Source organism: Gopherus evgoodei, chromosome 24 (genome assembly GCF_007399415.2).
Source record: "Gopherus evgoodei ecotype Sinaloan lineage chromosome 24, rGopEvg1_v1.p, whole genome shotgun sequence".
Taxonomy (NCBI): domain Eukaryota; kingdom Metazoa; phylum Chordata; order Testudines; family Testudinidae; genus Gopherus; species Gopherus evgoodei.
In genome coordinates, this window is record NC_044345.1 from 1,618,334 (window position 1) to 2,138,078 (window position 519,745).

General features: G+C 56.8%; 22 protein-coding genes and 1 non-coding gene across 62 annotated transcripts in view; 11 read left to right on the forward strand and 12 right to left on the reverse strand.

The window, feature by feature from the left end:
* Positions 1-19,703: 19,703 nt before the first annotated feature.
* On the forward strand, positions 19,704-51,554 carry TPM3 (tropomyosin 3). Of its 14 annotated transcripts, none has more exons than XM_030541850.1 (10): positions 19,705-19,922; positions 21,373-21,498; positions 38,146-38,279; positions 38,998-39,115; positions 39,371-39,441; positions 40,908-40,983; positions 41,627-41,689; positions 41,939-42,008; positions 43,864-43,942; positions 50,347-50,436. In XM_030541850.1, the coding sequence occupies exons 1-10, from the start codon at positions 19,809-19,811 to the stop codon at positions 50,348-50,350; spliced, it is 855 nt and encodes a 284-aa protein (XP_030397710.1). In that variant the 5' UTR covers positions 19,705-19,808; the 3' UTR covers positions 50,351-50,436. The 14 variants fall into 14 exon arrangements, with proteins under 14 accessions (XP_030397715.1, XP_030397716.1, XP_030397714.1 ...); XM_030541852.1 differs by lacking the exons at positions 40,908-40,983; positions 50,347-50,436 and adding exons at positions 40,280-40,355; positions 44,583-45,114; XM_030541849.1 differs by lacking the exon at positions 50,347-50,436 and adding an exon at positions 44,583-45,114.
* Positions 51,555-55,727: 4,173 nt separating this feature from the next.
* Positions 55,728-101,553, forward strand: NUP210L (nucleoporin 210 like). 7 transcript variants are annotated; one of them, XM_030541842.1, is made up of 41 exons: positions 55,728-56,148; positions 58,137-58,273; positions 59,484-59,615; positions 60,530-60,623; positions 61,236-61,386; positions 62,426-62,558; positions 63,111-63,269; positions 63,824-63,892; positions 65,245-65,351; positions 66,370-66,510; positions 68,431-68,568; positions 69,472-69,627; positions 70,336-70,534; positions 70,890-71,035; positions 71,993-72,214; positions 72,754-72,927; positions 73,373-73,565; positions 74,971-75,059; positions 75,406-75,510; positions 78,299-78,400; positions 79,305-79,433; positions 80,660-80,787; positions 81,752-81,884; positions 83,132-83,194; positions 83,719-83,898; positions 84,583-84,663; positions 86,737-86,868; positions 87,495-87,653; positions 88,937-89,028; positions 90,328-90,502; positions 91,156-91,331; positions 91,589-91,809; positions 93,757-93,893; positions 94,666-94,792; positions 95,531-95,680; positions 96,390-96,640; positions 98,085-98,289; positions 99,091-99,195; positions 100,823-100,897; positions 100,995-101,084; positions 101,356-101,438. In XM_030541842.1, the coding sequence occupies exons 1-40, from the start codon at positions 55,892-55,894 to the stop codon at positions 101,039-101,041; spliced, it is 5,670 nt and encodes a 1,889-aa protein (XP_030397702.1). In that variant the 5' UTR covers positions 55,728-55,891; the 3' UTR covers positions 101,042-101,084; positions 101,356-101,438. The 7 variants fall into 7 exon arrangements, with proteins under 7 accessions (XP_030397702.1, XP_030397703.1, XP_030397704.1 ...); XM_030541843.1 differs by lacking the exons at positions 99,091-99,195; positions 100,995-101,084 and having other exon boundaries at positions 101,356-101,553; XM_030541844.1 differs by lacking the exons at positions 99,091-99,195; positions 100,995-101,084; positions 101,356-101,438 and having other exon boundaries at positions 98,085-98,162; positions 98,239-98,289.
* An 871-nt stretch (positions 101,554-102,424) lies between these two features.
* Positions 102,425-104,838, reverse strand: RPS27 (ribosomal protein S27). The gene is made up of 4 exons (XM_030541868.1): positions 104,746-104,838; positions 104,382-104,490; positions 103,401-103,511; positions 102,425-102,670 (listed from the first exon to the last, which is right to left on the reverse strand). Exons 1-4 carry the CDS (start codon positions 104,749-104,751, stop codon positions 102,642-102,644), a joined length of 255 nt encoding a protein of 84 aa, XP_030397728.1. The 5' UTR covers positions 104,752-104,838; the 3' UTR covers positions 102,425-102,641.
* Positions 104,839-110,568: 5,730 nt separating this feature from the next.
* Positions 110,569-120,637, forward strand: RAB13 (RAB13, member RAS oncogene family). 2 transcript variants are annotated; one of them, XM_030541865.1, is made up of 8 exons: positions 110,569-110,761; positions 115,174-115,234; positions 115,673-115,733; positions 116,130-116,207; positions 118,521-118,610; positions 118,908-118,973; positions 119,438-119,488; positions 119,917-120,637. In XM_030541865.1, exons 1-8 carry the CDS (start codon positions 110,638-110,640, stop codon positions 119,989-119,991), a joined length of 606 nt encoding a protein of 201 aa, XP_030397725.1. In that variant the 5' UTR covers positions 110,569-110,637; the 3' UTR covers positions 119,992-120,637. The 2 variants fall into 2 exon arrangements, with proteins under 2 accessions (XP_030397725.1, XP_030397726.1); XM_030541866.1 differs by lacking the exon at positions 118,521-118,610.
* A 1,941-nt stretch (positions 120,638-122,578) lies between these two features.
* JTB (jumping translocation breakpoint) lies at positions 122,579-127,420 on the forward strand. The gene is given in 8 exon segments (XM_030541870.1): positions 122,579-122,591; positions 122,594-122,620; positions 122,623-122,641; positions 123,163-123,203; positions 123,707-123,711; positions 123,899-123,979; positions 124,257-124,334; positions 124,556-127,420. Coding segments are annotated over 8 exon segments (423 nt in total). The 3' UTR covers positions 124,715-127,420.
* A 99-nt stretch (positions 127,421-127,519) lies between these two features.
* On the reverse strand, positions 127,520-130,670 carry LOC115639300 (cocaine- and amphetamine-regulated transcript protein-like). The gene is made up of 3 exons (XM_030541867.1): positions 130,114-130,670; positions 129,392-129,475; positions 127,520-127,888 (listed from the first exon to the last, which is right to left on the reverse strand). Exons 1-3 carry the CDS (start codon positions 130,237-130,239, stop codon positions 127,781-127,783), a joined length of 318 nt encoding a protein of 105 aa, XP_030397727.1. The 5' UTR covers positions 130,240-130,670; the 3' UTR covers positions 127,520-127,780.
* Positions 130,671-135,240: 4,570 nt separating this feature from the next.
* Positions 135,241-145,951, reverse strand: CREB3L4 (cAMP responsive element binding protein 3 like 4). The gene is given in 12 exon segments (XM_030541869.1): positions 135,241-136,679; positions 136,681-136,927; positions 137,495-137,526; positions 137,528-137,581; positions 139,662-139,754; positions 140,977-141,045; positions 141,284-141,390; positions 141,896-141,991; positions 142,376-142,515; positions 143,177-143,381; positions 143,940-144,092; positions 145,578-145,951. Coding segments are annotated over 11 exon segments (1,233 nt in total). The 5' UTR covers positions 145,578-145,951; the 3' UTR covers positions 135,241-136,642.
* Positions 145,952-148,541: 2,590 nt separating this feature from the next.
* Positions 148,542-155,719, forward strand: SLC39A1 (solute carrier family 39 member 1). Of its 2 annotated transcripts, none has more exons than XM_030542171.1 (4): positions 148,542-148,614; positions 150,977-151,335; positions 152,053-152,183; positions 153,351-155,719. In XM_030542171.1, the coding sequence occupies exons 2-4, from the start codon at positions 151,137-151,139 to the stop codon at positions 154,038-154,040; spliced, it is 1,020 nt and encodes a 339-aa protein (XP_030398031.1). In that variant the 5' UTR covers positions 148,542-148,614; positions 150,977-151,136; the 3' UTR covers positions 154,041-155,719. The 2 variants fall into 2 exon arrangements, with proteins under 2 accessions (XP_030398031.1, XP_030398032.1); XM_030542172.1 differs by lacking the exon at positions 148,542-148,614 and adding an exon at positions 149,198-149,745.
* Positions 155,720-158,968: 3,249 nt separating this feature from the next.
* Positions 158,969-185,477, forward strand: CRTC2 (CREB regulated transcription coactivator 2). Of its 2 annotated transcripts, XM_030541968.1 has the most exons (14): positions 158,969-159,130; positions 169,445-169,546; positions 170,056-170,163; positions 170,380-170,441; positions 173,948-174,016; positions 177,471-177,574; positions 178,144-178,173; positions 178,617-178,699; positions 179,077-179,126; positions 179,443-179,687; positions 180,467-180,876; positions 182,347-182,607; positions 184,064-184,277; positions 184,688-185,477. In XM_030541968.1, the coding sequence occupies exons 1-14, from the start codon at positions 159,107-159,109 to the stop codon at positions 184,891-184,893; spliced, it is 1,968 nt and encodes a 655-aa protein (XP_030397828.1). In that variant the 5' UTR covers positions 158,969-159,106; the 3' UTR covers positions 184,894-185,477. The 2 variants fall into 2 exon arrangements, with proteins under 2 accessions (XP_030397828.1, XP_030397827.1); XM_030541967.1 differs by lacking the exon at positions 173,948-174,016 and having other exon boundaries at positions 159,023-159,130.
* Positions 185,478-188,160: 2,683 nt separating this feature from the next.
* On the forward strand, positions 188,161-209,990 carry DENND4B (DENN domain containing 4B). 6 transcript variants are annotated; one of them, XM_030541958.1, is made up of 28 exons: positions 188,161-188,210; positions 193,140-193,458; positions 193,683-193,935; positions 194,079-194,148; positions 195,028-195,197; positions 195,862-196,103; positions 196,257-196,323; positions 197,035-197,093; positions 197,296-197,440; positions 197,527-197,702; positions 197,992-198,092; positions 198,173-198,388; positions 198,462-198,607; positions 201,082-201,221; positions 201,295-201,418; positions 202,376-202,582; positions 202,776-202,904; positions 203,020-203,170; positions 203,411-203,578; positions 203,724-204,184; positions 204,724-204,846; positions 205,412-205,587; positions 206,110-206,260; positions 207,225-207,470; positions 207,566-207,671; positions 207,760-207,925; positions 208,224-208,288; positions 208,726-209,990. In XM_030541958.1, the coding sequence occupies exons 2-28, from the start codon at positions 193,160-193,162 to the stop codon at positions 208,869-208,871; spliced, it is 4,503 nt and encodes a 1,500-aa protein (XP_030397818.1). In that variant the 5' UTR covers positions 188,161-188,210; positions 193,140-193,159; the 3' UTR covers positions 208,872-209,990. The 6 variants fall into 6 exon arrangements, with proteins under 6 accessions (XP_030397818.1, XP_030397819.1, XP_030397816.1 ...); XM_030541959.1 differs by lacking the exon at positions 188,161-188,210 and adding an exon at positions 188,267-188,323; XM_030541956.1 differs by lacking the exon at positions 188,161-188,210 and adding an exon at positions 188,747-189,524.
* LOC115639330 lies at positions 189,531-193,162 on the forward strand. The gene is made up of 2 exons (XM_030541962.1): positions 189,531-190,574; positions 190,611-193,162. Exons 1-2 carry the CDS (start codon positions 190,498-190,500, stop codon positions 191,470-191,472), a joined length of 939 nt encoding a protein of 312 aa, XP_030397822.1. The 5' UTR covers positions 189,531-190,497; the 3' UTR covers positions 191,473-193,162.
* Positions 209,991-214,193: 4,203 nt separating the features above from the next.
* GATAD2B (GATA zinc finger domain containing 2B) lies at positions 214,194-296,085 on the forward strand. Its single transcript, XM_030541802.1, is given in 13 exon segments — positions 214,194-214,281; positions 266,433-266,511; positions 266,514-266,576; positions 266,578-266,765; positions 276,647-276,776; positions 277,069-277,200; positions 277,560-277,691; positions 280,581-280,751; positions 285,983-286,298; positions 287,729-287,931; positions 289,714-289,824; positions 290,779-290,896; positions 291,587-296,085. Coding segments are annotated over 12 exon segments (1,776 nt in total). The 5' UTR covers positions 214,194-214,281; position 266,433; the 3' UTR covers positions 291,721-296,085.
* A 9,447-nt stretch (positions 296,086-305,532) lies between these two features.
* Positions 305,533-321,783, reverse strand: LOC115639608 (immunoglobulin superfamily DCC subclass member 3-like). Its single transcript, XM_030542591.1, is given in 16 exon segments — positions 305,533-305,607; positions 305,888-306,026; positions 306,359-306,488; positions 310,908-311,012; positions 311,364-311,552; positions 312,776-312,840; positions 312,842-312,932; positions 313,212-313,326; positions 313,328-313,466; positions 313,708-313,870; positions 315,191-315,349; positions 315,643-315,779; positions 315,930-316,112; positions 316,371-316,515; positions 317,586-317,900; positions 321,735-321,783. Coding segments are annotated over 16 exon segments (2,199 nt in total).
* A 3,031-nt stretch (positions 321,784-324,814) lies between these two features.
* On the reverse strand, positions 324,815-335,497 carry SLC27A3 (solute carrier family 27 member 3). Its single transcript, XM_030542332.1, has 10 exons — positions 335,017-335,497; positions 331,690-331,899; positions 330,959-331,117; positions 329,566-329,690; positions 328,720-328,914; positions 328,433-328,523; positions 328,162-328,360; positions 326,618-326,715; positions 326,276-326,406; positions 324,815-325,775 (listed from the first exon to the last, which is right to left on the reverse strand). Exons 1-10 carry the CDS (start codon positions 335,495-335,497, stop codon positions 325,599-325,601), a joined length of 1,866 nt encoding a protein of 621 aa, XP_030398192.1. The 3' UTR covers positions 324,815-325,598.
* A 2,966-nt stretch (positions 335,498-338,463) lies between these two features.
* Positions 338,464-403,350, reverse strand: INTS3 (integrator complex subunit 3). The gene is made up of 30 exons (XM_030541883.1): positions 403,019-403,350; positions 394,084-394,167; positions 392,352-392,435; positions 383,949-384,062; positions 383,520-383,604; positions 379,646-379,712; positions 374,901-375,045; positions 373,805-373,934; positions 370,571-370,668; positions 368,679-368,870; positions 368,288-368,375; positions 367,199-367,278; positions 365,119-365,210; positions 363,463-363,569; positions 362,746-362,865; positions 361,239-361,368; positions 360,074-360,128; positions 358,978-359,081; positions 358,212-358,256; positions 357,236-357,355; positions 356,663-356,816; positions 354,321-354,389; positions 351,554-351,629; positions 349,030-349,143; positions 348,559-348,607; positions 344,281-344,448; positions 341,355-341,455; positions 340,687-340,759; positions 340,171-340,324; positions 338,464-339,562 (listed from the first exon to the last, which is right to left on the reverse strand). Exons 1-30 carry the CDS (start codon positions 403,103-403,105, stop codon positions 339,485-339,487), a joined length of 3,063 nt encoding a protein of 1,020 aa, XP_030397743.1. The 5' UTR covers positions 403,106-403,350; the 3' UTR covers positions 338,464-339,484.
* Positions 403,351-408,476: 5,126 nt separating this feature from the next.
* NPR1 (natriuretic peptide receptor 1) lies at positions 408,477-445,380 on the reverse strand. Of its 2 annotated transcripts, XM_030541757.1 has the most exons (23): positions 445,094-445,380; positions 438,722-439,157; positions 430,030-430,229; positions 428,471-428,584; positions 428,120-428,255; positions 427,118-427,209; positions 426,781-426,916; positions 425,061-425,145; positions 424,564-424,684; positions 423,990-424,064; positions 423,013-423,090; positions 418,267-418,371; positions 416,691-416,762; positions 416,165-416,324; positions 415,266-415,421; positions 414,500-414,668; positions 413,906-414,052; positions 413,527-413,650; positions 412,328-412,396; positions 411,388-411,562; positions 409,870-409,968; positions 409,509-409,600; positions 408,477-409,164 (listed from the first exon to the last, which is right to left on the reverse strand). In XM_030541757.1, exons 2-23 carry the CDS (start codon positions 439,125-439,127, stop codon positions 409,102-409,104), a joined length of 2,874 nt encoding a protein of 957 aa, XP_030397617.1. In that variant the 5' UTR covers positions 439,128-439,157; positions 445,094-445,380; the 3' UTR covers positions 408,477-409,101. The 2 variants fall into 2 exon arrangements, with proteins under 2 accessions (XP_030397617.1, XP_030397616.1); XM_030541756.1 differs by lacking the exon at positions 445,094-445,380 and having other exon boundaries at positions 438,722-439,454.
* TRNAM-CAU lies at positions 445,268-445,339 on the reverse strand. The gene has a single exon. It is a non-coding gene; the product is annotated as a tRNA-Met (tRNA).
* Positions 445,381-445,661: 281 nt separating the features above from the next.
* Positions 445,662-454,806, forward strand: ILF2 (interleukin enhancer binding factor 2). The gene is made up of 15 exons (XM_030541758.1): positions 445,662-445,766; positions 447,132-447,191; positions 447,927-447,969; positions 449,400-449,504; positions 449,900-449,977; positions 450,236-450,338; positions 450,421-450,486; positions 450,769-450,885; positions 451,142-451,220; positions 451,689-451,776; positions 452,028-452,089; positions 452,535-452,649; positions 453,320-453,410; positions 453,991-454,160; positions 454,661-454,806. Exons 1-14 carry the CDS (start codon positions 445,762-445,764, stop codon positions 454,149-454,151), a joined length of 1,173 nt encoding a protein of 390 aa, XP_030397618.1. The 5' UTR covers positions 445,662-445,761; the 3' UTR covers positions 454,152-454,160; positions 454,661-454,806.
* Positions 454,074-457,918, reverse strand: SNAPIN (SNAP associated protein). Of its 2 annotated transcripts, XR_003997640.1 has the most exons (5): positions 457,787-457,918; positions 456,947-456,993; positions 456,472-456,590; positions 455,495-455,827; positions 454,074-454,152 (listed from the first exon to the last, which is right to left on the reverse strand). XR_003997640.1 is itself a non-coding variant. In XM_030541759.1 (4 exons), exons 1-4 carry the CDS (start codon positions 457,912-457,914, stop codon positions 455,723-455,725), a joined length of 399 nt encoding a protein of 132 aa, XP_030397619.1. In that variant the 5' UTR covers positions 457,915-457,918; the 3' UTR covers positions 455,390-455,722. The 2 variants fall into 2 exon arrangements, 1 of the variants encoding a protein (XP_030397619.1); XM_030541759.1 differs by lacking the exon at positions 454,074-454,152 and having other exon boundaries at positions 455,390-455,827.
* A 2,165-nt stretch (positions 457,919-460,083) lies between these two features.
* On the reverse strand, positions 460,084-479,668 carry LOC115639448 (mothers against decapentaplegic homolog 4-like). 8 transcript variants are annotated; one of them, XM_030542181.1, is made up of 14 exons: positions 479,635-479,668; positions 476,135-476,211; positions 474,772-474,894; positions 469,910-470,159; positions 465,865-466,039; positions 465,430-465,450; positions 464,071-464,298; positions 463,600-463,752; positions 463,226-463,381; positions 462,837-462,890; positions 462,574-462,757; positions 462,314-462,482; positions 462,027-462,165; positions 460,084-461,447 (listed from the first exon to the last, which is right to left on the reverse strand). In XM_030542181.1, the coding sequence occupies exons 2-14, from the start codon at positions 476,206-476,208 to the stop codon at positions 461,236-461,238; spliced, it is 1,938 nt and encodes a 645-aa protein (XP_030398041.1). In that variant the 5' UTR covers positions 476,209-476,211; positions 479,635-479,668; the 3' UTR covers positions 460,084-461,235. The 8 variants fall into 8 exon arrangements, with proteins under 8 accessions (XP_030398041.1, XP_030398040.1, XP_030398045.1 ...); XM_030542180.1 differs by having other exon boundaries at positions 463,600-463,755; XM_030542185.1 differs by lacking the exon at positions 479,635-479,668 and adding an exon at positions 475,633-475,818 and having other exon boundaries at positions 463,600-463,755; positions 476,135-476,212.
* Positions 479,669-486,044: 6,376 nt separating this feature from the next.
* Positions 486,045-496,517, reverse strand: CHTOP (chromatin target of PRMT1). Of its 4 annotated transcripts, XM_030541895.1 has the most exons (7): positions 496,448-496,517; positions 494,916-494,997; positions 493,235-493,388; positions 489,979-490,165; positions 489,711-489,848; positions 488,877-488,910; positions 486,045-487,358 (listed from the first exon to the last, which is right to left on the reverse strand). In XM_030541895.1, exons 2-7 carry the CDS (start codon positions 494,978-494,980, stop codon positions 487,226-487,228), a joined length of 711 nt encoding a protein of 236 aa, XP_030397755.1. In that variant the 5' UTR covers positions 494,981-494,997; positions 496,448-496,517; the 3' UTR covers positions 486,045-487,225. The 4 variants fall into 4 exon arrangements, with proteins under 4 accessions (XP_030397755.1, XP_030397754.1, XP_030397753.1 ...); XM_030541894.1 differs by lacking the exon at positions 488,877-488,910 and having other exon boundaries at positions 489,979-490,162; positions 496,448-496,508; XM_030541893.1 differs by lacking the exon at positions 488,877-488,910 and having other exon boundaries at positions 496,448-496,468.
* Positions 496,518-500,306: 3,789 nt separating this feature from the next.
* S100A1 (S100 calcium binding protein A1) lies at positions 500,307-507,855 on the reverse strand. Its single transcript, XM_030542498.1, has 3 exons — positions 507,748-507,855; positions 501,111-501,261; positions 500,307-500,574 (listed from the first exon to the last, which is right to left on the reverse strand). Exons 2-3 carry the CDS (start codon positions 501,249-501,251, stop codon positions 500,431-500,433), a joined length of 285 nt encoding a protein of 94 aa, XP_030398358.1. The 5' UTR covers positions 501,252-501,261; positions 507,748-507,855; the 3' UTR covers positions 500,307-500,430.
* A 10,625-nt stretch (positions 507,856-518,480) lies between these two features.
* Positions 518,481-519,745, forward strand: part of S100A13 (S100 calcium binding protein A13) — a 7,726-nt gene continuing 6,461 nt past the window's right edge. Inside the window, exons 1-2 of the mRNA XM_030542063.1 lie at positions 518,481-518,669; positions 519,698-519,745. The exon at positions 519,698-519,745 is cut by the window's right edge and continues 210 nt beyond it. The gene's annotated coding sequence lies outside the window, so the exon portion shown is untranslated. The remainder of the gene's footprint in view (positions 518,670-519,697) is intronic.

Below are 519,745 nucleotides of genomic sequence, written 5' to 3' on the forward strand. Positions count from 1 at the left end.
GTGTGTTAGGTAATAAAGCAAGTCCTTACTCACCTCTCCAGCACCCGAGTTCGTGCGGAGTGGGTATGGGCACACAATTCTGTCAGAGACCAGACACCAATGCGTTGATCAACGGGCTCACACTAACCCAAAAGCTTTAGAATAAGTGTGGCCCCTTTATTAGGGGTGAGCATCAATATTTATACACAGAAGTAAACAAAGTGATTAATAAAAGATAATGGTCATGCATAATCAATCAAGATTTTACAGGAAAAGCAAGTTTAACAAGTAAATGCATAGAGATAAAGGCTAATGGCTACTTGATAAAGGGGGTGTCATGAGTAGTTTGCAGGTCAGTGCTTTGTTCGATAAAGGGTTCAGAAAGGATTATGCAGAGACGGCCAGTCTGGGTGTGTTTTGGCTCCAAAGTTCACCAAAAGTTTAGACCCAACATTCCTCCATTTGTAGCTTTGAGATAACTATTAATCAAAAAGCTACACCCTATTTCAAGATCTCAAGGGCCGCTTGGCAATTTCAGCCTGGGCCAATTCGAAGAGAGTAAGGCTTTTAGCTGAAGTGGGAAAAGAATAAACTGACTTACATGAGTTTATGAGGGAGGGGACACACTGAATACAGCAACACAGTATTATAAGGACTACTATGGCCCCAGCAACACCCACCAAGAGGTTTTTAACCCACCCAAGTCCGGGCAGCCAATACCATAAGGCTCCCCACCAATCATAAGGTGGCTGGCCAGAGGAGTAGTTTTTAGCCATTTCCCTTAGGTGTTTGGTACGTTGAAAAGTGTCAGAGTAGGTGTCATTTACAAAAACACAGCATTCTTCATTTATGAGGGCGCAAGTTCTTCCCTGGGCTGCTAACATCATATCTAAAGCCATTCTGTTTTGCAAAGCTAACTGGCGCAGCTGGGACATTTCCCCGGCCTGATTCTCAAATAGGGTTGCAGTTTCATTGGTCAAAGATTCTAATAGTCCCTGTAGACGGATGATAGCACCCTTCAAGCTAGTGTGACCAGCCCACCGCTGCCAGGACAAACCATCACGGAGATTAATATCTCTGTCAGTTTCACGAATGTTACGAACGTGGGGAAAATGAGGGGGAGTGAGGGAGATGCGAGAAGGCGGTGCTAGCCATGCCAAATAACATGACCCTGCCCAATCAGGGGAGAGAAAATAATAAGCCTTGGGCCCGCACACCCAGTATGTTCCATATAATGCGTTTTGGGTATTCCATTTCTCAAAGTAGGAGGTAACCCACCACCCGTTGTACCACTGTTCCCCTGGTAACGCAGAGGGTCGTTGTGTGAACTGCAGAGGCACAATTTGGTAGTGTTGTCTTCAAAGGGCAGTGTAGTACTGCTTGAGCAGTTGTAGAAGGCAATTGTGTATCCTTTAACAATTAGTTGGACACCCTCGAGATCTGAGCAGGGCTTTTTAAAAACTGACTCTGAAAACCTGCCCCTCCATGAAAAAGTTGAAAAGGTTGGATCGGGGTGAGGGATCCACATATGGGATAAGTGGGATGCGCAAGGCTTGAAGCCAAGATTTTTACTAAAGGCGGTGCCATTAAAATATATGTTGCATTTACTTGTTCCCACAAAAGTTGACCCTTTTTCTTTAACAAAACACAGTGATCCTGTTTGATTGGTTACCCTGAGATATTTGTTAATTGGCACTTCTGTTTTGTCCCATGTAAGATTGGGTTGGACTGGATCTTTTATTCTAGTCGGTGGCATCCAAGTCATATTAGCAGTGGTTAGGGGAATGGGTGTGAAGGGGAGTCCCTGTGCTGCATTTACTGGAAATTGAGTACATACCCAGCAATCACTTCTATTTCCTAAAATACGAGTTTTAACCTCGTGGGAATATCTAATAAAAGCATTATCTTCATAAGCAGAAAATAAACTAAAAAAGCATAAAAAACATACAGTTGTCAGAATAAAGGGTCCTCTCATTTTTTCCGAGTCAATTTAAGTCTAATGTCTGAGAGAGGTAAGCTGGTCCACTGGTCGAAGGCAGTGTCCTCAGTGGTGACAAGAGCTGCTGGTCCGTCACTGTGGTCCACTACGGCTGGCTTGACGTGGGAGTGGTGGATCCAAGATTTGCGTCCTTCCAGGAACACTGCAGTCTGGGTTGTCAAAAGAACCTGGTGGGGTCCAGTAAACCTTGGCTGGAGGGTGTCGTCACGAACGAACTTTTTGGCCCAGACGAAGTCCCCTGGTTGGAACGGGTGGATTTGTTCCTCCAGCGGCACGGTCTGGGAAAACTGCGAGGCTTTCCAAAGGGTACGGAGGCGAGCCTGTAGGGAGAGAAACTGACACGCGGTCATATGATCCCCTCCCAATAGTGAAACATCAGCACGTGGTAGCGCCCCGCCTTTGAAAGGGGGGTGTCCATAGAGCAGTTCAAAGGGGGATAATCCCAATGCGCGGGTTGGGCGAGTACGAAGGTGAAACAGGACCAAGGGAAGTACCTGAGGCCACTTTAATCCTGTTTCCTGACAGTATTTAGCCAATGTAAACTTAAGTTCCCTATTCATACGCTCAACTTTCCCGCTAGACTGGGGGTGGTAGGGTGTATGGAAGGAGTGTGAAATGCCCAGTCCTTGTTCTAAACGGCCAAGGACATGACCAGTAAAGTGAGGTCCGCGATCTGAGTCGAGCACAAGAGGGATGCCAAAACGGGGTACAATATCTCTAAGGAGAATCTTCGCCACTGTGGCAGCAGTACAATTAGCAGTAGGAAAAGCTTCGACCCAGGAAGTCAGAGGGCAAACCAAAACAAGGAGGTGCTTTTTCCCAAAAGCCTTTGGCATATCTGCAAAGTCAATTTGGAGATGTTGAAATGGAGCAGCGGGCGGAGGTCTTCCACCCTTAATTTTGTTAAGAGGCGGAGCAGGTCCATTACGCTGACATGTGCTGCATGCTTTCACTATTGATAGGCAATAGGGTTGAATGCCTGGAGCATACCAAAAGCGAGCGATAGTGTCCACGAGGGCATGCGTGCCGTAGTGACCCCCTTTATCATGGTGCCAGCGAACTGCCACGGGGTATGTGGAGCGAGGGAGGCAGGCTCGGCCATCTGGCATAAGCCAGGTCCCTTTGACCAGAGTGGCCCCGAGGCTCTCCCACGATTGTAGTTCAGCAGCGGGTACTGGTACGGGGTGTGGTGGAGTAAAGGAGGAGGTTGCAATAGCCAATGTGGGCATGGCTAAAGGTAAGGTGGCAGCCTTCTTGGCGGAGGCGTCAGCCAGTGCATTTCCACGGGTAACGGGGCTACTATCTTTAGTATGGGCCCGGCAGTGAACTACAGCCAGGACAGAGGGTTTTTGGAGGGCATCCAAAAGCTTGTGGATGAGGGGGAGGTGCTGAATGGGTTTACCGGCAGCTGTCTGGAAACCTCGAAACTTCCAGAGGTGGATATGACAATGCACAACTCCAAAAGCATATTTGCTATCAGTAAAAATGGTAACGGTCTTACCAGCGGCCAACTGGCAAGCTCGGGCCAGGGCATAGAGTTCAGCGGCTTGGGCTCCCCAGTTGCCTGGCAGTGAGGCGGCCTCTTGAATGTCCCATTCAGAGGTGACAGCATAACCAGTGAAACGCTTGCCATCAACATAGAAGGAGCTTCCGTCCGAGAAGAGGATGCAATCGGGATTGTCCAGTGGCACGTCAAACAGGTTGTCCCTTATCTGTAAGATGCTGGAAACTACTTCCACACAGTCGTGCTGATCCTGGAGGACTGGCAGGTCAGGAAGCAAGGTAGCTGGATTAAGGGGTCCACACCTTTTAAAAATTAGGTTAGTGTTTTCTAAGAGTTCGGCCTTTAGCTGTTGCTGACGATGGGCCGAAAAGACTTGGGTTGTGCCCCTACGCAGAAGGGCTGACAAGGCATGAGAGGTCCAAACCGTGGTAAAATGACCCAGGGTTAGGCTCTTTGCCTTTGTGATCAGCAGGGCAGCTGCTGCCAGAGTCCGGGTGCAGGATGGGGTTCCCTGAGCGACAGGGTCGATTTGCTGAGAGTAAAAAGCAAGCGGGAAATGGTGGGGCCCGCTCAGCTGGGTAAGGACACCACTAGCAATTCCGCCCCTCTCGTGGACAAAAAGGTGAAAGGGTTTGCTGTAATTGGGGGGGCGGAGAGACATGGAGGAGGCCACACTGTCCTTGAGTAACTGAAAGGCTTTAATAGTGTCCGGGGACCACTGCAAAGGGTCAGGAGCAAGGTTAGCAGTGAGTCGGTGGAGCGGTTTGCTTAACTCCCCGCAGGATGGCAAACAGGGGCAACAGAAGCCAATTAATCCTAAGAAACCTCGAAGTTGTTTCTTGGTGTTCGGTAGAGGGCAGTTTTGAATAGTCTTTATGCGGGCTGGGTCCATCTGTCTTCCCTCTGGGGTTAACAGGAAGCCCAGATATCGGACCTTCTGTGAGACCCACTGAATCTTTTTAGGGTCTACCTTGTGGCCTCTGGTGTGTAGGTATAATAAAAGTGCCTTACCATCGATGCGGAGGGCAGCTTCTTCGCGATTACCTAATAGGATGTCATCTACGTATAGGACCAATGTGGATCCCTGCGGACTGGTGAAACCTTCCAAGTCGTGGCGGAGGCACTGGCTGAAAATCGTGGGGCTGTCTCTGTAGCCTTGAGGAAGTCGTTGCCAGACATAACTTTGTCCCTCCCAGGTGAAACCAAAGAGATACTGAGAGTCTGGGTGCACAGGAATGCTGAAAAAAGCTGATTTTAAGTCAATAACAGTGAACCACTCAGCATCCCAGGGGATTTGGCTGATGATAGTAGCTGGGTCAGGAACTACTGCATGAAGAGGGACCACATACTGATTAACAACTCGTAGATCCTGTACAAAGTGCCAACGAACAGGGTCTCCGTTCTTTTTAGGAGGCTTTTTGACAGGCAGTATAGGGGTGTTACAGGGAGTGCGCTGAGGGCGGACTAGCTTTTGTGCAATGAATCCCTCGATAATGGGGCGGATGCCCTCCCGGGCTTCCAGCGACAGGGGGTATTGAGGGACTGACGGGGGAGTTAAGGAAGGCTTCACCTGAATCCTTACAGGTTCTGCCGAAAGGAGCAGGCCAACATCAGTGTCAGAAATTCCCCAGAGGGTTGAAGGCAAGTCAGTGAGGTCAGGGGAGAGAGAGGGGAGTGTTTCCCAATTACCCTGAGTAGGGGCCGAATCTCCTAACACTGTCATCAATAATCCTACCCCTTCAGGAGTGCAGGTTAAAGTAGCCTCAAGCTTACAGAGTAAATCCCGGCCCATCAAAGGGATCGGACAAGCTGGGGAAAAAAGAAAACGGTGAGGAAAACATTTATCAGCATAAACAACATTCAAAGGCAAAGTGAGTTCCAGAGACTGTGGGTTGCCCTCCACCCCAGTCGCAGTTTTAACCTCAGAGGATAGCCAGGGAGAGGGGGCATGATTTAAAAGAGAGAAAGTAGCCCCAGTATCAATGAGGAAAGAGACAGGCAGTCCCTGGACTGAAAGGGTTAAACGAGGCTCTTTGCTGGGAGGGGAGAAAGTGAGAAAGGAGCCGGCTAAAGACATTAAGGAAATAAGACCATCACATTGTTTGCCTTCGCCCCCGGGGTACCGTCATTGAGGAGGCTGAGTTTGCTGCGGCTGCTGCTGTTTCCCGTAGTTGATCCAGGCCTGGGGAATGGGCTGAGCTGGTGGTGCAGGGGTGTATTCCTTACTTGTGTAAGCATCTGCGGATGCAACCAGACCCTCTGGGCGTCCCCAGGGGCATTCACGTTTAAAGTGACCAGGCTGTCCGCACTGAAAACAATTTCCTGATGGCTGGGGTCGCCAGGACCCCTTTCCCCGAGCACCCTGGAATCCCCTGCCACAGCCACGGCCTTTGCCTCGAACACCGCCATGAAAAGCTAAAGCCATCAGCTTATATTCTTCCTTTTTCTCTTTCTTTTTACTACTTTCCCTTTCTTTCTCCCAGGCAAAATCAGCTACGTCCAACACTGAAGTGACTGACTCACCTCCCCAACCAGGGCGAAACTTTAAGAAGTAATCCCTTACAGGGGGCACCGACTGATTCACAAAAAATGAAATAAGAGTAGGGTGGTCTGCTTCTCTCTCAGGATCCATCTGAGTGAACATTCGGGCCCCCTCCAATAGCCTCGACCAGAACTTTCTGGGCGGCTCATCAGATTCCTGCCGAATCTGCATGAACTTAGCCTGATTAGGCGAGCGGCGAGCCATTTCCTTGAGTCTCTCTAACAATCGCTCTCTATCTGCTCGCAGCTGAGTCAGCCTTGGCTGAGTCCAGTCTAGAGGATTCCAGCCAGCGGCCAGATCCTGCCTATCCATCCAAGTAAGATTAACTGCATTGCTATCTCCCCATGTCCTTTCTGCCATCCACAATCTACTACGTTCCTCTCCGGTCAAAACTCTACTTAACAACTGATCCACATCTGTATAAGTAGGATTATAACTTAAAAACAATCTTTCTAGAAGTTCTATGATCTTTCGGGGATTTTCCCCAAAAGACCCTGACAACTGTCCCCACTTTTCAAGTCCCATTCTAGCCATCCTTTATATTCCACAATACTAGCATGTTGCAACCGTCCATCATTGCCCATATAAGGTTGATCGTGCACCTGTAAAGGCATCTCTCTAACTATACTTTCCTCAGGGGGGGGGCATGCACCCTGCCGTACCTGCTTGGACATAAGCCTAGTAACTACTCCTCCCGAGGTTTGCCCCTCCATTTCCTCCTCATCCTTCTGCAGAAATTCCAATCTGGTATCCTGCAGATTCCCCTCTGCTACAAGGAGAGAGTCCCCCTGCGGAGGAATAGGGGCAGGTGCAGAGGGGACCAGCTGACGAGTCAAAACACGCCGTGGTCTACACCCTTCATCGAAATAACCTGGAGGGGGTTCACTCTCGGGAGAGTACCTGACTGCCATAATTTTTAAAGATTTCCACAGCTCTGCTGCTGTGTCCCAACAAAACCAGTAACATAACTGTCCCGGATGGTCTTTTTCGATCTGGCTCTTTACTCCTCTTAAGGCAGCCTGTTCGAAAGAGCCATACGAAGGCCACCTTATCTCCGGGTCGGCCAATACCGCGGTATACCCAGTCCAATTCCTTACACATAGTGTGTACAATTTCTTCCTAGACATTCCTGTCTGTACTGGGAGTTTCCCTTCGTTCCATAACTTATTTACAATCCCCAACGGACTCTCAAGAGGCACGCTAGTCCCTTGACCCATGGTGTCTGACAGGAGCCCTCCAACTGGCGTTTACCCTGCTGTCCAATACACGACCCCTCAATATTGAATTGGTTGGGAGAAATCTCCTGTGGCGCCTTGCCAATTCATATATGAGTGGTCTGACCACAGGACAGAGGTACCGCACCAGAAGGTATCCCGGACGAGCCCCCAAATTGTTAGGTAATAAAGCAAGTCCTTACTCACCTCTCCAGCACCCGAGTTCGTGCGGAGTGGGTATGGGCACACAATTCTGTCAGAGACCAGACACCAATGCGTTGATCAACGGGCTCACACTAACCCAAAAGCTTTAGAATAAGTGTGGCCCCTTTATTAGGGGTGAGCATCAATATTTATACACAGAAGTAAACAAAGTGATTAATAAAAGATAATGGTCATGCATAATCAATCAAGATTTTACAGGAAAAGCAAGTTTAACAAGTAAATGCATAGAGATAAAGGCTAATGGCTACTTGATAAAGGGGGTGTCATGAGTAGTTTGCAGGTCAGTGCTTTGTTCGATAAAGGGTTCAGAAAGGATTATGCAGAGACGGCCAGTCTGGGTGTGTTTTGGCTCCAAAGTTCACCAAAAGTTTAGACCCAACATGTGCACTCACACATGCACACTCCCCCTGGTGAGAGCACAGCGAACCCAGGTGCCAACCCGCTCTCTGCACGGCCAGCACTGCACTACCTGGCTCTGTGCCCAGCCTGGCTTCACTGCAACCCCTGGAGCTCGAATCCCCGACCTGGGGTCACTGGCCGAAGCAGGAGACACCACCTAGCGTTGTCAGTGCAGAGTGGGGGGTCTCAGCAGGGGATCCCCAGGGTACAGACTCACCTCCCCATGCATCCCCCAAGACACATACATGTTCCCTCACTGCACCCACTAAACACTCCGCCCGGGCACCATTGACCCCCCCCCCCACACACACCGACACGTCACAGACTCACAAACCTCGCACACGCTCCCAGCACAGCTCGCACACACCCTCAGCGGCTGCATGTCTGTTCCAGGAGCCACACTGAGCCAGGCCAGCTGCTCCGGCTCGAAAGGGCAGATAACAAAAGGTGCATGTCATGGGCCTTTGTATTTATAGCCTGGGATCACTCACCCTGCGCTCTGGCTGCTGGGCCTGCCCCATCCTGCCAGCCTGGCTTCTCCCCCAGCTCCAGGAGAGGGGTCAGGGGCTTTCAGGGGCAGGGAGGTTTGCAGAACAACCTCCCCCCTTCTCCTTTTCCCCCCCGGCTTGTCTCCCCCAGCCGCGGCTGATTCCTGCAGTCCAAGGTGAGAAGGGACCACTGTGACTATCTCATCCAATGGCCCCACCCTGCCCCCAGTGATTCCTGATGGGACTAGAACCCAGCCTTCAGGAAACCGGCCCCGCTGGGTTGTAGCATGGACGGTGATGGAGAATCCCCCCAGCTCTGGATAAATTGTTCCAGGGGTTAATTACAAATCTGCCCCTTATGTCCAGTCTGAGTTTGCCTAGCTCCGTCTTCCAGCCCTCGGATTGTGTCAGGCCTTTGCCTGCTGGACTGGAGAGCCCAGAGCAAGCAGCTGTTCCCAGGCAGGTACGATCACCTAGGCTCGTCAGCCCTGAGCCGTCGCTTTGTTCAGCGAAACACATGGAGCTGCTGGAGTCTCGCCCCGGGTGGCAGGTTTTCTAGCCCTCCTCGCTGAGCTCTCTCTGACGTGTCCACGTCCTCCTGGGACTGCGGGCACGAGCCCTGGACACAGGCGTCCAGCCGCGGTCGCTCCAGTGCCAAGTACAGAGAGAAAAATCCTCGCTGCTTCCACACGCATTGCCCCTTCCGTGTCCCGGGACGGTGGCAGTCCTGCCACTCACAGCTGGCACTGGGAGCTCCCGTTCAGCTGATGATTCCCCCCTCTCCCCAGGTCCTGGCTTCCCAGGCCAGAGAAGCCAGGGGGGAGCAGGCTTGTTTGGCAGGGATGAGCCCAGGCCAGGCCAGCTCAGCCTGTGGAGCCTGGATCCTCCCTGCCAATGGGGGAACAAGGCCCAGTCTCTCCCCCAGGGACACCCCCATCCCCTGGGGAAGGGGGTCACACATGAAGGGAGAGCTTTCTCCCTGGCCCTCTCCCCCCCCCCCCCGCCTGCAAGTAGCCCACAGGTCCCTCCTTGGCACCTGGGACAGGTCCTGACTGCAGCCTGGCCCTGGGGTCCTGGCACAGCCTGAGTCAGGCGCCCCTCAGACCCTGGGGTTCAGGCTGGGAGTGAGCAGTTCAGGGAGGAGGCACCGGGGTGGGGGGCGAAGCATGGCCCCACGTGAAGGGACAGTGCATGGAGCAGAGCCACCAGGCCACAAATGACACCCCCTCTCCCTAGCCGCTGTCTGTCTGGCCACACGCTTGGGGGATGGAGCTGGGGGGGGCCACAGCCAGACACACAAGGGGTCCCACAGACCTGGCTCTGCCTGGCCACTCATGTTCTGTTCTGATTGAGCAGCACGGTCCCCCCTTGGCACGGGAGGGAAGGGGGCAGGTGGCACCGGCCCAGTGCAGAGGGAAGTGGGGGGAGTTGCTGGCTGCAGTGAAATGCTGGTCTCGCTTGGGGGTCGTCGTCCCCAAACGCACACTCCTGAGTGGTCTGAAAATGTGGGCAGCCCCCCCCCCCGCCCCCCAGCTCTCCCTTGGAGCCCATGGGCCTGCAGCCCAGCTGGACACCCCCTGGACACCCCTCGCCCCTTGGCCCATGGATCTGCACTGGGTTTGTTGCCCTCCAACCCTGGACTTTGTGCTGAGTCTCTCCCCTCGGCCTGACCTTGGTGGCTCCCCGCCCGAGGGGCCGTCAGCGCCCGGCCTGGCTCAGCGTATTGACAGGGCTGGAGCAAGCCTGCGGCACCCTCCCAAGAGGGGCCTTTCATTAGTGTGTCTGTCGGCTCACATCAGATCAGCCACCAGGGACACAAGCCAGGGCCCATGGCACCCCCCACCCCTGTCCCGGAGACCCACCCTGCCTGGGCGTGCCCCATCCACCCCACCTTTCTCCCCAGCAGCTCGGCTCAGATGTGGGGCGCTCTTGCCCTGCAGTGCCCAGCTTTGTCCCTGGAGATGGGGCCGGCTGAGCCCGGGGTGCAGCGCAAGGGGCGGTGAGCAGCTCATGCCCTGGATCCATGCAGGGGGCCTGTGCCTTTCCCGTCCCTTCCTCATCTCTCCCAGCTGGGGACGGGGATGCTGAAGGTCCCCCAAGCCCCGTTCTTCCTTTCACATCTCCCCCACTGCGGCTGGGACCAAGCCTAGCAGGAGGCGGTCACAGCAGCACGGGGACCTCTCCCCCTCCCCACAGCCCTCGCTGGCCCAGGGGAGAGGGCCCCAAGGCAGGGCTGGGGAAGGAGCCCAGCAGACAGGACCTGCCAGTGGAGCACTGGGCTGGGTCTGGGGCCCCTGTGGCTGAGGGGGTGCTGGGCCCCCGAGTCGCTGTGGTTGGGGATGGGCAGAGTGGGGGGGGTGCTCTCTGGCTCCCATCTCCCCCCCCGGGCCATCTGTCACTTTCCCAAGGTCAGTGTGTCCTGCGGGTGGGGTGGGGGGGCGGAACTCAGGACAAACGGATCAATGTGTCAGTGGGGGAGGCGGCAGCGGGAACTAATGGGCTGCACCAGAGCTGGGTCCTGAGGAGGGAGAGCTTCTGACACCGACAGAGCCCCCCGCCCGTCGCCAGCGAGGGGAGACCACCAGGAAGGGCCTGGCCCTGCCCTGCTGATGCCAGCGAGGCTCCAGGGCAAGGCCAGGGGAGCTGCATGGGGGTGAGAGCAGAAGTAGGCACCCCACCCTCTGTAATTACCCTCTGCCCTCTGCCATCACCCCCCTTTGCAGCTGGGCAAACAGAGGCACAAAGAGGAGGAGGGACTTGTCCGTGACTGAGCTGAGAAGAGAACCCAGGAGTCTTGGCTCCCCGCTCCCCCAAAATCCAGCAGACCCCACTCCCCTCCCAGAGACAGGCAAGAACCCAGGAGTCTTGGTGCCGAGCCCACCCTTCACCCTCGGAGAACCAGGCACAGCTCTCTGCTCCCCAATGAGAACAGCTCACCCCAGGGGCTCCAGCTCCCTCCCCACCCATCCCTTCAGTGCTGCAGGCCCCACTGCCCCCCGCAGGGTTGCCCAGCCCATCAGAGCTCCCCCCCCCGCCGGTGCGTGGGGAGCAGCCCAGTGACCTGGCCAGGTCCCCTCTGCATGCACAGACATCGGGCCCTGAGCTGCATGGGAGCGGGCGAGACAGTGGGAAGCGAAGCGACAAGGGGCTGCCCCAGAGTGCCCCTGCCCCCTACCCCCCACAGCTGCCAGGCCTTAACCCATGAGCCAGGTACCAACCCCTCCAAGCTTCTCCCCTCCAACACACCGGCCCCATTGCATCAGGCCGATAACACACCCCAGTTTCCTCTCCCGGCCTGAAGCACCTTCCAGCCATAACAGCACACGAGAACCAGACTCTGCCCTTCCAGCCCGGGCTGGGGGAGGTGAGTCTGTACTGGGGACCCACATTCAGGAGACCCCCACAACATCTGTAATGTGTGAATAAAGTGAAATGGGAGGGGCCCCAAATGACTCTTGCTGCCTGCTTCCGCCACGGAGGTGCCACATCTGGAGTGGGTCATGGGCAGCTAGTTATATGAGGATTGTGCACCCAGTGCTGAGATGCGGCTGCCTCTGGGGTGGGATGTGACAGCTGTTTATACAGGAACATGCACCCAGTGCTGAGATGCAGCTGCCTCTGGGGTGGGATGTGACAGCTGTTTATACAGGGACACACACCCAGTACTGAGATGCGGCTGCATCTGGGGTGGGATGTGACAGCTGTTTATATAGGGACGCTCACCCGGTGTTGCGATGCGGCTGCCTCTGGGGTTGGATGTGACAGCTGTTTATACAGGGACTCTCAGCTGGTGCTGAGATGCGGCTGCTTCTGGACTGGGGCACAACGGCAGCTGAACAGCCTCCCAAGAGTTTGGGCAAGGAAGTGGAAATTAATGCGGTGGAGTGTAATTTCCGAGCTGGACTCTGGGCAGGATGCCGAGGGTCACCTCCATCCCGCACGCTGGTGAGTTGGGACGCAAGGTCTCTAGTGACCATGGGGGGCAGGCACTTGGTGTTTCAATTAATTCATTCTATTGGTGATGGTCCTTAGCTGAAAGGTGCCGCCTCCAGCAGGGCCGTGTCCCCTAGCATCACCCCACTGACACAGCACTGACCCAGTCACCTTAGGCAGAGCCACCCTGCAATGCAGGTGCCCATGGGGTGAGCTTTGCACAGGGGTCAATGGTGGGGAGGGGGTCACATCCTGGGGGGGGCTAGACCTGCTATCTTGTTTGGCTGCTGTGTACGTGAGTGGCCCCTGCTGGAGCGTGCTGCCCTTTGCACTAGCTCGCTGCCTGCTGGGCAGCGCCAGGGGAAGGAGCCTGGGGCCCGACCGGGGCAAAGGGAGACGGTCCCGGGCAGGATGAGTTTGGTGCTGCCATCGCAGGCCAGCCGGGTGCCTTAGCCACCGATTGCTGGAGCAGGGCAGAGTTCACCCTGCTGGGGCTGGAGACGCAGGGCAGGGAGCTTTCTCTGCACCGGGACAGCAGGATTCAGCCCTGTGACTGGGAGGGTCGAGCCCCACCTGGCTTCACCCCTGTGGACTTCACACCTCTGCCCCCACATGCTCAGGCGTCTCCACGGCGCCAGCCCAGGGCCGGGGAGGGGGCTGGGGTGGTGGGGGATGGGGGGGAGTTCTTTGGAAACAGCTCCTGATATCGACGGGGTGCAGGCTAGCGACTGCGGCTCGTGGCTTGGGGGCAGCTGGCAGCAGTGCGAGTGGATCGAACCGCATTGATTGAGGGATAATTTAACTTGGAAGGCGGGGGGATGAGGATTGCTGGGTGGTAATTACTGGGAACGAGGACATGTGTGCATGGTCCAGCCACTCGAGTGTGCAATTCCCCCCACGGGACGCAGTCGAGTGCCTTTATAAACCGGAGCCGCGCGTGCAGACCGACCCAGAGCCACACGGGGATCACCCAGCCAGCACGCCCGGCTCAGGTAAGGCCGCGGCTCCAGCACTCACCCTCGTCTCTCGGGACGGACTGCCAGCACCTGCAGGGCAGTGAGGGGGCACGGAGGGAACACCAGGGGTGGTTGTGGCCCGTCACAGGCGTGGGGCAACCTGCCTTTCCCCCTGGCGCTGGAGGACGGGCCCCTGGCCCAGCTTGTGCTGCTTCGGCTGCTCTCCAGGGCCCTGCACTCCTGCCTTGGCCCCAACCCCTGGCAGCTGGTGGCTCCTCTCTGTGACGGGGAAGCCCAGTGTGGCAAAGCAGAGGTGTCTGAAGGCACCCACCATCCCACCTGCCCTGGCTGAATAGCAGGGGCAAAGCCGCACCTCTAGCTGCTGAGGGTCACAGAGATCTAGCCCTGGACACCCTCGCTCCATCCACAGGACACGGCCACTCCCACAAGTCCCCAGGCAGGCTCTCAGACCTGCCTGTCCATGGGTCCCAGCCTGTGCCCATCACCATAGCCTCTGGGCTTCTCCAGGCTGAGCCCACCAGACTCCTCCAGATACATGACCCTCCTGATCTGCTCTGTGTCACAGCGCCGAGAGGAATTTCCCAGACCCCTTCCTAGCCAGGACCCAGGGGGTGGGTGCTATCCCTGGTCTGGGGGGTGTGCGTGGGGAGACCCTGCTGTCAGCAGCACCACCTGGGAGAGGCTTTTATGAAGGGGGGGCCTTACGCTTCCATCCAGCAGCCCCCCACCCCGCACCCTTGCACAGAGCTGGGTTTTCCGAGAATGGACCCCTGCAGGCAGAGCAGGTGAATCAGGAGCGAGGGGGCTCCCTCGCCTGGGTAGTGGGTCTGAGCTGCGTCCTCGCCCCTATGGCACAAGTGGGCAGCTGGAGATGGACCAGTCAGTGCCACAGAACAGGGGGTGGGGGGATTAGTCTTCAGTAGCCCCGACACCCCTGGGAAGCAGGGCCAGCTGCTGGGAGGATGGGCAGGGAGCAGGGCTGGAGTGAGGACGCTGAGTTCTCTGACCACTGACCTCCTGTCTCTTCCCCAGTCTGTGCTTCAGTTTCCCCATCAGGACAACGGGGCTTGTGCTCCTGCCTGGCGCTAGGGGTGACATGTGCTCCTGTCTGTAATGCCAGACCCTGGCGGGTGGCAGGGACGCTGATCGGTGCCTGTGTCTCGCAGGCTTGGTGGCCCTGAGTCCGTCCCCCAGGGACAGTTGCTTACACTGCGTCTCCCTCCCAACCAAGACATCTTGAGCCCAACTCAGCCGAGGGTGGGTGGCTGCAGCCACGCTGGCCAAGGGAGCAGCTATGGGCAGTGCAAGGGTGTGGGGGCATGGCTGGGGCATGTGTGTGCAGAGGGGAGCTGGGATGGACACCAGAGAAGGACCCCGCCAGCTGGCTGGAGATTCAGTCCCCCCACTGGCCAGGCCTCAGGAACCCCTCTTCTCTCCTGGAGCTTTGGGAACCAGTGGCTGAGTGGTGTGACGGAGCAGGGACTCGGGAAGATTGACCTGGGGATGTTGCAAGAGAGGTTTATAGGGACTGTCTGCATGGGGGATGGGAGAGCAGGGGGTGACTTCACTTTTGGGATGATACCTGAGCCTGTAACCTGGGCCAGGAGAGGGATTGGGGCCAGGTGACACCTTTGCCCGGGGAAACTGGACGAAGGCTGGAGGAGCCAGGGGAGGCTGGGTGAGACTGCTGGAGGGGGTTTCATTTGTAACAGTCTGGGAAAACGAAAGGAACTCCAAGGCTGGGGTCTACGTTGCTAACCCTAACCTAACCCTAACCCTGAGAGGTCATCGAGTCCAGCCCCCTATCTTCACTAGCGGGGCCAAGTACTGATTTTGACCCAGATCCCTAAGTGGCTTCCTCAAGGAATGACCACACCCATGGCCAGGTTCCCTGACCAGTGACTCGGTGGCTGCCAGCTGCACCGGGGATGGCTTTGGCCTGCAGGGGACAGGACACAGGCTCTGACTAGGAATAATTTCCCAGGAGCCCAGTGCACTAGGGCAGGGGGCTGAGTGGGGGGTGCTGATGGGGCTCACGGCTCCCCAGAGGCATCCCAGGGACCCCTTGCCCTTCTGTAGTCCCCTCCCCATGGGGCTCTCAAGGTTCTGTACAAACAGCAACGAACAAGGCCACACAGCCCCTCGGTGAGGGGTTCAGGACCCTTAGCCCCATGGTACAGAAGGGGAAACTGAGGCATGGGGTGGGGAAGGGACTTGCCCATGAATGGAACAAGATCCAGGAGTCCTGACTCCCCCTCGCCCCACTGAACTCCGCTCCCCTCCCCCTAGGGAAGGAGCCAGCCCACGCGAGGGACTGCACAGGATGGAGCCAGTGGGGGAGGGGGCACGAGGAGGGGGGATGCTCCCCCCTGGTTCTACGCTGAGCCGGGACAGAGCCAGGGGAGCAGGCCCCAGACGCAGCTGGGCGGGACGGGGGTTGTTAACCCTCATGCTCTCCCTCTTCTCTTCCGCAGTGCGCCAGGGCCGGACCCTGCCCCTGCTGCTGGCTGATATGTTTGATATTAGGTTGTTTTATTGGAAAACCAACTAAATATCAAACATATTCTTCCGGCGCCAGGGCCGCTCAGCACCGCCCCGGAGCAGATGCCATCAGCTCTCTCCGCCTGCCTGGCTCGGCCTCCCAGCAAGCCCCACGCCTGGGGCCATCTGTGACACCGGCCTGGGGTGGGGGGCAGCTCCCCTCAGATCGGATCCGCCCTTCCCCCTCCTGTTGTTCCCTTCCCCCCCTTACAGCTGCCTCCCCTGTTGCTGCAATAAAGCTGTTTAAGATCCTCTCCCCATCAATGGCCATTGTTTCGCTTGGTGGAGAGGCCTCTCGCCTGCCCAGGGCCAAAGCAAACAGGAGGGCTGAGATCCCAGCATGGGGTAGGGCTGAGGGGGCCATGCACAGCCAGGACTTTGCCCAAGGAAACATGACACCTGTTAGTTGCAGCCCTCAGTCCTTTCTGAGCCAGACATGGGCCCTCTCCATGGGCACCAGTTCCGTGCTGCCCGGCTATGGGGCAGGGAGCAGCGCAGCCCCTGGGGCTCATCCCCACCGAGGGGCAATAGAACTGATGCCCCCATCCCTTGAGTCCAGTGTGCTGAGCTGAGCCCCCATCCCCGCGCACAGACAAAGCACCATCTCTCCTGGCCCTGCTGCCAAGAGGGGGTTGGGTTACCTGCCCCCCTCAGGCACCTGTCATCCATGGCACCCAAGGCCTAGGCTGGGGCATCGGGCTGGGCCCAGGCCCCTTCCCACCTCCTGGCTGGGCGGCTGGAATCTCCTGGCGGATGGTTGGGATGGCAGCGGTGTCATGCACGCGCCAGCTGTCAGCTTTCGGTTTCAGGAATGGAATGAACATGGCCCTGCGCCTGCCTCCCTCGCTGGGGGGTTGTTCTCCGAGGCGCCTGGAGTTTATTTCAAGCTCCGAAGTAGCGCGCTGCAGAAACAAAGGGTTGGGGGCCGGAGGTGCTCCATGCGGGCCGCTCACCTCGCCTGCCCCGTCCCCGGGCCAGGCCGTGTCCCCCACACACGCTGGTGATGCTGCCTGTGGCTCTGTGCTTCAGAGGCTACGTTGGCCTGATGGAGGCCCCATTTCTGGTCCTCTGTGGACAGGGCCTGGCCTGGCTCTGCTCAGGCATCAGGGATCCAGCTGCGCAAGAGGCAGCTTTTCGGATGCTCACCTCCTGGCTCACGCCCGTCACTGGGGAATCCACCCTCAGGCATGGGGGTTAGGGCCCCCTGAAGAGCCCAGAGCAGTAATGGGGGGGAAGCAGCGGAGATTTTGTCTGGGCAGAGCCCTCGCCCCCGGCTCCTGGCACCACCTCCCTAAAGCCACTGGACCTGCCTGTCCAGCACAGGCCCCCATGGAGAGCAGAGTGGCTCCCCCCGCCACACTGCCCCATCAGACACCTCTGTGCCACGTGTTGTGTGGGGCTGGGCCAGGCTCCGGGGCTCCCACTAAGTGCCCGGCTGCGCTGCAGCCCAAGACGTTCACAGTTTCTCTTTCCTGAGCTGGGCAGAGACAGCCCCGGATTTACTCCTGTCTCCCGCAGCATCTGCCTGTGTCAGCCTCCAGATCCGCTTGAGAGAGGCGTCCCCGCAGCAGCACTGGGCCAAGCACCCAGGAGAGGCGTGCACCCTGTCTGACCCCAGCCCGAAGCAGACCTTGCCCATCCGTCCCCAGCAGAGACCCCTGCTCTCAGGCCTGCCTGAGAGAGCCCTCTCCTATGTAATCCTAATACAGACCTTGTTACCTACCCCATCGAGCCTCCTCCCTCCCAGCTCCCCATCTGACTCCGCCATGCCCCCCATTCTTTCCTCTCTGAGGTTCCCCAGCTGTTCATGAACAGAGGAAGGTGCTTTGGGCCGAAACCTGGCAGTGGGGTACAGCCAGGGGCTTGGCCTACGGTTGGGACACTGCAAATCCTCCAGGAATGCAGATAAAACACAGGGGCCGAGGTTCCTCACGACCCCGGGCTTCAGACATCCCTGCCCCATCCGTCCCCCATGCGCATGGGGTGGTGGTGCAGAACGGGCGGGTGGGCAGGCATCACAGTACAGCAGAAGCAGCAAGACCGAGAGAGGGTGTTTTCCTGCTCAGGGCACAGGCTGCCCTCCAAGGCCAGCGCCAGGAGCTAAGGAGCGCACTGTCCGATGGGAGGTGGGGCCTGGCAGACTGTGGGCAGCAGAGACATGCTTCCCTGGACACCCGTTCCTGCCCATCAGCCTGCAGGGCTTGGAGCCCCCAGTGGCTCAGCCAGTCAGCCTGGGGGTACCATTCCTGTGCCCCCGTAGAGCATCTCCAGGCCCTTGCAGTGCAGGCTCCCCCTGCACACTTGTCTCACCTGCTGCCCTCCCCTGGGCCCTGGCAGTAGCTGCAGGCCACACCTGTGCCCCAGGGGCAGGTGCCATGAGTGGGTCCAGCCCCCTCTCTCCCCATCATGCGGGGGCCATGGGAGCTGCTTCCCAGTCGTGTCTCTCTCACACACACACACACACACAGAGCCCAGCATTGCAGCTAAGCCCAACCCTCTCAGTGGGGCTGCCTTCATGCTGTTGTCTTCCCCCTGCTTTGATCTTGGGGAGGTCAACACCTCGGTCATGGCGGGGCCAGTGCTAATGTCAGGCCTGAGCAGGCAGGGTTGTGCGGAGGGGCACCTGCTCCCAGGACTCAGCCGAAACCCGCTCAGGTCAGCCGGAGTGGTTCCCGCAGGCTTTGGCTCAGGCCCCACGGGGGCTTTGCGTGGGAGCTGCGCTGCCTGCAGAACTGGGAAGAGCCCGTGGGCAGTGAGTCTTCCCAGCTGCAGATTTCGCTATGAGGCTCCCTGCCCTTTTCCCCTGCAGGCCTCCCGGGAACTTCTCCCAAAAGGACCAGGACCAGGCCCCTTTGCCCCATCTCTATGAAGCTTGTGGAGTGGCTAGCTCCCCCCAGTGGGACAGGAATAGTGGGGTGAGCGTGGTGCAGCCCCACTGAGGGTGCACGAGAAGGCCCCATGGTGCCTTCCATCTGCAAAGGTCTTTATCTGGTAATGGGAGAATCCCCTGGAAAGCTGGCCAGGGTCAGACTCAGAGAGGGGAAGGGACTCACCTAGGGTCACAGAATTAGACACTTGTTCAGGAACAGAAACCAGGAGTCCTAGCTCCCTCCCTCCTCTAACCATTAGACTCCAATCCAGAGCTGGGAATAGAACCCAGGTGTCCTGGCTTCCAGCTCCCCCGCCCCCCTAACCACTAGCCTTCCCTCCCAGGCCTGGCTCCCAGTCTTCTGTTCAGACCCATAGGCTCTGCTGCCTGTAGAGAAGGCAGAAGGGTCCGTATTCACCCAGCAGCTCTCTCTGGGAGGGGAGCATGATCCCGCCTGGAATCAAGTACCAGTGCGGGGAACAGATCAGGGATAACGAGCCCTTCAGTCTCGCTGCCAAAGGTCTGACACAATCCCAGGGCTGGCAGTTGACCCTGGACACATGAAGGCTGGACCCAAGGTGTCAATGTCAGATAGCGTCAGCGAACGGCGTTACCCCCTGGAACAATGTCCCAAGGCCGGTGGGGGGGATTCTCCATCACGGCTGCGTTTGGACGCCGGATTGGCTGTTTTCCAAAGATTTGCCCTAGGAGTTGTGGGGGCAGGTCTCTGGCCTGGGCTAGCGTCTGGCCTTGGGATCTGTGACCCTTGGAAAAGCAGGGGATCCCCCCCATCACCCCCAGCCCACAGAGCTGCCTGTGCTTTTTATAACCATCTCCCAGCTGTCCCACAGGGGCCCAAATATGGCCCTGTCAATGAAGTCACTGAGCAGGCATCCCGCCAACCCCCACGCTCCCCAGGCGGGCGCTGAGACAATGGGGCCCTGTGGACAGACGTTTCGGGAGTGAGAGGAGGCAGCTCAGTCCAAGAAAGGCAAAGGCCCCGAGCCAGCTGTCAGGGGCGTATTGATAAAACCCTCGGCCAGGGCGGGGGCCAGGCACTCGGCAGCCCCAGCCCGACTCATCCCCACCTTGCTGCTAGTCCCCGCCAGCCAGAGGCGCCCCAGCCCCGCAAGTGAAGATGGAGGCCATCAAGAAGAAGATGCAGATGCTGAAGCTAGACAAGGAGAATGCCTTGGACCGGGCTGAGCAGGCAGAGGCTGAGCAGAAGCAAGCGGAGGAGAGGAGCAAACAGGTGGGAAAGAGGCAGACGCTGTCCCTAACCCACTCCTCTCCCCAGGGTTGGGGCAGGCTCCTGCCCCGGACAGAGACCTAGTAGCCTCTCGCCCCGCTCATGGCGGAGAGCGGCACTTACCCCCAGGAAAGGCAGCTTTCCCCAGGAGCCCAGTGGCTCCCCTTTGGAGAGACTCACTCCAACTCCTGGGGAGGCTCCTATTTCTCCGCCTGGGATGGGGCTCGTCCCGTATCTCCGGAGCAGGAGGACTGCTGCGTGTCGGCGTCCCTCAGGGGTGCAGAGCGGGACCTGCCCTCGGCTCCCCCAATCCTGGGCACAGACATGCAGGAGTTGAGTCTGTGGGTACAAGTGCCACTAGTCCTGGGGGGTGCAGCAGACCCGGGAGGGGACAGGTCCACAAACTGGGAATGCCCGTCATCTCCCGGACGCCTGGGCACACGCAGACACTGCTCTAGACACACTCATCCATACCCACGACACAGCCAGTCAGCCAGGCAAACACACACATGCCGGCTCGCAGCCAGATGCACTAGACACACAGGTACATGCACTGTCACGCACGGCGCTGGAGTCTGGGGGTCACAGGGAACTTAGAGCCGCGTACCAGATGCACTAGACACACAGGTACATGCACTGCCACGCACGGCGCTGGAGTCCTGGGGGTCACAGGGAACTTAGAGCCACGTACCAGATGCACTAGACACACAGGTACATGCACTGCCACGCACGGCGCTGGAGTCCTGGGGGGTCACTGGGAACTTAGAGCCGCGTACCAGATGCAATAGACACACAGGTACATGCACTGCCACGCACGGCGCTGGAGTCCTGGGGGGTCACTGGGAACTTAGAGCCGCGTACCAGATGCACTAGACACACAGGTACATGCACTGCCACGCACGGCGCTGGAGTCCTGGGGGGTCACTGGGAACTTAGAGCTGTGTACCTGAGGGAAGAATGTGGTACGTGGCGTGTGTGCCACGCCCAGACACACGGCTTGGGTTTTGTGCCCAATATACAGCGTATGCACACACAGATTGTATGTCCTGAACACACCCACTCCATGGATTGTGTGCCCCATAAATACCACACTCACAAACTCACCCCCATAGATGGTGGGTCACACAAACACACATTGTGTGCCCAGTGCTGAAGCCTGCTCCACTTCCACAAGGGCAGCTTTCCTCTAGGCCTTTCACACACCGCCCAGCTGAGCCCTGCCTTTCCCCAGGAAGCAATGCAGCAGCAGCTCAGCTGTGGAGTCCAGAGTCGCAGCTAGAGGGATGGGAGATGGGTTTGCGATTTAGCAGAACCTGGGCTCTGACATCCTGCTGCAGCGCACCAGGGAGACGACTCAGGAGGGCAGCTCTGCAGGAGCCATTCAACTGGGGTGGCTGGGTAGGCAGCAGCTCCCAGGTGCCAGCTGTAACATGACGTCTCATGCTGTTGGCAGCTGGAGGATGAGCTGGCGGCCATGCAAAAGAAGCTGAAGGGGACGGAGGACGAGCTGGACAAATACTCAGAGGCCCTGAAAGATGCCCAGGAGAAGCTGGAGCTGGCTGAGAAGAAGGCAGCAGACGTACGTATGGCAGCGTCAGGCCCCACCACCTGCCGGGAGCACACACACAGTGACACACACGCGCACAGTGACACAGCCATGCATGGTGACACACGTCTGCATAACACATAGTCACACCCAGGAACAGGCCACACACACACACACACAGTCCCTCTCTGTCTCCTGCAGCCTGTAAAAGCAGCTGCTCTAACTTGAACTCCTCAGGCAGCAGAGCTGCTGCCATTAAGAGCAAACCACACCTCCCACAGCCCGGGCTTGGGCTCTGTCCGGCCATCCTGTGTTATGTTCTCTTCCTGTTTCTTTAGAGAAGAAACTAACCAGCATCAACGGAAGCAGTGCCTGGAGCCCCTGCCTCAGCAAGCAGCTCTCTGGGGTGAGAGGGAGCCCCAGGGCTGGGCACCGGAGGTCAGATCCGTCTCTCTGATACCACTGGGCTGGAGCCTCCCTGCTGGCTGAGCCGTGCTCTTCACAGGGCTGAAGTGAAGGGGGCAAAGGTGGCATTACTCTGTATGCTCCCCCAGTCCTGGGGCTGGCTGGGACCTCGTTTGTCCCTAGCATAACTTAGAGCAGCCTCAGGGCTTCTTTATCTAACACTCAGCTGCTGAGGGGCCATTCTGGTAGCCAGAGCTCAGTGGGGTACCCTGGCTGCATCTCCCTTCCCCATAACACGTGGGGGCACATAAGAACTACTACAGTCGCTTGATGCCATCCAAGGATTTCCTCAGGCCGGAGTCGGGTGCTGCCCCCACAATGGGACCTGGGCACGCGGCCTGACAGAAACCTGTCACTGGGTCTGTGTGTCAGCAGCATGCCAGTGCCGGGCTTACGCAGGCAGTATTAATAGTCTGCCCACGCACCTGTCTATTCAAGCAGAGCTTGGGTTTCAGGCTGACACATGAGATGAGCTAGCCCAGCGCTGCCCCTCCAGGCCTGGCATGCTCATGGGGAGCAGGATGCTGCTTTGGTCTGCTCCGTTCATGCAGATGGGATTTTACCCATAGCCTCTGTGCTGCCCCCACCCCCCACCGCCCTGGGATGGAGCGAGAGGAATTAGTCACCCTCCCCTGTTAAAGGCCTTCCCTGCACTGGGAGCTTCAGCCGTGATCCAGCTGCTGGGACTGGGGCCAACAAGCATGGCTGCTGTTTCCACCAGTGGAGCTGTCCCGTCCGGGAAACCGTCCTAACCTGTGCCCCGGTGCAGATCTTGCTCTAAAGGGGTTTTATCCTGTCTACACTAGGGATCTGTGCCCACACAGCTGTACCAGGGCTGGAACAGGAGCAAACCCCAGGGCAGGCCAGACCTCAGACACCTGAGACAGACCCCATGCAGCTGCCCGAGGGTTCATTCCCAGCTAGAGAGTGAGGAAGGCTCTAGAGGAGAGAGTAAGGGCCAGACAAATGACTGGAGGTAGCACCACCACAGGGGAGAGGGAGAGCGAAGAAAAGGGGCAGGAGCAGCAGTGAATGTGTATGTGTGTGTGTGTGTGTGTGTGTGTGCACGCGCGCACGCACTTATGGGCCCATGCATGTCTGGGTGTGTGTGCAGGGTGCTTTATGTCTCTCTCCGCTGATCTCTGCTCAATTAAAGCACTTGAAGGTGATAATCAGAGAGGCGACAGATGGCAGGGAAGGCGGACGGCACACAGACCTATGCGGGATTTTCTCCTTAGCCCTGGTGGTCACTCCTGCCCAGAGGCTGAGCTGTCTGGCTCCAGGAATAAGGGTGCTTAAACACAGCCCTCGAGCACAGATCATCACCAGAGAACTGAGAAAGCGTGGCCAGAGCTGATCAGCATCCCACCCAAGCCTCCATCCCGCTGTGCACGAGGCAAACCGCATGGCTCGAGAGAGAAAGTGGACTCCAGTCTGAGTTCAGATTAGGGTTAGAGTCACCTCCAGGTCACCAGTCCAAATCCAGCCCAGTATGTTGGGGGCTGCTGGTCATTCAGGGGCCCCTCATCTCAGTCCAGGTCCTAGCAGATGGGTGCACACTTGTGGGTCTCAGCAGAGGCCAAGGATTGGATGGAGCTCGGAGCCTGAACTCCCCTCTCACCACTAGAGGTGGCAGGGCTGAGGCATGCAGGTGGGAGCCTGGGTGTGGGGAAGCTCGCAGTGTGCCCAGGGTGCCCTTCTCCTGTGGATAAAAGGCCTCTGATAGGGCACCTCTCACCAGCAGGAAATCCCTTTTGAAGAGACAATGGGTGTGTGGCACACATGGTGTGCACACAGAGTGAGTGAGTGTGCACAGGGTGTGAGAGGATGTGCAGCGTGTGAGGTGTACACAGGGCTGTGCAGTGTGCACAGGTGTGAGAGGATGGGCAGTGTGCACACAGAGTCAGTGGGTGTACCTGTATGTATGAGTGCATGGTGGTGCAGTGCACAGTCAAAATCAGCCACAGGAAGGGACGTCCCCTGCTCCCTGGGCTGGTCAGTGGTGCCCAGGGCAGCCCTGCGGCATGGTAGGGAAAGCAGCTGCAGAACTGTGACAATGTGGAGTCACAGACCGCACAGCCTGACCACAATGAGCAATGGGAGAGATAAGATATTTTCAGCTGCTGGGTTCTTCCGGCCCCTGCCGCTACACAGCCTCTTAGCCAGGGATCGGAGCTGTGCAGCCTGCCGTGGTGTGTGCACATCTCACCACTTTCACAGAGCAGCCAGGAAAGCAGGGCGGAAACCTGCTCTTGTGCTCCACGCCCTGGGCATGGATGCAAAGGGGCAGAAAGACCCTCCCAGGAAACAGTGCAGGAAGCACTGCCCAGTCTGCGTCCCCTGGGCAGAGGCCCAGGTGCAAGGGATTCTGGGGCAGGCCAGGGGAAGATGGAGGGCATGTCTGGGGTGCGAAAGGCAGTGGTTTGGATGATCCTGTGCCCCAGCGAGACTCTGCCTCTGCAATGGCCTATAGCGGCTGTTGGAACCAGGCTCCTGCAACTCCTGAACAGAGACGGTACAACCCCCTCCCCGAACTCCTGCTCCGAGGGCTGGATCAGGAGTGAATCTGGGCCTACCATCACAGCAACATCTAGTGCAGGGATCCAGATCATCATCCTTCCTGCTCCTTTGCAAGCCTAATACAGCTCCCTTTGGGGGAGCAGCTTCCCCGCAACCCATGCTGGGGAGTTCTGCGCAGGCAGAATTAGAGAGGAAACAGTGCCAGGCTGAGGGCTGTCAGGGTGGGGTGTGGCGTGTTTCCAGGGGGAGAGTTGATGGGCTGGGGGGATGCAGGGAGGTAGCTCTCAGGCAGCTCCCAGGTGAGCTGAGCTGCAGAGGAGAAGGCTCAGCCATGGTGTGAGGACGTGGCACTGAGGATGCTATTGCCATTGATGGGCGTAGAGAGAGAGCCTGTAGTTTGTAACTCAAGACAACGGGGGACAGATGTGGGCTGTGCGGCTCTGAGACCTGTGCCGGGATCCAAGCCAGCTACAACCTGCCTGTGACTTTAGGAATCCTTGTGTCCCCTGTGCTGTGGAAGGAGCCAGGCCCTGTGGAAACAAACACAGCATCGTCAGTCTGGGCTGGGGCAGGGTGGAAGCTCTGCAGCCCTCTCGCCAACAATAGCACTGCTATTGTTGGCCACAGTTTCCAGGAAAGCAATGGCACGAGTGGCATAGGGTTTCGCTCAGCGCCATCGTCCTCCCATCAATCATGGGGCTAAGGGCCTTCAGAGTCCCGCGCAGCTGCTGCATGGAATTAGAAGGGGATAAGCTGTTCAGATTCATCATCCACAAGGATTTGAGAGATGAAGGCGCTTTCACCACCTTTCTCTCTTCCCGCTGCCCGTGGTGGGAATGCGATGACCCATGGGAGAATGCCTGAGTTGAAACCAGGAGGAGAAAGTGTCCCCTGCCAATGGGAACCAGAAACGAATCCCCTGATAGTTGCTCAGCCCTGAGTGCAGCCTGGAGGTGCAGCTGGGTTCCCTAGGATAGTGTGAGTTAGGAATCAGTGCAAAGCCCTGCTGGTCAATCCGGCGCTGCTGGGAGATACAGGACAAAGAAGGCAGGGTGAGCTCAGAGCCCGCGGCTCTGAAGGCCAGTCTGGAGAGCCAGTTATTAAAGAGCAGCCTAGAGGGTTGGTAAAGCCCTTGGGGAGGGGCAGTCTGCAGAGCCAGAGCGCTGGTGCAATGGGCATGCAAACAGGAACACTTTGGCTCCACACCAGCCACAGCCTGGCCAGGGAAGTTTCTTCAACCCCTGTGGCTTTGCTCAGTGCTTCCTCCTTTAGGCCCCGAGTCTGCCAGGTATTTAAGGATGTGAGTAATCCCAGTGTATTACGTCCGTGCTTAAAGTTTGGCTCATGCTTAAAGACCTTTCTGAATCGAGGCATCTCTGGTCAGTGGGTTTTCTCTCCTCTCCATCTCACCCTCTTTCGTTCCCCTTTCCCCAAGCCCCCCTTTCCAGTTCCCTCTTGCTATAGTTTTCGAGGCTCTCCAGGTTCTCAGGGGCTTGGCCTCACCACGCACAGTCAATTCAAGTCTGGGCCTCCTTACACAGGCAAATCTCTCCATTGGGTCAGTAGGGATTTTCTCCAAGTATGGATGGGGTAAAGCGCTCAGGACTCGGACCACGCGAAGTACGGCTAAGGACAAAATGCCTGTTTTACCCAGCAGAAAAAGGCACTTTCCCTCAAGTCCATCTACACACTGAAGTTGCACTGGATTAATTTCAGTCAGATTGAAAACCAGTATAGTTAAACCTCTGTGTAGACACACTCATATCGGTTTAAAGCTGGTTGTAATGGCTTTGCTTGCACCTGTACATTTCCCAGTGCGAGCTGAACCAATATCTGCTGGGTTGTAATCGATTTAAGCTGGTCCATGCACAGATACCTAAATCGTTGTGAAATCAGACCAGTGCAGCTTTGTGTGGAGAGCAGGCCTTGGCTGGGGAGTCAGGTATATTTCAAGCTTCCCTGCCTGACACTGTGTGTGGCAAGCATGTCTGACCTGTGGCTGCTCTGGCCACAGCAGGGGCGGAGCATGGCTTCTTGAACCTGTGCCAAAGCTTCCACACACATGAGGGAAGGCTGCAACCTGTGACTTCATTAGACGGTCATAGCACACTGACTGAGGAACAGAAATAGTGCCACGGAAGAGATGTGCAGCCCTTTGCTAGCGCCAATCATGCAGCAGTTGCAGTGGCAGACTGGCTGGAGCTGAAGTGCAAATTGTGTTTCTGTTGTAAAGCTCTACAGGAACAGTGCAATAGTGCAAATTGTGCGTAACTGGGGTTATCATCATGAGTAAAAACAAAGGTGAACTTCAGTTAGGCTGCAAATAAGCAGCAACTCAGCAACCTCTCCAGGGACTCTGCCAAGTTCACAGCACTGGAAAGCTGTTTAAAGCGTTCTGCATCATCTAGCGAACAGGGCTAGAGGTGTGGGGGGAATATTCAGTGCTAGCTAAAACTAGTGGGCTTCCAGGTATGTCTATGGGGAAAACCCTGCAGCACGTTAAAGCCCAGGACCCACTGGTAAGAGTGAGTTACTGTGAAAAAATGTAACCCTGGAAAGGGAAGAAGCTGTCTCAAGGGAGTGGTTGTGTGCTATGGAGCCTCCCATGCAGCCCAGGTCCTAAGTGACCATGGTCTGATTCTTAGCTAGTGTAAGTTGTCATAACTTCACTGGGCTGCTGAGAATTTTGCCAACTCCAAGTATTAAAAAATAATTAATCAAGCCTCAAAAATCAGAAGGTTGGCGTAAAAGCCATGGGATAGTGAAAGTGATATTCTGAGCTCTTTTTATTGGGATTCATACTTGTAAACTTTTATCCAAATCCAAGGGCTAGAAGCAATGAAAGCTGAGGGTCCCATCTAATCACATGACACTGGGAGTCGGGGCTTTATGGAAAACACTGAACATCATGAGACTTGCAGTACAATTGTGGGAGCTGGCCTCATAACTCAGTCCCAATGTAATGGCTGCTCAGGAGCCTGGGTGAAATGAGGTGGCCACCTCAGCCCATTTCATAGTGGACATGTCTCCTCCGGTGTCACAGACAGTGCTAACTGCCACACAGGTTGGCAGCCTCCGAAAGAGGCCAAGGACTGAATGAGTGAAGGAATCTGAACTCTTCTCACTCCGTGAAGAAGGGGGACAGATTCTTGACCTTGCTAAGCACCTATTTTGCTTCCTGCCTGCTTGTAATCTCCTATTCTTCCTTCCCCACTGCACCTAGCACAGGGGGCAGAGAAGGGCAGACGGGGGAGTGTTCAATGCACATCAGTAATCCCCAGCTGACATATGGTCCTTTGGGGACTACAGTCGTCTGGCACAGTTTAGTACAGCCCCAGAGGTGCTGTAACCTACATCTAGTGGTGTGGATGGGCAGTGTCAGGGAGCTATAACTCACTCTCTGATAGCTCTGCTCTCTAAAGTGCCCAGCAGAAAATCTGGGCTGGGGCCGGGAGTCCTTCTAGGTCAGGGGCAGAGTCCCAGAATAAAGGCAGTAGGTTTCCAGGAGGCTGATCAGGCACTTCTCCCTAAAGCTAAAGATATTTCGAAATGAAAAATGTGCCACTGGGTATTAACTCAGTTATTTTAATTAACCCGGACAAAATGCTGGCCGGAGCCTGAGCAATGCTATTATGCTGGGGGAGGAAAATGGGAGAGGAGGGAGCCATGCGTGGGGTGATCTCAGCTGAGTGGAATGTCTAGCTGCACCCTGAAGGCTTGTGCTGTTGTTCTGGGAGGTGAAGATCATGAATTATAGTCTCCATGCCCGTGTATGTACATGGTCTCCTGGGCCTGGGGTCTGTGGGGATGGACGGGTGACTCCTGGGTGCAGGTAGGTCCGGGATGATCCCAAGCCCGGGACATTGGCCAGCTGGCCCAGGGGCTGAGCCCCCTGCTCCTGCGGGGGTGACGGTCAGTGTGCAGTTTGCGGGTCCCAGGCCTGTAGCAGCTGCAAGGAGTCGCGGGGGGCGGGGAGGGGTCACCGGGGGCTGGGACCCTGGGACTCGGGGGCCCCAGCAGGGCTCTGGGCTCCTCTGGGGGTGGGGGTGAACCTCAGACTTTGGGGGCCACGGGGCGGTGATTTCGGGGGGCCCTTGTGACTTTGGGGTGTCACTGGGACCGGGGCCGGCGCGGGGGGGACCCTTCTGACTTTGGGGGTGGGGCCTGCGCAGAGTGAGGGAGGGAGGCGCTCCCGCGCAGGCGCTGCTTGTAACCATGGCAACCCTTGAGCGGGCGGGCGCGGCAGACTCCATCCGGGTCCTCCCGCGCCAGGCCGGAAGTGACGTCACTTCCCGGGGCGCGGGAGGGGCGAGTTCCGGTATTTCAGGGCGGGGCGGGCGCGCGGGCGGCTGCAGTCGGAGCCATGGCCGGGGTAACCACCATCGAGGCGGTGAAGCGCAAGATCCAGGTGCTGCAGCAGCAGGCGGACGACGCGGAGGAGCGGGCGGACCGTCTGCAGCGCGAGGTGGAGGCCGAGCGCCGCAACCGCGAGCAGGTAGCGCCGCGCTGGGGGGCCCGGGCGGGGCTGGGCCGCAGCTCCCGGGCGAGGGGCCTTCCTGGGGTGGGGGGTCACTCGGCCCGGAGAGGCGGGGGCCGGGCCGGCGAGCCGTGGGGGTGGGGACTGGGCGCGGGGGTCACGGCCCGTGAGGGGGGCGGTCACCCGGCCGGCGGGGGGGGACCTGGGCTCGCTAGGGCTGAGCCCGCGGGTGGGGGGGTGTCACTGAGCCCGGAGGAGCGGGGGCCGGGCCGGCGAGCCGTGGGGATGGGTTACCGGCCCGGCCGGCGGGGTGGGGACTGGGCTCGCTAGGGCTGAGCGCAGGGGGCGGAGAGGGGGTGTCACTGAGCCCGGGGGGCCGGGCTGGCGAGCCGTGGGGATGGGTTACCGGCCCGGCCGGCGGGGGGGGGACTGGGCTCGCTAGGGCTGAGCGCAGGGGGCGGAGAGGGGGTGTCACTGAGCCCGGAGGGCTGGGCCGGCCGTGGGGATGGGTTACCGGCCCGGCCGGCGGGGTGGGGCCGCGTCTCTTCCGCTCCCTGCTCAGGAAATGAGGCAGCAAGTTTGGCTCCGCGGAAACGCTCCCTCCCCGTGTGTGCGGGGCGGTGGGGGGCTGGCCCGTGCTCCAGGGTGTGCAGCCTGGTCTGGGCCCAGGCTCATCGTGGGCCTGGGAGCCTGGGAAGGGGTGGCGCTGCGGGCTGGGTTCCCCGTGGGTGAGGAGTGGGGTCATGCTGGGGTGTTCTCCTCTGCATTGTGCTGCCCATGTGCTGTCCCAGCTCCAGAGGACTCAGTTTAGGGGATGGGAACGTTGGCGATGTGTCCTTGCATCATGCAGTGCTGGGCATCGCTATTCCTCCTTGCGAGCTGGAGTTACGGTAGTTGGTTGTGAGCGCTGCTTCCTCTCCTGGGTGTGGTGGCATCTGGTGCGCTCCTTGCATAGAGGTTAGGCAGCCAGCCTGTAACTGCTGTGCATGTGCTGCTGTAGGATGGAGGTTCAGGGAGGCTCCTGATTACTCAAGAGGACCCTCCCTACTAAGCCGTTCATTATTTATTTGAGCTAAAGCACTTCTAGTGCAGCAGTTACTGTGTTGTGAATGCCAAGCACCTACATACTATGCTGATGGGTGTTAAAACAATCTGGGTGTTTTCTTTAGCTGTGGCTGAAGTCTAAAGCTGTTGGGGTGGCCCTGTCAGGCACCTTTGCCAGTTCTGTGACACTAGTGTGAGGCAGGCAGACTTGGCATTTCAGGCCCACTTCTGTAAAAGATTACAAGCTGTGCGCGCCCTGAGTGTACAGTTGGCTTATGGAGAAGTTTTGTGCTTTCAGTCTGAAGCAACCACTCAGCAACTTGAGCTCAAGAAATAACTCTGCTGCTCTGCTCAGCAGTGGGTTTGTGGTCAGAAAAAGATCTGACTTTGGAAAATGGGAAGCCACTTACTGTGCTGCAGCCAAAGCTCTGTGTTTCAGGCTTGTTGGAAGCTTGTTCTAGGGCTGAACACATCATGGCTTGATATTTCAAGGAAGTGAGCACATACGGAAGCACTATGTCCTATGGTACTCAGTCTTCAGACTGGTTTTGTTACTGTGCCCTCTGGCTTTGTGAGCGTGCCCTGAAAGCAGATGAAGAGGCTAGTCTCTGCTCAAGATGTAATTTTCTAGTGGTGCTGCTCCAGTAACCTTTGACAGGCTGAAATTGTGGCTTTGCTAGGGATTGGTTTGTCACTGGTCAACCCAGGTCAACCTTATTCTCACTGGATCTGTAGATGGTGGCTGGTTCTAACAAATCAGAACAGTGCCTTGAATACTAGTTGTGCCAACCTGGCTCCTGGAGGCTTTTAACTTCTTATCTTTGCATATAGCTAAAATAAAAGCCTTGCTGTTTAGTAACTTTCTTGCCTTGGTAATAACAAGGGGATATATTAGATCCAGAAGTAGCCTTTATAAGCCAGCTCATTGCGGTGAACTCTCTGACCATTGGCATACATGCTAAACATGGCAGAAGCTAATACTAATTTAGCAAATTTGATCACTGCCTAAATCCTAGAATGGTGTATGGGAAGGGATCTTGAACCACCAAAAAATCTAGTTTACTTGTGGGATTCTAGCCAAGTAGGCTAAGCTCTATGCCACCCATCCTCAAATGTACATGGGGAACCCTTCCTACCTGCAGAAAGGTAGGATCTGTTCACCTCCACTGAAGGACTAGTTTGACAAAGCTTGGAGGAAGGGCTGTGGCAGTCTGAACAATGCCATACCCTGAATACTTTCATTCTGCCAGGCATATGCATGCTGGGAAGTGGCACTAAAGTTTAGTGTTGGCTGCTAAAACTTTCTGGAGGACACTCCAGGTAGAGTAAAGATGCCAAGGAACACCCCCAATTCTCCTCTGGTAGAACAAGCAGCTGTGTAAATCTCCATGCCTGGCTAGTGGGGCTAGGCAGTTTCTTATAAAGTCTTTACTGTTATTGGAACACTCCTGGCTCACTAACTGGTATGAGGGGCAGAGGGCTTCACACCTAAACAGAGGGAGTGGCTGTGCCTGCCACTGAGTCTGTATCACTTAAATCACTTCTGTGTTCATCTTCTCCGGCTGCACTGGAACTAGCTGTTGGAGGGGTGTGGTCCTGCAGATGCACTCTCCTCAGATGGGTATCAGATTATCTTGCTTCTGGTCAGACATGTAGTGTCAGGTCTGCACAAGCTCCTTGTGGCCCCTGGCTGACCTATGGGTGCAACTTGCATGTTGCAATAGTGTAACAAGCAGCAGTTGTATTCTCTCCAGTACTGTGTGCTGTAGACTTCCCCCATCCAAAGATAGCAATAGGAATGTGCAGATTGTAGGTCAGTGTTTTTTGCTCAATTACTAGGTCTTTAGAAAGACAGGCTTGATAGATTCCTGTGCAGGCAGGTAAAGATTTTTACAGAGCAGCATTTTAAGACTTCCTTTAGATTTTGAGCCTACTTAGTCCCAGAGATCTGGTCCCATCTTCCCTTTCTGAGACTGCCTCTTTTGCCTTCCTCCTTTGTTTCCCAGTCTCTGTTTGAAGAGGCGTGTAGTTTATTTGAAGAGGTGTGTAGTTAGCACTGCCTGTTCACATTCCAGGTTGTTCCTTGCTGAAAGGCTGCCGGTATCTACAGCAGTGCTGCACTGGACACTCCCACTAATCTGAGGTGATACTTAGAATACAGATTATTTTTTTGCTCACTGTACATTTGACTTGTTATCATGGGGCATTAGTGACTCAGATTGGGTATTCTGGCAACTTAGGGTAGGTTACTTTCTCTCAGGAAGCTGTAGTGATTGGCTAAGAAATCCACCAATTTATCTGGCATGACTCAGATCTATACAGTAACACTCAAGTTAAGTCTGGGCCTGTTTGAACATCTGTGTAAACTTAGTCTGGGTTTTTTATAAATTCCAGCATTACCTCAGCACACAACTATTTGGAAACTGCTGCTCCAAAATGGTGTCTGTCAACTCCTTGCCTTAGCTTTCTTCTCTCTGAACTGGAGCTGGCATGGATCACTCAGCCAGGTGGCTTTCTGGACACAGCTTACCTGGCCAGGGAAACTCTTCTGGCTCCATCTAAGGAGATTGAGCTTGGGGATATCCTGGATCATAGGGGTATTTATGACAGAAGGAATAGCTTCTGAGGAAGGGTGGGTTCTAATCCAGTGTGTCATACTGGAGTTTGATTTGTGTTTGTTGTGTTTCAGTCACTGCTTCCCTGATTTATTGGTGTGCAGTGGTGAGTAGGCTTCTCTGGGTTACCTCTGTTGCCCTTTCACTGAAACTTTCTTTGGGCAGGGTCCTGAGACTCTACACTGGAGAACAAAGTAATGCCTCGTGCTTGCCCCAAGATAACCATAGCCTTCTCCCAGCTCCTCAGATACAATTCCCTTGGAATCTAAACATGCTGACAGTGTAAATAACTAACTGGAGCTGTGGAAAGGATTATCCAACAGGCAGTTGATAGATTTTTCCTTTACTCACCTCCTGAGAGTCTGGCAGCACTAGCTTATTATTCAGAGACATTGACTTGAAATGGTTTGGTGCTTGAGCTGTGATCGGTTCTCATCAGTCTTGCATCTCATGTCTCTGGTCTCTGACTCCATCCTGACCATAAAAGGGAAGGGGGGGGAGAGCTCCTCCTTGTTGGCTCGCTCAGTGCTCTAAGACAAAAGGGGCAAGTGGTTCTTGGCATGAACTGACTGAAGTGATATCACATGTGATGCTGCCAGTGTGGGGACTCTGTGGAAAGCTCCCAGACTTTCCATCCTGCTCAAATACTGACTTAATCAGAAAAACTGCATTGTTCAGTGCGTGGTGCTCTTGAATACTGGAGTCCTTGTTATGAAGGTACTCAAGGCAGGGTTGGGTATGGACACTGGTCTGGAATTGCTAGAACAGGGGCAGGAAGAAGCAGCCACATCACGGTCTTAGGGCAAGTTTACATTACAAAATTAAGCTGATATAACCTAGGGCTGGTCCACACTACCGGGGGGAAATCGATCTTAGATACGCAACTTCAGCTACGTGAAAAACATAGCTGAAGTCGAATATCTAAGATCGGATTACTCACCCGTCCACACCGTGCGGGATCGATGTTCGCGGCTCTCCCTGTCGATTCCGCAACTCTGTTGGGGTTGATGGAGTTCCGGAATCGACAGGAAGCGCGCTCGGGGATCGATATATTGCATCTAGATTAGACGTGATATACTGATCCCCGAGCAATCGATTTTAACCCGCCATACGGCAGGTAGTCTGGACATGGCCTTAGGTTGACATAACCACCACAGTAATTACATCACTTTTCCACGTCCACATGACATTCCTTGTGTCATGGGTGCATGTCCTCAACAGGAGTGCATACACCAATGTAACTGTTAATGTAGGGCATGGGGGGCAACTTGGGAAAGTGATGTAAGCAATGTGGTGTCTACACTGACACTGTCTCGACCTCAGTGCTATGTCTCTTGCAGAGGTGGCGTTAAGTTGGTGGGAGCTACATTATAGTCTAGACCAGGCCTTGAGCTAGCAAATACTCTGCCCTTGCAGCATATTCCATCGAGATGTTGAGGCCACTTTATCATGCAATCACACTGCAAGGCAGTGGAGTGTTAAGCACAGAGGGACATAGGACACCTATGGCAGTCAAACGCTTCTTACTAGACCACAGGTACTTTCTGGAAGAAGCACCCACAGTGCCATTTTATTTATGGGGAAACTGAGGCACAGGGAGGCTTGATGTGCTGGTGTAAGCAAGCCTAGAACCTTCATCTCCTGATGGCAAGCCTGGTGCCTGACCCACTGAACCACAGTGCCTTCTAGCTTACTGCCAAGGCGTCCTTTATTCCCCCAGAGCTAGTAAGGGATCATGTGACCCAGAAGAGGCAGTAGGGAGTTGTGCTACTGCTTGACCTGACGCCAGTGTAGGCATGTAATGGACTCTAAAGGTGGAGGGATTTCCCTGCCCTTCTACTCACTGGCCTCCCACTCACCTAAGCCACACTCAGAGTAAACAGTCTTCAGCTTGGCAAGGGGCTGCTTTCTTTGAACTACCAGACTATGCAGGATGGCTCCCCAAATGAGCTGAAATCAGTGGGAGCTGGGAGGGCCCTGCACTCCTCAGAATTGGGCTCCAAGTTCTTCATGCCTTATTCTGCGCATCCGTGGCTCTGAGCAGGTCAGCTCAAGTGTCAGGACTGTCAGACCTCTGTCCAAGCTGATTAGAAACCAGGCAGCTTGCTCGATGACTTTCCTGGGAGTGTAGGGATACTCTGATCCAGATAGCGTGGTTTGCCCATGAATGGAGAGGGGAGGGGAGGGGCTGGATCTGATGCACTGATTGTCTTGCTGGCTGTCACTGTGGCCTACTCCAGCAGGATCAATGCAGTGGCTTTGCTAGGTTTAAACTCAACAGCAGGATGACTAAAATGAGGAAGTTGGCCTTCAGGCCCAGAAGACAAACACCTAACTTGTGTGTGAATTTAAGGAGGTGCCCTGTTGACTGCAGTGCTGACTGCTTACCCGGGAGTCCAGGGGCTCCAATGTATATCTAGCAAGATGTACATCTGGAAAGATGCTGCAGTGGAATAAAATGAGGCCACTCCCAGGTCTTGGTTCTGCACTTTTTTGCAGCCTCATAAGGAATTCTTTTGTAATTGCAGTATGGTCATATTATAGCTAAGCCAGCAGTTGTCATAGAAACATGTATACTGCCACCCTGGCTTGTTGCAGCCCTGTGATAGTGTTTGTTCACATCTCTGGGTAGAGGCATAGATCTCTGGAGCTGCGGGTTGGACATAGGTGGTGTCTTCTGATCTTAAGCTGCTGCTAGCAGGGCTAAAGAATTCCCATACTAGTGCAAGGAGCCCTCTTGGCCGCTGGAGGGAAGGCCTACAGAGAGTGGCGGCTTGGTACAAGGTTCTAAATGCAAGTTCCTATACCCTGAGGATGGCAAAGTTGTCCATGTTCCCAGCTGGCTTGCGGTTGCCTTCCTCAGACTGCTGGCTGTCTGCCTGAGCTGCTGCTCATTCCGCAGGTGTGGAGTGACCTTAGGGGGTGCCCTTCTGCACAAGGTAACAGAACTGAGCAGGGTTTTGTTGCATTTACAAAGCTGTTGGGAATTTCATTCCCCTGTTGCTTGGGGTAAGCTGCAGGGAGCCCAAACGAGCACTGAAGGGTAGAAAGTGGAGCCCCCTTGCAGCAGCTGGGTGGCTGTGGGAGAGGGTAGAGAAGCAGTTCCACAGGGGCGAAGGAGCCACCTTCATACCACAGCTGGGCTGAGTCAAGTTTAAAACACCACATAACCAGAACCTGACAGCTAGGCTCTATTCCTGTCCCTCCCCCCTGTTTAGGGATGGCATCCTACCCCCTCCAGCTGCTCGGCATGTGAGGGCATGGGCCTTACCATTCTGGTGTTCCTCCGGCCTTGCTGGAGAGGAGAGTGCTCTCCTGTTGGTCTGATTGTCTCACTTTCCTCAGGCTGTGCGCTGATGGCAACTAGACCAGTTCTTGGCCAGCTCCTTTGCTTGAACTTTCCAGTTTTAATCCCCTTCCTCTCCTGAAACATAGGTGCTTGCTAGCTCCTCCAGGGCAGCCCTCTTCAGGCATCAGTTGTGCAAGATTCCACAGAAGAGGCTTGGGGGTCAACTTGCCTGGAAGTGCTCACCTAGGGAGGTCCCTTTCCCATGATGCACTCCTTGAACCCTGCCACTGGATGGTACTGGCCTCTCCCCTGCTCATCAGGGCACCATGCAGCTCTGTAATGGTCCAGCCAAGGAGGAGAGCTGAATGGCCTGTCTGAGCTTTTACTCCAAATATATCGAGCCCTGTTCTAATGCTGGCTGCTTTCCACTGCTCAGCTGGTACAGCACTGCTCCTCCCCCAGGCTCAAGCTGGCTCCCTTCAAAGCCTCATCAGCTTGCAGGCTGCTTTGTTACATGTGGTGCTTAGGGTCTTTCAAATGTAAAGGTCCTGCCAGGCTCCTTAGTGCTGCACTGAAGTGAGCTGCAGCTCCTTGGTGGCTCTTCCTCTCAGCACGACTTCTAAGGCCATGGCTACACTGGCGCTTTACAGCGCTGCAACTGGGGTGTGAAACCCCCCCCGAGCGCTGCAAGATACAGTGCTATAAAGCGCCAGTGTAATCAGTGCCGCAGCGCTGGGAGCGTGGCTCCCAGTGCTGCAAGCTACCCCGTAGAGGATGTGGAGTATGGGCAGTGCTGGGAGAGCTCTCTCCCACCTCGCACTTCAAAGCTCTGCCACAGCAGTGCTTTGACGTGCAAGTGTGGCCATACCCTAAGCTACTGGGAAGAAATCAGATTGCCCAAGGCAGATGGGGAGGGTTCTTATTACTGCCTTATGTGGCAAGCAGACATCCATAAGCTGTAGAGACCCTCCATGATTGGAGAGGGGAGGAATGGGCGTTGGCCCAGGGTACTAGTTCATCTGCAGCCTCAGGCTGGGTGTAATGTTCATAGGATACCTACCTGCGGTGTCACAGCAGCCCAGAAGGCATGTCTAGCACTAGAGGAATCAAAGCAACGTGCCTAGATTTGAGTGGAGATCCAATTCTCCCTGCTGACAGAGCAAAAGCTTAAGTGACCCCCTTTCCCAGGCTCCCAGTTGGCTTTTCACACCACAGACCTGGGTGACCATCTAATCTTGGATCATGAGCTATGGCCCAGCTGCAGTGCAGTGGCTGTTGATTCTCTAGCAATGGAAGGGTTTCCTGTCGTTGTAGTAAACCCACTTCCGAGGCAGCAAGGTGTTCAGTGGAGGAATTCTTCTGCCAGCCTAGCAGGATCTACAGTGGGGGTTAGGCTAGTCCAGCCAGCGTAGGGGGCATGAAACTGTTCACACTCTGAGTGCTGGAGCTAGCCTGACCCACGGCCTACAGGAAGACCAGGCCTAAAGCTTTTTATAGCTGCAGTGGCTCCTCACTAGCCCATATTGAGAGGCTGACTCTGAAACTAAAGGCTGCGTTGTTGCTATAGATGTAGAATTCCCTTCCCAAAGAACTGTTCTGGAGACAGGATATCCCCCAACTTACCCTCTAGCTCCAAATTCCTGCTAAACTACTGAGCAAAATCAAGTTGCTGTTGAGTTTCCAAGATGTCCTTGGAAACCTGTCTCGAGGCTGGCAGTGACACACTGGCTGGCCTAAGCACAGCAATCAGCCCGGGAAGTCTGGTGCTGCCCCTCATGGTCAGGGGATCCCAGAGCGCTGCTGTCTCCTCCAAACATGGTTCAGATAAACTTGCAGTTGCTGACTTGCTTGGAACTTTCCTCCAGCCACACTGAGTCACAGCTATGGCACTAGTTTCCTGTGTAAAACGGCTGGCTGCAGCCTTCATGGAATGATAGGCTGCTGTTGAGGATAAAGGGAGTAGTGTTGGCCTCTCAAAAGTTCTGGTTAACTGGAAACGCTCTGGCAGATCTACTATTTGTGCAGGCAGAGGTTAGTTGGGCAGGTACGTGTCAGAAGTCTGCTTGAGCTGAAATCCTAGTTCTCTGTGATATGCTGGGAACTTGTGTGGGGCAGCATCACTGCATGAAACTCCGCCTGTCAAAGATGTGGCACTGCTTTCCTTTTTCATCTCTGTCAATGGCAGAATGGAAAATTGATCCCAGGAGCCCTCCCTTATTGTAAGTGCTAGACCCACTGTAGACTAGCTCATGGTGTGATCAACTCTCTAGGCTGAGGCAGAAGTTGCATCCTTGAATCGCCGTATCCAGCTGGTAGAGGAGGAGTTGGACCGAGCCCAGGAGCGTCTTGCCACAGCTCTGCAGAAGTTGGAGGAGGCGGAGAAAGCTGCAGATGAGAGTGAAAGGTGAGCTGCATTACAGAAACAAGAGACTTCCTGCAGATACCACTCCTCTCTGATTCTACATAGATATTGCAGATGCATAGTGGAGACATGGGGGTGGGGAACAGCAATGGACATGGCTTAACCCACAGAATAGTCCTTCCTGCAGACTAAGGGAGATCAGCCTCTTGCCTCAGCACTTGCCATTTCTTTCTCTGTGTAGAAAAGAGGTTAACATTTTGGGTGGGGCTTTAGGCCATGTGTACATGAGTGAGCTTACAGCTGCACTGCTGTAAGGTTGCCTGTGTAGCTCTCTTTCCTGACAGGAGAGCTCTCTCCTCAACACATTATAGCTACTGCCACTTGGCGAGCTGTTTTTGTCAGCAGGAGAAGCTCTTCTGCCAACAGTGCTATGCATGCTGCCATTTATGCCAGCAAAACTGTTGCTTAAGGGATTGTATTTTTTACACCTGTGAGACACCAGTTTCGCTGACATAAGTGGTAGTGTAGACATGGCCTGACGCTCTCCAGAGATGTCCTAGTCTGAGTCAATGCTAGACTGAACTGGAACATTGCTGGATGAGGCTAAACTTCCTTGTGACCCCTAATACAAAGGTTAGGTATAAACCCCTGGCTGCTGTCAGCCCTGCATCAAGAACAGACTTTCATAACACTGTAGTGGGTAACATGGCAGTTCAAGGTCAGTTGTGTACATCACCTCACTTCCTCTTGTCTTGCGCAGAGGCATGAAAGTGATTGAAAACAGAGCCCTGAAGGATGAAGAGAAGATGGAACTGCAGGAGATCCAGCTCAAGGAGGCCAAACACATTGCAGAAGAGGCTGACAGGAAGTATGAGGAGGTGAGGCTCTCAAAGCTATCTCACCCCACTTGGCTTCACCCAGGTGCAAGTTAGCTCTCCTAATGGATCCTGATGTGGGAAGTGCTTTCCTGAGTGAGCACTAAGAGTTGGTGTTTCACCCAGCTGAGGTCATGCTGTCCTTTTTTTGTAAAAAACTGGTCAGCTGGGCTTCAGGCCAGCAGAGTCCATTGTGAGCTCCTTCCCAAAGAACGAAACTCTTGCCTCATCAACTATCTGTGGCTCTCTCTCCTCTAGGTTGCCCGGAAACTGGTGATCATTGAAGGAGACTTGGAGCGCACTGAGGAGAGGGCTGAGCTTGCAGAGTCGTGAGTGTTTTTGCTTTGGACCTCATCTGCATGATTCCCTCTGCATGGGAACTAATGTGACTGAAACTTCCCAAACCTTGTTAAACAAGGCCTGAAGTGTGGACTGAGGTTTAGCTCTTCTGCCAAAGGAGCTGTTACTCCCCTGATCTGTCTCACTTGTACCAGGAGAAAATGAACACTTGGTCTCTGATGTGGGAGCATGGAGTGTGATATACCTATCACAGAGTGTTTGCCTTGTAATGGAGATGCCCAACCTCTTTGCATGGAGTGACTTTGTACCAGCAGGATCAGAGGGTCCCTCTCAGTCTAGTTCATTTCACCAGCACTGCTCTGTTGGTCACTAGAGCAGCTGGGGTCTATTAGCTTATCTGGAAATTGCTGTGGCGCACTGAGGCAAATGCACAATGCACCCTACTGTAATTGCTAAGTCCCTCGGGACAGGGAATTAAAGCAGCACTGGTAGCCATGGAACATCAGTGCCTGAGTCTGATCTCGAACAAAGCATTGAGTTGCTGGATAACTTCTATCCAGAACATGCACAGAGATGCAATGTAAGGGCCTTTATTTCCTCAAGTGTGGCTGCTTTAATTGGTCTTTAAGGGGGAAGTCAGGGCCTTTCTGTTGCATCGTTTAGGCCTTGTATAACAGTCACTTGTATGCATGTACAGCAAGTACAGTTGTGCTTCCCACCCAGACGTGCATGTCGTGACCATGACTTCTTTGTGTTTTTCCCCTTCCCTCTTTTTTTGGCTTGGCTTTGTTTGTTTGTGATGTTGGTGCTCCTTTTGACCTTTGCCCCCTTGCCTGGCTTGTGCCATCATGTGATCATCCCTAACAGTCGTTGCCGGGAACTGGATGAGCAGATTCGATTGATGGACCAGAATGTGAAGTGTCTGGCTGTTGCTGAAGAAAAGGTACTAACCCTTCCCTTAAAGTGTCAAACAGGCCTTGTGGCCTCCTCCTCACACTCCTGCCCTCTGCTCCTTAATAGCATCTCTCCTTCATTTCTCACTTCTGGAATGCTCCATTCTCTCCTGCTGACTGGCAAACCTCCCTTTCTCTGAGCAGGTGGCAGCTGCAGCTGCCCCATAGCAGAACAGCTTCCCTCCCCACAGATTACTTACTAATGCTCTGTTTTTTACATGCAAGACTTTGGGTCCAGCATGAATCTGCATCCAGCTCTAGCTGCTCCATTTTAAGGCCTTGCTTTTGCTATAGTGTGTACAAGGCACTGAGGATAGGTGTCTAGTAATGCCTGTGTGGGTGTTCACTTCCTACAAAGCTGCCTGTAAACTCTCCTGACAGCCTGGAAGTGAAATCTCACCTGGTGTGGTCACATGAGATCTGTCTCCTAAAGAGCTCTCCAGTCTTCTCTGCACAAGGATTCACTTTTTTCATCTCTCTCCTGTGTTGTCTCCCTCCCACTTTTCTTTCCTTCTCTCCTGCCTTTTTTAAAACATCCACAGTAAATGTTCCGAGCTGGAGGAGGAGCTGAAGAATGTCACCAACAATCTCAAGTCTCTTGAGGCTCAGGCTGAGAAGGTAGGGCTGCCTTGCAAAGGGCCAGAAGCCTGCAGGCACTCCTGCATGGGCCTCCTGGCTAAACAGCACCCAGAGAGATGGGAACGCTCCCTGGTCTGTAGTACTTGTAATGGCCTTTGCATGAGGCCGAGTCCCTGGGAGCTGCAGACATGGGCATGCCAGTGGTTTGAAGTGCAGAGCTAGTAGTCATGCGTGTCAGTCTGACTCATTTGTCTCTAGACAAGGTGGGTGAGGTAATCTCCCATTGGACCAATGTCTGTTGGTGGATCTGTGCAGTGGTGGTCCTTGTCTTAAGCTGCTCCAAGGTTGGAGGGGAAGCATCACTTCCAACATGAGTGGAAGGCATTGGCTGCCTGGCTGTGAAGCAGACTTATTCATCCATGTGCCTAATGCTGCATGTCAGACACATGGTCTGGGGTTGGTTTCCTAACCACCTGCGTGTGAATTACTGTGCTGGGCCAGCCTCCCTGTGGCTGGCCCACTTAGTGCAGCATCTGCAGGCAGGAATGTTGTGTTGTGGTGCAAGAGTGAGCCCCCGACCTCCCCTCTGCAGCTGAGGTCTGGATTAGTGACTCTTGGACTTCAGGACCTATTTGTGGGAGGCAGTTAGTGGTGCTGGGATTTGACTCTGTCTCTTCCACAGTACTCTCAAAAAGAAGATAAATATGAAGAGGAAATCAAGATCCTGACAGACAAACTCAAAGAGGTGAGTGGCCACTTCTCCAGGGTCGGAAAGCATGTTCCCAGGGGTGTGGGATTTGGATAAACATCTTGAAAGGGACTGTCAGCCATCAGTCCAGATGCCAGGATGGGGCACCTCATTCTGAGGCTGGCCGTCTTAGCTTGACTTCACTGTGGTAGACTCTGAGATCAGTCTCATGGCCCCATGCGGCTACGGATTCAAAGTGAAGAACTGCAGATTAGCCCTCTATTAATTGGCTCTGTTTTCTGTCAGGCGGAGACCCGTGCAGAATTTGCTGAACGATCAGTAGCCAAACTGGAGAAGACCATTGATGACTTGGAAGGTGTGTTTTGGGGACTGGGATGCCAGATAGAGAGTGGCAAAGAGCACTCAAGATGGGCCAACTGAGTCTATTGCCCCAGATGCCATGGGGCAGGGTGGTGCTGGAGCTTATGGGAGGGAGCAGACAGGCTACCCTGATCAGAATCCTCTTCTCTTCTCAATTACTCACTTTATGGGCATGGTCTGCTCTGGTTCAGCCTGCTGGCTGATGTCAAGTGATATGAGCTGAAGTTGGAGCTGCTGAGTTACTCTGGACCTGGTATCTACTGTTAAACAGCCCAGCTCAGTTTCTGCACTGAGGCTGAATAAGTGTTGGTGTGACATGTTCCTAGATTGCTGCTTGGCCCTCAGGTGTCACCTGACCACTCCAGACAAAGCAGCTGGGATTTTCCTGCATTTTGTTGCTTAAAATGCATTTGTGTGGTCAGACTCAAACGAGTTATCCTGAAATTTCTGGAGTGGGGTTGGGGAAAGGCTATTGTACAGCATTCTGAGAACCTCAGTAGGTAGGGACAGGACAGGATGTTGGTCAGATTTGTGCAGCTGAAATCTATGGCATATGTTAGGACCAGGTGCAAGCAAGTAGTCATACTAGACCCATTAAGCCTTTGCTTATAGAGTACAGCAGCTCCTAACACATGGAATGGCTCTCTGGTCTTCAGCACTATCCTAAAACTAAATTCCTCTTTGTGGAAAGCCATAGTTCAGACTTCATCTGTCCTGAAGGGTAGAGGAAGGCCACAACTCAGCCTGCCCTCACCCAGTGATTTAAGCAGTCTGAGTCTCCTGTTGATTTCCTAGCTTTTGGGAGCTCAAAATGGTGAAGACTTGGGTCTAACTAGCTTCTTGGCTACATCAGAGCTCGACTCTTGCAAAGCTAGCTTTAGTTTAGAAATCATGCTGTCAGTACAGTGACTACTGCCACCTTAGCTATCCTTTCTAGATCTGTTTCCGTGGCTGATGTTTTATGGTAAGCCAGTTATCCAGTGGAACGCTTAACTTCATTACAACAAGTGCAAAAATCTCTCACATGCAGTACTCAAAACATATTGATCATGAGACAGTTGGCTCTGATCTACAAGCCTGCTGCTGAAGTGACCTAGTTTAAGACTGAAAAAGACATGGTCCTCTGGGCACTCTGTAGAACTCTAGCAGCTGTACTGTAGCCAGAACTCCTATTCCCTTGGAATTAAGTGGAGCTGGCAAGATCAATACTAAAACTCTAAGACTGAATTCCAGGCCTCCAAGTAGGCAGGTAGTCTTCTAGCTTTCTCCAGCTGATTATTAGATAACACAGGTGTGGTTTGCATGCTAGGATTTCTCCTGCTAATTGTACATGCTGTCTGTAATGGCAAGTCCCTACATCTGTAGACTAGATGACTAAAGCCACTAAGCATGGTAACCTAGAGGTTTCATATTGAAACTAAGATGAAAATACTCACTTAGCTGATCTCTGCCTTCTAGCTGGGAAAACCAGTTCAGCGCCCCCACAAAATGGGGTGGGGAGTGGTTCTTGCTTCATTGCTTACACTTCTCATCATTGGTTACTGCAGATCCTGTCAGTCAGGTGACCCTTGAGTCACCTCAAGCTGCATTGCTTTGAAGTTATTGGCCCTGCTCCTCAAGGAACTGGTATTTGTAATCTGCAAGGCACTTGATTAAACTATACCAAACCTAGTCCTGTCTCTAAACAAACTGGAGAGATGGGTTCCCAACTTCATTGAGTAGCAGCTTTTTCACTTCCAATTTCACTTCCCCTGTTCCTGGATTCCATGCTGCATTTCCTGCCTCTGGGTATTTGGACTATTCCTCTGCCTGCCTTACTGTTTCCTTTCTTCTCCTCCAAACCTCTTCAGATGAGCTCTATGCCCAGAAACTGAAGTACAAAGCAATTAGTGAGGAATTGGACCACGCCCTCAATGATATGACTTCCATGTAAATATCAGCTGGCTGTGGTGGTGGTTGCGGATGCTCTGCCTCTGCTAAACAGCGAGAACTTGCTTGGTTTGCTGTGATGGCTAACTTACACAGAAGACTGGTAGTATTTCCTGCAGGTCTCTGCCTCTAGATTAATGCAGCAGTGTCTGTCAGCATGCTGTGACTAACTCTTGAGTTAAATTATTGTGATGTGCATGTACAACACTAGTATGACGCAGGGCTAGCTTGGAATGAACCGGGATGGGTGTGAATTCATTTAATCTGTGCCAAGTAATGCTGTTCCCAGTTACTCCAGAGAAGGCTTCCTGCAGGAGTGACAATGTGCCATTGTTTTGCAAGATCTAGTGTGGCAGAGGCTGCAGTTAGTGCAAATCAAATATCAGATACATGATCCTGGGATTGAGAAGATCCATAAACTGCTCTGGAAGTAGCCAAAACTAGTTTACTATAACTCACTTTGTGGCTTGTTGTGGACTCTGCATGCTCCCTTGCCCACTAACCAAGGAAGGGGCTGATACTCACTCAGAAGTAAGCATCCTTGTTTCTAACATCTGAAAGGGCCATAAACCCAAACTTGCTGTGTACAGACCCTTAAGGGGCCTCTTAAAACAAATGTCTCCTTCTCTATTTCATACAGATAAATCTGATTCCAAACTCCACTTGGGATTTGCCTCTCTGCTTGGTGGCTTGTTCTGCATCTGCACCCTTCACTTGTGCTCTTTCTGCTACTCTCTGAATTCCAGTGCCCTTGTTCAGCTAGACTGTGTGCAGGGCACCCTGGGAATAAACTCTGAATGCACTGAAACTCGGGAGCAGTTGTGCTGCACTTGCTCTCAAACAAAGCTTCCTCTGTGAGACCTCTTGTGCCAGACACTGCTGTGCTCAGAGGGGCTGCCTTTTCAGTATGGCTGGGGACGGGGGCTGAGGGAAGGCAGAGGGGTTTTGTTCTCATCTGCATATTTCATGTAGAGTCATAAAGTGCCTTTTGTACTTGCTATTCCTTGAGCATGATGTCACTCTAAGGAACAACTTGATGTATCCATTGATGGTGAGTGAAATGGCTGGTGCGACTGAGCAATGGATTTCTACACTTGCTGCCTGACAGGCCCGTGTAACTCCCCCATGTCAGTGGAATATAGACATTAGATGCACTAAATTCTTTCTTCCTGCTGTTGTCTGTTCTTGGCTCACATGTCTGAATTGCGTATCTGCAAACAATACCAAGTGCTGAGTGCTCCATAAGGACTGAATGGTTCCTTGGGGTTGCAGCAGGAAATCTGAAGCTGCATTTGTATCCTGGTCTTGGTAGCTAATGGCTTTCACATCTCATTCCCCTGCAGGATGCAGTCAAATGCTGGCTTACTGTAAAGTCACTACATACACCTTGTCTGCTTTACCCTGGTCAGTGAGCCACTTGGCTGGATGCAAAAGCTAACAAACACAGGAAAACACGTGAATTGCAGCTGGACAGGATTGGTCAGGTGCTAAAGCTGTACCAGTGGCTGCTCTGAATTCAGTCTGTGTGGAGACCAAGATCCCAGCTTCTGTAGTGCAAAATGTCCACCTGTCAAGCTGAGGGGTCTAGAAGCTAATGGAGGAAATCCATGCGTGCCTCTTGCTTGAAGTGTTCTAACAGCAGATTTGGGGTATTGTGGGATCTTCCCCTGGAGTGTAGTGCTGGGTTCACAGCTGGTAGTAGGAACCAGTCATGCTGCATACTGGCATGTGTCACTTGATTTACACAAGTTACTAGAATGTTTGAGATTGTGAACGCTACCCAGGCTGACCTCATCATGTCTGCTGCCCACTGTGGCTCACCAGATCTCTCTCCTTTCCTGTTCCTCAGATTGTTTCACTTTGTCTTGGTGTAATGTCCAAACATAACCCTTCATGAGCCAGATCTTGGTAACTGAGGCCAGGTGCTCTGTAGTTCAGAAGACTTGCCCCAGCTGCTCTCACTTCTCCCCACTCTTCAGCTGTGTAGCCCCTTCCAGTTCACTCAGCTTGATTACAGCAGCTCCCAGTCAGGATGGTACCATTGCAAGGAGCTGTGCAAGCAGAGTCCCTGCTGACAAGGCTACATGCTGACTTGTTGGGATGCCGCTGTAGTAGCTTGAAGCTCTAAGATGCTGAAGTTTTCATGTTGTGTCGTATGAAGACACTTGCACAATGCCTTGTAAGCTTCATGGAAACCTCCTTTAGCTTCTCAAACACCTCTCCAACTGCCCCGTGTCAAAGCACAAGTGACTAGTCATCACACTGAAATCTTTGCCCTTGGAAACATTCCCTGCTTGTCTGATGTTGCCACTCCTGAAGGGATGAGGTTAAGTGTCCCTGCTTCCTGCCCTTGAACTAAACATTCTCACTTTGGGCTGGGAGGCCAAGGAACAGCCACTTGTATCAGAATCTACAGCTCCAAGTGGTTCCCCTGGGGTCTGCCTCTTCAATGTAAATTGAAACAACCAGGGACTGGGGTGTCAGCAGGCCCCCTCCCTGCCAGTCATGCTAGATAATACCTGCAAGTAGTGTTAGAAATGGATATTTGGGTGCTGCAATTCCTGACCTGGGGTTGTGAAAGCTTTGTGGTCCAACCAGCTTTGTTGGCACCTGCATAGGCAGGCTAATATGAGGGCTGGGCTCAGCAGTTCTCTGCAGAGAGCTGTCAGTGACTAGAGAGCCTCCTGCAGTGCTGGTGAGAACCTCAGGGCCCCCCTTGCAAGGCTGGGGGTGTCTCAGGCCAAACAGTCTGGCTGAAATCATGGGCTCAAGACCAAGTACTGTCCAGCTGCTGGATTCTCCTCTGTTGGATCTGGGCCGTAAATGAACTTGGGTGGAAATCTCTCTGGTTCCTTCCTCATCTCCCTCTGCTCTCCAGTATGGAGATGGCTCGGACAGTCACATGAAAGCCCTTCTCTGGCTCCACTGCTCAAGGCTGTTACACTCACACTGGCATTACATATTCATGCTTTGCTCACCAGGGTGCACCCAGACCTCACCAGGGTGACCAGCCTGCCCAACGAAGGGCTGCAGTGGCAGCTGCCAGGATCCCAGACTGCCTTGAAACAGAACAGAGTGGGTCTCAGGAAGCAGCAATAATGGTCAGGTTCCAGCTCCCCATCCTGCTCCAAGAAAGGGGGGGGGGTCAGTGGGCTGGGACCTGCAGTCTAGGCTCAGCTATTAGAGGCCCACTGTAGAACAGTCTTTAGAAAACCCAGAGCACACAACAAACACGCCCCCACCCCAGACATCCTGTCCCTGGGGAACTGGCTGTTGGTTCCAGGTGCGGAGTCTACAGAGGCTCCAATTAACTAAAACTGGCGGGTTCTTGTGCTGCTGCCATCTGCTGAGGTTACCACAGTGGCTGTCCAGGCCAGAGCCATCATCAAGATCATGGAGATGGTTTCATGTCCTAACATTAGGCTGAAGATTAATTAGAACAAAGAGCAGGTTTAAGGGCAGAGAACACCTGTAAACACCGAGAAAGGTTCCCCCTGAAGCATGTTGCTTGATTCAGGAGGTGAGCAGAGGATAGCTTGTGACTTCCCACTGACACCGGGACACTGCCAGGAACTTGGAATTCCATTCTTGGAGGGGTTTCAGTGGGACTAGGAGGAACAGGCAGTTGTCAGGCCTGCTGACTTGTCTCTTGCAAGGGCCACATCTTAAGGGCTTACACTTGGACTAGGCTAGCAGCATCTACTGACCAGTATGTACCTGTGTGATCTTAATGATATGGTGCAGCTGAACAAACCCATGGCCCCTCCATTCTTCCTTCCCCCAGCAAGAGGTAGTACCAAGAGCCCAGGATTCCCTTGAGGCAGTCTGTCAAAAGATGACTGTCCTGTGTGTGGCTGGGAGGGTGTTTAATCAGAGGGACTTAGGAAAGCAGTGAGTGAGGGCAGTTAGGTTACTGGGAAGGGCCTATGCCTGAGCTGGGTTCTCTTGCTACCCACAGGGCTGGTCTGACAGTTAGCTTGGCTAGTTTTGCTCTGAAAGCACATGGCTCTGGAGCCCACTTGTCTGGTGTTGGAAAGTTGGCAGGCTACTACTTGAGAAGATCGGACCCTTGTGCTGAGACTTCCACCATCTGTCTGGTGCAGCTGGGTGCAGGGCTGGCAGGTCTCCCTTGGCACTCCTGTGGCTGATCATCCTGCTGTTGGTTCGGTGGTGTCAGCAGCAGGGGCCTGGGATCCATCTCTGAGCTTGTTAGCTTTGAAAGCAGGTGAGGCTTTTGGTCCTGTGTCCGTGTTATAAACTGATCATGAGCTGCTAAGCGTGACTTACTGACAGTCCTGGACTGTGGCTGCTGTCCCACCTCCTTTCTGAGGGTTGCTGGGGAAGCTCCCAGTGCCCATCAGTTGCTAGTCACATAGCTGCACTGCAAGCAGCAGGATTGCCTGAATGCTAGTCTTGATCTAGCCATGTGCTTTCTGAATTGTTCAGAGTCGAGCGTGTATCCAAAGGCTTTCCTGTTCCTGGGCATAAAGAACACACATTACCCTTCAGGCTTCATTTTCCAGGGACAATCCATCTTCCTTCCTATGCCTCCATAGTCCCTCAGGAGGACTTCTAATCTGGCCACACTTGGCTTCTACCACAGGCTTTCTGATCTGAGAAGCGAGTAGGCAGTGCTGGTCTCATTCTGTCTCCATGCCTCCGGCTGTAAAAGCAAGCTGGGACTTATCCTCAGAATGCCCCATGTTAGGGACAGGTTGTATGACTTGCTCATCTTGGTACTCTACTAACTTTCCCTTTCTCTTTTTCTCTTCCTCTTGTTTCCCCTAATCCTCCTGTTGCTGATGCAGAGCGCCTGTACAGCCAGCTTGAGAGAAATCGCCTGCTCTCTAATGAGCTGAAGTTAACGCTGCATGATCTGTGTGACTGAGAAGGTGGCCCACTAATGACACTAAACAAGCTTATTGTGAGCACCAGTGCTGTGGACCACAGTGAAATCTGATCATTCTTAACAGACTGGCAGATTAGCAGATTTTGTGCAATTACTGCTATTTAATGAGGCAGCTAAAGTCTATCCTCTAATGTTCTTATTTTTTTCAAAAGGTAACCTCTGTTCTCCATGCATAAACCTCCCAAGGACTGTAATTCCTCCTGAGTCTGATCATTCTGGGCAGTCTCACTGATAGTGCAGTGGGGAGTCCCTGGGGGCTGCTGTTCTGGCTCTAACAGTCAGGTGTTATGTGGGGGCTTGGCTACGTTGGAGACCTGTGTCTGTTAGATGAGTTGCTGTAGATGCTGCTTTTGACAATATCTGACATCTGTAAGTGCTGTGACTGACCAACTTACTATATGCTGAATGTCTGTAGGATGTCCTGCTGCATGGGTTGATGGCTGTTTCTAATGATAATAAACCATTGACCTTGTGGTCTGTAAGACAAAATGAAAACTTGTGCTGCTTTCATAAAGCCAAGCTCCATCCAGAAGGCCTGTGGAGAAGCCTGGTCACTGTTAAGACCATGTGGCCTGGGGTGTGGAGAAGCCTCTTGGGAGTGAGCTGCTGTTGTCCAAGGACTTGCTGAGTTGGAGGCTGTGGCTGCTGTCGCTGTAGTGGCAAAGTCTGCGTAAGCTTGGAACTATCCCCCTTGAGAGCCTGCTCAGGAGACAGCCTGTGGTCCATGTGTGTCTTGGGCAGAGCTGCCTCTCAACAGCATGTGAAGTGGTCCTGCATGCTATGTCAGGGCCACTCTTGGAATAAGACTGATCCAGACCACTGGTCAGCTCTGGAATATAGATTTTTTTTCTGGCTTCTGAAACACATTTTTAGCCTCCAGGGCAGACTTACCAACATCCCAAGCTCTCGCTAGCCCACTGCCTGCTGTTAATCTAGAATAGTCTCCCCTTTCTCAAGCTCTTTGCCACCCTGAAGAGGCAGTGTGTTTAGAATTGAGGCTTGCTGTCCAGTCTGGCTATTAGCAGGTGGTCCCATGACCTTTCTGACCAGGCTCTTAACATCTGCCATGTGATCACCTGGAGGGGGGCCAGTTAGGCTGTGGCTGAAAGGAATTGCCCATTATGTTTTGGCTTGGGTTTGCAGCAGTATCCCCAAGCTACCATTGGGCAAACAAAGCCACTATCTGTGTTTTCAGATCTGGAAATCTAAGAGGCATCATGCTGAAGCAATGGGAGATCTGGGGGAGGCTAGCTTCAGTCTGCCACATCTGCATGCCAAGTACTGGCTGGAGATCTTGCTGCTCAGGAAGCACCAGCATTTCAAGAGGCAGAGGCCAGGAACAACACTAGTAACTCCACAGCTTGTGGCTGCAATTGGCCCTGCATCCAAAGTCTAATGAGCTAACCAAAGCAGTGTGCTGGGAAAGAATTAATGCAGGTCTCAGCAAGGGCTATACCTATGTGACTGGTAACTGTCTAACTCTTCCTCCCACTAGATAAACTGAAATCTACCAAAGAGGAACATCTCTGCACACAAAGAATGCTGGACCAGACCCTGCTGGACCTGAACGACATGTAAATGATCCCTGCCATCGCGTCTGCCCCACCCAGCACCTCGCTGGGGGCCAGCCCAGCCAGAGCTGCCCTCTAACCCCAAGGGTTACTTTCTCTTGCCAATTCAACCAAACCAACTTCTGCCAAGTCACCTCAGGGTTAAAGGTCACCAGGTTGGGCAGAGCCTTAAACAGCATCATTAAGGGAAATACAAAAAATGCAATAATGTCTGGAGAACGTGAGAGATGTACACATTTTGTAACTACCTTTTTGTAGCAAGCATTGTAAACATTCCAAATAACTCTCGGGCTCACCAGGGGCGCCTAAAAAGCGGTTGGCTTTAAAATTTGATATTAACCTCTTGCTCATCAGCTCTGGTCCCATTTGCCCCACTGCTGGGGGGGAAGCAGGGGTGGGACAGTTCTGGTGCTGGGTGTTAAGTTTGAGTAGCCGGGCTAGGAGTGCCAGGGTCCTTTCTGTTGGGCACTAATGCATCCTGTCAGAACTGGAACTCTTGCAGGAGCAGATGGCCCAAAAAGGGCCTTCAGTTTCTCAGCCTTAAAGCTTCTCTCCTTGCATGGCAGAGCTGTGAGAGCAAAGAGGAGGTTCTTTTCTTTTTTTAAAAGACCAAACCTGTTCTCTTTGAACACTCATGAATGGAAGAATTAGTCACATGGGCCTCTTGGCCCTGTGTGTGCCAGTCACTCCCCTGTGGCCATTGACTAGAGAAGCAGGCAGCCCCTCTAACCCATTGCTGCCACTGGGTTTGAATCTGCCTTCACGAAGTGCTATTGCACTGAGCTTTATCACTCATTGCTGATCAATTGTAACAGCTCATGTATAAAACTGCCTCTTGTGAAGAGCTTTGCTTACACTGAGGGGATCCCTTCAGCCCCCCCGTTACCCAGGAGTGCTCTTATTGTCTTGAATCAGGTCCAAGCCACATTGCAGTGCATTGTTGAAGTTCTGTTCGTGAGGCACAGTAGTGAGATCTGTGTGAGGTTTGCATTGTGTAGCTTAGGCTTGAGAGAGGCTCATTGGTTGCGTTGGTTTATGGGGCCAGTTAGAGGACAACCTATATCACGTGTTTTGATACTAAAATTGACAACTGTCTTATATTGTCTTTTGAAATAAAAACCATTCCCGCCATGCTGGTTTTAGACGTATGGGCTTTGATTAAAATAAAGCTGCTATACACCCACAGGTGCCTCCATGTTTCTAAGGATGGGGATGTGCATGAACCAGTCACTGGTTCTCCTCCCATCAACTGCAGCTGACCACAGCCCCAGACAAGAACTTCCAGTGGGGCTCTGCCAGTTGCTAAGACTAGCCTGCTTGGTGCTACTAGATCAGCTGATGCTCTGTAAGTTACTTCCAGGTTCCATTTGACCTGGGGGGGAAGGGGGCATCTGGACACAGGTAAGCAGTTAGATGGACAGTTAACTTACTTGATGGACAGTTAACTTACTTGCACCAGCTTTTCCAGGTAAGCTGGTACCTGTAATGACTCTCAAGCTCCTCTGCACCCAGAGTCAGTAATCAAAGCAAGGTGCCAGACTAGACCTTTCCACCAGTGAGCTCTCTGGGGAGAGCAAGCTTTGTAGCTACAGCGATCTATAATCCATCTCTCTTCCCAAGGGCTGTATCTTCCACAAGGTCAAGCTTAGCCCCCTGCCCCAAAGCCTACCTTTTCTAGGTACCAAATCTGAGCTCAGGTAGCTATCAAACCTTTTACTCTTTTCAGCAGTTTGTGTTTTAAGGCATAAGACAAACCCACCACTCCTGCAAACCCTGTTCAAATATCAAACTCCATAAGGGACAGAGTCCAGCTCCCCTTGGAATATTTCCAACACTCCCTGCAAAAAGAGAGCCCAACTACCTTTGGAAAGGGAGTGGAACTACCTGATCCCTACTGCCAGAAGAAATGTTAACTAAAATGGCTACTGTATGCAACTTTCTACATGCATGGCAAAGGACAGCTCTAGGCTTTTAAGAAAATGCCTGAGTGAAGGACTGCTGTTTCAATCTAAACCCATTTTCCCCTGCCCCGTGTTTGTTTTTCATCCTGTAGGAAAAAACAGCTTCCCACTTCACTTTGCATTTTTCTACCTACATCTCACTTTCTTCCTTTTAATGTGTAGCCTAAACCTATTCAATAATGTCTGGTGTGAGGATTTAAACAGATGGGGCTGCTTGTGCCAAATATTTTAAGCTAGAACAACTTTTCTTTCCTAAAACATGTAAATATTTCCAGTGAGACCCTTTATTTTAGAAGTTCTTCAAACTCTTAGAAGAGCTCTGATCTGCTGTAGTTATAGGGCTAACTTAGCTCTGTGGGTTTTCTCTCCTGTTAGCCTGGGCCTGTACCATGTGTTTCATCCTCTCTCAAATTTAAGGGAGACATCTACTGCTTGAGCAGCAGCACTGACACAATTCATAGGGAGTAGCTTTCCTCTTGAGCCCTTAGCTCTGACTAAACAGTAGCTGCACTATGCAGGAGTCTAATAAAATATAAGGAGCAACTATTTATGGCAGTTTTACAACTGGCTTTAAATTCCAGCTGGGAACTAAAATAGCTGTGGAAAAGGAAGGTCTAAATAGGACCATCTGTTCTCCTAGAACAAGAAAGCAGAATCTTCCTGTGTGTAGAAATCCAGTTAGGGAAAGTAAATGAGAACAAGATTTTAATGCTGGCTTCCACCATAGCTAAACACTTCCAGCTTGGGCTTGTCTACCCTCATTGCAGGCATAGCAGGGGAATGGGGAGCAAATAGCAGTCACCTGCATATAAAACTAAAGTGCTGATGCTTATAGGGCACCAGGTTAGGAAGGGCAGTTGTGGAGATATTGCACTGACTTGCCTACTGCAGATCTCCACACCCTCTCATTACAGCCCTGCTTACCGTAAAAATAAAAGCCACAAAGCCTTGTTTGATCAGCTGGAGAAGTGCCTTTTAAAAGAAGGGGGGAGGGGAGCAAAGCAATCCCTTAGCCAAATGGGGGAGGTGTAGCTAGCCCCTGCCCTGACTGTGCTGCAAGGAATTTTGGTGGTGTAGATGCAGGGCCAAGCCTCCGGCTGCAGGGCCCTGGCTAAAGCTGCACTCTTCTCTCTCTCCTCCCCCCCCCCCCAGCTGAGAAGTCAGTAGGTGTCCAAGCCAGCCTGGCTGGGGCAAGCACAGGAAGCAGATGATGATCCAGAACAGAGGGCTTTCTAGGCTGTACTGGTTTCTGCTTGTCTTCTGGCTCCAGCTCCTTGGTGTGACTGCTAGGCCTCTGCATAGACCTGCTCTGCAGCACTAGCCTTCGCCCTGCTGCTCCACCCATTTCATTTCTGCCACTGCCTCATCCCTGACCACCTGAGGACTCCTGTGTTTGCTGTCACATTCCCTGTTGTCTGCTCCAGTGCGGCAAGCTCCACCTAGCTTCCTTTACTGCTGGGGGAATTCTGCACCCCTGTGCATGCATGGGGGGGGGGGAGAGAGCATCTCCCATCTGCCCAAGCCCTGTGCATCCAGACTGCCTCATACCCAGTCCCTCCCACTGAGCTTCACCCCACTCCCTTTGCACCTGTTCCACCCCCAACAGATTCCCCATCCTAAGCCCCAACTAGCTGCACCTGGATCCCAGCACTACCATGCCCCACTCCCCCAGCAACTGAGGCGCCCCCCCCCCCCCCCAGCCAGATTCCCCTGCTGAGCCTCAATCACCACCTGGATCCCCCTTCAGCATCCTATTACTGTTGCACCCAGAACCAGGGCCAGGTGTGTGTGTGTGGGGGAAGTGGGGCAGTTTGCCCCAGTCCCCGCAGGGGTCCAGGATTTCGGTGGCAGGGGGGCTTCAGTGCTGCTGAAAACATAGAGGTGAGTACAAGTGCTGCAGCTCCCCTGCTTTACCCCAGACCCCCTGAATCCTCTGGGTGGCCCTGTCCAGAACCTCCCAACAAGCCCCTGTGCATCCAGATTTCCCCTGTATGGATCCCCTCACTAAGCTGCTCAAACCCAGATTGACCCACCCAGAAGGGCAGGGCTTGGGTGTTTCTGGGGCTGGCCCAGTCCTTGTTCTGTGCCAGGATTGGGTGCAGCCTCAACACTGAGTTTGTGTCCCAGGGAGGTGGGGAGCTGCAGAGTGATCTCCCACCCCGTGCAGCCAGGGGCCTGTGCTCCCCAAGGCTTTCCTGGAGCCTCCATGTTGATTGACAAAATTTGCAGAATTTTAAAATAGTGTGCAGAAGTTTCATTTTTTTGGCACTGAATTCCCTAACGAGTACTCCTTCTATCAGGCACCTCTCCTGTATGCAGGGGTGCTGAGAGCCTTTGAACCAAACCAAACCCTGGATATCATGGAAACCTCTTCAAGACAGCCAGTGCAGCAGCAACCCCTGGTTCCAGCACTTTTGCCTGCATGCTAACAAACCATGCCAGAGGACCCGATTCTGCCTCTCCCACACTCACATGCTTCAGTGGACTCCATTTCCTTCCACTAAACTTTTTTGAGAGGGACTGAGCCTTTGGATAGGGCTCCAGATGCCACCATTGCTCACCAAATAAAGCATCAGAGGGGTAGCCGTGTTAGTCTGGATCTGTAAAAGCAGCAGAGTCCTGTGGCACCTTATAGACTAACAGCCATATTGGAGCATGAGTATTCACCCATGGAAGCTCTTCACTGTACGTTGCCACTCAATGAACTAGGAAAGAGCCAAAACCCAGCTGATTTCTGCAAGCTTGTGCTTTTCTCCTGCTGTATGGGGACACCTAAAGGCTGCTCTGGGGCTCCAAGACATTTGGGGTTGGCTTTTGCTGGGTGGGGTAAAATTGTTGCCAACTCTAAAGAGTTTATCACAACTTCCAGGCAGTGGGGTCTCTCTCAACAGCCCAGTGCCTGGAGGCACGCCAGCGGGGGAGACTCAGCTGTCATTTAAAAAACACATTTCTAGGCCTCACCATTGTAGAGAAACGGAAACGTGCCCTGGATGTGCCCTTACAGCTGGAAAACAAACAAGAGATGATTTTGGGGCCTGGCTCATGGCTGCTAAGGAGTGGCAATCTAGTTCTCTTACCCGCCTTGCTCCAGCTTGTGGCTCGCCTGGCTCGGGATAAGGCAGCTCTGTTCCCAGTGCCTAGCTCAGCCTGACCCCTGCCTGCCATTCTCAAGTGCAGCTGCCTCTGGTGTGGAACTGGCGCCTGCCAGGACCTGCCCCAACAGCCGGGGGTGGGGTGGGGTAGTGCTGGGCTCAGCACCCCGTTCCACGCTGACCCTGCGCCAGACCCACCCGTTCCGCTGCCAGGACCTCAAGCCTAGCACTGGGAGTACCCCAGCGCCAGCCCCGCCCCTCCCGGGCAACCTGCGCATGCCCAGTGGGTGGACTATGCGTGCCCCGAACCTAGCAGAGCATGCGCAGTCGTCGAGCTAAAGAGGCGCTGCCGGAGAGCGGACGCACGCGCTGTGAGCAACGGAGAGGCGGGAGCAGCGCCGCACGCGCAAAGGCGCATGCGCAGAGTGGCGGCTGCGTGCCTGCGAGCGGGACCTGAGCCTCACGGCAGCCGCCATCTTGTCCCCTCTCCTTTCCTCGTCTTCAGCATGAGGCTGCCGAGGCGCGGCCGGCCCTCGCCGCTGCTCCTTCCCTTCCTGCTCCTCCTGGGCCCCGCCCGCCCCTTCAGGCTCAACGTGCCCAAGGTGCTGCTGCCCTTCAGCCGGGACGTGCACGTCCCCTTCGTGCTGGGGGCCGAGGGCGGCTGCTACTCCTGGTGAGGGGGCGAGGTCTGTGGGGCCGGGGGCGGGCTCCAGGGAGGGATGAGGGCGGGGTCTATGGGGCCGGGGGCGGGCTCCAGGGAGGGATAAGGGCGGGGTCTATGGGGATGGGGATGAGGCTCCAGGGTTGATGGGGATGAGATCTATGGGGTTGGGGGTGGGGCTCCAGGGAGTGATGAGGGCGGGGTCTGTGGGGCTGGGGGCTCCAGGGAGTGATGAGGGTGGGGTCTATGGGGCTGGGGGTGGGGGCTCCAGGGAGGGATGGGGATGGGGATGAGGTCTATGGGGCCGGGGGCGGGGCTCAAGGGAGTGATGAGGGTGGAGTCTATGGGGCTGGGGGCTCCAGGGAGTGATGAGGGCGGGGTCTGTGGGGCCGGGGGTGGGGGCTCCAGGGAGGGATGGGGATGAGGTCTATGGGGCCGGGGGCGGGGCTCAAGGGAGTGATGAGGTTGGAGTCTGTGGGGCTGGGGGCAGAGCTCCAGGGAAGGATGAGAGTGAGGTCTATGGGGTTGGGGGTGAGGCTCCAGGGGAGATGGGGATGAGGTCTATGGGGTTGGGGGTGAGGCTCCAGGGGTGATGGGGATGAGGTCTATGGGGCTGGGGTGAGGCTCCAGGGGGGGATGGGGATGGAGGTCTATGGGGCTGGGGGTAGGGCTCAAGGAAGTGATGAGGGTGGGGTCTATGGGGATGGGGATGAGGCTCCAGGGGGGGATGGGGATGAGGCTCCAGGGGGGGATGGGGATGAGGTCTATGGGGCTGGGGTGAGGTTCCAGGGAGGGATGAGGGTGGGGTCTAGGGGGCTGCAGGGGGATTTGGAGACCTGTGGGTAGTCAGTGTACAGATGGATGGGAGGGAGGGACCAGGCTTTTTGGCCTTTGGGTGTAGGGTTGAGGGGAGCCCAGCCTGGTGATCGGGGGAGGAGACCCTACCTGGGGAAAAAGGGGAACATAGGGTTGTCCTAGGGGAGAGGCCTGGGCTGCAGGGAGCTTGGTCTTGGGGGTGAGGCTCAATGAGTGCCAGCCCCGAGAGATGTGGAGAAGCTGGCTCTATGGCAGTGGCAGGGGGAGTAGGAGAGAGGGGCCCAGATCTCTTCTCAGGGGCAGTCTGTGGGGAGGGGAGTAGCTGAGCCTCTGCGGGGACAAGAAGAGTTTTGGCCTGTTGGGGTAAGTTTTATGGGTAGTGGGGCTCCACTCTTCGGGAGGAGCATATGAGCCTTTGGATGGTTAGAGGGGTAACAGCCTGTGGGGAAGGAAGGGACCATGGGGAAGGCAGTTTGTTTGTTTGGTCAGAGCTCTGGAACAGACCTGATGATCTGGTACAGGGTTGATTCAGTGGCGTCCTTACGCTGCTGAGCCCTTATCATTCATGTAGGTCCTTGTGAATTTCAAAACTAGTCATTGACACAATGGGTTTTAGCCCACAGAACTCATTGCCGCGATATATTGGTAAGACCAAACCTTGTGGGAGATTTGAGAAGCGGTTAAACGTTTTTATGGATAACAGTAATATCCAGAATGGCAACAGTGAATAAATGGCAACAGTGAATACTAACTCCCCTCTCCTGACAAAATAAATAAACCTGCACAAATTTTGGAAGTGATGTAACCCTTATTCCTTGGGGCTTAAGCCAACCTCTAACTGTTGCCAGTCAGGAAGAAACATTTCCTGGGAGTGGGCATTCCATAACTGTCCATTGCAACATCCTCTGAACCAACTGGTACTGACCTTTGTGGTGGGACAGGGTACTTTTCTAAATGAATCCCTAGTCTGATCCAATATGGCAGTTCCTATATATCCTCTCCGATAGCATGCAGCTCACTCATACCAAGGGTAGCATTTTCCTAAGACACTTCCTTATTCTAAGTTTCAGATCCATCTGATGTTGAATCCATCTGCAATATATTGAAAAAAAATCTGCACCTCCCTTATTTTGCCCAGATAATAAAAATAAGAATAGAAGAATTCAGATCTCTCTGTTTTCCAGGTATTCCACACGTCATGATACAGTCACCATTGAGCCAATTTACGAGAATGGTACCACTTGTTCGCAAAAAGCTTTGCTGTCTACACAGTCTACACAGGCCACAAAGCTAAGCAGCGTTGTTATAGCTGAGGAGCTTGGTAGGTGGATAAAGAGCAACATGATAGGGAAAGAAGGGGTCATAGTGGACCACAAGCTAAATATGAGTCAACAGTGTGATACTGTTGCAAAAAAAGCAAATATGATTCTGGGATGCATTAACAGGTGAGTTGTAAACAAGACACGAGAAGTCATTCTTCCGCTCTACTCTGCGCTGGTTAGGCCTCAGCTGGAGTATTGTGTCCAGTTCTGGGCACTGCATTTCAAGAAAGATGTAGAGAAATTGGAGAGGGTCCAGAGAAGAGCAACAAGAATGATTAAGGGTCTTGAGAACATGACCTGTGAAGGAAGGCTGAAAGAATTGGGTTTATTTAGTTTTGAAAAGAGAAGACTGAGAAGGGACGTGATAGCAGTTTTCAGGTATCTAAAAGGGTGTCATCAGGAGGAGGGAGAAAACTTGTTCACCTTAGCCTCTAATGATAGAACAAGAAGCAGTGGGCTTAAACTGCAGCAAGGGAGATTTAGGTTGGACATTAGGAAAAAGTTCTTAACTGTCAGGGTAGTTAAATGCTGGAATAAATTGCCTAGGGAGGTTGTGGAATCTCCATCTCTGGAGATATTTAAGAGTAGGTTAGATAAATGTCTATCGGGGACGGTCTAGACAGTATTTGGTCCTGCCATGAGGGCAGGGGACTGGACTCGATGACCTCTCGAGGTGCCTTCCAGTCCTAGAGTCTATGAATCTATGAATTGGGTGTCTAGTAGGGACTTTCAGGGCTGAGATAGAATAGGCTCATGAAATCATCCAGTCCTTCCCAAAGAGAGGCATAGGACTGGGCACTATGGTACTAGTGCTTTGACCCATCTAATTTTAATAGTGCAGGATGTGGAACTGTGGTGTATTTCATTATTCGTTTCAAACCCACAGATCTGAGTGATGTACGTGCACAATGACAGTGACATATAGTGGGCACACCACAGTCTGCATGTGGCTCAAGGAAGGATAAAAGCAAAAAGTATAACAGCGTAACATCCATGCCCATCATAGTCCCAGAATGGGCTTATCAGGGACTTTGTTGAGGAACTTGTGCTTTTCTACAAAGGTGCTTTCTCCTCCCCCCACTAATAAGAATTACCACTTGTTTTGTTTTTTGTTTGTTTTCAGTAGTACTGCCTTCTCAAGATTTGGGAAATCAGCATAGACTTATGGGATGTTGAATTAAGACACATTCATTTATTCTCACATTTTAGTGACAGGCCATTTACTGCGTTGTGACATCATTGTCGATATGATAAACAGTATTGAAATTATCTCCCGAACCCGAGAAATATATGTGGAAGATTCTCCACTTGAATTAACCGTGAGAGCTCTGGATGTTGAAGGTACTGTATACATACAGGACAAACTTCTGGGGCAACTCCAAGGAATAAACTCTACCTCCTGAGAAACAAAGGCATCCCTTAATTTGAGCTTTTTAAAGAATGTATTCTGATATGTAGCAGATTTTGTTCCCATCCCTAATGTAGAAACTTTTGGGCATATCACAAAATCCTATATTTCATATGCTATGTAATTTTGAGATAGAGAAAATATGCCTGTTTCTAACTAGTCCCTAAAATGTTTTAATTTGATAATTTATTGTACTTCTGTTTATCTTTCATTTGAAGTGCATATAATGACTGCAAAATAAAAGTAGTATCCCTCTTCGTGTGAGCGTAACAACTCTGTGACATTGCAAGGTTCTCAGATGCCACACTAATAAAACTGGTATAAAAACCTAGATAACAGTAGCCAGAATTCTTGTTTTCTTTGCTATTATCCCCAACCACAGCGCTGATTTACTAATAATTGTTTAAAACTGTTATATGCTCATTCCAGCATGCAAATAAAATAATGTTCTTCTTTTCATCCTAGTTTGGTTTTTTGTCTACGTGTACATGGGTTTGTGTGTTTGTATTTAGGGAGAAGTTGGATATGGTCAGAAATATTTTGGAATATAATGGGCATGGGCAAGTATACAAGATTAAGAAGAGAGAGTTGTCATCAGAAATATTCCATACCTGGAACATGGGCCTGTGGCCTATTTGTTCACAGTTCTGTAACTGGATGTGGGGAGTAAGGAAACCTAAGGACAGTTGGTGGTGGCATAGTAATAATGCAGGGTTTTCCCTGTTCTCACAGCAGTAGACAGTAGAAGATAGATTAACACATTTAGATGCGTAGGACTCCGTACCTAAAAACATATGTATTCACCAGCCCATGTTTCTGAATCTGTCTGTTTGGTTTCTGTCTTCAGGAAACACATTCAGTAGTTTGTCAGGAATGACATTTGAGTGGAGCATTGCTAAGGATGATGACATGGAAGGCTTAGAACTGTCTAGCAAAATTAGGTAACTATATTTAGAATAATTATTAAATACTATCTGTTGCATTTCTGTAGCACCTTTCATCCCAGCATCTCACAGTGGGGTAGGAAGTACTATTATATCCTTTTTTACTTGTGGGTAAATGGGAATGCGGAGAAGAGAATTTATTTTCTCAAGGTAACAGTGAGTCAGTGATAGACCTGGATACAGATTTCTAAGTTTATGGGCTGATTCTTCAGTCACACAGAAGTACTGCTGCTGGTAAAGTCAGATGCAGCAGAAGCTGGCTGAAAGAGTACTTGTGGTCTGCATATCTGTAATAAATAGACACTGAGTGCAGGTGAAGGGTTCTGTAGTGGATTAGCTTCAGCTATCTGTGTAGCTATTACCTTACTCGGTTCTATTGCCCTGTACACCGGAGGAGGTCTGTTGTCTCCCTGTGCACGTATCAACATAGAAGTTATAGGATTTTGTCCCTTTATTCTGGCTAACATAGGTCCTCGTTCCACATAATCCTGTAAAGTTTGTCCCTCCATTTCTAAAACATTTGTATACAACCACGCACACTGAAAATATAAACTGAAATGATCATGGAGATCCTTTTCTACCTGTAAAAGCCTAGTTTGGTCTTTTTAGGATTTTAAAATACTCTGAAGCAGAGTATTCCCCACCAGACTACATTGTCGAGATGGAACAAGCAGGAAAACAAGGGGATAGGACTCTGGTATCAGGCATCAAAACTGGTGCAGCTATCATAAAGGTCCGAATTCAAGAACCAACTTATAAGGTGAATTCTTATTGTAGATTTCCCACCTTAAAAACAAAACTTGTGCCTTAGGTAGATTGCAGTTCCAGGCATACGCTTGTTAAAATTGTATTTTCTTTACCATCAGTACCGTTACTTGTCAGAAGTTATAGGCAATGACACCATTTAAACCATTTTCCATTTAAAATGTATACATTTGGACAGTTTTGGTAGTATGGTATTGAGAAATAAATTGATCTATAAATCCCTAAAATATAATATACCATGTATAGTGGGTTAAGAGGACACTCGATTAAAAAATAACATTTCTGTCTGAACTTGTCTGTAACAATAGCAGATAAAAAGCAACAATTAAGATTATTGTAACTAAGAGGTTGGTAAAAAGTACTTTTTTTTTCCTGCCCCCCCATTTGGTTACTGCATTTGTCAGCATTTGGTGGAGAGTTGGTTTCACTGTTATGATCCCAAAATGATTAATTCAGTATTTTTTGTTGGTTGTGGGAGTCTTTCACATAGCAACAGAAGAAAGAAAACATTTAAAAAAAAAAAAGAAAGTGATTGTAAAACCACAAAAATGAGCAAGAGAACTTGGGCAGATGCAGTATCTGAAACTACTTTTAACCTTTGTTTTAATTAACTGGAGTTCACACTAACCATCCTTTAAAAGAAAATTGCCATATTTTACTGTATCTAGCAGGCAGAAGGTTCAAATGGTGAGACACTTTTTCCCATGAGTAACTGAAATTTATTTTAAAATATTTTTAATAATAGAGTTTTAATTTTGAAATCTCTTGCTGCTGGTGGCCCTCTTGCTGAAAAATTACAGTGTGATATTGACAGGGTGGGATGTCTGGCCAATGTCAAACTAGTTTCCCTCTTGCTTTTGACACGGTTTTCACAACCATGGCGAATCTTTTGCCCATTAAAACCAAGTGTTCTTTTTACTTTTGATTGTTTAAACTTGTATTGAAGCCTTGTGGGAGCTCTGCTCTCTCTCAAATTTCTATCCAGTTTTTGCAGAGTGGTAGTAAGCTTCTGGTTTCTATCCCTCCCCCATTAGAAAGTAGCTGCTGCACTGGTGCGTCTGTTGGTTCTGGAGAATATATTCCTAATACCATCCTATGATATTTATCTTCTGGTTGGAGCCTACATTCAGTACCAAGTTGCTAAAATTGTACAGGGAAAGATCACAGGTACATTCTTTTTTTAATACCTTCAAGTTTCCCAAAATCTTCAGAAATTTTTTCTAAGTGAAATTACAAAAGTTAAAGTTTCGTGCACAGATGGTATTTCACTTTCGTGCAGTTGCTGTTCCTGACTCCTGGGGAAGCCAGGGTTAAACTTAACTCTGAAACCCCACAAAACAGATGTTTTCCATGCATGTCTAATGTCCCTTGTGATGGGTCTGTGTCCTACAGAAAAACTCAAATCATAATAGCAATGGATGCTGCTGTATAGAGGCCAATGACTATTGGGTGGAACAGTGCTTCAGTTTGTGGCAGTAGAACATTTGAACTCCAGATACTTGATGCACGCAGTGTTCACGAAGCAAGACTGTTAAAGCTTCCACACAGCTATTTGGTGATATTCAGGGCTAACATATTTCTGCCCTTATGTGTTTGTGGGGGGGGTTACTTCTTTGGTTGTCAGGAACCCACATTTGTGCCTTTTTAGAGAGAGAATCTTGTGTAAGACAGTAGACTGTTGTGAAATAACTGTTTTAAAAAGTAACTCATTTCTTGCAGAAGTAGAGCTGCCTCTTGAACATTATGAGCTTGAACTACGTGACCCTATTGTTGCACCTGGTGGGTCTGATCTTATTCCGGTGGCCAGACTGGATGTGGACACAGCCACAGTGACAGCAGTGCAGTTGGGACAGATTAGTCTGGTCTTTGTTCATAAAAGTATCCTTTAAATAAAGTTGTAACCATGTCATCCTTCTTTATTACTGTGGCCGTTCTCTTTCCTAAGCATGTCAGACCTGAATTAAGTAAAGCCATGCTTCAGAAAGCAGATTTGGTGAGGCCCCACCCTGCAACACCTCGGAGAATTCTATAACTTCTTGGGGTAACTCCCTCCCTCCCTTCAGCCTCATCCATTCTTCAAGCTGGCCATGATGACATATTCCTTCATCCATTTCAAGGTCAATATCATTGCTTCTTTTTGTCCAGTACCCATCACTCACCTCCTCGCTCAACTCCATCACCTGTGATGCTTCTGGAATGAGAATGAGCCTCCTTGCCAGGTTCACAGTCCAGTTCTCATTGAAGTCAATAGAAAGACACCCACTGACTTCAGTTCCCACACAGTTCCCAGGTTCCCACATTTATGGGCTTACGGAATCCAAGGATATGTGAGTTATTTAAAGGCTTCTGTTGCTCCCATATGTCCCTCCTACTTTTTTTTTTTTTTTTTTTTTTACAGTAAGACTGAATTTCTTCTTTATACGCAAACTAAGATATTCACATGCGAGCTGCATCTGGACTTCCAAACTGCACTGTCTATGTTGTAGAAGCTGGATTTCTAGGTAATTAATCAGAAGATAAAAGCTTGATTTTTAAACTCTTACTGCTTCATGTTATTGACCAATAAAATGTTTGACTTTTAAAAAAGTGACTTAATTACATGATCGCATTGCTCATATTAGAATCTGTTTTACATCCGTCACACAGAAACCTGCTGTCCTTGTTTGTAAAGTGCTGTGTAAGTTTACAGCTCTATATATGTGTTTTGTTTTAATAATAAATGTAAAAATAGATTGTTCATATAGTTTACAGAAAACTTATATATCTGTTAAAGAAAATAACCCCATGCTATTTCAAGCTTCCTCTTATTAATTTTTGCATATTTTTGTTTATTGTATACTTCATTTGGGGCTATTTTCAAATAATTAGGTGTTAGAGGGTTAAAAGCTTGTGTTATGGTAAAGTTCCAACACTTGCCATGTTTTGCACCTGACTGCATTAATTAACAGGCAAAGTGATATAATGCACACACTATTTGTATGATTGCTTTGTATAAAGCACTTTGAACCTTACGAGTGAAATGCCTTCTGTAAATGAAAAGATCATTCTTATTATCAGTTAGCCTCACTTCATGAAAGAAATAGGTCATGATAGTAGGATAAGACTATGTCTTATTGAAAAAGCAGACTTTGCTTGTCTCCTTCCAGGTGCATGGGCTTGAAAATTCAATCTTGCATATTCACAACCCAGAAATCTAGCTAGTTGCCTGCTATGTAATTTAGAGGAGTTAGTTAAACTTAAAGATTAACGGCACAGAATGGGCACCGGAGTTGGAAATAACTCGTCTCAGTTGCCATATGAACCTATGCAGTCGTGCTACATTATTAAAAGTAACTATGCTGTTTACAGAGCTGTTTTCCATAGGAGAGTTGTCTGGAGCTCAAGAAGTGTTGAGAAGAGGGACTGGATTGTTTAAGGGATGGGTAATAATGGACCCTTTTGGGTCACAAGTTCTCATGCAGAGTAAATGCATAGTGACCATGAAATTACCACCACCTGATTGGCTGTTGAGTCTCTGTTCATTTTGCAGCGAACAGATGCCTGCATCACAAAACTCACCACTTCTGTTGGCACTGGTGTGCCCCTTTACTGGCCCAGGAAAGAATTTACTGCACGCTTCCTTTTTGCTTCTGTGAGTGGTCCAGAGTAGGAGTAAGAAGCATTGCAGAGAAATTTGCATTTACTGTTACCTTGTTCTACCATTTAGGGGATAAAAAGGGAGCTGCAGTCTTCAAAGCTATTAATGCAGCACCTTTCACCAACATTAAATTAATTAAACTGAAACCTAGCTGGGTTTTTATTAAATGATTTTCTTTCCTTTAACAGACCACCTTTCTTTTACATTTTATTTCAGGTTTCAGTGTTCAGCCAGGAGACAGGTGGGTTCTAGAAGTGAAGCGAGCATATACAATCACTGTTGAGGTGTATGATAAATCCAGCACTAAAGTCTATTTATCTGATGTGAGTATGTGGGAAGGGTATGTTGTGCTTTATTCCTTACAGACCCACAGCTGCAACAATTGAGGGATTCGGATCCTTTCAAAGTCTTCTTGGAAATAGCTTATTCTTCAGATGTTTAGAATTGAGAAGTATTCACGTCTCTGGAATTCAGCTTAATGTGATGTTACTAAAGAGAGGATAACTTGTTTTCAAATTTAAACTACCATCTTCATTTAGAAGCTGTAGTGTTCTAATAAATGTAATTTTTCTTATGCCTTTGCATTTAGGGGAGCTTCAGCACGCAGGGAGAGTCTGCGAGGAGAAAGGCAGCCTGGTTTATTGAAAAGACGGAAGCTTCAGTGGTTGGGCACTAGTCTAGGAGTCGGGACAACTGGGTTCAGTGCCCTGCTGTGCCACAGACTTCCTGTCTGACCTCAAACAAATCACTTAGCTTCTCTGTGCCACACTTCCCCATCTGTCAGACACGGGGTGATAACACTGCCTGACCTCACAGGGGTGTTGTAAGGCTAAATACGTTAAAGATTGTCAAGTACTTTGAGATCTACTGTGAAAAGTGCTATATAAGAGCTAGATCTTATTGGTGATAGTCTGAGCTGTCTGCCATTGGCTTATAGTGACCTTATGCAAGTCACTTAAAGCACCTTGAGACTTCTGTTTCAATGTAATTAAAATAGCAATGACGATGTTTCCTTAACTCTTGGGGATTTGTAGAGGTTGTTCTCCTAACAGGTCATTTCCTTAAGAAAAAATGTTCTTCAGTCCAATATAGAAACCAAAGTAAGATGACTGGGCCCTTCATTTACCCAGCTGTATCCAGAATGCACTCCCGGCTTATAGTTGTTTCATAACCATGTTGGTTTCCGAACTCTGGGAACACCCAGCATGTGTGTGTGTGTGTGCACTTGTGGCCTTGCAGATTTCTCTATCTGTATGTCTTGCAATTCTTCTGATAGAACGTGGATCCAGTTTCTCTGGGAAGTGGTTTCTTCACTGGTTTCTGGTTTTTGTTGTTTTGCAGAACCTCAGAATAACTCGCCAGTTTCCCAAGTTGTATTTTGAAGAGTTCTTGTCTTCTGTTAATGGTTCTTACCATATAGTTCAAGTCCTGAAGGAGGGTATCACAGTAATAAAAGCTACCCTGGTATCTGTTCTTCTACAGGTAAGAAGTGAAGGTTGTACCCTTCCCTTTCCAGAATTTGCTGTTGCCTAAAGAGTTGATCCAGTGCCCATTAAAGTAAGTGGAAAGACTCCCATTGATTTTAATGGGTGTTGACTCAGACCCTGTGATATTACTGTTCACAAACGTATAAGCCGAACTCCTGTATGTTTCAAGTTATGGCTATATTGCTAATGCCTTATTTACTTTGAATCGTAGCAGATCGTCCTATTAAAACCTGTGTGGATAAGCATCTCCTCCTGGGATAGCGAGCTCTCTTTGAAGGACAGTGTGATTTCCTCAAAGACATGAAATCTAAGGACTAGAGAGAAATGCCATGGCTAATTGAACTAGGTAGTGCTGAAGATCAATAGGCTTCACTAAGCTGCTTTAGTGCTGCACCTTTTCCTATGCTAGGGGTGACAAACAGGAGTAAGGGGATAAAATGAAGAAAAGGAAAATGTACGTTGACTATCAGGAAAAGCTGTAGAATTGTCTGCCAACGGAAATGATGGAAGATGCATTGCTCAGGATATTTCAAAACTGAACTGGACACAGCCCTTGAGAACATAGTATAGGGAACTATCTTGCGCTGTTCATAGGATGGACAAGATGCGGACCCTGTTAGACCTTTTTCATTTGTAAGTCCTAGGATACTGTTCAAACTGACTAAAGAAGCGAGTTATACTTCCCCTATAAAGAACCTTACTTAAAATCAGCAGATAGACAATAAGTGAAAGAAAATGACCTATTAAGCATTAGTTAGGGATCATGTATTTTTAATGTATCAAACATGTTCAAGCCTGTTCAATTCCAGGCTTTAGTAAATATGTCATATAGGGAAGATTTTGCAGAAGTCTGCTTAATGTGCACAGATTAAGGCCATGTGCGGCCCTTCATCTGGAGAACATCTCTAACTGAACTGAATGGGCACTGAGGACAATATACATCTCTTGGATTGATAGGGTTGAGTAAAATGAATTCTTGGTTTAGCCCGTTAAGTTGGCTGGTGGTTTCTGTCCGGTGGTAATGTTCTCTTTCAAATGCCTTTGAACAAATGAGAGGTCTTGGTGTAACTAAGTGGCTGAGATTTTTCTGTGCTTGCTCTAAATTTGATGTAAAGTGCAGTTTAGTGTTATTTCTTCTCTTTTAATTCTCTGCTAGCAGCAAGTGTGCTTACTTGTCCTATAGACCATACAAGCAGGTGCATTAAGGGCTGCTTTTCTGTAGTATTCTATTTTTGTTTTTATAACAGTAGCAGCAGTCTTCCTTTTATGAAATCTAGATTTTGCCCCCTCTCCCTCTGTTTGGTGACGTACTGTAAATTTATCAGTCGTGTAGTGTTTGATTATCTCCTGTAGTTTCACACGAGGCAACAGCTGTTGGGAACAGCTGGAGGTATTACTGCTGTTTTGGGGGAATTTTGATTAAGCTTATACAAAAAAGAAAAAAAACAATTTTCTTAAAGCAGAAACAAAGTGTTCCTTATTCCACCTTGTTTTCCAGGCAATCAGTATAAATAGGAACCATTGTTGCTTCACAAAGTGTCAAATCTGTCTGCAGCTTGAAGGGAGGAGCGTGGTATGCATTGTCTGCACATTCTGCCCCATGGTGTTACCTCAGTGGTTCTCAAACTTTTGTACTGGTGACCCCTTTCATATAGCAAGCTTCTGAGTGCGACCCCTCCCCCACAATAAGTTAAAAACACTTTTTTATATATTTAACACCATTATAAATGCTGGAGGCAAAGCAGGGTTTGGGGTGGAGGCTGACGGCTCGTGACCACCTGAGGGGTCCCGACCCCCAGTTTGAGAACCCCTGTGTTACCTCCTTGTACAGGCAGTTAAGCACTAGTTTACCACTTTTGTGAGTGGGGTGGCATCTTTGCTTGAAAGATTATTGTTCCTTGTTTTGTGCCTGTAGGCTGGCTCTGAGGATTACTTACCTGTCCCAATCAGCCATGAACAGGAGGTGAAGATTTACTTTCCAATCAAGCTGACACCCTCCTTCCTTGCATTTCCACACCATCCCATGGAAATCTTGTATCGGTACAAAATTCAGGTGAAGTATATATGGTGTGGAACATTGGGAGGAAGACCTCTTTGATATGAGAGCCCGTTCCAGAAAAAAAGCTTATTTACTTCTACCCAAATAGAGACCCTGTGAGTATCCTCAGTGGCAAGAGAGAGGGTTGTGACAGCCTTTGTTTCTTTGCTAGCCTGATCTTGCACCCACTAAAATAAAGGGCAAAATGCTCATTGTATTTACTGAAGACAGGAGCAGGCCCCCATGCTAGCAACATCACAGGCAGATGACTAGTGCTTTCCTTTAACCCCTCTGCAAGCCCCACCCTTCCTCACCAGGCTTGTTTGCTTTCCCTCCCTCACAGGCGGTCACATTTTACCTTTGTCCTTAACTGCTCCTTCTGATTCTGTTTCTCCAAGGCCTTTTTCCTCCTGTCATCTCTTCTTGTTCCCTTTACTGATCACGCACCCATGTTTCTAGCACCACTTATCTTTAGTTTGGCTACACAGCCTTCAAGCCCACTGGATTCCTGTATCATTCTAAGCTGTATTGTGTAAGTTGCTAGAAAAGGGGGTCGTGAACAACCTTCTTTCACTGTTCTGTTCCCGACTGTGCCACTGACTTGCCTTAGGTAAAAAACCTTCCTGTGTCTCCTTTGTGCCTGTATGGTTTCTACTTTCCTATCCCCCTTTATAGGGGAATCATGAGACTTAATGAATGCAGGTGAAGTGCTTTGAGATCCTCAGATGAAAGGAACTGAAGAAAGGCTGTTATTACTTTATTTTTACCCTATTAGCATGTTATTCCACAGCCAAATCAGCTCAAGCACACAGTTTGCCAAAGAATTAACACTAATCCTGATCCCTGCACACAGTCCTTCTGCTCTAGTACTCTGGTAATCCAAACTATTTACCTTTTCTCTCCTCTGCTGTTTCATAGATAGAAGGAGGCAGTGGCAATTTCACATGGACCTCTTCCAATCAGACTGTAGTCACAGTCACCATAAAAGGAGTAGTGACTGCCGGGGTGGTCAGAGGGCAGAGCACAGTACAGGCCAGAGACATGCAGAACCCCTTCCATTATGGAGAAATAAAGGTAAGTCTTTCCCTCACAAATCTTGCTTCAGTGACAGAGGGGGTTAGGGTGACCAGATGTCCTGATTTTATAGGGACAGTCCCGATTTTTGGGTCTTTTTCTTTTATAGGCTCCTATTACCCCCCACCCCATCCTGATTTTTCACATTTGCTGTCTGGTCACCCTAGAGGGGGTTGCTTATCCAGGTTTAGAAATCTAAAACTTGTATCTGAAGAGCAAAGTTGATGATGGGCACCTGCTTAGTAATGTTGGATTTGATTCTCCTCTGATTTACACTGCAGTTCAGCACTTCAGATAAGTTACTCCTGATAACTCACGGGAGGGAGGGAGGGAATGGAATCATCCCCCAGTGTTTTTGCTGTTTGTTTGTTAAGCACAGACTTCTTATCAACATATTAACAATTGTCTGCTGAGCACAACAATATTAAGATTGATTTGAGTGCCTGGTGTGGTACAGTAACAATAAAATCAGCTGTAACTGAATCTCTTAAACCTGTACAGTGGAATTCTGCCTATACGATTAAGGCTGCAAGTGGAATTCAGCTGCTAAGCCAGAGGTGGCCTCCACTTTTGTGTACTCTGTCTCGCTCTTATGAGCGAGTCTCGGTTTCCTTCTTGAACCCGTGGCACTTTGCAGTGTGACTTGATTCTAACCCTGGAGGATCTAATCCTTCCTACTTTGCTGACTGAGACTCTTGGTCAGTGCAGGTGTATGTCTTGAAATTGACGAAGATGGAGATTTTGCCATTTCATGCAGACATTGAGATTGGCCAAGTTTTGGAAGTTCCGCTCATGATGTACCACACCGATAGGGAGACGAGGGAGACCATTGCTTTTACGGACTGCTCCCTCTTAGCCCTGGACATAAGCATGGATAAGCAAGGAGTCTTCATCCTTGCTGAAGAGGGTAAGATAGATGAGCTCCAAATTTGATCGCTTTTTTAAATATCTGTTCGCAAAGTCCATTTATAATTTATTTCCCAAAGTGTCGTTCTCTGTTTTCCGGTTTGAGTATTGTGTCAGCCAGTCACAAGGTCTAGACAGAGGGATAGTCATCCTGTCATAATGTCTGGAACTGTATAATTTGACTCTTCCAACCGTTAACAGGGACAAGATGAGTGGAGAGAGGGGGACAGTCTGGGAACATTTAGGAAAAAATCGGGAAGTCATGGATTCCATTACAACCGTAACCCTGTGTCTAGACATCAGCCCTGCTCATCGGAGTTGTAGAAAGTGCTGAAAAAATGCTCTCAAATTTACAGGTAATCAGAAACCTGGCCTGACATTCTGCTCCAGTATCCAGTTAGCAGCAAAGTCCTTGGGACACACTTTAGTAATGGTGAGCGTGACAGTGTTCCAGGAGTATTTTGAAACCAGTGCCACATTTGCTGCTTATGAGCCTCTCAAGGTGAGGAGGTGCTCGCCCTCTCTACTTCCGTCCCTACTATTTGAGTCATTCTTCTGTCTTTGCTGTCTTCACATATTTCCTTCTGGAGTGAACCCACTGATGGTAGTGAGGCAGCAATGCTAGTGCACACTTCCCTTCTGTTGTGGGCTACCTGCCATATTCATGTTGTCATGGAATTGTGGTCAGAAAGAGAGGGTACTTTACCCCTTCCCCACTGAGGGATTTGTGAGGCTTTACTAATTAACGTTTGGCAAGTCCCTTGGAGCAGGGAGTTTAAAGTATATCACCCTGAAATGTTGCTATATTTTCTCTGGTAGGAGGAAGTTCCTCCCATACCTCCTTTTTTTCCTTGACATTATACCTGCCCACATTTGAAACCATATTTTGCAACTACCATGCTCCAGACTCAGAGGATTGAATAAATTCCTTTTGTGAAAAAAACATCAAATATATCTGACAGGTCCTCTATTTCAGTAGGGTGTCTTTTTTATTTTTGGTGCAGATTATTATATATAGTATAAGTTTTCTTACAGCTAGTTCAATATAGTCCAACCCAGATTCAATAGCAAATGGCTTCTTCCTATAATAATGTGTAGTTTCTCAACGTTTTGGGCCTTCATAAGAACGTAAGAATGGCCATACTGGGTCAGACCAAAGGTCCGTCTAGCCCAGTATCCTGTCTTCCAACAGTGGCCAATGCCAGGTACCCCAGAGGGAGTGAACAGAACAGGGAATCATCAAGTGATCCATCCCCTGGCGCCTATTCCCAGCTTCTGGCAAACAGAGGTTAGCTGGCTCCACTTAAAAGCCCCTTCCATTGCCAAGTAGTTTAAAGGAGCCCGAATGTAAATGAGAATCAGGCCCATTGGTTGTATTATAGACATTACCTTTTGTATGGCCTTGCTGAGACTGTATATTAAAATAGTAGTGTCTGCTAATTTCTCTTTGTGTTATCAGGCTCTAAACCCAGTGGAGGTTGCATTGGTGACTTGGCAGTCAGTGAAGCAGATGGTATTTGATGGAGGGCCGGGGCCTTGGGTTTTGGAACCATCTCGTTTCTTCCTGGAATTGACTGTGGAGCATGAGGAAAAAATTGAAGTTACACAGGTCCGACTGCCAACTAAAAGGAAACAGAACCAGTACATTTACCGGATTTTGTGCCTGGAGTTGGGGGAGCAGGTAGGAAAAACACCTACGTTTTCTGCAATGTAATAACCAGCTGGCAACAGATTGGCCAATATCTCACACGTAAAGCAATGCAGTGTGAAAAAAACATGTTCCATTGCTCCTAACAGGAAAGGTCATGGCTTGTACTAGCACAGTCTAACTAAGGGACAGTTTGACTCTTGTGTACCGAAAAGTCATTTTAGAAACTCCTACTGTCCACTTGGCTGTGGAAATACAAAAAGGGATAGTGTATTGCTGCATCTGATACTTTAAAGTATTCGGAGCAGAGACGCTTCATTAGTGATGGTGCCTCCCCGGACACTCTGGGCCTCTAGAGATTCTCCCATAGAATGTTTGTTTGTTTTTTGAGTCTCAGTATTTTTGTTTTTTTTATTAACTAGACCTTTATCACAAGCCCTGACCCCCAGTGTGGTCTTGCTTTTGTTTTCTTTAAATAAACCCATTTTGGGATGCTGTTCAACAGGAAATCATGGGTATAGCTGAAATTGAAAAGCCTGCTGGTTAACCATCTCCCTTGCATGTCCTTGAAGGTATTAACACTCAGAGTAGGTAATCAGCCAGGAGTCCTGAACCCTAGTCCTGCCGTGGAAACTGTGCAGGTGACTTTCATTTGTGCTCATCCAGCCAGTATGTCTGTGACTCCAGTGTACAAGTTGGCTGCAGGTGCACAGCCTTGCCCATTGCCTCAGCACAACAAACAGCTGGTAAGACTTTAGAGTGAATACCACTCCTTTCCTATAATCATTTGTAGGGTGATTGGAAACCTATGATGCATGTGATATGTTTGATGTCCAGATGAAGCTTATGTAGCATTAACTGATAATTTTATAGCTTTTATCAGGAAATCTATTATCTGAAGATGGAATCACCTCTGTCAAATGAAACTACTTTGATGGTCCCTGCTCAGTTCCTCTGCCCATCAAACTGGCTGAGTAATTATGTCAAATTACTGTGTAATTTGGCAATAACCATTCTCTGCATAAGAAAACTCCAAAGAGGAATCACAGCATCCTGGCCCTGTAGTCTCCTTAGGCTGCACCTCTCTTGTTCAGATGAAGGTGGCAATGGGCTGCATTGTACAAGGTGGTTTTCCTCTAGAATCAGGCTCCGAGTTACTAATGAGATTGAGTTCTGTTATTTTGGGTATAGATCCCCGTGTCCAGTTTGAGGAATACAGTTTTGGAGTTGGCCGTGTTTGATCAGCACCGGCGGAAGTTTGACAACTTTACCTCCCTGGTGCTGGAGTGGAAATCAGCCAATGAAAGTCTCGCACACTTTACTGACTCAAAGTCCATGCAGATGGTAGCAAAGGATGATGGGAGTGGACAGACCAGATTACACGGTACCTGTTCAGTTTTGTACACTGAACTCCCAATGAAGTTCCACCTGCTTACCCCAGCACTGAATTTAGCTCAAACTCTCTCTCTCTCTGTCTCTCTCTCTCTCTCTCTCTCTCTCTCTCCGCCTAATATAATCTCTATATCTATGCATCACCATGATGTCTGGGCTTCACTTTCTTTAATGATTTTGGCTTTATTAATAAAGAATTTAACATAATTAAGCTCAAACCTCAAGTTTCCTCCCTAAGCTGGGCTCCTCCTAGGTTCTTCCCTAAGGACTGTTCAGCCTACTCGCTAGATCAGAGGTGGGCAAACTATGGCCCAGGGGCTGCATCTGGCCCTCGAACTCCTGCTGGGGAGCAGGGTCCGGCGCTTCAGCCGGGGAGTGGGGTCAGGGCCTTGGCCCACTCCGCGTGGCTCCTGGAAGCAGCAGCATGCCCCTCTCTAGCTCCTATGCATGGGGCTGCCAGGGGGCTCTGCACACTGTCCCTAGTGCTGCCCCTGCAGTTCCCATTGGCCAGGAACCATGGCCAGTGGGAGCTGTGGGGCAGCGCCTGCGGACAGGGTGGCACCTGTGGACAGGGCAGCACACAGAGCTGCCTGACTGTGCCTCCACATAGGAGATGGGAGGGGGGACATGCCGCTGCTTCTGGGAGCTGCTTGAGGTAAGCACTGCCTGGAGCCTGCCCAGCCCTGATTCCCTTCCCACAAGTCAAACCCCTTGGTCCCAGCTCCTCATCCCCAGCCCCACCCCAGAGCCCACACCCCCAGACGGAGCTCTCACCCCCCCTGCCTCCCAACCCCCTGCCTCAGTCCAGAGCTCCATCCCACACCCTGAACTCTTCATTTCTGGCCCCACCCCAGAGCCCGCCCAGCCGGAGCCCTCACCTCATCCTGCACCCCAGCCTCCAATTTGGTGAGCATTCATGGCCAGCCATACAATTTCCATACCCAGATGTGGCCCTCAGGCCAAAATGTTTGCTCACCCCCACGCTAGATCATTTCTTTAGAGAGCCTGTCCCAGTCCCCTTACGTCTGCAAGTGGAGTAGCAAGCCACCTGCCTAAGGGAATCAGCAGCGCCCACTGAACCCTTTCCCAACAGAATTTCCTCCTGCTTCCAGGGTGGGTGGGGTATGTCAGACAAACACTGCTAGATAGCATGGGTAATGGATTATAGATGTGTGTTTTTAAACGTATCACACAAGGGAGCTGTCAAAGAACAATTCAAGCAGATTTCTAACAATTAATTAATTGCTTCCAATTCTTAACACTGAAATTATTGCTCATGAACCTCACTTGCAAATATTGCATCCTGCTCATTCTTATTCCTACCTGAAGGTGGAATTGCTGTTTTTGTTTGTTTTCCATCTCGTTTCAGTGAAATTTCTGCTTTCTATTGCTTATAGGGCATCAGCTCCTGGAGGTGCACCGCATCAAAGGGACTGTTCTGATTGGAGTCAGCTTTGTGAAGTATTCAGAGAGAGGCAGTCCAAGAGTGAGTGGAAGAGGATGTTTGGGGCACATTTTCAAACCTTTCTGAGATACGTGTAGTATGGGTTGCTTAATCTCTGGCTTATCTGTCTAGCAAACTGTTGCAGTCTACTGATAAATTGAGCTGAGTAGGTTAGGATTGTGCAGATAATTTTATTTTCTGGTTTGAATACTAGGTTTTGTCCTCTTTCAAGAGGAAAGTCCTATTTCTGCCATCATCGCCAGTTAGGAGAAGTGCTAGTGCACTGCTACAGCAATCATCAGTTCCTTCTGCAAAAGAGAAGGTTTGAGGTTTTGTGACTAGAGGGAATACAAATGTAACTTCTCTCTGGTTTTGGTTCCATATTTAGGAAGTATCTATCTTGCCTACCTCCACGGCTGTGGAGTTGTTACTGGTAGAGGATGTGACGGTGGTGCCAGACAATGCCACTATCTATAATCATCCTGCTGTGAAGGTAAGAACGTTATTAATATGGCTAAACTATATCACATCAGTCTTCGGTGTATTATGCAGCATTTTACCATCAGCAGATGGTTTTTTTCCCCTCAACTGCCTTCATGAACATTTGGAGGACAGTGAATGTGTGTCCCTGCCTAAAGCTTCTGCCCATCTGTTGTATAACTGATCATCACTTCATGGAATGATAAACTCTTGGATCTCCCCCTTTTTGCTCAATGAAATGTAAGTACAGTGTGTTGTTGGACTGCAAGTGCTGCTTATGTTCAAGGGTAGCAGTGCTTCTGAAAAGAAGGTCACTGTTCCAGATGAGGAGTGTTAAGAGATGATCTGCAAGTATTCTTCACAATACGCTTAATGAGGCCTGTCCTGTTTCAGTGAAACTGAAGAGAGAGTGCAATTAGTGGAGGAATCACTGTTCATTGCCTTAAGACATCCTTCTGTTGAGTGTCTGTGTAGCACCCCCAGTCCCTGCCCACTGGCCAGTGAGTGATGGGAAATCAGTCTTGGGTTTTCCGTTTGAAAATCCAAAGCACTAACCCCCAGGCTGGACCATTCACAATTATTTTAATTGGATATATAGTGTTAGCTGATGCCCTTGAGCTTCCTTTCTTTGTAAGGTCAGCAGGGTCTCCTTGGGGGAATCATGACTTTGTGTATTAGAGCTGGCTATTCTTGATCACCTCATTGCTTAGGGACAAATTTGAGGTCTTTACTCAGTTTTTACTCATAAGAACCTAACAATGGCCAGACTGGGTCAGACCAGTGGTCCATCTAACCCAGTCTCCTGGTGCCTGATGTTTCACAGGGAACGATCAGAACAGGACAATTTATTGAGTGATCCATCCCCTGTCATACAGTCCCAGCTTCTGGCAGTCAGAGGTTTAGGGACACTGGAACATGGGGTTACGTCCCTGGCCATCTTGGCTGATAGTAATTGATGGACCTACCCCTCTGAACTCATATCGTTCTTTTTTGAATCCACTTATACTTTTGGGCTTCGCAACACCCCCTGGCAATGAGTTCCACAAGTTGAGTGTGTGTTATGTGAAGAAGTATTTCCTTATGTTTTTTTAAGCATGCTGCCTGTTAATTTCATTGGGTGGCCCCTGGTTCTTGTGTTATGTGAAGGGATAAATAACACTTCACTCTTCACTTTCCCCACACCGTTCGTGATTTACAGCCATCTGTCATATGCCATCTTAGTTGTCTCTTCTCTAGGCTGAACAGTCCCAGTCTTTCTAATCTCTCCTCAAATGGAAGCTGTTCCATACCCCTAATTGTTTTTGCTGCCCTTCTTTGCACTTTTTCCAATTCAGTATTTATTTTCAATTCCAATTATGTGATTTTTGAGATGGGTGACCAGAACTGTAGGCAATATTCAAAATGTGAGTGTAACATGGGTTTATATAGTGGCATTATGATATTTTCTGTCTTAGTATTTGTCCCTTTCCTGATTGTGCCTAACATTCTGTCCGTTTTTTTGACTGCTGCTGCAGAGTGAGCAGATTTTCAGAGGACTATCCAGAATGATGCCATGATCTCTTTCTTGAGCAGTAATAGCTAGTTTAGACCCCATCATTGTGTATGTATAGTTGGGATTATGTTTGCCAATGTGCATTACTTTGCATTTATCAGCGTGGAATTTCATCTGCCATTTTGTTGCCAAGTCACCTAAATTAATGAGATCCCTTTGTAACTCTTTGCAATCAGCTCTGGATTTAACTGTGTTTGGTAATTTTTGTATCATCTGCAAACTTGGTGACCTCACTGCTTACCCCTTTTTCCAGATCATTTATGAATATGTTGAATAGCACTTGTCCAAATACTGATGCTGGGAGGACCCTGCTATTTACCTCTGACCATTTATTCCTAACCTTTATTTCCTATCTTGTAACCAGTTACTGATCAGACTTTCTGTCTTATCTGATGACTGTGTGTTTTGCTTAAGAGCCTTTGGCGAGGACCTTGTCAAAGGCTTTCTGAAAGTCCAAGTTCATTATATCAACTAGATCACCCTTGTCCATATGTTTGTTGACCCCTCAAAGAATTCTAATAGAGTGGTGAGTTATGATTTCCCTTTACAGAAGCTGTGTTGACTCTTCCCCAACAAATCATGTTCATCTGTGTGTCTGATAATTCTGTTCTTTACTACAGTTTCAACCAATTTCCTTGGTACTGAAGTTAGGCTCACGGGCTTGTAATTGCCAGGATCATTTCTGGAGTCTTTTTTTAAAAAGTCAGTGTTACATTTTTTTAACCTCCAGTCATCTGGTAAAGAGGCTGATTTAAGCGATAAGTTACTGGTTCTGATGTACATAAAAGAAATTTTGCTGTTAGCTTTTGTGTCTTTTTTGCTAATTTCTCTTCAAATTCTTCTTTGGCCTGCCTAAGTATGCCTTTACACTTGATGTGCCAGAGTATATGTTCCTTTCTGTTTTCCTCAGTAGGCTTTGACTTCCAATTTTTAAAAGAAGTCTTTTTGTCTCTAATCCCTTCTTTTATTCTGCTGTTTAGCCATGGTGGCATTTTTTGGTCTTCTTACTGTTTTGTTTTGGTTTTAGTTGGGGTTGACCTATAATTTGAGCCTTTATTACAGTGATTTGAAAATGTTTCATGCAGCTTGCAATTTTCAATTCTTTCTTGGGCTAGAACTCCCTGTGGAGACTGAGTAAAAGCTGAGTAAGGACTGCAGGATTTAAACTCCGAAGTCAGTGAGCCAGCACTCTGAGTTGGCAGAGGAGTGAGTGCCCTGGGATTTTACTCATTTTTCTGTATCGTTCTAGGAAATATTTGCTCTAGTGGAAGGATCTGGGTACTTCTCAGTCAACAGCAGCAAAGAGGAGATGGTAAACACTACATACCTGGAAGCAGAGAGTGCCATCGAGGTGAGCACGTTCAAGATGTTTTCCCCTGGAAAACAGCCTGGGTTAAAAATCTCAGTGAGATTCATCCTCCTAGAAAGAAATAGACATTTTTTTTTACTTTCCATCTCTCATTTCTTTTTACCTTCAGAACTGTTTGTGCAGTTCACTTTAACACACTGGATTACTTTGCCAGCAAGTGTGTAAAGTGAGCCAGATATTTGTTAGACTAGATTTCTTAATAAGAGAAAACATTAGAATAATGGATTAAAGTATGCCTGTCACCAAATGGTACAAAATACACTGTATCAGCTACTGTGTATAGATTTTTTTTTTTACCTTTTGGGTTTTATTTGACATTTAGGGACTTGGCTGACTTCCAGATCCTGTATAGGGTGACACTTTCAACCATTATAGTTGCTCGATCAAAATTAATTCTCTCCTGTAATTTTCCTTACTGCTATTTCCTGTAACAGTAAATATAATACAATATAGTATTTGGTGATAACGGGCCCAAAAGCATGAGTGAGCAGCAGTGTCAGAAATCAAACTTGAGTCAGCTTTGCTTTCCTGTAGAGAGAAATTTAGCCTGAATATCAGGAAGAAACATCCTGACTGTGTGACCTTATGGACTGTTGAATAATTTCCAGGAAAAGTGGTGAAAACATCATAAGTTGAGACATTTAAAACTAGACTGGACAATGCTCTAGGAACTGTGCTATAGGAACAGTCCTGTGATGGCTTCTGGTTGACCCTAACAGAGCTTTTCCTCTTTTGTTTACATGGTTGTTTGAACAATGACTTTTCAGCAGAATGCTAGACTTGGTCACTTTTACAAGTTAGCTTTAGCTTTTTGGAGACAGAGATGCAAATTAAATCGGTATCCCCTGCAGATAGTACGGCTGATACCTCCTCACTTTCCTTGTAGATCATCCCTTTGCATCCTGGATCTCTAACCTTGGAGGTCTACGATCTCTGTCTGGCATTTCTGGGACCAGCTACAGTCTATATACATGTGTCCGATATGCATGAGTTGGAGGTGGATCTCATTGATAAGGTGAGACAATCTTAGGGAAACTCAAATGTCTGTAAAAAACCTAGCCTGGTGGATGTGATCTTTTTTGTGTATTCTTATTTCTGTTCACACTTTGTTTTGTTGTTTTGTTTTTTCATTGTATGGAGCCATCTATGAAATAATTTTCCTTTCAAAAGATATTGGTTTTATTTTCACACTGTTAGAAAAATCTGTGTGAATGTATCTTTTTAAAATACAAGAGACATTGTCAATGTGGCAGCCTTTCACCTAGGCATCCAAGAACAGGATTCTTGGCTGTTCCAATATGCTGTTGGCTCCCAAGGACAAAATATGTGACTGAACAACATGAATTCATACACCCGCCATCATGAAGAAACTAATTTCTCTCTAGGTTGCTTAGTAAAGAAGCTAGACTCTTGACGATAGTGGGTGGTGGTTTTGAGAGTTTGAGGCTTCAAAAATATGTGAGTTACACTTTGGTTCTATAATTCTTACGATTCTTTCTTCAAATTTTGTGGAGCAGAGATATTTCACATGAGCCACATAGCTGGGCTTGGTGCAAGATTTGTACACAGGACTGCAAGAGAAGTTGTGTTTTTCCTTCAATACTTGGATAGACACTACCCACTCCTGCCCTAGTATCTACTCTTCTCTTCTTCCCTGGGGAGTAAGTAACTTCTTCTGGAACTGAGTTGCAAGGGGCTTATGTTGAAGATTGAGTGCAATGTCATAGCTAGGTGATAAACCGTGAAATCTTGCATCCACTTCAGAGGTTTGTTTTTGGCGGTAAATCATACCGCTGTAGAAGGACCAGGCCAGTCTTTTGGGTTTTCTTTTCACATTTTATTAATGTGAAATCTTAATTTACCTGGGTTAAAAAATGTTTAAGGCCATTCAGTGTCCCAACGATAGTGTCACTCGCTACACAATGGGAGACCCAGTGTGAATCCCTGCCTCATACTGTAGGGGCTGCCATACATTCTGGCAGCCCCACAGCACCTCTTAGAAGAGACGAGGCTCTAATTTTAACAGCAGCAACTCTATATTTCTGATGAAGAAGTGATATTGAAAGAAGAGGGAGCCTGCCTGCATCCTCTTGAATGTCCTGCCCATGTGAGTATCTCTCTGCAGGTAGGAAGGAGACCTTAAGAGAGGTAAGGTAGGTGGTGTCCTTTTGCAGCCCGTCCAAGGTTAGGCATAGGTATAGAAACCCCGCCAAAAATTGTAAAAGTGCTCTTTTTACCTAGATCGAGATTGGCAAATCTGTCCTAGTCAGCGTGCGAGTCCTTGGTTTTCATCGACATCCATTCAGAAGTAAATATTTCAAGTACATGAAGCTCAAACTGCAGGCGGCATCTGCTATTGTTACACTTGTGTGAGTAATACAGTAAGCAGCTTGGTGCATTTCCACCTCAAATAGCAGCTGAGAATATCCATCCTCTTCTGCAAAATAGAACTGATTACTACAGAGCAAAATCCAGCACCGTATCCATCCTCTGTCTAATGGAGTGTTGTGGTGACTAGATGTTCAAACTCCTTCATTCTGTCTCCAGTCATGTCACTGTCTCAGTGTGTGTGTTCTTGGGAAAATCACTTCACCTCCCCATGTCTGAGGTTTAATCTTCTGTAAGGTCAGGATCATACATAAGTACCTCATAGGGTAGGTTGCCAGGCTTAATTCATATTTATAAACCTCTCAGTGTAGATCCCCAATGAAAAGCGATGCAGAAGGCAAAGTGTTATCTCCATTCCCATCACTCGGTTTTCTACACTGCCATGGAATCCCCTTGCCACAGAAAAAGATAACTGTGTATTAAATATGTTTACATTGTTTATTTCTGGCATGGTTAGTCCATAAATGTATAGATCTTTTGATTGAAATAATTTTCCTTAGAATCTCTGTATTATCTTAATACTGTACTGCTTGCTTACTGTGGAGTTAGATGAAAATATATGTACTTACTTACAAATATCTTAGTATTCAGCAATGATGTCAGAGAAAATGGATTATGTAACTTTAACCTTGCCACAGCATGACAAAAATTTTGTGTGCATGAGGAAAGAGACATTAATTTCCCTGGAAAATATAGATTCCAGAACATTAACATGATTGAACACAGCCACAGACATTCTCACAACTATCACAGATGGTGAATTCTGCCACTCAGAGCTTTGTGTAACATAAGTCTAGGACTGTGTTGGCTGTCTGGAAACACAAACCTCAGTATAAGAGACTCATTTTAAACTCATCAACTAGTTAAAGGCATTTTCTGTCCCCAGCATCATATGATTTTAATGCAAGCTGGGAAGTGTGAAATAAATGTTAAGTATCTTTGCAGGCTAATGGAGGAAGTGGGTGAATACTCTGAAGTCTATGTACTCCGAGCTGTCGCAATAGGCCAGACAACTTTGGTAGCTACAGCCTGGGACAAAATGGGAAGAAAAATCATGTCTGCTTCTCGGAAGGTTGAAGTAAGAATGCTCACCAGTTGTGCTTACCTACCTTCAGATGTTTCTCACTTGGTGTAGAATCATTTCCTTCAAAGTGCAGTGAAAAAAACACTTGGATAATGTTGGCCTGAAAAGCTTGGAGTTTAGATGGGTTTGACAGTCGTAAAAGAATGGAAAGATCTTATAAGAAATCACAGATTTCCTGTAAGGGCAACTTTCTGCTATTTGTATATTTTACCAAATTATCCCATTTTCCTTGTAAAAATCTGTTGTGACAAAGTTCCTTCTCTACCTTGGTGGGTCCTGCGCTTATTGGCAGATTTGCTCACCTCAGTGATCTTCCCCACAGTCTGGATCAACTCCTCCTGTGTCTGATCAGGAGTTGGGAGGTTTGGAGGGAACCCAGGCCTGCCCTCTACTCCAGGTTCCAGCCCAGGGCCCTGTGGATTGCAGCTGTCTATAGTGCCTCTTGTAACAGCTGCATGACAGTTACAACTGCCTGGGCTACTTCCCCAAGGCCTCCTCCAAACACCTTCTTTATCCTCACCACAGGACCTTCCTCCTGGTGTCTGATAACACTTGTACTCCGTAGTCCTCCAGCAGCACAGCCTCTCACTCTCAGCTCTTTGTGCCTCTTGCTCCCGGCTCCTCTCACACACTTCCTCTCCTCTGGCTCCCCCCTGCCTGACTGGAGTGAGCTCCTTTTTAAACCCAGGTGCCCTGATTAGCCTGCCTTGATTGGCTGCAGGTGTTCTAGTCAGCCTGTCTGCTTCACTTGGTTCTAGCAGGTTCCTGATTACTCCAGTGCAGCCCCATCTCAAGTACTCAGCCAGTGACTAGTATATTTGCCCTCTCCCAGACTCCTGTACCACACTGGCCTGGGTCTGTCACATAGTATAGTCCTGATGTTTATAAAACAGAGGTGTTTGCTGACTGGAAGTCCCAGTCTCTGTTAGAGATCTCAAAATGATGTGGCATAATCAGTTTAGAGAAATGCGCATGTGATTTATTTTTTATGCTGTAGCAAAGAATTCAGATACTGAGCTACCATCAGTCTCATTGGTCTCTAAAATATAGGTAATTTTAGCTCTTGTGAGGTTTGTTGTTGGCAGCAGTGGTAGAATTTCTGTGGCACTTGAAGACTAAGTGCAGACTGGCCTGGTGCCCAGCAGTGCATCACTAAGCAGAGAGTATTTTTAATATTAACAGTTTGTCTTTTTAAAAAGAAATCCTGCAGCAGAAAAGTTTCTCCCTCTTCCTTTTGCCAGGTCTTTCCTCCGTTCAAACTCATCCCTGAGGAAATGACCCTCATTCCGCACAACATGAGGCAGGTGAGCTTTAAAGTATATTAGTTCTTCCAGAGACAAACGAGACTTACCCAATCCCCTTTGCCTCTTCCTTCCTTTCCCTCCCTCCCCCCCCACCCCCGCCATGTTAAAATTGTAAAAAATGTCTGATAGAACAGGTGGTAAAGGCTCTACATCCTATTACTAGTCCTATTTCTGTTTCCTACTTTGCTACCTCTTCCTCATTTAACCTTCTCAACTCTTTCCTAAGCAGTAGAAGTCAAAATTACATCAGGTATGTTTGGCCTTCTCTTCCCCTCCCTCTCAGACTCTCACTTCCAGATCACTTCCAGGCTAGCTTCTCCTGTTTCTTTAAATTTATTTGCACTGTGAGGTATATCTGATGCACTCACTTGAGAAGCCGGGGAAGAGACACTGCGTTGTTTGTTTCCAATATGTGATACGCTTTCTATTTGTGGAGAAGGAAAAGCGCAGATCTGGCATGTGGTTCAGTTGAGTTTACCTCATTTTCTGAGGCTACAGTTTCCTTTTGTTTAAATATATTGCAGGTGATGTCAGAAGGCGGCCCACAGCCACAGTCCATCATTCACTTCTCTATCAGTAACCAGACTGTAGCTGTAGTTAGCAGGCTAGGCCAGGTGATGGCTAAGGCAGTTGGAACAGCCATAATACAGGGTACCATTCAAGTGGTCAGTGAAGACACAGGAAAAGTAATAGTTTTCTCAAAGGTATCTTCCTGTCTTGTTTTGTAATTCCTCATTTGTTTCTCTGATGTATTTCCCTTGCACTGGCCTCTGCTGAGGAAGCACATCTGCAGGTGGGTCTGGGCATCTCAGTGGAACTGATCCTGAAATCCTTGGTTGCCGAAGACTCCCATCATCCCCAAGATCCCATGCTATATGCATGCCGTGCCTAGACAGAAGTAAAGGGTGTCGGTGCATTGTTCTTTGGTTTTATATTTGAAATGAGAGGTAAGGCCTATGCTTGTTGGAGGGAGAAATGACTGACTAAGTGGCATAGGCTCCTACATCTCTGTGTTTCTTGCTTTTTTTTCCACCCTCAGTGGGAAGTGCATTGTTGAAACAAAATAGATGTTTAATTCATGGGAGAAAGCATCAAACAGCTCTATGCCAACCAGAAACATTTCCTGCTTGGCTAGCAAATAAGCTTCTGCAGCCTCTATGTTGATGTCCATAGTGCCATGTTTGCTTAATGTTCTTCAGGGACTGTCACTTGTACAATTCTGCTAACCTCTGGGACTGCATGCAAATCTAGTTCTCCTTTAAAGCTACCAGCTGAGTCCCTAACCAGCCTACGCACTGTTTATTTGGATGGTAGGTCCCCAGTCTCCTTCCTCAGATTGTCCGTTTTACTCATATATCTCAAAGCATGTTATTTGTCTTATATTGCAGGATCAAGTGGAACTGGAAGTAGTTCAGCTGAGAGCAGTAAGAATTCATGCACCTGCCACTAGGCTTATAACAGCTACCAAGGTTAGTTCTGTAGCTAATATCGGAAACCACCTTGACCTGCAAGTAGTGAATGACTTTCTAGCTCTAGCTGGAGTTTGTGATTGCAGGTATAAATCCAAGCAGTGCTGAAAATCCTGAGATTGGGTTTACTAAAGTGATGTAGTAACTGAAAATGCACTTCTTTAGTCATCTAGGCCAGTAACTTCCAAATGGCACCAATTTACCAAATGGAGACTTTAGCTGACTCCTGTTCTACTAGGCACGCTCCAACCTGGATTGCTCCAAACCCCATTCTCACAGTGATAAGCAGCCTAAGTCCTACGGTGGGTTAGAGCTCTGTGCTCCACTGAATGGGACCTGGGAAATGACAGTGCACTAGGGCCCAGCAGAGACTTATCATTAAGGTGAGGAGAGGGAGCCTGGAATCTCAGTTACAAATGCCTCAAGAAACAGTGCTAGGCCTTGGCTACACTCACACTTTACAGCGCTGCAACTGGGGTGTGAAAAAACACCCCCCTGAGCGCTGCAAGATACAGCGCTGTAAAGTGTCAGTGTAATCATGGCAGCAGCGCTGGGAGCGCGGCTCCCAGCGCTGCACGCTACACCCGTAAGGGATGTGGTTTACATGCAGCGCTGGGAGAGCTCTCTCCCAGCGCTGCTGCTCTGACTACACTCACACTTCAAAGTGCTGCCGGGGCAGCGCTCCCGCAGCGCTGCGAAATTCCAAATGTAGCCATACCCCTAGTGGAGAATCATGCATCTAGTCCACTGTTGTAAGATTGGTTTTTTTAAACTTTCTCATACTTGGAATTTTAGAAGGGCTCTCAAATGCTTTGTGTGTATAACTGAGAAGGAAGTTATATGCAGAACAGCATGGAATGTACACTGAAAAGGTGAACTGCTTGGTTGCTGCCAAAGATCTGAGTATCTTCAAGTAGAATATGCTTGCTCTACTTGCCATACACAGCTCCTCCCACCAGTCCAGGGAGTCAGGGACTGAGTTTGGGCCTTCTGCACACAAGTATATGCCACTGTAGGAAGGGATTATGATGTTTTCTCTACAGCCAGCCATTTAGCAAGGTTATTTGTATGTTTTACAGTAATGTTAAGGGACTTCAGAGAATATGCTATTGGTAACAAATTCATGACACATACTACAAACGCTAACTATTTTTGAAGAGTTTACAATTAATTCCTTGTATCACCATGCTGGTAACTCCTCATAGTCTGTGTCCTATTAATTTGTTTTGCTGTTCATAAGAACGGCCATACTGGGTCAGACCAGTGGTCCATGTAGACCAGCAGTGGCTGGTACCAAATGCTTCAGAAGGAATGAACCTAACACGGCAATTATTGAGTGATCCTTCCCAGGTCATCCAGTTCCAGCTTCTGACAGTCAGAGGTTTAGGGACACCAGGGCATGGGATTGCACCCCTGACCATCTTGGCTAACAGCCATTGGTGGACCTATCCCCATGAACTTATCTCATTCTTTTTTGAACTCAGTTATAGTCTTGGGCTTCGCAACATCCCCTGGCAATGAGTTGCACAGGCTGACAATGCGTTGTGTGAAGAAGCACTTAATAATAATAACAATAGGAGATATACCAATCTCTTAGAACTGGAAGGGACCTTGAAAGGTCATTGAGTCCAGCTCCTTGCCTTCACTAGCAGGACCAGTTTTTGCCCCAGATCCTTAAGTGGCCCCCTGAAGGATTGAACTCACAACCCTGAGTTTAGCAGGCAAATGCTCAAACCACTGAGCTATCCCTCCCCCCACATGCTTCCCAGTGTGGTTCTTAAACCCGCTGCTTATTAATTTCACCGGGTGACCGCTGGTTTTTGTGTTATGCGAAGGGGTAAATAACACTTCCCTAGTCACTTTCTCCACACCAGTCATGATTTTATAGTCCTCTATCATATCCCCTCCCCTACCTTAGTCAGCTGTTTTCTAAGCTGAACAGTCTCAGTTTTTTTAATCTCTCCTCATATGGAAGCTGTCCCATACAGAATTACACTTAGGTGCCCAGACTGTAATGTGGGAGACATTAGCAGTACCCTGAGTTCCCATGGTGACAGTATTTTTCCTTTGCAGATGCCTGTTTATGTCATGGGGCTGACCAGCACTCTGACTCCATTTTCCTTTGGTAATGCCAACCCAGGGCTGATATTCCATTGGTCAGCGAGTAAACGAGATGTTCTGGACCTTCTCCCCCGACACTCAGAGGTATGGAGCTGTTCACAAGAACGCGATTAAAGCCCACTGCATGGCAGGGGGTGGCTAAAGGCATCAGGGGATAAGGCAAGCGGCATTAGAATTCCTTGCCAGGCAGATTAGCACTGCTTTGCAAACCATATGACTTGAGTGCCAGGATCCCTGTCACCATGGCTTCATAAATTAAGACACCAAGTGACCTCCCCTTCCTTGAAACAGACAAAGTCTTTTGCAAAGTCTTCTGCACAAGCCTTTGAACAGTGACCTCTGCAGTGACATTGCCTTAAACTTCCTTATACAATGTCTGCTGTGTGCATGTTTCAGATTGTGAACTCCTCGGGGCAGGGACTGTCTTTAGCAGTCTCCTTGTTCAAGCAGAGCCAGCTGGAGCTGCTGATCTTTGTATATCTTAAGAGGAACAGTACTAGGCTCTTGAAGGAGTTGCTCATTAACCATTCTACCTAGAGGCAATTAACTTATAATAGCATCTCTCATCATAAAGAAGAAAATCCAAGGAAAAAATGACCTCTTGAACCCCACAGATGGCATCGTTCTGCATTTTTCCTTTACTATAAATGAACAGTTAATCAGAAAGGCCTGAGCAGCCTGTAATGACAACCCTACCATCTCTCTGTCAGATTTCCCTGCAGGTTGTACCCGAGAATAACTTTGCTATAGTTGTACATACTAAGGCGGCTGGGAGAACCAGTATTAAAGTGACAGTGCAATGTCTGAATGTATCCGCCTGTCAGTTTGAAGGAAACCTGGCTGAACTCTCAGATGAAGTACAAATATTGGTAAGTTCCCTTGGTCACTCCAAATGGGATCTCTTACTTTCATGGGAAGAGGTAGAAGACAGGATTTCATATCTGAAGCAAGCAAGGAGGAAAACAGAAACGAAAACTAGGCAAGATACCAAGTCAGGCTGGCATGTGTGCCATGGATAGGCATATGCTGTTATCTGTGCATGGACAGGTGCATCACAAAAGATGTATTGTGGTTACAGTGTGCACAGAGATATTTAATCCCTTCTCTGCATGTCTCTGTATTTCTTGCTAACTGATACTTCTGGCTAGTGGTGACTTTGTTCATGCTGCCCATGGGTGAATATAGATTGTGTGTAACTCCAACCCCCCGGCTGCAGTGTTGTTTCTGCTGCAAAGCAAGGGAGAGTTCTGTTAATGAGCTGGCGTGCCCATGTTAAATGTCCAGCCCACACTTTTGATATGGATTTTATGGATTTTCATTTAGATTTGCCTCTTGAAGCCTTTTGAAATAGAAATCATCACCCCCTGCACAGCGGCAGTTTCAGTGACTGCTCTCGAGTCTGGAGCCAAACAGTCTTGGCATTTTCAGAATAAAAGCAAATATCAGTCAGTAAGCCGGAGAAAGTTCCTCTTTTCCATGCAACATGAAGAGCTTTAACCGTACAGCTCCCATAGCAGCTGCTGGAAATGCATGTTGAATGCTTAGTTGTTTCTTTCAGTACTTTCTTACTATGTTTTGTATTTGTGTATTCCTTGTGTGAAGAGATTTCCAACAATACAAGTGCCTTTCTCTGCTGATGAGCACTGTGCATTGCTATCCAGGCAGCCGTTGTCATTTCCACCCCCCTATTGAGGGGCTTTCTTCTGGTTTCTTATTGACCAGCCTACATGGAAACACAGGGTTTGTCATACTGGATCATATTACTGGTCAATTGACTTTTGTATTCTTTCTTTGGCAGTGACTAATACCTGATGCTCTAGGAGTAAGAAGGGAGGGAAAAAATCCATATGTTCCAGTTCTATTATTCTCTCCCATACATATGGATGGTGGTGGATTCTGTCGGACAGCAATCAGCTTGCATTCACAAACTTAAAAAATGTGTTAATCCCTACTATGTCACCTATAAAGTTATTGATAGAAAATTATCCAATCTCTACGTTTTAGTCACAACATCTAATCTCTGATCCCCTGTGGGAAGGAGTGAAAAAGCATTTTCTTTCATTGGTTGGTTGGTTCTAAAAGTACCTGCTATTTAATTTAACCCAGATGTATTTTTCTGAATTACCCTTTATAAAATGATTTGTTCCTACAGGTGTTCGATAAGCTTCTACTTTTCTCTCCTGAGTGCCCTGCAGAGCAGATTCTGATGTCCACAAACTCACAGCTCAAGCTGTATACAAACAGGTAAACAAAGAAAAGACATTCCATTCTGAACCCAGGAAATATAGGAGAGAGAAAGGTTGTGCCCCCCTGCTATAAACTATGTCCTGTGGGTCATATGTGATCCACCAGAGCATTTCATAAAGCCCATAGTCTGCTTCAACACAAAATACTAACAGCTGATTCATTAGCATTTTGTCATCATGCTTACATCATTTAGTTTACACAATTGTGTAAATAGACAATACTAGACATAGGTTGTTTCTATCTAAATACGTACGAAACAAGCTGAATTTAAAAGATAAATCAATACAGGTGACATTAAAATCATAGAATATCAGGGTTGGAAGGGACCTCTGGAGGTATCAGGTCCACCTCCTAAAATATGTAGAATCTGTTTGGCCCAGACAAGGCTTATGTAGCCCTCCTGTGTGATAAGATTGTGCACCACTAGTTTACAGCATGTGTTCTTCCTTTCAATCCAGGGAGCTGTCCATCTCTCTGCATTGCAGTCAACTTTTTATCTTCTTTCCAAGAGCTGCATAGACTTGCAGAATTCTATTGCATGGGAGACCACTTTGGGGCATGCTCAGTCTCTGAAATTGCCTGAACGTTAGTCTTTAAAGCCATACCTTGTGCATATTAAATGAAACTCAAGCCTGCCACAGAAGGGCTGAAGTGAAATGTAAGGCCGCGTGCTATCCCCCAGCACAAGGATGAATTTTATCCATTGAGGATTGAGACCAGGCTGAGCTCTACCCTAAGTGCAAGAAATGAACTGTTGGATAACTGCAAATGCTTATCTCTGGGGTGGTGGTTTTTGTGGTTCTTAGTTTATGCACATTCCCAGAAATGTTCTTTTCTGTTGGGAATATAATATGCACTTTTCTGAGGGGTATCCTCTGGTACCCTACCACCCTCAAATGTGTAACATATCTGAATGACCCTGAGCAGAGCTGGGTCTGACCGTTTGGAGAAAATTGTGCCTTCCTCCTGCTCTCAGTCTGTCAGCATAGGGAATGAGATGGAGTTTGGGGCCCAAACTCTGATCTCTTGTGAATGAGCGGGTGGTGCTGTCGCTGAACCACTGGCTCAGCACTTTCATGCCTCATTTAAATAATAATCAAATATGTTAAGCTGTGAACTGGAAGAGCTTGGAGGCACACTATCCTGGGGGAGTTTTGAAATTGCTGGATACGTGGCTTGTCTGAGAAAAGTCCTTCTTGCTGAGGTTTCTCATAGCTTCACTGCCCTCCATTTAGACCCCAATTTTCAGCCTGGTAGAGTGTAACCGAGGGTTTGTTCACTCTGTTTTTGACCTAGGGATGGGGCAGCGCTTGTGAGCTCTCAAATCCTGCAGTGTTTCCCCAACTCTTCTGTCATTGAGGAGCATGGCCAGGGGCTCCTGAGAGCAGGAGCTGTAACAGGCACTGCAGTGCTAGAAGTAACTTCTCTAGAACACTTTGGCGTCAACCAGACAGTCATAACTGGGGTCCGGGTAAGACACTGCCAGTACTGTTGCAAGTAAAGGAAATAGCACCAGCGTCTGATTTTTCAAATCAGTAAAACCTGCTGATGCCAAGAGATCATGTACTATTTGTTGTATCAGGATCAGTGTCTCAGAGGAGCGAGTAAGGTCCCCTGGTTTGTGATCTCCAGGGTTCCGCCTCAGCTCTGCCCCGACTCAGAGTGTGACCTTGGAGGCCAGTCACATCACTTCTTTGAGCCTTAATTTGTAAAATGGGGGATGATAATGTGTTGTGAGGTTTCATGTTTGTAAATCACCCCATTGTGTGAAAGGCCCCACAGAAGTGCAAAGTATCTTTATGTGTTACTTCATTTTTTACAGCTTAAAATAAGGGCTAAGAAACAGTGCCGATCTTCTCACCATAAATATTGTATGCTTTTTAATTGATTCATGTGCTATTGATAATTTAAGGGCAATCTTAAATGTTTTGAGTGATGGGAGACCAAGCAAAGCCTAGGTGCTGCAGGAAGAGATATCGATGGCTCAGTAGGTGTGGCTCTTCCTTCTGAAGTAGTTACGTACCATTGTACATTTGTACATAATAAGTGGATCTGTTACAGTGGGAAAGACATACATTTAATGTATTTCTTGAAGTGCACCAAAGGAAGCATTGTCTCTTACAGGTGGCTCCAGTGTCATACCTGAGGATAAGCACCAGTCCCCAACTCTACACCGTTCGCGGCACATCTCTGATGGCATTTCCTCTGGGGATGGCTCTTACTCTCACAGTCCAGTTCTACGACAATATTGGGGAAAAATTCCATGCCCAGAACACCCAGCTTTACCTGGCTTTGAACAGGTACAGTCCTGAGGAGGACGGCACATAGCTGACTAGGGTAACTAAAACGCACAAGTAAAACTTTAGCATTACAAGTGTTGGGATAGGTGAAAGAGGTGTATTTCAGGGCTAAAACAGATTTAAAGGGAGCTCTTCAGAAGTGAAAAGCTGGTTCACGGACTCACTGGGCTATGTTACCATGGGGCTTTTATACTTATCTCTTCTGGGCATCCGAAGCTCTGCTCGTTTTCTTTTGACTGGGGCTTGTTTGCTTTCAGAGATGACCTGCTGCTAATCAGACCTGGGAGTAAGAATTACACATACATTGCTCAGGCTGTGAACAGAGGAGTGACACTGCTGGGAATCTGGGATGAGAAGCACCCAGGCATGGCTGATTATATCCAGGTGCCCGTGGAGCATGTCATTGAGCCAGACCTCTCAAAGCCCATTGCAGTAGGAGATGTGATCTGTTTCAGCACTCCCCTTGTAAACCATGAAGGTTTGTGTGTTGTTGTTTTTTTGCTCCTGGTGTTGTCTCTCACTATTGTGGTATTAACATGACCTGTTCTGGTCACCACGTTAGATCTCACAAGCTAAGCAGAGCTAGGCAGCCCATACTTGAATGAGAGAGCACTAAGGGACAGTGGAGCGGTGCTGGGGATTTAATGGGGGACCATCTTCCCCAGAGTCAGAACTGAACCGGTGTCCCAGCATGGAGTTAGGGTTCCCTGCGCAGCTGAAGGTATTGACGTGAAGGCAACATAAAACTGTGGCTGTGGGAGGAGTGTTCACTCGAGTGTCCTGGCCAAATTCTAATCCAGACACATTCCACTTTCACAAAGTCGTCCGATTTCAAGTTGGTACGGCTTCTAATTTCTCCATTAACTCTGTGACAGACAGGATAAGGGCCAGTGTAAAATGCGTAACTGCTTAGCGATGGGAGTTTGAATGCTTATTGGCATTAAGGAGTTAATATCGGACATGTTAAAATGCTCTCAGCTTTAGCTTGCCATACCAAGAAGAGCCTGTTTAGCTTATTTTGGCATCCAGTGGTAAGGAGGAGATGAAGCATGTTGCAAGGCTCTGGCTTTGGCTCTACTGCACGTGGGGAAAGCGGTGTTGGCATGACTTCTGCACTAGGTTTGTTTCTGGGATTGAGCACAAAGGGAGCTCTGTTGGGTCTGGTGGAAATCCTGTTCCTACAAGAGCCTAGTTTAATGCAGTGAAGTGCTGCCAGTGGCAATTCCTGTCTAGCCCAGAACCAGAAAGTGTCAGCTTTAGTGGGTCCTCAAGAGAGAGAGTATCTGCTTCTTACTGTCTAATGACAAAGGGCCTAATTCTCCTTACACCTACATTGGCTTTGTTATGAATTTACACCAGTACAAGTAAAAGGAGTATCAGGCCTATCTCCTCCCTTCTCCGGTGCTCTAGGACAGTGATTCTCAACTAGGGGTCTGGGGCCCATTGGGGGACTGAGCAGGTTTCAGGGGGGTTGCCAAGCATTAGACTCGCTGGGGCCCTTGATAGAAAGCTGAAGCCCTGCCGCATGTGGCTGAAGCCCAGGGCCCTGAGCCCCACCACCCAGGGCTGAAGCCAAAGCCTGAGCCACTTAGCTTCATGGGGGGCCCCTGTGGCATGGGCCCTGCTTGCTACTCCCTAATGCCAGCCCTGGATTTTATATGCAGAAAACTAGTAGTTATGCCACAGGTGGGCCACGGAGTTTTTATAGCATGTTGGTGGGGAGAGGAGGAAAAACTCAGAAAGGAAAAGGTTCAGAACCGCTGCTCTAGGATTCAGGTGTGGGCTCAACCTTGCTGTCCCTGACCTTGAGTGTTTTACATCCTTTCATTCCAGGGCTGCTATTTTCCTCTTTTTTCCTCACTCACCAGTGGGGCACTTCACAGCCATCCAAGAGGGCAGGCTGCACAGGGGCTACTGACGGGTGTTCTTTATACAGAGAGTTCTGCAGCTGCATTAGAACACTCAGTACAGAATGTTTGGTGCTCCTGCAGCTCCAGTTTTATTACTGTCTTCTCATCACGGCACAGTAAATTAGGCTTTGACAGTGTCTTAGGAACAAAAGGTAGCCAGGAGTGCCAAACCCCTGCCGTTATCCTATAAAACCTTATCTGAGCATTCTCTTGACTCAGACACCCTAAAAATTAACCTGCAGCCTTATGGTTCTATTTTATTCACGTAAATATGATTGACAGACTGCCTTTGCAATCAAGCAGACAGTCAGCTCGGTGTATTCCACTGGGGGGGGGCATTTGTGTAGCATGACTATTTCAAAGGTTCACTTTGAGCTCTAAAAAGACAAGATCTGAGTGTGGCCTACACTGTATGAACTCTGTGAACGTACTTTAGGGGAAGTGACGTCCAAAACCTATTCCCAGCACATTCAGTGATTCCTTTCATGAAGTGGAGACTGACTTGGCCTTTATAGGTGAACCTGGGCTGTGGCAAGTCTCCCCCACTGGCATTCTTGAGATAGACCCTTTGAGTGGAGCAGCAGTTGTGAAGAATGCTGGAACAGCTACAATCCTCCATGACATCCCAGGGATAGTGAAAACATACAGAGAGGTATTTATTGCTACACTCTTTTGTTGGAGAGACCAGCGTACTACTGCTTCTGCCAAGAAAATTCTTCCCATAAATTACTTGTATGCTGCACCCATGGCAGTTAGCCTGTATTTACCTTGGAATCCTTTTGTTTATAAGAATGCACAGCCCATACTTAGAAACTGAAAGCAGCACTATTAACATAGTGGCTGAAGACTCTGTTATGGTGCTGCAGAAACAGAGTTTTTACTGTAACTTGACATGGGATAATTTGCAAACCTGGATTCAGTTGCTTTATAGGAAAAACAGTCGTGTAAGTAAGTTAATAGGGTCTTTAAAAAGAAGATACTAAGGGCTTGGCTATGCTCGAAATTCCAAAGCGCTGCTGTGGGAGTGCTCCCGCGGCAGCGTTTTGAAGTGCTAGTGTGGTTGCGGCGCACTCTCCCAGCGCTGCACGTACTCTCCCAGCGCTGGGGCCCTGTTTACACTGGCGCTTTGCAGCGCTGTAACTTGCTGCGCTCAGGGGTGTGTGTTTTTCATACCCCTGAGCGAGAAAGTTGGAGTGCTGTAAAGCGCCAGTGTAGCCCAGGCCTAAGAGCTTGAGTCTTTTACACCACTCTGACAGTGTAAAGGGGACTTAGTAAATGACAGTCTGGTCCCAAAGGTAATAAAATCACTTGGATCTGGAGAATGTTCAGTAGCAGAAAAATAGTTATAGCAATAAAACTCCTCACTGTCCACATGAACATACCAGTCTTTTGAACACAAATGTATACCCCATTTTATGTTTTAGGTAGTTGTCAATGGTTCATCAAGATTAAGCCTCCATCTTGGTCCCAAAAGTTACCTAACCAATACTCCTAACTCTTCTGAAGTCTGGGTTTTTGTTGCCACAGGCAGTGCAGGAACAAGCCTCAGAGGTAAGACTTGTTACTGCTGGCTTCTTCTAAATTCCTCCAGCGTGGCCTAAACTACTGAACTGCTGCAGTTAATGGGGTGGTTCTAGTCTTTGTTCTATGGGAGAGCAAGTGTATTTATTCTGTAGGAGCCCTCATATTTGAAACTGAATTGCAGGTAAAAAGCAATTTATAAACTGGTCTTCTTGCACTTTATTCAAAGTCAGTATAAACCATGCAGGCTTTATAACCCTAAAACGAGATGAAACTACAGCTCAACCTTTACAATGGCTAGACTACAGATTACTAGTACATAGTACATCCTATGTGTCCGTTGAAGAATCTCAAAATCAGGGATATTTTCTCATGTAAAATAGGATATCCTTTTAATGTAGGCCTTGTCTGGCTTACTTTCCCTCCAAGTGCAGTTCAGATGTCAGTGAATGGAATTGGCACCATAATGGATTAAAAAAGGACAAGGCCTATTCTTATGCTGTCAATAAAAACTTCCAAGCCCTAGTTTTTAAGTAAGAAAAACATGTTGTCTGTTTCAAATTCAGCTTTGTACTTTGCCGTTGAAATGATGGTAGGTGTCAGTGACCTACTGGGAAAGACTCTTCTGTCTGGGAAGTGTAGGTTGGATGGAATGATAGACTGGTCTCTCAGATGGTCTAGCCACCAGAGAAAGCTCCATCGCCTGGGCTTGAAAAGGACCCATTGTGATCATACTAGCTCATTCATTCTTCCTGTTCTCTCTTCTAGGCCCATGCAGCCCTAGTCAGCTTTATGCAGTCACCAGTCTGCTTCGCCCAGCGTCTCACCTGCTATGCCAAGTTGAGTTCAGCAGCACAGTGCTGGATATTCCAGCAAGTAAAGTCTTTCGTGTCCGGGCACACTTCAGCATTGAAAAAGGTAGGCACGCTGGCCCCTTTCCAGGGACAGGACCAGGGATTTGGGGGATTTTTCATTTTTGATGATTTTTTTTTTTTCCCCACAAAATTCCCATTTCTCCACGGATTGAGAACATGGTGGTTTCACAAACATTCATAGACTCTAGGACTGGAAGGGACCTCGAGAGGTCATCGAGTCCAGTCCCCTGCCCTCATGGCAGGACCAAATATTGTCTAGACCATCCCTGATAGACATTTATCTAACCTACTCTTAAATATCTCCAGAGATGGAGATTCCACAACTTCCCTAGGCAATCTATTCCAGTGTTTAACTACCCTGACAGTTAGAAACTTTTTCCTAATGTCCAATCTAAATCTCCCTTGCTGCAGTTTAAGCCAATTGCTTCTTGTTCGATCATTGGAGGCTAAGGTGAACAAGTTTTCTCCCTCCTCCTGATGACACCCTTTTAGATACCTGAAAACTGCTATCATGTCCCCTCTCAGTCTTCTCTTTTCCAGACTAAACAAACCCAATTCCTTCAGCCTTCCTTCATAGGTCATGTTCTCAAGACCTTTAATCATTTTTAGCATTGGGTAAGAATATGCATAGTGAATTCTCCTTTCCCCTCACTGTCTGTAGTTTTCCGGTGATAGATGGCTGATGTATTAAAAACAATCAAACCTGAGGCCTCTGAATGTTTGTTCTTTGCTTTTCGCCATCTTGAATTCAGGTCTCTATGCCTGCCTAATCACTGCGAAACCCCAGTCTGATGAAGTCCTGCTGGCTTTGAGTTTTGCTGAGGTCTCTGTATATGTGATGGTCTGTCTCTTCAGTGAACAAAGCAAGGATGGAATGCAAAGAATCCTGGTTCCCTTCCTCCCTGCATTTTACCTCAACCAGTCTGAATTGGTTTTTAGCAGCAAACAACTAAATGGCAAGATCAGAGTGGTCGGAGCTGAGAAAGTGTTAGAAAAACTGGAGGTACATAGAAAGCTCTCTGCCCCTCCATTCCTGGGGCATATGCATACCTTTCTTCCTTCTGTTTAGGATGTATCTGTAGGTAAAATCTGATCCCAGTATACTAGGTGCAATCTGAGCAGTCCCTTGTGGGAGATTCTTCAAGAAATGATTGAGTTACTTCTGTGTTAAGAAACAGTGGTGTTTTTTTACAGTACTTGAGCACTCCCGCTCTTTTATATCGGGGGGGGAGAAATGGTGGACAGGTAGACAAGGGAGAACCTAAGTTACAATAACCCCACTGCTAGGCAGGCCGTTGGACAATCCTCTTTTGGGGTGGTTTGTCGCCTGTCTGATACTGAAAGAAAACCGGATGTCATAATGAAGAGCGTGCCACTCCTCCCCCACTGGAGTGACCTCGCACATTGTCACACCTGCCAGGGCAGGGCAGGGCAGTCTTCAAAATGGCACCTCCCATGCCGCATAACCTTGTGCACACTTTGTGTGCAAGGTCATGCCAGCAGGCCCAGGCCATTTCTGGAAGTATCAGCTGCTGCACATCCAGTATTCTGCTACCCACTGCAAATGATGGTATTTACAAGAATACTTGTTATCACTACTGCACTGTTGTAAATAACCTCACTATTCTGTGTTTGGGTGTGTAATATTTAGGGTCCTACCAAATTCATGGCCATGAAAAAAAATGTCACGGACCGTGAAATCTGGTCTTCTGTATAGTATAGGGTAAAAGCACACAAATTTCACAGGGGAGACCATTTCTCAAATTGGGAGTCCTGGCCCAAAAGGGAGTTGCAAGAGGGTCACAAGGTTATTTTAAGGAGGTTGCAGTATTGCCATCCTTACTTCTGTGCTGCCTTCAGAGCTGGGTGGCCGGAGAGCGGTGGTTGTTGGTCGGGCACCCAGCTCTGAAGGCAGCATCCCACCAGCAGCATTGCAGAAGTAAGTGTGGCAATACCATATCATGTCACCCTTACTTCTGCGCTGCTGCCTTCAGCGCTGGGTGGCTGGAGAGTGGCAGCTGCTGACTGAGGGCTCAGCTCTGCAGTCAGCAGTGCGGAAGTAAGGGTAGCAATACCATACTGTGCCATCCTTACTTCTGCGCCACTGCTGGCACGGGCTCTGCCTTCAGAGCTGGGATCCTGGCCAGCAGTCGCCGCTCTCCAGCTGCCCAGCTCTGAAGGCAGCCGCCGCCAATAGCAGTACATCAACCCTCCGCACAATAACCTTTCAACCCCCAACTCCTTTTTGGGTCAAGACCCCTGAAATTACACCACTAAGAAATTTTAGCTTTAAATAGCTGAAATCATGAAAATGATTTTAAAAATCCTATAACCATGAAATTGACCGAAATGGACTGTGAATTTGGTAGAACCCTAGTACTATACAAACCTGGCTTGTACTGTTTTTGTTTACCTTTTCAGTAACTGCTTTTTGTCTGTTTTCAAAGGTCCATCCCAACTCTCCTGTGATAATAGTGAGGCAGCCTGAACATTTGCCCAGCATGCCTGGACTTGTCTCCTACCCAGTTAGTGTGGTCAATCTCACATCTCTCCACCAGATGGCAACCCCCATCTTTATCAATGTCTCTTGTATTCTTACAGGCCAAAGAGTTACCATAGCCGTGAGAGTTCTGGCAGGGCAGCATCTGTTAAGTAAGTATCAGCTGGTCTTATTTGCATGAGAAGTTTCAATACTGCCATCAAAGTGGTTTGCTAGTTCCTGGATCCTAATTCTTTACCATTCCAGACTGCTTTCCTCTTACAAAAAAGGGAAACAAGAGTCTTCCTTACTGTGTCTAGGCCTGAACCTGTGTGGTATCGTAACTCTCATTGACCCTAGTGGGAGTTAAGTACCCAAGGTCAGTCCTTCTGAATGCTAACTCAGTAACAAGGGGGCCCTCTTTTGTTCATTTCACTGCAAAGACTAAGTGGGATCGCAAGGAAGATGCTTACTCCCTCGGTGTGAACAGCTGAATGTGATGTGGGTGGGAAGACGAGTTGTAGGGAGCAGCAGGTTAATAATGACACAAAGCGGTTTCCATCTGATTTTATTTAGTCGTCTACATTACACGAGTTGGTGGTCTAGTTCTATTTCCTAGTGAAAAGGGAGTCTCCGATAGAATCGGGAGACTGAATTGTCCTTAGTCCATGAGGTGGTCCCTCCAACATCTAGTGAGGCACTTTGACAGGGCCTGAGCCAGGAAACTTTCACTGCACCTGGTCGTGCTGCACCTGGTCTAGGGAGAGAACTTCATTCCTCAAGGCTTCAGTGCCACATTCCTATTGAAAGGGTTAATGATTCTGAAACCGCTTATTTAATATTTAAGTTAGTTTTTGCAACAAAGCAGCAGAGGGGTTAGATGCCTGTCTCTACAGTGTCATCATTTATTACAGAAACTAGCAGTTGCCTACATGCAAGACTAAATATTACCTCACTTTTCTGGAAAATGTTAGGTCAGTGCAATGAAGCAGGAATTGTCCAACAGCTTATGGGCTCTTACCAGATCCTTCTCTTCACCCTCTTTGCTGTTCTAGCATCAACAGCTGTAATCTTTCTCAGTAAGTGACAACACAAGAGGTTTGCAGTTAAACAGGCAGCTTTACCTGTGTGTTCACTCAGTCTTTGAATACAATCATTTGTCTGTTATACTTTGTGTATATTTTTAAGAGTGCAACACTGTTTTGAGTGTTTGAAAATTACAAGCACCTTGATTTAAAAACCAAAACCGTACACACCACAGCCAACCACATTTCAGACCATTTTCTGAAATAAAACACAACCTAGCACACAAAGGTTTAACCCCCAGAGATCATCCTGGTGTTTGTCCTATTTCTGTAACACCTTTCAAGAACCTGTATACATACTGCTATACAGGGATGCAGCCACTTTTCATGTAGACAACTAGCATCCACCAGTGAGGAAAGGGCATTTTGGCCAGTAAGAAAGATACGTAGGTAAGTAACCTACTATCTTTAATGACAATATAAAGCAGACAGGCCCTCAGTTTATAAAATCTCAGGAGGAAAAAACCCACCCACCCATAATAAATGTCATGTAACTTAGTGAATCTGCCTCTGAAGGATAACAGGCTGAGTTTCTGCTCCTGCAGTCGCAACCTGTAGTTCAGGCTGCTAGGACATGTTATACACAGAGGCAGTGGCAGGCCCCTATTGGTCAAATTAAACTGTCCTCCTGGTATGAAAAATCACCTTCGGTAAACTTTAAGTGGAAAAAAGCAATGCGAGTTCTTTGCACTGGGATATACATGAAGCCTTTCACTGCCAGAGCTTGATTCTTCTACTCTAAGCCTGAAATAAACCAAAAGCCAGTAGCAGGCTCAGTGGCCTACATGAAATGAGTCAGTTCCTAAAGGATTGGCTTCCCTCCAGGGGAAAGTCAAATTCCTCTCTCTTCTCTAGGCATGGTCACTCTGGAGCAGGGCTGAGGTATGTTGGCAAAGGGCAGTATGGTGGAAACTTGCCCTGTCACTATTTACGCTCTCTCTCTTCTGGGGATAGAGATTGGCTCCAACAGGAGTACCTTTTGAGCACTACTGATTTAATCTTTAATAGATTGTTTATTTACAGTTACTTATGATGGTATCTAAATAGTGCAACATTTCTGCCAGTTTCACATATTGATTTTGGTACCCTGTGCTACACAATTAGTGCCAAAATGCACCTTCTCTTCCTCCTTCACAAACCTGCATAAATGGTAGGGTGCAGACTTCATTATAGGGTTTTGACCTACACAAGCTGTGAAAATGTTTTTTGTGGGAATATCTTATTTGCCAGTTTGGCCTTTAGACAAAGTTGCATTGGTTTAGTTAAACTTGTGGAAAAATTCATGCTTGTTTGCATGGCTTATTGCACTGTCTTAAACCCATAGTACTGGACAAGCTAAACAGCACATCTCTCTGTAGAACACTGAGTTAAAGCAAATCAATGAGTGTGATGTCAACACATAAATTAGAGCATCTTAGCGCCCCCCACTATCATTCAGGAATAGCAGCTTTAGTTCCTTGTATAAATAATCCTTACGACTTCAAAATGGCCATGCAGCTTTGTGTTGGTTTAAAATCACACCTTAAATTAAACTGCTGTAACCTTGTACACAAGCCTTTAGCATAATGAGACTATCTTCACACCTGCTCCACTGATATTACATGATTGGTTATTTTTGCAGCATACAATGCCTTTCTGACCAGAGTGCAGACTGTACCTATTGTCTATGTTCCTACCTCAGCTACACCTCAGACAGGTAAGCTGGAAACCTGTGTAACGAGATGTATGTAATTGATTGGAACAGCTATATAAGATAGGACAGAGTCTCTCACCCTGTTTACTCCCTTTCCCAGCTTCTCATTGCTCACTTCCCAAGCTCACTTCTCCGGAGGCAGAATAGCCAGCCTGGAAAAGTGAATCTGAATTCCCCTAGCAGCGATCAGGTACTTCTGGTGTAGCTGTGTTGGTCCCAGGATAGTGAGAGAAGATGGGTGAGGTAATCATTTGCTGGTGACAAGAACACAAGATATTACCTCCCCCACCTTGTCTCGGCTACAAGAAAGGGCTTGAAGTCTTAAGAACTGTTTTCTATAAATTGCAAGGTTAGATGGCAGCAGCTGTCTTACGTAAAAGCCTGTCCTTTTTGTTCCTGTGTCCTAGGAATATCCAAGCAGTCCAGTATTGATCTGAATAACCTTTTCCCCCTACACTTAGGGTATTCATATCCTCCTGTTGGTACTCAGCAACACAGTGCAAGAAACAGGACACAGCTATGGCTTTGGAGTGTACGAAGAAGGCACATTTGAAAGCAGTACCTACTTGTACAACAATAAACGTCTAGTGAAGCGTGATGTTAGGTGTAGTCCCAACTCCTGTAACTGGAAGTCACAGCACCTTCGTGGTTCTCTGGGACAGTCTGACTCTAAAAGCAGCAAAGAATCCTGTGGCACCTTATAGACTAACAGAGGTTTTGGAGCATGAGCTTTCGTGGGCGAATACCCACTTCGTCAGATGCATGTCCCATGCATCTGACGAAGTGGGTATTCGCCCACGAAAGCTCATGCTCCAAAACGTCTGTTAGTCTATAAGGTGCCACAGGATTCTTTGCTGCTTTTACAGATCCAGACTAACATGGCTACCCTCTGATAGTCTGACTTTAGACTCTTCTGGCCACAGTGATGGGTACTGAACAGGCGCTCACTACCAAGTTGCCAAAGACAATAGTTTGTGCCATTCTACTTTAAATGATCAGGTAGATCCTGCAACAAGAAAACTCCCTCATGATTTGGGCCAGAATAAAGTCCAGAAGCCACCCAGCAGTTTGACTTTTAGACCTTTTTCAGGCCAGTAATGTATGATACAGCAGGCTTGTGCCTGCCTGTAGAGGTAGAGTATCCGATCAGAGCACTGAAAGGGTAACAAGGTACTTTACTGTGGTTGGAGGAATATCTGGGAGTCACTTGCAGAAGCCTGTGCTGTCAGCAGGGCAAAGTCAGGATTCACAGTGGTTGAACCTTCCATTTTAAGAATGGTCAGATTATGCTGACAGCTGAGGAGAGGGAGGGATTAGAGCATAACTAGTTTCACTCCAAGGTGAACAGGGGCTCACTGCATATCCATATTCTTGCCCTGCTAAGAGTCAGACTCATAGACTTAGCACCTGTGGCAATTACAAGCAGGGCAGAGTCAAACTCAGCCCAGAAAGTGTTTTCACTCCTGTTGAACAGTTTTGCTGTCATCACCCAAAAAAGCACTATGCGAGTATCAAGTTAACAGACTAAGCTGTATTTTATCCAAAATTTATTGACAGTCAGGTGGGTGAGGCTACAGGGACAGTATGGAAGTCATGTTCTCCCCTCACATTCTAGAGACATCTTTAAAGCCTTCTGTTCACATCTTGACAATGTTGCTCTGTGGCCGAATCCCATGCTCTTGAGCCATCTATATTTGTCTGTGCAGCCAACTGCGCAGGTAGTCTCCCCCATCTCAGACACTTTCATTTAGTGCTGCTTTCGTCTGAAGGAGCATCCTAGATTAGGAAAGAACAGTAAGAAATCCCAAGCACAGTACCAGCCTGTGGGAGGGATGGTTGGGTCATTTACTCCTTTGACTATCATGAATTGTGCCCAGTCCACAGGATGGTGCCAGCACCACAAAGCCTCTAGGGGTTTTGAGGGAGGCGGACTGTATTCTCATAGCTCAACAAGGACTCGGCCACTGGGAGAGTTTGAAATCCTCAGAATCAACAGCTCCAAAATCGAGGTCAGATCCATCATTGTAGAAGTAAAACGAGCCAACAGAACATGGAACTAGCTCAAATAGTCCAGGCGTGGCTCATAACCATGAAGGCCAACAGATAGTTAAGTATATTCCCAATGACCCTGTGAGGACCACCAGTAAATAGCCATCCACCCTAAGCATTCTTCAAGAATCCCCAAGGTTTCTAGTAGTTCTATCCTGCCAACTGCTCTTGGAGACTAATTGTTGCTGGTCACTTAAAAGGCATTTCATTATACTTAGCAAACCCGCTCTCTGCAAGTACTTCACACATACTGAACAATCTTAGACTCTTCTAAGTGCCCCTCAAAGTAAAATTTTGTATTGGGGTATTATAACACAGAGGTGTACAATGCATTAAGAACCAAGATATACACTTCCTGCCCTGAGGAATCTATAGTTCAAGTAAAACAAGAGCAAGACAAAACAGTAAAACAATATAGTGGCTGGCTGGCTTTTTTAAAGTACAAATTGCTGTTTACCTTCTGTAAGCCTTGCCTTTCCTCCAGTGGGCTGGCACAGCACAGTTGAGCAGCCAACACACAGTACTACAGTCTGAGCATGGCTGAATACAGTGGTGATTTTATAGCAACCTGGAACAAAGCACAAGTTTGAGGTGAGCATATTCTACAAAAGAACTGAGGCAGGGTTATTTCCACTGCTGGAGCAATGACAAAGCTGGCATGTTACTGGAGAGAGGTTTTGACATTTTCAGCAAGCAAGCTAAACTTTAATCTGCTGGAGAAAGAGAAGAGGGCTAAAGGCAACAGTGAAAAATATTCATTGTTCTGGCCATAATGGGGATTTAAAGGGTTCTCAAAAGCAAACGTTTTAAGCTTGCATTTTACAGGTAGTTACAGCAGACTGCAGAACCCCTGTCCCTGGGTCTCAGGGAAAAAAAAACCAGTTGTCCATGAGCTACAATAATGAATTCAGCTAACATCAGACAATTAAACTGAAAGACAAGATAATCCCAGGGCATCCCCATGGCAGGGGACTAGCCAGGGCACATGAAGGGCCTTCTGCACTGGATCTAGTCCAACAGTAGTCTATTTTTGTGTCAAGGTCCAAATTTCTTGGTCAAAGTATAATCAAGGTCCAGACTGTAGAGAAAACATAGAAAAGGTAAGATTCTAGGACCCTTCAAAAGCAGCTAGCAGTCTGGATTTGGCCTGCGTTTCCCGCTCTAGCCCCTGGCCAGCTCTACCGAGATAAGCATTCCTTACAATTCCGCACAGGGGCGAGCTCAGTTGGATGCCAGAGTAGGACAACTTCTACCGCCACCAAGTCTTACGTGCTCACGGTCAGTGTTGACTACAGGGGCTACCAGGTTACCTTCAGCCTCCTGGCTAGGGAGCTAAGCAGGACTGCTCACAGCCGGGGGCGAGCCCGTTCCCGTGCGCCCAAGGGCCCCGCCCCACACCGGCTCCAGGTAAGGACCAGCTGGGGGGCCAGGGCCTCACCTGGACACTTCACATCCATGAAATAGGAGTTCGGACTCTGGACCAGACGCTTCTTCTTGTGTTTCCGCTTCTCCTCCTCGGGGGAGGGATGCAGCAGGTCTTTCGCCAGCTGCAAGCCAAGCAGAGCGCGTTAGGCCGGCCCGGGGAGCCCCTCCCGCACCTCCCCCGTGGGGCGCCCCCCAGCCGCCATCTTGGTCCCTTCTTCTCCCTCCCCCACCGCCATCTTCCCGCTGCGGGCCCGGCTCCGGCTCCGGCCCCCGCTACCTGGGCCGCCCCCTCCCAGAGCCCGGCCCCGGGCGGCGGAGCGGGACCGCTCTGGGCGAGGGGGACGCGCCAGGCCCGGCCCCCCGCGGGCCGCACTCACAGGCATCTTCACGTGGAGGCAGCCGCAGCCGAAAAGGAGCGAGACCGGAAGCCGGGGCCGATATATCCGCTCCGGGGTTCCTCACACGGGCGGAAGTGAGCGCTTGGCAGGGCTCTGATGCCATATTGGAAAGGTCGAAACTGCAGCCCAATGAACAGTCGGGAGGTGTCGCCATTTTGAGAAGGGCGTTCACGCCAACGGCGCGCCGCCATGTTGTAAAGGTCTTTGCCTTCAGCCAGGAGAAAAGATGTAGTCGGAAGTAGCCGCCATGTCAGGAGGGTCAGTCTCTTCTCAAGGGGCTGAGGAAATGACGCCACCTGGGGAAGGTCCGTGGGGACCCAGGCCCATGGGATGAGCCCTGAGCTCCCTCCCCCACAAGCCCGCTGCTGGGGTCTCCCCCGATTGGTCGCGTTCCACAGGTCCGCCCACCCCACAGGCCTGCATGACATCACCGTGGGTGCCATGGTGACGGCAGGAAGTGACACGACCAGGCGCTGATGTGGCTCAGCACCGGGTGACGTCATTTGAGGGCCCAGGGACGATGACATCATAGTGTGCCGGGCTGGTGGGAACATGCCCCACAGAGACTGATGAGCCCCAAATTTGTGAATCGCTGTCACCCCCCAAACTCCTGCCAGGGCCTGGCCTGGAGACCGGCTCCTCCGTCGCGCCCCGCCCCGCCCCACGCGCCTGCTGCCACGTGGCCCCTGTGCAGCCAGGCCGCACGGGGCTTGGGGATCCTCCCGTGCGAACGGGACCGACATCAATGCAAGCGTGGACGTGTGCCCATCGGCAGGGCAAGCCCGAGACCGGGCAGGGCAGGGCACTTCGGCGAGCCTGCGAGGGCTCTCGAAAGGCCTCGAAGGCCCTGCTCTCTAATCTCCAGCAGCGCGGGGCTCCTCTGCAGCTGGAAGCCTACAGGGCCACGGGCATGGGGTGGCCCCGCACAGCTGGATTTCTTGCTCCCCTTGGAACAGCGCCGTAACAAGGGCGAGGCGAGGGAGGCACTTGCCTCAGACACACAAAGCCGGGGGGGGGGGGGGGGGGGCAGAAAGAGGTGGAGAGAGAGAAAAAAGCCACTGGCATGGAGATATTTATAACCCAGGTGATCCCCCCCCCCCGCGCTTCCCCCCAGTGTCTCCTGGCTGTGACTTGCTTTCCCCCCCGGCCCACCCCCTTTCCCCGGTCCAGGAGCAGAGAGTCCTTGTCTTTCCCCTGCAGCAACTGCTGCCGCGGGGTCCTTGTGCCCCATCTCACTGCCAGGGCAGACTGACTCTGAGCCTGCCCTTCCACCTCAGACCCTTTCATTTTCCAATGGGACCCTCCAGCAGCACCACCCCCCCGCCTGCAGACACCACTCCTGCCCCACGCTGGGCAAGGAGGCAGCCCCATCCCCCACCCCCAGTGAAGCTACTGTCAGGGGCTACAGCAGGGGGAGCAGGCGCACGCAGCGCCCCACGGCACCCACCATGGGGAGGGGAGGGAGATTCCTGGAGCTGAGAGGGGCCCTAGGAGCACACGCAGTGACTATGGTGGGGGTGAGCGTGCTGCTGGGGGGGCAGGAATGGGGGGTTCCTCCTCCAGAACGCACTGCTGCCGGCAGGAAAGGGCTGGGGGGAGTCCTGGAGCAGCCTGCCTGCACCCCAAACTCATCCCCAGCCCTGCCCCACCCCAGAGCCCACACCCCCAGTCAGAGCTTTCACCCCCCCACCTCACCTTCAACCCTCTGCCTGAACCTTGAGCCCCTCCAGCACCCTAAACACCTTATCCCCAATCCCAGCCAGAACCCCCACACCCCAACCCTTTGCCCCAGCCCTAAGCCCCTCCAGCACCCCAAACAACTTATCCCCAGCCCCAGCCAGAACCCCCACACCCCAACCCTCTGCCCCAGCCCTAAGCCCCTCCAGCACCCCAAACACCTTATCCCCAGCCCCAGCCAGAGTCCTCATCCCCCACACCCAACCCTCTGCCTGAGCCCTGAACCCCTCCAGCACCCCAAACACCTTATCCCCAATCCCAGCCAGAACCCCCACACCCCAACCCTCTGCCTGAGCCCTGAACCCCTCCAGCACCCCAAACACCTTATCCCCAGCCAGAACCCCCACATCCCAACCCTCTGCCTGAGCCCTGAGGCCCTCCAGCACCCCAAACACCTTATCCCCAGCCCCAGCCAGAGTCCTCATCCCCCACACCCAACCCTCTGCCCCAGCCCTAAGCCCCTCCAGCACCCCAAACACCTTATCCCCAGCCCCAGCCAGAACCCCCACATCCCAACCCTCTGCCTGAGCCCTGAGGCCCTCCAGCACCCCAAACACCTTATCCCCAGCCCCAGCCAGAGTCCTCATCCCCCACACCCAACCCTCTGCCCCAGCCCTAAGCCCCTCCAGCACCCCAAACACCTTATCCCCAGCCCCAGCTAGAACCCCCACACCCCAACCCTTTGCCCCAGCCCTAAGCCCCTCCAGCACCCCAAACACCTTATCCCCAATCCCAGCCAGAACCCCCACACCCCAACCCTCTGCCCCAGCCCTAAGCCCCTCCAGCACCCCAAACACCTTATCCCCAGCCCCAGCCAGAGTCCTCATCCCCCACACCCAACCCTCTGCCTGAGCCCTGAGCCCCTCCAGCACCCCGAACACCTTATTCCCAATCCCAGCCAGAACCCCCACACCCCAACCCTCTGCCCCAGCCCTAAGCCCCTCCAGCACCCCAAACACCTTATCCCCAGCCAGAACCCCCACATCCCAACCCTTTGCCTGAGCCCTGAACCCCTCCAGCACCCCAAACACCTTATCCCCAGCCCCAGCCAGAGTCCTCATCCCCCACACCCAACCCTCTGCCTGAGCCCTGAGCCCCTCCAGCACCCCAAACACCTTATCCCCAGCCAGAACCCCCACATCCCAACCCTCTGCCTGAGCCCTGAACCCCTCCAGCACCCCAAACACCTTATCCCCAGCCCCAGCCAGAACCCCCACATCCCAACCCTCTGCCCCAGCCCTAAGCCCCTCCAGCAGCCCAAACACCTTATCCCCAGCCCAAGCCAGAGCCTTCATCCCCACACACCTACTCTTGCCCTGAGCCCCTCCCACACTCCAAACCCCTCATCTGCAGCCACAACCCACAGCCCTCACTCCTGCACCCCATCTCTCTGCACCCCTCCCATCCCCAAACTCCCTCCCAGAGCCTGCACCCCAATCCCCTGCCCCAGCCTAGGGCCTGCACCCCAGACCTCCTCCCTCACCCAAACTCCCTCCCAGAGCCTTGGGCGGGTGGGGGGCGGAGTTTGGGTGGGGGATGGGTTCTGCACACCACCAAAATGTCTACAAACCTGCCACCCCGATCCTATCCTGCAAGCCTGAACTCCCCGCATTCTCAGGACACATGCTGATCCCTAGTGGCCACGGCTGATATCCAGCACCTCCCTCCTCTCTTTGACTGGAACTGGATGGAACCAAAGACCATCTTGGAAGCAACATTACCAGCCCAAGCAGTCACAAATTGTGAGTTGGCCCCCCAAAAATCACAGGCTCTACCACCGCCCCTTCATTCATTCTTCGGCGGCAGGCCCTTCCCTCCGAGGGCCTGAGGGACCCGCCACCGAAGAGCCAGCCTTGGGGGAGGGTGCAATTTTATATTCTTGCCTCGGGCGCAAAAATACTAGTTATGGCTCTGCCTTGAAACCTGGACTCCGGCCTGAGAGAGGTTTGCAGACACCCAGGGCAGAGAGGGAACAGCAGCAGGCCAAGAGCGAGGTGTCCTGTGGTTTGGTCTCCGGAGGGCAGAGTGCCAGCGAGTGGAATGCACAGAGGCCTTTCTGCCGCTTCCTTCCTGCACATCCCGGGAGAAAAAGTCACCCCTTGGTGCTTCCCGGCTGCAGGAAAGTTTTGCCCAGGATCTTTCTGATGACTCAGAGAAAGGGATGAGCGGCAGGATTAGGAATTATGTGGTGTCAGCAAACCGTGGTGGTGACCCAGGGACACTGGTCACGCCATGAATTAATGCCAGGAAGTTTTTGGAGCATGTCTGCAGCACAGTGGCCCCCCTCAGCTCTGCCAATGCCCCTCAGCCCTGATATGCAGTTCCTACTATCCTTGCCTGGGTGCCCCATCGCCCCCGCCCGCTCAGCCTGTGGTCGTCACTCCTGGCCTGCAGCCCCCTGCTATCCTAGCCGAGTCCCCACTCAGCTCTGCCAATGCCCCTCAGCCCTGATATGCAGTTCCTACTATCCTTGCCTGGGTCCCCCATCCCCACCGCCCGCTCAGCCTGTGGTCGTCACTCCTGGCCTGCAGCCCCCTGCTATCCTAGCCAAGTCCCCACTCAGTTCTGCCAATGCCCCTCAGCCCTGATATGCAGTTCCTACTATCCTTGCCTGGGTGCCCCATCCCCCCCGCCCGCTCAGCCTGTGGTCGTCACTCCTGGCCTGCAGCCCCCTGCTATCCTAGCCGAGTCCCCCCTCAGCTCTGCCAATGCCCCTCAGCCCTGATATGCAGTTCCTACTATCCTTGCCTGGGTCCCCCATCCCCACCGCCCGCTCAGCCTGTGGTCGTCACTCCTGGCCTGCAGCCCCCTGCTATCCTAGCCAAGTCCCCACTCAGTTCTGCCAGTGTCCCTCGGTCCCACAGCCCCTCTGCTCCTTCAGGCTTGGGCTCCCTGTAAGTTAACAGCCCTGAGAGGCCCCTCAGTCCCCACCCACAGCCTGCCCCTGCTGCTCACCCAGTCCCGGGCTCCACACAAACACAGAGACCTGCTGATGCCTCAGCCCAATCCTAGTCCTGGCCTGCAGTGACTTGAGGGCTCCTGCTTGCCCACTGCAGAGCAGTGTGGGGAGAGGAACTGGATTGTTCTGCCTGAGGCGCTCCCAGACCTAGGGCAAGAGACGGTGAAGGAGAAAAGAGTCTGGTGTGTGAAGAGGGAGAGGGGAGGACTGACCCTCCCCTGCTGTGGGACCCACCCTGCTAAGAGTTGCCCGAGTTTAGACAAAACAGCTTCAGTGAACCTGCCCCTCGCCTCACTTTGTTTAGCAGGAATTCCAGAGAAACCCAGCTCAGCTCAAACATATCCCAGCCCTGGGCTCCCCCCGCCCCCAGCTCAGCGGGTGCCCCTCAAGCCTGACACGCAGCCTCCTGCTACCCCAGCCTTGGGGTCTCCCCCCCCCGCTTAGCAGGTGCCCCTCAGTCCTGACCCACAGCCCCTGCTAGCCCAGTCCTAGACCCCCCACCCCCCAGATCAGCGGGTGCCCGTCACTCCTGCCAGGTCGGCCCTGGGGTCTGCACCCCTAGCTCAGCAGGTACCCCTCAATCCTGACACGCAGCCCCTGCTAGCCCAGCACTGGACCCCCCGCCCCCCAGATCAGCGGGTGCCCTTCACTCCTGCCAGGTCGGCCCTGGGGTCTCCCTCCGCAGCTTAGCAGGTGCCCCTCAATCCTGACCCACAGCCCCTGCTAGCCCAGCCCTGGACCCCCCACCTCCCAGATCAGCGGGTGCCCCTCACTCCTGCCAGGTCGGCCCTGGGGTCTCCCTCCGCAGCTTAGCAGGTGCCCCTCAATCCTGACCCACAGCCCCTGCTAGCCCAGCCCTGGACCCCCGACCCCACAGCTCAGCAGGTGCCCCTCACTCCCGACCTGCAGCCCCTGCCAGCCCAGCTGGGGGCTTCTGCAGCCAAATTGGAGCGCACTGAGCCCTGTGCTGGAGCCAGCCCCCGGAGTTAACCCCTCCCTGCCCAGGGCCCTTCCCCAGCCGGTTCTCCCCGGCTCGGCAGGAGGAGGGGTCGGGGCTTCCCCCGCCCGCCGGGCGCAGGCGGGAGGCGGAGGCGGAGGCAGAGCCGGCGCCGCCCCTCGGCGCTTCCCCGCTGCTGGAAAGTTTTGCCCAGGAGCCGAGCGGCCCGGCCCGGGCCATGGCCAAGTCCTACGATCACCTCTTCAAACTGCTGCTGATCGGGGACAGCGGGGTGGGCAAAACCTGCCTGATCATCCGCTTCGCCGAGGACAACTTCTCCAGCACCTACATCTCCACCATCGGTGAGTGCCCCCCCGGGGCCCCCCCGGGAACCCCCAACTTCACCAGCACCTACATCTCCACCATCGGTGAGTGCCCCCCCCGGGGCCTCCCCGGGAACCCCCAACTTCACCAGCACCTACATCTCCACCATCGGTGAGTGCCCCCCCCGGAACCCCCAACTTCACCAGCACCTACATCTCCACCATCGGTGAGTGCCCCCCCGGGGCCCCCCCGGGAACCCCCAACTTCACCAGCACCTACATCTCCACCATCGGTGAGTGCCCCCCCCAGGGTCCCCCCGGGAACCCCCAACTTCACCAGCACCTACATCTCCACCATCGGTGAGTGCCCCCCCCGAACCCCCCCGGGGCCCCCCGGGAACCCCCAACTTCTCCAGCACCTACATCTCCACCATCGGTGAGTGCCCCCCCCGAACCCCCCCGGGGCCCCCCCGGGAACCCCCAACTTCTCCAGCACCTACATCTCCACCATCGGTGAGTGCCCCCCCCGAACCCCCCCGGGGCCCCCCCGGGAACCCCCAACTTCTCCAGCACCTACATCTCCACCATCGGTGAGTGCCCCCCCGGGGCCCCCCCGGGAACCCCCAACTTCACCAGCACCTACATCTCCACCATCGGTGAGTGCCCCCCCCAGAACCCCCCAGAACCCCCCCGGGAACCCCCAACTTCTCCAGCACCTACATCTCCACCATCGGTGAGTGCCCCCCCCGGACCCCCCCGGGAACCCCCAACTTCACCAGCACCTACATCTCCACCATCGGTGAGTGCCGCCCCCGGGGCCCCCCCGGGAACCCCCAACTTCTCCAGCACCTACATCTCCACCATCGGTGAGTGCCCCCCCCGGGGCCCCCCCGGGAACCCCCAACTTCACCAGCACCTACATCTCCACCATCGGTGAGTGCCCCCCCCCGGGGCCCCCCCGGGAACCCCCAACTTCACCAGCACCTACATCTCCACCATCGGTGAGTGCCGCCCCCGGGAACCCCCAACTTCACCAGCACCTACATCTCCACCATCGGTGAGTGCCCCCCCGGGGCCCCCCCGGGAACCCCCAACTTCACCAGCACCTACATCTCCACCATCGGTGAGTGCCCCCCCCGGGGCCCCCCCCGGGAACCCCCAACTTCTCCAGCACCTACATCTCCACCATCGGTGAGTGCCCCCCCCGGACCCCCCCGGGAACCCCCAACTTCACCAGCACCTACATCTCCACCATCGGTGAGTGCCCGCCCCGGGGCCCCCCCGGGAACCCCCAACTTCACCTGCACCTACATTACCATCGGTGAATGCTGCCCCCCTGGAACCCCCCCAGGGAACTGGTCCTTGGGTCGAGTGTCAACCTGGAACCCCTGATCCTGCTGGATAACGCCCCCCCCCGTCTCTGTCCAGCCCCAGCACAGGCAGGGGTGGGCAGGCGAGGGCAGAGGAGTGGGGGGAGGGGCGCCTCCGCCCTCGGTATGAACTTGCCAGGGTGCTTGGTCTGAGCTGAGAGCCCCTGGGATGGCCCAGGCCTGGTTCAGTGCTTTGCCTCCCCCACCCGTACTGCTTGCAGGCATCCTGTTCACTAGTGCCCTGCCCCTTGCACCATTGAGCACTTGTGTATGTGCACACCTAGCGCTGCCCTGCACCTTGTATCCTGTGGGACAGATGTGTGTGTGTGCATGTACATGCGTGTGCCCTGCCCCGTGTAGGGCAGTGCCCCAGATCCTGCACCCCATGGCACAGATGTGTGTGTACATGCGTGTGCCCTGCCCCGCGGAGGACAGTGCCCCAGATCCTGCACCCCATGGCACAGATGGGTGTGTGTACATGCGTGTGCCCTGCCCCGCAGAGGGCAGTGCCCCAGATCCTGCATCCCATGGCACAGATGTGTGTACATGCGTGTGCCCTGCCCCGCGGAGGGCAGTGCCCCAGATCCTGCATCCCATGGCACAGATGTGTGTGTGTACATGCGTGTGCCCTGCCCTGCGGAGGGCAGTGCCCCAGATCCTGCACCCCATGGCACAGATGTGTGTGTGTACATGCGTGTGCCCTGCCCCGCGGAGGGCTGTGGCCCAGATCCTGCACCCCATGGCACAGATGTGTGTGTGTACATGCGTGTGCCCTGCCCCGCGGAGGGCTGTGCCCCAGACCCTGCACCCCATGGCACAGATGTGTGTGTGTACATGTGTGTGCCCGGCCCCGCGGAGGGCAGTGCCCCAGACCCTGCGCCCCATGCCTCTCAGGGAGTCAGTCTGGTTGCTTTGTCACCAGGCCTGGAAGGCTGGGTCAGATGGGGAGGGGGCGGGAGGGCTGGCTGGGGATGCAGGGCGGGGGTCAGGTCACCCAGCGGGGAGGCCCAGGCTCTGGGTGAGCCCCTCGGCCTTGGCCCCTCTGCACTAAAGCCGTGTCCAGGACACCTGGGTTCTTGCTGTGCCTCTGTCATGTGACCCAGTGGGCTGCCTTGGGCAAGACCCTGCGAGTGCTCCCCTGCACCCCAGGGCTGGGTGAGTGTGTGCAGTGCCCGGAGCCCAGGGGGCACCGTACCCAGCATCTCCATCAGACCCCACCACCGTGTAACCCTTTGTGCCCCGGGGCCAGCTCTGACCCCTGAGGGGTGAGAGCCTTCGTGATCCTGGGGCAGAGACTTTGACCCCAGCCAAGGGGCCATGGGGGCTGGGGGCTGCAGCACTGGGGCTGCAGGTCCCCTCCGGAGCTGGCAGCTCCTGTCCCAAGACAGGGAGTTGCCCCTGAGATGGTGAAACAGTTTCCTGGGCCTTGGGCAAGTGAGGGCACCAGCCCTACGGTGTTCATAGAGCTGTAAACAGCCTGACAGCACGCAGGCACCCTCCCGGCGGGGAATTCCACTGGGGAGAGGGTTTGCTCCAGCCCACCCCGAGTCCTTGGGCCGCCCCCTTCCCAGGGGGTCGGTGGGGATGTGCCCCAGCTGCTGACGGGAAGGCCCCTCCCACCCCCAGGGTCTCCGTTCCCAGCTCCACTCCGCAGCCACTTGTCCTGCCTGTTACAAATGTGTGTCCTGCTCCGAGCTGTGCAGGCCGGGCTGGCGGGTGGGGACCCCGAGCTACAGCCGGGCCTCTGGGCCGATCAGATTCTGCCTCCTGGCCGGGAGCGGTGAGGTCTGCAAACCCCCGGGTGGCAAGAGCTTCCCGGGGGAGGGGGCAGCTGGCCTGGGGTGCTGGTGCTTCCCATGGGGGCTGCAGGGACAGAGCCAAACCCTTGGCCCTGACTGGCCTCGTCTCCCGAGGGCTTCAGGAGCCCCCTGGTTGGCCTGTTTCTGGCTCCACAGACCCCTCCCCAGGCCCCCCGTCACTAGGGTCCGAGGGCCAGACACTCCCAGCTGGTGTAGATCAGCATCACTGCATGGAAGCAGCCAGGACTACCCGAATCTCTGCCCACTGTGGTTCTGGGGAGTCTCCCTCTTGCTGCCAGCCCCACAGAGCTCCTCCGGCAGGCTCTGTGCCCTGGGAGACAGCTCCAAATGCACCTCGTCCCCTCGTGTCCCGTGTGCCGGGGGTCAGGGGGTGATGTCTGGGAGCAGGGCTGCAGAGGGGCAGGGCTGGAAGTCATTAGGGCGCACTGGAGTGGGGTGGAGGGGCTGCAATCTTTAATCTCCATTGGAAACTCCGAACCCCACTGACCACAAATCTCATCCCCTGTGGGGGCTGCTTGGAGCTGCCTGTGTCCCGAGCCTGCTCCGTGGTGCTCTGGGGGGTTGCACCGGGGATGCTGCATGTGGGGTCCCTCATGCCAGCCTGAGAGCGAGGCCGGGGCTGCGTCATTCCTCTGCCCGCCCTGGGAAACGGGGCAGGAACCTGCCCCCCGGCCCAGCACGCAGCGTCCCTGGCAGTGCTGGGCTGGGGGGCTGCAGGATGTGCCAGAGGCTCTGTCTGTCTGCCCCCCCTCCCCCCCGCCGCCATATGCAGTGAGCCAGACAATAGCTGGACAGTGTTGGGGGTGATGCCATGGCCCAGGAATCCTTGGCCCGTCTGCCTGAGTGGCTGCTGTGGGAGGCTGAGGGCTCTGCGCTCCCACCCGCCTGCAGCCTGTTTATTCACTATGGGATGGGGGCACCTACCTTGGACTTTGCTCCCTGGGGCGTCAGGCTGTTGCTGGGAGACCGGAGATGTGCGTGGGGGGGGACTGGGGGCTGGATCGTGTTTGGGGGAAGGGTGAATATTGCAGGCCAGGAGAGTGGGGATAGAGCCCCAGACTGGCACTGCCCCCCCGCCCTGGCACAGCCCCCAGCCTGGCCCATCCCCCCCTCCCCACAGGCCAGTCACCCCAGTCCAGCGCCACTGCACCAAGCAGCCCTGCAGTCGGCCTGGCCCCGGGATAGGGGTCGTGCCGGGGCCCCTGGACCCCCTTCACCCTCCCCTTGCGTCTCTGATGGCGTCATCTGTCTTGTGTTCCAGGGATCGACTTCAAAATCCGGACAGTGGAAATTGAGGGGAAAAAGATCAAACTCCAGGTCTGGTAAGTGGGACCCCCTCTCCCTCCTTCCTGCCCCCAGCCCCCCTCCAGCCACACTACAGCTAGAGCCCTGCCTAGCACCTGCAGGGCCAGGGGCAGGGCCTGGGTGGGCTGGGGGGCACTGTCTTGGCCCCGGGGCTGGGAAGGGGGAATCTGGAGCCTGCCTGTGCTGGGCTGCTCCTTCAGGCCCTGGCAGCCCCATGGATGGCAGCTGTGCCCTGCTGCAGCTGTGGAAGCAGCGTGTGGGTCGCCAGGCTGCCCCCACCCCACAGAGCAGCAACCAGCACCTCTCATGCGCCTGGGCAGGGGGGCCGAGGGCTGGGTCAGCCGGGGAGGCAGAACCAGGGACCCTCAGGGCAGGGTGGTTGCCCCAGGAATCCTCCCCCCATGGCCCCTGAGACGCTGCTGACCCCAGTGCCCCTTTCCCCTCCTCTCTCGCAGGGACACGGCAGGACAGGAGAGGTTTAAAACCATCACGACGGCGTATTACCGAGGAGCCATGGTACGGTGCTGGGCCCAGCCGCGCCAAGGCAGTGGGGCGGGAGCACCCCGAGGCCAAGCCCCAGGAGGGGAGTCTGGCCCAGTGCTCCTCGGAGCAGGCGCCTGCCAAGCAGGGAGGGGAACGTAGGGGCTCAGAGAAGCCCGTCCTGCCCCCCCGCCCCCCGACAGCGCAGCTGGGAGCGGGCAGTGCGTCTGTCTCAGTGCAGGTAGCCTGGGGCTCCGGAGGGCCGGCCCGAGGAGCTGGGGCCTGGGCAATAGGGGTGGGAGATGCTGAGTCCAACTGCTCCATTTGCCACTGGGGGGCTTCCGGGCACTGCCGAGGGCCAGGCTAACAGGGGCCTAGAGCCCGGACTCCCCAGCCGCGGGTCCAACCCCGCTGAGCGAGTGTCTCTTCCAGGGAATCATCCTCGTGTACGACATCACAGATGAGAAATCCTTCGAGAACATCCAGAACTGGATGAAGAGCATCAAGGAGGTGAGGGGAAGGGAGGCTCGGGGGGAGCTGTGTCATGGTTGGGGTTGTGGGGGGGCACTCTGTGGTCCTGGTCACCACCCAGATGAGCTGTTATGTGGGGTTACAAGTTGCTCAGGGCTGGGCTAGCAGTGGCTGCGAGTCGGGAGTGAGGGGCACCGTCAGAGCTGGAGGGGGGCGGGGGGCTGCAGGTCGGGAGTGAGGGGCACCCGCAGAGCTGAAGGGGGATGGGAGGCTATGGATCGGGAGTGAGGGGCACCGGCAGAGCTGGAGGGGGGCGGGGGGCTGCAGGTCGGGAGTGAGGGGCACCCGCAGAGCCGGAGGGGGGTGGGAGGCTATGGATCGGGAGTGAGGGGCACCGTCAGAGCTGGAGGGGGGCGGGGGGCTGCAGGTCGGGAGTGAGGGGCACCCGCAGAGCCGGAGGGGGGTGGGAGGCTATAGATCGGGAGTGAGGGGCACCGTCAGAGCTGGAGGGGGGTGGGGGGCTGCAGGTCGGGAGTGAGGGGCACCCGCAGAGCCGGAGGGGGGTGGGAGGCTATAGATCGGGAGTGAGGGGCACCGGCAGAGCTAGAGGGAGGCGGGGGGCTGCAGGTTGGGAGTGAGGGGCACCCGCAGAGCTGAAGGGGGATGGGAGGCTATGGATCGGGAGTGAGGGGCACCGTCAGAGCTGGAGGGGGGCGGGGGGGCTGCAGGTCGGGAGTGAGGGGCACCCGCAGAGCCGGAGGGGGGTGGGAGGCTATGGATCGGGAGTGGGGCACCGTCAGAGCTGGAGGGGGGTGGGGGCTGCAGGTCGGGAGTGAGGGGCACCCGCAGAGCCGGAGGGGGGGTGGGAGGCTATGGATCGGGAGTGAGGGGCACCGGCAGAGCTAGAGGGAGGCGGGGGGCTGCAGGTCGGGAGTGAGGGGCACCCGCAGAGCCGGAGGGGGATGGGAGGCTATAGATCGGGAGTGAGGGGCACTGGCAGAGCTAGAGGGAGGCGGGGGGCTGCAGGTCGGGAGTGAGGGGCACCCGCAGAGCTGAAGGGGATGGGAGGCTATGGATCGGGAGTGAGGGGCACCGTCAGAGCTGGAGGGGGGCGGGGGGCTGCAGGTCGGGAGTGAGGGGCACCCGCAGAGCCGGAGGGGGGTGGGAGGCTATGGATCGGGAGTGAGGGGCACCGTCAGAGCTGGAGGGGGGCGGGGGGCTGCAGGTCGGGAGTGAGGGGCACCCGCAGAGCCGGAGGGGGGTGGGAGGCTATAGATCGGGAGTGAGGGGCACCGTCAGAGCTGGAGGGGGTGGGGGGCTGCAGGTCGGGAGTGAGGGGCACCCGCAGAGCCGGAGGGGGGTGGGAGGCTATAGATCGGGAGTGAGGGGCACCGGCAGAGCTAGAGGGAGGCGGGGGGCTGCAGGTTGGGAGTGAGGGGCACCCGCAGAGCTGAAGGGGGATGGGAGGCTATGGATCGGGAGTGAGGGGCACCGTCAGAGCTGGAGGGGGGCGGGGGGCTGCAGGTCGGGAGTGAGGGGCACCCGCAGAGCCGGAGGGGGGTGGGAGGCTATGGATCGGGAGTGGGGCACCGTCAGAGCTGGAGGGGGGTGGGGGGCTGCAGGTCGGGAGTGAGGGGCACCCGCAGAGCCGGAGGGGGGTGGGAGGCTATGGATCGGGAGTGAGGGGCACCGGCAGAGCTAGAGGGAGGCGGGGGGCTGCAGGTCGGGAGTGAGGGGCACCCGCAGAGCCGGAGGGGGATGGGAGGCTATAGATCGGGAGTGAGGGGCACTGGCAGAGCTAGAGGGAGGCGGGGGGCTGCAGGTCGGGAGTGAGGGGCACCCGCAGAGCTGAAGGGGGATGGGAGGCTATGGATCGGGAGTGAGGGGCACCGTCAGAGCTGGAGGGGGGCGGGGGGCTGCAGGTTGGGAGTGAGGGGCACCCGCAGAGCCGGAGGGGGTGGGAGGCTATGGATCGGGAGTGAGGGGCACCGTCAGAGCTGGAGGGGGGGGGGGGCTGCAGGTCGGGAGTGAGGGGCACCCGCAGAGCCGGAGGGGGGTGGGAGGCTATGGATCGGGAGTGAGGGGCACCGGCAGAGCTGGAGGGGGGCGGGGGGCTGCAGGTCGGGAGTGAGGGGCGCCGGCAGAGCCGGATGGAGGCAGGGGGCTGCGGGTCTGGAGTGAGAGGTGCCGACAGAGCTGTGACCGTGGGGAATGCAGGACTGGGGGCTGGTTGGGGACGTGAGGGACGGGTGGGGATACCTGGAGGATGGCTGAAGGGGGACTCAGAGTGAGGACGGATGGCAGGCTCGGGGCCCAGGGGTTGATCTCCCCCAGATCTGCTCTCTCCTCCAGAACGCTTCTGTGGGGGTGGAGCGCCTCCTCCTGGGGAACAAGTGTGACATGGAGACCAAGCGCAAGGTGCAGAGGGAGCGTGCAGAGAAGGTACCGGAGGGGCTCAGGTCGGTGGCACGAGTGCCGCTGTCATTCACGGCTGGATCTGGGGGTAGGGGCAGCAGGGCACAGGGTCACAGCCCCCAGCGGGCACTGAATGCAGCAGAGTCCCAAGGGCCAGGCCCCCCTCCTCCCATCTCACCCCCTATCTTGGGGTGTCTCTGAGGCCTTGATCGTGTCTCCCTGGGATGGAGAAGCAGCTGTGCCGGGTCTCGGCCATTAGCGAGAGGGAAGGAGGTTTGGGGGTATGGGGGTGCCTGGCTCAAAGGCCCCTTTCTCTCCTGGCAGCTTGCAAAGGAACATGGGATCCGGTTCTTTGAGACCAGTGCCAAGTCCAGTGTCAACGTGGAGGAGGTAAGTGGGGTGGGGCCTGGCTCCCTGCCAGAGAATGACTCTCCGAGGTCCCTGGGCCCTGCCCCGTCGTGCCACCAGCCCCCTGCACTGGGCACTAACTGCCTAGGGGCAGCCTGGGAGAAGGGCCGGCCCACGAGGGGTGCTGCCAGGGGCTGGGTGGTGGGCGGTGCAGTGCCCGTGGGCAGGGAGGAGAGGTCTCTCCCAGGATCTGGGCTGTAGAAGGACCCCAGGCAGATCTCTTGCCCATCCCTGGAATGGATTGGGTGGGGGGCTCCAGTGAGGCTGAGACCCGCCCTTGGGACCTCTGGCCCACAGGCAGTCCTCCCCATGTGTTCCCATGGAAGCGGGGCGGCGGGGAGAGGATTCACCCAGAGGCTCTTGTTTCTCACTGCCCCAGCCAGCTCACAGCCCCCAGCCCAGTGTCCCTGGCTGGCCTCCCCTAACCTGCTCCCCTCTCCCCTCAGGCCTTCAACACCCTGGCCCAGGACATCCTGCTGAAATCCACCAAGAAACTGGTGAGCATGCGGGGTCCAGGCGGGCTAGGGAGCCCCCCGCGTTAGAGGTGACCTGCGCAGCTCGGCCCCCTTCCAGCAGGAGGCGTTGAGATGGAGTGGGGCATGGGAACTGGTTATACAGGGATCACTCCCCTGGGGCTGAGATGCAGCTGCCTCTGGGGTGCGGTGTGGGGACTGGTTATACAGGGATCCCTCCTTGGGGGCAGAGGTGCAGCTGCCTCGGGGGTGGAGTGCAGAAGCTGTTTAACCATCACACTGCCGTGCTACACAGCAGGCTGGGCCAGGACGCTGGTGTGGTTCCGGTATCTACGGCTGATGGGAACTCCCCGCATTGGAACATGGCCAGGACAGTAATTTGGGATCTTTAATGACCACTGGTGGCGAAGCCTGACCCCCGATGCCAGTGACCGGTTCACTCTCTCTTTCAGGGTAAAATTCCAAAAGGAAACCTGGACTTACAAAGTTCTCCGAAGAAAAGCAGCAGTAAATGTGCCGTGGTCTAGCAGCAGCCACGCCGCAGGAGCACCCCAGGGTGCCACCCCTCCTAGGCGCCACGCTGGAGCACGTAGCGCCACTGTGCCACTCCTCTTCTTTCTGCCACTCTCCTGGTCCTCTGTGACAGCGTGGGCTGGGCAGCTCCCTGCGCCTGGAGCCGGGTGGCTTAGCAGAGCTGAACTCCAGAGCAGGGGTCTCCGAGGGGCCATTCCCACAGCCAGTCAACCTTCTAGCTGCTCGTGTGCTCCGAGAGAGGAGGAGCAGGAGGCACCCTGCAGGCTGATTTGGAGGGGGAGGGAGGAGCTGGAGAAGAGGGGGGCTGCAGAGAGGAAGGATGGGGGAGACCTGGCCATGCTGCAGCCAGGGTGCAGGGTTCCTCTGCTTGGTGCTCCCAGCGGCACGTTGAGTCAAAGCCCTGGGAAGCCAGGATCTCTTCTCCCAAAGCAGCCTGCGGGTCCCCTGGGCTCCAGGCAAACACTGTACATAGGGCTGGCTGCTCCATCACACATAGGAATGACTGTCTGAAAACCCAGGGCCCCCACGCCCCACGTGGGGCGCAGTGTCTTCGCTCCCAGGGGCCGGCAGAGCCCCCTGCGTGTCTCGGGCGCCTGGCGCTATTTAATTAACCATATAAAGCCCCAGCTTGTGCCTTTGCTCTCGGCTCCAGGGTGTTTCTTTGACAGCACTGGCTATGGGCAGCGCAGAGGCTGGCTGGCAGGCTGGTGTGGGGCTGCCCTGCTGGGTGTGCAGGGCTGTCAAAGACTCCCCCCGCCCCCCCCAGCGCCAGCCAGCAGCCCCGAGATCAGCAACACGAAGAGCCTTAAAGGGCAAATTGAACATCCTGCGCCACACGGTTCTGCCTCTCACAGCTGAGCCCATGAAAATGGGCGTCTGCGTCCCTTTTGTTTCCTGTCCTGGGTCTCGTGCTCCTGGCCAGCCCGGCCAGCCCCCCCCAAGGCAGCTGGTCCCCAGAGCCAGGCTGGGCCAGCTCAGGCCTTTCATTGAACCAGCCTCTGGTGGGGAAAGAGAAAAAGCCGTCGAGCTGCTCAGCCTTGTGTTTGCCACGTGACCCACCGGGAGGCCGGCTGCCTGTGTGTAACAGCTCCTGGGCTCCGGCTCCACTCCTGGCCCCCTATGACCGGAGCCGCCCCCCAGAACACAGCACCAGGCCCACAGGAGCGGCTCTTGCCCCACAGCGCAGGCTGGCTTGGGCCAAGGTGGGAAGGGCCCTGGCCCAGAGCTGCCAGCTGCCTGCAGGGACCAGGGCCAGGACCAGAACCTGGGTCCTGAGGCGAGTGCTCTGTTGGGGGGCTCCTGCCCGTCTCGCCCCCAGGCCCTCGGAGCAGTGTCCCCCGGGGACATGGGGCAACGCGGAGGCAGATTGTCCCTGCCGTGGCCTGGCAGTGGGGTCCAGCGCGTGGAAGGAATGGGGACCCTGTGGGCAAGCGCCAGGCTGGGGGTCCCGTGTGCCTGGCTGGCTCATGTCTGGGCTGAGCGAGGATCAGGGGGCTGCCCCCCCCAAACTGCTCGCCTGTCCTGGGGGGGCCTGCGGGGGGGACTGCCCCCCAAAACCGATCGCCTGTCCTGGGGGGGCTGCGTGGGGGGGGCTTCCCCTCCGCCAAACCGCTCGCCTGTCCTGGGGGGGCCGCATGGGGGGGGCCTTCCCCCCCGCCAAACCGCTCGCCTGATCCTGGGGGGGCTGCGTGGGGTGTGGCTGCCCCCCAAACCGCTCACCTGTCCTGGGGGGGCCTGCCTGGGGGGGGCTGCCCCCCCCAAACCGCTCGCCTGTCCTGGGGGGGCTGCGTGGGTGGGGCTGCCCCCCCCTGCCAAACCGCTCGCCTGTCCTGGGGGGGCTGCCCCCCCAAACCGCTCACCTTGTCCTGGGGGGGCTGCCCCCCCAAACCGCTCGCCTGTCCTGGGGGGGCTGCGTGGGTGGGGCTGGCCCCCCCTGCCAAACCGCTCGCCTGTCCTGGGGGGTCTGCCGGGGGGGGGGGGGGCTGCACCCAGCCCTGAGGGGCCGAGACCCACAGCCATGGGGGGGCGGATTCCACAGCTCCAGGGGGCTGCTGCATAGACCGCGCCCCCGGCCCCTACCCAGCACGCCCCCAGACAGACAGCACCGGCCCCCTACCCAGCACCCCCCCGGACCAGACCACGCCCCCTACCCAGCACCGCCCCGGACAGACCACGCCTCCTACCAGCACCGCCCCCAGACAGACCCGCCCCCTACCCAACACCGCCCCCAGACCGCCACGCCCCCTACCCAGCACCGCCCCAGACAGGGACCACGCCCCCTACCAGCACCGCCCCCCAGACAGACCACGCCCCCTACCCAGCACCGCCCCCAGACAGACCACGCCCCTACCCAGCACCGCCCCCAGACAGACCACGCCCTCACCAACCCAAAGGCACGCCCCCTACGCATCCCCACACCATGGGCCGCCCCCCGCGAGCCCTTGGAATCTCCTGCGCCTGCGCCCTTCCCGTCATGCCCCGCGCCGCCGCCGCCACTCCCAGAAGGCCCGCGCGCAGGACAAGATGGCGGCGCCGCGAGCGGTTACAGGGGGGTGAGGGAGGTCAGGACCCCCCGTCGCCATGGAGCCGCGCGCGCTGGGCGCTGCGTCCTGCTCGCGCTCGGGGCCTGGCCTGGAGCCTCGGGTGCGCGGGGCCCGGGGACCCCCCGCCCCGACCCCCCCGCTGGGCGCACCCCCGACCCCGCTCTGACCCCCCCGGACCTCCCCACTGGGAGCCCCCCCGCCCCGACCCCCCCGCTGGGCCCCCCCTGCCCTGACCCCCCCTCCCCCCCTCGCTGGGCCCCCCCTCCTGGGCCCCCCCAGACCCCCCCCTGGCCCGCCTGCTGGGCGCCCCCCCCCTGCCGACCCCCCGCTCCCCTCCCGCTGGGCGCCCCCCTCCTGACCCGGCGCCCCCGCCCCCCGCTTGGCCCCCCCAGTCTGTGCCACCCAGTGATGAGCCCCCCTCTGGCCGTGGGGAGCTGGGGCCTGGCGCTGCAGGTGGGGCAGGGGCTGAGGGTTAAGCCGGGCAAACGGGTGAAGCTGCAGGCGAAGCCCCCGTGGCATTGGCAGCTGAGAGCGGCCTGGGCGCCCTGGCTGGGCAGGGCCCTTGGGCGGTCCCAAGAGCCCCCGTTTCACTACATCGGCCCCTTTCCGATGTCCTTGCAGGCTGGCAGAGGCGACGGCGCCGAGTGAGGCCAAGCGCTCAGGTGGGTGCCAGAGCGGCAGAGCTGGTGCTGCTAACGTGCCCGTGGTTGTGGGGCCTGGTACCCGTCTGGCCTGCAGGGCTCTTACTGGCTGCGGGCTCAGGGCAGGAGCACGGCTCTTCCTGGAGATAAAGCCCCCGCACTTGAGTTCCCTGGGGTGAGCTGCGGGCTGCGGTGCCGTAATGCAAGTCCTCAGGTACCCCCGATCGGGTTTATCCCTGGGGCCTCGCTGTGGGACTGAGGATCCCAGCAGAGAGTCCCATTGCAATGAGGACACATGCTCCAGACCATGCTCATTCTCTGTGAGGGACAGTTCTATGGGCAGGGCATGGGGGGTGTCACTGGGGGCAGAGCCTGGAGCTCCAGGCTCTCAACACTGACTTCGGGTTTGACCCAGACTCTCTTGCTGACATCGTAGCACTGGGGGGAGGTGTGGCCAGAAAGTATCAAAGACCCTTTTCTTGGGGGGGGGGCCCCGCCCTGGCATGTGCTCTGCTGGGGCTCAGTCAATGTCGCTCACAAGCTTATTACAGTCAGTGGAAACCTGACAAGTGCTGACAGTAAAATCTTTCTTCTGCCTGGGTGTCTGCTGCCCTTCTATCCAAAGTGGTTCCTCCTCTCCGCAGCGCGGCCGCTCCAACTGCAGGCCCAGTGCGGCTGGACCGGGCTCTGAACCTCTCCCCTCTCTTCTCAGTGAGCCCCTGGTGGCCACACCGTGCTGGCAAGCAGAAGACTTTGTCGTTGTTCAGGATTGTGCCCCGTGCACGATCTTCCAAGCAGTAAGTGGAGACGAACTGCCTGCAGCTGGATAGCAGGGACTGGGGGCGCTCGCTGTCTACTGCTGGTGGTTACATCCTGCTCTGGCCCCTTGCTTGGGGAGTGCTGCGTGGGAGGCATCCTGCCTGGGTCAGCCTGAAGGTCCAAAGCAGAGATCCCTCAGGGTGGGTGAGGGACACCAGCTGTTGTGCCTCTCAGAGCAGAGACCCTCAGGGCTGGCAGGGGGAATGGCACAGCCTCCCTCGCAGTGTTGTGAAAGTGGGTTTGGTTTGATTGCAGAAGACAATGCCCGAGTGCAGCACGACTGGCTTCATCGAGCAAGTTAGCTGTGCCGTGTCCAAGAAGGAGGAGTACAAGGGTAAGCCAAGCCCTGGGACCTGCAGTGCGCAGTGTGGGGCCAGGGCTCACTGGGCCACAACCTGGGTGTGGCTGCTTCATGCCAGACTGCACCTAGCATGGCTATCATGGGCCCCTGCAGCCAGCCTCCCCTGTAATAGCGAGGCAGCTCCCAGCATCCGCAGGCTGCCTGGTCGTGCGGCGCTCAGATCCCAGCCCTGTCGACTTTCTCCTCTCTCTGCAGCTGCCGCTCAGTGGTGACGGAAGCACACAGCTTCTGGAAGTTTGAGGGGGCCATGATCTGCGTTGCTGTGGTCTTTGCCCTGTTGGTCATGTGCCGCCAGAGGGTGCTGGACAGGAAGGCCCTGGAGAAAGTTCTCAAGCAGATCGAGTCCATTTAATATCTGTGGCCTCCCAGCAGCCCTGGAGCTGCCCACCTCCTCTGTCCTGTGTGGGAACTGGGGCGTGGATGTTAATCCCCTTTCCCGCTCCAGGGAGCTGCAGGAGGAGGATACTGGCATCCGAGACCGAGATCTGCTGTGTCCTAGCAGAGCGCCCCTCTGACGCTTGGGAGCGCAGTTCAGCCAACTCAGAGCCACGCCGAACACCGCTCTGCTTGCTCCTTGGAGACTCAGCAGCCGGCTGGGTCTCCAGGCACCGGGATTCCCCTCTGTCCATCTCACCTGCCATGCGGAGAGCCAGGGTCCATCCCTTCCTAGCTCCTTCTCTCTTGCTGTCAGTGCACCTGAGCAATCCTTTTGTGACTGGCAGCTCCTGGTGGGATATGGGGCTGTGCCCAGTGGGGGCTGCCACCTTGCGTCTCTCGGAATTAATGCAGCCCCCAGCCCCTCTCCCTACGCAGGTTCTGAGCCAGTAAACCCCGAGCCTAGATGCAGGAGTAGCCTCTGGGCTGGCCAGTGCCCTGCTGTGCTGGCTGTCCAGCCTGCGCAGTGAGGGAGGGCTGTTGGTTTGCAGGCCCCAGGCTGGGGCGGCCCGCAGGGCATGGGGGACTTGCAGTCCAGTTACCACTGAAGCGGAGCGTGACCCTGCCTGGCTGAGGGGCAGCAAGGGGCAGCGCAGCCCTCAGGCAAAGGAGGGACGCCATTGGCAGTGTCCTCCGTTCCCTCAGGCAGCTGGCTTGTCTGCTGAGGGAGTCCGGGCAGCCCTCTCCCTGCCCTGGGTGCATCCCTCCCATGACTCCAGGCAGCAGGCCAGATCTTGGCACACGCTTCCCTGCTGCTCCATGCTGATGCCATGGCTGATCTTGGAGGCATGAGGATCCAGCCTGTTTTCACTGAGCTTAGCAGACCCCTCATGGCTCTGCTTTAATGAGGGCCAGGAGAGGGGAGATGTTTCCTCTAGCTGGATGACTGGCACTGCCTGCCCCGATGCAGCCGCCTGCAGGGGATGAGGGAACTGCTCCCCCGTGGCTGGCTGTGGGGTGCCGGGATCCCTGTGTTAGGAAACTGCTGGTCTGGCCACTGTCCGGTGTGGCGCTGCCCCTCCTGGGAGCCGTGTTGGGCTGATGCTATTGCACCTGCCAGCACAGTGCCTCCTGCAGGCGTGGAGGAGCTCAGCCAGGCCTCCTGGCACCAATGTGCCCTCCCCCCTAGGAACACCCAGTTAGCAGCTTCTCTCCTGTCCCTCTCACCTCAGTTCTAGGGCAGCAAGTCACGGCCAAGCCAGCATCTCTCCCAGCTGGGGGCCTGGCCGTGTCCTATGGGCATAGGGCTTTGATCCAGGGGTACATCCCAGCGCTGACCTCCCGCCCCGCCAGCCTAGCCTCCTGGGAACCACGGTCTTGTCACACTGCACCCTGCTGCTGTAGCCCAGGGCCCATGATTGGCAGGCTGAGGGATGGAGGAGGTGTCTCTGGTGCTGGTAATGGGCATTGTCTTCTGGCATCAGTCTGAGCTCAGTGGTCCGTGTTCCTGTCCCATCCTCCTGGATGCCCCCTGTGGGCAATGATCTGAGCCTGCCAGGGAGCCCATGTCACAGCTGTCACTAATTACCCCCCTTCAAAGAGCAGGGAACCAGGCCCCGAGCAGGTGGGTTCCCTCCAGCGCAGGCTGGGACCAGCTCCTAAACTCCCTAGACTAGAGTAACAGTGATTAAAGTGCTGAGTGTCGCCTGCTCCCGGCTGCACCTCAGACACAGCAAGGGGGATGAAAGCTCCAGCTGTGTTCTCTGCATTGCCTGGGCTAACAGGAGGGTGGGGGCAGCTCTGCAGGGGGACAGGGGATGTTGAGGAACTTCTCAGGACCCTGCTTGTCCCCGCCCCAACCGGAGTGGACAGGGCTGGGGTCTGGAGCCATTTGAACATCCCCTCCCATGAGTTGGCCTGTCTCCAGGTGTTACCGGCGGTGCATGGAAGGGGCAACGGGCCAAACCCTCCCTTGGGTGCCCCGACCGTCGGCAGCGAGGGGAGCATGTAGGTCGCTGGAGCAGGCAGCTGCACAGCTAATTGGGAGCAGGCTGGTCTCCCGGGGCTGCCCTTGTGCTGAGGGATTTCTGTCTCACTGCTCTGGGTGGACATCTCCTCCCACGCGCCCAGCTGCTCCCCTCTCGCTGCAGAGCAGCCCAGTGCACTGCTGCACAGCACCCTCCTACCTCTCCCAGCAGAGCACCCCGCAACCGCCCCCTGCAGCTGGCGTCACTTGCTGTGTGACTGGCCCAGCCTGCAGAGCTCCTGCTGCTCCCTGTAAGGGAGAGTTAGAGCTCTCGGCTCCCTCCCCCCTGGTACTGCAGTCCTCCCATTCTGGTCCCTTAGTGCTGCCCTGGGGCCAAGCTCTGGGCTCACTTGCTCTGTGGGGCTGAGGTGACCAACCCTTGGTGCCAGGCTCTAGAGCTGGTGCCCTGGGACCCAGTGCTGCCAGGGATCTCTGGGGCAGACCCTCACCCAGGCCTGGCAGTGCCCAAGAACAGGCAGCAGGCTGGCTCGCGTCCTCCCCTCTGCTCTCCCTCAAATCTAGTCATGCTGAGGTCGCAAGAGGCTGCAGGTGGCTGCGCTTGGCTCAGCTCGAACAGTCGGGGTTTATTTTTTTAAAAAGCTTTTACAAAACTGAACAGAACCAGGAATGTCAATAAAAAAAAAACCTTTCAAAGCAGTGGTTTGGTTTGGCTGTAAGGTGGAGGCATCTGGCTAACGGGACAAGCGGCAGGGGAGCCGGGTGGGGTGGCGAGGTGCAGTAGGGGGCTGCAGGCAGCAAGTGAAAGTGAGACAAAGCTTGTGGCCCTGGTTTCACCATCTTGGCTGAGCAGCCCCTCTGGGAAGTGGGTGGTCAGAGGAGCAGGAGACCCTAGCCCTGCGGCAGCCTCCTGGAGCAGCCAGCCTTGCCACCCCCTTCCTCTGGGCTCTGCTGAGCAGCGTGGCCACTGCCAGCCAGCCCTGGCACCCCGCCCGGGAATCACAACACACAGCAGCACGAGAGGATGATCTGCGGCTGGGGGTCCCTTGCACGCAGTGGCTACAGGCACCTGAGGAGGAAGGAGTTGCAGGTGGCTCCACGGGGGCAGTCGCACAGCCTGCCGATGCGGGCGCCCTTCTTCACGGCGCAGGCCTGGCCGATGAAGCACTGCGGGGACAAGGGAGGCAGGGCTGTGCCACATAGGCAGCACTTGGAAACAAGGCTCCCCCCTGTGGTTACAGCGGGACCTCTGTAACCCCTCGACAGCAGGTCCCGGCGGGCAGTAGGATCCCCCTGCAGGGCAGGGTTGGATTCCACCCTGCAGCTCGCTGGGTGGGCACAGGGCCCAATTCCAGCATTGGCACCTCTGGTTAATTGCCAAAAGCAGACTCTAGGTCCCGCTGCAGCATCAGCCAGAGCTGTACCAGTACGGATTGCATCTGCCCCCGGTGCCAGGGTCAGGGCTGCCCTGAGAGCTGGGCCCTCTGTGTTAAGAGGAATCCCATATCCCTGGAGCAGATGGGCAGCGTTCCTGCTGAGCCCAGGGCTGTGCGTGGCTGGGTCAGTGAACCCTGAGCCGGGAGCCGGGGTCAGCGCCCTGCCCTGGCTCCTGTTTGAGGGAAGCATGAGCTCAGAGCCAAGCCCTTCCAGCAGCATCGTGTGGCTGGGAGAGGAAGCAAAGTCAGCGTCTGCAGGAGGCAGCCCCCTTGCGAAAGGGCCCCCTCGGGCTGGCTGGCAGGCAGAGCGGGTGCTGCAGGTTCTGGCCACGGCCATGAAAAGGTGCAAAGAAGCAACAACGAGCAGGGGATGGAACAGCTTCCTACACGGAGACATTGAACAGCCTGGGGCTGTTCAGCTTGGAAAGGACCCGAGTGAGGGGAGAGCACAGAGGGCTGCAGTCACGACTGGTTTGAAGGGACCGTGACACGGGAAGTTTATTTACCCCTTCCCAGGCGTCACCCAGCCAAATCACTGGGCAGCGGGTTTGAAACAAAGCTAAGAAGGCACCAGGGGATGTTGTGAAGCCCCAAAGTATGGCTGGGGTCAAAGAAGAATTCACAGGGCTGGGTCCATCAGTGGCTGTTCACCAAGATGGGCAGGGATGCAGCCCCATGGCCGGGGCATCCCTAAACCTCCAACTGCCAGAACCTGGGACTGGATGATGGGACGGATCACTCCGTAATCACTCTGTTCTCTTCCTTCCCTGTGAAGCACCTGGCACCAGCCCGTCAGAGGCAGGACGCTGGGTCAGCTGGCCCGTTGGGCCCCCGTATGCACATGGAAATCGATGGGGGGTGGCTTTGGAACGAGGGGGAAGGCAAAGACTTAACCTTTCCCCATCACTCGAATGGCTCCAAAATGCTCCTGTCTAGCTCTGCCGGGCCCGGGCTGGCCCCCGACCACACCCACCCTGCACCTAGGCTGCTCAAGCAAACCCTTGTGCTGGCGTACGGCTGGTCACTGACCGATCCCCAGGGAGCACGGCTGGGTCCCCCCAGCCAGGGACTGCCCTGGGCCTGCGCCTGGAACAGGGACTAGCAGTAAACTCCGCTGGGTGGGCGGAGAAATGGAAGCACAGAGCTGCTGGGTGCTGGGCGAGCCCAACTGGGGCATTAGCTACACACATGGATCCTTAGCCACAACAAAGGGGCCGGATCAGCCCTGGACTACCTTGGGGACTTGGTTATATTTCTTCTTCCAGGTGGAAATCCTCTTGCTCTGCAGTTTCTCCAGCACGTCCTGCAGCTCCTCCAGCTGGGTGCGGTGTGAGACAAGGAGAAGGAGGATGGTGAGTGCAAAGCCCTCCCCAGGGGCAGGCTGGGGGAACTGGTCTGCTGGAAATTGCTGCTCTGTTCAAGGAGCGGGTGTGACAGGTAATTACCCTGCACCACCACCACCCACCACCACCCCCAGGTCCAGGGCTCCAGGCGTAACCCTCGTGAAACTGACACAGCCAGTCGGGGGGCAGAAACCTCACTCCCCAGCTCCTCTCCCCACATGCTCCCCTTTGCAGCAGACTGTCCCACCCAGCTCTTCACATGGGACGCAGGGACTGGGCACAAGCACAGCCGCCCGGCTGTGACTCTGGCCAGCACCAGCCGCTTCAGAGGAAACAGCAAGAACCCGGCAGTGATGGGGCGACGCTGCCCCCATGGGGTCTCACCTGGCCTCTCAGAGTCTTTTCCTCCCGGGGTTTGCATTGGGGCTGCCCTGCCTGTCTCCAGACTATCTCAGCCTTTGGGGCCATGAGGGAGCCTGGGGGTCACCAGGAGGCACGTGTCTGCATGCAAAGACACAGGCAGCCAGGCTGGGATGAATGCCTTAGCCTGTGGGAGGCACTGGGGGGTGGCACGGCAGAACGTGCCCGCGCCCGGCTGGAGACAGGAACTCACCAGTTGTTTCTCATGCGGCTGGTACGAGTGTTTCAGGGGAAAGTCCTGGGGTAGCTGGGCATCCCCATCTGCCTCCTGGTGGGCCAGGAGAGCCAGGCAGAGCAGGAGCATGGTGGCTCGCTGCATGGCGGGGAATCGGTGGGGAGCTCTTTTTGGGGTTGGGGCACGACGGGCCTGCTGCCAATGTGCCTCTGCGAGCGCAGCGAGAGACTGGCCTGGCAAGCCGCGCCCAGCCCACGCACTGGGAGGGGGGGGGAGGTGTGATAGGCTGGGGGCAGCACGGCAGGGGCTGGCACAGAGATCTCCTCTCCCATTGAGGGCGGGGGGCTGCTGCCAGAACAGGCTGCGGTGAGTAGGATGAATGGAGGAGTTGGGGTGGGGCTGGAGCCAGGTGCCCGAGGGGGCATTTAATGAGAGGGGTTAATGTGTTTTGGCAAGAAGAAGGAATTAATGTAACAATTCCTTGTCCACCAGCTCCCGAGTGCTCCCGCTGGCAACGGGCAGCGAAATCTCTGTCAGTGTCTGTCTGTCCCCCGCACGCCCATCCATCCAGCTGATCTCAGTGTCTGGGTATCTGTCACCTCAGTGCTCATCCGTCTCTCAGCAGAGCGCTCTGGCTGGGCCCATGTGCATTCATCTAGCTAATCACGGCGTCTGTCTGTCCCCGGGCGCCGGCTCTCCCGCTCGGCCGTGTCCGCCTCTCCATCCTGGTGACAGCTTGAGCTCGGGCCAAATCCCTTCGGCCAGGGCCAGGAGCTCGGCGAGAGTTCAGCACTGGAGCCGAGAGGAGGCGTGTGGCTGCCGGGGCTCTGCTGGGAGCAGTGCTTTCCCCTGTTTGCTGCAGGGTTGGAGCCAGCTTGGCGACAATGGACCCATCCCTGCTTGGTTCAGCCCCAGGACAGATAAAATCCCGCCCCAGCTCTGCTTGACTTTGCCAGGTGGGTGCTGGGCAGCTTTACCCTGACCTGTGTCAGAATTAGGCTGTGGGCCCAGGCCCCAGGGCAGCCCAAGGATTCAGGGGGCCTGGGGTCTTCGGTGGCGGGTCCCTGGGCGGAATGATCCCCCTACCGCCAAATTGCCGCCAAAGACCTGGAGCAGAAGCTCCAGGGGCCCAGGCCCTGCAAGAGCTTTCCGGGGCCCCCGGAGTGAGTGAAGGACCCCACTCCAGGGCCCCCAAAAACTCTTGTGGGTTCCCCTGCGGGGCCTGGGGCCTGGAGCAAATTGCCCCACTTGCCCCCCCAGCAGTCTTGCCAGGCCCCATTTGCAGCTGTCCAATGGAACCAGGTTACAAGTTCCTGCTGCAGACTGGGGGGTCCCCGACTGCACCTCATCGCCAAGGTTACACGCTAACCCTTGTGCCTCTGGCAGCTGCTGCCCTCCCATGCCATGAGCAGGGCTGCTGGCATCTGGGCACCTTGGAGTTCCCAGCCGCCAGCCTGTGCCAGGCCCTGGGCAGAGACGCTGCCTGCGCTGGGCTCCTGCCGGGCGCTCCAGAGCTTCAGGCTTTTCCTGCTAAGCCACTGGAGGAGGCTCTGCCCTGAGCCAGCTCAGCAGGTTCCTGCCCGCTGGGGGTCAGGGCACCTGGGCTCTACCTGTTGCCCTGCTGGGTGACAGCCCAGTCCCTGCCCCTCTGCCATGCCCTAGCTGCCAGTGCTTTGGGGCAGGGCCTGGCCCGGGCCTGGCACAACGGCCCTGATCTCAGTCGTGCCTCTCGAGTAATGAGAGTTTGAGCCCGGCTCAGGGCGGACGGGGCCCTCGGCAGCACCCGAGCTGGGCCCAGGCCGGTACGGGCATCACAGCACCTAGCCAGGATGGGCCTGAATGCCACCGTTACACCAGAGGGGAATTTACCCCATTGATTTTCCACCAGACCGGCCAAAATCCACCCCCTACTTGTTAAAAAGATCCCTCCCTGCTTCCCATCCCCCGGTGCCTTGTGTTCCTGCTCACCCAGCCCCGGCATGGCTGAGGCCTGTGGCTGGAGCCTTCTGGGGAGCAGGCGGATTCCCTCGGGCATCGTTCGCCCCACACCCTAGTCCTGCACCCCTCAGCAGCCCGATCCTTGGCCACAAACCTGGCACCACGAGCATCAAGACTGGGCCTGCTTCAGCCCTGCACCCAGGAGAGCTGAGTCCTCTCCCCAGCTGGGGTCACTGGAGCCCCTGCCGAGCACCCTGTCCCTGCCAGGTCTCAGGCCGGTCTCTGCTCCAGAGCACGTGGGGCTGGACTCCCGCCCCCTCCTGCCCTCATTGGCCTGGCCCCTGCCCCAGCCTGCCTGGCTCCTGGATGCTGGCGCTGGAGACTCAGGTCTTGGGGGGCCCTAGCTCTTCCCATGAGCTCAGCTCCCAACATGGCTCTGAGCAGCCGGTGGGATCCCATGGCAGATGGATTCCCACTGGGGGTGGGGTTTAATGCTCTCTGGAGGTCAGCCTGGCTCCTGCCCTGGCCTGGCCGGGAAGGGGGATGCTGCTGTGCACACACTCTGTGGCTTAGCTGGTGTGACGAACTGGGACTGTTCTTATTCTGGACTGTGAACGCTGAGTGGGAGGCTGCACTGGGGGATGAGAGACTGGCTGGAGGGAGGGGACCTGCGCAGGTAACGTGAGAACCCAGGAAGGGGATAGAGGCCAGGTGACACCTCTGCCCGGGAAGCTGAACAAAGCCTGGGGGAGGAGCAGCGGGGGGGAGAGAGGGGGTTTTTCAGGAGGTGGCTGGGGACTGGAAGGGAGCCCAGATGAGGCTCTGAACCCCCAATGGGGCTGTGGTGCCCCTGGGACCCCAAGATGGACCTAATTGGGGGGGGGTCCTGTTGTCTGTACCTGCAAGGCCTGTCTGGGTCTGTGTTCCTGGAGTCTAATAAACCACCTGTGTTACTGGCTGGCTGAGAGTCCTGGTGAGTTGCAGGAAGCCGGGGGTGCAGGGCCTTGTGTCCCCCCACACTCCGTTACAGCTGGGGATTCTCGAGGGCGGCACTGACCCAGCCTCAGTGCCTGGCCTGAGCCGCTGATAACGCTGCCTGGCAGGGAAACTGATTGCCTGCTGGGACGTGGGCATGGGGGAGGTGCTGGCTGCTGCTGGATGGGACTATCCTCCCCTCCCTGGGGCAGTGTGCCCAGCTAGGCCAGGAGCGATTGGCCCTTGTATGGATGTGGAGATCTGGTTGCCAGCCTGCGCCTGGCTGGGGACCAGAGCTGCTCGGCCCCTCGGTGCCAGCCCCCCAGGGGATGCTGCCCCCCATGGGACATCGCCTGGCTCCTGCCTGGCACCCGCTGCCTTGCCCATCCCCATGAGCTCCTACTGGATTTGTGCCCAGCACAGGGTCTGAGGGTGCTGGGCAGAGCCAGTGCTGTGGGGAGGCAGGGGCCTGCGAGCTCCCCCCACATGCAGCAGGTGGATCTGAGGTGTCATGGGGGTTGGGAGGTCTCTGGGCCCCACCTGGCACAACGGGTGGATCTGTGTGTTGGGGGAGAAACCCGGACCCAGCCCTGCCCCACCAGCCTAGCATCACTGCGCGAATCTCCCCGGGAGCTAACAGGCACCCTCCTGCCCACGAGCTGCTAGAACGAGTCACTGCCCCGAGTATGAGGTGCTGGCCCGAGGGACCCCCCCCAGCGCTAGCCCCCTCCATGAATCCAAATAGCAGAGCCTTGAGGCCCCCCCCCCCCCCGCGCCATGTGGCAGGTTATGTAAGGGATGCACAAGCACCGCTAATCTGGCCCCCCCCCCCCATAATCATGCCAGTCCGCACTGGGATTAACCACATTCTGGGCCCCAGAGCAGCTGGGTACCCTGGGGCCCCTGCGTAAGCAGGGAACCTCCAGCACCGGGGTTCTCAAACTTGCTTGCACCGCAATTCCCCCTTCTGACAACAGAAATTTCTCCCTGAGCCCAGAGGGGGTTGAAGCCGGTGCCCAGGGCTGGCTCCAGCTGCCTGCAGGGAGAAGCCTTTTGGTGGGGGATGGTAATGGGCCCAGCAAGGTGAGTGCGCCGTGTCCTGGGGCGGGGAGGTGCAGGATGTGTGTGTGTGTACACGCATGTGCATTGGGGGGGCTGTGCCACTGGTCTGGGAGTGGGGGTGCCGCTGGTTTGCTGCCCTACGCTGTGATAAATGGCCATTGCAGTAGGGCTCAGGGCCATTCCCAGCTATGGGGCGTGGAGGGGGGGACCACCAGAGTTCAAAGCTCGAGGATGCAGCTATTGTCTGTCAATCAAAGGGGCTGCCCCCCCAGCAGAGAGACTGTCACGGGACAAGGCCCCACCAGCGGAGAACGGCTGAAGCAGCACCCCCACTTCCTGGTGGAGTCGGGCCCTGCCAGGTGCCGGGCACGGGCCCAGTTCCAAGCCCCCCGCCCCCCAGCCCGCGAAGCTGCCTCGTTAGTGTAGGGCTGAGGTTCGGGGGCTCCCTGAGCAGCAGCATCTCGCCCACATGGCCAGAAATCTCCTCCCCTGAGTGACCCAAATGCCTGGGGGCTCAGGGCAGGCGAGGCAGGGGGGCTGTCAGAGGGGAGGACGAGGGGGGGCCGGGCTGCAGCTTCTAACAGCTCAGCTGTGTGGGAATGAGCCTGGAGCTGCGGCCTGGCCTCTCCCCCTGTGTGTGTGCCAACCACTCCAGATCCCAGCACCGCACTGGGGGGCACGAGCACCTGCAGCAGGGCCCAGGGCAGGGACAATGAGCCCCCGACAGCCTGAGCTGTCTCTAGCCATGGCTGAGTGGCACCGGACAGGAACCGGCCTGATGGGCTCCATGCACGCGGCTCCCGCAGCCCCTGACGCCAGTTGCTCCACGCCCAGTAGGCCCCACTGAACACCCAATGCAGGCAGGCCCAGGGCTGGGGCGCTCGGGGGCAGCTGGCTCCCTGGGCACTGGAGGAGGGCGGCAGGAGGCAGCGCTAACGCTCCGTGTAGAGACAAATCCCAGGGCTGGGCCCCCGCCCTGCTCAGCCCATCAGCAGAGCCCTGGGAGGCCGGAGCCCACCTGGTGTCGGTCCCAGGTGGGGCCAGCATCGGCTGAGGCAGCTCCTGGGCCCTGTTCCCTCCAGCGGGAGCAGGACACAGAGCCCTGCCCAGCAGCGCAGAAAGAAGCGAGGTTCTGCACTGCTACACAAGCGGGGGCTCGGAGGGCTTCCCTAGCAGCCATGCTGACCCCAATGCCTTAGGCCCCAATGTCCTGTGCTGCAGGGTGTGGGAGGGTGTGCACCCCTCCGTGCTGCCCTGACATGGTGCGAGGGGGCTGCGATTAGATATGAAATTAGCCCCTGGCAGGTTGTGGTTTCCCTCACCTGGTGTCAGCCCCGGCTCCTGCTCAGGTTTCCCCTTGTCGTTCCAGTTGGATCTGATCCTTTTCTTCACTTCCTGGCCCAATCTGTTGTGTATGTTGCTGTTGCACAGCCGCTGAGGCCCACCCCAGAGGTAGCTGCATTTCAGTGCTAGGTGAAGCAAGCCTGATGTTTCTGCAGAGCCTGTTAGGTGCTTTGAGATCCTCATCGCGATGTGGGCTTATTCTCTGCGCCCGGAGCCGCCTGGCCCAGACTAGCCCAAAGCCGGGTGAAAACTAAACAGGATATTTTATTAACTAGAGATGCCCCCCGCCACTGGCACGGGGTGAGTGGGGGCTCATAACAGAAAACAGCTGTGCCACTAGCACTCCCTGCGATAGGAACCCAGCTCCCTGCCATGCGCCAGGGGCAAGCTCTGCCCAGACCGGCCTTTTCCCATCTGCACCTGGTGCAGCTGGCAGCATTAAAGCTTTTGTCTAAAACTGAACATTTCTAGCCCTTTTGGTTCCCACGAAACTGCCCCTCCTCCCCCCGCCACGTGCTGCACCCCCGGGTCAGCAGAGAGCACACGAGAGGCGCCCGCAGCCTGGGGTACGGTGCTGACTCTGGAACCTAATGGTGGACAATTGCCTGGCTGAGCATTTTAGTAGAAACAGGTGGGCAATGTGGAATTGTGGGTGGAGCTGGGGGGTTGTGGGCGGAGCTTGACTGGGGCTACTTATTTCCTGCCAGTCAAAAGCCTCCTGGGCAGAACTGAATGCGCGGGCAGTGCCTGCTGCCTTCGCAGAGTTCACCTTCCCGAGCGTGGCACATGGAAATGGCTTGGCCTCTCCCACTGGCTCTTCGGGCTTCTGGCCAGGTGCCAGACCGAGTGCGTTTCCCGTTGGAGCCATGAATTTTCAGTCCCGCGTGGCGGCTTGGCGTGTCGAGTTCTCGCAGCATGTTCTGGAGCCTGATGGGGTTTTCGGTGATCAACACACAATCGTCCGTGATGCTGAGATGCTTTAACCACTTTCTGCTCAGGTTGATTCCACCCTCCCCGCCGCGCTACCATTTCCAGGCAGGCTGGGAAGAGTTTTGGGGAACCCGGTTCCCCTCGTTTCACACCTTTCTTACCTGGGCTGCCAGGGGGGGATCAAACACCGTTTTATGCAAAGTGCTGTCAGAATCTGCTTCCTTTGCTCGTCTGCTGTGGTTTGTTGCTGCCCTGCCCTGGGAACGCAGCTCTCCGGCCCGTCTGGTCCCTGCTGCCCTCACATCTCGTCGCCATGGCCTGACTTAGCTGCATCCGCTGGCTCCAGCTCCGTTCCCCTGGGGCTGCCCCATGGGAGCCGCCGGCTGCTCCAGCTGGGCCTGAGTGGTCATGTTTGTGCCCTTCTGGCTCCCGTCTGCCCCTTCCACTGCATCCTCCGCCACAGCCTCGAGCCCCAGCTGCTCCCCCCGGGGTGGTTCAGGCTCTGGGGCCGGCGGCTCCTGGGTGCCGGGGGCTTCAGCCAGTTCTGAGAACTCCCCCTGGTTCAGGATGTTCCTCGAGATCACTGGGGTGTGGGGGGAAGGGCAGCATTAGGGGCTGGCTGGCAGGGCACATCCTGTGCCAGTGGGGCGGAGGCGCAGGGGGCTGCCCTGTGCTTGGGGCTGGTGGGGCAGGGGACCCTGTGCCAGTGGGCCCCTTGTGCCAGGAGACCTGTACCAGAGGGGCAGAGGTGTGGGGGGGGGGCTGTGCTGGAGGCTGGTGGAGCAGGGGCCCTGTGCCAGTGGGGCAGGGGTGCACGGGGCCCCTTGTGCCAGGGGACCCTGTACCAGTGGAGCAGAGGTGGTGTGGGGGCCCTGTGCTGGGGGCTGGTGGGGCAGGGGGCCCTGTGCCAGTGGGGCAGGGATGTGGGGGTGGGAGACAGATGCTGTTTGTAGCCGTGTCTCTGGACAGATCCCTTTGGGCAGAGCCAGGCCAAGCAGCGCCAGGAAGGTCCCGGATCTGCTCTGGAGGGGAACAGCTCCGGGGAGCTCATTGGAGAGGGTCAGCCCTGGGGTGGGGGGGTTTGGTTCTGACCCCTCCCTGGGTCTATGGGGAAGCTCCACCCCACCCCCCCCAGCACCACGGCTGTTACCTCCGGTGGGCTGGTAGCCGCCCTGGCTGCCCAGCGCCCCTGCGCAGGGGGCTGTAGCTGGGGAAGAGGATGAGTCCCAGGGAGAAATCAGGATCTGCAGGAGGAAGAAGGATCAAAGCCCCGTCCCTGTGCAGGAGCGGGGGTGCTCGGGGGGTCAGTGGGTGCACAGCGGGGCCCGGGCTGTGGGTGGCTCTGAGCTCTGCGGGTGTGCACAGGAGCAGGGGGAGGGGGCTGTGTGCTTGGGGGGGTCAGTGGGTGCACAGCGGGGCCCGGGCTGTGGGTGGCTCTGAGCTCTGCGGGTGTGCACAGGAGCAGGGGGAGGGGGCTGTGTGCTCGGGGGGGGGCAGTGGGTGCACAGTGGGGCCTGGGCTATGGGTGGCTCTGAGCTCTGCGGGTGTGCACAGGAGCAGGGGAGGGGGGCTGTGTGCTCGGGGGGGGTCAGTGGGTGCACAGTGGGGCCTGGGCTATGGGTGGCTCTGAGCTCTGCGGGTGTGCACAGGAGCAGGGGGAGGGGGGCTGTGTGCTCAGGGGGTCAGTGGGTGCACAGTGGGGCCCGGGCTGGTGGCTCTGAGCTCTGCGGGTGTGCACAGGAGCTGGGGGAGGGGGGTTTGCTCGGGGGGGTCAGTGGGTGCACAGTGGGGCCTGGGCTATGGGTGGCTCTGAGCTCTGCGGTGTGCACAGGAGCAGGGGGAGGGGGGCTGTGTGCTCAGGGGGTCAGTGGGTGCACAGTGGGGCCCGGCTGTGGGTGGCTCTGAGCTCTGCGGGTGTGCACAGGAGCAGGGGGAGGGGGGCTGTGTTCGGGGGGGGGCAGTGGGTGCACAGTGGGGCCTGGGCTATGGGTGGCTCTGAGCTCTGTGGGCGTGCACAGGAGCGGGGGAGGGGGGCTGTGTGCTCGGAGGGGGTGCTCGGGGGGGGTCAGTGGGTGCACAGCGGGGCCCAGGCTGTGGGTGGCTCTGAGCTCTGCAGGTCTGCACAGGAGCAGGCTGTGTGGCTGTGGAGGGCTGTGTGTAGACGTGGATTGTGGGCACTCTGCGTGGGTGTCGCCGTCCTGGATGCCCAGGCCCCCCCGTGCAGGGGAGCTGGAGCAGAGGCCTCTGCATCGGGGTGGTAATGTGTGTGGCCCTGGGGGGGATGGAAGGTGTCAGTTTGTGTGGCTGGGAGTGTGCACAGGCCAGTGTCTGTGCGGATGTGCCCAGCAGTGTGTCTGGCCTGGTGCTGTGTGCAGGCCGTGCGTGGGGCCACGTGCTCTGTGCCGTGCGTGGGGCCACGTGCTCTGTGCTGTGAGTGGGGCCATGTGCTCTGTGCCTGCCCCGGAGCAGGCCGTGCATGGGGCCACGTGGTCTGTGCCGTGCGTGGGGCCACGTGCTTGCCTTTTGGGGGGGGGCTCTGTGCTGGGGGGGGGGTGCCGTGCGTGGGCACGTGCTCTGTGCTGTGCGTGGGGCCACGTGCTCTGTGCCTGCCCCGGAGCAGCCGTGCGTGGAGCCACGTGCTCTGTGCCGTGCGTGGGCCACGTGCTCTGTGCTGTGCCCATGTGTGGGCCATGCTCTGTGCCTGCCCCGTGATAGGCTGTGCGGGGCCAGTGCTCTGTGCCCCTGGAGCAGGCTGTGTGAGTGGCTGGATGCTTTGTGCCATGCGTGAGGCTGGGAGATTTGTGCCCGCCATGGAGCAGGCCATGTGTGGGGCCATGTGCTCTGTGCCGTGTGTGGGGCCACATGCTCTGTGCCCACTCTGGAGCAGGCCGTGCGTGGGGCCACGTGCTCTGTGCCTGCCCCGGAGCAGGCCGTGCGTGGGGCCACGTGCTCTGTGCTATATGTGGGGCTGGGTGCTCTGTGCCCACCCTGGAGCAGGCTGTGTGGGGGGGCCGGGTGCTTTGTGCCGTGTGTGGTGCCACATGCTCTGTGCCCACCCCAGAGCAGGCCGTGCGTGGGGCCGGGTGCTTTGTGCCGTGTGTGGGGCCACATGCTCTGTGCCCACCCCAGAGCAGGCCGTGCATGGGGCCGGGTGCTTTGTGCCGTGTGTGGGGCCGAGAGATTTGTGCCCACCCCAGAGCAGGCCGTGTGTGGGGCCGGGAGATTTGTGCCCACCCCAGAGCAGGCCGTGTGTGGGGCCGTGTGCTCTGTGCCCACCCCGGAGCAGGCCGTGTGTGGGCCGCGAGCGCGGGAGCTCAGCCCGTACCAGGACGCAGGTGCTGGTCTGCGCTGCCTTGCTGGACGTGGGTTTGATCAGCGCTTGCAGCTTTCGCAGCTGGCCCAGCAGGGACCTGTGGGGGGAGACAGCGTTCGAGGGGGGCTCCTGAGGGGGGGGGGCGCAGAACCCAGCAGCAGAGCCAGGCGGGTGCTCACCCAGTGGCCTTTATGCCACCATCCTGTCAGGGATCCCCTGAATCACCAGCCACCCTCCAACACCTCTGCACCTTCCAGTGGCTTCCCCACAGCTCTGTTAATGCACCCTGATCCTCGGGGGGAGGGGGGTGGCTGGGAGCCAGGACGCCTGGGTTCTCTCCTGGCTCTGGGAGAGGAGTGGGGTCTAGCAGTTACAGGGGGGGGGCTGGGAGCCAGGTCTCCTGGGATCTCTCCTGGCTCTGGCCGGGGAGTGGGGTCTAGCGGTTGGGAGTGGGGATGGGAGCCAGGACTCCTGGGTTCTCTCCTGGCTGTGGCAGGGGAGTGGGGTCTAGCGGTTAGAGTGGGGGAGGGGAGGCAGGACTCCTGGGTTCTCTCCTGGCTCTGGAAGGGAAGTGGGGTCTAGCGGTTGGATGCGGGGATGGGAGGCAGGACTCCTGGGTTCTCTCCTGGCTGTGGCAGGGGAGTTGGGTCTAGCGGTTGGGGGCGGGGATGGGAGCCAGGACTCCTGGGTTCTCTCCTGGCTGTGGCAGGGGAGTGGGGTCTAGCGGTTAGAGTGGGGGAGGGGAGGGGAGGCAGGACTCCTGGGTTCTCTCCTGGCTCTGGAAGGGAAGTGGGGTCTAGCGGTTGGATGCGGGATGGGAGGCAGGACTCCTGGGTTCTCTCCTGGCTGTGGCAGGGGAGTTGGGTCTAGCAGTTGGGGGCGGGGGATGGGAGCCAGGACTCCTGGGTTCTCTCCTGGCTGTGGCAGGGGAGTGGGGTTCTAGCGGTTAGAGTGGGGGCGGGGAGGGGAGGCAGGACTCCTGGGTTCTCTCCTGGCTGTGGCAGGGGAGTAGGGTCTAGCGGTTGGATGCGGGGGATGGGAGCCAGGACTCCTGGGTCTCTCCTGGCTGTGGCAGGGGAGTAGGGTCTAGCGGTTGGAATGCGGGGATGGGAGCCAGGAGTCCTGGGTTCTCTCCTGGCTCTGGAAGGGAAGTGGGGTCTAGCGGTTGGATGCGGGGATGGGAGCCAGGACTCCTGGGTTCTCTCCTGGCTGTGGCAGGGAGTAGGTCTAGCGGTTGGATGCGGGGATGGGAGCAGGACCTCCTGGATCTCTCCTGGCTCTGGAAGGGATGTGGGGGCTCGTGGTCCCATTGCACTCACACATTGTGTTTCTCCAGCTCCTGCACCTTCTTCTGCAGCTGCTGGTTCTGGGCTGAACATGCTGCCACCCTGCCAGAAGAAGAGAGTAAGAGGGGTTCGGGTCCTGGCCAGCTGCCCTCCCAGAGCCCAGGAGAGCACCCCCTGCCCCCGGGACGCACAGACACCTGGCTGTGACAGGGCAGACGGCTGGCACCCTTGGCACAGGATCTGCCGGAGAAGGGTCAGCTCGGCAGTGGAGGACGCTCCCAGTGTCTGGCTCTGAGCAGGGCCGACAGTGCCCTCGCAGGGGGTCTGGGGGGGCTCTCACCGGCTCTCCAGCCCATCGATGTATTCCTTCTTCCGCCGCCGGCTGTCCTGAGCCGACTGCTTGTTCCGGATCTTCCTTCGCACCTTCTTCAGGAGCCGCTCCTCGGCCTGTGGGGCAGACACAGCCTGAAAGCTCAGCGGGGTGTCTCCCCCTGCCCTCCAGCAGCGCCGCTCACATCCCCGCCAGGGTTCAGTGGTCCCAGCTGCAGGGGGCAAGTCCCTGTTCTTGTCTCTGGTCTGACCCCGCCCTGCGGTTAGCAGCCAGGTCTCTGTGGCTGCAGCCCTGCCTGCCTGCAGCCCTGCCTGCCTGCCCTGGGCATGTCGAGGGCTCCCGGGGCGGGTAGGGCCAGGTGGGTGGAGCTGGACTGGCCGGCTGCACTGGCTGGTGAGTCATAAAACCTGCTGGCTGCATGCCGGAGGCAGGACAGGCTCCCCCGTGGACAGGCTCTGCCCTGCAAACTCACACCAGCAGTCACCCTCTCTTGCTTGGGCCTACACACACGGGTACTTGCACATGCCCTCGTGCAGGCTTGCACGCTCCTTGCACACTTGGAGGCACGCTCAGGACAGTACTGGCTCCCACCCGCACACTCACGCCTGCTGGCTTCTGTACCTTGGTGAGGGGCAGGTTACTGGGCAGGGACACCCCCTCTTGCGACAGCAGCCGCTTCTCCTCATCCGTCAGGAACAGATCCGGGAACTGCAGCTGCTGGAGAGAATCACTTTCTGCAGAGCCTAGGGTGGGGTCCTCCCTCCCCTTCCCCCAGCCCTCCACATCCCTCAGGGCCAGGAGGGGCATGACTCTCGCTCTGCTCTGGAGGGGAACCACGGTGAGCCAGGATCCTAGACAGGACTTGGGGAACGGGGGCAGCGCCTCGGGCACTGTGTGCAGCTGCTCATCTACAGGGGATCCTGATGGGGGGCATGAGGGGCTGTGGGCTGGGACCAGGGGCATCGTGCCACCTTCTCACAAAGTGTTTTTCCTGCTGCTGGGGGCAGGGGGGAGCCAAGTCCTGCCTGGCCCTTCCCCCCCTGCTGGAAAGCCACCTTGGACAGTCCAGCGTGAGAGGAGGGGGATCCTGAGCTGACTTACCAGGGCCACAGCTGCCTGCATGTCCCCAGCGCTCACCAGCACGGGCACCGTGCCAGGCCTGGCCATGGCAGACGGGGGTGCAGATGGCAGCTCATTCACAATGCAGGCGTCAGGGATCAGCAAGGGGGGCGACCAATCACCTAGGGCCAGAGACGCAGCACGGGGTCAGGCATGAGGCAGGGAGGCTGCTTCCCTGGGGCAGAGCCCCCTCCTGTGTGCCCAGCCTGGGAAAGGTGGGGCAGGAATGGGGGGAGCTCTAAGGCCAGGATTGAGCAGGGATCCTTCTCCTCTGGCCCATCCCCCGACCCGCCTCCACCTGGGCGAGCGTCCCCAGGAGTGGGGGCCTCGGACACTGCCCTCAGCCCCCCCGCCCCTCTCTCTGCTTCCCAGCTGTGAGGGGGGAGGCGCTGCTGGGCCTCGGGGCCGGCGGGGGCTAAAATGCTGATTATTGTTCCGGGGGTGAGGGGCAAGGGCCCGGGGTGACGTCGGGGCTGAGGGGTTCAAAGTGCAGCAGACAGGGGAATGGATGGACAGAGGGGCACAGATGGGAGCTTGCAGCATGCAACGTGGCAGGTTACACAGAACGCTCATCTCCGCCGGCCGCCCCATAGGCAGGACAAGGGGCAGCGGTGGGGCAGCGTGGAGGATTCAGGGGGACGACTGACTCCCCTCGCCCTGAGGCTGCACTGCACCCCCACTAAACACCAGCCTGGGGAGGGGCAGGGAGCCCAGCGCTGGTGTCTCTGCGGCTGTGATCCGTGCCCAGAGCCAGCTGCCCCCCCCCGCCCCGCCCGCACTCACCCAGCTGGATGGAGACCATGTCGCTGTGGAGGGGGTCGCTCTGGTCGCAGACGACGGCGCAGAAGGCGGCGGGGGCCCCCTCGTCGGGCTGGGGGCTGTCCGAGCCAGGCTCATCCGAGATGCCGCTGTCGCTGCCCGGGCTGTACACCTTGTTAGGGTTGATGATCATGTTGAGGAAGTCCTCGGGCTCACTGTCGTTCAGCCCCTGGAACGGGCACCGGGGACGTTGGCTGGAGCCGGCGGCTGGGAGAGGCCCAGGAGAGGGCACCTCGCAGTTGTGGGCAGTGCCCCAGAATGGGGCTAGGGGCACCTGGCCGTGCTGCCTTGCCCAGACCCTGCCTGCTGGTGCTTTCGGCAATGCCAGGGCCCGTCTGCCGCGAGTGGCTGCCTGACCTCCCTTGCCCGGGCCAAAGCCCATCTCCGCAGCCCCGATGAGACCCTTCTCCGGCCCCTGGCCAGTGCAGCGCAGCTGCATGTGGTGGGACAGCTGCTGGCTCCCTCCCCAGAGGTAGCTGCCTCAGCAGGCTGGCAGAGAGGGATTCCCCCCGCCCAGGCAGTCAGGGTCCCATGGGGCTAAGGACCTGGGGCAGGGCCCTAGGAAGCATGGACCTGGTTCCTGCAGGGCCAAGACCTGGCCTATGTTGCTCCTGCCCCCGTGCTGCAGAGCAGGCGTCCTACAGTGACCTGGGGAGCCCACCTGGGCTAGTGTCTGAGCCCCCAGCTTGCCCTTCCCCTCCCCACTCTGCAGTTGGCCCCTACTCACGCTGCCCCTGCTGACTGCCCATGGCTCAAAGCCCTTCTCCAGGGTGGGAGCCGGCTCTGAGAGGGCGAATGGGAGATCTGGGCTCGGTACGGCGCTGCTGGGGCCCAGCTCGAAGAGAACAGCCTGGAGTGCGGGGCTGCCGGGCTCCCCCATCTGGGACAGACAGAGACAGACAAGAGCACGTCAGGCAGCGTCACTGCCCACCTTCCCCCCGCCCCGCCCCGCCACACCCACCCTGCGCACCCTCCAGCCTGGCTGGGCGTCCGGTTGTGACGGCTGCACCCTGGGGACCCAGCGATTCAGAACAGAAAATCCTGCCAGCGCCACAGACTGAGCCGGGACCGGCAGCCCGGCTATGCATGGGGCAGGGCAGAGCCACCTTGACTTTCACCTGCATGTGCCTCACCTGTCAGCAGGGCCCGGTGCGTGTAGTGCAAAGCCTGGCGCTGCTGCTCCCCGAGCACCCCTCTGAGCACCCGTGGGTGCACGGTCACACGCTCGCCACCCAGACATACACGCAGCGTACATGCAAACTCCCACAGCGCGCGCGCGCGCGCACACACACACACACACACACACACACACACACACACACACAGGAAACACTTCGTGCTGGTTTACAAGGCCCTGGCTGTGAAGCTGAGTGTGTCCCCGCCTCACCCACCCCCAGGAGGTGCCTGTTCCCGCTGAGAGCTGCGTTTCTACAATCCCCTGGTTACTGAGCGCCAGGCGCAGGCTGGGAGTGGCTGGGGGGCACCATGCCCCTGGTGCAGGGCCCCCAGGGCTGGGCTGCAACCTACCTTCGCCTGGTTCCAGGGAGCAGGTTGTTACCCAGCCAGACTGGTTGCACCTAGGACCGCAGCCTTTTGCTTCACACCAGGATCTCGGCATCCTGGACAGCCCCAGCCAACGCCCACCCTGGGCCTTAAAAGGGCAAAGGGCTCCTTGGCACCCACTGCACCCAGCCGAGGCAGGGGCTTTAGCTGCCAGCGTGTGTGGCGGGAGGAGGCTTCGGGCCTGGCTGTTGGCTTTCGGTGAACTGGATTTCCCTGCAAGGGGCCCGGGCCCAGAGACACAGGGCTGGGCTGGGGGGCAGGGGAAGGGAGTGGGGAGGCCTGCAAAGAGGGGGACAAGGGCTGTGGGGAGAGGACCTCAGGTATTGCTCTCCAGAGCCCCTCTGGCAAACGGAGGCACGTTGGTGGGGGGCTGCCCCTTTGTTACACATTGTCACCTCATGCTGCTCAGCCCTCATATTTCCCCCCGTCCCCTCCAGGCTGGAGCGGCAAATCGTGGAGGGAAGAAGCAACAGGCCAGGTTGCAGAGTCCTGTGTGTGTGGCAGCTCCAGCGCTCGGCCAGCTCAAGCCTGGCCCAGTGAACTGGGGGAGTCTCATGCTGTCCCTCCTCCCACCGTTAACCTGGCATGGCCAGCCCATCGGGCAGCAGCACCACCCATCCTGCTGGCAATGGCATGCACCAGTCCATGGCACTCGCCCAATCACACACTGGGTCACACATCCAGTCACGTGATCGCTCGCACACACGGGGACACACATGGAGTCACGTGAGCTCTCTCACACGCAGGGTCTCTCCCTCTCGCACACACACACCCACCTCTGGTGTCACACGCACAGACCCACCTCGCTGAAATTGCTGGTCCCACCAGTGTAGCTTTACGGAGGCAAACCCTGGGTCCTTTGTAGCTTGTGCAAAGTGCTCGCTGGGGCTGACTTCGCCCCGGTACAATCCGGCTGATGTCAGTGGAGTCTATGACGTGGCACCAGTGGGCATGGGGGCAGCCCCAGGGGGAGTTCCATCTCACTAGCGAAGGAAGGGGAAGCACCAAAGGGCTCAGGATTTGAGCCTGGAGTTCTCACCAAGATCTGATTCGCACTCCGACTAAACTCTGGCCACAGCCCCGTCCGGCTCCCCTGGGGTGCTGGGGCTTTGGGTCTCCATTTACAAAGTGCATTGACTCTAGTGGGGGTGAAGAGAGCTGGGGTGATGGTCATTACACAACAACAGTGACTGTGTGTGGGGGGGAGTGTAGCTAGATAGATGGGGAGTATGGGGCTAGCTAGCTTGGATGGATAGCTAGATAGATGGGGTGTGTATGGGGATGGATAATTAGATGGGGCAGAGAGGCTAGATAGGTTAGTTTAGACAGATGCTGGGTGTGTCGGGCTGGAGGCATAGACAGAGGGGAGTTTGGGGGTAGTTAGCTAGCTAGGTGATGGGCTGGAGGGATAGACAGGTGGGGGGATAGATAGCTGCTGGGTGTGTCGAGCTGGAAGGATGGACAGGCGCGTGGGGACGGGGATAAATGAGATCACAGTAGGTGAGGATGAGGGAAGGGCACCCACACCAGTGCTGGTAAGTTGCTGGGTGGTGGCTGACCCGCGGGACAAGCTGGCAGACCCAGGCACACGGCTGGGCCCATTGGCAAACCCTGCGCTGCCAGCCCCAGGCACTGCCCTTTTAAGCAACTCGCAGGCTGGCGGAGGAGGTTGGACGTTGACCCGCCTGAGGTGGGGCTGCAGGCAGCTCTGGGCAGCCAGTGCAAAGAAAAGTGCTTTGTCCCAGGAGCCGGTTTGGCAGCAGGATGCAGCTGGGCTTGGCATGATCCTGCCCAGGGCCTGATCCTCCTCTCACCCCACCGGGCTGGTGTAAATCAGGAGCCAATGTGGGGCAAGCGGAGGGGCTGGATCAGACCTGGGCAGTGGTACTGGGGCAGCCACCTAAAACCAGAGCTTACTTTATATTGAGGCTTCCAGGGCTGAGCCCCGGCACCTCTGGGGCTGGCAATTCGTAGCCCCAGCGCCTCTTTCGTTCCAAATGACGCTCCGCCTATGACCTCCTCATGTCTGGACAAGCCCGGATCTCAGGGGGTTACCAATGGGGAACAAGGCACAGCAAAGAACAGGCTCCCACTACCCCCAATCTCACTCTGCCCCCACTGTTACTGCTTCTTTTCCTTTGGCCAGGAGCTGTCATCCAGGGGCCAGCACGCTGCCCTGTAGCAGGGGGCAAGCAGAGCTGAGATGCAGGGTGTTGCTGGAAGGTGTTATGGGGCCATCAGCTGCTGGCTTTGCTAACCAGCTGTCTGGGGCTCTCAGAGCCGCACAGAGGTTTTTAGTGCTTGGGCAAAATCTGCAGCTGAAGCCCCTCGCCACCCTGCCAAGAAAGTGACCCCTGAGGGAAGGCCCCAGCACTGGGGTGTGGTTAGGGGAGCCCCACATGCCCCCTGAGCAGCAGCTTCTGCTCCAGGCATCATGTCCTGATGTGCAGGGTCGCAGCATGGCTCAGGATTGGCCCAGTCACACGATGGCTGGGTCAAACGTGGGCGGTGCTGCAACCTCCCCCATGCCAGATCGCAAAGCCACTCAGTTTCGGGGACTGAGGCCAACTGTCCTGTTCCCCCCGTGGGTATCCCTGTCCCTGCAGCCTGCGTTTCCCCACTGATTTTCTCCAGAATCACCCAGGTTTGTCCAGTGAAGACTAGAGCCTTCCCTAAAAAACCCCAAACTAGTAGGAGACCACTTCACCCTCTCTGGCCACTCAGTCACAGACCTAAAGGTGGTAATTTTGCAACAGAAAAGCTTCAAAAACAGACTCCAACGGGAAACTGAACTTGAATTAATATGCAAAGTAGACCCTACTTTGAATAGAGACTGGGAATGGCTGAGCCATTGCACACATTGCATCTATTTCCCCCATGTTAAGTATCCTCACGCCTTGTCAACTGTCTGAAATGGGCCATCTTGGAATCACTACAAAAGTTTTTTCTCTTAATTAATTAGCCTCTTAGAGTTGGTTGGGCAACTCCCACCTTTTCATGTTCTCTGCATGTATATATATCGCCTCACTATAGGTTCCATTCTATGCATCTGATGAAGTGGGCTGTAGCCCACGGAAGCTGATGCTCAGATAAATGTGTTAGGCTCTAAGGTGCCACAAGGACTCCTGTTCTTGTAGAGCCTTCCCTGACGTTTTGGAACAGGTTGGCTGCAGCTCTGAGAAGCTATCCTGGGGCAGGGTGACCAGGCCGTGGGAGTGGGCCATGCCTGCAAGGAGTTGGCATTGGCAGCTGTCGCTTGTAACCCGGGTTAGCTGGCAGGGGCTGAGAGCTCCAAATGGGATGTAAACGTGTTAGCAGTGCACCTTCTGCCTGGGCCTCGTCCGCACGGCACTGGCGTAGAGGGTTCAGACTCCGGTGCAAAGCCGGCTGCCCGCCCTGCAGTGGGTGTCTGCACCCGGAGGTGAAAGGCTCTGGCAGGGCAGAGGAGCGGGACCCTATGCCTGGCTTGGGCGCACCAAGAGCTGAGTGGGGCACAGATCCCCCCGCCAGGCCTCCCTCGCCCCCACGCGGCTCTTTGTCGGGGCGTGGGGGGACCGGACCCACATGTGCCACGAGGAGCGTGCGGGGTCACTACCCCCAGTGTAGACACGGCCCTGCAGCCTGGCCCGGCCCTGCCACTGGGCTGGGGGGCACTGAGGGGGGAAAGGAGGGCAGGGGGAGGGCTCTGGATCTCCGTGCTTGTCATTGGCTCCTGTGCGATGCCACTCGCTGGTCCTCCGCGTCCCCATTGGCGGAAAGCGCTTCCCCGGCCACGCCCTTTCCGAACGCTCAGCCATAGCCCGCACCGGGCCCCGAGACAAAGTAGCGAAGGGCCCCAGGTGAGTCCGGCCGGGGGGGGGAGGGGTCCCCCCAGCGAGTAGCCCCGCGCCTGGGGCGGCAGGTCAGGGCCCCCCCTCCAGCCGGGCTCCCCCTCCAACCCCTCTCCCCATCCGCCCCCCCCTTTCACCCCCCCCCCCCCAGCGAGTAGCCCCGCGCCTGGGGCGGCAGGTCAGGCCCCCCCTCCAGCCGGGCTCCCCCTCCAACCCCTCTCCCCATCCGCCCCCCCCTTTCACCCCCCCCCCAGCGAGTAGCCCCGCGCCTGGGGCGGCAGGTCAGGCCCCCCCCTCCAGCCGGGCTCCCCCTCCAACCCCTCTCCCCAGCCGGCCCCCCCCTTCCAGCCTCCCCCTAGCGAGTAGCCCCGTCCCCGCTCCTGGGGTGGCAGGTCAGGCCCATCTCCCCAGCCGGGCCCCCCCTCCAGCTGCTCCCCTCTCTTCAGTTGGGCCCCCGCTCCAGCCTGCCTCCCCCCAGCGAGTAGCCCCGTTCCTGCGTCTCGGGTGGTAGGTCAGGTCCCCTTTTTTAGCTGGCCCCGCCCCCAGCCAGGCACCCCTCCTCCAACCCCCCCCAACTGCCCCCTGTGCCCAGCCAGGCCCCCGCCCTTCCAGCTGCCCCTGTGCCCTGACTGCACCCCAGGGCCAGACCCTGTAGGACCCCCCAGGCCCACATTCCCCCATCCCTACTTGCTCTCTAGCTGGAGCTGGGTTGGTTTTCTACCGGGGGGGGGGAGGACCCCCCCCCGAGTCTGTGTTTGTGCTGCTGGCCCACAGATGCTAAAAACCTGCCCCTGTCCTTGCCTTGGGGGGCTCCTGAGCGGCTCATCACATCAGTCATGATAACTAGGCCATTGTTTGTACTGAAGAGGGCTGGGAGGTGGTGCTGCTGTGGGGTCAGCGCTGGGGTGTACTCTGGGAGCCGGGAAGGCCTGATGCCCTGTGTGTTTGGGCAGCTACCTTTCTGTGCCTCAGTTTCTCCATGAAACGGGTTAACACTGCTTAAGTGTGGTGCCCTCCCAAGGCACATGTGACAGTAGTTAAGGCCAGCCAAGGAGTGGGTCCCGCTTCTGTGGGGATGGGCACAGCAGAGCTCTTGCGAGGAGGTGATGTGGGCGAGGCTACGGAGAGCCCCGAAGTGCTGTACGTGGCGCGATCTGGGTGGTAGCTCTTCCCAGAGCATGCTGTGAGGAAGAGCAAAGGTTTCCCCGAGTGGAGATAGGGCCCTGCCTTTCCCATCCTGTCCGGATGTTTCGGAGTTGCTGCCCCTCTCTCGGGGTGGCCGTACCCCGGTTATTAGGAAGTACCAGCCTCTGCCCTGCAGACCCGCTTATAAATACCCCCAAGGGAACTTTGATCTTAAGACCATTGGTTGTCTGTGGGTGGGAGAGGGTTCAAAACTCCCAGCATTGTTGCCTGACGACTTGGGAGAGCTCAGAGCCAGCGCTGGCTCTGAACCCCGGACAACTTGCCCAAAGCTGCTGTTTGGCAGCTCAGGACACTTGGGGCAAACCCGGGTGGGCATATGGGCTTCCTTTCCTGGGTACGTGAAGTCCTGAAATTCCCAGCTAGCTTGAGGGCAGGCTGGGATCCCAGCCCTCCTGCTGAGCCTGCTGGCTTGGGTCAGGGCACGAGTCCTTAAATCTCCTTTTTCTGGTTCTTTCCCAGATAACTGGCCAGGTTCCCCTGTTGCGACCCCACAGGAGTTAGCAGGGTCAGGCCAGGAGGAATGCAGCCTGTATTCCTCAGCTGGGGCCAGCCCTGCCTTGGGGCCAGGGGGTTAAGGCCCATTGGTCTCCCTCAGGGCAGCCTCACCCAGGAGGAATGTGCTGGGAACATGGCATAAGTCACATGCTGTTAACCGGAGGTCGGAAGTGCCTGGGAGCTGAGATTTGCTGGGAGATTGGGGGGTGGGGGAGAGGAGTGTTTTAAGTTCATCCATTCCTGGCCTGGCAGGGGAGGAACTCAGACTGGCTGGTTAATTGTTCCTGCTCTGGGGGAGGATCCTTCCTAGATGGCCTCTTCTGGGGCAGCACCTGACCAAAGGGGCTGGTGCCCTGTCTTGTGCTGGGGAACCCCCCCCTTCCCCCAGCCAGAAACCCCATCCAGCCGCCCAGCCCTGCTCCCCTGAGCCCTGTGGCCCATGTGGGGTCATCCTGGAGCAGCTGTTCTGGGGCTCGGGTTAAACCCATAACTGAACTGGGGTGTCGGAGTCCGGATGACTCAGCCTGGCTCCCGATGCCAGCGAGATTCAGAACCCCTGGAGCACAGGGTGCATTGGTCCCCCAGCTAACTAGCCCCTGTGGCATCAGGGGGAGGGGGGGTGGCTGGCCAGCCACAGTCGGATCTGCTGATGTCTGTTTTGCGTTCACAGGGCAGACGCCACTCGTGGAGCACATTCTCTCCCGTTGCTTTCGGAGGCAGGCCAAGACTCCTGCTAGCTGAGCTTCTCGGCTCCCGTGCTGCGGACAGGCCGTGCGCCCCCCAAGGGGAACACAGGGAGCAGGAGAGGTCTTTCCAGCTGCTCTGGGGCCATGGCTGAGTGGCCAGGGCCCAGGGCTGACACTGACCAGATGATCTGGAGCCCTGGCTCCAGCATGGCTGCACTCCGGTCCCCCACGGGCTTGGAGGTGAAGCTGGGCTCCCTGGTGACGCTACTGCTGCTGACCATCTTGTGCGGCCTGGCTCCACTCTGCGTCTTCCGGCCACACGGGAGCGGAACCGGTTCACTGGGTAAGGGCTGGCCTGTGGGAGCACCAGGCTCTGGGGCAGCTGCTGCACAGCACGGCAAAGAAGTGGCCCTGACCCCAGGTTCCAAGTGTCTGGTGACTAAGCTGCCAGACCTAGGGTCTGGGGCAGCATGATCACCCCCAGGGAATGGGGTGGGGTGGGGTGGGGGCATGGCTGAGATCAGAGAGCTTCAGCCAGGGTCAGTGGTGGAGGCAGGATCAAAGCCAGCGCCTTACCCACAGGACCAGGCTCCTGCTGGCTGTTCTGCCACCAGGAGGGGGGTTTGGGGGCGACGCCACTGGCAGGTGGAAGCATTGAGAAGCTGCAGCATTTCACTACCGCGGAGCTGGAGCCTGGGCGTCCTCGTGGCTAGTCGCACCTGGGGTCGGAGGGCAGAGAGATGGGGCTGGGGAAATGCTCTGGCATTCCAGGCCAGGGGCTCGGTGTGATGGGCTCCAGGCACCCCACTGTGTCTGTGTCCCCCGCCCCTCCAGACGTCACTGGCAGGGCAATGCTTGGGGCAGACTGTGCGTTCATAACTCGCCCAGTGGCACATGGCTTTGCTACTCGCCCACAGGCATGATCGGACCCTGAAGGGGTCCAATCTTGGAGCGCAGCTTGCTGCCGGGTGGCTGGCGAGACAAACTGGCACCTTGGCAGAGCAGCAGAGCCATGCGTCTCCCCGCCTGGGCGCATCATTCGTGTCTTCCTCCCTGGCAGACACGCGCAGAAAGGTCCTGAGCCTGGTGAGCTGCTTTGCGGGTGGCGTGTTCCTGGCTACCTGCCTCCTCGATCTGGTTCCCGACTACCTGGCGAGCATCAATGAAGCGCTGGCTGCCCTGAGAGTCACCGTAAGTGTGTGTGCTGCAGGAGGCTAGACAAGATGGGCACAATGCTCCCTTCTGGTCTGGAGTCTGTGTGTGTGTAACGGGAGCACTCGGAGGCCCTGGCCCAGAGCCGGGGTCCCCAATGGGCCGGGCGCTGCCCTGATCCCTGGTGGGCTTCGTGGGAGACTTAGCTCCTGGGGTGGGGGCTGCACCCTCTGCTGCTGCACGCTCAGGTCTGGTCGGGGGCTGCCTGTGGGGAAGCCATAGGGCTCTGGACACAGGCCTGGGGCGGGTGGTTTGTTGGGGGCCCTGGCAGGAAGCACTGTGGCTCTGACTGGAGTGGGATTTTCAGGGCTATGGAATGGGGGGTGGCTGGGGGGCAGTGAGGACGCTCTGTGTGCTGAGATGCAGAGCTCCTGGCTGGGGAGGGGGCTCTGGGGCTGGGCAGGGCTGCCCGTGGCCAGGACCTGTTGCTGTTTGCAAACCTGGTGTCCCGGAAATGGCTCGGGGGTGGTGGTGGTGCTGGTGCTGGGCTGGGCAGAGCCTGGCCTATCGGATGGCAGGGGCTTATGGTGACTCACTGGAGCTGCTTGCCTCATTGAAGGTCCTCCCCCGCTCCGTCCGGCCTTCCCCCGCGGCTTCCTGGCAGCCGCGGCCCCAGTTTCTCGGCAGTGATGTGTTCTGCTCCAGCAGCACTGGGGGGGGGGGGGGAGGCAGCTCTGGGGTGCCTGGCTTGGGGGTCTGCTGGGGACATGGACCCCATAGGAATGTGGGGGAAGCTGGGGGCTAGGTTGGGCAGAGGTCTGATTTAAAACCCTAGCAATGCTCCTCTGGCCCCAGGACCCTGCAAAGGGGAAAGCCGACTCCCCGCTCCCTGCTGGAGGCAGGCCCCTGGGCTCCAGCCATGCCCCTCACTGTGGTGGGGGGAGCTGCAGCATGCAGGTGGGGACGGCGCATTGCACCCCCTGCGAGCGGTGGCACTGAACCCTCTGGAGCTGGAAATGGGGGCCCTTCTTCTCTGCCCCCTGCCCCCCTTCTCCCGAGGGGCACGTCGCACGCGCAAGATGGCTGCTGCGGGGGTGGGCAGGAGGTGGGGGACGGGGCACCTGGGGACTTTTGGCACCAGCCCTGTGGGCCTGGGGAGAAGGGGAGGTGCTGAGCTCCTCACTGACCTGTCTCTTCCCTCTGCAGCTCCAGTTCCCCCTGCAGGAGTTCATCCTGGCCATGGGCTTCTTCCTGGTGTTGGTGATGGAGCAGATTGTGCTGGCCTACAAAGACCAGGCTGGCTCCCTGGAGGAGACACGGGCTCTGCTGGGGGCCTCGGCCCAGGACAGCACCGTCCAGGCCCAGCACTGGCAGGAGGGGCCCCTGCGCCCCGCCTGGGGCCCTGCCCAGGAGCGCCCCCACCTGCATGTTGACTTCAATGCGCACTCGGCCATCCGCTCCTTCATCCTGGTCTTCTCGCTCTCGCTGCACTCCGTCTTCGAGGGGCTGGCTGTGGGGCTGCAGGAGGCCAGCGCCAAGGTGCTGGAGATCTGCCTGGCCCTGCTCATCCACAAATGCGTCATCGCCTTCAGCCTCTCGCTCAAGCTGCTGCAGGGCCGGCTGCGCCCCCGGGCCGTGGTTGGCTGCCTGCTGCTCTTCGCCCTCATGTCCCCGCTGGGGATCGGCCTGGGGGTGGCCCTGACGGAGACCTCAGGTGCCCTGCACCAGCTCTCCCGCAGCGTGCTAGAGGGCCTGGCCACCGGCACCTTCATCTACATCACCTTCATGGAGATCCTGCCGCACGAGCTCAGCTCCTCCGAGCAGAGGATCCTCAAGGTCATCCTGCTCCTCGGCGGCTTCGCCCTGGTCACCAGCATCCTCTTCATCAAGATCTGAGCTGCCCATGGCCCCTGCTGCCAGGGACAGACGTCCTGCCCCAGGACTATCGGGGCAGATGCAGCAATGCGGCGGTTCCTGGCTGATCCAGCTGCCTTCTGGCCCGTGTCTGGGGCTTGGGAATCCCCTCCGCCCCAGCCCCATGGAGAAGCGATTCCCCAGCCTCGGCCAAGGAGCAGCATGTCCGCCCTGTCAGCAGTTCTGGCATTTGTGCCCCTGCCGCCGGCAGCGTGGGATGGATCCCAGGACTGGCGGGGCCTGGCCCTGCACTGGAGGAAGTGCTGGGGGTTCCTGCTCTGGTAGGGTGCTGGTAGGTCCCGCTGGGGACCCCCCATGTGGGGCTGGAAACACCCTCTGCCTGCTGCCCAGGACCCATGGATGGATCCCAGCGCCCCGTGAATCCAAACCTGCCTGGGGCGCAGGGCAGCTTCCTCCACCCTAGAATGGCTCCTCCAGGACCCCAGCCTGGCCATGTTGGGGCAGACTCAGAGGATGCTTCAGTATGAGTACTGCCTCGTAACCCTGCTGCAAAGCCCTCGGGCGCAGGCTTGTCTGAGCTGGGGCCTGCAGGGGCACCGGGGGGCTGTGGTAGCTTCGTTGCCCCCAGCTCCTCTGCAGGGGGGCAGTCGCCCAGCTGGCAGCATTTCCCTCCCCATCCCTGGGAAGGCTGGGACGGCTTGTTCCTCTAGTCAGAACCCTCAGCCCAGGAGAGGGCAGGGCGGCATGGGGCTGGCTGCCCAGCAGAGTCATCCATGCTCCTGCTTTGCTTGGGCTTGGCCTGTGCCAGAGGAGCCCTGCAGTGCCAATGCCTCCTTCAACTCCCCTCCCACTGCAGTTTTCAGCCAATTGGAGGGGAGCGTGGCCTAGTGGCTAGAGCACTGGACTGTGACTTGGGAGCCCTGGGGTCTATTCCTGGCTGTGCTGCTGGGCGATCTTGGGCAAGTCACTTCACCCTCTGTCTCTCAGTTTCCCCATCTGTAACTTGGGGCCGTGATCCCAGCCCCGGTAAAGTGCGACGGCTAAGAAGAGGAGCTGGGAAGGATGAATTATTTTTTTAAGGAATACAGAGTCAAGACTGAATCTGTGGCCTATTTTATACACACGGGGCCAGCAGCCCAGCTCAGGCAGCGAGAGCCGTGACGCGCCGGTTCACGCCCGCTGGAGGGTACCAGCTCTTGTACCTGTGGTCGGGGGAGATGTCCCCAGCAGGAGGCCTGCTCGTACCGGTTTAAAAGTGCCTTAGAGCCATGCAGCATGGTCCCCTTCCCGCACGGAGTCTTCCAGTGGAGCCATTTTCGTCGCCCTGGGCCGGGTCCAAGACCCCAAGGTGCCAGGAGGTGTGCAGATATCGAACAAAGCTGGGCCTGCCTCAAAGAGCTTCTAGCATCTCAAGTGCTCCCAGCTGGTGGGCACAGACCTGGCGTCCTGGGCTACACGATCGAATGGCCTTAACCCCTCCGGCTCGGCAAGGCCACAACACTATTTTTTATAAACAGCCTCTTGCCAGCTGCCTGGGAGGTGGCAGAAAACCCAGGCCTGGCCCGTTTACGTACAGAGAGTCTATTTTACTAACTGCCTGTCTCTCCTTCCCCCCTCACTGGTGGAAATGCAGCTGTTAGGTTAAAATACTGACAGAGAAACTTATAGAATTTAAAAATAAAATGACTCTAATCTCTGTAGCTGCTGGGGTGCTGTGTTTTTTTTAACCCATTCTCCCTGGGTCAGATCTCCAGGGAAGTGATGGTTCCTGGTTTTTAATGAGCCATTTCTCTATGGGTGATGTGTCCCCCCCACCCCCAAACCAGCAGCAGGCCTGGGGTGCACAGGAACGTGGGGCAGGTTACGTGGCTCTAGCCAGCTGCCCACGCCATGTCCGTGTGGCTCCTGAAAGGGTCCTGGTGCACTCGGCCCAAAGCAGGAGTTTGGGGCGCATTACGGGACCCTCGGGGTGCAGGGGCAGTGGGCGCGAGTGAGGTCGATCTCCATCCCAGCTTGGTGTGCGCTATTTGCTTGGATGCAGCCAAGGGGGGCTCCACGACAGCCGGCTGCTTTCTGTCAGCTGCTGGAGCGGGACTCCTGCCCCACGGAGCGAGCTGGTGGTGGGGCACGGCAGAGCCCTCTGGTGCAGGAGCATCCACGTCACCTCTAGAGGGAGCAGTTGCCCAGGCGCTGCTCTGCATGTTCGCAGTGCTGTTATCCTGCTGCTGCGGCTGCACAAATCTCTGCAATCCCGTTAATCCCTTAATGCACTCAGCAGTACCTTGGCGTAAACATGTTCATCTTTAACTCCTGCCTGGTCAGTGAGAGCAGAGTCCTCTGGGCTGGGCGTGAGCCCCTCCCCTGCTACCGGGGTTTGAATCCTGCCTCCTGCGTGTACAGCTAGCCACTCAGCCCAGGGCCGGGACTTAAAAGCACCAGCTTTGCCTTGTTGAATCCCATTGGTTTACCAGTTCCATCTGGTGTACCAGGCCTGTAGGGAGCTGGGTCAGTTTCAAGATACAGGACAAAGCCAGATTCTGGAGTATCAAGGGGCATGAATGTCGCTCGTGTGAGTGCCGACGTCACCTACGATCCCTGTGCCTTTGGCCCCGGCCCCTCACAATTAAAGTAAAAAAATGTTTGTATCAGAAATGACCCAGGAAACTCACGGACGCTGGGGGAAGGGATCACTCAGCCTTTTACATTGTCTGCATGAACGCTTTGCGCAGGACCCTGATTTTGGGCCTTTGCCTTTGCCTCTCCCTGCTGCCAGCTTCGGGCAGTGAGGAGGAGAACCCAGGAGCCATGAGGTTGTGCTCCGACATGCTGAGCTAAGCACTGTTCGCACAGATGCTCCCAGCTCAGCTGACTTGCTGTGCAGCTGTAACGGGGGAGAGGGGGCAAATTCCAGACCCTACAGGCCATCTCGCTTTACCCAGCTACCTGGGCGAGAGCGGCAATCTCTGCCCCTTTGCTGTGCAGAAGAAATTCACAGAAGTGCCAAGCAGGCCCGTGACGCATTCTAGCAGAGGGCAGTGACTTACCAACAGCCTCCACTAGCCCCCGTGCCACAGCCTGCCTGTCTGCAGTAGGATGTAGCAAGAAGTGCTTCAGGCTTTTGGCTGGCACTGAATGAGCCCTGCTCCCAGCCCTCCGGGCTAGAACAACTCTCTGGGGGTTATTGCCCTCTTAAGTCATGCTTAGCACTTGTACAGGCTGTTCAGCTCCAAACCTGGCTTGCTTGCCAGCTTGGACCTAGGTTGCCAGGGAGGCAGCATGCTTGCCCCACTGCTTCTGGAGTTTGTTTTCCATTGGGAAGGCTCTGGTCTCTCGTGGGAAAGCAGAGCTTGGTTTGATGGGGAGGTTCATTGGGGGGGCATTTTTAAGTTTAACTGTATCACAATGTGTTGGAAAGGAGCACAGTCACTCATTTCCCTCTGCTTCCCGCAAGGCTGGACTGTAAAATGCTATTTACTGTAATGTGCTCAGCGGCTCCAGGACTGCTGGCCCTGACACTGTCCCACTAAGAGTCCTGGGGCAAGTCACTTCGCTGCTCAGAACAGAGCGGAGGGGTGTCGTTATTCACCGTCTCATGCAGGTTTTCTCAGTGCATGTTTATAGAGGGCTTTGAAATGGGTTTAGGGCCAAGGCCCTGCTTGGTGCTGGATAACACACGCCTGGCCCTACAGAGCAAAGCAGAGCTGGGGAATCATTGCGTGTGTGCGCCCAGGGCCACCCAGAGGATCCAGGGGCCTGGGGTCGGCGGGGGTCCTTCCGCTCCAGGTCTCTGGAGCACTGTGGGGGCAGGTCCTGGAGTAAGTGAAGGACCCACCGCTGAAGACTCGGAGCGGAAGCAGCTTCGCGTCTTTGGCAGTGGATCCTTCACTCAATCCTGCTGTGTGTTTGGTGGCACTGAAGCACCTGCAACTGAAGACCCACCAAAAACTCTCATGGGGGCCTCTGCAGGGCCCGGGGCAAATTGTCCCACTTGCCCCTCTGCTGGGCGGCGCCGTGTGTGCCTTGCCTTTGCCGTTCAGTCTGACTGAGGCTGGTCTGTTGCAGCCTGTGCCTCTGTGCCTGAGGGCTGTGTAAGTCACTTGACTGGTTCTCACCTTCTCTCTTCCTTTTCCTCCCAGGCGGAGAATTGCGCATGGAATTGATTCCTGAAAATTTTTGGCAATTTTTAGAAATAATGGCTGAGGTGTCGTCCGCGCAGCGTGTTTTCACGAGTGGAAGCAGATCAAAGAAATGCACTTTGTGCTTGGCACGGCAGCTGGGGGGAATCTGTAGCAGCTCGTGGATCCTGTGAGAGTTTGTGCCACAGTTTTACCTGGCCTCAGCAATGGTGCAAAGGGTAGTCAGTTCCCTTTCCTTGCACTAGCAGTGGTGCAAAGGGCAGACAGGCCAGGTTCACTAGTGCCCCGTGCGATTCCAGCTGCAAGCTTCGCACAGCTGTAAGGGTGCTCTGGCCCCGCCGCTCTTGTATCTGTGTCAAGCCACCGTCAGCTCAAGCCGTTTATTAGCGACACAAGCAGGTGCCCCCGGCTCCCACCTCCCTCCTAGCCCCACTCCTGACGGGCCGTAGCGAGCCCGGGCTCTGCAGGCCGCCTGGGGTGGATTCTTGGGGCATGAGTTATAGGGCGCGCGGTGCACGGCGGGACCTGTAGTCTTCGAAGCCCTTGGTCGCCGCTGAAAAGGGCGCGCTTCCTCCCTGCGCAGGACTACAACTCCCAGCAGCCCTAGGGGCGTCTCCGTCTGCGGTGCGCTAGGTGCTCTGGGAGCTGTAGTCCGTTTCCGGCGGCTGCCCCCTAGGGGCAGAACGGCGGGCAAGGTGGTAAATAAACTACGCATCCCGTGATGCCCCGCGCCTCCGTGTTGCTCGGCAGAGGCCTGCGGCCTGCGAGGCGGCGGCAGGAGCTGCCTGAGCAGGGAAGATGGCGGCGTCTGGCTCCGGGGCCGGGCCCGGGCCCGGGCCCGGGCCGGGCTCCTCGGCCGGCGCCGGCGCCTCCAACCCCCGCAAGTTCAGCGAGAAGATCGCGCTGCAGAAGCAGCGGCAGGCGGAGGAGACGGCGGCCTTCGAGGAGGTGATGATGGAGATCGGCTCCACGCGGGTGAGCAGGCGGGGCGGGCCGGGCCGGGCCGGGGGAGGGGAGCGGGCCGCGGGGCGGGAGGGGGTTCGGCTCGTGCCGGGCCGGGGGGTGTCCCGTGGGGCCGCGGGAGGAGGCCGGGGCCGGTCCCCGCTGACCGGCTGCCGTGGGTGGCGGCTGGGGCCGGCGGGGGCTCTTCCTGCGCGTGGGGCCTGCAGCCCCCCCGGACACGCCGCTGCCCCTCGGGGGCGCCACGAGCCGGGACGCGCTTTCCAAGCGGGGGCCGTGGGAGCCTCGTGGGGTCTCAGGAAACACGCCGGACGGAGCCATCCTGCGGCGGCTCGACCCACTGCGGCTCCTGGGCTCTGCCCCGGCACCCTGCCCTGGTCGCCCACGAGCAGCCGCATCCCTGGACAGCCTGAAAACTGCGCTGGGTCAGGCACGAGGGGGCCGGCTGGGTGGGATCTGGGTGTCCCCCCCCAGAGAGCCCTCCCCGGGGGCGGCGGGACCGACCCTCCCGATCAGGGCTTTGTCCAGAGCTTTCAGGAGAGGTTGGGAAGGGGCGAAGGGTAAACCCAGGCCCTGGGCGGGCTGCGAGGCAGAGCAGGAGGGGCAGCGCTGTGTCCCCACTGACCTGGCGCCAGGGGCAGGAGAAGCCCCTCCGCCCCCAGCGAGGGAGACAGGTCCCGTTCTTTGCACAGCACCCCGCCCCTCCCCGAAGTGTATGGGGATCCAGATCCCAAACCTGGGATCTAGCCAGCTGCCTGAGCCGCTGATTCTACTGTCCCGGGCTGCATCCTAGGATAACGCCATCCGCTTGAGGGACTCACGATTCTCCAGCCAGATCTCCTTCCCCGGAGCGGCAGGGTGGGGGGCAGGCTCGTGGCGGATGGGTATTTGCAGCTGCAGTTTGAAATACAAGAGCTGAGGCATCCGGCGGGGCCCTTCCAGGTGACAGGAGCCACAGAGGATCTCACTCAAGGCAGCGACGGGACGGGGGGAGGCTGGCATTAGGGAGTGGGGAAGCAGCTCCGGGTGACGGGAGCCACAGAGGATCTCACTCAAGGCAGCGACGGGACGGGGGGAGGCTGCCATTAGGGAGTGGGGAAGCAGGTCTGGGTGGCGGGAGCCACAGAGGATCTCACTCATGGCAGCGACGGGACGGGGGGAGGCTGCCATTAGGGAGCGGGGAAGCAGCTCCGGGTGGCGGGAGCCACAGAGGATCTCACTCAAGGCAGCGACGGGACGGGGGGAGGCTGCCATTAGGGAGTGGGGAAGCAGGTCTGGGTGACGGGAGCCACAGAGGATCTCACTCATGGCAGCGACGGGACGGGGGGAGGCTGCCATTAGGGAGTGGGGAAGCAGCTCCGGGTGGCGGGAGCCGCAGAGGATCTCACTCATGGCAGCGATGGGACGGGGGGAGGCTGCCATTAGGGAGTGGGGAAGCAGCTCTGGGTGGCGGGAGCCACAGAGGATCTCACTCATGGCAGCGACGGGACGGGGGGAGGCTGGCATTAGGGAGTGGGGAAGCAGCTCCGGGTGGCGGGAGCCGCAGAGGATCTCACTCAAGGCAGCGACGGGACGGGGGGAGGCTGGCATTAGGGAGTGGGGAAGCAGGTCTGGGTGACGGGAGCCACAGAGGATCTCACTCATGGCAGCGACGGGACGGGGGGAGGCTGCCATTAGGGAGCGGGGAAGCAGCTCCGGGTGGCGGGAGCCGCAGAGGATCTCACTCATGGCAGCGACGGGACAGGGGGAGGCTGCTATTAGGGAGTGGGGAAGCAGCTCCGGGTGGCGGGAGCCACAGAGGATCTCACTCATGGCAGCGACGGGACGGGGGGAGGCTGCTATTAGGGAGTGGGGAAGCAGCTCCGGGTGGCGGGAGCCACAGAGGATCTCACTCATGGCAGCGACGGGACGGGGGGAGGCTGCCATTAGGGAGTGGGGAAGCAGGTCTGGGTGGCGGGAGCCACAGAGGATCTCACTCATGGCAGCGACGGGACGGGGGGAGGCTGCCATTAGGGAGCGGGGAAGCAGCTCCGGGTGGCGGGAGCCACAGAGGATCTCACTCAAGGCAGCGACGGGACGGGGGGAGGCTGCCATTAGGGAGTGGGGAAGCAGGTCTGGGTGACGGGAGCCACAGAGGATCTCACTCATGGCAGCGACGGGACGGGGGGAGGCTGCCATTAGGGAGTGGGGAAGCAGCTCCGGGTGGCGGGAGCCGCAGAGGATCTCACTCATGGCAGCGATGGGACGGGGGGAGGCTGCCATTAGGGAGTGGGGAAGCAGCTCTGGGTGGCGGGAGCCACAGAGGATCTCACTCAAGGCAGCGACGGGACGGGGGGAGGCTGCCATTAGGGAGTGGGGAAGCAGCTCCGGGTGACGGGAGCCACAGAGGATCTCACTCAAGGCAGCGACGGGACGGGGGGAGGCTGGCATTAGGGAGTGGGGAAGCAGCTCTGGGTGACGGGAGCCACAGAGGATCTCACTCAAGGCAGCGACGGGACGGGGGGAGGCTGCCATTAGGGAGTGGGGAAGCAGCTCCAGGTGGCGGGAGCCACAGAGGATCTCACTCAAGGCAGCGACGGGACGGGGGGAGGCTGGCATTAGGGAGTGGGGAAGCAGCTCTGGGTGGCGGGAGCCACAGAGGATCTCACTCATGGCAGCGACGGGACGGGGGGAGGCTGGCATTAGGGAGTGGGGAAGCAGCTCCAGGTGGCGGGAGCCACAGAGGATCTCACTCAAGGCAGCGACGGGACGGGGGGAGGCTGGCATTAGGGAGCAGGGAAGCAGCTCTGGGTGACGGGAGCCACAGAGGATCTCACTCATGGCAGCGACGGGACGGGGGGAGGCTGCCATTAGGGAGTGGGGAAGCAGCTCCGGGTGACGGGAGCCACAGAGGATCTCACTCAAGGCAGCGACGGGACGGGGGGAGGCTGCTATTAGGGAGTGGGGAAGCCCCTCCAGGAGGTGGTGGAATCTGAAAAGGGGGGGGGTTGAACAGGCTCCTGGTGTTAATGGGGGGCACGTGGGCTTGAGTGAGGCTGCAGTGAGGTGATCGAACTGGGGAGTGGCGTTCGAGTGAGTGGCACTCCGGGCGCTTGACAGCTCTAGTGTAGAGGGTTGCAGCCCTCCGGTGAGCGGAGGTGGGGCTGAGGCAGCCGTGGTGCAGGCCCTATGGTGATAGAAAGGAGATGCCTGGGGGGCGTCTGTCACTGGGGTCGCTCCTCCGAGCACAGGGCATAATGCAGTTCCCAAGCAAGCTCCTTGGGTCCAGGCAGCACTTTGTCCCTCTGTGTGCTGAGCCCAGTGCTCCCTGATGGGCCCAGTGAGCCCTGCCCCAAGCCATTCAGCTAAGAAATGACCACGTGGGATGTCGGCTTGTCTGGGGGTCCAGCCCGGTTTGTCTCGTGCTGGAACAAGCCATCGCATCACAGCTGAGTGTGGTCTTGGCTGAGAGGCCAGAGCCATGTTTGCACAGTAAACAGCTGGTTAATGTACAGCAGAGCTGGGGGCCTGGGCAGAACCGCCCTCCCTGCGCCCCGTTCCCTGTGGTGCTGCCGGACGATCCGCCAAGCCGCCCTCCCTGCGCCCCGTTCCCTGTGGTGCTGCCGGACGATCCACCGAGCCGCCCTCCCTGCGCCCCATGCCCTGTGGTGCTGCCAGGCAATCCCCCGAGCTGCCCTCCCTGTGCCCTGCGGTGCTGCTGGGTGATTCCCCAAGCCACCCTCCCTGCGCCCCATTCCCTGCGGTGCTGCCGGACGATCCACCGAGCCGCCCTCCCTGCGCCCCGTGCCCTGCGGTGCTGCCGGACAATCTCCTGAGCCGCCCTCCCTGCGCCCCGTGCCCTGCGGTGCTGCCAGGCGATTCCCCGAGCCACCCTCCCTGCGGTGCTGCCGGGCGATCCCCAGAAATGCCCTCCCTGCGCCCTGTGCCCTGCGGTGCTACCAGGCAATCCCCTGAGCTGCCCTCCCTGTGCCCTGCGGTGCTGCTGGGCGATTCCCCAAGCCGTCTTCCCTGCGCCCCGTTCCCTGCGGTGCTGCCGGATGATCCGCCGAGCCGTCCTCCCTGCGCCTCGTTCCCTGCAGTGCTGCCGGACGATCCGCCGAGCCGCCCTCCCTGCGCCCCGTGCCTTGCGGTGCTGCCGGGCGATTCCCCGAGCCACCCTCCCTGCGCCCTGCGGTCCTGCCGGGCGATCCCCAGAAATGCCCTCCCTGCTTCCCGTGCCCTGTGTTGCTGCCTGCTGATCCCCAGAACTGGCTGGTCAGGAAACGTGAGAGATCCAGGGCTAGCTAGGCTCAGGCAGTGCATTCACCGTTCCTATGGGCTGCCCTGCGCCCACTGAGGACAAGGGGCCGTGTGGGCAGCAGCAGGACAGAGCAGCTAGAGTAGGACTGGCAAGGAGCATGGCAGGAGCCAGGGCTCTTGGCCGGTCACGTAGTTTGAGATGCTGTCCTGGAGCACGTGCTGTAGGGACCGGTCCTGCCCTGTCTCTGCACGTTAGGAACCTGATCCCTGGGAGCCCCATCCCACCTCCTGCTGGGGAGAGGGGCCAGGTGTGCAGCCCTGCAGGGTTCCCAGATCACGTGTTCTCTGTGGAGTGGCAGCTTCCCATAGCCCAGCCTTGCTCTGAGCCCCCCACCTGCGGGTGCAGAGGGGAGTTCGTCTCCAGGGCCTTGACCAAGTGCTGGAAGCTGGCTCCTGTCACGAGCTGCCAGACCCCTCTAGGGCCGTGTTCAGCGGCTGTCTGTGGCTGCGCTCTTGGTGCCCTCAGCTAGTGCCCTGTGCAGGGCCTTGGTCTTTGCTGCTGGTTTGTTCCAAACTAGCTGGTGCTGTGCTGGTCGGGATCTGCAGCTGGCGATGGGAGGGCAGGGGAGTGTCTGTCTGTGGGACTGACGCCGCCATAGCAGTTTACCAAAGCAAACGTCCCTCCCCAGGAATAACGTTGTGGCCCTGTCCTGAGACGAGGCAGTCGGAGCTCTGGTGTCTGGGTGGGGAGGGGACCAGCTGGAGGGGTCAGGAAGGAATTCTTCACTCCTACTCTGAGCCAGACGGCAGCGTCCCCTGGCCCCGGGCCTGAATCTGCTTTCTCCTGCCAGGGGCCCTGGCCTTGGGAAATGGAGCTGAAATCCTGAACCCAGGCAGGCTTCGGAGCCTTAATCCCGGAGCACTGCAGAGACAGCTGGTGACTAAATCTCTCTTTTTTCTGGGATCAGGATCGTGCTAGTTTTAAGCTCAGGAATTTACGATCGGGGGCTTCCTTGCTGCAGAGGTTTCTGAGCTGCTCTGCGCTGGCAGCTCTTCAGCCAGGGCTCGAGGGGGATCGGACGAGTGAACTGGCATTGGTGTCTCTGCTGCTACTGTGGGTGGCCTTGTTCCCAGCAGACCTTATCGCCACGGCGCTGGCTAGTGGAGTCGCGTGTAGAATTGGCCTTTGCGAGGGTGACGGGAGACAGACGAGGGGCCGGGCGGCTCACAGTGGGTTCTGCGGTGGAACCAAACTGCCCGGACTGTGGCTCTTGGTGGCACTGGGCACTTGGTGGTGCCAGGGTTGAATCTCTGCCTGCCGGTTCTGTGGGCCTGAGATAGAATTTCATCGACGCCCACTTCGCTTTGGATGCCAGCTGGTGGCCGCTTCGCTGGCAGTCTCAGCCTTTCTGCCCTGAGGATGGGGACTGGCTGGCAGGAGAGGCTGTGCCTGCTCTGTGGTCACCGGGCTGCCAGCGCTAACTCGCCTGCCTGTCCTTTACTGCCCTCTCTAGCCTCATGCTCTTGTTCGGGAGCAGGGCCCGACACTGGGAGGCGGGATTGCCAATGGGGCATTGGAGACCTGCTCTGCATCTGCCTCCGTGGGTCCCGGCGTTAAGCCTCTCCCCCTCTGTGGGTCATGGCTTTAAGGACCCCCCCCTCCCCACCCCATGGCTGCAACCTGTGGTCAGAGCCCTGTTGCCCCTGGGTGGTGCTCCCAGTGCTGGTGACTCTGTGCGTCGTTTGGCTAAACCTGCCCCCTGCAAAGGCCTTGGGTGCTGGGTCACCTGGGCACTGTCTGACCCGTAAGGAGCAGCCTGTCTGGCTCCATTCCAGCTCCTGGCTTGGTGCCCTCCCCCGTGAGGGCACAGCGTGGCCGCCCCCTGTGCCAGGGACGTGAAGTGGTTGGGACCTGCGCTGCTGACTGCCCTGGCGAAGTGTGTGCTCGGTGCTGGTTCCCTGCGGGTGCCCGTTTCTCTCCTGCCCCCGGGGCAGAGCACGAGCCGCTTCCTGGGCTCCAGCGAGCCAGATTCACTGACCAGAGTTCGGCAAGCACCCTGGGCACCAGCCTGGTTGGGCTTTTGGGACCCTGCTTGGGGCAGATGAGTCCCTAGCGACCCTTTGTCTCCCCTCGTCCCCGGAGCCTGCGCTCTGCTTCCTTCCCTGGGGCAGCCCCCGAGCTCCCCCCACCATGGAGCTCCCAGGGCAGCCTCCAAGCTCCTCCCCCCCGGCAGAGCTCTCCCGGAGCTCCCCCCCCCATGGAGCTCTCCCAGCCAGCTGCACGATGCTCCGACCTTTAACCGTGGGGACTGTGGGGTGGGGAGTCGCCCAGGGCTTGGCAGCAGGATCCTGACTCACTGGAGCTTGTCCTGGAAGTGGCAGCTGGGCCATTGCCCAGCATGCGGGGTGCAGCGCTGCTCTTCCTGCCCTTCGTGATGTCAGGGGAGGATAAGGAAGTCTGGGTCTCTCCTGGCAAGGGGTGTCCCTGGCCCCCGGCAGGAAGGGCTGAGAGGGCAGTGGGGTGGGCACCGTGGCAGGCCAGGTCCCATGTAGTGGGCTCCCTGCCCTTCCAGCTCTGCCCTGGTCTGGGCCGAGCTCGGGGGTGGTCCCCTCCCCCAGAGTGAGGGTAGTGCCCGGAGCCCCGTGTCTGAGCCACTCGCCAGGGAGGGGGATGCTCGGTGCTGAGCCGGTGACCGGGCTGCCGATGCCAGTGGCTGGCCTGTCGTGGGAACCCATCCTGGCGGGGCCATGGTGGTGGCTGAGCTGTGGTGCTTGCGGCCGGGTGTCTTTAGAGATGATGTTAAAATATCCCCTGGTGTCTCCCAGTCCCCACGGCAGCCCCGCCCAGCTGGAGCCAAGACGCCTCCGTACATTCACAGCTGAAGGGCTGGTGGCAGAGACGCGAGCCAGCCTGGCTGCTTCGTGCGCTGCTGGAACCAGAGGTGTCCGCTCCAGGCTACCCTGATTCCTCTACCGGCGTCTGCCCGCCAGCGCCCGGCTCGCGCCGACGCCTCTGCCCGCCTTGCCCGCCAGTGCCCGGCTCGCGCCAGCGCCTCTGCCCGCCTTTCCTGCCAGCGCCCGGCTCGCGCCAGCGCCTCTGCCCGCCTTTCCCGCCAGCGCCCGGCTCGCGCCAGCGCCTCTGCCTGCCCTTCCCGCCAGCGCCTGGCTCGCGAAGCCCGTGGGCTTTACTGTGCGGCCCCTTGCAGAGCTGCCCGTGCTAGCCAAGGAGCTGGCAGATCTGTGCTGGGCCCTTGTGCCCCCAGGGGTCACTGTGGGGCTGTCCCCAGGGCTGCTCCGATCCTGCTGCCTCGTTGGGCTGGCTCCGGAGCCCGGATCTAGATCATTATTTCTGAGCTGGTTCAGGGGCCAGGCAACGGTTATGGAATCTCATGTTAGCCAAGGATTCGTCCCCCCGTGTGACTGCAGCTTGTGTCCAGTTCCCTGGCAGACAGGAGACTCAGCGCTCTCCAGCCTCGTGCCCTGTGCCAGCCTGAGCATCCCGTGTCCCGGATCATTCGCACCCAGTTCTCAGCCCCCTCCCAGTCTAGGCCTGGCCGCGCCCCCCTCTGCGGCAAGGTTGGTGCTGGAGCAGCTGCTCAGCTTGCAGCAGCATCAGAAACCCGACCAGAATGTTGGGATCATTATGAAAGGAGAGAGAATAGGACAGAAAATATCATGTTGCCTCTATATAAATCCATGGGACACCCATGTCCTGAATATTGCAGGCAGATGTGGTCGCCCCATCTCAAAAAAAATCTGTTGGAATTGGAAAGGGTTCAGAAAATGGCAACAGAAATGAGGGGGATGGAACGGCTTCTGTATGAGGAGAGATTAATCAGCCTGGGGCTTTTCGCTTGGCAGAGAGATGACTAAGAGGGGATATGACAGAGGTCTCTAAAATCATGACTGATGTGGAGAAAGTGAATAAGGAAGTGTTATTTACGCCTTCTCCTAACACAAGAACTAGGGGTCACCAAATGAAATGAACAGGTAGCAGGTTTAAAACAAACAAGTCTTTCTTCCCACAGCGCACAGTCAACCTGTGGAACTCCTTCCCAGGGGATGTTGTGAAGGCCAAGACCATAACAGAGTTCAAAAAAGAACACGATAAGTTCATGGAGGATAGGTTCATCAATGGCTATTAGCCAGGATGGGCAGGGATAGTGTCCCTAGTAGCTGTTCGCCAGAAGCTTGGGATGGGCGCCAGGGGATGGATCACTTGCTGATTCCCTGTTCTGTTCACTCCCTCTGGAGTACCTGCACTAGCCATGGTCGGCAGACAGGACTCTGGGCTAGATGCACCCTTGGTCTGCCCCAGTCTGGCCGTTCCTGTGTCCCAGGGCGCCCCTCACCTGGAGAGGATGGCTCAGAGCAGCCGATGCTGAGTTTATTATTGGGGAGCCCATGTTTCCTTCCCCAGCAGGTCACTGCAGCTCCTGGCTTATCCAGAGGGGTGCTGTGGAGCCAGGCAAGCTGTGGAGCGGGGTGGGGGTGGGAGCCCCAAGGTGCTCCGTGCACCTTCACCCCAGACAGCCTCTGGCTGGGCCCAGCTTCATGCCTGGCCTGGCCCGTCCTGGGCCCCCCTCATCTGTTCCCGATGCTGGGCAGAAGCAGGTCGAGCTGCTCCCTGTTGCTGTGTATCTGACTCCAGGCTGGCCAGCTTGGTCCCACTGGGAGTTGGCTCGTTGGTGAGATCGCCGTGGCGCAGCCTTCCCCAAGATTGGCAGGGAAACGCGCCGCTGGTTCTGTTCTGGAGCCCGCCTAGGAGCTGAGCAGCCCTAGTCCCATGCCCCAGGCTGCTGGCAGATGTTTCCCCTCCTTGCCATGCCAGCCTCGAGAGGTGGGGGAGGGCTGCCCCCAGTGTGCGGCTTGCAGATCTGAATGGCTGGTAGGGTGGCAGCTTCGAGCTGCCACCTGAGGCTTCCCTTCTCGTGGGCTGAGCCTCTCCGAGCGTGCTGTGGCTCCTGGCCCTCCATGCCAGCTTGTGCCATGAACAGCAGCGCAGGCATAGGAACTTCCTCTGTGCTTCCCCCTCCCCGGGGCTGCTCGCACCCTGGTATCTCCAGCCTGTGGTTTTGCAATGACAGCCTCTCGGCCTGACTTCCCCTCCTTCCCCTGCCCTTGATTTTGGGCTTCCCCAAAGCCTGCCTGGGCCTGGAAGCCTCAGACCAGAGAGATGCTGGCTGTGGGCCAGTACCTGGTGTGAACTGTCCAGCCCCCCAGTGCAGGCAGCCGGCTCGCGTCACAGGGGTGCTCTGAATAGCTGGAACATGTTCGCCCGGGCCTGGGATGAGTCCCATATGTGGGGCTGTGACCCAGCTTCGGGCGTGCAGCTGGGATGGGGTGTTGGCGGGTGGCTTAGTGCCTGTCGTTTGTTCCCTGAGGGAGGAGAGGGCCTTCGCCTTCATCCCACGAGTGTGTTTACTTTGCCGAAGAGCCTTCGATAAGGAACCTTGTGAAAGGCTTCCTGAAAGTTCACATTCACTGTAACCTCTGATCCCGCTTGTCCACATGCTTGTTGATCCCGTCCACGTTTTCTTAGTGCTGAGGCACGATTCCCTTTACAGGTGCCGGGTTGACTCTCCCCTGTCTTTGGTAGCTGCTCTTCACAACACTTTCAACCAGTTTCCCTGCTGCGGAATGGGGCTTGCTGGCCTGCCATTGCCAGGATCGTGTCTGGAGCCTGCTGTGTTCGCTACCCTCCAGGCACTGGTGCAGAGGGTCCGGTCCCAGCCTCTGGCACACAGAGCTGCACCACCAGGGCTGCAAAGGAGAGAGGGCTAAGGAGCCGTGAGAGCATTTGCAGCTGTAGCTCCGAATTGGCTGACGGGCATTAGGTGCTCAGGATGGGCTGGAAAAGCCAGCTGGGGGCTGCGTGTGGAGGGCTGGGCTGATCGGGATCCTCGGCGCCCCCCGATAACAGCATGGTCTGGTGGCAAGAACAGGGCCCAGGTTCTGTTCCTCACTCTGAGAGGCCCAGGGATTCGATGTGTGTTCCTAGCTCTGCCGCTGACGTAAAGGGGCTTTGCACCCCTTCTCCTGGGGGCTGCCCAGCCGGCTCTGACGCTGCCTCGTCTCTCTCTGGTCCAGTTGCAGGCTCAGAAGCTGCGGCTGGCTCACAGCCGGGGACCGTACTACAGCGGCTCGCTGCCCAACGTCAATCAGATCGGGAGCAGCGTCTCTGAATTCCAGGTAACAGGCCCGGAAGCTGTGTGACAGCTCCCCCTGCGGGCACCAGCAGACTCCCCTCCCATCCCCATTCCATAAGGTCCTGTCCTATTGCCTGGGGGCGACCCACACAGCCATGGGGCTCATGGGAGAACCAGGGGAGCGTAGACATGGGGCAGCATGCGTGGTGCTCTGCTTGGGATACCAGGCGCTGAGTCGGAGAGGAAGGCTGGGTCATACTGGTTCTCTGTCATGCACAGGCTTCAACCAAGCCCTGTCCAGTGGGCTGGGAAGAAATCCCTCCTCCCTTGGGGCCCCCCATCTGCAATGCTGCACGTGCTGGCTGCAGGGCCCTGCATGCTCCACGGTGCATGGGGGTTGGGGGGAGTGCGCTAGGGTCGGTCGCCAGCAGTGTGTGTGTGTGTGTGGGGAGGGTGGGACGCTGGAGCCAGGCCAGCAGTGCAGGGCTCCTGTGGCTCTCCACGAGACGCCCCTGTGGATGGTGAGAGTGGTGCCCCTTTGTGTCTCCGCAGGGCCCTTTGCATTCGCCTCTGGACTCGGCACGCAGCACCCGGCACCACGGCCTCGTGGAGCGAGTCCCCCGACGGATGGTGTCTCCTCTGCGCCGATACGTGCGCCATATATCCTTCAGCAGCGCTGCTGCCTGCTCCGGGACAGTGCCTCCTGGCGGGCTCCTGCATGGGTCCGGGGGCCCAGGGCGGGCGGCTCCTTGGGGCTAGGGAGCACTAACCCCCCGGTGGGGCTGCTTTGATCATGCCTTGCCAGAGCCCCTCTGGGTGGCTCCAGGTCTGCTGCTTCGTAGGCACTCTCGGCTTGGTCCTTAACTCTTTGCTCACGTGGACAACTCTCCCTACAGCCCGGCCTACCTGTCGCCTCCTCCCGAGCCCAGCTGGAGAAGGTAACTCGCCCCTCGGACGCCCAGCGACGTAGGAGCAGCCCTGTTGGGTCACGGGTCTGCTGGGGCTTTTCCCCTCACCCCCAGCCCACAGGGTCACTGGCCCTGGGATACCAGCTGCAGCTGAAGAGTCACTGACGAAATCCCCTTTTCAGAACCCGAACTGCCGGGGAGCTGGCTGCAGGTTTCCTGCTCCCTGCTGGTGTCTGTCAGGGTCTCTTCAGCCAGGCAGAAGGGGCTAGTGGGAAGGAGCGACTGAGACTGACCCAATGCCCGGGGCTGTTGAATGCACAGAGTAAAACCAGGGAGCTGGGGCTGTTTTTGCTCCAGTTCAGTAATCTCAGGAGTTACCTGCCACGACCCTGGGTACAACATCCTGTCCCCGCAGTGTCCCTGCAAGCTCCCACCGGAGCCAGTTGCCTGGACAGGGCTCTCCTCGCTCCCAGGCAGAGCTCATGGCCTCCTGTGGGTGTGGAGTTTCTAGAGGGCTGCGCAGGCTGGAGCTTCCTGCAGCAGCGGGGGGGAGGAATGGCCGGGCTGAGCCCCATGGGCCCTTTCTGTGGAAGGGACCAGGCCTCCTCATTTGCCGTAGGGTGACAGTCCCAGCATGTGTCCTCTGGAATCCCGGAGGGGCTAGGAGAGCCCTGCCAGGCGTGGGGCTGTGGGGAGGGGCCCGGGCCCTCAGCAAGGCTAGTCAGGGAGCAGCTCCAGCTGAGGGCGAGAGGTGTCCAGCTGGCCAAGCAGTTTGAGGGGCTGCGACTCAGCAGGGACCTTCCAGAGCTCTCCCAGGGGCTTGGAACTTGGTACCTGTGACACACCAAGGGCTGGCCAGAGCAGACCCCTGGCTGGGTGTAAGTCGCTTCGGGACAGAGCCAGTGTTTTGGGCCAGCCCAGGCTGTACCGGCAACTTGCCAGGAGCCCCCAGGGTGCCCGCGATCTGTAGGTAATGGAGCCGTTGGCACCTCCAGGTCCCAGCGGGCAGTGCCCCCATGTGGCCCGGGCTGCGGGATGGAACATTACCTGCTGGGACCTGTCTCCTTGCTGGAGGGGAGCAGTTAACTCTGCTCCTCGCACGTTGGCCACCTCGACTGTTAATCAGTCTAGAGGGCAGGTGCCATGGCATCTTCCCCAGGAAACCCTGGTGGCCCAGTGCCAGTAGGTGGCTGACATCCTGGGCGATGGCTGGGCAGAGCCACCTCCCTCTCCTGTGTCCCCAGAGAGGAAGGGATCTTCAAAATGTACTTGGTCCCCTGCCCCGTTCCATCAGTGGTGCACATCAAGGGCCTTCATGCTGCTTGTTTGCCCTGCAGGAACAGGTGTGTAGGGGAGACCATTTGTCTTGGTGCCCTTTATCCCCAGTGGAGATGGCGCATCCCTTGGGGGCTGGCTGGGAGCTCTGCTCTGAGCCGTTCCCCAGGCCTCCCCCAGCCTGTGTCACTGTGGCAGCGGGTGTCTCTGGTAGCAGCCTGCATGGGACCACGGTCAGCCCTAGAGCCGCTCTGTTCACTTCACACCCAGGCTGGTGGGGGTGGCACAAGGTCCCAGGGGCCGGATGGCTTGTGGGGCTGGTACTGGATACATCTGTCTGTCTCTGGACACGGGTGACGTGCAAACGTGGCTTCAGTTCATTCTGGGGGGCTCACGTGTGCTTGGACTGGTGGAGGACAGGTCTGTGTGTGGTGCTTCCCTCCCAGTGCCTGGCTCAGCCCCCAGCCTCTTGGCCAGGGGCAAGTCCCCCCGCTCCCTGGGTTGCCAGAACCTTTCCAAGGGGAAGGGACCAGCATTTCCAAATGCAGCTGGGGTTTGGCCGAAGCCCCTCTAGCAGGCTAGTTGCAGATGGCCTTGGGGGACAGCTGCCAGGACGCTTCCCGCTGGAGCGTCTCCTGGTTAAACGCTGGCTGCTCCTGAGAGGGGGCGTTCCCTTTGGCCACGGGCTCCCTCCCTGGGGCCAGCCTGGGCAGGAAAGGCAGTGGATCGGGGCAGACAGCTGGACCTTGTAGGGTCAGCCCCAGGGCTTGCAGGAGTCTGTCTTGTCACCTGTTGGCAGCTCCATGCTGGCGCTTGGGCTGCCTCCGTCTGGAGGCCTCGTGAGCCCTGGGGTCCAAAGCGCCTGCGGGGACTGCAGCTCTTTGGGGCTCTTCCCCAGGACCATGCAGCCCCCCTCCGCCCGAGAGCAGCACCGAGGCTGCCGGTGCTGAGAGCCAGGCCCCATGAGGGTGAAACCCCCTGAGCCCAGAGGTGCAGGGAGGGGCTCAGATCACCATCCAACAGCCAGATATCTGGGGGTCCTGCCCTGCTGGGGGGGCATGGGCGTGGGGTTTGCTGTGCATGGATCAGATCCAGCCCCAGTTCCACAGGCTCGTCTGGCGCCAGGGCCCCTGGATGCCGCTTCCACCCGCAGAGCTGACAGGTGTGACTCTGGCCTAGGGAAGTTAGGTGCTCCCTGCCCCGCACTGGTCCAGCTCCCTTTGGCACGTGCGGGCCCCCCCAGTGAATTGTGCAGCCCAGGGACTGCTCGGCAGACGGCCAGTGCCTCGTGGGCGCCCGGGGGGTGTGTGGCAGCAGGAGGTGCTGCACTCACGGTCATTCCCCCCTGCACACACAGCCGCATGGGCTCCTCCCCCACCTTCCTAACACCCCGGCTCACAGTTGCCCCTCACTGCGCATCCTGCTGCTAACTCCCCCCGGCTTGAGCCTTTCCCTCTCTGCTCTGTTGCATTCAGTTGTCACCTGGCACCCCTCTAGAGCGCCTCGCTCAGCACCAGCCCCCCCTTCCTGGGCTGGGGGGGGCAGCTCCTGGCACAGCAGCCTCTGGCTCCCCCCGGGATTGGCAGGACACGGGGAGCCCCTGGCTCCTGGGCCAGGTTCAATGTAGCTGTCTGTGATGCGGCACCACACCTCCCCCCGACCGAGGTCCCTTCTGCAGCTACGCTGAGGGGCCCGGTGGTGGGTTCTGGGCATGGCACAGTCCAGCCCAGGGGAGACCCCTTAGCGCCCCCATGTGGGACAAGGGGACGCTCTGGGGCAGAGCACTGTACATGCTTTGCAGAGAGCTCGGCGCTGCCTGGGGGAAAGCAGCGAGAGTGGCCACCTGCCCAAGGAGGGCGTCCGGCCGCCGCCCCCAGCCCCTCAGGGCTGACGCTTGGGAACCTTTGGCAGCTTTGCATGGAGCTGCTTCAGGCTCCCTCTCTTCTGAACGGGCACTGCCGTGGTCCTTGGACTAGGCCCAAGGCTGCAGCAGCTCTCCTAGGCTGGGTGCCTGGGCCTGAGAGCACAGGGCTGCTTGGCTGGTGCTGCCTTGTTTGGGTGTGGCTGAGAGGGGCACCCATGGGGCACCCTTAGGTCAGCTGTGTCACCTGGACCCAGAGCTCCAGGCTGCCTCCTCCCCCTCTTGCAGCTGGCATCTCGCCCTGCTGAGCGCCTGCGTTACTAACCCCTCCCCGCTGCCAGGTGGGGTCTGGTGCCCGTTCCTGGCCCCTCAAAGTAACCTGCTGTTTTTCGTTACAAAGGACCATGCCCTGGGGTAACTTTCCCATGGAGAAAGGACACCTGTTTAGGCTACCGTCGGCTCTCAACAGGTGAATGGTTTTTGATTCCGTCTCTCTCTCTCCCTCTCTATGCCTGAGCCGTCTGACGCCGCAGCCCCCGGGCCCAATGGCCACGGTCCGGTTGGGTCGGGGGCATCCTGAGGTGACCCCCGGTTGGTGACTGGGATGCTCAGGCTGGGGCGGCTCAGTGGGGCTACGCTGATTTACACCAGCTGAGCATTTGGCCCAGGGTCGCACTGCCCTTCATAGCTTGATTCTTGGGTTCACGTGGCCGCCCCTCCTGGGCTGCCGGGGATCACGGTGGGTCAGTAGCCCGCTGAGGGACCGGGGGTAGGGGCACTTGTGCCAGGTGTCTGTGGCCAAGGGAGTGGGAGGCTTGCGAAAGGCTCTCTGGGCTCAGGACAGCGCCCTCTGTGAGATGCTACTGGGTTTGTGCCCCTTTAAAGACTCTGAGCTGTCTAATAACAGGGCTCGTGTCCCTCGTCTTTTTGCCTCTCAGAGCAAGGGCATGAGCCCGTTGGGAATGGAAGGCTGGGCGGGCTGTGGCTGAAGCAGCACAGTGCCAGGCAGCTCTGCCCCAGGAGTGATGGGTCAGCCCAGGTAGTGCCCTCGCCAGGCCCTGCTGGCCACGCTGCTGAGAGGGGATGGAGCAGCGGGGGGGAGCCTTTCCTAGCTCCTCCAGTCCAGATCCTGCGGGGCTGGTGCCTGTTCATGCGCTTAGAAGAAACGAATTGGGGGGCAAGGCAGGGCCCAGCCTCCCCAGAGCTCTGAAACAGCCCCCAGTGCCCCCTGGTGGCAGTGTCAGCAGGGAGTGAGTGGGCCCTAGAGCCCCGGGTCTGTCCCTTGGGCGCAAGGGGGTTGGGGGCCATGTTCTGAGGTGCAGCCTGCGCGACGGAGCCAGCACCTGTCACAAGCACTGAACTGCCTGGGAAAACTGAGGGTTCTTGCTGGCTGTGGGCGGAAGGGGGCAATCAGCAGCCGCCTAGCGGCCCCCAGCACAGCCTAGGCCCTGCCCCCAGCTGCTCCTGGTACAGCAGGTTCATGGCTTGTGCTGCCACAGGGCCGTTAACCTCCCATGCCGGGTGTCCTGTGTCCTGGGCAGGTGGAAATGCTGGCTCGGGCCTGCAGCCCAGCCTTCCAAGGGCTGCACTTACGAAACCCTCCGCAGGCTGCATTGCCCAGCCCCCATGGAGTAACAGGCTGCCACGCGCTGCCAAGCCCCAGCCCCTGCTTGCAGCTTGCCGGCGGGACTGGCGTGGGAGCCACACTCTGCACTCTCACACCTGGCAGAACCGGGCTGGGCCCCTCCCAGTTTCGCTCCCCTGAGGGCTGGTGATTGGGCCTGGGGGGAACTGGCGGCCGAGGCCCCGCTCCTCCTGCCAGTGCCTGGCTGGCTGGGCACAAGTTCTGCCAGGGGAGCCGGGAGGAGGCTGCAGCTCTAGCTGGCCTGCTGCAGCGGCTAGAATCCTGCAAGTGCTGGGCGGGCTGGCGTTGGGGAGCTGCCTCCCCCGCCTTCCCACAAGGCCCCGGGCGGGAGGAACGGGCCAGTTAGTGGCCTTGGGAGCCCCAGGGGCCGAGGAGAAGGAAACAGCCACTGGCCAGAGGGGGAGTTTGGCACAGGCAGCGAGTGGTGAAGGCAGCCCGCCCTGATCGGCCCCTGTCCTGCCACCCCACTTCAGGTTGGTCTGCCCTGCACCCCTGATCTGTGCCCCCTGCACCCAGCTGGTCTGCCCTGTACCCCCCCCACCCTGTTCCAGACTGATCTGTGCCCTCTGCACACACCCAGAATCATAGATTATTAGGGTTGGAAGGGACCTCAGGACGTCATCTAGTCCAACCCCCTGCTCAGAGCAGGACCAATCTCCAAATTGTCTCCTCAAGGCTTGAACTCACAACCCTGGGTTTAGCACCTGGTCTGCCCTGTGGGCCCCCACCCCGCTCCAGGCTGCTTTGCCCCTCCTCAGCTTGGTGCAGCTGCCTTGGTGTCGTAGCAGGGAGGGCTCCAGCCACTGCTGTCCTAGTCATTGTTGAGGAGCCGGCGCTGGGGGGGCTGCAGGAGGTGCTGTTTGCTGGCTGCTGCCTGGAGAACGGGTGGGGTGGGGATAACAATTAGCTGCTGTTCTAGAGGGGCCTTGCCCCAAATGGGTCCCAGGGTGCTGTGCAGCACCCCACCCCTGGCGCCTTTGCTCCTGAGCTGCTGCCAGCCCTGGGCTCTGCTGGTGCCACGGGGCCGTTTAGGACAGGAAGTGAAGCGGGGACTGAAGGAGCAGCAGGTGTAAGAGCAGGCTGGCCCAGCCGCCCTTCTCCTGTGGCCCTGCTTTGCGGGACTAGCTCAGTGCCCAGGCGCAGCAGCCGGCTCCCTTCCAGGCCCGCACCATGCTCAGCAGCGGCCCCTCGGCGCGCATCGTGTGCCGGGAGCAAGGACAATGTCTCCATTCATGCTCCCGGGGTGTTGCCGTGGGGCTCGGCACTGGCAGAGGCTGGGCCCTGGTGAGAGGAAGGCCTGGCCCTTGGGGGGCTGGGTGGGGGGGAAAGAAAATTTCCTGCCTGGGAGCAGCCTATGCCCCTCAGCTGTACAGTATCCCCCTTGTGTGTCCTTAGCTGGAGTAGCCTGCCCCTGCCCCCACCCCGTGCCTCAGGCCGACTCTGCAGGCATCTCCCTGGGGCCTCAGCGAGCCCCTTCTCTGCAGCACGTGCTTTGTGCCAGCCCAGGAAAAGTGGCTCCAGGGCCTAGGCCCCTTCGCGCCCCCAGGTTGGGGTGGCCTCAGGCTTTGTCCATGTGAGCACAGCGCCTCCCCCAAGAGGTCCTTTGCCTTGCAGCCACCTCTGGGCGGGAGCAAACCCTCCTCTGCTGGGAAGGGCCCAGGAAGGCGCTGCCGCTGTACGGCAGCCACAGGAACGTCTTGAGGAAGGGGCTGGGTCCTTGACAGCTGCCTCTAGAAATGAGCTGTCACCTCCTGCTCCAGCTCACAGTGTCCCCCTTGCCTGGCCTTTCCCCCAAGGGACTGCGAGCAGAACATTGGGATACCCTAGAGCTTCCTTACAGCTTAGCTGGGCTGGGGCAGCTGCTGGCTTGGGAAGGGGTTCCCCCAGGGCTGTTCACTGGGGTTTCTGTAGATACCTGTTGTGATTGACTGAAAACAGCCCCCTGCCCTGTGCTGTCCTTTCCCCGGTCGCTGTCCCAGCGGGGGTCTCCTCTCTCGGGAATCCCTGTACGGTCTGAGCTCCGAGGGTCCCACGTCATCCCACCAGCCTGCTCTCCTGAGAACGACCTAGCAAACTTCGAGAAGCAGGAGGCTGCGTTTGGCACCATGAGAGCCAGGCAGCTTCCCGCTGAGCATGTGCAGGGAGGGGAGCATGGATCCCCCAGCTGAGGGGCGGGACCGCATGCTGGCAGCACGTGCTCCTCCCAGGATGCACCAGCCTTGTTGGGTCCTGTCTCCACCCAGGGGGGTCTGACTGGGGCCTTATGTTTTGCCATTAGAACAAATTCCGATTCGGCACTTCACACGAGTGTGATGAACCCCAGCCAGCAGGACATGTACTTGGGCACCTCGCAGGGCGTCCCCCCTCCCAGTCGCAGGAGTGGTGAGTAACGCCCCAGCGCTCCTCCTGCAGCAGGTGCATGTCCCGGCTCCCTGCCTCTCCCTGCTCCCCGTCTGGCCTCCTTGCCCAGCCTCTGGCTACTGCCGTGTGCAGGCCAGCTCAAGCTTGTGGTAGCCCAGGAGGGCAGCTCTGATGGCCGGGCCACCTGGTACGGTTGGTGCCCTGGGGCGCCAGCTGGCAGCAGGTGGGTACTCTTTGCCACTTGCTCCCACGTGCCAGGAAAGCTGCAGACTTCCCGGCAGGGTTGTATCTGCCAGATCCATCTCCTAGCTTCGTCCGAGCACGGCTGTACCACGTCCCCCCATAGGCATGTCTAGTTCAGCACCCCCTTTCCTGCAGCACCACGTCACCCCAGACGTTCATCCTCCCCTTCCCTTCCACACTGGCTCGCTTGTTGGGCAGCTGGTCCGAGCGCTGCTTCTCGGTGCCCTGCCTCTCGCAGTGCCCAGCCGGTCGGGTCTCCTGCCTTCTCTCCCAGAGGTGTGTCTGGGCGTTGGGTCACATGGTAGGTCCCCTGCTCCTAGCTAATCATGGCTCCATCCCTCTTTCAGGTTTTGTGGACGGGGACGTGGACAGTAAAGGTAAGTGCCCCATCCCTGCCCACATTGCCTGGCAGTCACAGTGAGGCATGGGGCGAGGTCTGATCCCAGCCCATGGGAGGGGGCAGCTCTGGCCCTTGCAGGGCTGGGAGCTTCAGGGATGCTGGGGGAGGGTGGCACATTCTGCTTCATTGCCAGGGGCAAGGAAGGGGAGTTGCCTGGGAGCGCAAAAACCTAAGGTGCCAGCAGGCCTGGCAGAACTACAGTTCCCAGTGTACACTGCTTCATTGGGAGGCTGCTTGGCTCCACATGGAGCATTGGATGCTGGGACCTGTAGTCTCTTGGCCCCATTGCCCTGTTAATGCCAGGCATGGCTATCGTTTAACAACACTTCCAGTCACCAGCGCCCTGGGGGTTTGGCGGGGCCGGGGGCTGGGCTAGCCTCCTCTGCACAAGGCTCACCCCTGCCCTTCTTCCCTTGCCAGTGTTTCTTTTCCAAGTGCCTCCCATCGAGGAGAACTTCCTGGATGACAACAAGCACTTACTGAAGCCCTGGGACACCAAGAAGGTGGGTGTGGGGGTCCTGGGGTGAGGCTGCGCTGCTGTCAGTGGGGACCCGGGGGTTTGAGAGCCCTGGTGTGTTTCCAGTGCTGGTAGGGGGTATGTGGTGGGAGGAGGGCTCCCTGCAGGGTGGGCCTGTGTGACGGGGTTGGAGGTCCTGGGGTGGGAGTGGGGCCATGCTGCTCTCAGCGCCCACATGTCTCAGCTCGGCTGGTGCTGTGGGCACTGGCTTCCTGCCTCTGGTGCCTGGAATGTTGCAATGTGTGTTTACCTCTCTTCTGCCCAGAAACTGCGGCCGCCCGCGCCGGTCAGGGGGTGGGGTGAGGGTAGTGTGAGGTAAACGCCCTGCCCAAGCTCACCCCCCTCCCCTCTCTGATTTCCCAGCTCTCGTCGTCCTCGGCCAGGCCCAGATCCTGCGAAGTCCCCGGGATCCAGTAAGTGCTGTGCCTGGGCGCGTCACGCTGCTGTAATAGCCCTTGGCCTGAGCGATGACCGCGAGATGCTCTCGTGGGGGAGTCTGGGTCGTCTCCCTTTCACCGGGGGGGGACTGAGGCATGGGGACTTGCCCAAAGCCACAGAAATGAGTCCATGGCGGAGCAGGGAACAGAACCAGGAGTCCTGCCTCCCAGCCCTCTGTTCACTCACTAGGCCACACTTCCTCCTGCAGCTGAGCGCAGAACCCAGGAGTCTCTGACTCTGGGCGCTCGGGAGTGGCGCCTTTGCTGAGCAGCGTCTCTCTGTTTCTTTCAGTATCTTTCCGTCCCCCGATCAGCCTGCCAACGTCCCACTCATCCCCGCCGCCCTGAACACGGGTGGTTCCCTCCCTGACCTCACCAGCCTGCACTTCCCCTCCCCGCTGCCCACCCCACTGGACCCCGACGAGTCGAACTACCCCAGCCTGAGCGGTGGGAGCAGCACCGGTAACCTGGCCAACACCATGACGCACCTGGGCATCAGCAGCAGCTTGGGACTTGGAACGGGCTACGGCTCTGCAGGTGAGGGCTCCGGGCTGCTGCCCGGCCTCCTGGCAGAGCCACAGCATCAGCGCTGCCCAGAAGAGGAGTCAACCTGTGGCCGTGTGGGCAAGGGCTGCTTCAAACTCATGCTGGGCTCCTTCCTCCTCAGAGCCAAGTGCTGAGGATGGGACGTCAGCCGGGCCGCCCAGCTCTGCCCTGGCCCATGGGACTTAGGCAGGGCTGAATTTGGCCCAGGGTCGTGGGTTTCTTGGATCCTCACGGAGCGGAGCTGGGGGATGAGCAGGCCCCAGGGGTTCCTGAGCATATGCTCGGAGAGGGCTGCTGGCGCTGGGAGGTTGGAGGGGACTGGATGTTACTGAGCAGCTGCAGCGGGGTCTGGTGACTCTGCACCTGCCTTGCCCCCATCCCAGGTGGGGGCGGAGAATGGCCTGGCCTGGGCTGAGCTGGGCACGTCGCCCTGCAGCGTCTGGGCACACGAGAGCCCCTCAGGTCATTTCGGCGGCAGGGTTAGCAGGACACGAGCTGGGGCGTTGTATAGGGAAGAGCCCCGGTGCTCGTCCTGCAGAGGAAGCCGTCAGGTGAGCCGGGGCTGCGTCCCTCCAGCCAGGCGCCCGCTGGGGGGGGTCTCGGGCCACGATCCGATTCCATCGCTGGGTTTGTTTGTTTCTGTTGCCGTCTCCATCGTTTTGGTCTCCCCCTCCCCCTCCATCCCGCCCAGGGGGCAGAGCCTCCCTCGCTCGCTCGCGCGCTGATTGCCATGGGTAACGGTGGTGTCTCTTCTTTTTTTGTCCCCACAGGACTTACCTCACCTATGCAGAGCTCCCTGAGTAACCCCGCCCTGCAGTCCTCGCTTAGCAATCCCAACCTGCAGGCCTCCCTGCGCCCCCAGTCGCTGAACTCCTCCCTTAGCAACCCCTCCCTGCAGTCCTCCCAGAGCAGCTCCTCCATCCCCTCCTCCCTCAGCACCCCCTCGCTCTCCTCCTCCCTCAGCAGCCAGTCCATGCAGTCCTCGCCCAGCAACCCCAGCCTGCAGGCCAGCTTTAGCAGCTCCTCCTACTCCCCCCTGGTGCAGGCGTCCATAAACACGTCGCCCCGCCGAAGGGCCCCGCTCAGCCCCCTCACCCTCCCAATGGGCGGCGACTCGAGAAGGCAGCACCCCAAACAGTTCTCACCAACAATGTCACCCACATTGTCCTCCATCACCCAGGTATGCATGATCCATCATCACCCCGTTCCTCTTTCAGTTCCTCCTGTCGTCCTGTTTTTGCCATCCTCATCTCAGTGGGAGGCCGGGAGCCGTAGGGCTGGGAGCTGGCGCCCGGCGCTGCCCTGGCTCCAGGCGGGTCGCTGCTCCACGGGGCGCTTGGAGAAGTCGGAGATGATTGTGTGTATTTGGGCGGGGCCGGGTGCTGCACAGACGGTCCGCGGTCGACAGACAAGCCAGAGGACGGGGGAAGGGAAGCTGCCTTCTCCCCGCTCACACTCTGGGAGCCAAGGCCCGGAGAGATGCAGTGACCAGCCCAAAGAGCTGGGAGCAGGACCCTCCTGTCCCAAATCCCAGCTCCTCCGCCGGCCCCGGGGGCCTGAGAGAGTCTCCAGCTGGTTTGAAGGCAGGCAGTCTAGCTGGGAGCCAGTCTGGAGGGTCTCGGTCCCAGGGCACAGCAACCCCCCCATCAGGCCAGGCTGTGCAGGGAGGCAGCCCCGGGGCCTGAGTGTGCTCTGGGACAAGGCCCACAGCTGGGCCAGGGCTGGGCGTCGGGGAAGTCGCAGCTGCTCGGGGCACCGGAAGATTTAACGTGATGCTGTGCGTGAAGACTTCTCTGGGTGCTGCTCCCGAGGCAGACGGGGGCCAGCTTGCTCTCCCCAGCCACAGGGCGTCGTCTGGGCTGCACCCCATTAACCAGGCTTCTGCTGGCCGTGGATGGGGTGCACAGAGCTCGGCTCCAGCTGAGTTGGAGCCCTCCTTGCTGCCAGGCCAGGACTTCTGTGCCCTGGGGAAGGGGCGGAAACACCCTGCAGTGAGGTTGGAGGAAGGGGGGCCTCCCCCACATATGGATCTCTGCGGAGGGAAGTGGCAGGGGCTGGTGGGATCCAGGGACCTTGGTCCTTGTGTACCTGGAGATTGGTCTTGGCCGAGGCCTTCTGACTTCTGCCTCTCCCAAGCTCCCTCCTCCCAGCCTCGCCAGGATGGTCTGATGCCCCAGGCGAATGCGCTTCTAGGCGGGAGAAGGAAACGGATGCATTTCCCTCCCCTAACCCCCAGCATACATGGCTGTCCAGAGAAAAGCCTGGAGTATCTGTCAGGTGCAGGGGGTGTATTTTCACTATTAGCTGCTGGAACTCTCTGCCACAGGATCTCAAGGGGGTAGATGAATCCAAGGACCTTGAGAACATTCCCAGTCCCGTTGGAGGGTAGAGAACAAGCAAAAGGATCAGCCCCCTCCTGGTTGGGCCTCAGACAGACCGGCACAGGGCTCCTTCCCCTCAGAATGGTCCCTGAAGCAGCTGGCACTGATGACTCAATGACAGGAGAGTGGGCCAGGGTCTGGCTCCAGAGCTGGGGGCCGGGTGGTGTCTCATAAATAGCTTGGCTGTTTAGAAGGAGTGGGACTCCGGGGCCAGATCCCTGCCAGGCTTGGTGCCTGGCTGTAACCCTTGCTGTGCTGGGTGTTCGCAGGGCGTGCCATTGGACACCAGCAAGCTGCCAGCCGACCAGAGGCTCCCGCCATACCCCTACAACCAGCCCGGCCTGCTCGTGCAATCCCAGCAGCCTCTGCAGCAAACTCAGAAGCCCCAGCACCAGACGCAGCCAGCCCGGCAGCAGCAGTCCCAGCAGCACAGCGCGCCCACGCAGCGGCCGTACCTCTCGCAGTACCAGCATAATTCCTCACTACAGCAGCAGCTTAGCCAGCCGCTGGGCGACTTCAGCCTGGGCAGCGTGAGTCCCAGTGCAGGCTGAGTCTCTGCTGGGGGGCCCTGGCGCTCGCCCCCAGGCGATAGGAGCAGAGACCCTCAGGGGGCTGGGGATGCTCCCCAGCAGGCGGGTTCCTTCCATGTCACCAGTAAAGTAGCTGTTCAGTTGCCCTGGCCTGGCCCACCCAACACCAGCTGAGTTCGGGCCATGCTCCTGGAGTGGCTACTGGTGCCAGCCCAGCCCCCGGTTCCCGGTCCTCCAGGCTGCTTCTGTGGTCTGCTTCCCCCTAGTCAGTGCTGGGATCTCTGGGAGCCGCGTTCTGAGCGCCCACCCCTGCCATGACTAGCCTGCGGGGCTCCTTTGGGGTTGGTTTGGCAGCACCATCTCCAGCTCATGGCAAGGGAGGTGGAGTCAGTGTGAGGCAGGACTGGCTGGCGCTGGCAGGCAGTGGGAGCAGGGCAGCCCCCTCCGCAGGATAGGGATTTCTGTCGCACTTGCTGCTGGCCCCACTGCGGGTGATTCCTCACGTGCTCCCTGCAGCCGTAGCCGCCGAGGAATAGAGGGGGCTGCTGGGTTGACTGGTCCCTGCAGCGGGTTCCTCTAAGTCAGTCTCCAACCTTTTTATGCCCAAGGTCACTTTTTGAATTTAAGGGCAACCCAGGATCTACCCCCTCTCCCCAATACCCCATCCCACCCCACTCACTCCGTTTCCCTCCCCCCATCACTCGCTTTCCCCCACCCTCACTCACTTCCACCAGGTTGGAGTAGGAGTTTGGGAGGGGGTGTGGGACCTGAGCTGGAGCCGAGGGGTTTGCAGTGTGGGAGGGGGCTCTGGGCTGAACCTGGGGCAGGGGGGAGGGGTGCAAGCTCTGGGAGGGATTTTGGGTGCAGGAGAGGGCTCTGGGCTGGGGCAGAGTGTTGGGGTGCAGGGTGGTACAGGGTGCTGGTTCTGGGAGGGGGTTCGGGGTGCAGGAGTGGGCTGGGGCTTGGGGTGCAGCCTTCTGCTGGGCAGCACTTATCTCCAGGGGCTCCCGGTTGGCGGCACGGTGCAGCGCAGCGTGGCTGCCATGAAGGCAGGCTCTCTGCCTACCCCACACTGCTCCTGGCAGGGGCCAACATGCTGGGGGGGTGGGGAACATGTGGCTCCGCACGCTGCCCCGCTCTGCAAGCTCCCCATTCTGGCCAATGGGAGCTGCGGGGTTGGTGCGTGCAGACAGGAGCAGCGTGTGTAGGGAGACACCTGCCCCACGGCCCACGGGGCCGCACTGGCTGCTTCCGGGAGCAGAATGGGGCTGGGGCAGGCAGGGAGCCTGTCTGTGCTGCCAGAGATCGTGATCGACCCGTCGGTCACCACGGCTCTGAGACGTTCTCCTTTTGGCCAGGAATCCTGGCCCCCAGTGCCGTCTGTGCCCACGGAGCGGCGGCCAGTGCCCTTCTCCTGGGCAAGTCACTGAGTCCCCTGCCCCATGTCTCCCTGCAGCTAGAGCAGTTCAGCATGGGGGAGAGCCCCCCGGGCAGCTTCCCGCTCCACCACAACACCTTCCCCGAGGACCTGGGTGCCTTGAACTACCACTCGGCAGAGAACCTGGGCTTCTCCGCCAGCGGCAGCAGCTTCCACGAGCCCCATCTCCTCAGTCGGCAGAACCTGAGCAACTGCGGCCGCCATGGGCCCATCCCCAACATCGTCCTCACAGGTGTGTGGGCGCCGGCGTGTCGCAGGCGCTGGGCTGGGGTGCACCCCTCTGGCGGCCCCCGGCACCGTGCAGATTGTGCGGTGGGTGGAGCCAGTTTGCAGTGGGACCGGTCAGCAGCCAATAGCTGAGCCACACACAGCGTGGGCCATGGAGGCCAGGCCCCTCTTCTGGGGGTTCCTCCAGGGCGGGGGTTTGCCCTGCTAGTGGAATGCAACTGGGAGTCAGCTGAGAGGGTGGCTGGGCTTTGCCGAAGGAAAACTGCCCCGTGCCCCCCACTTCCCAGGGCCCCCCGGATGCTCAGCCCCCCCTGCTGGCGGGATGGGCTCTTCCGGCTGCCCCACACCACCACCACCACCACCACCACTGCACGCTGTCCTGCCCTGGGTCTGACCCTTCCTTTCCAACCCCAGGGGACTCCCCGCCTGGCATCTCCAAGGAGATCGCATCAGCGCTGGCCGGGGTCCCCGGCTTCGAGGTGGACACGTCCCTGGGCCTGGAGGAGGATCTCAAGATCGAGCCCCTCACCCTGGATGGCCTGAGCATGCTGAGTGACCCCTACGCCCTCCTGACAGACCCCGCGGTGGAGGATTCCTTCCGGACAGACCGGCTGCAGTGAGGGGGACCTGCCCTGGGCAGGTAGCAGAGTGCTGGGGAGGAGAGAACAGACATCGAGCATCGCAAACAGGCCTGATTTCCAGGGACAAACCGCCCGCCCTGGGCCTGGCGCTGTGCCCACCCTCGCTGCCCTGATCTGCGTGAAACCTCCCAGGGCCAAGAGCACTGAGCAGCTGGGCCCAGGCGCCCGAACTCTGCCAAGAATCACTCGAAGCCGGGCCAGTGCCAGCCTCTGCTCCTAGCAGCAACCCCTCGCCCTGTGCTGAGAGGTGGCCAGGGCTCTCCGCCCGCTAAGCAGGGGAGGACATGAGGTCGTCTAGCTCTGTGCCAGAGGTCCGGGGGACCTGCACTTCTGTGAAGGATGGAGGCTGCCTCCAGGGGCCTCGAGCCTCCAACTAGATGAGGGGTGGTGGTGAATGCAGCGTTCCCGTGCTGGAGGGAGTGGGCCTGTGGTGGGGGAGTCCAGGGTCTCCTAACCCCACGGCCAGGGTGGAGGCGAGCATGGGGCTCTGTGCCCCCAGCTTCCGGGCAACAGTCTGTCCACATGCTGGCGTGGCTGCGTGTGCAGCCCCGAGCCAGCCATGTATATAACTCTTCTGTTAGCTAGCGACCCGAGTCCCAGTGCTCTGGGCCTGGGCCTTGGGGTTTGGTTTTGTTTTTGCTAATCATAATGTTTAAAGACAAAATTGATCCCCCGTCTTTTCCTGCTCAGCTGTGTGTACCCCGTCCCCTGCCGAGCCGTGTGTAGGGGGGGCCGTGCCCAGGGGTGGGGGAGGACAGGGCTATGTATAAAGCACTTGTAACTTTGAATCCTTGTCTGTTGTGAGGTCACGTCCTGCATCTGTGTTGGGGGGGCCCTTCGGGGGGAGCAGATGCCGTGGGGCTGAGAGAGGTGGGGGCCCCAGACCTCTGTGGTCCCCGACAGACCCCTTGCTATGGAGGAGAAAGACAGAGTGATTTATTATTATTATTTTTTAAATATATTCTATGTTAATTAACAGTGTTGCATTGATTTGGGGGGATTTTGTGAGGCGATTGGGGGGGCAGTGGGTCCGGCGAAGTGAGGTCCCCCCCCACTCACATCCCTCCAAGCCTGGGCCCAGGTTGGGGGGACCTTGAGCAGGCGGTCGCGTCCCTGCTGGGCTGGGCAGCCTGAGCAGCGGGGGTGTCTCTGGAGGCAGTTGGTGGTTTAGGGACACCCAGAGCAGGCGGTCGTGTGTGTGTGTGTGTGTGTGTGTGTAACCTGCTGCCTGTTAATGTCATTGCGTGACCCCTGGTTCTTGTGTTCCGTGAAGGGGTAAATAACACTTCCCTAGTCACTTTCTGCAGCCCAGCCATGATTTTATAGACCTGTCATGTTCCCCCCTTTGCTGTCTCTTTTCCAAACTTTTCCCAGTCTCTCTGTCCTCTCTTCACCAGGAAGCTGTTCCAGCCCCCTAAGCATTTTTGTTGTCCTTCTCTGTACTTTGCAATTATAGCATGATTTTTGGAGAGGAGGCGACCAGACCTGCAGGCCATATTCAAATGTGGGTGTCTCCTGGGTTTATAGAGTGGCATTGTACTCTGGGTTATCAGCCAGTCCTTTTCACAGCATGAGCTTCCCTGCCTGCACTGCACACGGAGTGGATGTTTTCAGAGAACTGTCCACCATGACTCCACGGTCTCTTGCTTGAGCGCTAACAGCTAACTTAGACTCCATCAGTTTGGAGGTATAGCTGGGATAGTGTTTTCCAAGGGCCATCACTTTGCATTTGTCAGTGTTGAATTTCCTCTGCCGTTTGGTCGCCCCTCGGCCAGTTCTGGGAGCGCTTCCCAATCAGCTTTGGGCGAAACTAGCTCAAGTCATTTAGTATCGTCTGCAAACGTTGCCAGCTCCCTGTTTATCCCTTTTTCCAGATCACTTGGAACAGGGCTGGTCCCAATACAGACCCGTGGGGGCCCTGCTGTTTCTCTCTGTCCAGGAGCACAGGACAGATCCTGGGCGTGATCCAGCCGGGTGCTGCAGTCCCTTGCCCCCCACCCCGGGTCACCTCACTAGGTTCTGCCCATCGTCTGCATTTCTACAGCAGCTGCTTCACCCGTTTCCCTGGCCCTGGAACCCTGAGTGATCCCTGCCCCGGCCTGGCTGCCTCAGCCCCACTCCCCACTGCTGGGCTAGGCAGCAGGAGGCTCCTGGTCCCTGCCCGCCCTACACACACACGCACGCGCACGCGCGTGCGCGCACGCGCGCCTTGGCCCAGGCAATCCCGGCACTGGCTGCTCCTGGTCACTGGACATTTTCTTGCCATTAATTTCAGCCTGTTGCTACCCCCCCTGCTGCCTGCAAACCCTTTTGGCTCATAGCCTGGCCTTGCTGTGCAAAGCTCCCTGCGGGGGAGGCCCCAAAGAGGGGAGGCCTGGACTTCCCCCCTCCCCGGGTCTACAGAACCGGTGTTATGGCCCCAGCTTTGGACCAGTGTCCAGGAGCCTCCCTTCAGCGAGTCAGCCCCAGTCCCCTGGGATCCCCTTCTTCCTCCAGCAAAGCCCCTTGGCCTTACTGCCTCTTCCACGCCCCACCCTGCAGCTGCCATTGCACTCCTGTCTAGAAGCTGCAGAATAACCCCAGTGGCTGGTGAGAGTGGTTACCGGTGGCCCACAGGTGCCAGAGGGGGAATTTTCTGTAAATATTTTATATGAAGACTGCGTGTGCCTCAGTTTCCCCCACATGCTGCATTGTCAGCTAGAGGGGGTGGGAAAGGCAATGCAGGTGGGGCTGGTGACGGTTGTCTGGGGTCTGGACCCCCTGTCACTGGAGAGGCCATGAAGCCAATCACCGGGACGTTGGCTACCTGCCAACCAACGCCCAGGGCTGGCCCCCGTCGGCTGGAAGCCCCCAGGTTTGATCGTCTGGGGGACACAGGAGCGAGGAGGGGCCCGGTGGGCCTGGGCCCTTGAACAAAGCAGCTGGGGAGTCATGGCGGGGCTGGGCCCTGGCTGGCGGGGCCAGGCTGCGACTTTCCTCTCTGGTGCTGCCCAGCGGGAACGCACGAGTCACGGTGAACGCACGAGTCATGGTGAGCACACGAGTCACGGTGAACGCACGAGTCACGGTGAGCTACAGGTGCCGTCGGGCGAGGAGCCCGCATCTCCTCCGCTGCTGCCCCCACCCCCGGCCGGGGCCCGGGACGGGGCTGCGGGACCCAGGCGTCCGGGGGCCGGGCTCGCCCGCTGCAGCGCGTCCTCCGGGCCGCCAGGGGTCGGTGCGGGCCGGGCCTGGGCGGGGCGGGGCCGGGCGGCGATGGCGGGAGCCGGGTAGCGGGGCCCGGGGGCCGAGCGCAGGTAGGGGGCGGGGCGAGCCCTGGCCCTGCCTCTGCCCCTCCCCCTCGGGACCCCCGGACCCCCGGACCCCCCCGCGGACCGGCCCGCAGCCTCCGCCCGCTCCCGGGGGGCAGGTAGGGCCCGAGCGCCGGTCTGCGGGGGGGCCGGGTGTGGGGGGGGCAGACCCGGCGGGCCGGGGGGGACAGGTGGGGGCGGCCCGGATGGGGGCGATGGGGTGCGGGCAGGCAGGCCGGATGTGGGGGGTGGGGGGCAGGCCGGGGGGGGGGCCAGGTGGGGGCGGGCCGGATGTGGGGGGCGGGCGGGGGGGCCGGGGGGGGCCAGGTGGGGGCGGGCCGGATGTGGGGGGTGGGGGGCGGCCGCGGTGGGGCCAGGTGGGGCGCGGGCCGGATGTGGGGGGTGGGGGGCGGCCGGGGTGGGGCCAGGTGGGGGCGGGCGAGTGACTGGGTTGTTCCAGGAGCCGCTCACATGTTTGGGTTTCTTTAAAGACCAGCTCCCGCCCCCCGCCCGCCCGCCGCGATGCGGTGCCCCAAGGGGGGACACAGAGCTCACTGCCCCCCCGGCCCCGCGGCAGGGGCTGCCCCATTGCTCGGCTGGGAGCTGCCAGCCCTGCGGTCCGGGGGGGCAGTGCCTGGGGGCTCCGTCTGTGCAGCTGTGGGGCCGGCGCAGCCAGGCTTTTGGCCTCAAGCGAGGAGCTCTGTCCCTGCACAGAGTGGGGGGGCTCCCAGGGACTCCCCCAAACTCAGCGACTGGGCCAGATCCAGCCCAGTACGGGGCAGGCCCTGAAAACGGGCGAGGGGTCTGGCTGGCAGCCTGGGCTGGCCCCACCATGCTGGTGCCAGGGCCCGGCCCCTGCAGCCCTTGCCCTGCTTGGGTGGCCCCCCCCGCACAGGCGGGCTCTGAAGGGCTGCGGTGGGGCCGTTAGATGGAGACACGCCTGGACCCCAGCCCTTCTCTGCTGGCCCGGGCCTGGTTCCGCTGGCCCAGCCCTGCCGCGGCTGCCCCCAGGAGGGCAGCACAGAAACGGGCCCTGGGTGGCTTTGGGGGGCCGCCCCGCCCCACCCCTCACTCTTGGCTTCCTCATTCTGAGTTCTGCTTTGGCCGAGCAGCTGCCTCCTGCCCTGGTCGCGATTGCGGCCAAGAATGGAAAGTCCCACTCTCCCTGCCTGGCCTGCAGGGAGGCTGGCCGCCCCTGCCACTGCCCCTGCCCGTGGCCCCTGCCCGCGGCGGACGGGGTCCGGCAGGTCCCTCCGGAGCAGCGAGGAGGTGGTGGTGTAACGCTCCGCCAGAGCAAAGGTGTCTGCATCTGCAGAGCAGGTACAGCCCGGCCGGGGGGCAGCTCCTTGAGGCCCTGAAGGGCCTCCTGCTTGGGGGAGAGGGGGTGTGCTGTCCCTGCACCCGGGCTAGTTAGCAATGGCTGCGGTGTCCTTGCTCTGCCTGGTAGACCCCACTCCCCTCCCAGGGCCGGGATAGAACCCAGGAGTCCTGGCTCCTAGCCCCCTTGCTCTGACTCTACACCCACTCTTCTCCCAGAGCAAGGAGCCAAACCCAAGGGACAGTGGGGTGAAGGCACCTGCTGTCCGTGGCCCCTGGGCTCGCCTAGCTGTGGGGCAGGGTGTCCCCGAAGTGGCAGGTGCCAGGCAGGCTGGGCAGTCGCGCGCTCAGGGCCGGGGAGCTGAGCACTCTGCATTATTTCGGCTGCGCTGGCAGCAGATCAGAGGTAACTACGTCTGTGCAGCTCCCAGCACCGTGGGAGGCCTTGGCTCTGGCTGACCCGGCTCCGGGCTGTCCCCACGCCGCCCTCGGCCTGTCTGGTGCGTCTGCCCTGGGGCTGTGAGCGCTGGGCCACAGGCAGCGTGGGTTAGCCGGCACACCTCATGCCTTGGGCAGGCCTCGCCTTTGCTGTCCCCTGGGGTGGGTGCAGGGTCCTGCTAGGGAGGCCTGGGGGCCGAGTGAGGCAGGTCAGCAGGGCCCCTCCTGTGGGGCTCGGTGCTTGGACCAGCACACCCCAGCGTGTAGCGCGTGGGGGGCTCCCCACTGAGGGGGGTCGAGATGACCTGCCAGGCTAGCTGGGGGTGGGATGGAGGTTGAGCCACAGGCTGTGGGGGTAGATTGGGGGGGCAGCAGGGGCAATTTCTCCACAGCCCGTGTTAGGTTACAGGAAGCTAAATTAGGAGCCTCCTGTGTCTCTTCCTGCCACAGCATGGGGGATCACATGGACCGGGGCTAAATATAGCGCGGGTGGTACCTTGGCAGTGCCTGTCACTGGGGGGCCAGGGCAGGCTGGTCCATGTCATGCAGCAGTAAGGGCATGGGGGGTTCCAAGGGGGACAGTGTAACACCCCCCTGCCCAGCTGCATGGGAGAGCTGGGAATACGCTCTTCTTGGGGGGCAGTTGTGTCCCACTCCTTTGCCACGTGCCCAGGGCGGAGGGGCGGGATCTAGACTAGCAGCAGGGTACCCCTGGCGTGGGCTGGGGGCAGCTGTGCCCCAGAGAGGGAGATGGGGGGCAGGAGCCCCTGGGGAAGTTGGAACAAGTGATGTGCTCCCCACGCTGGAGGAGCATCTCTTCCCTTGGGCTGGGCTGGGCCGGGCCCGAGAGGCACATTCATGGCCCTTTGCTGGTGAGCCCCAACATGCTCCCGGCTCCTCTCCGGGTCACCCTTGGGGTGGGGGGGTCCCTGTTGGGCCCCATGCCTCCCTCGCCATGGTAACTGTGCTGCAGGAGCTGGGTTGGGTTAGCTTTTTGGCTGTGCCGTGTCAGGGGGCTGCCCAGTCTGCCAGCCCCCTGACGGGAGGTGATGGCCGCAGTGCCAGGGTGCCCCTGTTACAGGGAGAGAATGAAGTATTGTGCACAGGGCGCTGGCTCCACTGGCCTGGCATGACCCTGCTGGGGGCATGCGGAGCAGCTGGGAGACCTGGCTGGTTGGGGGCTGTGCCAGGGGTCGGCTTGATTTGCCCAAAGGACGCTGTGGCCAGGATCCCAGGAATTGCCAGAGCAAATCAGGCCAGGGGCCCAGCCAGCCAAGTTTTCTGCCCTCCGCATCCCTCCTCCCCCGGGGCTAGTACCAGCTGCCACATAGGTGGGACCAGGAGTCCCTGGTTTGGGGTACCCTGCCCAGGAAGGGTGTTTTCCGCTGAGCAGGTCTCGAGCCCTCAAAAACTGCTCTCCATTGAGTGCCGTCCCCCTAGGAGCCATTCCTGGACCCTGCCCCGCTCTGGGCCTCGCTGGGACCTTGTGGTGGAGAGTTCCGCTGGCTGCTAGTGTGTGATGTGAAATTGGGCTCCCCTCTCTGGGTTTTAAGTGTGTGTGTTCCGGTGCTGGTCCGTGGCAGGGGGCAATGGGAGCATCTCCTCGGCAGAGGCTCCCGTCTCCGGACAGTCCTGCCCATTCCCAGATGGGGACCAGTGTCCAGGGGTGGGCGCCCAATCAATTTGCAGTGTGACCCGGGCCTCTCGGTTCTCCTCCATCTTCGTCCGTAACCCCCCATCCCGCCCCCATCCCTGGTCCTGCACCTGCATCCGCCGTGACTAACCCTATTCACCCTGTGCCATCAGCAGAAACGTGCCCTGGCACCTTCAGCCTCTTCCTTCCCCTTTTGGGTCCTTCCCTGGGAACATCCTGCCTGCCTCAAAGGGTCTGTGACTTTCCCCCTGCCGGGGGTGCTGCCTTGTTGGGGGCCGAGCAGCTGGCCGGGGCAGGGCTCCTGAGTGGGAAGCATGTGTCAGGAGGTGGGGGAAGGGAGGCTGGGGCTGCCCCAGGTCCTGGGCAGAGCCTGTCTGGAGTCCTGGAAGTGTCTGAGAAACCAGGAGTGCTGTGGGGATCCCGGGGGGGGGGGATCCCCCTGATTTTCCAGCAACTGACTTGATGTCAGAGCTGGCCCGGGCCTGAGCAGGAAACAGGAAGCTGCCTCCCTCCCTTCCGGCACTTTCGCTCTGTCAGCTCAGCCCGGTGGGTCGTGCCCCCCAGGTTCCCTGGGTTCTCACTGACTCTGCGCTGAAATCAATCCAGCTCGGACCTGGGGGCAGCTCCTACCCTGCCCCATATTCCCCCCAAACAGCCCCGTCTCCTTCCTTCCCTGCCCCAAACAGCCCACCCACCCCTCCCTGCCCCATATTCCCCCAAACAGCCCACCCACCCCCTCCCTGCCCATATTCCCCCAAACAGCCCCGTCTCCTTCCTTCCCTACAGCCCCCCCAAACAGCCCTTGCCCCCATGCTCCCTGTGACACCCCCCCAGTGCTCCCACTCCTTCCCCCGGGGAGGGGAGCAGGAACAGCAGCTCCCATTGGCTGCTGGCAGCCTGGTTTCCATGATGTCACCATACAGAGAGTTCTGGCCTGGAAACCGCAGCTCCCATTGGCCACGCTGGGCCCAGCCACTGTGACATCACCTTGTGGGTCTGTTGTATGGGCTGATCCCTGGGATCCAGGTGCCTTCCCCCCCATGGCGCCGTCCCACCTGACCTCTTCTGCCCCAGCACCATCGCCCCGACCTCTTTCCCCCCCGTGGTGGCCCCTCACCTCTTCGCCCCCCTTGGCGCCGTCCCATCTGACCTCTTCTGCCCCACCGCTGTCCCACCCGACCTCTTCCCCCCCCGTGGCGCCGTCCCCCCCATGGCGCCATCGCTTCTGACCTCTTCTGCCCCAGCACCGTCCCCCTCGACTTCTCCCCCCCCGTGGTGGCCTGCCTCATCCCCCCTTGTGGCACCTTCCCCTCCCATGGTGGCCCCCCTCCATGGCGCCGTCCCACCTGACCTCTTCCCCCCCCCCCGGTGCCATCCCCCCCACGGCCTCTTCCCTTCCCCCATGGCGCTGTCCCACCCGACCTCTTCCCCCTACCATGGCGCCATCCTCCTTGGCCTCACCCTGTGGCACTCTCCATCCTGGCCCTACCCTGCTCCCCAGTGATGCCCCCCTGCTCCGTCCCCAGATGCCGTGAGCCCCGCCGCCATGGCGGAGGAGAAGCCACCGCAGCTCGTCGATTACTTTGTGGTGGCTGGCTTGACCGACTCCTCCAGGGCCTTGGAAGAGGAGAGCCAGCAGCCCCGGCCAGCCCGGCCCAGCGAGCCCATCACCGACGTGGCCGTGGTCATCCGCTCGCAGGGCGAGGAGGTGCCCCAGGGCTTCACCTGCATCGAGAGCAGCACGGCCGGCCACCCCGTGGACCTGAATGCTGGCCTCCTCAACAGCCCCCAGATGTACCTCTGCTACAAGCGGGGCCGTGGCAAGCCGCCCCTCATCGAGCTGGGGTGGGCATGGGGCTGGGAGTCCCGCCCCCTCCCCAGGGCTCCCCCCTCCTGCTGGGCTGGGCCCCTCTGTTCCCCTCCCCAGGGCTGGGCAGGGCTCCTCCCCTCCCCCCTCCTGCCTGCTGGGCCCCCCTGTTCCCCTCCCCAGGGCTGGGCAAGCCGCTGTGGGTGTGGGGTGTCTCTCCCCACTCAGCCCGGCCTGCTTAGCCCCTTCCATCCCCCCGCAGGGTGCACTGTGAGGGGAAGGACCGCCTGAAGCCGGGCTACGAGATCATCCGCACGACGCCCTACAGCCGCTCTGCCAACCTGAGTTCGGGCACCGCCGGGCACCAGCGCACCTTCCTCACCTACCGCCGGGCCGCCGAGTCCCAGGGCCACAACACCCTGGGCATCACCGACATCTGCCTGGTTGTGCCCAGCAAGGGGGAGAACACGCCTCACACCTTCTGCCGGGTGGACAGGAACCTCAACGCCGGCATGGTGGGTCCTGGTGGCCCCTGGCTCTGGGCAGGGAGTGCTGGGTTCCTCGGGCTGGTGCTGGCTCTTTCTCCCCGGAGGTGGAGGGGCGGGTCCCTCTGCCCCGTGCCACAGCCCCACTGACCTGCTCTGCTCTGTCCTCGCAGTGGGGCCCGGCTGTGTTCCTGTGCTACAAGATGGCGATGTCCAAAGCCAACACCCTGGTCTATGAAGCAGGTAAAGCCCCCGCTGCCCCCTGAGCCTGGGGGGAGGAGAGACCTGGCCCCCGCTGCCCCTTGAGCCTGGGGGGAGGGGAGACCTGGCCCCCGCTGCCCCTTGAGCCTGGGGGGAGGAGAGACCTGGCCCCCGCTGCCCCCTGAGCCTGGGGGGGAGGAGAGACCTGGCCCCCGCTGCCCCCTGAGCCTGGGGGGAGGAGAGACCTGGCCCCCGCTGCCCCCTGAGCCTGGGGGGAGGAGAGACCTGGCCCCCGCTGCCCCCTGAGCCTGGGGGGAGGAGAGACCTGGCCCCCGCTGCCCCCTGAGCCTGGGGGAGGAGAGACCTGGCCCCCGCTGCCCCCTGAGCCTGGGGGGAGGGGAGACCGGGCCCCCCGCTGCCCCCTGAGCCTGGGGGGAGGGGAGACCGGGCCCCCGCTGCCCCCTGAGCCTGGGGGGAGGAGAGACCTGGCCCCCGCTGCCCCCTGAGCCTGGGGGGGGGGAGACCTGGCCCCCGCTGCCCCCTGAGCCTGGGGGGAGGGGAGACCTGGCCCCCGCTGCCCCCTGAGCCTGGGGGGAGGAGAGACCTGGCCCCCGCTGCCCCCTGAGCCTGGGGGGAGGAGAGACCTGGCCCCCGCTGCCCCCTGAGCCTGGGGGGAGGGGAGACCTGGCCCCCGCTGCCCCCTGAGCCTGGGGGGAGGGGAGACCTGGCCCCCGCTGCCCCCTGAGCCTGGGGGGAGGAGAGACCTGGCCCCCGCTGCCCTCTGAGCGTGGGGGAAGGGAGACCTGGCCTCCAGCCCTGGGCTCGCCCCCAGCTCTGCCAGGGCCCCTCACTCCCGCCCCGCAGTCCCTGCCAGCCCAGCCCCCGCCCCAGACGCTCTGCCTGACGGGCGGCTCTCTGCAGGTCTCTTGAGCCGCTATCCTGAGCAGGACAGTGAGTCGTTCCCGCTGCCCGACTCGGTGCCTGTCTTCTGCCTGCCCATGGGGGCCACCATCGAGAGCTGGCCCCTCAACACCAAGTACCAGCTGCCCGTCTTCTCCACCTTCGTGCTGACGGGGGCTTCGGGGGACAAGGTAGGAGGGTCTGGAGGGGGCGGGGCGGTACTGAGGGAGGGGGCTGGGCCATCCCGGGGTGGGGTCTCTGGGATCTGGAACGGGGTGAACAGCCCAGAATCGGGGGGCCTGCCTGGCTCCAGGGCAGAAGCCGCAGGCTCCCTATGTGGAGGCACCCCCTGCTGGCAGGTGAGCGAAGGTGCTGCTTATCCTGCCCCGATCTCCCCTCCATGGCCCGGGCCCCCCTGCCCTGTCTTCTCCCCTCACAACTGGGACCCCCTGCCCCGTCATCCCCTCCCCCAGTGACTGGGCCCCCTGCCCCATCTCCTCACCCATGACCAGGCCTCCTGCAGCATTGTCTCCCACTCCCCAAGTGGTGCTGGAGCATTCTTTACAATGAGGATGCTGAAAGCCAGTGGTGCTCACCCAACACTTTTTACCTCACCCCCATTACTCCTGGCTGTGTCTTCCCCTCCCCCCCCAAGCTGAGGCCAGGAGTGGGGTCATGGCCCTGGTGGGAGGGGCCGTGGAACACGGACAGAGGTAAGGGGCCAAGGCTGGGACCCCGCGTGTGGGGTGGGAAGCGGAGCCCTAGGCGTGGGTCCTGCAGCTGGGGGACCCTGCACAAAACCTGAGGGGGCAGTTCCCACGCCTGTGCCCTCCAGTGACTGGGCCCCCCTACCAGGTGTACGGCGCTGCCATCCAGTTCCATGAGGCCTACCCACGGGAGCGGCTGTCAGAGAAGCAGAGCCTGCGGCTGGGCCTGCTCAGCGTGGTCGACCGGCGCCCCATCGCCAGCAAGTCGGTGCAGACTCGCCGCAGCATCTGCGTCCTGTCGCACTGGCCCCTCTTCGACGTCTTTCGCAAGTTCCTCATGTTCATCTATCGCTACTCCATCTCGGGGCCCCACGTGCTGCCCCTGGAGACGTGAGCGCCGGGCCGCTGGGGGGTGGGGAAGTGCCCTGGGGTCGGCCATCCCAGGGTGGATCTGTAGGGGAGGGACGGGGGGTAGAAGGAACCCCCCCCGGGAAAGGGGCTGTGGAGTCCCCACCCCCTTCTGACGGGCTCCTCTCCCCCCAGGCACATCTCCCACTTCATGCACAACGTCCCCTTCCCGTCTCCACAGCGACCGCGCATCCTGGTGCAGGTGAGTGGCCCCTGCCTGTTGGTGCTGTCCCCCCGCCCCGGGCAGCTGCTCTTCTGCTGGGGCTGCCCGACCCCCCAATCCTCCTTTTCCCTGCTCTGGCGACTCATTTGGCCTTGAGCTGATGTTTTGGGTCAGTGATTCCCAGCCTAAGTCTATGAGAGCCCGAGGCTCCTGTGAGCACCCCCTTCCCTGGCCCCTGGGCTTCCCCGCAGGGCTGCCCTTGCATCCCCTCATCCCTGCCCCAGGACTGCCTCCCGCATTCCCCTTCCCTGGTCCCTGGGCTTCACCCCAGGGCTGTCCCCTGCTTCCCCCCATCTCTGCCCCAGGGCTGCCCTTGCATCCCCCCATCCCTGCCCCTGGACTGCCCCCCGCATTCCCCTTCCCTGGCCTTCGCCCCAGGGCTGTCCCTCGCTTCCCCCCATCTCTGCCCCAGGGCTGTCCCCTGCTTCTCCCCTTCCCTGGCCCTTGGCTGCCCCCCACTTCCCCCATTCCTGCCCCAGGGCTGCCCCCCACATTCCCCTTCCCTGGCCCCTGGGCTGCCCCCGACTTCCCCCATCCCTGCCCCAGGGCTGCCCCCCACATTCCCCTTCCCTGGCCCCTGGGCTTTGCCCCAGGGCTGCCCCCCGCATCCCCCCACCACTTCCACGGGGCTGCCCCCTGCCTGCCTGGGTGGGGAAACTGACCACGCCATCAATCTCGTCTCTCCCCCAGATGTCTCCCTACGATAACCTGCTGCTGTGCCAGCCTGTGTCCTCCCCACTGCCACTCAGGTACAGTCCCGGGGGTGTGGTCGGGGTAGCGTGGGGGGGGTTGGCGCCTTGGAGGGACGATCAGGGGCCCAGGGTCCCATTGATGATGTGGGGGGGACGGGACAGACAGTGCCCCCTTTGGCCGTGGCTGCGTTGTGGGTGGGGGAGGAGGGGGTTCCGTGCTGTCTGGATGCTACATCCTCCCTCCCCCCCGGCCCCACAGCGGAGCCAGCTTCCTGACCCTGCTGCAGAACCTGGGCCCCGAGAATGCCGTGATGCTGTTGCTGGCCGTGCTGACCGAGCAGAAGCTGCTGATCCACTCGCTGCGCCCTGACGTGCTGACCAGTGTGAGCGAGGCGCTCGTCTCCGTGAGTCCGGCCCCTGGGCGGGGGTGGGGGGCAGTGGGGCCCGCCCCCTCAGCTCGCTGACTCCTCTCTCCCTGCCCTGCCCACAGATGATCTTCCCACTGCGCTGGCAGTGCCCCTACATCCCGCTGTGCCCGCTGACGCTGGCAGATGTGCTGTGCGCCCCAGTACCCTTCATCGTCGGCATCCACTCCAGCTACTTCGACCTGCACGACCCGCCCCGTGATGTCATATGTGTCGACCTCGACACCAACACCATCTTCCTGTGAGTTCCCCTGAGCTCGGCCCCGGCCCCGGCTCCAGCCGCCGCGTCTATATTCCTGGGCCTGTCCTTGGGTGGAACCCCGGTGTCCTGGCTGAGTTCCCGCCAGGCCCTTGGCCCTCCCCAACGCGGCTCTCGCAGCTCCGTGCGACGAGGCGTCCGTCCGCCCTCGCTCCAGCCCAGAAGCAGCTGCATCTCGGCGCTGGGCTGGGCTGGGCGAGCGGGGGGCTGGGGCAGTCCAGCAGGAGTGAGGGCAGCCCAGCTTTGTGTTCCTCTCTGTCTCCCCTGCCAGGAGCGAGGAGAGGAAGCTGCTGTCGCCCCGCACGCTGCCCCGCCGGCCCTGCAAGGTGCTGCAGGCTTCACTGCTCACCCACTTCCAGCAGCTGGATGAGAGTGAGTGGGGAGCTGGGGGGGGAGTTCTGGGGGGGCGGGGAGCCCGGAGGGGGCCGTGCTAACCCTGCCACTCCCCCCAGTGTACAACAAGCCGGTGGAGGAGGCGTCGCTGGAGTTCCTGCTCACTGATTATGACCTGGTGTACGGGCGGCGCAAGCAGCTGGAGCTGGAGATCCAGGCCTCCTTCCTGCGGTTCATGGCCTGCGTGCTGAAGGGATATCGCTCCTTCCTGCTGCCCATCACCCGGGCGCCCTGCGACACCACCCACGACTCCAGCAGCCTCTTCTCCCTGCAGGGTGAGGGGGGCCGACCGGGGGGAGGCGGGGGGGGTTGAGCTCCCGAGTGACCTCCTTCCCCTGTCCCCCCCAGGTTTCCTCAAGTCCCGGGACCGCGCCTACCACAAGTTCTACGGGCAGCTGCTGCGCACGCAGCTCTTCACGCAGTTCATCCATGAGTGCTCCTTCGTCAGCGACCGGCACGCCTGCCTGGAGTTCTTCGACACCTGTGTGGACAAGGTGACGCCCTGCCCCTAGCAACGCCACGCCCAATGGCTCGCTCCTAGCGACACCCTACCCCGGCACCCCTAGCAACGCCCTGCCCCTAGCGATGTGTGCCCCTAGCGACGCCCTGCCCAATGGCTCGCTCCTAGCGACACCCTACCCCGGCACCCCTAGCAACACCCTGCCCCTAGCGATGCGTGCCCCTAGCGACGCCCTGCCCAATGGCTCGCTCCTAGCGACACCCTACCCCGGCACCCCAGCAACGCCCTGCCCCTAGCGATGCGTGCCCCTAGCGACGCCCTGCCCAATGGCTCGCTCCTAGCGACACCCTGCCCCGGCACCCCTAGCAACGCCCAGCCCCTAGCGATGCGTGCCCCTAGCGACGCCCTGCCCAATGGCTCGCTCCTAGCGACGCCCTGCCCCGGCACCCCTAGCAACGCCCTGCCCCTAGCGACGCCACGCCCAATGGCTCACTGCTAGCGACACCCTGCCCCGGCACCCCTAGCAACGCCCTGCCCCTAGCGATGCCCCGCCCAATGGCTCGCTCCTAGCGACACCCTGCCCCGGCACCCCTAGCAACGCCCTGCCCCTAGCGACGCCCCACCCAATGGCTCGCTCCTAGCAACACCCTGCCCCGGCACCCCTAGCAACGCCCAGCCCCTAGCGACGCCCTGCCTAATGGCTCGCTCCTAGCGACACCCTGCCCCGGCACCCCTAGCAACGCCCTGCCCCTAGCGACGCCATGCCCAATGGCTCACTGCTAGTGACACCCTGCCCCGGCACCCCTAGCAACGCCCTGCCCCTAGTGATGCGTGCCCCTAGCGATGCCCCGCCCAATGGCTCGCTCCTAGCGACATCCTGCCCCGGCACCCCTAGCAACGCCCTGCCCCTAGCGACGCCCCACCCAATGGCTCGCTCCTAGCGACACCCTGTCCCGGCACCCCTAGCAACGCCCTGCCCCTAGCGACGCCCCACCCAATGGCTCGCTCCTAGCGACACCCTGCCCTGGCACCCCTAGCAACGCCCCGCCGCTACTGATGCGTGCCCCTAGCAACGCCCCCACCTAAAGTCTCGCCCCTAGCGACGCCCTGCCCCGGCACCCCTAGCAACGCCCCGTCCCTAGTGATGCGTGCCCCTAGCAACGCCCCCACTCAATGCCTCACCTCTAGCGACACCCTGCCCCGGCACCCCTGGCAATGCCCTGCTCCTAGCCATGCATGCCCCTAGCAACGCCCCGCCCAATGCCTCACCCCTAATGACACCCTGACCCGGCACCCCTAGCGACACCCTGCCCCTAGCGACATCCTGCCCCTAGCGACACCCTGCCCAGGCACCCCTAGCAACGCCCTGCCCCTAGCGATGCGTGGCCCGGCACCCCTAGCAATGCCCCGCCCCTAGCGACACCCTGCCCCGGCACCCCTAGCAACGCCCTGCCCCTAGCGATGCGTGCCTCTAGCAGCGCCCCTACCCAATGCCTCGCCTCTAGCGATACCCTCCCCGGCACCCCTAGCAACGCCCTGCCCCTAGCAACACCCTGCCCCGGCACCCCTAGCAACGCCCTGCCCCTAGCAACACCCTGCCCCGGCACCCTTAGCAATGCCCCACCCCTAGCGATGCGTGACCCTAGCAACGTCCCCACCCAATACCTTGCCCCTAGCGACACCCTGCCCCAGCACCCCTAATATCCTGCCCCTACCCCAACACCCCGCCCTTAGCAACTCTCTGCCCCTGGCAACCCTAGCAACCCCACCCCTAGTGACATCGCACCCCTAGCAGTGCCTCGCCCCTAGCAACACCTCACCCAATGCCTCGCCCTTAGCAACACCCTGCTCCAGACACCCCTAGCAACGCCCCACCCAATGCCTCGCCCCTAGCAACACTCTGCTCCTGGCACCCCGAGTGACGCCCCACCCAATGCCTCACCCCTAGCAACGCGCAGCCCCAGCACCCCTAATGCCCTGCCCCTGTCCCAACACTGCGCCCCTAGCAGCGTCTCACCCCTAGCAACACCTCAGCCAGTGCCTTGCCCCTAGCAACACCCTGCCCCTGGCACCCCTAGCAATGCCCCACCCCAGCAGTGCCTTGCCCCTGCTCCTGACACCTGCCCTAAGCAACATGCTGCCCCTAACACCCCAGCAATGCCCCGCCCCTGCCCCCGATGCCCCTAACTCCCTGCCCCTGCCTCCTGATGACACCTCACCCCTCTCCGATGCCCCCTGCAGTGCCCCACCCCTCCACCCAAGGGCTGTCCCCACAACTTGCTCAGCCACAGATCCTGCTCATCCCTCAGGCCCCATCTCAAGGGGCTGGGGGGCCTGGACCTGCCGCTCCTGTGACTGGACTGGGCGGGGGCTCAGGCTGCTCCCGGACCAGGACCAGTGTCGGCGGGGGGCAGACCCAGACGGTCCTGTCAGGGGCAGGAAGCTCCCAGCCAGAGGGTGTTCCCGGGGACATGCCGGCCCCTGCCCGAGCTGCCCTTCCCTCCCCAGGTGCAGGTGGATCTGGAGAAGGCTGAGGACACGCCCCTGATGGAGTTGGACGACTCGCACGGCAGTGAGCACACGGTCTTCATCATGCCCCCCGAGGAGCCCCTGGGCCCCGATGGCACTGAGCTGCCCGCGTTGTACTGGTGAGACACCCGCACAGCTCCCTGCCCCCCCCATCCCCAGCTGCCCCCTGACACCCCCTCTGCTCCCCCACAGCTACGACAGCTTCCCCCTGCTGCGGGCCGAGCTCTTCGAGCGCCCCCGGGACCAGCTGGCGGTTCCCCTGTGCCAGCCCAAGAGCAGCACCCCCACCAGCCCCGCGCCGCGCAGGACCAAGCAGGTGACACCCTAGGCTCACTGGGCAGCGAGTGGGCCGGATTCAGCCTTGTCCTGGGCGGAGCTGGGGGGTGCCAGCCCTGGGTGGGTGGGGGAGGCCTGTCCTGGGCGGAGCTGGGGGGGTGCCAGCCCTGGGTGGGTGGGGGAGGCCTGTCCTGGGCGGAGCTGGGGGGTGCCAGCCCTAGGTGGGTGGGGGAGGCCTGTCCTGGGCGGAGCTGGGGGGTGCCAGGCCCTGGGTGGGTGGGGGAGGCCTGTCCTGGGCGGAGCTGGGGGGTGCCAGGCCCTGGGTGGGTGGAGGAGGCCTGTCCTGGGCGGAGCTGGGGGGGTGCCAGCCCTGGGTGGGTGGGGGAGGCCTGTCCTGGGCGGAGCTGGGGGGGGCCAGGCCCTGGGGTGGGTGGAGGAGGCCTGTCCTGGGCGGAGCTGGGGGGGTGCCAGCCCTGGGTGGGTGGGGGAGGCCTGTCCTGGGCGGAGCTGGGGGGTGCCAGGCCCTGGGTGGGTGGAGGAGGCCTGTCCTGGGCGGAGCTGGGGGGTGCCAGGCCCTGGGTGGGTGGGGGAGGCCTGTCCTGGGCGGAGCTGGGGGGGTGCCAGCCCTGGGTGGGTGGGGGAGGCCTGGCCTGGGGGGAGCTGGGGGGTGCCAGGCCCTGGGTGGGTGGAGGAGGCCTGTCCTGGGCGGAGCTGGGGGGGTGCCAGCCCTGGGTGGGTGGGGGAGGCCTGTCCTGGGCAGAGCTGGGGGGGTGCCAGCCCTGGGTGGGTGGGGGAGGCCTGTCCTGGGTGGAGCTGGGGGGTGCCAGGCCCTGGGTGGGTGGGGGAGGCCTGTCCTGGGCGGAGCTGGGGGGGTGCTAGCCCTGGGTGGGTGGGGGAGGCCTGTCCTGAGGGGAGCTGGGGGGGTGCCAGCCCTGGGTGGGTGGGGGAGGCCTGGCCTGGGCGGAGCTGGCCCCCCCTGACCCAGCTGCTCCCCCAGGAGATGAAGGTGGCGCAGCGGGTGGCACAGAAGTACTCGTCCGTGCCCGACATGTGGGCCCGGTGCCTGCTGGGACACTGCTACGGGCTGTGGTTCATCTACTTGCCCACCTACGTGCGGGCCGCCCCCTCCAAGGTGCGGGCGCTGCAGACGGCCTACGAGGTGCTGAAGGAGATGGAGAGCAGGAAGGTGGTACTGCCGGACGAGGTGGGACCCCCACTTCCCCCCCAGTGCTCCCATGGCCCCTTCCCTGGCGCCACCCCCATGGGGCCGGGTGTGCTTCTAGCACCAGCCCCCCCGCCCTGTCCACGTGTCCCAGCAGCACTCCCCGGCTGACTGCATCTGTCGGCCCCTGGGTTCCCCCACCCCTTCACCGTGCCCTGTGCTTCCTGCCCCCCAGGTCTGCTACCGCAGCCTCATGCAGCTGTGTGGGCAGTATGGCGAGCCAGTGCTCTCCGTCCGCGTCCTGCTGGAGATGAAACGGGCCGGCATCGTGCCCAACACCGTCACCTACGGCTACTACAACAAGGTATCGGCCTCGGCAAGGGCTGGGGTGAGCCAGGCAGTGTCTGCTGCCGGCAGTGGACCTGGGGGAGCCCCATCTCCCCGGTAACCATGGCCCTGGGGGGCTCGTTCTATTGCAGGCCGTGCTGGAGAGCAAGTGGCCCTCGGGCACGCAGGGCGGGCGGCTGCGCTGGGCCAAGCTGCGCAACGTGGTGCTGGGCACTGCCCAGTTCCGGCAGCCCCTGCGGCAGCGGCAGCTGGAGAGCGAGGCCCGGGGCGGCTCCTTGCCAGGTGCGTGTGGGGTGGGGCCGGCCGGGCCCGTGGGGCGGGGGGCTAGAGGGGCCGGCCGGGCCCGTGGGGCGGGGGGGTAGAGGGGCAGAGTCCATGGGGCAGGGGCAGAGGGGCTGGGCCCGTGGGGTGGGGGTAGAGGGGCCGGCCGGGCTCGAGGGGCAGGGGTAGAGGGGCCGGCCAGGCCCATGGGGCAGGGGTAGAGGAGCGGGGCCAGCAGCCCATGTTCTCTGTCCCCCCCAGGCTGTGCAGAGAACCAGGGCGCCCAGCCCCGCCCCAGCCTCCAGCGCCACCCCACGTGGGCTGGGCACAGCCTGCGCGAGCCCTCGCCCGGCCGCCAGCTGGCGAAGAGCGGCAGCGGCACCTTCCCCCGCAGCGAAACGTCCGTGGTGGAGGCCGGCGTGGCCCGGAGTGAGTCGCATCACCGCCAGCGGGATGGGGAGGGGAGATAGAAGCTGGGCGCAGGGCTCACCGGGCTTGGGGCATGTGCTGGGGTTAGGAACCGGGAGGGACCCGGCTCTGCCCCCCCCCGGTAACTCTTTCCCCCATCCCGCAGTGATCAAGGCCCTGGGGGTGCTGGAGCCTGGCAGCGACGCGTTAGTCGCCCTCCCGCCCGGCCTGCGCCAGCTCCTGGATGGGCCCGGCAGCTCGGAGGACGGGAGCCTGTCGGATGTCAGCTTCCAGACGGACGAGAGCGACCGGCCGGCCCTGGACAGTGCCGAGGTGCAGCTGAGCCTGGGGCCAGGCGCCCAGGGCCCCAAGCCGGGCCGGCGCGACGAGAACCACAACACCCTGGGGGGGACGCCGCGCCGGGGGCTGGCCGCCAAGCTGCAGCAGCTGCTATCCCCAGCCAAGCGCCCCTCCCTGCGCCACACCGCCAGCGTGGAGCAATCCAGCGCCCGGCAGGACGCCAGCTCCCTGCGCCGGGCCTCAGAGCAGACAGAGCCCCCGCCGCGCAAGAGCCCCCTGGAGAGCCTGCTGCACCCACACGAGCGCCCCGACTCCACTGCCTCGGAGGTAGGGGCTGGGAACCGTCTCCACTGCTCCAGGGGGGCATTGCTGCTGGGCTGGGACCTGCCCCCCAGTGCTCCTTGGCAGGGGTCAGACTGGAGGGGACTCCCCACTGCTCCTGGGTGGGGGTTGGACTGAAGGGGACCTGCCCCCCACTTCTCCTGGGTGGGGGTCGGACTGGGGGGGACTCTCCATTGCTCCTGGGCTGGGAACTGCCCCCCACTGCTCCTGGGCGGGGGTTGGACTGGAGAGGACCTGCCCCCAACTTCTGCTGGGCGGGGGTCGGACTGGGGGGGACTCTCCATTACTGCTGGGCTGGGACCTGCCCCCCAATGCTCCTGGGCGGGGGTCAGACTGGGGGGGACCCCCCACTGCTCCGGGGCTGGGGTCTCAGCTGGAGCTGGGGGTTTGCACTTCTGGAACTGGCAGGGACCTGGTGCCTCCGCGTGAGCTGCTGGGCCGGGTAGGAGCAGCGTCAGCGTCTCCGGGAGGGGGTCCCGCTGAGCTGGGGGGTCCTGCAGGGCTCACGTCACATCTCCCCCCAGAGCTCCGTCTCCATGGGCAGCGAGTTTGACCTGTCGGACACGTCACTCGGCAGCTTTAGCCTGCGCAAGTCGTCGGACCTGCTGCCCGAAGCTGTGGCTGGGTCAGAGCTGCCCCCCGTGGAGGTGAGCCCCCCTCCCCAAACCTGCCGCAGGCCTGAGCTGGGACCCACCTGGGGCCGTCTGCGCTGGGTAGGAGTCCCGTAGCCACAGGGCTGGGGGGCGGTGAGGGGCTCTGACAGCGACCCCCATGGCCCGGAGAGGGGAGGCAGCGACCGTGGGGCTGAGCTGGGGGGGGGGGGCAGGAGTGTAGGATGGGACTGAGCCAAGTCCCCTGTCCCCTGGGGAAAACTGGGGGGGCAGGAGTGTGGGCGGGAGCTGAGCCAAATCCCCTGCCCCCTGGGGAGAGCTGGAGGGGGCAGGAGTGCGGGGTGGGGCTGAGCCGGGTCCCCTGCCCCCTGGGGAGAGCTGGAGGGGGCAGGAGTGCGGGGTGGGGCTGAGCCGGGTCCCCTGCCCCCTGCGGAGAGCTGGAGGGGGCAGGAGTGCGGGGTGGGGCTGAGCCGGGTCCCCTGCCCCCTGGGGAGAGCTGGAGGGGGCAGGAGTGTGGGGTGGGGCTGAGCTGAGTCCCCCCCCCGGGGAGAGCTGAGGGGGCAGGAATGTGGGGTGGGGCTGAGCCGGGTCCCCCCCCCAGATCCGGCTCTCCAGCTGCTCGCGGTGCCACGCGTGCGGCTCGCTGGTGCACGACGAGGAGGTGATGGCCGGCTGGACGCCCGACGACTCCAACCTCAACACCACTTGCCCCTTCTGCACCCGCCCCTTCGTGCCCTTGCTCAGCATCGAGATCCAGGACTTCCAGCAGCCCCCCAGGTGAGACCCGCCCTCGGGGGACCCACTGCTGCCCCCTCGCCCGCATTAGGGAACCGCCCTGCAGCTCTCCTGCCCTCGGGGGGACCCACTGCTGCCCCCTCGCCCGCATTAGGGAACCGCCCTGCAGCTCTCCTGCCCTCGGGGGGACCCACTGCTGCCCCCTCGCCCGCATTAGGGAACCGCCCTGCAGCTCTCCTGCCCTCGGGGGGACCCACTGCTGCCCCCCCGCCCGCATTAGGGAACCGCCCTGCCGCTCTCCTGTCTTCGGGGGGACCCACTGCTGCCCCCCTGCACGCATTAGGGAACCTCATTCAGGGGTATGGAACCTGTCTCCTTCTGGGAGCTCACCGTCCCCCCCGACGGTCGTTGTCATGGGAACCGTTGGGTGGCGAACACCTGTGGGTGGGGCTGGCTGATGGGGGGCAGCTGTTAAGGGGGCGTGTTCCCTCACCCCCCCCCCGGCATGGGGGCTGGTCCTGAGCAACCCAGCAGTAACCTGCTCCCTCCCCACTCCCTCCGCAGCCCCTCGGAGTCTCCCCAGAGCCGCGGGGAGCAGCCGCCCGCTGGCCGAGGCCCGGTGCTCAGCGACCGTTTCCAGTGCCTGGCTCTGGATGAGGCCGAGCCGGAGCCGGGGATCCCCCCGTCCCTCTGCAACGGCTGCACAGACTCCTCGGTACGGATCCCCCCGCCCCCCAGGCCTGAGACCCACCCCCAGCAGCTGAGCAAGGCTCCCTCCAGAGCCAGCCAGGAGGGGGCGCTGTGGGCACGGTTTCCAGAGCCCCACGGTCCTGACGCCACCAGGCCAGTGCCCAAGGGATACTTGCCCCTGCCTAAGCAGAGGGCTGGGGCTGCGGGTCAGGAGTGAGGGGCAGTGCTAGGCAGGGGCTGCGGGTCGGGAGTGAGGGGCAGCAGTGGGCGGGGGCTGCGGGTCGGGAGTGAGGGGCAGCGCTAGGCAGGGGCTGTGGGTTGGGAGTGAGGGGCGCAGGCAGCAGTGGGCGGGGGCTGCGGGTCGGGAGTGAGGGGCAGCGGTGGGCGGGGGCTGCGGGTCGGGAGTGAGGGGCAGCGCTGGACGGGGGGCTGCGGGTCGGGAGTGAGGGGCGCAGGCAGCAGTGGGCGGGGGCTGCGGGTCGGGAGTGAGGGGCGCGGGCAGCGCTGGGCGGGGGCTGCGGGTCGGGAGTGAGGGGCGCGGGCAGCGCTGGGCGGGGGCTGCGGGTCGGGAGTGAGGGGCGCGGGCAGCGCTGGACGGGGGGCTCTGGGTCGGGAGTGAGGGGCAGCAGTGGGCGAGGGCTGCAGGTCGGGAGTGAGGGGCAGCAGTGGGCGGGGGCTGCAGGTCGGGAGTGAGGGGCGCAGGCAGCACTGGACGGGGGGCTGCGGGTCGGGCGTGAGGGGCAGCAGTGGGCGGGGGCTGCAGGTCACGAGTGAGGGGTGCAGGCAGCGCTGGACAGGGGGCTGGGGGTCGGGAGTGAGGGGCGCAGGCAGCGCTGGACGGGGGGCTGGAGGTCGGGAGTGAGGGGTGCAGGCAGCGCTGGATGGGGGCTGCGGGTTGGGAGTGAGGGGCAGGGGCTGAGCGGCAGAGCAGGGGCCAGGGCCCTGCCCGGTCTGTGGGCCCTGAGCTCAGCCCTTCTCCCTCCCCGCAGGCGCCCAGGGGCCCTGCCCCGCGCTCGGAGCTGGTGACCTTCGCCTACCTGAGCCCCCTGGTGCTGCGCAAGGAGCTGGAGAGCCTGCTGGAGAATGAGGGCAGCGACTTCCTGGCCCAGCCAGAGCTGGTGGACAGCCATCCCATAATATACTGGAACCTGGTCTGGTATTTCCGGCGCCTGGGCCTGCCCAGCAACCTGCTGCAGCTGGTGCCGGTCTCCCAGCACCTCCGGCCCACGCCCCAGGTACAGGGCCTGCTGGTAGGGGGAAGAGCACCAGCCAGGGGCTGGGGGGTCCCCCCTGGTTCTGATCCACACTCCCCCCAACGTCTCTCTTGCAGGCCCAGGCCCCCGAGGGCCCCCCGGTTTGCGTGCGCCTGCTCTGGGATGTCCTGACCCCAGACCCCGACAGCTGCCCCCCCCTCTATGTGCTCTGGAGGGTCCACAGTGAGTAGCGGAGGCGGTGCCCGTGGGCCAGCACGGGGGGCCTGAGGGAGGAACAGCCGGTTTGGTGACCCCCACTCTCTCCCCACAGGGAACAGCACTGCCCGGCCTCAGTCCTGGCGGTACCCCAGCAGCCCCTTCTCGCTGGCATTCCTGGAGGCCGTGCTGAGCCACGTGGGGCTGGGCGAGATACATAAGGCCATCGCCCTCTTCCTACAGACCCTGGCCGCGGAGCCCAGCCCCCCGCACCTGCAGAGGTACCGCCCCGGCCCTGGCCCTGGCCCCGGCCCCACCCCTGGCTCCGCCCCCTACTCCTGGCTCCCCCTCCTGCCCCCCCCGGCTCCACTCCCTGCAGAAGTACCACCCCTGGCTCCACCCCCGGCTCCACTCCCTGCAGAGGTACCACCCTCCAGCCCCCGATTCCGCCCCCTGCGCAGAAGTATGCTCCCTGCCCCCCAGCTCTGCTCCTTGTCCACAACTCCGTCCCCCCATGCTCACTCACTCTCCACTCTGTCTCCCCCTACTCAGGGTCATTCTCTCTCCTTCCTCCCGTAGGAGCGTTTACCGGGAGATCCTCTTCCTCATGCTGGCCGCGCTGGGCAGGGACCATGTCGACATTGGTATGGGGCTGGGGGGGCACTGGAAAGAACAGGGACAGAGAGGAGCCTGCGGCCAGGCCTATTTTGGGGTGGGCGGGGATACTGGGCTGGCCGGGCCCATTGGTGGTGGTGGGGATACTGGGCTGGCCGGGCCCATTGGTGGCGGGGGGGTGTACTGGGCCAGCTGGGCCAATTGGTGGTGGTGGGGATATCGGGCTGGCTGGGCCCATTGGGGGTGGGGGTGGGGATATCGGGCTGGCCGGGCCCATTGGTTTTGTTGGGGATATCGGGCCGGCCGGGCCCACTGTCTGCAGGGAGGGATATGGGGCCAGCTGGGCGCATTGATCTGAGCCAGTTGCAGGGGGGCTGCCATGCTCGCTCGGCCTGCGGAGGGGCTGGGGGTCGGCTGCAGGCCGGGTCCCAGGCCCCTTAGCGCCTCATCCCCATCTCCCCCGCAGCCGCCTTCGATAAGAAGTACAAAGCCGCCTACGCCAAGGTTGCCAGCAGCCTGGGCAAAGAAGAGCTGAGCAGGCAGCGGGCGCAGCCGCCCAGCTCCAAGGCCATCGACTGCCGCCGGAGCTTCGGTGCCACGCTGGAGTGCTAGGGCCGGGCCGCTGGGGGCAGGGCCCAGGACCTCTCCCCCCAGGAAAGAATTCGGGGACTGAACCGGGTCTTGTGGGGGGAGCGAGTGGTTCCATGGTGGGTGGGGCAGGCAGGGCGTAGCTGATACCAAACCATGCACCCCCTCCCCACCAGACTTCTTCTGGGAGTCGGGGGGCCGCGCTTGATGCCCTCTGAGCTGAGGCAGAGTCAGGTGAGACTGGGAGAGCCCCTAGTGCCCCCTGGCACGTCAGCCAGCCCTGCCCCTGGGAGGCGTCTCTACGCTGGGCCCCACCCTTCGGGCTGGGCAGAGAAGCGGGGCAGCTGCTGCCCAGGCATAGGGCAGAGAAGTGGGGGGGCTGGTCAGGCAGGGTGGAGATCCTGCTCTGGGCATAGCCCACCCAGCCCCTCCTGTGCCGACTGGAGTGGGGCCTTTGGTGGCCCTGCTGTTGGCAGCTCTCAGCGGCTGCCCTGTGCTGCAGGGATGGGATGGGCCCCAGGAACCACGGGTATGTCTGGGGGCATCAGCACTGCTCAGCCCGGCCAGGCGGCTCCCCCCAGGCCCCGGTGCTGTTTGGGGCCTGGCAGGACACGCGGATGGACGGGTGGGCGTCCGTCCAGCCCGCGGCTTCTGCCTCCTCAGAGCGCTCTCTTTTTTTGGACCCTGTCCCGGGGGGTCCCCCAGGGGCAGTTGGTGATGGTTTTTTTTTTAGTGTCTGTGTTAATATATTTTGTAATTTATTTATTCTCCCCGCGGCCGCCGTTAGCTTGTGCTGTAACTGCTGTACTGGTGCCATGCGCACTGGGCCTCACGGCCCCCCCAGTGTCTCCTGCTAGAGCAGGCGGGGGACACCCTGGGCTGCCGTGGGGCTGGGTCGCTGCGCCTTGCCCTGCTCCCCAGCTCACTCTGTCCTGCACTGGAAGCTGTTTCTCTCCCCACTTGTGGTTGGGAAGGGGGCAGTATGGGGCACTAAGGGGGACATGTGGGGGCTCCCCATGCTCTGGTACCTGCGCCCCCCTTGCTCTGGGGCTCACACTGTGCAATATGCCGTCACCCCTCCCCTCCCCCTTTGTTTCGTTTGGGTTTTTGTTGGGTCTGTAAATAAAACCGCTTCAGTATTTTCTCTGCCTGGTGGTGTGTGTGTATGGGGGGGTTGCATGGCTGCAGCCTCTGCCCGCCTCCCCCACCCATCTGTCTCTGCCCTGCCCCCCACCCCCCGACTCTGGGAGGCCAAGAGGAGCCCCCATGGCCAAAGTGGGGTGTGGTGGCGAGAAGCAGCGTGGGTCTGGGCTGGCCCCACCTGCTGCCAGTGGAGCAGAGCTGGGAAGCAGCCCCCTGCCTGCCTCCCCAGCATCTGATTGGCTGCCTTCCCCACTATCCTGCCTCCCTGGGCAGAGCAGCCAATTGGAGCAGCTGCAGTGTGAGGCTGAGCCCTCCCCCCCTTCTGAGCAAGAGCTGGGAGGAGTTTTGGGGGAGCAGAAAGAGCCAGGCAGGGAAAGGGGAGCAGAGCCAGTGTTTGCAGGGAGGATCACTGGAGCTGCCAGGGGCTGGCACATGGGGGGGGAGCTGGGTGCTTGGTGCCATAGGCGGCGGCTTGCAAAAGCTGCATGTGTGGATCCCAGTTGGGTCCTGCCAGCACCTGCCTGGGGGAGCGGCAGGGCTGCGATCGTCACCCCTGCTGTGGGGCAGGGGCTCAAAGACACCCCAAGTGAAGACAGAGCGGGGAGGCCTGCAAGGAAACAGCGAGGCCATATTGGTTGATGATGCAGCCCAGCACGGTCACGCTGCGAGCAGGGCTGTGCAGCTCCACAGAACAGTCACATCAGAGCACCATCCGGCAGCCATGGGACATGGGTGCATTGAAAAACAGCGACTCACCATTGTGCTGAAATATCACAGTGCCCCATGCAATGCCCTGGGGCAGCAGGAGCCCTGGATTCTGTGGCCCAGTGTGACACTGCTGGGATGGAATATCATTCCCGTGGGCTGCAGTGCAACGTACGGGGAAGGCTGGGGGGGGTGGGTACTATAGGCTGGGGGAGGCTGAGTCTCCCCAAACATCCAGGTGTGGCCCTGCCCATGCTCCACCCCCAGGCCTCCTGCTTCTGCTCTGTGGCCCAGCTCCAGGGCCTGGGGGTGCTAGTGTGGGGCGGGGACCAGCGGGTGGGGGTGTGGGGGTGTGGGAAGGGCAGAACCTCAGGCGGAAGAGCAGGACTACCCCACCCAGCGGTTGACGTGCCGCCTATGGGGAGGACCTCTTTTTAGGCCATGGCTGTGCTGTGACCAGGGAGTGTTCTACTGTTCACAATTCTCATTGTGACCTGGTGCTTGACTGACCATTTGTGAGAATATACGAATGGCCATAGTGGGGCAGAGTGCTGGGCCAGCTACCAGCATCCTGTCATCGGAGCGTGGCAGTGCCAGGTGCTTCACAGGGAAGGAACAGACCAGGGACATTATTGAGTGATCCATTCCGTTGTCCATTTCCAGCTTCTGCAGTTGGAGGTTTAGGGACACCCGGCGCATAGGGGTGCATCCCTGAGCGTCTTGGCTAAGAGTCATTGATGGACCTACCCCCATGACTTACCTCGTTCCTTTTTTAACCTTGTCATAGTTTTGTCCGTCACCGCATACCCTGGGAACAAGTTCCACAGGTTGACTGTGTGTTGTAGCCACCTGTTGTGTCAGCTCTTGTACTCTAATTTAAGTGCTGCGTGGCAAGGACCGTGGGTCTCTTCTGTGTGTGCACAGCACCTGACACCATGGGCCCTGATCCCTGTCTGGGGCCCCTAGATGCTACCACAGTGCAAACAATCAATGTTAAAGGTGATCGTTCACAATCTCACTGTCAGGCCTGGAGGGAATCTGAAACGTTATCCTCTGGGCAGCATCAAAACATGCTGCCTCCCTGTGCCTCTCTACGCCAGCTCCATGCCCCTGCACAAACCCCATTCCAAACACCTCCAGGTGGCCCTCTCCACGTGCGGGTGCATCCCCTCCAAATGCTACAGTTCGGGCAAACCCAGACTTTGACAAGCGCTTTATGGTGTTCACCGATGCCTCAGACACGGGACTGGGGGCAGTGTTAATGCAGGAGGATGAAAAGGGGGAGAGACACCCCATCGTGTACCTGAGTAAGCAGTTGCTACCCCGGGAACAGAACTACGCGGCCATCGAGAAGGAATGCCTGGCCATGGTGTGGGCCCTTAAGAAACTGGAGCCATATCTCTTTGGGCGACACTTCACCGTGTACACCGACCACTCTCCCCTGACCTGGCTGCACCAGATGAAAGGAGCCAACGCCAAGCTCCTGAGGTGGAGCCTGCTCCTGCAGGACTATAACATGGACGTGGTCCATGTGAAGGGAAGTGCCAACCTGACAGCGGATGCGTTGTCCCGGAGAGGGGGCCCTGAACTTCCCCAGGTCACTGGGCAGAGCGACCACGCTCAGTTCAGTCTCGAAGGGGGGAGAGATGTGACGCAGTGGGGAGCAGGGTGGATTGACCTGGGTTGTCTGCATGGGGGAGGGAGAGCAGGGGGTGACTTTAGGTGAGGGATGGTACCTGAGCCAGGAACGGGGGTGGGGCGAGTCGACACCTTTGTCTGGGGGACTGGACAAAGGGAGGGGGGAGAGAAGGTGGGATAGAGCCTGCTGGAGCGGTTTTTGGTTTCAGTTTTGGGCTGGCTGGGAAGAGGCAGGGAACCCCAAGTCTGGGGTCTAAGCTCCTTGCTCCTGTGGGACCTGGGTGAGGGGTTCTGGTTGTACCTACAAGCCCTGCTTGGGACTGTGTTCCTGCTGTCTAATAAACGGGTGTTACTGGCTGGCTGAGAGTCTCCGTGAATCACAGAAGTGGGGGTGCAGGGCTCTGACTCCCGCACACTCCATGACAGCTACGTACCCCTGTCTCCCTCTACACCCTCCCACTTCTCCCCTTGGCTCCCAGAGCTGTGTGAGGGGCAGCCCTGAGAGTCATCAGGTGTGGTGCCCCACCATCACTGGGGCCACCGAAACTCAGCACCACTCCCCCCCATCCTCTGCACAAACATGACCCTGGCACCTCGTCACCCGTGCCATCCTGACCCCACGCCCCTCCCCTTTCACCCGCACCAGCCTGACCTACATCCCTCCCGTCACTCTCGTCAGCCTGACCCTGCACCCCTCCCCCATCACCTGTGCCATCCTGACCCCACGCCCCTCCCCTTTCACCCGCACCAGCCTGACCCCACACCCCTCCGTCACCTGTGCCAGCCTGACCCCGCACCCCTCCCCTTTCACCCATGCCAGCCTGACCCCGCACCCCTCCGTCACCTGTGCCAGCCTGACCCAGCACCCCTCCCCTTTCACCCATGCCAGCCTGACCCCACGCCCCTCTCCCATCACCTGCACCAGCCTGACCTACATCCCTCCCCCATCACTCTTGTCAGCCTGACCCCACACCCCTCCCCCATCACCTGTGCCAGCCTGACCCCACGCCCCTCCCCATCACCTGCGCCAGCCTGACCCCACGCCCCTCCCCCATCACCCGCGCCAGCCTGACCCCACACCCCTCCCCCATCACTCTTGTCAGCCTGACCCCACACCCCTCCCCCATCACCTGCGCCAGCCTGACCCCACGCCCCTCCCCCATCACCTGTGCCAGCCTGACCCCACGCCCCTCCCCCATCACCTGTGCCAGCCTGACCCCACGCCCCTCCCCCATTACCTGCAGCAGCCTGACCCCACGCCCCTCCCCCATCACCCGCGCCAGCTGCCCCACCCCGGGGCCCTGCCGTCGCCAGGAACTGGCGATAGTGGCCTGTCAGGAACCCCCCAGCCGGACTCGGCACCCCCCGGCCTGGCCTGGGCCACGTGGCCTGGGGGCCCAGCACCCACTCTGGGGACGGGGCCTTAGCTGGGTGCCACCCCCGTGTCTCTCCCCCGGTCCAGTGCGGGACAGGGACGAAGGGGAGGCGGATAATTAGGGGTAACCCGAGGTACGGTGGCCGCCGTGGCCCGAAACTCCCGAGTAGTGCCGTTTGCTTTTTGCCCGCCGACATATAATAGGGCCACAAGGTACCCGGATGTCCAGGCTACGGGACCCATTAAAGGTGCCCCACGGCTCGCCTTTGCGGCCTCCCAGTGGTCGCGGCCTACGCCAATCAACGGCTCCATCAGCCAGTGGGAGCTACAGGACGGGTGTCGAGGTGTAGCCTCCTCTTCGACTGGTCTATGCTTCCGTCAGTCTGTCTTCTCGCCCAATGAGCGTCGTTGCTCAGGTCGGGAGGCGGAGCCGGTGCGGCGAAGCCGCGGCCCAATCAGCATCATTGTTTGTGGTGGTGCCGGCTGCTGCTGGTGTCTGCGGCGCAGCGTCTGCTCCGCCCGCCCGCCCGCCCGGCCTGAGGGGAGCGAGCGGGGCCGCGGCTGCCGGCCGAGGTGAGCGGGGCCGGGCCGGGCCGCCCCTGGGGGAGGGGCCGACGCGGGGCTCTCTGGGGGGGCGGGGCGGGGCGGGAACCCCCCCGGCAGGCAGGGGCCCCTCCCCTCGCCCCTTTCCGTGCTGCGGCCTGGGGCCGGGCGGGGGGTCCTGCTCTCGGCCTGCCCGGGCCGCCCGCGGCAGCGGCCCTGCGCCTGGCAGTGCGGGTCCTGCTGGCGGGGGCGGGGGAGCAGCGGGGGCCGAGCCCCGGGTCCCCTGGGGGGCGGGGGAGCAGCGGGGGCCGAGCCCCGGGTCCCCTGGGGGGCGGGGGAGCAGCGGGGGCCGAGCCCCGGGTCCTCTGGGGGCGGGGGCGCAGCGGGGGCCGAGCCCCGGGTCCCCTGGGGGGCGGGGGCGGGGGAGCAGCGGGGGCCGAGCCCCGGGTCCCCTGGGGGGCGGGGGAGCAGCGGGGGCCGAGCCCCGGGTCCCCTGGGGGGCGGGGGCGCAGCGGGGGCCGAGCCCCGGGTCCCCGGGGGGGCGGGGGCGCAGCGGGGGCCGAGCCCCGGGTCCCCTGGGGGGCGGGGGAGCAGCGGGGGCCGAGCCCCGGGTCCCCTGGGGGGCGGGGGAGCAGCGGGGGCCGAGCCCCGGGTCCCCTGGGGGGCGGGGGAGCAGCGGGGGCCGAGCCCCGGGTCCCCTGGGGGGCGGGGGAGCAGCGGGGGCCGAGCCCCGGGTCCTCTGGGGGCGGGGGCGGCCTCACGGCAGGCAGGGTGCGCTGGGCTCGGCCTCAGGGGCCTTCTCAGCCTAGGTTTTAGAAAGCCCTGGGAGGCTTCCCCCTTCCCAGGAAATTCCCACCCTGGGCTCTGGAAATCGTGTGGTAATGGGACAGCCCCTCACCTGATTCCCTGGGAGGGGACGTTTTATTTGCAAGCCGTTTACATCACACTATGGCCCCTCCCGTGCACCCAGTCTGAATCTTCCAGTCTTGGTCTGGGCGGTTGAGCAGTAGAGGTGCTGGTGTTGTGGGGAGGGGGATGTAGAAGAAAACAGGGGAGAAAGAGGCATGGTACCAATGCTGGGTTAATGATCTGCAGTTTTGCATTCTACTTGCTTAGCACACCCCCAAAAGGGCATTTTTAGAGCCTCGCTTGGATACTGACAGGCTGGGGTGGAGTGGGGAGTGCGGGTGGGTGGGGCACTGTGCCCTAGTTGAAGATGATGTGGGAGGTTGACTCTTATTTCGCAGCAGTTCTGGAGGGTGGCTGCAACAAACAGGCATTTAGAGAGGACAGTGATTTGTCAGGATCATACATGGCTGATTGCAGGCAGATGAGTCTGTTCTATCCTCTAAGTGTGCATGGGGTAAAGCACTGACCAAGCTCTTCACCAGTCTGTGTGTTGGGAAGGCTCCCCTTCCCTGGAAACCCTATTTATCCAAGACAGTTCTGCCTTCTGTGTTCTGCACATGTCAATAGCATGTTTTGTTTTAAATGGGCAGTGTCCTCTGTCATCAAGCATCTTCCTGTAGGTTTTGATATTGATTAATAGACTACTTGAGCTTCTTTTAGCCAGGTGGTGGATGCTGCACATACCATAGGAACAAAGGTGCTTGGGCCCTATCCATTCTCTGGTCAAAACTGTAGTGACAATGTGTGTAAATGTGGTTCACCTAGCACAGTTGAGATCCTGTCCAGAGCAGCTGGGTAAAGGAAACCTTTGTGTGCATGGGCTTTGATTTAGACACGTGTTTGGGGTTGATTGCATTCCTTGGTCTCCTGGCTGGCTGAAAGGTAGCAGAAGATGAAGGCCCTAGGTGTGCAGAAGATCTCTTTGGACTGATGACCTGGTTTCTGACAAGCCTTCAAAACCAACTGGAACCTCTGCCTCTCTGCTTTCCTGATCACATGGTTGTGTGAAACTGAATGTGACATGCAGCTGACAGGGAGCATCCATCTTTGTGGTACTGTGGTTTGCCTTTACCTAGTATGGTCTGACTTCCTGTATAGCTGTCTAAATGGTATCTGTGAATTCTGATATTTGACTTGGAACAACTGTTTTTTTTGTTAGGCTCTAGGCTACTCAAACAAAAGAGCTGTGGCTCTTCATGTCTCCACTTAAATGCTCTTAGGAGCGGCAGGAGGATACATAATTAACAGAATGAATTAAATTTAGGTGCTCTTGGAAGTGTCTTGTCTGCCTTTTTGTATCTAAGCCAATGTTTTCTGCTGGAGAGGAGACATGGTGCTGGAGATGAGCTATTTAGAAAATGCTCAGGGTTAAGGAAGTGTATTTTCTGGATGCAGTCTCTCTTGATTTCTTTAATCTGCTTTGTAGTTTAAAAAACTGAAGTTTTTTTAAAATAAACCCTACACTTCTAATTGTTTACTCTTCCTTTTGTTTTTCCTCTCATTTGTTTATTGGGTTAGGTGGACGTTTCCATCATGGCAGGCTAGGTTAAGACTTTGAACCTGTTTCTTTTTAGAAGCCCAGTTTGGGAAAAATGCAAACCTTTGTCTAGCAAGTAGCCCCTCTGCTCCCAGGCTGGTGGGAAGAACCCTGTTGTGTTGCATCCTGACTGAAGTTAGATGAACCTTGGCCAGCCTGAGCCTTGGGGATCACTGCCACTGGATGAAGAGAAATGTTTAAGTTGTAACCACTGTCAAAATGTCTTTTGTGTTTTTAAAAGTTCATGCTTCCAACAGCCCGGCAGAGGATGGACTCTTTCATGTATTAATAAAAAAAAGACATCTGTTCAAAAAGTTCTGTTCTACTTTAGGAGTTGTAAGGTGCCATTTAAAGCTGTTCTGAGTAGTGTTTTCAAAATAATCATGTTCCTTAAGGGAAAATATATACATTTTTAAAATGGCAACTTAAAGCCCTTGTACAATGCGCAGAGTCTGAAATATTTCAGTTCCTAAATCAGTCTAATGTAAGAATCTGAGTCTTGCATTTGCAGCTTGCCAAGGTATTGCTGTGGAATCGGACAGCATGCAGTAGTAGTGTTGTCAATTCATCCAAACTTGTGCAGCGTGCTCCAGTGCTATTGGGGTGGACTGCCATATTTTTACAGTGACAACAGTATTTCCGGAGCAGTGATGTCTCTACAGGAAAACTGTTTTTACTGCTGCTGGCCTGGACTTCTCTCTTCTTTCTCTCCCTGAGTGTCTGGTGTAATTGAACTCCTGCCCCACCTTCTTACTTTTGACACAGTGGAAGCAGGAAAGTAAGGTTTCAACTCTCAGTGAGTCTGGGCCAGGAGCAACAAAAACTTCATTTCCGGAGAGATGCTGGTGGCCCACTGAGACAGCAAATCTTCCAGCCTCTCTTCCATCTCTTGCACAGAAGGTAGAAAATCTTTAGGGACGTGGAATTGGAATGTTTCTTTTTCTTATGCTGTGGAGATGAATGAAAATGATGTTAGCTAACCTAAAACAGAGCTGTGTACCTTGTGGTAGTTCTGGTGCTTTCTAGTTATTTAAAAATAACCCAGGGCAATACTAGTGTGTCCCCCCCACCCCCTGCATTCCAAACTTAATAGAACATACCCAAAGGTGTTCCTTGTGTGGTGGATGCATGAGGTGGGAAATGCGTTTTAACACTCTTCTTGGAAATGGGGTCTTCAAACACTGCTGTGTTATAAGTGCAGTGGATTTGACTTTGACAAATACAGTACTTTTCTCTGTTAATGAGGCAGGGGATACAGGTTGTATCGACATTATCATGTTGTGTATGTCTAGACTCCAGTCCTGTGTCCCACTTTACTCACATAAGCAGGTCTATTAACTTTAATGAGACTACTTACATTAGTAAAGTTTTGTGTGTTTTTGTAAGCTTGGGATCTTTAGTGTGATGTGGATACATATGAGGTTATTGAGAGGAGGAGGGAGGGCTGCTTACAGCTGTAACTGTAAAAAGAACAGGAGTACTTGTGACACCTTAGAGACTAACAAATTTATTTGAGCTTAAGCTTTTGTGGGCTACAGCCCACTTCATTGGATGCATGCAGTGGAAAATATAGTAGGAAGATATATATACACACACACAGAGAACATGAAACAATGGGTGTTAGTATACACACACTAACGAGAGTGATCAGTTAAGGTGAGCCATTACCAGCAGAGGAGAGACTTTTTCTAGTGGTAATGAAAATGCTCCATTTGCAGCAGTTAACAAGAAGGTGTGAGGAACAGTGTTGCGGGGTGGGGGAGAATAAACATGGGGAAATAGTTTTAATTTGTGTAATGACCCAACCAAAGAACTTCAAAACCAGACTCCAATGAGAGACTGCTGAATTGGAATTAATTTGCAAAATGGACACCATTAAATTAGGCCTGAATAAAGACTGGGAGTGGATGTTGTGATGCTGGAAGGTTCAGTAAGAAACTTTGCTGCAGTCTTAGTGTCTTCCTTATGTAGTAAATAACTCTTTGAAGGCACTCTTGGTCCTGTGCCTCCTACTACTACTCATCCCAAAGTATCTTTACAGACCTGGGGAGCAGTATAACAGTGCCATTCTGTCCTGTCCATGGTTTGTCCTCCGCTGAGCCCAGCCTGGTCGTGCCCCCATGTACAGTTTCCCAACATCTAGTTGGTGGTCGGCCTCTAGCTCTGACTGACCTGGGTTGAGTTGGCATTATTTTCTTGGGCATCCTGTCATCTGTTTGTCTTCTGCATTTGATGGCAGCCAATCCTGTACCCTGACTTCACAGCCTACTTTCATTTCCACTTAATTTCCCTTTACACCTGCTATCTTCAGAAGGGCTCTTGTTTCTCCTGCGTCCAGCCCTCCAATGACTGTTCAGGTAGTGCCACGGCTTCCAGACCTTAGGGGCTGAGGAGCTCTGTGAAGTATGAAAGCTTGTCGTCTCCACCAACAGAAGTTGGTTCCATAAAAAATGCTACCTCACTCACCTTGTGTCTTTAATATCCTGGGACCAATCTGGCTACACCAATGCATACCTTAAAATCTAGTCAGCTTAAAACAAGGGAGCATTAAACTGGCTATTCACAAAGCAGTATCCAGAATATGGCTGAAATCTTCCTGAATAAGAGTAAAAATCAGCATTTGGAAATTCAAGCCCATATAAATGATAGTGCTAAAAGAATACTTTACAAAGCTTCTGTCTAAAATTAGAATGAATTATTTAGAATTGCAGAGGAATCTAAAGAACCTTAGGGGCCTTTTTCCACACTAGCCTTAGCAACTTGAGTCAGTATGACCATTGTCTATCAATCATAAGGCTGGATCTAGAATCTCTGGGCAGCCACATCTATTTTGCTTTATTTTTCATTGAAGTATTTAAAATTTAGTGTTAGCTGGTATGTTCAGTTAGGTGGTGGCTAAATGGTTTAGTAGTTTGTGTATAATGTTGGATCCTCTCTACTTACCTCATTTGTGGGAGTTGGCACAGTTTTGGGGGTAAACCTTATTAAATGACTTGAGAGAGAAATCCCAGTCCAGTTCTAACAATAGTCCTCATTTACAGTGTCCATGGGACTTGTCTCGTTCCTCAAAGTTGAAGTATCTTGCAGGATGACTGAAAGAGTCACAAGTGGGGGGAAATACATTAAAAGAACATCAAGGCTGCAACAGAAAATAAAAGCCAAAGGAATTCTCAGTTAGGGATTAAGTGAACTGTATCTCCACCAGTACTCAGCACCATGGGGAGCTCTAAGGAAGGAGTGGAAGATGCCCCATTGCGTGCAGAGGTATTGGGGGAGATGTATAGTTAAGGGTGAAATCTACAACATTCCCTTGCTTTTGTCGGATTTCATCACAGCAGTTGGTATCATCCTGGCAGTCCCTTTCCTGTGAAATTTTTCATTACTTTTTAAAAAAAGGCAAACGTCATTCTGTTCAATGTGCAAATGTATTGTACTGTACTTAGGTGGCGCAAGATGCTGCTGGTGTGTAATTTCTCTGAGCAGCATGCTTATTGTCAGAGCTACATGTCAGTAACTGGGCCAGTAGCTGTGTTAAAACAGCTGAGAGCCATTGTGGACGTGTCCTGTTCAGAACATCTGTAGAAACAAATATTCAGGGTTTCAAGCAAACTACCTCTATAATACATGCATGCTGAAAGAATGTAATGGGCAGTTCAGCGGTGACAAAGGAGACTTTGTAAAAATAATATGAAGGGTACTGGGGGAATTTTTAAAATGTATTAAATGGTGATAAACCAATACTCTGTTCTGTGTGGTGTGCATGCCTGCACTCCCCTTTCTGCTGCTGAGGAGAGAGGCAGTTTGTTCTATTCTCTGTCCCCAAACTTATTTCTTCTGGGTTTAGACTTTTGAACTCTGTGCAGTTAAAGGGCCCCATCATTATGGTACCAAGGGAACAGACTTGCGGTAACTAATATAGGCTAAAAGCGGCAAAGAGTTCTGCGCTGCTTTTACAGATCCAGACTAACACGGCTACCCCTCTGATACTTAATATAGGCTAGAATTTGTGTCACTAAATGAATTGTGTGAACACAGTTAACTCTCAAATGGGCACGTTGAGATTGCATAACAAACCTGAGTGGAATGATATAATTCCAAAATATAGAGCAAAAGACAGACCAGCACAGAATGGCAAAGCCCACCCTGAATGCCTTTAAACCTGGTGAGAGGGCTTCAGCAGAGCCATGCTGCAGACCTAGGCACTGGAGACGGCGCCATCTGGGTGCTTGATCAGGTCTCATCTGTGGCACCCTATCTGTTGTGGGCAAATGAGAAATGCCTGTGGCCATCGTATCATGGCACCAGAGCTCCGTTTCCTTAGGCCTTATCGAGAGAATGGAAAGGCCTCATTTCTTCTGGCAGAATGTGCCCAACCAGAGTCTTGTCTGCCATTTGGGCAAATGAGAACTACCCATTATTCCTCATTCACCTTCTCATCTCTGTCATGCCATATTAAATATTTAATAATTAGACTAAAACACCTACATTTTTCAATATGTGCAGATAAAGCATGAAATAGTGCACTTCGTCCAAGTTAGTCTATGGTGTTTTTATTCAGATATTGAGGTATCTCAGAGCCAGAAATAAAAGCCAATATTATGAAATAACTCCTGAGGTTTTTAGGAGACAGAGCCAGTCTAAAAATTCTACATCAGTCTGAAAAGTCTCTCTACACTTGTTAAAAGGAGGAGCCAAAATTACTGCATCTAAAAGAGATTGGAGAGAGGCCTGGAATTCTTTTTTTTTTTTTTTTTTCTTTTCAGTTTGTATATGGTTGGCTTCAGTGTTTTCCCCTGGTGCAGGCAATTGGTCAGTTTCCTTTTGCTTGTCTGGGTCTTAAGCACAGCCACAACAGAGGAGAGGGACACTTGTTCATATTCACTGTGAAAAGCTCACAATTGGCCTGAAGACTTTGGGGTAGGTGTAATATCTGAAACTATTTTAAACTTTAGAATGGATGATGTCCTCGCCTTTAATCCAAATAATGCACATTTTAGACCCTCATAGCACATTCTGATCCATGTAGACCTGTGCGCATGTGGAATTCAGTTGAACTCACTGGGGGTATGTCTACACTACAGGGTTGTTCTGATTTTACATAAACTGATTGTGTAAAACAGATTGTATGAAGTCGAGTGCACGGGGCCACACAAAGCACAATAATTCGGTGGTGTGCATCCATGTACCGAGGCTAGCGTCGATTTCCAGAGCATCGCACTGTGGGTAGCTATCCCGTAGCTATCCCATAGTTCCCGCAGTCTCCCCTGCCCATTGGAATTCTGGGTTGAGGATCCCAATGCATGATGGTGCAAAAACAGTGCTGTGGGTGATTCTGGGTAAATGTTGTCACTCAGTCCTTCCTCCGTGAAAGCAACGGCAGACAATCATTTCGCGCCCTTTCTCCCTGGATTGCCCTGGCAGACGCCATAGCATGGCAACCATGGAGCCTGTTTTGCCTTTTGTCACTGTCACCGTATGTGTACTGGATGCTGCTGACAGAGGCGGTACTGCAGTGCTACACAGCAGCATTCATTTGCCATTGCAAGGTAGCAGAGATGGTTACCATCCCTACTGCACCGTCTGCTGTGCCATTGTAAATTGGCGATGAGATGATGGTTATCAGTCATTCTGTACTGTCTGCTGCTGTCATAGATGCTCCTGGCTGACCTTCGCTGAGGTCAGCCGGGGGTGCAAAGACAAAAATGGGAATGACCCTCCTGGTCATTCCTTCCTTTATATTGTATCTAAAAATAGTTAGTCCTGCCTAGAATATGGGGCCAGTGTATGAGAGAGCACAGCCGCTCTGTGTCAGATCCCGCAGAAATGATGAGCTGCATGCCATTCTAGGGGGTGCCCCTGCAACAACCCCACCCATTGCTTCCCTCAACCCTCCTGGGCTACCGTAGCAGTGTCCCCCCATTTGTTTGAAGTAATAAAGAATGCACTGACTTTTTAGTGATATAAAATGAGGGGGAGGCAGCCTCAGCTGCTATGGTAGTCCAGGCAGGACATTAAACGGTGTGGGGGAGAGGAGCCCAGCATCCCGCTGCTATGATAGTCCAGGCAGTACAGAATCTTTTCTTTAGACATGAATGGGGGAGGGGAGCTGATGGAGCTCAGCCCCCAGTTGCTATGATGAGGACGGTTACCAGCCGTTCTGTACCATCTGCCAGGAGTCATTCCTATTTTTACCCAGGCACCCCCAGCCGACCTCACCTGAGGCTAGCCAGGAGCACTCACAGGATGATAAGGATGGCTACCAGTCCTTCTGCACTGTACTGTCTGCTACCGGGAAGGGGAAGGGAGGGGAGAGGATGCTGCAGTTCAGTGCCACGGCACCGCGTCTACCAGCAGCATGCAGTAGACATACGGTGACATTGAAAAAAGTCAAACGATTTTTTTCCCTTTTCTTTCCCCTGGGGGAGAGGGGGTAAATTGACGAGAGATACCCTGAACCACCTTGGACAATGTGTTTAACCCTATAGGCATTGGGAGCTCAGCCAAGAATGCAAATACTTTTCGGAGACTGCGGGGACTGTGGGATAGCTGGAGTCCTCAGTACCCCCTCCCTCCCTCCAAGAGTGTCCATTTGATTCTTTAGCTTTCTGTTACGCTTGTCTCACAGCACTGTGCTATGGACTCTGTATCATAGCCTGGAGATTTTTTTCAAATGCTTGGCATTTCATCTTCTGTAACGGAGCTCTAATAGAACAGATTTGTCTCCCCATACAGCGGTCGGATCCAGTATCTCCCATGTGGTCCATGCTGGAGCTCTTTTTGGATTTGGGACTGCATGGCCACCCATGCTGATCAGAGCTCCACGCTGGGCAAATAGAAAATGAAATTCAAAAGTTTGCGGGGCTTTTCCTGTCTACCTGGCCAGTGCATCTGAGTTCAGATTGCTTTCCAGAGTGGTCACAGTGGTACACTGTGGGATACCGCCCGGAGGCGAATACCATTGATTTGCGGCCACACTAACCGTAATCCGATATGGTAATACCGATTTCAGCGCTACTCCTCTCGTCGGGGAGGAGTACAGAAACGGGTTTTAAGAGTCCTTTATATTGATATAGAGGGACTCATTGTGTGGATGGGTGCAGGGTTAAATCGGTTTAATGCTACTAAAATCGGTTTAAACGTGTAGTGTAGACCAGGCCTGGGTCTCCATGTCGATGCAGGGATCCGAGGCCTCAGGTTTCATGAGATGATCTCACTGTTGCAATGTCATAAGTGGTCCCATAGTGACATAAAGATAGCTGTCACTGAAATTTATTGCAATATCTTGATTTCCAAAGAGGAGAGACTGCAGGTTGACAGTAGGAAGGGAATAGAAAAGCCCTCTCTCTCCATGCTGTCTATCTCAGGTGATGGCTTACTCTGTCCACCTATTAGCCTTTTCGAGCACTGAAGTGGATGAAGAGGGGAAGGATATGTGACTTTCCAAAGAGAGAGAACAGGATTAATCAACAAGCAGACGGTCTAATTTCAGCTTTAGTCTTGCAACTCCTTTGGACTGGTAGGTGGAAGAATGTTTGAGCTGTGAAGTCTGTTCTCAGATGGATATGCTAGCCTGTGGAGACCAACCCAAATGTGTCTGAATCCCAGTTGGCCCAAGTCTAAGGTGACACGGAAGCTTTGAAATTCCTTATAATTCTTTATTTTAGGGTTGAAGCAGATAGGCGCATCTGTCCTTTTCCCAACAGATGAGTCCTAAGAAATGGATGATTAAACTAAGACTCCAAAGAAAAGGAGTAATAACATAAGCACTCCTTGAATCTGTGTTGGTAAAATAATCTGCTTGATTTATGCTGCCTTGTGACCCCCCTTCTCTCCTTTGTCCACTCCAGAATACCTTTTGTCAATCTTTTCCACAAGGAAATAACTTGAATAGAGAACTCAACTCCAGTAACCTTGGCACTGCTGTGAGGCAAGGGGGCATGTTCTTGCCATGGTTAAAAACAGTTCTTGCCTAAAATCGAAACTTCCCCCCAAAAACTATTTAACGTAAGTTTTTTCTCATTAACATCTTGCATGGCATTGGCTGTGTGTGGAATCATCCTGAGATTGTACAGGGCAGTAGGCTGGTGGTGCTGAATGCTACATTCAAGTGACATTAAGTGAGATGGATAACTTCAAATTCTTCAGGAGACAAGATTTTTACTGCTGACTAGCGCTTGGTTTAACAGCTTTCTTCTCGTTTTCCTTCCCCTCACTGCCTAATACTGTTTCAGAAAAAAGATAATAACTTTTTAATAAATTATAAAACTGTTTCACTGCAGTGGGTCTTCATTTTTTCCTTTCTGCAGCAGATTTACTGTTTGAATACAATAAAATTCACTTAGATTTAACTCCACCCTTTCAGACTGAACTATTTGCCAGTGAGTTTTTGGGAGGGGATGTGTGAGTGTGGTAAGACACGCGTGTTATGGTGATCATATTGTTTTGGAGGGTTCAGGTTTTCTTTCACTTTGCCATTTAAAACTGACGTTATTTGTGCTCCTGTCTTTTTTGCTTTCTCTTTTAAAGTCGATAGATGTTGTGTACCTGTATCCAGAGGCAAAGCAAATCCATAAAATTAAAGAAACTGTTTAATCAAATGTATGTGAAATCTCTGGAATATTACACTTCCTGTTGTAAATTCTGGCAGTTTTCTGTCCTGTTACTTAATGGATTAAAAGGATTTGTGGAAAAAGTTACACCTCTTACACCAAATTACTTATAGTATTAAGGTTTTAAGCCATTGGGAAATCTTAAGTGACATTCTGTAAGGAGTAACAATACAGTGTGTTTGAATCAAATTCCCTTTGTTTTTGTTATATGGCTAAATAAAAGTGCTCTGCGTGGCTTTCAGGTGCTAGGGTTGTATCCTCCATACTATGTGTTTAGATCAGAATAGCTGATTTACTCTCAACTTTAAGTTGTCTTCTCTTTTTCAACAGTGTCTGGTAATATTCACTGAGGCATCCTGGGACTCTAATGTATTGGGGTAGCTTGTTATATGTACGCCTGCTTTGAAAAGATGTCTGTTTGCTAAACAAACTTGTTACAGTTGTGATTTAGTGTGAGGTGTGGCTATGCATGTGAGTTTCTTGAATACGTTTGTAACAAGCCAGAGAGAGTGAGCTTCAGATTTTGTTTGTAAAAGGAAATCTGGAGTGAAGGGAAATCAGACAGATGCAGACTTCAGGGAGTTTCAAAATGGTTGCTTAGTAATAGTCCCTTGCTGTTGAATATGTCCAAATCTAATGCACTCTCCTCTCTCCCCTCCTCCCCCCGCCACCAATGAATCATTTCTTAACTTACGTGTTAAAGTCCCTGATTCTAATTTAATCTTGGAGACTTGACAGTTTTAAATACCTACTAGTGCAATATGATTCTGAATTGGTATTTCAATAGCTTATTGTGTCAGTCTTGACGACAATTTTCAGCAAACTAGCAGCAATATGTAAGAATGTGGCACTGAAATGCACAGATACAGTTGGCTGGAGTGTCTCTGCTTTGAATTCAGGGGCATCTTTCTAGAATTCCTGCTTAGTTTAATGTAACACTATGTTTAGTAGCCCTCTAAGACATACAGCAAGAGCACGTGAGAGGGTGTGTATCCATTTCAATACCTCGATCTTGAAATAAGAGATTCTGGGATAGTTTTCTAGGACTGTTAACAAAATGTCAGTTTCTGATTTTCTATCCATCTAACTTAGGCTTAACGTACTTCAGTGGTTTTGTTAAGGCTGAATGTTTCAGTGAGGTGTGGACTCTGTCTGCTCAAGTGGGAAACTGGGTTAAAGCAACAATGAGAGGTCCAGGGCCTCACTGGAGATCACTGAGGGACTGGTCCTGCAGAGTGCTGAGCATCAGATGGTGGGGGTGTTGGAGCCCCCATCTTGTGATGGGTTGGTGGATGGGCTCCCCTCACACCAGTTCCTGGCGGCAATGCGTGGACTCCTTGCTTTCTGTCCAGTTTCTCTCTAACTTCCCTGTGTGTGTGTGTGCTTGTCATATGATTTCATGTTTTTTACTGACCTCTGCTCCCCATCCTCCCCTGAACTGACCTAGAGAGCCACAGGCTGAGAAGGGCAGTTGGCACCTCACAGGATCTGGCCCTAATGATTCATTCTACACTTCAGCCTTGGACTCTACTGGTTCCTGGGACTCCGTTGTTTTTCTGTAACCACTGGGACGCCAGCCACCTCCCCTTTTTCTCTCTCTGTGGTGAGGTGTCCCGTGGGGAATCAGTTGCAGGTTATACACACATTGGGGGAGTGGTAAATAATGCAGAGACAGAATCACTGATAGAGTGATCTGGAGCCTTGGTAACCTGGGTACCAGCAAACATGGGTTTTAACGTGGCTCAGTGTGAATGCATACCTTTAGGAACCAAAGAATGTTGGCCAAAGTACAGGATGGGAAAATTTGGAAAACAGTGACTGAAAAAGATTTGAGGGTCATGGTGGATAATCTACTGAATCTGAGCTCCTAGAGTGACACTGTGGAGAAAAGGGCTAATGTAATCCTTGGCTGCATAAACAGGAATCTTGAGTAGGAGCAGAGAGGTTATTTTACCTCTGTATTTGGCACTGGTGTGATTGCTGCTGGAATTCTGTGTCCAGTTTCTGGTGGGGCCAAAAGAAATGCTTCAAAGACACCCTCAACATAAACTTCAAGATGTGGGCATCGATGCCACACACTGGGAGACAGCAGCCCAGGATAGGGGTAACTGGCAAAGATTTGTCCTGAGGAAAATCGCCTTTGCCTGGTCGCAGCAAAGCACCAGACGAGGAAGGAAAGACAACAGTCACACAGCAATCGTAGCCCAACGCTGTGTCTGCCAATGAGCCTCTGGCTCAGAGCGACTCCGTCACCAAAGGACCCATGAAAGATCATCCTCAACCTCAAGGAATCAGTGATGACTACGTCTGTGCCCCGGTTCTGGTGTCCGCAATCCAGGAAAGAAGCTGATAAATTGGAGAGGGTTCAGAGAAGAGCCACAAGAATGATTAAAGGATTAGAAAACAAACTTATAGGTGATATGCTCAAAGAGCTCACTCTACTTAGCTTAATAAAGGGAGGGTTAAGTGTTGACTTGATTAGTTTTGTATCTACATGGGAAACCAATATTTACTAATGGGTTCTTCAGTCTAGTAGACGAGCAGCTTAAACTGGTCCAAATGACTGGAAGCTGAAGCTAGTCAAATTCAGACTGGAAATAAGAGATGTGTTTTAAAGAGGGTAATTAACCACAGGAACAACTTACCAAGGGGGTTGTGGTTGATTCATTATCTCTGACAGGTTTTAATTCAAGATTGAAGTGTTTTGCTAAAAGATTTGCTCTAGGCATTATTTGGGTCATACTAGATGATCACAGTGATCCCTTCTGACCTTGGAATCTATGAACTAGCATAGCTGTAAACTAACTTTTAAAGTGGGTAACAGTCCTAAAAATCATCCTTGCAGGGTAAGGTACATTCGCACAGACTTAGTAACCAGAGCCTATTGTTTTTTAATTTGAGATCTAAATTGGATTGGATATTAAGAACAAACGGGTGGGGTGCAGGAGCTTCCTTGAGCATTACGGTGTAATTCTGACGAGATAAAATGCTCTTGGACTGTTCAGTCAGTAAATCCTTAATTGCATTTTATTACTGGGAAACTTCATAACTTCAGGGTGGGCTAATACCAGACACATTGACCTGAGGTCTGTGAGGTGGTTATGTTCCAGTTGCGATTTCCTCCTTGGCTTTTCCATTCCCCTGAATTGGAAATGTCCTTGACCTACACTGAGCCACTTGCTGCCTGTTCCGTTGATCCCCGTTCTGGTTTGGGGGGAACATCCATTATTGCGTAATCAGTTGCCTTGTGCTGTGATTGGTCTCAGAGCAGTTTTGAAGTATGTTTGAATGTGAGTGTGACGGTCTGGAAATGTTCTTCATGTTTTTCTTCGAATACTGGTGTGGGTGCCTGTGACACAGGACGGAGATGGGAGTAAGACCTGGGAAGGTTGCAGGGGAGTTTTGCCAGGACTGTCTGCATTGGGGATGGGAGACTTTCCTTAAAACCAGATACCTGAGCTGTAACATGAGAACCAGGAGGGGGGTTGGAGCCAGGTGACACCTTTGCCAGGAAATGGACAAGGCTGAGGGAGGGGCCAGGGGGGGAGGCTGGGTGAGACACTGGAGGGAGTTTGGTTTGGAGCTGGCTAGAAATGGAGGAGAGCCCAGATGGGGCTCAGGGCTTCCCAACAGGGGCTGTGGCCTCCGTGGGGGCCCCCAAGATGGACCTAACTAAGGGGGTCCTGTTGTCTGTACCTGCAAGACCTGTCTTGGACTGTGTTCCTGTCGTCTAAATAAACGTTTTGCTGGCTGGCTGAGAGTCATGGTGAGTTGCAGGAAGCCGGGGTTGCAGGGGCCACACTCCATGATAATGACCTTGGCTTCCTGTTTTAAAAAAAATGCTTCTCATCCACATTTCCCAGCAAAAACTTGTCCTACCTCTGTTTAAAGCCTCTCCAAATGTCTTAGCATTGATCCTAAACTGTGTAGTTATCTGACTGCAGCTAGGGGACTGTTTTGTTTTTTAAAAAAAAAACAAGAAAACCTGCCACAAAACCACACTTAAAATAAGAGGAGAAAGGTCCGTCAGGATCTCTGTCGGGAAGAGAAGAGCATTGCACTGCTGAAGTGAAAGATTTGTAACCTAGGAAAACCTACGGTGAGAATAAGCTACAGGGGGAGCAGATGAGCCCTCAGGAAATGTACGCTGTGTATCATCCATGTTGCTAAAGTGTGATGGTCCCACTGGGTAACCTGCAGGATCCACCAGACGCATCAGCCTTGGTGGATTAAGTCTCTGGTATGGCATCACTGTGACCTCTTGAAACATTAATGCATCGTTTCTTGCTAGGCGTTACTCAAATATGCCTTTACTAATAGAGCTACAAATCCTCAGACTATATGCAAGTGCATAGTCTGTCAAGGTCTGAGAAGCCTCTTGCCTCACTCATATTTAGTGTCAAGGACATGTTTATAGGTAAAGCCGGATCTCTCATATCTTCTACTTCAGATAGCGGTTGGTAGTACCTTTGGCCTTCTGGTTATAGAAAATTTTCAGAGGTCTTGGATGGGAGGCAGAGGAGGGGATTGGAGCAGATGCAGAGCACACAGCGCCAACCCCAGTTGGTAGAAAAGACTTTCACTTTTGCTGAATCACTGCAGAGACCTCAAAGCTCTGATTTAAAGAGCTGGATAGGGATGAGGAATGCAGAGAAGGAAAAACATTTCTAAAATATTTGGTGTATAAAGACAGCAAATACTGTTAAACTGTCTGTTTGGGCATTTGCTACCAGCTACTGCAGGACCAGGAATGAGGGTGAAGAGAAGACTGGTTTGTGGGTGGTACGGTTAGACAATAGTATTGGAAAGGGTAAACAACCCTTTTCACTACTTCTACCACATGGAAGAAGAACTACTGGCTTGGAGCTCCAGGATTGGAAAGATGATGCTCCCTGCCCTATAGAGAAATAAACCAGTGATTTGGAGCAGCCAAGGTGAGACGATATGGGGAAACTGGTGTATGAGTGGTCTGACTTATTTAACGCAAGATGCATTGAATTTTACAAAATATGCCTGATGCCCTCAAGACAAACTGTAAAAGCACCTAAATTAAAATGAACTTGTCACAAAGAATCCCTCCAACTGACCCAGTCCACAGAAGCCTGTGGCTTGCAAAACTAGCTGCCTAGATTTGTTTTTAAATCCCTGTTCAGGCACCTGAGTGAAAGCAGCACAGCTTTCAGAGGTGATGGTGTGGCTGATCTGGTTAGGTCCTGTGACGGTGTCACTGGTTGTCTGTGGGCGAGGACTGGCCTGCCACCACATATCTACACCAGCGAAACAATTACAGGACCTAACCAGATCAGCCACACCATCACCGGTTCATTCACCTGCACGTCCACCAATGTAATATACGCCATCATATGCCAGCAATGCCCCTCTGCTACGTACATCGGCCAACTGGACAGTCTCTATGGAAAAGGATAAACGGACACAAATCAGATATTAGGAATGGCAATATACAAAAACCTGTAGGAGAACACTTCAACCTCCCTGGCCACACTATAGCAGACCTTAAGGTGGCCATCCTGCAGCAAAAAAACTTGAGGACCAGACTTCAAAGAGAAACTGCTGAGCTTCAGTTCATCTGCAAATTTGACACCATCAGCTCAGGATTAAACACAGACTGTGAATGGCTTACCAGCTACAGAACCAGTTTCTCCTCCCTTGGTTTTCACACCTCAGCTGCTAGAACAGGGCCTCATCCTCCCTGATTGAACTAACCTCATTACTTCTAGCTTACTTGCATATATATACCTGCCCCTGGAAATTTCCACTACATGCATCTGATGAAGTGGGTATTCACCCACAAAAGCTCATGCTCCAAAACGTCTGTTAGTCTATAAGGTGCCACAGGATTCTTTGCTGCTTTTAGGTGGCTTCTGAATTTCTAGACTCCAAACAAGGACTCCTAGATTGTGAACCTAGTGAAAGGCAAGTAAAAAAACCTTCCCTTGAGTGAAGAAAAGTTGCTGCCACTAACCTGTGGGCATGATGTCTAAGGAAGCGTGCTGGCTCTTAGTAGATGGACTTTCATGATCAGAGACAGTTCTTGGCCAAGCCATCTACATTGAGCTGATGTGTTTTTTTTTCCGAAAGCTTCACTCTTCATAGGAGAGAGATTTCCTGAATACATTTTGAAGAAGCATTGCTTCCACAGGCAGTACAACAGAGGATGTTCAGGAGCTTCTGTAAAACTTATGAAGCATTCTATGAAGCACAGCTATAAAGCACTCTACACAGCTGTGTTGGAATTCCTTTTTTAGCCTTGATTTCTCTTACTCCTCAGCACCATATGATTATTTATCCCTCCTTCACTTGCATATAGTCTGTGCTTGGCCACTTCCTTTCCTTGCTTCTAAAGCTGAGCATCCTTTTATCACTGCTGTTTGTAACATTTTCAGTGCGCACATCCTGAAAAAGAATTAGCGGTGACATCTTGTTGGGCCCAAACAACCACCTCATTAGGTCATCATTCTATGGTAACTACTATGTAATTACAGACTAATTAGGTATTCTCCCTTTTGTAAACCAAATTGTTCCATGTTATTTAATAAGGCTAACTCAGATGGTACCAGTGCTTGGAATGGTATAGAAACTCTAATGTAATGACCAAATTCTCTGCCTCTCATGGATTAAGTGCATGATAGTAACTTTGTATTATAGATTACATGGTTATTGTGCACTGTGTAATAGTTTATTTTAGAAGAATGGATACTTTGTGCAGGTTTCATTGGTTTGTATGCAAGATATTGTAAAAGATGTAATTTGTAAATTGGTCATATTTATGCTTGCTCCACAAATAAATTAATATAGTACTAATTACATTCACTAAGTATCTCCAAATTTACTATAGTGCTCTTGTTAACCTTTGATTATTGTAATTTTGTAACTTGTCGCCAAAAATGAAATATCCCATTTAGCAAGATATTTCTGCTGTACATTAGCATAAACAATTTACATTCGCTTTGACACACTGGATTCTTAATTTGTGTTTTCCAAACAGATTGTAGTGCTAAGTTTTTTGAAGTAATCTGTTTTATCAGCTTTGGAAAATTCTAAAATATTCATTAATGTACTAGATTTTACTAGAATTTAACAGTCCATTTCTAATAGATGGTACACAGAAGTGGGTTAACCTGTAGTTTTTAGCTGTCTAATGTTGTGTAAAGTATCAGAGGGGTAGCCGTGTTAGTCTGGATCTGTAAAAGCAGCAAAGAATCCTGTGGCACCTTATAGACTAACAGACGTTTTGGAGCATGAGCTTTCGTGGGTGAATACCCACTTCGTCAGATGCATGTAGTGGAAATTTCCAGGGGCAGGTATATATATGCAGGCAAGCTAGAGATAATGAGGTAGTTCAATCAGGGAGGATGAGGCCCTGTTCTAGCAGTTGAGGTGTGAAAACCAAGGGAGGAGAAACTGGTTTTGTAATTGGCAAGCCATTCACAGTCTGTGTTTAATCCTGAGCTGATGGTGTCAAATTTGCAGATGAACTGAAGCTCAGCAGTTTCTCTTTGAAGTCTGATCCTGAAGTTTTTTTGCTGCAGGATGGCCACCTTAAGGTCTGCTATAGTGTGGCCAGGGAGGTTGAAGTGCTCTCCTACAGGTTTTTGTATATTGCCATTCCTAATATCTGATTTGTGTCCGTTTATCCTTTTCCATAGCGACTGTCCAGTTTGGCTGATGCACATAGCAGAGGGGCATTGCTGGCATATGATGGTGTATATTACATTGGTGGACGTGCAGGTGAATGAACCGGTGATGGTGTGGCTGATCTGGTTAGGTCCTGTGATGGTGTCGCTGGTGTAGATATGTGGGCAGAGTTGGCATTGAGGTTTGTTGCATGGATTGGTTCCTGAGCTAGAGTTCCTATGGTGCGGTGTGCAGTTACTGGTGAGAATATGTTTCAGGTTGGCAGGTTGCCTGTGGGCGAGGACGGGCCTGCCACCCAAGGCCTGTGAAAGTGTGGGATCATTGTCCAGGATGGGTTGTAGATCCCTGATGATGCGTTGGAGAGGTTTTAGCTGGGGACTGTATGTGATGACCAGTGGAGTCCTGTTGGTTTCTTTCTTGGGTTTGTCTTGCAGTAGGAGGCTTCTGGGTACACGTCTGGTTCTGTTGATCTGTTTCCTTATTTCCTTGTGCGGGTATTGTAGTTTTGAGAATGCTTGGTAGAGATTTTGTAGGTGTTGGTCTCTGTCTGAGGAGTTAGAGCAGATGCGGTTGTACCTCAGTGCTTGGCTGTAGACAATGGATCGTGTGATGTGCCTGGGATGGAAGCTGGAGGCATGAAGGTAGGCATAGCGGTCGGTAGGTTTTCGGTATAGGATGGTGGTAATGTGACCATCACTTATTTGCACCATGGTGTCAAGGAAGTGGACCTCCCGTGTAGATTGGTCCAGGCTGAGGTTGATTGTGGGGTGGAAGCTGTTGAAATCATGGTGGAATTTTTCCAGAGTCCTCCTTCCTATGGGTCCAGATGATGATGTCATCAATGTAGCGTAGGTAGAGAAGGGGCGTGAGTGGACGAGAGCTGAGGAAGCGTTGTTCCAGGTCAGCCATAAAAATATTGGCATATTATGGGGCCATGCGGTGCCCATAGCGGTGCCACTGATCTGGAGATATATATTGTCATCAAATTTGAAATAGTTGTGTGTGAGGATGAAGGCACAGAGCTCAACAGCCAGTTGTGCTGTGGCATCATCAGGGATACTGTTCCTGACAGCTTGTATTCCATCTGTGTGTGGGATGTTCGTGTAGAGAGCCTCTACATCCATGGTGGCTAGGATGGTGTTTTCTGGAAGGTCACCAATGCATTGTATGTTTCCTCAGGAAATCAGTGGTGTCACAGAGATAGCTGGGAGTGCTGGTGGCATAGGGTCGTGAGCAGAGAGTCAACATATCCAGACAGTCCTTCAGTGAGAGTGCCAATGCCCGAGATGATGGGGCGTCCAGGATTTCCGGGTTTGTGGATCTTGGGTAGTAGATAGAATAACCCTGGTCGGGGCTCTAGGGGTATGTTGATTTGTTCTGTTGTTGGTGTAGGGAGTGTCCTGAGTAGATGTTGCAGTTCCTTAGTGTATTCCTCAGTGGAATCTGAGGGAAGTGGCCTGTAGAATTTGCTGTTGGAGAGTTATCTGGCAGCCTCCTTTTGGTAGTCAGACCTGTTCATGATGACAACGGCACCTCCTTTATCAGCCTCTTTGATGATAATGTCAGGGTGGTTTCTGAGGCTGTGGATGGCATTGCGTTCTGCACGACTTAGGTTATGAGGCAAGTGATGTTGTTTTTCCACGATTTCTGCCTGTGCACGTCGGCAGAAGCATTCAATGTAGAGGTCCAGACTGTCATTTCGACCCTTAGGAGGAGTCCATGTGGAGTTCTTTTTCTTGTGCTGTTGGTGGGAGGGTTCCTGTGTATCAGTGGGCTGTTCAGTGTTGTCCTGAAAGTATTCTTTGAGTCGGAGACGGCGTAAGTAGGCTTCCACATCGCCGCAGAACTGTATCATGTTGGTGGGGGTGGCAGGGCAGAAAGAGAGTCTCTGAGACAGGACAGCCTTTTCTTCTGGGCTGAGTGTGTAGTTGGATAGATTGACCATATTGCTGGGTGGGTTGGGGGTACCACGGTTGTGGCCCCATGAGGCAGGTAGGAGTTTAGACAGCTTACAATCCTTTTTCCTTTGTAGAGAGGTGAAGTGAGTAATGTAGATCTCCTGTCTTATTTTAGTGAAGTCCGTTTGTATGGAAGTTTGGTTATTAATATTAATCCTAATGTTGTGTAGGAGCTTTAATCCTGTTCATAACAGAATAAGCTGAAAATTATATATAATTAAAAGGATATTGTCTATTTAAACATTAGAAAAATGAGGTGAATGAAAGATTGGTTATTGGACCAAAGACCAACTTCTTTGGTCCAATATAGGATATTTGAAATAAATAAGTATTAGGGAAAAGATTACTTCACCCATCTTGTCTCTAATATCCTGGGATCAACACAGCTAGAACAATCCTGCATATGAATTTAAACGTTAGCTGTTTTTAACTCTTTAGCCTATATTAATGCATTGATGATTGAAATGGAAAACTTTAAAAATACAACTTTTTACATGGTGCTTGTGTGATGAAAATTAATGGATTTCACTTTCAGGTTTTTAATTCTGTAATGTCTGGATTGGAAATGCAGGGGAGTTTTTGTAAAAACTGCCTGTAATAGAAATATTTCCAGGATTATTTTAAAAATTCAGTCAGTCCAGATTTCAAAAATATTTGGTGGTTTTTAACAAAATCTAAATCTCCAGGTCAAATCTGAGTTGCTGTTGTCCTTGTTACTTTCTAGAAGAATTGCAGTGTACAAAAGCTTAGAACGGAATCTGATTCCTTAACAAGGTCTCAAGGTGTCATGGCCACACTTCAAAAGCTCACAAGGATATCTTGCTTTTGGTATTAGAGTGGGTCAGACTGGGGCAGCAAATGCACCAACACACAATATAATGGCTGAAAACTTCTCTAGAGATCACTACGAACAGAGCTGGATGATGTATATCCTTAGTGTAGTCTTGCTTGTGAGGTCTATGGTCATACGGAGATACTTTATATGAAAGTTGTACAGAACATTATCTACTGTATAAGTTTACTTGAAACAAAAAAAACCAAGACATGAAATAGGGACACAAGCTCAGTACTGTGTGTTGGCAGCAGGGCTGAACTGCTCCCAACATTTGCTTTGCAAATTTTAAATAAAGTGTGTATATAATGTGTTAGGCACTCGGTACTGAAGCATTCAGTATATTCGGATGAAAGCTGTATATGAATTTCCTAAGTACAGCAAGTCTCTTGCTTATTGGCTGAATTTCTTTGAGAATTGATCAGAAGCCTCTCTGCAGGTGTGGGGATTTCATTTTCCAAGGCACATGAACTGGAGTGTGAGCAGCAGTCTCTCCAGAGGATAGAGCAGGGGGTTGGATCTCTTAGGTTTTCTTCTTTGCTCTTCTACTGACTCACTGACCTTGGAGAAAGCCACTTAACATGTCTGTTCCTCATTTTCTCTCTCTTGCAGGTGTGAGGTATTCCAGGTATAGCTTTGAAAAAGTAAAGTACTATACAAGTGTTAATTTTCCATAGAACTAGTGTATATTTTATCAATATAGCAACAAGTAACTAAAGAGTTAAATATAATGGGCCAAATTCTGCTATTATGTAGGTATGTGGTGCTCAGCCTCTTTAGCATCAAGGGAATTGGGTACCTATGTCTGAAGATACATTAACTGAGGCAAATTCTATCATTTAGAGCAAATGAATTAATGACTTGCGCCTTCCAACAATGTGGCATGAGTGTCTGATTTCAGAAGTCTTCATGGTAACATTTAAGAAAGGTCTGCTATTTACTATCAATTTGTAATCACCCTCATCATATTTGAACTTTTTGGGTATTCCGATAATGACAGATTTCCATAGGCCTCTGTTGTAAATGCAACATAAATTAATGCCCTCTTATTCTCTTGTGTTCCTAAATTCACAGCTAGACCTAGGATAATAAGCTTTGAAGGGCTGAAGCTGCCAGCAGATGTTTGCTAGGAACATCTGTCAAAAGCTAGTTTGTATTGGGTTGCTTCATGGTAGCTGAGCATTCCTAGTAGTAGTTTAGTATATATTTGCAGCAAATAGGGGTGTAGAATGTTGTCATCTTAGAACTTAATTCTAGTTCATGGCAGTGTTTCAAAATGATCTCAGTACAGAGACCCAGAGCTGATGGGCAATTGGGCTGGAGGAAGCCAGCAGTATGGTTACTGAGCGATGATTTTTTTTTTGCAGTTTTTTGTACTACTGAACAAAATTCTCATGAGATTCCTCAGTTACTACCAATTCCACACCATTCCCTAAGAATGGATCTGCCTTGTCTCTGTTGCATCAACCAAACCTTCTTTTCCTCTGTCAAATCTCTCTTCACAGTTTTACATCTGACTCTTCTCCTCCCAAGCCTCCAGTGCCATCTGCTTCCAGTCTAACAACTAAGGATCAGGGGCAAGATTGCACCTATATAATCTAGACTTAAATTCTCCCCAGGGCAGGGACCTTGCTTTCCTGTGTACCTATCAAGTGCCATGTACACTTGCTGTACTATATAGAGCTGCAGGAATGTGTAGTTTGAAATTGCTTTATATTGGCACAGTTGTAATGCATCAGCATAGGACTTGAAAACCTACTGTCCCCAAACATAATTAGGCTGGTTGATTGGGGCTACTTTAATGGCTTGAGGAGTGCAGGTGTGGCAGTTCCTACTTGTACCACTCAAATGGTATTCTTCAGCCATGTGTCTCCCCCATCACCTGGCCCCCGGCAATGTGCAAAAGGCTGCATGAGAGGGTTAATGAATGGCCCAGCGCCTGAAGTTAGATGTAGTATGTAGCAGAAGTCCAAGAGAAGCAAGACTGGGCATCCCAGAATGGTACACCACAGCTCCAAAGGACCAACATTGCTGTGGGGCGCAGACCAGAGAGAGAGTAGTGGTATTGAGTCCAGTCCATTGGGCAAGACCTAGTCCTCATAGGGGTATAGTCAAAGGAAACAGCTGGTGGAAGACAAGCTTTCAGGCCCAAATTTTAGGGGAGAACCCAACATCTTGCTGCTAGGATGTCAAGTCATGGGGAGGCCTGATGAGCAAGAGACACTGGGCAGATGGGGCCCCAACTACTATGGGTCTGGGGTGTCCGGGGTTCTAGTGGATGGCTGACTAGTGGAGGATAAGGTAGAGGAAAACTGAGAGCAGAAAGCCAGAGCCTTTGAGCTCAGCCAATCAGGGAAGATCTGAGACCAGACCTACTTTGGGGATGGACAGCCTGAACATGGCCGACCATCTGCAGATGGGCAACTTAGCTAGACTAGACAAATGGAGGGGGTTCAGGGGAAAAGCATGTAGATTAGATTTAAAACCATTGTATTTGCTTTCACTTGCTCTTGGCAGATACTGCTGAGTACTGTAAGCACATGCACTGTTTTATCTCTCTCTAGGTAGTAGTGACTGACTTGCAGTGGGGTCGGGGGAGGGTTTTGGATCTTTTGGCCTGAACAGTAAGGTGACTGCTTGCTTGGACTAGTAAGCATTGGATACATTTTTCAAGCCCTGCTGATCTGCACTGGTATTGGAATAAGGGCTATTCTATTACATGAACACCAGATGGAATACAAAGTACTCTTTTGGGACACCACCACCTTTCCTTCAAAAACATGATGCCTTGGTCAGAACCTTTGGGTACGTTCTTAGTGTGTTATCAAACCCCAACAAAATATCAGTCATAAGCCTAGTGTGTAGAGAAATGCATTGTGAGCATGTCAGGGATAGTGCTGTTAAGACAACGAGGATGCTGTGAAGAAGTGGTTCATTTCCGTTGCTGGTGTGGCATGCATGGAAGGTAGAGTAATCTGGGCGTGGTGATCTACCTGGGTTTGGCTGGAACGTGTACAAGAGCTGTAACTGATCACCTCTGAAACACCTGTAACAGTGATTGTAGGAAGAGAGTACACCCGTCACAATCAAGTTACTGGTATTGAAGGGGAAAAATTGAGGGGTTGATGCTTCGGTGTGTGACACCATGATTTCAGGAATGCTACAAAAATCCCCATCTTTCCTGCATTGGCTATTCCCTGACTCCTAACACCAGGGAGATAAGCATGTGTGTTGGCGAGATGCAGACAAATGAGATTATTGGCATTCTCGGTCTTATGGATACATCTTTATTAATTGCTTCTCCACATGGATGGAATGTCCTTACAATTTGTTTTGGGAACGAAAGAGTTAAAATAGCATTGGAGGAAATGAGCTCTCATGAATGAAGACAAAGTTTGGCAAGATGCCAGAATCGGGGTGGGGGCGGGGGCAGCTAACTGACTTTATACCACAAACGACTTAAAAAAATTAAGAGATAATTCCATGTCCTGAGGTTACAAACCGGCTGCAACTGGTTTTTTTCCCCTGCCCCTGCTAGGCATCATGGGTAAAAGTAAGCATCCCCCTTTCTTTTGTTTAATATAACAGTACAGCGCATGATTGGCAGGGAAGTGCCCGTTTTGAGACAGGGTTTCTGCAGGTCCCTAGAGGGGGATGGCACGCGGGGCCGCCCATGTTCTACGGAGAGGGCTTCTCATAAAAAAAATCTGTCTGTCTTTCCCTCCCTCCCTCCCCCCTTCTCACTCTGTCTCCTCTTCTTTCTGTCTCTCTTCCTCCCTTCTTTTCTCTCTCTCTCTCTAATTTTCTTGACAACTAAAGGAGGCAGCAGGATATTGTACCTGTAAGTATTCTTTAGACTGTCCTTTTTAACAGACAAAAGGCTCTTTATGGATTATCATGGCTGTTTTTTTCTCTCCTTTAACATGAGTTGGAAGGTTAAATGTAATGTTTTTACATTATATTTAAAGAGAAAACTGCACTGTTGCTTGTGTTTGCTGTTGGACTCATTCCCTCCCCTACCTCCCAAAAAACCCTCACCTCTGTTCAGGTTCCTTGTTCATAGTGCGGCGTTCTTGTGGAATTACTAAATACGACTCTCCCTGATCTAAAGCTACAAGGGAAGGCTTATTTTGGGTATATAAAAAAATTTCTTTTGTCTGTAGTGCTGATGGCTAGATGTAATAGCTCACCCCCCCCCTTTTTCATGTCAGCTCCAACCCCTCGCGGTGAATGGAGTCAACCAGCTGACGAGGGGTAGTGCTGGCATGGTGCCAGGGGCTGTGAATCTGTGTGCGTGTGTGTAAGTGTATACAGAGCACAAAGGGAAGGCCTGCAGTCTAGGAAATCACAGGCTATTATATAAGGCAGCCTGCGTCATCTCTGCTTGCTCAGACTGATGGATGGAGAGTAGAGCTGGAGGAGGACTGTGAAGAGGAAAACTTCCCCCTTTGCCCCCTCTTGATTTTTAAATGACCAGTTCGTTGCGAGTGGATAATGGTTGCAGGCTTGTAGGACCAGTTTCCCCAATCATTCAATTAGAGCCACATTCCTTGAGGAAAAGAGATTCCTCTGCCTCTTCCCCCCCCCCCCAACCCCCCATTGGCTTTCGGAAAGTGGGGAAGCCCGCTTATGTTTTGTCTCCTCGTATTTTAATGATTTTGAGATGGGGAAAGGTACAGAATGCCCTGCTGTATCCAACAGCTGTGGTTAGTTAAGATCTCTGTTTTAATACCAAACTGATTTTAATAACTTCTCAGAAAAAACACACCTGAAAAGTGAGATGTTGGATACTAGAGCAAATACTAATTAATATTTTGCTCGTTCTGCTCCTTTCTTGGTAGAGTCTGACAAATTGTAGTAGAAATACTTTTTTTATGCCATCTGCTACACACAGTTGGGTTGTACCGAACAAAATCAAACACATGGCAGCAAAATTATAGAATGTTCTGAGCTTGCACACATCTGGACGGTTGCAGTTTTGGGTTCTAGCTGGGGTGGAGGTATGTTAACTGCTGTACGGTTCCTACACTCCATTGGAGTTATGGGCATTTTGTTCTGTGAGACAGTGAATTGATTTAGAAGTTGTAATTTTATCTTACTGACCACAACAATTTCTTTGCATTCATTTTTTAAATTTGCTTTCTAGATACATTGTACTGCACAGACCCCAAATTTGTGTTGAAGAGATGAGAATTAAGTATGCACATTAATGAATAGAGCTGTCGTAATGTTACCGTTTCCTCTATGTGAGTACTTACATTTGCTCTGATCATTCAGATCTAAAGAACTGGTTTTGTAAGGGGAAACAGTGGAACTGTTTAGTGAGTTTGGCGCTGAATGACTAAGAATTTATGGTCTGCTGCAATCTAAAGACAGCTCCCTGATTCTGTTGAGAACTAGCATTACGGTTTGTCTTTTTAAATGTTATCTATCTTTTTTTACTCTTGCACAATCTGAATTAAATTATGAATAAAATCCTAATTTAAATCTCTAATTTATGAATGACTCTTCTCACTTTCAGCATTAGGAATATTTAAGAATATTTCTTTTGCTTGCAATTTTTCCTTTGTCAAGGAGGATTTAGGATTGTGTGTTCCTTCTAAAAAAAGATGCATTTTCTGTTCGTGATAAAACCTACGTGATAGGCCTACTTTCCCTCCTTAGCTGCAAAAAAAATCTCCCATCCACAATACCCAATCACACCGTAGTATTTCTTTGCAGGTTACACACTAAGGTGAATTGAGTGTAATATTCCTTGACAATTTACAAGCTGAAGTATCAGGATTCGAAGAGCAGCATGTTTTTGTTTGTTAGTGTTTGGTACCGGTGTTCTTGCAGATCTCTCTTCTGACTGCCTAGCCCTTAAGTCATAATTACCTTTTTAGGTTGTTATCCTTTTTATAGTATTGTATGGAAATGCTCATCTTGGGAGCCAGCCATTTTGTATGTGCTGTGTTGAAATGCATTTTACGACATAAATGTTGGTTTGTATTCAGCATAGATGGAAGTTAAAACGTAGCATTGCATGTGTCAGGCTCCTTTGAGTCATAGACAAATGATTAGTCGTACGCTGCCAGTTAGTTGCCCCGCAGGTTCAGAATGAGAAGCCAAAATCTGTAAAATCTTTAGTTTTACGTAAAGGCTTTTTGTTTAAGGGTGAAACTGGAATCTTTAGCATGTCTGAATTTAAAGTGTCTCTTGGGTAGCATGAGTGGAGAGTCTTAAGGTAGCAGGACCTTTGCTTGTTTAGTGTATAAAGAATTTCAGTACAGTAAACATGGAAGACTGATTTAATATTTTTCTTTTGTCCAAAAGAAGTATTATTTAAAATACATTATTTAGGCTCTAGTAGGGTTTCTGTTTTGGAAATTCTAGATACCAAGATGGTGGAAATTGGCTTTTTGGATTGACTCCTCTGTTTAAAATCAGTTGGATTTGCAGAAGTAAGAAGACTTCAGCATTTTTAATTTGCCTCTAGCTTTAATGTGCATTGAGGTGGTTAGGTTGAATGCTTAGTTCTAGTTTTCTTTCTGTGCAGATGTGATGGGCAATGTAGGATGTCATGTGTTTCTTTAAATGGAACCAATACATAACTTAATTCGCATGCTGCCGGACCAAGAAGCTGTTAGAGTTCAATATTGTATACATCTGAGTAGGCTCACATTTATGTTATCCCCAAACCTTGTGGATTATAAACTTGTTTTTGTAAAGCATCTTGTTTGCTTTCTTGAATTAACACAGCTTCAACTATTCTTGATTTCTGTTTGAAGAATCTGTTTTCCTGTGGCTTTTGTGTGTGTGTACGTACATGTTGCTTCTACCGTCTTCCTCTGGTCTCTGAGGTTTAATCCATTTGTCCTGTGGAGTTCCTGCTGAGTTGGGGTAAGGTCCTGTATGCTTTAGTAAGAGATCTAGTTTATGCACCACAGCATAAAAAGATGGGCATCAATGGAAAGACCTTGTTATAAGATTGCAAGTTCTTCTCACTGTGGGTGGTGGAGAAGAAGGTTACATAGACCTGTGTGAGAGTAATGCTCTACCAGTTTTTTAAACTGACTTTCATTAGTTTGATCCTGTATTCTAGGGAGCATGGGTCTGGTGCAGTAGTGAGGGTGGAGAAACAGTTTGGGTTGGGTTGCCTAGAAGAGTTGAGATTTGAGGTGGGTGGGAGAATGGTTTTACTCTAAATTTCAATCAATCTGAGTGTCCTTTGCATGAAGGCTGGTTTTAGCTAACTGGAACCCTTGTGACTGGGCCATTCTGTTTGCGGTGCCCTGTGGATTGGATGGCTTCTCTTCTTCCCTGGTCCTATTTTTCACATGGTGGTGGGAGTTCTCCCATTGTTTCCTGAGGCTTCCTGTGCAGAGACATAGTCAGTTTGTTATGTAGGTGTATTTGTTTGCTTTCCACTTGGAAAGAAGAGAACACAAGCTAATCTTCTTGCCTCTCAGCTAGCATTAAGGAGGCTTCTAAATGTCCATCAGTTATTGTAGATGGCAGTCTAGTTCTGTTCTTGCTTCTCTTTATTGGTGGCAATGGTAGCTGTCTTTTTACCACAACTTCGTACTCTGAAAAGTTGTCAGATAGCATTTTCAAAGAACTTTACAGACTTATTCCCATTTTGAGTATTACTTTGCTTCATTTAGCACAATCTTTTTCCTTATTGTAGTTCATTTAGAATCTTTTCTAACATCGTTGTAAAGTGAGATTCCTCAGGACACAAATATGGCTACACAGAAAAATCTCAGTGGCTGCCATAGGGTCTGCCATATGTCTGTGTTTTAAGCAGGGTGACTTTGGTATGGAGCAACTGACAGGATCTGAGATTACTGGCCTTCAAGGCAAGTGACCTGTGTCCCCATATGCCAAGAATCAGCTCACTTGCAGTGAGATGCAACCACTTCCCTTGGTAGGTGGACCGTAGAGTAGCCTGTGTCACAGGATGGTGTCAAGGACACCAGGGCAGCCTCTCCCCCATCCCACCTGCCCCTCCACTCCCCACAGAGTAGTTAAATTTATTACTTTCTATAGGCAAAAGGGGGAGAGGTGCTAGATGAGTTATGAATAGTCAGATACATTTTACAAATCTTCTAGATCAGTGGGTCTCAAACTTTTTTGTACTGGTGACCCATTTTACATAGTAAGCCTCTGAGTGTGGACCCCCCTTATAAATTAAAAACACTTCTTAATATATTTAACACCATTATAAATGCTGATGGCTAAGCGGGGTTTGTGGTGGAGGCTGACAGCTCGCAGCCCCCCATGTAATAACCTCGCAATTGCCCTCAGGTGTCCTGACCCCCAGTTTGAGAACCCCTGTTCTAGATCATGGAAAGGTGCAAAGAAAGCTCTTGGGTCAACATGGTGCGTGCAGAGTGGAGATGACTGGGGGGAAAAGTTTAGACAAGCAGGGAGATGGGAGTAGAGTGAGGCACGGTCTTTGATATTGAGGGGAACAGGTCCATGGAGAGTCCGTGCAAAGGAGGTGGGCTCTTGGGAATTGGATCTTGAAATGAATCGGGAGCCAGTGGAGCTGTTTGAGATGAAGGCTGATGTGCTGTTGCTTCCCTGTATGTTTAAGCTGGTGCCTGGTAACATCTTGCATTTCAATTGCCTTGTCCTCCGGTCCCAGACTTCCCTAGTATACAAGTTTAGTGAGAGGGGAAAGGAAGGTGCAGATGAAGCAGAGTTGAGGTCTGTAGAGAGATGAAATGTTTGGTACCAAGGCTGCAGATAGTTGAAACAAACTAACTCTGCTTCTAAGGTGGTCTCTGCTAAATCCCCTTGCAGCAACTTGGTTATTCTTCTTTGAAAACGTTGGAGGGCAGAGATGGTCCTGCTTAGACTCAGATCTGTTTCAAACAGGAGGCCTAGACTGGCTGAGCCTTTCACCAGCAGCTGGGTGGGAGCCTTAAGTGGCTGGTCTTGGCTTGTCCCCTGCAGCAGGTTTCAGTGGACACAATCAAATGCATTTAATTATTGGTTTAAATCGTGTAATATTTTGATGAATTTCTTGAACTGGAGAAGGGCTGAGAGATTCATTCAGTCCTCCGGTTTGAGCTGGCAGGGCCAACATGCCCTTTCATTTACCAGTCCAGACTCTTTCTGTATGGGCAAGGCAAGGTTTAAAAGGAAGAAAAAACTGAATGGGATTGAGCCAGTCAGCAGCTGCTGAGTCAGCAAGGTTCAACTTGGGAAAACCCCTACAGAGCCCAGCACAAAAAGAGCAACCATTCGGCACCTGTGCAGCATCCTCCACAGATGCACACTGGGCTTCCCTGGATGCCCTGGGTATGGTCGGTCTTGGCACAGTGAACCATGCCACACCTGAATGTGTTAAGCTGACTTTAAAGGTGGCACAGGAGCCCAAAGCCTGGTAGCCATTTGTCCAGCCTGGTGATGTGGGAGTTCGTGGTAATGGCAGCAGCTCTCTCCCATTCTGTCTGCCACAGTGAGCTGGATGGTGAGCATGCAGCACTGCCCAGATAGGATTTCTCTTGCACAAGTGGTGGTGGGGTGCATCTCAGATATCCCTGATCAATGGCAAGTGTGGCATTTAAGAGCAAAAGAACGGCCATACTAAGTCAGATTAAGGGTCCATCCAGCCCAGCATCCTGTCTGCTGACAGTGGCCAATGCCAGGTGCCCCAGAGGGAGTGAACCTAACAGGCAATGATCAAGTGATCTCTCTTTGCTTTACCTTGGCAATCCATTTACTGGCTGCATTCTGACGCTAGATCAGGAGTAGGCAACCTATGGCAGGGGTGCCACAGTCGGCACGCGAGCTGATTTTCAGTGACACTCATACTACCCGGGTCCTGGCCACCGGTCCGGGGGGCTCTGGATTTTAATTTAATTTTAAATGAAGCTTCTTAAACATGTGTATGTAAAGTAAATAAGGCTTTTAAACAATAGTTTAGTTGTATATTATACACTTATAGAAAGAGACCTTCTAAAAACATTAAAATGTATTACTGGCATACACAACCTTAAATGAGAGTGAATAAATGAAGACTCGGCACATCACTTCTGAAAGGTTGCCAACCCCTGCGCTAGACGATAAGTGGAGGAGTATTGGCTAGGACTGGTAACCATACAAGTTTTGTTGGTTTTAGTGTGCCTGTGATAATTCTCATGGTATGATCAAGCTTAGTATCTACTAGTGTAACGTGAGCAGAGTTTAATCAAACTTAGGGCACAATTCTCCAAATGAGTAGCAGAGAATGAGCCCCAAACTACATAGTGTTTGTGCATTGGCTCCCCAGGTGGACTCTACTGGCTCATTCAGGAGACAGTTTCTGCTCCTGACTATTCAAGCTACTTTAGTGTGATAGTATTTGTATGTGAGCTTGCAATCTAGGGTGACCCATAAATACACTGGCTTTTAACATCCTTTTGAATCCAGACTGATGTGTGAGTGGTTAAACAAGTGGACATTAAACTGAAAGGTGGCAAATTCAGAGCTGTTAAACCAAGTCCCATGTATTGCTTTGAGGACCTGGATGGCCCACATTGTGTCTGCTGCTTGAGGAACTGAGATTTTTAAATGGAAGGATGGGGAAGGAAAAAAGCAAAAGTAAAGGAAGCTTTGCATATGAAACTCTCCCCTCTCTCCCCCTGCTGCTGCCTTCCCCCCGCCCCATGCTCAATAACAGGACGAGTGTGCAGCAGTGCACAGACACTGTGGACCAGCTACTGAGGCTGTGGCAGAGGGGCAAGCATGCTGGATGAGTTGTACCTTTTTGATTTTATGAAAGATGAGCAGCTCCATTAGCAACAGGAGCTGGGGCCAGTTTTGATGTGTGTTCCTTTCTTCTTCACTGGTATTGTCATGCTTTCTTCTCGGGGGGCAAGAGCCTAGGGAGTGCACCTGCTATTCAGATGCTGTCAGCTGTGCCTCCGTGGCAGCTCCCTTCATAATAGCTTCTGGTGCAGCTGAAGCAAAGATGACAAAGGAAAGTGGACAGTGCTTGTTCTCAGGTGAGAGAGGAGGTGGTAGCGAGAGGCCTTGTGTTGCTGAAGACTAACTTGATCAGGGAAATTTTCCTTTAAGAAATGCCAGACTGGATCAGCTGAACAGTCTGCCTAGCCTAATATGTATATGTGATGTTATGAGTATAATATAATATCTCACTGAAAGGTGACAGGGCCAGAAAGAGTTAATTAACTCACATCACCGACTGACCTGACCCATGGGTGAACCTCAAGAACTGGTTAGCAAGATATGTAAATGAATAGAGCTTTGAAATGCAAGTCTGCATTGTTGCAAGTAGAAGGGTAGATGTTTGCTGACATCCCAAGACCTGAGCAAACAAGTCTTGTCTATTACTATAGTTTTAATTCAAAGATCAAAAAAGGAATATTAGCCTTTAAGATGATACTTGAATGAAATAGTATTATTGTCTGTGTGTCCCTTTGAAGGTTGTGGTAACCTGTATCTGAACTGTTTAATGGATAAATTACTCTGTGCTAATTGCCAGGATGTTTGGGAGAAGTTAAGCCTATTGTTTTCTCAGGCCGAAAGGCTGCTGGAAATGTATAAGAAGCCTGGGACACGATCCTTCATCTCAGATCTGCTTTGGGTTTCAAGAAGGGGAAACCTTAAGCCACAAGGATTGAGATTCCCAGTCACTGACTGGAGTCACCCTGAATATAGACATTGGATTATAACCTATGGACTATTTCTAAAAGGACTTTTGGCAACTACAAGTTCACCTCTACTATCTATCTGAACCTCAAGAATTGAATTCAAGTCTGTATGTGTATTGATCTTTTAACCAACTCTCTCCTCCTCTCCTCTTTTCTTTTAGCTTAGTTAATAAGAATTGGCTGTAGCGTGTATTGTGGGTAAGATCTAAGTTATAATTGAACCTGGGTATGTGGCTGATCCTTTGGGATTGGAAGAACCTTTTCTTTTATGATATAAGATTTCAGGAATCATCATCATATCTGACAGGTTTGTCTGGACGGAGGCCTGAGGCTGGGCACTTTAAGGGAACTGCGTTATTTGGACTTCTAAGTGACCAGTGAGGCACTACAGAAGCTGTTTTGTGCTGGTTGGTAAATCTAAGTATTGGAATAACCACCCGTGTTTGGGGTTTGTCTGCCCTGTTTTGTTTGCAGTTCACCCTGATTGAGTGACCTCAGTTGGCTCCCACGGGCAGCACTGCCACAGTATACTATAATACTTACTATAGTACAAATGCCCTATCCTGTTTTAATCCTGCCAGTGATTTCTTGGGGCAAGGAGTTCCAGTGTCTGAGGAAAATATTCCCTCTTAACAGCTTTGAATTTGCCACCTTTCAGTTTAATTGAATGTCCACTTGTTCTTCCATCTCATCTCAGGGTGAATAGGAGGTCCTGATTTATCTTTAGACCATTTTTTTGCCCTGACCACATCTCCTCAGTAAAACCAACATCCCACCTCTGCAGTCTCCGTCGGAGTTTTTTTTCATGCTTCTAATCGTTCTCACTGCGATAGAGATGTGGAATCTTTGAGCCAAAGAAGATAGAGGCATCTGTTTAGTTAGAAATGTAATTCTCGCTGCTTTAAACTGGGAGGCGCATGTGAGAGGCTCTATGCATGTGGAGGAAGGGCCCAAGAAAGCTATGCCCCCATTCATCAGTTTAGTAGAGCAGTTCCAAGTTATTTGTCTGGGCATTATTGCAAATCATGGACGTGAGCCTCATTGTGCTAAGTGGTGGTATACAAACATGGAACACAAAGGTGGTTCCTGCCCTGGGAGTTGACAGTCTTAGTGTGGTGGGAGATGAAGGTAACAATGAGACAGGACTGGTCAGCAGGATGGGCAGTGGCCGTGGCGCGCTAGCTGTCTAACCATTACCAATTCTGTTGTAGGCATTGTGGCAAAGGAGAGTTTAAGGAGGGCAGTGAGGTAATGTTGTGAGGGGTTGAATGAGGGGCAGCATGAGCGAAAGCACAAAGGTGCTTGTTTAAAGTTGAACAACTGGGCAGTAAGGTCTGGCATTGTTGACAGAGTGGAGGCAGGAGTCAGTAGCATATAAGATGATAGGTCCTATGGCGATTGGCTGTGAAGGACCTTGAAAGTTAAGAAGTTGTTTGGTTCACTGGAGTAGGGAGAAGCCAGTGGAGTGACACAGAGTTGGATGACAGTGGCCAAAGTGAGGAGAGAAGAAAATATTTGTAGCAATATTTTGAATGGGGGCAAGAATGGATGTGTCAAGGCAGAGAAGAGGTGCTGCAGGAGTCAAGACATGACTGAGATCTGGGATGAGAGCTCTTGCGGGATGGAGAGGAAAGGCTGGAGCTTTGAGATGTTGTGCAGGAAGAATCATGTACATACGTTAAAGAATTACTTACTAATACATATCTTACCCTTTTACACTTGGCAATTGTCACAGGACTGTTGACTTCCCCAAGGCGCACACTGTGTTGCTAGCAGACCTGTGACTAGAGCCCAGGTTCCCAGTCCTTTGCTTTAACTAGAATGCCAGATAATTTGCAGTATCTACAGACACATAGCAGGCTCTTGTTAGCAAACTTGCTTTGCCATCCCATGTCCCTCAGCTTTCCAAACTGTTAGGCCTTCCAGTATTTGATTCAGCATCAAGGGATCTCATCCACATACACTTAGCATCGGTATGGCATTGCTGTTCTCAGTGATAACCCTCATCTGTCATATCAAGAAGGTCCTGCAGGGTAGGAACAGCCTTTGATTTATCTGACACAGGTTGTTAGTTTAATCCATGGTTGATATACAGCCAGGGTTCTTGTTGAATGTGGGGTAATGATAGCATCCTTCATAAGGTGATTCCCAAGACATTGTGTGGAATGAAACCCTGCAGAAGGTGATAGTTTTCCACATGTAAGAACCAGACAGACTTTCTGGCTCAGTTGAGGTTCAAGGACAGTCTTGAAGTCAACTGACTTGCTTTCTTTTATGTGGAGGAGTGTGGGGTTCAAAGCACCAGAGAGGAAAGACTCTTCTGGGTTTAATGACGAGTGTAGTTTTAAAGGTAATATAAAGAAGACAAAGATGGGATATAAGTATTTAAAACAATAAATTGTAGGCAGAAGGTAGTGAGACCTTTTTTTCTTGTCTCGTAAATTATCAAAACACATGAACAAGGGGACATTCAATGGATTATAAAAGATGGCCAATTAAAAATGGATAAAAGGAACTAAAAACGCATAATTAGACTATGGAACTCATTGCCACAGGAAGGCGTTAAGGCCCAGAACTTGACCAGACTCAAAAGGGAATTGGACATTTATATGGCTATCAAGAATACCAAGAATTCATTTAAAAAAAGAAAGCGAGAGAAATTAACTCTTGGGCTTAAATCCCGAGGTTTTTCTAGCTAATAGGGAAGTAAAAGATTGTCCCACATCTGCCTACTGCAGAGCTCTTCTGCCTGCTTCTGAAGCCTCTGGTGCTAGCCAGTGTTGGAGATGGGATACTGGACTAGGTGAGTCTCAAATCTGATCTCCACTGCAATTTCTTTGCTCTTAATAGCAGGGGACTGGGCAGTGGGGACTTCTTGGTTCTCTTCTGTTACTAATTTGTGACCCAGGAAGCTTAAATCTCTGGCCTCAATTACACAGATGGATTATCGAGGATTAGACAAAGTTTAAGTCACTTAACCACACTATGCCTCAGCTTACCCATCTGTTATAAGGGGAATCAGGCTTGCCTAGCTCTCTAAAATGCTTTGAGATTGCTAGATCAAAACTGCAAAAAAAGCATTCAGTATTTTTGCAGTGGCACCAGATCAGGTATTGAAGGATAATGCAGCTGAGGTATCTCTGACAGGGGTTCTGCTTCTTCACCAGGGAGATGTTTTCAAAAAAAGGTCCAGAAGACTAAGAAAAGCATCATTTTTAGACGCTTTCCCCGTGGCATAGTCAGTATGGGAAGATACCAGCAAAATTCTTCCTTTTGCCCTGCTTCAGGTAGGGGATGGGGCAACAGAATTGATCTAGTCCTTGATAATCCATCTGTGTAATTGAGGCCAGAGATCTGGCTGGTAAAAGGAAGACTTAAACTTTGGCGATGTGTTAGCCAGAATTACTGGTGCCTGCTTGCTGTCGTTGCTACTGTAGCTGCTGCTTGTGTGTAGACTGGAGGCCTTGTAGAAACAGAAACGTGTGAAGTTTAGGTCTGGAAACATCTGTTTTTGCTTCTGTGGCACTTGGATGTTGTAGCCTTAGCAGCAGGTTCCAAACTACCATCCCTATTATTTCTGCAAGGGAGACAGTGCTACTCACGTTCTATCCATCTGGGTCAGCTCTGAGGGTACTGAACATAGAATTACTGTAGCTAGAACTGTGCTGCTGCCCCTGGATACCCCAGCCTGGAGCATTCTTCCCTGTTGTTGAGAGATGATTGAAGTTCTATCATCTCCTTACTAGGAGAATCTGTTTAAACAAAGGCCTTGCTTTTTTTCTCATAGGACTCCTCTTTGTGTTTGTGGGTTCTGTGGCGTTAGGCATGTAGGATGGCATGTAGGATGAAGGGGCAACAGTGTTGCTAAACTTGCTTTGGCATTGCTGAGTGTCAGTCCAAGAGCTGTAACCCAACAACCTGGAGTAATGGAAGTTCTGCTTTTTGGATGGAGGATGTAGCTGCTCCAGCACAGAAAGATGTTTTGTGACACTTAAAGATGGGGGCCATGCAGCGAAGGAGCCACTGGAGGAAAAACAGTCTCAATATACAGCTGTGTACCTTGGCCCCTCTGTGTTTTAGCTTTACTGAATAGTTTCAGTTGTAATTGAGTTTTTGTTGATCTACTGACTCTGTTTGAGGATTATCAGTTCAGGAACAGCACTTGTCCCACTCCCATGTAGGGCCTGTGTAGTGGGTGGTGTGTGTGCACACGTCTCATAGAAGCAGTCCAGCATTAGTAGCTCTGGTCCACTATCCATCCCTTGATTGTCTAAATTAACCGCTCATATGTAGCTTTTCCAATAATCTTGTTTCTTTGCTTAATCTGTGCAGCACAAGGATGCCATGGAAATGAGAAGTTGGGTCATACTGTTCCTTCAGTGTCTGGGAATGGAAAACCTGCATTTCTAGTACCAGAGAAGTGAAACAGCCCAAAGCTAAAGAGACCTGTGAAGGAGCAAGTCAGAGCGAAAGTTCTGCTTTGCCAGTGACTACCCTGAACTTCAGCTAAATGATGTGAGCCTGGGAACGGGTTTGCTCCCTGACTGTCTCTGCACTAGGCTACAACAGACTCACTTTACTCCAAGCTTTGTTTCCAGCACAGCTCATCCTTCCCTTTCTTCATCTGTAAATCTTAAGGCTGTGGCTGCATGTTTTTCTTGAACTGAAATACAGAACAATGCAACACTTTGTGTAGCATTTCTTATCTACACTGTACCCACTGCAATTATAGTGAACTGATTTAGAGATGAGTAGTAGCCGAGGCAGGGAGAGACATGAAGGATCGGTCTACGCAGGGATAGACCTGGGCCAGCCACAGGTTTAATGGATTCAGGCTCATGGGGTTTGGGCTTCACAGCTGAAAAATTGCTGTGTAGATATTCAGACCCTCCCCCATTGCAGGAGGGTCCCAGAGATCGTTCTCCAGTCTGAGTCCGAATGTCTACACAGCAATTTTTAGCCCCTCAACCCGAGTCCCATGAGGCTGTCAGCTGACCTGGGCCAGTCACAGCCATGCTGCAGGGCTTTTATCCCAAGAGGCCCAGTCAAGTGGGAGAGAATGGATGCTGCTGGGGAGTCAACAAGGCAGAGATGCTGCAAAACGGTTCAGGATGTCAAGAGATGCACAGGAGAAGGCTCTTGCACTCATGGCTGAGAAGCTGGGGAGGGGCTTAGTGAGCAGGCTGATTCTAGGTGAGGGTAAAGGGTATGGGATTGGGGGGGGAGTTGGAATAAGTCTGTGAAGGTCCTAGCAGCAGCAGTGTTGGGCACATGAGGCGCTCTGGGGAGCTGGAGCATGAAGCTGTATTGGAGAAGGGAGCTGCAGTAGCTAGGGCCAGTGGGAATCTCTGGTCTCTGCACCTTGGTTGGGTCTATGTTGTTCCTTTGTCAGGAAGTTACTGACGTAGGTGGAGAACAAGGGTGCGTGAGGGTCTTTCTGCATGTCCCCAGCTTCACCTTACAGGAATCTGAGCAAAAAGGAAGTTTGTACTCTAGCCTTTGGAGGAAAACAAACCTGATGTGGAGGCAGCATGCCCAGCCCCAGGTCACACACCGTCCAGCTGAGAAGCTGCCTTGCCTCTTCCGAGTGGGGTTCAACACCCTCCTGCCCCCAAAGAAAGATGACTAGTGAGCAGTAGAAGAGAAGGAAATGGGTAGTTGAGAAGAGAAAGGAATAGGCTCCAACCAATGAGGGAAGTTTTCTCCTGTATATCAAAGTATTTACTGTGTCTTTAGACTTTCTCTTGTAGGACTGCATGGTATAGGGGTGTAACAGGGGTGGCCTTTCTGCTGCTCTTCTGAACTCCTTCTCCCTGGGGGTCTGTTAACTCCTAAGTGGTGGTTCTAAACTCCGACACCAGCATTTTTGTGATCCAGTCAGTAAAGCTTGCTCACCTACAGAGATACAGTTGGAGATAATTACAGTCTCTATCAAGTCTGAAACAAAACATGTTTTATAGCTCTTTTGTTTTCCCTTAGGGGACTTCGCCACCATTTGAGGGTTTGTTGTGTGTGTGTGTGATTTTTTTTTTTTTTCCGGTGAGTTTCTTTAGGGAAGTGAAATGGAGAATCCGCTTCCTTGGGTGTGCAGAATTGCTGGGAGTGACTTACAGGGGAATTGCTATTAGGTAGCAGGAGAAAATTCTGAATCATCTGCTTTGTATTATCTTTTGATTAAGCTGTGTTGTAAAACCCATTCTATCTTGGCTTTCAGGTGTGACCCTGAAATGAAGAATATTGTTTAATGCACTTGAATGATAAGATTCAGAGTTTATGTATCTATCCATCTTAAAATAATCCTATTGCCAGCCAACTTTTTAACTGCCAAAGCCTCAAATGCCTTCCTCTGAGAAGTCCATATCAGTGTAAAGTTAGGAGTAAAAAACATTATGCTTTTGTTTGGCGTTTACTTCCAGATTACTAGTATAAATGTAAACCTTAATCAGTGCATGCTCTGCTTCACTGTCAAAGATCAGTCAAATTAGAAGCATTTCTAGTTTTTAACTACTTTTTACTTGGGTTACTCTGACACAAAACTGGGAAGCATTTTGCAAGTTCATGACTGTCTGACCTTCAGATTTACTTGAATATTAATAGTTTTTTCTTCCTTCTAAGTTAGATGAAAAAATACTTAGCTACTCCCACTGTGCCTTCTTTCCTGCAGTTAAGGAAGAGGGGAGAGTATTTTGGAAATTCATATAAATCCTACTAAAGCTGCAGTTTCTCCCCTCATCAACCCTCTATTCTCTTCCTTCCCCCGTGCTTGCCTTTGCAACTGAATTATTAACACTGAAGGGCTCCAGTCAGTAAAATGTCTGAAGCCTGATTTAATTTTTATTGAATCTGGCTCAAAGTGTATGTTGATCTACCAAGCCAGTAACGTCTCCTGTCAAGAGGATTAAAATGTTACACTATCTGCTTATGGCGATTGTGGGTTTGGTTTCTTGTTCTAGCAAACAGGGGATTTGTAAAGAATCGGCAGCATTTTAGGACTCTTTGCCCTCGGATGGGTTGTGGCAGGGAGAGTCAGGATGTTATCCGTAGTAGGCAACTTCAGCTTTTCTCCTTCAGCAAGTGGACTACTTCATGCAAACGATATTATAGTCAACATCCAGCTGATTATTAGCCAGAGTGGTTTTGGAATTGGAGTATTTTTAGTTTTCATGGCTCAGAGCAAAATGTCCCACTTCTGGTGGTATTTTATTTTCAGGGTGCCAGGGCAGCTGAATTTTTGCCTCCAACTTGTCAAAATCAAACCACTTACTTCTTCGTCAAGGGCCTCTGTGCATTCCCACCAATGGGATTCAGCACCTCTAGCGCGGAGTTGTGGGACTGTAGAGAAAAGCCATGTCCACTAGGGAGTGTGGTAGTGATCTCCTGGGCTCCATGTGTCTGTAAGTGCTAAGACAGGCAACACACCAGAAGAAATCAGGATCAAGAGTCACAGCCTGGTCTCCAGACTCTCCGAGTCTGCGTACATCTTTACAATTTCAGAGACAGCCCCCCACAGTTCAGCACCACCAGAGCACCCAGCCTCCGATGTGATACCAGCATTTTCTAAAATGGCTCCTATAAAAAGATGTGTCCGTGGATCCTGGTCCTGTATTGCATTCAAGGGGTCCTGGGGAGACAAGGTGGATGAGGTAGTATCTTTTCTAGGACCAGGTCCTGCTGCTGAGAGAGGCAAGCTTTGAGCTATGTGGAGCTCTTCTTCAGCTCTTGGGAAGGTCCTCAGTATCACAGCTAAATGCAATGTGGAAAAAATTCTTTAACATAAGTAAACACATTCTAAGAAACCGTTCAAGGTAAAGTGGTCCATTAACACCTCTTCCTTAATCTCTAAGCTTGTCTGTGAAATCCTCATTTTCTTCAGGTCAGGACAAGCACTGATTCACCTGTTTGAGTCCAGACAGGATGCCAAGTGCCATCAGTACGTCATCAGGGCTCTCAGGGACAGAAAATCACAGTTGGGGCTGCAGGACTGGAGCAGTCCTCTCCTTTACACCTTCCCTCGATCCACAGAGTCATCAGGAAATTCAGCCAAGTGGAGCAAGTATGGCCCCAATATCTCTGGTACACAGACTTCCAGCTGTCCAGAGAGCTGCAGGGTTGTCTTCCACACCTTCCGGGCTTCCTTTCGCAGCAACAAGGAAGTATTCACCCCAACACAAACACACATCAACTGACTGCAGGAAGAATAATCTGCTGATCACCGTGGACGCTGATTTTGCTTAGAGTTAGGGTCAAGTTGGTACTGTTACAATCCAGGAAAACTCTGCCCTCCAGATTGCAATGGACATGGTTTGTGTTAGAAGCGGACTAAAGGGTTAACCCTGTTATGGGCAAGTATTCCTGGGGTTTTAGAATATCTACTTTACTAGAAATCAGAAAGTTAGCAGTGACTTCCTTCAGGGTACATGTAGCAGTTCTCTCCTCATCACAGTGTGGTCAGAGAAACCTGTATTCCGTCACTCCTCAGTTTCAATTTTCCTTAAGAGAATGTCGAATGCCTATTCCCTGTGAGAGAGGCTCCCCCTGCCTGGGACTTGAACCTAGTCTTCACCAAGCCCCTGTCTTAGGCATCTTCGAATGAGCAATGTTAGCTCTTCCAGGAGGGCGTGAGCTTGCTGCCCAGTGGCAGGGAGATAAAATTGTCAAAAGGCCTCATGCTAATTTTATGCCTGAGGTTGTCTCTGATTTTTCACTTGTCATGATGCATCTCCCTCCCTGTTTTCTTCCCCAGACCTCAAGCTCATCCGGGGGAGTTGCATTTGTAATCATTGGAGGTTAAAAGAGCCTTGTGTTAGGAGAGACTAAATCCTTTTGAAGATCCAACTGTTTGCAGTGTATGGGGGAGATGTAGGGGGAATCAATTAAAAGTAGACTTTCTTTCCCACTGTAGCAAGAGATGTGTTGAACACGCTACTTCTTATTCAGGAAGCCAGTGCTCGGGGGAGGGGCTAAGGCACATTCTGATAAGGCAGAGGTGGCAAACTATGGGCTGGTGGCCACATCTGGCCCTCCAGATGTTTTAATCGGGCCCTTGAGCTCCTGCTGGGAAGTGTGGTTTGGGGCTTGCCCTGCTCCAGCACGCTAGCCGGAGAGCAGGGTCAGGGTCTGTCTTCACTCCACACAGTTCCCAGAAGCAGTGGCACATCCCCCTCCCCCCCAGCTCCTATGCATAGGGGCAGCCAGGGTTCTCGACATGCTGCCCCCACTACAAGTGCTGCCCCCCACAGCTCCCATTGGCCAGGAACCGCAGCCAGTGGGAGCTGCACGGGCAGCGCCTGTGGTGGGGGCAGCTTGCAGAGCTGCCTGGCTGCACCTCCACATAGGAACCGGAGTGGGGGACATGCCGCTGTTTCTGGGAGCTGCTTGAGGTGAGCGCCACTTGGAGCCTGCCACTCTGACTCCCTCTTGTGCCCCCAAACCCTGCCCCAACCCTGATCCCCCTCCTGCCTTCCAAAACCCTTGGTCCCAGTCTGGAGCACCCTCCTGCATTCCCAACCCCTCATCCCTAGCCCCATCCCAGAGCCAACAGCCCCAGCTGGAGCTCCCAACCCCCAATTTTATGAGCATTCATGGCCTGCCAGACAATTTCCATACCCAGATGTTGCCCTCGGGCCAAAAAGTTTGCCTACCCCTGTGCTAAGGCCACAGCAGCTTCTCTGGCCTGTTTAAGACAGATTCCCCTGGTAAAGATTTACAAAGCAGCATGTGGAGTCCAGTTCATGCTCTCATTAAGCACCACTCATTGGACTTGCCATCCTGTTCCAACTCTGTTTTTGTTAGAGCGATGCCTAGAACTCTTCCCCTGCAGTCCTCGGATGCAGATACTGCTTGCTAATCTTCCATTAGTGGGTATTCACACAGGCCTTTGAAGAGAGGCTAGTGTCATGGTATAATCCCCGCTCTGAACCTTAGCATCTAAAAGATGGGGTACCGGCATGAATTCCTCTAAGGGGACCCCCAAGACCCAGACCCTCTGGATCTAAACACAAGGAGAGTAAACCCTTTCCCCCACCGTTGCCTCTCCCAGGCTTCCCCTCCCTGGGTTACCCTGGAAGATCACTGGGATTCAAACTCCTTGAATCTTTAAACAGAGAGGAAAATGCACCTTCCCCCTCCTTCTCTCTCCCCCTCCCAGAGAGAAAGTAATCCTAACACAGAGAAGATTAGCCTTTCTCCCCACCAATTCCCTGGTGAATCCAGACCCCGTCCCCTGGGGTCTCACCAGAATAAAAAACAATCAGGTTCTTAAACAAGAAAAAGCTTTTAATAAAAGATATTTTTTACTGTTTTTCTATCTTTGTAAATTTAAGATGGAATATGTTACAGGGTCTTTGAGCTATAGACACTGGGAATACCCTCCCAGCCTAAGTATACAAGTACAAATTAAAATCTTTTCAGCAAAAATGCAAATTTGAACTCCTTCCAGCCAAATACACATTTGCAAATAAAGAAAACAACCATAAGCCTAACTCATTTTATCTACCTAGTTCTCACTATTCTGACCTTATAAGAGCCTGTATCGGAGAGATTGGAGAGAAACCTGGTTGCACATCTGGTCCCTCTGAGCCCCCAGAGTGAACAACCACCAAAACTAACAGCACACACAAAAGTTCCCTCTCAAGATTTGAAAGTATCCTGTCCCCTGATTTGGTCCTCTGGTCAGGTGACAGTCAGGCTCACTGATCTTGTTAGCCCTTTCCAGGCAAAAGAGATATGAAGCACTTTTGTTCTATTAACTCTTATCTGTTTATGACAGCTAGTTACTAACATGGGTAGCGGGTGGAGCCCCTCTTTGGGGAGACTAGCCCCTGGCCCCATCCCTTCCTCCTTTGTCCATCATCCCCCCTGCAACCAGAGACCCAAGCACTCACCCTAGGCTGGAGGAGCCCCAGGCTGTCTGGAGGCCTGAGTACCCCCCTCAGCCGCAGCCCCAAACTCCCTGCAGCCCTGCGAGCCCCTGCTCCTTGCATGGCTGGAGCCACAAGCTGCCCTCCCTTCTCCTGCCTGGAGGATCCCCAGGCCAGTTGTCCCTCCCTTTCCCAGATTTCAAGCTTCCCAGGGTGAAAGTGTCTCACTGGTGCGAAGAAGCTTTTGATATGCCCCTTGCAGGTTCAGGGGCTGCTATGGAGGCATATTTGCTACTCAGCTTCCTGGGTTCCCCAGTGATCTCTCTGGAGTTTATGGAGATTGCTGATGAACCCAGGAAGCTGAATAGCACATACCACCTCCTCAGCTGCCCTGGAAACTGCATGGAGCATAATAAAGCAAAAACTTCTCTCCCCGCCCCAGACCCTGCAACCGGGGATTCGGCAGCTATGGCCTCCCCAGCCCATTATACCCACCACCCATGGTTACTAGTAACTGTTGTATTTATGCCACCCACCATTCCCTCTGCAGACATGGGAGAAGGAACTGAAGTTGCTGTTTATTATTTGTATAATCGCAGCACCTTGGAGCTCCATTCAGAGCTCAGGAGCCCATTGTGCCAGACATTGTACAAACAGAAGAAAGAGTCCTTGTCCCAAAGAGCTTACAGTCTAAGCATGACAAGTAACAGCAGATGAATGCTGACTCATGAGGGAGTATAAGGAAACACGTATGGTCAGCATGGTAGACTGTAGTCTCAGCACACTAGAAGCCTAATTGTTGTCAATGCTTTTGTAGGCCTCACGGCAAAGGGGAGTTTTAAGGAGTGTTTTGAGGAGCATAATGAATTAACTTGGCAAAAGTTTACAAGGAGCTTGTCCCAGGCACAAGGGGCAGCATGGGAGAAAACACACAGGTACTTGTTGGAAAATTTAACAAGTGGGCAACAGATGCTTTCATCCTCGGCCAACTGAAGTCTACCTTTTGTTATGTGGATGAGACAATTGGTAGGGATAAGTCATGAAGGGCCTTGAAAGTGAAAATAATTAGTTTGATATGATAGAAGGTAGAGCCAGTGAAGAGAGGGTGACACAGCACAAGTGATGGGCTTTGAAAAGGATTTTTGCAGCAGTGTTCTGCAAGGACGTCAGTGGGGCAAGATGGCATTTGTCAAGGCCAGAAGGAAGAACGTTGCAGTAATTCAGATGATGAGTTTTAGCTGTGTGGATTCATGGGGAGGCCATGTTTCAGAAATGTTAGCAGAAGGAATCTGCAAGACTTAGATGCAACTTGGATGTGAGACCCTAGAGAGAAGTCCGAGTCAAAGATACACTCAAGTTACAGGCCTGAGTAATAGGCAGGCTGGTGGTGGTGTCCACTGTGATCAAAAAATGAGGTAGCGGGGCAAGCTTTGAGAGGAGAGATTAAAGAGCTCTGGTTTAGCCACATTGAGCTTGAGCTGATGGCCAGACATCCATGAGGAGGTGTCAAAGAGACAGGCTTAGATTTCTGTTTGGGGAGACAGATCTGGAGTAGAGAGGTAAAACCATCAGCATAGAGATGGTAGTTGAGTTCGTATTTGCGGATAAGATTGACAAGATAAGTGAAGAGGGAGAAAAGGGCACCTAGGAAGTGGGTGGAGGTGCACATCCTTATGTATGTAGAGCCAACAAAATGCTCCTGGTATGGTGTGATACTTAGCACAAGAGTGCTACCACTCTCTCCCAGTGGACACAGCTTTTCTGAACAGTTTTGCAGCTCAACACTAGAGATGCTGAATCTGGTCAGTGTGAATGCCCAGACTCAACTCTGGAAGAACAGTTACTAGTAGGAAGAGGTTACTTATTTTCTCCAATCCAGTAGACTGAACTGATGGACCTCTGAGATGCCAAACAAACATAGCTGGTGAGTTTAAATTAAAGTCTGGCAGCTTTAACAAATAACCTTACTTTTATTTTTTGTTTAAAAGGCTTTTACACTTCAGAAAGTGCAATCCTAGAATAGGCAGATCTTGGTTGTTGGTAATACAACAGCGTTATTCTGTGTCGCGCTCATAAAATCACTGGAAAATGGAGATACTTCAGGTGCACACAAAGATTATTGCATCCCTTTCTAGAAAAAAAAAAAAATACTGGAACAGAGTGAAAATCTGCCAGTGTGAATGATGGGCTTGTTGCCCTTCTGCAGTCCAGGACAAGACCATTGTGTCTTCAGGAGGCCTAAATCTCCTTTATGCAGTCTGGTATTGTTTTATTTTTCTGCTTGCCAGCAAATATTATAGCTGCATTTGTCTTAGTGCCAGGTCATGCGACATGAAAGATCTTTGTGCATGAAGCAGTGCAAGGTTTCTGAGTACCAAGATATAATTCAGTGAAATTGCATTAGATTGCTTATCACTTAAGGTGACATCTATTTTCCTGGGGGGGGGGGGAGGCTGTTTTTTAAAACAGTGGTGCTTCTTGTTTATATATCAAACTGGAGCACATTTAATATGCAAGATAATGGCCTTCTCTTCAGAAAGAGAATCTGCAATATGCCTTTCCTCCTGGCTGGGATGTACTGTACCCAGTGAGGTTTGCTGTGGAACTTCAGACATTCTGAAGCAAATAGTGAGGACTGCCATTCAGTGATGCTGTGTGAAGGAAGTTAGGAGGAAATTTAATTCATACCCATTGTACCCTGTGCTGGCCTTTGCTAGGTATATTAGCCCTGTTAGTCAGCCGTACCCTCCTCTTTTTGACTCCCAAGAGCATACAACTAGGAATAGTTGTGCTGAAGTCCTCTCGTGCAGACTTAACTGCAGCTGTGCGTTCTCCAGCAGCTGGAGCAGTGCAGGTACCAGGTGCGATGTGGTGTCATATGACTCACCTAGACTTAAAGACTTAGTTTCTTTCTCTGAAGTGACCCCAAGTTAAATCAGGGATCTGCATTTCACACCTCTCCCAAGCCCATTCCTTTTGCTTGTCTGTGCTTGCCTTTCTGTATTTCGTTACCATATACATTAATGCTCTGGCAGCAAAGCCCAGTTACAGACTAGGAAGACTTCTAGTTGATGATCACTTAGTAAGAGAACCTGCCTTAGCTGGCTGGCTGGACCTTTTTATATTGCAGTGCAAATTTCCACGTTTCCCTTGCTGTGTAAATGATTGTACTGCTTTAACAGAACACGACTGCTATGGCATAGCTGACACATCTCTACCCCGATAGAACGCAAAACCCGATATAACATGCGGTAAAGCAGTGGGGAGCTCTGGGCCCTTTAAAGCGCCATCTCAGCCCCAGCTGCTTTACCACATTATATCAGCATTCGTGTGGCACCCCAGGCCCTTTAAATCCCCACCCGAGTCCTGCTGCCGGAGCTCCGGTGGTGATTTAAAGGGACCAGGGCTCCCCACAGCGGCTGGAGAACCAGGCCCTTCAAATATCCGCCGGGGCTGTGACAGCAGGCTCAGGCGATGATTTAAAAGGCCAGAGGCTCCAGCTGCTGCAGGGAGCCCGGGGCCCTTTAATCACTGCCAGGGAAGCCGGTCCAGTCTGGCATGGTGTGCTGGACTGAACCCAATATAACGTGGTCTCGCCTATAAGGCAGTGAGATTTTTTGGCTCCTGAGGACCGTGTTATATCGGGATAGAGAGAGACCTCTGCACTCATATCACAGCGTTGTGTTGATGCTCTAGTCTAGTTCAGCTTGTATTGGGTTCTACTTTAAAGGCATGTAATTATGAGGGATGTATAAAGGGAGTCAAACAACTTATTCCTGGCAGAAATGTAGCTTTCAAGACTTCAGCCCATGAGTGAGTGACTTTAAAATCACAAGCAGTCCGACCTCTCCCCCTTTCAAGGTGAAGTTCATGTGTATGAGCCTGGTGCATGTTGGCCATATTTTGGGCTCATAGAGTACAAAAACTGGTCTGATTTTAAAAGGGAAAGCGGGAAGAGATTTACTTCTTCTTTTCGATGCTTGACACTGGTAGATGTCCAAGTCTAGGCTGCACTCAGCTAGTTGTCAGGTGACACAAAGTGGGTGAGCATATCCGGATACAATCATCTTACAACACTACTTGACCAGATGTTCTATAGTTGGAAGTTCATTTCTCCAATCACAAATAGCATTGTCTCAGTCCCCATTTATGGAGGAGCTAGGTGCATCTGCCCTGTGATACACAGATGCAGTTCAAAGTGGACCATAGTTTCCATGGGACTGAGAAGCCACGGATTCCTTAGTTGGGTCCTTATGAGGTGTGTGTTTGGGCATTGACAACCTTTCATCTTCATGATTGGGGAAGAATACTGAGTCTTCGAGCTCTTGCACTGCAAAGGACAAGATTTTTCTAGATTTTAGTCAGAATCTTGGTATGTTACTTAGGGCTTCAATGTATTGAAAGATCGTTGTTCCCTCAAATCTGATGGGACTCAAAGGATTCTCATGTTGCAGCAAATTTGGGTGTGTGGATGTGTCAGTAAAGAAAGCCACAATTATGATGGTTTTACTGGGCCTGTAAGTGATCCGCATTGGGACCAGATAGGTGAGCAGTATTCTGTGGTAAGTAGACAAGGCTAGTGAAGATTTCTGTAAAGTTTTTGCATCAGCTTCGGTTGTTTCTGTGGTAGAGATTAGTTACATTTAGTCTGGAGTTCCTACCCAGCTGTCCTTGGTGCTGCATTATAGATTGCATTTAATCATTGGGATCATAACTGGTAAGGCAAGGAGCTTCAATCGCAGGTTCTTTGGTCCACAAACATGTGCACTTAGGTAGAGAGAAGTAAAATTCAGGGACACACACTTTCACTGACTCTCTTATTGTAGCGTTGTGACATTTGCTAAACCCCTTGATAGTTTTGTGCTTAGTTGGGCTTATTCTGCTGTGTTGTGCTACATGCTGCACTCAATTGTTCATGTAGAAGGCCATTGAAATAAACTGCCAGCATCTCTTTGTGCCATTATGACTTTTTGACTTAAACACAGAAGGTATTTGAGGATGCATGAACATTTTAATAATCTTGTTAGTTAAGTAGATTCTCCTCTGTAACTTGAATTTCCTTCCAAACCACTTTTTGAATGGTGAAGATCCTGTTAGAAGAACTGACCTTTCTCTGAGTGACCATAGGAGACCTGACCTCCTTTCCAAAGGGAGTTTTGTTGGCTTGTGTAGTGAGCTTTTTGTCAGGCCTAAGGAATAAGAGATTACAGCCAATTTCATGTTTCGGTTCCCATTTGCACCAGGGGATATTGCTGATTTTAAATCATGATTAAATCAGGGGTTAAAGCACTTTAATTTGAATCAAACAGGAAACTTTGATTTAAATTGTGTTTGTTTTTTAATTTGTAACGTTTTAGTCTTTTCCTGAAGCAAGGTTGGTTCTCATTAGGTAGTAACCGTTAAAACATGTTTGCAGCTAAATACAGCCTTTACATTAACTTTGATGCTACTTTTTGCTAACGTGATGATACAGTATATCTAAATACATTTATTTAAGCAAATTATATAGCTTAACTTACATTATTCAGATTCTAACATAAAAATATAAAAATTAAGAAATTAGTGAGTGATGCATTTCTTAATGCACCAAAAACAGTATTTTATTATTTTAGTCCATAAAACTACCTTAAGTGTGCATACTTGAACTTTTTGATAAACTTTTTTCTTATCAAAACATGCTGCATTTAAAATGAACTGCTTCATTTAGAAAGAAGTATTATCTGTGGTGAATTGTTTCTGGTAACCATGGCCTTCAAGATAATGGAACTAATGGATCTCAGCTCCTCACACCTAGTTTCTACTGTAGATTGAAAGAGAAAAACAAGCTTGCTCAGCTTCCATTTGTTTTCTTAACTTTGAATGAAATGGTCATTGAACTGAACTAGGAGATTAAACTGAAATTGAGGCTGTGGCTCCACTACAGAGCGTACAGTTGTGCATCAAGGATGCAGCTGCCTGCTCTAGCACGGCTAGGCAGATGCTCTAAGCTGACAGGAGAGCGCTCTCCCATTGACTTCGTTATTCCAGCCCCCACAAATGGCGGTAGCTATGTTGATGGGAGAAGCTGTCCTGCCAACATAATGCTCTACACACCAGAGCTTAGGTCGGTGTAACTTGCATCGATCCAGGGAGTGGCTTATTCACCCCCCGAATGACATAACTTACACCGACATAGGCTGTGGCGTGTACATAGCAGAAGAAAATCATTCTCTCTGCGCCTGCAGAAGAAGCTACTGCTGCCAAAAGCTGGTTTAGCACTTCAGAAAACCATGGTTCCAGGTGCTTAGCCACTGACTTCCACCAGATCAGTGGCTTGAATTTCTTTTGAAACATTGCGGCTTTCATGTATTGCTTAATATCTTTGTGTTTTAATTTAAATGATTTTAGTAGAGCAGGTTTAGGCCTTAATACAGGTTGTCCTTTTTAAACTTTAATAGGTTACGTTTGAATAGTAACCTGTAATTTAAAATTTTAATACCTTGATTGATTTAAATAATTATCACACTCTGATTCACTGCTTGGGGTTTTGCACCTCGAGTGCATGCCAGTGTCTAGAGCAGAAGAAATTGAAGGATGTGGGTAGGAGTGGCCTTGTATTAACCTTTTTTGGTAAGATGCAACTTTGTCACTGTAAGTGCATCACATTCTTTACAGACTAACAGGGTAACTTAGCGAAAGCAGCTGACTACAGAAAAATGACACTTTACAGAAGACTTTATTCTTTAAAGAGAAAAAACTTGCTCCCCTGTCTCTGACCTGATGACTTGAAATACTTTTTGCTTGGTTTGAGAGTCTTTTTTCAGAGACTAAAGGCTCCACCCTCATCCTGCACACCACCTTCCCATAGTGCTCCAATGCAAACACCTGACATCCTGCTGTTCTCCACCCCTACCCCTGAGCAACAAGAACAGCCTTAAGTGACCCCAGTACATTACAAGGGAGTGTGGTGGAACTCAGTGACCTGCATGGAGGGGCCAAGAGGGACAATCACCCTGCTGACCCAAACCCCTCTCCCAGTTGGCTTCTGAAGGGAAAGCACAAGAGAGAGAAACCCTTAGTGCAGCTACAAAATGAGAATGAGATGGAACACTAACCCTATTAAAACTATTGTATGCACAAATGAAAATGGTCAAACTTCTGAACGTAATGGTGCTTATAATAGAGCTTTGGGCCTTCATGCTTAGAGCTAGTCGTTCTTGGGCTTGGCACAAGGCTGCTATTCTGTCTCTCTGCCATGGCCTGTTGATTGTGGGAGCATAGCAGGATTCACCTCAACCCCTGCCCCTCATGACCTGTGCACAGACTTCCATATGGGTTGGAATCATTTGACACCTCTGTGACTAGGTGTAAACAAACATAGCCCATAGACAGTATGCACCTACTCCAGGGACCTGCTGGGCTTTGGGAGAGGTGCAGCAGTCTGGAGGTAGACCATGCAATACTGGCAGGGGTTACGCTGTGCACCCTGGATCGGGCGCCCTGTGTGCATGCAATTCCAGCTAGTCAGGTTGCCATGGGGCAGTTCACTAGTGTAGACAAGGGTTCTGGCTTCTTTGTTACCAAACATATTATTTTTGCAAAGAAAACAGGCTTCTGAGGACAGCCAAGCCCAAGTATCTCTTGGAGGAAGTGGATGAACCTCCCCTGTAATCTGTTCTGAATGGTTTTCATGTATTATCCTGCTGGTTCAGATCTCAGCCTTGTCCCCTTACAGCTCCATTCCCTATTCTTGGGCCTCATTGTGCTGGAGCTCTCTCCCACTCCCTGTATTGTGTTGGGTGTGTTCCAGCCCATAGCACTTAGGGAAAATCCAGTCGTGGTTGGTGAGGCTGGGAACAAAAAGCACCCTGAGCTGTGGTCTATGGGTTAATTTGCCCAGCTGAGCAGGAGGCCGGCCGTCTGTGTGCCATGTCAGTGGGGCACTAGTGCCCCGTTTAGAGTGGCTGGGAACAGTGGTTGGCACTAGAGTTCGGGGGAGGAAGGACACAATAAGGCAAGGGGAAGAATGCTAGCAATTGCAGCAGAGCTTGGGCGTTCCCAGGTTATCAGACTGCAAAGAGCCTCTGTGGTCCAAGCTCAACAGTCTCCTAACTCCACACATGAGACTCTTAAGTGGCTGCTTTTTCTCCCATGCCTGATACTGACTCTGCTTTTATGCAATCTCTCCCCCTAGGATGGACAGAATGACTGAAGATGCAATGCGCCTGAACCTCTTGAAAGGAGCTTGGACCAAGCGGCACGACCGGGAGGATATGTCCTGGCAAAGAGGTTGAAGATGGAGGGGCATGAGGCCATGGAGCGCCTGAAGATGCTGGCGCCTGCTGAAGAGAAAGGATCTTTCTGGCGCTGAGGTGCCCCACGAGCTCCCAGTGACGCAGGACGGTGTTAAGTCTATGAAGAGAATGCTGAATGGGAGCCTGAGGCCCCATGCAGATGGCAGGACTGCAGGACGGACGGGCAAGGAGAACATTAATGATGAGCCAGTGGACATGAGCGCAAGGAGAAGGTAGGCCACTGAACAACTGGAGTTTGTCAGTACATCTCAGCACAGACTCTTGTTGACTTCTGTTCAGCCAGATAGAAGTCCACAGTCATGGGAATTAGAGCAGCATTTATGTGGGGCTGCCTGGGGATCTTCCATGGCATCTGAATGTCTGCTTGTGAAATGTCTCTGGCAGGCTCAGCTAGGAGGAACAGTTGCTGTGCTTCCCAGCAGAGGTTCTCTGGGAACGTGGACCAGTATTCTCCCACTGACAAGAAGACTGCCCATTATTTTGCTGTCCAAACCACCCCCCTCAACATGCAAGTGGATTTTGTTCCTTTACCGATAAATTTGTGTATCGTATATAAACTACAGCAGTAACATGTTGGCTGGGCAGATGACTGTCTGTGCATTTAAAAAACAATCCCACTCCATTAGTCTTTTTTGTTAGCTCCTACAAAAGTGACGACTAAATCTCTGTTTAGCTGAAGGTGACGTATGGTATAAGTGCGCAGATAATCAATCGGACCCTAACTGTGGAGAACTGGTGACTAGGAGTAAGAAGGTAATTGTTTTCTTAGCAGAGTCTGAGGGCTTGTCTACACTACTGTGTGGGGTCGATTGAAGATGCCACAACTTCAGCTTTTTGAATAGCGTAGCTATTACTTACATCTATTTACCGCAGTGAAGACACCGAGGTAAGTCGACAGCTGCCGCTCTTCCGTCGACTCGCTTGCGCTTCTCGTTTTGGGTGAGTACTGCAGTCGACGGGATAAGTCGACCACCACTGGATGATCGCTGCCTGCCTATCCGACGGGTAGTGTAGGACAAGCCCTTCGACCGCATGTGAAAAGGCTATCAGTGGCTGGTGAGTTGCGTCCATTTTCAGGAGGAGGGTTTGGTACGCCTTCCAGCATGTACTCGTCTCCTGTGCACATGCGGAAGTGCTGCCTACTGATTTTGCTGCAGCTGGGCCTCAGTTCTCGAATTCTCTTCAGGCAATCCCGAGGGTGGGCTGGCCTGGTGAATATTAAGCAAGTTGAGATAGCATAGTCCCATGTGAGTGAACTTGTGAACTAGGAGAGGCAGTAAGTTAGAGTGCACCATTACAGCAAATATCCCCTTATTTCTTGGGTGGATTATGGGACAAGTGTTATGGGTTGATTTTCTGTTATGGTTTGGCTGCTCAGTAACCCACTATGTGACAGAGTGGCAAGAAAATGAACAGGAGATTCTTATTTTAAGAGTACAGTGCTCAGACCGTTGAGGGGGAGAGAAAGGGGGTTGAAGTTTTAACCTGATAGTCACTTAGAGTGTTTTTGTTTTCTCTGACTCTGAACTCATTTTGGTCCTTGTGCAGATTGCTGCTGCTGCTGGTCTAACAAATCCACTGCTGGGTGTAGATGTCTTGTAGTTTAAAAATAAAATAAATTGGTATGGTGCACAGAAGGGCCTTGGTTTGCATCCAGAAACCGGTTGTTAAGGACTTGGAATGAAACGTCTTTGAAAGAGGCAGTGCTCCTAAAAGCCAAATTCCTTCCCCTTCAAGAACTGCAACCTGTTATGCTAGCAGCTTTCTCCATGTCCCTATGGGCTGGCCAGATATGAATCTCCTGGTTGGCAGAGCAGTTCTTTGCTCATGGACTAGCAGAGTGGCTTCTTTAATGGAACTGGTTTGCATATAACAGCGGGCAGGAAAAATTCCTCCTAATGGTTCTTTTAACAATAAAGATGCCTTATTTGGTGCTGGGATGCTTTCTGGCCAGCGCTTTGTTCTTCTCATTCCGAGTTAAAAGCAACTGCATTGTGATTCAGCAAAACCCTAACTGTCTGTCTTAGTTACTGTTTTCCCAGCATTTTTGTGTTAGTGACTTTTTTTGGCTGAGAAGTAATCTCCGGATTTAAGGAGGACTCCTTGGTTCTTCGAGATAGCTGGTGTGCAGGGGTGGGAGGTTTTACATATGTTCCTGGTCACTTCCTTGCTGTTACAGTATGTGGGTGATGCTAGTGTATTGTGTTCTACACAAATTAATGCTTTTAGACACTCGCTTATCTGTCAAATTCTGACTTGCAACAAGTTACGGGTGTGAGTAGGCATGAGACACCAGTAGCAGGAGGGAGAGTCTCTTTCTAATGTACACTTGCCTGGATTGTTTCATGTTGGTTAGCAATAACCCATCGTGTGTTCCAGCTATTGAGTTGCCTCTGCTGTTGATTTTGTTTCCTTTATCACAAAGACACGCATTTGGGCACCAGTGGAAACATTGTATCCATCAGTGTAGAGTCTTGGTAATCACTATTAGGGATGTAAATATCTTGCTAATAGACTCATAGACTCTAGGACTGGAAGGGACCTCGAGAGGTCATCGAGTCCAGTCCCCTGCCCTCATGGCAGGACCAAATACTGTCTAGACCATCCCTAATAGACCATTTATCTAACCTACTCTTAAATATCTCCAGAGATGGAGATTCCACAACTTCCCTAGGCAATCTATTCCAGTGTTTAACTACCCTGACAGTTAGGAACTTTTTCCTAATGTCCAACCTAAATCTCCCTTGCTGCAGTTTAAGCCCATTGCTTCTTGTTCTATCATTGGAGGCTAAGGTGAATAAGTTTTCTCCCTCCTCCTGATGACACCCTTTTAGATACCTGAAAACTGCTATCATGTCCCCTCTCAGTCTTCTCTTTTCCAAACTAAACAAACCCAATTCCTTCAGCCTTCCTTCATAGGTCATGTTCTCAAGACCTTTAATCATTCTTGTTGCTCTTCTCTGGACCCTCTCCAATTTCTCCACATCTTTCTTGAAATGCAGTGCCCAGAACTGGACACAATACTCCAGTTGAGGCCTAACCAGCGCAGAGTAAAGCGGAAGAATGACTTCTCGTGTCTTGTTTACAACACATCTGTTAATGCATCCCAGAATCATGTTTGCTATTTTTGAAACAATATCACACTGTTGACTCATATTAAGCTTGTGGTCCACTATGACCCCTAGATCTTTCTGCCATACTCCTTCCTAGACAGTCTCTTCCCATTCTGTATGTGTGAAACTGATTGTTCCTTCCTAGGTGAAGCACTTTGCATTTATCTTTATTGAACTTCATCCTGTTTACCTCAGACCATTTCTCCAATTTGTCCAGATCATTTTGAATTTTGACCCTGTCCTCCAAAGCAGTTGCAATCCCTCCCAGTTTGGTATCGTCCGCAAACTTAATAAATGTACTTTCTATGCCAACATCTAAATCGTTGATGAAGATATTGAACAGAACCAGTCCCAAAACAGACCCCTGCGGAACCCCACTTGTTATACCTTTCCAGCAGGATTGGGAGCCATTAACAACTACTCTCTGAGTACGGTTATCCAGCCAGTTATGCACTCACCTTATAGTAGCCCCATCTAAATTGTACTTTCCTAGTTTATCTATAAGAATATCATGCGAGACCGTATCAAATGCCTTACTAAAGTCTAGGTATATCACATCCACCGCTTCTCCCTTATCCACAAGGCTCGTTATCCTATCAAAGAACGTTATCAGATTAGTTTGACACAATTTGTTCTTTACAAATCCATGCTGGCTATTCGCTATCACCTTACCACCTTCCAAGTGTTTGCAGATGATTTCTTTGATTACCTGCTCCATTATCTTCCCTGGCACAGAAGTTAAACTAACTGGTCTGTAGTTTCCTGGGTTGTTTTTATTTCCTTTTTTATAGATGGGCACTATATTTGCCCCCTTCCAGTCTTCTGGAATCTCCCCCGTCTCCCATGATTTCCCAAAGATAATAGCTAGAGGCTCAGATACCTCTTCTATTAACTCCTTGAGTATTCTAGGATGTGTAAACGATAATAGTGTAAACGATTCTCTTTTTAAGTTGTATTGTTTCCCTGGTTAAAGGAAGAAGGACCCCAGGTACCTAGTTCGTCTTGATGAGGCCTCTGCAGACACTCCATGCCACCTCAGCACCAGCTTCCCTTCACTGACCAGCAGGCTGTCCACGTCTGCAGCCAAACCCCTTCCACTGGCACGAGGGGAGGCTGGGGACTGCATTTACCTCCCGATGGGGCCTGCAGTCCCTACCCGCCCCCACTCCCTCTGCGAAGCCTCCAGAGTCAGCCGGAACTGCGATTGGCTGGCCTGGGGCAAGAGAACCAATTTGAGACCCACACACGTGGTTAACTGTTAGGGTGGCTTAACAGTAAGACTAATACTTACCAGTTAACGGTTTAATATTTTACATTCTTCATTGTTACAGAAATATTTTCATGTACAAGAAGCACTTTTGATGGAGCCAGAGGTCTCCCGTTGCTTAAACTCTTACTTGGAGGTTCTGCTTCAGGAGTGTTGTCCCAATCCCACTATTCTTTGGAGAATTGTCTGATCTAAGGCGTGAGCCTTGCAGACCCTGGGCTTGGCCTGATCTGTGGCACAAGCTAGTTCCACAGCCCCTCTGATCTGTGAAGTTGCCATTAGCTCATCAGGTCACTCAAGGTTCATATTGTTGATCATTTGGGGGAGAGTCTGCATGGTCCAATGGACAGGGACCCAGGAATGGGGAGTTCCATCTCAGCTGTGACTGATTTGTCCTGCAACCGTGGACAACTCCATTTAGTTTGTGACACATGGGTAACATTTAGCCACCTGACCATGGTGACAAGATGAGTGTTAAAGCTCGGTATAGATGCACAGTGCACTGGAAATAATAGCAGCTCTATATGATCCATTGTCATGGGCTATTAACTTGTGTATTTCCGTCTCTTCCTCATGCAAGGACCAGTGGGTCAGTCTGTGACAGAGTGGAGGCCTGGCATGGTTAGGGGTTTGTTCTCGCCTTCAGAGTCCCTGTTTTGAGTTTTCAGTTGTCACGGTGGAGAGGGGAGAGGAAGTTGAATTTGAGATTAGTTGGCCAAGTGCTAGAATTGGACCAAACCAGACATAATCACACAATATGTAGGGATGGCATTGTCTCTTTAAGAAGTTTCTACCAATGATGTGTGTTCCCAGAAGAGGCTGGCATGGAAGATAACCATAAAGAAAGACACTGGCTTCAAAAGTAAACACTGATGAATCAAACAGAACAAGCCCTAAAGAAGAGGGGAGAAAATATTCCAAAAATTTCAAGCATAACTTAGGAAAAAACACTCTGTAGTAATAGAAATATGTCTGCTATTCCATTTCCCTGTCCTGTTGGAAAGACCAAGGTCTGGCTTGGGAAGGCCTGCTTCCTCCACCTCCACCTCTGCCTGTCAAGTGCTGCTTCTCTTCCAGTGGCTTTGTTACAGTTCTGCTCTTGCCTTGACAAAAGTAAATAAAACAGTCCTGACATATTTACCAGTTCTGGCTTTGACATTGATTTTTGTCAATGGAATGTAAATAAAATGCACCAGCCACATCTGAACGCTTGTCCAAAATAATTGCAAGAAATTATATCAGTCATCTGAATTCAGGAAAATCTCAATGGAGTCAAAATATGCTGCTTTTTAATCAGTTGGAGTGTGCCTGTATGAAAAGCGGAGGCCAAAGGTATGAGGAGTTTAAACCCTCCTGGAGCAAGCAAAGCAACTATAGTTACCAAGAAAAGACTACAGGAATGATGAGGAAAGCAGCAATCTGTTGTGACAAATGGATGTTTTGAGCACTCCTTTTAACAGAGGTTCATTCTGCACCTGAACACAGACCATCTGAGATGTCTGAGGGCTAGCCTAGCTATGAACTCTCACTGCAATAACAAGTGTGAATTAAAATCAGTTTATAATGGTGCAAAGTCTGCGTGGGGATATTTGTTACTGACTTAAGCCCCTTCATTCCAAAATAAGAGCATTCTCACAGACTTGCGTCAAAAGACTTAAACTGGTTTTAGATAAAGTGGTGCAACTCTGTGTATAGATCAGCCCTGATGGTCAAGAACCAGGAACAGGCCACACTGAAAAGTGAGAAACTAGTTTAGATTATTGGCTATTGGTAGGTACTTAATAATAAAGAGAGTTGAGATGCCTCTTATTTTTAGCCTCAGACATCCCATCTACGCAAAAAAGCCTCCCAAACACAAATAGATCAGCTAAGGGCTTATTTACATTAAATTTACACCCTACCTTAATCCAAAGGAACTGTGTGTGTGGACGTTCTCATTCCAGAATGAGTGTGCCTTGTTCTGTGTTAGTTTAATCCACTTTCACAGAGTGTGTTTTATAAAAAAGCAGGAGAAACACCAAGAGAAGAAAGCACCAGACAGCAACAGAAACACGGGAAGCCTGGTGCTGAGAGACAGACCTTTTGGGCCAGGTGCTGGCTGAAAGGCATGGAGATAGTTGTTTTCCTTACATCTCCCATTTCAAAGCAGATTATGCTTAAATGGAACAAGGCACTCTTATTAGTTTGGAAAAGAGAAGACTGAGAGGGGACCTGATAGCAGTTTTCAGGTATCTAAAAGGGTGTCATCAGGAGGAGGGAGAAAACTTGTTCACCTTAGCCTCCAATGATAGAACAAGAAGCAATGGGCTTAAACTGCAGCAAGGGAGATTTAGGTTGGACATTAGGAAAAAGTTCCTAACTGTCAGGGTAGTTAAACACTGGAATAGATTGCCTAGGGAAGTTGTGGAATCTCCATCGCTGGAGATATTTAAGAGTAGGTTAGATAAATGTCTATTAGGGATGGTCTAGACAGTATTTGGTCCTGCCATGAGGGCAGGGGACTGGACTCGATGACCTCTCGAGGTCCCTTCCAGTCCTAGAGTCTGAGTCTATACCAGAATAAAAGCGCACACACTTGGAGCCAAGAATGGCCATACTGGGTCAGACCAAAGGTCCATCTAGCCCAGTGGATCCTGTCTTCTGACAGTGGCCGATCCCAGGTGCTTCAATAGCTCTGTGTGGAGGCAAGCCCTGTTTCCCAATGACATGGCAATAGGTGTGTTTGGAAGCTGGTGGCACTTTGCAGCAGTGTTCCAGTATACACAAACCAAGATGGGTTACCCATAACTCCTGCATCAGAGACCACTTCAGATGTGTCAAAGAGCAGCTACCTCAGTTGGCTAAATGTGAAACCCTGGGTCTAGAGTCACCTGCCTGGAAGAGATCACAGCCACCATATGCCTCTAGGAGGTTCTGGGCCCGATTCACTAGTTGTGCTAATAAGGCAGATGGTAATAAGGCAGGTTGAAATTGTCAGTTGAGTTGTCACTAACAGAGAATCGTAGCTCCAAGGTGCACCCCAGAGACCCCACCAATAGATGAGTCACAAATAGGCTGGCTGCAGTAGGCCTGAGGGTGCTGCTCAAAACATGAGGCACAGCAGATTGCTGCAGCAAGCCAGACCAGATCTCCGTGCAGTGTGCACAGTACGCAGGATTTTTGGACATCGACAGACTCGTTATTAACTAAGGGATGTGGCTGAGTGCATAGTAACATGGAGCCAAATCGTCACACAGGCATCCTGCCGCTCGTTCTGTGAAGCCTTCAAGCTGCAGTGACCCCAGCGTCCTGCGTCTGCCTGTGGTGCCAGTTTGCACTGTAACTACTCACACTGGTAATACTTGGCCGTAACATCATGCTTACTGTCTTCCACCCCCTCTGTTCCAGATGGGGGAACTGAGGCAAAGAAATCTCTTTGTAAGGCCATAAAGAGAGTGTTGGGATTCGGATCCTGTGATTGTCACATTCTCGTTATGCTGGGATAGGGATTTTGTTCTTTTGAGCATCTTATAAGTTGTACAGTGTCATATGAGGCTGTAAGCATGTAACGACCCACAAAGAGTATTGATTGCCATAATGATTTTAGAGTCCTTAAGATCTTACATAGTAATGTCCCAGTGCTTGCAATATCAGCAAATGGCTTGTATGGCTCTGGTTTTGATTTTTAGGGAGCATTTCTCTAGATGTGCAGCCGTCCATGAGCTGTCAATCAGAACTTGAGTTTGTAATTGAACACACTGGGTTTCTGATCAGTAGGAGGGCAGTGGATGCAAGTGCCCATCTCCAATTGGCTTTTATCTCAGTCACAGCGAGTGATGAGCTTGTCTTTTGGTAACTGATGACACTGACACACAGCCTGAACTGTAGCAGACGTTAGCCTCCTTGCTTAGGTTGGCAGGAATTGCAGAGTTGTGCAGAAGTGAGACTAGAATGCAAGTCTTGCAGCATCTCCACAATGGCTCAAAGGGAAAGTAGACTTAAGGTGGACTTAAGGTCAGTCCATTTCAGTAATTTAGGGATAAAAGCTCTGAGGGTTATGCCCCGTTGCTTTTACACAGGTCAGGAGATAGCTGTGTTCCACCCCTTCCATTTCCTGGATGCCTGAACCGCTATCTTCTGGGGATTGTACCACTTGCCTCTGACACCAATCTCTGGTGCATATTTTTCTTTTCATGTCCTCTTTTCCTCCCTGCTGTCTGACACACGCACACACACACCCCTTGTTCCCTCCTGACCTTTGCCCTTTTGCCATTTTACTCTCCCATGGTTATACACCAGCAGAGATTGTCTCATCTAAGATGAGTACCACATTTTATAATCCCCTGACTGGACATTGTGCTTGTGCTGTGGGGGATAAAAATCCAGTAGTGTGGAAGATGCATAACAAATGGTGATAGACAACAAAGCTTTCCCAGTCTCGCTGGTGGCCAGAAGGTGAGCTGGCCAGAAGGCGATGGCAGCAGGGAACTGCATAGGCCAAAACCACCATCTGACAGCAGAGCTTGTGCAAACAGCTGCAGCCAGTTGTGCAGAGCTAGTTGTGCAGTCAGAGGTTGAGATTGCCCCATTCTAATGCTGTCAAGGTGCTTCTTAGCTGCATGGAGTTGCCAGTGACACCTGGGAATCTGGGGCTGAATCAGTTTTCTGATCTGACTTCTAAAGCATTTGTCTTTTAATCTGTGTGTAATGGCCCATTTGAGCCTAATGTCCTGTCTGAAATCAAATGCTACAGAGCAGTCAGGCCTAGGAATTAATTTTGGTTTAACCTAATGTTGTTTTCTGGCTTTCACCAGCTAAATTTCAGATAATCTGCATCCCCACTTCAGTCATAGCAGTGGATTCAAACTAAAGTCCCGAGAGTTGTCAGTCTGCCACTCAGTGCTAGAGGATCTTACCCCAAGCGTGCTTTCACTAGTTAGCATCTTGACTGTCCGGCGTTTTTGCAAGCCTCTCCAAGCTCCATTACATTAAATTGGTGACACTGAAGGGGTTTTATTGTAACCACCTTATTCCAAATGATGTCACAATGAATGCAACTCTGCTCGGTTACCACAGGATTATAGCATTGATTTCTTAGCGACAGGCTTCTGTAGCTACTCTTCCTTTTTGTTACTGGGTCTGTTGACTAGGCGGAATATTTCTGTGTAGCTTTTCCCTTATGGCCTTTTTCAAACAGATGTGTATGAATATAGGTTTGGGGTATTTACATGTGTCTTAAATTTTGAGCACTTTCCCCTCTATCAACTCAAGTATCACGTGAGTAGCAGTGACTTTTTCAGTATGTCTGCATAACAGCAGGCAAAGATGTCTGGAGTTGTGCTTGCTGTGCCCCCTTAATTCATATGCAGGGCCTCAGCACCTAATCACTTGTCATTTCCCTGTTTGGTTAATATTTAGTTCCTTATTAACAACGTGTACAGGTCTGTCTCAGACATGGGCTAGTGTGTTAACCTTGTCCTTAGAGAAACCTGCTAGTGAAGAAGGCATTTGGAGTGAATCCTTTTATCTTCAGTGTGAATGTTTGTGAGCAGAAAGCAGTGTCTTTCCTTTTTGAAGTCAACAGTTTATGCCGCTTCACGTGTGCGGCTATAAGGAGAAGTGTAAAACTCAAATGGTTCTGTTTGGTGAGAGGGGGTTGTACTGGTCACGGATTTCTAAATGTCTCTGTTTGGAACACCATTGCAGTTCAACTGTCTTATTTCCCTCTGTGCAGTGACCAGGACAGGGGTCGATTGACCCCCTCACCAGATATAATTGTCCTTTCCGATAATGAGGCATCAAGTCCACGTTCCAGCTCTCGCATGGAAGAAAGACTTAAGGCAGCAAATCTTGAAATGTTTAAGGTAAGGAGCATCCAGTCTGCTCACTGAGAAACTGGAGTATGGTGCAGTAAAGAACCCTACCCCTGGCAAGCGGGGCACAAGCTCTTGGAGGGTTGGGAGCTGCAGGGGAAGAGTGGGCAGTACAGTGACATCGTTGATAATGCTCCAGCTCACCCCAAGAATCCTCCTTGGTTCAGATTTAATACAGCACAAAATTACTGTTTGAGGGCCAGGTTGGTTAATTCTCTCGCTAACGATCTCTTGCTACCAAACAGTAACCATGTAAGTCCTGAGTGATTCTCTGTCTCTGCAGGGTAAAGGCATAGAGGAGCGACAGCAGCTTATCAAACAACTCCGAGATGAGCTGCGACTGGAAGAGGCCAGGCTGGTGTTGCTGAAGAAGCTGAGGCAAAGTCAACTGCAAAAGGAGAATGTTGTACAGAAGGTGAAGTTCTGGGAGATGGGTGGGTGCATGGAATTGTGTGTTCAGTTAGGCTTGTGGAAGCCCATTTGGTGGTACATCTTAAGGCCAAATAGGTCTCTTGGGATGATACTTGCGTTAGAGTTAGCCCCTTATTTCACACTGGCTTCCCTTTAGGTGCCTGTTTGAGAGCCTGGGCAATATCTGTTTCTTGTGACGAAACCAGCTCATTGTCCTTGAGAGCAGCAAAAGATAAATCTAGGTAGCACTCAAGTGTTAGCATCTGATTTATCATACTCAGACTTGGTCCAGGATCAGTCCATTTGTGCATTTCCTCTCATAAGTGCCCCACAGTGATGCCAGTGTTTTCTCTCTCAATCTAGACTCCAATTGTGCAGAATGCTGCATCTATTGTTCAGCCATCTCCTGCCCATATGGGACAGCAGGGACTGTCCAAGCTTCCCTCCAGGCCTGGAGCCCAGGGAGTTGAGCCTCAGAATTTAAGAACATTACAGGTAAGCATCATTGAGACGACACTCTCTGCTGTCAGTGACATCAGAGACTTTCTATGTGCAGTATTAAAATCGGGTTCGCCACAATGCTTCCTCAAAAAGCCAAAAAATTCTTCTTTGCAAATAATTTCTAACCGTATTGCAGATGAGATGGCTTTTCCAATAAATAAATGTTGGCACTTCTGAGCTCCGTGAATAGAACTACCTTTGTTGTTTGTGGTCACAAAATGCAGATGCAGTGACCACTGTCAGACCAGATAGACACTGCCATCTAGTCTCTCTTGTGTTCTGTATGGGACAGTTGATTGAAAGAGGCTCTGGAAGATAATTTTTCTGTTCTGCATAATGAAGATTTCTAGTGTACCCTGTGTCCCTGGCAGATTTTCCCCTCTCTAGTGTTGCAGTGTGTGCTACTAATGGGTTATTCCGGCTGTTAACCTCCCGTTTCAAAGCTGGAGGCTTTTCAGTAAAGTGGTATGTGGTTTAACAGCACAAATTGTTTTGGAGTCCTGTGGGATGAAAGGGCTAGCACAGTGCAAGATGTGGATGATGATGATGGTACTGAGGAAGGCTGTGTTTGATCACCGCTTGGTATCACATGCTGTGCGGCAAGTGACTCAGATATGAGTTGCAAGGTTGCTGGCATATAGACTGCTGAAAGAAATCCACCAGCGTGCGTCTAGCAGCAAGGATGGCTACTGTCAGTGGAACTAGGTCCTGAGACAATGCAGTGTGCCTGAGGAAAGGAAAACACAAACAAAACATCACGCTGGAATAGCTGTTTCCCAAAGAAGGTAAATGTAGACTGAGCTGGATGCTGTTTAACAAAGATACCTTCATGTATGCTTACTGGAAAAATGCTAATCCTAGATGTCACACACTGTTTAGTGTTATGGAGATAAACGAAAAGCCAACAGTATGAGCTCACTAGAACAAGGACTCTGAGTGTGCGTGTGCGGAGCAGGATGTTTACTCTGACAAGCGATATGGATTTTTTTCTTGGCATTTCACCCGGCTCTGCTGTAGGGCCCAGTGCTCTCCTGCCATCTTGAAGAACTCCTACCAGAAATGTGTCTCTCTTCACTAGCAGATAACTTCAGATTAACCCCCTCTGCTTTGGCTATCATGTTCACTCTCCCGCACAGATTACACAGCCACTCCTTTTTTTGTGAAGCAGAGCAATATGTAATGATGAACACCGCTTAAAAATCTAGACAGGCGCCTGGTAGCCAGATCAAAGCATCTGCTACAAAACATGCCTCCAACAGAGTTCTGCACTAACTATAAAATCTAAAAATGCTTGCAGGTCAGCCTCCTGAATTGCCCTTTGCCTCCCTCCCACACCTGCTGTGGGCTGGTGTCCCCTTCCCTGGGGGAATCTGCACAACATTCAGTTGAGTTGAGTCTGTCCAATCCATCTACAGTAGAATCTTGCTAGTTTGCCCTGGCTGACCCAGCCCATTCTCAGACTAAGTGACTGTGTGCAGTGGAAAAGCAAGGCTAGTACATTACAATGTGCCTTATCTATTTATTGGACAAGCAATGTTTTCCCTTACACTTAGCTGCGTTTACAATATATTCCATAGTATAGAGGGAAGTCTCAGAAATGTAACCTCACAGCAACGCTCCATCAAATCATGGCCGTGAGGTGGTGAGAGAGTCTACATTATGTGTCACGGGGTGCATGAATTAGAAGTTCAGCTGTTTTACTGCCTGTAGCTCTCTTGCCTGCTATTGCTGAGGTTTCAAGTCTAAATCTCACTGGTAAGTTTCTCCTCCTGTTAACCATCCCCTTGTGTTTATGGCATTTGTTTCCCTGCTATGGTGACGATTCTGGGGTCAAGCCTATTGTGACTTCACAGCAGGATCAGGCTGGTAAAGGAAATGGGCTTTAAGGAAAGAGGAAGCACATTGTTTGCACGTTTTGTGGAGGTTTTTCTTATTTGTGAAATGAGAAAGTTGTGGAACAGTAGCCTTGTTAGGGATGAGGCACTCAGATTTTTAAATCTACCTCTTTTTTTTTAAATGAGAAATCCCTCCTCCTGTCTGAACATTGCCATGGCTCCCAGAAATGTAGAGAACTCTGAACCTTGCACATGAACTCGTCTGGAAAGCTAGTTGCTGACCTTCTGCTATGGTTCAACCCATACCAAGCACTTTGTTAGTGGTTTTGGTAGCATGGCTCGATGGACTAGGATATTTTTTCTGAACTCTTCCTCTCCCCCACTCCACAAAAAATTCTATTGGACATTGTCTGTGACATTACAGTAAAATAAAAATCCTTCAGCACTAGTCAGAGAAATCCTGTTCGCTATAACTGTATTTTAAATGCAGGCACTGTTTCAACCATTGTGGAGTTGACTCTGAAACTTGAATATAGTAGCCTCCTGTAGTTGGCAAACTACCTACTTGTTTTTCTTCAACTTGCAGCTTTGCACATGGATTACACCAGCTCAGTCAATTAATTGCAGAGGCAGGTAGATGAAGACAGACTGAACACTTGGTTTCATAGGAAACTTACGTTTCTGGGATGTGAAACTTCTGAGACGGTCCACCAGAGCTAGATAATGCAGATCCAGTTTCCAGAGAGCATTGCTTGATTCTGGGAAAGTAGTAACTGAGATTAGATCCTTAATCTCCTGATCTTGTTGCAGTTGAAATCCCAGTCTCTCCACCTGAGAGGCTAGTTCTTTAATTTTATAGCAGACCTTACTCCAGTCAAAATCAAACCAGGTTATGTAAAATACACAAAACGATTAAAGGGAAAGTTGGATTAATTGATTATTGAGATAGAAGTTAATTTGAGTTAATGTTTACACTCATTTATATTTTACATATTCTGTTCAAAATCCCAGTTTGCCTGATGTCCGCTATTTTTTCCCCCCTGGACAGGGTCACAGTGTCATTAGGTCTGCCACAAACACGACCCTTCCCCATATGCTTATGTCACAGCGTGTGATTGCTCCGAACCCCGCCCAGTTACAAGGGCAGCGCGTTCCTCCTAAACCTGGCCTCATCCGCACTACAACTCCAAGCATGAATCCAGCCATCAACTACCAGCCGGTAAGTTACCTCTTACTTCTGCTTAAAATTGGATTCAGTGTGGTGGAGATAAGAAGGGAAATGCCAGCTAGGTTTTTTTTATGCACTTGGATGACTCAAAACGCCGGTAGGAGAGCAAAGCTCAGGGTGAAGCCACTAGATGGAAATACATCTAAAGCATGGACAAAGGCATAAACCCTTAACCTGGGTGAGAAGTGGAAGGGTAAATAAAAAACAACCATACTGGGTCAGACAATGGTCCATCAGGCTACTGGGCTAGTCTTCCAACAGTGGCCAGAGCCAGATGCTTCAGAGGGAGTGAACAGAATAGGGTCATTATTGAGTGATCCTTCCCCTGTTATCCAGTGTCACGGAGTCACCGGGCGATGCTCTGGAACTGCTTCCCACCAAGCCAGGCAGGACTTTGGGGAGCCTCCTCTCTCTTGGAGCAGACTTGTTCAGTGCAGGAAGCTCACACGGCTTCACCTCCTGGGTCTCTCCTTGGAGCATTCAGCATCCTCTGCCCCTCCGTGTGCTTCCCACAGCGAGCCCGCCTCAGTGGGGTCCTGGGGAAGCAGTCAGATGTGACTCTCAGCCAGCCAGTAAAACAGAGGTTTATTCGACGACAGGAACAGGGTCTAAAACAGAGCTTGTAGGTATAGAGAACCGGACCCCTTGGCCGGGTCCATTCTAGGGGGCAATGAGCCAGACCCCCCACGTCTGCACTTCACTCCTCGACCCCAGCCAGCTCCAGACTAACAACCCCTTCCAGCCCCTCCTCCTCCGCTCCATTCCTTTCCGGGCCACGAGGTCACCTGATCGCTTTGTCTCCAACACCTTCAGCTGGCACCTTTGCAGGAGAGAGGCCCAGGCCATCAGTTGCTAGGAGACAGAGTGTCAGGCATTTAGTTGCACTGGCCCTTGGCTCTGCCAGATACTTAAGAACTGCCATGGGGACACTGAGGCACCAACACAGTATTCAGAGAAAACATTAAGAACATTACTAGTTCATCACATCCAGTCCCAGATTCTGCCAGACAGGGGTTGCAGGATACCTGGGTATTGTGTCCCTGACTCTTTGCTAATAGCCGTTGTTGGATGTATCCTCCATGAATTCATCTAATTCTTTTCTGAACCCAGTTATACTTTTGGCCTTCACAACATCCCCTGGCAATGAGTTCCACAGGTTGACTGTGCATTGGGTGAAGAAATACTTTTTGTTGAATTAAATCTGTTGCCCTATTAATGTCTTTGGGTGACCCCTGGTTCTTGTGTTATGTGAAGGGATAAATAACACTTCCCTAGTCACTTTCTCCCCACCAGTCATGATTTTATAGACCTCTATCATATCCCCCCTTAGTATTCTCTCTTCCCAGATGAATAGTCCCAGTCTTCTTAATCTCTGCTCATATGGAAGCTATTCCATACCCCTAAGCATTTTTGTTGGCTTTCTCGGCACCTTTTCCAATTCTAATATATCTTTTCTGGTCCCCCCATCTCAAAACTGCAGGCAGTATTCAAAGTGTGGGTGTGCCATAGATTTATATAGTAGCATGATATTTTCTGTCTTGCTATCTCTCCCTTTCGCAATGGTTCCTAACATTTAGCTTTGCTATCGCTGCACATTTAGCGGATGTTTTCAGAGAACTATCCCCAATAAATACAAGATCTTTTGAGTGGCAACAGCTAATGTCGATCCCATCGTTGTGTATGATGTAGAGTTTGGTTTGTTTTCCGGCATGCAATATTTTGCATTTATCAACATGGAATTTCATCTGCTTTTTGTTTTGCCCAATCACCCAGTTTTAACTCTTCCCAGTCAGCTTTGGAATTAACTACGTTCTGTATTGTCTGAAAACTTTGCCACTTCACTGTTCACCCCTTTTTCCAGATAATTTATGAACAGCACTGGTCCTAGTACTGCTCCTTGGGGAACACCACTTTTTTCCTCTCTCCATTGTGAAAACTGACCACTTATTCCTTTTGTTTCCTATCTTTTAACCTGGGGTCCCCAACACGGTACCCACGGGTGCCATGGCGCTTGCCGGGGCATCTGTGTGTGCTAGTGGACAGGCCAGTGGGCAAGCATTTGCCAAATTACCGCCGAGCGTCCTCAAGAGGCGTCGCCACTGAAACTGCACTGATTTTTGGCAGCAATGTCTCTTGACATTGCCGCTTCTCAGCGGATGATTGTCCACTAGCCATGGTCCTCGGTGGCTCGTCGTCTGGCACCCACCCCATGGAAGAGGTTGGGGACCACTGTTTTTTAACCAGTTACTGATCCAGGAGAGGACCTTCCCTCATATCTCATGATTGCTTACTTTGAGAGACCTTGTCAAAGGCTTTCTGAAAGTCCAAGTTCACTATAACCACTGGATCCCCCTTGTCCATATGTTTGATGCCCTCAAAGAATTCTAGTAGATTGGTGAGGCATGATTTCCCTTTACAGAACCTGTGTTGACTCTTCCCCAACAAATTGTGTTCATCTGTGTGTCTGATAATTCTGTTTTTTTACTATATTTTCAACCTAATTGCCTGATATTGAAGTTTGGTTCCTCGGCATGTAATTGCCAGGATTGCCTCTGGAACCGTTTTAAAAAGTTGTTACGTTGTCTGTCCTCCAGTCATCTGGTACCGAGGTTGATTTAAGTGATAGATTACATACCACTGTTAGTAGTTTTGCAATTTTATGTTTAAGTTCCTTGAGAGCTCCTGGGGGATAGCACCTGGTCCTGGTGACTTACCGCTGTTTAACTGATGAGTTTGTTCCAAGTCTTTCTGTACTGACACCTCACTCTGGGACAGTTCCTCAGATTTGTCACCTAAAAAGTATGGCTTGGGGGTGGGGTTCTTCCTCCCATCCTCAACTGAGACACTTTCTATAATGGGACTGCTGGCTACAGAGGGCTTTGATCTTACAGGTGAGGTCCACAGCAGAACAAGTCTAATTGTGATACACATGACAGATCCACAACATCCTCCTTCCAACTGGGGCAATTTTGTCTCTTGTGAATAAGTTGTAGCTGCTGATAGGAGCAAGAGCCATCATCCATACAAGATTTAAAGAACGTAACAAATCAAATGATCAGAGGACTGATATAGGGCAGTCTAGGTATCTACCCTTCCTTTCAAAGAGAAAGGAAGAGCCTGAAGATCACAGAATATTCTTCGCAGTTTGAGGGCAAGAAATGTACAGCCATCATTTGTCCTACATCAGGATACACTGGGGCTGCATCTGGAAATCAGACCACTAGGGCTGCAAGTGGATAAGGAGGGTACAGCATGGTACTTTCATAGGGCTGGAGTAGACCTCAAGACCACACTAGATACGCCCTTGCAGTTTGACAGTGAACCATTGGTAACGGAGTTTAGCCAGTAGTGTACCTACCTTCTGGTCATTCCATCTAGATGCCGCTTTGGTAGTTTGCTTATATGAGAGTCATGTGGGACTGTCAAAAGCCTGACTAGAATCAAGGCTTCACTGTCTTCGAAAGATCTAGGAAAAGGGCTCTGCTGCCAACTCCATCACAGAAGTTGGAGAAACCAGATGCTCACATGGCTTGTTGGGCATGGTTGTCAGTTCAGCACAATGGCCTTGCTTATTGTGACTCAGATGCTGGCCTAATGTGTACGTTCCAAGTCACAGGCAATGTCTTCTGGACCGGTGAATGATTTGGCTGAAACTAATACGAGTGTGAAAAGGCCAAGACAGAGATGCTTTGCGAGCAGAATGCTGCGAACTGCTGAAAAGGGAAGACATTAAGTCAGCTGCAGCCCTCGCTAGGATGCCGACTGCCTCATGACATGGCGTGGAGCTTGGCATGTTCAGGGCCGGAACACACCACTAGACCATCTGGTCTGACCGCCTGCATATCACAGGCTATTACGTTTCATCCTGTTACCCCTGTATTGAGTGCTGTGGTTTGGTGAAAGGCATCCAGTCTTGATTCTGAAGACTCCGAGCAGTGGAGAATATACTACTTCCCTTAATGGTTTAGCCAGTGATTAATCACCCTGTTAAAAATTTGTGCCTAATTTCTAATTGTCTAGTTTCAGCTTCCAGTCATTGGTTCTTGTTCTGCCTTTCTCCGCTAAATTAAAGAGCACTTTATTACCCAGTGTTTTCTCCCAGGAAGGTCTCTAGATACTGTTATCAAGTCACCACTCAATCATTTGATAAGCCTAACAATTTGAGCTCTTTAAGTTTCTCATTGAGGCATTTTCTCTAGTTCTTGAATAATTTGTGTCCTTTTCTGCACCCTCTTCAATCTTCAACATTCTTTTGAAAATTGGATAACAGAACTGGATGTCTAAATTTTTCCTCCAATCAGTTTAATTGATGATTTTCTGCAGCTTTGGGAAATTAACTTTTGAAGAACCAAATATATATTCTATTACTGGTTGGGACAGTCTTCTGTTTGCCCATATTGCAATGTTCAGCCACATGAAATGAGAAAGCCACTTGGAACGGGGAAGACGGGCAGCCACGGCCTCTGAGCGCACTTTGATTGGACATGTGGCTCTGGCCCCTTGCAGGAAGTGGTTCTGAATACTGTATCTGCTGTCAGCAGAGGGTTCTGTGAGGTGCTTTGTGACTATCGTGTGCCAAAGGAATCGAGGGCTGAGAACCCAAGCAAATGGAGGATACAGAAGATAGCTGCTGGGGATGGAATAGGGGGTAGCTGGTGTATTCTGAACACCTCTGTGGGAGGAGAGGGACACCATCTGGCAGTGGTGGTGGTGCTTGGGTACATGCCAGGTCAGTGAGGCAAAAGGTGGAGGAGCACCACTTGACAGCGAGCAATGGTGCCAGCGAGTGAGTCACAGCACATCGTGCTGCCTACACTCCAGATGAGGGTGGCGCAGGCACCCGAGTGCAGGGCTTGAGTTTGTGGTCATGGAGCCAGGGGCTCCTTAAGCTGGCTACAGGATGTTGCAGAAGAGTATTTTTGATGCAGATTTAATTCCTCCAGAGATGTCTCTTGGGGCATTGTAATGTTGCTGATTAGCTAATGGCAGAGGTTAAGACACACCCTCCTGGCCCCTGGCTTTCTGTTGTAGTGACTTCAGTCTTGAACACTGAGCTGTATCTGGCTTCAGCAGGCTACCCAGAGCCATAGTAGAGTGTGCTCACAAGTCCCCACAGAGGGAGTCCAGTTCCATCAGGCAGATTGCACTGTCCTTTCTTTGCTTGGCCATCAGGCACCTGCCCTAACCCTCTTTTTTTTTTTTTTTTTTTTTTCCCCCTCCAGCAGTCAAGTTCTTCTGTTCCTTGCCAGCGTACGACCTCTTCAGCCATCTACATGAACCTTGCCTCTCATATCCAGCCCGGGACTGTGAACAGGGTGTCATCCCCACTCCCCAGCCCCAGTGCTCTGAATGATGCTGCCAATTCCCAGGCAGCTGCCAAGCTTGCCCTGCGCAAGCAACTGGAAAAAACGCTGCTGGAGATTCCACCCCCAAAACCGCCAGCACCCTTGCTTCACTTCCTGCCTAGCGCAGCCAACAGCGAGTTCATCTACATGGTGGGGCTGGAGGAGGTGGTCCAGAGTGTTATTGACAGTCAAGGTGAGTTACAAGCCAGGGGAGCAACATGACTACTACAAAGACAGCAGTGACTAGATCTGAGGTCAGGATGCCTGGGTTCTATTCCTAGATGGGTAGCTTTGGCCTAGTCACGTTCCCTCTGTTTTCCCCTCATGTAAAATGGGGTCATACTTCCTTTTGCCTAGTGCTGAGATCCTTGGCTTAAAGAATGGGAGTCTGGCTCTGTCACTTCACCTTTCCACCTCCAGCTTTCGATCTGCAGAACGGGCTGTGCCTGGCTGCCTGTCTCACAGGGGTGTTGGGGGGATTAATGGCTGTAAAGTGCTAAGTAGTATTCTAGCATTGCAGTGCCCAGGGCACTGAAACCCTAGTGCTGTGCTAATGGCAGGGAGCAGGCTGGAGAACTGACGTGCGTACGGTGTGGTCCTGGAGAGAGCAGACTGCTGATTGGCTAGCAAGCATTGAACGAGTCCCTGGTCAGCTTCGTCCCCTTCATGCTATCCTTGGGTGGGGGGGTAAAGGGGAGACTTTTTAAAGAATCCTCCCCCCACCCCTTTACCTGGATAAACCCACAAAACAAGCCTCTGGAGTTCAGATGCAAAACGCTGTGAGTCCCTCTTCTCTGGCACTGAAATTGCGCAGGGCTCCTGTGTCTGGCCCGCTGTTGCCATTCCCATGGAAATGGACTTTGAATCTCCACCAACAGCCTGCCTTTAAAGCACCTTCTTTTGAAATAATTGTTTTAAAAGCACCTCACCCTGATTTCAGTGCTCTGTCTGTTACCATGGGAACAGGAAGAGTAGCCAGAAGCAGAGTTGTAAGAACTCTGTTATGTAAATTCCTCTGCAGTGTTCTTAGGCAAGATACAATCTGTATCTAGAGAGGGGGAGCAAATACTGTCTATAGGGTAACTGGCTTGGAACAGGGATGCACTGTACCAGTGGAGTTGTTTGCATGAGGGAATTCCAGATTCTAGATGAAGTCTCTTTAAAATCATCCATTTGCTGGGTTTTGTCCTGCTGAACTCCAGTGGAGCTCAGCAGATGTCAGTCTGCCCTGTTTGGAACCTGACGGTTTAACTCCTGGTTTTAAAGCTGGCCACTGGCAGCTTCCATCCTTGTGGGCAGTAACTGGGCAGCCCCCTACCTGAGAGCTGCCTCCTGTGGCAATTCCCTAGAGGCTGGGAATGAGAGAAGACTGGAATCTCATGCATAGCAGTACAGGGAGGACCCATGGCCATGTTCGCCCTGAGCATATCTTATGGCAAAGCCTGGTCTGCTCCCATCCAAAGTTACTCTTCGGGAATGCTGCCCCATGCTTTGAGTGCTGAGTGCCCCTTCCTTCCATTGACCCAGGTTCTCCTAACAAAGCGAAGGGTGCAGGTTGGTTCTGTCTCCATGATTGTGGGGGAGTCCGTGCCACTCCATTAACCTGTTCTTGGTGGTGTCTAGGCAAAGGCTGCGCTTCCCTCCTCCGCGTGGAGCCCTTTGTCTGTGCTCAGTGCCGCACTGACTTCACCCCGCACTGGAAGCAGGAGAAGAGCGGGAAGATCCTGTGCGAGCAGTGCATGACCTCCAATCAGAAGAAGGCGCTGAAAGCAGAGCACACCAACCGGCTGAAGAACGCCTTCGTGAAGGCGCTGCAGCAGGAGCAGGCAAGTTCCATCCCACCCTGCTGGAGACCCAGCCATCCTCCAGCTCTAGTCTTGCTTCCAATCTCGGCTTCTCCCTTCCCTGGCAGTGCATGGGTTTGCAGCATGTGCAGAGGCAATCTGTTCCCTTTCCTCCGCGCAGTTCCTTGAGGGGTGCCTGTTTCAGTGCAGTAACTTCCTTTAAAAAAAAAAAAGACCCTCTCCTGCAGTGAATGAGTATTTCCTGAGGTCTGTTACTCCTTTTCCTTTCTGTACCTTCTCCCAATGGCTTGAGAAGTTTTTTACCACACTAGCAGTGGGAGGCAGAGTGGGCTAGGAACTGGGAGTCAGGGCTACTGGCTTCTGTTCCCAGTTATGCCCCAGCCTTCCTGTAATATGGAGAAGTCACTTAATTGCTCAGTGCCTGTTTGCTTAGCTGTCGCATGGGCACATTTGCCTACCTCCATACTTGGTGTTTGCAGAGTGGTTTGCACCCCTGCCGAGCCGCAAGAGTGATTCCAAAGGAACATCCTGGGGGCCTGGAGTTGGACTTGTCCCTCCACTTGTGACTGGGAGCATTATAGGTGCAGTGTACTTAGCTGCTGCCACCATTGCTGGGAAGCTCTGCTCCCCGGCCAGAGCAGCTCAGTGGGGAGCAGTGCAGGGCGGCTCTGAACGAAGTCCTGCCGACTCCCTTTTCGGATGGATGGTGACCATAGTGTGGGGGTTAGAGCTTAGCAGCAGGAGCTGAGAACAAGGGCAGGGGGAGAAGCTGCACTGATGTCAGAGACTCTAACTGGGTTCTCCTCCCTCCCTTATCACTTGGGTCAGGTGAACAGACTTCAGCCAACTGAGGTCCATGCAGGAAGCGGCCTGTGGCCCGGCTTGCGGGCTGGGGAATGTGTAATTCAGCGAGGGACCAATGGCCAGCTACTCCTGAGCTGCAGCATTCAGTCACTCTGTGCCTTTGAAAAGCTCCCCCTGAGGGCAGGAGCTGCCTAGCTCCCTGTGGAGACCAGTGGCAACTGGACACACTTTGAAAAGCTCCGGTAAAGTCCAGTGGGTCTCCAGTGGGCAGCATTGACCCCCACATACTCAGGGCTGCCAAGATCCACCGGGATGGTTTATCTGTGACTCAGCCTGTGTGGGATGGGAATACTGGGAACATCTCCTGACGCTGCTGCTCTCCCCACCTGGCCCTTGCAAGCCACTTCCTTTGCAAGGACTCCAGCTAGCCCCTGTTTGTCCTGGTCCAGAACTGGGGGGTGTAGGTTAGGATACTCTCTCTAGTGCCAGTCTGGTCAGCTCTCACCGGTCTGGCAATCCACACCCCAGACTAAATTGGGACACCCTTTGCTCTGCGTAGAGCTGATTAGCTGGCCTTGTGTATCACTGCTGGTGCACAAGGCATTTTCCAGACCTAGATGGACAGTTTACAATCTCCAGCAAACATCAGACCCTGGGCAACAGTTCAGGCAGAGGGGTGTTGGGAGCACTGGGAGGAAGGGGAGAGTCAATGAGGGCTGCTCAGTAACCAGATCACGTGCAGCTTGCGCTCCTCTTGCTCTGAGGGCAGAAGGATCCCAAGGCTGGCTTTCCCTGGCATTTTTTCTACCCCTGCCTCCCTGGCCCCCCAGCATAGGCAGCAGATTTAATTGGGACTCTCTCTGCTGTACACTGACCTTGCTGCCCATAAGGGCCCCAGAGAAGGGATTGTTCCTGCATATCACCGAAAATCGCCAGTGGGGTAAATGCTCCTAAATTTGCCCCTTGTGTGTTGCTCTAAAATGCCTCTGCTTCCTGCAGGAAATTGAGCAGAGGCTACAGCAGCAGGCAGCTTTATCTCCCACGGCAGCTCCTGCCGTGTCCAGTGTCAGCAAACAGGAGACCATCATGAGGCACCACACACTCCGCCAGGTGAGCAGCTCCAGCTGTGTGTGACAGCAGCCCGCCAGCCTCTGGGAGGCCACAGCGGGAAGGGGTTGGCCTTTTCAGTTGGTGGAATGCATCGTCCTGATGGCCAGAGCCAGTGCCCATGCAGCTGGGGCGCTGAGTCTCTGCTCTGCTGTGTCAGACCAGCCTTGAGAGACTTATCCTGTCGCCTCCAAACAGCTCTTTGTAATGCTGGGGGCCATTTCCCATCCATCCCTGGTACTTTGTGAGCCCTTTCCCTCTCAGTATCACCATCCCTTTGTAATTCTTCCCCTGTCCACACGCTGTAGTAGTCGGAGGCGCTGCAGTGATCCTGAGTCTGGGTGGCACCGGGTCTACAAGCAGAGGTGATGGGGACAGCTTTCTGAGCTGCTTGATCTCCCTCTGCTGCCTGCCCTGCGGTGCTCCCCTGGCACCTCCGTGCCAAGTGCCAGGAAGGCGTAAACCCCCTTGTCAGTCCCAGATCAGCCAGCAGGGGGAGCCGGCAACGGAGTGAGCTCCCAGCCTGGTAAGGCTGCCTGAGGCCTGGAATCAGTCACTGGCAAATGTTGGGTTTTCAAGACAGGGACCAAGGCAGAGAGCAGCCCCTCGTCTCTGGCTGCTGCTCACTTGCTGTTCCCACCTGCACCCGCTGCTAGACGGTCAATGACCTGTCAAGGTTGGTCACTATTTTGCTCTGACACTGGTCTGGGACCTTTCTGCCTTTTTTTTTCCAACAGAGATGGGAGCTCTAAATAGGTCACCTGTCCCTGCCTAGTGAAACCAAAGCTGCCTGACATGCCCAGGCTGGAGCTGGGTTTTGGGTCAGGATCTGTTAGTGGGTGTGGATTATGACCAGAGCCCTGCATGGCCCTTGTTCTTTCACTGGTGCTGCTCCTGGAAGAGGTGGAGTGCTTGTGTACTGCTCACTTTCCACTTGTTCGTTCTTCCTGCCCACAGGCTCCACAGCCCCAGAGCACTCTGCAGCGTGGCATCCCCACCTCTGCCCGCTCGATGCTGTCCAACTTCGCACAGGCGCCCCAGCTGTCTGTTGCGGGTGGTCTCCTTGGTATGCCAGGTAATGTCAAGCGTTGGCCTGCGGAATGGGAAGGGAGGCTGGGCGTCCGCTCCTCGGAGTGTGACCAGTGGCCTGAGTGCAGGAACTCTCTGTGCTGAGGGGGACCTGCTCCGGGGCACTTCTAGTTCCTCCATCTCTAAAACCGATAATCCTCCTGACCTGAGGGTCGCTGGGAGGACAGGTTAATGTCTGTCAAGTGCATGGAAGTTGGAGACCCTGCACAAGTGCTAATATTGCCTGGCTGGCTGCTCAGTGCTCTGACACACAAGAGAGCTGATCACAGCTCGTGTGTCCTTCTGGGACAGTGGCTTTGTATTATAAGGCTGGGCCTGTGTTTTCATTGATTCTGTAACCAAATGGCCTTTAAAATAAATAGGGGTCAGTTGTACTAATTACTGTTGAGCGTAATGATATCAGTCAAGGACAATAGGGACCTTGTAGAACCTTAATTTATTCCTGGCACACACTTGCTCCTGACTTGGTGCATGCTCCTGAAGGACAGCATGGAAACCTCGTGGCTTAACAGGATGCTGGCTCGTGTAGGGGACAGACCTGTGCTGCAGGGATAGGGGGTGGAGTCTTCTCTTACAGGGAGTTCTGTTAAGCTGGCCCCCTCTGCGCTCTGTGGGGCGGGGTGGGTTTGGGTGTGTCACAGGAGTAATTGTCCACTTGCTTTTCTCTCCCCTCTAGGTGTTAACATTGCATACCTGAATGCTGGGATCGGAGGCCACAAAGCATCGAGCTTGGCAGACCGGCAGCGGGAATACCTTTTAGATATGATCCCACCACGGTCTATATCGCAGTCCATCAGCGGACAGAAATAACGCCTATTGACCCTTCCCCTCCCTCCCCACTTCTGTCGCATGCAGTGCCTGTACTGGTGCCTACCATACACGGGAAAAAGACAAAAAAAAACATTTCAAAACTTCAGCGACCTGTCCTTTCCCAACCTAACTCTTCTCTTTGGTTTTCTATAGCAGTGAGGTCATTCCCCTTGCCCAAGGTCAGGACAATTGTCTGCTTGAAATCAGCACTAGACGTGTGTTCATGCTCATTTGATGCTACTTTTTGTAATGACAAAGCATAGAATTTTTAATTGTTTTTTTTTTTCCTCTGCTAAATGGAGGGTTAAACTTTTTTCCTTTCCAGAGATTTCTTTTAAAGAGCATGCGCTCTACTCCAAGTGACCATCTGTAAAGGGTGGTCAGTGCTGACTCGAGGGGAGGAGGGGGGAGAGGTGGCAGTGTGCTGGTGTTTGGACAGCTGTTCTATGCACTTAGTAGGGTGAATTAGGACTTGCGTTCTTTGAGTTGCTCACCAAAAGAGGTAAGGGACAGAGCTTCTGTGGATGCATCCAACTGAATCTCGCTGAGGGGTTGGTCCGTAACAGCTTGGCCACATGCAGATGTTACTGGAGCATGTCGTCTCCCTGGAGGAAGGCAGCCTAGGGTGTGAAGGAGCTGTGTTCCAGTGCAGTGCACCTGCCACTTGCAGCCCGTGTGGCTGGATGCAGATCTCTGTGTTTGACAGTGCAGTGCAAGGGATGGCGAGTTGTGCCAGGGAATCCCATCAGTTGTGTTACCAGACCCCATAATGCAGTGCAGCGGGAATGGCTGGGGCGTGTGCCCAGGAGCGGCCCCGTGATGCTGCCTAGTGTGTGTGTTTCTGTCTCCCAGTAATTCTGATGCTCCCTGTGTAGAAGCTGAAGTTCTCTGAGGGACTGTGATGAACTGCCAAAGGGCACAGGGGCCTCAAGCCTTTTTAATCCCCCCTGCCGTTGTGCTCTCCGTTCGTGACCCCAGGAAGCTGTACGCATCCCAGCGGCCGAGCAGGAAGCATTGCAGGGCGCATGGATTGGATTGGATGAGTTAGCAAATCCAAGCCAAGAGCAAGCTGAGTCCTCTTCTCCAGATCCCTCTATTTGCACTTACCCAGCGCCCAGAGGGCCCGCACCTGAACCCGGAAAGAGCAGAACCATCTCCTGGCAGCAGCGGGCACCAGCTCCTCGCCGGTACCCTGGAAAGATGCCCAGCAGAACTGCCCTCTGGGGAGCAGGACCCTGGTGCTGAGCCTTCCCACTTACTGTTCATTGAATTATGTAAATGCAGGGGGGGGAACCTCCTTGGCCAAACTGTTACAAAACCAAGCAAATATGCTTGATTTGCTGCTTCTGAGGGGGAACCCTGCCCTCCTTGGAAGGCGTTTCCTGATGGAACATTAATTGTGCAATGAAGTGCTAAGTCGCCATTCGCATGGAGTTTCACTGTTGGGGTGCCCAGCAGTACCTGCTGTTTGGGAAGAGGTACCCTTCTCTCCAGCATGTCCCTGTGCTGCGTCGCCACTGTCCCTGCTTGGTAGCTGTGGCTGCAATACCTGAAATGCCATAGTCTGAATGGAGAGCTGCCGAGTGACTGAGGAAGGAGGTCTGATGCCTTTCCCTTGAAAGCCAGCAGGATTTCTCCCCAAGAGGCACTGCACGCCTACCCGTGTCTTTGGCGAGGAGGGTCTGTATCAGTGCAAGAACTAGGCCCTCCCTACCTGCTCCCATTCCTATGCAGACTTCTCCTCTCCCTCACCCCATCATCTCAAGGTGAGGGGGCACGTGCTGGTACAACAGGCCCTTCCCCTGTCTCTGCTTCAGTGCCCCCCACTCCCTCGATCCAGTGAGCACTTAACAATACCCGAGGGGCGTGGATGTGTGGCCGGGACCCCCAGAGGCGAAGGGATTTTTTGGAACCTAGTGGAATGCGCAGCGGCTTTTTTTTCTTTTGTTTTGTGGTTTGCCGTTGTAGCTGGCGCGGCCCTGGGATGTTGATTCTCCGTATCAACCTGCTGTGCTTAGCGGGAAGCACTTTGATAAACCCGAGAAATGATCAACCCGTTCTTTGTGCCCCCCTCTGGACATGGAGCTGGCTTTATCCCGCTGTCCCCTGCCCCCATCTACCCTAGTGGGTGTTACCGAGAGGTACCAAGTGGCCCAAGCAGATTGGTTGAGATGAAGATTAAAAATGTGCAATACTTAAAAGAGTCCTGTGGCTGGGGCCTGGTGCGCTAGTTAATTGTCAGAGCAAGTTACCAGTAATGATGCTAAGTGAAATTTCTTGGGAAGGGGTTCAGGGTCCCCCAGCTGGATTATTGCAGTGGTTGGTGAAAGGAAAATTCCCTGTCGCTTGCTTATAGATTTATTTCCATCCTGCAGCCCGGGCCTCGCAGATCACCCTGTCTGACCCAGTGCAGTGAAGGCTGACCTGCGTCTGTGGCAGGCAGCGTGGTCCGAGCATGGGTCCGGGAGCCAAGAACTCCCCAGTTCTACTCCCAGGTCTGTGGGCTTGGGTAAGTCACTTCACCTTTCTCTTTCCCTACTGCCCTGCCTCACAGGGGTGTTGCGTGGGCTGCCGGGTGTCCATCGAGTGCTGGAGGTGCACAGTGGCTTTATTGGGATAGGTGGGGCCTGCTCAGACCGTGCTGGCCCATCTGTTGCCGGCTGTAGCCTTGAATCGCTCCTTCCCTTTGGCAGATGTCATCAGAGCGCTGTTCTCAAGACCCAGCCAGCGATGGGAGCCAGTCATATTACTTGGCCCGCAGCTGTTTTCCCCCCTCTCCGTGGTCCTACACTCCTGCTGATCAGTTGCTGAATCGTAAAATCACTCATGAATCCCCCCTCTCCCCTGACGCTTGTCCTGGAAGTGTGTGTCCACACATCGATGGGTTCTGTGGTGCTAAGGGGCTCTCTCCCTGTGTGCAGCCCCAGCTGTTCACATGAAACAGAAATTCTCATCTCCAGCAGGCCTGGGGGGCTGAACCTCGTCTCTGGGTTTTGTTCCTTGGTTCTGTAAACACTTCCTGCAACAGCAGGTTCTTCCCACACTTCGCAGAGGGGTACCCTGAGTTAGAAAGCACAGAGCAAATGTTCCCTTTGGGCCCTGGGCTGGGTTCACTGCACAGCAGTCAGCAGGCGTCAAGTCGTGTTGGTAAACCTGGGAGCACCAAGAACGGCAGCTGCTTCGTGTTTTCATCCCCCAGTCGTCAGAGCCCATCCTTCACTCTTCCTGTTGCCCTGGGCACCTTACCCCCTCCACTGGGGAATCTCCCCAGCTTCGTCGGGTTAAATCCCCAGGGAGTTTCTGGTGCCTAGACCCTTGCACTGCCGCTGGGGATGGTGGAGTGTCCGACTACAGCCAGCAGTTTGGTTCATTGCAGTATTTGACACCCCACCCCTCCCACCTCACTCTGCCTACTGATCTCTGTGTCTAAGGGGAATTAAGATGCTTGCTTTGTCTGTGATCTGCACAGGTTTTAATTTTTTTGTCTTGACCACAGCGCGCGACCACCCCCAATCCCTGGTAAAGTGCCCCTCCCCCTTTATGGATGTGATGTACGGTAGAAAATTGTCTCTTTTTTTAGATACAGAAATAGGGATTTTTTCCCCGCTTCAGTTAGCTTTTCTTTTACAGCTAGATGTAGAGCTGCTTGTGAACGCTTAGTGGGGTTTTATTTTTTGTTCCTCCAAAGGCATAACCCATCCCTCCCCCTTTCTTCTCTAACCCTCACCCATCTCCGCTCACCCACCCCAACAAGATCTTAATTAGCTTATGATATTGCTGCCGAAATGTTATAACAAGGACTCATTCGTGTATATAAGCTATTTCTTGACACATTAAAAACAGTTGTACATTGTGTAGAAAACAAAACAAAACAAAAAAAAACAGCCTCGCCATGGATATTGTGAAAGTTGTTACGTCCTTTTGTAGTGTGACCTTTTGTGTATGACCTGAAACGTGCAAAAGGGGTGGTTTCCGGCGGGTGGGGTAGGGGAGCAGAGTCAGACAGCTGCAGAGGGCGAAGATCCCAGGGGCTGGCGCTCTTGTCCGGGCGGGAACTGCCAGCCTGCAGAAATGCACTGGTGGCAATCGCCACCTCCCAAATCTGTGCCTTTCACACACACAAAGAAGGACCCTACAAGTTACCAGCACCCCCAGTGCAGTGGAGGCAGGAAGTTTCTTCCCCCAGCGTTAGGTTTACAGCTCGTGATGTGTCTCTAACCAGCAGTGGGGGTGCATTCCCGTGGGGAGCATCCGGATCTTGGGGAGTGGGACCGGGGTGGGGACAAGTATTATGAACTGTAATTGTATTTGCACTGTTTTTATTATTGCGTTGGCATATATACAATATACATCTATGACAACCTGCGGTGTGCGGCTTCCTTCATGTTCTGCCAGCCAGAGGCCGTGCAGGCGCTGAGCGGAATCCAAAACAGGCAGGGACCCAGGATGAAATGGTACAGAGCTTCTCAGCCCGGCTGCTGGGAATGGGGGGAACATCTGTTTCCAGCAGCTATGGCAATCCAGAGAGCTTGAGATGAGTGGTCTCCAGTGCGCTGACTGGCTGCTCTCAGCACGGCTGCCCCAGGATTCCTGTGGCCGTTGGCCCCTCCCGTGGAGGGGCAGCGGAAGCAGTTGTTGGTCCGACATAAAGGTGCTGGCACTGGGTTCTGAGTGTCTTATCAATGCCTGGCCAGACTCCCTGTGTGCATCTGCAAGATCCGGAGTCCTTTGGAGCCCTGGCTTCTTGTCACCACCTCCTCCAGTGGCACCCAAGTCTAAGCCAGCCAGCGCCTATGCTCCCTGCAACTGATCCCACCTGGAGACCCCCTTCACCCCAGCTGGGTTCCTTCCTGTGGACGCAGCCTGGCGGGTCCTGCTCTGACCAGCCCAGGCTCAGAACCTGCTTGCCCACCCTTTGACCTGCTGGAAAAATCCTCTCAGCATTTGCACCTGTTCTCAAACCCCCGTGGGGTGAGCAGCATCGCGGTAGGGCTGCCCTAGCGTTCCCCTCAGCCTGGAAGAAGGGGAGCCTCCAGGGGGGCCCATTGTGTGGGGTCTCTGCTCCCCAGGGCTGGGTAATGGCTTGTTCTCTCCAGTCCCCCTCACCCCTGCCTGCCAGTTTCTGGTTCCTCTGAAGCCTTCCATGTCACCACATGCACCCACCCGCTTCCCTGCAAGCATCCTGGTGTTGGCAGCTGGAGCAGAGGGCCCAGGGATCAACGGCACCAGAACACCCAGAGACTGATCCCCTTCAGGCTGGGCTCCTGGTACCAGCAGCAAAGGCTGCCCCAGCCGTCTATGCATGACGGGAGGGGACCGAAATGCACTGGACTGAGTGGGGTGGGAAGCTACAGCCTCCTCTCCTGGGGGTGGAGAAGGGTGTGTGTGTGTCTCACTTCCATGCTTTCCCTCCCACGAGCCCCCTCAGCCCCTCCAGCTGTTACATGGCAAAGAGGCTGCACTGACGGAGGGACTGGTTGGCTCAGAAACGGGCTAAGCAGCTCCAGGGCAGACCCCATTCCCTTGGGGTGCTGTGGTAGGGACAGGCTGGGCATAGGGCTGCACCAGGAGGCTTTGGAGAGGACAGAGACAATTCCAGTGCATTTTGCAGACTTCTGTTTGCAGCAGCTGTTTGCACTCTGTCACCAGCACGTGCAGCTCTGCTCTGGAAAGACTCCAGATCAGCGACTCTTGCTAAACTTGTTTGGGAGCTGGGAGCCAGTCGTTGCCCTCCTCCTCCAGCGTGTTCTCACTGTATCTGCGCCCAGTTGGCATGGCTGAAACCGAGCAGGAAGTTGAGTTCTCCAGCCAGGCTGGAATCCAGCTTGCTCCACCAAGCGGTGGCTAGCTGTGACAGAGTGGAGCGAAGGAAAGGCAGTAAAGCTTTGCTCAGGAGTGGGAGCGAGAGGCTCCCCTTAGCATAGCACTTCAGAGCAGGAACCACCGCGCCTCTCAGCAGATCTTCCCAGGGTTGGCCCAGGTGTTGTCACATCCCTTCCTGCCACCAAGTGTAGCCCAGATCTTCACAGGTGATTGTAGAGGCCCAACTGGAGCCTTGCAAAGGGGCCTGGCTTTTTGGGCAGCCCTTCCTGGAAGGCTAGGTCCCTTTAAGGCATCTCAGACTGGGCACGCAAAATCGCTCCCCACTTCCACAAACTCCTCTCCGTAGCTGCTTCCAGTCTGGCTGCTCAGGGCCTGGAATCACCGGCTTGAGTGCCCGACGTCCCTGGACGGGTGCTGCTGGATCTGACTTCTCAGCAGAGGCCTCCTTTCCGCAAAGGCACTGGTGCCGTGCTCCGCCCTGGTCCTGACTCCATAGCCGCACTGAGGAATGCCCTTCAAGCTCGGAGGGGAGGGAGAAGTCGGGGTGGATAGCAAGGGGTACAGCATGGCAAAGCGAAGGGGTCCCAGCCTCACACCTGCAGCCTAGCTAACCGAGAGGTGGGCGGGGAAACCAGGCCTTTTGCACAATTTTAAGTTTCTTTTGCATTGTGTTTTGAAATCTGGTTTAAAAAACAAAAGCTGTTTAAATACTGCCAAGCGATTATGCAGTGACTGGTTAAAAATAAGCTAATTTTTGGAGAAAGGATTAAAAAAACTTTGTAATATTTATCACTTGCAAGCTATGTTTAATAAAGAAAGGAATGATTTATAACTTTTTATGAGGCTGGTGCGTTGCATTTGGAGTGGGGTGGTGCCCCAGAGAAGGCGAGGGAGATCAGCTCTCACCTGGCAGCAGAGCCCCCCGGAACATGTCACTGCCCCTCTAGCTGGCAGAAACATTTCCATAGGAATCGTTTTTCCTTCAGAAAACGCTGAGTCTAATCTAGTCCCATGAAACACATTGATCAGTTTTAGTGAGAAATTACAGAACTATCTGTTTCTAGAAATAAAACAAAATAGTTTTTTTGGGGGGGCAGGGGGGGGTTTGCCAAAATTCTGAGATTGACTCTTCATCCCCATGTGGGATTAAACCATGTTTCAAAATCTTGCAATTTCCTGCCAGGCAGCAATTCCCCTGCCTGCCTTTCCCTGGAAGTGTCTGCTTTGCACCTGCACTTGGGGATTGGCTCATGTCCTGAAGAGGGAACATTTGGATCCTTGTTGCTGTTCTAACTGGATATTATTCTCGCTGGGTGATTCCCTTTATGCCTTTTTTAACAGCTGATCTCAATGACAGCATGTTGCAGTGAGTTCCAGAGGCTAATGATGTGCTTCATGGAAATAGCAGGAGAGATGGAAAAGCCTTTTCAGGTTGCACCAAATGACCCTCCCCCCGCCCCCCCCTCAGGCCAAGAGCATAGTCTCCAGTGTTGTGAGCTAGGCTCCTGGGGGAGCCTCCTGGACACATCTGAACATCTTTCCTCACCTTCCTGCCTGCAAGGGGCCTCGAGCCGACCACTGAACCACAAAGCTTTCAGCTGGGGCTGCCCTCAGGAGCCTCGGGGAGAAGGGCACCGAAATGGAGGTGGCTGTGAAGAGCGCAGGGATGGCCACGTGGCCCTGCCCTCGCTGCTGCCTGGCTGTTGGCTATAACTCCTGGGCCAGCCCTGCCCCTCGCGTCACTGTAAGGTTAAACCTACCACGAGGTTTCCGCTGGGGCGAAATGGGCACAAACAGCTGAGCCAGATGCCTGGATCCTGCACCCTCTGCTACTCCGCTTCCCATGCAGACACCTGCGTCTATCTTCATTTACAGCTGCATTGTGCCGCAGTGCTAAGGAGAGACCTGCAGCCAGCACCTGGCACGGCTCGCTCCCAGCCGGACCAGGCTTGTGCTGGGTAAGACCTGCACTGAAGGAGCCCTGTCCCGTCAGCCCTGGCCAATCATCCAGCACCGCGGGGCTGCAGAAGTTGGGTTGGGCTGAACTGGAACATTTTGGCTTTAACCCTTTGTCTTTACTCCCCATAGCTGCGAGGGTGACAGGAAGGGATGTTCCCCTCCCGTGTGCTGCTGCTCAAATGCACTGCAACAAAACACTTGGACGATTTCAAACTGTGTGGAAGAATTTGTCAGCTCTGCCCTGATAGCAAGTGGGCGTTTTTCTCCCTTTCTGCAGTAGGGCTATATTACTGACCACCTGACCAGGGCGGTGAAATGCTCAGGGACACGAGAGGCTATTAAAATAAACTCAATAATACTAAAGCGGGATTTCAGTTATCCCCCTCTTGACTGGGGCATACATGTCACCTCAGGACAGGATCCAGAGGGAGTTTTTTGACACCTTAAATGACTGCTTCTTGGAGCAGATGGTTCTGGAACCCACAAGGGGAGAGGCAATTCTTGATTTAGTCCCAAGTGGAGAACAGGATCTGGTCCAAGAGGTGAATATAGTTGGACCGTTTGGTAAGTGACCAAATTTAATATCCCCATGGCAGGAAAAACATCACAGTGGCCCAACACTGTAGCATTTTATTTCTGATGCGGGAATGAGACACAGATGAGGAAATTAGTTAAACAGAAAGTAAAGGGCACAGTGCCAAAAATGGAATCTCTGCAAGCTGCATGGACACTTTTTAAAGACCCAGTAATCGAGGCTCAACTTAAATGTGTATCCTACATTAAAAACAGAGAACCAAAAAAGAGCCACTGTCGCTAAACAACACAGTTTAAGAAGCAGTGAGAGGCAAAAAGGCATCCTTTAAAAAGTGGAAGTTAAATCCTAGTGGGGAAAATAGAAAGGAGCATAAACACTGGCAAATGAAGTGTAAAAATATAATTAGGAAGGCCAAGAAGATAATTTGAGGAACAGTTAGCCAAAGACTCAAAAAGTAATAGCAAACATTTTTTTTAAGTACATCAGAAGCAGGAAGCCTGCTATATAACTAGTGGGGCCACTGGACGATCGAGGTGCAAAAGGAGCACACAAGGACGATAAGGCCATTGCAGAGAAACTAAATGAATTCTTTGCGTTGATTTTCATGGCTGAGGATGTGAGGAAGATGCGCAAACCTGAGCCATTCTTTTTAGGTGACAGATCTGAGGGACTGTCCCAGATTGAGGTGTCATTAGAGGAGGTTTTGGAACAAATTGATAAACTAAACAGTAATAAGTCACCAGGACAAATAGGATTCACCCAGGAGTTCTGGAGGATCTCAAATGTGAAATTGCAGAACTACTAACTAGTCTGTAACCATCATTTAAATCAGCTTCAGTACCAGATGACTGGAGGAGAGCTAATGTGATGCCAATGTTTAAAAAGGGCTCCAGAGATGATCTGTAAGCTTAACTTCAGTACCGGGCAAACTCGTTGAAACTATAATAAAGAACAATATTGTCAGACATATAGATGAACCTAATTTGTTGACAAAGAGTCAACATGGTTTTTGTGAAGGGAAATCATGCATCTCCAATCTACTAGAATTCTTTGAGGGGATCAAGAAGCATGTGGACCAAGGAGATCCAGTGGATATAGTGCACTTAGATTTTCAGCAGCAAAGACTAACAAATGTATTGGAGCATGAGTTGTCATGGGTGAATACCCACTTTGTCGGATGCATGTAGTGGAAATTTCCAGGGGCAGGTGTGTATATATATATATGCAAGCAAGCTAGAGATAATGAGGTTAGTTCAATCAGGGAGGATTAGGCCTTGTTCTAGCAGTTGAGGTGTGAACACCGAGGGAAGAGAAACTGGTTCTGTAATTGGCAAGCCATTCACAGTCTTTGTTTAATCCTGAGCTGATGGTGTCAAATTTGCAGATGAACTGAAGCTCAGCAGTTTCTCTTGAAGTCTGGTCCTGAAGTTTTTTTGCTGCAGGATGGCCACCTTAAGGTCTGCTATAGTGTGGCCAGGGAGGTTGAAGTGTTCTCCTACAGGTTTTTGTATATTGCCATTCCTAATATCTGATTTGTGTCCATTTATCCAGGATGGGTTGTAGATCACTGATGATGCGTTGTAGAGGTTTGAGCTGGTAGCATACATAGTCTCCAGCGCATCATCGGGGATCTACAACCCGTCCCCGACAACAGTCCCTCACTTTCACAGGCCTTGGGTGGCAGGCCAGTCCTCACCCACAGACAACCCGCCAACCTGAAGCATATTCTCACCAGTAACTGCACACCGCACCACAGCAGCTACCCGCTCAAACCTCTCCAACGCATCATCAGTGATGGGCAGGAATAGAGTCCCCAGCCTCTGTTTGCCGGCAGCTGGCAATGGGCAACAGGGGTCGATCACTTGATGATTCCCTGTTCTGTTCATTCCCTCTGGGGCACCTGGCACTGCCCGCTGTCGGCAGACAGGACCTTGGGCTAGATGGACCCTTAGTCTGACACAGTAGAGCTGTTCTTATGTGCCCAGCCTGCCCTGGGGGCTGGCCTTCCATAACTCTGCTGGGCTCCAAGCCCCCAGCTCGTGGGAAATGGCAGGAGGAAGGGAAGGCCAGATCCTTTCTGCCCCATGTGTACTCCTGGGTGAGGTGGTGAGAGGACAGGGGGCTGGCTAGCTCTGGCTCAGGGCCACCCCCGTCCCTGCACTGCAGCAGAAAGATGGACTCCCCACAGGCAGGGGTCCATGCCCGGGACATCAGCTGAGCAAGTTCCAGCCCCTGCTGCAGCTGGGGCCTGAGGTTCCTGGGCTTCCTCTGCCAAGTCACAGGCCTGGGGCCTAGTTCCCCTTGTGTGTTCCTGCCCCTTCCCTGGGGCGAGGGGGCTGCAGGTGAGAACCCAGTTCCTGGCCTTGCGTGCAGGCAGCACAGCCCTTCCAGCGGGGTGCCTGTCCTGCCCTGGGGAAGATTGGCTCTGGCTCGGCCCCCTCCCCTCTGGGGAACTGGGGGCTGGGGGGGAGCTCTGGATTGTGCTGTTAGCCTTTCAGCAGGTGCCTGACTTACCGGCAGGGAGGGGCCTGGGCTTCCCTATGCTGCCCTGAGCAGGAAGCCAGGGGCTGCTTCTGCTAGCAGCTGAGTGGGGCTGTACCCCCCTTGCCCCTGGGGAAGGGGTGGGCTAGGAGGCCAGCTCTGCCCCCACCCCTTATGCTCAGGCTATGGGCCTTGTTTGCATGGTGGCCTCCAGCGGGACTGGGGGACCTGTGATGGGAGCACAGGCCCCATTTGTCTCCCCCGGGCCCAGGGCAGGGAACTGCTCTGTCACTAGCTGGGCCCTGGGAAGGATGCCCGGCCCACCCCCTGCAGCCCCCCAGCTCACCCCCAAGGACACCACATGCTGCCAGGCTTCGTTCTCCATTTTATTTATTTTTAACACAGTCAGGAACGATGCCCAGGCCCTGCGCTCCGGCTCCCATGGCTGAACGCCCAGCTGCTGCCCAGGCCCCACTGCTCCCTGGGGGGGAGCTCTGGGCTGTTAAATGCAGCTGTGGGGGGTGCTAGAGGGAAGGTGGGGGCAGAGGCTGGAGCCTGTGAAGGCAGGAAGGGGGTGGAGTTAAGGGGCTCAAGCTAAGATGATTCTAAGCCCAAGCTGGGGCTGTCCCCCCAGGGGCTGTGCCATGCAGGGCTCCTCCAACCCCATTGCCTAGAGCCTCAGCAGCCCCCCCAGCCCTGCCCCAGGGGCAGCAGCTGCGCGTCTCAAACCCTTGGCTTCAGCGTCTGGGGAGAGGGGCCAGGTCGTGCTCCTGTCTCCAGCCTCGGCCAGAGGGAGCTCCCAGGTCCCTGCTCAGCTCTGGTCCGGTTCCTGTTCCCTGTGGGCCGGGCTCTGCTCCTTGGCTGGGCGTTAGCGGCTCTGGGCCAGCTGCTCGGTGCTGTCCGGCCCATTAAAGCTTCAGGCGCGGGTCCGTCCTGGCCTGTTCCACAGACAGGCCCCGTGCACAGAATCTGCCATTGGTTCTAGCGTTTGCATTTCGACACCTAGGGACAGCAGCTCCATGGAGGCGGGGGGCTTGAAATTGGGTCACCCCATTGCAGTGCCTCTTCCCCCACCCCCTGCCCAGGGACCCAGTCCTGCTCCTGGGGTGGCAGGGGCTGGAAGAGGGATTTCAAGGCCAGGAGGGATCACAGTGCCTAGCCCATGGCAGAGCCCCTCAAGCGGGGCTTCCTGGCTGGAGCCCACTGTGGCAGTGCAGGGCAGCTCCATGCGCACCTGGGCTTCGTGGGGAAGGCCTGGAGCTTTGAGCAGGCCCATGGCTGGGCACCCAGGCCAGGGGCATCTTTGGCATTTAAGCCCTGGCAGATGGGGGCAAACACGCTCCCTTTCCCTGGGAGCCTGGCAGGGGCCAGAGCCTGGAGCAGCAGCCGGCGAGCACAGACAGGGCTCACCCTGCCCAACTCAGGCCCAGCCTGTTCTGGCTGAAGGAAGGGGGACCCACATGGGCAGGGTCTGCTTGAGCCAGCCCCCTGCCAGTGACTCACCCCATGGTGCAGGGCACCTAGTTATGGCACAAGCAAAATGCACCAATTGATCCTCGGGGTGAGGGGGAGCTGGTGCCACGTGGACCCTGGTGCTGGGAGGGGAGGAAGGGGCATGGGGCAGCTTTGGACAGAGCTGGCCAGGGGGGCTGGGCTGTTGCTTTGGTAACACTGGGTCTGCCACTGGCTGGGGGTGGGGGGACAACGCTGGGTCTGTAGGGCAGTGGGATTCAGGTGCCCTTTGCAAACAGCAGCCCTGGCACAGCAAGGCAGAGGCAGAGTCTTGCCCAGCTTGGGGGGGAGTAAGGGGGGGCAGGGGCCACGGAGCCGCCATCTAACAAAACAAAATCTACATTCCTCAGCTACCGCACTGGCCACCTAGGGTCTTACCCCCCCCCCATCTACCCAAAGGAGCGTTTGGTTCCAGGCCGAGCGGGGGGCAGCCCAGCCCCACCCCACCCCGCTCGCTCGCACAAGACATTTGGTAGCATGGTTCTCACACACACGGGCGCTTGGTGGCACCGGGGCCAGACTCTGCCTGGCCAGGGCAGACGGCACCGGGGGCCAAGCACGGGGGGATGGGCCCAGACTGTCGGCCCAAAGGGTGTTTCCAAGTGGCCCTGGTCCTGGGCTGCTAGGTGGGGGAGGGGGACATCTCTTCTCCTCCCGCCCCCCTGCTTTGTACCATGTCCCATGTTTAAAGGGCTGGAAGCGGGTCTGGCACCAAGGGGTCTGGGCCAGACGCCCCCCCCCCCCGTTGGAGCACTCGTGGGGAGGGGAACAGACATTATTGTTTGGCTAAGGGGCTGGGGCTCCTGCCTCATTAGTTCTCCCTTGGGGGGGTTCTGTGCCCCCCAGTTGGATGTGCCTGGTCACTGGGGACCCCCCTAAGCCTGCATATTCCTCCCCCCCAGGCACTGCCCTGTGCCTGGCCTTGGGGTGGCCTGTGCCCATGGGCAGCAGGACAGGAGCCACCTGTGCTGGGAAGACAGACCCGAGGTGCTGGGCTGGGGGGGGGACAAAAGAGATGTTGGGCCTGGTGCCGGGGGGGGGGGGAAGGGGGCGCCGGCTCCCTAAAGCTCCATGTCTTTGGCAGAATTTTAGCTTCTGGGTTTTTTTTAAATATTTGGCTAGAGACATAAAAATGGCAAAGCAGCAAAGGGAGTTTTGAAGAGGGGGGCCTGGCCCCCTGCCGGGAGGGGGTCACCCCCCCTTTCCTCTCACTTTGCCCCAAGGGGCTGTTTGGTGCCAGGGCCCCCACTGGGGGCCTGGGCTGGCAGGGGCTGGCCTGGGGGGTGGGGGTGGGGGGTCTGGGGGATGCTGCAGGCAGGACATGGCTGAGGTAGCTTTGGTTTGTGTCTCTGTGAGGATATCAGAAATCGATCTCCTGGGCCGGGGGGTGAGGTAGATTCTTTGGAGGGTCTGGCTGGTGTCCCTGCAGCTGGGGAGGATGGGGGGCTGAGCTATGGCTAGCCTCACCCCCCCCAGCTGGGCCCCCAGGCCGGCGGCTGGTGCTACCCAGGGGGCTGCAGGGGAGGGCAACGCTCGATGGGGACTTCGACAGGGGGCACATCTGGGCACGGCAGGGTCTGTGGGAAGAAGGAGGGGCAGAGTCATGCTGTGCCCGGGTGCCACTCAGCCCTCTCCACCGGGGACCTGTGCCCACCCCCTGCGCTGGGCTCTCCCGGAGCAGAGCCCGGGCCTGGGGCATGGCCCAGCCCAGCCCCTCTGCTCCTGCTGTCACCGCTGCCCCTCCCCTTCTTGGGGCCTTGGCCGCTGCTGGGGCCGGCTGGCACGACTCTGCCCTGCGCCACCCCAGAGACGCGGCCCTGCACTGTGCCCCTCCCATGCTGGGCCCCACGTCCTCACCTGGGTGACCAGGTCCATCATCTCCATTGGCTTGTCCTCCCCCGGCTGGGTGCACAGGCTGCGGAGGGCACCGGGCTGGGCCAGCTCTGCCCCCCGGGGCACTGTCCAGCTGTCCTGAGCCCCATTCCTGCAGAACAGGCTGCAATGTGGGGTGGGGGTTAGCATGGGGAGTGGCCCAGCTCACGGGCAAAGCCCTGGGGCTGGCAGTGAGGCGTGGGGGGTGCCCCCCATGCCCCCAGGAGCTGGACCCACTGAGGCTGGGCACGGGGCTAGCTCAGGGAAGGCAGAGCCCTAAGCCCCATGCGAGGGGCTGGGAGGGGCCAGAGGAGGATGCCGCAGAGGGGCTGGCTGGTGTCGGGGACAGACGGGCAGAGCATGGGGAGCTGAGCGCCAATGGGCCGAGACCCTGGCTCTGCCCCCAGCCCGTGATGCAGAGGCCGCAGGGCGAAAGCAGCTGCCGAGGGGCCTCACCTCCTGCAGTAGCCAAACATGAGGAAGAGGAGGCAGAAGATGATGCAGGCCATGCCGATGTGGACGCCCACCACGACGCCAGACAGCGAGCTCTCCTCCCCTGGCCGACAGCGGCACGCGGGGTCAGCGTCTGCAGCGGGGGAAGGCACAGAGCGTCCACACAGCTCCTGGGCATGGCCAGCCCCCTCCACAGGCCGGGTCCCCTTGCGCCCTCCCATGACCACACGCGGCCCATGGGGCAGGTCCCCCCTGCACCCCATACATTGTACTTTCTGTTCACTGTTTGCCATATTGGAATTCAAACCCCATTTTAAAACACTCCATTTTGTAAAAAGCTTCCTCCAACCTCCATTTGTGCAAACTTTGCTGTAATCTTATTAGTTTAGGTTAGATGTGTGACTGAGGCATGTATGAATGATGGAATCAACCTCCAGCCCCAGCCTGTCCTGACTAAATAGAGTTCAACCCCCCCAGCTGAAGATGCAGACAAGAGCCCTAACAAAGTAAGCAGAGTCCACCCTAAACAGAACAGGTACAATAGAAGGAAGATCAAAGCCAGGTCCGAGGCTGAAAGTCAGGCCTGCAACTGATGGGTGATCAATCACCAAACCCAGAGGCAGTGAAACAGCAAGACCTATAGACTCTGGATTCAACTAAAGCCTACAGAAAGGATGGGTGTGATGGGAGATTTTGTAGGGTAACATTCTACTGCCAAAATGGAAGGACATCGGTGCATGTCCAACAGAGACCCAGCTTGTCCTTGTGCCCGGCTTTCCTGGCCAGTTAGTCGCCACGAGCTAGGAACCCAAGCTGCAAAATCAAGCCATGAACTGAAGCTATTTCAGGACTGGTAACTATGTAGCAGCTGCAGAACATCTGATGGATGAGTGTGTGTGTGTCTGTCTGTCTAGGTATTAGGTATAATGTGTGTGTATAAGGATTAAGATGTTAGTATTGGTCATAAATCAGATTATCATAATAAATGTGGCATCTTTGTCTTGTCCCCTGAAAAGATCCTGTGTAGTTTTGTCTGTATAACATTATTGGTGGAGAATGCAACGGGGAGAGCAAGCATAGAATCCACAGTTATTATACAAACTGGTGTGCACCCCGCCAGCTTTAGTGAGCCTGGCGCTATAGGAAAAAGATTGTAACTTTCAGTTAATTAACCACAAACTCTGAAGGAAATAGGAGTTTAGGTTTGAATCTTGTTCAAATAGTAATATACTAGGCACTGAGCATTTTTATAATGAAGAGGTATAGACACCCTCGGTCATAGCAGGGCTGAGAAAAAGGGGAGAGGTTTAGCATCCCTCTCTCCACCCCGGACTACTGGGGGGAAATAATTGGAGGTGGGTATACCCCCGGTTGTAGTAAGGTCGGGCAACCAGAGGAGGACTTAGAGATCCTCACTCTAAACTGAAAAATCCTAGGTGCATGCACCCTCAGCCGTAGCAAGACTGAGCTAAAGAGGAGAACGTAGTGCTTCTCGCTCTGATCCTGGGAAGGATTTGTATAGTTGGTGCATGAACCCTCGGTGGTAGGAAGCCGGGTGATACAGAGGGAGGTTAGTGTCTCTCCCTCTGGCCCAGAGAGGGTTAAGTTGCTCCTTCAGGAGTTAAAAAGGTAAAATTGCTCTTCCAGGAATTAAAAAGGGAACTGCTCTTTCAGAAGTTGTAAGCTGCTCTTTTAGGAATTGGGGGTTATAGTGCTTGATATTTATCAATTTGGTTTTGTTGTGCTTGATTGTTGCTCACAACTGTTGGGGAAAATGTTTAAAAAAACACTGCCTAAAGATATTCTTTAAAACAACAAATTGGCTAGGTATATAAACCCTCAACTCCAGTGAAGAAGGAAGCAGCTGCAGTTTGGCTTCTATGGAAAACCTGTCATGAGATATTCTTTCAATTGGCTACATGTAAAAATGAAAAACTTCACCAAGATTTACAAACCGCTGCTGCAAAAGCTGAGAAATAGAAATGTATGTAGTACCCAAACCCAGTTAGATGCCCTTAAGGTTGGGTACAGAGAGTTAAAACAGCACTCTCACATCTTACAGCAGCAGTAACATCAGAAGAAAATACATTTGAGACCCCAAAAGGGGCAGACTTTTGGGACCCCTCTGGAGATTGGGGAAGGGGGATATTTGGGTAGATTCCTCCTCCCAGGGCCAGAATGCCATTGCAACAGTAACAACAGTGCCTGCTTCTGCCTCAGACCTCCAGGCCATGGCGAAGTGGCTGGGGATTTTAAAATTAAAAAAATCTAAAGTCACAAAAAAAATGCACCACTTAATTAGCATTTGTGCAGCCCCAAGTACCGAACACACTGTGGCAGAGACGGAGCAGGGTCTGCCACGTGGGAGCACAGTGCTAATTTGTTTCTAAGCTTCTATCTTTCAGACTCTGAACCAGAACATCAGGAGAGCTGGTACCAGCTGAAGAGTTATAAAATCCCATGGTTATAGTGTCGTGACAAAGTCTGTGTTCAATGTTCTGTGTTGCATGTTCTGTGTCTGTCTCTAGTGGTGTCCTGTGCTAGCATTGGGTCCAGAAAAAGAGGAATACTACACTAGACAGGGCAAATGTTTTTTCTGCTCTCTATTTCCCCCACGTCCATCCAACTTATCAATCACCACTTGTGTCCAGAAGACTTTGGTCCCCAGTGCATCAGGTTTATTTTTTGTTAGGTTCTCTAACAGTCATTTTGTTATTAATTTTTATTAATACATTTGTATTGTTAGCTACATTTGCTTGTATTGTTAATTCCACACTTTCCTCTATGCACCCTGGTTCTACTTCCTCAAGCCCTAAGGGTAGTTCTTGGGACCTCATAACCAGTAAGACCTTGGCCCATAATTGTAGGGCCCCATCTTTCAGGTCCCCAGAAATCTCTTGAGAACAACTGTTCAAACTAGGGGATTCTGCAACATTTTAGCAACTAAATGTTAGTTTAAGTCGAAATCAGCTTAACTTTGCATGACAACTGTGGTCCTGCTACAAAACCTTATTTGTTGTGTGTGCTTGAGAAGGTCCTGACCTCAGTGACTTTTATTGTTTGATGGCTATTGCAGCTTCAAACTTGGGCCTATTTTGTTTGTCAACGTACCCAACTATTGTAATGGGGATGGTTTTATTGTATTCCCAATTATTATAACTATCATTGTTTGCATTTCTGTGTAGGTTCTATCTGGTGTTCAGTCAGCTGTAATGGTTTTAGTTATATTCATCTGATTATCATTGTTTGGTTCGTTTGCAACCGATCACCTGTGCCCTACAATGACAACAACTACTGTAAATAATCATAGATCAAGAGGCAGAGTGTTGTAGGAGCAGCCCACCTGGTCAGCAGGCCTAAATATAATTTTTCATCCCATCATTGTCCTATTAGTAACCCTAACTGTTATATTGGTTCTGCTTTAAAACAATTACATAAAGTGTGACCCATTCAATACCCCTGGATTGAATGGTCAAAAGGGGGAGAATGTAGAACTGATAAATGAAATTGTTTTTAATTGTTCACTTTATTAATGTAACTTCTGTTCACCATTCACTACACTTGCCTACATTGTAACTTCTGTTCACTGTTTGCCTATTGGAATTCAAACCCCATTTTAAAACACTCACTCCATTTTGTAAAAGCTTCCTCCAACCTCCATTTGTGCAAACTCTGCTGTAATCTTATTAATTTAGGTTAGACGTGTGACTGAAGCATGTATGAATGATGGAATCAACCTCCAGCCCCAGCCTGTCCCGACGAAATAGAGTTCAACCCCCCCCCAGCTGAAGATGCAGACAAGAGCCCTAACAAAGTAAGCAGAGTCCACCCTAAACAGAACAGGTACAATAGAAGGAAGATCAAAGCCAGGTCCGAGGCTGAAAGTCGCCTGCAATTGACGGGTGATCAGTCACCAAACCCAGAGGCAGCCTGACACAGCAAGACCTATAGACTCTGGAGTCAAACTAAAGCCTACAGAAAGGATGGGTGAGATGGGAGATTTTGGAGGGTAACGTTCTGCTGCCAACACGGAAGGGCATCGGTGCAGGCCCAACAGAGACCCAGCTTGTCCTTGTGCCCGGCTTTCCTGGCCAGTTACTGCCACAAGCTACGAACCCAAGCTGCAAAATCAAGCCATGAACTGAAGCTATTTCAGGACTGGTAACTATGTAACAGCTGCAGAACATCTGGTGTGTGTGTGTGTGTGTGTGTGTGTGTGTATGTGTATTAGGTATAATGTGTGTGTGTAAGGCTTAAGATATTAGTTATTGGTCATAAATCAGATTATCATAATAAATGTGGCATCTTTGTCTTGTCCCCTGAAGAGATCCATTGTAGTTTGTCTGTACAACACCCTGCCCCCCCCAGCAAGGCTCCCCAGTTGGCTGCATGTCACTGGGGGGCAGGGGGTTCTCCCCCTGGGCACGCAGCACGCAGTGCAGGGCAGAGGGGAACAGAGCCAGGAGTCCTGGCTCCCAGCTGGGCACTGTCGGCCCCTCGTAGCCTGGCTTTGGCCCAGCCAGGCCCCCCTGCAGCGCCTCCGGCCCCTCACCCAGCGTTGGGCCGCTCCCCTCCAACCGGACGACCCGCACGGCGCTGTTGCTGTCTGCATTCCTGTTGAAGGCCTGGAGCCGGAGTTCGTAGGTAGCCGAGGGCTCTGTGGGGAAGGAGCCGCCAGGCGTGAGCAGGGGCACTGAGCTGGCTGGCAGGGCTGGCACCCAGCGAAAGCCCAGACTAGCCAGGCAGAGGACATTGGGGGGGGGGGCAACAAGAAATCCAGGGGACCCTCCCAAAGGGGCTGGGTGGAGGCCATGAGGCCCTCCAGGCTGCATGGAGAGGGGTCATGGGGTGGGGGTGCAGACCTGTGAGGGGAAGGGCTGTGGGGACACAGGGCTGCATGGAGGGAGCTGGGGGGGGCACAGGCCTGCAGGGGGAGGGGCTGCTGGGGGGTTTCAGGCCTGCAGGGGGGAGGCCGTGGGGGGTGCAGGCCTGTTGGGGGGGCACTCACCCAGGTTGCTGTAGACGTAGGAGTTGGCCGTGCTGGCCAGGAGCTGTGGCCCCTTGAAGTAGGGGCTGGGCAGCTTGCGGTGGAAGAGTTTGAAGCCCTCGATCCGGCCTGGTTGCGGGGGCAGCACCCAGGAGACTTGCACTGCACTGGCGTTGAGCATCTTGGTGAAGAAGCCGGGGGCTGCAGAGACTGAACAGACCATGGGTCTCAGCGCCCAAACCTGGGCCAGCGCCCCACCCCACCCCCCTAGCCCTCGAGGCAGCAGAGAGAGGAAGACGGAGCTCTTCACCCAGCACAGATGTGCAGCCACCTCTGGGGTGGAACACGGCAGCTGCTGGATGGCTGCCCGCCATGCTGGGACAGGAGAGGCCAGGCTATGGGGGAGGGGGTGCGTGTGACGAACTGGGAATGTTCTTAATGTTTTCTCTGAATACTGTGTCGGTGCCTCAGTGTCCCCATGGCAGTTCTTAAGTATCTAGGTGGGGGGATAAGGGATGTGGCTCCTGCAGAGCAAAGGGCCAGTGCACCTAAATGCCTGGCACTCTGTCTCCTAGCAACTGATGGCCTGGGCCCCTTCTCTGCAAAGGTGCCAAATTAAGGTGTTGGAGACAAAGGGATCAGGTGACCTCCTGGCCCGGGAAAGGGGCTGAGCAGAGAGGAGGGGCTGGAGGGGGTTTCAGTCTGGAGCTGGCTGGAGTCGAGGAGTGAAGTGCAGACGTGGGGGTCTGGCTCACTGCCCCCCAGAATGGACCCGGCCGAGGGGTCCCGTTCTCTGTACCTACAAGCTCTGTTTTAGACCCCGTTCCTGTCATCGAATAAACCTCTGTGTTACTGGCTGGCTGAGAGTCACGTCTGACTGCAAAGTGGGGGGGCAGGACCCTGTGGCTTCCCCAGGGCCCCGCTGGGGTGGACTCGCTGTGGGAAGCGCATGGAGGGACAGATGCTGAATGCTCCAAGGAGAGACCCAGGAGGTGAAGCCGTGTGAGCTTCTTGCCCTGAACAAGTCTGCTCCAAGGGAGAGGAGGCTCCCCAAAGTCCTGACTGGCTTTGTGGGGAGCAGTTCCAGAGCATCTCCCGGGGACTCCGTGACAGGGGACACCCCGGCCTTTGTGCCCAGGGGTCAGGAACTAGGGTGTAGAGCACCTAGGAAAGGGGGCGCCTTGTGGAGCACAGCGCCCCCTAGTGCCGCCCTGGGGCCAGCACCAACTGCGAGGGGAGAGCACCCCAGTGAGCCCCACCCCCGCTCCCTGCAGCCCAGCGCCCCCTACTGAGCATCACCCTCCCACTGAGTCCCGCCCCGCCCCCTGCAGCCCAGCACCCCCCAGTGAGCCCCACTCCCGCCCCTCTCACCCCCCGGTGTCCGGCTGGGGCACTGGGGCAGTGCGGGTTCTCCAGCAGAGGGGGGCTCTTACTGCTGCCCATGGTGCTGGCCAGGACGGGCGCCGAGTCCTGGCTGGCCCCCAGCGGCGAGTAGGTGGATGCGGTAGGTGGTGGCGGGCGCCAGGCCGGTGACGAGGTGCTGGAAGGTGGTTTTGCTCACAGCCTCCTGCAGCTCCTGGCTGGCAGACTCTGAAACACGCAGGCCCGAGGGGCTGATGAGCTGCTGCCGAGGCCTGGGGGCTGGGGGCTGGTTGCAGGTCAGGGGCGTGGGGGCATGGAATGGGAGGGGGCTGGGGACTCGCTGCGGGTGAGGTTCGGGGCGGGGGGGGCATGGAATGGGAAGGGGCTGGGGGGGTGCAGCCTGGGGGCTCGGCGGGAGGGACCTGGTGGGGGAGGGGCTTGCTGGGGAAATGTAAGTGGGGAGAGCCCCGGGGGGAAGCGAGGCCTGGGGTGGGCAGGGCCGCTCACCTCCCACCCTGCAGACATGCAGCACGTATCCGATGAGCCCCTCGATCACCTCTGGGGGGGCCTCCTGCCAGGACACCTGGATGGAGGTGGTGGAGAGCGCGGTGGCCTGGATGCCCCTCGGGGGAGCTGGGCAGCTCCTGGGCCAGGGTGACAGCCAGACGGGCGCTGGCCTGGTTGATGCCCGCGCTGTTCTCAGCGATGCACTGGTAGATCGCTTCATCCACTGCTGTGAGCCCCTGGAGCAGCAGGGTGCTGGGGGGCCAGAGAGTGAGGGGCTGGGATCGGCCCTGCCCCCCCCAGTTCCTCGCCCTGGGTCAAAAGCCCCATTTCCTGCCCCCCCGGCCAGCCGATCCTCCACTCTGGGGCCAGTGCCCCCCCCAACCAGCCGGCTTCCCGCCCTAGGGTCAGGGCCCCATGCCCCAGTCCCCACCCTCCCCCCAAGCTAGCCAATTCCCTGCCGTGGGGCTGGACTGGGGCCAGGGCCCCCGTGCCCCTGTTATTGTGGATGAGTTTGATGTTCTCGCCCAGCATCAGGATCTTGCCGTTCTTCAGCCAGACAAGGTGGGGCTCAGGGACGCCCTGCACCACGCAGGTGAAGCTGGCACTGCTGCCCAGCGGCTTGGACAGCGACTGGGGCCACTGCACAAACTCTGGGGGGACTGCGGAGGAGGGAGTATTGGGTGGGGAGCAAACTGCCGGCCGCTCCCTCCCATCCCCAGAGCGAGCGTCTCCCTGCTCCCCCACCCGTCCCCCATGGGGGGGACCCCACAGTCCCAGCCTTGGCCTTGCCACAGTGATCCCCCATGGCCCCAGCAGAGGCCAAACAGGCACCAGCCACACTGCCAAGGCCTGGGCAGAGCCCAGAGCGTCCCCAGGTGGGCCGGGCAGTGACCCGTGGCCAACACCCAGCCCCAGCGAGCCGCTGGCACCCCAGGGAGCGGGGCTGGGCCTGGGAAGGGCAGCGCGGCTTGGAGGAGCCCCCACCAAGCTCAGGCACCGGCCCATGGGCCTGTTTTGCCTGGGTGACTTGCCCATCAAGGCATCGGCCTGGGGCTGGCAGAGCCCCTCGTAGCCCCTGGCTCCCAGCTGCCGAGCACCCCTCCTTCAGTTCCTCTGAGCCCCTCAGCCCCACAGTAGCTGCCCCTCGGCAGCCCTGAGCCCAGCTGGCAAGCCGAGAAAGGCCCCCTAAGCTGCTGTGATGGGGCCGCAGCTCATTAGCGCAGCAAAGGAGCAGCTTGCGGGGCTGCACCATAGCCCGCGGCAGCAGGTCGCAGCCCATCACTCTGCCTGGAGGCGGGGGGGGCCTGCGTCCGCCCCCCGGCCTTCAGCCCTTTGCCACCAGCCGCAGTGAAATGGTGCCACCGGCCAGGGGCTGGGACCTGCTCCCGGGGGGGATGCACTGGATTGACCCCCCCCCTCCGCTTGGGACCGGACCCCCGCCCTGCCCCACCATGCAGTGAATTGCACCGCCCCCCCCAGCTGGGGTTTGCAGAGGGATGCCCCCAGTCCCTAGGGCCCCTCCTCTGCCAGAGCCCTGGGCTCCCTGATCCCAGCATCACCTGCCCTGGTGTGAAAACGCCCCTAGAGTGGGGCCCAAACACCCACCTGGCCAGACCGGCTGCTGAAGGTGATTTATTCCCACACCAGCCCTGCCCGGGGGCGACGGGGGGGCTGGGCAGGTTCCCAGCCCCTCTGCAGCCTGAGGAGGGGGTGGTTAGGAAGAGGTCATGGAGAGGGGCGGGGAGGGTCACACCCCCCACGACCTTTGCCCCATTGCTCACACAAAGCCAAGTGCGAATTCTCCCATGCGTCCATCCCTTGCCCAGCTGCTTCAGGGGCTCGGGGGCTGACTGTCTGTCCAGGCAGTTGTGAGCCATCTGCCCCCCTGGCCTGTGTCTGTCTGTCTGTCTGGTCCCTGCCCCATCCTGGGAGACCAGCAGGTGCCCCTCACTCTCGCCCTGCAGCCCCGGCAGACTCACCCTGCACCATGAGGATGCCCTGGGCTGTGCGGCACACGCGGGTGCCCAGCCGGTTGGCGGGGCACACATAGACCCTGGTGTGTTTCACGGAGACGTCCGAGATCTTGAGGTTGCCAGTTCCCAGCACCTGGATCCCTTCCACGCCGATGGAGCGTCCGTCTCGGGGTGGGGGGAGCCGGGGGCGAGGGGGGACAGGGCCATGGCCCTTTGGGGGTAAGGCCCCATTTCCCCTCCCTGCAGCCTGTCAGCCGGGGGGGGGTCTGTGCACCCCCCCAGTCAATCAGCTCCCAGCCCCACTGCCCCCCTCCACTCCCTCCCACCATGCCCCCCCCACTCAGCTCCCCCAATATTCCTCCCCCAGCCCATGTTACCCTGTGATCTCCTTGGGTTCTTTCCAGCCCCCACCCCCACAAAGTGGCCCTGCGCCCCGGAGCAGCCTGCCGCCCCCTCACCGAGCCAGCTCCAGGAGACGATGGGCCGCAGGTTGCCGGTGGCAATGCATTCCAGGACAGCCGTCTGGTGCACCGTGATGGTCAGGTTCTGGGGGCCCGACAGGATCATGGGCTCCTTGTAGAGTTTGGGGCTGAGACTAGGGGGAGAGGGTGATAATGGAGCCTAGGAGTCTGGGCTGCCAGCCCTGCCCATCGCAGCTCTAACCCCCCCAGACCTCCCTCCCTTTCCAGAGCCGGGGAAAGAACCCAGGAGTCCGGGCTCTCAGCCCCCCCCACCAGGCTAACACCTCGACTGGGCTCCTGCTGGCTGCCCCTCACCGGGCTGTGGCCCACACTCACCGCTGATGGCCAGTTGGGCCTCCTGGCTGCAGCAGCTGTTGGCGATGTTGCTGGCCACGCAGCGGTAGGCGCCCACGTCGGCTCGCCGCACGCCCGTGATGTGCAGGATGCCAGCCGGCAGCAGGGTTAACCTGCGGGGCAGCGCGAGGGTCAGGGAGCGGAGCCGGAGCCGGAGCCCAGGGCAGGGGCTGAGCCCGAGGCTGGTGCGTGGGGAGCACAGCGCAGCGCTAGCAGAGCCCCCCTTCCCGAGCTGGGCTAGTCTCAGGGTCCGTCCCCTGCTGGGCCAGTCCAATCCTACTCTCACCCCCCACCCCTCCCGGGGCTGGACCAGGCCCACTCTGACCACCCCCACCCTCCAGGTGTGGCTTTCAGCCCCCAGCAATGCTCACCGCTGGTCGCCGGGTGGCAGGGCCATGCGGTTGTGCTCCCAGGTGATGGTGGCCTCGGGCACGCCCTGGATGAGGCACTGGAACCGGGCGACGCCGCCTTCCTCCACCGCCATGGACTCTGGGTGCATGTGGAATTTGGACAGGGCTGTGTGCGGGGAGGCCCCGTCAGGACAGAGACACCCTGGCCTGCTGGGCACCCCCTCTGGACACTGACCTCAACGGAGAGGTGCTCCCCCTCCCAGGTCCTGGCCCCCAGCTCCCCTCTGAAATCACCCACCAGCTGTGCTCTCCTTCAGAGCAATGCCCTCCCAGGCTCCTCCCTGCACAATCCTGATGCAGGACTCCGGGGCTGTCACCACTTGCCAGGTGAGGGGACAGGGGCTGCCCCGTGTCTGAGCCAGGGGAGCACCTGGCAGGGAGCTGGTTTGTGGGGCCCCACGTATCAGAAGGCAGAGCCAGGAAGGAGCAAAGGAGGGTCCATCCCCTCCCCATCCCACATACCCACAGGCAGGGGGCTGAGGCACCCACAACATGTGAAGCTGGGGGTCGGGGTGGGACCAGGGCTCCACCTTCAGTCAGCTCAGCTGGGACCCCCCCCTCCCCCCGAGTGGGGCTGGAGGCCAGACACACCTGCCTCTCCCAGCTCTGCACCCCAAACCCTTGGGGATGGTCAGAGCGGGCTGGGCCCACGTGCAACAGCCACCAGTGGGGATTGGGGCGGTGAGTGCTGGGCTGTGGCACTAAGGGCCAGGCTGTGGGCTGGTGCACGGGCCGGGTCGTGGGATGGTGGCACCAAGGGCCGGACAGTGGGCAGGTGGGATGGTGCATGGGCTGGGCCGTGGGCTGGTGCACGGGGTGCGCTGGTGAACAGGGCCGGGCCTGGTGCATGGGCCAGGCCGTGGGCTGGTGCATGGGGTGAGCTGGTGCACAGGCCAGGCCGTGGGCTGGTGCATGGGGCTGGGCCGTGGGCTGGTGCATGGGGTGAGCTGGTGCATGGTCTGGGTCATGGGCTGGTAGCACCAAGGGTCAGGGGCTGGTGCACGGGGACAGGCTATGGGCTGGTGACACCAAGGGCCGGGTCGTGGGCTGGTGGCACCAAGGGCCGGGTCATGGGCTGGGCTGGGCCGTGAGCTGGTGCACCGGCTTGGTCATGGGCTGGTGCATGGGCTGGTCTGGGGCAGGTGGCACCACGGGCTGGGCCTGTCCTCGACTCACTGGCAAGCTGCACACGGGCCTTGTGGCTGACCAGCAGCCCGTCGTGGTTCTGGGCGGTGCAGCTGTACTCCCCAACGCTGGTCTGGTTGGCGGTCCCGGCACCGGGCCGGTGGCGGAAGCTCTCAATGCGCAGCGAGCCGTTGGCCAGCATGGCCGTGTGCCTGTCACTGCCCAGCACGGCCCCGTCCTTGTGCCAGGTGATGGTGATGGGCGGCTCCCCCTCCACCCAGCAGTGCAGCACCAGGGGCCACTCCCGCACCGCGATCACGTCTGCCGGCTCCAGCAGGAATGCCAGCTCCGAGGGGCAGCCCAGCCCTGTGGGGAGCAGCCGTTAGACCCCAGGGGCCAGTGCCCACGGCCAGCGCTTCGCAGGCAATGCTTGCAATGGGGCAGGCTCGGGCCTAGCGCCCTGGGCCACTGGGAGCAGGATCAAACCAGCATGGGTTTGCTACCCTCTGTTCACACGCCCCCTCCCTCCACACCTCCAGCCCCTCCCCCCCTGCACCTCCATCCCCTCCCCTCTCTCCACACCTCCATCCCCTCCCCGCCCCTCCACCCCCCCATCTGCGACCTCCAGCTACCCCCTTCAGCCAGGCACACCTTCCAATCCCTCCCCTCCCTCTGCAACCTCCCTCCCCTCCCTCTGCACCTCCATCGCCTCCCCACTGCACCTCCATCCCCTCCCCTCCCTCCACACCTCCATCGCCTCCCCACTGCACCTCCATTCTGCACCTCCATCCCCTCCCCTCCCTCTGCAACCTCCCTCCCCTCCCTCCCCACTGCACCTCCATCCCCTCCCCACCCTCCACACCTCCATCTCCTCCGCACTGCACCTCCATTCTGCACCTCCATCCCCTCCCCTCCCCTCCCTCTGCAACCTCCATCCCCTCCCCCTCTCTGCACCTCCACCCCCCGCCACACCTCCATTTCCTCCCCTCCCTCTGCGACCTCCAGCCACCCCCTCCAGCTGGCCGCGCCTTCCAATCCCGCCACCCATGACCTGCACAGAGCCCTCCTTCTGGCCCCCCCAGCTATACAGCCCATGGCTAGCGACCCGTCTGCACAGCCGCCTCCTCACCTGCTCTCCAGCCCTCTGGCTAGTGCCAGAGCGTCCAGCCCCCCCCCCCAGCTCCCCCTGACTCACCCTAAGAGTCACCCCCACAGCACTGAGCAGAGCCTCACACCCTCCCGCCCCTGGCCTGCCTTGTCAGCCACCTCTGGGGCAGAGCATGGCAGCTGCTTATACTCTGTGCAGCCAGACAGCGGGACAGGCCAAGAAGTGAAACAGCCCAGCCTAGCCCAACCCCGTCCCCATCCTCTGCGTATCCCCGCCCTGCCTCTGGCTCGGCTGCCAAGCGCCTCCCCCTCAGGGCTGAGGCTCCCCCCAGCTATGAGTCCTGCCTGAAGGGGGGGGGCATCACACTGGGGTACAGCTGGGGCACAAGGGCAGTGGTTCAAGGGTTTCCAAGGGGGCCTCTCCATGCCCCCCGCAGCTACTCAAATCTGCCCACATCCCCGCTCACCCACAGCTCAGCTCCAGAGAGGGACCCGACCAGCTCGCCTGGGGCACCAAAGGAAACGTGCCTGCACACACATTGACACACCAAGCACACGGCTGCAGTGTCTGCCCATGTGTGGCATGACCCCCCCCCCCGTTGGCATGCACCGCACACACATACCTTTGCAGTGTGTGCACCCAATGGGCAGGGCAGCCACAAGGGGGCAGTGAGCACCCCCCCATACACATGGCACGGCACACCTATGTCAGTGTAACAGCTCTGCCAGTGCAATGCACGTGCAGGTGCTTCCATAATGACCAGCTGCACCCCAGCCCCTCCTGGCACTCAAGCAGGCCGGTCCATCTGCCTCGGGGGGTGTTTGCCTCCTGACCCAGCTCATGCCCGGATGAGCCCTCAGACATGGCTCTCTGGGTGTCCGGCCCTCTGCCGACATGTGGGAGCCATTTCTGCTCCCTGCCCAGCTCTCGGCCTTGCTGGGCCCTGTGGCAGGGAGTCCCCCAGGCTGCAGTGTGGCTGGGAAAAGGCAGTTCCCTGGGTGTCACTAGAGACCTTCCCCTCGGTGCTAGGGGGAGGGGCTCATGGGCCATTCACCGCCAGGGTCTGTCTCTGCCTGCGGTGCCTCCGGCCTGGCTCTGTGAGCCCTGGATGCTGGGCAACCCTTGGCACCTGCGCCCAGCGTGGGAGGGGCAGCAAAAAGTTAACTCTCGGTGACAATGGAGAGGGAGTGCGGGAGGGGGGGGGGATAGAGATTTGCCGGCCTGACATCTTGATCGATGCTGCCTTTCAGCCTGGCCTTAGCAACTGTGCTGGGGGCGGGGGGGGGCCCGGGGGAGGCCAGGCTGAGCCGGGAAGGGAACAATGGGGCAGGTCAGAGAGTGTGAAGGCAGCCTCCATTGTGCTCCTGGCAGGCACAATAGCCCTCGCCCTCGCCCTCTCCTTGCCCGGCAGGGGCCCCCCATGGCCCATCTGTCTGGCTGGCTTGGCCCACGTGACCAGCTCGGGGTGAGGTTCCCATGACTTGCCCCATCACTCACCCTCACTCCGATCCATCACCGCCCTGTCCCCTCCCTGACACCCCCAGGCTCTGACAGACTCATCTGGACCTGGCCAGGCCCAGCCACTCAGCCGGCTGCGGCCCCAGAGGGCTCCCAGTGGCTCGAGCACTGGTGGAGGATTGGGGGGGCCGGGGAAGAGAGAGCACGGGGGGGGGGACTTGGGGCTGCAGCATCCCCCCATTGCAAAGAGGCTCAGCCAGCACAGACCCCATTTCACTGGGTCACAATGGGATATGGATTAATGCTGCCACATTGTACAGGCTTGTGGGGGGAGGAGACACTAGCCCCCCAGTACAAACACACAGAACTATGGGGGGACAGAACAAAGTGGGACCCCCACCCCCCTTCGTCATCTCTAGTGCCTGCCACCTGAGGGGCTGAAAGCAGCTTAACTAATACCAGCCTCACAAACATGCCAGATCTCACTCTAACGGATCCCCCATCCCAGAGCTGGGGAGAGAACCCAGGAGTCCGGGCTCCCAGCCCCCACCACTCTCACTCATCAGACCCCCCCCATCCCAGAGCAGGGGAGAGAACCCAGGAGTCCGGGCTCCCAGCTCCCGCTGCTCTAACCAATCGGAACCCCCTATCTCAGAGCCGGGGACAGAACCCAGAAGTCCGGGCTCCCAGCCTCCCCTGCTCTAACCCATCAGACCCCCCCCCATCCCAGAGCTGGGGAGAGAACCCAGGAGTCCGGGCTCCCAGCCTCCCCTGCTCTAACCCATCAGACCCCCCATGCCAGAGCTGACGATAAAACCCAGGAGTCCGGGCTCCCAGCCCCCACCGCTCTAACCGATCGGACCCCCCCATCTCAGAGCCGGGGAGAGAACCCAGGCGTCCTGGCTCCCATCCCTGCTCTAACCACTAGATCCTGCTCCCCTCCCGGAGCCGGGTCCATGGCGGAGAACTGCTCCCCCATTCCAGCTAACTGAGCAGCCCTCGAGGGCCTGGGGCGCCCCCTAAACCCGCACCGCTGACAAACAGGCAGCGCCCCCACGTCTCCGGGGGAGGGGACCCCTGCTGGCTTCGGGACCTCTATTCCCGCCCCCTTCGCAATCTGCCCTGGGCCCCACACTCTGCCCAGAGCCACGCGGGCTCCTGCCCCCAGTGTCCCCATCTCGGGGATCCAGCATCTCGGGGGGAGGGTTGGGGACGGGCCCGGCGTGGGGGGGGGATCTCACGCGTGTTACACAGTGGCTGCGCTGGTGCTGGCACCTGGTCCTGCTCTCCCAGTGGTCCCCCGGTCCCGCGTGGGGTCACCCCCAGCTCTTGCGGTTTTATCCCCCCCCCCCACTGGCTGGGCCCCGGCCCCTGAGCAAGCGTCAGATCCTTTGGCGCGGCGGGGGTCCGGGTGCTGCTGGGGAGGGAGCCGGGGGGCAGCTGGGCTCCGTGGCCCCCAGGCTCCCCCATGGGGAGGGGGCCCCACTTCGCCGGCGGCGGAGCTTCCAGTTGAGACAGAACAAGGGAGCGGCCGGGGGGTGCGGGGAGCGACGCCCCCTGGGGCCCGATCCTGCCCCCAGCCCCCGCTCGGGGCTCTAAATGGGGGTGAATCTAGCCCCCGCCCCTCCACTCACCGCAGCCCTGGAGCAGCAGGAGCCCGGCCAGGCAAATCCGCCAGCCCATGGCCCGGCCGGAGCGGGGGTCCCCGCCGGGGGGGCCGGGCCATGGGGAGCCCCGCGGGGAAAACTTTCTCCAACTCGCCGCTGCCGCTTTCCGGTGCGGGTGCGGGTGCGGGTCCGGTCCGGTCCGGTCCCCCGACCCCCCCCCCGGCGCTGCGGAGCTGCGGCCTGCGGAGCCGCCCAGCGCCCATTGACCGGCCCGCGGGCCGGCCGGGGGGACCGGCGCAAAGGGGGGGGCGCGGGAGGGAGCGCCCGTCCAATGGCAGCGCGGCGCCAGGTGAGGGGCTGAGCTCGCCCCGCCCCCCCAGTCCAGCTCTGCGCGGCTCGGGGTTCGGGGAGGCCCCGGATGCGCCTCTCACTAGGCGGGAGCCCGCAGTCCCGGACGCTGGCGGGGGACCGGGCCCGGTCCGGCGCCCCCCGCTTGGAGCCGCCCCAGGCTCAGGCGCCCCCGGGAAGTTGGGGAGCAAACAAACCGCGAAGGAGCCTTCCCCGGGCAGCGCCCCCCCCCCAGGCGGCAGAGATGGGACAGGAGGGGCCGGGGGCTGGGAGCAGACCGAGGCGGGGGGGGTTAGGGAGGGTCTAGGGCACCAAGCGCGGGACGGACTGTCCGGGGTTGGGGTCCGGAGCCCCCAGATCTCTGCCGGCAGCAGGGGCCGGGCGAGCGGCAGCCAAGAGTGTGTTACCCGGCGGAACTCCCCGCCACAGGGTGGCTCTAAAGCCGAGACTTGAGCGAGGTTCGCCAGCGGGGCCATGGCCAGTTCTTTGGGTTAATCCAACTCAGGGGCCGGGAGCGGGGAACCCCCCCCCAGTGTTCCGGGCGTTAAACTGATCTCCGTGCGGGGGGGACAGCTGCATCCGCCGGGGGTCCCGGTTCCGCTGGGGGCTGAGGGGGCGCATCCTGCCCGTGGGGCCCCGCTGCAGCCCTGGCGCGCAGGTGAGGGGCGCTGGCGAGGGAGCTCCGGCAGGGCCGCTGTCCCAGGTGCTGAAATCTGCCCTGGCCGGGAGAGGGGCTGCCGGGGGGGGCCTGTGACCGCCCCCCCCCCCACAGCTCCAGGCAGCCAGCGACCACCAGCCCCACCCGCGCGCTCCCCGGGCCATGGGCCGCTCGGGCGCTGCTTACCCCGGGGGGTGAAAGGGGCCGGGCCGAGCCCCTCCGTCTGCCCGGCCACCAGCGGCTCCAGGCCGGTTTGCAGGACCGGGGGAGGGGGGGGGCACTCAGTCCTAGTTAGGCTGGTGAGGGCAGGACTCCTGGGTTCTGTGCCTGGCCGGGGGGGGCTCCAGTGGATTTGACACAAATCTCAGCTCAAACCCTTGATCCCAGCTCGGCTCCTCACCCAGGGTCCGGCATGGGGGGGCACCCGGAAATCCGGGCCGGGGGGCAGGGGGAGGCGTTTCTCTCAATGAACCAGGCCCAGGGTCTCTGCCCCCCCCCATTAAAGGCTGGGTCTGCCCCCCCCCGACCCTGAGCCCCCCCCCCACAAGATCCCTGCCCCCCTCGCCAGCCGCTTGGGCTCAGGGAGCCGCTGTCCCCCACCGCGCATTAGCTGCACTCCGAGCCCCCGAAGTTACCCAGGGAGACGCCCCCCCCATCAGCGCCCCATTCACTGGGTCACTTTCACAGGCTGTCGGCTCCATTCTCCGCAGACAAAGGGGCGCAGGGGGCCGCTGGCCCCTTTATGCTGGGGGGGGAGCGGGCTGCCCACCGCCCTCTCGCTCCAGCCCCGCCCCCTCCCTGTGCCCCTCACCCTGGCTTCTGGGAAGCAGGGCGGGGAGTGTGCGTGGGAGGAGGGATCATCCCGCTCCCTGCTTTACCCCCTCCACCGCTTTGTTTATAGGTAGGACCTACATTACGTGCTGCCGCTGGAGCAGGCGCCGTTTGGGGGTTTGGGGAGCCCCTTATTCCCGACCCGCTGCCCCCTGATATCCCAGACCCAGCAAACCTGACCCCACTTCGCAGTTTGGGTTGAAATCAGGGGATTTACCCAGCCTGGGGCACAGATCCTGGGGATTGCGTATGTGGACGGGGCAGCATTGGAATAAGATGTTCTGGGGGGCGAGCAGAGACCAGGCCGCTGAGGTCAGGTCAAGGGGCAGGTTCCTCTTCCCTCCCTTTGGGCACAGCGGGGCTCATACCAGCAGCTTTAACCTTGGGGCGGGGCGGGGAGTCGTGTCTTCTTCCTCGGCTCCCCTCTTCTGCAGCTTCCCCCTCCCCATTGGGGCTTTCGCAGGGGAGAGGCTTCCGTCTGCCTGGGGCACGTATGGCCATAGAATATCGGGGTACCTGGCCTGGAGACACCGCGCCAGCCTGCAGGAGTCCAAACAGCTGGGGGGAGTGGAAGGGGGGGGGACATGCACGGGGGATAACCTGGGGCTGGCCAAGGTCCGAGGGCCACATGGCCTTGGCTCATTCCTGTCTCCAGTGGCAGAGAGTCCCACAGGGTGGACCCAGCCAGGAGGCCCAGTGCATATGCAGGGGCTGAGGGGCTCCAGGGAGCCCTAGTGGGGCCCTGGCAAGGACCCCGCCCTTGTGTCTATCAGGCTGCCTGGGCGGTGGGGGAGGGGATTGTGCCCCATGGACCAGGGTGCAACCGACTGCCAGGGGCCAGTCCAGGGCAGATTCAATGCACAGGTGGGTCCCTGGAACGTGGTGGGAGGGAGGGGACCTGCCTGTCCTGCCTCACACTGCCCCACAAGGCCAAGGCCAGAGCCTGGAGGCCAAGGGGGGAGGTGCAGGTGCCCGGGAAGAGGCTCTGGGCTTTGCCTGGGCCGTTCCTGTGTATCCCCCTTCTTGGGGAAGCCCCCGGGCCCCTAAACCGATCCCCCAGCGGATGAACCCTGCAGAACTGAAGCACCCCAGGTTGCCCAGCCACAGCGGTGGGGTCAGAGCACCCCAGTGCCAGGGGGAGATGCTGGGGGGCCAGGGGGGCTCCCAGCTCCAGGGGCAGGGGGGGGCACAAGACAGCAACACTCTTCGCTAAAAATGTTTTATTTGCCAAAAGGTATAAAAAATACAAACTCCCCCCCACCCCGTACCTCCCTCCCCACCCCCGGGGGCAAAGCCGCTGACTCCTCAGACACTGGCCAGGCTGCAGCCAGGGTCAGGCCCTGCCTGCCCATCTCGCACTCGGAACAACCCAGACAGACCCAGGCCCGGGAGGTAGGGCCGTTGTCCTTGAGACCCGGCTGGGAGCTCAGGGGCCAGCCCAAGGCCACCTCATGTTGTGGTGGATCCAGGATTTGAATCCAGCTCCCTGGACTCCCCCACACCCTACCGCCCACTGCCTGACCCTGCGGCACGCAGGCAGCTCTCTTGGCCCCAACGCCCAGGGCACGGAGCCCGTCCGGAGCTGAGGTCCTGTGAGGGGGGGAGCTGCCCCCAAGTGCAGGGAGGGGGGATGCAGGACACAGCCCAGCACATCCCATACCACCGCCCTGCTGGAGACAGGCACAGGTGAGCCAGGACGAGACGGCTGAGCTCCCGGCTTCCAGCCCCCTGGGGCAGAGGAGTGGGGTGTGCGCAGGGGAGTGGAGGCCAGGAAGTGTGGGGGGTGACACATGGGGCGCAGTGGGGAGGGAGCTGGAAGGACCACGGGCTGCAGCGTGGGCAAAAAACCTGCAGGCACTGAGCCCTGTTCATGCCCCAGCTCCCTCCCCGGGGCAGGCAGCACCCCAGAGCCCTTGCCCATCCGTTCAGATGCCCCAGCACCCAGAGACTACAGCTCCCAGCATGCAATGGGGCTGAGCTGTGCATGCTGGGACTCGTAGTCTCCCCAGGTGACCCCCAGCTGGAGGGAGCCCAAGGCAGGTGGGGTAGGGGGGTTATATCCGGACAGCCCCCGAGACGACGCCCTCCCAGAGCCGCGTGGTCAGGGGCACGTAGGCCTCTGAGGCGTCGTCCAGCAGGTACAGCGGGTCCGGGAGGCGCGTGGGGTCACAGCCCTCGCTGGCCAGACGCACCTTGTGCTGCTTGAAGGTCTGTGTCGTCTCCAGGTGGTCCTGCCGGGGAGACGCATCAGAGCTCGGCCGGGGTAGGGGGGTGGGGGCAGAGCTCCTGGGTGCAGGTGTCAGAGGCTGGGGGCTCCTGCTGGCTGACACCCCCGGTCTGGATTCCTGGACCTTTAAGCTGCCAGAATCTGCCTCCCCCCTGCTCCAGTGGCCCGAGCTGCTGTGCTGGGTGCCCCCTGGGGGTTGGGGGGCACTCTGGCAATTCGGGGTGGGAGGGCAGTTGCTATGTGTTGTCTGGGGCTTTAATGAGGTCACTCCTGCAGCTTCCCCTGGATTTGGGATGTTTGTCACTTCCTGTCCCAAACAGCCCTCACGCCCCATCCCAGAGTCAGCTGCATCTCAGACCCAGGTGAGGGATCCCTGTATAAACAGCCACCTCTACCCACCCCAGAGGCAGCTGCATCTTTCCCCAGGGTGTCATTTCCAAGCCTTTGATGGGGAGGCTGGCGGTGTTTGCACCCCCCATGGCCTCGGTGCCCAGCGGGCATTACCTGGACTCTCAGGAAGCGGGGCCGGGCATAGGGGGGCAGGAACTCCACCACGTGGCTGTACAGCTGCGCCCCATCCAGCTCGCAGCCCGGCCGCAGGACAATGGCGGCCATCCCAGCACGGCCCTCGTACCCTGGGTGAGAGGGGGAGCACTGAACACCGGTCGGGGGGGGCACGGACTCCGCTGGGTCGGGGGAGGAGACAGAATGGAGAGAACCTCCCCCCCGACATTCTCCCACTGGGCTCCAGGAGGCAGCTGTACCCCCCGCCCCGCCCCGCCTCAGCTTCCCGTTTTCCTGGGGAGCCCTGGCAGCTGCCTGCAGGGGCCGGGGGGGGGGGGGTACCTGGCACGGCGACCCCGTAGACATTGACTTCCTGCAGTGAGTCCAGCGCGGCCAGGGCCTCGGCCACCTCCGTCGTCGCGACGTTCTCACCTTTCCACCTGGGGGCAAACGTGACCTGAGCAGGGCAGAGCCCGAGCCCCGGAGCCCTGGCCAAGCCCCGACTCCTGGCTCTGCGGGACCCCCACGGGGGGATGGGCAGGTGGCCATGGGAGAAGCACACGGACCTGCCGGGCCCGGTTCTGGGCCTGCCCGGGCCAGGCCCCTGCACTCAAGGCCAAACCCAGCAGCCTGGTCAGGCCCCAGAGCGACAAACACCAGTGGCTCTGGGCCCTGCCCTTTGGGGGGCTGGTTCCCGGGCTCCAGTTGTGCAGAGCCCTGCAAAGAGCTCCCCAAACTGCACCTGCAAGGGGCTCTTGGGGGGGGCAGGGGCTGGATGGCACGGGGGGCTGGCTGCCTAGGGGAGGTGTCTGGGGCTGCCCGGGGGGGGGGCTGGCTGCCCGGGGGGGGTGTTTCTCTGGGGCTGCCCGGGGCGTGTGTCTGGATGGCACCAGGGGTGGGGGCTGGCTGCCCTGGGGGGGTGTCTCTGGGGCTGCCCGGGGAGGGTGTCTGGATGGAATGGGAGGGTGGCTGCCCGGGGGTGTCTGGATAGCACAGGGGGGCGGTCTGCCCAGGGGGGTGTCTGAATGGCATGGGGGGGTGGCTGACCGGGGGGGTCTGGATGGCACATGCCCTGGGGGGTGTCTGGGTGGCACAGAGGGGCTGGCTGCCCTGGGGGCTGTCTCTGGGGCTGCCCGGGGAGAGTGTCTGGATGGCATGGGGGCTGGCTGCCCAGGAGGGTCTGGATGGCCCAGGGGGGCTGGCTGCCCAGGGGGTGTCTGGGGCTGCCCGGGGAGGGTGTCTGGATGGCATGGGGGGCTGGCTACCCAGGGGGCTGGCTGCCCTGGGGGGGGTCTGGGGCTGCCCAGGGAGGGTGTCTGGGTGGCACAGAGGGGCTGGCTGCCCTGGGGGCTGTCTCTGGGGCTGCCCGGGGAGAGTGTCTGGATGGCATGGGGGCTGGCTGCCCAGGGGGGTCTGGATGGCCCAGGGGGGCTGGCTGCCCAGGGGGTGTCTGGGGCTGCCCGGGGAGGGTGTCTGGATGGCATGGGGGGCTGGCTACCTAGGGGGGTCTGGATGGCACAGGGGGCTGGCTGCCCTGGGGGGATCTGGATGTTACGGGGGGGATGGGTGCCCTGTAAGTGTGTGTGTGGATGGCACAGGGGGGCTGGGTGTCCGGGGGGGGTGTCTGGGGCTGCCCTGGGGGGATCTGGATGTCACGGGGGGGCTGGGTGCCCTGTAAGTGTGTGTGTGTATGGCACAGGGGGGCTGGCTGCCCGGGGGGGGGTCTGGGGCTGTCCTGGGGGGATCTGGATGTCACGGGGGGCTGGGTGCCCTGTAAGTGTGTGTGTGGATGGCCCAGGGGGGCTGGCTGCCCAGGGGGTGTCTGGGGCTGCCCGGGGGGCTGTCTCTGGACGCCAGGGGGGTGTGTGTCCCTGTGATTCTGGTACCTGTAGGTGTCCCCGGTACGGTCCCGGAAATACACAAAGTCGGCGGCGTCCTGGGCCATGAGGTCGCCTGTGTTGAAGTAGGCGTCTCCCACGGCGAAGACCCCGCGCAGCAGCTTGTGCTCCGAGAGCTCCCTGCCCCCCGCGTAGCCCAGGAAGGGGTTCTTGGGGGTCACCGGCGCGATCAGCAGCCCTGTCTCACCTGTGGGGGGCAGCGGTGAGCCGGGGTCTCAGCAGGCCAGGTCCCCCCCTCCAGCCAGCCCCTGCCGCTCACCTGGGCCGACCCGCTGGCACCACCCGGCCGCGTCCCGCACCGGTGCCCCCTGCAGCACGTCGTAGCGCACCAGCTCGAAGGGGCAGAAGAGCTGAAAGAGGTGCAGAGTCAGAGACCCACCCATACACTGTCCCCCTCCATGCCCGGCTGGTGCTCCTCACTCCCGACCTGCAGCCCCCGCCCAGCGCTGCCCCTCACTCCCAACCCGCAGCCACCCTCCATGCCCAGCCGGTGCCCCTCACTCCCGATCCACAGCCCCCACCCAGCGATGGCCCAGCCCCGCTCACCCTGTAGAGGAAGCTGCCGCGGCCGACAGCCCCCAGGGTGCTGGTGTAGTTGAAGAAGGTGACGTTGCCCTCGGTCATGCCATAGGTCTCCACAATGCGGACGTTTCCGAAGCGCCGCAGGAATTCGCGCCAGACGTCGGGCCGCAACCCACTGCCCACAGCCAGGCGCAGGCCGTGCTCCCGCTGCCCTTCTCCCTGGAGCGGGGGCTCTGGGTGAGTGTGGGATCGTCCCCCCCAGACCAGAGGTTAGTGCAGGGTCTGAACCTGTTCAGTATCATGCTTCCAGCCCCCTGCTCTAACCTCTGGAGCCCCCACTGCCCTCCCAGAGCCGGGGAGAGAACCCAGGAGTCCTGGCTCCCAGCCCCCCCTGTTCTAACCCACCACCCCCACTGCCCTCCCAGAGCTGGGGAGAAAACCCAGGAGTCCTAGCTCCCAGCCCCCCCTGTTCTAACCCACCAGCCCCCACTGCCCTCCCAGAGCCGAGGAGAGAACCCAGGAGTCCTGGCTCCCAGCCCCCACTCCCCTCCCAGAGCCTAAGAGAGAACCCAGGTGTCCTGGCTCCCACTCTGCTGCCTGCACAAGGGTCTGTTCCTGGCCCTGTCACTGCCATGCCTCAGTTTCCCCACGTGGGCCCCAGTGGGGAGGAGGGTTTGTGCTCATATGGTGCCCGCAGCTCTGGGCATCCCGCTGGCCCTGCGCAGGCCAGCTGCCCTGTTCCACCCCAGGGCTGGGGTGCACCAGGCCATGCTCAGGGGGCAGCCCAGAGGGAACTGGGTGCAAGTCCCAGCAGGGGGCCCCCGGTCCCTGCCCCTGGCACCGCGTGGCCCCCCAGCTCCCAGCGCTGACCTTGGGCTGGTTGACGAGGTAGCGGCACAGCTCCCCAATGTACTGGAACACAGTCACCCCATAGTGCTCGCAGTCGCCCCAGAACTGGCTGGCTGAGAACTTCCTCTTCAGCACACATGTGGCACCTGGCGGGGAGAGCGTCCTCAGAGAGCTGCCCCAAGGCCCTGCATAACCACGGGCCGGGCGTGCCAACCCTCCCCACACAGGCCACAGCGACACCGGGACAAGGCAGCCAGGACTCCTGGGTTCTGTTCCAGCTCTGGGAGGGGAGTGGGCTCTAGTGGGATAGGGCAGGGGGAGGGGCTGGGATCCAGGACTCCTGGGTTCTATCTCCAGCTCTGGTACGGAGTCCCAGCGTCTCTGGATGTCTGTAGCCCGCCTCCCTGGCGAGGAGCCTAGCGCCCTGGGACAGGCAAAGCGTCACTGATGCCTCTATGGTGACCTGTGGGGGCTGGTGCCCTGTGGATCCCAAGGCAGCCGGGGATGGATACGCTGAGCTCAGTGGCCTCTCTTCTAACAGCTGCAGCACCGTCCCCCTGGCCCAGATGGGGCCCCTGAGGTCTGTGGGCCCCCACTTCTTGTTGGAATATGAGCCCCAAAAGCTTAAGAACATCTGAGCGGCCAGACGGGGTCAGACTGATGGTCCAGGTGCCCAGAGCCCCATCTCCTGCCAGCGGCCGGTGCCAGGCACGTCAGAGGGACGAAGAGATCAGGCCAAGTTTTGAGTGACCCAGCTGCCATCCAGCCCCCGCCTCTGGCAGTTGGTGGTTTAGGGACACCCAGAGCAGGCGGTCGCGTCCCTGCTGGGCCGGGCAGCCTGAGCAGCGGGGGTGTCTCTGGAGGGAGTTGGTGGTTTAGGGACACCCAGAGCAGGCGGTCGCATGTACTTTTGGCATTGCGTGACCCCTGGTTCTTGTGTTCCGTGAAGGGGTAAATAACACTTCCCTAGTCACTTTCTGCAGCCCAGCCACGATTGTCTGGACCTCTGTCGCGTCCCCCCTTGGCCGGCTCTTTTCCAGACTGAGCAGTCCCATCGCTGCTCAGACAGGAGTCGTTCCAGCCCCGAGCGTGGCATCGCCTCCAATTCTAAGGTATCTTGCCTGAGATGGGCCGACCTGACCCGCAGGCCGTGTTCCTGGCGGGGGTGTCCCACCATTTCTCTATTGGCCTTGTGATATTTCTGACCTATCATCTGTCCCTTTCCCAACACCGTTTGCGTCTCTGCCTCGCTGCACACAGAGCGGACACTCTCGGGAGCCCCCACCGCAGCACTGGCACCTCTCTCCTGAGCGGGAACAGCCCATCAGACCCCCCACCAGGCACAGACAAGCCCCCCCAGCAGGGGGCAGCCCAGACCCCCAGGCCCAGAGCGGCCCCCTGCTGCCCAGCTCACCGATCCCGATGCAGCCAACGATGCCCAGCAGGGAGCCCGACATGTGGTACAGGGGCAGCGCCACGTAGATCACGTCCTTGCTGGAGGCCCCCACCAGGCGGTAGAAGCCCAGGCACATGATGCACTTAAGGTGGCTGATGCAGGCAGCCTTGGGCAGCCCTGCAGTGGGGGGAAATGGGGGTCACTCCGTGCCCAGGGTCCTGGCTCCCCTGTGAGTGCCCCCGAGCTGGGCACACCCTGGCTTCCCACCCCTTGGGATGCCCCACAGCAGTCGCTCCCCCCAGGCCCTGCTCAGCAGCCAGTCCGAGCAGCAATGCCACGGCGTGGTCTGCGTTTAAACCTCCCCATCCCCCCACAGCTGCAGGGCCAGGGGCCCCACAGCCCCACCCTCCTGCCGCCCACCATTGTTCATCCCGGCCCCACAGCCACCTGATGCTGAGGAGCTCCCCAGACCCAGGGAGAAGCCAGAACAGGGAGCCCTGCGCTTTGCCAGGCCCTGCCCTGCATCGGGGCATGGAGTGGGCACAGACAGTCCCTGGGACCCTGCACCTGGCCCTGCTCCCACGACCTCGGGGCTTGGGAAGGGGTGGAGGCAGCAGGCGCCGGAGAGAGCCAGGCAGGCCCTTTCCAAACGCCCCCCCTCAGCCAGCTCTGCGTATGCTCCTCACTCCAGACCTGCAGCCCCTGCCCTGCGGGGAGCCCCGTGCCTGGGGGCAGTGGTGGGGCCCCACCTGTGGTACCCGAGGTGAAGATGTAGAGGCAGGTGTCCATCATGTCCTTGGGCGTGGATAAGTCTGAGGGCACCGGCTCTTCAGATGCCTCCTCCATCAGCTCCTGCAGGCTGGTGACCCCTGGCGGGCAGGGGCCCGGGCCCAGCACCCACACCACGATGCCCAGCTCCTGCAGGGTGGGCAGCAAGGGCTCCACAGCTTCATACAGATCTGTGGGGAGGGGAGGGCATGAGCTCCTGGGCAGGGCCATCTGTTCACCCAGGGGTGCAGCTCCCAGCATGGGGGGCCGCAGGGGGCTGCTGCTAGACGGCCACAGCCCCGTGCCAAAGTCATGGCTGGCTGGCGCTGCCCCAGATGGGGCCTCCTTCACCCCACCCAATAACTGCAGCAGACAATGCCCGATTCACAGGCCTCTGCAGTGCCCCGTCGTTAAGGGGAAAGGAGAGTAATGAGCCATGGGGGGAGGCCTGGAAAAGGGCACCATGAAGTAGTGGCCAGGCCGGAGACAAAGGTTTCTCCCCGCTAAACTCTCTGCCCGAGCTGGTGCACTGCAGGCCCAAAGGCACATCGCTGATTTGCACCAGCTGAGGATTTGGCCCGGGTCTTGGCTAGATCTGGCAGTTCCTGGCCCCGAGGGGAGTGAGGTTGGGATCCAGGCTGACCCCAGCAGAAGAGCTGCGCGTGTCTCATGAGTCCCCCGGCACGGAGCTCAACTCCCAGCCAGGCAGCGTCCGTGCCCGTCTGAGCCGTGGCAAGATTTGCCCCAGCTGGTCCCATCCGGCCACCTTCCTCACCCCCACCCCGCTGAGTTGTCACCAATTAAATCATCATTAAAGCCCTGAAGCAGCAGCAATTACTGTGATGACTTCCAGCTCGTTAGGCAATGCCAGAGGGTGGCTCGGGCCAAGCACCATGTTGCTGTGTTAATTACAGTTATTCAAGTTGTCCATGTGAACCGAGCTGGGGGGGCTCTGCAGAGGGGTGACACAATTGCTCCTGGCCCAGCTCGAACGTCAGGAGGGTGCCCTGATTTCAGACCCATATGCCAGGTGGCCCCCAGGAATGCCCCAAGGCAAACACCACATGACTCTGCCCTGCCCCGGCTGGGTCATCCCAACGCCCCTCATCTGGCATGTCCTGGCCAGGCCCCTCAGGCACCAAATTCCCCTCGAAACCAGCTCCCTCCCCCGTCCATGCCCCTTGCAGACATAGAGCGCCCAGCACCCCAGGACCAGGAGCACTAACGAACCAAGTGACGCCAGTGACCCACAGCAGCCCCAGGCCCAGCACGGTCAGCGCAGTGCTCGGGACCTGCTCTGTGCTGGGCTCGGGCAGCCCTGGCTCCAAGCAGCCGGGCTGCACCTCCACCCACTTGGGGCTCTCAGCTTTAAGGAAGCTGGGTCCCATCTGCCAGGAAAAACTTCCTATGGCCACAGCACTGCAGCTGGCGGGGGAGGGGAGAGGTGCGGGGTGGGAGGGGCACACCGGAAAACTTGCCTCAAACTTATTTTAAAAAGTTTTTCCAGTCCAGCCTGGCAACGAGTTTGCAGAACTGGTGTTAAGAAGAGCCTGGCTCTGCCCAGGCCTGAGCAGAACCCACTGTAAAGTCCTAGATTTATAGCAAGGCAGCACTAGAGGCTTCAGCCGAGATCAGGGCCCTGTCCGGACTGAGCCACGGAGCTGGGCCTGGCTCCAGGACGCTGCCCGGACCGAGCCACCAAGCCAGGCCTGGCCCCAGGACGTTGCCTGGACTGAGCCGGGCCTGGCCCCAGGATGCTGCCTGGACCGAGCCAGGCCTGGCCCCGGGACGCTGCCCGGACCAAGCCACCGAGCCGGGCCTGGCCCCGGGACGCTGCCTGGACCGAGCCGCCGAGCCGGGCCTGGCCCTGGGGCTCTGCCTGGATCGAGCCGCAGAGCCAGACCTGGCCCCGGGGAGGTTGCAGGGCCGTCGGGCTGGGTGCTGAACAGACAGAGCCAGTGCCCGTCCCCTACGGCACTGGGACTTTGCAAACATGGCAGCACATAGGCCCTGGCCCTATCGATGCAGTGCAGACACCAGGGCCCAGACCCCTGCCCATGGTGACCAGTGAGGAGGCTGCCTCTGTATCTGGGGCCTTCGGGGAGCCACGGACACATGAGAGAGCTGCCAGCCCCACTGGGTGTCGCAGGCCCTGGGGGCGATGCCCGGAGCACCTGGCTCCGCAGGAGCTGGGGCTTTCAGAGCCACGCCAAGGAGCCGCCGCAGGGGGTCGGTTCCCAGCCAGCCCACGGGCAGCAGAGCTGGCAGAAGCTTTCAGGCCAAGGGTTTCACACGGGCCTGCTGATTTCAGGGCCCAACTTGGGAGGCCGCACAGGGAGCAGCACTGACTCCAGTTGGGAGCCAAAGGCCTCACAGAAAGTGCTGGCTGGAGACCCTGCCTCCTCCACAGCCAGGGGTGCCGGGCTCACGGGTCACGGCCCTCATCTGCTCCCCCTCATTACCGAAAACTGTCCACAGCAGGAGCGAAGTGTCATGGCACCGAGAGGACCCCAGAGCACCCAGCATTCACCCCTCATTTGGGGTGAGATTTCCAAGGGCCGAGTACCCAACACCTCCCTGGCACCCAGCATGCTGGGCTCTCTCCAAAACCTGGCCCCCAGTTACTCCCATGTTGGAGGCTGGGGGGCTGACACCCAGGGCTATTGGGGAGGAGCCAGTCCAGTCCCCCAGCCGGGCTGGCGCAGAGGCAGCTGCCCAGGGCCCCGAGTAGGTCGCAGCAGGAAGCCAAGTCCTGTGGCGGGGGGGGGGGGGGGAGAAAGAAGCTCTTTGCTCCCCATAACCCCCAGACCTGTCGGGGTTTCCTGTCCCAGCGCTCCCATGCCGGTTCTGGCCGATGATCCTTTGGGTGACACTAGTTTATCAAGTGAGACAATCCACCGCCTCCCTCGCCAGTTCCTCCATCCTCCCGTGCGCCCCCGCCCCTCCCGTGCGCCCCCCGGAGTATTCCCGTGCGCCCCAGCCCCTCCGTCCCCGCGGGTCCCCCCCGTGCGCTCCGGCCCCTCCAGTCCCCTCCTTGCGCCCCCCGGGTACCCCCGTGCGCCCCAGCCCCTCCGTCCCCGCGGGTCCCCCCCGTGCGCTCCGGCCCCTCCAGTCCCCTCCTTGCGCCCCCCGGGTACCCCCATGCGCCCCGGCCCCTCCGGCCCCGCGGGTTCCCCCCGTGCGCTCCGGCCCCTCCAGTCCCCTCCTTGCGCCCCCCGGGTACCCCCGTGCGCCCCGGCCCCTCCGGCCCCGCGGGTCCCCCCCGTGCGCCCCGGCCCCGCCGTCCCCGCCGTGCGCCCCGCACTCACCGCGCGCCACCAGCAGCGCCCGCGCCCCGCAGCCGCGCAGACAGTGGAGCAGCGCCCCGCGGCGCAGCGCGGTGCCCAGGAAGGCGGGCACGGCCCCCAGCATGGCGAGCCCCAGCCAGGCCCACACGAAGCCGGGCTCGTTGCCCACCAGCAGCGCCACGGTCTGGCCGGGCCGCAGGGGCCCCCCGGGGCCGCGCCAGGCGCGCAGCGCGTTCGCCACCCGCCGGCTCGCCCGCGCCGCCTGCCCGTAGCTGACGCGCTGCCCCTCGAAGCGCAGGAAGAGCCGCTCCGGGGCCGCCCGCGCCAGCCCGGCGAAGCGCTGGGCCAGGCTGGAGCCCGCGGCGTCCCGCAGCACCCGGCGGCGGCACAGCAGCGCCCGCAGCAGGAACCGCGCGTCCGCCCACAGGTGCGGCCAGAGCAGCCGCTGCAGCCAGAGGAGCGCGGCCGCGGCCGCAGCCGCCGCCGCCCCGGCCAGGTACATGCTGCCGCCGGAGCCGGGCTGGGGCTGGGGCGGGGCAGCCGCTGCGCGCTCCCGGAGCGGGAGGGGGCCGGGCGCGCCCCCGGCAGGAGCTGGCGCGGGAGAGAGGCCCTGTGGTTGGGCAGGGGCCAGGCGCTGCCCCAGTGCCCAGCTGTGGAGTGAGGTGACCCAGGCAGTGCCAGCCCTGCCATACCCCGAGCCCTGGCCACCCCGCATGGCCAGTGCCCCACTTCGGGGCTCCCCAGGCCACTCGGCGCCCAGCTGCGGTTCCAGGGAAAACAAGAATCCACTTTCCACGCCCAGCGGAGAGGGGAGGAAAAGCCAGCGGGGTCAATGGAAACCCAAGGTCACCCGCAAACCCACCCCTACCCGGCCTGGAGCCTGAACCCTGCTTGGCTGCTGGGGTCCTGACTGCCCCCACGTCCTTCTCCCCAGCCTGGCTGAGCCCCTCCTCTCACACAGCCATGCCCATGGGCAGCGTCTCCCTCGGGCGGGTGGCAGGGCCTCCCTGCAGCCCTCACTCCATGAGATCAGAAAAGTCCAGAGCTCTGCCTCCGTCCCCCACCCCAGTGTCCCTGCCTGGTACTTTCTTCTCCAGAGGCCCTGCCATCTCCTCCTTGGCAGCTGACAGCATGGGCCAGTCAGGCTCCTGGGTAAACCACACGCGGTACACAGGCAGGGGCTACTGTTGCCCAGCTCAGGGGCTGGGACTTCGGCCTGACCTGCCTTTGAGCACAAGGCCCGAGGCACAGGATTTCCAGCATGCACCCGGGTCTCCTGGCCCCTTAGCAGCACAGACACTGTGCAGTGACCCTTGTGAGGCTGTGGCGTTCAGAGACCTTCAGGGCTGGGTATGTCACTCCCAGACCCAGCGGATCCCTGTAACCCCTCTGCCCATGGGCACCTGGAGTCCTTGGGGGACAGGGGCTTGACTCAGCCCAGCTCAGGTACTAACAGGCAAGATGGGGAAGGACTTGGCCACTGTGGTGATGGGGCCACGCTAGACTCTCGCCCCCTCTGCCCAGCACCTGGTATTTAACCTCCCCCGTTGCTTTAGCATCCCTCGGTGTTTGGCTGGGCGGGGGTTCCCCAAGGCAAGGACGGGAGGGGACATGGCGCCCTGCTCTCACACCGAGGGGAGAAGATCCCCAACTGCGCGTCAGCGGAAAGGGGGGGAACGTTTCCCCAGCTCACGCCCAGGCGGCCTGGGGGCTTCATGGCAAAGTGCAGGGTTCCTACAGATTTTCCTAATAGGAGCCATATGAAAAAATCTCTGGGTGGCTGCAGCGAGCTTCCGACGACTGGGAGCGCAGACCTGACTCCATGCTGCCAGGCTGGGCTCCCCCTCATGGATCGGGGTGGCCAAGTAGCCTCAGTGGGAACCGGAGGGGTCACTGCGAGGGCACAGTGCCAGGTGCACACTGGGTGAGCTAGAGCAAGGCCCTGCACACATGGCCACCCTCGGCCCCGGGTTGTGCGGTGCCCCAGCCTGCTGACGCACCTAGACCTCTCCCCTCCCAGGTGGTTTCAAGCAGCTTGTGCAGCCCCTCCCCAAGGCAGACACTGTGCAGAGCACCACGGCCACCCCCCCATCCCTGCCCTCAGTCTGCCCAGGTCTAGGCTCCTGCCCTCTGAAGCTTTGATACCCGGGGGGACTCTGCAGGGAGCCGGGGGCTGGGAAGGTGAAAAAGCCCTTTGCCTTTCTGCACAGAGCCGACAAGCTGCAGCTCGCCCCTCCTTGGCAGGCGGGCGGGCGAGCTTTGGAGCAGGCAGCTCAGGGGTTTTTCCTGCTGCGTTCCCAACATCTGCTGCTCGAAGGAGAAACGCACATGGGACGGGCGCCAGGATTGCTGTGGCTTGGAGCTGAAACCAGAAGAAATAGGGGAAAGGTTAGGCGGCTTCCACAGCTGGAAACAGTATGAGCAGCCCAGAGCCAGCGGCAGCCTGGGCTGGGCCCTGATCACAGGGACGGGGCTGCACCAGGCCCCACAGGCCTAAGAACCACCCCAGAACAGGCCAGTTGTGTTCCTTCCCTGCCCCACGGCCCAGAGTCTCCTCATACCCAGGCCCACCACTGCCCCCCATGGCTGGGGCAGTCCCTGCCCAGCCCACACTGGGAAGGGGCTGGCTTGTCCTGAGCAGCCTGGCTGGGCAGTGCTGGCCCACGTGCATAGTGACAGCAGGGCTAACAACGGGGCTATGGCCAGTGGCCTGCTGAGGGGCCTCCACGGGTCACAGGGAGCTCTGCCCTGGCCGATCCTGGCACCGTTTCTACACCGTGTGCTGCTGCAGCAGCTTTTCCCCTGTGCATTTCAAACCCGGGCAGCAGTGGCAAGGGGTAAGAGCAGGACAGTGGGAGCCAGGACTCCTGGGTTCTCTCCCCTGCCCTGGGAGGGGAGTGGTGGCTGGTGGTTAGATCGGGGGGGCTACAAGCCAGGACTCCTGGGTTCTGTCCTTGTCTCTAGGAGGGGAGAGGGGTCTAGTGGTTAGTGCAGGGGGGCTAGGACTCCTGGGTTCTGTCCTTGTCTCTAGGAGGGGAGAGGGGTCTAGTGGTTAGTGCAGGGGGGCTAGGACTCCTGGGTTCTCTCCCTGGCTCTGGGAGGGGAGTAGGGTCTAGTGGTTAGTGCAGGGGGCTGGCAGCCAGGATGACTGTTTTGTTCCCAGCTCTGGCACGGCCTCTCTGCGTGACCTTGGGCACGCCTCCGTGTGTTTCCCAGTGAGGACAATACTCACCTGGTTCCAGGGGCCAGGTCTGCAAGGCAGCAGGAAGTGGCTGCTATGCAGGGGGAGAGGGGGGCAGTTGACTGACCACAGGAACCACCAAAGCTTTGGAGGGCAGAAAAGAGCCATTCACTTGAATGCCCGGCCAATGGAGTCTCCCCAGGCCCAGTCAGAGGCAGACAATGCCCATCCCTGCGCCAGCAACTCTGCCTCGCCCAGGCGCACACACCATCAGGCAAGACGGGCACTTTGTAAAAAAATCTGAGTTTTATTTTAGTTTTAAAAACACTTTAAAAGGCAAATCTCTCTGGGGAAAGAGCTTTGGATCTTCAGCCTTGCATCTGGGCCGCCTGCCTGTGAACAGTTCTGCCAAGCAGGCATCTTCTGCACTGGTGCGGCCCGTTCGGGTCGGGTTTGTGCTCTGCTCCTCCTCCCAGCTTGGGGGGCTTGGCTCGCAGGGAAGAGATTGGGGGGCAGGGCTGCTCATGGGGTTTGGCTCTTTTCGGACTCCCAGCCCCAGTTCGTCCCGCTAGCAGCGAATGGGCTCCGGGTGCTGGTCTCTACCCCGCTGGCTGGGCTTTCCTGGGCAGTGTCCGCTCCATGGCAGAAGCTAAAGGCTGCTGTGGGGCCAAGGCTCTGGACTGTGGTGAAAATCACAGGTGGGAACTAAGCCAGCATGGCCAGGGAAGGGTGGGCAGGTGCCCCAGGCCGTGGGCTGCCCTGGCACAGGTAAGCCTGGGGTTTCCTGCTGGTCTGCTAGGCTGCCCCCTCCTGGAAGCGTCTGGGAGCAGCAAGCCAGTTCTCACTATTTATTTACATTTCGTATATGGAAATAGGAGGCCTTTGCTCTGCAGCCTGTCTGGTTTCCTGTCCAGCCCCCAGCACACAGGGGCCTGGCACACCTGCTGCTGAAGTCTCCCCAGCTGCCCCCTCTCTCGGGGACTTGGCGCTGTGCCCCTCAGCCTGGCACCCAGATGCCACGGAAAGAGGCACTCACTGCAGCCGGTCACCCCACAATTCCGTTAGAAAGGGACTCGGACGGCAGCCCGGTGGGGCCGGCGGTGCCGCTGGCAGGAGGCTGCAGGCACGTGGTGGGTGCAGCCACAGACAGACAGCTTGCGCCTCGCTTGCTTCCAGCCTGGGTACCGCTTCGCCCAGCTGCTCCACAACCACCAGGGGCAGCTGCTGCTGCTTTGCAGGGACTTCCAGAGCCGCTGCTGCCACTTGCCACAGCGGGCCAGGGTGGAGCTGGGCACGGGGCCACGCCCCTCAGTCACTGTCTGAGCCCACAGCGGACGAGCCTTTCCGTTTCCGTTTGGTGGGTTTCGGCTTGGTGTCCTCTTCCTCCTGAAAGTGAGAGCAGGGGGCAGCCGTCACGGGCACTGCCAGGCGAGTGGAGCCTGGTGGGGTGGGGATCACAGGCAATGTCTGAGGGGATGGGGTACGGACGGCAGGGCCCAGTTGGGGGTTGGTGACTGTCATGGGCACTGCCAGGCGGGCAAAGGGGCAGGGCCCGGTGGGGTGGGGATCACTGGCCATGTCGGGAGGCGGGTGAGGGGACAGCAGGGCCCGGTTGGGGGCTGGCAGCTGTCATGGACACTGTCAGGCGGGCAGAGGGCCAGGGCCAGGGCCAGGTAGGGGTGGCCCTCTGTGGGTGCTGCCGGTGAGGCTGGGGTCAGTGGGATCCTTGCCCCACTGCACAGGGCTGTGGCAGAGCTGTGTGGGTGGCATGGCTGAGGGCAGTGCCAACCTGTCCCCACCAGAGGAAGAAGGTACAGGGCGGCAGGAGCCCCCTATCCCGGGGAAGAAACCAGGAAGAGCACGGGAACCCTGCTGAGAGCTGCAGCTCTGCCTCAGAGCCCAGTGGGGCGAGGCCTCCTGGATGTGGCCAGAAGTTCCTCGCTCCGTGGTGCTGTGCCCCAGCTCTCCGGAGGGCCCCGGGGGGTGACACTCACCGAGGCGCTGCTGGAGGCAGACTCCTCCTCGTTGGCTGGCTGGGCGGCGTTCTTCCGGCTGCGGGGGCTGGACAGCGCGGCTTTCCTGCGGCTCTTTGGGGGCTTGCTGGAGGAGTCCTCGTACTCCTCGGCCAGGGAGAAGAGGTCGCTGAACCTGACCGAGAGCAAGCTGGGGGGGTAAGGCTCTGGGCACCCCTAGACCCACCCCACAGCTGCACTAGCTCTCCCTCCCTGCATCTGCTCAGACCCCATGGGCCTGGACCTCCACCAGCCCAGCGCTGCCCCAGCTCTCCGGACATCCCCATAACCCCCGCCCGCCCTGGGTGACAGGCTGGGCATAGCCCCGGACTGTGTGAAGCCGGGCACAGGCTGGTTCCTGCCTGGCTACACGAGGGGGCCTGGGCTGGAACGTGCAGCTCCAAGCTTACTGCTGAATCCTGTGACCCAGTGCGCTCCCGGCACACCCCCGAGTCACCCCCGGCCTTGCGAGTGGATCGGTGACATGGCTGCACTTACTTCATCTTGTGGGCTTCGTCGCAGCTGGCCTGGACATGCTGCAGCGCCTGCAGGATCGGCGTTTGGCTGAAAACTGGCAGGCAAGGAGACGAGGCCAGTCAGAGCCCTACCCTGCCAGCCCCATTGCTGGCCAGTGGCACGGAGGAAGCCCTTCTCCCAGGCTGAGTCCCACCCGCCAGGCTCCGTCCCATCTCTGCACCTTGGCTCCCCACGTGTACAGTGCTGGGTAACTCCGTGGAGGAGGAAGGGGCCCAGCCCCATGGCGCAGAATCCCAGCCCAGCGGGTGAAGGAAGGAAGCGCTCTTGTCCCAGGAGGCAGCACCAGGGGGCAGAGCCTAGATGTTCTGCCCAGGCCTGTGGACTGCTGGGCCCCTCCCAGTCTCTGCTGACCCGAGCCAGGCTGGGGCCAGCGATTCCATGGCGGGAGAAGGGGAGGGCAGTGCCCCTCTAGCCATGGGGCTAAGAAAGGAGACCTTACAGCACCCCTGCCCATCACCCCAGCAACGTGTCTGTACAGTACGGAGAACAATAGGGCCCCCAGACCCTGACGGCCACATCCCATCCCAGGCACCCAGGAGCGACCATGCTGCCAACCTCTCCCAGCTCCGCCCACCAGTGGCCAGACAGCCCCCTCCGAGCCCCCCTCCTGCCGGGCACGGCCCACGTACAGTTCTGTTTGGTGTTGGTCAGGTTCAGCCGGAGGTTGTCCAGGTGCTCCAGGATCTGCTCTAGTGTCAGCTGGGCCAATTTGCTACTTGAACTGCGCAAGCTGAGGACAGGGCAAGGGAAGCAGAGTTAGTCCCTGGGGGGTCCCGGAGCCACCCACTGTCCCAGAGCGCCGCAGGGATCCCCCCTCTACCTGGCATTTGAGGCTGGGGCCCCTCCATAGCCAGGAAGCTGGCTCTGCAGGAGAGGACGGGCCATGGCAGAGCAAGCCTCCAGGGGCAGGCATAGCACCGCGCCCCACCACACCCCTACCCTCTTGGGGGACACCAGGCTGCTCCCTGGCAGCTCAGATCCCAGGGTGCTGCAGAAGCCCCAAGGCAGGGAGGGAGGAGGGCTCAACACTGGCATGAGATCGAGCCCAAGGCTTTGCCTGTGAAGCTGGGGCGCCTGGAGGCTCTTCTGATCCCAAACCTCATGCATCCCCAGAGGCCACTCCACCCAGCAAGCATGGAACCAACCCTGCACCTGGTGCGGCAGCAGCACCAGGCTGTGGGGAACGCGGTGTCCTCGCAGTGCCAGTGCGCCGGGCATCAGCCGCAGGGGGGTGTTGGCTGGAGAGCTCGTAAGCTTGGATTAGAACAGCCGACTTATTGGGCCCGGAAAAAATGAAGAGAGCCCTGGCGGTCACCTATCAAATGCTGCTAATTAACGAGGGGAAATGGAACCAAGCGGATGGAGCTGGAGATTTCCACAGGAACCGCTTCTCGAGGGGAGGGGAATGGAGGGGGGGGGCCCTGTCTTTTCATAGCTGTACAGCCCCTAGCCTAACAGGTCCCTGAGCGGGCGGCCTGGAGCCTCTGCGCTGCAGAACCTGAACAAGGCACCAAGGAGGGGAGAACTCTAGGCCGGCCACTGCAAACTGGGAGCTTGTGTCTCCCCTCCCATAGCACAAACACCGTGCCACAGCCACGCCGCAACCCCCCGCCAAGAGCCGGGCCCCGGCTGTGCCGCCAGGCCACCCCCAGAGCTGGCCCCCGCAGAGCCGGGCCCCGGCCGTGGCCCCCCCCGCAGAGCCGGGCCCCGGCCGTGCCGCCCCCCCCCCCGAGCCGGGCCCTGGCCACGCCGCCAGGGGACCGTGCCCCGCACTGCAGGGAGCTGGCCCAGTCAGCGCGCGGCACTAGTGCTGCTTCAGGACACTAGATGTCCCTTGTGCTCCAGGCAGAGCAGTGCCCGCAGAGCCCTGGGAGGACAGCGGAGGGCACTGTTCCCCCTCAACAGAGACACCTCAAGCTGCCTCGTCAGGAGCTGGCCTGGGGGGTTGGCTCCGGGAAGCAGGACTGGACAAGGGGCTGTTTCCCCATTGCCCTGGCCCAGCTGCTCTGGTGGCCGTTGGGGGCTTTCTGCGAGCCGAGTTTCACGGTTCTCAGGCCCCAGGCCAAGCGCCTGCTCTCAGCCTGCCTGAGCCATGGAGACAGAGCTCCCATCTGCCTTCGAGTGGGTCCCTCCCATGGGTGCTGCCAGCCTGCAGCATTTCGGTTAGCCAGGCCCTTTCTCCAGCGCTGGGCTTGGGGGACAGGAATCCCCAGAGCTCTTTGCCAGGCAGCTGGGCCCCTGCCCGCATGGGAAAGGCCAGGCTGGGGGTCCTGGTCCCCACCCCATGCCCAGCTCAGTGGGGCTGCAGGCCACGGCGGTGACGTGTCAGTTACACACGCATGCGCCATGGCCCCTTTGTCGCCCTGGCAGAGGAAACACCAGCACGGCTCAGCACATGCTGCTGGCAAGCCCAGCACGCCGAGACACCGGGCACGGGAGAGGCAGCTGCAGGGCCTGGCGCCTGTGTCGTTCTGCAGGGAGCGTGGGCCAGTGCAGGCTGCTGCCAATGCACAGGAGCCTCGTCCCATCCTCACTTGGATGGGCTGGAGCATCTCACCGGGTTGCTGGCCTCAGGCTGGGTTCTAACTGCAGTTTCCCCCCAGAGCCCACCCCAGCACCCCAGCCCTGACATGCTGTGCTGAAGTGGGAATGTTCTTGCTGTGTCTGTGAATGCTGAGTGGGGAGTGTTGACCTGGGAAGGCTGCAGCGGAGTTGTGCTGGGACGGCCTTGGGGAAGGGAGGATACCTGAGCATGTCACCTGAGAACCAGGAGGGGGGTTGAAGGCCAGGTGACACCTCCGCCCAGGACACTGGACAAAGGACACACAGGCTGGGGGAGGAGCCGGGGGGAGGCTGAGTGAGAGGCTGGAGGGCATTTTCAGTTTGGAGCTGGCTGGAAGGAGGGAGGGGTGCCCCGACCAAGGGGGCTGTGGCCTCCTTGGGGCCCCAGATGGACCTAACTAAAGGGGGTCCTGTTGTCTGAACCGCCAAGACCTGTCTTGGACTGTGTTCCTGTCGTCTAAATAAACCTTGTGTGTTACTGGCTGCCTGAGAGTTCTGGTGAATCGCAGGAAGCCGGGGGTGCAGGGCCCTGACTCACCCACACTCCATGACACTTGCCCCCCCAGCACCAGTCCTGGACCCCCAACAAGCCCTGACAATCCCAACCCCACCTGTGCACCTCAGCCCTGACCTGCAGCGCTCCGCACAGTCCAGGCTCAGGCACAGAACTAATCTCCACCATGTGGTTATTTTTGCTGACAACAAATATTCTCAAAGGACCGAGATCAACCAGCTCATTCCACCCCTGCCTGCACTAGGCAACCTGAATCACGGTGTCCAGCAGCAGCAGCCTGGTGCGTTCACTGCCTGCGCAGCGCCAGGCCCCCGGCCTCTTGACCCCGAGGGTGGCCTCTTGCCAGAGTTACACCACTTTCTGTGCAGGGAGCGTGGGGGACGTCTCCTCACCCAAAACAAGCCTCCTCAGCCACCTACCCAGGCCACAGGCTCCCTGAGGAGGGAGCTGTGGGAGAAGAGGGGCCCCCCACCCCTCACCTCTGGCGTTTGCGCGGCAGGCTGTTGTTCTTGATCAGCAGGGATTTGATGTGCTCTGCCAGCAGGTCGTCGTGTTTGATGCACCAGTGCCGCAGGATGCTGGTGGTGAACTGGTCGTCCGGATGGCAAGGCCGGCTCAGCACCATCTTCACCATTTCCTCGCTGGGCCTGCCGCAGGAAGGGAAAGGGGGGTGAAGGAAAAGCCTCAGCACATCCAATCCCACTTCTGCTGCCATGAGTGAGACGCGGCAGGCGGCCGGCCCCCCCTTGCCCATCACCATTGCTAGTTCCCTAGCCAGAAAGACAGGATTCGGCAGAAACCGTGGCGCGGCCCTCTGGTTCCGAGGTCCCAGGGCTCGCAGGTGACGGGGCTGCCTTGCTCAGCTCTGGCTCCAGGACCTCCAGCGGGGCGGGGACCAGGTGCATTAGATACAAAGCTGCGTGGCAGGGAGCTCACCCAGCCCTTTCCTGAGATACGGAAGAGACCAGCCCCCATGGAGCAGCCTGGCACCTCCCCAGAGTCCCTGCGCCAGCCGCCTGCGCTGGCCTTGCTGCAACACACTCTTCACTGCCGCTCCTGTGCATTCTGGCACCGTGGGCCTGGGCCAATACCACTTAGAGACAGGATCAGATTAGCCAGCTGCAAGTGCAGCATCAATGAATAGAAAGAAATCGCTCTTCACTCAGCCATGGGAGGTGAGCAGAGCAGGCAGAGATCAGTGGCTAGGCCGGGAGGCAGACGATGGGCGGCTCTCTGGCTCTGACAGGTGCCCGGTGCCAGAAGCAGCCCAGCAGAGCTCAGGCTGAGCAGGGCTGGGCCAGCACTGGCCTGGGAGAACGGTGCCTCGGGTGGTTCTTTTCTGGAGCAAAGGGGAGCATCTGGCTGCTGGTGGGGTGGCTTTGGAGGAGGTGTGACCAAGTGGGAACGTTCTTGCTGTGTTCTGTGAATGCTGAGTGGGGAGCATTGACCTGGGAAGGTTGCAGGGGAGTTGGGACTGCCTGCATTGGGGAAGGGAGATACCTGAGCATGTAACCTGAGAACCCAGGAGGGGGGTTGAAGGCCAGGTAACACCTCTGCCCGGGAAACTGGATAATGGCTGGGGGAGGAGCCGGGGGGAGGCTGAGTGAGGGGCTGGAGGAAGTTTCAGTTTGAAGCTGGCTGGAAATGGAGAGGGGTTCCCCGACGGGGCTTGGGCTTCCCAACGGGCTGTGGCCTCCCTGGGGCCCCAGATGGACCTGACTGAGGGGTCCTGTTGTCTGTACCCACAAGGCCTGTCTTGGACTGTGTTCGTTGTCTAAATAAACCTTCTGTTTTACTGGCTGGCTGAGAGTCCTGGTGGATCGCAGGAAGCTGGGGGTGCAGAGCCTTGACTCCCCCACCCTCCATGACAGAGGCATCCACTCAAGTTAGTCACTAAGAATCCTAGTGCTCTTTGGTAAGCATCCTGGCAAATTTCAACTCTAGGTAATTACCTCACAGCTGCCTCCTTCCTCCCCAGAGGTGGCTGCCTTGCAGTGGTGGTGCATGAAGCCTGCACAGTGTTTTTGGGACAAGATGTGCTACAGGGGACGGTGCCATTCTGCGTTTTGCTCAGCGGATGTCTCCTGCCCATGAAACCTTTCTGGGCACCCCCTGGGTTGGAGTCCCACGGCGAGCCGGCGTACTGATCCTCCCCTAGCTAGCTGGCGTCAGGGAGTTTCTGCCACCACTTGTCATTTCTGGGAAGCTGTTCTGCTCCAGCACGCTGGCACAGCCCCCCGCTGAGAACAGTGCCCACCGGCCAGGTTGGGGAGTGAGCCACATGGCCTGTCACAGGACGGTGTCATTCAGCCCTTCAACTCCTGGCAGGGAGGAAACTGTCACTGTCCCCATTTTACAGATGGGCAAGAGGAGGCGTGGGGCAAAGTGACTCTCTAGGGTCACACCGCAGGTCAGCTCTGAGCCAGGACTTGACTCCAGGCCCCCTGCTCAGTGCCAGACGTGCTCAGCCCTAGCTGTGCCGTGCCGTGCCTTGTCCTCAGCCCTCCAGAAGAGACGATGGGGGCAGGATGAGCCTTACCAGGCAGCAGGTCTGGTGCCAAGTAGGTACCAGCCCCAGTGACACAGGAAGGGAGAAGACAGGTCCTGGCTGGTGGATGCCAGGACACTGATCAAGCCACCCATCCAGGTCCTCCGGTGTTAGCACCGTGCCGACTGCACAGGAAACGGAAAGCCGTCTCGGGGGGGGGGGGTGCCCCTTGAGAAGCAGGCGAGAGGAGTGTGATAATGCTTCCCCGGGCCTGGCCAGAATCACATTGCCAATTACTGCTGAGCAAGGGGGAGGGGACGCAGGCCAGAGAGGGGGCCTCTGCCCCCAGATAAAGCTGCTGCTGCCTCCATCTCCTCTGTGGCATCCTGGGCCCAAGGCGGGGGTGTGGAGCGCTGGATGGGCATGCATGGCACATGAAATATGGTTTTAATTCCCTTTCCTAAGCCGCCGTATCTGAGCAGGGGCTTACTGAAGGCGGGAGGCGCTCCGAGCTCCCCTAACACATCAGCAATAATCGCACGGCTGTTTGCCTTCCCACGCAGAGGAGACTGGGGACAAGTGTCAGATCAAATCCCCGACAAGAGAGAGCCAGGGGTGGAAAGCCCAAGGGACCTTTCAGGAGCGGCCCTGCAGCTTGGCCGGGGATCAGTCTCCAAGGGGCAGCCGCATTGCCCTGCCGATCCCCGTGAAGCCCAGCCTGCAGCACCCCGGCTATCCCAGCTCTGGCAATATACAGAGCTCTCCCGAGAGAGGTCACGACGACCTGTTGGGAGCCTCTCTGGAGCACTCCCTGCACATCAGCCATGCAGGTGGGGCTCTGACGGGAAGGAAGGACCAGTGGTGGGTAGAGCCGGACCCCAACCCCAGCTGTGCCCTAGCTCAGGCTCTGAGGGCAGAAGGTAACCCCTCTCCCGCATGGCGCTAGCCGGGATACTGAGACGCGGTACCTCAGCCCAGTGCCAACTAAACTGACCAGAACTCCCCAGTGGCCAGCAACTGCCCCCACCCTGGGCAGACAGGCTGGCCCCAGGAAGCCTCCCTCTCGTTAATCCTTCCTGCCTGGGGTCTCAAGCAATCAAACTGAAGGTGTTTGGTGCTTAGCAGGGTCAGGGCCTGGGAGCCAGGACTCCAGGGTTCAAGTCGCTGCCGACTCGACCCTGGCAAAGTCTCTGCCCCTCTCCGGGCCTCAGTTTCCCCTCTGCAAATGGGAAGAATATCCACTCAGAGGTGCTGTGAAGGGTAATGGGCTGGGAGCCTGGGGGCTGCTTAGGAGCTAGGGAAGAGCCAGGGGGGTTTCTGTAATCCGCAGGCAGAGATCAGACCAACGGTGTGGCTCTGAGAGGCCAAAGGGGGGAATTCAGGGAGGGAGGGACAGGATCTGTCCTCCCATCTCCCTCCCTAGACACAGCAGCACACAATATGCAGCCTCACTCCCGAGGGCCAGGACACGCCTGCAGCCCTTGCTCAGACCCTGCCTAGCCTTGCAAAGCCTGTGACTGGAACTTTTAACACGTTAAGAGCAGGATTTTTCAGGGCCACCTTAAAGACGCGCGAAGGCGGCAGCTCCTGCACTGATCAAATCTGGATTGATTAGAGCTAAGCCGCAGGGGAGCGATCACTTCGGTGGCGCTCTGCTCCTTGGAGCGTTGGGAGTGGAGCTGCCGTGTGCTGGAGAAATTCAATGTTCCGTCTGTCGCCGTCGTTTCTGGCACGCTGATTAACGAGCGAGAAGAGCGGTGCTCCCGGCGGCTCCATGGAGCGGGTACTGCCTGTTACTCCAGCCCAGCTCAGGGACCCAACGCATCGGGGCAAGGGATGAGGAGGAACCCTCCAGCGCTTCTCTTAAGGGTCATGCCGACACGAAGGAAAGGGGCACGCTCGCTGCGATTCCCTGCCCATGGCTGCTGCTGCCACCCGGCGTCGACCCAGCCAGGAATTCCCAGAGCAGAACATGGGAAACCCCACGGGCAGGACTCAACGCATGTGGTCCCAGCAAGCAGCCCCATAAGCCCTCTGCACAGGCCCCGATCCTGCAGCAAACTGCACGTGGGCAGGGCCCCCTGGTGTCCCCTGCCTGCTGCACCCGGGGCCACGTAATGCCTGGCCCTGTCCAGCATTAGCCAAGAGAGGCCGCTCTGCTCTGGCCTGCTCTCCTTTGGGAACCCCTGCCCTCTGCAGTTCAAGGGGCCAGCAAAGTACCCCCCTGGCACAGCACACTCAGACCACCCCTCCCCCACTGCATACGTACTTCTCTCTTCTCAGCTGCAGCAGCAAACAGGACAGTGCCTCTGGGTGCTCTGCAAGGGAAACCAAAGGGGCTTAGTTTATTCCCGACAGCTGGGACCCCCAGTGACTGCTGAGGAGCTCAGAGCCCTTGGCTGCAGGTATCTGAGCAGACATGCCCACAGTTCCTGCCACCCGTCCCCAGGGCCCCTCGTGGTGTCCACCCACGCAGCCTGGTCCACGCTCCCTGACCCCACCGCTAACACACAGCCCCTGCCAGGGGGCGGCAGCAGACGCTGGGCGTGTAATTCTTGGCCTGGGGCAAAGCTGAGTCTTGTGCAGAGCTCCTGGGGGCTGCACGCTTCCTCTCCCTGCATACGTGCACACACTGCTGGGCAGCAGAATCGGCTGGGTGGACCCAGCAGGGATTGGACCCCCGAGATTGTGCTGTGTGTGTGTCTGACACACGCGGGGCGCAGGCCGCCTGCCGGCTCACCTTTGTACTTGAGGTGCTGCAGGATGGGGATGATGGTCTCCAAGGGGATGTTGTGTGCCAAGAAGAGCTGCCAGGTGCAGTACTGCTCAAACGTCTCCCAGTCCAGGCTCTGAACTAGAGGGGAAAGCAGAGCACTCGTTAGGGGGGAGGCTGGGGAGATAGCTCCAGCAGGAGGCAGGGGCCTAGGACAAGTGTAAGGGCAGAGATGTGACTGAGGAGGCTGCATGCTGCAGGGAGGTCTTGCAGGGGGAGCGTGGGTGGTGTCTGTGCCACGCCCTGGCAGAGGGATCCAGGATGCCAGCAGCCAAGCAGAGTCTGAGCATTCTGTGCCGGTTTAAACACCGGGTGCCGGCATGTGGGTCCTTGAGCAGTTTTGAACAGCTCAAAGCCCAGGGTCTCGGAGGGAATGAGCTTAGAGCATTGCTTGGAGCCTTCCGTTCAGTGCCAGGGCTAGAGCTAAACGGACCAGAGCGGCGGGAGAGACTCCTCACCAGGCACTTGCTGGGGGAACCGCTTATCCCTTCAGCGTCCCAGCCTGGACACTGGGCACTAGGGCTCTGCAAGCACCCCCAGCCTGGCACCTGAGGGCCTGGTGACAGTGCAGGTCGCAGATGAGCCAGGAGACCGGCCTGTGCCGTGCAATGATCTGCCCACTGGCTGTGAGCTGGGGTGATCCTCCAGCCCTGGCAATCTGAAATCCAGAGGGGTGTTTTTCTGAGTGTTCTGCTCCAGGGCGCCCAGGAGTTCAGTCAGGGCAGTCCCCCAGCCGGTGCGGTGCACACAGCTCAGAGTGGATATGCAGTGTTCCTGCCGGCCTACGAGTCTTACAGCAAACACAGGGAGACCCCAGACCCCAGTCCTCTGGCTTCATAGGAGCAGCCTCGACGTGCAGGTCAGACCACAGGGCCACCTCTGACCATCTCCCACCACCTGTCAGCCTGACGGAGTTTTGACAGCTGCTGTTACATACCACAATTACAAGCTTATCAGCTGCTACCATCACAGGGGGCAGACGGCTGCGAACAGGGCGAGTCGGGTCCAGAACACTCGGAGCACTGGCCCGCGTCTGTGAGGGGACAGGCTGAGCCTCCTAGAAACTCCGCAGCTGAGCACGCATGTGGGGACGGCAGAACTAGCAGAGGAGTTTTCTTTCCCTCTGTTCTCCCTGACGTTCCCCTGAAAGGCTCTGGCAGCCCGTCGCAGAGAGAGAGAGACTGAACCGTGCCCGTTGCTCATAGCCCAGGCCTTTCATGGAGGGAGTGCCGAGCCCAGTACCAATCACCCGCCCTACGCTGCTCAGCGTCTCCGGATTCCCTTGGGACTCACCAAGCACTCTGTCTCAAGCCTGGTTAAACTCATCAGCACTGCTCACAGCTCAGATCCAAGCAAACGACTAATCCCACAGGCCTGCTCGGGGCAGTGATCCTTTAAGCAGTGCCACTAAGATGACATGGATCAGAGGAGGAAATGCCAATCTCCAGGCAACTGGTGCCACCGTCCCCGCCCTGAGAGCTGCCCCAGGTGCCAGGCTCCTGCACTGGCAGGCCACACCTGGGCGTCTCTTTACCAGCACCTTGTTACTTGCAGTGTTATAACAGACTGTACGACTTTTGCAGCGCAGAGGTGGGGGATATTTCCTCCCCTCAACCAGGGAACATCCCCATCACTTTAGTCCAGCTCAACGAAGGCTCCCAGCATTGCCCACCCATGGCCCCCAGTGGAGAAGGGGACTCAGCGCTGCCAGGGCTGTGGCTTTTGCGAGTAGCAGGAGCATGTCATTCCAGCGACCTGCAGGGAGCGCTGGACACCAGTAGCAGCACCACCCCCGAGGGCCTGGCAGCACCAAGGGAGAAAGCCACCCCCTCCTTGGCCCTGAGAGCACAGCACGGCCAGCCACGTCTCCATGACGCACTGCTGGGTGGCGGCCGATTTACAGGCTCCTCCTGGCAGGTGCTTGAGAAACAGTAGCCCCACCTGCCCGTGCACATGGCATCCTTCCCTGCCTGGCCGGGAGCAGAGCCCCAGGGCGTGCATTGCTGGGGCTGCTACTTAGGGAGCAGGGAGACGCCAGTGGAACTGCCCCAGCACGGTCCGAGCCCTGGCCAGAATCACCAGTCCGAAAGAGGGCCAGGAAAGCTCACCAGGCCAAAAGGTGCTGCCTGGTGTCTAGATACCACAGGGCTGGGCATGAGAGAGACGGTGTGTGGACTCACGATGCCCAGGGCGATGTCAACAGGGAAGGAGCCCCAGGCTTGCTCAGCTCCTGGGGGTCACAGGAAGGCGGCGAGAGGTTTTGCCAGCCCAGAGTCTAAAGCAGCTGGGAGAAGAGGTCTCTGTTCTGCCCACCTGGAAGCCAGAGTCCGCCACACGAGACAAGCGGCTGCTGGTGACTGTTTAAACTGCATCTGTGTTCACCTCCCAAATACAGGCACCCTATCTCAGCTCCCGACCCCCACATGGCCACGCCCATCTCCGCCCATACGGCCACGCCACCTCCACCTGGGCGAGGGGGGTTCCTACTCACTCAGGATGTTGAGCACCGAATCTTTTCGGAACATCACCAGGTTCCCCATCATGACGTGACACACCAGCTCCTGCAGCTGGAAAGCAGAGCACAGTGGGGTGAGTGCAGGAAGGCCGGGAGCTGGAGGGGGTGTGTGTCAAAAAGCCAGAGTGCTGGGGGGCGCGGGGGGAACAGGGGCGGGGGGGGGTCAAAGAGCCAGAGTGCGGAGGGTGGGGGGGCAGGCCAGCGTGACATTAACCCGAGTGCTGGGATTTCCCGCCAGCAGCAGACGGTGCTCACCCCGGGCAGGCTCAGCCAGCGCTCTCGCAGCACGGAGATGATCCCTGGAGAGCCCAGGCGGTGGAGGAGCCGCAGTCCCAGCATGGCCCGTCTGGCACACACAAGTGGCCCCCCAGCGAAAACAGGGATCCGGGCGAGCGCAGCAGAAACCTTCCCAAGCGCAGGTGGCTCATAAATCAGAGCCGTTCTAGGCAGCTCCAGGGGTTCACACCTCAACCCCAGAGGTGCAGCGCCTGCTGCACAGAACAGGGCAGATACCAGCAGGCCGGACTTGGGTGAGAGGGACCAGCAGCTGGGGGAGCGAATGAGACCCTCGGCTGGACCCCAGAGCAAGGCAGGAATCACTCACATGTCGTTCCCGCTGGCAAGGGCTGGGTCACTGCTAGGCGCAGAGGCCTCCAGCCCAGCACAAGGGGCCACACGGACCTGCCCCTTTTGTCTGCAGCAGGGATCTGGGGGAACACTCGCCCCCAAGCAGATGGGCAGAGCCTGGCCATTGACAGTGGCTCATGCTCTGGCTGCAAGTCGCCCTTCCCTTAGTTCCACTCCCAGCACGACGCCCTGGCTCCTCTCCCCCCACTCACACTGCGGCAAGAGCCTCGAGTCTCTCCCTACACCTCACACACTTATCACTGAAGCGTCTTCTCTCCGCCCCGGACTCCCGCCCTATTGCTTGGGTCTGCGCAGCGGTCTGAGACAGCTGCCCTCCAAAGGCAAAGGGATGCAGCTTATGAGGAGACACTGGCCCCTGCGGCTGGTGGCAGCCATGGCCCTGGGACCTCCGAGGAGAGCCAAGAGCACCCGTCTCTCCCAGCCTGCCCCTTGCTGGGCTCGCGTCTTTTGTGTTACGAATCCCATTGGCTTGGAGGTTTGCTCCGTGCTGAGTTCCGGGAGGGAGGAGGTCAGGACTCTGCCCTGCCAGGGCTGCCTTTGCGGGCAGCAGGCGGGTTGGGCCGCCCAGGGACTGCAGGGAAACAGACGAAGCGAGCAGGGAAGAATAAGAGGAAGGGACGAACGAATCGGACAAGGGAGGGGAGAGGAAATGTGACCGGCGTGTGCTTGGAAACCTGGGCTGTGCTTCACAGACAGCGACAGAGCCCATGAGCAGTGACAGGAGCCAGCCGAACCGAGCCACCATGACTCAAGCCTTTCCCATACCTCAGACCATTTAGCTGCCTGCCAACCAAAACTCCCTGGCCAAAGCGCCAGCCTTGCTGCAGCTGGGAAAGCATCGACCGAGCCATTTTGAACACTCAGCTGATGTATAACTAGGGCAAGTTCCAGGGTTATCAGCCAATCGCGCTCCAGATGCACCCAGACAGCAGAAGTATTCAGTGTCTGGCTCTCCCCACCTTCCTCCCACGGACTATTTTTGGGTTTCTCTGAACTGATGTCATGGCAACTCCTGAGCGCTGCTGCTGGGAGAGGGTCTCCAAGCCGGGCTCAGCTCTCTGGATTGCTACATCAGGGCGGGGGAAGCCAGCTCTGGCCAAGGCCAAGCACAGCCTGGGTCCAAACCCAAGCATAATGGGCTCCCCTGGCCTGGGGCTGCCTGGAGGGATGGTCTCCCAGCAGCACTGCCCCCCCCCAGTGCCGCAGTCACTCAAGTCGGGTCCCATCTCCTGGCCGAGTACTGCTGCAGCCTGCGTTGGGAGGGCATGGCAGAAGGAGGTGGTAGGGATGCAGACCACGCTGCCTAGGCTACATCCAGGTGGTGGCGAGGGGAAGGAGCAGCAGCTGGGCCTCCCACTGCAGATCACGGGCCCCAGTCGGTTGGGGGGACCCTGACCCAAGGCTCTGGTGACCTCTCTCTGGGGTGCAGAGGCCTCCTGGCGTCTGCAGCACAAGCTTGTGTGCCGGAGCCCCAGTTCTGCAGGGTGAGAGCCGCCTCCTCACGCAGCATTCGCCAGCCAAGTGGGGGTCCCACTGCTTGCCGCTCACAGCGCTAGGAAGGGCTGGCTGGGTTGCCACATTTACCAGGGCTCCCATGGGATCTATGGGAGGCTTCCAACATCTTGCCCCTTCACTCAGCTCCCTTCTCATGGGAGAGTTTAGCTCTGCGGCAGCCTTCTCCTCCCGCCCCCTCGCCTGCCGTTCCCACACAGCTGCAGCTCACCAGGGCTCAGAACATATCCAGCCAAATCTCCACGCTCCCACCCCTGCCTCCCTGCAGCAGCTCCAGGCCTTGACAATCCCTTGAAGGCCATGGCTTGGATTTAACAGACTGACCCTGCATGCTGCAGCCCGGCCCCTCAGGGAAATGGGGCAGCCCTGTGGATTTAGAAGGGCTGCTGCACAGCCCAGGGCTCTGCCCCGCCCGACAATGAAGGGGTGCAAAATGCTCCCCGGGAGATGGCAGCTGGCTCTGAGAATGGCACGTCCCACCCTGCCTCTCTGCAGCTCCATGCTGAGCTCGGCCCACGTGCACCTGGTACAGAGGAGACGACAAACACTGCCCCTCCCCGGCACGCAGCGCCCCTGCTCCTACCTGGGCCGAGTCTATGACGGCGACTATCATGTTCAGCAGCTCCCCGCTCCGGAGGGTCTCGTCGGGGAACTGAAAGAGTTGCAAGCAGAATGGAGTTCAGGGAGAAGCGGACTTGGAGCCTTGAGAGGAGCAGGGGGAGAGATCAGCCCTGTCCCAGGACAATGCAGTTACCCCACACTCCTGCCCTGCAGTCAGCCGTGCTGGATGTGGCTCCTGCACTGACCAGCCGCTGACTGGAACTACATGAAACTCCTGGGGGCCTGGCTGGCTCATAGGTCGCACCCTGATTCACGGCAGCATTGCCCCATCTTGCACCCAGGGGAGAACGCTGCCTGCATCCCTCCCTGAGCAGAGCAGGGGGCACCCCAAGCTGGGGATGGCCAGCAGAATGGGGTTAGCAAAGCAGCAGGGCAGGGCTAAGACACAAGCTGATTCTTTTGCCGGGGTTTGAAAGGAATGGGAGGCAGGTGGGTTCACTCAGCACTAAATCCTGCAAGTCAGGCCCCGGTCGGGAGAGCACAGAGACTGCAGAGCATGGCTCAGAGGGGCTCTCCCAAGGACGCTAAGGTCAACGCTGGCCGTGCTGACCCGAGCAGACGTGCGGCTGCTTGGGGAAATCAGCTGGCCATCAGCTGGAAATCAGAGGCATCTCGTTAAGCCCCACATTTCCCCTACATCTGCTAGTGTCACAGCCTTTCGTTTGCTCCCGAGCTCCCAAGCGCTGTGTGTTTGTGGGCAACTGCAGGGAACACACACCAACAGGAAAGGGCAGAAGGCGGGGGGCAGAAGCGATTCTGGTGCAGCTCAGAGGCCCCGGCCGCTCGACAGCAGCTGTGCCCGAGCAACGCTGGCCACGCCCCTCTTCGGAGGGGAATGGCTCTGAGCCCAGAGTGGACGGGGCCTGGGTCGGTCTGGCACAAAGTGACCTGGGGCAGAGGATTCACACGAGGGGTTTCCTTGGCTGCCATTACAAGTAAGGGGTCCCTTTCTGAGCATGCTGGGGGAGGGGCACTACACAGCGAAATGACTGAGGGATAAGACCCCTCCCCGGGGTTTGTTATTTTCCACATTTTTTCCTTCCTCTCCCGTGGCCACATTTCACTCCTCCTCCCCCCATTCACGCCTCTTTCCCCCCAGAACAGCATGGGCAGGACTCTCCCGAGGCTGGTCCCTTCCTAACGCCCAGCAGATGGGCCTGACCTGTCGGCCAGCGGGGGGGCCATCAGCGTGTTCCGAACGCACACTCACAGAATGTGACCCGTGTCCCTTTCAGCATGTCAAGATACCCCGCAAGTGCTAAGCCAGAGCTCCCTGCAGTACTTGAGCAGGACGCTGGGTGGATTCCACCCTCTGGCCCTCTGCTCCCTGGGGTCAGCTCAAATGAATTACTGCAGCCTCCTCCGAGTCGGGGATTGGAGCCGGGACTCGAGCCAACCCGCCATCACCACCCTGGCAGGGAAAAGGTGACCGCTGTGCTGGTCAAGCCTGGGCGGAGCTGTGCTGGCCAAGCCTGAGCCCCAATCTAGCTAGAACTAACAGCCTGAAGCTCCCACAGCCAAGCCCCCACAATCAGTGCACCCTACAAGCCCAGCGATGATGCCTGTTTAGAACCACAAGCTGGCTGAGAGCGAGGACATGGGGACAGGCAAAAACTCGCTCACTGTGTTCAGAGCAAAAAGAAAGTCGAGGCCAGTGCCTGAACAGTGCATGTGTGACAGGGACCAGCCAGGGGGCCAGGGACTCGCAGCTTGGCAGGTTTTCGCCGTTCCATGGCTAGACTTGTTAGGGAAGTGAGCCTTCCTAAATAGCTTCCACTTGTGCGGCACCTTTCACCCACACCACTTGCAAACCTTGTCAACACCTGTAAGCAAGCAATTTACCCAGTGCTGAGATGCAGCCACTTCTGGGTGTACCATGGCAGCTTGTAACAGCCAAACAGCACAGAGTAAGACAGGACGTGCAGAACAGAACTGTGTCTAATTGGAAAGATTGAGGGAGTGCAACATTAACACCCTGATACCCGCAAAAAGCACCAGGAGATTTCATGCACCCGGGTGCGGTCAGGACTCTGACTGAAGGTCTAGTTCAAACAGTAGTGCCCTGCAGGAGCCCTGCGCCCTCTTGCTGTGCTGAGGGTGGGTCAGCAATTGAGAGAAGACCATTCCCTACCGATTTGCCAGCGCCTATCCAAGCACCTGGCAGAGGAATTATCCTGCATGGCCCAGGGCTGCCTTGCCCTGCTGACCTAACAAGATCCTAGCTCAGGACACCTCACGCCCCTGAGCTGACCGGGGTGAGCTGGAGCGGAGACCGCGGGGGCCCCTGCCCAGCTGAATTCTCACCTCGGTGTATATGGAGGGAGTGAGGTAACAGAGCAGCCGCACGTCGTCCTCCTGGCAGGCCTTCATGTCCATCATCAGGCAGGTGTGCAGGTCCCCCAGCTGTGTGGCCTGGGCAAACGACTCGTACAGGTTCATCTTCCCTGCTGCTGCTTTGCTAGAGGGGCCACAGGGCGACATGAGCGAGTGTCCCGGGTAGGGGACCCCGGGGAGAGATTCTGTCTGACTGCTGCTTGGGGCTGGACGAGGAGCAGCTCAACTCAGCTGCCTGCCGAGGAAGCTCAGCCCCAGCCTGACAGCCCCCCAGAAGGCTCTGCCTGCGGATGAGGCTGCTCAGCAGGGGCCGGGTGGGCGGGAAGGAAGAGCCCAGGATGAACCAAACATGAGCTGAACTGGGAAGACGAGAAGCCCCTGCAGCCACCTGGCTGGGCAGGAATCCCTGCAGCGCGCTCCCCGAGTGACAGCAGAATCATTTAATCAGAGCTGCCCGCACAGCCCTCCTGGCTGGGTCAGCACTCAGGTCCATGACGGACACAGCCGGCCTCTGACCCACCAACCCCGCCTGGCCGCCCCTACCTCGCTTTCAGGTAGTAGAGAAGGTGGTAGCCAATCTTGGGCTGTTTCTGATAGAGCTCAGACAAGAGATCCAGCAGCAGAGAGAAACTGCTGTTGTCTTCCTGCATCTGGCAGAGGTTCCTGGAAGGGGGCGGGAGGAGAACAGGGACATTCAGATGTGAGAGAACTGTGCCGAGTGCGAGGGTTCCCCTGTGCAGCCGGTGCAGGGAACCCTGATTCCTGGTCCTGCATGCTCCACAGGGCTGATCTGATAGGGGACTATGACAGTGTTGTCCCTCCACCCCGAGGATGGCTGCTGACATGTGGTACAGCGCTTGGGGAGACTTTGGCTTAGGACACCAGGGCAAGGCCTGACTCGTGGGAGGAGTCCGACCTTGTGCAGAGCAGGAGGAGCTGGGATTTCAAGGCCTTGTTTGAAAACTCCTCACTAAACAGGAGCCACGGAGCTAAATTCCCACCATGGGGAAGGGCTGAGGGGAGGCAACGGGGCCTGAGACTCCACAGTGCTCACACCCCGCCCCCAGAAGTCCCACTCGGTGGGAAAGCTGCTCTTTACTCACAGCTCCAAGAGCCAGGAATCCCTGGGCTGGTGTCACTGCAGCTTAGCGGGGCATTTTCAACAGCAGGTAACTGGTGCAGACCCAGCCCTGGGTCAGCAGCGGCCTAGGACATCGCCACTGTCCAGCCGCCATTTGGGGCTGTGGGGAGTGGGCTGGGGGCTTGGCCCAAGTGCTCCATGACACACACCGCCACGCAGCATCCTCTTGTGGGGCGCCTCTGCCTGGCCTTCTGCAGATAGCGCCTGGAGCTGGCCTGGTCTGAGCGCCCACGACAGGAAATCCGGATGGCCCGGGGATACAAGGGGGCAGAGAGCAGCAGCGGCCGTCTTAAACCAGCTGTGCAGAGTTCAGCTCCAACGGTGGGTGACACCAGAGAAAACCCTAAGCAGGGTCAGTTAAAGCTCAGGAAGACTCACCTAAATATTAGGTAAAGCGGCTTCCCCACCGACTCCTCCAGAGACCTGCATGGAAAGCGCATCGTCAGTTGGGCGGCCATGACAGCTTGGCAATGCTCATCTGGGGCTAGAGGAAGCTAACGGGCTAATACACTTCCCTCCCGCAGCATTCAGGGCCTGATCGGCAGCATAAGGTGACCAGATGTCCCGATTTCTGGGACTTTTTCTTATATAGACGCCTATTACCCCCCACCCTCATCCCGTTTTTTCACAGTTGCTGTCTGGTCACTCTGCGTCAGCACCTCGGCCAGTGGGGTAACCCCCATCGAATGGGCACAGATGGGGGTGTGAGAGACCACTGGCAGAATCGGGAATAGAAACCAGGAGTCCTGACTCCTAGAACCAGGGGGAAGGCTAGGAATTACTGACTCAGACTAGGTGGTGCCAGGTGGGGTCCTTGGATCTGGGGTCCCCAGGCAGCAAGGGGGGCTCCCAGTGGCACGGCGCTAGCTGCCACGCGTTGCTCATGCTAAGCAGAGTGGTGGGGGGTGGTATGTGGTGCACTGGGGAGAAGGGTCTCATCCAAGCCCTGGGTGCTGCAGCTGTCTGCTCTGGCTTTGTGCCATTCGTGACACCTCTGGTGGTACAAGCTGGGCCAGATGCTGACGGGTTTCCCTTGCTCCGTGAAGCTAGGCCCTGCGGAGCAATCACTGGGAGCAGCAGAAGTTGTAGGGGAAAACCCAATGGCCAGCGCGAAAGGATGAGACAGAGAAAAATAAATCCATACTCCTCTGTGATTTCTTCTGGCAAGACCTCCCCGCGGAAGTGAGCCTTAAATAGCTCCTGCAGGCAGGATGCGAGGACGGATAGCTGCTCCGAGTCAAAGTCCTCCTGGGGCAAAGAAAGGCGGAAAAAAAGAGTCACCCAGCAGCTCAGGTCCAGTTGCAAGGGGCAGGGTGAAGGCCCGGCACTGCTGTACATGGCAGGACACACCTGAGTGCTACCAGATCCATTCTGTTGCCATGGCACGGCGACAAGAGCCGGCTGTCAGAGCTGGTTATCAGTGAGAAGACGCCTGGGTCTGCAGCACTTCCCAAGCACTGTGAGACACTCAGCCACTAATGACTGGAAATTCAGGCCGCATCTGCAAAGGGCGACCGGAGACGGAGCCACACAGCTGGCAAGAGGACTCCACTCCTGCGGGGGCTCAGCACACGGGGCTCTCGAACGCAGCGGCCCTGAGGAGGACAGACGCGGCCTGCACATGCTGCAGTGGGCACTGGAATGGAGTCCTCTGTGCTGAAGGCGGGTGGGGGATCTGCCCCATTTGGGACATGCTGGAATCCTGGCAAGTGGTCAGCATGACCCGTGGCTGCCAGAGCACTGCTGCGGCCCCTCGGGAGCTCCTTTGGGCTCTCACCCTGACATGTGCCCCAAGCCAACACTATCAAAGCAGGGGGAATCTATCATTTGGACACTTGAGATAAGCAAAACTGACAGGATGACCTCTTGGCTCAGTGCCCAGGGGCACCTGGCACAGCTAGCATTCAGGGTGGCAAATACATCACCCAGCCTGCCAGCGCGCCCCTCACCAGAGCATCTGGGCACCAGGCTGCCTACCCTCACCTCCCAGTAACAATCCCCCCAGCCTCTGGCAGCGTGGCCAGGCACCCAACGCTGCTCTGCGGGACCGAGACACTTGCACACGGGCGTGCTTCCCCCACAGGATGGTGCTGCTTCCAGGAGGTCTTTGCTTAGTCACATTTCTAAGCGGAAACGTGAGTGCTTGGACCACGGAGAGCCACCTCCGAGCCCCGCACCCCAGTCGCTCTCATGTCACCCAGCCTGAGGCAGAAGTGTCGTGTCCGGCTCTGTACAGCTACCTCCAGGACTTGGTCCACAATTTCCTGCATGACCTCACACTGGGCTTCCGTATCGCTGCAGCACAAAAACAAGAGGCAATGCAAGTTGCAGCGGGAGATAGCGAGAGTGGAGACAATGGTGTTTTGTACCCAGCCGGCTCTGCACAGGGGCCCAAAGGACCCCCGCGCTGGAAGGGGGAGTGTCGGAGGCCCTGCTTCGCACTGCTCCGGCACAGGCACGGAGGCAAGCCTACAAGCGCACACAGAGGGAACATGCTACACTAGCGTTCTGCACATAAACAAACGAGCTGACTGACAGCGTAAGATTAAACACGCTTAAAGCTGCCAGTGAGATCAGGGCGCCGGGCCAGGGTCTGGGAAGCAAAGAGCTTTGTCAGCCCGCTGGAGATGGAGCTAATTCCAAGGTCACTGAGGCCAAGAGGGAGGATGGAGCATTCTGCAGGGGGTGGGACAGAGGGAAGGGAGCTGCTCTCCCAGGGCAGCCCTGGGCACTGTCCATGTGACAGAGCTAGCGGGACCGACTGGCCAGTAACTGCAGCGATTGTGGGGCAATACCCCTGTGGCCAGCAGGCCCAGCTAACCAGGGAAAATCAAAGCTCCCACCATGGAGGATTGCGCCGCTCGCCCCGGGTTCCTAAGCCCCAGCTATCCTGCGGCTGTTGGGGTGCGTGGCCAGGGGGGATAAACCCAGGCCCTGTGAGGCAGGTGCTGCCCACAGAAGACAAACCAGCCCAGCTGGCACTAACCAGCTCTCTAGGGGTGCCAAGGATTGGGTGTGGCCCTGAAGACGGGGCAGGCTCCTGGCACGAGAGGAGAGCCTGGGGAGGCTTCCTCTGCATTGCTGAGGCTGCCCCTGTTCTGGGGACAGAGATTCCAGGGTTCTCAGCCAAAATCCCTTGCTGCGTCCCACAGAGAGTGGCTCCGAGGCGGTTGCTCTGATACGCATGGACAGGACCCCAGTGCCTGCGGGAGACCCCGGTAAAAGACACAGCGCACGGACTTGACCCTCACACTCCTTCGGACAAACCCCCCACACTCCTTCGGACAAGCCCTCCATCGCAGGGCTTTGGGTGCAAGTGTCTGCAGCGCTGCCTCGACAGCGCTGGAGCATCCCACATGCTGCTACATGCAGACCCACAGAACTGAGCACCTGGCCAAGACCAACCTTCCCTTCTGCAGTAACAGGACTTTATCCTTCAAAGACTCGTCCAGCTGGTCCAGGAAAGGTGTGATGTCAACGGGCTCCTCAACGATGGTTTCTTTGATTGGATGGAACCTGAATTCCCTCTTCTTCCCTGCAGTGGAGAAAACAACTGAGGTTCATCTGAGCTGCCTGCGTGACGGGGCCTGGAACGTGCTGGCACCACCACAAACCTGAGCCCCCAGCCAGACCCAACGGAAACCACTGCACCACCCGTGCTCAGAGTGGCACTGCTGGGTACAGGAGCATGCCACATTCAGCAGCCTGGTTTCCTGTCCCCACAGCCCCAGACGTGTGGGGTACGAGCTGGGACCTGGATCCCAAGTTTGGAGGCATTCAGAGATGGGCTCTGGGTCAGGCCCATCCCCAAATATTGGCACTTTGCTGGTTATCCAAAGACCCCCAAGTGCTTTATTAAGTCAGAAGCCTTCCAACCCCTGGGGTAGGTAAAGGGGAGTGTTCAGAGACTGGCAAACTGAGGTATCCTGGCTGCCTTCTACACCCGTCCCCAGTTCAGCAATGTGCCCCAAGTCACAGTGCGCAGCAGCGGCGGGAGGGACGGAGCCCAGGACTCCCAGCGTCCTGCGCTGATCACCGAAGGCCGCAGTACAGACGGTGCATCGTGGAGCTGCGAGGATCAGACTGTCCAAGGTCAATCGTGCTTTCAAGCTTCCTGGGTGTGTGGATTTGGGGCCGGCATGCCCAGCGCTCTGCAGGGCACCAGCCTGCAGCAGTGCAGACAGCAACCCGCTCCCGCTCAGGCTGGGCTGCCCTATCCCACCCTCTGACGACCCCGCCCCACCCCAACACATCCCTCTAATCAGAGTGCTGGGGAGACTACAGAGCAGTTCCACCAACGCCTGCTGAAGAAATGATCCCAGGTGTCTGCAGCTTCTGAGAGCAGCAATTCTGGCCTCCAGCAGACCAGCCAGCCCCGTGGCCCCACTCCAGATTCCCAGAGAGGCTGCTGTGAGTGTAACGAAAACGAAATGTGCCAGCAGTTGTCAGGGGCCAGAGAGGGCTGCCTGAGAAAGGAGCGAGCCTGTTCCCAAGCCGGCCACCCTGGGGTGGCCAGGGGTTCCCCAGCCAGCAGTGCACCCCGACTCGGCCTAGCCTGGTTCCCATTTCGGCGGGAGACTCAGACCCCAGGAGCCCGGGCCCACGTGACCTTCCCCGGCGCTTGCAGGGGTCAGCTTCCCGGCACCGGTTAATGACTGCAGAGCGCTCGGTAAATTCCCAGGGCCCCCTGCCCTGTTTGCAGGAGATTTGCCCCAGGCTCAGTGACTGCTGTTTGCAGGGAGAAGAGGTCTTCTGGGAACTGTGCTCACGGCTTGTTCTCTGGGGCCCGGTCACTGGGAAGGAAAGGAGGCAGTGCGTGCGCAGAGAGGCAAGAGGCTGCTAATTGGGCTGGGTAAATATAGCAGCACTTGGAGGGCATTACTGGCCAATTACTGCTGCACCAGCCTCTCACCTTTGCTATTCAAGTCCTCTTCATCGTCACTAAAGGCAGCTTCGGCATTGTCATAGCAACTGTCCTCCTTGTCAGACATGTGATTGTCCATTTCAGTGGAAACCGGCTCCTCAATTTTGACTGCAAAAATGAAGGCACAGGAGTCAGAATGGGAGCTGGGTTACCCTGGCCATTCAGAGCACCCTGTGGGCAAGGCAGAGTCCTGGGGCCACTCCGCAGGTCTCTGAGAAGGGGACAGTGCTGGTGAGGGACCCGGGAGTTTACCTGGGGGTGCTCCCAACCCAGTGACACGATCTGGAAGCCCCATGCAGAGCACAGAAGTTTTCAGAGCCATGTATTGCCCTTCCTGCTTAGCCATCATCCAGGCCAGCAGGAGAACCCGAGGCCAGTCCCAGCTGGAGGTGCCCAACGAGATGCGAGGCAGAGTGGAGTCCATGGTAAAGGGCTAGCAGTGGTGGGCGCCCAAGTTTGAAAGCTTTGCCCTACGAGTCTGGCTTTCAGCAGTGCTGACCGCCCGCAGCTCTCATGGCATTCAGCTGCGCTCCGGTGCTCAGCACCTCTGAAAATTGAGCTTGGGTTCCTAGACTCATGGCTGTAAAACTCCAGCCACCCAACACAGGGCTGCCTCAGTGAGTCTGCAGCTCTGAGAGCCATGAGCTGGCCAGGAAAGCTCCCCTGCAGCAAGAGGTGCTCTCCTGTAAGACCCAGGTGCTTTACCTTCGATGGGTGGTGAGGGCGAGCTGCAGAACTCCGGGAATTTCTCCCTCAGCATGGCACGGAGCTCCTTGTCCAGCTTGGGGTTGTCAAACAGAGGGGCCAGGGGTCTGCATAGGGAGAAGGAAAGGGATGAGAAAGGGCCAAGCTAAGATACATTTCCTGCCCATGCACCGAACCGGCCGGCTTCCTACACCTCCCTCCTGGAACTGGGAGCCCAGAGCAGGAGCCCCCAGGCCCTGCGGCTGGTAGGCAGAGGCTCAGGCTCCCTTGCCCTGGACAAAGGTCAGACTTTAGTGCAGAAGGAGGATCAGTCGGCACTGGTGCTTCCTGCCTGGCTGCTGGTCACCCAGCGTGCCTGGGAACATACTTCAGCTCTGACGTCCTAAGACCACTAGCTAGTCCCCCGGGCACACGGGCCACGCCTCAGCGGAGTCATCGAAAGCTGGGCACAGGGAAGAGAGAGAATCGACTGCCCAGCACACAGGTCCTGGCCAGGGAAGAATCGGAAAACTTCTCCCGTGGGCACTTGCTGCTGGTGATCACCATCTGCTCCCGGGGTGGGGTGGGGTGGGGAGGGGGAAGGAGATCACACTGAGGTAACTACGCCTGCGTTGGCACTGATTCCCCTGCTTTCGAGGGCAGGAGCAGAGAGCAAAGGGAACAGCACAGGGTGTCTGGCTCCGGACAGCTCTGTGCTGATCTCTGGCCACTTGGTTCAGCCTTCTGGCTTGGGGGACTCTAGTGCCCAGCCCCAGGCCCCGGCACAGACAGGGCTTCAGTTCTGGCAGCTATCAGGACTGCTTCTGCCCTGGACTCCATGGGTCCAGCCCAGCTCTGTCCCCAGGCTAGGCCTCCTGCCCCTGGCAAGCTCTGCTGCCCCGATGGGCTTTTCTGTTCTAAACAGCGTTGTCCAAAGAGCTGCAGTGCCCAGCTGAGCCAGACGGGATGAGGCATCTCTGGCAGGAGAGCTCTGTGGCGCTGGCCGAGTGTCAGGGGACAGCAGCACCCCTCCCCCCCAGCAAGATCGTTAGCAGCAGCCCATTCCTGGCCCTGCTGCCAGACCCTTGCTCTCTACTGAGGGCAGCACGCCCACCCCCAACAGTTCTGCCCATCCCAGCTCAGAGCCTTTCAGTCCCCACGGTGAAAATCCCGTTAGGGGGACTAGTCAGGGGCCTGTTCTCCAGGGGCTGGCTGCAGCCTCATTTCCCCGAGACCGCTCTGCTGTGTGAGCTGCAGGCCTGGGATGTCCCCTTCCCACCTAAAGATCCGTGGGGTCTGTGGGCAGGGGGTTCTCGTCGAGAGCAGGGGAACCCAGCTGTCGCTAACAGCTGGAACGTTTGCAGGCTGGCAGCAGATGTCAGGCAGGCTAGGAAGGCACCTGCATGTGTGTTCGCCTGGCAGCTCAGTGGCATGTGCCTACTGGAGAGGGCGGGAGCTCATTTAACCCACCCCGGCCTGAGCTGCGGATCTCAGGACCCTCACTCTTGGGCAGGATAAATTTATGGCTGCGTCTTACGCCACAGGCCACAACCCAAATCAGTTCCTCTGCTCTGCATGAGAGGTTTGTCTTTGCTGGGCCAGAGACAGACAGAGCCTGGGCAGGGCAGGGCAGGGGAGCGCAGCTGCGTGATCGTATTGAACCGAATGTCTCCTTACGCCAGCACTCGCTTCTCCACGATGTGGGTGAGGGAGTTGAAGACGCCTTGTCGGACATGAACCTCCAGCGGCGGGTAGAAGTTGGGAATGATCTGAAAGGGGGATGGAGAAAACAGAGTTAGTGCAGCTCCCTGAGCCCTTGGCCTGGCCCAGCTGTTTGGGAGGCCGGGAGACTGCAGACCCAGTCCCGCCAGCCAAGGGGGTTTAGCAGCTTGTCACGAGGCCAGTTCACTGCCTGACTGGAATCAAACTCCCCTGGCCACTTGAGCAGCAGACGAACACGCACCGTGGAACTGAGAGGAGGCAGCAGGAGAGGGTTTTACACTCATCTCCCCTTCCCTCTCCCATCCCAACGCCCATGTCAGGTTAGTAAAGGGGCATTTGGCTGAGTGACTCTGCAGCTGCACACCCTGACCCCACGTAGGAATTTGTCCCTTGCTGTTCTCGTCCAGTTTTACTGCAGAGCTGAGTGTTTCGAGGGTCGGCCCCTGGGGTCGGGAGCAAACTGGGAGTTTCAGGGCAGCAGAGACAAGGGGGCTCTGTGGAACAGGGTGCAGTGACGCCAGCGACAAGCAAACACCCACATATGCTGCGCTTGGCGAGTGCCCCTGTGGATTGCGGCCACGACAGCAGGCTGTGCTGGGGCTGACTGGGGACAGAGGCAGCATCAAATGCAGCCATCCTGCCTCTACCCACCAGAGCCCACTGCTGGGAACAATAGCCAGAGTGAGGCATCACTCTGAGCTTCTCAGGTATCAAACTCCCCCGCGGCTGGCAGCGTGACAAACAGCTGCTGCGCAGGTCCGGGCTGGCCCCTCTCTACGCCAGCTTCTTGGACTGAAAATACTGGGTGAGCTTTACTGTGGTGACTGCATGTGCAAAGCCTGGTGCACTGCTCTGTCCACGTGCATCCAGACCGCGCTGCCTGCCCCACCAGCTACCCAGCTGGGTGTTTCTGCTGCTCTTCCATGATCCCCCCTCGGTTTAGCCTGGCTCACTGCTCTGTCCATGTGCCACGCGCATCCAGCCCACACTGCCTGCCCCACCAGCTACACAGCTGGGTGTTTCTGCTGTTCTTCCATGATCCCCCCTCGGTTTTTCCATCCTTCCCATCTCTGGGGGATGGAGCTTCAGCCTCCTCCTATCCCCGACATCCTCCAGAGACAACGCTCTCTACGGGGGCTGAGCTTGCACTCCCTAATGAGGCGAGGCGTGGGCGGTTAGGTTAATTACATGCAAAGGGCAGGACAGCACAGAGCAGCCTCTCCAGCTGGATGACAGCTCCTGTAATTGCTGCCGGCCTCTGCTCTGGGGCTAAATGCAAACCCGGTGACCTGTGCGAAGATGCACTAGTGCCACTGCGCATCACCAGGCAGTGAGCAGCGGTGCCTAGGCGCTGCCAGTCTTGGCAGCTGGGCAGAGCACAGAGAGTGATGCGCCACAACTCAGATGTCTCAGAGGGAGCCCCTGGGAATCTTCACAGTGTCTGGATGCCAGGCTGGGGGGACATCAGGGAATCCCCGCTGCCCCAGTGACCAGACAGAATGGCAGTTCCAAGGGCGTCTAGACTGTGCCCTCCATCCCTCTGCATCCTTCCCCTGCCGCTCTCCTTGCTGCCCCTTCACACCTTTCCAGCTATCCCCGTGCTAAGATCAGCCTCCCGCCCCGTGGGCCAAGCACTAACCCCCTGCCTTCCCTCTTCCCTAATGCCTCTCCTGTATGCCATCCTCAGGTGCCCTCCTGGGTCCGAGTTGTCGCCCCGCTTGGGGGCCTGAGTTTGCTTTAAGCTCTTGGGGGCAGGGACCTTTCCGATAGCCCCCCACTGAGCCGGTCTGGGGCTGGTTTTAGCAGAGGTGGGTGACAGCTCAGCCACACAACATCTGCTCGGCTGGTTTCCCCACCCAATGACATCGCTGTCAATGCAGTGAGGCTCCTCTCTGCCCCGTCAGTGGCTAGCAAAGGTCCCAGGGTGGGCAGGGGGTGGAACAGAGCCTGTCAGAAGAGCTGCTTTCACAGCGGCCCCTTGTGAGCCCAGTCCCACTGTACCAGCCGGGCAGCGCAGGGAGCCGGGGGAGCTTACCCGGCACATGAAGTCCAGCAGCGTGGCTGTGATGGCAGGGTGGGGCTTCATGGAGTGATTCATCACCAGAATGGCCGGCTCTGGAAGGCAGAGAGCAGGAAACCCGGTCACCCCACACTGTGCACCAGCACTTCACGGGCCCCAGCTGAGAATGGGAGATGCCAACAGACGGGACTCAGCGAAACCTCCCCTCCACCCACCCAGAGTGAGGGCAAGACTCCCCCTTTGGCTCCTACACACCCCAACCCCATTCACACTCCCCACCTCTCCAGAGTGTGCGCCTCGGGGCCAAGCAGGCCCTGAACCAGACCCAGGTCAGAGCAGTGCCATCTGCTGTCACTCCTGCAGCCCCCCACCCTGGGGCTCGAGTGCAAGGCTGTGTGATCAGACCGCCTGCCTGCCTCCCTCCCCCACGCTTTGGCCCACACAGGCAGGGGCGTTCTGTGGCCAGCCACAGAGCCCAGGGGAGACGTCTGCTGCTGCAGGCATGGAAACCACAGCTCAAAGCGGCTCTCGTGCCAGCTTGCAAAGCCCTGCCAGAGTTCAAAGAGGGCTGGGGAGGGGGAGCGGGGCTGGTTGGAGACAAGTTATCAGGCTCTAGCTAGCTAACAGACCCTGTTATCACTGCCTGATTTGGAACTCCTTCCCTGACCGCTGCTCAAACGCAGAGCTCCTGGCTTTGGCTCCAGGGGCTGGACTCCGGAGAGGACTGGGCTGCACACTACCAGGGGAGAGAGATACCATCCAGCGCTCACCAGCCTTCCCACTGCTCTGCGCAGAGCAGAGGCCTGTGTTGAGGGGGCTCCTCCCCACAGACATTGGGCATGTGGGATGGGACCCGACTGTCCCTCTAGGAACTGAACCGAGAACGAACAAACTCACTTCACGCAGGGTCATAGAACTGCTGGGGACAGCGAGAGGCAGAATACTCCCTCTCCAAGGCCACCCCCTTGAGCCGGCCAGAGGCTCTGTGGAGCCAGGCAGCTCTGGAGATTTCAGTCTTGGCTCGGAAAGCATTGGGGGGGATGCAGGGAAAGGGGGCTGGCCCGTCTCCCCTGGGGGAGGGTGCAGAGGCATCAAGCACAGTACCGATGTTCATGATGTTGTCCTTCTCGGGGCTGAAGAAGAGCCAGTCATAGAACAGGGCAAGTTTGGCATTAGAAGCAGCAACGTTGGACTAGGGGAAGAGAGGTCACGTGATCAGGATGGCAGCAACGTCCCCCCAGCCCGCGCCCCCACCAATCTCCCGCTGCCCCAGTTCTGCCAGGCCCTGCCCTGCCTTGTTTTACAAGAAGGAAGGGTGGCTGGAGCCCGAAGCTGGGACACTGAGATCCAGCTTCCTTTTGGAAAATCCAACCCATGTCTCCGTCACACACGCTCCCTCAGTGACTTGCCCAGACAGAGATGAACACCCTGGGCTCTCTGACCAGCACTGGGCATGTTACCCCCTCCGCCCTGGTGCCCCGCCCCACACACTTACTGTGCAGGTGGTGAGTAGCCAGCCAATGATGGCCCAGCGAGGGAGGATGTCGGAGCTCAGCACCTCATTGGACGGATGGACCACTCCACAGATGTAGCGGATGAGGTCGCAGCGCAGGGACTGGCTGTCTGGGGTGGACAGGTACTGCCGCTGGAACCAGTCCTGGTACCTCTTCTGCTGGCCAAACCGCACCTGGAAGGGGAGGAGAAACACACAGGTAGTGGCAGACACACAGTCTGGTTCAGAGACAAGAGTCTTTGGGAGGACAGGCCTGGGACACGGAGCCTTCATTTCGGAGCTGCCTTGGTTCCAATCCAGCGGAGGCTGCAAGTGGCCAACAGTAGCCACAGTGACTCTCCAGCACATCCCCGGGCAGCATCAGCAGAGGCCAGGGAGTAAAAGGGGCCCAGAGAACAAACTCCTGCCACCATCCTCCCTGCACCGAGGGCAGCTTCACTAGCTGGATGGACAGAACCGAGCTTCCTGCCAGAGACACACCCTGCGCACCAACACCCCACGATGCACTCTCTGGGACCCAGGTGCAGCTCGCAGATCTTTCAGGTTAGTTTCCTTCCCAAGGCAAGCTGCCGCAGCACGAACCCTGCCTGGTGTTTGCCCACCAAGAAAGGCTGGCCTTGGCATCACTGTGGGGTTCCCGTCCCCTCCGGGAAGGGGCTGCAGCATGGCAGAGCTCAGCTCACCCACCATGCAGCAGCCATACAGAAAAAGCAGCCCCCTAGAAACCAGCCAGCCCGCAGCAAAGCTCCCCCGCGAAGCCAGTGTAATGCCTTTTAAGGAGTGTCTCAGGCACGCTTCGCTCAGCTCCGGCCGGCCACCCTTCCTTCCCTCCATCGGCGTAGGTGGCCAAAGGGGGGTTAAAAACATGAGTGTTCGCCAGACTCCTGACTCCAGCTCCACGTCCCACCCTCCTGCAGAGATCTGCTACCCAGGGCCGCTATCCCAGCACGCGAAACCAGCAGTAGCTATACAACTGCAGCAGCAGAGGCGTGAAGTTGCCTCCCCTCGCCCCGCAGCATCACACTCTGACACCGTGGGGCTAGGAGGCCCATTCAAAGGCCACTAATCCAGACAGCCTAAGTAAACACTTGGCGGGAAGCCTTTCTACATCTGGGGCCAAATTCTATTCTTGGCGACACTAGTGTAAACCCAGAGCAACTCCAATGAAGTCATATGGAGTGACTCCAGATTTACAGGGCTGTCAATGAGCAAATCAGCTGGTTCACCCGCTCTCCTCCTGCTACACCCCTCTCTCAAGGGACGCTGGAGTTGGCTGAAGAGCCAGCTTTCCTGGAAAACAAAGTGAAAGGCTGAGCAGGCCCAGCCAAGGGGGCGCCACTTCCCCCATTCTGCTGATGCCAGTGGGTCCATGGTGACCAGCAGCTGTCGCTCAGTCACTGGGTCAAACCCAGATCAGGCCGGTGACAGTCAATCGCTTGTTCTCAGGCCCGTTCAACCACCGCCCTGGCTCCCTTGTTGAGAGGAGACTGGGTCTCAGGCGGCAAAGCACCCTCCCAGCCCGAGGGTGGTCTCTTCAACCCAGGGCTGAGCCACCCCAAAGGACAGCCTGGAGGGACCCTGCTCGTACAGGGCTGGCTCTGGGGATTACCAGGGGCCTCTGCTTTCCAGAGCTGTCAATCTGGCACCTTCCCTAGTGCTAAGGTCACACTTACTTAGCTGAAACTTCACCTGCACAGAAACTGGCCTTCACCCAGCTGGCTGCACCAGGAGCAGCAGGGGAAGGAGGATGGATGGGGCAGGGTAGAAGCTCTCCAAGGGCCCCCACCCTCTAGAGCTCATGCACCCCCAATCCCATTGTGACCCGATTTCCCTCTCCCCTGGCTGGGATCCTTCTGGAAGAGCAAAGCTGTTACCCGGGATGTCATGAAGAGCAGCTTGGTCTCCATGTCAGGGGTGAGTCGACAGGCCAGGAACTTGCGAGAGGTCCTCAACTGAAGGAGCTGCAGGACACCTACAAGAGGAAAAGCCAAGAGGTCTGTACCTGAGCATCCCCAGCCAGAATCACCATGGCACCTGGGGAGAGCCGACGCCACTGTCCACACCGGCTCCGAAAGCTCCTGTTAGACCAGGGCTTTGGGTAGTGGGAAGGGGTGGAGATTTTGCTGAGGCTCCTGCACTAACCACTAGACCATGCTCCCTCCCAGAGCTGGGAATGGAACTCAGGAGTCCTGCTCCCACAGCAGATTCCCCATCCCTGCTAGATCATCCCTGGGAGAAAGCACGAGGACAGTTTGGGTTTTAACTGGGGTAAGTAGATTCCCTGTCACAAGGACAAACGTATGCCTCCAGACGTACCCTCACCTCACCCTGTGCTCACGAGGGCACTGCCTTGGCTCAGACCTCAGCGCTGATGCACCCCAGACCTCCCCAGCCTCGCCCTGGTGGGGACCAGAGGCATTCTCCAGCAGCTGCATGCTTTGGACTGTGAGTGGAACTTGTGCTCATAGGTCGCGAGATGCTGACAGCCTCCCCACTGCAGGCCTTGGGTCAGCCACAGCACACTCACAGCACCTATTCCACTGCCAAGCTGTCTCTGGGGCGCATTCACTCTGACCCTCTCCACCAAGGCTGCCAGCAAGAGACCAGCGAGTGTCAGCTGTGACGCAGCCACCTGTGTGCCATGTGAGCCGCTAGCTTGTCTCAGCTGCCCACGAGCCAGCAGGCCGACGGCAGCCCTCTACTCCATTGCCAATCCCAGGCACCAGCATTCGTTTGGGCCCTCACGGCACGGCTGTCCAACAGCACTAGTCCTCAGGGCTAGACGGGAGAGGAACCCCCGGAAGGCGAGGGGAAAGCTCCACTGAAAGACGAAGGGAGGAAGAAAGGTATAGATGAACTAGGTCCCAGAGGCCAGAGTCAGGTGAGGTGTGAGAAAGGGAAGCTGTGATACCAGCAGAGGAGGCCTGTCGCTCCTTGGCAGGACTTGACTGATTTACAGATCTGCAAGGGGTCAGAGGTACGGACAGCAGGTGCACTTTGCTCTGTTGGCACTGAAACCATTTCAATACACCCGAAACCCCATCCTCACCTCCGAAGGGCTGGGGGAGAGGAGGAGAAAGGTTTTGCCTGCTTAGAAGCAGAGAGCCTGAATGCTGGCTCCCCGGAGCGCTGCTTGGAGTGAGCCGCACATCAGGGAAAGGCAACCTCAAAAAAGCCCACCAGGCGCTCGGGAGGGAACAATCACAGCTCCCTGAGGCCCCAGCTCTCCTGCAGGGCAAGGCCTCCCTTCTCTGGCAGCCCCAGAACTTTGCAGCAGGCTCCCTGGGCCTGGCCAGCCTGAGGGTTCACAGCACCTGGGATCGAGTCAGTATCAAATCCGAACGCAGACGTAAATAGCCAGCTGCCAGAGGTAACTGCGGTCCTGCAGCAGCGCACAAGGGCAGAGAACAGCAGCAGTACAAAACCAAAGGCAAAGTGCAGTAGGAAGATTCAGGGGGGCGGGGGGAGACATGGGACACACGACACAGGACCGTACAGCCCTACAGCACGAGGTGCCAGCTGTGTGGATGCTGGGGAGAGGAGACGAACAGGGACAGCTGCTGACTGATTTCCCTGGAGGAGGGGGAAGTTGCTGGGAAGCTGGAGTAGCGCCTCTGACGTGCCCAGGCTCCCCCGGGACAAACAGCCTCATCGTTCAGCGGGGGAACTAGTTGGTGGTCAGGGTAAATTCTCAGTGAATTTAGAGTGGAAAGAAGAGGCAGGGCTGAGCACCTCTCCCTACCCTAAGGATGGGCAGAGCTGCACACACCAAAGCCTCTAGCATCACATCCCAGCCCCGACACCCAGAGACCCTCCTTCAGGGATGAGAAGAGCTCAGTTACGGGGCCTCTTCAGCCCTTGGCCTCTCCCTCGAGGCTGCCAATTATGGGAGTGGGCCTGGCAAAGGGGAAGGAGCCTGGGATCAGGAGGCTTAATGAGGTTTTGATTAGAAGATACATGTTGTGAGCTTGCCTGAGTGGAGCCAGAGTTCTTTAAAGTGCTATTAACATGGCCACCCGGGACAAGGCACTGGGATAGTGGACTTTTAAGTCCTCCTTTGGAAAGCTCATTAGAACTGCTGCCGAACAGCTAACGAGAAGATGGCCTCCAGAGCAGGGAATAATTTATACTGAGACATACAGAGATCTAAAATAAAACAAGCCTATTTTAATCCGGCCTGTGCGGGGAGCTCTGTAACGGAGTGTTCCTGCTCGTTAGGTGTGCCAGCGCACTGGGGAAAGAGAATCACAGCAGCACCTGCTGCCCTCACTCGCTATTTCAAAGGTTCCCCAGCACTCTTTCCCGGGGAGTTTGCAGAACTCAGATGCTTTCTATCACTGGGATCCACCTGCAGCTTTGTTTTCAGCTCAGACAATTAAAAATATTAATTACAATGAAGGAAGCTTTAAGCCCAGAACATGTAATCAAATGGCACTATGTTTTCCTGGGGTCTGGCTGCCTTCTCCCTACCTGTAATGAAAGCTGGCTGAATTATTGATCATGCCATCTGGACGGCTCAGAGCCCAGATGTGCACCAGGCCCTGGCAGTATGTAAGGAAACAGGGAAGCCACCTGGGGGACAGCCTGTGGCAGGAGACCCAGCCCAGCTCCTTCGCTCCCCATGGCCAAGGGGGCAGCAGGCAGGGCACATCTTACTGTGTTGAGTGGCTCTGGAGGGGAATCTGTCTCTGCCAGAGCGGGACTCACGAATGGCCTTTTAGAGGTGTGTGCGCAGGGGATCCCTCTCCTCCTACAGGACAGACTGGAATATCGGAGCTGAGCAGCAGCCAGCCGCTCAAGCTCTGCTGAGGATTTATGTTTGGCCCCAGGTGAGTCATGGAGCCCCAAGGACGAGGGCTCTGCTTGAGGGGAACGAGTCCTGGGACATCCAACTACTGCACTGGATTCTGCCCGCAGTCCAGCAGCGCAGACTAAGCGGTGTGGACAGTCCTCTCTCACACCCGCCTGTCCCTTGGCTGTGCGCGTCTGAGAGGATGCAAAGGTGTGCGCACACAGGCGCTGGGACACCAGGTGTGGCCGACCTGCGGCCAGACAGCCCCGGCAGCGGCTCTGCGGGTAACCTCCCCTCTGCCCCGTGCCTCACCTACCTGTGAATTGGGCGCTCAGCGCCTGTGGATTGTGGATAATGTCTTTCCAAAGCTGCTCAAACTCTGGTATCCTAGCAACGTTCTGCAAGAGTCTCACCAGGTCCCGGCCAATCATGAAGCAGTCCATGAACTTGAGGAAGGGAGAGGAGAGATCATGTATTGTTCACCTGAGGAGGGGGCTGTGGGCAGGGGTGGGGGAGGGACTGGGAACATTCAGTTCTTGAACCTGAGAGCAGGCTCGGATGAGTCACTCTCTGCACATTTCCTCTCCTGCCCTGGCAGGCTGCTCCCTTTTGAAGACAGCAGGTTCTAAAGGGGCTGGGTGACAGGAGGGAAGGTCAATGGCTATTTTAAGATGTTCTCTGGTGTAAAACAAACAAGGGGGCCGTAAATCTCGCGCTTTATCTCCAGAACTGTGGACAGGCTCAAGCTCAGTGCTTGATGCTTGAGCCGACATGCCTAGCTCAGGAGAAGGTGGGGGGGAGACAGATGTGGGGTACAGGGGCTGCGGAGAGCCATTCGGGCCAGCAGGACTGATAACCCTGAAGGGAAGCATGGATCCAGAGCCCACCAGCCTCCTCTGCCAAGCTGGGGGTTCTGTGGTTTCTAGAGCATGGGTGGAGATTGGCTGCCACGCTCCAGTCAGCCAGCTGCACACCTGAGATGCTGGCATTTTGGGGGGCTGCAGCTGGCCAACCAGAAGGCATCGGTGCCTGTGATGGACTTGAGGGAAATGGGCCTGGACACGGGACAGAGGCCCCACAGGAACTAGCCCCATCAAACCAGCTGTTCTCAGTGCCACGGGGAAGAGAGCTGGGCTGAGAACACGCCAACCAATGGGCAAACTTCCAGCCAGGCATGCAGGGAGCAGACCCCACCGCTTCCGATGTCACAGCCACTGCGAGTGCCGCTGCCTGTGCCCCAGACTGCATGGGGCAAGCTGAAGAGAGACCCAGACTGGCAGGGCTCAGGCTCCCGGAGGAGGAAGGAACACAACCAGATGTCTGCTGGGACAACCAGGTCTCCCCCCACCCCCACAACTGCATCCAGATACTCCCTCGGAGGGGGAACGCTCCTGCTGCCAGCACCCCCTCACCCGTTCCCGGAGCAGGGAGATGCAGAAGTCCACCTCCTTCTGGCGCAGGGCCTGGAGCTGCGAGGTGCCGTGATGGTCCACGATGAGCCGCAGGTAGGTGTACACAGCCATGGCAATCAGGATATTGCTCTTCAGCACCCACTCTCTGGAAGCAAGCGAGGGACAGCACCTTGAGCCAGCACCACCCTCCTCTCCAGCCGAGACCCGCTAAGCACTTTACTAGCATTAATTCCCAGCCTGGAGATGGGGAAACCGAGGCATGGGAGGAAGCAACTTCTCCAAGGTCACAACTCAGCAGGTCCTGACCCCCAGCCCTGCTCTAAACACTGGATCACACGCTTTCCCGGAAGGGGTCAGGAGCGGACTACACAGCTTACCCAGACTATGGCGAGAGCCAGTCACCTCTCCCCTGCAGCCTGTTATCTGTCAAGGCCCCAGGCCCATCAAATCCAGCCTCTTGCATCTCCTAGCCCGGAGCTGGTGCATGCTCAGCCCAGCTCATCCCACAGGGATACAGGCTTTTTCACCCAGCACTAGTGTGCAGGGTCCCCCACTTGGGGACTGAGTTACAGCTGGCCTTTTAAAAGCCACAGGGTCTCTCCCCCTGCAGAAGAACAGATGGCAAACAAGCTAGCGTGAGAACATCCTCCTCCCCCCAGCCCCAGCTTTGTGCCTCCCATCATGCTGCCCACTTGGTCTGTGCCCTCATCCACCAAGTGCTGCCTCTCCGCCACATCCCAGCCCTGACGGCGACTCCTCCCCTCTCTGCCAAGAGCCTGCTCCCAAGCTGGTGCCTGGCTTCTCCTAGCTGCACTGTCAGCAGCCTGGGGCCGGGCGGGTTTCCTCGTGTGTACAGACAGTGCTGCATACATTTACAGGGCCATGTGGCCTCGGCCGGCTGTGGCACCCTGCAGGGTAACTGCGTATGTTGGTGACAAGGGGAATCAGCTGCTGGGCCAGAGAGAAACTTTCAGCCCCCAGCAGCTCTCTCACAGCACCAATAGCCAGGACCCAGTGCACACAACACAGGGTAAATAGAACCAGGGAGATGTCCGATGCCTGGCATTAGACCGCACGACATGAGCTTTCATTCTTCCCAGCTCAGCCTGTCAGAGCAGATGGATCCAGCAAACATTGGGAGCATCTGGGCCAGACGATCACACGCCACTGACGTTAAAGCATCGGCTTTCGAACAGCAGCTCCTCGTTTGATCAGGGTGCAGTTCTGTCCCGCCTGCCCTGCTTGCACACTGCGTGCATCATACGGTGCCAATGTGGCGCTGCAGAAAGATGCTGATCCCCATGGCTATGGGACGAGCGGCCGCACCGGAGCAGGCTGGGTGCGTACCCGTATTTTCAGTGCGCAGGGTAAGAGTGGCTCTGGCAGCCTTCAGTGGCACGCCAGCTATCAAGCCAGGTGCTCCCCTTGCCTGGCCGAGCAGGAACGCCAGGAGAAGGAAAGGAAAAGGCAGAGGTTAGGAGCACCGGGGGCGGGGGGAGGACTCAGAATAAGCGGATGGACTGAGACCAGCGTAACAGGCTGCCACCAGGGAGATGCACGAGGTTATCAACTTTGCTCTTCCCAGCCCCTCTGCTGAGGAGCCTCAGATGAGACATGTTTGGGCAACACACTGGAGTCAGCGCTGCAGGGACCAACTCTGCCTCAGAGAAGGGGAGGGGCTGGGAGACTAAACAGACCTTTCCCTCCAGTGCTAAGTCCTAAGCACCTGCCCCACTCAATGCTCAGGTCTCTAACCCAGGCAACTCCTCCAGCATCCAACAAGGATGGGCCCTCGCACGCTGCACAGACAATGACACTCCTGGCCTGTTACAGGACCAAAGATGGCTTCTCCCAGATGTATTAGAATCATAGACTATCAGCATTGGAAGGAACCTCAGGAGGGATCTAGTCCAAAGCAGGACCAATCCCCAACTGGTCCCCTCAAGGACTGAACTCACACCCCTGGGTTTAGCAGGCCAATGCTCTAACCACTGAGCGATCCCTCCCCCTGAAGCTATCCCCATCTAGCTAGTTACTTTGACCACCCTCCCCGTGCAGTGCCCCGGGCCCTAACAGGCTCCAGAGGACAGGTACACAGGAGTTCCGGGACTGAGACCTTTGTCTCCTCACACACTCTCTCGCCTGCTTCCAGCACCACAAAGAACCATGTTTCGGTAATTCTGTACTGCTGCCATTTACCTGGCGTGAACTATTCCCTCCGGACCCCTGCAGCATCAGAACCGATTCCCTCCAGCTGAACACAATGACAAATGCTGCCGGCCAGTAAATTACCCAGCCTTGCTATTTGCAACCATGAACTGGGAATGGGCCAGAATAGCTCGGTGCCTTTAATGTGATTGATAATCACCCCCATGGCTCGGCTGGGAGAGCTGTACATCAGAGCCCTGCACAAGGGTCACTGCGTATGCTGCAGCTGTAACTCCAGGAGATAATGGCTCAATGGCAAATGAGTCAGCTGCCCTAAATGGCCCAGGAGGGTGGGGGGAAGAGCCCACGAAGACGCGGCGCATGTTTGCTTTCCCAGGCACTCTAGCCTGCCCCAGCCCCTGCGCTAGCATGCAGCGTAACCAGGCAGTTGAGCTGTCTGGACTGGCAACGAGAAACAGGGGCTGAGGTTGCATCTGGGCAGTGCTTGAAATCCTTAAGGAATGAAGCCTGGTAGGCTGTCAGACCAGCTTCCTCCCCTCGCCGACCAAGGTGCGCACAAACCTAAACCATTGCCAGAAGGGGTCAAGAGGCTGCCTGCAGCCCCAGGATTAATGGATCTGGCAGGCAGAGCAAATGAGCTTTTTCGAAAACATGTAGAGGCAGCGTCATGTTTGCTTGGCCACTAGCGGCCAGTGGCTGAATTATCCAGTCTGGCAGAGGGGGCGCGCTCGCCTCCTCTCCAAGCCAGCCAGAGCTCAGGGAGTGGCTCCGCTGTTGCTGTATTTAATTAAACCAAGCAGTCGACATTCGGAAAGCAGGATTAGATTTTCTCATGTGCTGTTTAATTAAAGTCTTGGCTTTTCCCTAATCAAAGGATATAAATCCCAGCAAAGAGCTGCAGGTTCTCCCTGCAGGCTCACTCCCAGGGCTCAGCTCTGCTTGTGCTCAGGCATTCTCTGATCTGCTACAGCACGTGCTGCGGAAAATTGAGCAATGCCTCCAAAAAAGGCTTAGCCTTTCCCCTCACATCATTTCCCCGACAAGCTCCTATCCTCAGGGGAAATCTCCTGTGATTTAATGCGCTGGGCTGGCTTCTGCAGATCCCAGGCCAAATGTAGCTTTGAATCACAGGGGAGAGAAGTTGCTTTTCCCCCTGCAAACATTTTCTAGTCATTTGTTCGCAAACAAAACCATAACATAATTTGGCAAGATCTGCAGGCTGCTTCAGAGGAGCCCCTGGAGCTGAGCAACAGTAGTGCCCGGGACAGGAACTAGCAGGGCCATGCTGGGGCCCAAGGCCAGAACAGCAGGGATTGGGGGCAGGGGCAGGACTGAGGTGCATCAGCTGAGCCGGTGGAAGGAAGCCCTAGCAGCGCTGACCGCTAATGGTTACCTAAACTCATGGCCTAAGAACTCCCAATTGTTTTCTAGGCCATAGCAACAAGTCCCGGCCTCGGCCCCCGCTAGCAGTACAGGTTCACAGCAGATGCACTAGGTGGCACTGCACGGCAGCGCACAGGGAAAGGCCCCTCGCACGGTGGTACACGGGAGCTGGGCCGTGATTGCTGAGCACAGCAATCGGTGATTTTAGAACTGCTGTTATTATAAACAGCGAGTTGTGAAAATTCAATCGTCTAAAAGTAATGACGCCACCCAGCTGAGAGCTAAGCTACCAAGTTTGTTTATCACCAATTAGCCCCGGCTTTACCAACAAAGGACAATGCAGAATCCATTGCCCGGTCACAGCAAATCATTGAAGGCTGTTGTTTAAGCACAGGAAGCTGACAAAGATCAGCTCTTGGGCAATGAATTCCAAATCACTCCTCTAAGAGGAACACCCTCCATCGGGACTCTGGAAAGTCAGGAGAAAAATATTCCTAGGAAATTGCCCCAGAGTCCTGGATGTTCTGTCCATGGCACAAGGTGACCAAGTCCCATTGTTTCAGGGGGAAGCTGGTCACACACATGGCAGTACATTGCACAACTGGCTAGGAGCATTATGGGATATCAGCTTCCTGTGACCCACCGGGTGCATGACACCAGGCTAGAAGAACCAATGGTCTGACCCCACCTGGCTTCGTCAGCTGCATTACAAAATCCCCAAGAGGTTACAGCAAGTTGTGCCAAGCGGGACACCGGGAGGCAGCCAACAACGGGTGCACGCTGCCGGCCCCAGGGCTTGGGATTTCATGCCGCAGCCGAAGATGTGCTTACGGGGCACGTTGCAGCTTCACAGTGGATTTCATGACAGGAGAACGAGGTCCATGCCCTGCCGTGGACTCAAGGCGAAGCAACGTTCTGTTTTGTCCAGATCTAGCCCCGAGGGGCGGGGCCAGTTACTTGCAACCCCAGTGCCTCGCCCAGCTGACTGTCCACAAGTCAACCTATGTCAAAAGCTACCAACATGTCCACACCCACCCCAAACACACAAACCCCTTGCCATGCCCAAGCAGGGAGGTCTCCATTAGCCCCACGGATGGTCAAAGAGCCAGTTCTCCCCATCACCGGCCAACCCGTTGCTCCTGCCAATCAGGAGACGTCTCCCAGCAACAGCGCTGCCGCCCACCGCACCATACCTTTGCTCAGTCAGTATCTCAAGGACATTCTCTGCCAGCCAGATATTCTTCGCCGTCACATCCCCACCTGCAACCAAGAGCACAACATGGGAGCAAACAGCTACTTACGTTAATCGATGTAATTGTCTGTAGTGTCAGCTTTATCCCAACCAGCCACTGTCTCAGCCCCAGCCTCCGCAAAGCAGAGCGCTATAATTACAGCATTTTTTCCCCAGCTCAGTACAAGCCTCACATCTGGCCTATCCTGCCTGCCACAGAGGTACCTGGCTGCTTCCAAGCACGTGTTCAGCATGGACAGGGAAACAAGTACGATGATTGCCATTATTTTCTGTTGTATACAAAAAAAAAAATGGAGGGAGTCTTTGTTCCTAGAGTGGAACTGTCAGTTTCTGGAACACAGAGTCAGTATTGACCTCTCTGTCAAACAGAGCGAGAGCCAGAAAGGAAAGAGATTTGGTGTTTAGGGGAGAGGGGGAATAACTTTAGAGAATGCCTGGGACGGGAAAGCAATCCACCTGGTAAGAAAACAGGGATCACTGCTCCACGCACTTAGGGGTAAATGGAGTATTGTGAGAACAGCAGGCGACTAGGACTCCTGGGTTCTATTCCCAGCTCTGCCACTGAGTCACATCACGAGCTTGGGCAAGTCACTTCTCTCTGGGCCAGACAATCTGCAAAGTGCTCTGAGATCTTCAGCTACAGGCCTGGGAGTGCAAGTCTTATCTTGGATTCATAGATTCCAAGGCCAGAAGAGATCATTGTGATCATCTAGTCTGACCTGGATAACACAGGCCACAGAGCTTCCCACAATAATACCTAGAGCAGAACTTTAGAAAACTATCCAGTCTTGATTTAAAATGGCCAGCGATGGAGAATCCACCATGCCCCTTGGTAAGTTGCCCCAATGGTTTATTACACTCCCTGTGGAATATCTGTGCTTTATTTCCAGTCTGCATTTGTGTAGCTTCAGTTACCAGCCATGAGATTGTGTTATGTCTTTCCTCGCTAGACTGAAGAGCCCCTTATTACATGTGCTCTCCATGTAGATACTTTCAGACTAAGGCACCCCTTAACCTTCACTCTGTTCATTGAAATAGACTGAGCTCTTTGAGGCTTTCACTACGAGGCAGATTTTCTAACCCTTTACTCGTTCTCGCGGCTCATCCCTGAACGCTCTCCAGCTTATCAACGTTCTTCTTGAATCGTGGACACCAGACCTGGACACAAGATCCCAGCGACGGTCACGCCAGTGCCAGATACAGAGCAAAAATAAGCTACTCAAGATTCCCCTGTTTATGTGGCCCAGGACGGCATGTGCTCTTTTGGCCACAGCATCACACTGGGAGTTCAGGTTCAGTTGACTGTCCACTACGACGCCCAAATCTTTCTCAGTCGCTGCTTCCCAGCACAGAGAGCCTGGCCCACCTTTATTCCTAGATGTATACTTTAATATTTAGCCTTCCTAAGCTGGTCAGTGACCTGTCCCCTGCATTATTTATCACTCCCACAACTGGTGTGTCATCAGCAAGCTCTCAGTGATCAGTTTATGTTTTCTTCCAGGTCATTGATAATGTTAAATAGTGTCAGGCCAAGAACTGATCCCTGCAAGGCCCCACTGGAAACACACCCACTCAATGACAATTACATTCAGAGACCTGGATGCAGTGTTGTAGCCCATCAGTCCCAGGATATGAGAGACAAGGTGGGTGAGGTAATATCTTTTACTGAACCAACTTCTATTGGTGAGAGAGAAAAGCTTTCAAGCTACATGGAGCTCTTCTTCAGGTCGGGGAAAGGCGCTAGGTGTCACAGCGAAATACAAGATAACCTGCTAGCACATACTGGTCCCTTAGCACACGAGCAAACCTCGCTCTTTGATCTTGTATTTACCCGTGACACCCTTAGAACCGTTCCCAGACCTCAAGAGCTCCGCATAGCTCGACAGCTTGTCTCTCTCTGCTAGTCCAATAAAAGATATCGCCTCACGCACCTCGTCACTCCAAAACCTAATGCTTAGCCAGCGTTCAATACCTTTAATGCGCGCTCTATTAATTGCACATCCTTCTCAGTCTTCACTGACTGAATCCCATATTAGCCGCTCTGAGATCAAGGTAAAGCTGTCAAGCCTATAATTACCGGGATTAGCCCATTTACCCTCGTTAAAAACTTGGCACAACATTCGCTTTCTTCCAGTCTTAAGGAACTTCCCCAGTGCTCCAAGAATAATTAAAAATCAATGTTAACAGCAAGCTCCTCAGCCTGCTCTTTTCAAATGCTTGGATACAAGTTACTAGGACTTGCTGATTTAGAAATGTCTAACTTTAGGAGCTTCTGTATACCATCCTCCAGAGAGATTAGTGGAATGGCAAGAGTGTTATCATTACCCTAGGATGAGACTCTCACCTGTTTTCCCCCCAAACTCAGAACAGAAATATTTATGGAACACATCTACCTTTTCTGCATTATTATTGATAATTCTAACATGTCCATCTACTAATGGAGCAACACTATTGTCGGGATTCTATTTGTCCCAAATATATTTCAAAAACATCTTATTGTTCCTAACTCTGGGGGGACAGATTTCTCCTTGTGTCCCTTTGCTTCCCTTATCAATTTTCCACAATTCCTGAGTGAAAGTCCCCATTATCAACTTCCCCTCTCTTACAGCTGCCTTTACTTCCCCTCTAAACGAGGTCACCAGCATGAAGCTGGAGCACTTTGCTAGAAGCTCAGAGCTGTACTCAGACCTTTGGAAATACAGATACGCATATGAGGCACATTGCAAGCAATTGCGATGTGATCATAACAATTAAGGCATCATAAAAATAGCAAAATGCAGGACAGCAGCGTCAGCAGAATGGGGCCCCGCACAGGGAGCCTCAACTGATGGGAAACAGGGACACCATCACCAATGTTTTTTTAAGCTATCCCGTGTTTATTACATCGTGCACATCGGGGGAGGGGGCAAGACCAGGGAGGCTGGTTCGTTCTCAGCACTTGGCCCTCCGAACCCAGCTTTGCCCACCCCGTCCTGCAGCCGAGGGGATGGTTTCCATTTCCAACTGGGCCAGCCCACGTCACAGATGTAGCCAATAAAAATGAAATGTCAAGTTTTATTATACAATGCAAATTCCACCTCCCTGAACGTAGGTGCCAAGCACTGATGTGCAGATCGACGGCTCTGTGGCCCTGCAATGGCACAGAGGGGGCTGTTTATGCAAATGAGTGGTTACCACATGGCCAGGCCCTCGCTCTGCCCCTCTGGAGGCGTTACAGGCTCTGCATGGCAGAGTCCCGGCTCACGGGATGCGAGCACCCCCCTCGGCTGCCCGTGTCTCAGTGGTTCTACTGTGCTGGGCCACGGGGGCTGAGCTGCTGAAAAGCTGAGGAATTCCCCACACGCCTGCTGGCTGTTCCAGAGACTTTCCTGGCACTAGGCTGCCTAACCTCACCCTACCTCTCGCTGCCCCAACCCGGGATTAACCCCTCACAGGGAGGATGCTGGGGCTATTGCAGATTCCCAGGCCTAGGCAGCAGCCCCACTAGCCCCTCCATCTGCGAGCCATTCCCTGACAGGCAGGTTTAGCCAGCTCTTGGAAATGCACTGCTGTTGCTCTTTCATCGGGATCATCACTGCTGCAAAGGGAGGTGGACGTGAGCTGCCTCCATTGCAAGCCCAGACCCAGCCCAGCTCGAGCAAGGTGTCACGCCACATTCAGACTCGGATCCCAAGCAAGGCAGCGCACGGTGCTCCAGCGGCCATGGGCTGGGCCTCCTGCTGCTGCAGCCATTGCTGGTCAGGGCCCTGGGGCAGTGCAGCGTGATGGAGGCCAAGCCCTGTTGCTGCAGGAACCTGGTCCAAGGCAGCACTCACCTGCAATCTGCTTCATGAAGGTCATGCAGACGCCATCTGCCCCAAGCACCCCGCTCTTCACCAGCTCCCGCAGCAGCCACACCAGCTAGAGACAGAGAAGAGCAGAGCTAGCGTGAGACGGGGGAGAATTTGGTGTTGCTTCAAGCACAGATTTCGGCACAGCCTTGGCCACGGAGCCACGACTACACCTCCACGGCACGAGACAGAGACAGCCCCAGCCCCAAGGTCACATCTCAGAGGGTGTTGGCAGCCATGGGGGGTGGGGACACCCATCCAACATTGCTCTCTCTTCCACATTCCCTTCCTGCTTATGGTTCCAATCCCACAACCAAACCCCAAGATGCTGAGTTCCCTCAGGACCTGCAGCCCCCTTTCCACTCCCACCAGGGCCTATATCGGGTTCAACTCCAAGGCAGGTTCCCCTCTCACCTGAGTCCGACAGGCATCCTGCAGCTTCAAGTACTTTTCCATGAGAATCTGGTTGATCTTGTTTAGAACAATGTTCATGCCATCTCGGCTCACCAATGCCAGGTCCCGGTAACACTGCAGCAGAGACAACGTGGGGGGAGATGGGTGCAGGTGACCCCACCTGAGCAGCATAATGAATTGATTGATTTATAAAGCCCCTGAGCCTGGCTGAGGGTTTGGGACACTAAATAGACTAGCACCCAAATCGGCACATAACGCAGGAGCATCCCTGGGGATCCAGGCAGAGGGAATAGCTCAGGTTCCTGTGTTGGAGCGCCAGGCAGGAGAGCCAAGCTCCCTTCCTCTCAGACTTGGCCACGCCATGGTCACACCAAGCTAGAGTTTTATTCCACCTGAGTCCCCTCTCAGCCTCCGTGCTCATGCCTTTAATCACTGGTTCATGGGCTAGCCCAGTTCTCCTGCACTCGGAACTCCCCTCAAGGCAAGGCTGGTTCAAAACGGTGGTGAAAGTTGCCGGATGGACGGAGCTGGGGCCCAAAGCGTCCCACAGCCACGCTTTTCGCCTCCCACGTTCCAGCATTGGTCTCTTCAGGGCAGGGCAGGGCAGGGCAGAAGTGAAACAGGAGTTCAGTTCTCAGCCTCTCCGCTTGTGGGGCAGAGGGCAGTGCGTGTGGAGGTCTGGCCTTGTAAAAAACGAAAAACAAAACAAAATCCACACATCCCGACCCCCGAAGCCCCACCTGTGATGGAGCAGGGGCTGTCTGCATGGGCGATGGGAGAGCAGGGGAGGACTTTAGGGGATGGACAATACCTGAGCCTGTAACCTGAGCTAGGCAAGGGGGGTGAGAGGTCAACACTTTTGCCACGGCAGCTAGACAAAGGAAGGGGCCGGCTGGAGGTGGTTAGTTTCAGTTTCTGTTTTGGGCTGGGTGGTGGGAATTCAGGGAATCCTAAGCTGGGATCCAAGCACCCTGAAACCCCAGAAGGGCTCAATTGAGGGGTCCTGACTGTGCCTCCAAGCTCTGCTGTAACTTGCGTTCCTGTTGTCCAATAAACCTTCTGTGTTACTGGCTGGCTGAGAGTCACTGTGAGTCCCAGGAAGAGGGGTGCAGGGCTGGACTCCCCCACATTCCGTGACACCACCCTACACCACTCCTGGGTCTCAGACACCAGCCACAGCTGATGCCGCATCAAAAAGACCTACATCAGTCAGGGTCACTAACTCAAACACAACAGGGCTCTGGTTAACCAGTGGTGCCCGGAGATGCAGCAGCAAAACCGGCTACTCCCACGCCACCTTCTCCTTCCCACATCTCTGCTAGCCAGGGATGGCTTCCCACTCATCAAGCATTAGCCCAACTTCAGTTCCCAGCCCAACCAGTACCACTGAACTCCAGACCCCACCTCGCCCAGGGCAGACCCTGGGGACAGCCAACTTGAGACCTCACATTCTCAGCAAAGGAAGGGCCTTCCCCACAACAAGCGGCCAAGGTGTAACCAGGGAGCAGGGCTGACAGCTCTGCCCGGCATCCTCTTGCCCCCTCTCCCTGGGTCGGTGTGGTGCGGGATGGGGGTGATTAGGAAGTAATTTGCTAAGTCATTCCACATGAATGTTAATTTGTGCTGTTAAATGTCAAGCTATTCCGGAGAGCAGGGCTGTGGGCTCGGCATTCTCCTCAGGAGAGTTAATGAGGCCCTGAAAGAGCTCTTTGATTGGACTCCCCGCGCTCGGGCGCTCGCCCCCTTTCATGCAGCACCTGAAGGGATAAAACACTCACACAACAGGTAGAGGTTTCGTGCGGCTTTTTATCAATCTGAGATGCTAAAGGAGCTTCCGCAAACGGGAGCCAGGGCCCAGCCCGCCGAGCCGCCTGCTGCCTCCCCAGGGAATGTGGCCTTAACGCCAACCTCAGGCAGCTGCCTCGCCAGCTTCAACGTAACACGCACCACTGCAACTCCTGCAGGGCCTGCGAGTTGCAGAGATGGAAGGGGCTGATGGGATCTGCCGGGCAGGGTCTACACCACATGCGAAGCTCCCTACTGCTCTGTCCAATCTCAGATGACCAGGCTGCTACCTCTTCCCACAGGACTATGCCAGAGTCAGCACCCCTCCTGGTGCAGATCCTACCTCTTCCTGTCCTTAATTACAGCACATGACACTCTGCCACTAGTCCCCTGAAGGCCTTCAGTGACCCCCAGCATTTCCCCCTGCAGACAATTACGTCCCCGTGTCCTCAGCAGTGCTCGCGAGATCCATGTCTGGCCTTCCGTATCTTTCCTTGAACGCAGCATTGGTGTAGCCATGTGGGCTCAGGATATCACCCCACCTGCCTTGTCTCTCTAGTATCTTTTCTTCTCAGTCAGTAACGTCTGCTGCTTTTCTCAGACTCCTCTCCTGCGTCAGTATCCTACCCTGGCTGTGAGCTTCCCCTCCCCCTGCACCCAGAGTTGAGGCCTGTCTGCATTTAACCCCAGGCACGCCGACTTAGTGACCCAAGGAAGCTGCATGGTCAAGGCAACCCCTACCACAATACCCCGGGACAGTAGGGTCTGAAGAACTGCTCTGAAAGAGAAACTTGCTGAGGTTCCAGGACTCGAACCTGGCGGCTTCAAATAGCTACGGCTCTCTGTGACAGCTCCCTTGTGGCCCTGCTCCATGGGGGTAACACACCCGAAGCTAGGCAGTGCAAGCCCAGCAGGAGCCTTCACTCGGACTGTGACCCAATCCGAGAGCCCTGACCGGCTCCCGACTCTCTAAAAACGGGAGGACCAGGTTTGGAGGAGGACACACCGTGTGATGGGTGCCTACACAAGAACGGCCGTACTGGGTCTGACCAAAGGTCCATCTAGTCCAGTATCTGTCTACTGACAGTGGCCAATGCCAGGTGCCCCAGAGGGAGTGAAGCTAACAGGCAATGATCAAGTGATCTCTCTCCTGCCATCCATCTCCGTCCTCTGATGAACAGAGGCTAGGGACACCATTGCCTGTTTCTAAAAGGCCCCAGAGGAGGGGGGAGCAGCCAGAACAGGGACTCTGAGGTGCTGCCTGAGAGCTGGGTATTTTGGTACCATGGGGAAGGATGCAGCCAGCCCACTATCAGGTCCTTCTGTATCTCAGCTTCTCACCCCACATGGGTCCCAAAGAGTTTGGGGAAATGCTTGAGAGCAGGTCTGGAACTGGACTCAGCTCAAGGTGGAATTGGGATGGTGAGTACAAGTCGCACAGTTACTCAGCCCCTGGAGTGCCACATGTCACCCACAGAGACCCAAGCAGATGAGATGGGACTCCTCCTTAACCCCTCTTGACCACGGGATGGGGAGCAAAGGGTGGGCGGCGTGAGGAGAAGCAGCTACTCTGCTCGGATGGCGAGGGGGAGGGAGGGGAACCTGAACCGCCAGATTAGTTTCAAGGATGCAAGTGATCCATCATCTCGTCCCTGCCCTCGGCGGGTCAGAGCCACCCCTCAGACAGGCCATTTAATTAATAGGAAGGGACCAGCCTGATGGATGTGCAGTTTCAATAGATAAATCAGGCCACGCCGAAGAGCCTCGAGGGGAGGAGTGTGATGGAGAGCCCAGGGAAGACGGGCACTTTGAGCTCAGGGCAGAGGTTCTGTTTGCCTTCCGGTCCAAGAGCAGAAGTTAATTAAAGCAAAGAGGCACAGGGCGGAGGAGGCAGTTTCCTGCACATCATCCGCTGTCACTTGGATATTCGAAGGGCCCAGTGTCCTGGCTCCCAGCTGGACAAGTTTACCACAGCTCATCTCTGCCAGTCTGGGGGAGGGAGACTGCATCCCTCAGCTCATCTTCAATGGGAGGGGGATGGGAAGGGGGCAGCTGTGATCCGATTTCTTCTTTATCAGCCAGCAAGGTGTCGGTGGCCGCTCAGCTGCCCTCCCACGTCAGCAGTGGGAGGCAGAGGGCTGCCTTTTAACTAGCTGCCCACAAAAAGCAGGGACGTTGTAGGTCCAACTGATTCTGGCGCTGGTCTCCCCCTCAGGCAATGCTGGGGCTGAAGTGAGGCAGGGGAGAAAGGGATACCAACGCGTGGAACTGGGACGCAGGAAGGGACGACCAAAGGAGCCAGCACAAGGAAGTACCATCACTGGGGAACAGGATGGATAGGATGCTGGGAGGAATGGGGAGCAATGCACACATGGAGGGATTTGAGGTGCCTCTTCTGGCCACACAGCGCTCTGTTCTTCGGGGGGGGGGGGGACACATATGTAGGGAGGGATGTGAATTCGCTGCAGCAGCACAAGTGGAACCATCCAGAGACAGGCTGCCCGAGCAGCCCACGGAGAGTCTGTGGCTCTCGGAGGGGCAGAAAGAAGCACAACCCCGAAGACCCTTGCTGCCGACACAACATACCCCTGTTGTCAGCTTTGGGAGAAATGGGTACGAGGGACTCCAGACGCTGCCCGTGGAACTGGCGGCAGCAGCAGCCCCCTCTTCGCTAGCGAGACGCACCGAGGATGCTCAGTTCAGGCAGTGGCAATGAATGGCAAGTACCAAGTAGCCGCATTTCCAGCCAACACGAATTCCATTAGTGCGACTTGCAGATCAGCCCCACTGGTGTCCAAACTCCCACCGCAAACGGCCGGAGTCTGTGCGCCCAGCCAGTCTCTGCCACAGCTGCACTCCCTGCAGCGACCAGGCCCCAGCTGCAGTCCCACTGGAGCACAGGAGTTACCGGGCTTGGCTACGCAGATGTCAATGGATCCCAAGGAGATTTGGGAGCAAGGAAAGGAAGATGATAGATTTGGGGCGAGGGAGAGTCTTGGGGGGGTCAAAAGGTCAAACTGCAGATGAAGACCAGGAGACACTAATAAAGTATTCCAGCCCCTCGGCTTTAGCACCTAGAAATCCTCAGGCAGTACATCCCCATTTTCACAGGAGATTCAAGACCGTGGCCCTTGCTCTTGGGATCATTACAGACCCCACTCCCTTTCTGTGAGCGCTAACCCTGGCATCCTGGCCAAGTTCCACACCAGGAGTTACCTTCCACCAACCAATTCCGCCAGGGGGTCCCGGGCCCCGTTCTCCCTCCTTCCCTTCCTGAGCATGCAGGGCTCTGGCGAACAGCTGTCACAGGCCCCGCACAGCTGACTGCTTCTGTGAAGGGGAGGGATTCCCGAACCTGTCAGCTTTGGGGGAAGGGAGCCTTGCCCCTCATGCAAGGATCTCAAAGCCCGCTCCAGCAGCGAGCCACACAAGCCCCCTTATCAGCTAGGCAAGCCATGTCCCCCCTTTACAGACAGAGATGGGAATCACAGTGGGATGCAGGGACTTGGCAAGGTCATGCTGTGAGTCAGTGGCAGAGCCAAAAGTAAAACTCTACAGTCTTGGCTCCAGTCGCCTGCTGGCGGCATACAGCGTGGGGACTAGGTAATGACCGACCACAGCAGAACCCCATCCCCATCCTGCTGCTTGATCCAATTACCCCCTAAGAACACGGATGTGCTTGTAAGAGCAAACTTGACCAAAGCAGCAGAGCCAGCCAGGTGGCTAATGAGCAGGGCCATAAGCAGCAGCTGTGCCCTCCACTGCCGCCTTTGAGGCAGAGAGATTCACTGCCTGTCAGCAGCACGGTGTCATGGATGCAGGCTCTGCCCCTCACTGCCCTTGCCACAGAGGAACGTGCGGAGAAGACAGAGCAGGCGGGAACTTCGCTTGCTCAGTGGGGAAGCCATGGGCACAGTACAGATTAAAGGGAAGGAGAACACTGGAGCTGCAAACATAAGGAAGAGTGACTGGAGAGCCCTTCGACTGGGCACAGGTAGCAGTGGTGCCAGGATCCCTCTGCCCTGCCGGAGGGACTGTTTATCACAACTCCCGAGAAGGGGATTTCACTCTAACCGGAAGAGGCTGCACAGTATCCATACCAGAGCATGCAGACTGGGGTGCTGGAGCGGGGGAAGAAGTTGTGGGAGGCAGGAACCAGCTATGCGATATTGGTCACTGCACTAGCTCTCTGGGGCCTAGTTTAGCACCACCTGGCAGAGATGTTTCTGAGCACTAGCTCTGATGGGGAGAATCGGCTTGCGTCCTGGCTGCACCAGCAACTCCAGAGTCAGGACTTGGAAGCAGCTTTGGTGGCTGATGGGAGAGGCGGAACGGAAGCCACCTCTCCCGAGGGAAAGCCAGCTGGCATCAGAAAAGTGTGTGTGTGTGTGTATGAGTGAGTGAGTGGGGGGCGTCTAGTGATCAGGGAGGGGAGTTGTTTGGTTTTTTAAGAAGAGTCATTTTGAGGACATGGCTACAACTCCATTGAGGGAGACATTGCCCCACTTAGTGATCCTGGTGCAGTGGTGAATGGGGACCTATGGCCCTAGTTTAGAGAGCCCGAGCCTTAAAGCACTGGCTCAATGGAGAGAGAACATTGCAGGAGTCACTCTTGGTCCATCAGTGCCTCCGTCATGCTCAGCCATTCAGCCCTGCTCACACCAGACCACGAAGAGGCTTCACCTCGAGAGTTTACTTCAATCCCTTTAAATTCGGCACATTGCCGATCCACTGAACAGCATTCGACCCAAGCACCCCTCAACTCGCAGCTGAGCTAATGCGGCAAGTGAAAGCCCCAGGTATGTGTCATGGTACTGAGAGAATCGGCAGGTCACTCACTCCACACCAGAACACTGCCAATGACCCATTTCCGAACGTGCAGCCACAAGGAACAGTGCCAGTATTCCAGCACCCCCGGGAAAGGCCTGGCACACCTGCTGATCCAAACCTCAGCAGCAACAATAACCTGGAGAGACAGTCCCCGCCCCCCACAACATGCACATGCTCCACTGCTCCTGTTTCTCAATGGCTCAGGGCCTCTGTACTCCCCCAGCTCTTGTCACTCCAGGTACCTTAGAGGAGAATCCTCCCTGCTCACTCACAAGGCATCCACTGGCCACCTCACTTCGTGGAGAATCATCATGCTCTGGAATATTTTCCAGTTCACAAGAACAGATCACAATCTCCAATGGACTCCGTCCAAAACCTCCCTCCCAAAGCAGCCAGCACCATCAGAAATTTCAGATGTACACTAATTTTAAAACTGTTTCAAACCCATTTTCAGGCTGTACTACTGACAAACAAGAATACCACGTTTAGACAAAACGCACGCTGTTGACTCACGTTCTTCATTTCTATACGGCAGCCAAGGCATCCAAAGAAGTCACAGGAGAAAAGGGCGGAAATGATTGAGTGGGTTCAACAAAGAGCTGTTTTCCCTGCCAATCCAATGACTAGACAGCAAACCCATTTCATTAACACAGCTAATGGCTCTCCTAGCTGGTCTCTCTGATCAGACCTCCCCAGCACTCTTCTCTCCGTCTCTTGTACACACTTGTTGCCTTTCATCTTCACTTAGACTAGGCTCTTCAGAACAAGGGGCTGTCTCTTACTGTGGGCTTGCAACATGAATAATACAGCAAAACGCTCTCCTCTTGTTTTCAGTGACCTCCTGTTTCCGGCTTAAGCTGACTGGGCAGGCAGGCTCCAGCAGAAAGTCAGTGTCAGTCCATGGCTAGTGCAAAGGCGGCATGTAGAGAAGCCCGCGATGGGAGTTTCAAACACTACCACATGACCCAGGGTTTCTGGCAGTGTCGCTTGGCCATCTTGGGCCCTAGCTACCCCTGCTGAGAAGCTGTTCGCAATCTGCATCTGAAAGTATTTGGAGGGCATTTCACTGCATGTGCAAAGCAGGGCAAATCCCTTTTCTAAATCCTTCTACCTACTATGCAGTCCCAGTTTCTACAAAAAAGCCAAACATACTTGATTTCATTCCCAAAATGCTTCATTGGTTTGCAGCAACATTGTCTAACCTGCATCCAGGAAATTAAATAGCCGTTAACAGCATCATTCCAAAAGATATTTAAAAATAAAATCCAGCTTGCCAACTTAGAGCTGGGCTGCTCACACACAGTTTTGCTTATGAAATGAATTTGTTTATTATCTAGATTTTAGATAATTACTTTTGTATGCAAATACATCTGGTCAGCCAACAAATATATCCATTCCAGAACCCCAGAGACAGGAGGTAAGAGCCTTTTCCAGCTCCATTGGTTATTTAGGACCCCCACACACCTCCACCAAAAACAATTAACCCAAGATCTGCCAGAGATACTGCCACCAAGACGCCGTTCCTTGGTACAACAGCATTAGCATCCCTCAGCATAGCTGCTGCTGCTGCAATACAAAGGCCAACGTTTGGTGAACACACTGAAAGTAGAACAGTAGGAGCTGAGTAATCTCCTCCATACGATCAGCTGAGGACACCAGTGCAGGGAGCCCTCGGTGCCTGCAGGCGCCTCTGGAAAGCCACCACGGTTAGCAATGCCTTGTCTGGCAAGCGGAGCGCCCAATGAAACAAGCCATCCCAAGGCAGGAGCTGGCTATGCCGTGCCTTACCTTCTGTGCTTGGGCAGGCTCTGTGAGGACCAGGGTGAAGAGGCCAAGACAAATCTCCTCATGCTGAGGGGCTCCTTTGCACACCTGCGAGAGGAAAGGGGAAGCAACACGGGTAAACAACACTAGGCCTCGCTCAGGTAGGGTGTTGACAACACAAGAGGCTCCCCTTGATTCTAGGACAGGGGTGCTCCAGACCAGCCCACAGCTGCCCCCAAGGAATTCAGCAGCAGGAAGTTACAGAGCTTCCCCATCGTTCATATCTGTGAAGTCCACTGAGTCCTGTGCCTGTGATTCCTACACACACACACACACACCCCTGTGCACGTACACACATTTCATAGTTAAAATATGTAGTTTAAGCAACGTTTCAATGCTCTCCCTAAGTGAGAGATTCCATGGCGGTGGGGAATGGTCTGAAGGTTTTACTGGTAGGAATTCCAGATGCCCACATTACCCACAAGCAGCAAGGCCACACCTGAGTGATGCAGGTTACTTCACAGGATCACCTGGAAGGCCTCCAGGACCACCCCATGCCGTGAGGCACCCTCCCCACGCCTGGGACTTCACAGGAAGTGTGTCAGGGTTGTGAGACACACGCTACTGGCCATTCAGCCACATGGGAAAGGCTCCCATTAGCACCAGTGGGCTCTGGCAGGCCCCATGTTTGCATCCCTCCTCCTGCTAAGCCAGGCTCCCCTAGTGCCATGACTCCAGCTAGCCAAACACACAAGGGAGGAGAAAACGGCAGCCAATACATTTTAGAACCTCTAAAACTTACTTGAGCTTTCTCTGCACAGCCACCTCACCGGGGAGCAGGCGAGGATTTGGGGACTTTTCAGGACTAGAAGCAAGTGCAGTGGGAAGATTATACCCCTGGGAACTGGGATTCCAAGGAGCTCAAGCAGAGACAAACTGTGTATGCAGAGGGAGCGTGCAAAAAAGTGCATGATAACTGCAGTCACAGGCACGTCACCACCACCACGGGCAGGTGTGTATTCACACACACCCCTCTCGTGGTAGATCAGTACTAACAGTCCAGCACTCATGAGCCACCTTACAGGGTGGGCTTATGATGGGGTAGGAAAAAAAAAAAGCCAGGTTTCAACAAGGAAATGCAGTGTCGCACTGCCACCAGAGGATTTTATTAGACAGCGAGTAAGCGTTTTTCTTCAGAAAAAAAAACAACTCTGGAAAACTTCTTGCCAGTGTTCAGGTTGGTGAAGATGGCACAGCGCCCGCTCCACTGCTCCTAGCAGAGTGACACACTGGCTTGCTGACAGCCCCCATGGCTGCTGTCTCTTGGAGGTGCCTCTGCGTGAATTATTTCTTCTTGTCAGGATGAACTTCTGGGACACAGAAACCCTTTGGCAAAGGGTCCCTGGTTCTTTGCAAACAACTCACACTTGACAAGCTCCCTACACCAAACATGTCTTACAGGATACTCATCCCTAAAGAGTAACACGTAATGTATCTGCAGAAAGCTTGTAACTTGCCAAGTCACAATCTTGGCATGCGAGATGCATGTGTGGATAATATTTAAGGAATAATGGATTTATACTGAACGTATGCTTTACAGGCTTGGGGTAAAACTTAGTTACGAGGGGTTATGCTACATGAATGGGTCATCACCAAAGTGGAAGGAGCAGTCACCCCTCACTGGTCAGCCCACAAGCCCTCGTGTATCCCTGCCTTACCCCAGAACAGATCCTGGAAAACCACGTCCGGCACTTACATGAGCATTTAGGGCATCGTTAGCTTCCCTCTCTGACACCCCGTTGGTCAGCGATGTCACAATGCCCATGCACCTCTCTAGTCTCTGAAATAGACAAAACAAAATCAATACATCAGCTAGCAGGAACAGGTATCCCAGAGCCCCAGCCTCCTCAGCCATTCGAGGTGCCTTGTGCAAGTAACAAAACATGGAGCCAAGAGTCCCGGGAGTGATTTGGGGAGCCTAATTTGAGATGCCATTAAGGGGCCCAACTTTCCAAACATGCTGGGTTTCCTGCCTCTGGAAACACGGCCACTCGGACATGTCTCACTAGACAGCTTTGAAAACCTGGGCCCTCCTACTTCCTGCTGCCACATAAAGCGGGATGAGAGAGGCGATGGGAGACTATTGCCGTCTATGCTCATGACACCACATACACACCAGTGATGGGGGCCACGCAAACCCACAGAGTAAAACCAGCATGATTATTGTTCTCCCCTTGCAGCAGGGCCCCAGAACCAGCTGCTGACTGGAGATGCTACTGCCTCATAGCTGCTCGTATATTCTTAGTTTGTGTTGGAAATACTCCACTGCCATTCCCCCGCCTGCAGCGCCAGCTAATGCTAATACTGGCATCCTGTGGCTTTGGGGCCAACAAACAGGACGCATGGGCCAAGGTGACACAGGGACGTCAGTCCCCATTCCGAGAGCAGAGCTATAGCTTCACAGGTTCAATTCTCTCTGAAGCTACAATTCACAGACAGTGGCAAAGACTATTCTGGGCATGTACTGCAGGGCTCTGCCCCTTACTGAACAGCAAGTGGAGTTCCCTTGAAGACCCACTGCAGACATACAAGACGCTTTCATTTTACGTGTCTTTAGCGTTCGGGCCAGGTGCTGAAGTCCAAGGGCCTCCGTTTTAATTACTAACTTTGTAAGTAGCTTCTGGTGTGTGGAAACCGCAGGAGCAGATGTTTTTATGTGGATGTCCCAGGTAATGAAATGACAGCGAGAAGGACACGAAGCCAGAATGCACAGCACATGGCAAAACTCTGTTCATCTGCCACTGCAAACCCCTGATGGTAACTCTGGAGCAGAGTTTGACTACGACAGCATATCAGACACACGCGCTGCCAGGGTGCTGCCAGCTGCTCATGTCCTCTCCATGCACAACAAGCTCTACCAGCAGCACAGCTGTCTTCTACGACAACAGCCGAGGACTGGCTTCTTTCGTGCAGTGCAGCAGCTATTACAACGGGCCCTGTAGACTGGACTGAAATACAAACACATACATACGCACCACCACTGCCAACCGCTCACAGCAGTGAGTGACACTTGGGACTTTTGCTCCAGAGGGCTGTACCCTGCTCCAAGCACTGCCGTTTTGTCTGTTCTTTGTGTTACAGCAGCACCAGCCTCAGCCAAGAGCAGGGTGGCCCCGCGCTGAGCCCAGTGAAGACAGACAGTCCCTCAGGAAAAGTGTTAACATCTCAATAGACAAGACGGGGGAGGGGGCACAGAACAGAGCACAACTGCCACCATTTTGAAGTTGGGGAACAGAAATGTTAAGCGATTTGCCCAAGGTCACCTTGGGAGTTTGTGGCAAAGACAGGAATGGAATTTGGCTCTTCCAAGTCCAATGCCAGCACCTCAGCCACAGCACCATCTTTCTCGGAGGCCATCCCCAGCTCACCGAGCCCCACTCACCTGCCTACCCACGAAAATGAGCAGACTGCTCACCCCAAGCAAGTAAAACATTTGTTTGTTCCTGTCGTCATGGGAAACAGGGCAGAAGCATCTGGTACTCGGCTGGTAAGTGCATCATGACAGTTTCTGCGTGTCTGGCGCAGCAGCTCTGGCTAAGCACCCTGACCCACTGCAAATCACCAAGACAAATCACTTTGATGGCACTCACGCTGGTACTGGAGCGAGAGGTGATGTGAAAAGGCCTTACAGATCTACTGCGCTCCAGGAAGAACATCAACTTAAAGTATGATGAGTCCGCCGGAACTCTTGTGACTTGCTGAAAATCATGACAAGTGATTTCACTTCACTTTGTGCATTCGACAGCATTGGGTGCACAGTCCACTTCACTTTTCCTCTGTAGTCAGCTGGCCGGCTTCCTTTGCTGCTGTGGGTCTTGTATACGGCAAGAGGGGAGAGGAAAGCAAAATGTGATTGTAAAGCTGCAAGAACTAGCCAGGGAAGTGGGGGCAGGTCAGTACACGAATCTATTTTCCTAGTGCTTAAATAAAGCTTAACAACAGAACGGAGCCAGCGCTGGGGAAAGGGACAAACATCTGACAAAGGCAGCGTCTAGTGAACTCAGAACACTGGCCTGTAAGTGCCTTAAGTTTCTCAAGCCCTGTGCATGACTCTGCCACAGGAAAGGAGCAAGGCAGCCAGCAAGGTGCTAGGAACGTCGGAAAAGCAGAGACTTTGAGGTGAACAAAGCTTAGTAAGTCCGGTAAGTGGCACCTAAGCAGAGCCAATGAACCCTGCCTTGGCAACAGAGAGGCCTGTTTCTTATGGATGTGGCTCTTTAGAGAGATGACGAGATTGTCCTGAGGACATTGTGGGGCTCTCAAGTGGAAGCTTTTTATGGGGGCTTGTCCATGGGAGGTGCAGGATCCATTATGAACAAAGCCAGGCGGGGGCTCCCAATTGTCGCACAAGGCCCCAGAGCAGGGTTCCGAGGGGGAGGACGTTTGTCTTGGCTCAGACCTTCCCAACCCCTCCACACACATCCCAGTGGGCCATCGCTCTGACTGAGGGGACAGATGGGTCTCATTCTGGAGCCTACACTGCCCACTAAGGCCAGGCTCAGACTCAGGTTTGAACCCAAGCCCCCCTTCTGGCTACACACATCAGAAGGACTCACATCCGAAAGCACTCAGGACCTGCCAGGTGTGGGTCAGAACCCGAGTCCTGTTGTGACTCAGGTCCAAGCCCTGTCATTTTGCAGTGCGGATGGAGGCCCAGCCCCAGAGCTGAGTCAGGAGAGCTGACAAGTGCAGTAAGGATGTGTTAGCACAGCTGTCACACGAGTCCAGCCCTGTAAATCCAAATTCATAATGCAGTGTGGAAACTCAAGCAGAGGCTTGGAAACACCAAGTCCACACGCCCAGGTCACAGCCCCAGGCCTAGTGTGTAGTGTAGACACACCCTCAGAATCACTATGTGCACTGGGCTGGAGCGGGGATGAGGGAAGGAGACCACACGTTGGCTTTGCAGCACCCCAGACAGCTGCCCCCAATCAGAACCAAACCCCATTCCCTTCTCTCCCGAACAAGGCACTGCACTGGAATGGCCTAATAAGACCCACTTGCTGTTGCTAAGTTATAACAGTGCAAGAGGGAGAGGCCTGAGGCATGAGTGGCAAGAGCTTCCACTCGCCCTCAGAGAAATCCACAGGGGTTATTTTAATTGGATTTTTGCAAGTTAACCCTCTCATAGCACCGACTGACTGAGGTCTTTGCGTGGTTGGACGTGAACGTCCGGAGGCTGGCGTGCTGTCATTTCAAGCCAGCGTTTCCAGCTAGCACTGGGTAAGAACCTCCCAGTGCACGTGCAGAGCCTCTCATTGACTTCAATGAGGGGCTCCAGACATGTGCCACGAGGACAACAGACCCTTCCAAGCACACGTCTGCAGTAACCAGGCAGACAGAGGGAAAGAGCTGGTGCTGGGTTATACCCCATCCACACTACAAGAACCACCATGGTCAATCATTCTTTATTCTTGCCTACATACACAGAACCACACACGTTACAACCACCCTTCGAAAACCACATCCTACCTGTGATAGAATACGGTTAATGCGTTTCTTTCCTGTTCACACAGAAAAGGAGCAACCATGTTTCAGCTACAATCATGTTCACAAGACGGCTATTTCTGTAGTGCAGGTTGGACCTGATTAGCAGGTCAGTGACCGAGAATTAGGAAGAGTCTGAGCAGTGGAACAGGAATGATGTGCACTTAGAGAACGAGACAGGTCTACAATGGCCCCAGCAGTGAAGCTCCACAGACAATGGGAAAAGCTGCAGCAGACAACGCTCAGACATTACCACCAGCACCCTGCTCCCACCGCCCATCACCTAATTCCACTCCGAGCAGGGTTTTGTGACATGGTGACTAAAATTTTCAGCCCACCTGAGGACTGTGAATGCTACAGCTTCTGTAGCTGCTATTGCACAGGAGCTATACAGGGGGGCAAACCCAGTTCCCATTGCATGCATCTGATGAAGTGGGTATTCACCCATGAAAGCTCACGCTCCAATATGTCAGTTAGTCTATAAGGTGCCACAGGACTCTGTGCTGCTTTTACAGATCCAGACTAACATGGCTACCCCTCTGATACCAGTTGTCATTGTTGCCAGTGTAGCTACAGCCCGAGTATAAAACTGACCCTGCAGGGTCCCCCCTAGTTAAGCCTTGGCTCTTACGACAGTGGAGAGGCAGCTTCACTGCAGTTAAGGTTATTGTCTCTCCAGCCCAGTATTTTGCTGTGCAAGTTGTAGATTAAGTCCTGGCATAAACAGGTGCATTGCCTTCTAGGGGAGATGTGCCCCTTGTCCCAATCATTCAAACTACCAGTGCCACAAACTCCAGGCAGGATCTGAAGACCCAGTTGGAATGTTTCTGGCTCTGCCTTCATCACTGGCAAGACCCTGCACCTGTAACACAGCCACCTACTCCACCTGTGAGAAGTGAGACAAAAGGACCCTGTCTCAGTCTCCTGCAGAGCTGACAGGGTAACGACTTGTTTGTGCCAGGGAAAGCCAGCAGATGTGACTCCAGGAGCTGAAGGGGTTATTTCTACACAATCACTTCTGGATTAGCACCACTTTAAAATGAAAATCTGCCAGGCTGATTATGGCACTGGCTAGTGACATTCCCCCACTAACATGAATGAGAAGGAAGCTGTTGGCAAAGGGGAACATCTCCATTTCACAGTCTGCCGTCTAGGGTGATGCAAATGAACACGCATGGGCCAACAAGCGCAGAAGGGTAACACTGCTTTTCAGTAAGGCTTTTTTCAGAGCTAACCGACAGAACTATCAGAGAGGACCAAAAGAATCTGAAAGCCCAGATCTCAGGTAGACTCATTTCCATCATTTGCAAAGGCAGAACAAGATCCAGTGAGCACAAACTGAAGTCAGAAAAATTCACACTGCAAGTAGGACAATGTTAACACTGCAGGTTCCCAAAGCAGGGGGTAAGCTCATCAGCACTCAGTCTTTAAATGGAAACTGACTGACTTTCTAATGGTACGCTCCAGTTCAACCCCAAGTCACTGGGCTTGACAATGTCACTCGTACAGTAGGAAGAACAATTCCCTCCAGTGCAGGATTCACCAACTGAAATTCTGTGGTCTCTGCTATGCAGGAGATCAGGCCATATGAACACAGTGGTCCCTTCTCACTTTAAAATCCATGAATTTCGTGAGGACTAGCACTGCTGTCCAGACACTAAAACAACGAATACATACAGCACTAATTCTAAGGGATCAATCTTAAAGAAAATGGCAACAGATATAGTTACATCTTAGGGAACAATCCTCACATACTTATTCTGTACTCTGATGGGTCACCAGGGAAGTGACTATACACACTCGAGTAACTGCGGAATCAGTATTAGAACAGTAATTTTTTTAGCTATAGAAAAAAGTGCACATACACAAACATGTGTGCGCGTATATACACCCCCTCCCCCACCACACACACACAGTTTCAATATCTCCCTAGCAGAGAAAGGGTCTGGGTACTTCTCTCTCAGCAGGAGCTGACGTTTTGAAGATAACTCTCTTCTAACCCATGGTCTAGGGAGGTAAGACACAGAGAGTGCAACTCCCTGTCACAATAAATAGGAGACACACAAACCTGAAGAGTAACTAAATGGTTAGTCTAAAAGAAAGATGTTACCCCTACCTTAAAGGGGCTTTAAAAGCATGCTGTCCAGTTACCGAAAACCTACCGACCGCTATGCCTACCTTCATGCCTCCAGCTTTCATCCTGGGCACATCACACGATCCATTGTCTACAGCCAAGCACTGAGGTACAACCGCATCTGCTCTAACCCCTCAGACAGAGACCAACACCTACAAAATCTCCACCAAGCATTCTCAAAACTACAATACCCACACGAGGAAATAAGGAAACAGATCAACAGAGCCAGACGTGTACCCAGAAGCCTCCTACTGCAAGACAAACCCAAGAAAGAAACCAACGGGACTCCACTGGCCATCACATACAGTCCCCAGCTAATACCCCTCCAATGCATCATCGCGGACAACCCATCCTGGACAATGATCCCACACTTTCACAGGCCTTGGGTGGCAGGCCAGTCCTCGCCCACAGACAACCTGCCAACCTGAAACATATTCTCACCAGTAACTGCACACCGCACCATAGGAACTCTAGCTCAGGAACCAATCCATGCAACAAACCTCGATGCCAACTCTGCCCACATATCTACACCAGCGACACCATCACAGGACCTAACCGATCAGCCACACCATCACCGGTTCATTCACCTGCACGTCCACCAATGTAATATACACCATCATATGCCAGCAATGCCCCTCTGCTATGTACATCGGCCAAACTGGACAGTCACTATGGAAAAGGATAAACAGACACAAATCAGATATTAGGAATGGCAATATACAAAAACCTGTAGGAGAGCACTTCAACCTCCCTGGCCACACTATAGCAGACCTTAAGGTGGCCATCCTGCAGCAAAAAAACTTCAGGACCAGACTTCAAAGAGAAACTGCCGAGCTTCAGTTCATCTGCAAATTTGACACCATCAGCTCAGGATTAAACAAAGACTGTGAATGGCTTGCCAATTACAGAACCAGTTTCTCCTCCCTTGGTTTTCACACCTCAACTGCTAGAACAGGGCCTCATCCTCCCTGATTGAACTACCTCATTATCTCTAGCTTGCCTGCATATATATACCTGCCCCTGGAAATTTCCACTACATGCATCCGACGAAGTGGGTATTCATCCATGAAAGCTCATGCTCCAAAACGTCTGTTAGTCTATAAGGTGCCACAGGATTCTTTGCTGCTTTTACAGTGATGAGCTGCGTCTTGTCTCCTTCATCAGAACTCACAGCAGGCTCGCAAGAGGTCAGCTTTCTCTCTGAGTTTTAGTTTACGATACCATATGTAATGCATTTTGGAGGAATATTGTCACCTTAAACAACACTCCTCCAAAACCTTTGCTTAACCTACTGTTGTTATAATCCGCATCTCACATTGTTATAAGAAGACGCTTCTCTTGAGTTTGCCACTGTGTTGACTTTGGGCATTTGACAGCCCTGTTCCCCCATTTGTGACAGTCTTACATGCCCGCTGCATGGAAGAGGATTATTATTATTTTAAACATGAAAACATGATAGTAAACTACTAAAACTGGCTGGGGGACTCAGGAGCAGGTGTGATAGCTGCCATTTTTATCACATTTCTTATAAACTGACTAGATTTCAAGTTGGTGTCCCTTTAAGCATTTTAGTGATTTAAAGTACACGCACAAAGGAGAGATTCCTAACAATTAAAGCAGGGGACCATTTGTCAGGGCTTCTGGATTCTCTTCCTAGTTCTGGTGCTTACTCAACTTTATGACCTTGAACAAGTCACTTCACCTGTCCGTGTCTCAATTTCCCCAGCTGTGAAAGAGCAATACCTATCTCACTGGATAGGCAAGGTTTGAGAGTTGTACTGCCCTGAGATCCATGGAGAAGAGGCACTACAGAACACTAAATAATAGCGCTACATGGATTCCAGACAAGCCCCGGAGAGAGTCCTTGGCGAGGTTTCAAGGAGAATTTGAGTTTTCAGCTCTGACAGGCACACAAAGTGGCATTACTCTGAGGACTGAGATGTTTTATTCAGACCTGGACTAGTACCAATAATACACAGGGACAATTGAGAGTTTTGCCAATGATACGGGAGTTTCCAGGCCCAGCAGGTTGATATATATCAGACCCTGAGACCAAGTAATTCCAAATACCTTTCGGTCTTTCTTTTCTACTTTATTTCCAATATGATTTTAGCTGGCACTGTTTCAACAGTCCCTAATACATTTGCTTCTGGCTCATGGTAAATAAAAGCTGGCTCTGCAAGTCCAGTAGTTCATGAGACATTAGCCGCTCAAACCAAGTCACAACTAAAGTGACAGTACTTCACCCTACAATAGCTCCTTTCAGAGGATCTCAAAATGCTTTATGAACATTAATTAACACCCATGAGAGACAGGTACAATAATAGTTATCTATATTACCGATGAGTAAACGGAGGTACAGGAGATTACTTGCCCAAGTCAGGCAGAAAGTCTGAAAGAAGAGCCAGAATAAAACCCAGAACTTGTTCAGCAGTTTTAACCACTGTACTACAGAGCCTCAGCACCAGGAACAGATCCCAAAAGTCTTGGCTCCCAACCCTTCTCTAACCACCTATTCGTAGTGGAGAAAAAAAGCAAGATAACAAGCAGAATGACATGATTTCAATGTCTCATGTCTTGGGTCCTGCCAGGGCTCCAAAATGCTTTGGCAGTCAGTAGAAATACGTACCAGAATGACAGTTTTCCTGTTATCAGAAAGAAAAAATGAGGAATCCTGTCAACCCTGAAATCTAAAGCAGACTGCGATCCTGTTCCACAGTCTTGCACCTCCAAAGTGCCCACACGTGAAGCAGCAGGGCCTGACCCCAGTGAGGAAGTGAAGAACCACTTGCCCATTGGGAACATCAGCAGGCCAACATGCTACCGCTCGCCCTCCAGTGCAATGGAGACAAAATCCAGGGAGCTTCACCCAAATGCACACTGGCTTCAGACTGAGCTGGGGCAGGGGAAGCACACTGGGGAGTGAGATCCACTCTGTCCCCATGCCGTCTCCATGCCACCCCTTACAGCCCCCTGGCCAGCTCCCCGTCCCACCGCCACCTGCACCTACCTCCTCTAACTCATCCTTGGCATCCAGGAGGGTGGAGAGCAGCAACTTCCCCCCCGCTGCCGCCGCTCCCCCCTTCCCCTTCTCCATGGCTGGGCAGGGGCTCCCCGCTGTCACTCACAGCCCGGGGCCAAGGGGGGGGCTCCACGGGGGGCTGCCCCGCCTCCCCCGGGAGCAGGGGATGGGGGGCTCCTCTCAGCCCGAGACCCCTCCCAGCACCTGCCTGGCACCTTGGGGGGGGCGGGGGGGGCAGATTCCCGCTCTCTGTCCTGGGGGGGTCGGTGTAAGGGGGGGCAGGTCCCCAGGCTGGAGGGGGAGGGGCTCTCTCCCCGAGGGGGGGCTGTCTCCTCTGAGGGGACGGGGGGGGCTCTGTACCCGGGGGGAGGGGGGGAGCAGGCGCCTCCACACCCCCCACCCAACAGCACAGACCGGAAGTCACTGGGAGCGACAGGAGGGGGGGCGGAGGAGGAAGCGGCTCACGCGCCGGAAGGACCCGCCCCTCCACCCCTCTCGGGCCAATGGCAGCGGGGAGAGGCCCCCGAGCGACAGGCGGGGAAGGTGGCTCCGCCCCAACGTCTCGTCACAGCCGGGGGCTGGGCCGGCGAGGTGGTCTGGCCAATCGGAGGGCGGGGGCGGGGTTTCCGTAGGGCCGGAGCGTCTCGCGTGCTTGGCTGGGGGGGGGAGAAGCGCGAGGCCGGGAGTCGGAGCGCCCCTCCCCCCTCCCAGCGGAGCGCAGCGCGCGCCCCCGCCCCGCCGCGTGCAGGGCGCTGTACGATTTACCGACCCCCCATGTGCAGGGCGCTGTATGAGTCACTGCCCTCCCCATGTGCAGGGCGCTGTATGATTTACCGACCCCCCATGTGCAGGGCGCTGTATGATTCACTGCCCTCCCCATGTGCAGGGCGCTGTACGATTTACCGCCCCCCCAGTGTGCAGGGCGCTGTACGATTTACCGCCCCCCCAGTGTGCAGGGCGCTGTATGATTTACCGACCCCCCCATATGCAGGGCGCTGTACGATTTACCACCTCCCCAATGTGCAGGGCGCTGTATGATTTACCGACCCCCCATGTGCAGGGCGCTGTATGATTTACCGCCCCCCCATGTGCAGGGCGCTGTATGATTTACTGACCCCCCATGTGCAGGGCGCTGTATGATTCACTGCCCTCCCCATGTGCAGGGCGCTGTATGATTTACCGCCCCCCCATGTGCAGGGCGCTGTACGATTTACCGCCCCCCCAGTGTGCAGGGCGCTGTATGATTTACTGACCCCCCATGTGCAGGGCGCTGTATGATTCACTGCCCTCCCCATGTGCAGGGCGCTGTATGATTTACCGCCCCCCCATGTGCAGGGCGCTGTATGATTTACCGCCCCCCCATGTGCAGGGCGCTGTATGATTCACTGCCCTCCCCATGTGCAGGGCGCTGTATGATTTACCGCCCCCCCATGTGCAGGGCGCTGTACGATTTACCACCCCCCCAGTGTGCAGGGCGCTGTATGATGTACCGACCCCCCATGTGCAGGGCGCTGTATGATTCACTGCCCTCCCCATGTGCAGGGCGCTGTATGATTTACCGCCCCCCCATGTGCAGGGCGCTGTATGATTTACCGCCTCCCCATGTGCAGGGCGCTGTACGATTTACCACCCCCCCAGTGTGCAGGGCGCTGTATGATTCACCGCCCCCCCCGCCGCATGCAGGGCGCTGTACGATTTACCGCCCCCCCCATGTGCAGGGCGCTGTATGATTCACCGCCCCCCCCACCGCATGCAGGGCGCTGTACGATTTACCGCCCCCCCCATGTGCAGGGCGCTGTATGATTCACCGCCCCCCCGCCGCATGCAGGGCGCTGTACGATTTACCGCCCCCCCATGTGCAGGGCGCTGTACGATTTACCACCCCCCCCAGTGTGCAGGGCGCTGTATGATGTACCGACCCCCCATGTGCAGGGCGCTGTATGATTCACTGCCCTCCCCATGTGCAGGGCGCTGTATGATTTACCGCCCCCCCCATGTGCAGGGCGCTGTATGATTTACCGCCTCCCCATGTGCAGGGCGCTGTACGATTTACCGCCCCCCCAGTGTGCAGGGCGCTGTATGATTCACCGCCCCCCCGCCGCATGCAGGGCGCTGTACGATTTACCGCCCCCCCATGTGCAGGGCGCTGTACGATTTACCGCCCCCCCATGTGCAGGGCGCTGTATGATTCACCGCCCCCCCACCGCATGCAGGGCGCTGTACGATTTACCGCCCCCCCATGTGCAGGGCGCTGTATGATTCACCACCCCCCCGCCGCATGCAGGGCGCTGTACGATTTACCGCCCCCCCCATGCCGTGTGCTCTTCACTCCCCCACCCTGTCGACCCTCCCCTGCAGCTCTCAGCCAGGGCTCTTCACCACAGCCATGGTTCTGTGGCCTCACAGGCCGTGGGGCTGCCCCCAGCAGGGCACTGAGGCTGCAGAGATAAAGAAACTCACTGCTCTGGTAGCCAGCAGAGCCTGTTTGCCACATAACTTGTTCCACAGATTCATCAGCCACCTCCCCTGCCCCCTGTCCCAGCGCTGATCAGATTCAGGAGTGCAGGGAACTGGGAGCCAGAAGGGGAAGTGTAGGAGGAGGCCGGGCACAGCAGACAGCACCACAGCCGGGGTGATAAGCCCGATCCCCTGGGCGGCGCTGGGTCCCTGCCAGGCCCAGGCCTGGTTTCCCTTGGGTGGGCACGGGGGGGACGGACTCTCAAGGGCTTGGGGACAGTGAAGGCATGAGGGAGGTCTGACCATGAGGGCCTGAGCGACAGCAGTTGGAGGGTGTGGGGGGAACAGGGTACCAGGGTGCAGTGTCCCACCTCCAGGACAGTTCGGAACAGGCCCATAGGGGCTGAAAGTCAGGCCTGTCTGGCAGCCGCTCGGTGGCCCCGTGTGGGTCTCAGCCCAGTTCCTTGGGGGCAAAGTGCCCATGTCACATCAACCACCATCACTGCTGGTGCTAACTGGCCCCTTTGCCAGCCGCCTCCGCAGAGAGGCCAGAGCCTGCCTGGGCCATGGAGACCAAGCCCGCTCCACTTGGGCTGTGCGTGAGGGGAGCCTGCCGTGCCCAGCCTGGCTGCTCAGCTCCAGTGCCAGGTGGACGTTATAGGGGCCAGTCACAGCATAATCCCAGGCAGGGTCCCCCTTGCAGCGAGGAGGGGGTGTCCCCAGGGTGCCCGCCCCCATCATGCTTCGTCAGGGCAATTCCTGGCATGGGCTGTTCACTGCCTCTCCCTGCCCTGCACAGGACCCTGGTCTGGCTGTCATGTAAACTGCAGTGGGAGCTAAAGTCTGGCTCTGGAATCGTGCCCCCCAATTGCTCCCCCATGGCAGCTGTAAGGGTCACAGCCCCCAGCCCATCACCCCAGCTCGGTTCCAGGCTTCCTGCCATTGTCACGGGGTCAGCAGGTGGCTCTTCTCTGCCTGAGGTCAGGGGCCCATGGCTGGCAAAGCTACTTCCTTCCCGGCTCACCCTACAGCCCTGGGCCCCCCAAGAGAGCCTACTGTGGGCCACAGACCCTGGGCCGGGCCGGGGCTGGGCATGATTGGTCCTGTCTGTGGCTGCAGCTCACCCGCAGCTCAGGGGACCCGCTCCCTAGGGCAGGCGAGCCCTGAGACCCCAGGGGCCAGCTCCCCTCGACCTCTGACCTGCCAGGCTCCCAGGAAACTCCCACCCGCTGTCTGTCTGTCCATCCGTCTGCCTCGAGATCCCATCCCCGCCCGGGAGACCCACCTCACCCTCCGACTGCAGAATTAGCCCCACAGCAGAGATTCCCATTATCTGACCCTCCCTGGCGCGATCAGGTTCCCCATCCCAGCCTGCACGAGGGCAGCAGAAGGGTGACCCCTCAATGGGGCTGGCCCAGGGGACACGAGCCTGCCCTGCTGCAGGTACAGCATGTTACAGATCCACCCTGCCAGGTGCGTGGCCAGCCCCACTGGTGCCTAGTGCTGCCCCTACGAGGCCTGGGTTCGTCCCCACCTCAGCGCTCACTCGCTAGGCTGCTCTGGGCGTCCCAGGCCCCAGGCTGTCCCCCCTGCAATGTCCTCCATGCAACCTGTCCCCGGGAGCAGCCGCCCCTGAGCTGGGGTGAGGGCTCCCGGGAATTGCTGCCCAGTGGTGATGCTGTGGCCTGCAGGGGGCCGGGGTGGGCTACCGCAGCTCCCCATCGTTCTCCAGCCATGTGGCTGGGGCCCAGAGCCGAACGGACCAGCCTTCTCGGGAAGGCATCCTCAGCCCACCTTACAGGTGGCTAAACTGAAGCACAGAAGTCAGTCAGCAGAAAAGCTAGAGCCAGAACCCAGGAGTCCTGACTGCCCCCCCGCCCCGAGCCCTCTCTCACCCAGAGCCAGGGCAGAACCCAGGAGCCCTGCCCACGCCCCCCGTCGCCTGCTCTAACCCACACCCCTCCCACCCAAAGCTGGGGATAGAACCCAGGAGTCCTGGCGCCAAGCCTACCGCCCTCACTGCTAGACGAGGTTTCCTGCCACAACCCCAGTGACCAGCGGGGTGAGCCAGGAACTCCAGTGAGATTCTCTGTGCACCTACGGGGAGCTGGTTACAGGAGCAGGTAGATTTGGGGGGGAGGGTACAGTGCACAAATGCTGTTCCCAGGGGTGGGGGCGTCAGAGGCAGGCTTTTGCAGCCACGGGGCCCCTAGCCAGCCGGGCGCTCACCCAGCCGGGGGGTGTGGGGGGCGTGCTTTGCTGCTGGCCTGGCTGCTGACTTTGACAAATGAGCCCAGGGAACGTCCCGTTCAGGCCTGTGCGTTCCTGGCAGGGCCAGAGGTGCCTGCTCAGCCCTGTTGCCTCCCTCGCATTCCTGGCAGGGGCCAGGGATTCCCAGCTCTGAGCGGAGGGCTGCCTGGCTCTCCTGGGGCAGGACTGGGCTGAGCCCCGCCTCCCTGCAGTGTCCCACATGCCCAGATTGGCTCTGCAGAGGTGCCCCTACAATCCTGGTGGGTCAGGCTCAGGTTGCTGGCACAGCTGTGTATGAGGGAGGGCAGGAGCTGGGGGGCTGGCAGAGCTGGTGGAGGCTGGAGTGCCACTATGGTCCCTGCCCAGTTCATCCCATTCCCCGTGAGGCAGGACGCCCCACCTGCCAGTCGGTGCCCGCCTAGTGCAACCAGCCAGCGCCCCTTGGCCTCACAGACACCACCCAGCTGGGGCTCCAGGGGGCAGGAGGAGGGGCAGCCTCCCCCAGCCTGCAGCACATGTGGGCGATGCCACTGCTGTGGGGCTGGGCTGCAGGGGCAGGGCAGCCCTGAGCCACCATGGTGCACACAGGGAATCCTAATTGAACCTGGTGATGCAGAGCCCCCTCTGCCCTGCAAGCTCCCCTACTCCCAGAGCTGGCCTTCCCTCCCCACGCGAGCCCCCACCTCCAAAGGCCTGCCCTCCCTCCCCCCAGGGCCCATGGGCATCATCACACAGAGGGCAAGATACACAGGCTTTATTACAAAGAGTAGAGCTCTGGTGACGACGCCCTGACAAGGAGCCCCCCTCCCCCACTGTGTGTGCACGGGGAGGGGGGGGCAATGCCCAGCTGTGTGAGCTCCCCCCACCGGTGGCTCCGAAGACAAGCATGGCGGGTCCTGGGGGATAGGCCCCCCAGGGTACAAGGCTCGGGGCTTGCGGGGGTGGGATCGGCTCCTGGCTCCGGCTTGGGGCCCCACCGCATGGGTGGAGAGAAGGGGGCAGCTCCGAGTCCAGCTCCCTGGGGCTCAGGGCTGGGAACAGGGCTGGGCCAGTGGTTCTGCTCCAGGATTTTGCGCAAGCCAAGGGTGGGGGCACTGGGAGGTGGGTGGGGTTGGGGGGCGCCACGCTGCTGCAGGGGTATCACCCCCCAGGCTTCAGTCCAACCATTCCATGCTCCCCCCTCACCCGACTCAGGCTGGCAGGCAGCAGAGACCCTTGGCGGGGGGAGGTTGTTTGAAGTGTCTGCAGAGGCCCTGCTGCCGTGTCCGGCTGGGGCGTCTGTGGGAGGGGCCGATGCCTGGAGGAGAGGCAGGATGGACCGGTGTGCGGGCGGATGCTGGTCCCACAGCAGGCAGGTAGGCCGGTCAGCCCCGCATGCTGATCAAACGCTCCCCCAGCAGCCAGTACGTCCGCATCTTGCCCTTGCCCTGCGGGAGCAGAGGAAGCTCAGGGCAGGACCCGGGGTGCCCCCCATGCAGGGTCCCAGGCAGCCTGGCCTGGGAGGGGGGTGCAGGCCAGGGGCAGAGTCTGCTCTGGCAGGTGTCAGGAGATGTGGCAGGGTCGGGGCAGCCGCCCCTTGCTTGGCCCAACCCCGGCGGGGCTCAAGGGGAGGAGCGTGGGGGGGGCATGTGTCCTGGGGAGGGGGCAGCTGGCTGTGCACAGGAACAGGACTCCATGGGGAGGGTACTAGTGCCCGGGGGGAGACAGTGGGGGGGGCTAGTAGGGGGGCAATGAGGCTGGTGGGGGCAGGGGGAGGCCAAGCTTCCATCACCTTCATCTCCACATCCCCACGCAGCTCCAGCTCGAAGCAGCCAACCTCCTCCAGGACGCTCTTGGTGGCCGACGACAGGTGGATCTTTAGGGCTGGAACCACAGACATGGGGCTGTGGGTAGCATGGGGACACCCCCCGCACCCACAGAGACCCAGCCCCCTCCAGCTCCCCGCAACCACCTGCCCGGCCTCAGCTCAGCTTCTGCGGAGGGCGACTGGCCCAGTCCAGCCAGCTCCAGCCACCCACTCCCCTCTGCTGGGCCCCCTGCTCCCCAGCACCCCTCCCCACTCCCCACCCAGTGCTCCCCTCTGCCTCCCATTTGCTGGCACCCTGCCCCAGCCCTGTGCCTGGCCCCTTTACCTTCCCCATTGGACTCCATCCGTGAGGCTGTGTTCACAGTGTCCCCAAAGAGACAATAGCGAGGCATCTTTAGACCGACCACCCCTGCGCAGACCGGGCCTGGGACAGGAGAGACAGAGCGTTGGGCACCCCCCTGCAGGCTGTACTCAGGGCTGCTTCACCCCCACCAGGGCTCATCCCTCCCCAGCCCAGTTCACATACATTCAAATCAACCAGCCCTCGCACGGATAGTGCTGGGCTTATGCAAAGGGCCTTGCATGCTAGCGGCTCCCTGGGTGCGGCAGGGAAGGTCCCCAGTCAGCCAGTGGTAGAGCTAGGAATAGAACCCAGGAGTCCTGGCTCCCAGCCCCCTGCTCTAACCACTAGACCCCCTGTGACATGGCACTCCATACACTTTATGGAAATATGCTGATTAATATGACATCACTGGAATTTGCTTTACACAAAACACCCCTTGTACGGTGCCATTAGAAAGCCTGTAATCGACTAAGTGTCTTATTCCTATATCTGGAGTTAGGAGAATAAGATATGAACTTGTATCACTGATGTAAACATATTAAGTGGAGGCCATTAAGGGAGCTCCAGAAACTATCAGTTGTAAATGGCCTTAGTTACTTGAAAGCCTCCCTGTGTAAGAGTGGGGCCAACCCATGGGGAATGGAGACTGGGGGGGTCTTAGTGACATGTGACCATGTCACCTGATACTGGAATCCATTTTAAATCTGGTTCTTTTCCATTTCGAAGGAGGGGTAAGGACCCAGAGAGACAAAGGATTCCCGCCTTGTGCCAAAGCTATAAGAGGGGGTGGAGCAGGACAAAGGGGGCTGCCAGTCATGAGAAACCCCCTGCTTCCCACCTGAGATGGCTGCTGGACCTAACAAGGACGGTACCGGGGAAAGGATTGGGCCCAGCCTAGGAAGGAGTCTAGTCTGTGAAAGCAGCTCGCTGGAACATCTCGGAGGGTGAGAGATTACAGGTGATCCGTTTCTTAATGTGTTCAGCTTAGACTTGCCTGTTTTTGCTTTATTTTGCTTGGTGACTGACTTTGTTCTGTCTGTTATTACTTGAAACCACTGAAATCCTCCTTTTATACTTCATAAAATCACTTTTGTTTATTAATAAACCCAGAGTAAGTGACTGATACCTGGGGGAGCAAACAGCTGTGCACCTCTCCCCATCAGTGTTAGAGAGGGGGACATTTTATGAGTTTACCCAGTATAAGCTTTATAGAGAGTAAAATGGATTTATTTGGGGTTCAGGCTCCCAGAAAGGCTGAACACTGGGCACTGGGAAAGTCCCTGTTAACTGAGAAGCCGCTGGGCTGGCTGAATCTGTTTCAGTGAACTGCAGAGAGGCCTGGCCCAACCTCTGGGTCTGTGCTGGAGCTGACAGGAGTATTGTCACGGGGTCAGTGTGTGCATGGGGGGTACCCTAGGGGCTCCCTGCAGCCCATTCCCTGGCACTGCCTGGGGCCATGCTGTGCTTGCTCAAGGCCCACCCTGCCGCCCCCCCACTCACCGCTGTGGATCCCGATGCGCAGTTTGAGTTGCTGGTCCGGCCGGTGGCGGATCTTGAAGGTGCGCACAGCGTCGAGCAGGGCCAGGGACATGCGGGCCACCTCCCGGGCGTGCAGTTTGCCGTTGCGCACTGGCAGCCCTGACACCACCATGTAGGCGTCGCCAATCGTCTCCACCTGCGGGGGAGGGGGAAGCACAGCCCTGGGGCAAACCAGCCGCACACGCTGCCCCCACCTCCCCGGATGTCTCTTGCTCCAGGCCTTGTAGTGAGGCTCAAGCCCATGGAGCAATGGGGGGGCATATCTGTCCAGGCAGCTTAAGAGTCTGTATGTGTGTGTGTGCGCGCACGTGCGTGTACAACCTCGCACGTGTGTGTGCACTCCCGCATGTGTGCATGCCTGTGCCCAGGCAACCTCAGCAGACCAGGAACCTCCAGCGTTGCACTCGGCAGACGCACCCTCTTGCCTCTGGTCATGAGCTGCCCCCAGCTGACAGGGTCTGGAGGAAACTTCTTACCCCAGAACTCCCCCTTCCTCCCAGCGACAGGACATTGGGCTGGGCAGGCCTGGCAGCACCTCTGCTCCGTGGCATTGGCCCTTGCAGGGCCTGGCAGTGTGTCTCAGGGGGCAGTGCCAGCTCCTCTGACAGAGCAGCAGGGCACGGCTGGGGGGCGTGGAGCTGCAGCAGCTGCCTCCGGAGTGAGGATTTCGAGGGCCAGGAGGGCAGATCCAGCCAGCTGGGGGCGACCTCGGATCCAGGGCAGAGCTGGGTGCACTTCTCGGCAATGGCGTCTCCACCAGGGCAGCAGCATGTGGGGGGCTGTCCCGAGGTGGGGAGCAGCTATTTGTTCATGCCAGAACGATCAGTCTAAATGAAGGCCGGTGTCGGCCAGATCCCCCCGCCCCTGGCAGGGCCCCCCAGCCCAGGCAGCCCCCCGTCACCTTGTAGACGTCGAAGTTGTCGATGATGGCGTCGAAGCAGGTGTACAGGTCGTTCAGCAAGGTCACAACCTGCAACGCACACAGCAGGGGGGAGGGGGAGGTGAGAGGCTGCGGCGACTCGGCCTGGCCTGATCCCCCCACCCCTGGGGCAGTGAGCGCTCCCCCCCTTACACACCAGCCCCAGGGAGGTGGGAGATAGGCGGGGGGGCCGCAGACTCCTGCCCAGGGGATCCGGGCTGCGCCGTCCCTGTGCTGCGGACGGATGAAGCACTGACGCAGGCAGGGCACCTTGAGTCGGAGCCTGGCAGCTCTGCCGAAGCAGAGGGCTGTGCCCGCCGGTGGGGGCGGGAGCCAGGGCGCCAAGCGCCGCCAGCCCTGCCTGTGCCTGGAACCCCCTGCTCGGCCCTTCAGCCTCCACGCAGCTCTGCCCAGGGCGGGCTTTGAACCCCGGGACGGGGACCCTGGCCAGTTCTCTCCTGCCCCCTTTCTCCTCCCCAGCACTGACTGCAGGCAGGATTCCCCTCCCCAACCCATGGGGGGCCAGACAGTGGCCCTGCCTGGAGGACTGGGACAGACCACAGACCTCCCCCAGCGACCTACGGGGGCTCTCACCCTGCCTCCCCGGTTACCTGCATGGGCGGGGGGGGGTTGCTCTCACCCCACCCCCTGGTTACCTGCATGGGTGGGGGGGCTGCTCTCACCCCGCCCCCCGGTTACCTGCATGGGCGGGGGGTGGGCTGCTCTCACCTCACCCCCCACGGTTATCTGCATGGGCGGGGTGGACTGCTCTCACTTCACCCCCCCATGGTTATCTGCATGGGGGGGGCTGCTCTCACCTCAACCCCCATGGTTATCTGCATGGGGGGGGCTGCTCTCACCTCAACCCCCATGGTTATCTGCATGGGGGGGCTGCATGAGGGGGCTGCTCTCACCCCACTCCCCCGGTTACCTGCATGGGGGGGCTGCATGGGGGGACTGCTCTCATCCCCCCCGGTTACCTGCATGGGGGAGCTGCATGAGGGGGCTGCTCTTACCCCACTCCCTGCATGGGGGGGCTGCATGAGGGGGCTGCTCTTACCCCACCCCCCCGGTTACCTGCATGGGGGGGCTGCATGAGGGGGCTGCTCTCACTCCGCCCCTCTGGTTACCTGCATGGGGGGGCTGCATGAGGGGCTGCTCTCACCTCGCCCACCGGTTACCTGCATGGGGGTGCTCTCTGCTGACAGGGCCGTGAACCCTACGATGTCGCTGAAGTAGATGGTGACGTTGTCGAAGGCCTCAGCCTGCACCGTCTCCCCGCGCTTCAGCTGCTCGGCCACAGAGCTGGGGGACAGGGAGCGCGGGATGAGGGATGGGGACAGAAGAGGCCTGGATGCCCAGGTGTTTGGGGGCCTCCCTGGCAAACAGTAGGGGAGGAGGAGCAGGCCCCCACAGCACTGAGGGGGGCTGAGGGTGGAGCCTGGGTGCCAATGGGGCAGTCTAGGATCTGGTCTCAGGCATGAGGCCTGGTGCCCTCGGGAGTACGGGGGGTTAAGGAGCCTGCCTGGGAGTGGAGGGGGGGTCCGGCCCGTCACTCACTGGGGCAGGATCTGGTAGAGCAGGACCTCGGCCTTGCGCTTCTCCTCCAGGTAGGCCTGCGTCCGCTCCTCCACCAGCTCCTCCAGGTTGTTGGCGTACTGCTCCATGCGCGACAGCAGGTTGTCCAGGATGTTGCTGCTGTTCTCCCTGCAACGCACGGGGCCGTGAGGATGCTGGGCCACGGGAATGACCCTTTCTCCCACCCTCACAGCTCCCTGGCCTCCAGACCTCGCCGAGGGTGGGGCACCCCACGCCAGCCATGCAGCCAGCACAGCCCCCCCACTCACCCCCTCTCCCACCCGAGGACAGGGACTCAATGGAATAACCAGGGTGGAAGCGGCTGGGGCAGGGCCCCATGACCAGCCAGCAGCAGGCAGGCTCCAGGGGCAGAGCAGGACCTGCAGCCCCAGGCACCGGGGGTGAGCAGTCCCACCCGTCCCTCCATGGGCTGGGCGACTCGAGCGGGGCCTGTGCCAGGAGGAAGTGGGGTGGGAGGCGGTGGGGAGGGTCTGACTGAGGAGTCTGTGGCTTGGGGGGGTGACGTGGCTGATTTGAGGGGGCTGGCAGTGACGGGGGGGGAAAACAGGCGCTCACCTGTTGAACTTGTGGAGCAGGATCTTGATCTGGTTGAAGTCCGGCCGCTCCAGCACGTCCTCGGCCCAGCAGTGCTGCATGAGCTGCCCCAGCTCCTCGATGTGGCAGGCCACGTTCACGGATGGCCGGAAGTAGGGGCGCTCGCCGCTCTTTACCCGCTCGATGATCTCTGGGGGCGGGGGCAGGGGTGAGCTGGGGGCTCCATGGGCAGCAAGGCACAGGCCCCAGATGCCCCCCCAGGGGCCACGGCCCAGGCTCACTTCAAACATCAGCCTTCCCTCAATGCCCCACTTGGCCCTAGGGCTGAGTGCACAGGATAGGACTCAGGACTCCTGGGTTCTCTGCCTGGCTCTGCCGCTTTCCCCTGCCTTCCAGCTGGCTGGTGGGTTGGGACTCTTGGTTGCCCACCCCACTCCTTCAACCCTGCTTTCCTGGCACCTGTCCAGGGAACGGACCCCGTCCCATCTGCCCCAAATACGGGCTCTCCTGGGGGGACCAAGCCCGGCTTCCCTCAGCCCAGGATTCCAGCCAGCACCTGCCCCACTGGCACTCCGCTCCCTGGCCTCCACCAGCCTCACAGAGGCTCCTCTCCCAGCACACTGTCTAGGAGGGGGGGAACACCCCATTTACACAGCCAGACGAGTGAGCTCCCCGAAGGGCACTCCCTCTGCGCTGGGCACCAGCCCCCCTGCAGGACTCACCCCCTCCCCTAGTACTCTCACTTTTGGAGTCGTCCCCCCCCGGGCTACCCTTCCCCCACTCTCACCTTTGGGGCTCAGGTCCAGCCCCTCCACGTAGAAGACCCCGTTGCGCAGGGCTATCTCCTGCAGGATGATCCCAAAACTGTATACGTCGCCTTTCTGGGTGCCACGGGCCAGGGGCACCTCCATGCGCAGCAGCTCAGGTGCTGTCCACAGCTTCTCTGGGGGGGGGCAAGGAGACAGGGTCAGCCAGAGCAGGGGGTAGAGACAGGAGAGGGGCATGGAAGGCCAGCGGGAGGGAAAATACCCGGGTTGGCGTGGCTGCCCCGCTGTATTGTGGGTACCACCACCTGGGGCCTTCCAGCCGGGCTGGGGCTTGGGAGTGCCTGGATCCGAGCCACAGGGTGTTCCCCCCACTGACCTGGCCTGGGACTGGGACTAGCGGGGCGGGGATGGGGTGGCCAGTGACGGTTGGGGGGGCATATCTGGGACCAGCAGGGAAAGATGGGGGAGGGTGGCTGATGAGGATCGGGGCGGCATGGCTGGGATCAGCAGGGGGGATGGAGTGGCCAGTGAGCGTCGGGGGGCAGCATGTCTGGGATGGGGGAGCCGTGGCTGGGCCCAGCGTGGGTTGGGGGGCCGTGGCTGGTGAGGGTTGGGGGGGCACGGCTGGGATCAGCGGGGGGGGAGATGGGATGGCCAGTGAGGGTCGGGGGCAGCTTGGCTGGGATCAGCGGGTCAGGGATCGAGTGGCCAGTGAGGGTTGGGGGGCGGCATGGCTGGGATGCGGGCCCGTGACTGGTGAGGGGCGGGGGCGGGGGCATGGCTGGGACCAGCGGGGAGGGATGGGGTGGCCGGTGGCAGGACCCAGCAGGGTCCAGGCTGAGTGAGCAGGCTAGAGTCGGGCTGTGTTCACCCCGAGGGGACCCCCCCCACCCGTTTCCAGGGGCGCCGCAGCCCTCACTGGCAAAGAGCACATGGGAGTCGTCGGAGTCGGGGGCCAGGCGGAAGCTCTCCAGCCCGTAGTCCGTGATCTTGAGCACGAAGCGACTGTCCACCACGCAGTTGGAGGACTTGAGGTTGCCATGGGAGACGATCACCCCGTTGTGCAGGAACAGCATCCCCTGGGGGGGGCAGAGAAGTGGGGTGGGGGGTGCTGGAGCCTCAGCCTGGGACCTTCTGCAGTGAGGGCCAGATCCCCTGCCAGGCCTTGGTGGGGGGGCAGCAGAGCTGGTGCCTAGGTCAGAGCTGGGCTCAGAGGCCCCATGGGGAAGGCAAAGGGCTGCGTATGGGCACTGGGGATTGCAGGGGCAGGCAGGTGGGGAGGGGAGGCAGAGGGTCTGGGGGCTGCTGGGGGCCGGGTGCTACAGGGGGCAGGCAGGGGGCAGCCAGAGAGCTGGGCATGGGAGGCTGGGGACTGCGGAGGCAGGCGGGGGGCTGGGGGGGACCAGGGGCTGGGCGCAGGGCACAGGCGGGAGGTCGGCCATTACCTTGACGATGTCAGTGGTGAGCGAGTACCGGAACATCCAGTCCAGCGTGATGCTCTCGTTCTCCAGGATGTCCTGCATGGGATGGGCACAAGCACAGAGAGGGGTGGGGGCTGAGCCGCTCTCCCTCCTCCCACCAGCTAGGGCTCTGGATCCTTCTGCAAACTCCCCCCAACGGCCCCATCTCCTCACCAGCGAGACTTGCTGGTCATGGGGGTGGGGGTGGCACCGGACCAGGCTTGGCTGGTCTATCCTGGCGCCAACCCCTGGTGTGGGCGCAGTACTGAACCAGGGCCACGTGCAGCTGGCACTGGAGTAGGGGGGGCTGCGCTGGTGCAAAGCGCACGTGGCACGGCTGGGGCTTGGCCACCCGCTGACAGTCCAGGGCAGGCCGGGTGGAGGGGAGTGAGGGACTTGACGGCTCTCCATGTTCAGAGGGAACTGGAGAATAAGGGAGCATGTCCCCATGGCGCCTGGCTGGCCGACAGGGAGCCCCACGGCCAGTGGGGTACCCAGCAGGGACCCCCGGGGCCTCTCTCTCGGTCATTAGAGGAACTGTATCTGCGCCAGAGCGCGCGGCCAGGAATCCAGGCCTGTCACGAGAGAGGAAACGTGGGAGGGGAGCGTCCTCCCCCCCATAAATCATCCTGCTTGGAAACAGCCCCGGCACCAGCGCTCGCTGGGCCCTGGGGGGGCCCAGCCGTGCCCCCTCCTTTTAATTCAGACACTGCCCCCGCCATCGCTGCTGCAAAGCGTGACCCTCCCAACACGGGGACCGTCCTGCTGGGGCTCGGACAGGCCTGCCCACTGCTCTGCATGTTTGCACTGAGTCCAGCCTGGACACTAGGTCACAGCCCTTCTCCTCCCCTCGTCGGCAGAGGATCGGTGCCTGGGGACCCCACCCAGGAACGGCAGCATGCAGGGCGCTGGGCATCAGGCCTGGGGTCTCCTCAGGAATCCCATCGGGCCCCTCCCCTGCTGCCCCAACGCCTTCCAGCAGGCTCTGCACAGCACCAGGCAAACCTTCACTGGCTGCCACATGGAGCCTCCCCGCCATCTCAGCTGGCTCTCAGGCTCCCTGCTTCCACCCACTGGACCCCACTCCCCTCCCAGAGCCTGGGAGAGAACCCAGGAGTCCTGGCTCCCAGCCCCCCCCCTCTAACCACTAGCCCCCACTCCCCTCACAGAGCCCAGGAGAGAACCCAGGAGTCCTGGCTCTCAGGTCCCCGCTCTAACCACTAGCCCCCACTCCCCTCCCAGAGCCCAGGAGAGAACCCAGGAGTCCTGGCTCTCAGGCACCCTGCTCCAGCTCACTGGACCCCACTCCCCTCAAAGAGCCCGGGAGAGAACCCAGGAGTCCTGGCTCCCAGCCCCCCCCCGCTCTAACCACTAGCCCCCACTCCCCTCCCAGAGCCCAGGAGAAAACCCAGGAGTCCTGGCTCTCAGGCACCCTGCTCCAACTCACTGGACCCCACTCCCCTCAAAGAGCCCGGGAGAGAACCCAGGAGTCCCAGCTCCCAGTCCCATCCACTACCCACCACTGCATCTCCTCCATCCCATAGCCCCTGCGCGGCGATACCTGGAGGCTTCCGCGTGGGCAGTACTCCGTCAGGATGCAGATGTTTGGGGGGTCCGTGCAGGCTCCGACGAAGCGGGTCAGGTGTTCATTCTGGACGTCCCTCATCTACAGGGGGATGGAGAAGGCAGGATTAAGGGGAAGCCGCTTGGAGTCCTTAGTGCCTTTCCTCCCAAAGTGCTTTGCAGGCCACTCACCCAGCACTGGGATGCAGCCGCCTCCGAAAGGCATGTGTGGGGCAGGGCTGTCTGTGCCCCATCGCTGCCGATGGGAGAGGGGCCCAAGCGGGACAGTCCCCATGTTGGGAGGGTCACACCATTTCTACAAGGGACCCCTCACTCAGCTCTGAGATGCAGCCACCTCTGGGGTGGGGCTCAGCAGCTGTTTAAACAGGCAGAAGCTGTGGAGGAAGCCTCTGCTCAGCCTAATGAAGGATTTATCAGGCCAGTCAGGTGAGCAGGAAATTGCTTGGCTGGCATCCAAGTGCGTGATATTTACGAGGTGAGCTGAGTGCTGGTGGGGTCCAAGGTCGCTCCGTGATCAGCAGCCCCAACTTCTTGTGCTGAATTCCAGTCCAAAAAGCAGAGGAATGACCCAATGCAATGCGCCTGCCCCCCACATCTCCAGCTGTAGCCAGATGTTGGGAGATGCAGCGCAGCACCCTGCAAGCTAGGCCCTGCGTATGCACAGGACATGGGGACTGTGGAACATGTGGCCAGTTTCCTCTTGGCCTGTCACCTCCCCACTCCTCCCGCTGGCTGAACCCCTGCATGTTTTCCCCACAGCTGGCACAGGGACAGAGGGTCCCTGGCCAGCGCATACATTTAAAAAGACCCGATGTGCTAAAACCTTCCTCCATATGCGGGGGCAGAGGGAACGTCCCGGCTCGGCAAGACGCTGCAGGAATTCACCTCCCACGCTGCACTAGGCTGGATGCCCCATGGATTGGGGTAGCTCTAACCCGGGAGCTCTCCCTGCCCCATGGCTGTGTCACCATGGTCGGCGTCTCCCCTGGAGCCAGGACCGAAAGGGAACAGGGCCCATAAGCTGCAGTCATGGCTCTGGGGCCATGCACGGGTCACTGGAGCTCCGGAAGAGGAGCTGAGACTTGGCCTCCCTCAGCCTAACAGGGAAAGCAGCAGATATCCCGGTTCTGAGGCTGGGGGAAGCATTATGATCACGTCGCCGCCCCAGGCCAGAGCGCTGCCTCACGTCAGTTACAAATCCACACCCCATTCACCACCTTGTCTGAGGCGGGGCAGCCAGATGGGTCATGCGGCCGCCAAGTCTGGATGGGGTCTATCATCAAAGCGCCCTCAGGCCTAGCTGGTGTCCCTGGCCAGGGGTTATGGAGCCTCCACCCCTGTCCGGCCTGAGTGGGACAGACAGCCCCCCACCCGGTGCAGGAGCCTGCGCTGGGGGAGACCGGCCCACACAGGAGGTCTCGTGTCCAGCCAGCGAAGTCCCATCCAACTGCATAGACTCTGCCGGTCCTGTCCTGCCCTGGCCTCAGGCCCCCAGCTGCAGTGCCAAGGCTGGGCCACGTTCGGGAGGGGCACCTTGCTACTCACCGCCGCCAAGCACCCACGGCTCCAGCTGATATCAACAGCAGCCCCTGGTGCCCGGGCCCAGGGACCAGCTTTCATAACGCCCAGCAGCTCCCATGGGTCTGATTCGGGGGAGGGAGGGGAGCCAGACTCCAGGAGCCTGAAGTGGAGTGCTGGTAACCAGCCTCAACCTCCAGCAAAAGTCAGGCCTTAACCACTCCGTGCCTCAGTTTCCCCATCTGGGAAGTGGGGAGGCTACTGCCCCTGCATGGGGCCTGGCAAGCGCCCCATACGGCAACCAGGGATCCAGGAAGCTCCCCCTCCTTCCAGTGCTGCCCCTTGGCTCAGGCTGATTTCTAATTAGCAAGGAAAGGACAGTGGCTTCCCTGCAGCTTCCTTGCTAATGAGTAATTAGCCTGTGTGTGGCAGAGGCCCTGCTGATAACCTGAGCCAGCCTCGTCTGCCTGCCAGGGAGCAGGTCCCTCCCCTCGGCACAGAAAGTGCCCGCGTGTGCGACGCTGCCTCCTGCTGGTTCCCCAAGGAGCCTGAGGAGTTTACTGGGGGCGGGGAGCCCTAGGAGTGGCTGCCACCCAGGACAGTCCTTTGGCCTGTTCAGCCCTTTCTCCTGCCCGCTGCAATGGCCCACTGGCAGACTGGCTGGGCCAAGTGCCCAGGCCCTGCTGGGCTGACGGGGTGGGGGGTGGGGCATTTTGCCTCAGGCAGCAGCTGAGAATTGCCCCCACCCCGGTACTCATCCCAGTGCACCTCAAAGCGCCAGGACAATCTGTCCTGACGCTGGGGCCTCGATGGCGTTGTGATGCCAGCAGCAGCTGCTAGTGGTGGTGTGTCACGGGGTCCCCAGGCGATGCTCTGGAACTGCTCCCCACCAAGCCAGGCAGGACTTTGGGGAGCCTCCTCTCCCTTGGACCAGCCTGTCTGCAGGGCAAGGAGCTCACACGGCTTCACCTCCTGGGTCTCTCCTTGGAGCATTCAGCATCTGCCCCTCCGTGCACTTCCCACAGTGAGCCCACCCCAGCGGGGTCCTGGGGAAGCCACAGGGTCCTGCCCCCCCACTTTGCAGTCAGACGTGACTCTCAGCCAGCCAGTAACACAGAGTTTATTCGATGACAGGAACAGGGTCTAAAACAGAGCTTGTAGGTACAGAGAACGGGACCCCTCAGCCGGGTCCATTCTGGGGCCCAGTGAGCCAGACCCCCCACGTCTGCGCTCACTCCTTGACCCCAGCCAGCTCCAGACTGAAACCCCCTCCAGCCCCTCCTCTCTGCCCAGCTCCTTTCCTGGGCCAGGAGGTCACCTGACCTCTTTGCCCTCCCACACCTTTAGCACCCCCTTGCAGGGGGGCATGGCCTGGCCATTAGTTGCCAGGAGACAGAGGGTCGGCCCACACAGTATTCAGAGGAAACATTAAGTACAGTCTCACTTCGTCACACGGGGTCCACGTGCTCTGGCTCCTCCTCTTTGCACTGATGCCATCCCCTAGTGCAGACACGCTATGCACCTCACAGCGCCGCCGCACGTCCACACTAGGGCTTTGCACTGGCACAGACACCTCCCACAGAGCCCTGTCCCTCTGGGGTCTGGTCCTGCTGATTCACACTCCCCGGGCCAGCCAGCAGGCAGCCAGAAGCGGAGCTGGATCAATCCCAGCTCACCAGGTATCCTGCAGCAGTGAATCCCACATGTGGACTCGCAGCCTGTGAAAGTGGCACTTTGCCTTTTGCCCCCACTCAGGTCTGCCGGCGGCTGCTCCACACCCTGGTGCCCAGCACAGCTTCGCAGCTGCCTCGCACAGGCCAGGCAAATGGATCCCCTGTCAGGGATTCTCCAGGGGTTGGATGCAAGTGCCTCAAGCATCAGCAGGAGTCCCCAGGCAGCTCCCAGCTCCAGCTACCCCCCAGGCCTTGCCCCGGGCCCCCTGCTCCTTGCGCAGCCACTTACAGCAGCTTCAGCCCCCTGCCCCCTGGCTCCGAGGCAGGGCGGCTTAGGAGAGCCCCTCGCACACAAAGGGGAGTGGGGCCCAGAGCAGGGGGGCAGGACACGCCAGGTTGGGTGGTGGCTGCAGCCCGGACCTGCCCACAGGCTCCCCTGCAGGGACACTGCACTGACCCCTCCCGCCCCAGATCCTCTGCTAGGGACTGATCGACCCGTGCCAAGAGGCCGGGGCACAGAGGCTGGAGGGGGCTCTCCCAGTGCCTTGGGTTGGCCTCATGGATCTGGGGGGCAGCTGCAAGCACCAGAGACCTGCCCTGCCCACTGGGCACCTGCAGGAGGCAGCAGGCTGCCAGGTCCAATGGGAGGGGCCAGTTGGAGCCTGGGAATTCAGTGGGTGCACGTGACTCTGCACACGTGTGAATCCGCACACGCGTGTGCATGGCCAGGGAAGGCTTCAGGCTGCGCTCGCAGGAGGGAGCCAGGGCAAGGCCGAGTGCTCGGCTTGCTCAGGGCAGGCTGGGCTGCGGGGGGCTAGAGCGAGGGGCACTAGTGTCTCCCGGCGACGTCTCTCCCGCACTGCCCTTCTCCCCCTCGTCCTCCCCCATGCGGCCCCCGGGGTGTGGGTGGGACTCGCGCCCAGAGGCCCAGCTCCGGGCGTGGTGGCTGCGGCCCAGGTCTGGCGCTGCCAAGAGGCTCTTGGCATGAGGCTGGGCAGGGGGGTGGGCGGGGGGGGCAGTATTTTTCTCCTCTCCAAACACACGCGCACAGGCCCAGGCACTATGAGAGGCAGCAATGGGGATGCTGGGTGAGAGTGTGTGTCAGACTTCACCCCCCCCCACACTACATTCTGGCAGTGAATAGCCGCTGCAGGGGAGTGGCGGGCTGGGCCCCAGGGCAGGGAGGGGTCCCACCAACCGCCTCCCATCCAGAGAATTTGGGAGCTGAGTCCAGGTCCCCCCCAAGCTGGGTTCTGTGCAGCGGGAGAAAGGCGGAAGGCCGGGGAGCCCAGCCCAGCCCCCTGCTCGCGGGTGCTCTGAGGGGGGGCCCCACAGTGCATGTGAGCAACTGTGTAACGTGGCCCCTTTGCCAGCACCGCCTGGATCCTCAGCCGTGCGAGCCGGGCAGCCCCCGCAGAGCCGAACAGAAACACACTGAGCCCCAGCAGACGCCCACTCGGGCCGAGCCCCAGAGCCAGGCGGACCGAGCCCCTCAGCCCAGCCACCTGCCCGCGCACTGGCCGGGTACCTACGTGTTTCAGCTCAAACAGCACCTTCCGCGTCAGCTCAATTCTCTTCCGACTGATGTGCTTCACCGCCACGATGTTCCCCTGGAGAGAGATTGGGGGGCGCTCAGACGGGGGGTAGGCCCTGTACCCTCACCCCCCGGGCAGCTGGTTAACATTTATGGACACTGATGGCCAGGGGGAAAGCACAGGCTACTGACCCCGCCCCGCTCCCCCCAGCACAGCGCCCCCTACTGACCCCGCCCCGCTCCCTCTACTGACCCCGCCCTGCTCCCCCCAGCACAGCGCCCCCTACTGACCCCGCCCCCCTCCCTCTACTGACCCTGCCCTGCTCCCCACCCCATTCCCCCTACTGACCCTGCCCTGCTCCCCATACTGACCCCGCCCCGCTCCCCGCAGCACAGCGCCCCCTACTGACCCCGCCCCGCTCCCTCTACTGACCCCGCCCTGCTCCCCGCAGCACAGCGCCCCCTACTGACCCTGTCCCGCTCCCCCTACTGACCCTGCCCTGCTCCCCCTACTGACCCCGCCCCGCTCCCCACAGCACAGCGCCCCCTACTGACCCCACCCCGCTCCCTCTACTGACCCCGCCCCGCTCCCCACCCCACTCCCCCTACTGACCCCGCCCTGCTCCCCGCAGCACAGCGCCCCCTACTGACCCCGCCCCGCTCCCTCTACTGACCCTGCCCTGCTCCCCATACTGACCCTGCCCTGCTCCCCACCCCACTCCCCCTACTGACCCTGCCCTGCTCCCCATACTGACCCCGCCCCGCTCCCCGCAGCACAGCGCCCCCTACTGACGCCGCCCCGCTCCCTCTACTGACCTTGCCCTGCTCCCCACCCCACTCCCCCACTGACTCTGCCCTGCTCCCCGCAGCACAGCACCCCCTACTGACTCCGCTCCCCCTACTAATCCCCCCCGCTCCCCGCCCCACAGTTCCCGGCTGCTCCCCTGTGCGCTCAGGCAGGATCCCTGCACCCACCTTGTAATAGGCCGTCTTGGCATAGACCTGGAACTGCCCCTCCGTGATCAGCAGGGAGCCGTAGTTGGAGCCTCTCTGTGCAGAAGCAAGCACCGGTGTGAGGGGAGGCATGGCCAACACGCCCCCTCCTGCAGGGAATGGAACCCCAGGGTTTCTGGGGTACCCCCCTTGTAGCCCCCGGGGAACCCTCCCTCCCATCTCACCCCACCACTCCTGCTGCAGGGGCTGGGGGGAGGGCAGTGGCTTGGAAGGGTGACAGTGGCTGGAGGGGGCCCCAGCAGGCCCTGGGGACTCAGAGCCAGCTGGAGCCTGGGCGCCCCCATCCCTCCTCTTCCCCCGCACCTCTCGTGGCTCCCTCCAACCCCTGGCCTGGCTCAGCAGCTGCTCAGGGCTCCCTGACTGGATTTACTTGTAATTAACCTCCCTCGATCCACAGCTGTAACCAGGGGCCCTGAGACGCCCGCAATGCAGTGCCGGCTGGAGAGGGGGACCCTCAGGGGGGCTGCTCGGCCCAGGGTCCCAGCCGGACACCACACCCTCCTTCGCCAGGCCAACCAAGCCCCGCGGGGCTCACCAGGGACAGGGTCAGTTTGCTTCCGGTGCTGCGCAGGTGTTTCTCCAGGCTGCTGGACTGGACGTCCTCCCAGCGCACACGCCACAGCTCGGCCGCCAGCTCCTTCTCCAGATTCAGCTTCCTGTGCCGGGACACACGGGGGTGGGGGGGGATGTGAGAGGGCGTCGGGCACCAGCCCAGCTCCTAGTGCACCCCACGCTGCTAATTATCTGTATGGGGGTAGCACCCGCCCAGCCATGGCCAGCCACCCCCTTGGGCCAGGTGCTGCCCAAACCCAGGACAAATAGCCCCTCCCGGCCCCAATCCCAGCTCCACCCCCTGGTGTCTCCTCCCCCCACATCTGCCTGTAAAGCAGGACCATTTCTCCAGCATCACTTTGACCCCCTGCCCCTCCCCCTGCATTTGCAGTAAAGCCCCCCGCCCCATATCCCCATCCCTGCATCCTGGCCAAGGTTACCCAGATGTATCCCCCTCCCCGGCCCAGCCTGGGGGTGCACCTGTAGATGAAGAAGGAGGTGACGGTGATAATCAGCAGGATGAGGCTCACCGTGACAGAGAGGATCTCCAGGGTGGTTAAGCTGGCTGCAAAACAAGGGAGGTGGGTGTGATTTTACTGATATAATCTGGGATCATACAGAACATGGTTGCAACCAAGGTCCTGTAGTGGCACCGAGTCTTGTATAAAGGGGGTCAAATGAGGTGTCTAAGACCAGGTTCTGGGTTGCTGGTTATGATTATGCTGCCTGTGTGCATGTGTCATTTTGTTGTTGAAGTTATGAATATTGGTTCTGTACTGTCTGCACTTCAAACTTGTGCTGTGCTTCTGGGTGACACCCCAGACAAGTTGGTGTTAGCCCTGCCTAGCCTGCTTGATGGCCCATTAAGGACCATCAGCTACATAACTGACCCATAGAGAGAAGGCAGATACACCTTGTAACTCAGCAAAGTATGTAGGGACTTGCCCATGTGACTCCAGACTCCATTTTGCTGTAATTTTCCACAGTAAGAACAAAGAGGTTCTTATAACTGGAAAATACTATAAAAGGCTGATGCCTCATCTCCATCTTGTCTACGATCCTGCTTCTTACCTCTGGAGGGACTTTGCTACAAACTAAGCTCTGAACAAAGGACTGACTGACCCATCCCAGCGGGGGATGTTCCAGAGATTTGATTTAAACCTGCAGTTTACTCCATCACTGCTACAAGCCTGAACTAAGAACTTTGCCATTACTGGATGTAAATGATTCCATTTAACCAATTCTAACTCATCTATATCCTTTTCCTTTTACGAATAAACCTTTAGATTTTAGATTCTAAAGGATTGGCAACAGCGTGATTTGTGGGTCAGATCTGACTTGTTTATTGACCTGGGTCTGGGGTTTGATTCTTTGGGATCGAGAGAAACTTTTTCCTTTATTGGGGTGTTGGTTTTCGTAACCATTCATCCCTAGGACGAGTGGCACTGGTGTTGATACTGAGTGTCTAAGGGAATTGCTTGTGTGACTTGTGGTTAGCCAGTGGGGTGAGACCAAAGTCGTCTTTGTCTGGTTGGGTTGGTTTGCCTTAGAGGTGGAAAAACCCCAGCCAAAGGCTGTAACTGCCCTGTTTTAAGCGATTTGTCCTGAATTGGCACTCTCAGCTGGGTCCCGCCAGAACCGCATCGTCACAGCGGGCAATGGTGGGGAGCGGCTGGCTCAGAGTCCTGAGTTCGAATCCAGCCCAGGGGCTGTATGTGCTGGTCTGTGCTGGGTGAGTTTGGGGAGGAAGGGGGGGGTGGGGTGTCTCAGCCAGGGAAGTTCCCATGGCAACACCCACTAGGCAGCAAAGTCCAAAGTGGGTTGGGGTAGGAGCATGGGGGGAGCGTGCCCAGTTGCTGGGCCTGTTCTGGGGGCACAGGGTACCAGGTGCAGAGAAACAGCAAGGAGACTTGTCCCATCTCGTGGCTTTGCTGGTGAGGAGCCCAGGAAGGGGGCAGCTCCCCACACTCTCATATGGGGTGCAAAGCCTGCGGGGGGAGGGGGAAGGAGCCACACGGCTGGGCTGGCTGGAGGGGCTTGTTTTCATGTGGCTGGCCCAGCGTAGCCCCTCCCCGCCGGGGGAGGCTGGATTCTGCCTGTGGGAAGGTATTTGTCCTGGCAGCGCTCCAGGGCAAGGGAATGAAACCCTCAGAACTTGCTCTGCAAAGGCCGGGGGGTGGGAGGGGGACGCTGGCCCCACCTTTGCGGCACAGAGGGTTGCTGTTGTCGAAGCCGCAGGGCGGGACATCCCTGGGCATGCCTTTCCCCGGCCAGTGGATCTCACGCCCGGGCACCGCCCTCATCTTCTTGGTGCTGCCATTGTAGTTGTAGACGATCTGCAGAGGGTGAGAGAGGGGGGCTCTGGGAGGGGGCCAGCAGCAGGAACACCAGGATCCCAGGCTGCCATCACCCCCTCCCCCCGGCAGCTATAACCCCCAGGCAACGAGGCCCTGGGTTTGGCTCGGAGCCATCCCAGCCCATCCTCAGGGTTGCTGCAGAGGACTTAACTGAGAGACTGGGCCCAGACACCCACTGACCTGGAATGTGCCCGATGTGGGGTCCATGTCCCACAGCGAATAGTCGCTCTCCCGGTCTCCGTTCTCATCAATCTTCAGGAAGCCAGTGACTCCTGTGGGGAAGGGGGTGTGTGAGAGACCGCGGGACCAGCCCCTTCGCAGGGCAGCACCCAGGGTCAAAGGGCAGAGGGCCCGAAGTCAGGCTTTGAGGCTACAAGTGGAGAAGGGGATATCAGGGGGACCATATGGCTCTGAGATGCAGCCCCTCTGGGGTGCAGCGCAGAGGATGATTATACAGGGATCCCTTGACTGGTGCTGAGATGCAGCTGCCTCTGGGGTGGAGCGCAGCAGTGCACAGCAACACCACACAGTACTGGCTAAAAAGCGAAAGAGAAACCTGCACACTGCTGGAACTGCTGGGGAATTACGCCCCTTCCCTGTGTTAGAAAGTGGCCAGGGGCTGACTCCAAAGAGTGCAGTCCCTCCCCGGGCTGGGGCTCGTCTGACAGACACTCTGGCAGCCCAGCGTCCGTGGAGGGGCCCCACCAGGAGGGGGAGCGGAGCCATGTGGATCCTGGCCAGGACATTTGAGATGCTTTCCGGCGGGGTCCCCAGCGTGGGTGCAGGGCTGCGAGGGGAGCGGCTCCATCACTCCACAGCCCATCCATCTCCTGCCGAGTAGCCCAGCTCAATGGCTCTGGCCCAGCTCACGCCCCGAGCCGCTAACGATACCAGCCCTGGAATTTCTGGAGAGGAGGGATGAGCGGCTCGGGGAAAGGATCCGTCTGGCAGCGCTGGGCAGGGCAGGGCAGGGAGGCGGCTGACACCTGGCTCAGTGGCCAGCACCATGGGAGTCCCCCCAGAGCCTCCCTTCTTCCCGAGCTGTTCCCCAGGGCTTTGGGCTGCACAAAGGGGTCTCTGCCCCCTCCAGGGGGTCTGAGCCCTCCCAGGGGCAGCCACTGGTGACTCCTGCGTCCGTACGGCTTGGGGGGCAGGGTTTGGGCCCCGGCCGGTGGCACTTACCGTAGAAGGTGCGGTTCCACATGTGGCGGGTGATGGTGCTGGCGTTCCGGACGGTGCCGCCCTGCTGGAGGGTCTCGTTCACGGCCCGGGCGTACAGCAGCACCCCGTCGTGGAAGGCCGCCGCGATGTAGTTCATCTGAAAGGGATGGGCTGGCTCAGAAGCGCTGGGGTGGTGCCATGGGCTGGGGGAAGAGCTGGGGTGCCCCATACTGCCCCAGGACAGAAGGGTGACACCCCATGCACAAACTGCGGGCGAGTCTCTGTGCACCCCCCGCCCCCATTCCCTACTGGTGACTGGCCCTGCTGTCTCTGGCCAAGGAGGGGCGGCCGGTGCCGGGGCGGGTGTCTTACCAGGCCGTCCTGCAGGGTGACGTTGAAGTGGGTGCGGGCCTCCTGCTTGAGCTGCTCCAGGAAGGGCTGGTACTCTGGGTTCTCGGGCACCTTGCAGGTGACAATCATCACTGCCTAGGGGGGTAGAGGGGCTGAGACAGGAGGCCTAGGGGAGGTGATGGGCCTGGGTTTCCCACATGGTGCCTGCAGCCCCACGGGTGGGTGGGTGCCAGGACTCCCCACGGGAGGGTGGCTGGGCTGGCTGGTGACCTGGCACCCCCCAGGGTCTCCCCCCGCCACTGCCCAGCTCCCCTAGGCACTGGGCAGAAGCCTCCTCCGGGTCTGCCAGTCTGGCCCCTTCTTCAGCCCCTCTTGCTTCCAGGATTGCAGCCCGCAGGGTCCCTCAGCCCCTCCAGGCCTGGGCTCCCTTGGGAGGTTGAGGGCAGCGTCCTTCTCCCGGATTATTAATAGCCTTCCCTGGCAGTGCTCAGACCCGGGGAAATGATCTTGCTTCCTTCCTCCCTCCTGCAGCAAAGAGCAAACAGGCAGTGGCTGGCCAGAAGCAGGGAGGGTGGGGGGCACTAGCTGCCCCCATGGCCCCTGGTGTCTAGGGCAACAGAGGGGCCTGCCTGGGGCAATTTGGGCTGAGGCCCAGCAAACTCATTTCACAAGTGCATTCGACAGGATTTGAACCCAGGGCTCCAGAGCTGCAAACAGCCCATCAGCCCAGTGCAAGGCAGGGCACTACCTTGGAACCTGCCCACGGCACCTTTATGCTGGTGAAGCTGGGTGCACCTTAGTACGTGTGCCAGTGTCACTGTCCTGTGCCTGGTACAAACACGGCATGTTCTGGCTGCAAGGGGGACAGCACGATTGCCCTGCTGCTCCGGCCCCAGGCACCGCGGCAGCCCCCCGAGCTAGGTACCAGCTACCCCACATGACCACACCACAGAGCTCAGCAGCCTGAGAGGTCATGAGCGGCCGAGGCTCCGGTAAAGTCCCCTGTGCTGCACCTCAGCTGCTTCCTACACTGGGTTCTTCCCCCTTCCACCCCGGAGCCCCTGGCATCATTGGGCCTCCCTGTTTCTACGGGCTGGCAGAGCTGCCCCAATAATCTTGCAAGGGACTCAGGCACTGACTCCAAAGCGCTGGTGGGCAGCAGGATCACTAGCCCTTCTTTTATAGATGGGGAAACTGAGGCACAGAACCTAGCCCAATGTCACATAGCAAATTGGTGGCACAGGTGGGAATAGAACCCAGGAGTCCTGGCTTCCAGGCTCCCTTTGATAACATTAGGCCCCACTCCCTGCAGAGCTGGGAGAGAACCCAGCCCCTGCCCCAGTCGAAGTGGAAGAGCATGCTCCAGGCCAGAGCTCAGAATAGAACCCAGGCGTCCTGGCTCCCAGCCCCTTGCTGTACTTACTACCCAACCCTCTTTGAACCCATGGTGCCAGCGCAGTGACCAACAACAGGCCCAGCCGGTGCTGCCCTCTCCTCGAGATCCAGGAAAGCTCCCAGCCAAACCGGGCTCTGGCTCCCTAGCTACCTGGCTGGAGGGCTCCATCCTGGGCACTCCTCACCTTAAAGGCCTCCCTGGCGTTGGCGTCGTCCTTGTCCCCGCGTCTCCAGGGCCTCTGGGGGTCAGGGAAGCGGGAGCCCTTCAGGCTGGCCCCGAAGATGTCGATGTAGAAGAAGGCGTAGTCCCCCTGCGTGAGTCCCTCATGCCAGGCCTGTAGCAGGAACTGGCGGAAAGTATCCGGGGAGCAGCAAATGTACACAACTGAAGGGGCAAGGATGGGGTTAGCGGCACCAGCCCCCGGAGACGTGCCCTGTATCGCTGGGGGCTCCTCTGTCCTGGGGTGCCTGGACCAGGCTGGCGGCTCCAAGGACGCTGAGGGGACCCTGGGCCGGATTCTCTCGCTCCGGCGCTATCAGAGCCAAGGGAACCCCCATGCACCCCGAGATCCTGCCCTCACCCTAATGCTCCCCACTTCCCCCTCTGCTCTGCCGCCAGAGGGGAAGAGGCTGGACCGGAGCTGGGCAGGCTGGATGGGTCACTGCCTTGGCCCCAGCCATTCCCCTGGACGGGTTGGCAGAGTGGAGAGCTGGGGACGCCCTGTGGGGCATGGCCAGGCATAAGGGCCGGTGTGTGACCCACACAGCCTGCCATGCACTGTACGCACACACACTTGTGCACACACACCCCAGACACACCCTCCCCCCCAGGCCAGTGCTCCTCCTGCCCTGTGCCTCACAGCGCCCCCTGTGGAGGAGTAGCCAGGAGCCACCAGGACTTCCTGCTAGCCCATGCCAGAGCACGGGTCCAGGCCCTTGGCAGGCAGAGCCAGGAAGCCAAACCCCCAGGGCTCTGCCTGCACTTTTCTCCATATTCCTCCTATGCTGAGCTGGAAAGACAACAAGCCCCCACCCCCCGCCGCCCCACCCTGCCACGAGCTGCCAGAGCCTCCTCCCCTGGGAGCCCTTCCCACTACGCCGAAGTTGTGAAATCTGGAGGAGCTGAGCTTAACGAGCTGTTCCCCAGCCCGCCTCACAAGGGCCCAGGGCCGTGCCAGGCCCCCAGGACGCAGCCCACGCCGGAGAGAGAGGGCTCAGCCTGGCTGTCCAGGCGCCCAGAGCTACACACCACAAAAGAGTTGAGGGGGAATGGGGGTGTGTGTACTATATAATGACTGGGAACCAGGACTCCTGGGATCTCTCCCTGACTCTGGCTGGAGAGTGGGGTCTAGTGGTTAGAGCAGGGGAGGGGAGGGGCTGGGAGGCAGGACTCCTAGGTTCTAGCCCCAGCTCACTCTGTGATTTGGGGGCAGGTCCCTTTCCCTGCACTTGCCCCAGCCTTCCCCCACCATGAAGGGGGCGCGTCCAGGACTGCTGGGAGGGTCACAAATGAGTGTGTGAAGCAACTCCACTTCCCTGCCTTGAAAGGCGGGTGGGGGCCCCCATAGGATGGAATCGCAGGACCAGAAGGGACCTCGTCTAGTCCAGTCCCCTGCACTCCTGGCAGGACTAAGTAGATTATAAAATTGAAGCTGTGGGCAGCGGCCCCCTGCCCACTCTCCCAGTGGCCACAATCCTTGCTGGGCCAGGAGGGGGCACGGCTGCCTGTCTGTCAGGCCGCAGAGATGAGGCCCCAGGCAGTAGGGCGGTGGACAGAGACAGCCCATCCTGTTGCTCAGCCAGCCCTTCCCAAAGACAGATCTATTTAGCAACAGCTGGTGTTTGTCCCCATGGCAATAGCAGGCCCAGGTAGAGGTGAGCTGCACATGTGCGGGCACCACACCAGCTGCTTAATCCTAAAATCCTCCACTGGTGCCAGCAGCCAGGGTGGTAGTCACCCAGCCCAACCACCATCAGGACAGCCACCGCTCTGGGCAAGGCTGAGGCCAGCGGGAGCTGGGGGTCTGACTCTCCACAGCCCCTGGCAGCTGTGCCCACGGGAATGCAACGCCATGGCCCTGCTTGCATCCGCTGTGCCGGGGGGCGGCAGTGCCACCAGCCACAGGTGGCAGGCCAGAGCGTCCCCAGCGCAGCCAGCCCGGGAGACGATACCGGAACGAGCACCCAGCACCGATGGGCTGGGGCCGCTCGAGACACGGGGCCAGGAGGCCGACCAGCGATCTCGCCCTGGAGGAGATGCAAAAAAGCCCAGTGCCCAGCGGACGGGGAGGGGGTCAGAGCCCCCACTCCTAGGCCTCAGCGGACCAGGAACATCCTGTTATTTTCCGGCCGTGCGCAGCCCGGCCCGTTGTTTCCCTGCTGCTGGCCCAGCCGTGTCAGCCAACATGGCTGGGGTCAGGGGACGAGTTCGGTCAGCGGGGCCCCGGCCAGGCCGAGTCAGCACTCGGCCCCTCCACAGCCAGGGCGCCAGCCCAGGGGCTTCCTGTTGTGCTGACTCGGCTCCTCCTCCCCTCCAGCCCAGGCTTCAGGCCGTGATTTATCCAAGGCACTCGCCCAGCACCCAGCCCTGCCCCGCGGGCCCCAGCTCCTTAAGGAAACTGGCCAGGGCAGGGTCCCAGCTCGGCTCGGAGAGCTGCCGCTGGCTGGGGAGAGACCCACAGGCCCTGAGGGGTGCATTCAGGGTGGGGTGAGGGCCTGTGGGCAGGGCAGGGTGTGGAAGGGGGCCCTGCACCCTGAAGCTGGGTGGGAGCTTTGCAGGGGGTGAGCACCCTGCCCACGACACCGCCCCCTGCTGGGGGAAAGCAGAGAGGTGGGAGAGGCAGCCCAGACCTCCAGCCTAGGGCATCCCACACATCCCGGCCGAGGAACTGCTCCGTAGGGCCGCTCCTTGCCCAGTCCAGTAGCAGCGACGGGCTCCGGGGAAGGTCCCTAGAGGGAGTGCGAAGCCGGGCAGGGAGCGCGTCAGGCCCCAGAAATAGCCGCCGATGAGACAAAACAAACCCAGGCAGACACAGAACAAACGTCGTGAAATACAGACACCAGGGACAGACAGAGCTCGGCAGCGCCCTAGGAGCCAGCCTGCCCCCAGGACCCCCACGCCACGCCTGGCCCCGCAGCGCCCTGCAAGCCAGCCTGCCCCCAGGGACTCCCGCGCCATGCCCGGCCCCACAAGCCAGCCTGCCCCCAGGACCCCCACGCCACGCCTGGCCCCGCAGCACCCCGGGAGCCAGCCTGCCCCCAGGGATTCCCGCGCCATGCCCGGCCCCGCAAGCCAGCTTGCCCCCAGGGACCCCCGCGCCATGCCCGGCCCCGCAAGCCAGCCTGTCCCTGGGGACCCCCCACGCCACACCTGGCCCCGCAGCACCTGGGAGCCAGCCTGCCCCCAGGGATTCCCGCGCCATGCCCGGCCCCACAAGCCAGCCTGCCCCCGGGGACCCCCACGCAATGCCCAGCCCCGCAAGCCAGCCTGTCCCCAGGGACCCCCACGTCACACCTGGCCCTGCAGCGCCCTGCAAGCCAGCCTGCCCCCGGGGATCTCCACACCATGCCCGGCCCCGCAAGCCAGCCTGTCCCCGGAGACCCCCCACGCCACACCTGGCCCTGCAGCGCCCTGCAAGCCAGCCTGCCCCAAGGGACTCCTGCGCCATGCCCGGCCCTGCAAGCCAGCCTGTCCCCGGAGACCCCCCACGCCACACCTGGCCCTGCAGCGCCCTGCAAGCCAGCCTGCCCCCAGGGACTCCCGCGCCATGCCCGGCCCTGCAAGCCAGCCTGCCCCCAGGGACTCCCGCGCCATGCCCGGCCCTGCAAGCCAGCCTGCCCCCAGGGACTCCCGCGCCATGCCCGGCCCTGCAAGCCAGCTTGCCCCCAGGGACCCCCCACCACACCCAGCCCTGCTGAACTCATCTCATGCCCATGGGTGCAGCTAGGGCCCCATGCTGGGCAGAGCTCAGCAGATAGAGCCAGTTGAAGCCAATGGAGCCGCACTGTTTACCCCAGCTGAGGATCTGGCCCAGGGACCTGGGGTCTTCACTACAGCTCTTTATACACCACAGGCCTGATCCCAGGCACAGCAACAGCCGTGCAAATCCAGAGCAAACCCAGGAACCAGGCTGTGGATTTAAACCGGGGAGCAGACATCAGGATCGATCCCTGTGTCTCTCCTACTCCTGCCACAGAGCCACACCCCTCAGAGCAAACCACAGCAGCACCACCGAGCCACTCTGGCTCCAGGCTAGGCACTGCCTCAGTTTCCCCTCCTAGGGCTACTGAATAATGTCACTACAGGCTTTCCTGGGTCAGGTCACAGCCCTTCCTGGGGCCTGGGGGAAATCACAAAGTTCCCCAGTCAAGCCCCAGCCCTGCTGTGGCTTCTTCCCACTAGAGAATTTTCTCTCTACTCTCCAGCCAGCTCTGCTGGCTCCTACTGCCTACCCCGCAGCCCTCTGCCAGCCCCTGGGACTCTGTCCAACAGCAACCCCCAAGACTTCCCCCAAGGGCCTGCTTGCTCACCTGGTTTTATATCCACCCCCGAGGCCTGATTTAGCCACCTGACCTGCCAATCACGAGACTTTGCTCCTGGGGAGGTGAACTAAGTGGGTCACAGATGGGGCTGTGCCCATCTCCCCTTAAAGGGCCAGGCACCCCTTAAAGGGCCACCTGGAACCGTATGACACCAGCAGGGATAGAACTCACATCCTCTTGCTGCACAAGCCCAGGCACCTGAACAACAGGGGAATTCTCATGAAGCGACTGCAGTGCAGGGCCCATGACACATGGGTGAGCTGTGGAAGGCATACAGAAACCCCCACACATTAAAAAACGAAGCAGAGAAAGAGGCGGATGGCAGTAAGTGGGCTCCACGCTCCTGTACAAACGGCACAAGCTCAGATGTGAATCTGGCACTGCCACACCTACCCAGGGGAGCGGAACGTTAAAGGAGTTGCGGCAGCACACAGGGAAGTGCCCCTCCTCCTGGAGACAAGATAATCTCCCCTAATTCCAGCCTGCATCCCTGCATTCTGCCTCCCTGGACTCCCCATTACAGGATTCTTCTTCACGTCCTGACTTAAAACATCTGGCAGCGTTGCCATGGAGCTGGTACGCAGCGGCCGTGGCCCACCCCAGACAGGGCTGCATTTTGGGGACTGAGGAAGTTCTCAGGCCAGAGTCTCAAAACGATTCAGCTGCAGAAGAATCTGGCCTGCTGAGGGTCAGCTGGGGGCTGGGCTCCTTGGTTAATCTGGCCCTGAAGGTAGATGCTCAGCACTGGAAAAGCTGGCACTCGAGGTTGGGCTGGGAGGATTAATGACATTAATTAGCACCACTGAGGCTTCCTCAGTCCTTCGCACCCTGGGAGGAAGCCGGGTCCCTCACTCGCAGGATAGAATGGCCGTGATCCACTGGTACCCTTAGAAAAACCTCTGCTAACAAAATCACCTTGCTCTGGTGTGCCCTGCCCAGCCAGGGTGGGGCCCGCTGGGCATCCTGCCTGCTTTTCTCTATGGGCAGTAAGTGGGCACGGGCCTGGCTCATCCCTCCTACAGGGAGACGTGGCTCAGAGCCGAGCTCCCCATGTCCGGCAGCCCTCCCCATGGACACCGAGCGCCCCTGGGACACCTGGTCAGACGGGGGAGCGGCTAGATGGAGCAGGCTGTACAGGGAGGGATGACACTGGCTGTGCACCCGGCCCCATGCTGCCCCCAAGTCCAGGGTCTCTGGCTGTCTGGGCCGCGGGCCCGGCTCTCCCGGACTTGCAGATGAAGCTGGGCAGCTGATTTGGATTCACTCCCCCTAGGCTAAGGGTGGGGGCATCTTCGGGGCAGGCCCGGGGCTGGGGACACGGGCCCTACAGAGCTGAGGTCTGGGCCAGGGTTTCTGCTTGGATTTATGGCTTGACGTGGGAGGAGCGGGAGGACAACCCTGGGCTGAATGCTCCCGCCACGCATCGGGGCGCTCTGTCCCCCCCAGCCCATCCACGGGGTGCTCCCCCTCCCGGCTATCACAGCGTCTCCACGGGAAGCCCATCACCATGGCACTGGGGTGCCCAGCTGTCAGACGGGCTGGAGGGGCGTCACTCTGTTCCAATCCCTGCCCCCCTTGTGCCTCCAGGGATCCACACCTCCTGCCTGGGTATGGTGGGGGAAGGGAGGGGGCCATGGGCTGCTCTGTCATCCAGGGTCAGGCTTCCCAGCTGGGCCCCACAGAAGCCAGCAGCTGTGTGGAGGCAGGGAGGCTGAATAAACAGGCTATTGCCCCCCGGGGGTGTCTCTGCTTACTCCAGCCCTCCCCTCATCGCCTGCTATCCGAGCAGTGACTCCCCTCCCCCCACACAGGAATTCCTGCCTGGCTCCGACCTGGGCTGGAGCCATCGCCTGTTGACCCCCAGTTCTCATTAGGTGTGTTCGGGGAGCACTGAGATGCCCGGTCCCAGATGGGGCTCTACTGCGCCAGGTGCTGTACAGACGCAGCGTGGCGACGGCCCCTGGCCCGCAGAGCTCAGAGCCTCGGGGCCGGATCCAGCTCTGAATGACGTTGGCACAAACCCAGGGCAGGAGCTGATGCAGGTCATTGCTGTACTGCGCTCCCCCGCAGCACGGCCGGGCGGTTAGCCCTGGGCCGGGCAGGCCTCTGGGGGCAGCCGCGGGATGAAGCCGGGCGTTGCCATAGCAGCTTTGACTTCCAGACAGTCAGGTCTCTTGCCTTTTGTCTCAGCCAGGCCAGGAGTTGCTCTGTGGGACGGGCCATGGGGTCAGGGAGCATGGGGCAGGTTGGGGCTACGATTTTTCAGTGCCAGGGCCCAGGATTCGGTGGGTTAGAAATCCAGTGAGGGGACAATAAACCCTGGGCAGAGAGACCATCCTCCAGCCTGCCCCAGCCGCCCCCCCAAAGCACATGCACAATTCCATCCATCTGCATGCGCACACGCACGTACACAACCACACATCCACGCGTGCTGCCTAATCACCAGGGCTCCTAGTTTTCTGTGATAAAACCCCAACTTTCTCCAATACAAACACAAAACTAGCCATGTTTTTCCAGCGCTGACCCTCACTTTCCCCAGCCGCAGTATACACAGGTATGCGTGGAACACGAGGTTTTGGTGACAGCCAGCAGAAGCCCGTTTATCCGAGCCTGCATGATCCAGCTCTGCATAGGAACTGAACCGGGGCTGACAGCTGTAGTCCAGGCCCCGCTGCCCATGGGAGCGCTGGGTAACGGGGGCTCGGCTAAGCGGGGTTCTATGGTGCCTGTTTTTAATTTTTCCCAAAATGTAAAAGCTGAAGTTTCTCTGTCAAGGGGCCAGTTCCGCGGCCAGCGGATTTCCAGGCACCCTGTGACTCAATCCGTCTCCACCCTCGCACACACACAGAGACACACGCCCGGGGCAGGCAGCACTGAATCGCTGCCGTGCATCTCCGAGCCAGCGGGGAAGTTAGACGTTCCCAAGCCCAGGGCTCCGTGGTCCAGCTGGACACAAGGTGGGAGGCGAGGGGGGGGGGAGACTTTCACTGCCCATCTGTGGGTCAGCTCCCCTACGTGCAGGTTTGAGCGAAGGCTCCGTCCCAGTTCCCTGCTGTCAGGGCCAGATCCAAGTCCATGGACAGTCTCCTCCTGTAGCAGGGTTTGGATCAGGCCCTTAGAGCCGAGAACCATGTGCACAAGTGTCATCTGGTTGGGGGGATTCAAAGCTTGTCTCCCCATCAGGTGCGCCTGCCCCAGGCTGGGCTCTGCCCTGCATTTGCCCGCTGCACCCCGGCATCCTGGTGTCCACCAGCAAAGCGCCCACCTGCCTTCTGGTGGCCAGGCTGGGGCGTTTGTGGGGACTGAGAGTCTGGAATGAAAGACGCTCAGCAAAAATCCCACAGCCCCATGGCCCCACCCCAGGAGCTGTGCACTGGACCCCGAGCTAGCGAGCTGCCCTGCACTCTGCAGCAGCTGGGGAACGGCTCCGGCAGGGGGATTGTCCCACAGGAGCTGCATCCCCTTACATCTCCCACGGGGAGCCAGCCCCCTGCCGCTGGGGCAGAGCCCTGGGGATCGGGCTGTTGGGAAGGTCCTGTCCTGGGGGATTAGATGGGACCTGACGGGTGGATTGCACCCCCAGTGGCTTCAGCTGGGGCCAGATTCAAACCCCCAAGCAGAATTCCCCTAACCAGGGCCAGATGGGAGCAGACCAAACGCACCCCATCTCCCTGCAGCCAGAATCCCGTTGGCTATCGACTTGGGCTGGCAGGGCGCCCCGACACGTCCTGTCCAAGCTCCCCTCTCTCACTGCCCGGGGGAGGGGTGTACATTTCAAAGGGGCAGCTGACCCCATCACCCCCATCCTAGCAAGCTCCTTGCCTTTTCCAATTCAGAGCCACCCTCAATACCGCTCGGATCCCCAACTCTGTGTGCAGGGAGCAGGGGAAACAGACCCTGCGCTGGGCTGGCTGGAACGGCAGCACACCACAAAGTTACCACAAAGCAGCTCGGAGAAAACTTTCCCCCCCGGCCCACTGGGAATCCAAGGGGCTGGATCTGTTCCACGTGGGGAGCTGGGAGGCAGCATTTCCATGTGTGCGGGGGGGGGTGCATTAAGGAGGTGGCACGGCACCGGGGGCCCTTGCATTGTTCGGTTGAAGAAGAGTGTCATGGGGGGTGTTGCTTTGGGGTGTCATGGTGGGAAGGCTGCACTGGGGAAGCCTGAGGTTGGGCTGGGGGAGGTGAACCCTGGGGTGGCTGCACCCCGTGGAGCAGGGCTGCGGGGAGGGAGGAGGCTGCAATAGGGAGATGTTGCATAGGGGGCTTGTGGCACCGTGGAGTGGGGGGTCCCTGGAAGCAGCCGTACAAAGGTGGGGTGGGAGGGTCACTTACTTCTGCCCTTCTGCTTGATCTCCTGGATGAGGAAGGTATAGTTGGCCTGGTCTCGGTCCTTGAAGTAGATGTCCAGCACGGTGAGGTTGCGGAGGGTGGGCAGCTCCATGTAGAGCCCTTCGATGGCGAAGTAGCAGGGCCGGTCGTCTATCCTCTCGTCCGAGTAGACCAGCACGGCGCGCTGGGTCCAGTTGAAGTGGCGCTGTAGCCCCACGACGTACTCGCCCAGCTTGCGGTGGCTGGGCCCGGCCCGCGTGGTCAGGGAGAACATGTCCTTGTTGTCGAAGCCGTGGGCCTCCGCCCCGGCCGTCACCAGCGGCAGCTTCCAGTGGCTGGTCAGGCGGGCCACGGGCGCCGAGCTGTAGACGCAGCCGGGGCCGATGAAGGCATCGGGGTTGTCGGTCATCTTGAGGTCGACGGCAGCCACGGGGGCGTCCTGTTCGGAGCAGACGCCGTACCTGTCCTCGCTGTTCCCGAACACCCAGCGCACCGTGTGGCCCGGCAGCAGGTCTGGCTGCCGGTTGATCTGGTCGATGGCCAGCCAGATGGCAGGGCCCACGCGGGGCCAGGCCCACGGGTAGGTCATGTTTTGCTTCGGCAGCAGCACGGCCAGCGTCAGGTTGGCCCCTTGGCCCCATGACCCACCCAGCTGGCACAGGACCCCGCACAGCACCACCAGCGCCCACCGCATGGCGTCACTGACGCATCGCTGCCCCGCGCCGACCCAGCCCCCCGACGTGCAGCCCCCCGGCTCCCCCGCTCCACCCCCCTAGACCCCGGCGGGCTGCCCCGGGACCATGGCTGGAACTCCGAGTCTGCCCGCACCCTCTGCCCCTCCGCGCCCTGTCCCCCCACTGCCCTGGACTCTAGCCGCTGGGAGCTCCCTTCCCTTCCCTTCCCGGTGCCGAAAGTGACTGATTATCTCCCAGGCAGGCAGCCTTTTCCTTCCCCTCATTCAATGACAAAAGGGCTGTTATCATGCACAGCTCCTTAACCCCCTCCTGCCCAGAACCCCCCAGCGCAGGCAGGGAGCACCTGCCCAAGGGAGGGGACAGGGAAGGGGTATGGGGGGGGCGGTTTCCCAAAGCCTGGTGAGTGGGGAGGAGAAGGCTGCTGGCCCCCCACTGGTTGCCCCCAGGACTGAGCAGAGCTGCGGGACATGACAGGGTTTTTCAGGTTCTGCCCAGGAACTGAAATGAGAGGGGGTGTTTGACGGCTGGGGGCAGGCGGGGGGAGGGGGGGGTTGGCAACACAGCCTGTAACTTGTTGACTACTGGGGGGGTATGCGGGAGTTGGGGGGAGGGGAAACCCCGACTAGCAGAGACGGGGGACAGGGTGGGATGAGATGAGATGGGGGGGCAGGGTGGGGAAAGGGCAGTTCCCAGCCGCCCTGGGGCATGTGGCTTGATCCCGCCGTTTGCCCCACTCCTCCGATCCTGCCGTTTGCCCCACTCCTCCCATGAGGGCAGCGTTCCTGCCTGGGGGTGACAGGGAAAGAGCTGGTGCCCCCCATGTCCCGCCGCCAGCCCGGGGCTCCCGGGGCCCTGGTGTGGGTGAGCACAGGCCTAGCGGGAGGCAGGGCTGGGATGGGGGCGTTAAGGAGAAGCTCCCAGCTCCCCCTGCTTATAAAACTTCACACAGAGCAAGGAGCCAAAGGATCCCGCGGAGCCTGAGATGGAGACATTGGGGGGCAGCAGAGGCTGGGGCGGGAGAGCAGAGGTGGGGGGCAATGGTCCAGGGGTGGGGAGAAGGGGCTGGGGGACAATGGGGGGAGGGGGCGGAGGAGGGCTGGGGGGGCAGGGCTGAAGAAAATAAAGCATCCAGATTCCTCCATGGAGGCTGGAGCGGGGGCCCAATCCGGGCCAAGAAGAGGACCAGGGCCTGATCCTGCTGGGTCCCCGCCTCCCCCACGGCCCCAGGTTCCAGCTCTCCTTCGCCCCCTGGGGGCAGCGGTGGGGACGGCAGCTCTCCTCCTCAGCTATTACTGCATCCAGACCTACAGCATCGCCAACTCCTGTGATTATCTCATGATATTTGGTGTTTTCTCTTAAATCCCCAGCTCCTGGAGTCAGGAGACTCTCGGCTCACATGTGAAATCCAAGTCTGGTTCTGGCCCTTGTGGATGCAGGGATGAGCTGGAGAATGGGAAAGAGGGGCAGCCCTGACAGCCCCAGCACCGAAGGGGGATCCGAGGAGCCAATCTCATGATTTGAGGGAGTGGGCTGGTGCTTTGGGGCACTGGAAGCAGGTAAGACTGGGTCCAGGGCAGTCTTTAGCGGGGGTCCCTCAAAGGAAGAAGGGGAGCTGTGCACAAAGACGCCCCCCACCCCATGGCTGAGCACTGCCCCAGAGACACGCAGGGGCCTCACACACAAACACGGCATGCAGTCCGCAGGGCTGCTTCCGTGCCTAGTGCTCACTCACCCTGGAGCAAATCAGGAGTGCCCCGGTGATGAGCAATGCCGCAGAAGAGGTGGACTGGGCCCCTTGGCGGTGGGTGGGGGTGGGCTGGAGAGCTGGGGAGCAGACATGGCACCTGCCTCCTACCTCAGGTGCGCTGAGAAGGAGGCAGTCTATCCAGGCTGTGTCTGCAGCAACAGGCATCCTGTTTCGGCTGGAATTTCTAGCTGCCACTGCAGTCCGGCAACTAGCACCCCCGGGGCAGTTTATTAACGGCGATGTGGGGAATGAGCCACCAGGCTCAGCAGGGGCACAGATATGGCCATAATCTGCCAATCCCCCATTAGAGGAGAGGGAGTTAATGGAGCCAATTATTGGTGGAGGGAGGCAGAGACACAATAACATCGCAGAGAGGCCAGAACCTGTGTCAGAGCAGGTTATTAATGGGAACGGGCAGCCGGAGCGCTTGCCTTGCAAGTGGGCTTTCCATGCAAAGAAGTAAATTCGTTTCCAAGGTGCTTATCTAGTTACTGCCGGGTCCGTATTGTCTGGGGAGAATTTGTTCCTGGGGCTGAATGGAAAAAGCAGGTGGAGAAAGGCAGCTCTTCGTTAAATGCAACCTCGACCCTGCACTCAGGAGGGGGCTGCATGTTGGGGGACAGTTAAAAAAGTCACCCCCTGCCCCTGCTGGATTGCAAACCACTGGGAAACAGGAGAACTCAAAGCACCCTGAGCAGCACCAGCGCTAGCGAGGGGAGTGAGTAGGTAAGGCTGAACATGCTTCCAAGACTGTGCCTCAGACTGCATGGAAAGCGTGTGTAGTGGAAGGAGCAGCGGAGAGGGAGCCAGGACCCCTGTCTCCAGGAGGGGAGCTGGGTCTTGTTAGAGTGGGGTGGGGGTTGGGGGCCAGGACCCCTGATCCTACCCCTGACTGCATGAGAAGAGCTGGGTCTTGTGCTTGTGGTTGTGGTTTGGGTGGGGGAGTGGGACGGGTTAGGAGCCAGGACTCCTGGGTACTCTTCCCATCTATGGGAAGTGGGGTCTAGTGATTAGAGTAACAGACTAGGAGACAGGACTCCTAGGTTCTTTTCTGAGTGTCTGCCACTGACTGACTGACCGACCTTGGGCGAGCCCCTTTCCCCTCCCCTGCCTCAGTTTCCCCACAAGTGAAATATCGTAAGGACACTAATCCTTCTCCCAGGAGAGGCGCTGAGAGTGATGTCATGGTTCCCAAGTGTTCAGAGATCCCTGGTCAGCCTGCCTTGGTCTTTCGTTTCAGGGTGCGCTGTGGGATGCGTGGGTGCCTCCACAGGCCCTGTTTGCTCTGAAATCACCCCCACGGGCACTGAGAGCGCATCGTGCCCCCCCCGGTGCCCTCCCAAAGCACATCTGCAGAGATGAACCTGAGGCTGGTCTGGGCAGGGGGCTGCGGCATTAGCAGCTGTGGGGGGGCATGAATGGCTCCAAAGTCACTGTCAGCGGTGGGGGACTGAGGGAGGGAGAGCTGGTTATTTGGGCTTTGTGGATCAGCTGGCGCTGCCCCCGTGATGGATGGCTCCAGGGAGCCAGGGTTACTGAGCAGGGCCATTGGCAGGTGGGGAACTCGTCTGATTTTACCCCCATCCAAACCGCCTGGGCCCCGGGGAGGGGGCAGATGGGCTCAGCCAGGAGCCACTCCAAGCTCCAGTATTTTTTTACAGGGCGTGAGAGGCAGGGAGTTTTCCCCCAAACATCCCCTCCCTGCTGGGAGCATGAGAAGTTTCTCTGCTGAGCAGTCCCTTGAACCAGTTCCTGGGCCATGTGCTTCCTGCCACCCGGGGGTGTGTGTGTTGGGTGACACAATGCACTTTACTCCCCCCTCCCGTCCCCTCAAGTTACATCTCCCCACTGCTGCGTCTACACTGCTCCCTTCTAACTCCGGCACAGTTACCATGCTCCCACATGCCCCCAAGTCTCACTTGTCCCCTTGGTGATGCCCAGGGACGAAGCCCCTAATGTGGCCATTTTCAGTGCCCCGTTGCTGGCATTTCAGATGCCAGGAGCTGGAGGAAAGGGGCATCCACTGGCTGGGCTGAGCAGATGTTCTGTGGTGTCTCGGCGCCACCCAGAGGTCTGTCAGCACCAGACACACAGAGCTTATGCAGGGTGGGGATCCCAGCTGGTTGGGAAGTTTTAGACAAACTTTTTTTTGCCGGAAAAGGCCGATTCATCAGACCAGAACCCGTTGACAGAACAGGGTCGGCTGCAAGGGATCTCCCAGCTTGACACGTTTGGGAGGGGGAAAGTGTTGAAAGGGTCAACATGTCCTATTCCAATCTTTCTGAAACAAGACATTTCAGGGCCGTTTGATCTGCAACGTCTTGTTTGGCTGTTTACACGGATGGAATTGACACGTTGCCAGTGACTGGAATGCAATGGGCTTTTTTCAGATTTGTTTTTTTCACTGGTGAAAATTGTCAAGGTTTTGACTTTTTGGGCCCAATTTGGGATGGGAACACTTTTCAGTATTTCCCAAATTCTCACAGGATGGGAAAGAGGCCGAGTGTCTGTCTGGTCTGGTGAGCTTGCAGATTCTTTGGGGCAGGGACTGGTTCTCTTTGATGGTTGTAAAATGCACAGCCCAATGGGGTCCCGGTTTTATCTAGGGCCCACTCCATACTATGCATATCTGATTGCCCCCTAATTACCTGCCCTCGCTTTCTCATCAGTGTCTCTGTCTCCGTCCAAAGCAGGTTTGTATCCTCTTACTTGTTCAGCTGTCAATTCAAACTGCAGAGTGTACACAAAGTGCAGTGCCTGGCACAATGGGCACAGGGGCCATGGCTGGGGCTTCAAGGACCCAGCGATACCAGTCAATAAATAAATAATAAATAACCAGGGTCCTCACCTTGGCCCTGGGACTGCCTGAAGCTTCTCCAACCCCCAGGTGTCCACAGATCATGAGTCAGGGCTTCCAAAACCCATGAGATTTCAATCAATACACTACATTGGGTTTGTGTTATTTGCCTTCTGGGCCGTGTTTTCCAGTTTTTCTCCTCAGCCAGGGCTAGAAGCTTGTCTTATTACTTTTAAAAGGAAGCTGAGATGCTTGGTGCTGTCACCTGACTCCAGGAGCTGGGGCTTTAAGAAAAAAACCACCCACTATTTTGGTAAAATTGCACAACTTGGTATGCCAGGAACTGGAATTTCAGGCGCTGGCCCCTGTGTGGTATGGAGCGCAGGTCCTGCTGACCCCGCTCCCTCCTTGGCCCAGGCACCTTGGCAGGCGGTCACTTCCCGGCCTGTTCATCAGCTCCAGCGGGCTCTAAGCTGCAGTGAAATCACTTGCGGGAACTGCAGGAACCAGCTCATCACAGCTAGACGCCATCGCACGGTGACACCGGCACAATGATGTTATACTCAAACAAACACGTCACAGCTAGACACCGCACAAGGACACCGGCACAGTAATGTCACACTCGAACAGTGATGTCACAGCCAGACACCGTCGCATGGCAACATCGACACAGTGATGGCACACCCGAACAATGACATCATACCCGGACACCACACAGTGACACTGGGACAGTGATGTCACACCCGACCACTAACATCACAGAGAGAACCATTGCACATCAACACCGGCACAGTGATGTCACACCTGAACAATGACATCATACTCGGACACTGCGCGGTGACACCGGCACAGTGATGTCACACCCGACCACTAACATCACAGAGAGAACCATTGCACATCAACACCGGCACAGTGATGTCACACCTGAACAATGACATCATACCTGGACACCACAGAGTGACACCGGCACAGTGATGTCACACCCAAACAAGGACCTCACAGAGAGAACCACTGCACATCAACATCGGCACGGCGATGTCACACCCGAACAATGACATCATACCCGGACACCACACAGTGACGTCACACCTGAACAAGGACATCACAGCCAGATGCCATTGCATGGCGACACTCACCCAAAAATCAGTGCAGTGACATCACATCCAACACCGCAGCACGTAACACCGGTGATGACGTCACAAAGGAACGCCTGCAAGGCGGTGAGGTCACCAGCGAACGGCTGGGGAGTAAAAGAGCGGGCTGGTTACTGCCCTGCACCAAGGGAGGGCGCGGCGCTAAAAGACGCGGCCTAGCAGAGGATGGTTTCGATCCATCGACCTCTGGGTTATGGGCCCAGCACGCTTCCGCTGCGCCACTCTGCTGCGTGCTCGGAGCTGGCCTCAAGCGCCTACATATCGCTGTGCGCTACAGTGAGTGCCACATACGCATGCGCACTCGGCGCGCCTCCTACCGGTTCCTTTCCACCTCCCCACCTGGCGGTCATTACCCGTCAGTGCAGAGCGCGGCCAATCGGGGCACAACCCGCCCGGCGCTCCAGCTCTCCAACGGTCCCGCCCCGGGACGGCCTGTGATTGGCCGACGCTCTGACGCCTCTCGGCGCGTCACGACAGTTAGGCGAGAAGACCAATGGCAAAGCCGGAATCGGAGAGGGGCGTCTGGGGCTGGTCGCGCGGGAGGCGGCGCGCAGCCAATAGGCGGGCAGCTTGTTGGAGGGTGAGCGACGCGAGCCGGCGGCTTCTCCTCTCCACAGCGGCGGGTTCCATTGTTCGGGTTCAGCGGCGCCATGAGGTGAGGGGCGGCCAGGCCCGGGCCCGGGCCCCGCGGGCTGCAGCGCCGGGGTTGGGAATGGAGCCGGGGGCTGCCTGGCGGGGGGATGGGCCCCGGGGTGGATCCAGGGGCTGGGCCCGGGGGAAGATACTGGGGGGGGCTGGGCCCCGGGGGGTGGATCCAGGGGCTGCCTGGGGGGGATACTGGGGGGATCGGGGTCTGGGCCCAGGGGCTGGATCCAGGGGCTTCCTGGGGGAGATACTGGGGGGTGGATCCAGGGGCTGCCTGGGGGAGATACTGGGGGGGGGTCTGGGCCCCGGGGGGTGGATCCAGGGGCTGCCTGGGGGAGATACTCGGGGGGGTCTGGGCCCCGGGGGGTGGATCCAGGGGCTGCCTGGGGGAGATACTGGGGGGGTCTGGGCCCCGGGGGGTGGATCCAGGGGCTGCCTGGGGGAGATACTGGGGGGGGTCTGGGCCCCGGGGGGGTGGATCCAGGGGCTGCCTGGGGGAGATACTGGGTGGGGGTCTGGGCCCCAGGGGGTGGATCCAGGGGCTGCCTGGGGGAGATACTGGGTGGGGGTCTGGGCCCCGGGGGGTGGATCCAGGGGCTGCCTGGGGGAGATACTGGGGGGGGTCTGGGCCCCAGGGGGTGGATCCAGGGGCTGCCTGGGGGAGATACTGGGTGGGGGTCTGGGCCCCGGGGGGTGGATCCAGGGGCTGCCTGGGGAGATACTGGGTGGGGGTCTGGGCCCCGGGGGGTGGATCCAGGGGCTGCCTGGGGGAGATACTGGGTGGGGGTCTGGGCCCCGGGGGGTGGATCCAGGGGCTGCCTGGGGGAGATACTGGGGGGGGTCTGGGCCCCGGGGGGTGGATCCAGGGGCTGCCTGGGGGAGATACTGGGGGGATCGGGATCGGGGTCTGGGCCCGAGGTAGATCCAGGGGCTCCCTGGGGGAGAAACTGGGGAGGAGGGGTCAGGGTCTGGGCCCGGGGGGTGGATCCAGGGGCTGCCTGGGGGAAGATACTGGGAGGGGTCTGGGCCCCGGGGGGTGGATCCAGGGGCTGCCTGGGGGAGATACTGGGGGGATTGGGATCGGGGTCTGGGCCCGAGGTAGATCCAGGGGCTCCCTGGGGGAGAAACTGGGGAGGAGGGGTCAGGGTCTGGGCCCGGGGGGTGGATCCAGGGGCTGCCTGGGGGAAGATACTGGGGCGGGGTCTGGGCCCAGGGGGAGGGGGACGGGCGGTGTTGAATGAGGGGGATAGATCCAGAGGGCTTCCCCGTGGGTGGGCGAGCTGCCCCCATGGAGTGTGTGGGGGGGCAGTTCCTCTCCCAAGGTGGGGTCTGCGGGCCCCTGCTCTGCTGACATGGGGCTCTCATCCTTCCCCAGGGGTGATCGAGGCCGTGGCCGTGGCGGTCGTTTTGGCTCCAGGGGCGGCCCTGGCAGTGGGTAAGTGCCGTCTCCGAGCTAACCAGCCCCGGGGCGGAAGTAGGGGCTGGGCTGCAGCTGTGAGCATCACCATCCAGAAATCCGGTGCCCCCCTCCCGTGGGGAGGTGCGGCGTGTCTTAGCTTGTCATGCTGTAGAGACAGAACACTGCTGAAATGCAGCCACTTCTGGATTGGGGGCCGGCCACCAACTTGTTGCAAACCAGTAGGAGGTAGAGGGAAAGTGCAGCTTTGTCCATATGCTATGAAGCAAAACCCTATAACCTTCCTAACGCTAGGATCCAGCATGTGGATGAGATCCCTAACTACGTACTGCACAGGCAAGAGCCTAAAGCCTATTCAGAGCTTTGCTTAGGTGGGACCCATTCTAAACTGATAAACAGTTGATTGACAACCCTCTCACCCCCCCTTCAAACAACCTTCTCTAGTAATACTGCTGCACAGTTGCTGGTGAATCTTGATGGCCCCATTCTCTATGGCAAGAGTCTAAGCCAGTGTATTAAGCTGTTAAACTTCCTATCTCCCAGGTAAAAAGGAATTTCAGCTTGTCCAACGGGGTGAGAGGTCCTCCCATGAGAGGCTGGGAAGAAGGGTTTGCTTTTCTCTAGCACACCCTCCCAACAGAGGTGTAAGATTGGATGGACTAGTGGTTCTGTCTGGTGTATGGGGTCTGCCCTGTTATCACCCAGCAGTGACTGGTTGACGTTGTCATAAGAACTCACCTTTGGCTTTTTCAGGTTCAGGCCCTTTGTGCCACACATCCCCTTTGACTTCTATGTGGTGAGTAACCTGGCTTGGTTTAGCCAGTCCATGGCATTGGCTGTATAAACCAGGTGCAGGAATGTTGTATTGCAATTATATTCTTGGTTTAAAAATAAACTGAGTTTAAGGTGTGTTTTCACAGCACAGTTAGCATACCTGAGTTAACTGCAATTGGGCTAATCTACCTTCCAGTGCGACTCAGAGCAGCCACACTTCAAACCATTCAGTTACCCAGAGTGATTGGATTAGCTGCTGCTGGCTTTTTGTAACTTGAGCTGTGGCCTCCTCACTGCACTTAGCCATTCATGGGCTAGCTGGGAGTTCAAACCACCACATAATTTGAGCTGGACACTCCTGTGTGTGGACAAGAATAAAGTTGGGGTAACTTGAGCAAACTGCTGTGAAGACACACCCATAAAGCTCCCAGTACAAACTCTGCAGGCTGTGGCATCTAATAGCTTAACTGCTGGTAGTCTAGTATGAGACAAAGTTTGCTGAAAGCCAGACCTGCTGTTTGATTTTTTTTGGCTAATTTGAAGTAATCAAAGTGACCATAAGTGGTTAGCATGGCTGTCAGGGTGTGGCAAATGACAGTGAAGGCACAAGGTGAAGGGTAAAGAGACTGGGGAGAGCTGGTTCTTATTGTGACATACGGCCCATCCTTTAAGATCCAAACACAGGAGAAAATCTCTCTTCCCAACTCTGCTGCCAATAGTCCAAACAAAGCATGAGTTACCTTGGCCAAGTTCCCAGCAGAAATCAGTGTATCCTCCAGACTTCCTGGTCTTGGCCCTTCTCAGGATTAACAGGACTGCTTGATCTACTTCCTTTATTGGGGAGGTTTCCCGTTCCTTACAACTGTTTCCATCCTCTCGAGTGCCTCTGCAGTAAAGATACACAGGTGTGGTCCTTGCCAAGGAGAAGGGATTAATGGGTTCCCTGCCTTCAAAGGTGGGGCTGCACACCCTGTCACAACAGTTATAAGCTTTGGATATATGTTCCGAGCGTAGGTACAGCAGGGTTTCCTTTTTTTTGCCTCCTTTTACTAATAAGGCTTTTCAGGATGGATTCTTCAGAATTTTTTTAATCCAGCTTCTCACAACTGCCTTTTCCTAGCTCTTGGTTCCCAATCAGCTCTGTGTAGAACACGGGCTTTGTGGTGGTAATGCACCAATTCTAGTGATTCTCTGTTGTTTGAGCCCCAGGGAAGATATGTAGGCAGGACTGAAGGTTTCCCTGCTCCACTCAAAACCCACTAAAAATGAAATGCCCAACTTGACTGCTACAGTGGAACTGCCATTAGCAGAAGGAAATACATTGAAGTGACTAATGGATGTAAATAGTGGAGTTAAATGGAATAATCATTTTCTTGCTGGTAAACGAGCCACTTTGAAGACCTTGTCTCACTGGCACACCAGCAGTCTGATGTCTGTCTACTTTCGTTTCAGTGTGAAATGGCCTTCCCTCGTGTGAAACCTGCCCCAGATGAGACTGCCTTCAGTGAAGCCTTGCTGAAGAGAAACCAGGATCTGGCTCCCAATTCTGCGGAACAGGTGAATAAAGCATGCGTGCTGGGGGTTTGCCGTTGGAAACGTGTCCGAAGGAGTTCAAGGTGTTGCCAGGTTGCTTTCAGTAGAGTGTTAACTTTCTCACGGTTGTAAGGAGTACAAGAAATGATCTTCGTAGAAAGGGAGGGCTAGCTCCCTAGCCTGTGGGAGATGCACGTCCTGGGGTGGGTATTGTAGCCTGCAGTAGGATGCTGGTGAGGGAAAATGCAACATTATTTGGAAAGTGGCTTCTAAACACACTTGAACTAACCTGTCTGTCGCATCCCTTGTATGGGGGTTGTCTAAGTCATATCCTTCCAAAGCTTGTGTATTTAGCTTGGTGTCTCAGGACTCCAGTCAATCTGTTGCTGCTACAACCACTTTCTCGGATTCCTTTTCAGGCTTCCATTCTTTCCCTGGTGACTAAAATAAACAATGTGATTGACAACTTGATCGTAGCACCAGGAACTTTCGAAGTGGTGAGTCAGACGAGTTTGTTTGGAGAATCTATCCAACAAGACGTGCCGGCAGATCAGGGAGACTGTCATGTTCTGATTGAGTTGCTCTTGATTCTCCTGCCTCAGTACAAGATCAGAATATTGGAGGCATAACTAGTATTAAACTGGCTTTCTTTGGTCTGACTGGAGTCCATCTCCCCTCTGGAGGGTGGGGTGCATAAGGGAACCCACACAAGTGGAGTTGATGGCATTAACTCTTGGTTTGCTCCCGTAAACCAGCAAATCGAAGAAGTCCGCCAGGTGGGGTCCTACAAGAAGGGCACCATGACAACGGGGCACAACGTGGCCGATCTGGTAGTGATCCTGAAAATCTTGCCTACGTGTAAGTATTGGCTTCTCCTCCGTGGCTGACTGGGGGCAGTGGCCAGAATGAACGTAACTCTGTATTTCATTTCTCTCTCTAGTGGAAGCTGTTGCTGCCTTAGGAAACAAAGTGGTGGAAAGCCTGAGAGCACAGGATCCTACTGAAGGTCAGTAACTTAACGTGCAGTGTGATGGGAAGGGGATGCAGATGAGCAGAAGAAGCAGTGACACTGATGTTCCCTGATAAATAGGGAGACAGTCCCCATAGACTCCCTGTGGCAGTGCAAACCAGTGCAAAGCGGAGATAGCTAACGGAAAACCAGTGTAATGTCAAGGCTGAGACCAGCCTCTTTGCTTCTATTTGCCTTCGATGTCTTGGGCTTAGCTGTGTGGGATCTGTGGGGTCTCACGACCCCCTCTCAGTAACTGTCTTGGTCTTTCTCCCTCAGTCCTGACCATGTTAACCAACGAGACTGGCTTTGAGATTAGCTCTGCTGATGCTACGGTGAAGATCCTCATTACCACCGTGCCCCCCAACCTTCGAAAGCTGGACCCAGAGCTCCACTGTAAGGAAACCTCTCAGAACTTATTTGGCTGCTTAGTTAGCGTGTGGGGATGGGGAGCTTCTATTTGTCCACCCTGTTTACCCACAGCCCTGCTGGAGGATTTGGGGGGCGGAGTACAGCTTGCTTGCTGATTATGCACCCCACAGCTGTGACAATCCAGAGCATGTTTACAGGAGCATGGGGAGCAGCTTGCTTTACTGCGGGCTGACTCTCCTCAAATGTTCTGAATCAAACCTGCCTACCTCTCCTCTTCCAGTGGATATCAAAGTGCTGCAGAGCGCCCTGGCTGCCATCCGACATGCTCGCTGGTTTGAAGAGAATGCTTCTCAGTCCACGTAAGTTTCTCTGCAGCTGGGAGGCCTTACTGACCTAGCCTTCCCTGTATGCAGTGAACAGGCTGTTTCCCCTCTGGGGAAGGGCTTTCATCACCAGTCCCCTACTCCTTGAGGCAGTGATGTGACATAGCCCAGTCTAGCCAGACACACAACACCGGAGCTCAAGCCCAGCTCTCATATTGCAGGCACGTAGCAATCTGGCTTTGCTTGGATCCATGCAGGTCACCACCCTGCACGGGTTTGCCTCCCCTGCTCCTGCATGGCCAACCCTTTCTGACGAAGTGTTGGCTAGTAGAGGAAAATCTTTGGGTTCTTCCAGAGCTGATTCTGGGAAGAGGGGCAGCACCTGAGCCCAGGCCCCCAAAGCAGCCCCATCCCTAATACTCTAGACTGGCCTTGGCAGCCAGTGAGAGGTCTGAGTCCTGTGAAACCCTCTGAGCATTGTCCTTGTAAACCGTCATCTTTCAGGGTGAAAGTCTTAATCCGATTGCTGAAGGACTTGAGAATCCGATTCCCTGGCTTCGAGCCCCTCACTCCATGGATCCTCGACCTTCTGGTGAGTGGAAGGGGGCTTTGATCTAAAAGGCACACATTCCATATAGACTCTTTGATCTGCTGTGCTACTGTGGCTTCCCTGGCCAATGTTCGGAGGGATTTGGTGGGTCTGCAGCCCCTGACTCCGAATCCCAGCAGCAGCTCAAGCAGTCAAATCCCACAGATTGTCACTTCCTGCAGGCACAGGAGCCTTAAAACTGATCTTTCATAAACACTCCCTTGTGTCTAACAATTTCCTCCCCTTACCTTCAGGGGCACTATGCTGTGATGAACAACCCTACCAGGCAGCCCTTGGCTCTCAATGTCGCGTACAGGTACGTGTGCTGCAGCTAAAGCGAATGTCAGCGTAGAAATCTTGCTGCCGCTGCTGGTGCCGTGGGCTCTGCTTTCTCAAGACTGTTTCATGCTGCGTGAGCTCCCTTGTCACTTCTTCAGAACCTCCTGAAACGAGCAGGTTGCTGCTGCATGAATGTAATTACGGCATTGGCCAGTACCATTAACGCAGGACTTCTTACCTTGAGCTCTCAGGTCTAAATCCTTTCAAATATGGTGACAAAGCAAATTCACGGCCTATTGCGAACACCCGTGAGTTGCTGCCACACACACTTACGCCATGTTAGGAGTGTGCTACCTTGGACTACTTTCCTTAGCGCCTAGCGCTAAACATATCCTATGCCACAGTGGTGACTCACCCAGGATCTCAGCGAGACAATTGTGCTGGGGAACTGTCTATGTTGCTAACACCTGACTGCCCCACAGGCGCTGCCTTCAGATCCTGGCGGCTGGGCTGTTCCTTCCGGGATCTGTTGGGATCACCGATCCCTGCGAGAGTGGCAACTTCAGAGTCCATACAGTCATGACCCTGGAACAACAGGTGAACTAACCTTTGTGTATGCAGCCTCCCTGAGGCTGGGGTGCTGGGGATATCCTGGCCCCATGGCATTCTGTAAAGGGGTAAAACTGCTGGAAGTGCAACTTGCTGTTTGAAAATGAGCTAGTGGGTTTTCTGGCTGTGTTTATCCCCAGGGGCTTCCAGCCTGGGGCTCAACCCTTCCTGTCACGGGGGTTAGATCAGGAGGGTGCTGTGACCCTGGGTACAGCGTGAAAGAGGATTTAGGAGCCCTGAGGCAATACTCTGGGAAGCTGCCACTTCAGCCAGTCTTGGTGGTGGGATGCAGTTCAGAGGCAGGAGTGTGGCTCACTGTGTCAAAGCAAAGACCTGCAGAGCCCAAGTCTTAATTTAATTAAACTGTAAATGAGGGAAGAGCAAACAAGTCTTCATGTCACCCCTGTCCTGGGGAGAGGAGCCAAGCCGTAGCCCTGTGCACACAAAGCAGCGCTGGGTTACTGTAGCATGGGGCAGTCATATCAGGCTCCTATGGCTAAAACAAGGCCATGCTGAGAGCGTGTGGTGGGCTGAGCCAAACACACTAATGCCTGGATGATGTATCTGATACAACGCCAGCAGGAGAGCCGGTCAGAAGGGCTCTCCTCCCAGTGCGGGGGACTCCGTCGCGTGCATTCATTCTCTACTCCCGTCACAGGACATGGTGTGTTACACGGCACAGACGCTTGTCCGAATCCTCTCGCACGGAGGTTACAGGAAGATCCTTGGACAAGAGGGGGATGCCAGCTGTAAGTAGGAGCTCGGTGGCTCATGACTACTGGTCCGCGTGGCCAGGAAGTGCTGGGGCTTTATTTGGAGACACCTCAGGGAGACTGTGGAAGGTTGAAGACTTAAGGAAACTTGGGGCAGGGGGGCCTTACCTGAGCATATGGCGGAAGAGACCAATCCACATGGCTTGACTTGGTCAGACTCAGCAAATCAAGCCCGGAGGCACACCCAGCCAGTGACAAGGATAGGCCTGGTCCCTGCATTGGGGCGGGGGGTGTTGCTAGAACTTGGAGCAGCCTCTTGCCTTGCCTTGCAACCTGACAACTTGCCCTTGAGGAAAGAAGTGCCCAAATGTAAGGGGCCTGCTGATGCCAGTTGGTAAGTGTAAGTCGCTAGGGGTCTGCTGTCAGCTTCCTGTAACAGCTGCAGCGGGAGGAGAAATGGCAGGGGGCTCTGGGTGGGTTCGGCTGGTCTCCTCCCCACTCAGCACTTGTTACTGGCACCGCTCTGAGGAATGTCCTGGGGTTAGGGAGCTGGCAATCTTACGCTGGCAGGACCCTGCCCTGCACGCTGACGTGGCTTCTTCTGTTTGCTTTCCAGACCTGGCCTCTGAAATGTCCACTTGGGACGGGGTGATAGTCACCCCTTCAGAGAAGGCTTACGAGAAGCCTCCAGAGAAGAAGGAAGGGGAGGAGGAAGAGGAGAATCAAGAAGAAACAGCTGCAGGAGAGGAGGAGGAGAGCATGGAGACTCAGGAGTGACCTGCACAGGTAAAGACAGGCAAGTGGTGTCTGAGGGGCATGTCTACCTGGAACTCAAGGGTCTCAGCCTGGTCCTGGTGTCTGGGGCTGCACCTTTCCCATCCCACTTCTAAACGCAACCTCCTACCTGTAATGCCTGAGACCCTAAGTGGAAACTAATGGTCCAACTTGCTGCTGCTCAGGTGGCTGCTTCCCTGCAGCGTAGACTCAGATGCTGCAGGTAAATCCCTAAGCTTAAGCTGGCTGGGATGCAGGACTATCGGGAACCTCTGCGCTTGGCTGGGGAGCCCCAGTTAATGTGACCAGGCCAGCTCCCTGGGGAACAGGCGATAGGAGCTGCTGTACCTCACTGGGACAGCCAGCTGCTGCTCTTTCACTAGCGAGATCTTGTCCCTCAGGCAGCTGGCTCTAAGCTCAGGACTCCCCTCTGCACCTGAGCACTCTGAAAAGGCTGGTACAAGCTCCAGCCTCACCTGCATTTTGATGTGCTGTTTGCTTGGCTCTCGCAGCTTGACCCTTACTGGCCGAAGCACATGAAGAATCTCGTCCAGACCCGAGCCTGTCCTTGCCCATCCGTCTCACCGAACGATGGGAAGAGTCCTTCATATTTTGTCTTGGTTTTTATAGGTTATATTAAAATGGTTCCCCCTTTTAAGTGCCTCTCCTCTGATTTGTATGTGGGCAAACAACCTTCTCCTCTCCCCAGGCAGAGGCCTGGGGGGGATTCCAGATCTTGGAGGAGCTGAAACTGGTCCATCCATCCACTCTAGAGCTGCACTTCCTGTCTGGGGGCTTTGGGAAAGCAGCCTGCTCATCTCGTGCTGGGTCTCCACCAAGCACGACAAGACACTGCGGGATGGTCTCCACAGTGCCACAAGTACTCCTGTTCTTTTTACTAAGGGATCTGCACTTGAGCAAGGCTTTCGCTTTCCTCTCGAGCTAGGGTGGCCAAACCCTGGCTCAGGAGCCACCTGTGACACGTGTACAGTTGAAATGTGGTGGGCGGCGCTCCCTGTGCCTTCCCCCTTCCAGACTTAGGTGGGGAAGCTCCAGCCCTCTGCCTTGCAGCAGGCAGGCCCTGGCTCATGACTGTTGTATGCAGTTTGGGTCAGTCAGTTTGGCCACCCGAATGCTGTGTCTGTCAAAGCAGTGTTCTCTGCCAGGCAGGAGAGAACAGTCTGCAGCAAGTCCACGAGCACCCACTCTAGCAGGACTCCCCTCCACAGATCACTCACCAGTCATAAGCAACAGGCAGTTTTATTGTACCGCTTCCCAGCCTAACAATACATTGTACATGGGCCCCTCGGCTCTGTGAATGGAGCATCGGTGCTAGCAAAGGTCACCTGCCCAGCTTGCTGAGGTCTCCCTGAAAGCAGCATGGAAGGTGGGAGCGGCTCTACCCCTCCATTTGACACCCAGCTGTGCATCTCTCACCTGCAGTCTCCCCCCCCCACTAACTTCAGCTCTGCAGGGGTGCTCCTGTCCCCCCCCTGCCCCCGAACTCCTAGTACCAGCTCTAGAATCCACTGGCCATCAGTCCAGCAACGCTCCAGCCAGGCTCCCAGCACGCTTCACTTGCTGGGCGAGCCCTGGGGGTAGCCGCCAGAGGCCTCCAGGATGGCCTTCCTGCGGGCAGTCTCCTTGGCCACGTTGTGATTGAGTCTCCTCAGCCGTTCCTGCGTGGGGGGGAGATAATGCTCACATAGCAGAAACGCTGCCTCTTCCCATGTAGCCCTGCCAGACCCACAGCTGCATGAGTGGGTGAAGTCTCCTAGTCCCTTGGAAACAGATTCCTTCCCATACCCAGGCTCTGGATGGCACCTCTAGCCTTCCTAGTGCCCCAGGCTGACAACCAGGAGCCCCGGATTCTCGCCAGAACTTGGAGCTGCCTCGGGGGGAGTGAAAGCAGCGGTCAGTTTCCAAAGGCAGCTCCCAGGGCAGTGCTCTGGGGCAGGGCCTAGCACAGTAATCCTCAGAGGAGCAGCGAGGCTGTTCAGGCAGGAGAAGCAAGCGATTTCTGCAGGGCAAACAGGGTGGGGACCAAAGTCTGTGGACACCATCCTGAGCCAGGCTGGCAGCCCACAGCCAAGCGCGTGTGATGGCAGAGCCAGGAGAAGTCAATGCAATCTCTTAGCCCCTCCATATCAGCCTTAGGGGGTGGGTCTGAAGCAGACTCCAGGCCAAGCCTCCAGCGTCCCCAGTGGCAGCTGGATCAGTTCAGTGTCTCTCAAAAGCTTGGGGATTTGTTCTCAGACTCCCTCCCACCTGCAGAGCCCAGCAGGGTCCCTCTGCTGCACCTGGCAGGGGGCGAGGTACCCACCTGTGCATTCTGCAGGATATTGTTGACCAGCACAACTCGGCGCCGGGCATTGAGCAGCTTCTTCACGTATGGGTCCAAGTCGAGCGCAACCTTCTGGTCTTCATTGATCCTGCACAGCTCTGAGGGAAGGGACACCACAGTGCCAGGCGGGAGCAGGCTGGCATCCCCCACCCCGTCCCCAAACCCCACGCAGAACACAGCAGGCCCTTCCTGCAACATATTTCCCCAGGCTGGAGCTAACCAGCCGAGCAAAGGGGCTCCCCTGGGGAACCTTGTCCCCTGGCCAACAGTTACCTTCCCTGACAATCAGGCTGTGCTAAGTGCCAGCTCGAGCCGGGATTCTGCTTCCCCTACATGCCCCACTCTGGCCCAGGCACCCCGCCCCGGGGAATCACCCCCTTCAGGCTGCTCAGCCAGTGGCACGCCCAGCAGAATGTGCCTGTTGCCCAGCCAGCCCTGCGGCACGCGGGCTCACCTGTGGCCAGGTTATCGATGTGCTCCCGAAGCTCCACCTGGCTCTCCCTGGGGAAGCACAAAGGGGATCAGTCAGTGCTGCTGCCCGCCCCAGCCCCAGCCAGCCAGGGGAGCACAGTGAGGCCTGCCCGGACCCACCCCCCGCCAACCCCCAGCACCAGGCTCAGCCCCTGGGCCCCCAACACCACTGGGTACTGAGCTCAGCCCAGCCTCCCCCCACCATGGGGTAGATCCCAGCTGCAGCTGGCCTGCCCCCCCTTCCCCTGCAGCCGTCGCAGCGCCCCCCCGCCGGCACCTCCCACCATCCAGTGCCTTCCCCCTCCTGGGCCCCAGTCTATGGGGCTAGATCCCAGCTGCAGCTGGCCTGCCCCCCCCAGGCCCCAGCCCATGTAATGCCCCCCCGTGGGGCTAGATCCCAGCTGCAGCAGGCCTGCCCCCCCCCGGGCCCCAGCCCATGTAACGCCCTGCCCCAATGGGGCTAGATCCCAGCTGCAGCTGGCCGGCCCCCCCGGGCCCCAGCCCATGTAATGCACCCCCGTGGGGCTAGATCCCAGCTGCAGCGGGCCTGCCCCCCTCACTCCCGGGCCCCAGTCCGTGCAACCCCCCCAATGGGGCTAGATCCCAGCTGCAGCTGGCCTGCCCCCCCTTCCCCTGCAGCCGTCGCAGCGCCCCCCGCCGGCACCTCCCACCATCCAGTGCCTTCCCCCTCCTGGGCCCCAGTCTATGGGGCTAGATCCCAGCTGCAGCTGGCCTGCCCCCCCCGGGCCCCAGCCCATGTAATGCCCCCCCGTGGGGCTAGATCCCAGCTGCAGCGGGCCTGCCCCCCTCCCCCATCAGGCACCTGACCGCGTGCACGTGCGAGTCGAGCTGGCGCGCGGCCGGGCGCAGGAATTCCAGCAGCCCCTCGGCGAAGAGGTCGCGAGCGCCGGACCCCGGGGTCCCCGCGCCAGGCCCGGCCAGCGCCGCCATCGCCCCGCCGCGCAGCCTGCCGGGAAGCGGAGCGCCCGCGCGGCGCCCGCTGGGAAATGTAGTGCCGGGGCTGTGTCCCTGTGGCAAAGGCCTCTGGGAAATGTAGTTTCCCGGGGCAGAACGTTAAGTCCGACGCTCCTCAGTCATGGGGGGGGGGGGGGCGGTGGCGAGCCCCCTGCAGCCAGAGCCAGCGCTGCCCCCCCCCGGCAGCACCGAGCACACGGGGCATCCTCCCCAACCCCCCGCACATCTGGACTCTGCCCCTGGGGTTCCTACACCAGCTGTTCTCGGGGGGGGGCATTAGACTCCCTGGAGCCCAGGGCAGAGAGCCGAAGCCCGAGCCCCACCGTGCGGGGCTGAAACCCGAGCAGCTTAGCACCCCCGCCCCCCCGTCACTCACTCTCCCCCACCCTCGCTCACTTTCACTGGGCTGGGGCAGGGGTTGGGGTGCAGGAGGGGGTGAGGGCTCTGGGGTGGGGCCAGGGATGAGGGGTTTGGGGTGGAGGAGGGGGGGCTCAGGACTGGGGTGCAGGCTCTGGGATGGGGCAGGAGAGTTGGGTGTGGGATCGGGGCTGGGATGTGGGAGGGGTTCAGGGTGAGAGCCCCAGCTAGGTGGCACTTACCTCGGGTGGTTCCCAGTTGGCAGCGCAGTGGGGTGAAGGCAGGGTCCCTGCCTGCCCTGGCTCTGCTGGGTTCCCGGAAGCGGCTGGCATGTTCGGCTCCTAGGTGTAAGTGCAGCCAGGGGCTCTGCACGCTGCCATCACCTGCAGGCACCACCCCTGCAGCTCTCATTGGCCATGTTCCCGGACAACTTGGGGTGAGGCAGCACGCAGACCCCGTGGCCGCCCCTGCCCCTAGGAGCCAGACGTGCCAGCTGCTTCTGGGAACCACGTGCAGGCAGGGAGCCTGCCTTCGCCCCGCTGCACTGCCCACTGGACTTTTAATGGTCCCCTGGCACCCCAGGCCCCTGCTTGCTACCTCCTAATGCCGGCCCTGCCTTTTCTATGCAGAAGAAGTTGTGGCGCAGGTGGGTTGTGGAGTTTTTATAGTATGTTGAGGGGGCAGGGGGCTAGCCAAGGAAACATGCAGCATAGCCCCCAGCAGCTGTTGGGAGACAGGCTGGTGGTGGGTGCGGCTGGCGGGGCTCCCCCCAGATGGGAGAGAGGAACAAACCTCCCCTGGCTAGAGGAGGGAAAACATTTCTGAAACCTCATCCCCAGTGTTTTAAAGGCCTCGCTTCTCCTTCCTGCCAGCTGGCCTCGTGCCGCACTAGCTGTGCCGTTTTCATTGCCCTGGGGCTGATCTGTCTGTTGTTGGGCAGCGCCCATCTTTGCCCTGGCCATCCTCGGACAGGAGTCAGTGACGCCTTCAGGCCTGGCAGCCTCCTTGTGTGGCCCCGCTGCAATGTATGCAGGCTGTGTGCAATCGGGGAGCTTCCCGCAAACTGCACAGACCCAGTTCACAGCTCCAGCCCCACGGCCCAGGGCTCCATAAGCATCTGTCACGACAGGAGGACTGCGGATTCAGCCCATACCCACTCTGCAGCCAAGCAGGACTGAAGGTGGTGGACTGGGAGCCAGGGGGGCAGGAAGGGGGTGGCAGGTTTCAGGAGCCTGGCTCACTGTGTGCTGCTGAGGAAAGAAGGCCGTTGGCTTACGTAGCAGAGGAAGCACAATTAGCCTTTGGAACTCTCTGCCACAAGCTCTCATTTAGGCCAAGGCCTCAGCTGGACGCAGATGGTTTCATGGAGAACAGAAATATCCAGTTACACAAAATAACCCAGAGAAAAGCTCCTGCCTCAGGGTGTGAACCTGGCTCCAGCAGGTGACCTCATCAGTGCAGGGGTCCCACACTTCCCCCAACCGGCCACTGGCACAGACAGGACCCCAGGGCAGACGGCCCCGGGCTCTGCTCTGCTCCCATGGGACTGAGCCGAGGAATGGGACCCAGGCGTCCTGTCTCCCTCTCTGCAGCATGACCCGAATACCTCGCCTCCCTGCTCGGCTAGTGGAGCAGCTGCTGGGACAGAGCTTCAACAGAAAGCACCAGGTAACCGGGTCTGAGTGGCTGCCCCCGTCTCGGCCTCCGCTGCGGAGAAAGAAACCAGCTAATCTCCCCCTCCCATGTCCCAGCGCGCCCTGGCAGGAAGGAGCAGACATGAGACCAGTGGAAAAACCCCAGATCATTTAAATAACAATTAAAAAAGCCACATGAAGTGTCTGAATTCCCGCTCGCGGAGGGCCCAGTGCCTGGGAGGAAAGCACGCCACTTGCCTGGCTTCTTCCCCGCACCTGGTCCAGGACTGAGACGCTCCCCATGGTGCAAAGCCAGCCGACCTCAGGCACTCCTGGGAACGGCAGAACTGCAGGGCAGGCCAATGAACTGCACCTGCACAGCTGGCCACAAGGGGGCACTGGCTACAGGATCCCCGTTACCCGCGCTCCCTGCAGCGGGCCAAGGCAGCCAGGCCCTGGCAGTGCCGGGCTGGGATTTTTGGTACTTTTAGTTATTGTAGGGCCCTACCAAATTCACCGGCCATTGTGGTCAATTTCACGGTCATAGGATTTAAAAAATCGGAAGTTTCATGATTTCAGCTATTTAACTCTGACATTTCAGTGTTGCACTTGTAGGGTCCTGACCCCAAAAGGAGAGGTGTGTGTGTGTGTGTGTGTGTGTGTGTGTGTGTGTGTGTGTGTGTGTGTGTGTGTGTGTGTGACGGCTGTGAATTCGGTAGGGCCCTAGTTATTTGGCTTTTTATTACAATTTAAATCAAACCACCCCAAAAAGCGAGTGCGCCTGGGAGGGGTTTAATGGGGAGGAGAGCGGCCCCCATAACCCCTCCCCGCAGGGCAGCGCCTGGCCAAGCGCTGGGCAAAGGGGCCAGACGAGGAGGATGTGTCACCCGACAGATTAGGGGATGGATGGAGCAGGGGAGGGAAGGCTGAAACACCTCCAAGCTCACAGAGATGGAAGAGACCCAGCAGGCTAGCCAGCCCCCAGGAGAACCCAGGAGTCCTGGCCCCCAGAGTGATTCGGGGCAGAGCCCAGAGGGGACCAGCAGACTGGGGCAGTCGCTCCCTTGTTAGAGTCTCGACCGAGCCCAGAGACTCCCTGCAGCCGGGAGGTGCTGATGGGGCTGGCTCGCTTTGGCTCTGGGGTGGCAGCTGGCTCAGGGCTCAGTGGGAGGGGCACGCTCGTGGGGGTGGGGGGAGTCCTGGCACCCCACATGGTAAGATAAGGCCCCATGGATGCTCACTGACTGAAGGCAGCACCGGCCCTTTAAAGCAGAGGCTGGAAGCCCTGTGGCCAGGTGGCACCCCACTAGTTGACGGGCCCCGGGTCGGCCATGGGCATGGTGTGCAGCACCTCGTCCAGCAGCTGCAGGGCGCGGTGCAGGTGCACCTCGATCCAGCAGGGGGTGTGCTTGATGCTCTGGCGGGGGTAGTCTGGCCCCCAGCCCTTGACGAAGCTCAGACGCAGGATGCAGAGGCGCCGCAGGTCGTCCACGCCGATCCCAGCAGCAGCAGAGAGGCCTGGGAGGGGGCAAACAAGAGACAGGCAGGACCGGAGTGCGGGGGATGCAGGCCCCTCCCTCACTGCTGGGACATACTGGGGGTCCTGGCTCCCAGCCCCTGTTGCTCTAACCACCAGCCCCCCTCCCATCCCCTCCCCTCGCCAGGGAGAGAACCCAGGAGTCCTGCACCTGCTCCTGCCACTTTAACCCATCAGACCCCCCCATCCCAGAGCCGGGGAGAGAACCCAGGAGTCCTGGCTCCCAACCCCCCTGCTCTAACCCATCAGACCCCCCCATCCCAGAGCCGGGGAGAGAACCCAGGAGTCCTGGCTCCCAGCCCCCCCTGCTGTAACCCACCAGCCCCCATTCCCCTCCCAGAGCCGGGGAGAGAACCCAGGAGTCCTGGCTCCCAGCCCTACCCTCCACCACCCAATAGGACCCCAGCTGCTCCCTTATCCCACGTGGCAGCTCCCAGACCCCTAGCCATGCAGCCCCCCCGCCCACTCTCCCCCCTTCATACCCAGTTGCCAGACCCTCCAGCAGTCTGGCCGAGGCCCCCGCGGCCCCACCTCCGGTGGGCTCCACCCTGGTCACTTACTAACAGCCGGTGCGATGCCTCCCACGGAGCCGGGCCCCGGGATGTTCCCCGCTACGGCTGCTGCCTGGGCCGCTGCTGCTGCCTGCGCCGTGGCCGCCTGCTGCTGCATCTGGCGGTGGCACTGCCGCAGGTCGAACACCTGGGGGGTGAGAGCGTCAGCGCTGGGGTGGGGGCCGGCTCCTACGGCCCCTGGGGATTCAGGACGACAGGCTGGAGCCCGGGGAACCGGAGGGTCTGTCCACACTCAGCAGCTGGGGCAACGAACCCCCCCGCTGCCCTGCTCCTACCTTGATGTAGGCTCCGGGGTAGATCTTGTGCACGGCGTCGCCCGGGGCGCGCCCGGCCTCCCGGTCCAGGTAATAGCTCTGCACGAAGACGGCGTGGTCGCTCAGGCAGCGCATCCAGACGTCGCCCTCGCCCCGGCACTCTAGCTGCACCCCCTTGCCGATGTGCAGCCTACGGCACAGGAAGCCTGGCTCAGCCTGGTGCCCGGGGAGGACAGGGGGACCCGCCTGGGCAGCACCTCCCTGCCCCCGCCCCCCCTCACCTGGCCCGCTCGCTGGCGTCTGTGCGGTGCACGTTGGAGAGCTGCCCCAGGCAGAAGCGGTCGCCCCCCGAGGGGTCCACGTAGCCGTCCACTGTCACCACGGGGCAGCTGGACGGTACCTTGAAGATCTCCCCGACCTGCACATCCATCTCGAAGTAGGCGATGGAGCACCAGAACTCTGGGCCTGTGGGGGCAAGGGGCAAAGCTGAGGCAGGCGGGAGGCCTGGGGGGCGGGCGAGGGGATCCGTGGCTGTGTCACTTACCAGGGTGGCTGGAGACTGGCTGCTGGTAGGGAGCCGCGTTATGGTGCGGGGGCCCTGGGGGGACAGAGAAGGGCTCGGTCAGGCAGCTGCAGGGAGCGGAGGCAGCTGGGGCTGGCCTGGGGCAGCAACAGGGCCTGAGCCTTGGTGCCAGGTTCCAGGCCCAGCAGGGTGCGTAGGTAACAGGCAGGCTCTGTCCCGCCCCATAGCTCCCACCGCCAGCCGCTGGCCTCCTCCCCAGAAGTGGCTGCATTTCACCAGGGCAGGAGCACTCGGGGGGGAGGGGGGGACTATGGAAACAGGGAGCGATTGGCTGCTGAGGACCAGGGCCGGCAGTGGGCTCACCCCCACCCCCCCGCCCCCCTAGCGCTCTGCCACCCCCCTCGACATACAGTAGTGGTTGGGGTGATGGAGCGGGGGCTGCGGGTGGCTCCGTCCGTTCTGCTGTGGTGGCGGCGGTGGAGGGGGCGGTGGGGGGGTGGGCTGCTGGCTCCCCAGGCTGGGGGTGTAGACTGCTGTGCTGCTGCCCGTCCAGCTGGCTGTCGTGTCTGAGAAGGGGGCAGAGAGTGAGGAGCCCGCCCCACCTGCAGCCCAATGTCCCGCTCCCCAGCCCAGTGAGCCCCCCGACGTGCTGCACCCGAGATGGGGGAGGAACTTTGGGCACACCCATACCAGGCCCCCACCTGTGCCAACCAGAATCAGGCAGCTGATCCCCCTGCGTTGCGGCCGACCTGCCCCCCCATCCTGGCTGGGGTCTGGTACTCACTGTGGTAGGACTGCTTGGGGGGCGCGGGGTAGCCGTTCTGCTGCGAGCCTGGGGGGGCTGGGGGTGGGGTGGGCGCCATGGGCTGGCGCGGGGAGCCGATCTGCTGCAGTCCCTCACCATGCGCCATGGACAACAGAGGGCCCCCGGGGGCCACTGCTGGGGAGGGGGGGAGAGACACCGATCAACTGGCTGCCGTCCCCCCAAACCTGTCCTAGTCAGCCCGAGATGGGACCCCGGGGGGCAAGGGCAAGCAGCCCCCCCGATCCAGCCTGAGTGCCACTCGCTGGGCGGGGGACCCCGACAGGGCCCTTCTGGGATCTGTGCTTCTAACGTGGGGGGGGGGGCGCTTGGGACCCCCTCCGGGCTCCAGATCAGTCCAGAGAGAAAGAACTGGCCCCTCCTAACAGTCCCCCACCCCTGGCAGCTCGCCCCGTCACCCCGCCCCTCAGAAGGAGCTGGCGCTGTACTCACCCGCGGGTGACATGGGCAGGGTCGGGTAGATGTTTACGGGGGCACGGGGGGGCTCAGGCAGCTGGAGGGGGGGCAGTGGCTGGCGGTAGGACTCGGCGGGGGGCATCCCCCGGGGTAGGAGCTTGGCCCCTGGGCCGTGGTCGCTGGGGGGGGAGCCCAGCCCCGTGGGCACCTCCATCTGGACACAGTCATGGACAAACTCTTCCTTCACCAGGCGGGCAGGGGGTGCTGCGGGGGGAGATAAACCACAGGGTCACTGCCCCCAGGGCTGGGGGTGATGGTCATCACGGGACCCCAGCTCCCCACACCCCCAGAGCTCTGCTCCTCCCGTGTTACAGGGACCTCCCAGCTCCCCACACACCCCGGGGCTCTGCTTCCCCCCCATAGGGACCCCCCAGCTCCCCACACACCCCGGGACTCCGCTCCCCCCGTGTTATAGGTACCTCCCAGCTCCCCACACCCCCAGAGCTCTGCTCCTCCCGTGTTACAGGGACCTCCCAGCTCCCCACACACCCCGGGGCTCTGCTTCCCCCCCACAGGGACCCCCCAGCTCCCCACACACCCCGGGACTCCGCTCCCCCCGTGTTACAGGTACCTCCCAGCTCCCGACACCCCCAGGGCTCTGCTTCCCCCCCCACAGGGACCCCCCAGCTTCACACACACCCCGGGGCTCTGCTTCCCCCCCACAGGGACCCCCCAGCTCCCCACACACCCCGGGACTCCACTCCCCCATGACACAGGTACCTCCCAGCTCCCGACACCCCCAGGGCTCTGCTTCCCCCCCACAGGGACCCCCCAGCTCCACACACACCCCGGGGCTCTGCTTCCCCCCCACAGGGACCCCCCAGCTCCCCACACACCCCGGGACTCCGCTCCCCCCGTGTTACAGGTACCTCCCAGCTCCCGACACCCCCAGGGCTCTGCTTCCCCCCCACAGGGACCCCCCAGCTCCCCACACACCCCGGGACTCCACTCCCCCATGACACAGGTACCTCCCAGCTCCCGACACCCCCAGGGCTCTGCTTCCCCCCCACAGGGACCCCCAGCTCCACACACACCCCGGGGCTCTGCTTCCCCCCCACAGGGACCCCCCAGCTCCCCACACACCCCGGGACTCCGCTCCCCCATGACACAGGTACCTCCCAGCTCCCGACACCCCCAGGGCTCTGCTCCCCCCCGTGTTACAGGGATCCCCCAGCTCTCCACACACCCTGGGGCTCTGCTTCCCCCCGCACAAGGGCTTAGCTCCCCTCGTGTCACAGGGACCCCCAGCTCCCCACACCCCCGCGGCTCAGCTCCCCTGTCTCATAGGGACACCCCAGTGATGGCCCCGGCCCAGCCCCACACGGGGCCCCTCACCTGTGTTCTGGATGCTCAGACCTGCAGCGGAGAGAGAACGGCGTATTAGCCAGGTGCCGGGGGTGGGGGAGCCAGTGCATGTCTTGCGGGGCCAGCTCTGAAGGGCCTGCCCCAGTGCCAGGGGCACATGCTGCTCCGGGCCCTGTGGTGCGGTTCTCCTAGCTGCCCCCCGCATGGCAGGGTGGGTGCACTCTGCACCTCAGCAGCACCGTGGGGCTCCCGCGCTGCCAGAGCCCCCCACACCTGGCTCACTGCTCCCCAGAGGGCTTGACATGAAAGGGGGGATGTTCCCCCAACCTCCGGGAGCTGTGCCACCCCCAACCCTGATCACCAGAGACCGAGAAAGCCAGCCGCCTGGGAGGCCCTGCCATGCCCACCCCGGACAGGCCAGCCCTGGGCAGCGGGCTCTGTGCCAGGCCCGCCCCCGCCGCTCACCCAGGCCTGGCGACACCACGCGCTCGTAGTGGTAGGGGTTCACGCAGACGCTGTCGTACTTGAGGTCGAAGGCGAACTGGCAGAACTTGACGTGTTTCAGTTCGTTCTTGTGCAGGTCGGGCCAGCGCCAGAGCCGGGCGTAGATAACGTGCGGGAAGCCCTTCCGGCCGGCCACCTGGGCAGAGAGAGGGGGAGCCGGGCAGGGGTACGGCTGGGGCCGGGCTGCCGGGACTCCTGGGTTCTGTCCCAGCGCTGGGAGGGGAGCGGGGTCCAGAACTCCTGGGTTCTGTCCCGGTTCTGAGAGGGGAGTGGGGTCCAGGACTCCTGGGTTCTGTCCCGGCTCTGGGAGGGGAGCGGGGTCCAGGACTGCTGGGTTCTGTTCCGACTCTGGGAGGGGAGTGGGGTCCAGGACTCCTGGGTTCTGTCCCGGCTCTGAGAGGGGAGTGGGGTCCAGGACTCCTGGGTTCTGTCCCGGCTCTGAGAGGGGAGTGGGGTCCAGGACTCCTGGGTTCTGTCCCGACTCTGGGAGGGGAGTGGGGTCCAGGACTCCTGGGTTCTGTCCCGGCTCTGGGAGGGGAGTGGGGTCCAGGACTCCTGGGTTCTGTCCCGGCTCTGGGAGGGGAGTGCGGTCCAGGACTCCTGGGTTCTGTCCCGACTCTGGGAGGGGAGTGGGGTCCAGGACTCCTGGGTTCTGTCCCGACTCTGGGAGGGGAGTGGGGTCCAGGACTCCTGGGTTCTGTCCCGGATCTGGGAGGGGAGTAGGGTCCAGGACTCCTGGGTTCTGTCCCAGCGCTGGGAGGGGAGTGAGGTCCAGGACTCCTGGGTTCTGTCCCAGCTCTGGGAGGGGAGTGGAGGTTGGTGGTTAGAGCGGGGGGGGCTGGGAGCCAGGACTCCTGGGTTCTGTCCCAGCACTGGGAGGGGAGTGGGGTCCAGGACTCCTGGGTTCTGTCCCGGCTCTGAGAGGGGAGTGGGGTCCAGGACTCCTGGGTTCTATCCTGGCTCTGGGATGACAGAGTGCGGGGGCTGGGAGCCTGGACTCCTGGGTTCTGTCCTGGCTCTGGGTGGGGAGCACCAAGATCCATGTATTTCACTGGGGGCCAGATGCAGCCCGTGCAGAGGGGACCCAGGCGTCCTGCCTGCGGGGGATGGGGACAAGGTGGGGTGGCGGCAGGGCTGCTGGGGAACGGGCACCAGGGAGGAGACAGACCCCAGCATTGGATGGGACGGTGCCTCCTCCTTTGCCCCCCAGCACAGCCCCAGGGCCCCTGAAGACACAGGCGGGAGCTGGGGCTGTGCAGCCCCCCCCTTCTTCAGATGTAATCGGACACCTGCCCACCCCTCGCCCACATCTTTGTTTATCCGATTGTGAGGACATGTCAGAACCCATCCAGTCAGAGGGCTGCGGTGGCGCCATCCTGACCCCCCTCCCCGCAGGGCCCCATCTCCACCGCAGAGCTCCCCTCCCCCATCACCACTGCCCCCTGCAACCCCCCAGCAGATCCCCTCCCCCATCACCACTGCCCCCTGCACCCCCCCAGCAGATCCCCTCCCCCATCACCACTGCCCCCTGCAACCCCCCAGCAGATCCCCTCCCCCATCACCACTGCCCCCTGCAACCCCCCAGCAGATCCCCTCCCCCATCACCACTGCCCACTGCAACCCCCCAGCAGATCCCCTCCCCCATCACCACTGCCCCCTGCAACCCCCCAGCAGATCCCCTCCCCCATCACCACTGCCCCCTGCAACCCCCCAGCAGATCCCCTCCCCGTCACCACTGCCCCCTGCAACCCCCCAGCAGATCCCCTCCCCCATCACCACTGCCCCCTGCAACCCCCCAGCAGATCCCCTCCCCCATCACCACTGCCCCCTGCAACCCCCCAGCAGATCCCCTCCCCCATCACCACTGCCCCCTGCACCCCCCCAGCAGATCCCCTCCCCCATCACCACTGCCCCCTGCACCCCCCCAGCTGATCCCCTCCCCCATCACCACTGCCCCCTGCAACCCCCAAGCAGATTCCCTCCCCCACCACAAAACCCCCTCCCCATCACCACTGCCCCCTGCAACCCCCCCAGCAGATTCCCTCCCCACCGCAAAACCCCCTCCCCATCACCACTGCCCCCTGCAACCCCCCCAGCAGATCCCCTCCCCCGTCACCACTGCCCCCTGCAACTCCCCTGCAGAGCTCCCCTCCCTGTCACCACTGCCCCCTGCAACCCCCCAGCAGATCCCCTCCCCCATCACCACTGCCCCCTGAAACCCCCAGCAGACTCCCTCCCCCACTGCAAAACCCCCTCCTCCATCACCACTGCCCCCTGCAACTCCCCGCAGGGCCCCTCCCCCCGCAGAGCTTCCCTCCCCGTCACCACTGCCCCCTGCAACCCCCCAGCAGATTCCCTCCCCCATCAGCACTGCCCCCTGCAACCCCCCAGCAGATTCCTTCCCCCCTGCAGGGCCCCTCCCCCACTGCAGAGCTCCCCTCCCCCATCACCATTGCCCCCTTCAACCCCCACCGCAGGGCCCCTCCCCCACTGCCCCCTGCAATCCCCACTGCCAGGAACCAGCCTCGCCCCAACCCACAACACCAAGTGCCCCCCTCCCCTGCCCCCACCTCTTAGGAACAGCCGGGGCTCCCCTGTACCTGACACCCCACAGAGCACCCCCCAGAGACTCCACCCCCTCAGCCCCAGGCTCTGCTGGGCCCTCGCCAGACCCCTGCCCCCCACCCCTGTGCCACTGGCAGGGCACAGCACCTCGGCATCCTGCCCCCCCCGGCAGAGCCGCTAGGGGGTGCTGCTCGGACCTCACCCCTCTGCTAATGGGGCACAACAACTCCACCCCCCCCAGGCTACAGAGCCCCTCCCACAGGGAAACTGGGACAAGTCCCCCCCTGCACCAGGGGAGCCCATCTGTACTGGGCGGGGGTCAGCAGTGCAGCGGGGCAGGGGTCTGCTTTGGGGCAGCCCATCTCCTCTGGGGGGGGTCTGAGGGGTGGGGACGGAAAGACTCCTGGGCCTCCATCTCAGATCACAGGGCTGGGGGGCTGCCCCACATGAGCCTCGCTGGCTGCAGCTTCCAGACACCCTCCCTCCTCCCGCTGTCTTTGATGCTGCCAGACGCTGACTCATCCCGGAAAGGGGGGGTCCGGTGCAGAGCCGGGGAGGGGAGGGGGGAGCCCAGAGCCGGCGGCTCACAGGGAGAGGGGCCTCTGCTCCCCCAATGCCAGCCCAGCCCCTCACCCCCAAGGGCCAGTCACAAAAACCCAGCTCCAGGGCAAGCGAGCGAGAGCCCAGGCCCCCGTGGTGCCCGGCTGTGCCATGGAGCCCCCCTGCACTCACACCCCTGCCCCCTCCCCCGGTGTCCTGCCTGTAGGCAGCCTCCCTCCCTTCCCCCCAGCTTGCCCTGAACTCCCCCATCCAGACCTCCCCAGCAGGGTTTCCTGGTTTGGGGGGGCAGGGGTGGGGGAGCTGGGCGCCCAGACTCCTGCGTTCTATCCCCAGCTCTGGGTAGGGAGTGGGGTCTAGTGGTTAGAGCAGGGGGCCTGGGCACCCAGACTCCTGGGTTCTATCCCCAGCTCTGGGTGGGGAGTGGGGTCTAGTGGTTAGAGCGGGGGGCCTGGCCGCCCGGACTCCTGGGTTCTATCCCCAGCTCTGGGTGGGGAGTGGGGTCTAGTGGTTAGAGCAGGGGGCCTGGGCACCCAGACTCCTGGGTTCTATCCCCAGCTCTGGGTAGGGAGTGGGGTCTAGTGGTTAGAGCAGGGGGCCTGGGCACCCAGACTCCTGGGTTCTATCCCCAGCTCTGGGTGGGGAGTGGGGTCTAGTGGTTAGAGCGGGGGGCCTGGCCACCCGGACTCCTGGGTTCTATCCCCAGCTCTGGGTGGGGAGTGGGGTCTAGTGGTTAGAGCGGGGGGCCTGGCCGCCCGGACTCCTGGGTTCTATCCCCAGCTCTGGGTGGGGAGTGGGGTCTAGTGGTTACAGCGGGGGGTGGGGGGGCTGGTGTTCCGGACTCCTGGGTTCCCTGCTCTCCTGGTGTGGGGAGCCCCATTACCTGCAGCCGCCCATCCAGGGTGCGCTGGATGGTGACACACTTGCTGGGATGGGCACCGTTGGTGGTGATGGCCGTGATGAGCGAGTCCAGCTCGTCCTTCTTCTCCTTCAGCTTCTTCACCAGGCTCTCGATCGCCCGCTTGGCGAAGGTCTCGTTTTCCCCGCCCTGCCGGTGGCACATCAGGCTGTGGACGATGCTCAGGCAGGCATCGTTGCTGGTGGGGGGGTTCAGGGACATGGTGCTGCTTGGCCTGCAGAGACAGCGCAGCAGGGCAGGTGTCACCCACAGTGCCCACTGCCGCCTGGCTCTGGGAGGGGAGTGGGGCCTAGTGGTTGGAGCAGTGGTCTGGGCACTAGGACAACTGGGTAACATGCCAATCTCAGCAGGCAGCCCCCCGACCCCACAGCCCCTGCTAGACACATGCCCAAGCATCCTGGAGACACAGCCGGGTCCAAGCCCCCACCCGGGTCAGGTTACTGCAGTGCCAGCTCCTGGCAAGGTCCAGAGAGGGCCCCGGCGATGGGGGGAAAGGCTCCTAGCAGAGCCAGGAAACAGACCCCCTCCTCTGCTGAGCTTCAGCTCCCAGAGCCCTGGCTTGAGGGGGTGGCTGGAGAATCAGGACTCCTGGGTTCCACTCCCAGCTTTGCCCCACCTGGCTGCCCGAGCCCCACTGCTAGAGCCTCAGGCCATGGCTGCCCTGTGCAGACCCTGGGACTCTGCCCCCACCCCCCAAACAGAAGGAGGGACATGCAACCCTCGCTGGGACCCTCCCCTAGTGTCCCCGACGCCCCAGGTAACTGCGGTGCCAGGGCTTGGCCGCCTGATGTCCATAAACCGACTCCCAGCCCTGGGAGGGGGACGCAGGGAGCTGGGACCAAGGGGGCTTCCCAGCCCTGCCACAGCCCCACCCCGCCAATGACCTTAGGCCCATTGTTGCATCTCTCTGTGGCTCAGTTTCCCCCAATGCTCCTTCTGTTCTTCCACCCTGTATCTAGTCACGCTGCCCGCTCTCACTCTGTGCCTGCGCGATGCCCGTCCTGAGCACCCAGTCCTGGTGTGGGGTTTGTGTGGTGCCCAGCCCAGGCCCTAAACTCAGCCCGGGGTCTGCGTGGCGCCTGGCCCAGGCCCTCAATCCAGGGCAGGGTCTGCCCAGTGCCCAACCTGGGGCTCCGATCCCAGCCCAGGGTCTGCCCAGTGCCCAGCATTGCCAGGGGCCCTGATCCCAGCCTGGGGACTGCGTGGTGCCCGGCCCAGCCGGGGGCCCCAAGACATTGCAGGGATACAGATAACCCTGAGCTGCACTTGTGCTGGAAGGCTGCACACACACCTCATGGACGGACAGACCAACCTGCAGCAAATCTAACCAGGGAGGCTGCAGACCAGCGCAGTGCCCACAAGCCACACTGGGCCCACGCTGGATCCTGCCTCCGGGGCTGCAGCCGGAAGGGCTGGATTTGCTGGGGCCCAGGAGAGGTCTCTGCGCCCGCCCCGGCTCTCAGCAAAGGCTGTGAAGAATTAGAGAAAACAGGAGCAACCAGCCCCTCCTTGCCAATGCCTCCAGCTCGGCATGGAGACACCCAGACGGGAATTAACCACATTAAACGGGAGACTGGGTCTGCAGGGGAAGGTCACGGGCGGGTCAGAGCTCGCACAGACTGACAGAGAGGATGTGGGGGCCTCCCCCTACACAGGGATCGCTCAGGGCGGGTCCCACCACTAGAGGATTGGCCCCGGCACCCACAGACGGGCGGCCACGTATGGGGCATGTCAGAGCATTTCCGGCACAGCTGTGCCAAATGGGACAGTGGGTTATGCAGTGGTTGGAGCAGGGGGCTAGGAGCCAGGACTCCTGGGTTCTCTTCCTAGCTGTGGGACAAGAGTGGGGTCTAGTGGTTAGAGCAGCACCGGGGGGGAGCCAGGACTCCTGGGTTCTATATCCCCAGCTAGAGGGTGTGAACGACCCCTTTGTCCTGCCATGCACAGGGCTGCCCACTGCTCCCGAGTGCTGGGCTGGGCACCCCAAGGGGAATGGGGCAGAGCCTTGCTGTGTGCGTGGGGGGAGCGGAGAGCACAAGGGTGCCCGGAGCTAGGCAGGGCAGAGCCCCCTGCATTTCAATCCCGTGTCTTCCCTAACGAAGCAACAGCCTCGTTTCCTGGGGGGGGGTCTCATCCCACCCCCACTCCATCAGCTCACTTGGGACACCCCCACGGGCGGAACAGGGCATCCTGCGATCATCCCAGGCCAGCAGCCAGAGCGCTGCTCCTCGGGGGCGGGACGGGGCCCTGATTCTGCTGGTCACAAACGGGCCAAGCCCTGACGGGAACCACCCGCCCTCCTGGCAGCCATGCTCCGACACTGGCCACGCCAGGAAATCACTCACCTCGCGCCGGAGTTGGCTCGACCAAGCCCACCACAGAACCCGTCCCGGGCGCGAACGTGTGCACGGCACACGGTGCTGCTCGGCCGGGGGGAGGGCTGCGGGCGGGCGCAGACTAAACACAGTGAGCGGGGCTGGGGGCGCTCGTTAACCCGTCACTCGCTCACTCACGCTGGGCTCTTCCCCCCCTTCACTGCCCGAGGCCCAGATTTAGGGTTTCAGAAGAAACGAACTCTTCGAGGGATCCCAAAGGCCAAGACGCCCCATCTGTTCTGCTGCGGGGGGCACTTCTGATGTTTCTATTATATTTGTCAAACAGGAATTTAAGAGCCCCCTCCCCCCCAAAAAATCTCCCATTCCCAGCCCCTCCCCATCTGATAGACACACATGGCTGGGAGTCGAGGTGGGTCAGCTGGACCCCTCCCCCCCGCTAACACAATCCCAGGGAAACTGAGGAACCCAAACTGTGGCACCTCGAGCAGGATAACACCCTCCCTCCCCAGCCAGCTCCCAGCTGCAGTGCAAGGGGACAGGTCTGGAGATCCCGGGAGGCCCAATGTGGGTGAGAGGGGAAGGGCTCATTCATTCAGTTGCCTGCACTGCCTGAGACCCTCCGCCCCCCGCATGGGACCCCCCCAGTGCCTTTCACACCTCCCCCGGCTAGCTGGGCTGCTGGCAGCAGGGTGACGTGGGGTCTGCGCTGGTCTTGCCCAGCTCACGCAGGCGTCAAGGGCACAGACAGGCTGCCCTCCCCTACGCCGTCCATGCACACCGGGAGCAAATCTCCTCCCGAGACGCTGCACGGTCCTGAGCCCCCAGACCCTCCCCAGCCTGGCGCAGGGAGAGCAACACAACACAACACAACACCGCACGGCCAGCTGGCTGGGCCCTGCAGATTGGAGTCTGCTTCCTGCTCTGCCACACACTCCCTGCATGGCCCTGGGCCACTCACTTAACCGTGCTGCACCTCAGTTTCCCACCTGTTCTGTCCCACTGAGCTGGGCTGTACACTCATGGGCTGGGGGACCGTGTCCCGCTGTCTGTCTCTACCGCCCAGCACGAGGCCCTGATCTCCACCGGGGTTTCGCCCCTACGGCACACGCCGCGTCATGCGTGCCCAGAGCCTGATTGGTCTGCGTACCCCCAAGGTTCACCTCACTTCAAAACGACTTGCTTACAAAATCCAACATCAAAACACAAAAGTGGCCCAGCGCGCTAGGGCCGGACGCTTGCTGGCTGTCTCGCTGTAGCACGGCATTATCACATGAATCCACGGGACAGAAACGTCGCACTCATACTTCAGAGCAGAGCAGTATATACAGACACACAGGGCTCGGGACGTACTGACTTCGCCAGTGCTTTTCGTGTAGCCTGTTGTCAAACCAGGCAAATCTCTAGCTGAGCTGACGTACCCCCAGAAGACCTCTGTGTACCCCGGGGTACATGTCCCCCCCGCTGAGAACCGCTGCCCTAAGCAAGGGGGTTTCAGAGCAGCCCAGGCCTGCTATAATTATGACTTATTCCTACTACAGAAGCCCCAAGAGCAGGGTCCCTGCGTGCTGTTCCCCAGCCCTGAGGATTTACAGTCTAGTCCAGACGAATCGAATCCATTTCCCTTGGCCCCACAAGTTACACTGAGCCCATGCTGGATCCTGCCTTGGGTGTCCGTATTCCAGCCAGAAAAATCCCCCCCACCCCCACCAATATACTTGGAAATACTTCCCGCCCAATGTAATGCGGTCACCTCTGGGGAGGTATGCAGCTGCCGCTTTGAACAGCCCCCAGTTAGGGCAGGGAGGGGTAGATGGAATCCAGGGCGGGGGAAGAGCTTCTCAGAGAGGGCTTCCATGGGGTTCCCCCCCACAGCTCTCCAGTCTCTCCCCACCTGCACCCCTCTAACTGGCTCCTCCAGGCAGCCCAGCCCAGCCAGCCAACATTCGCAGGCCTCCCCTGGGATCCATCGCAGCTGCCAGGGGAGCCAGGGGAGCCCCTGGGTGGGGTGATGCACAGAGTCCTGGGATCCCTGCCTCATTCAGCCACCGCTGCACCGGCACCAAGCAGAGTGAGAACCTCGTTCTGGGGCAGGCTGCCAGCCCCCGGGGCAGTGGCTTGTACAGCACCGAGCGCCCGGCCCAGCTCTGCCAGCAGCCAGCCCTGTCTGCACTGCAGGAGCTCTTCCAGACCCCAAGCTAGAGGACTGTGCTAGGCGCTGTACGAACAGGGACAGCTCCGTCCCAAGAGTCACCATCTACAGAGCCAAGCACAGCAGGGGGGAGGAGGCACTGCCCCCATTTCACAGATGGGGAACTGAGGTTCAGAGACAGGACATGCCCAGGGGCAGAGGAAGCCTGTGGCAGAGACTGGGAAAGAACCCCGGAGTCCGGCTGCTGGGCCCGACCACCCAAGGCCTTGGGGAGAAGAGTATCAAGCACGTGGTTTGAACTGTCCCTCCGGAGCGGATTGCTCGACTCAGCCGATACTTACCGGCCCCAGTCCCAGCCGCAGACACCAGGCAGCTCCTTCCAGGGAGATGTTAGACTGGCCTCCCCGAATCGAGGGCTGGGGGTGCAGTGGGGCTGGTGTGGGCTCAGCTCGCAGGGTGTGTCCCTGCCCGACGGGATGTGGGTGAGACGCAGAGGACGAAAGGGGGAAAGGGGAGAGAGAGGATCCAGAGGGAGCACGTGTCAGTGTGCACGGGGGGATCATACCCCTGTTCCCTGGGGGCGGGTACTGGCCCCGAGCCGGCGTGGGGCATGCGACAAACCCCCTGCTGGGCTGCTCAGCCCCGGGAATGCCACAGCCAGGGCTTCCCTGTTGAGTCTAACTCAGCCATGCAGCATGCAGCCCTGCCGCGCCAAGGGAGGGGGTGAGTGTCTGGGTGCAGGGGGGCCCTCAGCATCCTCCTCCCCCAGCGTCCGTGGCTCCAGGCCCAGCCCAGCGGCCCCAGACACTCCCCAAAAGGAGTTCTGTTATTGTTCCGCAGCCGCCCCGCGGCTCTGAGTCACGGGCAGGCGCGACGCACCCAGGCCCTGGGAAAATCCTTGGCCACGCAGCAGACATAACAAAACTTTAACCCTCGCTCGGCTCGACTTGTCCGAGACGGGATCCAGTGTCCCTCCCCCAGCCTCCCGCACCCGAGCGCTAGCGTTTAGCTGGGCTGTCGTCCACAGCTGGAATCCGTGGGGGGGGGGCGCTTCTGGGTCCCACACCCCCACTCCCAGGCGGGCTGCTGCATGGGCTAAGGGACAAGTAGGGAATGAGGCCCAATCTCTGCCACTGATTGGCTGCACGACCTTGGGCCAATCACGTCCCCACTGCTGTGCCTCAGTTTCCCTATCGTCTAACCTCGGTCTAAGAACCAGCCGGTTTCGGACGAGCCCCGAGGCGCTGGCGCCTCTCAGTGCTCACCCGTCCTGCGAGGGGCGCACTCTGCACCATCAGGAAGGTGGGTCTCGCCCAGCCGGTACTCGCAGCCACCACAGGCCACCAAGGGCTTTGCGGATCTGAGCATGGGGTGCTTGTCCTGACGCGCTAGGGGGAGAGCGATGTGAGAGGGGGGCGGGGGAGAACTGCACACAAGCCAGGCGCTGTGTGGAGTGAAATGACGCGCGATGCCTTGAAGGCATCGCCGCTCGCCGGAGAGGGTCGCTGCACCTCTTTCGGCATCATGTGCACCCCCCTGTAAAGCGGGGAGCCGATGCCCTACGGGGGAGCACCAAGGGGCTATACCACACTGGCACAGCCCTCCCACGGCACCAGCCAAGGGCTAAGTACTGGCTTGGGCAACAACTACTCGAGTTTCTCCCGCCTGGCACAGGGCAACTCCACTCCATCACAGACCACTAACCTGCCACTAAACTGCAGCCAGCTCTGGGGCAGAAGGCATTCGCTGTGCACCGGCTCGCAGAAACGCAGCACCATGGGCTGGAAGGGGAAGAGAAAGAATAATCTTGCACCAGGCTGAGCAAGGCAGACTGGAATTTCTCCAGCAGGAATTAGGCTGGGATACGGGGACCGAGCCCTCGCTTCTCAGGAGCCATGCTGGGGGATCGAGATGGCCACAGACATGCAGCTCAACGAACCAGAACACGTTCCCTGCAGCAACAGAGCGACTGCTACCATGTCCCCATTCCCGGCACCGCCTTGGGCCAGGGTTGACTGCCCAGGGAGAGCACCCCCGACCCAGCCCCTACCCCTCTCCCTGCACCCCGTAGGGCCCGGGCCAGCACTGGGCCCCCGCTCCCTGCAGCACAGCGCCCCCTAGCACCGAGTCAGGGCCCTGGGGGCAGCACTGACTGCTGGGGAGAGCACCACCCACCCCTCTCCCTGCAGCTCCCTTGCTCCCCGAATCTCACTGTGGGACAGGGGATCAGTGCAGCCTGGGCACAGTGCGGGGCCCCCACTCCCTGACCCCGCGGGCCCCGGTATTCGAAGCATCGCCCGAGTTGCCATGCTACGGCCTGCACGCCCCCCTGGGGCGACCGCAGGCCCCTTGCCCACCATCCCCTGCCCAGTCACCTGCTGGGCATCTGCCCACAAGTGATGCCCCTGAGACGGTGCCCCAGGGAACCCCAGCTGTCGGCGCTGCTACAGGAAGGAGACACTCCCCTCCACTGCACCCTCGCCCAGCGCCCTGCCAATGCAACTCCCCCATCCAGAGCCTTCCTCGCTCGCCCTCCATCCCCATCCCTGGGAGCTGGGCCCTCTCTCCTGCTCCACCAGCGAGCCTGTGGAGCGGATTCAGGGAGGGGGACCCCCCCAGTTCTGAGACCGCAGGAGGGACATCAGTGCCAAGCCCTTCGCTAGCCACAGCCGCCCCTCATCTCCATTCCACAAATGGGGAAACTGAGGCACAGAGCAGAGCAGAAACCTGTGCAGGCTGCAGAGCGAGGTCTCGTCTGCACTGGGGTCCTTGTCTAGATGGGGGATCAAAGGGCAGCTACTCACTCGGGTCTAATTAGCACCTTCTAAAATCTCGCCAAGATGAAGTGGCTGGCCAGCAGCGCTGCCCCAGTTAACCCGGGGGGGCTGGGAGCCTCCCCCTTCCTCGGCCACGGCCCACACAACTGGGACTCCAGCCCGGAGGAAGCCTGAGTCAGTGCCGGAGCCAGGATCCCAACCAGGCGTTTCCAGCCCCGCTCTGACCTCGCCACGGCCCATCCCAGGTGGCCCAGCGCAGATCCCTTCAGCCCCCGCTCCCAACGAGCCCAGGAGAGGCCCCGGGGACTGAGCTCCCCCTGCTCCTCTCCAGGCCAGGGCGCCCGTGTCCTGCTCCAGGCCTTCAGCGTGCCCGTGCTGGGCGTTGTAGGAGATGCCGGCTCCTGCCCCAGACGCAGCCTTTGCCCAGGACCCGGCACCGCCTGTCGAGGGTTTGAAACTCACCCCCAGGCAGCGCTATCCCCTGCTCTCCGAGGGCACCCAGGCAAAGGGGCCCGGACACCAGGGGCTTTACCCGCTGCCCCTGCACATCCAGGGATCCTCTGGCCAGGGCTGGTCTGGGCCCCAGCCCAGACTGACAGCCCCGTACAGCAACTGGCCGGTGCCCTGGGGGCCAGGAGCTCCAGAGCAGGCAGCAAAGCTCCTCTCTCGCCCCTCGCACTCACTGTGGCAGAGCCCCAAAGCGTGGGGCGGCCAAAGTGACTTCACCCGGCAGGGCAGCGGTGGGATCGAACCCAGGGCTGCCGATGCCAACACCAGCGCCCTGACCACTAGGCCACACGCTGCGGAGCCAGGGCCGCTCGAGTCAGGGGCTCACCTGCCCGGCGGGGAAGGGTCCTACTGCCCTGCCCACCCGTTAGGGGCTGGTGGATTAATGCTTGGGTTTCTAGACCTTCTAGACATCGGTGGCGGAGCTGCAGGTGCTCCTGTTAGCAGCGTCAACGCCAGACCCCTCTCTGAATCCTGCTCAGCTCACTGACCCCATGTGGCAATGAGTTCCACAGGCCCATCCTACATGGGGTGAACTGTAAAAGCTTCATGATTTGCTCCAGGGAGAATCCAGGAGGGATTCCTTTCAAATAGGGGGAGTGCCGGGCCGAGTTGGGGGGGGTATTATCCCTGGGGAGTGCCGGGCCTGGAGGTGTATTATCCCTGGGGGAGTGCCGGGCCGGGTTTGGGGGTGTATTACCCCCGGGGGAGTGCCGGGCCGGGTTTGGGGGTGTATTACCCCAGGGGAGTGCTGGGCTGGGTTTGGGGGTGTATTATCCCGGGGGAGTGCCGGGCCGGGTTTGGGGGTGTATTATCCCAGGGGAGTGCCGGGCCGAGTTTGGGGGTGTATTATCCCTGGGGAGTGCCGGGACAGGTTTGGGGGTGTATTACCCCCGGGGGAGTGCTGGGCTGGGTTTGGGGGTGTATTACCCCAGGGGAGTGCCGGGCCTGGAGGTGTATTATCCCTGGGGGAGTGCCGGTCCGGGTTTGGGGGTGTATTACCCCCGGGGAGTGCTGGGCTGGGTTTGGGGGTGTATTATCCCGGGGGAGTGCCGGGCCGAGTTTGGGGGTGTATTATCCCAGCGGAGTGCTGGGCTCGGTTTGAGGGTCGCTGCCCGGGGGGGTAGATCTGGGGGGTCCCTGACCGAGGGGAGGAGATCTGGGGGGGTCTCTGGCCAAGGGGTTAGATCTGGGGGCGTTCCTGCCTGGGGGTGGGGATCTGGGGGTTCCCTGCCCGGGGGGGAGATCTGGGGGGGTCACTGCCCGGGATGTAGATATGGGGGGGTCCCTGTCCTGGGGGGTGGGGATCTGGGGGGGTTCCTGTCCCGGGGGTAGATCTGGGGGGGTCCTGTCCTGGGGGGGTGGATCTGGGGGGTCTCTGCCCAGGGGGCTAGATCTGGGGGGTCCCTGTCCCAGGGGGGTAGATCTGAGGGGGGTCCCTGCCCCGGGGGGGAGATCTGGGGGGTCCCTGCCTGGGGGTAGGGATCTGGGGGGTCCCTGCCTAGGGGGGTAGATCTGAGGGGAGTCCCTGCCTGGGGGGTAGATCGGGGGGGTCCCATCCCGGGGGTGGGGATCTGAGGGGTCCATGCCTGGGGGGGGAGATCGGGGGGGGTCTCTGCCTCGGGGGGGTAGATCGGGGGGGTCCCATCCCGGGGGTGGGGATCTGAGGGGTCTCTGCCTGGGGTGGGAGATCGGGGGGGTCTCTGCCTGGGGGGGTAGATCTGAGGGGGGTCCCTGCGTGGGGGGTAGATCGGGGGGGTCCCTGCCTGGGGGGGGAGATCGGGGGGGTCCCATCCCGGGGGTGGGGATCTGAGGGGTCCCTGCCTGGGGGGGGGAGATGGGGGGGTCCCTGCCTGGGGTGCAGGTCTGGGGGGGTCGCTGCCCGGGAGGCTGCCGGGCCGGGCCGGGCCCGGTACTCACCGCCGCCCCGTCTCGCCTCACGCCGCCCCGGCGCCCGCCGCCTCCCCCGGCTGCGCCCCCGGCCCGGCCCCGCTTCGCAACTTGTTCGCTACAATAACAAAAGGAGAAGCCGGAGCGCGTGAGGCGCTGGAGCCCGGCAGCCAATGGGAGGTGCCGTGACGGGCGGTCGCCCGGCTCCCGGCCAATAGGGAGCGAGCTACCATAGCGAGCCGGGGCTGCTGCCAGCTCCCCAGACTGACACATTTCTCAGCCCGCCCCACGCCGGGCTGGGCCCCGGGGGGGCCACAGGGCAGATGCCTCTGGGCGGGGGCAGTGAGTGGGGCCAGCAGCAGGGCTGGGGGGGCTGGGGGAACCCAGGCTCTGGAGCTGGGCAGAGGGCAGAGAGTGGGGCCAGCAGCAGGGCTGGGGGGAACCCAGGTTCTAGAGCTGGGCAGGAGGCAATGAGTGGGGCTAGCAGCAGGCTGGGGGGAACCCAGGTTCTGGAGCTGGGCAGGGGGCAGTGAATGGGGCCAGCAGCAGGGCTGGGCGGGCGGGGGGCAGTGAGTGGGGCTAGCAGCAGGGATGGGGCGGGGGCTAGAGGGATCCCAGGTTCTGGAGCTGGGCAGGAGGCAATGAGTGAGGTTAGCAGCAGGGCTGGAGGGGGAAGTGAGTGGGGCACCATCAGGACTTGGGGGTGTAGGGGGAACCCAAGCTCTGGAGCTGGGCAGGGGGCAGTGAGTGGGGCTAGCAGCGGGGCAGTGAGTGGGGCCAGCAGCGGGGCTGGGGGAACCCAAGCTCTGGAGCTGGGCAGGGGGCAGTGAGTGGGGCCAGCAGCAGGGTGGGGGGCCACCCAGGCTCTGGAGCTGGGCAGGGGGCAGTGAGTGGGGCCAGCAGCAGGGTGGGGGGAGACCCAGGCTCTGGAGCTGGGCAGGGGGCAGTGAGTGGGGCTAGCAGCGGGGCAGTGAGTGGGGCCAGCAGCGGGGCTGGGGGAACCCAAGCTCTGGTGCTGGGCAGGGGGCAGTGAGTGGGGCCAGCAGCAGGGTGGGGGGAGACCCAGGCTCTGGAGCTGGGCAGGGGGCAGTGAGTGGGGCCAGCAGCAGGGTGGGGGGAGACCCAGGCTCTGGAGCTGGGCAGGGGGCAGTGAGTGGGGCTAGCAGCAGGGTGGGGGGAGACCCAGGCTCTGGAGCTGGGCAGGGGGCAGTGAGTGGGGCCAGCAGCAGGGTGGGGGGAGACCCAGGCTCTGGAGCTGGGCAGGGGGCAGTGAGTGGGGCTAGCAGCGGGGCAGTGAGTGGGGCCAGCAGCGGGGCTGGGGGAACCCAAGCTCTGGAGCTGGGCAGGGGGCAGTGAGTGGGGCTAGCAGCGGGGCAGTGAGTGGGGCCAGCAGCGGGGCTGGGGGAACCCAAGCTCTGGAGCTGGGCAGGGGGCAGTGAGTGGGGCCAGCAGCAGGGTGGGGGGAGACCCAGGCTCTGGAGCTGGGCAGGGGGCAGTGAGTGGGGCCAGCAGCAGGGTGGGGGGAGACCCAGGCTCTGGAGCTGGGCAGGGGGCAGTGAGTGGGGCTAGCAGCGGGGCAGTGAGTGGGGCCAGCAGCGGGGCTGGGGGAACCCAAGCTCTGGAGCTGGGCAGGGGGCAGTGAGTGGGGCCAGCAGCAGGGTGGGGGGAGACCCAGGCTCTGGAGCTGGGCAGGGGGCAGTGAGTGGGGCCAGCAGCAGGGTGGGGGGAGACCCAGGCTCTGGAGCTGGGCAGGGGGCAGTGAGTGGGGCTAGCAGCAGGGTGGGGGGAGACCCAGGCTCTGGAGCTGGGCAGGGGGCAGTGAGTGGGGCCAGCAGCAGGGTGGGGGGAGACCCAGGCTCTGGAGCTGGGCAGGGGGCAGTGAGTGGGGCTAGCAGCGGGGCAGTGAGTGGGGCCAGCAGCGGGGCTGGGGGAACCCAAGCTCTGGAGCTGGGCAGGGGGCAGTGAGTGGGGCTAGCAGCGGGGCAGTGAGTGGGGCCAGCAGCGGGGCTGGGGGAACCCAAGCTCTGGAGCTGGGCAGGGGGCAGTGAGTGGGGCCAGCAGCAGGGTGGGGGGAGACCCAGGCTCTGGAGCTGGGCAGGGGGCAGTGAGTGGGGCCAGCAGCAGGGTGGGGGGAGACCCAGGCTCTGGAGCTGGGCAGGGGGCAGTGAGTGGGGCTAGCAGCGGGGCAGTGAGTGGGGCCAGCAGCGGGGCTGGGGGAACCCAAGCTCTGGAGCTGGGCAGGGGGCAGTGAGTGGGGCCAGCAGCAGGGTGGGGGGAGACCCAGGCTCTGGAGCTGGGCAGGGGGCAGTGAGTGGGGCCAGCAGCAGGGTGGGGGGAGACCCAGGCTCTGGAGCTGGGCAGGGGGCAGTGAGTGGGGCTAGCAGCAGGGTGGGGGGAGACCCAGGCTCTGGAGCTGGGCAGGGGGCAGTGAGTGGGGCCAGCAGCAGGGTGGGGGGAGACCCAGGCTCTGGAGCTGGGCAGGGGGCAGTGAGTGGGGCTAGCAGCGGGGCAGTGAGTGGGGCCAGCAGCGGGGCTGGGGGAACCCAAGCTCTGGAGCTGGGCAGGGGGCAGTGAGTGGGGCTAGCAGCGGGGCAGTGAGTGGGGCCAGCAGCGGGGCTGGGGGAACCCAAGCTCTGGAGCTGGGCAGGGGGCAGTGAGTGGGGCCAGCAGCAGGGTGGGGGGAGACCCAGGCTCTGGAGCTGGGCAGGGGGCAGTGAGTGGGGCTAGCAGCAGGGTGGGGGGAGACCCAGGCTCTGGAGCTGGGCAGGGGGCAGTGAGTGGGGCCAGCAGCAGGGTGGGGGGAGACCCAGGCTCTGGAGCTGGGCAGGGGGCAGTGAGTGGGGCCAGCAGCAGGGTGGGGGGAGACCCAGGCTCTGGAGCTGGGCAGGGGGCAGTGAGTGGGGCCAGCAGCAGGGTGGGGGGAGACCCAGGCTCTGGAGCTGGGCAGGGGGCAGTGAGTGGGGCCAGCAGCAGGGCTGGGGGGAACCCAGGTTCTAGAGCTGGGCAGGAGGCAGTGAGTGGGGCTAGCAGCAGGGTGGGGGGAGACCCAGGTTCTGGAGCTGGGCAGGGGGCAGTGAATGGGGCCAGCAGCAGGGCTGGGCGGGCGGGGGGCAGTGAGTGGGGCTAGCAGCAGGGATGGGGCGGGGGCTAGAGGGATCCCAGGTTCTGGAGCTGGGCAGGAGGCAATGAGTGAGGTTAGCAGCAGGGCTGGAGGGGGAAGTGAGTGGGGCACCATCAGGGCTCGGGAGTGTAGGGGGAACCCAAGCTCTGGAGCTGGGCAGGGGGCAGTGAGTGGGGCCAGCAGCAGGGCTGGGGGGAACCCAGGTTCTAGAGCTGGGCAGGAGGCAATGAGTGGGGCTAGCAGCAGGGTGGGGGGAGACCCAGGCTCTGGAGCTGGGCAGGGGGCAGTGAGTGGGGCTAGCAGCAGGGTGGGGGGAGACCCAGGCTCTGGAGCTGGGCAGGGGGCAGTGAGTGGGGCTAGCAGCAGGGTGGGGGGAGACCCAGGCTCTGGAGCTGGGCAGGGGGCAGTGACTGGGGTTAGCAGCAGGCCTGAGTGGAGGAGAGACCCAGTCTCTGGGGCAGGGCTGCAGAGAGCAGCCTAAGGCTGCACTGGAGGGGACTGAGGCCAGGGGACCCAGAACGCTGGGGTAAAAGTGGCAGTTTGTAGCTGCCTCCCTCTAGCACCTGCCACTCGTCTTTCCACCTGGCCCCACAGCCAGGAATGGCTTTCATGCAGGGACCCCTCCTTGCTCCCAGCAGAGCTGGCAATGCCTGTGCTCCACCACAGCCCCAGCAGACCAGAGGGACCTTAACAACAGTGGGGTTTAGCCCAGATTTTGACCCAAAAGGGTGAGAGGAGAGGGGAAGGGAGAGCAGCAGGGAGCCCAAGGGAGTGGGGGCCAGCGCTATCCCCTTCTCCTGGAGTTTCAGCTGCTCCACTTAGATTGTTGACACTATTTTCACTGGGCAACTTTTGCTGCCAGTAATTCAGAGCAGTGAGACAAGTAAAACTATCACACGCCTATCTCCCATGCCTGGGGGAGGAGAACTTCAGGTCAGGCTGAAATCCTGGTCTTCCTGAGGCAGAAAAGGATGTTCCTCCCCTGGGGTAATTACACAGAGGAGGTAAAAGCCAAGTCAAGGCACTGTAAATTTAACACTTAGCAGCTCAAGGTAAACGTTAGGCTCTCGCTCATGTTTACCTTACCCTGCTAGCACTGGGGAAAACCACAAGCTGCCTTGTCTTCACTAGGATTTTACCCCATGTGAAACTAAGCCCTGGTAAGAATTATTTTCCTGCTGTGGATGCACCCTGAGCCCCCACTGACCCATCTCATGCACAAGTGGTCCCATGGAGCTCAGTCGGACTTCTCCTGTGTGTTTGGAGGGTGGAGGGACCCACTGTTGTCATTAAAAACCCTTGTTCTTCAAACCCTCCTGGCCTCCGCCAGCCTGTAACTATTGGATGTTAGGATGGAAGTGTCCCAGTGAGGTTATCCCCGCACTGGGTCTTGCGCCTTTCCTTTGCTGTAGCTGATAGTGGCCCGTCAGATGGGATACAGGACTAGATGGACAATGGGTCTGATCCAGGCTAGGCGTTCCAAGCTCAGGCTAAGCTGTGTGGTTGTTTCTGTTTCCCCCGGGGAGAGCTGAGGGCATGCCCCACACTGCCCTATAGCAGCTTCCTGCCCATGACCAACATGCAGGCTGGTGCAGAAGGTGCAATGGACCATACCCACCAGCTTTCCTAGGCACCACAGGCCATTCCTCAGTTAAGGCTGTTACTCTACCCGTCTGGCCCCCACTGGGAGTGGGGGGGGGTCACACAGTGACAGCTAGGCCCCACCAGCAGGACCCACTTCACTTTTTTGTTTTTAAATACAAAATGCCAGAGCTGCAGCCCTGAGAGCCAACCTGATCCACAGAAGAGGAGCGGCAGGTCCAGCCTTGCAGGAAGACACCTCCAGGATAACAGTCCCCAGGCCTATTGCTTCTTTGGGGGCCCTCTAAGACTGCCAGTCTCCTAGACAGACCCATATGTGGTTGGAATCTCATTGTACATAGACCAGAGGCTCCATAGCCCATTAGCGAGCCCTTTCCCCTGCCAAACGACACCTCCCCTCCTCCCCATTACGCACTTGGAGCCTTCTCAAAAGAAAACTAAAAATACCCAGGAAAGTCTCGCATTCGTTTCAGGTAGGTGCATTTACTCTATCAGTTCGAAGGCACTGGTGTGATATAGATTTGGAAGGGGGAGGATGATGTGTGTCTTGTGAGCTCAATCCACCACAAAACACTCTTCAGAAAGCCAGAGATGTGGGGAAAATTTGGCTGGAACAAGTTTTGAGAAGCCTTCTTCCATGTAACACGACTGGCAGAGCTGCAGCAGCACCTAGTGACTGGACTGAGTTGGGCAAGCTCATTCAGCATGTACAGAGAACCTGCATAGGGCCAGGGCTTTCCCTGCACGGTAGTGTTGGTCTGAAGCCCAAGTTCCTTTCTGTTCAGGGAGTATTTCAGCTCAGTGTTCAAAGAATTTAAGGGAACAAGGCAAACATTTTTCTGTTCAAACAGTAAGACTGGATGCAGCACAGTAAATAGTGTCCCCTTCTCATAACCCAGTCACTTGAATCTTTCAGGTTTCATATGCCCATGCCTGAAGCAGCAGCATGCTGTGATGTTTGCACCTAACCCTCTCCTGCAGTCTCTGCCACCCAAAAGGAGGAAAATTAACACAACGGAAGTGTTGGGGGCTATGTTAGCACCTTGCGTCCCTTTAATGAATGATTAAGATACTTGTTTAAAAATGGTATATCTTCAACTGGCAACCTTAAAGCACTGACAGCAGGGGTTATAGGGACAGTATTTTCAAGAGGAAGATAACTGGAGGTTAGGGAAGAAACATCCTATAGCAGTACTGAAATCTACTGGCCCCACTAGTAAAGCAGATCCTTGTTGAAAGTGCAAAAGCTAAGTTACATCACAGCCTTAATGCATGTGAAAAGACAGTTGGCAGTCTGAATGCCCTTGCATTGTACAGTCAAAACCAAATGTCATAAGTTGAATCAGGGTGCCAACTCAGAAACGTTGCAAGTGCTGTTTGTCTCATAAGTCAAACGACAAGGATGCCCTGTACAAATTAGCTGGGAGCCCTAGATAGCAACAGCATGCATAACAAAGGGAGGACCAGGCAGTCCCCCACCCTCCAATGAACACCATGAGAGCGGGGGATTTAGATGAAATTCCAGCTATAATGGACTGCCAGCCAGTGGAGAGGAAGCTGTTCTAACCGTAGCTGTGATGTTCCATTCAGGAGAGGATGATAGTTTACTGTCTTCTCATATCCACTAGAAAGTTATTCATCCCACAGAGTTTACGATCAACAATTAATGCTTGAGAATACCATTCTTACAACTTACTGCATTTAAAAAATCCACAAAGTCCACATACTGTTTTTATAATTGTTTCTCCTTTGTCACAACGAACGAGAAATACAAGATTCCACTGAAACTGGAACAGTTCACAGGATGGCTGAACTTAAATCTTCGGGGGAGGAGGTGGGGAATAGGGAGGAAGGCAAACCCCTTCTCAACTTCTAAAGCCAACCTAGGTTAAATGCACCACAGAAGCCACCAAAGTTGGTCTGGATTGAAAATTCAGTTTTGGTTACACTGAAAGGTAACAGCACTTGTTGTTAAAGCCGATTTTGGAGAGACTATTCTACCCATGATTTTCTTTCAAGCATCATTAAATGTGCTTGTTTCAAGATCCTTAAAACAGAAGCTAGTTCTTTTTCTAGATTTTGGTACACAGAAGCCATTAGTGCCATCCCTTCAAACATGATACAAAATAAATTCAAATTTTATCTGAAAAACAGCCTTTAACCTGGAAAATCCTCTCTAGCTAGCAAGCAGTGGGAATGAACTTTTGGTACAAAATAAAAGACTGACATGTCTGTCTTTCTTAACTTGAATTCGATTGATCAGGCAGTCCTGGAGGGAGACGTTTTGGTATGTTTACTTCAAATGAGTTATTGCAACAATAAAACTGCAAATGTGGATATTTACCCTTTAGCCACACTATGGGATCAACTCCTACCCTGAAACAAAGCATGAAGAGTAAGAGGCACGTATAACCATGTGATCCCCAGTTTGTGTTCCACACCAATGAGCACTTCACCTAAAAATGCACAGATTGTGGCATACAGGCAGCATCTTCCCTTCATAAACACAAAGGAACTTAGTGTGCCATCGCAGCCAGGCTGGCGTGCTGAGCACACCCCTGCACTGATCTCAGTAGCTGTATCTGCAGCTCGTCTGTCACATTCATGTTCAGAGTAGTTAGGAAAAATTATAAAAAACAATCCAAAAAAGGTTTCATACAACATATAGTATCAAAATGTAAGAGAAACACACTAAAATCTGATCTCTTGGTAGAACAGGGCCACCCCTGTTCCTGCAGGTCCTTCCAGCATGAATCAGGTTTTTCCATTTTTAGCTTATGGGCATTGACATACACATTAACTTCAATGAGAGTCTATCAGAAGGACCTTCAGTCATTAGTTTCTGGATCTGTCTGAGCCATGTAAGCATCCAGCTCAGCATCGAGGTGTCCTTTCGTTTTAGACATGTAAGCATCTAATTGGTTGTCCAGTTGTTCCTTGGTCAATGCAGGACGTGCAGACCCTCTTCCTCGTCCTCTGCCTCTGCCACGACCACCGAAGCCCCCTCTTCCCCGGCCAGCCATGCCACGACCTTACAGTGAAACAAGATTACAGTTACACACCAAACTGGAATGGCACCACCAGAATCGGACAGAGGGAGCAAACATTAAGGATCTGACCTAACCCCACCGATGAGAGTTTAGCTACAGCTGCCCATGCACCCTCAACTCGCCATCCCATACTACCTAGGCAAACCAACAATCGGGTGGGCAGTCCACTGAAGAAGCCACTCAGGTACATAACAGTGCTCAATGTAGAGACCACCGAGTGGCACTCTGTACACTACGTGGTATGCGAGAGAGTCACGTGCAAGATGGAGACAGCTGGTGCTCAATGGTGCCGCTTCTGCTACTGACCAGATCAGCCCCTTAGTCAAGTCACTCCCCTGGTTGTCTCTCTCCTTGTGCATCAAGTGTCTGTTCAAATCTCTGGACAACTGTCTTCCCACAGTATCTCTGCTCTCAGTTCATCCTCCAATCTCATTATACTCTTCCATATCCATATCCTATTACCTCCCACGCTGCTCCCAACCCTGTGCATGAGATATTTTCCTTCCTCTGGTGTGACAAGCACCCTCTTTTCCTCCTTTAAACCCACTTTCATGAACCTTCCTACATCTGTCTCCTTCTCACAGAGCTTCTCATGTTTCCCTGAGCTATAGGCAAATTTATCTGAATCACACCAAACTCTTGAGAGTGGAGTCCTTTTCTTTAAACCCATTTTGTAAAGCACCACATATGTTTACTGCACTCTAAATACACGCGTCTACTTTACGTAGTATGAGAACTAATGACTTCCTACTTGTGGGCAAGTTACAAACTATTTGTCACAGTAAACAGGAAGTTTTCTCCTTTGAACAAGTATAAATAATCTAGTGTTGCACCAGACCTTGCTATTGCAATGCCAGTAATCTAGAATTATTGAGCGAGACCTAACAAAGAATGTTTTTTGCAGCTGAGCCCAAGCAGACCCAACAGTTGGTGTGGCCTATTTTTTGTATACCTGTTACATATCAAAGCACTAATGATCCTCTGTCCCTCCGGGAGACAGTGGCAGCCCATACAGTGCTGGAACTCCATACAGTGTATGTACTTTTAAAAGTAGCGAAGACTCCACTGCCTGAGATGGTGTTTGAATTTGCAATCTTGTACAGGGCTGTGTGTGCCCATCAGCATCAAGGCAGGGTCCACAGGGCAGCCCCATGGTACACTTTACATTGCTTGGTACCATTTTAGCCTGGCATTAATCCCTAACACACACTAGTGCCTTGATGCACCAGAGAGTTACTAGCCAAGTATAATCAGCATTTATTCCCCACCACCCTTCCTACCAAGCTTTAGAAAGCAGCAATGCCACTAACAATTAGGAATAAGCTTGCTCGACACATATCCCACCAATTTTACATTAGGTGTCAAACTAGTTCTGAGGGACCTGTTTCGGCATTAGAACCCACTAGGACTGAATTAATGTGATTCTACAAGGAAGACAAGGAAATAATGTTTAATCTCCAATATTAATTCACAAAAGCAAGGAAGTTGTAGATTCTTACCTGCCATTTGCCCCCGCATCTAGGAACACAGGTGCTGCAAAGAAACCAATGGGCCTTTTGCTAAAATAAAAAGCCACAGCATGTGGCTCAGTGAGCTCTGATTGCTGTGATGTCCTATTTGAGAATTCTCTAGTTTGGGCATTAATGATTCCACTAGGTCAGCTGCAATTGCAGCCTACGTTTGTTCTACTGCCAATCCCGTTTGTGGACTGCTGAAATTTAATACTTTGCACTATGAAAAGGATTGAGTATTTAAGGAACAGATTTCATTTCAAACTCCTAGTGAACTAATAAAACCAGGGCCTGAAAAATTTCCACTTTAGCAGCAAGTAGGACACTTCCCTGTTGAGGGTGGAGGCCTAAGCCCTTAGTTTCTGCATAATTTAGACCTTCACTTAAGGAATGTGCATCATATGGTTGTGAAGGTTACACTTCATTCCTGATTGGAAAGTGAAACAATGCAGAGTCGTTTGTACAGAAATTGCACCAGTGCCTTCGCCACTACTCAAAGCCTCATGGAGCAGGAGCGTGATACTGACAAGACTCTGGCCAGTTTCACCACCGCTATCCAGAACCCTCTGGGAAGCAATGACACCAACTAGGATCTGGCCTTTCAGCACAAATGTTGCTAAAACCAACAGTTCAGAAAATGAAAACATGTGTTTGTATCCAGTGTACAGCACAGTATCAAGCAAGTGTATCTTTATGGTGGAGATTCTACTTCACAGGTGCTAATATACATTATATTTTAACCAAGAAGGTGGAAGTTAAAGGTTGCTTCAGATTCTTCTCTAAACAATACCCTCATGCCTTCCCAGACGTCAGCACACTAACCTCTGCCACCAATTCCTCCACGACCCATGGCTCCTCTGCCTAGACCACCTCTCCCAGGTCCACCACGACCTCTAACACCACCTCTTCTCAGGCCCATCCTAGGGGATACGCCACGTCCTCCTCGAAGTAAACTCTGACCTTTAATGGGGTGAGGAAAAAAAAGTCAAGCAGGTAATCAAAACAAGAAGCTAGCTGTCAAACTTAGCAAGAACTCATTCAATATCCTCCCCCAGGGATATTTTATTTCCTATATTAACAATATACTCACCTCTGAGGGGAATGCCTCCTCTCAGCAACGCCCTCGCTCCACGTCCACCACGCATGGCTCCTCGTGGTAAACCTCTCTGACCCATAGGTAGCCCTCGTCCTCCAACAGCTCCACGAGCCAGGGGTCCTGCTGGCCGGCCTAATCGTGCCTGGATGTTACTTTTACCTAGGCGCTGCTTTAAGCTCTTCTGGAATGAAAGTTTTTTTAAAAACAGGAAAGTCATGTAGCTATCAGGGACTTATCATGCAACTGGCACAGATGGAAGCAGATACCTCCACCAGCAAAGGAGGAAGCAGAACCTATACAGGGCCCAAGACCCACTGCAAAGTATTTACGTCTCAAGAAAGATCTTGTCTAGAGAGGGCCAGTCTGTCAAGTGTAAGCCCAGCTAAGAAGTGAAACAGACATCTAATCCCCAAGGTGAGCTGCAGCTTTCCCTTTGAGAAAGGTGCTCAGGCACTAGTGATGAGCCTGCTGCAAACGCCTAGAGTAAAAGTGAGATCGTCTACAGCCAGGAGACTTGTGCACTCAGCCTCTGATAATTATATGCCCAAAGTTTCAAATCCAGTGATCTCACTGGAACAATCTTATGTCTAGATTTCCCCAGACATCCACAGAGACTAAACCCTTCCATATTTGTCTTTATAAGCTAGCACAAACAGGAATATTCACCCCCTCCAAAACAACTGCATTAAGCTCCAAATTAAAAACCACAAGAGCCAAGAAATTCAGAGTTAAGACCAAGATTGTTTTCTCCTCTCAAATGACCGATAACTCAGTGCAAGGCAGTTAAGGAAACACTTAGACCTAGTTTATACCACGCAGCCCAATATATTTTGGGCTTAATTTTGGGATTTGTTTGCGTTATACCATACATTTGGTTCTTTGTGTCAAACAAATTTTAAAGCTGCTTTCGCCCAACTTCTCTGGAGAGTGGCCAGCAGGGGCTAGAATGATGTTAGATACCTGCTGTCTTCGAGTACAATCGTAAGATTTCAGGTATTTCACAGTTTTAGGCAGTATAACAGCTTTTAGATGAACCACAACAGGTCTACAACACCCACTCTTTAACCTGTGCAACCAAACCTGCCCCCTGTACTATCTGAATTGGAACAGGACACTGAAGCACATCGGCTGGCACTTGGTGTAACACAGAAAGGGATGGTCATGCATTAGGGGAAATGGTGCTGTCCTGAGTGAAGTGGGGTGGGTAGTGAGTTTGAAAGTTCGTAGCTGTGACTGTATGGCCTCACTAATGGTGCACAAGACCCTAATATTCTTCACAGGATGCTCCTCCAGAGAGGAACAGTCCCTGCTCCCCTAGGTACCAGCGAATAGACTTTCCAAAGTCAATTGGTGATGACTGTTGAAGAGCAACCCAACACTATTAAACTAGAGTCCCCAAATTTTCCCAGAAGAACACATTGCAGCTGTCATCTTTAATAAGGAGGTGTGACCCATACAGGCCACCAGGCCTAGTATGCAATGCTCCACTTGATTTGCTGGCTCTATCTCCACATGAGATTTACTTGTATGCATTTCCATAACGCTCCTCAATGCAGCCCAAGTTCCTCAACATGAGAAAGGGCATTAGAGACAGGTTGTACTCTAGAACTCTACAGCAGCTCTGGACCCCCGTAACCTACGCTGACTGAGAAGGAGCTATGCTCTACCTTCTTTTCCATCAGAAGTTCCAACATGAACCTCAAACCCAACATACGTTTTGATCTTGAATTGCCGTGCAAGATCTAGAACCGTGTTTAATCCTAAAAGATAGCGTGTGTGTGCGCACATGGTTCCAATGAAAAAGTGAAACAGGTGCCAGTGGAGTGAAGGGAAAGGGTCTATTTCCTCACACAGATTCAGCCACTCACTGACTCCGCAAACAAGGGGAACAACGTCCTTTAGGAAATGAGACTTGCCTATCCTTTCATATCACTAGTGAAGCCCTTATGAGTTATACTATAAACCCTTTCTGTGGAAACCATAAATTATTCATATATAGAACTTTTGTTTAGAAGCTCCAGACAAAGTTTCTCTTACTAGCACCTGGTTCTGAATTTAGGGACAGCAGGCTCCTGGGCTCTGAGTGCAATGCAGTCACATTCCTTTTCATAAAAGAACACCAAACTCCAGCACAAGAGTCAGATAAAGATTGTAGTTATGTGACAAAGCCGCTCAAATAGGTACCTTCCACAGTTCTCTCCTAGTGTGCCCAAAGATGTCTGGGATTATATGTAACGACTACTGTACTCGAGTCATGCGGGGCTGCTATTTAAAGCTAGCACACAGCAGTGTAGCAGGACCCTCCAGACCCATGTTTTAATTATTTCCATGGATCATACATACACAAATTTCAAGAGAAACTCTCCAAGTCTCTCTCTGCACTAACAGACAGTTATACAGCTCGTTACCTTCTTCAGTTTGAGATACTCTGATAAGAAGCACTTTGGCACAGTAACATAGCTAACTGCCTCTTGGGCCCCATAGTCTAATCACTATCTTATCAACGAGGGCTCACATCTAGCAGACCCCATTCACTGAGAAATGCACAGGTACTATTAAATGTGATGTACAACTCAGTATGAATACATCGTGCTCAGATCTGCTGTTCCACACTGGACCTTCCAATGGAAGCCAACTTTTGGGCTGCTCAGTAGCATACAGCTCTGGTCAGTCTATGTGGATAACAAGAATAGTAAGATTCTTGTTATTTTAGCAAGAATTTATGAGAAACCAAGAACTCATTTTTAGTTCATGTAGTTCTTGTTCAGACAACTGCTGGCAATAGCATAAAACAAAGAGAAAAAAACAGGCAGACCCCGCCCCCTCAAAAAAAAAGGCGGCACTAACAGGGAACAAGAGCTAATATGTTGCAATGCGAAAGCAGCTAGATTAAGGCATTAAGAATTCAGCAGATCCAGAAAACTGGAATCAGACCATTTAGGTGAGGGAAGAGGGAAAAAGCTGTGAAATTTCAGGTTGTCCTCTCTTCTGGAAAAATAGCAAAGGAGGAGATTTAAACAAATAACCAACAGAAGACATGACAGACTAACTGAACTAAACAGTATTAATTAACAACCTATAAAGCATTACTTATCTGCAGTGACAATCTGAAATTCTCTTGAAGTCCCTCCAAACATTCTCAGCTCTTACTTTCAAGCGACATCTTGAAAAATTCTCATATCCTGAAAAGCCACCAGCTGCTGACAGGCATCATCAACTGTCCGCAGTGCAATAGGACACTTTCTCTCACCTGCTTAAGCTTCAAGGCAGCCTGAACAGAAGGTCTATTCTCCATCTGCTGGGCCAGTCTTCTGTTTCTGGCACTGGCCAGTTGCTGCTGCTGCTGCATGGTAGCCCGAATATTCACTGGCATCGGCTGTTTGTTCTTCAGCATATTAGTAAAGCTTCAAGGTCGAACAAAATGGGTGTTTAAATAAAGTTTTATTACAAACATTTATGGCATTTCATGGCTCTCAAGACTGGAGCTCCAGATCCCATGAACTTTATGTAAAAAGTGCCACACTTAGATCATGTCATATGCGAGTTATGTATTCCTCGTTTTCCACAAACGTGCTAGAATAGGAAATGCAGATTTGGATAAGTGCAACATATTAATTCAAAAGTGATAAAGTTTTAAGTTATTGCTTTTAAAGGTGAAAGAAGTTATGAAAAACAAGCAACAAGCAGAAATGGCCATGAAAGACAGGAGAAGACATTACAACGAAACAGGAAAGCAAACTGAAATCTGAATGCAAAAGCCAAGACAGATAGTTTAGAGGGGAAACTGTTTAACAGTTTGAGGGCAGTAAGCATATTTGAGTCGCATCACTCTGACAACAGAAAATCAAAGATCTGGCATAATACTTATAAGGAGGACAGTTCTATCACCATAAGAGATGCCAACATATGAGTGCATTCGTTAAGACTACAATTTTGCTGGCATTTGAGAATTTCTTTGGTGCATTAGGGATTTTCTGCCTTTAAAAATTATGTGGTGTGAACATACCACCAGGAACGTAGGCTTCCTCACCAGTAATCAGTGTCTACAGTATCCTAATAGCTACAAATGACAGTGAAATTAAGCACTACAAAGTGCTCAATGTGGTCTGGCTGGAACTAACAAAATTAACAGGCAGGTAACTCCCCTGTACTGTATCTAACGATCTGCCGGCCTGGCCATAAATCACAAGCACTGGCTAAAACTACTGCTCACTGCAGTGAACAGTGGAATAGGGACTGCATATAAACGGCTTCATTTCTCCTTGGCTTAATGATATTAACACTTAATTGGAGAGTGAGTTAGTGAGAAAGTGAAATATGAACAGAAGCCTCACTGTTAGTTCATCACTATAGATTTGCAAAAGCTTAGTGGCATGAAAGAGCAGAGGGCTCTTTAAGAGAGGAAATAAAAAGAAGCAGTGCCAAGAAAGGAAAGCGATGGAGATGAAGCAAAGCATTTGCCTCTTACAAGGCCCAAGAACATTGTTAAAGGGCCTCTGGGCTGGTTTGGTGGCCTGCGGCATGCCTCTTACAGGCCAGACCACATGCGTGTGTCTCCCTTGGACAAAGCAGCAAGCCTTCTGCAGCTTCGGTAACATGCTACCATGCCTGCAGTGGTCAAACTATATAAAATGTAAAACGTGGAAGAAAAGGGAGGGTGCGAGGTTTTCTCTTTTTTTAATCAGAACATCCCACCACATTTACGTCTCATATAGTTTACTATTAACAGCTACTGACAAAATCCTCCAAAACAATTGCCCTTTTAACCTCGTGTACCACATTTGTTGCAGCTTAAGACAGAGGTGCATAGCCACCTGCTTCTCTTTTAGTTAGGTTAAAACAGGGCAGAACCATGTCAGTTTTGGACACTGGACACAGTGACAATTAAGTAAAAATTTCTTATGAGCTGAAGTTGCTGCTGGCTTCCTCACCGCTCGTTCAGAGACATCTTGGTGGTGCTCTTTAGCACAACCTTCGGTGCCGACTGCGCAGCCATCTTCAGATCACGATCGTCTGAAACAAACAGTAGCTAGATTTAGTAAGAAGAACTGAGCCCATGAAATTATTTGGCTAGATTTTCCATGCCAAACTTGTGTGTGAACCATGTAAATCAGTGACGCGACTGTGCTAGCAGGGAATTTCATAGTATCACAAAACATCCTAAAAGGTAAGTTTCACTAAACTAGTTGAGTTATGCTATCTCATCTCTCAACTGTGTGTCAGATTAATGTTTCTGTGGCATTAAATTCCACTTTCAGTGAAGATCTCACTTACGTATGCCATTAACAGCCTGGTGAAGATAATTTCTAACTGGCTGGTTTCACTGAGGTTGTTTTTCTAAGCAGGAGAGCAGTAGGAATTAATCTTTCTGATTCTGGATTCAGTTTCTGATATACTAGGCTGAGGGTTCTCAAACTGGGAGCTGGGACCCCTCAAGGGGCCGCAAGATTATTACACGGGGGGTCACAAGCTGTTAGCCTCCACCTCAAACCCCGCTTTGCCTCCAGCATGTATAATGGTGTTAAATATATATAAAAAAGTGTTTAACTTATAACGGGAGGGGTTGCTTTGTGAAAGGGGTCACCACTTGAGAACCACTGCACTAGACATTCAGGCTCTGGATGCAATATTTCCTCTCTCCAAGTTATGACCTCAGCTGGAAGTGTGACATCAGTTGTCAGACAGCAGCAACCGAGCTGGTATTTAGTTAGTGCCTTTTGAAGCCCTGCGCGGCAGGGCCCCAAGCCCGGCAGAGATTTTGGCCACCAAGGGAGGCGGGCAGCGATCCCCGAGCGAGGGTCGGACCCGCGCCAGCCATTCAGCTTTGTTATTAGCCACACACCGAATGCGGGGAGCTCGTCCCAGCACGGCAGCGCCCGAGCCACCGAGACGAGGCGCAAGGGGGGAGCGGCGGAGCCCCCTGCACAGGGCAGCTCGCAACGGGGGGGGGGGCAGGGAGGCCCGGCCCCGCGAGCCCCGGGTCCCGGCCCCGCGCTCGGCCCGCAGGGGGTCAGGGAGGCCCGGCCCCGCGAGCCCCGGTTCCCAGGCCCGCGCCCGGCTCGCAGGGGGTCAGGGAGGCCCGGTTCCCGGCCCCGCGCCCGGCCCGCAGGGGGTCAGGGAGGCCCGGCCCGGCCCCGCGCCCGGCCCGCAGGGGGTCAGGGAGGCCCGGCCCGGCCCCCAGGGCGGGAAGGCTGCTAGCCCCAAGAGCGGAGGGCTCTGCTGGGCTGATCTCCCCAGGCCCACAGCCCGGGCCCCGCTCAAGGGAGGAGTGGCCGGGCCGGCCCCCCCCCCCCGTGATCACAGCACCCCGTAACCCCGCCTCAGCCGGTCCCCCCCCCCGGGACCCCTCTGTCACCGAAGCAGACGGTCGCCAGGACTCCGGGCGGGGCTGCGGGGCGGGGGTGGGGCGCGGGGCTGGCTCCGTGGGGCTCCGTCCCCTCCGCCCGCTCCCCGCTGCACTCACTCTCGAGCGCCGAAAACAAAATGGCCGCCGCTTCCTTCCCTACTCCCCCCGCGCGCCGAGCCGGGGAAAATGGCGACCGGCCGCCTCGGTTTGCGCAGCCTCGAGAACGCCCCCACGTGACTCTTCTCTCCCCTCGCGGGGCCTTGCACCACGTGATCACCCCCGCTCTTCCCCTCCCCCGGAGGGGGTGAGCCATGTGACCACTCCCTTTTCGGGAGCGGGGAGTTGGGGGCGGGGCTTGGTGCAGTGGGCGTGGGCCTGGCAGGGCCTCATGGGCGGCGCCTTGGATCTGAGGGGGATGGGGGCTGAGGGCCCCAGGATGGGGGGGGGCAGGTTGGGATATGGGCATCGTGGGCAGAGCCTTGTATTCGAGTGGGGGGGCTAAGGCATCCAGGGGGGCAGGTTGGGATATAGGGGATCATGGGGCAGAGGCCGGGAGGGCCTCATGGGCAGAGCCTTGGATCTGAGGGGGGATGGGGGCTGAGGGCCCCAGGAAGGGGGGGGAGGCTGGGATATGGGGGGGCTTGGGGCAGAGGCTAGGAGGGCCTCATGAGCAATGCCTTGTATTGGAGTAGGGGCAGCAGGTTGGGATATAGGGGGGCTTGGGGCAGGGCCCCAGGCCTGAGGAGGTGCAGCTCAGGGCCCTAGTGCAGCTGGGGGGTACCCTGGGCTGGAAGGGGGGGCATGGATTGTGGCCCCAAGGAGGCTGTGAGGCCTGGGCTGGGTGGAGGGAGCCCACTTGTGGGAGTCCTGGGGTTTGACTCCTCTGGAAGCAGCTGGGTATGGGGGGCTCCCCTGCTCTGGCTGGGATAACCTGGCAGCCGTTGTTCCCCTGTAGGGTGGGCGGTGGGCTAGGAGAACTGCCTCTGCACCCTGCTGAGTGGCAGGTCCGGCCATGCCCCCCAAACCATTCCAGCACGTGGCTGCTTCTGTGTGAGGGTTGGGGGGCAGGGTTAGGATCTCACTCTAGGTCCATGTTCAGACCCAACCCCAGGTGATAGTGACCATCAGCAGAGGCCTCGGGGACTGAACTCCCCCTCGGGCTCCCTAAGTGGATCCCCCGGGTTGGATGATTAGCATACTGCATGGATGAAGCCCGCACTTCCTGTGAGTTATCGATCAGACAGATGATTGTGGCCCTTCACCCAACCTGACTCAGAGGTCAGAAGTCCTTGGCCCAAGCCCTGCCCGCTCATGACATCAAAATAAGTCCAGTTGATATTACACAGATCTGTACAATGAAATTCCTCCAGCCTACTCGGCTCAGCAGCAAACCAGCTAGCAGCATTGACACAACCCCCCAACAAACCCGCTTCTGTGTCAGCTGGACAGCTGATTATCTCCCAGAGCTATTGGCTCAGGCTGTCTGCAGAGGCACAGGTCGATGCATCAGTTACACTCCATTCATGGTTTGCAGGTTTTCTTCAAAATGACGTGGGTTTATTTAAAATGAAGGCTTCGAGTGTAGTGCATGAGATGCCAACCATCAGGTGAAAGTCTCAGCTTGCAAAGGGGCCAGCCCATTTACCATTCTGGGCCTGCCAAGGGGGTGAAACTGGCAGCAAAATGGTAAAAACTAAGAAAAAGAAAATAAGGCTCACTCCCATGGATGTTGATCCCCATTGAATTACTCCACATGTGCACCAGCACTGCAGAGGGCAAGAGTTCAGCGCTCCGTTGCTTCAGCTGGCAGTGGCACCATCGGTTTCTAATCAAGATTTGTGCATTCCTGGGAGAATACACCCACTACTGTCCTTGTGGCTTTGTATTCGCGGAAGTGAGCGGCTGTGGTGAAGAATATCGTGTGTGTTGCACATGAAGCATTAGCACCAACCTCAAGCTTTCAAAAATCATGAGTCAGCCCTCAAAAAATCCTGAGAGTGGATTAAAAATGCCGAGATTTTAAAACGTAATCAACGTGAGGTTCTTTCTATTTCGCAGCTGGTTCTGGAGCCTTTAGGGTTGCATTGATTCACGTTCTCTAGCTTCTCTCTGCAACCCCAAGGATTTTTGTCTGTAAATGAAAGCTGAGAGCGTCCTGCCATCTCCTAACTCCAGGAGCCGGGACTTTAAGAAAAACATCAAATATTAGGAGGCTCATGATAAAATCAGGGGCAGCTCCAGGCCCCAGCATGTCAAGTGCATCCTTGGGGCGGCATGTCGAGGGGGGTGCTCTGCCGGTCTCCAAGAGGGCAGCAGCCAGCCAGCCTTCGGCGGCATGCCTGCGGAGGACACCGGAGTCGCGGGACCAGCGACCGGCAGAGCGCCCCCCGCGGCATGCCGTCGTGCTTGGGGCGACAAAATGTCTAGAGCCGCCCCTGGATAAAATCACTGTACTTGGCAACATTGCCTGGGGGATCACAGTTAATATCACCTTCACTGTGGAAAAACAATTAAAAAAGATGTTTTAAACAAGCTCTTGACTGGCTTATCACGTTCTTTCTTGCTTAGTGGGCCTGATTCTCCTGCTCCGTAACTCCCCTGACTGCAGTGGGTTTACTCCTAGCTTACGTTGTTGTCAGAGAACTCTCACATCCCACCGAGTACTTGTGTTCCCTTGAAATGTGGTGGGTTTGTCTCTGTGGCTGTGACAGATCAGTTTATTATCTGCTGCTAGGGGTTCAATGCCGTTTTCTGCATCCCAGGCTTTGAGCTTCTCTTTTGCAAAGGGTGGGAAGGGAAGATGAGAACCTGTGGCAAAGAACAGGGGGTGCCAGAGCTCAGCATCAGATTCTTTGGGTTCACAGGTTCAAATCCAACCCGATTCTCTCCAGTCCTTTTGCTTTCTGCTCACAGACACATCAGTCCTCTGCGCAGTTTGGTTGCCTCTGATGAGCTTGTCAATGCTGAGCTCCTGTCAGCTTTGTTACAGACATTAATGATGTCAGGGCATTCTTCCTAAAGATTCCCTCTGCCCGCCTAATTCTTGTCAAGGCTCTCCCCCTCTGTTCCTGACCATTGTGCACAGATGACCACCCTCCACCCCAGAGGTGGCTGCAGCTCAGCAGCATCGGTATCTAGTTTGCAAAGTGCTTTGGCACCATCCCAGAGAAGCGTCAAATCCACAGAATGGGTGGGCGGCTTTGGAGCTGTCCGTCTGTGACATTCAGTGTCAGCACTGCTAGCCCCCCTGCGCTGCGTGCAGCTCAGCCGGTACCAATCAGAGGAGGCGGTTTATTGGGCTCCTGGCCGCTCCCGGCTCTTGGGAAGGGAACTAGGAACCGGTTCTTCCCCCTGGGGAATGGGTCCAGCACCGTGTTTGTGGATTTCCTACCACCCCAGCAGGAGGCTGTCCAGCCACCACCTGTCACTCACGTTTCTCCTGCCCCTTTTCCCAGCCATTCCCCTTGTGTCCCCGTTTCCCTCCCAACAGGCTCCTGCCTCCCTTTCCTGCTTTGGGCCCTGTGCCACCTGCTGCCAGCTACGAATGGGCATGAATGTGGGAAGAGAAAGGGCCAAACTAGCCTCTGCGGTGATCCCGGCTGAGGCACTTGGGTTACGCCAGAGCTTGCCAGAGGCGGGGGCAAGCAAAGGGACAAGGTCTGGGGACGGGGGCAGTTGCTTGGCTCATGGGTCAGAGGAGGAGGGTCCGAGAGGCCCGGTGGGAAGGGGTGTGTGTCTCGCTGATGGCCGGAGAGGCGACTCTCCCCCAGGGAACCCCCAAGGCTGAGGGCCCTGAGCCCGGCACCATGGGCCAGAGCATGACCTCCACCCTTTTCTAACACCAGGGATAATGTCGACTTGGGGAGCAGGAGCTCCCCCGCACCCCAAATCTCCCCTTGCCACACTGCAGCACAGTGCCCTCCCCAGGCTGCTCAGCAGCACTCCCAGGCTCTGAGGAAGGGGCGGGACACTGGGGTCAGTTCGGTGCCTTTAATGAGTAGCTCTGTCTAGCTGGTTAGAGGAGATGCTGGCGGCTGGCTCAGAATGGGGGTGGAGGGGTGTGCGGCTCTAGGGGGCTCCAGGCGGTGCAGGCTCCCTGCTCAGGTGTCCTCCCAGAAGAAGGAGTTGCAGGCCACGGTGAGAGCAGCCACCAGCACCACGTACTCCTTGAAATCCACCTCCCCGTCACCATTCTCATCCAGGTCCTGCATGATGCCATCCACAGTGCCCGTGTCCTTCTGGGTCTGCAGCAGAGACAGCCCCGGGGGAGGCAGGGTTAGCGTGTGGGGCCACCCCTATGGGAGAGGAAAGGGGCCCAGATGGCTGGGGGGATCCCCAGTGAGAGGCCCTGGTCCTGTGCTCAGGACAAGCCAGAGAGTGAGTGGGAAGCTGGAGGCATGAGCTATCTGCCTGGCCCTGGATGGGGGAGGAGAGGGCAGGGGTCAGCAGGGAAGGGAAGGGTTAGAGCTGAAGTGGGGGAGGAGAAGCAATTAGGAGCCCAGGAGGTTAGAGAGGAATGTTGGGAAACTTCATACCAGAGAGACCCGTCAGCCTGGGCAGGGCTGGGAGCCCAGCCCCGGGCATGTGGGATCCTTCTCCGGCGCAAGCCCAAGGGAACGGCCGTCCTGCCCCGGGCCCTGGCACAGCTCTACCGCTGGCGACCACCCACGAGAGAGGAGCCAAGCACCCGTGGGGGAGCGACGGCCCAGGGGTCCCTGTGCTGGAATGGCAGGGGCAGTCCCCTAGGCCTGCCTGCTTCCACCCCCGGGCTGGTCCCTACCTCCAGGAAGCAGCCCAGCTCCGTCTGCAGCAGCTCCTTCAGCTCCTTCTTGCTCAGCTTGCGTTTGTCGCCCTCCTTGCCCGAGTAGTTGTGGAAGACGGTGATCAGCCCCTCCATGGCACGCTCCAGCTCAGAGGCCATCGCGCCGGCTCTGCAAGAAGCACCTCGAAGGGCTGAGGATCCCAGAGCCTGGGTGGCATGGATGGGGGGCTGGGGAAGGGCACAGCCCCACCCTGCCAGCGTGCCTGGAGGGACCCACAGGTGGGGAGAGCGGCCTGCAGGGCCCAGCCAGCCCCTGGTCTCTTCACAGAGGCTGCCAATGTGGGGCCGAGTAGCAGTGGCGGTTCTGGGGATGGGCACGCCTGGGAACCTGGCTGGGATCCAGGCCACCAAAGAGCCACAAGCCAGGACTGGGCCAGGAGACCCCCCTGCCCCATGTCGGTCAGCCCCATTCTCATGGCACAGGGTTTGCTGTAGCAGAAAGGCCAACGCGAGGGACCGGGGAAGGATGAACAAGGGTCTGCAGGGGGCAGGGCAGGATCAGGCCCTGCAGCCAGCCAGTCCCCCAGGGAAACTTTTGGGGAAGCAGTGGCACCTGCTCAGGTGGGGCCTTCCTGTCCCTGCCCCAGGCCAGGGGCCTTGTGGAGTGGAGGGGTCAGAGGGTGCCCATGGCACAAACATGTTCGAAGCCCCCCACCGCTTCTGGCTGCTCCCATCCCCACCTCCCGCACAAAGCGAGCTCTGACCCAAGGCTGTTGGTCCCCACCTGCCTGGCGGTGTCCAGAGCTGGAGGACAGCTGCCAGCCCCCCTAGAAAAGCCCTGACCCTACCAGAGCAAAGGGGGCCAGATCAGAGCAGGGGTGACACCTCTGGAGGGAATCACTGGCAGTAGCCCTTCACTCCTGTAGAGCCACCCAGCCCCTGGGCTCACCTGGGCTACCCTACACAGCCGGCTGGCTCCACACTCTTGCAGAGTGAGCCTGAGTTGGCTGGTCAGTCACTTTAAATAAGAGCCAAGCCCCCCTCCCTCCAGGAGGATCTGATACTAGAGACCAGCTGATGCTGGTCCAGTGCTCACCTGATTTAAAGGGACAGAGACAGCAGGGGAGCTCCGTCCGTGTGAGGGGCTGCACAGACTGTAACACGCATGCACGCACACGGAGCTATGTGTGTCTCGCCTTTCCCTGCATGTGCACCCGCCCTCTGCCTCGTCTCAGCCTCACCGAGAGGCACCAACGCGGGGTTCGAATTTTCAGTAGGGCCCAGAAGACAATAAACGTGTGCTCGGAAGAGAATCACTGGGCACAAATCAGTCAACATCTGATGCTGAAGGACCACCCCCCCTCCATCAGCCAAGGCCAATTGAGGGTCGAGGGGGATCCATGGGGCTAATCCGGGAGCAGCCCCTCAGCTCTCTGGGGCCGTTTAACAGTTGTGAGGGGCGCAGGCAGCTGCATCGATCCCACTGACCCCATTCCTCAGTGGGGCCTCAACAACAGGCCCTGTCTCCTCCACCAATGCCCTGGGACTGAAGCGGCAGCTGCTCAGATTCCCAGGCCCAAAGAGACCCCACAATCTCATCTGACCTCCTGCGTAGCCCAGGTCAGAGGATTTCCCTGCCTTCATTCCTGCTGGAACCAGAGCAGAGCCCTTAGGAAAACACCCCAAAGACAGCCACTGATGAAAAATCCCCCCAGCCCTTGGTATATTGTCCCACTGGCTAATGACCCTCAACGTTAATGACTGGCACCTGATTTCCAGCCTGCATTTGTCTAGCTCGAACCCCCAGCCGCTGGGGCCAGCACAACGGTGCTCCAGTACTGGGGACCCAGGACTGCAGCAGGCTGGGGCTGTGACAGTATTTGGGGTCATTACCGCAGCCAGCACAACCGTGTTACTGCAGCGCTATGTGCAAGTGTTACTCCAGTACCTTGGCGTGGCATTACTACAGTATTTGCGGGGTTGCTGCGCCAGACAGCCCAGCCCTGTTACTCCAGCACTGTGTCCGAGTGTTACTCCAGTACCTTGGCTTGGCATTACTACAGTATTTGCGGGGTTGCTGCGCCAGACGGCCCAGCCCTGTTACTTCAGCACTGTGTCCGAGTGGTACTCCAGTATCTTGGCTTGGCATTACTACAGTATTTGTGGGGTCGCTGCGCCAGACGGCCCAGCCCTGTTACTCCAGCACTATGTCCGAGTGGTACTCCAGTACCTTGGCTTGGCATTACTACAGTATTTTCAGGGTTGCTGCGCCAGACGGCCCAGCCCTGTTACTCCAGCACTGTGTCCGAGTGGTACTCCAGTATCTTGGCTTGGCATTACTACAGTATTTGTGGGGTCGCTGCGCCAGACGGCCCAGCCCTGTTACTCCAGCACTGTGTCCGAGTGGTACTCCAGTACCTTGGCTTGGCATTACTACAGTATTTGTGGGGTTGCTGCGCCAGATGGCCCAGGGCTGTTACTCCAGCACTGTGTCCGAGTGGTACTCCAGTACCTTGGCTTGGCATTACTACAATATTTGCGGGGTTGCTGCGCCAGATGGCCCAGGGTTGTTACTCCAGTATCTTGGCTTGGCATTACTACAGTATTTGCGGGGTTGCTGCGCCAGATGGCCCAGGGTTGTTACTCCAGTACCTTGGCTCGGTGCGGTGGAACACTCTGGCATGTTTGCTCCTGAACCGGTGCCAGCCGCGGTGGCGCAGACGCCGGTAACCCATCCTGCTGCTTTCACTCTGTCCCCAGTGCTGATAAGGTCCCGGATATCGGGTGTCTCCTGGCAGCACCTGCTGGACAATGGGAGCCAGCGTGGCGTGGCGGGGGGGCCCTATCGGGTAACGGACCCGAGCCCCCCTCGGCCTAGCGCTGCAGATCTGTATAAAGGCCCCTTGTCAAATTAAAAAATCCCTGCTTGAAAGGTTGCTGCAGTAACAGCGGAGCCAGGAAACCAGATTCCTGGCCCGGAGCGCGGCTGATAGAGCGGGCTCAGCGCAGCTCCTGTTACAGACACGGAGCCTGTGACAAACGCCGCCCGGGCAGGCACAAGGGTGTTGCCAGGGGGACATGCCCCCTGGCTGCCCCCAGACCCACCTGAAGGGTGAGCCCCAAGTTCTAATACCCGGGGGCTGCCCCCATACCTGATCTCATGCTCAGAGGCAGGGTTCTCATACCCAGGGGCCAGCGTCCCTGCGGGAGCCAGTTCCACCCTCCCAGCCCAAAGCTCTGGGGATTGAGACCTGCAAAAGCAGGGGATTCCCCTCTCTCCCTCTGTTGCAAATACCGAGCCCAGGAGGGAGACCTGCCCTAAGGGGCGCTGCGCGGCAGGGAGTGGGAGTCTGTAGGGGGCGCTCTTCCCTCACCGTCAGTGCTGGTCTGGCGTGGCGCTAGGGGGCGCTGCGCGGCAGGGAGTGGGAGTCTGTAGGGGGCGCTCTTCCCTCACCGTCAGTGCTGGTCTGGCGTGGCGCTAGGGGGCGCTGTGCGGCAGAGAGTGGGAGTCTGTAGGGGGCGCTCTCCCCTCGCCGTCAGTGCTGGCCCGGCCTGGCGCTAGGGGGCGCTGTGCGGCAGGGAGTGGGGGTCCGTAGGGGGCGCTCTCCCCTTGCTGTCAGTGCTGGCCCGGCCTGGCGCTAGGGGGCGCTGTGGGGTAGGGAGTGGGCTGGGGGTCCGTAGGGGGCGCTCTCCCCTCGCCGTCAGTGCTGGCCCGGCCTGGCGCTAGGGGCTGCTGTGGGGTAGGGAGTGGGCTGGGGCTCCGTAGGGGGCGCTCTCCCCTCGCCGTCAGTGCTGGCCCGGCCTGGCGCTAGGGGCTGCTGTGAGGCAGGGAGTGGGGGTCTGTAGGGGGCGCTCTCCCCTCGCCATCAGTGCTGGCCTGGAGTGGCGCTAGGGGGCCCTGTGCGGCAGGGAGTGGGGGTCCATAGGGGGCGCTCTCCCCTTGCTGTCAGTGCTGGCCTGGCCTGGCACTAGGGGGCGCTGTGGGGTAGGGAGTGGGCTGGGGGTCTGTAGGGGCCCTCTCCCCTCGCCGTCAGTGCTGGCCCGGAGTGGCGCTAGGGGCGCTGTGCGGCAGGGAGTGGGGGTCCGTAGGGGGCGCTCTCCCCTTGCTGTCAGTGCTGGCCCGGCCTGGCACTAGGGGGCGCTGTGCGGCAGGGAGTGGGGGCCTGTAGGGGGCGCTCTCCCCTCGCCGTCAGTGCTGGCCCGGCCTGGCACTAGGGGGCGCTGTGCGGCAGGGAGTGGGCTGGGGGTCCGTAGGGGGCGCTCTCCCCTTGCTGTCAGTGCTGGCCTGGCCTGGCACAAGGGGGTGCTGTGGGGTAGGGAGTGGGCTGGGGGTCCGTAGGGGGCGCTCTCCCCTCGCCGTCAGTGCTGGCCCGGCCTGGCACTAGGGGGCGCTGTGCAGCAGGAGATGCTGTTGTTTCCAAGGAGACAATCCGAGTCCCTGAGCCCATGGCTCTGTTGCACAAGACCCCAGGTGGAAACCGGCTGGCCGGCCTGAACGCCGATGCAGACACTAATTTGGGAGCTAATCATATCCTGGGTCCCCACCTGCGGGTTCAGTCAGACACGACATTCTTCTTCCTGGCCAGCACCGCCCCTGCATGCCGCTGCAGAGCTGGCTGCATTTCACAGCTGGGTGAAACGCTTCTCTGATCCACTCGACTTGCAAGCAGGGCTATTTATACCCCACTCGGCCCCATGGCACCTCGGCACCCACCACCCTTTGTGTACGGCGCTCTGGGACCCTGCAGCGGACAGGGTCTCTAGCAGTATAAGACAACCTCAAAAATTTCCAGCACCCCAGCGGTGCCTGAGAACGTCACCTCGCCAGCCAGCTCGCGCCCTCCTGCCCCATAAAGCTGGGCCGCTGCCTCTTGTATAAAGGAAGAAGCTCCATAGTACTGTAAGTCTATGAGACACAGCTGAGCAGGGAGGACAACAGTGCACAGACCCGAGGCCTGGCTGGGCAGGGGGCAGAGCGGGAGCATGGCCCCCTGCCTCACAAAGCTTCGAGTTGAAGCAGACGAGCAAAGCACGAGGTGGCGCAGCCCAAAATGGGAATAATATTTAGTTGCACCTTTTTAAAAAACGATAACCCTGCCCCCGCCACATATGTCCTCGTCCCCAGCAGCCTCCCACCTATAGCTCCCACCCCAGCTCCGACACCACGGGGTATGGGTAGCAGCACCGTGAAACCTAAAGCAGGTTTCTGGGAGCAGGAGATTGCTGCTGCCTCTCTCTCCTCCTGCTGTTCCCCCTCCTCAGGCCCAATCTGGACTGACAGCCCCAGGAGACCCCCCCGGCACCCCCACCCTGTTTGGGGCGGTGCTATGGCCGGACAGGGTGCGGGCGGCCAGCTGGCATTTCGCTGGGCCACACACCTTCCCAAAGGGCTTTAAAGATAAGTCCCTGGACTGGGAGTTGCATTGCAGGATTGACCCTGGTCCCTGGGCCTGCGGCTGGGGTCCGGCTGGGGCGCTGACCCCCATCTGGGTGTCCTGTACCATAGGGGGGAAGTACAGAGCCGATCCCCTCTCAGCGCCAGGCAGGATGGAGGCCTCTCATTCCCCACACATCTGGGCTGGGAAGTCCCCTGGCCAGGGCAACCTGGCCTGGCCTCCCCTTTGGGCTGGGGAGCTGTTTGCAGCCCAACACAGAGCTCATTCACTGGCTGCTTTTTCCACTCGCCCCCTTGGCTGGTGCAGCTCCCGGTGTGGGCATGGGTGGGGCAGCTGCTGGGGGGGGACACCACCCCCTCTGGGTGGGAGGGAGGGGGCTGCAGCTATCTGAGTTGGGGATGGCAGGGTGCATGGGGGGCATCTCCTGAGTCTGTGGCTTGAATTAACTCAGCAAAACCCTAGCTCAGTCTCAGACCCTTTGGAGACTGGCCCTGGGCAAAGGAGTGGGAGCGGAGGGGGGTGGGAACTGCCCCTGGGAATGGCCCCCCCAGAGACAAGGCCCCCTCAGTGCAGGGGGGAGGGAGTGCTGGCTATGGCAGCCAGAGGGTACACTAGGGGCTGGGGCCGGTCATACCCCAGGGCAGGGCCAGGGAGGGTGGGCAGCAGCAGCCGGGAGTCTTACCCCAGGGGCCAAGGTGGGCAGGTGCCGGGGCTCGTACCCCAGGGGCCGTTCACTCTCCCAACCCAACGCTCTGGGGCTCGAGGGGAGCAAAAGCGGGGGAATCCCTCTTTCTCCTCATGCTGCAAGCACAGCCCCCTCGACCCTCCTCTCAGCCCCATTAGCGAGGGATGCCCTGCTGCCACCACTGCCCCCCAACTCAGACCTGGCCCCGCCACACACCCGCTCCCATCCCCCCCAAATGAGGCTGCAGTCCTGCCCCCATTGGTGCCAGTGACGGCTTCGCCTCACATGGGAGCAGGAGCAGGCCCGACCGCTCCATGGGCCCTGCCCCACACCAGCTCTGTGGGTCCCTGGCTCATGGGCAGCACACCCCCCGCCCAGCCCCACCAGCTAACACCTGGCCAGCCTGCCTCCCCTAGTTCCTGTCAATTAGCTGAGCCCACCCCTGTGCTCCCCTGCCCCCAAATCCACTGGCCCCAGTCACCCCATGGCGAGCGAGAGCCCTTCCTTCCCCAAACCCCACGAGCCTGAGTGTCCCCCCAGCCCGTCTGCCTGGGAGCTGTAGTTTGGCACTTACTGGTGGGTGGGAGCAGGCTGCTGCTGGAGTGCCCCTGCCTGCTGCGTGCGCTAAGCCTGACTGCCGCGGGCCCCCGTCTCCTTCCCACCGCCCTCGCCTCCCAGCCCATGTCCTAAGAAGGGGAACTGGCAGCTGGACAGAGCTGGGGGCGGGGGGGGAGGGCTGGCTCAGCCTGCACCAACAGCTGCTTTCTCTGCCTGGCTGGCAGGCTCTGCCCCCCCACTGCACCCCTTCGAGCCCGAGCCCTTCCGTTTCTCGACGGAAGACTCCGGCTCTGCATCCTGCTCCCTGCCTGACGCCCGTCTGCAATGCATGGTGCGGGGCTGGAGGCAGCCCAGGAGCTGGGAGTTCCAGGGGCAGCCCCTTTCAGGCCCTGCCCAGCACTCCGGTGCCCCCTGCCCAGCACCCCAGAGCCCCCAGCCCTGCACCCCAATGCCCCCAGCCCTGCTCGCTTCTCAGGCCCAGACTGCCTGGCTTCCTGGCTTGCGGGACTAATGCCACTGAGAATCAGGCCCCAGTAAGGGAACCACATACGGGGTGTTGCCATCTTTGCTAGGCCAGGAAGCGCAGGAGGAAATACCCTGGCAGGGCCCATCTGGCGCCGGAGACTGGAACCTCTGAACCTCAGTGTTACGACTGTCCGGCCCGGGGGGCAGGATGGGGAGGGGAGAGCCCAGGCCAGGTGCCGGGTGTCTGGCGGCCGGCCGGGTGCTGGGGTGGACACTCAGGCGTTACCCTACAAAGGCTGTTACCCACGCCAAGCTGGAACGGCTGGAAGGTTCGGCTTAGAGCAGTAAAGCAGAGACAGGGACAGGCCCAGCTGTTAAAGCACAGGACTGGGAGCCAGGACTCCTAGGTTCCCTTCCTGATCCTGAGGAGGAATGCTGGGACTCTGCCACAGACTCGTCCATTCTCTGTACCTGTCCCCCCAGTGAAAGGTGATAATACTGAACAATGTTTGTCTAAACCCTTTGACCTGATGGGGTAGAGGATTATTTTAACACGATGGTTTGATCTTCCAGATGGCAACTAATTAAAGTTCTATCCTGTTATTATTATTTTACAGATGGGGAAACCGAGGCACTAGCTGGTCAAATGACTTGCCCTTGGCCGTGGAGGATTTTAATGTGAGGATTAGAATTTAGGAGGTTCTTGCTTCCAAGTCCTGGGCTCACCCCACACCTGTCTCTGACACAGCAAGTTCACAGCAGTCCCGGCCTTTAGCAGCTGGATGGAGTTGGGGAAGAATGGCAGAGGACCTATGCCCTGGCACCGGAGGGGTGAAGTTCCCTGTGTGCAGATGGGTCAGCGCCTGGCAAGGGGGGACCCTGTCACAACACACACACAGAAATGGGCTTAACTGCAGAGACACAGAAGGGGCCAGATCTGATGGCCATCAAAATCTCCCCATGCCCTGCCCCACCCCCTTGTCTGCATTGGGTTTTGGGTCAGTGCCTAGAACCGCACCATAATTTTTACCAGACTAAGATAAATACTTAGGTACTTGGCTGGCGCCCCTCACTATGGCATCAGAGCACCTCACAGTATTTAAGGCATGCGCCCTCGCAACCCCTCTGAGGCAGGGAGTGCTAATGTCCCTGTTCTATAGAGGGTGGAGCTGAGCTTCAGTGAGTGGACCAAGGTCTCGCAGGAATTCAGTGGCACAGCAGGGACTTGAGCCCCGGTTTTAGCGCAAGTCTGACGACGGTGCCCGAACTGCTAGACCATCCTCCCTCTCTGGCGTGGCCCTGAAAGAACCGAGCTGAGCGGGGAGCAGGGCTGCCCAAGGCTCTTGGATGACTCCTGATTCCCAAGCATTTTAGCCCCAAACCCCTTAGGCGCATTTGAAAAATCTCTGACTAAAATGTTCAACCTTCCAGGCCGGAATCTGATCTGGGCGTAAATCCTGACTCACCGCAGTGAGTTCCAGAGGAATGTCTCTGGCTTTACACCAGGAAAACTGAGCTCAGAATCTAACCTTGAACAAACACTCCCTTGTGCTGGGTCCCCTGGCTTCCTCGCCTCTCCCACGGGGATCCCGCCCATCAGGAGCTGTCGTCTAAAGCGCCTCCCACGGGTGCAGCGCCCTGGCACATCGGCCTGGCAGAACTGCTGCAGAAACTCCATCCCTGACATGTCCACACCGGCAGATCCCTGGGAGAAGCAATTATCAGTGTGAGCTCCCGGGGGAGCTGACGTGCCAAGCAGGTTACGGTATCTCGGAACAGGTTTTAGCCTCTGCCTTGCTATGCACTGACCCAGATAAACCAGTTGCTCCTGTTGCCAATGCTTGGGCTGGGTGAGCTTGGCTTGTTCCCCGATCAGTGTGGGGAGCAGCCACAGCTGTTACGCAGCAGGATCCTAGTGGGGTGGCTGCACCCCCCCACCCACAAGGTGGTTTTGCCACTCTGGGGGTTTGGAGAGGAGAAACTGACACATGTGTTGTTGATTTCAGGGCTAGCAGGGATGGCCAATCCAGCCAGCGACCCGGCGCCAAGGTCCAATTCACCGTTGCCCCTCACACCTTGCACAATCGTTCCCGCTCGTGCAAAGTGGCTGTAAAATGCAGCTCAGCTGAGGACTGTTTTACACCCGCTGGTGGAAATGACAAGTCAAGGTGCAGGTGCTGGAGACCGGGGCCCCAGGACACGACACTCGTGCTGAAGGACTGTGTCAGAGGCCTGAATGCACAGTCTTCGGGCGACACTGGGACCTATCCTCCCCTGGTGCACACCAGCCTAGCTTTGCCCGAGTGGCCTGGCTGAGGAGCTGTCTGGCTGGGCTGGGTTCGGAAGGGGAGGGCAGTGCTGGGAACACACTGTGCCTTTGCGCTGGGTTTATTTGTCTCCTGTTTGTTTTCTTTTGGCCTAAATAAGCTAAACTGCTCCAGAAGCGCTCAGCCAATGCCGGGAGCCTGCTGGGCAGCAGAGACGCTGGGGAACGGGCCGGGGAGAGAGAAGGAAATACCATGATCCTTATTAGGACTCCTTTCATCCAGAAAGGAGCTGAAAGTGCTTTGCAGCACATAGCCCCACCACTGCCGTGCAGCCCCCTCTGGGGTGGAACACAGCAGCTGTTTAGCGTCACACAGCACTGGGCTTGGCCGATTTCACTTGCTCTGGTTTTAAACCCAGGAGGTTTGGAGAAGCTGACCCAGAACCGACAGTGCCCCAGGCTGGCACGCTCATTCCCCCAGGCTGCAGAGGGTCATGAGAGACTGAATTCTTCGTGGCTTTGGCCAGGGAACTTGAGTTCACATTCGACCTGCTGGAAAATAAACAGCTTGTTTGCGTATTTAGAAAACCCAGCCCAGCCCTTTCCCCAGAGCACTGCTGGGCTCTAACAGACCCTGGATTCATGGCGGAGAGAAGCAAAACGATACAAAGCTGCTTTATTTAACCCCACGAGCCACAGCCCCCAAACACTGGGCAGGGGTTGCGTCTCCGTGTGTGACTCCAGGGGCAGATGGGAGGGGAATAATCATGTGATTTACTTAGCATCTTTCCTGCCCAAATCCCTCTGCAAACATCCCCTCGCTAGCCCTCCTGACAGCCTTAGAACTCAGGCCCATGTCTAGCTAGGAAAACCAAGGCACAGAAGTGCTTCCCCCAGGGCCAAACTGCAAGGTGGGCACAGAACCCAGGAATCCATTATGCCCATTCCTGTGTGCAATCCATTAACCACACTGCCCCTCCTCTTGGGGGTCCGACAGCTGTGCTGGGTGCCTGCCCACAGCCAATTGCAAAAGTAGCTCCCCGCAGGCCTCAGCAGGACCCCCTGGCCCAGTCTCTGTGGCCGTGTCAGGCTGCTGACAGTCCCGATGCTATGAGCGCTTGTCCACTGGAGCATGAGTGGAGACGACCCGGTCGGTGTCTCATCCCACCGGATGCCCACCTGCTGGTGGCCACGTTCCTGCCAAAGCTGCTTTCTCTATACCCGTCCCTCCAGCTGCTGGGCTGGTATTGTGCTGCTGCTTCAGGCCCGGGATCTCTACCTCTCTGCAACCTCAGCACCCGTCTCCTGCCCCAGGTAAGGCGACCCTACAGCAAGTGTGAAAAATTAGGACAGGGGCTGGGGGGTAATAGGAGCCTATATAAGAAAAGACCTCAAAATTGGGGACTGTCGCTATAAAATTGGGACATCTGGTCACCCTAGCCCTGGGGCCCCTGCTCTGAGTCCTCCCCTGGACCCCCTGTCCCATAAGAAACCAGCCTTGTAGTGGGACAGCCTGGTCCAGTTTGCTTCCCCACTAGTGTCCTCCCCATCCGGTGTTCCGACTTGCCTGCCCCTGAGTATGTAACACCAAGCTAACCTCCACCTGGCACCGAGACCCCACTCTTGGGAATCCCCACTGCCCCCCAAGCACTGGTAGGAGGCAGGCCCTGCCTTGTGCTCACAGCCTCTGCCTGGATGCTTCCTCCCATCGCTGCCCAAGGGTCAGAGAGGAATGCTCCATGGGGAGGGGGAGATGAAGATGGGCTGGAGGGGGCTGGGGGGATAAGGCTGTGCTGGCAGCCCCATTGGACTGGAAAAGCACAGGATGAAGTCCAAGATGGGGTCCTAGAGAGAGCGCCCCCTACAGCGTGCTCTCAAGTCATGCAGGCAAAGGGCTTTCGGGGTGGAGGGGGCAGCTACTCAGCCCGCGACAGCCAGCCCCTGACCCTGGCTCGCTGGGCTTGTGCAACTGTGGCTGTATAGATGCCCAGTCAACCTGTGGAACTCATTGCCAGGGGATGTTGTGAAGGGCCAAAAGAATGAGAGTTCATCGAGGACAGATCTATCAACGGCTGTTAGCCAAGATGGTTGGGGTACAACCCCCTTGCTCTGGGTGTCCCCAAACCTCTGACTGCCAGAAGCTGGGACTGGATGACAGGGGATGGATCACTCGAGAATCACCTGTTCTGTTCATTCCCTGTGAAGCACCTGGCACTGGCCCATCAGAGACAGGACTCTGGGCTAGATGGGCCACTGGTCTGACCCAGTACGGCTGACTGCACGTTTTCATGACAGGACACAGCACATGCTAAAGGTGGCTTATATCCCCCAGGAATTTCCTGCCCTGGTGGACAAATGGCATCCCTGAGCATTGGGCCCAGGCGTCCATTGCCAAATGAGGGGAGACAGGAAAGAACGTTGAGACATTAACTGTGTCACGCAGGGGCTGGCAGGGCAGCTGGTGTGGGGTAGAGGACGGCTAGTGTCTCAAAGCACAGCTACTCCCCGTGGCCCATCCCTCTCCCCCAGGCCCAAGCCAGGAGCTCCCCTAGACAAGCCATCCATCCCCATAGGCAAATGGAACGTGTGCCAAGCTCAGAGACAGCATAAGGCCCAGCTCTCCTGGCCCCGCCCTGGGGATTCCCTGGGGAGAGGGGAAACCCTGGATCTTCTAATGTCCCGGAGGTTCAGTCTTCATCCCCCGGGGGTGAAGATTAACCTGGTGCTTAGGCTGCTGCTTCCTGGATGGTGTCACTTCCCACCCCTGACAGCTCACAGCTCCCCAGGTCAGGTCCACCGGGGCGCTGTCCATCCATTCAGCAGTGTGATGGCATTGCTCATGGGGGGTGAGCCCTGGAATCAGGGTGTCACTCACCTGAAAACCCCGGCCGAGTCCCCTGGGACGCTGACTCACTGCCAGGGTTTCGTCAGGCAACCGCCAGCTCTCCTGGGGCTGATCACCCTTCGTCTTGTATCCCGCGCCAATGGCACCGGATGCTTGGAATGGGGACGAATGGCCAAACGGGATTGCTGGGTACCAGCATCTCAGATCAGCCAGTGTGTGTGTGTGTGCGACGTGTGAGGTTTCTGTGTGGGACACAGAACTAGGCGTGTGCGCGTCTGGGTTTACCAGCCTCATGGAGAAGCTGAGCGTGCAAAGTGCTCCACTTAGGAAGGAACAATCAGTTTCACACATACAGAATGGGAAGAGACTGTCTAGGAAGGAGTACGGCAGAAAGAGATCAAGGGGTCATAGTGGACCACAAGCGAAATATGAGTCAACAGTGTGATACTGTTGCAAAAAAAGCAAACGTGATTCTGGGCTGCATTAACAGGTGTGTTGTAAACAAGACACAAGAAGTCATTCTTCCGCTCTACTCTGCGCTGGTTAGGCCTCAACTGGAGTATTGTGTCCAGATCTGGGCACTGCATTTCAAGAAAGATGTGGAGAAATTGGAGAGGGTCCAGAGAAGAGCAACAAGAATGATTAAAGGTCTTGAGAACATGGACCTATGAAGGAAGGCCTGAAGAACTGTGTTTATTTAGTTTGGAAAAGAGAAGACTGAGAGGGGCATGGTAGCAGTTTTCAGGTATCTAAAAGGGTGTCATCAGGAGGAGGGAAAACTTGTTCACCTTAGCCTCTAATGATAGAACAAGAAGCAATGGGCTTAAACTGCAGCAAGGGAGATTTAGGATGGACATTAGGAAAAAGTTCTTAACTGTCAGGGTGGTTAAACACTGGAATAAATTGCCTAGGGAGGTTGTGGAATCTCCATCCTGGAGAATTTAAGAGTAGGTTAGATACATGTCTATCAGGGGATGGTCTAGACAGTATTTGGTTCTGCCATGAGGGCAAGGGGATTGGACTCGATGACCTCTTGAGGTCCCTTCTAGTCCTAGAGTCTATGGAATCTATGAATTTACGTGTCCCAGCTCAGTGAGAAAGCGGGGCCCGAGTCCCGCCGAGGAGCGCTGGATCAGAGCAAGGTTCAGGATTTCAACTGCTGCCAGTGGCACCGGGGAGCTCACCAGCTGTCCTGGGTGCTGCTGTAGCAGAGAGCAGGAGACTGGCCCCTGCCCTGAAGTATCTAAGCAGGCAAGGCTGGTTTATGGTCCCTGTTTAGAGGGTGGGGACCTGAAACTCCAAGAAACAGAGACCGGCCCAGTGCCATACAGAGGGCTGTGGCACAGCTAGAAATGGACCCCCCCTTTCCTGACCACACAGCCCCTTGCTGGCGAACAGCAGGATTTCACAGTAGCTATGGCCAGGGGTGCGAGGACTGGGAGGAAAGCTAGGAAGGTCTGGACTGCCTGGATCACGGGGCCTGATTCTCCGTGGCCCTTCATGTGATGCTGGCCCTTCCTCCTGTGCCATGCGGGGAGCGAGTGAGAGGAGGGTTCGGACCTGGAGCATTTCACATCCACGCTGCATGGCGCCAGCTCCTGTCGGATCGCATGTTGGCTTCACTGCAGCGACGCGGGTCGACCCCAGTGGCGGATCTCACCCGGGGCAGTGGGGGAACCGCTCCCCCTCTTGCTACCAGCATGGACCCGCTGCAGGCTGCCGTGGGCTGAGTTGCAAGGTGCCGGGGAGCCTTTCCCCAGTGTCAGGCATGGGTGGGGAGGGAAGGTGCGAGCTCTTGGGTGTGTGCAGCAGGGCAAGGAGGGACTGGTTGCTCCATTTCTTGATGACAAATGCTGGAACATTTTCCGTGGCTGGAGTCTGGGTTGACTAGGGGTCGCGCCCCTCCCCCTGTTGGGCCAGGCTGTGGCTCTCTGCTGGGGCCCAGCAAATAGCCCCCCCACTATCATACCCCAGCCGCCACCGTGGGCCGTGCCACCCCTGCCGATCTTAGGCTGAGTGGCAGCTCTCACGGCCGCCTCCCTTCTCCGCCCACAACGCCCTGAACTGTGCACACCAGCTGAGCCCCCTCCCACGCCGCCTCATCCCAAGGGCTGGATTCTGCTCCAAATGACGTAATCAGGAGGATTCCAGCTTTACCCTGGGGTAACTGGCATCACAAACCCAGCCCGGGGCACTGCATTGAAATGGGAAGTGTTCCACTGTGTGGGGGCGGCAGCCTGATTCTGGAGGGCTGAGTCCCCTCCCTACCCCCAGGGCCTTATCGCGCCTGCTGCCCCATGTCTCCTTCTGGCCTGTGGTCACCCCTTGCCTGGCACTCCTGGGCCCCTCCCAGCTGAGAATGCGCTGTCACCACCAGGATGGGCACTTTTCGCCCTTCCCTCCATGGCTGGAGCTGGCTGCTCAGCAGCTAGGAGCTCCGAAAAAGCTGCCGGCCTTGGGATCTTGGCTACAAACTCCTCATTGCTCCAGTAAATCCCAGCCGAAGTGACCCAGGCCACCTGGCAGGAGCCAGAGCACCCGCTGACCCCACGGCCTGCCCAGAGCAGGGGCTACGGGGGTGGCATCTCCACAGGATCAAGCGAACAGCCTAGCGCCTGGTTTTGCCAGCCTGTTTTCAGATGCAGCCTCCTGGCCTTTCCCCTCTGGCTGGGCCCTGGGGGATTCGGAGGCCCCAGGAAGCAGTGAATTTGCTCGTGGCCAGGGACTCCACCCCCTCTAACTCAGGGTGGGGCGAGGCCTCTGGGTCAGGGCAGTCCGGAGAAGTTCAAACGGGATGGACTAGCCGGAGAACCGGCCCCGCATTCCAGTCTGGCCACAGCCAGCAGCTCCCTCGGGTCGAGGGTCTCGCCTCTGGGTAACCATCTCCCCAGCATGGGAAGCTCGAGGCACTGCCCAACTGCCTGAATGTGATGGTTCACCCGTGCGGGGCAGAGATGCCCCCCAGAGAAGCGTCTCAGGCCTTCCCCACAAATGACCCCCGCCTGGGGTGCTCAATCCTTTAGCTCACAACGGTAGTGGCTTGTGCTTATTGGTTGTAGCTGGGCAACATTTTTGTGAAAATCACTTAAAAATGCAGAATCGGGGCAACCAACACAATGGGTGAATTTGGGTCAATTTTGGCAAACTCTGAACCGCCAGGCCCAGCGGTACCAGGGCTCTGAACTGCCACGCCTGCAGGTACCAGGGGCTCTGAATCGCCAGGCCCAGTGGTGCCGGGGCTCTGAATCGCCAGGCCCAGTGGTGCCGGGGCTCTGAATCGCCAGGCCCGGAGGTGCCGGGGCTCTGAATCGCCAGGCCCGGAGGTGCCGGGGCTCTGAACTGCCAGGCCTAGAGGTGCCGGGTCTGCACTGCCGGGTCCAGGGCTGCTGGGGCTCTGAACCGCCAGGCCCAGAGGTGCCGGGTCTGACCACCTGGCCCAGAGGTGCTGGGGCTCTGAACCTGGGCAGGCCCAGAAGTTGCTGGGGGCTCTGAACCGCCAGGCCCAGTGGTGCTGGGCTCTGAACCGCCAGACCCAGGCTGCCGGGGCTCTGAACTGCCAGGCCCAGAAGTGCCAGGGCTCTGACCGCCAGGCCCAGAAGTGCCAGGGCTCTGACCACAGGCCCAGCGGTGCTTGGGCTCTGAACCACAGCCCAGAGGTGCCGGTCTCTGAACTGCCAGACCCAGGGCTGCTGGGGCTCTGAACTGCCAGGCCCAGAAGTGCTGGGGCTCTGAACCGCCAGGCCCACGGTGCCAGGGCTCTGAACTGCCAGACCCAGGGCTGCTGGGGCTCTGAACCGCCAGGCCAGAAGTGCTGGGGCTCTGAACTGCCAGGCCCAGAAGTGCCAGGGCTCTGAACCGCCAGGCCCAGTGGTGCTGGGCTCTGAACTGCCAGGCCTAGCGGTGCTGGGGCTCTGAACTGCCAGGCCTAGCGGTGCCGGGGCTCTGAACTGCAAAGCCTAGAGGTACCAGGACTCAGCTCTGGCATATATTAAACACTGGGCAAGGCCCAGCCAGTCTAGTGCACAATCGTTCTCCCTGGCGTGGCTCAGTGTGGCTCATCTTCTTGCCGGGTGTCTGGGGCACTGGCCAGGCTGCCAGTTTTGAATTTCAGGGTTTAGTGACGTTTCCCCCCGAGCACTTGGAGGCCAACAAGAGGGACACTATTGTTCAATCAGACCCGTCCTCTGGCCGTTTCCTGCCGGGGCTCCCTCCGCCGCTGGGCACAGGGTCTGGAAGGGGCAAAGGCCCACGTCAGGGGAGCGCGTTAGTCCTGAGCTGGAAGGGAACGTGTTCAGGCCAACGCTCCTCATAAATAACTGACTAACAAAGGGAAGCGCTTGGGTAATTTGAACCCCCAAATTAACTCAGGCTAATGAATTTTTCAAACCCTAATAATCACAGAGGCAATTTCATGGAGTCAAAAAAACGGTTCAATCAAAACGCTCTCAGGCTTGGGGGTCTGACTTTGTGTCCCCTGCTGGGTTTGCAGCCGCTGAGACCTGGCGGCACCTGGCAAGAACCAGAGAGTGTGAGTGAGTGAGTGAGGCCCGGGTGAAACTGACTAGTTACCTTCCGGCCCTGGGAGGCAGGTGAAATGCCAGAGACGCAGATGCAGACTCAGAGCTGGGATCTTTTGAACTACCCAGAAATTTGGGGGACTAGGTGGCAGGGAGCCAGGATAAGAACTGAGGGAAATTTGAATCCAGTGATTTAGGCCAGGTTTGTCATTAACAAAAAAATAGAAGCAAACGCGAGAATGGTCTGCATGAGCTCCGGCCATCTGGGCTCGTGCTCGGGGTAGTCAGCTGCCCAGGGCAGGGGGTTTGTCACAGGGAAACACTGGTTGCCTTTTATCCTCGCTGCACCCTCCAAGCACATCCCGCTGTGTCACAAAGTGAAGCACAGTTTCCTGGCGTTAGCTCTTCCACTGGGTTTGCCAGCAGTCCCTGGAGTTAACTCGCTCCCATCCTCCCGTTTCCCTCGCCTCTGCTGGCTTAGCCCTGCTCCACCAGAGGCCTCAATCTGTCTGTCCTGCTCTCAGTCTCTGGCATGGGCCGTGCATTTAGATCCCTAGATGCCGCCTGGCCGGGACGATATCACCGCTCACTTGCTGGGGTGGGCAGTGACTTGCTCTAAACTTCGGATGTTGACTGCAGAAGGGGGGGGGGGCGGGTTGGGACGTGGGCGGCGTTTGTCCGACTGGAATGGGAAACACTACACCGCTCTGCTGAACTACTGGAGCGGTGAGCTCTGCCCCCCAGGGCCAGCTGCCCGCTCCCCCTCCCTGCTGGCCGGGTATAAAGCCATCGCTAGGGGACGCAGCCCTCCCTGTCTGCAGCTTCTTCCCAAGCAGCAAACCGGGGTAAGTGGCAATTCCCCTCCCTGGTCTGGATTCGCCCCCTTCTGCCTCCCCAGCCTGGGCAGGGTGTTACCCGGGGAGAGGTTCCTGGAACTGGATGTGTTTGTGCGGCTGCTTCAGGTCCTGGGGCCTGTGTGCTATTTAACTGTGTCTGGTTCCAAGAGAAGAGGAAAGTCTTGGGGGGGGTGACAGAGGGAGTTCAGGAGCTGAGCCCTCCAAATCACCCTAACTCCTCCCACCGGGCCCCAGCAGCTCGGGCTGTCGTCTGGCTTCATGGCAGCCATCCTGTGCTGGGCGGTGGTGAGCTGGCCAGGAGAGCGCTGGGGGACAGGGGGTGCAGTGGGGTGGCACTTTCCTAAGTCCCAAGAATGGAGATGCCATGCCCTATTGCCTGCCCCTGGCACCGTGCCCAGCCAGCAAGGCTGTTGGTACCCCCCAGTCGGGCTGCCCCAGGCTGGACACTGGGGCCCTTTGTCTGCCAAGCTGTCTCTGGCTGGGGATGATGTAAACATGCGGCTCTGAGTCAGGCTGGGTGAGTGTGTGCTGGTCAGCCAGGGCATCCAGCACGGCTGGGAGCTGGCCTGCAGTGCTGCTTATGCTCCGGCAACCCCTGCCTGCTCGGAACTGGACAGAGACCCCCCAAACGCATTGCACACGTTCCAGAGAGCCGTCCCATCTGAGTGGCTCACCGTCCCTGCTGACATGGGCGAGAGGAGAACGTCTTGGTAACCTCCTAATGGACCGTGAGCCAGCCGGTCCCGCATCTATCTATCTATCTATCTATCTATCTATCTATCTATCTATCTATCTATCTATCTATCTATCTATCTATCTATCTATCTATCTATCCCCAGAAACCCCATCTATCTAATCTATCTATCCCCAGATACCCCATCTATCTAATCTTTCTATCTATCTATCCCCAGATACTCCATCTATCTATCTATCTATCCTCCTTGCTGGACATTCCTTCTCTCTCTGCGCTGGGGTTGGCCCTAAGGCCAGGCTCGCTCTGCCCCATTTTCCCGCAGAGACTAACCGTTCCGAGTAGCTGCGCCAGGCTGAGCTGAAGGTGCCCT

Excerpts from the sequence above, each read along its gene's own strand:
- NUP210L (XM_030541842.1), top strand. The coding sequence starts at position 55,892 with ATGCGCAGAGTGGCGGCTGCGTGCCTGCGAGCGGGACCTGAGCCTCAC. Across the intron at positions 66,511-68,430 it reads TGGTATCTGTTCTTCTACAG|GCTGGCTCTGAGGATTACTT; the intron begins GTAAGAAGTGAA and ends TTGTGCCTGTAG. Across the intron at positions 78,401-79,304 it reads AAGCAGAGAGTGCCATCGAG|ATCATCCCTTTGCATCCTGG; the intron begins GTGAGCACGTTC and ends CTTTCCTTGTAG.
- S100A1 (XM_030542498.1), bottom strand. The coding sequence starts at position 501,251 with ATGGCCTCTGAGCTGGAGCGTGCCATGGAGGGGCTGATCACCGTCTTC. Across the intron at positions 500,575-501,110 it reads AGCTGGGCTGCTTCCTGGAG|ACCCAGAAGGACACGGGCAC; the intron begins GTAGGGACCAGC and ends TCTCTGCTGCAG.
- ILF2 (XM_030541758.1), top strand. Across the intron at positions 449,978-450,235 it reads CACCAGGAACTTTCGAAGTG|CAAATCGAAGAAGTCCGCCA; the intron begins GTGAGTCAGACG and ends CCCGTAAACCAG. Across the intron at positions 450,339-450,420 it reads CCTGAAAATCTTGCCTACGT|TGGAAGCTGTTGCTGCCTTA; the intron begins GTAAGTATTGGC and ends TTCTCTCTCTAG.
- NPR1 (XM_030541756.1), bottom strand. The coding sequence starts at position 439,412 with ATGCGGTGGGCGCTGGTGGTGCTGTGCGGGGTCCTGTGCCAGCTGGGT. Across the intron at positions 414,669-415,265 it reads GCTGGACCTGAGCCCCAAAG|AGATCATCGAGCGGGTAAAG; the intron begins GTGAGAGTGGGG and ends CCCCGCCCCCAG. Across the intron at positions 409,165-409,508 it reads GTGGGGATGTGGAGATGAAG|GGCAAGGGCAAGATGCGGAC; the intron begins GTGATGGAAGCT and ends CTGCTCCCGCAG.
- LOC115639448 (XM_030542180.1), bottom strand. The coding sequence starts at position 476,208 with ATGGTGCTGCGTTTCTGCGAGCCGGTGCACAGCGAATGCCTTCTGCCC. Across the intron at positions 465,451-465,864 it reads CGTGGTGTCGCCAGGCCTGG|GTCTGAGCATCCAGAACACA; the intron begins GTGAGCGGCGGG and ends TCTCCGCTGCAG. Across the intron at positions 463,756-464,070 it reads CCTGCCCATGTCACCCGCGG|CAGTGGCCCCCGGGGGCCCT; the intron begins GTGAGTACAGCG and ends CCCCCTCCCCAG.
- RAB13 (XM_030541865.1), top strand. The coding sequence starts at position 110,638 with ATGGCCAAGTCCTACGATCACCTCTTCAAACTGCTGCTGATCGGGGAC. Across the intron at positions 110,762-115,173 it reads CACCTACATCTCCACCATCG|GGATCGACTTCAAAATCCGG; the intron begins GTGAGTGCCCCC and ends CTTGTGTTCCAG. Across the intron at positions 115,734-116,129 it reads CGTATTACCGAGGAGCCATG|GGAATCATCCTCGTGTACGA; the intron begins GTACGGTGCTGG and ends TGTCTCTTCCAG.
- LOC115639330 (XM_030541962.1), top strand. The coding sequence starts at position 190,498 with ATGTCATGCAGCAGTAAGGGCATGGGGGGTTCCAAGGGGGACAGTGTA. Across the intron at positions 190,575-190,610 it reads TGCCCAGCTGCATGGGAGAG|CACTCCTTTGCCACGTGCCC; the intron begins CTGGGAATACGC and ends GCAGTTGTGTCC.
- SLC27A3 (XM_030542332.1), bottom strand. The coding sequence starts at position 335,497 with ATGTACCTGGCCGGGGCGGCGGCGGCTGCGGCCGCGGCCGCGCTCCTC. Across the intron at positions 328,524-328,719 it reads GCGGCAGCTTCCTCTACAGG|CTCTTCTGCCCCTTCGAGCT; the intron begins GTGAGCGGGGCT and ends CACCTCTTTCAG. Across the intron at positions 326,407-326,617 it reads CTACGGGGTCGCCGTGCCAG|GGTACGAGGGCCGTGCTGGG; the intron begins GTACCCCCCCCC and ends CCTCTCACCCAG.
- INTS3 (XM_030541883.1), bottom strand. The coding sequence starts at position 403,105 with ATGGAGAAGGGGAAGGGGGGAGCGGCGGCAGCGGGGGGGAAGTTGCTG. Across the intron at positions 383,605-383,948 it reads AGGATGCCTGTCGGACTCAG|CTGGTGTGGCTGCTGCGGGA; the intron begins GTGAGAGGGGAA and ends CTCTGTCTCTAG. Across the intron at positions 375,046-379,645 it reads GAGATACTGACTGAGCAAAG|AGAGTGGGTGCTGAAGAGCA; the intron begins GTATGGTGCGGT and ends GCTTGCTTCCAG.
- DENND4B (XM_030541958.1), top strand. The coding sequence starts at position 193,160 with ATGGCGGAGGAGAAGCCACCGCAGCTCGTCGATTACTTTGTGGTGGCT. Across the intron at positions 196,104-196,256 it reads CACGTGCTGCCCCTGGAGAC|GCACATCTCCCACTTCATGC; the intron begins GTGAGCGCCGGG and ends CTCTCCCCCCAG. Across the intron at positions 201,222-201,294 it reads GAGCTGCCCGCGTTGTACTG|CTACGACAGCTTCCCCCTGC; the intron begins GTGAGACACCCG and ends GCTCCCCCACAG.
- SNAPIN (XM_030541759.1), bottom strand. The coding sequence starts at position 457,914 with ATGGCGGCGCTGGCCGGGCCTGGCGCGGGGACCCCGGGGTCCGGCGCT. Across the intron at positions 456,994-457,786 it reads TCGCACGTGCACGCGGTCAG|GGAGAGCCAGGTGGAGCTTC; the intron begins GTGCCTGATGGG and ends GTGCTTCCCCAG. Across the intron at positions 456,591-456,946 it reads CATCGATAACCTGGCCACAG|AGCTGTGCAGGATCAATGAA; the intron begins GTGAGCCCGCGT and ends CCCTTCCCTCAG.
- TPM3 (XM_030541855.1), top strand. The coding sequence starts at position 19,809 with ATGGAGGCCATCAAGAAGAAGATGCAGATGCTGAAGCTAGACAAGGAG. Across the intron at positions 39,442-40,279 it reads AGGGCTGAGCTTGCAGAGTC|TCGTTGCCGGGAACTGGATG; the intron begins GTGAGTGTTTTT and ends CATCCCTAACAG. Across the intron at positions 42,009-50,346 it reads GACCATTGATGACTTGGAAG|ATAAACTGAAATCTACCAAA; the intron begins GTGTGTTTTGGG and ends TCCTCCCACTAG.
- CRTC2 (XM_030541968.1), top strand. The coding sequence starts at position 159,107 with ATGATGGAGATCGGCTCCACGCGG. Across the intron at positions 169,547-170,055 it reads GCAGCGTCTCTGAATTCCAG|GGCCCTTTGCATTCGCCTCT; the intron begins GTAACAGGCCCG and ends GTGTCTCCGCAG. Across the intron at positions 184,278-184,687 it reads CCCCAACATCGTCCTCACAG|GGGACTCCCCGCCTGGCATC; the intron begins GTGTGTGGGCGC and ends TTCCAACCCCAG.
- CHTOP (XM_030541893.1), bottom strand. The coding sequence starts at position 494,980 with ATGGCTGCGCAGTCGGCACCGAAGGTTGTGCTAAAGAGCACCACCAAG. Across the intron at positions 493,389-494,915 it reads AAGATGTCTCTGAACGAGCG|CTTTACTAATATGCTGAAGA; the intron begins GTGAGGAAGCCA and ends TCGACCTTGAAG. Across the intron at positions 489,849-489,978 it reads AGGAGGCATTCCCCTCAGAG|GTCAGAGTTTACTTCGAGGA; the intron begins GTGAGTATATTG and ends ACCCCATTAAAG.
- RPS27 (XM_030541868.1), bottom strand. Across the intron at positions 103,512-104,381 it reads CATGGATGTGAAGTGTCCAG|GTTGCTATAAAATCACCACT; the intron begins GTGAGGCCCTGG and ends GCTTTGTTCCAG. Across the intron at positions 102,671-103,400 it reads AAAGGCAAGGCTTACAGAAG|GATGCTCCTTCAGACGAAAG; the intron begins GTAAACAGCAAT and ends TTCCTAATCTAG.
- SLC39A1 (XM_030542171.1), top strand. The coding sequence starts at position 151,137 with ATGGCTGAGTGGCCAGGGCCCAGGGCTGACACTGACCAGATGATCTGG. Across the intron at positions 151,336-152,052 it reads GAGCGGAACCGGTTCACTGG|ACACGCGCAGAAAGGTCCTG; the intron begins GTAAGGGCTGGC and ends CCTCCCTGGCAG. Across the intron at positions 152,184-153,350 it reads TGGCTGCCCTGAGAGTCACC|CTCCAGTTCCCCCTGCAGGA; the intron begins GTAAGTGTGTGT and ends TTCCCTCTGCAG.
- LOC115639300 (XM_030541867.1), bottom strand. The coding sequence starts at position 130,239 with ATGCAGCGAGCCACCATGCTCCTGCTCTGCCTGGCTCTCCTGGCCCAC. Across the intron at positions 129,476-130,113 it reads AGCCGCATGAGAAACAACTG|CTGGAGGAGCTGCAGGACGT; the intron begins GTGAGTTCCTGT and ends CACCGCACCCAG. Across the intron at positions 127,889-129,391 it reads AATATAACCAAGTCCCCAAG|TGCTTCATCGGCCAGGCCTG; the intron begins GTAGTCCAGGGC and ends TTGTCCCCGCAG.